The following is a 481,534-nucleotide window of genomic DNA, read 5'->3' as shown; positions in this document are numbered from 1 at the left end:
TGTTTTATTGTATCTATGACTATCTTAGCCAGAAAGCCAATAACAAAAAAAGTTGCGTATTGCTTATTGTGTATTGCTACATGCACATAAAACACAAGGGGTACTGGTTCTAATTCTGACAACATAAAAAAGGACAAGGGTTGAAACGCTAGGGGGTGGACTCAGGTTGTGTTTTAATAACTAATAACGGTCTAATAGTGAGTGGTCGCATGGATCGCAATTATAAGTAGTGCGAGTAATTACTAAGTGAAATAAAATCTGCACCCTCATCAAATTTTGATAATCAAACCTATTGGAGTTCAAAGTGTGAAAAAGACATGGAAAATTCTGAGACGCACGGATTTTGGTGCAGTAAGCAGGGAAAGCCACATGTTATAACCCATTGTCTGTAATAATGGGGGTAGGTGGTAAACATTGCCTCTCTGTGACTGATTTAATTGGATACAAAAATTATCCCATCCAACCCCAAGTACTTATAATCAGGCCCTTAGGGAACCATTCTGACGGGGCCCTAGGATTTGGTAATACCGCATTGGTTTTTCTTTTCCAAAATGAGTGATATCTTCAGTATTAGTAATTCTGGGATGTGGAATTCTAGGTGGTCCCATTAAAAAAGAGGAATTGGGAGGTTGATGTTTTAGTCACAACAGCTGCTCCATGTGGTAATTCCTCATTTCAGCCAATTTTCTATGAGGAAGTTTTATCATCTGCTTAAATGTCTGGGTGTAAACATTGGGGTGCATATCTTGCAATGCCTGATTCAGTGTGGTTTACCGGTCACATCAAGAATACTCGCCATTTGGGACGAACACCTCATTATATCAAAGGTTGAAAAAGCAAGACAATAAAATAATTTAACCGATTTTCTCTGAACTAAACATGCAGTTCATAGTCCCCACACATTCGTCATCAAGGGCCAGAATGGCAAATTATGAGTGCAACTGCTCCAGTTTTTAGGTAGTGGGGGAGGGCAGGAGAGGAAATATTTTTTTTTTTAACGTACCCGCTCCTGCACCTGCCACCTCAGTCCCCCTCTTCCGGCACTGGCCACGCCTCTGCGCAGGCTCCCAGGGAACAATCACAGTGCTGCTCTCATGCTGGTAATACCGGCATGTCAGCAGCGCCATGATTGGCCTGAGTGGGCTGATGACGCTTGCTCAGGTCCAGGGAGCCTGGGGCTTTTCTACAACCAAGCTGTTGCAACACAGCTGGGTTGGAGAAACATGAGTGCGCATGTCTGTTTGGCCGGCCTGAGACGACCGTCCAAACAGATATGCACACTTACAAGTGCCCACCACTCCTCCTGTAGCATGATGCCCAGCAGGATGGCCCTTCACTAACCGCAGCTGGGAGTAAAGAATATAAAAAAGATAATAAAGTGGTTTTATTATCATTGTATTTTTCAGTGAGGGAACACTCCTCCACTATAACGGAGGAGTCTCCCCTGCAAAATGTTTCCATTGGGCATTTTTCCAGGGGTGTGGAGAAGCTGGAGGCCATTTCTATACGGTTGAATGTGCCAGCCTCTATCTCCAGCTCCTGGGGTTTATGGCAATAGGACAAACTGGCAAAAAAAACTGAGAGAGAGAGGATGCTTGCCAGATGTGTTTTTAGGTCCACTCTGCTCCTGCGGCATTGACCTCTTGTTTTTTTCTAAAAAGGTTGTGTTAGGGATAAGATCCTCTTAAAGTATGTTAAATGTCCATTGTATAACATTCTGTGTGTGCTTGATGATAAATAACAGAAATAAACAATTTCTGTAATACAGTTGTGGATTATAATTTGGGGGTTTTCTTACAGAGTCCTTCACTATGAAACCTGTTCATTGTCTGAGCAGTAAACACACATTTCTCTGGACATGTTTTCAAAGTATTATGCAAGGTTGCATATTGGGGATGACGTTTCAGATATTGCCAACAGGAATTTATTGTGTTTCCTCATAGAAGACCTAATAAATTTAGGAGCATATTTATAAGGAAATGGTGCAAATCGCTCTGTGCCCAATTTGGCAGCACCACACCATTTCCAACATGCAGGGATGTGCCATATTTACAAGGATACGGCGCACCCCTGTGTTTCCCCTAGTGCTGGTGCTAAGAATAGTTGCCTAGCACCAACACAGAAACCCTAGCGACATAGTGCAAGGGGGCTTGCGTTGCAGGGATGATTGTTTATGTGCAGGAAGGAGTTCAATAATGGTGATTTGCTACTTCTGTGTGTGAATATTGCAGCACACATCGAAGTAGCAAATCGCCATTATTTAATGATTGTTTATGTGCAGGAAGGGACACCTTCGTGCACATAAACAATCATTAATGGTGTTTTGCTCTTTTCATATGTTCTGCAGAACACATTACATATAGAACCAGCATTGGCATAGCCAACAGGTCTCGCTTTTGGGACCTTATAAGTATTTAGTTATGCAGCCCTATCAGCTCTAAGTTTGCTTATAAATAACCAGCAAAGGGATGAGGCATAGTAAGGGAGGGAGTTGTACTCAAATCCTTTCCTGCGCTGTTGAATGTTTTTAGTACTGACTAATCTGGTCAAAAACACTGCACACAGGCCTTTGGTGCCACAACCACAGGACCTAAACCGTAGCAGGTTAAGGAGCATGTTTTTTTTAACAAAAATAGTTATGAAGAAGTGGCATAGTAGTCTCGTAACAAAAAAATCTTGCACATTTAGCTCCTGGGCTAAGTTTTGGAGGACATACCCTCGTATTATTCAATCTTTGAGTCAGCTGACTGCTAATAGAAGTGTATTCTCCTTGTGTAGAGTGCACAGCTACATAGGTATGTAAACATAATGCTTAAAGGTATCAAATGTTAGCCAGGATTACATGAAGCACTGTGATCACCAATGCTGTTTTTTTGTGTTTTTTTTAGACCCGATCTGATGTATTGTGTTGGAGTCATTTAAAAATGCGTTTCCCAGTAGAACCGAACCCTTTCCCTTCATAAATACATTGAAACTATCATATCCTCGAGTAAGCCTCCGCTGCTGGGCTGCAGCTACCACTAATGGACGTCTTGGCTAAAATGAAACAATGCTATACTGACAGGAAGAGCTGTCAGTTCTCCTCGTAGTGTGGCTGTGTGACAGTTGTTGGGTTTTTAAGTACACGTAGAGAATCGGCAGCAAAGTTCAAAAGCACAAACACAAGCGTTACATGACACCCAAAGTCACAGACTGTAGCTGAGCTTTTATGTGCGTGCACTGCAGGAGAGCTAATGTCAGCCACTGAAGGCGGGTTTTTGGGCCTACACGCTGCACCCGTACACGCACATCACCCAGCATTTAACGCGCATACTCTGGAGCAAAATGGTAGCTGGGTTTTTAAGTATGCAGCAGATGGGTCACAGCTGAGCTTGTAATCACGGACTATATATAACCACTGTGCGATTCTGGCATTCAAACTGCAGCTGAGATATTAAGGGCCAGGCTGCTGCTTTGAGGCACACAAACCAAAGCCGGGGTTCTAGGCACACACAAACTGCACTCTAATGTCTACGACTACAGCCCTCGAATCTCAGACGAACTTGTAAGCATGTGACAGACGTGACAGCTAACCACGACGGCTTCCGAAGCCCATGAAAGTCAACGAGTTTACAAAGCCCAAGAGTCTAGGTGAGCTCTACACCCTGTGTGCAATAATAAGTCACACTTAAAACCACATTGAGGCAAGCATGTTTCTAAACATGCACCACAGCAGTCTCTAAGCACCCAACCCGTAGCCGCAGGGCTTCAAAGTGCGTACCAAAGAAGCAGGAACTAGCCGAGCTACGAGGCAGACAAGGTCGGGAGTTGTGTGCGCGTGCACGCAAAAAAAAAGAAAAAAAGCACGTGAGTGGTGCGCGCGCGTGGCGGTGGTAAAAGAGAAAGTGTTCACGATCGCGCTGTAAGGGTGCCGCGTGCGATGCACTTAATGAGCCATGACGGAAAGCCAAATGGCGCCTCTGCACGTAACCGTGCGCGTAACAGCAAGCTTTAGGGCAAAAGCGTGCGGTCGGATTTCTAAAGCCCTCTTACTAAATGTCTCGCTAGAGCAGCGTATGCAATGGCTCAGACGAGACCTAAAAAGCAAAAATGAGGAGAAATAAAAGTATGTCTCCCCAATCCGCCAATCTAATGCCTGCTTTTGCATGGTGTTACATTTGGCGCTGTCTCGCATGTACAGATCCTTGTAAATTTGGGTCAGCGTCAAAAAGCAATGGATGTTGCGGTGGAATATCCACAGCAACACCCATTGCAGTGCCCTTTCACTCGGAAAACTGTGTGAAAGGGCACTAAATTTACAAAGCGACGTTAAGCCAGTAAATAGAGCAGGGCATTGCGCTACCCAAACGTCAGTAAAAATGACATTCTGGTAGCATAATCCCCTTGTAAATATGCCCCTTAGAGCCTGAATTAGAGTTTGGAGGACAAGGTACTTTGTCACAAACACTCAGCCCGCCAACCTCATTTAGAGTTGGCATGACCATAAGTATTCTTTCGAATGATCCCTTGTTGGCTCTGTTGATGGAATACTTCATCTGACAGCCTGATGGGATATGAGCCGTCAGAGGAAGGACTTGACAGTATCCACCCTAAATAGGGCAAAGTGTCCATTAGGGAAGAATCTGGTAGTAAGGGACATGATAATAACCCACAAATTGCAGGAGAAAAGTTCCAGGGTAATTAGGCCATTGTTTTTGATTTTTCAATAACAAACTACCACTTTTTTGCTTTGTAAAGCAAAAGCTTTTGAAAAGTTTGATGGCTATCAACATTGTCCCACATTGACAGGAACTTGGTGGTTCTTGACAATGTAGAGAGGGTGACCATCCGCAAACTTTAAACTTCAAAACTCTCCTCTTTCCTAAATAATTAGCTGATATGACCCCCTTTTCCCGGTCTCCACCTTATGGGTTGATTGATAAGCAGTTAGCGCGGGGACACACAGTTTGTGCAGCCAGGCGCTTTATAAGTGTTTTTATTATTATTATTATTATTAAATCTGAAGGGCGCATCTCAAAATCTGTATAGTATTTGTATCTTTGAGGTAATATTCAATAGCTGATAAAAAGGTACTAAATACTTGGGGGCTCATTTATGAGCCCCTGCGTCACTTTTGCGCCACCGGTGCATCACTTTTTGTGACGCACCAGTGGCGTACAAAATGCGCCTTGTTGCGCCATATTTACAAAGTGACGCATCTAAGTAGATGCGTCACTTTGTAAACCCCTGCGCCACATTATACCTGCACCAGGTATAATGTATGCAAGGGGGCGTATTGCTGCAAGAAAGGGTCGTAGAAGTGACGCAGTGAAATCTATGAGATTTCACTGTGCCACTTCTAGGACACAAATGCGTCAATTTCTTACGCCTGCCTCACAGCAGGCGTAAGACTGACGCAGGCCCTTTCACATGGGGCTGCCCCATGTGAAAGGACACATTGCTGGAGTTGCGTCACTTTTTTGACACGCTCCAGCAATGCGTCCCTTTTGCACCATACAGATACGTCAGAAATACTGACTTATCTGTAACTCCTTGCGACATGATGTGTCATATTATAAATATGATGTATCCAGCATGTTGCAAGGAGGGAGCAATAAAAAGTGACGCATCGCTCGTTTTTACGCAGCGATGCGTCCCTTTTCATAAATGAGGCCCTTGGACTCCAACTTTCAGTTGCCGCTGACACTTTGAGGAGCAAGTCTGTGGAAAGCCACTGTGTGCGTCTGCAATCCAGAGGTTTTGGGACAGTGTATTTTGATACATGCGTAGCAGACTCCGTAGGGCTCAGCAACCCAGTAGGGACAATGTGGAGTAACAAGTTGGTATACCTGTCTTCATGAGCATTGCCAGTTGCTCTTTGCAGCCTACCCATGTTTAGCAGGATGGCCGGCTCCTCTAGGGCGGTGCGACCAGAGCCACTGCACCAGGTAATGACTTCAGGTGGGGGCGGCATATATCATCGTTTTAAAAGCACCTGCATTCTTTGCCTCCAGCAATTTTCAGGCAACAATTAAAATGTCATGATAACTCCGGTGATTAATGTTCTTCCTGGAGAGAGAGAGATCAGAGATTTGGCTAGTGGAAGTTTTGACTCATCGTAAGGTAGTGCAGAGAGTTTATAAGCCTGCTGCAAAGAACATGTACCATGCAGGTCACAAAGTGCATATAATGAAAATAGGTCAGTAAGTTACTGCTTTTGTCAGAGCGATCCTATTGTTACTTGTAGTCTACAAGTTAAAATCCTAATGTAGAACCATGAGCAATTAACTGTCATCAAAGAGGTGCATAGAAACTGAGAGGTGTAGGTTAGGGCATTATGTTTTTTCCCCCCAGTATTTCATTCTCCTAATGTTGCAAAATGGGTTCATATGGGTAGAAATCAATGCTTCTTATTAAAGAGAATCCCTAACCATGTTGTTATTTTTTAAATTCTAAGGGGCTTATTTACAGGACTATTGCGCCGCCGGTGCGCCACTTTTTTTGACGTATCGGCGGAGCAATGGGCTTGCCCATATTTACAAGGCAACGTAAAGTAACCTGTGTGACTTTTCATGGCCTTGTAAATATGGGCCCCTTTTCACGCATTACTCTGCATGAAAGGGGTGTTCCCTGGGTGATGCTGTGGGTGTTCCCACGCAGCATCCATGGAATTTGTTGCATTCCCAGGTTAATAACATTTTGTAAAACTGGGAATGCATCGATCAGAATCCTACGCTTCCCTAGGGGAAGGTATGAATGGCGCAACGAGGAGAAATATTTTTATTTCTTCTCATTTTGATCCTCTTTCGATGCGTTCTACATTATGCAACACGCATAGAAAGAGGAAAATGCCATTTGTGATTGTTTTTGTGCAGGAAGGTTTCCCTTCTTGCACAAAAGCAATCATCCCTGCAGCGCAGGCACCCTTGCAAAATGACTCAACGGTGCCTGCTCTGGCGTATGGCAGACAATTGTGCGCCAGCGCAGGCGAAAGCACAGGAATGCATTGTATTGTTGTTAATACAACACATCTCTGTTCTTTGAAATTGACACAGCATTGCTGTTTCAAGGTTACACGGTCAGTAATGGGATTGGGGTGTAAAAAAGTCTAATAGATCTTTTGAACTTTGGCAGAGAAATACTCAGCGATTTCATCACACCACTGCTGGGTACTATCAGAGGCAGTGATAGGGCTGGGAGGTGTGAGGAGAGACTTTGTGATTTTAAAGATTTCAGGAGGAAACTTGGCTGCAGAGACAATTTTATCATGGTAAAAATTCACTTGAGCAGCCTTTATTTCTTTTTTATAAAGTTTAATTGCCTCTCTGTATTTGGCTTTGCTAATTGCCGAAAAATCAATTCTCCATTTTCTTTCACATTGTTTACACGTTTGTTTAAGTTGCCTTAGTTTCTGAGAATTCCAGGTTTTTTTGTTGGTTCCTACTTGGTGGAAGGATTCTTTCCAAAGTACCGTGTCTAAGGAGGATTCAAGCCAATTATTGAAGTGGATGTATGACGGTACCACGCGTTCTTTTACAACGCGTACCGCTACAACGCTACTTTTACCACGCAAGTCGTTACCACGACTTGCGTGGAGGGGCGCTGGATAGTAAATTTTTTAATTTACTATTCCAACTCCAGTCCCCGTGGACTCTAGGGATGGAGTTGGATAGTAAATTAAACAATTTACTATCCTGGAGCGCCCCCCAGCGCAAGTCGTGGTAACGACTTGCGTGGTAAAAGTAGCGTGGTAACGGTACCGCGTTGTAAAAAATGTGTGGTAACCGTTGCATACCATTGAAGTTATTATTGGCAACGATGGGATTAGCATGAGGTGTAGGAGTTGAATTATTTAACTCGGTAACCCAGTTATCCAAAGGTAAATTAGACCATAAACGACTACATTTTTTTATTTTTGCAAAAGGCAGGAGGGGGTCGCATAGGGTCCAAGTGAATGATAATGGCTTGGGGGGTTACCCAAGAAGCCCAAGGTATATCCCCTACTGACTTTTCTAACTTTCACTCCATCACCACCCTACTGGTACCACTCAAAATGCTAGACAATAGTGCACTCACAACCTCAAATGTTCTTAGATAGGATTACCATTCTATACCCTATGTAATTTGGTTTTAAACCACTTTGGCAGTTTGGCACCAAGACCGCGCTCCTGGATTGTGGATGATAGTTTGTGGTTTCGGATGAGCGAGACACCCCACTGCTGGGAATACTGAAGCTCTCAGAGCATTTGAGCTTGCAGCATTCTGATTGGAAGCAATGAGAGTCATTTATGGGGTCTCTCATGGCTCGCCCTCGTGTCATGCTCTATTTAATATCTATCTGCGTCTACTGTTTGCCCTGTATCAGCGCTACGAAGTGTCCATTCAATCATATGCCAACGACACTCACATTGATGTTGAATTTTCCAATGATCAACAACATAGGTTAGATCTAACAAAACTTGCTGTCAGAAATTCAAGTCACCAATCTTTTGTGTGGGGTACCACAAGGATCCTACCTGAGCCCCACACTTTTAATGGCACCATTAGGAGCTACCATCAGTACCTCAGGCTTCAAGATTATTTCTTACACCGTGACACCCAGCTGATCTCTCTCTCGGAGGACACCCTAAACACCCTGGCCAACTTAAGCGACGCATGTCATCGGTCGCCGGCTAGATGAACATTAATTGTCTTAAGCTCAGCGGTTAGAAAAACAAAATAATCTTGTTTGGCAGAGACACCTCTCTCTGTGCTAATGCTTAGTGACCCGCTGAACTTGGCCCTTCCCACAGCCTTCTCAAGCCAATAGAAACTTGCGCAGCAATGTTGATCATCAGCTCTCAATAACTAACAATTAACAATCCTATCTGCTTGCTGTTTCAGCATCAGCGAAATGTTAAGAAATATTTTAAAAGGCTGCCTCTGGAGTCACAGAAAACTCAAGCCACTCAAGCATTCATTGCCAGCGACTATATTACGGTAATGCACTTTATGCTACCTTCTCAGCCCACCTCAATGAGAGGCTACAGGTGGTCCAAAACACATCTGCCATCCTGCCCTGTTGCACATCTGTCTCTGGCCACTTACTCACTCTCCACTGGCAGGGCCGGACTGGCTACCAGCTGTTTTGGCATGCTGCCAAGCTGGGGGCTGATTTCGTTGATGGGGACCTGCGTGTGCTGAACGAAGTTCGTTTTGCTTTGTTTATTTCGAAGCACACGCAGGTATCCATCAACTAAATTAGCCCTCACCGCAGAGACATCACCCCCCAGCTCAACAGCATGCCAAACGCCCAGTAGCCAGTCCAGCCCTGTCCACTGGCAACCTGTTCACAAGTGATGCCTTGACAAACTTCTTCCAGGGCTTTTCACAACCTAGACCCCTTCTATCTCAGTAATCCTAAACACTTTTACATCCATACTTTGTTCCACATCTCTCCAGCTCACCAACCAGTCCCGGTTCCATCACACAGGAGCAGATGACCGCTCATTCTCTTACATAGACCTGAAGCCTGAAAGAAGTCCCCCCTCTATGTCCATTCTACTAGCCTCTTCTTCAATTCAGGAAACATCTTGGAACCCAGTTGTTCTAACTTCTGCTCCTTTCTCTTGGCCTCCAGGAAATGCCTTCCTTTCCTCATGCCAGGATGTCCTCTGGGATGATATGTGCATGTTACAAGCACTAGCTGCAGAACATAACATAGCATAGCATAGCATAACATAACATAACATAACAGGTTTGGACAAACAATAATTATTTCCAACTTAATCAACATAAGACATAATCAGTCATCTTTAGTGCTAAAGCAAGACCTTCTTGGTCATCAGTGAAGGCACTCACTATTTTACACACATTTTCCCTCACAGATAAGGTTAAAAATAATGTTAAAATGTCTCTACCATGCTGATACCGTTTTTTAAAGCACAAATATATCAGGCGACTAAGACTGTTTCGTCAATATTTCTCTGCTCAAATCTATATTACCTTTTCTCTCTCTGGAGAAGAGGGCTTAGGCTTCAGGAGCCATGGCCAATGCCAGAGCGGACGACTATTAACTGCCTATGTGTGGCCCTACCTGGCTATCTCTAAAGGGTCTAGGGTTTGAGAAAAACCCATCAGGTGTCAACAGCCAGGCTAGCTTTGCACTGGCTACCAGTCAGACAGCCATGAATGTTTAAAATGTTATGCCTGGTCCATAGATGCCTACATTAACCAGCACACAGGTATTTGAATTTGAATTTAAAAGCATTTATACAGCGCACGTTTACCAGGCGGTTTCATGGCGCTAGTGGTGGGCAGAGAGCGGCAGCAACAAGAGAGATCTAAGTCGGGTAGGCTTGCGCGAAGAGGAAGGTTTTAAGATTTTTCCGAAACAGAAGGTAGGAAGGAGAAGTGCGCAGGGTAATGGGGAGGGAGTTCCAGAAGGTGGGAGCCAGGACAGCAAAACTTGATCCGCCCGCTTTCTGTTTTTTGAAACGGGGGATGGCAAGGAGGGCCGAATAGGCGGAGCGAAGTTCTCTGCCAGGGTGATAAGACTTTATGGCCGAGCAGATGAATTCGGGAGCAGTGCCCGATCTGGCCTGATAGGTGAGGCAGCCAAGTTTAAAGAGGGCGCGCTCTTTTATTGGGAGCCAGTGTAGTGTTCTAAGCAGTGGGGTGGCCCGATGGTATTTGGGCAAGCCGTGGATCAGGCGAGCCGCCTGGTTCTGCACCAGTTGCAAACGATGGATCGCATAGGCAGGGGCCCCATTATAGACTATGTTACCATAGTCTATACGGGACAATACCATGGCCAATATAATTATTTTTAGAGCAGAGGAAGAGAAAAAACGGGAAACTTTCCTAATTATTCTAAGGGAAAAGAAACAAGAGGAAACCACAGAACTAACTTGTGAATGGACAGTAAGTTGGTAGTTGAGGAAGATCCCCAGGGTTTTTACTTTGGGTACAGGGAGTGGGGGGACACCAAGGGAGGGGGGCCAAAAAGAGGGGGACCATGGACTGCAACCACCTCCGGTCAAACCCAACTCGGTCTTGTCCGGGTTGAGTTTGAGGTGGTTGCAGTTCATCCAATCATGAATGAGCGTCATTACTGTCTGGACGTTCAAAGCAGATGAAGATGAATGGGAAAGATTGAAAATTAGCTGGAGGTCATCTGCGTAATTAAATACGGTGACCTCCAGCTGCTGTAACATAAAAATGAGGGGGAAGATATAGAGGTTAAACAATAAGGGGGAAAGTGATGAGCCCTGAGGGACCCCGCACTCTACCTTGCGGGAGGCCGCCACGTAGCCAGCCAGGCGGACCGCTTGACTTCTCCCAGCAAGAAAAGACTCAAGCCATGAAAAGGCCAAGCCTTCTATGCCCGCCGCCCTGACACGGTGGAGGAGGATGGAATGGTCCACCGTGTCAAAAGCGGCGGACAGATCTAGGAGTATCAAGGCTTGCGGAAGGTTGGTGTCAATACCTTCACGCAATTTGTCCATTACTGAGATGACCACTTTCTCTGTAGAGTGCATGGGGCGAAAGCCAGCTTGACAGGGGGAGAGGCAATGATTTGCCTCGATATGGGTGGTCAAGGTAGTGGTGATATGGGTTTCAAGGACTTTTGCGAGATAAGGCAAGAGTGAAATGGGACGGTAACTGGAGGGGGACAATGAGTCGGCGTCCGTTTTTTTTAGGATTGGTAAAACAATCGCTGATTTGTGTGAACTGGGGACAGAACCGTGTGTGAGTGAGTCATTAAGGAGGGTCAGGTACCTGAGTAATTAAAGTCATTGCTACACTTGAACTCGAGACGTACGTAACAAATCATCTGAAAAGCTCATGGTGGCTAAATGTAACCACCAAAATGTGGCAGCAGTTCTTTCTCAGTATTTGCAGGCTTTTTTATGAGCCTTTTGCGCCGCCGTTGTGTCACTTTTGTGATGCTGCAGCTGCATACAAAATGCACCACGTTGCGCCATATTTACAAAGTGACGCATCCAAGCAGATGCATCACTTTGTAAAGCCCTGCACTACATTATACCTACAGCCGGTATAATGTATGCAGTGTGGGCGATCCCCCACAGGAAAGCCTTGTAGAAGTGATGCAGGGAAATCTATGAATGCAGCACACATAGAAAGAGCAAAAACGAGAAGAAAAAAAGTATTTCTCCTCGTTGCGCCAATCTAACCCCTGCTTTTAAATGGCGTTAATTTTTGGAACTGCCTCAGATTTACATATCATTGTAAATCTGAGGCAGCGTAAAAAAGCAATTGGTATTGCGGTGGAATGCCCCCAGCAACACCCATTGCATACCCCTCTCACGCAGATGTCTGAATGAAAGAGTACTATATTTACAAAGCGGTGTTAAGGCACGCAAAGTGGCTTTTCGTCACTTTGTAAATATAAAGCAGGGCATTGGGCCACTGGAACATCAGTAAAGGTGATGTTATGGTGGTGCAATTCCCTTGTAAATATGCCCCATTGTATCAGTGCGCTGCTGCCGCACAGCCTGCTTCACTACAGTATTGTTATGGTACCAAAATATTGTGGTATAGATATCGTCTGACAAAAATAGTGGGCCTCATTTATGAAAAGTGTTGCATTGCTGCGTGAAAACAGTAATGCAACACTTTTCAGTGCACCCTCCTTGCGACACAATGGATGTGCCATATTTACTGAGCAGCGGTCCATGTCGCAAGAATTTACAGATACGTCCGTATTCCTGACATATCTGTAGGCGCAAAAGTGAGGCATTGCTAGGGTTTGTATGAAAACAGACGCCAGCAAGGTATCCTTTCACGTGGGGCGAGCCCCATGTGAAAGGTCCTGCATCGGTCCTACGCCTGCTGTGAGGCAGACGTAAGGATTTTATGCAGTGCTGTCCTAAAAGTGTTGAAGTGAAATCTCATAGATTTCACTGCAACACTTCTACAAGCCATTTTTGCGAGGTAATGCTCTCCCTGCATACATTATACCGGACCAGGGCTGGACTAGGAACCAAAACCTGCCCTGGCATACTGCTTGGCTGGCCTTCAGGGGGGTGAGGGGCTGCGGCCGAGCTGTGTGCAAGGGTCGGTTTCGGACAATTTTGTTACAGGGGGCCAATATTGCAGGCCCTCCGGTAACAAAAACGGCTCCCCGGGGGCCCAAAAACGGCTTCACCCTGGCGGTCCACCGGGAAAACACACAGTGCCCGCTATGCCCAGTCCGGCCCTGTACCTGACGCAGGTATAATGTAGCAATGGAATCTACAAAGTGACGCATCTGCCTAGATGCGTCACTTTGTAAATATGGTGCAATGTGGCGCATTTGTTACTCCACCGCAGCGTCGCAAAAAGTGACGCAACGGTGGTGCAAATGGCTCATAAATAAGCCCTGTTTGTCCGAAATATGAATTACTAAAATATTACCTTATTGGTGTTAACGATGGAAAATCTTCACCCAGTGAAGCGATATTTTTGTAAACAAGCTTTACGTCATATTTTTGTTATCCATACTCTGACATACAACTGCAGCATTGACGTTGCGAGGAGTCTGACTGTCACCATCATGAGCCACTGTGTATAAACAACTGTGTCTGCTGTCTACTCGTTTAAGTGTCACTTCCTCTTCTCTGTATTGGGCTTCTTGGCACTAGTGGAATCTTCTGACACAGCTTCCAATGAGGAAGAGTCCTGTGCCTTCACCCTATTAGCTAATTCTAAATAGGCTTTTACATGTGGGTGCCGATGATTGGGCGTGGGTGGTTGTAAATGAGGCTAATGGGTGGTGCTATTCCACAGTTCAATATTTCTATGCAAGGTGTTTCCACGACAGATCTTTTCATCTGGTATTTTTCCAGCATCAAAGTAATTCATAAAGGAATGGCGTAGCGTGGCGTTAAGCAAACATTGCTAATGCCACACTCCGCCATTCTGAAAACGCAGGTATGCGCAGAATTCACAAGAATGCGCTGCACCCCAGCATTACCCTTAGTCTTGGTGCTAAATCTAGCTGCTTAGTGCCAACGCAGGCACAATTGCAAGGGTGTCTGCATTAGGGGGAATGATTGTTTATGTGCAGGAGTTGTCCCTTCGTGCACATAAACAATCTTTAAATGGCAATTTGTAACTTTTATGTTTGCTGCATTGTGCAGCACACAGAGAAGTTGCAAATCGTAATGTTTTAAATCGTTTATGTGCAGGAAGGGACAACTTCCTGTACATAAACAATTATTCATGGTGATTTCCTGTTTCTCTGTGCAGCACACATAGAAACAGAAAAAACGAGGTGAAATTAAGCATTTCTCCTCTTTTCTTCATGTTAAGGACAGGTTTTCCCTGGTCTTAATTGTGGCACTGCCTCCTATTTATGCCCCCTCTGTAAATAGGGGGCAGGATCAAAATCAATTAGTGTTTCGGCAGGGGGCCCACCGCAACACCCATAGCACGCCCCTTTTCATGTGAAAGGCTGCCTTATTTACAAGGCAGTATTAAGCCACATTAACAGCCTGATTCATGTAGGTAAATTGCACTCGCAAAGGGCCAGATTCTCAGAATCTGGCCCTTTGCGAGTGCAATTTTTGCATTTGGTATTCATGATACCAAATGCAAAAATTGCTATGTAAGAATTCGCATATTTGCGTGGAATGGCATTTAAGGAATCTCTAATAGAGATTCCTCAAATGCTATTCATGACACAAAACAAAATAGCGATTTTGGACTTTTGGGGCCGCTATTTACCGAGAGGTCAGACCTGTCGGTAAATAGCAAAAACTCAGAAAAATGCTTTTAAAAGCATTTTTCTAAGTTGCATGTTGCACACACACATGTCCTTTGGACATGTGTGCGCGCAACACCTGTTCAAATGTGCATTTTAGGGGTGCTACAGGGCGTCCTTTGGACACCCCTGGCACCCTTAAAATCGCTATCTCATTTGCGAGTAGCAAATTGCTACTCGCAAATGAGGGATACTCCCCATTCATTCCTATGGGCCTCTTGGCCCATAGGAATGAATGGGGAGTATTTGCCAGTAGCAAATTGCTACTCGCAAATAAAGAACATGTAGGAATCGCTATTTAAGTAGCAATTCCTACATGAATGCCGTTTTGCGTGTCCTCAATAGCGAATCGCTATGATTCGCTATTAGGGACACGCAAAACGGCATGTACATGAATCAGGCTGTAAGTGGCTTAACGCTGCCTTGTATATAAGGCGTAAGGGTTATCACCACAGGAACGTCATAACGTCATAAAAAGTAGCGTTCCTGTGTCGATAGGGGCTTGTAAATATGCCACAGGTTTTTGCTTCAAAAATTAACGCTACTTTAAACCAGGCATTAAAAGGATAAATATTTTCATTTCTTCTTTCTTTTCCAACTTTGAATGTGCCCTGCACTGAGCAGCACACATAAAAAGTAGGAAAAGTTTTAAAACTTGTGTAGGAATAGTATTTTGTACAGGGATAGGTGCCCTTAAAGTACACAATGTATGCTAGACTCACGCGCACACCACATTGGGACATAGGTGTGTAGGTGTGTGAGTGGCATTCGGCAGCAAAATTCTGCACCGGCACTAGGGAGAGGGGAGAAGAGTGTCATATCTCTGTAGATATAGAGCTGTCCTGCTCCCTCCCTGTCATGCAACACAGCACAGCTTTTTAGACTGCTGCGCTGCATTAGGTAACAATTTGAGAAATCTGACCCTTGGTTTTGCAACAAAAATAATGCCACTTTGAGACTAGTGTTAGAAAGAAGAAATGCTTTTATTTCTCCTAGGTTTTCCCAATCGCACGTGTGCTGCACTGTACAGCACACTTCTACAGTGGGAAACGTTTTAAAATGTGTCTAGGCATCGTATTTTGTACTGGAAGATTGCCCTTCTAGTACACATCCTATGCTAGACTCACACAGACACCCTCGCACTATGGTGCAAAGGTGTGTGTGGCACTCAGCAGCATGCTTGTGCCCAGCGCGGAGGAGAGTGCCATATCTCTGTAGATATGACTCTTTTCAGCTCTCCCCCGTCATGCAACGCAGCTTTGCAACTTTGAAAGCTGCGCTGTGTTGGGGAACCCTTTTGATAATCTGGGCCTCTGTGTGGCTAGCTCACTGAGGGGCATATTTATCATTGAGTTGCGTTGCCTTTGCGCCGTGCAAGGGCGCACAAGGGCGTTGCAGCAACTAAGTCAGATTTTTCAAGCCACGTAAGGCCACCTAGTGTTGCCCGGGAAATGTCGTTTACCACGCGGTCGTTACATCGCGATGCCATTACATCGCGGTTTTTGGAACGCAAGTCGTTACAACGACTTGCGCTGGATGGTGCTCTAGGACAAGGAATAGTATAATTTACTATCCAACACCTTCCCTACTGTATGTAGACTGGAGTTGGAATAGTAAATTATACTACTCCTAAGTCCAGCGCCCTCCAACGCAAGTCGTTGTAACGACTTGCGTTGTAAAAAACGCGATGTAATGGCATGCGATATATTAGCATGCGTTGTAATGTCATACAACCGTGTGGCCCTGCATGGTTTGATAAATCTAGAGTAACGCAACGAAGCGCAAATCGCTGTGTTACGTTACTCTGCCCCAGGGAGGCATTCCTTGGGTGCAGTGCGGGTGTTCTCACGTATCCACCCATGGGATTTTGCACATGCCCGGATTTATCATTACTGGTAGACCTGGGAATGCCTCAAAATGCTACGCCTCCCTAGGTGAGGCATAATGAGGATAAAAGTCTTTATTTTTCCTAATCTTTTCTTCTTTCTATGTGTGCTGCATTCTGCAGGACAGAAAGAAAGAGGATAATGCCTCTGAGGATTGTTTTTGTGCAGGAAGGTGTCCCTTCCTGCAGTAACACAATCTTGCCTGATAGCAGAAGGATGCCCGCGCTGACACTGGGCAGCACAAGGAAAGGACAGGCATGCCTAGTATAATGTTAAACGTGGCGCACTCTTGCCTTTTCCCTTTCAAACAGCGGTGGCTTGCTTCATTGCTGTGCGTGAAAGTTTGATAAATGTGCCCCTCAGTTAAGATATGTGAGTAACCCCTCGGTCACATGTTTGAATTTCAGTATTTCATCCATCCGAGGTCAATGTAATATTCTGTGGGGAAACCTGGGGCCTCATTTATGAGGCCGTGCGTCACTTTTATGCTGCCGGTGGGTCACTTTTTGTGACGCACAGGCAGCGTAAAAAATGTGCCTTTGTTACACCAAATTTACAAAGTGACGCATCTAGGTAGATGCGTCACTTTGTAAACCCCTGCGCTACATTATACCTACGCCAGGTATAATGTATGCAGGGGGGAGGGGGCGTTCTGACGCACCACAGGGTCATAGAAGTGATACAGTGAAATCTCACTTTTCATAAATGAGGCCCCTGCCATTTACAAAGGTGCTGCATCAAGTCCTCTATAATAAACACGTAACTTTCATTGAAAAGCACTTCTTTTATTTACCCACACGTGTAACTATTACTTAAGTAGCAAGTTGTAAACAGCCAGCCCTCAAAACATCCCAGCTGAGAATCTTCCTGAATGAGGCTGTTTCTTAGCACAGTATCTACCTCAAATAACCTTTTCGGGTTAGCGGGGTCACTGTGTCCTTCGTTCCAGGAACAGAGTGATCAGAACCTTTCAGTAAAATGTCTTATCTTCCTGCACCAGACCTAGAAGAGAGGCCACCAACATTTCAAAAACCTTTTTCTATGTGGAAATGTGTTTTTTTTTACCCGAGCATGCTGAGGTGCTTTCACCCCACCACATGTGTATTTCCGAGGTCACACACACTAAAGGCACGCCATTTCCGTTCCTTCTTTAGAAAAATATTTCTGGCCCAGGCGTGTAAAGTTAATACCAACGCTTTAAGTGGGATGAAAAAGATGTATGTGTGTGTGTGTGGGGGCGGGGGGGGGGGTGGGAGTCTCTAAAATGGGCGCGGCCAAAGAAGTGTAACTGGGAATCATTATAGGAGGCGTGGCCTAATTAATTAAGAGTACGGCTTAAAACATCCACGGCATGCCCCTGCCCAGTATGTGGGTCCATTTGTACGAGTTCTCCAATTGCATCCGGGTTTCACACAACAGCGAACAACATGCATCTAAAAAAAGACAGAGGGCCCGATTCACAGAACTAACTTAAGACAAAATCCTAAACTTACTACCATTTTGGTATTCACAGAAGGCATATGTATGAAGCAAATTTGCATTCGCAAAGGCCGAAATTCGCGAATTTGCAAAATGATATGTATGAAGTAAAATCTGGTGCAAAATAAGGAATCGCAAAATTTGCGATTCCTTATTTTGCAATTGCATTTAAGGAATCGCAAATTTTGCGATTCCTTAAATGCAATGTATGAAGCCAAAAGAATTTGCAAAATGCCTTTAAGGAATCGCAGTTTTGATTTCCTTGAAAAATGCACATTTCAGCATTTTTCAAAGTGCCATGTGACGCACATACATGCCCTTAGGGAATGTATGTGCGCCACATGTGCACCCATGCATATTTCAGGGGTGCAAGGATCCCTTTAAATTATTCTCAATGTTCGATTTTCAAATTGCGAATCGCAAAATTGAGAATACCTTCCCATTCATTCCTATTGGCCTCCTGGCCCATAGAAATGAATGGGAAAGTATTCCTTAATTGCGATTCGCAATTTGCTATTCGCAATTAAGGAATACTAAGAATTCGCTAAAAAAAAGCGAATTTGTACATACATACCAATTTGCGATTCTGAAATAGCGATTTCTTAAAAATCGCTATTTCAGAATCTCAAATCAGTACCTTCATACATATGGCCCTTACTCATTTCGGTATTCACAGAAGTTAGGAGTCCTAACTTTAGGACTCCTAAATGCCTTCTGTGAATACCGAAAGTCTTAAAATTAGGATTTTTCTCAGTTTAGGAGTCCTAAAGTTTGGAGTCCTAACTTTACCACTCCTAAACTGAGAAAAATCCTAACTTTAAGACTTTCGGTATTCACAGAAGGTATTTAGGAGACCTAAAGTTAGGACTCCTAACTTCAGTGAATACCGAAATGAGTAATTGCCTTCTGTGAATACCAAAATGGTAATAAGTTTAGGATTTTGTCTTAAGTTAGTTCTGTGAATCGGGACCTATCATACTGGCTTTCTCAATGCTTGTTAGCAGTATCAGATAAACGAGTAACTGCATTGATTTTGATACAATTCTGGAAATATAAGATTGTGAATTAAACATTACTAAGATCAATGGTTGGGTAGCGTTTTTTCGAGTTTTCCATCACGCCTGTGTGCCTTTTCACACAACCTTTCTCTTGGTCCGACACTTATGCCCTAAAGAGATTGGCCTGATATCACGAAGAAAGCAAGTAGAATATGGAAGGCAGGGCCAGATGTACAAAATTGCATGTTTGCAATTTCCTAATAGCGCATTTTAGTGATTCGCTATTAGGAAATCGCAAACTGCGATGTACAACAGTGTGTTTCACACTGTTTGCTATTCGCAGTGGGTCGTAAATGGACCTGCCTCATCAATATTCATGAGGCAGGTCGCAATTTGCGACCCATAGTGAAAGCTACAATCACAGGGATGGTGGCCTGCTGGGATCAGCAGACCACCAAGTCTGTGATTGCTTTTTAAAGAAAGCAATAGACCCTTGGGGACACCCTTACCAATTCCAAATGGGTTACCACAAACTTGAAGTTGGGGGTAACTGCGAATGTTTTGCGACTGGTAATGCAGTTACAGAGTCGCTTTTTGCATCTGTACATGGCAAAATGCGTTTTATCCGGCCCTTAAACCCTTGACTCGTGAATTAATCCCTGAGACCAAAGATATCAACGTGAGCACCGTATTACACATATTTCAATGCCTTACTTTGCCCTCTAGTGTTGCTTTATGTGACAGTGGATATAGAAAATATGTATTGTGTCTATATGTGAAATCCTACCTTTATTAAAGGGTCCATCTAATGAATGATGCCACTATGGTCTCCAGACTTAAGCTGACATCATGAAATAAGGGAACATTCTGGAATACCTATTCTTGGTGAATGCTATTGATGCAGGCCTGGGTAAAGAGAACATTTTTTTCTCCACATTGTATGTCCCCTTTAAAATACACTTGCAGTATCTTGGAAATTACCCTTGCAGACAGTTGTAGTATATGCAAGTCTTAACAAATATTATCTGTTACCACACATGCCAAAATCATGTGTGGCTTAACAAATCAGTCAATACCACAACTGTGTCGTTACCACAAGTTGCATTACAACGCAAGTCATTACAGCGGCTTGCTTTAGGGAAGTGCAGGACTTTGGAATAGTTTAAATTACTATTCCAACTCCAGTCGGTGTATGAGTAGGGAAGGTGTTTGACTTCAAATCCAACACCAGTCCAACACTCCATTCCCTAAAACAAGTTGTTGTAATGACGTGTGCTGTAATGGAACTCGTGGTAAGATCGCAGTAGCTGTACTGACTGCGTTGTAAAGGCACAACAATGTAATGCCTGCGTTGTAATAGATATTTCCGGTCTTCACTAATCAATCAGACTTCCCAAATCTACCTCTAAGAAACTCAAGAAAAAGTTAATACGTAGATACATCAGTATAAAAAAATACTTCTTATACTTGCAAAAGTGTAGTGATTAAGACATTAAATGGGAGTGTCCACATTGCGTGCCAGCAGCAGTGAGGTAGCGGTGGTGCCATAAGCCCTAATGCAATTTAGGAAAATTAGGCCATTAGCCTCTAGTTGGGTAGTAAGAGACAGCTTTACCTGGGCTGCGCTGGCTCCTTTACATCACTGGGCCTGGTGCAATTGCACCTGCTGCTCTATTGATAGCTATGCTCTGACCAGTAGCAGTGACCCAATCCTGATTAATAAAACTTGGTATTTACACATGGGGTGGCATTCAATAGCATTGCAGTGCAGTGGCACCAATGCCCAGGGATCAGAGGGGCACACTGGACCCCAATGATACTTCTTTTTTATTACTAAGCCAAGGGAAGGGGGTTCAATTTTCCTTGCTTGCATTAGAGCCCATGGTACCCTTAATTATGCATCAGCTTGGCACACCATAAAAGGCCAATGTTCTGGTGTTCAAGTGTGTCTTTAAAGTAAAGTACACTACATCACAATGCAGTAGGAAGTCAAAAGGACACTGATGAACAAATCGATGCCGGTGAACACATGAGCTACACTCCAGAACTTGATCTATCCCTTGCCTGCATGCATGATTTTTTCTCGCATACTAGAGTCTTACTTTGTTTTACTGGTTTCTGTCCACCTAGTGCCTGTGGTTTGCTCTCTAGGAGAGGTTCCCACACCATGTCCCTGCTCAATGATGTTGTTATTTTTATATATGTCACCTTCATCATTGTAAAGCACTTTGATACCCACAAGGGTCATGTTCATGCTATGTAAAACCTTATAAATAAAAAATAAAATAAAGTAGCAGTCCACTTATCAGCTACGTCTCTGATCACTTGTTACTTGTATGCTTGCCTTTCACCCCATATAGTGCTGCTGCCCTTTTGGCTATGTTTGTGCCTATACAAATACCACAAATATACATACTTACATGCATTCATGGATGTCACTTAGGTGTCACTAGGGCTACCCCTGGCTTGCCACTTTGTGACCCCTGGCAGTATCCTTGAGACCCATGCAGAGCCAAGAACAGAAGGGAAACAGGGCTCAGTTGTGCACTGCTTAGTTTATGTCACTTGAACAGAACGGGGACCATTTTAATTCATTAAGTTATGTATCACACTTCAGAATGCTTCTATTTTGCAGACAGGTACAGTCTAAAGTGTGTGCAATGCATACTACAATGAATGAAAATGTTTCTTTTTCTGAAAAATTACAAACAAACCCAGTTAATTTCAGGTGTGTAAGTAGCAGCAGAGTTCTTTTCACTTGGGGGCCTATTTACGAGAATATCATGCGGTGCTGCTCTGCATTACTTGTCAGGGAAAGGGCAGGTATGCACTGTATTTAGGGCTATATGGCACATTCCTGCCTTTTCCCCTGCCCTGGTGCCCGATTGGCAGCATAGCGCCAACACAGGCACCCTTGCAATTGTTTCCATACTGTTGCTCACTCACTGGACTCCATGGACGCTCCTTCTGTATTCTTCAAAGTTCCTGTCAGTTGTTCAGTCTGAAGGTTTTTTCTAGTCTGCAGTTTTTTCCTACTTGTTGTGGCATTTTCTGGATCATTGCTGGATGACATGTTTCCATTTTGGCATCTGGTACTGCTTCCAAAGATAAGTGGCTATTTTGTCCGAGCCAAGATGCTGATCACTCGAGAATTTCCAGCGTGGATGCTGCGTTGTACCGTGCATTGTCACTAATACGCAACCGCTATTTCTACAAATTGTAATGGAAATTGACTGAAATGAAATTGGATTCGAGGTATTGAATTGTTCTTAAAGATTCTGAGATTTGGTTCGTTGAACAATAGAAGTTGGTTTCCTCAGAACTCTGAGGCAATTTCTTAATCAAATTAGGCATGTACTTATCATTGCCCTGAAGATGATCCTATTATTTCGCTGAAAGGATCGAAACATCATCGACCCATGTTAAACAGCCTTGTGCATTAATCCACTGTGTAAAACAAGTGCACTGACTGCTTATACTAAACTAAACCTGTCTTGCCTGAAATGACTTTGTGTGTTTTGTATTTGTCATGTACCGTATAGGATACAGTATTGTGTCCCACTATAGAGATGTTCTCAATTACAGTTGTCTAATTGTTTACATTATTAAATGTATTGTCCGGTTGGACATTTGGAATATAGCATTGATTTCAGTCTATATTTATCCTGCTGATATCTGACTGTTTAAGGACCACTGTTCGCGTATATAACTGCTACCCAAGGTCCTTATTTACCTTGAGGGTTTTCCTTGTTTTTGCTTGACAAAGATGCTGATCCGAGCATCACTCAGAAGACCATCCCTTGACATACTGTAGCAGTGTACAAACTGCAATTCAATCTGCCAAAACAAACTCATTTGACAGGTCAAAACCTCACTTTAAAATCTGAACAAGTCACCCCGATGTAGGACCTTGTAGCCCACAAGGCAGGGTGCAAAAGTTGGGCTTGCATACATTTACTGTTAACATGTTCTTACAGTGACTAGCACCCCAAAAGTATTATGACTGTTCAAGCCTAGCTGTCCTAAGCAAAAAAACAGAGTGGAGATTAAAATACTATTATTGCTTCTCAGGAATGAAGCTAGCTAGAAAGAGAAGAGAAAGAGAATTAAATAACTATTTTTTATAGTCATTCAAAAACAAATTCAGTGGTGAAATCGGGATTTAATAAAATATTAAGAAAAAGTAACTTTTAGAAGGTTACCTTTTCCCTGCCCAAAGTTCCTGGATGCTAATTTGCAATTGGCTCTTTAGCTTTTTCTGTCCAGTCATTAGCCTTGAAAAAGTGTGAGTAGGTGTGAAAGGCCTCCGAGGAAAGAACAATAGGCTGACCTGACTGGGTAGAGATGACCTCTCTGAACTGTGCAGAATAAGATAGGTAGGGTCTCTGGGTATTCTTTTTGACACTACAGTGAAAAATCCTGCTTGACAGGTCTGCTTGGTTTACATATAACCCTTGAGGAACGCTTGAAAGGGGAGACAGCAGGATGCCAAGACAGTTGTTGTGGATACACTAGTGGGTTGCTTAGGGACTCTACTATTGTCCAACCAGATGCCGGTCTCTGAGTTCATTTTGAGTACCTTGGCTTCCTCAAACTGGATTTTAGTGTTAGATGTGGAAGAACACCGGGATTACAATAGTGCACTCCACCCACATACACACACACACACCCTAAGAACCCTAGTTTAGTGTGGTTAAAGACTTCCACCATCTTGAAAATGCCAAAAGTGAATAGGGTTGACCTAAAAACCTTTTACCCCACTAGTTAGGGCGGGATTAGAAGTCATTCCCATCCACTACCTAGTGACAAGGATAAATGTGGCACCTCCAGGCACCCACAGTAGAACACTTCTGGAACCAGCAGTAGATCAGAAGAACACTGGGCCTGCTGTCGCTGACCTGAAAGGCACTGCGAATAAAAGGACCTGCTCCCTCTTGTACCCCAGATGAAGAAGTGAACATCAAGGGCCATATTTATGACCCTTGTGGTGCAGGGCAGTGCAGCAAATCACTGTACGTTTCAGGGAAAGGGCAGGACCTCATCGTATTTTTCCAATACGGCGCATTCCTGTCCTTTTCACTTGCACTGGCACCATTTTGGCAGCCTATCGCTAAGGCAGGCACCCTTAGTGCAAGGGTGCCTGTGTTGTAGGTAGGATTGATTTGTGCAGGATCACCTTCCTGCACAAAAACAATTCTCAGAGGCCTTTTCCTCTTTCTCTCATGGAAAGAGGAAAAAAAGAGGAGAAGCAGGGGCGTAACACAGGCCCCCGCAGCCCACGTGGTGCGGGGTGCCTCGACTCCAAGGGGCCCCCTTGGCACTGCACTCTGGCCAGAGAGCTCATGATTAAGCCCAGAGGGGCCCCCTCTATGTACTGTGCAGGGAGGCCCCCTCAGTTTTCGTTACGCCAGTGAGGAGAAGTGAAGATATTTCTCCTCGTTACGCCCACATAACGCTATGGAATGCCTTCCTTGTGCAGAGTAATGCAATGCAGTGATTTGAGCTGTGTTGCTTTACTCCATATTTTTGAAGCCATTCAAAGCCACACAAACTGGCTTTACATTCCTTCAAAAACTATGGGGCATAATTACAAACCCCTATCGCCACCACAATGTCAGGATATTGTGATAGCGATTGTGGCTTTGTCTTATTTACACTGCTGCGTTAAGCCACTTAATGTGACTGAACGCTGCCTTGTAAATAAGGCACCCTTTCACGCTACACTTAGCATGAAAGTGGAAGGCAATGGGTGTTGCTGTGGGCATTCCACCGCAACACCCATTGATTTTGATGCTGCCCCATATTTACAAGGGCAGCGTAAATATGGGGCAGCGCCAAAATTAAGACCAGGGAACACCTGGTCTTGCCCTGGCGAAACAAGGAGAACATTTTATTTTTTCCTCTTTTTTGCTGTTTCCATGTGTGCTGCTTTGTGCAGCACACATGGAAACAGCAAAACACCAATGATTGTTTATGTGCAGGAAGGTGTCCCTTCCTGTACATCAATAATCATTTTTTTTTTAAAGTGATGTTTTGCAACTTCTATGTGTGCTGCATGAAGCTGCATTTAAATGGATTATGTGCAGGAAGGGACACCTTCCTGCACATAAACAATCTTCCCCTGCAATACAGACACCCTTGCACTATGGTGCAAGGGTGCCTGCATTGGTGCTAGGCAGCTAAATTTAGTGCCAGTTCAGGGGGAAACGCAGGGCTGCACCATATTCTTGTAAATATGGTGCAGCCCTGTGTTTCTGAAGTGATGGAGCGTGTTGTTAGCCTTCTTGGCTTAACCCCTTAAGTGCTGCCGTCGGCCAACGGTCGTCACGGGCACTACCTCCCCAGTGCTGCGTGCGACCGCTGGACGTCCAGTTCAGCACCGGATAATGGACAGCGCAGCACTGGGGAGGTTTGTTTACTAGCTCCCAAGTGGTTAACAACACGCTTCACCACTTAACTTGTAAATATGCCCCTATGAGTTTGGGTTTGCATTGCTCTTGAACCACCTGCGAGAACGTTTTTCGAAATATTGGCCAGAAAATCGGAGCAACATACGACCATGCATGAGGCTATGTTGCCCTTATCCTGGCACCTCTAATTGGGCATTGCTAACTTGGCATTCCCCATAGAACATAACAATCAAGAGAGGGGAGAGGGGTTGGCCTAACGGCTAAGGCACTCGACCTCGGACCTGGGGATCTGGGTTCGAGTCTCGGTAACGACGCCAAAAACCTCCTGTGATTCTGGGCAAATCACTTAATCTCCCCGTGCCTAAAATGTTTTTTTTTTTAAAAATGAAAGTGTGTCCTCATGTAACGTAACTGGTGCTATGTAAATCGCTCTGATACCTGATTCGGTTCGGGTCTAGTTCGCGCTATATAAAACTCTGCAAAATAAAAAATAAATTAAAAAAAGACATCTAAATCTCTCTATATAGTTGTGCTCCTCAAAAAGAGACAGCGCTTTCTTAGTCTTTCACTTTTAGGACGTCCTTACACTTATTTTCATATGAGAAGATCCCCCAGTTTTTATATGTATATGTACATGTCTTTGTCTATGTCTGCCTTGAAGAAGGTGATATAAATTATCCATGTTCACCGAAACGTACGTAGGCCCTATACACCTGAGATCCATACTTAAGAAGAGTAAAAGAAATCAAGATCAAAGCAATATATAACCCATGGAACATCAAGATATAAAATTGCTGATGCAAACATTTACAATCAAGGTGTGGATTACGCACTCCTCCTTTTGGGTTTGAAGGTAAATAAGTTGTGGTGTGCTTCAAGGAAATCACTCCCCGACAGGTTAAGTGTAGCAATCAATATATGGTTTGTGACACTTGTGATAAATGTCAACTCCCTGAGCACAACCTATTAAGAAAATAATTCCTGTTTTATTTCATGGTTAAGTTCCAAAAAATGTCAATCAAAACTGTGTAGAATTCTTTCTTCATTTATTTCATGTTGTTGTCATATGATCGTTCATTCTTTTTTCATTTGAATTAAATCCATAAACAAGTTCACTTGTTGTTTACAACACATCAAGGTACGTCATCACCCAATGCATTTCGGACGATTCGACGTCCTTCATCAGGGGTGGTCTGAAAACAAAATATATATACAGTTTGTACATGAGCCTCCGAATAATGTCTAATTGCATTGTCTAAATCCTGTTTACCGTAAATTAACCGGGTGAATAAACCGGGTGAACAACGTTCTAAAAATAAAGAGCGTGTAGCCCCGTGTTTGTCCTTATCATGCATGGTTTTAAAAAAAAACAACGTGCTTGAAAAGCAAAACTGATGGCTGGAACCCCATTATCATTAATAAGAAAGTTCTCAAAACTGTGCTGTAAAACGGGCATTAAGTGCAAACAATGTACGTATTTAAGTGCAATTCCTGTGTCAGACCCACTGAACCCATAAAGAAGTTAAAAAACAAACAATATAGGCGAACGAATATAACGTTGTTTAAACTTACTCATAAGGAGAATGTAGACTAGCGTGTCTATCTCATGCGCCCTTCGCTAACAGTTGCTGATCACCCGTGCCGTTTATACGGAAGTGAAAGAGTATGACGCCGTGAACGTGAAATGAACATAGAGAGAGGACATTGAGTATGGTGGCCATCTTGTAATGGTGTTTGTAGTTAACCAAAAAATATGATGATACATGTGGTAAATGTGATTGATCGATGATAAACAATGGTTATAACATACAGAACATTATCAATGGTAGTGCTTTTAAAGATAACATAAAAATTCCATTCGGTCATTTAGGCCAAGAGGTTTGGAAGATTGCAAAAATTTGATCCAATGATTTTCACGTTTTAAAAGAAAGTTGTTATTGTCTCTGTCGTCGCGCTTTGCCACAACTTCCACAGCAGCAAATCTCAATTGGCTGATGTTATGCTTGTTCTCTTTGAAATGTACTGCTAGAGTAGATTTGACATTTTCAGTCCTTATATTACTTTTGTGTTCATTGATTCTTGTCTTCAATTTGCGTGAAGTCTTTCCCGTGTAAACTAAACCACAAGGACATTTTACAATGTAAATGACATTTTCCGTGTCACATGTCGCATTCAGTTTTAGATTGATGTTGGTACCTTTCATCGGGTGTTTGATGACGGATCCTCTTATTAAGTTGTTACAATTTTTGCAATTAAAGCATGGTTGGTTACCTTTGAATACATCAATAGAATCTTGTCTGGGCCTCTTTATGATCTCTTTTAGGTTGTTTGCCCTCTTGTATGCAAAAAGTGGTTGGTCGTTGAAAATTTGTTTAAACTCATGTTCAGTGCTAATGATGGGCCAATGCTTTAATATTGAAGTTTTGTACGCTTTCGACACTGTTGAGTATTTTGAGACAACCACTGGTCTCTTCACTTCAATTTTGGGTTTTTCTATCAAGACCTCTTGACGGTCAAGCTTGTCACATCGTTCTTTAGCATTTTTCAGGATGGTTTGAGGATAACCCCTTTGTTCAAAACGTCTCATCATGTGCATTGCTTGCTCCTCATATTTCTCTGTATCTGATGTTATACGTTTTACTCGAAGTAGTTGGGAAAATGGAAAATGGAAGGTGATTCTTTAGAGGTTTCTGATGAAATGATTTGTAGTGAGGTGTGTTGTTCTTATCAGTCTTTTTCCTGAATACATTGGTCTCTAGGTGATTCTTGACTCTTGTGATGCTTACATCTAAAAAAGTAATGGTCTCTTGGCTCAGTTCAAACGTGAACTGAATCCGGTCATTGATGCAGTTTAGTTGTGTGAGAGCTGTTGAACTTGTTTATGGATTTAATTCAAATGAAAAAAGAATGAACGATCATATGACAACAACATGAAATAAATGAAGAAAGAATTCTACACAGTTTTGGTTTACATTTTTTGGAATTTTTTTTTTTTTTTTTTTTTTTTGGGAGTTGACATTTATCACAAGTGTCACAAACCATATATTGATGCAAACATTTGTCAGTATTCATAGTATCTCATATGTATTGCCTTCCCTTGTTGTTTTAGTTGTTTCTATATAGCTTGTGAGCAGGGCCGGACTGGGAACCAAAACCGGTCCTGGCAAACTGCCCGGCCGGCCCCCCCTCCTCCCCCTGGAGGAGGGGGGGATGCCACCAAGCTCTTTACCAGGGCCGCTTTTCCGCCGAATTTGTTACAGGGCCGATTTTGCAGCTTTGCTGCAAAAACGGCCCTGTCACAAAAACGGCCCCCAGGGGCCCAAAAACGGCCCCCACCCTTGCGGCCGACCGGGGAATTGCCCGGTGCCCGCAACGGCCAGTCCGGGCCTGCTTGTGAGTGAGTATGCATGAGGTTTTGTGATGGTGAGATAGTTTAGGAATGAATGTTGTTGTGACAATTGCACTATTCAATCATCGTTATGTTGAGCTCTTTTGCCTGAACTTTTGTATTTCATGAATTTGTTTAGCTATATCTTTTATGTATTATAACAATGAACTTTAAAAAAACTTTATAAATATTTTTGTCTTTTGAAAATTAAATAAAAACAAATAGTTGACGAAAAGAAAAATAAATAAAATGAAAAATAACATGTCTGTTTGAAACTCTTTACATGTGCTGCAACCATTAAAATTGCAGATTGAGTCACTTTAAAATAACATAGGTCAGTTTGGGGGTTCTTTATTGGTGTTTTCTTTTGTTTCTCCCTCCTCTAGACCTAAAATGAATCGTGGGAGTACCCTTTCATGTTATGACTAATGTTTCATGATACCCTTCAATAAAGCATCATTAACTTAAATTAAAAAATCTGAAACTCATTTTTGATGAAGGTTTGGCTTGTTAGCAGTGTCTCACCGACTGTCAGTAAAAATCCTCTATGGACCCCTGATGGTGGGAGATATATGACAGAGGCCTCAGCGCCTTCACCTTCAAAAACTGTGCCATGGAGAGGTAAAAATATCCATAAGCAGGTTATCCGACAGGTTTCCACTCTGCTGCATTTAATCAGCGTCGATGATTACGACAAAAAATCTCTGCAATTCCATCACGGATCATCACCAGCTATATAAATGCAGGTGTTAAATGTGGAATTTGCCGGCAGTAACCTAGGGGCATATTACCAACAAGTAGCGATATTTATCGCTAAATAGGCTTAGCGACGATTTATTTTATTGCTGCCTATCGCTGGATATGTTAGCGGAGAAAACATGCTATTAGCAACGTTTTTCTCCATTGTGCTAAAATATCCAGCGATAGTGGCGAAATGCTTGAATATCGCTGAGAATACAGCGATATTCCCGCATTAGCGAAGAAATGCTCTTAGCCATGTTATTCACCTCCCATTGGATAACATGGCTAAGAACTGGTCTGAGCAGGCGTTAGTTTTTGGCGATAGCGGGAATATTTCCATCGCTACGCCTGCCTTGCTAATAGGCGATAGCGACGTTAGCGACTGCTTTCAGTCACTAACAGGTTGGGTACGCCCACTTTTCATGTTATTAGCGATAAATATCACTGACATGCAAAAGCAAGCCCCACACCGCTCGCTATCGCCTAAAAGCTGTCGCTAACATCAGTTAGCGACAGCTTGCTAATAGAGCGATAGAATTATCGGCGATAATTGCCTATCGCCACCCTTGGTCATATGCCCCCTTGTTCCTACAAGTTATTTCTCTTTCTTTTTCCACATACCTCTATGTAAACCAGTAATGTTGTAAAATATTATATCTGCTGTGCATTACCGCAATTTAAAGCAGCATGTTATGAATAAAGTGGGCTTATTTACAAGCCCATTGCACCGCCGGTGCGTCACTTTTTTTTACACACCTGCTGCGCAGTGCGCCTGTCCATATTTACAAGGCCACGTACAGCCACTCAGCGTGACTTTTCATGGCCTTGTAGATATGGGCTCCTTTCGTGCATTACTCTGCGTGAAAGGGGCGTTCCAAGGGTGTTGCGATGGGTGTTTCCACGCAACATCCATGGAACTTGACGCATTCCAAGATTTACAATATTTTGTAAAACTGGGAATGCGTCAGAGTCCTACGCCTCAGGAATTGGGCGACGAGGACTACTATTTTTATTTCTCCTCTTTGATGCATTCTGCAGCATGCATAGAAAAGGGAAAATGCCATCAATTATTTGTTTTTGTGCAGGAAGTTGTACCTTCTTGCACAAAAACAATCATCCCCACAGCGCAGGCACCCTTGAAAAATTACGCAAGGGCGCCTGTGCTGGCAATGGCAATTAATGATGCGTCAGTGCCGGGGAAACCAAAGGGATGGGTCATATTGTTGTTAATACGATGGATCCCTGTGCTTTGAAAATGACGCAGCACGGCTCAGCTAAATGGCCTGCGGTGTCGTGCTCTGTCACTTTCTTGTAGATGAGGCACTAAGTCTGTTTATTTTGCCTATGTATTCAGGGGCAGATTTACAAGCCCCTTGCGCCACTTTCGCATCACTTTTCCCATGTTAAAAATTACGCAAAAGTGGCGCCAAATACGCCACCCATGGTCGACGGCGAGCACATTCCTAGGTTTGCCATATGTATTGGGTGAGTAAATGAGCCCATTGGACATATGAAGTGCTGTGAAGAAGAAAGAGTTCATGACGCTTGTTATCAAAGTTACGAGTATATTGCAAATTCTGGGGATGGAATTCATTTGCTCAGGAAGCCGTAAATTGGGGTTCCTGGGGTGGCACCTGAAAGGGGGAGGAGTCACAGGGAATGGAGACGTGAGGCGCAGAGTCTGATAGTAAACTTGCACATTGAAAAAAGAAATGGACAAAGGTGATTGTAAATCTGTTCTGGCTTCATTCATTGGTCAGAAACAGTGAGCATGTTAATATCATGGGGTTAATGCACCTGCTTCGAAGATCTTTGGACTCAGCACGTCTCAGGGTATGACAGTGGAAAAATAAATTTGGAGATTAGCATGCTTGCTGGATACATCTGCGTGCACACTAGGCAAACGTTTGACTTCTTATAAAATAGCATAGAGGGTTAATGCGCCTGCTGCAAAGGACACCGATTTGTACTTTATCCAGATATATCAGTGGGTTACAGCATTTGTAGTGGAGATCCTTGTTATCTGCAATAAATTACAACCGTTGCAATATAATATAGTGAGTTATGAACCAGTATCAGGGAGCTGCATGCAAATGACAAGGTGTAAGGTTAGAACCATAATGTGTTTTTTTCAATCTTTCTTTTTTCTAAGATTGCTAAACATAGTTATTTCATTTTGTGATAAACAGATAAAAGTGCTCTCTAAATGGTTGGTGGTGTAATTACTGATAAAGACAGATATATGTGCCATTCTTTTGGCACACACATTTCCCTACAAGCAGGGCTTCAAAAAGTCAAAACCCCACCTCTAAATCACATTTTAGCACTTGTGAAGTGACAATCTTTGCTTCCTTTATGACACTGGCATCAAAACGCTGATGACCTATAAGTATGTCCATTGGAATTATGTGGTTTTGCAGATGTGGTGCTTTCTGCATAATTATGGATTTGCCACATTTGGCACATAATCCATCACCTGCTGCCTAATCTGCATATTTTAACAAACATATTTCTAGCTCAAATGTGTAAGATGTTATTAAAAACTCAGCAACATGCATTGTTGTGCAGTGAGGCCCTTTGTAAGGGTTGACTGCTCCCCTTTCTGCAATCTGTTGCCTATTGCTGTATCTGGACGTAAACTACTTCTAATGAGATGAAGCAATTGCCCAGACAGTGTTAACCTGTGTACAAATGACAAAATAAGGAAGTAATATTAGCAGAAAAATGAGCAGGATTACGCCGCATAATTTGCCTTTTCTTGCCACATAATTTAGTCAAACATGTCATATAATTTGGTTCTCACCTGCCACCTAATTCAGCTGTAACTGAAAATAAGTCACCTCCCTCCTCACTTGCTGATGGCCCTCTAAACTCAACTATTTTAAATTTGCTGTTTGATGCATAAGGACTAAAAATACCAACAATTTCTGGGCCATTGCAGTGGTTTGGTGTGACCAGTAGGTGGCGGTCCAAGACTGTTCCATCACCTGATGGCCATTCAGCTGTAAAAGAACAGAGTGACAGCTGTGATAACTCTGAAAGGCAGTTGGTTTCATTCTTACAGGAGGAACCAAAGTATTCTGGAGTCTTAAAGGAAAGCATTAAGGGGCATATTCACAACAGAATGGCGAAGCATGGCGTTAAGCAAAAATTGTCGACGCAATTCTGAAAACGCATACATGCGCGTTTCCACTAGCGATGGTGCTAAATCTAGCTGCCTAGCGCCAACGCAGGCACCTTTGCATCATAGGGCAAGGGTGTCTGTGTTGGGGGAAATGATTGTGTAAGTGCAGGAAGGTGTCTCTTCCTGCACAAAAACAATCCAGAAGGCCGATTTGAAACTCCTATGTTTGCTGCATTGTGCAGTACACATAGAAGTTGCAAACTGTCATTTTTAAAAAAATTATTGATTGTGTACATGAAGGGGTACCTTCCTGCGCATACACAATTATTCATGGTGATTTGCTCTTTCTATGTGTGATGCACAATGCAACAAGAAGACATTAACCATCTCCCTGGTCTTACTTTTGGTTCTGCCTCCTATTTACACCAACCTTGTAAATAGGGAACAGCGTCAAAACCAATGGGTGTTGCCGTGGGACGCCCACCACAACACCTATTGCATGCCCCTTTCACGCTAAGTGTAACAGGAAAGGGGGCCGTATTTACAAGGTGACGTTAAGTGGCTTAACATCGCCTTGTAAATAAGGCAAAGGGTTTATCGCCACTGGAACATCATTAAAAGTGACGTTCCTTTGGCGATAGGGGCTTGGAACTATGGCCCACATGCATAAAGGTAAATTGCATTCGCAAACGGTGCGAATCGCAAAATTCGGCCGTTTGCGAATGCAATTTCCTTTTTTGGGATGCATCATGTTTTTTCATTTTTTCGCAATTTAAGGAATCGCAATTATGTTGCGATTTCTTAAATTGCGATTGCATTTAAGAAATCGCAATTTGTGATTTCTTAAATGCAATGCATGAACATTTTTTTTGCGAATTCGCAAATAGGAAGGGGTAAATTAGCATGAAGTTGCACTTCATGCTAATTTGCGAAAACTTTAAAAAATGCACCAAAGTGCATTTTTGAAAGTTTCATTTTACACACACACATGCTCTTGGGGCATGTGTGTGTGAAAAATGTTCTTAAAGTTAAATTTCAGGGGTGCAGGGGGGGTCCTTTGAACCCCCCCTGCACCCTTGAAATAGCATTCTCATTTTGCGATTCCTTAATTGCGATTCGCAAAATGAGATTGGCTTCCCATTCATTCCTATGGGCCTGTAGGCCCATAGGAATCAATGGGAAGGGATTCCTTAATTGCGATTCGCAAATTGTGAATCGCAATTAAGGAAAATTAAGAAATCACCAAAAAATTGCGATTTCTTAATGCATAGCATTTTGCGATTTCTTAATTGCGATTCCTTAATTTTCGCAATTAAGAAATCGCAAAATGATACAATGATGCATGTGGCCGTTAGCCCCTATGTGTTTGCAGGCATTTTAATTTCATTTACAGGATTTACTTTTGTACAACCAAAATTGCTACTGAACACTGCAGTCGAAGATGAAACTGTTTTGCATATGCGGTGCATTGATGTTTTATAAATGTGGTGCCATAACCGGCGTTTCGTCCTCTTTCAAAAGCATTCACTTTAGGCTGGGCCATTGGAACTCAGCGATGGTGCGGCCATGGCGTTGTTCACATAATTAGGGATATGCCGCATTTGCCACGTAATCCATCATCTGCTGCATAATATGCAGATTTTAACCTTAAAAAAAAGTATGGGGCATATCATCAAGTACATGCGATAATTATCGCTCAGCGCTCTTAGCCCGAGGATAATTATCGCCGGCCAACTCTGAATTTTATCGCGGAGATAGCATGCTATCAGCAACGCTTATCTCCAAAGCGATAAAATTCAGAGCGCAAGCTGGCAATTGTGCGATTATCGCGGGAAATACAGCAATAATCGCACACTGTTTGGCGAAAGCTTGCTATGAGGGCAAGGCATACTTAGCCATGATATCCATCTAACATAGGATATCATGGCTAAGCCAGTTTTGAAGCAGGATTAAGGAAAGTAGCGATAACAGAGATTATTGCTACTTTGCTTGTCGCTCTGCAGGTTAGAGTGCCCATTGATAATTGGAGAAATGTCGCTTAGCGACATTTCTCCAGTTATGTCAGGGCAGGAACGCCCACTTTGCATCTCATTAGAGATGTAGAGATGGGCATTGGGGGAAAGGGCGATAATGCAAGGATTCACGCGATAGCGTGACCTTGCTGATTAGGCGATAAAATTATCGCCGCTTTCGTCTGAAAACAGACGCTAAAGCAGCGATAATTTTATCTCCGGGGCTTGATGATATGCCCCTTTGTTTCCAGCTCAAATGGATCAAAAGTTACTAAAAATGCAGCAACACGTGCTGCCAGGCAGCGGAAGGCACTTTACAAAGCTTAACTGTTAACATTTCAGTTGCATATTGCTGTGTTTGGATGTTAAACTAGTACTAGCACATTAAAACCTTTGTCCAGACACTGATGAACATGTAAAAATGACAAAATAATGGACTGATACTATCAGAAAATGTGCTGCATTATGCCCCATAATTGGGATTTTCTTGTCGCATCATTTAGTAAAGCGTGCCACATAATTTGGTCTTCTTTGCCGCATTATTCCAGCAGCCTTGACCTTAGGCGCCTCTGAAAGTATTCCTTGCAACAGAGAGAGGAAATTGGTTTAAAAGGCTCACGAGGAGAACCGTCTTTAATAAAGAAAGTAGACAGGTAAAACAAGGAAAAAAGCATAGGGGCATATTATCAAGACAGGCGATAAAATTATCGCCGTTTTCTGCCGCTAAAACGGCGATAATGGTCTTGATAATATGCTCTATGGAATTCCAATTGAAGCCCATGTTGAATGTGAAGGACATTTATCATGGGCTTCCATTGGAATTATCAAGCCCATTTATCGCGCCGCTAAATAATTTTATCGCCTGACTTGATAATATGCCCCATAGTTCTAGCTCGCGAAAGGCACGCCAATTTATGTCAGCTAAATATTATCCCACGGTCTTCCTATTCATAGCCTCAATGACGTCGTAGAGCCATTTTCCAGTCGAGTGTACAGGCGATTGGTATAAATGTTCTAAGAGCACCACCTAGCGGCTACGAAATTGAAATGGCCAACTCTTTTTTTTTATCTTCCATAAAATAAAGTGGATCAATGGATCGGCGGTAAAGAGGGGACTTCTGGGTTCGATTCCACTTTTCACGTTTACTGATTTCTGAACTCAGTCACTCAGTGCCCCATGCAGAGTCATGACAGCCTGCAGAGATTGGTCCGAGTGCCTGCGCGGAGGTATGCCAAGCGAATAATAAGAAGTAAAATTAACTCGAATTAAAGGATTAAAAGAAAGAAAAGTAAGAGGGAACCAAGGAGAGCAATAAAATGAAATATAACAGGAAGCGAGAAGACATAAACAGTGGCAATGGAGTCCAACGAAAGGTAGTATTTTGTGGTGGAAAAGAACACAGAATTTGAAAATGTGAAAGCGCTCAAATAAAGTTAAGAAAGCAGGGGCATATTTAACAAATATTCACACAGCTTGTCAACTTTCTGCACAATAGGGAAAGGACAGGAGTGTGCTGTACTTAACAAAATACACTGCATTGCTGTCATTTCCAGCGCTGGCGCACAATGTGCTGCCTAGCGCCAACGCAGGCACCCTTGCACCTGGATCAGATTGGGATCAAAACTTGGCTCGGGCACTGACGAAAAAAGTGGCCCACATTCGCAGGGCGTGGCCCACATTCGTGGGGTTTGGCCCACATTCGCGGGGCGTGTCCCACATTCACAGGCGTACCCTTTAATGAAATACACAAGGAATGTAAGTGGGAGGATATTGTTCTTGGGAAGGGCACAGGCCATAGATGACAATGTCCTACAAGCTGAGCAACTGAAAAACAGCGAGCCCTCTTTCTATTACAAAATGATTCCCCAGCCATCCAGCACAGGAGCACCTGAAAAACAGCGAGGCCCCTTTCTATTACAAGATTATTCCCCAGCCCTCCAGCTCAGGAGCACCTGAAAAACAGCGAGGCCCCTTTCTATTAAAAAATGATTCCCCAGCCCTCCAGCGCAGGAGCACCTGAAAAACAGCAAGGCCCCTTTCTATTACAAAATGATTCCCCAGCCCTCTAGGGTAGGAGCACCTGAAAAACAGCAAGGCCCCTTTCTATTACAAAATGATTCCCCAGCCCTCTAGGGTAGGAGCACCTGAAAAACAGTGAGGGCCCTTTCTATTACAAAATGATTCCCCAGCCCTCCAGGGTAGGAGCACCTGAAAAACAGCGAGGGCCCTTTCTATTACAAAATGATTCCCCAGCCCTCTAGGGTAGGAGCACCTGAAAAACAGTGAGGGCCCTTTCTATTACAAAATGATTCCCCAGCCCTCCAGGGTAGGAGCACCTGAAAAACAGTGAGGGCCCTTTCTATTACAAAATGATTCCCCAGCCCTCTAGGGTAGGAGCACCTGAAAAACAGCAAGGCCCCTTTCTATTACAAAATGATTCCCCAGCCCTCTAGGGTAGGAGCACCTGAAAAACAGTGAGGGCCCTTTCTATTACAAAATGATTCCCCAGCCCTCTAGGGTAGGAGCACCTGAAAAACAGCAAGGCCCCTTTCTATTAAAAAATGATTCCCCAGCCCTCTAGGGTAGGAGCACCTGAAAAACAGTGAGGGCCCTTTCTATTACAAAATGATTCCCCAGCCCTCCAGGGTAGGAGCACCTGAAAAACCGCGAGGTCCCAGCTATTTGTAAATTACTCAGCCCTCCCCAGCCCTTCACTGCCTCAGGGCAATGGCATGGCAGGAGAGAGGATAATGCAAAAAACAGAGCTGCTGGGCCATCCATGGGAGTGGGGGGGCTAAGGTGAACATGGTGCCAGTTCCCAACCTCACCTGGCCCCCACAGCGAGATCCATTCTTCCTCGCCCACTATGCCCTGAATGAGAAGTGCTGTGGGTGAGGTGTTAAAGCAAAGACTGTTTCAGGACTGCGTGGACCCCAGGGGGCTAGGGTGAAAATGGCTCAAAGGCCTAAGCAACACCTGGCCCCCTGGGAGGCCAATTCTTGCACACAATCACCCCTCCGCAGCTCACCATCAGCGTGATTGCTTGGCAGGGCAGAGGGTGAAGGACGCCCTGCAAAGCTGCTTTCCTCTCCCTGTCAGTGCTCTCTGTGTACTGGGAAAGGGGGAAAAAACGGCCCACAGTGTGCACTGAGACACCGGTCCTTCGGCCCATGTCCGAGTGCCAATCCGCCCCTGCCTTGCACCATGGTGCATGGGTGCCTGCGTTGTAAGCAGGATTTTTTTTGTGCAGGAAGGGGTACCTTCCTGCACAAAAACAATCCTTTGAGCCATTTTCCTCTTTATATATGTGCTGCAGAATTTGGCACAAATAGAAAGAGAAAGTAACGAGGTGAACTTAAGATATTTGTCGCCGTTACGCCTCACTTCAGGAGGCGTTGCAATTTGCCACATTCCTAGGTCGACAACTAATGGTAAATCTGTGAATACCACAAAACCCATGGGCGGATTCGTGGGAATACCCACGCGCCACCAATGGAATACCTTCCTGGTGCAGAGTAACGTAAAACAGTGTAAATCGTGCACCATCGCATGGTGCAAGGGTGCCTGCGTTGGCACTAGGCAGCGCATTGTGCGCCTGTGCATGGAAATGACAGCAATGCGCCGCATATTATTAAGTACAGCGCAATCCTGCCCTTTCCCTATCACGCAGTGCAGCAAGGTGATTTCTGATTATTTGTTAAATATGCCCCTTAGTTGTAATCCAGAGTGCCAAAGCAGGAAACACTGCGCAATTGCATTTTAGAATGTTAAAAAAAGAATCTGGAAGTGTTGACAGATGGACAGATTAGGCATGTCCGGGGGGGGGGGGTTCTGTTTGATGGTGTAAAGTAACAGATACAGAAAGCCAAAAGTCATTACTCAGCCTGGCAACAAGAAGGCAAAGGGTGTCATTATCGTAAAGAAGAGGTGAAAGGTAAAGCAAATGGATGTTACATTGGAAACGCCCACAGTATGAGGCTAGTTTTGTAAAAAGATCATAGTTAACATTGTTAGACTTGATGTTAAAGGAAGAGAGTGGAGTCAATGTTAATGGAGAAGCAAGGCCTAGCCATTGAAGATGTAAAGTTGGAGCAGGGATTGAAATTGAACTATAAAGAATATGGGGCAAATGTACAAATTTTGCGCGCAGGGCAGAAAGTAAAGTTGCTGTGCTGCGTTGCTTGAAAGGAAAAGAGCAGAAAATCATCATATCAATTAAGTTATAGCTTATGCTGGCTCTTAGTGCTGGTGCACTGTGTGCTACCCAGTGCCAACACAGGCACCCTTGCACCATGGTGTAAGTGGGCTTGCGCTACAAACAGGATTGTTTTTGTGCAGGAAAGGACACCTTCCTGCTCAAAAACAATCCTTAACAGAGTTTCTCTTTCAGTGTGTCCTGCAAAATGCAGCACATGCGAAAAAAGCAAATAACGAGATGAAATAATGTTATTTCTCCTTGTTACACTTTAATGGGGAAGGCATAGCAATTTGATGCATTCCCAGGTTTACAAGTCCTTGTAAATCTGGGAATACACCAGAATCCGGGAGTGGATGCATGGGATCGCTCACTTTCATGTCCCTAGGTAAGGGTGGGCCTTAGCGTGCCCATACCGCCGGGGTTTAGTCCATCATAGGTCCTGACGAATGCCGGTAATTTGACACAAACATTGGCAGAAACATGTTGACCCACTCATAATTTATTGGAAACAGCCAAACAATCTATTTGGTTTACTTTCCAACACATTGCTTTTAATATGTCCTATTGATCAAGTAATAAATCATTTTTTTATACAATTCAGACATTTTTAATCTCACTACCAACACTATCACCTAGCACTCACTATTCCACATTACCCACTCCGCAGTAAATCTGGCGTTGAAGCACACTGGAGAGGCATTCGGCCTCTACCAGTGGGGCCCGATGATGAAGCATGTCACCAACCAGGTTGGTGAGTGAGGGCCTTCTATACAAACCCAATTGGTGTTGTATATCTACCTTTTCTCTGCTCTGGTTATACTACTGAGAGTCACTCTACACTCCTTCCTTGTTTTGAACGATATATTTGGGGACTAAGAGTGTATTGTTATGTTCTCCCTACCTCTCTATTTGTTGAACTATCGCTCATGCTACACCCACAACACACCATCCCTATGCAAGGTAACGTGGGCAGAGCATATTTACTAAACCATGCAAAGCCAAACAGTGGCTTTACATGGTTTAGTAAATAAAATTACTTTGTGAAGGGGGTGTGCCTCAAAAGGAACCCAACCCCAAACCAAATCTATTGAAATCTGCCCCTTTATGCGCAAAGTGGTGAATATAGAGAGAACAGACAGCTGGCTGTTGCTAACAAAAGAAATATATATATTAGTTATGGAGTGAATGAAGTATTCTGAAAATTGTGTAATCACAAATGTTTCTGGTCCTGAAAAGTTGTATTTTTTGTATTTAAAGTTAAGGCTTTGTGAAAGTCCTGGTGCCATATATGAGAGTTCACAGAAATGTATGTAAATGTGGGTAGAAATTCAGTAAATCATTAAGTTAAAGACTCAGAGGCACCAAGAACCATTGAAAACAAGCTTGAACGACAGTACAACTTCTCATATATGTGGAGCCATGAAGCTGAAGGACACACATCAAAAGATAAGTACCAGTGGCACTACAAAAGTTTAGGGGCCGCACGACAAGGTATGCGGAGGGGTCCCCCAAAATGGTTAACTCTGACGCCCGTCCTGGGCCAGTTATACTCCATGCCACATGCCCAATGGTATCGGTGGGAGTTTCAAAAATATATTTTTTTGAATTATTCCTTATTGAAACACAGCAACACAAGCATTAGAAATGCAATCAGGCTCGGATTTATTTGAGTTTGAGCTAATGGCATTGTAAATGCCAATGTATTGTTGCTATGTGTTATGGAGTGTGTTCATGTGGTGTGTACTGCTAGTGATCTCCTTGTGAATGTGAGAATATTGCACCACTTGCCTGTGATGTCCTTCTTATGTGTGAGAAGCTTGCACCTCTGCTGCCTGTGGTCTCCTTGTGAGTGTAAGAAGCTTGCACTGCTGCTGCCTGTGATGTCGTTCTTGTGAATGGGTGAAGATTGCACCTCAGCTGGCTGTGGTCTCCTTGTGAGTGTATGCACTGTCATTGCTAGCCTGTAGATATGCACTGTCATCGCTAGCCTGTAGATATGCATTGGCTTCACTAGCCTGTAGGTATGCACCGTCATCGCTAGCCTGTAGATATGCACTGTCATCGCTAGCCTGTAGATATGCGCTGTCATTGCTATCCTGTAGATATGCGCTGTTGTTGCTAGCCTGTAGATATGCATTATCATCGCTAGCTTGTAGGTATGCACTGTCATCGCTAGCCTGTAGATATGCTTTGTCAGCGCTAGCCTGTAGATATGCACTGTCATCACTAGCCTGTAGATATGCATTGGCTTCACTAGCCTGTAGATATGCACCGATCGCTAGCCTGTAGATATGCACTGTCATCGCTAACCTGTAGATATGCATTGGCTTCACTAGGCTGCAGTTATGCACTGTCATCGCTAGCCTGTAGATATGCGCTGTCATTGCTAGCCTGTAGATATGCTCTGTCATCGCTAGCCTGTAGATATGCACTGTTATCGCTAGCCTGTAGATATGCATTGGCTTCACTAGCCTGTAGATATGCACCGTCATCGCTAGCCTGTAGATATGCACTGTCATCGCTAACCTGTAGATATGCATTGGCTTCACTAGCTTGTAGTTATGCACTGTCATTGCTAGCCTGTAGATATGCTCTGTCATCGCTAGCCTGTAGATATGCACTGGCATCGCTAGCCTGTAGATATGCATTGGCTTCAAAAGCCTGTAGATATGCACTGTCAGCGCTAGCCTGTAGATATGCTCTGTCATCGCTAGCCTGTAGATATGCATTGTCATCGCTAGCCTGTAGATATGCACTGTCATCGCAAGCCTGTAGATGTGCACTGTATCGCTAGCCTGTAGATATGCTCTGTCATTGCTATCCTGTAGATATGCGCTGTCGTTGCTAGCCTGTATATATGCACTGTCATTGCTAGCCTGTAGATATGCATTGCCTTCACTAGCCTGTAGATATGCATTGGCTTCACTAGCCTGTAGATATGCACTGTTATCACTAGCCTGTAGATATGCATTGGCTTCACTAGCCTGTAGATATGCACCGTTATCGCTAGCCTGTAAATATGCACTGTCATCGCTAACCTGTAGATATGCATGGGCTTCACTAGGCTGTAGTTATGCACTGTCATCGCTAGCCTGTAGATATGCGCTGTCATCCCTAGCCTGTAGATATGCTCTGTCATCGCTAGCCTGTAGATATGCATTGGCTTCAAAAGCCTGTAGATATGCACCGTCATCGCTAGCCTGTAGATATGCACTGTCATCGCTAACCTGTAGAAATGCATTGGCTTCACTAGCTTGTAGTTATGCACTGTCATTGCTAGCCTGTAGATATGCTCTGTCATCGCTAGCCTGTAGATATGCACTGGCATCGCTAGCCTGTAGATATGCATTGGCTTCAAAAGCCTGTAGATATGCACTGTCATCGCTAGCCTGTAGATATGCTCTGACAATGCGAGCCTGTAGATATGCATTGTCATCGCTAGCCTGTAGATATGCACTGTCATCGCTAGCCTGTAGATATGCACTGTATCGCTAGCCTGTAGATATGCATTGGCTTCAGTAGCCTGTAGATATGCACTGTCATTAGAAATGCAATCGGGCTCGGATTTATTTGAGTTTGAGCTAATGGCATTATAAATGCCAATGTATTGTTGCTATGTGTTGTGGAGTGTGTTCATGTGGTGTGTACTGCCAGTGATCTCCTTGTGAGTGTGAGAATATTGCACCGTTACTGCCTGTGATGTCCTTCTTGTGAGTGTGAGAAGCTTGCACCTCTGCTGCCTGAGGTCTCCTTGTGAGTGTAAGAACTTTGCACTGGTGCTGCCTGTGATGTCCTTCTGGTGAGTGTAAGAAGCTTGCACTGCTGCTGCCTGTGATGTCGTTCTTGTGAGTGTGAGAAGCTTGCACCGCTGCTGCCTGTGATGTCGTTCTTGTGAGTAGGAGAAGATTGCACCTCAGCTGCCTGTGGTCTCCTTGTGAGTGTAAGAAGCTTGCACAGCTGCTGCCTGTGATGTCCTACTCACTACTCTACTCTGCACTCACTACTCTACTCACTACTCTACTCACTACTCTACTCTACTCTGCACTCACTACTCACTACTCTACTCACTACTCACTACTCTACTCTACTCTGCACTCACTACTCACTACTCTGCACTCACTACTCACTACTCTACTCACTACTCTGCACTCACTACTCTGCACTCACTACTCACTACTCACTACTCTACTCACTACTCTGCACTCACTACTCACTACTCTACTCACTACTCTGCACTCACTACTCACTACTCACTACTCTACTCACTACTCTGCACTCACTACTCACTACTCTGCACTCACTACTCACTACTCACTACTCTACTCACTACTCTGCACTCACTACTCACTACTCTACTCACTACTCTGCACTCACTACTCACTACTCACTACTCACTACTCACTACTCTACTCACTACTCACTACTCTGCACTCACTACTCACTACTCTGCACTCACTACTCACTACTCTGCACTCACTACTCTGCACTCACTACTCTGCACTCACTACTCTGCACTCACTACTCTACTCACTACTCACTACTCTACTCACTACTCACTACTCTACTCACTACTCTACTCACTACTCACTACTCTACTCACTACTCACTACTCAACTCACTACTCACTACTCTACTCACTACTCACTACTCACTACTCACTACTCACTACTCTGCACTCACTACTCACTACTCACTACTCACTACTCTACTCACTACTCTAATCACTACTCACTACTCTGCACTCACTACTCACTACTCTGCACTCACTACTCTGCACTCACTACTCTACTCACTACTCACTACTCTACTCACTACTCTACTCACTACTCACTACTCTACTCACTACTCTACTCACTACTCACTACTCTACTCACTACTCTACTCACTACTCACTACTCTACTCACTACTCAACTCACTACTCACTACTCTACTCACTACTCACTACTCACTACTCATTACTCTACTCACTACTCTACTCACTACTCTACTCACTACTCTACTCACTACTCACTACTCTACTCACTACTCACTACTCAACTCACTACTCACTACTCTACTCACTACTCACTACTCACTACTCACTACTCACTACTCTGCACTCACTACTCACTACTCACTACTCTGCACTCACTACTCACTACTCTGCACTCACTACTCTGCACTCACTAGTCTGCACTCACTACTCTGCACTCACTACTCTACTCATTACTCACTACTCTACTCACTACTCACTACTCTACTCACTACTCACTACTCTACTCACTACTCACTACTCTACTCACTACTCAACTCACTACTCACTACTCTACTCACTACTCACTACTCACTACTCACTACTCACTACTCTGCACTCACTACTCACTACTCTGTACTCACTACTCTGCACTCACTACTCTGCACTCACTACTCTGCACTCACTACTCTGCACTCACTACTCTACTCACTACTCACTACTCTACTCACTACTCACTACTCTACTCACTACTCACTACTCTACTCACTACTCACTACTCAACTCACTACTCACTACTCTACTCACTACTCACTACTCACTACTCTGCACTCACTACTCACTACTCTGCACTCACTACTCACTACTCACTACTCTACTCACTACTCTAATCACTACTCACTACTCTGCACTCACTACTCACTACTCTGCACTCACTACTCTGCACTCACTACTCTACTCACTACTCACTACTCTACTCACTACTCTACTCACTACTCACTACTCTACTCACTACTCTACTCACTACTCACTACTCTACTCACTACTCACTACTCTACTCACTACTCTACTCACTACTCACTACTCTACTCACTACTCAACTCACTACTCACTACTCTACTCACTACTCACTACTCACTACTCTACTCACTACTCTACTCACTACTCTACTCACTACTCTACTCACTACTCACTACTCTACTCACTACTCACTACTCAACTCACTACTCACTACTCACTACTCACTACTCTGCACTCACTACTCACTACTCACTACTCTGCACTCACTACTCACTACTCTGCACTCACTACTCTGCACTCACTAGTCTGCACTCACTACTCTGCACTCACTACTCTACTCATTACTCACTACTCTACTCACTACTCTACTCACTACTCACTACTCTACTCACTACTCACTACTCTACTCACTACTCACTACTCTACTCACTACTCAACTCACTACTCACTACTCTACTCACTACTCACTACTCACTACTCACTACTCTGCACTCACTACTCACTACTCACTACTCTGTACTCACTACTCTGCACTCACTACTCTTCACTCACTACTCTGCACTCACTACTCTGCACTCACTACTCTACTCACTACTCACTACTCTACTCACTACTCACTACTCTACTCACTACTCACTACTCTACTCACTACTCACTACTCTACTCACTACTCACTACTCACTACTCTACTCACTACTCACCTCACTACTCACTACTCTACTCACTACTCACTACTCACTACTCACTACTCACTACTCTACTCACTACTCACTACTCTGCACTCACTACTCACTACTCTGCACTCACTACTCTGCACTCACTACTCTACACTCACTACTCTGCACTCACTACTCTACTCACTACTCATTACTCTACTCACTACTCTACTCACTACTCACTACTCTACTCACTACTCACTACTCTACTCACTACTCACTACTCAACTCACTACTCTACTCACTACTCACTACTCACTACTCACTACTCTGCACTCACTACTCACTACTCTGCACTCACTACTCACTACTCTGCACTCACTACTCACTACTCTGCACTCACTACTCTGAACTCACTACTCTGCACTCACTACTCTGCACTCACTACTCTGCACTCACTACTCTGCACTCACTACTCACTACTCACTACTCACTACTCACTACTCTACTCACTACTCTACTCACTACTCACTACTCTAATCACTACTCTGCACCCACTACTTTACTCACTACTCTACTCTACTCACCTCACTACTCTACTCACTACTCTACTCACTACTCTACTCACTACTCTACTCACTACTCACTACAGTCTGCTGATGGAATAAAGATCTGTCGCCACCTTAATTTCTCCTTCTCTCTCCCCTCGACTCTCTCTGCTCTCCTCTTTCCCTCCTTTCACACTTCCTCTTTTTTTCTGTAAATGTTATTTTTTGTAAAGAGGCATTTTCGGTGAATTGCGACCCCTTTCGTTATCTGGAGCGTGTTCGACCCCCTTCCCCTACGGTTTGTCGCACTATATAAAAGAAATACTTCAGTGCATAAATAAGTAATGAGTTAGCTGCGTGTCTGTGTATGTCTCTGTCTATGGCACAGTGTCTTCAGGTGTTTGGAAGCGAAGGAAGGCAGAATATTCTGCATAAATAGCAAATATCTTAAATTCACTATTATTACTCTGGCACCCATGGGGGGGGCTCTATTCTAATTAGCCAAACACATGCAGGTCTCAGACTGGCCACTCGCCCTTTAAAGGTGAACAGCTACACACATCTTGCCCTTCGCCGCATAGCTATCATGCTTGTATAGCGCAGTCTGCCATTAGTCAGACTCTCGGCGCTGTACATTTCTTCGTCTGTCCCTTTAAGGTCCTTCTGTGGTACTGGCTATTCAAACCCTGCTACGGGGGCTTGGCATTGTTTTCCCTGGCTCTTCTAGCGAACTGCATTGTTAAGTAAAGATTTCATTTTCTACTTTGCTAAATTGCTTTACACTGTCTAACCACAGGCTTCTGGATAAAAGGCGCAATAAATAAGCGAATTTTGGCCGCGGCCCTGGAGCGGTAGACATGGCCAGCATTCGTAATCCTCCGGGAGCGGCGAGAAATGCTCCCTCCTTCATGTGAAAATAAGTATTTTAGGCAGACAGCTAAAAGCTCAATGGAGGAAGCGGAGCTTGCGGGCTGAGCCGCCAGCCCTCGTCGTTCTGAAATGTGAATTGCGGCGTGCTCGACTGCAAACCCCGCTCCGCTGGTGACAGGGCGCGCGCAGTCCAGTGTCTGTCAGGAGCGGCTCTGGGAAACGAACATACACGGGAACTTAAATGTTAAACTGTGAATTGCGGCGTGCTCGACTGCAAACCCCGCTCCGCTGGTGACAGGGCGCGCGCAGTCCAGTGTCTGTCAGGAGCGGCTCTGGGAAACGAACATACACGGGAACTTAAATGTTAAACGCGGCACCATCTGGATTGCATTACACGGGCACTCTGACAGCTCCTAATTAAGATTAATCACTCAGCCGTGCTCGTTCGCGCACAGAATATGCCACATCGGGCACGCGTAAATTACTTATAGCCTATCAGGTCAACGCTACTAAAAAAACAGCACAGCGAAGACGAATCACTAGGCAGATGCCAGAAAACACTAAGGAATGTGTCTGGCCAGGGCCCTAGAGATACCTTTTTTTTCTCTTTAACATTAGGAGCTCGAAGCTCCGCCCACTTCGTGATGCGTAGGTTGCATTACACGGGCACTCTGACAGCTCCTAATTAAGATTAATCACTCTGCCGTGCTCGTTCTCGCACAGAATATGCCACATCGGGCACACGTAAATTACTTACAGCCTATCACGTCAACGCTACAAAATACACAGCACAGCGAAGACGAATCACTAGGCAGATGCCAGAAAACACTAAGGAATGTGTCTGGCCAGAGCCCTAGAGATACCTTTTTTTTCCTTTAACATTAGGAGCTCGAAGCTCCGCCCACTTCGAGAAGATGGCATCTGAGCTGCCTGTGGTCTCCTAGTGGATGTGAGAAGTTTGCACTGCTGCTGCCTGATGTATTCTGCAGGGCTCCTCTGTCTCATCATCCTTCTTGAGTATGCAAAGAACAGCTGCCTGGCACTGAAGCCTGATCTGTGCTAATGTAATCTGCAGGGCTGCTCTGTGTCTTCATCCTTCTTGCGTCTGCAAGAAGCAGCTGCCTTGCACCACAGCTGCTTGTGATGTCTTTCGTGCGAGTGTGAGAAGCTTGCACATCTGCTGCCTGTGGTTTCTTTGTGAATGTGAGAAGGTTGCACTGCTGCTTCCTGTGTTGTCCTTGTAAATGTAAAAAGCTCGCACACATGTTGGTTGTCATGTCCTTCTTGTCAGTGGGAGAATATTGCACCTCAACTGCGTACGGTGTCCTTGTGAGTGTAAAAAGCTTGCACAGCTGCTGGCTGTGATGTCCTTCTTGTGAGAGTGAGAAGCTTGCACAGCTGCTGCCTGTGAGTATGAGAATATAGCATTGTGCATCTCTGTGCTATTCCTGTTTTTCATTGTTGCGAATGTGGAAGTTTGCACCTCTGCTGCCTGTAGTCTCCTTGTGATGTGAGAAGCTTGCTCTGCTGCTGTTTGTGATGTCGTTCTTGTGAGTGTGAGAAGCTTGCACAACTGCTACTTGTGATATGCTTCTTGTGAGTGGGAGAAGATGGCATCTGAGCTGCCTGTGGTCTCCTAGTGGATGTGAGAAGTTTGCACTGCTGCTGCCTGATGTATTCTGCAGGGCTCCTCTGTCTCATCATCCTTCTTGAGTATGCAAAGAACAGCTGCCTGCCACTGAAGCCTGATCTGTGCTAATGTAATCTGCAGGGCTGCTCTGTGTCTTCATCCTTCTTGCGTCTGCAAGAAGCAGCCGCCTTGCACCACAGCTGCTTGTGATGTCTTTCGTGCGAGTGTGAGAAGCTTGCACATCTGCTGCCTGTGGTTTCTTTGTGAATGTGAGAAGGTTGCACTGCTGCTTCCTGTGTTGTCCTTGTAAATGTAAAAAGCTTGCACAGATGCTGGTTGTTATGTTCTTCTTGTCAGTGGGAGAATATTGCACCTCAACTGCGTACGGTCTCCTTGTGAGTGTAAAAAACTTTCACAGCTGCAGTCTGTGATGTCCTTCTTGTGAGTGTAAGAAGCTTGCACCACTACAGTTTGTAATGTCCTTCTTGTGAGTGGGAGAAGCTTGCACCTCACCTTCCAGTGGTCTCCTTGTGAGTGTAAGATGCTTGTACAGCTACTGGCTGTGATGTCCTTCTTATAAGTGTGAGAAGCTTGCACAGCTGCTGCCTGTGAGTATGAGAATATAGCATTGTGCATCTCTGTGCTATTCCTGTTCTTCGCTGTTGCGAGTGTGAGAAGTTTGTACCTCTGCTGCCTGTAGCCCCAACAGATTAGATGCTTTGTTCTACCACTAAGGCAAGGTTTAATATAAAGTACAAAATGAACAGCATAATCTGTAACACATAAGTCCCTTCAAAGTTTTTGTGTAATAGGAAATGTAACAATAGCTGCAACAGTGAGCCATGGATCATAACATTTCACGCACAATGTTTTTAACTTTAGATGTCATGTACACACTGGGACACATTGCCCAAGGCTACTCAAATAACTTTGCAAACTGCAAAAAAAGATTGTTAATAAAAACTAGTGAAAGAAAATGAAACACAGTAATTTCTATAATGGATACATTTAATAATAAGGGGAGTAAGGTCGGTGTATAGAGGGGTGACTTTCTTGAAACGCCGTTTTTTTTTGTAAAGCAGAGGTTGTTCGAGCTGTTAATGCAGCCATTCTTGTTTTGATATGTGAAAGAAGGGCATGCCTAACTTGTAAGTGTCTGTATTTTTCAGAGTCCAAAAGACATGGACTTTGTCATCAGGCGCCCCCAATACCCGTAAAGTCCCATAAGAGAACAGGAGGAGTTCGATTTGACGCATGGGTACTGTGGGTTAAAGTTTAGAGCCAACTCACAAGCACTAAGGAAATGATTGCAAAAAAACAGTGATATATAGCAGAACACAACAAATGTTTTGTTTTTAAAAAAAATGTTAAATTACAGAAAGTAGAAAAAAAACAGACCCTCAAACACTCTTGGCCTCATAGAAGTTAAGAGGACATCTGTTGTCTGTTAATTACTTCTAATCTCGTCTTGTCAGAGTAGTGTCAAATTCCTGGCCTCTTTCCTGACCTCAGGCTTCATGGAGACGGGGAAAACAGTTTCGGAGCTTTCTTTTCCCACTAACTGAGATCCAGTTTTAAAAAATAGGCAGCATATAGTCCCAAACATAAGCCCCTTAAAACGGATATTACATTTACAGAACAGCAAAAGAGGCACGCTTGCAGAACATTCATGTTTTTTAGGTTCCCATATTTCCCTGCCTCTCTATTTAAGGTTGGTTTGCATTTGTTCATGTTCTCTCCTACTTTCCTCTGTTGTTCTCTGTCTGTTCCTTCATCCCTCCGTTTCCCTTAACAACAGTTTCTGCCTCCATGACCTTCGCTCTGTTTTGCCCTTTGTTTCACCTTTGCCTTTTGTGATTTCTTTCTGCCGTTAATGCTTATTTTGCCATCGTGTTTTTCCTTTTTTTACACCTTTCTCCCACTTCTATTAACTTAAGTCCTCTCTTTTCCTCAAAATTTAGCAACTAATAACTTTCTGCGCCACACATGCCTTGTTTTCTTTACTTCCATGTGCCGTGCTGTTCTTCTCATATTGACCCGGCCCTCTTCTCTCTCTGTTTTCCGTCCATCCTCTCACCTCACCTCACCTGCACCGCCACTCTGCACCGCCACTCTGCACCACCTTTTTTTTCCTTTAACATTAGGAGCTCGAAGCTCCGCCCACTTCGAGAAGATGGCATCTGAGCTGCCTGTGGTCTCCTTGTGGATGTGAGAAGTTTGCACTGCTGCTGCCTGATGTATTCTGCAGGGCTCCTCTGTCTCATCATCCTTCTTGAGTATGCAAAGAACAGCTGCCTGGCACTGAAGCCTGATCTGTGCTAATGTAATCTGCAGGGCTGCTCTGTGTCTTCATCCTTCTTGCGTCTGCAAGAAGCAGCTGCCTTGCACCACAGCTGCTTGTGATGTCTTTCGTGCGAGTGTGAGAAGCTTGCACATCTGCTGCCTGTGGTTTCTTTGTGAATGTGAGAAGGTTGCACTGCTGCTTCCTGTGTTGTCCTTGTAAATGTAAAAAGCTCGCACACATGTTGGTTGTCATGTCCTTCTTGTCAGTGGGAGAATATTGCACCTCACCTTCTATTAACTTAAGTCCTCTCTTTTCCTCAAAATTTAGCAACTAATAACTTTCTGCGCCACACATGCCTTGTTTTCTTTACTTCCATGTGCCGTGCTGTTCTTCTCATATTGACCCGGCCCTCTTCTCTCTCTGTTTTCCGTCCGTCCTCTCACCTCACCTACAACAGTGCAGCCTGCACGAATATTGGCTGTTTTGCCAGAACACACTGAAGTGCCTCCTTTAATCTCCCGCGCTCCTCGTATAGCTCAGTGGCAGCGTGCGCCTGCTGCAGTCGCGTGTGGCAAGTTGTGAGTGCAGCCTGATATCTTCACTTCGCCAATTTGAATAAAAGAGGGGACTGGCTCAGCATTTCATCCTTTTGATGTGGATAAAAGGAAAATACTTTTTTTATTGCGAAAATATCTGTTAAACTGTAACATATTGAAGGGAGGAGAAAACAGCAACACTGAGCTAATGCAATGGGGCTGCACTACTGCACCCTGTGATGTCGTTCTTGTGAGTGTAAGAAGCTTGCACAGCTGCTGGCTAAGATGTCCTTCTTGTGAGTGTGAAAAGCTTGCACCACTACAGTTGGTGATGTCCTTCTTGTGAGTGGGAGAAGGTTGCACCTCAGCTGCCTGTGGTCTCCTTGTGAGTGTAAGAAGCTTGCACAGTTGCTGCCTGCGATGTCCTTCATGTGAGTGTGAGAAGCGTGCACTGCTGCTGCTTGTGATGTCGTTCTTGTGAGTGTGAGAAGCTTGCACCACTGCTGCTTGTGATGTGCTTCTTGTGAGTGGGAGAAGATTGCACCTCAGCTGCCTGTGGTCTCCTTGTGAGTGTGAGAAGCTTGCACCACTGCTGTTTCTGATGTCCTTTTTGTGATTGGAAGAAGATTGCACCTCAGCTAGCTGTGGTCTCCTTGTGATCGTGAGAAGCTTGCACTGCTGCTGCCTGTGATGTCGTTCTTGTGAGTGTGAGAAGCTTGCACCACTGCTGCTTGTGATGTGCTTTTTGTGAGTGGGAGAAGATGGCATCTCAGCTGCCTGTAGTCTCCTAGTGGATGTGAGAATTTTGCACTGCTGCTGCCTGATCTATTCTGCAGTGCACTGCCTTGCACCACTGCTGCTTGTGATGTCTTTCTTGCGAGTGTGAGAAGCTTGAACATCTGCTGCATGTGGTTTCTTTGTGAATGTGAGAAGCTTGCACTGCTGCTTCCTGTGGTCTCCTTGTGGGTGTAAAAAATTGCACAGATGCTGGCTGTCATGTCCTTCTTGTGAGTGGGAGAAGCTTGCACCTCAACTGCCTGCGGTCTTTTTGTGAGTGTAAGAAGCTTTCACAGCTGCTGCCTGTGATGTCCTTCTTGTGAGTGTGAGAAGCTTGCACCACTACAGTTTGTCATGTCCTTCTTGTGAGTGGGAGAAGGTAGCACCTCACCTGCCTGTGGCCTCCTTGTGAGTGTAAGATGCTTGCACAGCTGCTGGCTGTGATGTCCTTCTTGTGAGTGTGAGAAGCTTGCACTGCTGCTGCCTGTGATGCGACACTATGCCTCTGCACTCTGCACTACGCCTCTGCACTCTCCACTACGCCTCTGCACTATGCACTACGCCTCTGCACTCTGCACTACGCCTCTGCACTCTGCACTATGCCTCTGCACTACGCACTACGCCTCTGCACTACGCACTATGCCTCTGCACTCTGCACTACGCCTCTGCACTACGCACTACGCCTCTGCACTCTGCACTACGCCTCTGCACTATGCACTACGCCTCTGCACTACGCCTCTGCACTACGCACTAGGCCTCTGCACTACGCCTCTGCACTACGCACTACGCCTCTGCACTACGCACTACGCCTCTGCACTACGCCTCTGCACCGCCACTCTGCACCGCCACTCTGCACCACCGCACTGCCACTCTGCACTGCCACTCTGCTCCACCGCACTGCCACTCTGCACCGCCACTCTGCACCGCCACTCTGCACCGCCACTCTGCACCACCACTCTGCACTCTGCACCGCCACTATGCACCGCCACTCTGCACCACCATACTGCACTCTGCACCGCCACTCTGCACTCTGCACCGCCACTCTGCACCGCCACTCTGCACCGCCGCACTGCCACTCTGCACCGCCACTCTGCACCGCCACTCTGCACCGCCACTCTGCACCGCCACTCTGCACCGCCACTCTGCACTCTGCACTGCCACTCTGCACTGCCACTCTGCACCGCCACTCTGCACCGCCACTCTGCAACACCACTCTGCACTCTGCGCTGCCACTCTGCACTGCCGCACTGCCACTCTGCACTGCCACTCTGCACCACCACTCTGCACTCTGCACTGCCACTCTGCACCGCCACTCTGCACTCTGCACCGCCACTCTGCACCGCCACTCTGCACCGCCACTCTGCACCGCCACTCTGCACCGCCACTCTGCGCCGCCACTCTGCGCCGCCACTCTGCACCGCCACTCTGCGCCGCCACTCTGCACCGCCACTCTGCACCGCCACTCTGCACTCTGCGCTGCCACTCTGCACTGCCGCACTGCCACTCTGCACTGCCACTCTGCACCACCACTCTGCACTCTGCACTGCCACTCTGCACCGCCATTCTGCACTCTGCACCGCCACTCTGCACAGCCACTCTGCACCGCCACTCTGCACCGCCACTCTGCACTGCCACTCTGCGCCGCCACTCTGCGCCACTCTGCACCGCCACTCTGCGCCGCCACTCTGCGCCGCCACTCTGCGCCGCCACTCTGCGCCGCCACTCTGCGCCGCCACTCTGTGCCGCCACTCTGCACCGCCACTCTGCACCGCCACTCTGCACCGCCACTCTGCACCACCGCACTGCCACTCTGCACCGCCACTCTGCACCGCCACTCTGCACCGCCACTCTGCACCGCCACTCTGCACCGCCACTCTGCACCGCCTCTGCACTCTGCACCGCCACTCTGCACCGCCACTCTGCACCGCCACTCTGCACCGCCACTCTGCACCACCACTCTGCACCACTGCACCGCCACTCTGCACTGCACCGCCACTCTGCACCGCCACTCTGCACCGCCACTCTGCACCGCCACTCTGCGCCGCCACTCTGCGCCGCCACTCTGCACCGCCACTCTGCGCCGCCACTCTGCACCGCCACTCTGCACCGCCACTCTGCACTCTGCGCTGCCACTCTGCACTGCCGCACTGCCACTCTGCACTGCCACTCTGCACCACCACTCTGCACTCTGCACTGCCACTCTGCACCGCCATTCTGCACTCTGCACCGCCACTCTGCACAGCCACTCTGCACCGCCACTCTGCACCGCCACTCTGCACTGCCACTCTGCGCCGCCACTCTGCGCCACTCTGCACCGCCACTCTGCGCCGCCACTCTGCGCCGCCACTCTGCGCCGCCACTCTGCGCCGCCACTCTGCGCCGCCACTCTGTGCTGCCACTCTGCACCGCCACTCTGCACCGCCACTCTGCACCGCCACTCTGCACCACCGCACTGCCACTCTGCACCGCCACTCTGCACCGCCACTCTGCACTGCCACTCTGCACCGCCACTCTGCACCGCCACTCTGCACCGCCTCTGCACTCTGCACCGCCACTCTGCACCGCCACTCTGCACCGCCACTCTGCACCGCCACTCTGCACCACCACTCTGCACCACTGCACCGCCACTCTGCACTGCACCGCCACTCTGCACCGCCACTCTGCACCGCCACTCTGCACCGCCACTCTGCACCGCCACTCTGCATTCTGCACCGCCACTATGCACCACCACTCTGCACTCTGCACCGCCACTCTGCACCGCCACTCTGCACCACTGCACCGCCACTCTGCACTGCACCGCCACTCTGCACCGCCACTCTGCACCGCCACTCTGCACCGCCACTCTGCACCGCCACTCTGCCCTGCCACTCTGCACCGCCACTCTGCACTCTGCACCGCCACTCTGCACCACCACTCTGCACTCTGCACTGCCACTCTGCACCGCCACTCTGCACCGCCACTCTGCACCGCCACTCTGCACTGCCACTCTGCACCACCGCACTGCCACTCTGCACCGCCACTCTGCACCGCCACTCTGCACCACCACTCTGCACTCTGCACCGCCACTATGCACCGCCACTCTGCACCGCCACTCTGCACCGCCACTCTGCACCGCCACTCTGCACCACCGCACTGCCACTCTGCACCGCCACTCTGCACCCCCACTCTGCACCGCCACTCTGCACCGCCACTCTGCACCACCACTCTGCACCGCCTCTGCACTCTGCACCGCCACTCTGCACCGCCACTCTGCACCGCCACTCTGCACTGCCACTCTGCACCGCCACTCTGCACCGCCACTCTGCACCGCTACTCTGCACCACTGCACCGCCACTCTGCACTGCACCGCCACTCTGCACCGCCACTCTGCACCACCACTCTGCACTGTGCACCGCCACTATGCACCGCCACTCGGCACTCTGCACCGCCACTCTGCACCGCCACTCTGCACCGCCACTCTGTACCGCCACTCTGCACCGCCACTCTGCACCCATGCACCGCCACTCTGCACTGCACCGCCACTCTGCACCGCCACTCTGCACCGCCACTCTGCACCGCCACTCTGCACCGCCACTCTGCCCTGCCACTCTGCACCGCCACTCTGCACCGCCACTCTGCACTCTGCACTCTGCACCGCCACTCTGCACCACCACTCTGCACTCTGCACTGCCACTCTGCACCGCCACTCTGCACCGCCACTCTGCACCGCCACTCTGCACCACCGCACTGCCACTCTGCACTGCCACTCTGCACCACCGCACTGCCACTCTGCACCGCCACTCTGCACCGCCACTCTGCACCACCACTCTGCACCACCACTCTGCACCGCCACTCTGCACCACCACTCTGCACCGCCACTCTGCACCACCGCACTGCCACTCTGCACTGCCACTCTGCACCACCGCACCGCCACTATGCACCGCCACTCTGCACTCTGCGGCGCCACTCTGCGGCGCCACTCTGCGGCGCCACTCTGCGCCGCCACTCTGCGCCGCCACTCTGCGCCGCCACTCTGCGCCGCCACTCTGCGCCGTGCGCCGCCACTCTGCGCCGCCACTCTGCGCCACCACTCTGCGCCGCCACTCTGCACCGCCACTCTGCACCGCCACTCTGCACCGCCACTCTGCACCCCCACTCTGCACCGCCACTCTGCACCGCCACTCTGCACCGCCACTCTGCACTCTGCACCGCCACTATGCACCGCCACTCTGCACTCTGCACCGCCACTCTGCACCGCCACTCTGCACCACTGCACCGCCACTCTGCACTGCACCGCCACTCTGCACCGCCACTCTGCACCGCCACTCTGCACCACCACTCTGCACCGCCACTCTGCCCTGCCACTCTGCACCGCCACTCTGCACTCTGCACCGCCACTCTGCACCACCACTCTGCACTCTGCACTGCCAATCTGCACCGCCACTCTGCACCGCCACTCTGCACCGCCACTCTGCACCGCCACTCTGCACCACCGCACTGCCACTCTGCACTGCCACTCTGCACCACCGCACTGCCACTCTGCACCACCACTCTGCACCGCCACTCTGCACCGCCACTCTGCACCACCACTCTGCACTCTGCACCGCCACTCTGCACCGCCACTCTGCACCGCCACTCTGCACCGCCACTCTGCACCGCCACTCTGCACCACCGCACTGCCACTCTGCACCGCCACTCTGCACCGCCACTCTGCACCGCCACTCTGCACCGCCACTCTGCACTCTGCACCGCCACTCTGCACCGCCACTCTGCACCGCCACTCTGTACCGCCACTCTGCACCGCCACTCTGCACCACTGCACCGCCACTCTGCACTGCACCGCCACTCTGCACCGCCACTCTGCACCGCCACTCTGCACCGCCACTCTGCACCGCCACTCTGCACCGCCACTCTGCCCTGCCACTCTGCACCGCCACTCTGCACCGCCACTCTGCACCGCCACTCTGCACTCTGCACCGCCACTCTGCACCACCACTCTGCACTCTGCACTGCCACTCTGCACCGCCACTCTGCACTCTGCACCGCCACTCTGCACCACCACTCTGCACTCTGCACTGCCACTCTGCACCGCCACTCTGCACCGCCACTCCGCACCGCCACTCTGCACCACCGCACTGCCACTCTGCACTGCCACTCTGCACCACCGCACTGCCACTCTGCACCGCCACTCTGCACCGCCACTCTGCACCACCACTCTGCACCACCACTCTGCACCACCACTCTGCACCACCACTCTGCACCGCCACTCTGCACCACCGCACTGCCACTCTGCACTGCCACTCTGCACCACCGCACCGCCACTATGCACCGCCACTCTGCACTCTGCGGCGCCACTCTGCGGCGCCACTCTGCGCCGCCACTCTGCGCCGCCACTCTGCGCCGCCACTCTGCGCTGTGCGCCGCCACTCTGCGCCGCCACTCTGCGCCGCCACTCTGCGCCGCCACTCTGCACCGCCACTCTGCACCGCCACTCTGCACCGCCACTCTGCACCACCGCACTGCCACTCTGCACCACCACTCTGCACCGCCACTCTGCACTCTGCGCTGCCACTCTGCACTGCCGCACTGCCACTATGCACTGCCACTCTGCACCACCACTCTGCACTCTGCACTGCCACTCTGCACCGCCACTCTGCACTCTGCACCGCCACTCTGCACCGCCACTCTGCACCGCCTCTCTGCGCCGCCACTCTGCGCCGCCACTCTGCGCTGCCACTCTGCGCCGCCACTCTGCGCCGTGCGCCGCCACTCTGCGCCGTGCGCCGCCACTCTGCGCCGCCACTCTGCGCCGCCACTCTGCGCCGCCACTCTGCGCCGCCACTCTGCGCTGCCACTCTGCGCCGCCACTCTGCACCGCCACTCTGCACCGCCACTCTGCACCACCACTCTGCACTCTGCACCGCCACTATGCACCGCCACTCTGCACTCTGCACCGCCACTCTGCACCGCCACTCTGCACCGCCACTCTACACCGCCACTCTGCACCGCCACTCTGCACCACTGCACCGCCACTCTGCACTGCACCGCCACTCTGCACCGCCACTCTGCACCGCCACTCTGCACCACCACTCTGCACCGCCACTCTGCACCGCCACTCTGCACCGCCATGAAAATCGCACTCTTTACCTCTTACTGAACTCGCCACCCGTTGAAATGAGTTGAATGTTCAATATCATCCGAAATTGCACTTTCCCACTTATTTTTATCGCAGCTAAGAGTGACAGTCAAATATACAGCTGGTACCGTGTTCTTCCCTCGTTATTCCACTTACCATGTCAGCCACTTAAATAAACAAACTGGCAAGCCAGCCCGAAGCACCCACCACGTCGACCCTGAAGTATCACCTCACATCAGTGCTCTAAAACAAACTCGCTTTACATTCCGTGTTCAAACAAGGAGGTGCAAGCTAGCTGAAAACTGTAAACCTTTTATTCCAAACAAACATTTTAAATTTCGGTAAAAGCATTTCAGCTATTCAAACATTGAAATTAGCCGAGTAAACTTGAATGGACTGCCGTGCGCGAAAGGTAAATGTTAAACGCGCGCATGATACATGCAATGCAATGGTGAACGCGCTCGCACCATCTGGATTGCATTACACGGGCACTCTGACAGCTCCTAATTAAGATTAATCACTCTGCCGTGCTCGTTCTCGCACAGAATATGCCACATCGGGCACGCGTAAATTACTTACAGCCTATCACGTCAACGCTACAAAATACACAGCACAGCGAAGACGAATCACCAGGCAGATGCCAGAAAACACTAAGGAATGTGTCTGGCCAGAGCCCTAGAGATACCTTTTTTTCCCTTTAACATTAGGAGCTCGAAGCTCCGCCCACTTCGTGATGCGTAGGCCGAGCCCTAATAATATACATAATAACGTTAATTACAGACAAAGGACCATTTCTATATATGGCTATATATAGACATCTAGCTATATAGATATGACTTAAATCCATTGAAAAGTCTGTTTCTGCTAGGGGAGAGTAGTACAGAACAATAATAGTAAACATTTGGGGGCATATTAGCTACGAAATGTTGGAGCACCATGCTGCGCAAAAGTTGGCAGTGCAGCACTCCGACATTTCCAAAACCCAGGGATGAGCCCTATTTACAACAATATGCGCACACCTGTGTTTTCTCTAGCGCTGGTGCTAAAATTAGCTGCCTAGCGCCAACACAGACTCCCTTGCACTATGCATTGCAGGGTATGATCATTTATGTGCAGGAAGGTGTCCCTTCCTGCACTTAAACAATCCATGATGGCAATTTGTTACTTCTATGTATGCTGCACAATACAGCACACACAGAAGTGTCACATCGTCATTGTTTAATGATTGTTTATGTTCAGTAAGGGACACCTTCCTGCACATAAACCACAATTCATGGTGTTGTGCTCTCTCCGTGTGTGCTGCAGAATGCAGCACACATAGAAAAAGCAAAAATAAGGAAAAATTAAATTATTTCCCCTTACTGTGCCATTCTAATGCCTGCTCTTGCATGGAGTTAGTTTTTCGACCTGGCTCAGATTTACAGATCCTTGTAAATCCAGGACAGCATCAAAAAGCAATGGGTGTTGTGGTGGACCGGCACAGCAACACCCACTGCACGCCCTTTTCACGCTAAGTGATGCATGTAGAGGGGCCGTATATACAAGGTAGCGTTAAGTCACAAAAAGTGGCTTAAAGTTGCTTTGTGAATATGGAGAAGGGCATAGCGCCACCAAAACCTCTTGGTATAAGTTCAGACTAGCATTAGTATGACTGTAACAATAACACTACCTTTGCATATTGCACATTTATTTCACTCCCCTGCCAAGATGACTTCTCCAAGAGATAACAACGCACGGGCGAACATAGGGGAGTGTACATATGAAGGGCAGGGACGGGGTAGCGGAGTGATTCGCATCCAATATAAAATTTACCACCGCTCAAGCACGGTCAGGTTGCCAAAATGAAGGCCAAACTTTACTCCGTCCTTGGGGTACAACAGAGTAGTACCTTTATAGAATGCAAAATTATTATAGGGTCTGATTTTTTACTTTTTTTAAAGATTTTATTTAGCGCGAACTCGACCCAAAGGTATTGGAGCACTTTACATGAGCACTGGTTACTTTACACATTCAGGCACGGGGAGATTAAGTGATTTGCCCAGAATCATAGAATGTGGACGCGACCCGAGGCTCGAACTCTGGTTTCCAGCACCAAAGACGGCGATGTAGCCGACGGACCATTATTTCGGATGTTATTTAGGATGTATATGAAAAGCCAGAGGTATCTTCATATATAGGTAGTTGGTTATTTAACCTGTACATGATTCTCTCATATGAGGCCACGGCGAACATGTCTGTCATCCATGCATCGTATATCGGGACAGGTACCATTTTCCAGAGCCTCAGGATGACAATTATGGCTAATGCTAGCAATGTAGACTACCAGCGCCTGAGATGGTGTGCCATTTCTGGAATGGTGGAGGCATCTTGAAGCAGTGTTATATTGGCAGAAAGCTTTACGATGACCCAAGATCGGCCTTCGTTTCCATCATACAGCTAACCAGAATCATTTTACTCCTGTATATTCCCACAGAATGTGTGCAGTGTGCAACCCTGTTTAGTACATCTTAGCGTTAGGGCTGTTGCTGTTTGTATGGGGACCAACGCCATGATGTAAAACCTTACTATACCCTCAATTAAGTTGTGATATTTTCAGCTCTTTATTTTGATATTTGAGTACATTGTTCCGGTTCTCTTCTAATAATTGAATATTTAACCTACCGTCCCCAGGGCCGGACTGGCCATAGCGGGCACCGGGCAATCCCCCGGTGCGCCGCACGGGGGGGGCGGTTTTGGGACCCTGGGGGCCGTTTTTGCAGCATAGCTGCAAAATTGGCCCTGTACCAAAATCGGCCGAAAACCAGCCCCGGCAAAGAGCTCGGCGGCACCTCCAACCCCCACCCCCCAAGTGGGGATGGGGTGGGGGGGCGGCTGAGCACTTTGCCAGGGCCGGTTGTGTTTCCCAGTCCGGCCCTGACCGTCCCACAGAATTTAATGCTGTATATAAATTCCCAATTAAAGTCCTCAATACCTTCCTCCCGTCAGCAGATAGTGAAGGGTTGCAGAGTTTTGTATTTTGATACATTAAGATAACTTTGTACTAAATCACACCTGTCTCTTATCTTTCACATTTCTTCTCCCTTCCATTTGTCATTCCTCTGTTTCTCTTCTCCCCTATGTTTCTCTCTTCCTTCACCTTCCTCCCTTACTTTACTTCTCTCTTTATCATTCTGTGTCTTTCTCTCTCACCATGCAGAGGGCTTTTCTTTCGTTCTGCTCCATAACAAGTGGTACATGTGTTTCGCATCGATCTACTAAACATTTATGAAGTCACGCAAAGCCACCCTGCGTGGCTTTGAGTGGCTTCATAATCATGAGTAAGGTGACGCAGCGCAATTCGAAGCATCACCATACTCTGCACTCAGGAGGTGTTCCATCGGTGTTGCAGGGGGTTACCCTCGCAACACCCATGGAATTTGACACTGCTTCAGATTTACAAAGTGAGGTAAACCTGCGGAATCCATGTGCCTCCCGTGGTTAGGCATAATAAGTAGAAATATGTTAATTTCTCCTAATTCTTTCCTCTTGCCATGCATTCTGCAGCACACATAGAAAGAGGAAAATGGCTCATAGGATTGTTTTTGTGCAGGGAGGTGCCTCTTCCTACACAAACAATCCATCCTAAAGTGCTGGCACCCTACACCATGGAACAAGAGTGCCTACATTGTCGTTAGACTGCCGAAACAATGCCAGCGCAGGCAGAAAGGACAGGAATGCATCGTATTGCTTAGATACAGTGCATTTCTGCCCTTTCAATTTGGCGTAGAACAGCGCATCAAGGTGCCTTGCTGCGCTGCCTTACAGCGAAATGCCATAAATGAGGCCCGTGTCTTTTTGTTTTACAAAACAATTTTATTGATGTTTTCAAGATTTCACAGGTTTGATAGATCACTTAAAAGGACATCATTCTTTTACATATTGCTAATGATCCACTGTGACCTGGTTGTTCATTCTCTTTTCTATGTTATTGAATAACCCTCTGCTTGAGTGCTGCTGAGATCAAAGTTGAGATGGCAGCGACCACTTCATCATGTTCAATGTGATTCAATAGCAAAGGCAGTCCCTGCCAGTGAGTGGATAAAGATCAAGATTGACAAAAGATTCACTCACACATGCAATAAGTACAACAAGGGTAGCAGCATTGCCAACTCTAAGTGCACACATAACAGGTACAGGTACAGCACAGGCAGGCGTGCAAGGTGTGTGGGGAAGTGTGGGCGGAGATGTGGACTAGGGGCTAGAGCTACCACCCTTGGAACCTGCAGTCCCTGGTTCGAATCCCAGCCTTGGCTCTAGACTCAACATTGTGTGATTCTTGGCAAATCACGTAATCTCCCTGGGCTTGCGTCACTTTTACGCCGCTGGTGCGTGACGCACCAGCGGAGTAAAAAATGTGCCTTGTTGCACCATATTTACAAAGTGACGCATCTAAGTAGATGCGTCACTTTGTAAACCCCTGCGCCACATTATACCTGCCCCAGGTATAATGTATGCAAGGGGGCGTTTTGACGCAAGAAAGCATCATAGAAGTGACGCATTGAAATCTATAAGATTTCACTGCGCCATTTCTTGGATGCTAATGCGTCAAAATCTTACGCCTGCCTCATGGCAGGCGTAAGACTGACGCAGGCACTAAATGTTAAATGTCGTATACTTGTAAAGCGCACAGCTGCCCCAGCAAAGGGGCATCCCGGCGCTGTATACCGCTGGGGAACCCATCCTGGCTTTCCCTGTGGGATGGTCCCTACTGGGAATCCCCAAGGTGGAGCCAGGCATCCCCGGCGTTGATGGGGCCGTTGTGGAGATTAGGCAAGCTAATGCCCAGAGTTGCCGAGTGGGACCCCAGGTTAGAGTAGGCACCAAGGTGAGAATTGTCGAGTCCACTGACCCTGGTTCAGGGCCCTGCCGCGTCGGGAATTGAACCCTGGTCCCAGGCCGACTTCTGCTCCTGGGTCTGCTGCCTCTAACCAGTGAGCCACACCACTTCACTGGACTTGCCCATGTGAAAGTACACATTGCTGGAGTTGCGTCACTTTTGTGACACACTCCAGCAATGCGTCACTTTTGCGCCTACAGATACGTCAGAAATACTGACGTATCTGTAACCTCCTTGCGACATGATGTGTCATACTGTAAATATGACGCATCGTTAGTGTCGCAGGGAGAGCGCAGTGAAAAGTGACGCATCGCTGTTTTCACGCAGCGATGCGTCACTTTTCATAAATGAGGCCCCCTGTGCTTATAGTGTGAGAAGTAACATGTATAAAAAGTTTTTGTGAAAGCCCCACTTGGTGTACAAGAACTCGTAGATCGTTTCCTGACTCCTCATGCAATGTACAGAGCTCCATTGCTAAACTGCTATGTTGTGTAATGTAAATACCATAACATATGTTCCCTCACCCAGATCCCTTTCAGCACCAGCAGTGAAATTTGCTTTCCACAACAGGCACAACACATGGATGAGCTCTGCAAGCTTCCTACAATCAGAAAAGACTAAAGAAGTAACTGTGAAAACAAACTTAGGACAAAACGTGGACAGGATAAGCAGCAGTGCCTTCCTCGCTCACAAACAGGTACATCATGGAAAAGAGCTGTGCTCACCTCCCTCTCAAACAGAGCATTGAAAGCAGTACTACAGTCCTCCCTCACAAAAAAGGAAGAGGGCTGCGGTACTGTCAGCACTGCATGGTAAAATTCAGTGCAAGCTTCCACCACAAAATATGTGTAGCACAGAAACAGTCATCTAAGTCTTCCTCATACAGCACATATACTGCGCTAATTACCAAATTAGAGGCATCACCTGAAATAACATCCCACGATCTTTAGGCAGACAGTTATAATGGTAGACCATAGACTAATAATAAATAGAACATTTTGAAAACAAGTAAAAATCTTGAAATTGTCTTTTTTCTTCAGGAATCAGAGCCGTCTATCAATATCATACTCAACGGAATGGGTTACCACCTACTTGAAGTAGGTGGTAAAATACGAATGTTTTGCGACCGCAATTGTGGTCACAAAACATTCATACCTACCGATGTGATTTGGTATTAGGAAGGTACGTCCCTTCCTAATATCGAATCGCAAACTCATTTTGCGATTCGGTAACAGGTTACTGAATCGCAAAATTCGGTTTGCTGCACCTGAAAAGCAATTTTTGCATTTGCAAACGGGTTTGCGAACGCAAAAATGCTTGAAACATCTGCCCCTTAGTCTTTGTAGGCCACCGCCATCTAAGGCCTTTAATTGTTTGACCTCCTAGGTGCAAAGAGTGCACCCAGTAAATAATAAATGCACAGGGGTCGGGTTTTACCAGGCACACTGTTTTCCGCTGTTTCCCCTTTGCACATTTAGAAAAGGGGATTAACGCACTAAAAGTGCATGTTAGTCCTCATTAGAGGCTTGCAAATAGCATATGGACCATTTACCCAACTGCTTTATTTCAGATTTGACGTACTGAAAAACAGCCGGACAAAGCCCAACAGTGTGCGTATTTAGCAGCGGTGTTGTAATTCTGAGCCAGAAGTTGGGCATACTGCGTATGGTACAGATTGTGATTAAGGCTATCTTTGGCCAAGTCTTGCCAGCTCCACATCACTCCATTATCTCTTCACAAATCTACGGATCAGACCAGTTCACAGCAGGTTAACTCACCCTTACGTTAGTGCTGAAATTGAACAGGTGGTTTCTGATGCTCAGCACCGGTACCTTATTCTTAGCATCAGCGCTTGTGAAAGTCTGCCACATGGTGGCGCTGTCTACTAAATTTAGGTATGAGCACAACAACAGCTGTTTATTACTTTAATATACATTAACACTCATTAATAAGTGGCACCCAAGCCATTCTTATAGCTTTGGGGGCCTTGAATGTCATGAATTGCCACACATGTAGAAGTGTGATGGTTAGGAGTTGTGTTGGTACTGTCATTGCCAGCGTGGGTAGGGGAAATGGATAGTGCAACCTGCCGTGTCCTCTTGATGAGGGCTCTGAAACTTATTGTTTTACAAATTAACCACTGCTTACCACATCTCACATGCACAACACTGCAACACAACAAAGCCGTGTAACAACTCCTCTCATGAAATCAGTCTAGTCATCAAGCAACAGACAATCAGGCAAATAAATTTAGTTGCAAATGTCCTTCAGCACACATTCACACACAATGCCCTTCAAAGACTCTTGAGAAGATTATACTCTTTTCATTCATGACATTATGCAATGAAGACTATCAGGACACAAAACATACAACTGGTCATTCTCTCTAACAAATATGTCAACAATGAAATTCTGTGAACATGACAGATCTGTAAAGGGTGACCAGACCCTAAATCGCTCCCAGTTCAAACAAGTGGTAGAGGTGTGCAGTACAAATGTTGGTCTGGAGTATACAAAATATAACTTTTTTGTATACTTCAATGCGAAATTCTGAGTGTGAAGGATATACCAGATGTGGGTCCAATGCTAACTGTGCCACTGGAACCTAGCTGCCGCCGACTGACGAGCTCCAATCAGGCCCAAACTGCTCTTGGATCACTTGTGTTCTAAATCAGAGAAAGCCTGGCTTGGCATTTCGGGCTGTACTGTTCCCATTGGAGCAGGGCCCAGGCTGATTTGCAAATGGCTGGGTTCAAACTGAGTTGCCATGGTGTGCAAAATATGGATGGCTTCGGATGCTGCCCTGAGTAATTTCCAGAGCCTGAGATTAAGTCAAGCATTCCATCCATCACTTTTTCATATATTTTCCTGTAATAGGAGCAAATGCTTTAAACACAATCTGCTAAAATCACACCTGAAACCCCTATTTCAGACCCTTACTTCTCTACAAACAAAGGATACATAACCATCGACATTATTTTTTACACCAAAAGAAGAGCACAATGGAGGAAAGCCTTTCTCGCCCTGTATGCAATCTCCTCCACTAGGAAAACAGCGCTTGGTCTCACAATTTCTATCTCCCCCTCCCCAATCTACAAAGCCGCAGCTACAATCACTATTTACCACAATGGGATCATCCTCGTGCAATCATCTGACCGTAGCTTAAACCTGCTGGATAACATCTTTCCCCTCATCGAGGAAAAAGTGGTAAAACTTGATCCCCCCAAATTGGTTGCCACCCCCAGCACTCTTTCTAACTCCCCTCCTGACTCTCCTTCTAGACTCTCTCATCCAATGACAATATCAACTATTACACCCAATCCCAGTGCCACTCGCTATTCCCCCACCAACTCCCATGCAAGACACGCCCCTATGATGCCTCAACCAGCAGCTACACCCTTCCCAGACCCAGTAGCCACCCACGGAATGGACATACTTTCCCCCATGCCAACTCTTCCCCTTGCAACACCAACATTCCCAGTGACCCGACCACACCTCACAGCCCTACGATCCATACATTTACCCCCACCCCACCAGCCCACCCCCCCGCTCCGGATAAGCAGCCAGGCAGGATGCAACACAACGACCCAGACTACGTTTTACCTTCATATTACCTACATGACACAAGCACACCACCCTTACCCACAAGCCATTATTTAAGCATGTTAACACCCACTCCTGACCCTAGATTTGATGAGATTGTACCCTCTTTACGACAAGTCAAAGAGGAACTCCAAGTGCTACGTGAACTGATTCTTCACCAACCTTTGACAAAAAGAGCTGAACAAGAAACCAGGACAAACTCCCATACTAACCACTCCGAACTCATCCAACATCTGCACCAACACCCACCGAAACAGTTGCCCCTAAGATGGAGATTAGTTCCTTACCTCAATACCACAATCCGCCCAATCAGAAGGACAAATCCTCTATCGGACAAATACCTATTCTCCCTACTGGGCTCCTATGATCTCCCGCATCCCACCCTGAATACAGTGCTCTCAGACAACTTGCACAAATATTCCCTACTCCAAACTATCCCTTCCAATAATCACAGGTTTACAAGACAAAATCCTAGAGGTATAGTGGAAAACAGCCTTAGGCGAGTCCCCCTCACACAAGAACCCAACACAACCCTCATCAAGCCCCGCCTTAAGTGCATTCTTCTAAATTGTAGGTCTGCCTCAAGACATGCTGCTGACTTAGCGGACCTCATACTTACACATGAACCTGACCCACTAATTCTGACCGAAATCTGGTTAAATGAATCTTCTATACCGATACTCGACATACTGGTACCACCAAGCCATGACATCTTCAGACTTGACAGAATTGATAGGCCAGGGGGTGGGATTGCCTGCATACACCAGAACAATCTCTCAGTGAACTGCTCCTATTCACCAGTATTCCCCTCCTGTGAATACCTATGCTTAGACATCACTAGTAATAACAAACCAGTTTGTTCTCTACACACTCTCTATCATCCACCAGGCGACAATCTCACCTTCCTCGAACAGATCTTAGGGCCGGATGTAGGTCGGTCGGTAACGGCCGAAAATCGGTATTTTCGGCCGTTACCGACCGGTATTAACGAAATGGTATGTAGGGCCACATATTTTACAGATTCGGTAAATTTACCAATCGGTAAATTTACCGAATCTGTAAAATACCGAATCAGTATTTTTACCTATTCGATAATTTTGACATGTAGGTGGGACTCTTCTGAGTCCCACAACCCTTACCGAATCTGTATTTTACCATCAAATATATTTGATGGTAAAATACCGATTCCGGTGTGCATGCACATGTGTGCATGCACACCTGTGCCATATGACAGGCAGACCTGCCCTTAGGGCAGGTATGCCTGCCACATGGCACCCGAGCCTCTTTTGGGGGTGCCAGAGGGTGTCAAAGTGACACCCCCTGCAAAAGGAACATCTGGATGTTCCTACATGTCCCCCCTTCTTATTTACCGATTTTTAATTACCGAATCGGGAAAATTCAGTAATTAAAAATCGGTAAATAAGTCCTACCTACATCTGGCCCTTAATCTCCACTCGAATGACCCTAAAGATTCAGTGGTAAATAGCCTCAAAGCCTTCCTCTCGGACCTTGACCTCACCCAAATCATTAACTGTTTCACACATGATAAAGGCTCAATCTTCGACCTAGTCATCTCTAAGGCCGAAGCCATTCTGCTCGATACCATCTTACCGTGTGATTGGTCTGACCATCACATAAACACCTTCTTCATCAACGAAACAGTACAACTTAACTCTGCCCAACCCAAGAGAACTAAAATATGAAAGAGAGATCTGAAAAATATAGATGCCGACATAATCGCAACCTCCAGTTCCAACATCCTTCTTCCTCCAATAGGACTATCCGCCGTTCAAGATCTCACCAACCACTACTTCCACTCCATGAACATGGAATTAGACACGGTGGCCCCCTACAACTGAAGAGAGTCTCCATAAAAGACTCTGGGGTATATTATCTCTGCTTTTTTGGCTTTAAAAGCCAAGAAAGTGGAGATAAAATTATCTCCTTATTACCTAGCTGTCGCTAACACCAGTTAGCGACAGCTAGTAGGAGATAGTGACCATCTTGGGCCCCACTTTGCATGTCAGTGATATTTATCACTAATGACATGCAAAGTGGGCGTGCCAAGATGTTAGCGACTGGAAACAGTCGCTAATATCGCTATCTCCTATTACCAACTTTTGGAGATATTTGCGCTAAGCGCGAATATCTCCAAAAACTAACACCTGCCCTGAGCAGTTCTTAGCCATGTTATCCAATGGGAGGTGGATAACATGGCTAAGAGCATTCGCTCGGTAATGCCTGAATATCGCAGACTTTTCAGCGATATTCATACATTGCGGACGTTTTTTATCGCATTTGCGATAAACCTTGCTAATAGCAAGGTTTATCTGCGATAAAAATCGCCGATGTGCGGCGATAATTTTTGTCTCTAAACAAGTTAGAGACAAAAATTATCGCTAGTTGTTGGTAATATGCCCCCCTAAGCCCTGGTAAGATGATAGACTCAATGAGGGCAGACGATCCCTAAGATTAATTGAACGAAGATGGAGATCTGCACCACCCGCCAGCCACCTCAAGCTGCTAAGAATGAAGAGAAACTCATATTACAGAAAGATCAGACGATCTAAAGCAGACTTTTTCAGTAAGCAATTAGACCAAGCCAAGAATCGTTCCCAAAAACTATTTGATCTGATCAAAACACAATCTAAGGATGCACCTCACCCCCCAGGCTAAAACAGACTCACTTCCCAATTGCGATACCTTTGCCTCCTTCTTCCCTCTTAAGACCAAAAACATAAAGAAGGACCTACTCAATGATCTAATAACGCATACTGACACACACATGGGCACTTCCTCATCCCTTCCAGGAGTCCCACCCCGAAGTGCACCAAAGTTCGACCTCAAAACAATGCCTCCTGGTCCTCCTTCAATACTTACAGCGAAGAAGCTATACTCAAAATACTCATGGTATTGAATCCTGCCAACTACTTCACAGACCCGCTTCCCACAAACTGCATAAAAGACTGCATTCCACTGTTACTGCCTCTTTGGACCAAGATTATAAACACCTCTCTCCCGCAAGGATTCATCCCCGAAAGCCTTAAATCTGGGCAGGTATCCCCTATCCTAAAGAAGCCAACGGTTGACCCCGCGTACTTGAGTAACTACCGCCCAATATCTAACATCCCAACCCTGGCCAAACTACCAGTCAGCCTTGCAAACACATAAACCATTTCAACCTGCTCAACCAATACCAATACAGCTTCCGGGCAGGGCACAGTACTGAAACAGCCATGACGCACATAATAGTTGATGCACTACAAATCCTTAATCAAACGAAGCATGTTTGCTAATCTTGCTCGACCTCTCTTCGGCTTTTGACACCGTCAAACATGACAACTTGCTAGACCTACTAAAACACCGAATTGGACTATCTGGAGCCGTTCTAAATTGGTTCACCTTGTTCTTGCAAAAAGATGGCAATGATTCAAAGTTAATCAATCCCTGTCCAAACCAGTCCCAGTCACTTTAGGAGTCCCACAAGGTTCATCCATCTCTCCTACACTTTTTAATCTACTCATGGAACCACTCACCAAAATTCTCAGTTTCTCTAACGTACAGTATCATATGTACGAGAATGATACACAACTTTATTTAAAGATCCACTCACTAGAAGACATTTAGGGCCCGATGTAGGTCGGTCGGTAACGGCCGAAAATCGGTATTTTTGGCCGTTACCGACCGGTATTTCAGAAATGGTATGTAGGGCCCTTAATTTTACAGAATCGGTAAATTTACCGATTGGTAAATTTACCGATTCTGTAAAATACCGAATCGGTATTTTTACCGATTCGGTAAATTTGAGATGTAGGTGGGACTCTTCTGAGTCCCACAAGCCTTACAAAATCGGTATTTTACCATCAAATCCAATTTGATGGTAAAATACCGATTCCGGTGTGCATGCACATGTGTGCATGCACACCTCTGCCATATGACAGGCAGACCTGCCCTTGGGGCATGTCTGCCTGCCACATGGCACCCGAGCCTGTTTTGGGGGGGCCAGAGGGTGTCAAAGTGACACCCCCTGCACCCTTGTGAAATTTGGTATTTACCGATTTGGTAAATACCGAATCGGTAATGCCCATTCATTCCTATGGGCTTCAAAGCCCTTAGGAATGAATGGGCATTACCGATCGGTATTTACCGAATCGGTAAATACCGAATTTCTCCGATTCGGTATTCCAGCACATCTGGAATACCTACATACCCACCCCTCAGATTTACCGATTCTTAATTACCGAATCGGTAAAATTCGGTAATTAAGAATCGGTAAATCAATCCTACCTACATCTGGCCCCAGATCTCTAAACTCAACGCTAGAAAAAACTCAGACCTGGCTAGCTGAAAATCATCTAAAATGTAATACCCTCAAAACCGAATTCCTCCTAATCACTCCACCCTCCCAAACAACCATTATTCAAGACTGGCTGAAACATCTAACGGCACTCAACTGCCAACCTCTTATTATCGACTCAGCAAAATGGCTGGCAGTAACTCTGGACGAAAAAGTAAATATGCAGAAACACATCAGCGCCGCAACAAAAGGATCAAACTTTCAGATGAACACTTTGAGAAAACTAAAACCCTTCCTGCCCGCAAAGGACTTCAAACTGGCAGTACAAGCACTAGTTATCCCAAGAGCAGAGTATGGGAGTGTCTCTCTTTGCGGTCTTCCCAGATCCTCGACTGCCCCTGTATAAGCATCTATCAACACAGCAGCTAAACTTATTACTGGCTCTAAAAGAAACTCTCACATCTCCCTGGATCTCAGATCTCTCCCTAGAATTCATCTACAAATCGCATGTTTGACACATAAATCCATACATCACAACACGCCTAGCTATCTGGAACAGAAATTGGTGCCTTCATATGGCAACAGATTCTCCAGAAGTATCAGCAACCTTTTACTGAAACCACAAAGATTCATTAAAAAGAAAACATACAACCGAGCCTTCTCGGGGATGACGGCCAGGATCTGGAATGCACTGCCCCCAGAAACTAGACTGAATCCCTCCATTGCATCTTTCAACAAGCATTTACAATGCAATGGTCTCGGCATTGTTAAAGTTAGAGCTATTGGCATTGCTCATGACATTATTTTTATTTATGTTTTTGTTTTTAAAATATATAAATAAATGGCATTGTCATTTACAATGCCAATAGCTTAATCGCTCTCAAATGCGAGACCTATTGCATTTGCACCCACACACAGAGCCACCCACACAAAGCCACCCACACACACACATACAGAGCTACACACACAGACCCACCCACACAGAGCCACACACACACAGACAGAGCCACACACACAGACAGAGCCACACACACAGACAGAGCCACACACACAGACAGAGCCACTCACACACAGACAGAGACACACACAGACAGAGCCACACACACAGACAGAGCCACACACACACACACACAGACAGAGCCACACACACACAGAGCCACACACGCACACAGACAGAGCCACACACACACACACACACACAGACAGAGCCACACACACAGACAGAGCCACACACACAGACAGAGCCACACACACACAGAGACAGAGCCACACACACACAGACAGAGCCACACACACACAGAGCCACACACACACACAGACAGAGCCACACACACACACAGACAGAGCCACACACACACAGACGTACCCACACACACACAGACACACATGCAGACAGAGCCACACACACACAGAGACAGAGCCACACACACACACAGACAGAGCCACACACACACACAGACAGAGCCACACAGACACAGACAGAGCCACACACAGAGCCACACACACAGACAGAGCCACAAACAGAGCCACACACAGACAGAGCCACACACACACACAGAGAGCCACATACAGAGCCACACACACACACAGAGCCACGCACAGAGTCACACACACAGAGCCACACACACACACACAGCCACACACACACACACACACACAGAGCCACACACACACAGCCACACACACACACAGAGCCACACACACACAAAGCCACACACACACAGAGCCACACACACACACAGAGCCACACACACACAGAGCCACACACAGAACCACACACAGAGCCACACACAGAGCCACAAACCGAGCCACACACACACACACAGACAGAGCCACACACACACAGACATAGCCACACACACACACAGACACACACACAGACAGAGCCATGCACACACACAGACAGAGCCACACACACACACAGACAGAGCCACACAGACACAGACAGAGCCACACACAGAGCCACACACACAGACAGAGCCACAAACAGAGCCACACACAGACAGAGCCACACACACACACAGAGAGCCACATACAGAGCCACACACACACACAGAGCCACACACAGAGTCACACACACACACAAAGCCACACACACACACACAGCCACACACACACACACACACAGAGCCACACACACACACACACACACACACACAGCCACACACACACACAGAGCGACACACACACAAAGCCACACACACACAGAGCCACACACACACACAGAGCCACACACACACAGAGCCACACACAGAACCACACACAGAGCCACACACAGAGCCACAAACAGAGCCACACACACACACACAGACAGAGCCACACACACACAGGCATAGCCACACACACACAGACACACACACAGACAGAGCCACACACACACACACAGACAGAGCCACACACACACACAGACAGAGCCACACACACACACAGACAGAGCCACACACACACAGACAGAGCCACACACAGAGCCACACACACAGACAGACCCACAAACAGAGCCACACACAGACAGAGCCACACACACACACAGAGAGACACATACAGAGCCACACACACACAGAGAGCCACACACAGAGTCACACACAAAGCCACACACAGAGTCACACACAGACAGAGAGCCACACACACAGACAGCTCTCTGCCCAGTAACGCCCCAGGGAACAGAGGCACGAAAAACCGGATCACAAGCAGAGAACAGAGGCACGAACAGGGAACAGAGGCACGAAAACCGGATCACAAGCAGGGAACAGAGGCACGAAAACCGGATCACAAGCAGGGAACAGAGGCACAAAAACCGGATCACAAGCAGGGAACAGAGGCACGAAAACTGGATCACAAGCAGGGAACAGAGGCACAAAAACCGGATCACAAGCAGGGAACAGAGGCACAAGCAGGGAACAGAGGCACAAAAACCGGATCACAAGCAGGGAACAGAGGCACAAGCAGGGAACAGAGGCACAAGCAGGGAACAGAGGCACAAGCAGGGAACAGAGGCACAAAAACCGGATCACACGCAGGGAACAGAGGCACAAAAACCGGATCACAAGCAGGGAACAGAGGCACAAAAACTGGATCACAAGCAGGGGACAGAGGCACAATCAGGGAACAGAGGCACGAAAACCGGATCACAAGCAGGGAACAAAGGCACGAAAACGGATCACAAGCAGGGAACAGAGGCACAAAAAATGGATCACAAGCAGGGAACAGAGGAGAGAAAGATGGAGAGAGAGACATAATAGGCTAGGGATGAGAAGTGTTGAGAAATTACGACAGTGGTATGGTACAGGAGGAGAGGGAAGAGCGGATGCAGAGAAGAGGAGAGGGCGACATGGAGGGGATGTGGAAAGATCGGAGAAAGAGGAAGAGAGAGATAGAGTGAGGGAAAGACGTGGAAAGAGGCAGGTGGTAGGAAAGTGGTACTGGGTGGGAAATATGGAAGGGGGATAGATGGAGGTGAGAGAGTGACAAGAGACGATGACAGACAGGAGAAAAGGAGGACAAGGGAGAAGGGGTAGGGCAGAAGAGAGAGGGGAGAAGAGAGAGTGAGAGAGAAGAAGAGAAGGAGAGAGAGAAGAGAAGAGAAGAGAAGAGAAGAGAAGAGAAGAGAAGAAAAGAGACGAGAGGAGAAGAGAAGAGAAGAGAAGAGAGCAGAAGAGAAGAGAAGAGAGCAGAAGAGAAGAGAGCAGAAGAGAAGAGAAGAGAAGAGACTTGTGTCTGACAAGACGGGGAATTAGACAACCCTGAGGGGAGAGTGGCAGAGGGACCTGGTGAAAAGGGTAATCTACGAGCAGTGGATTCTGGGTTTTCCATCATAATTAGAGGTAACTGTGTGAGCTGAGTGCTGAAGCAAGACTTAGTTTACATTGGTGCAGCGGGTGCAGTGGCACCGGGGCCCAGGACTCTAGGCCGTGCCAGCTGAACCCTGATGTTTCTCCTAATTTAGAATTCAAACAGCAGCCGCGGTGTGTGTGTGAGGGCAGGGGGTTTTAATTTCCTTCCATGCATCAGGGCCCATGAGACTGGCTATCCTACTAACGCAACGTCTGACCCTCGGCAAAGTCTGACGAACAATGGCTACTCGCGGGCATCCTTGCATTACAGGCACTCGAACAATCAATCGCTACGTTTGATTTTTGAGGAGTTTATCACTTCAGGTTTCCCGCCCCTCGCCACCATCGTTGTCCTGCCCACCCAGTCACCAGCTGTAAAGTGCTTAAGCCACTGCTGGGTATCTAGGCGCTACTTCTGTCCCTGAGACACTTTATGTGAAAAAAAGAAAACAAAAACTCTTAATAAGGATGTAAAATTGAAAAAAATGGAATGATGTCTTTTTTTAATTTTCTGTAACAAAAAATACAACTGAAAAGGCTGCACTTCAAGGTTAGGGGGTGTTGTGAGAATTTCATATTTTTGCCATTTGTCATAATTGGACGTCATCTTTGTCAATGCAGTGTGAAGTGGGGAACATCCTTTACAACGCAACTTTTACCACGCACTACCATTACGACGCTACTTTTACAATGCAAGTTATTACAACGCATTGCGCTGGGGGGCGCTCTAGGATAGGGAATAGTTTAATTTACTATCCAACACCTTCCCTACTATCCACGGGGACTGGAGTTGGAATAGTAAATTAAACTATTCACTATCCAGCGCCCCCCAACATTGTAAAACCTGCGTTGTAAAGGCATGTGTGGTAAAAGCATGCGTTGAAACGCCATACATCCGTGTGAAGTCTGTGCTGCGTCACTACGTGTTTATCATTATGGCTGATGAAACTATACATTTCTTTCGAAATAAATTGTTACATTATAGCGCTTCGTAGCCCTGAGGAGGGTCCGGAAGTGCTCTGATTGTGTTCCGGTTGTATGAACGAGTGTTGTAGTGAGTTTAACTCGTGGTGAAAGGTGGAAAGGTGCCAGGTGGGTTGAGCGCCAGCTGCGAATGAAAGTCTGCGACCCGTCTCCGCTTCAAAGCCGAGCTCGACAGAAGGAGCCCACCTCTCACCTTTCGGAGGTTCCCACCGCTCGAAGTCGTGGTGTCACCTGCGGTTAGAACGCTTGGAAGGTGTGTGCATTAAGTAAGAGGCGCTGTGTGATTGCAGTTTAGCTGAATTTCAAATGCAAAGGACAGGCGTCTTTTCTTTTATGCTAATTTTTATAGCGCGAATTCGACCCCAGTTATTGTAGCGCTTTACATGAGCACCAGTTACGTAACACAAGGGCACATTCATTTTTGTTAGGTACAGGGAGATCAAGTGATTTGCCCAGAATCACATGATTCTGAGCCGACGCCGAGACTCGAACCCGGTGCCCCAGCTCCCTAGTTGGCAGCTCCTGACAGCTCCCTGACTTGACAGGTGCGCCTAGAAACATACGTTCACCTACAGACCGTCCTGCCAGAAAGAAGATGTCTCATATTATCACGTCTGTCATTATTATTCACGCATACATACCCTTGACCAGGGGAGGGGAGTCTGTCATTATATCACACATTCTACAGACCCTCTTTTAGGGGGTCTGTCTCTCACTATCTTACATATGCTACAGACCGCTTGCACGAATGTCTCTAATTACCATACTCACTCCACAGACCCCTTGCCGGGGAGCGGGTCACTCGTTACCATACTGAACATACTTGCCCAGAGGTGAGTCTCTCTCATTACCGTCCCTGCTCCACAGACCCCCGTGCACAGAAGCGGGTCTCTCATATTCATACCTACTCTACAGTTGACCTTGCCTGGGCTGTGTCTCACATTATCATACTCACTCCACAGACCACCCCCCTTGCCCGGAGGTCCCTCATTACCATACTCATTCACTCCACAGACCCCCTTGTCTGGGCGGGATGGGGTTTGAGTGTGACTGACAGTGGGGCGCGTGCTTCCAATCCTTGCTCCTCTGCCCCGCACCCTCGGCCCCCTCCCTGTCTCTCCCCCCCTCTCCTCGGGACGGTCCTTCACTCCTCCCGGGGAGGGAAGGGTTAACAAGGAAGGGCTGCCGCGGGGGCGTGGAGTGGAGGCGTCGACCAGAGGCGGCTGCGGGTCCAGCAGCAGCTAGCGCCTCCTTGCAGAGGCTCCGCAGCGCTTCATTTGTGTCATCTGTCCTGCTGGCTCCGGGGTCAGAACATCCGACGGAGGCTGGAGGTGGAGGAAACAACTCAAACATCCCTCCTCCGGGGCTGAGAACTTCCGCCTGAGTTTGGAGGTAGAAGCACCGAGGCAGCGGCTCATGCACCCTACATTCGGGGGTCACAACTTCCATCAAAGGCTGGAGGTGGCAGACCCCGAGGCTGAAGCGCCCTACCTCGGGGCTGAGGTTTACGTTCCTACAGAGGGTGGGCGCAGAGGACCCTACGCAGCTTGGCGGGACGTCATACCTCTGGACCCGCAGCAGACGCTGGAGGAAGAGGTCCGGAGCGGGCACAAGAGATGCATCAGGTGGAGCGCCTCAGGCAGAACAGCAGGAACAACTACATCCAAGGCTGAGAACATTACATAGCGCCTAGAAGAGGCCATCAGCCGCCCAGACACATCCTATGGGCTGGACGAAGCATTGCAGCTGCATCCTACCCCCTCGAAGGATTAGCAGACTCTAACAGCAGAGCTTAAAACATCTGGCAGAGGCTGGGGGTGCAAGGCAGCCTCTCAGATACCTCCTACCTCCCAGGCTAAAAACGTGCACTAGAGGCTGGAGGTATAAGACACAAGGGTGTATCTCAGATACCTCCTACCCCCGGATAACTGCGCAATTAGTTTGTGAAAATGGCGGTCTGGGGAAGACAGCAAAACAAGCCGTCAGGAGGGTAGTCGAACACCACCACGTTTCCCCGAGGCGAGGCAGAAATGCCTCGGAGAAAGGCAACCTCATTTTGGGATTTGGGGGCGTGGTTTTCGTTCTCTTCTCTTCCCATTGGCTGGAAGGTAAAATTCCAGCCAATGGGAAGAGGAGAGAAAGAAAACAGAAAGAAAGTAAAAAACACACCCCCGAATCCCAAAAAGACGGGGCTTAAACGGAGTGATGCCCCTCTCCTCCAATGGCTGGCCTCTGTTTAGGAAGCCAGCCAATGGAGAAGAGGGGCGGGTTTAAGCCCCACTCTCTAAGACATGAAGTCTCGGAGCTAGACTGCGCAAGCGCAGCCTTTCGCTAGCCGAGACCTAAAAAGGAAGTGAAAACTCATCTCATGGATAAATTCACTTGAGCCATGTTCAGAAGTTTTATACGATTCCTGATTTGTATGGATCATTATGTTATGTACTGTTTGCCTGTTTGTTTCCTATATTCTCCCTGTAAAGCGATCTGATACCCGTAATGATGTTCCCGCTATATAAAACCTTCAAAATAAAATAAATAAATGCTCAGGCTTGGGTCCTGTGCTCACTGTGCCACTGTAACCAAGCTACACCTGACTGATGAGCTCCAATCAAGGTGAAACTAGTCTTGGGTTGCTTTTGTTACAGTTAAGGGGGGGCCTGGACTAGGGCCGGTCTCACTACTGGTTGTTTCGTTCTACATAAAACACTGCAAAAACAAAAGGTTGTAAAATAAGCTTTAAGCATGCTGTGTCCAAACTGAGGTGGCATGATGTGAAATGTAATGACTAGGATATGTCTCTAAGTAATTACCAGTGGCATCCATCACTTTTTCATACACTTCATTGCGACACCCTAAGAGCAACAGGCATGGCCAGATGTGGGTTCTGTGCTCACGGTCCCACTTTGACCAAACTGCATCCAATTTATGAAGCCCAGTCAGGGAGAAATCAGTCTTGGGTTGCTTGTGTTGTGGTTTAGGGAGGACCTAGCCCAGCAGTTTGGGCTGAACTGTTCCTCTTGGAGCAGGGTCAAGACTGATGTTTATGGCCCGGTCCAAACTGAGGTGGCAAGCTGAGCAAAATAATGATGGACTGGAATGAGGTCCTGAGGCATTAACAGTGAATGAGATTAACTCAAGCTTTCCATCCATCACTTTTTTGTTTACTTCAATACAAACGCTGTTAACATAAAATGTCATAACTTAACTTAACACCTCATGCTATGATACGCTAGCGACAAGTACACAGAAGGTATCCAGTCCATGTAGAGACCCAATCAGGGAACCTAGGTGAGAGGAGAAAGAGGAGGGGCCTGGAACGGAAGCAGATTTGGTCATGTAGGAATAATGAAGAATAAATAAATACTTGGAAAACAGCTCCTTGGGCTTGTAGGTTGGTCCAGTACAGTGCAAGAGAAACACGTTTACAGGCAACCACATTATCTGCTTTTTTTACTGTAACAGCACAGACAGCACAGTGTAACATAATATAAGATAAGATAACATTTCTGGTTTGTGTTCTGGTTCAAACATGCCATGTTTGTTTCTTCTTTGCTTCTCAAGGTTAAAGGTAAAAGAGTTATTTTACTCTCATTGGTTTGGTGTACTATAAAGAGTTCTTCCACCTTTTGGTTTTCCTGCACCACAGATGCAAAAGGAACAAATGATGGACGGAATGCTGAACAATGCAAACATGCACCCCCAGTCACAAAGATCTGGGTTTAATCGATCATTCTTTTGCTCACTACTCTGCCTCAGTTTGGACACAGCCATATGCAAATCAGTCTTGACCCTGCTCCTCATGTGAACAGTCCATCCTGAACTGCCAAGCTGTGTCCTCCCTGGACTGGAAACAAGCATCCTGGGACTGGTTTCGGGGCATCACCCCTCAACAGCCAGGCTAGTTTAAATTCAGTGGAACACAATTGGGCATACCCTTCCTACTTAGGGCGACAAACTCGAAAGAAACAAATGATGGACCGACTGCTGAACATTGCAAACATTCACACTCAGTCACAAAGATCTGGGTTTAATTAATTGTTCCTTTGCTCACCAAAGCTCACCAAAGTGGATGACTGTAAATAAATAATTCAATTTCTAATTTATTTAAAAGGTAATTTATTTCTGTGACTGCCATAGATGTATTCTTTGGCCCTCATTTATGAGGTTTTGCCGTAGGGAAGTGCAGCAGGCCTTCCTGCTGCACTTCCCTACATCAAAAGAAAAGGGCAGGAATGCGCCGTATCTATAAGATACGGCGCATTCCTGTCCTTTTCCCCTGCGCCGGCGCACAATGGGCTGCCTGTGCCAACGCAGGCACCTTTGCACAATGGTGCAAGGGTGCCTGCGTTGCGGGATTGATTATTTTTGTACAGGAAGGGAAGCCTTTCTGTACGAAAATAATCACAAGAGGCTTTTCCTCTTTCCATGTGAGCTTCAGAATGCAGCACACAAAGAAAAAGGAAAAAACAAGGAGAAATAAAGATATTTCTCCCCGTTGCGCCTCCCTTACGCCTCCCTGGGGAGGCATAAGCTTTTGGCGCTGCCTCAGATTAACGATTTCTCGTAAATCTGGGGCAGTGTCAAAAGGCCATGGTTGTTGCTGGGAACACCCCCATCAACACCCATTGCACGCCCCTTTAACGCAGAACACTGCATTAAAGGGACTCATGTTTATCAGGCAGCATTAATTTAAAAAAAAGTAGCTTAGTGCTGCCTGATAAATATCACGGAGGCTTCTGCGCCATGGAACGTCACAAAAAGTGACGTTCCGATGGCGCAAGGCTTTAATGATAATCAGAACATTCGTTTTTATCCCCACGAACAGGGGGCCTCATTTATGAGGCCGTGCGTCACTTTTACGCCGCCGGTGCATCACTTTTTGTGACGCATCGGTGGCGTAAAACATGCCTCCTGTTGCACACTATTTACAAAGTGACGCATCTAAGCAGATGCGTCACTTTGTAAACCCCTGCGCTACATTATACCTGCGTCAGGTATAATGTATGCAGAGGGGGCGTTCCCCCGCAAAAAGCCTCGTAATAGTGACGCAGTGAAATCTATGAGATTTCACTGAGTCACTTTTAGGACGCTGTTGCGTCAAAATCTTGCGCCTGCCTCACAGCAGGCGTAACACTGATGCAAGCCCTTTCACATGGGGCTTTCCCCATGTGAAAGGACGCATTGCTGGAGTTGCGTCACTTTTGTGACACACTCCAACAATGCGTCACTTTTGCGCTTACAGATATGTCAGAAATACTGACGTATCTGTAAGTCCTTGCGCAACGATGCGTCATATTGTAAATATAACGCATTATTGGGGTCGCAAGGAGGGCGCAATGAAAAGTGACGCATCGCTGTTTTCTCGCAGCGATGCGTCACTTTTCATAAATGAGGCCCAAGGTTTTGTACATGTTCGTCTACATTGACATTTGACACTTGACACCTTTTCGGTGTGGAACACCCCATACTAAAAAGAGAGTACCTTTCCTGCACCTCTGAGCCCGCGGCTAACAAACATATGTGACAGCTAAGAGGCACCTTAAACATGCACTTCACACCAAAGAAAATGTGAATTTTTGAAAGCTACAAGGTGTTGAACTTGGAGGAGAAAGGCACATAAATTGTCGAGTTCCTTTTGGAACTAAATGAAAGGCGCGTGCAACGCCAGCTCGTGCCTGTAGATTGTGGTTTATAATTCCGTTCCAATGAGGGAGACACCTTGCCACGTGGCGCGCTCTCGCACAACTGGGACGCTGACACCGCCCCGCGTTCACACCCGCGTGCCTCGCCTCGTGACGAGCCGTGAACGTTCGCTTTGTATAACACTGGAATCTCATCTGAGTGCCTGCGGCAGCTGTGTGACTTCGACACCTCCCGCGCGCTGTCATAAATAGGCATCACCTGCCAGGTGCCTCCTTGGCCTCGCGCCTCTCCTGTGCAAACTGTTTAGTGTTACACGACCTCGAACTGTTCCCTTGAATCAAGTAGTCGCAAAAGCATTGTGGAGTTTGGAAAGTAATTATTTGTTCGTTCAAATTTGTACATATTCATGCACGACTTTGGGGGCTGACCACAAAACATCTAAAATGGGAATATTAATATGCAATTAATATAAATAGAACTATAATGCGTTGTCGGCAACTACTAAGATTTTCCTGGCATATCACTAAAAATAAAAAAAGACCCAACAAAAGGTTTCCAATTAGATGAAGCAGATTTGAACCTCAACATTAGAAAATAATTCAGCTCACTTTTATCTTTGGAGTCCGTGTCTAGAGCAGTAGACAACTGCAGGAGGCTTGCCAGATGCAGAAACTGTGGCAGGAATCCATACCCAATTTTTTTTAAAAAAGGTCTGTCATTTGTTCATTCTTTGGCACATAATTAAAACTTTAAAGGCAGTGACTATTTTGTAAAAAAAAGTGTAGGAGCCTGCAACCAACATCGAATGCTAGAGTGTCAGACACCAAGGTTACCTAGTCTTGAATTCATCTCAGTTCTTTCTTCTACTATCCTACACTTCCTGTCTCTTATCTCACTCTTGCAGGTTCTTTTTCAATCCTTCTTTTTATTTTCTCCCAGTTTTCATCACTGTTACCTTCCTTTCTTTCTTGCCTGCCTTTCTCTCTCTTGTTCTGAGTCCAAGTCTTATGGTGAAAAATAAGGCCCATTGTCCAAATATGGGCGCTGGTGCCCACCACCTGCAAACACCGGCACAAATTAAGCACTGCTATGAGATCTGGGTAAAGTAAGCCCTCCTGAAGATTGGGCATAAAGATGCCCTTCGCAAAGAGGAGAGGGACTCTTCCTGTGCCACACAAGGCATGCTTTGGGTTTTATAAAATCGGAAGCACATACTATTTTCCTTTGAGTGATGCTCTCACAGAGTCACTCACAGAAGACGTTGTGAGTTCACGAGCAACGCTTTAGATACAAATTCTTACATTTGTTATTATCCAAAATAACCTCTTTAGCTGTAGCAGAAGAGTGTGCACCTGCTGCCACCAATGCAGTTTCCCAGGCACAGAAATAGCGCATTACCTTGAGGCAATATCACGCGACGATCTGTGAGGACGTGATAAAAAGGTTCTGCGGATGTGCCGCGGGTGAGAAATGCAAGCATTCAATTATATATTTTTGTCTACACCTTGCTTCAGAACAGGGCCCGATTGGGAGCCCAAAGCAGCCCTGACAATTGTGTAGGACCAGTCCCTGGTGGGGGTGGGGGGAGGGGGGAAGGGGGTGTTGCGTAAGTGTGAATCACTTCTCCTTTTGGTACAGGAGGCCTATATTGCAGCACCGCTGCAAAACCGACCAAAGTAACAAAAAAAACAGCCCCACTGCTGCAAAACCGGCCCCCACCCTTCCAGTCTCCCTGGTAAATGCCCGATGCCTGCTATGGCCAGTCCGGCCCTGCTTCAGAAAGAAACGCAAAGAAAGGAAAAAGAAAAAAAATGTGACTCCTGTTCAGTGACTGTCAACAAGTTCTGTGTAAGGTTTAAGCAAAATGATTTGTCCTTGCCAAATTAATATGTCCCAAGCTGTATCTAGGATAATCTCTTTGTGATTGGATGCTGGACTAAAAGTTTTTTTTTAATTGTCCATTTCGCTTTCGGGATATATACATTTAAAGATAGTACGTTCTATTCCAATCCACGCTTGTTACTTACTTGCCAGAGACATTTATGTCTGAACATTACTTGTGGATTAAGCTTGCATCCTACAAAACAATGGTCATTTGATCAATAAGATATTTAAATTGTTGAGCGAATAACTGACCCACGATTCTTGAACTTCTACAGATTATTTTTATTATTTATTTATTTTAAAGGCTTATCAATCACTCTCACTGGGCAATTTACTTGCAGTTCATTTTTGAAATGTATAAAACTCTATCAGAGACCGTAAGAGCCAAAAAGATGATCATACAGGAAGAAAAATAAATTCAATTAAATATTTAAAAAATAAAGAAACACAATAGGTAAAAAAAAACTGCAAGGAAATTATAGGCTAGCGAAAGTGGTAGAAAAGTATTCTTAATATCACTTATAGTTTGAGTGGTGTTTGTGCAGAAGTATATATAGGTAAGGCAGCAAAGTAGATCTTTGCCCTGATTGTTTTTCATTGGCAGTCACTCAGAATGAGGATGATGTGGTCAAATTACAAAAGATGGTGATAAGTCTAGTCGCTGAGTGCACTACTACTCACATTTCTACTTTTTGCAAGCTTGTGACCAATGATAATTGCACAAAGGCAAAAATAAAAGTCTGCTATATGCGCATGAGACTTTGTAAAGTTCACGCCTGTAGCACAGAAGGACAGAAACCACTAGTGTGCATAACAATTGTGTGGGTTCCCTCAAAGTTTTTGTACAACACTTTTAGGGCCAGATTATGACTACAGCAGTCTGATGGACTGCCATAGCCACAGTGGTGGTGTGGGCACCGCATCACTGGCAGTCTGATACCCCTATTATGAGTTTGGTGAACGGATCACCAAAGGACCTCTGCAACTGCCAGAAATCTGTGATCCCTTGGCGGTGTTGCAGCGGTGTGAGACAATCGAAAAACAACAGAGGGGCCCTGAAACTATGAATATATACCAAAAGGGGAACAACCCGCCAGGGCGAGAATACTAGAGCAAAGACATTGAAAAGGGTGTTCCCTAATTATAGGGGCAATCTAATCAAACATTCAGCTGACCCACACCACCACAGAGAAAACAAATGTATTCAGAGAGAACTTCTTTTATTTTAAATTTGTTATATATACATTGTTTTTATAGAAAATTAGTTTCATTTAGACAATAAAATAATGTCTGTAGAGTTTTAGAATCATATACAAAAATACAATATAAAAACTAGGACACGCAACAGTAATTCAGAAAGAGGGCACAAAATCCATTCACTCATACACTCAAACACACCTAATGTACAGTCAGATTCATGCACAAACATTCACATACGTATCATCACACACAAAAGCGCCGACGCGCGTTTCGGACAAGTGCCAATACAGGCTTCCTTCATCAGGGCGCACTTGAGATGGAAAAACAAGGCAGACGCAGTGAAGGACGTCTGACACAAGATACGAGGAGAGCGGTCCTAGTAGCATCAAGGGCTGAAGGTGGGTATTCAGGGGGTCCACAAAGGCTGGACCACTGAGAGATTTCACAGGATTAATAGGTAATTTGCTACCAGTAGCAAAATCCAGCGAATATACTCAAAGAACGATCAGAATGTAGAGCATAACACTTTACGGGGTCTGTGATGAATCCAAACAACTTTTCAAAGAGAGAACTCTGAGACCCAAGCAGTTCCGGTCGATATCATAAGACCATCCGAGTGTCTTAACAGGGTTCCAAACAGAGCTTAAATGAGCTTCTCGGTATAGATGAAAGTATTCCAAAACGTACTAGTAATCAATATTCGGGTGACCTCAAAAGATGGAGTCGAGTCATGTCCATTAAAGGTGCAAGGACAGCATAGGTGCGCATAAGTTCTGGGCAACGTTTGGAAAATGGAAAGGCAGAAAGCCTGAAGAGACCCGTGGGTCAACCTCGATGGGAGCCACGGCGGAGGTAGTGGCCACGACTCCTTCGCCCTATGACGAAAAAATGCGCCGGGATAGAGAGTCGGCGAAAAAGCGATATATATAGTGTCGGCGGGTGCCGTGAATGAAAGCACCTGGGGAGGATGGAAAAAAGCGGTGTGAGACCCCAATATGCTGGGGGTGCCGCAGGAGGAGACGCCACGCTACGTGAGGCCCCAGTTGATTGAAACAACGACTGAAGGGTCAATCAGAAAGGTGGACTTACATGAGGAGTTTGTCCACTACAGTTTTACCTCATAAGCTGGTATGAGAGACAGAAGCTGATTGAGGTCTACTTGAATGGTGTGTCCAACACTGGTGCTGTGACGAAGTGTCTGGCCCTGAAGAACTTGCCAAAAATTGTGTGGCAAAGAAACATGTTGGCATCTAGTATTGGTATGCATGGATAGCAACCAGCCTATTTGTAATTTGACAGGTCACACTTAGTGAATAATAAAGTGATTGCGACAAAAGTGTGTCTGCCAATTTTAATCACTTTTTGTCACAACGTGGAGTGCGACTATTTGTCACTCCTCTGCACCTACACAGTTTATTGCTTTATTTCTTGGTTTGGACACTTTTTCTTTTTCTTTTGTGACAAAATGACCACCGATGATGAGAATAGTGGGCTTATCTGGTGAGTACCTACCAGTTACCCCGTTGGTGGTGCACCTGAGAGGAGTCATTTTGTACTCCGCACTTTTTTTCACAGTATTTGGTGCTTTCTGCTTATTCAGAAAAATATTGGTGTACTGAATGTATTGAGAATTGTGTAAGCTATATTTCAGTCACTATTTGCCTTCTCGAAGACTGTTGAAAAAGGTTTTTAAATGAAAGGCAAAAAAGGTGTTGCAAACTACCATATATGAAATAAAGAGGAGTATTTGCAGAGTAGAAAACTGAAGTGATATACACACTTTGTAGAGTAGAAAACCGGAGTGATATATACACTACGTTTGTAAATGACTTGCCTTAGAGACCGGGTTTTTGTGTGTTCATGCTGCAGTGATACCACCAAGCATATTATGAGCTTCCTCACATCCACCCTTTTCATGGTGGTGAGTCTGCCATGAAAAGAGTGGCAGTGAGGAAACTAAGGGGAGCCTTCAGGGCCTCCTGTTGCCCCAAGGCCTGGGGATGCATGCAGGGGGGTACATGGTGTGCACTCCTGTGTGCATGCAGCCCCTGTTCCTACACAGCATGGCCTTCACAGTCCATGCCAAGCAGACTTTAGCGCGAACATTGCGATGCCTTTCTAATAGGCACTGCTATGGAACGGCCAAAGGACCGCCCACTAGACCAGTAGACAACTCCTAATCTGGCGTCCAGCCAGGGGTCAAGTTTGGTAGCGTAGAAGTCGGGCATGCACTGGAATGGCAGCCTGGTCCCTCACCACCACACTCGTAATCAGGCCCTTAGTCAGTAGTGTAAAATTAGAGGCAGGTGCAAACTTTTTTTGTGCCTGTTTTGCACTCTTTTTTTTGGTTTCAAATCTTTTTTATTTTCATCAAAGGAAAAAAAGCCACACTCCACAGGGGTATCAGGTACACAGCGTTAAGCCTATAACCCTATTTAGGGCCGGCCGCGTGGTAGGAAGGCATATCAGGTGACAATGAATTCCAGGGGGAAGATAAATCATACACAGCGTTGCGCCTACAACCCCAGAGGGGCCGGCCGCGATCAAGTTGCAGGGTACCGCATCAGCTAGACCTGTGGAGTGGCAAGACCCAGAGGGCCCGTCTATGCGATAGACGGGCAACAGGCCCGCATGTAACAATCAATCCAACGGGGCACCAGGGCCCCAAAAAAAGACAGTGATAGCAAGAGGGGGAGCAGACAAAGGGAACTAAGTAAGAAAAGGAGGAAGGATAGGAGAGCAAGAACAGAAACAGTGCGTGCGGGAAAGGAAGGCCGAGATTCTAATCTATTGGTAGCAGCATTGGGGCGCAGCGTAGGGGGGCAGTCATGGAAGCAATCTGCTCGGGTCAGGGAAGACAATAGCGTCCTCAAACAATCTCAGCATCCTAAGTTTGGTGGGCATGTAGCGCGCCTGTTCAACTGCACAAAGGTATTTGACTAGGGGCTGCCATACAGCTTTGAGGCGGTTAGCGGGTGCTTGCAGCCGGGCTGTGAAAAGCTCCATTGTAAGGACATTCCAGAGGCGCACGAACCAGGCCGCGATTGGAGGAGCTTCGGGTTTTTTCCAGTACAAGGCTATAAGCTGTTTGGCAGCCCCCAGCATTTGGAGCGTCAGGATCCAATCACTCCTGGTCAGGGCCTTTAGAGTAGCAGGCTTGACACCCAGCAGGATGGTGCTTGTGAGTTCAGGCAGAGGGAATCCCAGTATCCCCCCGATGTGGCTAAGGACCTCCTTCCAGAATAGAGTCAGCGCCGGGCACGCCCACCAGATATGAATGAGATCCCCTGTTGCAGATCGGCACCGCCAGCACAGGGGCGAGAAATTAGGAAACATCTTGTGAAGGCGCTGGGGAGTGTAATACCATTGGGTCATTAATTTATAGGCATTTTCCCGCTGCGGGATGCTACGGTATACTTTGGGGATGTCCAGCCAAAGCCTATGCCATTGCGCAGGAGTAATGTCCGCGTCCGACAGCGCCTGCCATCTGTCCTGGTAAGGGTGGGAAGCCGGCGTTTGCGGGTGTTGGAGGATCTGGTAGATTTGAGAAACCAGCCCTTTTGATTCGATGGGGTGACAGGCCAGCCGCTCGAAGGGGGTGAAGGCGCGCGTGGCCGCCTGGTACATTGCATCTGCGGTCACCCAATGTCGCAGCTGGGTATACTGTAGCTGCACCGTCGATGGGACACAGAACTCGTCTCCACATTGAGCGAAGGACTTAAGTTTGCCCTCCTCGAATAAATCTGTAACCACCTTGCAGTCCCCCTGCGTCCACTTGGCAAAGGCTCGCGACTGGTGCGCCGGTGGAAAAGACGGGTTCCGCTCTATCGGGGTGTGCGGCGAGGGAAAGGTCATGAGGCCTCTGCACACAGCTACCTTGTCCCAGATGTCAAGCACCGTCCTCGTAGGGACCTCCAGGTAGGCGCTCTTGGAGCGCGCCGCCCGCTGATGCCAGGCAGGTCCCAAATGGTTCGCCCGTCACGGCCCGGTCCATGTGGAGCCATCCCTTTTCACTCTCCGTCACTCCCCACTCCACCACAAAGCGGAGATGCGAGGCCCAGTAGTAGTCCAATAAATCGGGGCATGCTAGTCCCCCCTGTCCCGCGTTGTCATTAACAGTTTCTGGGAGAATCGGGGCCTCTTTAAGCCCCAGATAAAGGTTGTGAGGGCAGGCTGGAGGTCGCAAATGTAACGGAGTGGGATGGGCGTGGGAAGACACTGAAATAGGTACAGGATTTTAGGGAATTCAAATTTTTACAGCGTTGAGCCTGCCCAGCCATGTCAGCACTAGGGGCCTCCACTGCCGCAGATCCTCCAGGACCGACCGCCGACATTCCCGCCAGTTGACTTGCGTCCACGTGTCCAGGGAAGGGGTTATCTGCAATCCGAGGTAACGGATGCCATGGGTGGCCCACTGGTATGGCGCCAACTGCTTAAGGTGGGGGAGTTCTGCCTCCGGAATGGTGAGGTTGAGGGCCCAAGATTTGCTGTGATTAATCTTAAGGCCGGAGGCCCGCTCGAAAAGGGTCAGTGCAGAGTGGAGTGCCGGCAGAGACTCACTGGGACGGGTAGGGGTGAGGAGCTGACTCGCCTGCCTGCCTGGGGTTGACCTGTGAGCAATTGAAAATGGCCCTCGCTCCAGGTCCGACGCCCGCCTGATTGTAAATTCAACCCGTCCGCCCGATTAAAAATCCCGACAGGCTGGAGCTGACTCACCTGCCTGCCCCGGGTTGACCTGTGAGCATTTGAAAATGGCCCTCGCTCCAGGTCCGACGCCTGCCTGATTGTAAATTCAACCACCCTCCCGATTGAAAATCCCAACAGGCTGGAGCTGACTCATCTGCCTGCCCGGGGCTGACCTGTAAGCAATTGGAGCGGAGACCGCTACTGTCAGCGGTGGATGCGGGCAGAAAGGTTATTTGAGGGATCTGGCGGTTTTCGGATCGGGCTTTTGGGCGCCTACAACTGCGACGCGGAGGACACGCTCTAATGGTGGCTCCCGCTATTCCACATCGATCGGACCTCCGGGCCTGATGTGTGGACTCGAGTGCTGCGATCGGCTAATCTCCCGCACCTGACTGCTGCATGGTTCCTTTGCTGGGGGTGAGATTGCCCATAAGCGTGTGCCGCGAAGAAACGTCTGGCTGCTGCTGGTGGGGGTTGGGCAGTATCGGGGCTGGCACGGCGGCAAGAGGAAAACAAGCGGAGTCTTACCTGGTCTACCTGGGCCCGGTCAGGAGATCCTGTGGTCCCCTGGATGCCCCCCCTTGCTTTTTTGAGTCTCCAGCCCGCAAGTTACCTTATATTGCTGCTGGGAGGGCCAGTGGAGATACAACATCGCGGCTGCCTCCATCGCTGCACCATCGCAACAGTGAGCAATTTAAAGTGAACTGTGTCCTCTTCACTTCTGTCCGCATAAAAGCATTTTGAACTGTATATCCTGCACCCTATCTTGCTTGGGTAATACCGGCTTACTATATCTGCAGCAGCTGGGAATACCATGGTGGAAGCTGCAAGGCAGCCATTTTGTGGATGCTCAGATGCCGTCCTGGGAGTCCGATCCTGTAGACCTGATCCAGTGGTAATGCAGAAAGATCTGGGATGGGCTTACTGTCAAGGCCTTTCCACAGGTGAATTACTGCACTGAAGTTCCTGGGTTGTGTCAGTGGGGAGGACCATGGCACAGCTCCTGCAATTAATGATCCTGCTGTGCAGCCTTATCTGGAGTCATCCCCTCACTCTTGACCTTCACAAATAGTGGGTTTCTGCTACTGGCCTCCTCATTCCACAGGGCGGCGATACCACACATCTGAACTCTCCAGCAGGTGACCCCTTGATAGTTTGCATCCGCACTTCGGGCTTAACATTCTCCTTGATGTCACTGGGCTTTGTCTGATGCCCGATGGAGCTACATGGCTTAGCTATAGGGGAGATGGACCGTGGATTCCCTCCTTGGTCGTCACCTACCCAGTCGGTCTTTAGACAGACTTCCTCCTGTCTCTCCTTGTTGTCTTTTCTCTCTTTCCTCCCTTTCCCACCTCCCCCGCCCCCTCCAATGCTTTTCTCTCTCCTTTCTCTCCTCTCCTAATGTATTGCGTATTATTCTTGATGTATTGTGTAATTGTTGATCTTGTCTGATACATTGTTGATCCTCATGTATAGTGCTCTGATACCTTTGGGTCTAGCCAACCTCACTTTCCCTCCTCCCTTCCCCCCCCTACTTTCTCGCTCCTCTCTCTCCTCCCCTAATTGTATTGCTGGCTGTTTGATATAATGTTTTCTTGTTTGATCTTTTCCTATATATTGTTGAACCACATTGTTGCACTTCCTTTCATCTCTCCTGCAGTCTCCTACCGCATCCGCCCCCCATTCATGTCTCTCCTTCCTTCCTCTCTTAATGTATTGAGACTGAACTATTTTGTTTGACGCCCGATGGAGCTACTTAGTTTAGCTATAGGGGAGATGGGCCGTGGATTTCCTCCTTGGTCGTCACCTACCCAGTCGGTCTTTAGACAGACTTCTTTTCGTCTCTCCTCATTGTCTCGTCCCTAGCTCCTATCCCCTCTCCCCCGAATTCTCTCCCCTTGCCTGCTACTCTGCCTAGCCCCCTGTCCTTTGTGCCCTTTGACTAAGCACTCCTTCTCCTCTTGTTGGGGAAAGATCCAATATTTATACTCTGGAGTCTCAGTGAACCCGCTGAGTGAGTCCACTGCGCCAAGGGAGCCACTCACACTTGAGGTATGGTATGGCACCCCTTGCCAAAGCACTCCCTCTCCCCTTTCTGGGGAAGGATCCAGTATATAGGCCTTGGAGTCTCAGAGACCTCTCTGAGAGAGTCCACTGCGCAAAGGGAGCCTCTCGCAACAGAGATAGGGAAGTGATACCACTTCCCCTGGGATCACAGCATACTGAACTTTGGACGTTGCCTTGACTCGTCTACCGGTTTGTGTACCAGTGACCCTTCCCCTCCTCTTCCCATGCTGTGTCTCTCACCCTAACCTCCTCTTTCCCGCCTTCATTATCTGTCTACTTCCCCTGCTCCAACCCCCCTCTCCTGAATCTCTCACCTTGCCTGCTTCTCCCCTTACGTATTTGTGCTTATTGTTTATCTCGACCTTACCAGTAACTATGTGGCCATGCTCTAAGAACTATGTAACCTAGTTATGATGTAAGCTGTAACTATGATCTGATGTACATGTAAAGCGCTCTGATACCTCCGGGTCTAGCCAGCGCTATATAAAACTCTTGAAAATAAAATAAAATAAAATAAGATCATCAGCGAACAGAGCCACCTTGTTCTCGCAACCCCCCATGGAGATACCATGTATGTCGGGTGCCCGACGGATCATTGCAGCCAGCGGTTCCACCACCTGGGCGAAGAGCAAGGGCGATAGGGGGCACCCCTGCCGGGTGCCCCTGCGGATGGGGAATGGCACCGAGAGCTGCCCTTTGACCCGAATCCGGGCCTGCGAGGCGAGATATGGTGCCATGATCCTAGTGATCATGCCCGGGCCCAGTCCAAGCTTACCAAGGATCGCCCGCAAGAAGGTCCAGCCCACCCGTTCAAATGCCTTCTTCGCGTCCAGCGAAAGAATGCAAGCCGGAATATTCCAATGACGCGCCTTCCCACCAGGTGAGCTATTTTGCGCACGTTGTCCGCTCCCTGCCGATTATGAGTGAAGCCGACTTGATCCGGGTCCACAAGACCCGGCATGTGGGGGTCCAGACGCTTCGCCAGGATCTTGGTGTAGATCTTAAAATCGGTGTTCAGCAAAGCCATGGGGCGATACGAGGTGCACTTCGCAGGGTCCTTCCCCGGTTTCAGAATCAGCGCTATCTCTGCCATTCCCATGTCACGAGACGGTCCCATCGCATCGGTAAACGAGTTGAACAGCCGCAAGAGATGGGGTCCGAGCTGCGACTGGAACATATGGTAAAAAGATAGAGGTAGACCATCCGGCCCTGGAGTTTTCCCGAGGGGGAGATCCCATATGGAGGCCGCTATCTCCTCCTGGGCGATTGGGCTGTCCAAGGCCATCGCATGGCACGGGTGTAGCGGTGTCTCCATGTAGGCATTCAGGACGTCCGCCACGGCATCTGGGTCTAGCGGTTCCTCCTGATAAAGTGCGGTGTAGTAGGCTCGGAACGCCTCGCATTTATCCGTCTCGGAGACGGCTCTCGTCCCACCAGGGAGCTGGACATTGGCTATATGGGCCTTGGCAGCCCGCGCCCTCAGGCGCGTCGCCAATAGGCTGCCCACCATGTCTCCACCTTCGAAGTATTTCTGCTTCAAGGCCGACAGGGAGGACTCCACCTTGTTGGTACGCAAGAGCCGGAGCTGCCCTCTGAGATTGGCGAGCCGCCGTCTAGACGCAGCAGAGGTGCTATTATGATCCCGCTGTTCCTCCCGTTTTATGTCCTGCTCAAGACTATCTTCCAGGGCTCTGGCCGCGCGCGTCCGTGCAATCGAGAGGGTGGTGATATATCCCCGTATCGTTGCCTTGAAGGCGTCCCAGACGACAGGGAAGGGTGTCTCCGGCAGGCCATTACTAGCGCAGTAGGAGTATATGGCCTCTTTGATGCTATCTACGTCGGCCGCGCCCCGAAGGATGCCCGGCGGCAAACGCCACCGCGCCTCTCGAGCGGGGTAGACGGCCGGGTCCTGCAATAGCAATTCAACGTGCGCATGGTTCGATAGCGAGATGGCAGATATGGAGGCTCCCAACACGTCCCTCAGCAGAGCATGGGAAATAAAGAAATAGTCGATGCGGGTGTACGAGCCGTGGGCATGGGAATAGAACGAGTAGTCCGTTAGTCCCGGGGAGCGGTAGCGCCATACATCGAAGAGCCCCAGTTCTGTGATCTGGGCACGCAGCGCAGAGGACATGGCCCCAGAACTGCAGGCCGAGGTATCGCTATGATCTATACCCAGATCCCAAACTAAGTTAAAATCCCCCCCAGTATCAAGGAAGGGTCTCCCCGCGGGACATGCGTTTTTAAAAGCGTGCACAGGTACCGATCCTGCATCTGATTGGGTGCGTACACATTACATAAAGTGAAGGTGCGCCGGCCAATGTTCACACTTACCCTGAGGAAGCGCCCATCCTCACTCCTGAAGGGCTTGGGGTCCCCCCGCCTGATGCCAGTTCTGCACAGTATCGCCACACCTGCTGTCTCAGTGATTGCCGCAGCCCAAAATTGGAGGGGGTATCTGGGGTGCGCCATGCGCCCAGCATCTGCCTGCAGAAGATGGGTCTCTTGGAGAAATATGATGTCAGGGTTCTGCTGCAGGAGGTATCGCCAGGTCTGTCGCCTCTTATTGGGGGAGTTCAGGCCTTTGATGTTAAGCATCAGGACCTTTAGGGGACTAGGTAGGGGGCAGTCATAGTGGAGTCCTAGTGTGAGCCGCCTGCGCCCCTCCACCCCGCCTCGTAGCCGCTTACCATCAAAAACACTGTTCGCCAGTGCACCCCGGGCCAAGCGCCACCGCTGCACAGCCCCCCACCCCACACAGGTGGAGAGGAGAGGAGAGAAAAGGAAGGGAAGCAATGAGAGGCGGAAAGGAGAGAGAGACAAGAGGAAAAATGTACGATCCAACAGTGGCCAAGAGGGCCAAGTCCAGCTTATCCCGCCATCGGGCTTCCTACACCCGAGGGTTCGGATATGCCCAGGGATGTCACTCCCTCAGGGATCACCAGGGGTAGGGGCGTAGTCGGCTTCGAGGTCATCATGGGGAGGAGCCCCAGCGTCGCCCACCCAAAAGAAAGGAGCCGGGGTGCAAAACCGGGTAGGGCAGTCATCCGCAGTTACACCTTGAGGCCAAGGGGGGAGAGCGCCTGCTCCATGGATATGTGTGCCGTGAGTTATCATGAACGCCCTCCAGCAAGGTCACGAGGTTGGCGGGCGGGATGTAGCCTCCTCTCGGTCTCCCTCCAGGGACTTGATGTGAGCAATAATGTCCTGCTTAGACTGGGAGGCAGACTGCTCATCTATACGAGGAGAGCGTCGATGCCGGTGGACCGTGGTCCAGGTCGTTTTGGCAGGGATACGCTCCTGCCTTCGTGGGCAAACCGGACTCGCCGGCGGCGATGTCGGTAGTTGCAGGAGCTGCGCCGCCTCAGCGAATTTCCTCACGACTTTCCGCTTGGTCTCCCACTGGAAGATAGGGGCAAAGGGGTGGCCTCATTGGTAGGCGATGCCCATTTCCCGCAGCTTTTCTGTCACCAGCTTGAAGGCTCGCCGCCGCTGGAGGGTGTTGGGTGCCAGGTCTTGGAAAATTTGAATTTTATGGCTCCTATAAGTAAGGTCCGGCTTGCTCCGCGCTGCCCGCAAGATGGCCTCCTTCTCCGTAAAGAAATGGACCCTCGTCAGGATATCCGGAAGGAGCCCCGGGCGCCCCGGTGGCCCGGAGACCCGATGGGCGGGATCTAGGGCCGGTGGTGAGGCATCGTCGTCTCCCCAGTCCTCATGGAGGAGCTGCGCAATGTAGGTCTGGATATCCTTCCCTTCTTCTCCGAGAGGCACTCCGCAGATGCGGAGGTTGTTCCGGCGGCTTCTATTCTTTAGATCTTCCTGCTTGACATGCAGCTCTATGTTTTGCTCCTCCAGAGCCGCCAGGTGTTGCCACTGGTGCTCTTGGTCCTCAGTGCGGGCATCAACTGTCTTCTCCAGGCCGTCCACACAGTCTCCCAAGTCAGTGACCTCCCGGCGCAGCTGAAGGTGATATCCAAGTCATGGCAAAGAGTCCTCTCGACCCCCTCCCTGCAGCGCCGTGTTCCAGGACTCCTGTCAACCCAATCACGAGTCGCCAGGGAGTCCCGCAGCGAAATCGCAGTAGCAGGTTCCTCCAGAGGGTGCATACAAGATGGGGGCCCCACCGCAGGTAGATCGCTCCCGGCACTGCACAGATGGGCTTCAAGTTCCCCAGGCTATAGGGGACTGGGGCGCAGGTCTCCCAGTCCCGTCGCAGGAAGGAGGGGGGGTGCAAGACACACAAGAGTCAAAGGTGGTAGGTCCCCGGGCAGGAGTGGACTGAGTGCGTGGGGGAAGCAGTCACTGCGTCGCCACCCACCTGGGCCTCTCTGTCATGGGCACCTCTATTCGTTTCCCCGGGGTGGTGCAGCACCGCCGTCCCTACGGCAGTGTCAGGGGCCCCCGGACCACCAGTCACAGGCGCCAATGTAGGCCCTTACCTCCACCGACGCTCCTCGACTAAGGGACTCTCAGGCAGGGCAGAGGGGGGTCGTCCGCCCCTCACAGGGCCGTTCCACAGGCCAGGGGGCCCCGCCAACACCAGAGGTCTTGCCCAGGGCCCAGGAGCAGCAGGCCCATCACCGCCGCCGGCCCCGTCGCCGCCGCCAGGGGGGGCCCACACCGCAGGAATCCGCCACTCACCGAAGGTCAGCAGGCAGCGACTGTACAAAATGGCGGCTTGCAGGTTCTTAGGCACCGAAGGTCACCTAGCGCAGGCACCAGTGCGGGTTACCACCTCCACCTGCTCTCCTCATCTCGGATTCCCCCAGGCAGGGTGGGGGGGCCACCTGTTCCTCACAGGGCTGTCACGCGTGGGGCCGCTCCATCGGACAGGGGGGCCTCGCCAGCACCAGGGGTCACATCAGGGCCCCAGCAGCAGTAGTCCCGCCACCGCCATCACCTCGGGGTCACACCAGTCTCCAGACTCACCGCTATCACCAATGGGGGGAAGCCCATGCCGCAGGAATCAGGAACCCCCTGAATGCCAGCAGTAAGCGGGAAGCAGGACGAGCCCCCGTGCGGGGCACACTAGATGGCGGCTCACGGGCTCTTCAGCTCCGAGGGTCGCAGGGGTCCGAAGACCAGGAGCAGCAAGCCCACCGGTCGGTCACGCCACAGGAGCGCCCCAGCCCGTACACCGCCAGCGGGGGAGCGCGCCTCTGGAGACAGCGACCCCTCCGGGAACAGCGGGCAGCCGGACGGGTCTCCGGGCAGGCTCTGTAAGATGGCCTTCGCCGTCCCCGCGCCGCCGGTCCCTGCCTTCGCTGCAAACCGTGAAGAAAGAGCACCCAAGGCTCCCCGGGATGCACAGGTCTGTGGCTACCACTGGGAAGGTAGCGATCGCCCCAGGCTCCGCTGGAAATAGCTTAAAGTGGTGGTGGACGCCGGGAGCTCCCGGGAGACACATCCTACCACATTGCCGGTTAGACCACACCCCTGCACTCTTTTTTTTAATGCTTTTTGTGCTCTATTTGTCTACCGGCTGTTGGCTTGTGGTACAGAAAACGGCAGTATAGAAATATAGCAACACTATAGGTGCTCTCCTTCCAATGTGTCCAACAATAAAATCAAGCACAAAATTTACATTTGTGCACTACCTGGGCCAATATGAGGTACTATTTAGAGCACATGAACTATGCTGTACTCCATATAACATTTATTTTTTATTTTTAGATTTGTCTCATACTGGCAACCATTTTGCCCCCTCATATTCCAGTGGAAAGGGTCTATTCAGAAATAGCTGATCTTGATGTCAGTGGTTTTCTAAAGCTGAGGATGCATGGGAAATATTAAAGTAAATTATTACAAACCCAGAAGGAAAAATGCCCCTTGACATTAAAAACCACACTGGCAGATTACAGTCTGGCATAAATTAACCGCTGGTGACACATGCATTACTACTAGTTATACCATTGAATACCACAGGACTGATTAGAATGGTAGCTTTTATCACCAAAACGGTGGGGGGGGGGGGGGGGGCAGTGTTTGCAGAAAGCTTGAAACCATTTTTCTTGCTGGGGGCCAATATTGCGGCTAATCGGCCCCTGGTAACAAAAACGGCCTCCCAAGGGTCTAAAACCAGCCCCCACCTTGGCGGACCACCGGGGAAACGCCCGGTGCCCGCTATGCCCAGTCCGGCCCTGGTTAGATCTCTTGTTACCCGAAAAAATACTGCATTAAACTACCTCATGCAATAACCTGGATGAAGCTCCTAATTGCATCAATGAAAATGAGTTTTCAGGGATCCCCGTTGTAGCTCTCAAACCCTGACCTCGAGGATATTTAGCGGCTATAGGAAGTCTCCAACTTCATGATCTTCTACTGTGTGTCTCTGGGTCATATTATATGGGGCGGACACACTCAGATCATAACCCACCCGTGGTGGAGCTGCAGTGGGAGGACATAGTACCCCCGATCCCTGTGTAGCGCCTCCAACCGGATGTCCTACTCGATGCACCCTTCTGGGATTTATTAGCAACCACCATAACTCAATACTCTGATGAGAATGCGAGCACAACTTCGTCGCCACTGTTGAAGTGGGATGCTCTCAAGGTAGTCATAAGAGGGCACTGTTTGGGTGTACAGGCGGGTATAAGAGTACAACTGGAGAAGGAACTCACCACTTTTAAAAGAAAGCTGGCATCTAGCAAGCAAGAAGCAACTGAGGGGTCCCAAAGACAACTAGACTGCCACAGGGAGGAGCATGCATGGTTGTTAGAATAGTTGCGGTGCCTTAATTATGCCGCACATTCGGCACAGACGCACCACTTGGGGGACAAAGCAGGTAAACCGCTCATGTGGCTCATACGCCAAGATGAGTCATCGACACTTGTCACATCTGTATGCATGTCGAACGGGGGCATAGCGTTAAATCTACGGGACATACATGGTGAGTTTGTGGCACATTACCGGGACTTGTACAAATCTCGTGCCCAGGCTACACCCCTGGAGCTACAGCTCTATCTTGAGGGGATAGACCTGCCGGAACCTACGCGCGCCCAAAGTGAGGGACTGAATGATCCTCTCCTTTTGGAGGAAGTTCGGGACTGCATATTCTCATTGTCCAACGGGAAGTCACCAGGACCGGATGGACTGACGACTGAATTTTACAAGGCTTATGCGCATATATTAGTACCGCAGCTGCTGAAAGTATATGAGACCGCGATAGATGACTCCACACTTACTGGCACACAAAACTAAGCCCTGCTGGTGTCCCTCCTTAAACCTAACAAAAATTCTGCATTTCTGGGTTCCTATCGCCCACTGGCACTTCTCAACACTGATTACAAGATTTTCGCATCACTACTTGCTAAGCGTCTTTCACACTTAGTGAAAACACTGGTGCACCCTGACAAGAACGGTTTTGTCCCCGCCAGGAGTACTTGCCTCAACATCCGCAGGTTCTTCCAGTTGCAGCAGTACGTGCAACATAGAAGGCCCCGCTCTGGCTGCCTGGTATTGGACCTGGAGAAGGCCTTTGATTCTCTGGAATGGCCCTAACTGGCGGCAGTTCTGAACAAATACGAGCTAAGTGATCACTTCTTGAGTATGGTTCAACTGCTATACCAGCAACCCACTGTACGAATCCGAACCGGTAGACTTGTATCAGACCCTATTAGAGTGAGGCAAGGGACACGCCAGGGGTGCCCTCTGCCCCCGCTGCTCTTTTCTCTAGCCATGGAGCCAATGGCCATGCTGCTTCACGGTGGTTGAGAGGCGTGGGGAATCCAGTTAGGGGATGGGATGCATGCTGTTTCTCTATATGCTGACGATATGCTATTGTATGTACGAGACATTACTGACATTCCAACGTCCATAGCAGACACGCTCAGGGCCTTTGAAGAGATGTCGGGTCTTCGGGTTAACCGGGCCAAGTTGGGGTTTTATCCCTTTAGTGTAGACACGGTTGAAACAGATGTGCTCCTTAATGGCTCACTTCTTCCATGGTACCCCACCACCTTCCGCTATGTTGGTGTCTTCATATATCGGACGCCTGATGATTTGCTGGAGGGTAATTCGATGAGAGCAATTTTGGCTGTTAGGGCCCAAGTACAATTTTGGAAGTCACTCCCACTGAATGTTATGAGCCGCATTACCCTGCTGAAGATGATTGTCCTTCCCAAATTATTATACTACTTTTCAAATCTCCCGATCTATGTCCCAACTAAGGTCTTCCAAGAGCTGGAGCGCCTATTCCGAGACTTAATATGGACAAAGGCAGACCCCGAGTTGCACTGTGGAAATCAGACCAGTCAGGGAGGGTTGGCTGTCCCCAACATGGAGCTGTACTATATAGCGGCCCAGCTACAATGGGTGACGAAGTGGCTCAGTGGCAAGAGTTTAGAAGACACGACAACCTCGCAACAGTCATGGACCCAATCCCAAATCGATCACTTATTCCATCCTGCTGCCAAGCTCCCAAGGCCATCCCAATTACACTTGGGGCTGGCGCATAAGTGCTACAGGAGGAGCTTGCATCTCACTCGCACGAAAATCCCATATGCTCCGATACTACGACTATTGGAGACGCCTAGGGGGAGGTTGGGCACTTCTGAGGAAGCTCTTACACACTGGCATGCAGCAGGTATAGACACACTGGGCGACTTATATAGGGATGGTGCATTATTAACTTTTGAGGGATTGGCGGAAGATACCGACTTGCCGGCAGAACAATTCCTATTGCACACTTCCCTCACAAGGGCCCTTTAGGCTTTCTGGGGAGATTTGACGACTGAAACACTGACATATCTCCTACTACAATACTTACACTTCATGGGGGCAGGATCACATATAGTACACAATGCAGAATCTCCGTGCACGCTGGGAGGCGGACAGAGGCCAGCCCTGGACTGACAAGGAATGGGACTCAGTCCTGGCTGGCTCTACATATATACTGAGAAACTCTAAATTTAAACTAATACAGATGTACATTATACAGAGAGCGTACCTTTCACCCGACAACATAAACAGATATTTTAACATTGCCACCTCTGCATGCCCACACTGTTGGCAGCTCAACGTGGACCTGCTCCACATGCTGTGGTCCAGCACCACCCTCCAACTTTACTGGCAAGATGTAGTTACGGCCCTTGCACTCTGCACTGACACATCCCTGCCGCTTACATGGGAAATTGGTATATTAGGGTTCTATGCCAGATCCAAAAAGAACAGAGTCACATCACTATTTCATGACTTGGAGTTGATAGTTGCGAAGCGCTTAATCACAAAGAGGTGGAAGCACACCAGAGATAATCAGCTGAAAAAGATCACTCACGATACGGGAGCAGGCGGAAAGTACAACATTGCACAGAGAGGAAACAGTGGGGCTCCGCAAATACCCCATAGCGCAATACTGGGACACACTACTCACAACCTTCAAGAACAAAGGAGACAGGGAGGATGATGATGCCCAGTCTGTCAATCTTTAACTTGTATACCAGGGATCCCTAGCTATAAAGGGTGTGATATTTGCAGTTAGCAGCGTGAACCATTATAAAGCCCACATATAGCTTAAGTCCGCTATAGGAGATTCCCCTAGCCCTTGATCAGCCACTTACTGGCTATCGCTATTGCTTGGTAATATGCCCCCAAGTTCTAACTAGAATTCTTAACTGAGCAGCATGTGCCATACTTGAAAGTATACAAGTTATTAAAGGGGACATGTACAAAGAGAGGAAAGATAACTTAAAAGGGAAATGGCATTTATAAAGAAAGAGGCACAACAATGCAACACAATCACTAAAACGTAAACAGAAGAAAGTGTTAGGGAACAGAATCATCCTCCGAATATTACAGAAATAGGAGTGAGGAATATTTTATAGGATCTGCAAGAGGCCAAAACAAGCTGTCAAAAGCCAATAGGAACAATACTTAAAATATCATGCCAAAGGTTCCTGTAAAGGCAGTATGCTAATTACCTGACAAACCAATCTTAAAAAGATTAATTGTCACTACAACAAAATAGCACACAAGATGCTAATAGCACCTAAATAGAAGAAATAGACATACCCAAAACCTACTAACCACACATAAAGAATACATCTTTTTATTACATTATACCCACAATAGAGATAAAAGAATGATCATTAATGCTACTAACATCAGTTTACTAATCTTAACACAATTTAACACATGGATTATAGGTTTAAGTCATGCCCTCCACTTTTCAGTCAAATATACAAAATACATGGTCAATATCAAAATACAAACATCCCATTAGTGTATGTACTGTTGCCCAGCTAAACAATAAATTAACTATGGCCCTCAAAAATGATCATAGATTTAAAAAATGCAATGATTTTCACTATAATGAAAAGGGAGCCACCTCCAAAAACCTACCGAATAATACAATATGCAACTATCCTAGAAATAACAAACAAAATAAAACAACGAATTACTATAGCATTTGTCCTTGTACCAAAACTCACTAAACATTATGACATGGTTATTGAATCCCTCTATTACCAAAAGAATGAAACAGAACTAGCCCCACAATGGATTATTTTGAAGATACTTGGATTAGCTGCCTGTCTTGATCAGGTCTCAGGGTAAACAACGTTTACCACGAAACTTTATCAGCGCAGCTACAATTAACTATGAACGGAACCATCCCTATACCAAAACAAGCCAAGGAAATGAAAACAAACTTAATCATGGACTCCTAGCATGCAAAGTAACTCTCATTGCTAACAACCAAGACCTACCATATCTAGACGCATTAGCAAGAACTCTACATTAAAGAGCAACAAACTAGACAACAGCACCTTTTAACCTCCTTAAAATGTTTAATGTTTATTAAGATGTGTTTTTAATAGTATTAAACCAATTCAAAATAGCAATCTAAAGTGGTATACAATTCCAAAGTCAAATATTTAGATTTGTGAAAAAAAAGTGTTATAACAGGAGGGGGTGTGGCCGCAGCTAACCAAGATGGCCGCATCTTGAACGGACTCCGGTGGCTTGCTGTGTAAATCCCCCAGTAATCCATTCAACTATCCGTTCCCGCACTATCAAGCGGATGAGAAAGCGCTGACAGCGCCCTAGAAAAATCAGAGAAGTCTCGTTGGGTGACTCAGAGCTAGCAGCAAGAGGAGAACACGAAGACCACAGCTACGAGGCGCAGCCTACCCAAATGGTGGTCCATGCCGATGGAGTGACCAAGGGCTGCCAAGAGACATGCCAGTGGAAACCAGCCGAAGACTGAGGTCAGAGCCCGACTGTGCGGGAAGTGGCGGAGATGATATTCCAGTCCCCGTCCGATGCTTTTGGAAACGAGGCGGCAGGGACCGGACTTGAAGTTGAGGTTGCAGCGGCAGCTGGACGGGCTGTGACTCACAGCCGGTGTAAGAAGACGTTCTCCCTACCCCTGTTTTAGAGAGGCAGAGAGGAAAAGAGGCGTTGACCAGCCCGCGGCATGAAATGACTGCTGCCTGAACCTGTGAAGCGGATGCAGATAGCCAGATGCTAGGATTGGGCTGAATGCCTGTGCAGCGAAGGGCAGAGACCGCCGCGGACAAGAGACGGACAGGCGTGCTGTGAGCAGATACGGGCCTGGACAAAGACGCGGCTGTGAGGCTGGGGTCCTACAATAAGCAATATTGCCTGACCCCCCGGCAATTACACCGTCAAGGGCCGCCCGTTGAGTGATTGCACCAGCTTTGTGCGCTGAGGCACTCGCCCTGCCGGTCCCCCTTTCTGGGCCTGGCCCTCGGAAAAGAGACGCAGGTGGAGCTATTGGGCCTTATAACTGGCCTAAGTGAAGAGCTCTATTAGTCCACCAAGCTGTGTCGATAACGCAGAGGCCCTCATAGTGTCAGCCACACTATATAGCTGGGCACTGCGACAGGGAACCTCATCTCTACAGGTATCCTACGCGAGCGGGGGTTAGCCTTCCTGGAGCATTTCTTAACAGGAAACCGCTATGGTAGCTCGGTGAGGCTGCAACTGCAATCTTGGGGGAATGCCCATCACCCTGAATGTTTCTGTGGTGGGTCTAGGGGTATATAGATTTCCTGCTGCCACCTCAACTATAACAGCTACCTGAGCAAAAACGAGCTCAAAGTCGAGTGAGTGGCAACGGCACGAGTACTAACCTCTACAAGGTGTCGGGGAACAAAGTAGCCCTAGCGACACACCAAACAAAGTTGGATACATTTGTGAATCCAAAACTAGACTCTCTAGCCACAGCAGTAGATGAACAACAGCTACTGCTCACTGACCCGGAGGGCACCCTAACACTGCTAGACATGCTGGCAGCGATTCAAGGGGTGCGTACAGCTTTAGAAGTTAAAATAGACACAGTCATGTCGGAGGTTCCCATGATGCATGCAGACCTCCGTAATGTTGGCTCCCGCGTAAATACAGCTGAGGACTCTATAGCCACGCTCCAGACCACCACTAAATCACTGGAAATGCAAGTTAAGTACCTGTTGACTGCTACTCTAGAGGTAAAGGTAGAAGATTTTGAGGGGAGAGCCCGCAGAAATAATGTCCGAATTTTGGGGGTGCCTAAGCGGGAGGAAGGCCCAGCAACTGATTTTTTTGTTGAAGATCTTATTGTGAAGAGCCTGAAGCCACAAGGCCTCTCCAACTTCTTTTCAGTGGAACGGTCACACCGAGTGCCTGGAGCTCCCCCTCGCCCTTTAGTGGCCCAGATGTTTAACTATAGGGACAGAGATTCTATTTGCAAATGACTTAATGTGCCCCACCTCTTAAGCTCAAGAATGCTAGGATAATATACTTCCTGGATTTTACAATTAAAGTGCAGACTCGGCGGCGCTCTTTCCTTGAGGTTAAGAAGGCCATATGAGATAGAGAATTGAAATATGCGATGTCATATTTAGCAAAACTCTGGGTAATGGCAGAGGGTAAGGCTTGGTTTTTGTGAGACTCAGAGGAGGCTTGGGACTGGCTGGATGACTGGCATGAGACAGTGAGTCAATGATCGTATGACAACCGTACGAAACGCAACCAAGAAGTCAGCAATGCTGAAAAAGATACTCCAGAGACTGTGGCACCATAGGGGTCTTTGTCCTAGCTCAGCTCAAGAAATACTTTTGACCTACACTCTCATGCTGGAGTAATCAGTGAACTGACTGGAACTCGATTGACCTACAAAAGTGGGCTAAATATTAATCATGTTCTGAGGAAGAAATGGCGGGCAGCCACCCATGGTTGGATCATGTTCCCCAGAAATGGGGCATAGGGAATGAGATACACAGGCGCTCTGCAGTGTTGGGGGGTGGGCAATTTTAATTCCACAATGCCGTAGGACAGGGAGGGGGGAAATAAGGTACTGAGCTTAAAGTGGTTATTTGTAATTTTTGTGATTGTGTGGGTAGATGACAGCGACGGCAGATGATGATGGACATCACAGAAATTTAGGCAACGTATGTTAGCACAGACCTCTACTAGAATTAATAACAGAAATGAATATTTCCCCTGGCTCCTTTGTTGTTTAGGAATCAATTCATTGCAATCCTAGTGAAGCTTGACTTCCAGCTGAGATGTCTTGAGGCTTGACATGAGACCTAAGGACTATGAATCAGAGAGCTCTTAGTTTTAAACTCCTTCCGTGGAACATAAATGGGTTGGGAGATAAGATTAAGAGAGGGGTGGTGCTGCAATACTTGAAGTGACAATCACCTGACATAGTCTTCTTCCAGAAGACACACCTACAGGGAACATCCTATTGTGCCTTGAATAGGTGGGGATACAAGTTAGTGGCACATGCAGGTTACTCTAGGGGATCTAGGGGAGTGGGCATCCTATTCCACAACTCCTTCCCGTTCACCATTCAACAAATCTTTTATGACCCCCAAGGGTACTTTGTGGCACTCTCTAGACACTGGGAAGGCTGTCTATTCAATAGTATTTCTCTCTGCATTCCACTGTGGTTACACACAGCAGCGCTGGCAAACTTGGGCTCACTCATTGTACAAATACCACAAGGGGAGGGTACTCATCGGGAGGACTGTAATACATCTATATATGGGGAGCACGACTGGTGGCAGGCGCAACTGTGGGACCCCTCAGGAAACGTTTTTGCAGATTTTTTGACGGCTTTGGACTAGTGGATGTATGACGTATATGCAACCCGGGGACCCGTCAATAAACCTTCCACTCCGGTACGCCTGGTAGTTTATCACACATAGATTATATATTTGGGCTGGCGGCGCAACTTACAACATTTTGTGAAATGGATCTCCTCCCCAGGGGAATCTCAGATCACTCCCCACTCTGGGAGATCTATGGTAAAGGGACAGACCTGGGAGGCAGGGTTACATCATTCAATCCCTGATACTTGATGGTGCCACGTATTTGAACCAAATTGCAGAAGGCCAAGGATCAGTACTTCCGAGAAAATTAAGGTACAGTAGATTTGACTCAAGTCCTATGGGAGGCCTTTAATGCGGTAGTAAGAGGTCAGGGTGTCTCATTGATAGCAGGACACAAAGAAAAAAACGGCCAAGCTGGAGGAGTTAGAAAGGGAAATCCACCTCCTTGAAACCGAATTGATAGCAACAGATCTCACTGAGGTGAGACACAAACTGAATACTAAACAAAAATATTATAGGGATATAGTGGAGGACGCAGTTAGAACCAGATAGCGAGCAACTTTGCATCGCTTATACAAAGTAGGTAACAGGGTGGGCAAACCTCTGCCTTGGCTAGATAAGAGGAAAACAGTCTCAAAGTAGGTATTTGAGATTGTCACAGAGGTAGGATTCTCCGTCAGGGACAGGCAAGGCATTGCTGACGCCTTCACAACGTATTACAAGGAGTTGCATTCTCCTTCGTTGCAGGTTACTGCAGATACCGCACAAGACCTATTAGCCACCCTTAAGATGCCAACTCTAACAACAGTGGTCAGAGATATACTAGAGGCAGCTCTCACAGAGAGTGAAGTGGCCCAGGCCATTAAATCCTTAAATACATGGAAAGCAATGGGCCCCAATGGCCTCCCGAACGAACTATATAAACTGACAGCCTCCATGATTGCCCCCTATATGATGATGATGTTTAAAGAAAGTTTAGTGTTAGGGAGGCTTCCAGAAGACTAAAGGCTTGATTATATTGTAGTGAATTATAAGGCGGAAAACCCATCAGACCGTTGTAAGTCTTATAGACTGATCTCCTTACTGAATGCCGAGGTCAAGATCTTGGCCAAATTGTTAGCAATTACACTAGCTCGGGTGAAAGGTACATTAATTCTTCCTGATCAGTCAGGCTTTATGCCTGGTAGAAATACTGCACTAAATGTGAGGCGCCTACATGGGGTACTGGGGAGGGCAAGTTATGTTCAGGAAGACGCTTTGGTGGTGTCATTAGATGCTAGAATGGCTTTTGATATGATAGAGTGGGCCTTCCTCTCTACAGTATTAGAGATACAGGGGATTGGCCTGAAATTTCTATACTTGGTACGTCGACTATACACGGACCCCCTGACACAGGTGACAGTAAATGGAGGTAGATAGGTGGAATTTACCTTACAGAGACACACAAGGCACGGCTGCCCCCTTTCCCCGCTGATCTTTGCACTGGTTCTTGAACCTCTAGCTGTCTAGATTTGAGGTGATCAGCTGATCAGGGGACTAAAATGGTCAGAGGACTGGGAAGATAGGATCTCCTTATATGTTGATGAAACCTCCTTTACGTAGCGAACCCTTACACTTTGCTTCATAGGATACTCCACATCTTTGCCCTGTATCAACAGTACTTAGGTTACACCACCAAGTGGGATAAATCAGTTATATATGTCTCACGTGGCAACACCCCACGCATCCCTAGATTGTGTGTGGCAAAAGTTTTGACAGATGGGTTTCAATAGTTGGATATCTGTGTTACCAGAGATCCTTCGGTTTTCCATAACCGTAATTTAGAACCTCGTCTGTACCTACTTCGAGATGATGTACAACATTGGAGGTCCCTACCCCTAACATTACTGGGAAAGGCTTCCCTCTACAAGATGATGGCACTACCTTGATTTTGATATGTCCTTCACAAAACACCGTACCTGATCCCACCAACATATTTTCAAGCAGTAGTACCAGTGGTGAGAACACTCGTTTGGTATGGGTAGACCCCAAGAATAGCCTTCCAAAAGCTGATGAGGGGCTGGTAAGAAGGTGGGATTGCACTCCAGGCACTTCAGTACTATTACTGGGCAGCACAACTGACTGTAGTCAACCACTGGGTCCATCTACCAAAGGACGAACTAGCCTATGGCATGGATGGGCACAATATGCCAACAGGGGGCTACCTCAGAGCAATTTATGGGGGTAAACCCAACACACCATTAAATATCCCAACCTCAGGTACGTCAGAGTTTGGTACATGAAAACAATGGCACTGGGATGGAGCGCAAGATTACATGAGCAACACTATTGTGGGATTTAGCACAGTTAGGCCTTTTAGCAAATAATCAGGGTTTTGATAAATGGGACCTTATAGGTCTCTAACGGGTAGGTGACCTATGGTCTAATGGAGAGATGAAATCCTTTACTGAGCTTCAGCGAGAGCACGAGCTAACACCCTCCGAAACCTGTTGCTACCTCCACGTAATACATGCACTACTGCAGGCTGTTTCTCAAGGGGTAGATCTTCCTGAATCCTCCCCTTTGGAAGATAGACTTCTAGATGACTACATGCAGAAAAAAGCAGTATTTTTGACATACGGGAAAATATTATATAACTCCACAGACACCCTAGAGATGCTTAGGGATAGGTGGTTGGGAGACCTAGGGTGTTTGGACGATGATGAATGGTTGGAGGTGATGGCATCCTCTAGAGAGGTGGCCATACACTCACCCTTTTGATTGGTTCATTTGAAGATTCTGCACCGAACATATTACGCTTGCACATCACTGGTCAAAATGGGAAAATTAGTCTCGCCGCAAGCCCCAGGGGCTCTGGCCATGAGGGCACATTTTTCCATATGTGGTGGGACTGCCTGGTGATCCAGTAATATTGGATGGAAGTCATGTTGAGCATTATGACATTATGTAGATAAACTGTGGAGGCCTCACCTCAATTATGCCTCTTGAATATTTGGGAGGCAACGGACTTAACTGCAGGGGAACGACTATGGGCCATATAGGGTCTCATGGTGGTGAAACGTAATACAACATGAACATGAAGAGCAGATTCTAGGCCTAAATTGAAGGATTAGAAGGCAGGTATGGATTGGTGCATGAAAGCGAAAAGGTGACATAAAATGGTAGAGGATGCTCCCAGAAATGTACCAAGATCTGGAGGAGCTGGAAGGTAAGTAAGGGGATGCTCTGTGCTCCTGTTAGTAGTTCTGCTCAATTTGAAGACTGAAATCATAGATGGGGATTCTTGCTCCACGAGATTGAAAGAAAAGCGATACAATCTTGAAATTACAGTACTTTTCTATTGCAATAAACAGATATAAAATAAATAATTGTTATAATGAATATATAAAAAAACAAAAATATATAAGTCTAAATACCCAGCATTCTTTCAAATAACCAAGCAGGTTTCCCTTATTTATACATTTATACACATATCCTAACACAATAAAAAGGTGTAGATATATAAAATGAATCAACATACCTAACATCAACAAATTAACATTGACTTGATTTAAGGGGGGGGAGGGGTACTATTTACTATTCACACTCCAAAATTAACAACATTGGCTTGGGTGGGCCTCCATATGTAACCACATTGTGGAAAGTGCTGGACTTTGGGAATGTTAGGTTTGCTATCCCAACTCAGCACTTAAGCACATTGGAGCAAGTGTTGGACTTTGGTTGGAGGGGAGTTTATATTTACTATTCCCATGTAGCTAAATTGGGTAAAGAGTTGGACTTTGGTGGGATCAGATTTACTAATCCCACTCCGAACTTAACCACATTCTGAAAGTGTTGGACTTTGGTAGGGTCAAATTTACTTTTCAACATGCAATCTGTGTTGGGCGTTAAGGGGATCATATATATGATGCCCCCTCCAAAGTTAGCCAACTTGGGGAAAGTGTTTGATTTGCAGGGGTACTGTTCCCACTCCAAACCAACTACATTGGGGAAAGTATTAAACTCTAGAGCTGGGGAGTCAAATTTACAAATTTACAATTGCCCTTCTAAAATTAAGTACATTGGTGAAAATGTTGGACTTTGGTGGGGGCTAGATTTACTATTTCCACTCTACACTTAATCACTTTGGGGAAACTGTTGGACTTTGGGGTGAGGGGTTGGGTTTACTTTTCTCATGCCTAACATAACCACATTGAGTGGTGAACTTGGGGGATCGGGGGGAATTACTATTCACACTCCAAATTGAACCACATTGTAGAATGTGTTGGAATTGGAGGGAGAGTCAGGTTTAACATTCCCACTCCACTCTTAATTACATTGATCAAAGCGTTGGAATTTGGGAGGTGGGGTAAGATTTACTATTTTCACTCGAAATGTAAACACATTGGGGAAAGTGTTGAACTTAGGGGGGGTCAGATTTACTATTCCCACTCCAAACCTAACCACATAGCGGACTTTGGGGCTTGCAAATTTACTATTCCCACTCCAAACGTAATCACATTGGGAAAAGAGTTGGACTTTGAGGGTGCCATATTTACTCATACAACTCCATACTTCTTCCAACTGGACAGCAGGGCTTGCGTCGGAATCGGTGCGGTGATCTCAGCCTTTGGAGGCACTCGATGCGGCATGCAAAAAATGCTCGAGCTACGGGGCAGGTGCTGCAACTGTTTCTTCGGCGATGCGTCGGAAACAGGTGCAGATGCGTCACACTTCTTGTTGCTGCATTGATTTTCCAGCTCCCAACAGCCAGAACAACCTCCAGAGGTCCAGAACAGCTACATGCACCTCTTGGCAGGTCAGCACTCCCAGCAAGGATGTTCAGGGTAGCTGGGGGTGAAGTCTTTGTGTCCCTGAGATTTCAGAACAGGAAGCAAGCTCTTTTTCAAGCCCTTGGAGATCTTCCTCAAGCAGGGGACAGAGCAAACAGCAAAGTCATTATCCCTTTCCTTGGCAGAAGGTAGTCACTGCAGGCCAACCCCAGACAGCAAACAGCACAGGGGCAGTATTATTCCTCAGTCTCTGCAGCTCTTCTCCTTAGCAAAGGTTCCTCTTGATTTCCCAGAAGTGGTCTAAAAGTCTGGGGTCCTCTTTTTATACAGTAAACCTCTTTGTTCTCACCTGGCGCAGGTCTCTGAGCCCAGTCCAAACCAGTTTTTAGGGGCACTTTGCACGTGCACAACCACCTCTATTGTAAGTGTGAGCCCTGGCCCCAGACACACCACAGGGGGGCATAGCCATCATTGTGGAAGGCAGGCACAACCCTATTCAGGTGCAGGTGCTACTTCTCTCACCACTCCAAATTCAGACCAGGCCTATTCTGCCTAGCACTGACTCATCCAGACTCTCTGGAGCCACTGCACATCCGGAGCTCCTGCCACTCCAAAGCCAGACAGTCAATACACATCCTAGCAAAGGCACACTGGGAGGCTAAGCAAGAAAATACCTACTTTCTAAAAGTGGTATTTTTAAACACAGAATGTAAAAATCACCCTCACTAAAAGATGCATTTTAACATTCTGAGTTAAGGCATAGTAAACTTTTTTTTCCTACCTTGTTCCCAGGGGTAGTTATATTTATAAGATGTTATAAACAAACTCTCCATTCTATCCTATGGGAATAGGTAGCCTTGCAATAGTGAAAAATGGAATTGGCAGTATTTCACTATCAGGACATACCTTGGACCTATCTTAGGGGTGACTAACATGTAAGAAAAGGGAAGGGTAGGACCTGGCAAGTGGGTGCACTTGCCAAGTCGACATGGCAGTACTAGACTGCCCACAAATACTGCAGTGTCAGATCTGAGTCACATTTACAGGCTGCTTATGTGGGTGGCACAAGCAGTGCCACAGGCCCACTAGCAGCATTTGATCTACAGGCCCTGGCCACACACAGTGCACTGTACTAGGGACTGACTAGTAAATCAAATATGCCAATCATGGAGTCACCAATCCATAGCAACAATTTACAGGGAAAGCATATGCACTTTATCACTGATCAGCAGTGCTAAAGTGCCCAGAGTCATTAAACCAACAAAAACAGGTCGGAACTGAAGGCCATAAAGCAAAACATCTGGGGATAAACCTGCTGTTCAAGCCAGGTCTAACACCCCAGTTAAAGCAAACACTGCAGCTATCAAAGTGGAGTACATATTCTTTCCGGCACATCATTCTTTGTTCTCTTGCAGCCTCCCTCCACTTCCTCTGCATGTCAAAAAGAAGGAACAAGGCTATGGTGGGGATTCTTTTAATGCAGTACTCATACTCCAAATGGCTTTTTTCCAATGGTCGAGCACATATGCATGAGCTGCCTATGTGCCATCAATGAAAAAAGGACTTTTTAAACCATGCATCCAGTGCTTTAAAGCAAATTCGGCTACTAAACCCAGTTATTTTGTTGACAGCAGAGAACGGACACACAAAGAAGCAATTACTGCCCGGGATTTCTGAGCACCACTATTTGAAGTCCATGCATTAACACAGAGATTTTTCAAGTTAATCTATGCATTGAACACCTGAAAAAGAAACGCACATTCCCCTTCCTCACTGGCACAGTGCAGAAAACAGGATCATGTATGACCTCTGTAATTTGTGGTCTTGCACTGCTTTGTAAGATGCAGCTGAGATATACCTAGCTGCAAGGGGAAACAGAGAGAAGGCTGTCCACTGCATGTATGTAATGGCCAACTAAAATTCTGTTAAAGCATTTAGCACAAGAGGAAACTCCATACCCTGCTTTTCTCATATAGCGAGTAGCTATAATCAGTTCCTCAGGCCCCGATTCTGGATTACAGCTTGCACGGCAAGGACAGAGGCATGGCCATTCACTACTGGTAAGATTGTGTACCCATCTGAACAAACTATGCTAAGATTGCACCATTAGCTTGCAACTTCAGGTTGGGCTTTCTCTTCCTGCAAGGACCAGCTTTAAAGACCCTGTACAGGTACCTGCCTATCAGGGTGACCTTGACTTGTACAATCCATATTAAATACCTAACATAAGATCTGTGGCCATATTATGATAAGATTATTTACAACAAGGGGTGGTGATGGACAGAGTCTCTGAATTAAGCAGAGTACTCTCACCCAGTCAAGAGATCAGGGCTAGATCCAACACCGTTTTTTAGCTCATTGCACCATCCCAGTTTCAGAACCTGGCTGTATGCAAATTAGTCTGTCCCTGGCCCAGTGCATCATGGGAACAGGGCAGACCAGACTACAAAAGCCAATTCTTACACTGGGAAGGAAACAAGCTTCCGGGGACCGGTTTCTGCCATTTCAGGCGTCTTCGGCCCGGCTTGCTTGAATCCTGATGGTGCAATGAGCAAGGGACTCACATCTGAGTATACCCTTCCACGCTTAGGGTGGACAAAATTATTTACAACAAGGGGTGGTGATGGACAGAGTCTCTGAATTAAGCAGAGTACTCTCACCCAGTCAAGAGATCAGGGCTAGATCCAACACCGTTTTTTAGCTCATTGCACCATCCCAGTTTCAGAACCTGGCTGTATGCAAATTAGTCTGTCCCTGGCCCAGTGCATCATGGGAACAGGGCAGACCAGACTACAAAAGCCAATTCTTACACTGGGAAGGAAACAAGCTTCCGGGGACCAGTTTCTGCCATTTCAGGCGTCTTCGGCCCGGCTTGCTTGAATCCTGATGGTGCAATGAGCAAGGGACTCACATCTGAGTATACCCTTCCACGCTTAGGGTGGACAAAATTATTTACAACAAGGGGTGGTGATGGACAGAGTCTCTGAATTAAGCAGAGTACTCTCACCCAGTCAAGAGATCAGGGCTAGATCCAACACCGTTTTTTAGCTCATTGCACCATCCCAGTTTCAGAACCTGGCTGTATGCAAATTAGTCTGTCCCTGGCCCAGTGCATCATGGGAACAGGGCAGACCAGACTACAAAAGCCAATTCTTACACTGGGAAGGAAACAAGCTTCCGGGGACCGGTTTCTGCCATTTCAGGCGTCTTCGGCCCGGCTTGCTTGAATCCTGATGGTGCAATGAGCAAGGGACTCACATCTGAGTATACCCTTCCACGCTTAGGGTGGACAAAATTATTTACAACAAGGGGTGGTGATGGACAGAGTCTCTGAATTAAGCAGAGTACTCTCACCCAGTCAAGAGATCAGGGCTAGATCCAACACCGTTTTTTAGCTCATTGCACCATCCCAGTTTCAGAACCTGGCTGTATGCAAATTAGTCTGTCCCTGGCCCAGTGCATCATGGGAACAGGGCAGACCAGACTACAAAAGCCAATTCTTACACTGGGAAGGAAACAAGCTTCCGGGGACCGGTTTCTGCCATTTCAGGCGTCTTCGGCCTGGCTTGCTTGAATCCTGATGGTGCAATGAGCAAGGGACTCACATCTGAGTATACCCTTCCACGCTTAGGGTGGACAAAATTATTTACAACAAGGGGTGGTGATGGACAGAGTCTCTGAATTAAGCAGAGTACTCTCACCCAGTCAAGAGATCAGGGCTAGATCCAACACCGTTTTTTAGCTCATTGCACCATCCCAGTTTCAGAACCTGGCTGTATGCAAATTAGTCTGTCCCTGGCCCAGTGCATCATGGGAACAGGGCAGACCAGACTACAAAAGCCAATTCTTACACTGGGAAGGAAACAAGCTTCCGGGGACCGGTTTCTGCCATTTCAGGCGTCTTCGGCCCGGCTTGCTTGAATCCTGATGGTGCAATGAGCAAGGGACTCACATCTGAGTATACCCTTCCACGCTTAGGGTGGACAAAATTATTTACAACAAGGGGTGGTGATGGACAGAGTCTCTGAATTAAGCAGAGTACTCTCACCCAGTCAAGAGATCAGGGCTAGATCCAACACCGTTTTTTAGCTCATTGCACCATCCCAGTTTCAGAACCTGGCTGTATGCAAATTAGTCTGTCCCTGGCCCAGTGCATCATGGGAACAGGGCAGACCAGACTACAAAAGCCAATTCTTACACTGGGAAGGAAACAAGCTTCCGGGGACCGGTTTCTGCCATTTCAGGCGTCTTCGGCCCGGCTTGCTTGAATCCTGATGGTGCAATGAGCAAGGGACTCACATCTGAGTATACCCTTCCACGCTTAGGGTGGACAAAATTATTTACAACAAGGGGTGGTGATGGACAGAGTCTCTGAATTAAGCAGAGTACTCTCACCCAGTCAAGAGATCAGGGCTAGATCCAACACCATTTTTTAGCTCATTGCACCATCCCAGTTTCAGAACCTGGCTGTATGCAAATTAGTCTGTCCCTGGCCCAGTGCATCATGGGAACAGGGCAGACCAGACTACAAAAGCCAATTCTTACACTGGGAAGGAAACAAGCTTCCGGGGACCGGTTTCTGCCATTTCAGGCGTCTTCGGCCCGGCTTGCTTGAATCCTGATGGTGCAATGAGCAAGGGACTCACATCTGAGTATACCCTTCCACGCTTAGGGTGGACAAAATTATTTACAACAAGGGGTGGTGATGGACAGAGTCTCTGAATTAAGCAGAGTACTCTCACCCAGTCAAGAGATCAGGGCTAGATCCAACACCGTTTTTTAGCTCATTGCACCATCCCAGTTTCAGAACCTGGCTGTATCCCTTTCTCACTGCTCCATCAGGATTCAAGCAAGCCGGGCCGAAGAGGCTGAAATGCCAGAAACCGGTCCCCGGTAGCTTGTCTCCTTTCTGGTGAAGAATTGGCTTGGTAGTTTGGTCTGCCCTGTTCCCATGATGCACTGGGCCAGGGACAGACTAATTTGCATATAGCCAGGTTCTGAGCTGGGATGGGGCAGTGAGATAAATAACGGTGATGGATCAAGCCCTGATCTTTGGACTGGGTAAGAGTGGTCTGCTTAATTCAGACACTCTGTTCATCACCACCCCCTTTTCTGTATCGTTTTTGGCCACTATAGGTGTGGCAGGGTATACTCAGACATGAGTCCCTTTCTCACTGCTCCATCAGGATTCAAGCAAGCCGGGCCGAAGAGGCTGAAATGCCAGAAACCGGTCCCCGGTAGCTTGTCTCCTTTCTGGTGAAGAATTGGCTTGGTAGTTTGGTCTGCCCTGTTCCCATGATGCACTGGGCCAGGGACAGACTAATTTGCATATAGCCAGGTTCTGAGCTGGGATGGGGCAGTGAGATAAATAACGGTGATGGATCAAGCCCTGATCTTTGGACTGGGTAAGAGTGGTCTGCTTAATTCAGACACTCTGTTCATCACCACCCCCTTTTCTGTATCGTTTTTGGCCACTATAGGTGTGGCAGGGTATACTCAGACATGAGTCCCTTTCTCACTGCTCCATCAGGATTCAAGCAAGCCGGGCCGAAGAGGCTGAAATGCCAGAAACCGGTCCCCGGTAGCTTGTCTCCTTTCTGGTGAAGAATTGGCTTGGTAGTTGGGTCTGCCCTGTTCCCATGATGCACTGGGCCAGGGACAGACTAATTTGCATATAGCCAGGTTCTGAGCTGGGATGGGGCAGTGAGATAAATAACGGTGATGGATCAAGCCCTGATCTTTGGACTGGGTAAGAGTGGTCTGCTTAATTCAGACACTCTGTTCATCACCACCCCCTTTTCTGTATCGTTTTTGGCCACTATAGGTGTGGCAGGGTATACTCAGACATGAGTCCCTTTCTCACTGCTCCATCAGGATTCAAGCAAGCCGGGCCGAAGAGGCTGAAATGCCAGAAACCGGTCCCCGGTAGCTTGTCTCCTTTCTGGTGAAGAATTGGCTTGGTAGTTTGGTCTGCCCTGTTCCCATGATGCACTGGGCCAGGGACAGACTAATTTGCATATAGCCAGGTTCTGAGCTGGGATGGGGCAGTGAGATAAATAACGGTGATGGATCAAGCCCTGATCTTTGGACTGGGTAAGAGTGGTCTGCTTAATTCAGACACTCTGTTCATCACCACCCCCTTTTCTGTATCGTTTTTGGCCACTATAGGTGTGGCAGGGTATACTCAGACATGAGTCCCTTTCTCACTGCTCCATCAGGATTCAAGCAAGCCGGGCCGAAGAGGCTGAAATGCCAGAAACCGGTCCCCGGTAGCTTGTCTCCTTTCTGGTGAAGAATTGGCTTGGTAGTTTGGTCTGCCCTGTTCCCATGATGCACTGGGCCAGGGACAGACTAATTTGCATATAGCCAGGTTCTGAGCTGGGATGGGGCAGTGAGATAAATAACGGTGATGGATCAAGCCCTGATCTTTGGACTGGGTAAGAGTGGTCTGCTTAATTCAGACACTCTGTTCATCACCACCCCCTTTTCTGTATCGTTTTTGGCCACTATAGGTGTGGCAGGGTATACTCAGACATGAGTCCCTTTCTCACTGCTCCATCAGGATTCAAGCAAGCCGGGCCGAAGAGGCTGAAATGCCAGAAACCGGTCCCCGGTAGCTTGTCTCCTTTCTGGTGAAGAATTGGCTTGGTAGTTTGGTCTGCCCTGTTCCCATGATGCACTGGGCCAGGGACAGACTAATTTGCATATAGCCAGGTTCTGAGCTGGGATGGGGCAGTGAGATAAATAACGGTGATGCATCAAGCCCTGATCTTTGGACTGGGTAAGAGTGGTCTGCTTAATTCAGACACTCTGTTCATCACCACCCCCTTTTCTGTATCGTTTTTGGCCACTATAGGTGTGGCAGGGTATACTCAGACATGAGTCCCTTTCTCACTGCTCCATCAGGATTCAAGCAAGCCGGGCCGAAGAGGCTGAAATGCCAGAAACCGGTCCCCGGTAGCTTGTCTCCTTTCTGGTGAAGAATTGGCTTGGTAGTTTGGTCTGCCCTGTTCCCATGATGCACTGGGCCAGGGACAGACTAATTTGCATATAGCCAGGTTCTGAGCTGGGATGGGGCAGTGAGATAAATAACGGTGATGGATCAAGCCCTGATCTTTGGACTGGGTAAGAGTGGTCTGCTTAATTCAGACACTCTGTTCATCACCACCCCCTTTTCTGTATCGTTTTTGGCCACTATAGGTGTGGCAGGGTATACTCAGACATGAGTCCCTTTCTCACTGCTCCATCAGGATTCAAGCAAGCCGGGCCGAAGAGGCTGAAATGCCAGAAACCGGTCCCCGGTAGCTTGTCTCCTTTCTGGTGAAGAATTGGCTTGGTAGTTTGGTCTGCCCTGTTCCCATGATGCACTGGGCCAGGGACAGACTAATTTGCATATAGCCAGGTTCTGAGCTGGGATGGGGCAGTGAGATAAATAACGGTGATGGATCAAGCCCTGATCTTTGGACTGGCTAAGAGTGGTCTGCTTAATTCAGACACTCTGTTCATCACCACCCCCTTTTCTGTATCGTTTTTGGCCACTATAGGTGTGGCAGGGTATACTCAGACATGAGTCCCTTTCTCACTGCTCCATCAGGATTCAAGCAAGCCGGGCCGAAGAGGCTGAAATGCCAGAAACCGGTCCCCGGTAGCTTGTCTCCTTTCTGGTGAAGAATTGGCTTGGTAGTTTGGTCTGCCCTGTTCCCATGATGCACTGGGCCAGGGACAGACTAATTTGCATATAGCCAGGTTCTGAGCTGGGATGGGGCAGTGAGATAAATAACGGTGATGGATCAAGCCCTGATCTTTGGACTGGGTAAGAGTGGTCTGCTTAATTCAGACACTCTGTTCATCACCACCCCCTTTTCTGTATCGTTTTTGGCCACTATAGGTGTGGCAGGGTATACTCAGACATGAGTCCCTTTCTCACTGCTCCATCAGGATTCAAGCAAGCCGGGCCGAAGAGGCTGAAATGCCAGAAACCGGTCCCCGGTAGCTTGTCTCCTTTCTGGTGAAGAATTGGCTTGGTAGTTTGGTCTGCCCTGTTCCCATGATGCACTGGGCCAGGGACAGACTAATTTGCATATAGCCAGGTTCTGAGCTGGGATGGGGCAGTGAGATAAATAACGGTGATGGATCAAGCCCTGACCTTTGGACTGGGTAAGAGTGGTCTGCTTAATTCAGACACTCTGTTCATCACCACCCCCTTTTCTGTATCGTTTTTGGCCACTATAGGTGTGGCAGGGTATACTCAGACATGAGTCCCTTTCTCACTGCTCCATCAGGATTCAAGCAAGCCGGGCCGAAGAGGCTGAAATGCCAGAAACCGGTCCCCGGTAGCTTGTCTCCTTTCTGGTGAAGAATTGGCTTGGTAGTTTGGTCTGCCCTGTTCCCATGATGCACTGGGCCAGGGACAGACTAATTTGCATATAGCCAGGTTCTGAGCTGGGATGGGGCAGTGAGATAAATAACGGTGATGGATCAAGCCCTGATCTTTGGACTGGGTAAGAGTGGTCTGCTTAATTCAGACACTCTGTTCATCACCACCCCCTTTTCTGTATCGTTTTTGGCCACTATAGGTGTGGCAGGGTATACTCAGACATGAGTCCCTTTCTCACTGCTCCATCAGGATTCAAGCAAGCCGGGCCGAAGAGGCTGAAATGCCAGAAACCGGTCCCCGGTAGCTTGTCTCCTTTCTGGTGAAGAATTGGCTTGGTAGTTTGGTCTGCCCTGTTCCCATGATGCACTGGGCCAGGGACAGACTAATTTGCATATAGCCAGGTTCTGAGCTGGGATGGGGCAGTGAGATAAATAACGGTGATGGATCAAGCCCTGATCTTTGGACTGGGTAAGAGTGGTCTGCTTAATTCAGACACTCTGTTCATCACCACCCCCTTTTCTGTAGCATATTATGATAAGGGCAGACTTTTCCTATTTTCACCATGGTGCACATTCAAACAGATGTGCCATGCACAAACAGGTAAAATGCCCCCTATTATGTTGAATTTGCTGCTGTCATAGCAAACATTCAAGTGAAATACAGAGTGGCTGCTTCAAAGCGGCTCCGTGTTTTTTACAGTGCAGGCGGCACCCCCCTGCACTTTCAAGAGGGATTGGAGATCCCCTTGCCGGAGACTGCAGTGAGTTACTGCACCTGCCTACAAGGGGATGTCTGGGGGGGGGGGGTTCCTTGGAACTCCACTTTCATCCCTCGAGAGGGCTGCCCAAAGGGGGTGCCCGGAGAGTGCCCCAACTTTTTGTGGTACACCCTCAGTGTGCCTCTTGACTGCTTCTTTACCTTTGCAACCGCAACCATAATACGGCGCTGGCGTAGAGGCAAAGTGATTCCCTCAGTTGCACAGGGCCACACCCCCATGCAAATGAGGGAACACCCTCTTAAGATAGAGCTGGTGCTACATGTGCGCTAGCTCTATTGGTAATTAAAAGGGGCCACACAAGCGTCTATGGCCCCTCTGTAATACCAAAGTGGCCCGGGGCTGCACAAAGCGGGCGCACATAATTGTGCGCCCCCTGGCTACCTTCTGTAATATGACCCCTTTTCTCCTTTTCTACTTACTTTTTAATTTACCATGTCTTACATCACCGGTCACCCAGTACACTACACAACTCTTTCCCTTGGAAGTGTGTTTAACATTTACTCTGCTATTTCATGTGTACTCAACAACAGCTGTATTAATAAATACGTTAATTTAATGTCTTCTATATGTAACTGTAAGAAATTGGGGGGCATATTATCAAGGGGGTTTATCTCCGCTTTTTTGGCTTTAAAAGCCAAGAAAGCGGAGATAAAATTATCTCCCTATTACCTAGCTGTCGCTAACACCAGTTAGCGACAACTAGTAGGAGATAGCGACCATCTTGGGCCCCGCTTTGCATGTCAGTGATATTTATCACTAATGACATGCAAAGTGGGCGTGCCAAGATGTTAGCGACTGGAAACAGTCGCTAACATCGCTATCTCCTATTACCAACTTTTGGAGATATTCGCGCTAAGCGCGAATATCTCCAAAAGCTAACACATGCCCCTGAGCAGTTCTTAGCCATGTTATCCAATGGTAGGTGGATAACATGGCTAAGAGCATTTGGTCGGTAATGCATGAATATCGCTGACTTTTCAGCGATATTCATGCATTTCGGCCGATTTTTATCGCTTAGGAGATAAACCTTGATAATATCAAGGCTCCTAAGCGATAAAAATCGCCGCAGCTCAGCGATAAAAATATCGCCGCTAAACCAACATAGCGATAATTATCGCTATGTTGGTAATATGCCCCGGATTATTATTTAGGGGTGGATAACTATCCACCTCAAGAAATAATTGCAACCCTTGTCAGTATGAACTCTCCAAGTAACTAAATTAACCTGAGCTCAATCAATAGGAGCTATAGCACAAAACACACAGGCTTTACCTAGGGTAAAGTATTTATGCAGTAAAACACACGGTAATAAAGTAAAAATGCAAAACAAACAAAATCCCAGAGCGCTTAAGAAAAATAACAAAATGACAAAAATACAATAAGAAGAACCAAAGATATTAATTTTTAAAGTTAAGGAAATATGACGCCAAAAAGCACGTAGCATTATTAATAATAGTCAATGGTCGCAGTAGAACAGAACCGAGGCGCAATTTGAGGTCAGCCGCAATGGAGCACGGGTCAGAGAAACCAACCAGATTTGTCCTGGTCAAAGATTTTACATTCTGACAGGCCCTGATTTAGATGTTGGCAGAAGGGTTCCGCTAGCATAACGATGATGGATATCCTGTCCACTGAAATATAAATTCCATTATATCCTATGGGATTTATATTTTAGCTGAAGGGACCTCAATCACCGTTGTGACACAGTAACCTGTCCGCCAAGATCTAAATTGGGCCCTTAGTCTTTTAAGTCCCAGTCTACCACAGTGGTACATATCTAAAGCCCTCCACTAATTCAGGGGAGACACTTAGACACTCATAGTGTGTCCGGCAGAGGCCAACAACAGGGTCCACTCTAGGCGCAGTTGCTACTGATCAGCTAGGTACTTCCAGGAAAAGCCCTCTTTCAGCTTGTTGTCCCCCTGTAGCCACAGTGAAGTTGAGCCAACTGATCCTTGGAGTCCACTTCCTTGTCGTGGGTACAAGAGGGAGCATGTCCAGTACTTCAGAGCTCCTCTCTGGTCATAGACAGCAGGTCCAATCCTCTTTGTATCTTCCACAGAATGTCTTTTGAAGTGGGTGCCTGGAGATGCCACATTTATGCCTGGCATGAGCTAGGGAATGGGGATGAATCCAGGGTCCTCCCTAACTTATGAGGTAATATTTCCCAGGGAAGGCCCTACCCACTTTTTCAGTAGTTACTGTTTGACTTACTGCAAACAGGCCTAAAATACCATGGGCCTCATTTATGAGGCTGTGCGTCACTTTTACGCCGCCAGTGCATCACTTTTTGTGACGCACCAGTGGTGTAAAAAATGCGCCTTGTTGTGCCATATTTACAAAGTGACGCATCTAGGTAGATGCATCACTTTGTAAACCCCTGCGCCACATTATACCTGCGTCAGGTATAATGTATGCAAGGGGGGCGTTTTCACGCAAGAAAGGGTCATGGAAGTGACGCAGTGAAATCTATGAGATTTCACTGCGCCACTTCCAGGACTCAAATGTGTCAAAATCTTACGCCTGCCTCACCGAAGGCATAAGACTGGCGCAAGCCCTTTCACATGGGGCTTGCCCCATGTGAAAGGACACATTGCTGGAGTTGCGTCACTTTTGTGACACACTCCAGCAATGCGTCACTTTTGCACCTACAGAAACGTCAGAAATACTGACGTATCTGTAACTCCTTGCGACATGATGCATCATACACTAAATATGACGCATCATTGGTGTCGCAAGGAGGGTGCAATGAAAAGTGACGCATCGCTGTTTTCACGCAGTGATGCGTCACTTTTCATAAATGAGGCCCCATGTGTCCGGGCATTTTCAAGATGGCATAGTTCTTAGGCCACAGTCAACATGGGTTCTGTGGGCTGAGGGTGTGGGTTGGGAGCATACTATGGTAAGCCTGGGGTCCTCCGAAGTCTAACACTAAAATTCAGTTTGCAGCATGTATCCACCACTAACAAACACAGAGACCGACTAAAAAAAAAAAGTAGGACAAAAGCACGGTCTTTCAGCAACCAGACTGTGGACACGCAAGATTTACCATGACATCCCATTCTCTCCCTTTTAAGTGTGCCCCAAGTGTTATATATGAACCCAGAGACAGATTTCTGGTAGGATAAACGCAGGGTCCTTCTGCAACTAGACAATGGATACACAAGATTTGACTTGGCATCCTGGTCTGTGCCACAGTAGACCTGTCAAGCAAGATTTGACACTCGAGCAGGAGGTGACACTGTAGTGCAAAAAGGATGTCATGCATATTATGTGATGTTCACAGGAGTCAACTCTGCCCATTTAAATCAGTCTATTGTTTACTCCTCGGAGGCATGTCACAAGTTTCACAACTATTCTAGGATAATCACTAGTTCGAAGAAGTTGGAGAGCCAATGCAAATTATCCTCCATAAAGGTCAGGCAGGGAAAAGGTAACTTTCTAAAAGTTACTTTTCCTTAATAATTGGTTTTTAATAACTATTAAAAAAAGTTGTTTAACTATTTATTCAGCTGGTTCCATTCCGCATATAGGTATTAGTATTTTACATCATTAATCAGGGTTTCTCTATAGGGCAAGCAGCCTTACTACAGTGAAAAAAATAGCTTTGGGTGCTAGACAATGTAAGGATACACAAGTTAGACATAAAGCCATGTGTGAACTGCCACCATAGTGTATGGCACAATAGGTGGTGCACGCCACTGGTGGTATTTGACTTCTTGGCCTTAAGTACACTTTGTACACCATAAACTAAGACTATATGCGCAATAGAAATATACCAATTAAGGATAAGCCAATTTAAACATGTTTAAAGGGGGAGCACAGGGTCTTTACTACTTGTTAGCAGGGGTAAATAGCACGTACTGTTAATACCAGCAAATAAAAAATCGGGTCATGCAAAGGTGGAAAATCTGGGGTGCCCATACAGAAAAGAAAGATTTCCTACAGTAGACATTCTTACAGCATTGAAAAAGCTCAACCGACCACCATTAAGGGACAAAACGTGTTAGCTATATTCTTAAAATGCATAGAGGAAGCAAAGTGTTATATAAGCAGTAATCATAAACAATGACATTCTTTGGAAATGACACAGCAACTGTAACTCACAACTGCTCTATAAATCTTGTGATGTTTTTCAGCCAATCATTACATTATTGATGTTAACCACAGATGACTAGGTATTTTAATCCTCAACTACTCTATACATAATCGAATTAATTTTATGGTTACGGGCCACCCAAATGGATATTCTACCGCCTCCACAAACTTGCATTACAAAGGTGAAATTTAGACAACAAGCTCTAAAGATATCTATTGACTGGAAAAAGTAGTGCAGGCTATCACCAGCATGTATGTTACACCTGACTACAATATTTTTGAGGTGCAAAACCTATGCAAATAACCCTTATGCTTCTTTTCACAAGCACGCCATACCCAGATTCTGGCAAGAGAAAAGTGACAAAAGGCCAATTAGAGGCAAAAAAACTCACGTTAGTCAGCCCAATGTCACTTTTCCGCCTCTAGTGACAAAAATAGCCTATCAGTCCACCACCAATGATAAAAATAAAATAAAAACAATGGAATACAGAATGGAGCAGCCAAGGCCAAGTGCAGTACAGGTAAACAACCCCCACAAACCCCCCAACAGCCAGGATGACCAGCCAAAGTCAGAGGGGAAGAGAAAATACACATTCAGGGCTCCATATTTTTAAAGAGGTGCATCGCTGGGGAAAACCAGTGATGCATCACTTTTCATAGCGCCCTTCCTTGCAACACCATGGCAGCTGAAGCCTGGAAGCATGGACAGTCCCCGGGCCCGTGGGCCTTGCTGGGCCTGCGTCTGAGACCTGGAGTGGGAGGTGGAGGTGCTGTGGAGTTGCTGTGGCCTGATGGTGGAGGCGGGCCACGTCGGGACTAAGCCTTTGGGCCGTGGCGGTAGACATTGAGGCATCGGCGATCGCCTTTACCTAGTGGTGAAGTCTGGCAGGTCGAATGGAGACACGTTGCTGACCTGTGTGAGAAGACTGCCTGGCGCCCCTTGGAACTGTGATCAGTAGAATCACTCCTACGCATCAACGTAAGGAGGTGTGCATCGCATAACACGTGCCACCCCTAGTCACAGAGGAGATTGCCAATGGTGGGTCACGCCTCTCTGTACCACAGGCCGGAAGATGTTCCCTGAGCTGCACCAAACTTGTGTGGTGGGAGTGCTGCAAGCTCACGCCTAAGGGGGCTCTGTTACATCACCTGCATCAGGAGGTTCCCCAGCGGACTTGGCGGCGACTGCCATACCCAGGTTTATGAAATCCCACCCGGCTGAGCCTCCTTTTGGCTGAATCACAGATTCCGAGAGAGTGCGGTGGATTTAGCACCGGTGTCGATGTCCAGGTGAGGAGAAGGTGGGATGGGGAACAGAGGTGGCCTGAGGGTCATGTTGGGTCCAGGCCTAGCACCGGTGGGTGGCGTACACTGTGCCCTGAGAAATCCCTGCGCTGCAGAGGACGCACAATTGTCAAGGACACTGCATAAGACTGGTGGGGGACTCCACTAACTGGCTCAAGTTGCTGAGATCGACCATTGTTGGCAGCGGGTGCCAGGGGCCTGGGAGCCGGTTCGGTGGCAGGCCCTTGGGTATGCAGCTTGATCCTCCGTTACTCGCTAGGGAACTGCGGAACACAGAATCTGGTTGCCACTGTTAGATCGGAAGAGGCAACCTGGTGGTGCTGCCTTTCATTGCCCCCCTGGTAGTGCTGCCTTTCTTTGCCCCCTGGCAGTGAGCTCTTGGGTGTATGGGGGACTATCACTTAGTGGACTTGCTCATCCCACAGCGCCATCTGGTAGCTGCTGCTGCTGTCCCCATCTGCTGCTACTGGTTCATCTGGCCCAGTGAGCAGGTGTTTGAGGCCCTCCTCCTCCCGCAGGCTGCAGCCTGCGCCTCATCGTTTGTGGTCCAGTGGTAGAGCGTCACTGCTCTGCTGCTTGACTGCCCTTCAGTCCCTCTTTTCTGCTGTTTCTGTCCCTCTTTCTGCTCTTCTCAGTTGCTTTCTACCTTTGGCTTTGCAATTTTTTCTTTGCTTTGTTTGGCTTTGTCATTCCTGTGCTTTTGTACAGTTCCTTTTCCCCTGTCCTCTTCCTCATTGATGCTGTGATCCCTGCAGCCCCACTACTACAGTGTCCTTTCCTGCCTTTCCTGCCTCTCAGCTGTTCAGTCCCCCGCAGCACTACTTAATGGCAGCCGCTGTGTGACCATGTGCTGCGTGTGTGCCACTGGAGCGCCAAATGCGCACCAAAGGCAAGACCATCTGCGCTGTTCACGCATGGACCGCATCCAGTGCAAGAGACCCTGCCTTTCGGACATTCCATTGCTCTGACACAAGCACTCTCCTGGCCCACAACCCTGGACACCACTTTGCCTGCCATCTAGCATCACCGAAGAATAACCTTGCACCCTTCTCCTGCCAAAACTAAAAACACACCTCCTGCCACATCAACACACCAGCACCTCTCGCCACCCAGCAGATCAACAGCACACCTGACTGTCTCAACGGCATCCTCCTCACTGTATGGTCCCTCCACAAACACGCAATAGAAGTCTGGGACTTCCTCAACACCAACTCTTCACACATTGCCTTCTTCATGTAAACCTGGACCATCCTCTGCTCCGGAACGGACATCACCATCTCCGACACTTACAACATCACCTGCATGAACCACTCCAACAGCCCTGGAGGAGGCATTGCCTTTGTCTACAAAAGCACACTCCGACTGACCAGGCACTCTAATGACCCAACGGAGACAATGGAACACCTCCAATTCCAGATGCAGACCAAGCCCAACACCACCCTCAGCAGGCACCCTCGTCTACAGGCCCCCCGGCCCATGATCCTCCATTCACCGATACGATTGTAGACCTCATAACACCCCAGGCTCTCCCATCCATCAACTACATCCTACTTGGAGACCTCAACTTCCACCTGGACAATCCCAGTGACCAGAACACCACCACCCTCCTGGAGAACCTCGCCAACATTGGACTCAAGCAGCTAGTCACCACACCAACCCACATGGCCAGACAAACGCTCGACCCGTCTTCTCCGCCAGTGGGACCATTCAACTACAGCCACACCACCAAACTCTCTTGGACCAACCATCTTTGTATACATCACGTCTTAACCATGCCCACTGTACACCACCGCCATCATTGCCCCCTCCCTGTCGCAGCTGGATCAAAGCCACAGAAGAACTTCTCGTCAACTCCCTGAGCACCACCACTCTGCCAATGTTTACAGACACCAACACCACAGCACACAACCTCCACCGATGAGTCTCTAACTGTGCCAACACCCTGGCACTCCTCAAGGAGAAACTGGGCAACAAGACTCCAAGTAGGGCCAACTGGTTCACTCCCATCCTCCACTAGTCCAGATGCACCTTCAGACGTCTTGAGAAGACATGGAGTCACAACATCAATCAACTGCACAACACAGTCACCCTTGCACCATGGCGCAAGGGTGCCTGTGTTGTTGCATTGCAGTGTTTCTGCGCCATTGTAGGGGAAAAAGACCGGGGGGGGGCTTATTTCTGAAACCCTCCGACAGTTTAACGTCTCTGGTGCATCATTTTCTTGACATACTCGCAGCATGAATCTTGCACCAAATTGTGTCGTATATGTACAAACTGACGCATCTGGGCATATGCGTAACCTTGTGAAGCCCTGTGCCGCAGTATACCTGCATCAGTATGATCTATGCAGGGTGGGCATTCCCATGCAACAAAGCCTCATAGGAGTGGCGCATTGAAGTCTCTCAGATTTCACTGCGACAATTCTAGGACGCCAATGCATCAAAACCTTAAGCCTGGCTTCTGGCAGGCATAAGGGTGACGCAGTGCCATAGGGATAGGCTGGCCCATGCATTGCTGGAGTTGAGTCATGCTTGCGACACAACTGCAACAATGTGTGACTTTAACGCTGACATATAAATCAGGATTCCAGACGTATCTTTCATTGATTGTGACATGGAGCGCCGAACATTGAATACGTTGCATCCATGGTGTCACAAGGAGGACGCAGTAAAAAGTGTTACAACACTGTTTTGTCGCAGCGATGCAACACTTTTCATAAATGGGGCCCAGGAATGCGCCCTATTTTATTGATAGGGCACATCCCTGACCTTTTGTTTTGGCTCAGGGCAGCGCCCAAACATTTTATATCTGGACCCAAGTGTTTGTACCAATTTTAAGACCAGCTATTTGTTGGTCTTACAAAACTGCCTCTCACTGGATGTAGTAGCAGTTTTGGCGGTTATCGTTGTAAGGGAATTTGATTTTAAATATTGCGAAGTGTGGTTAGCGGCAGTTTTCACACAGGAACTCCTACCTCATCTCATCTCATTTTTGTTAAGTCCTGCTAACAGAAGTGGCGATCCTCAAAAATTCTCGTTTATGCTGGAAAAGTGTTGCTAACCACACTTAGCGGCAACTTGTAAATACGACGATAAAAAAAAGCTGCCGTAACGTCAACAGATTGACGCTACAGCGGTGTTAAGTTCTTGTAAATATGCCCCTTGGCCTATTATGTGCATAAACATAGTAATGCAAAAAACTACAGCCAGATTGACTAACAGTTTGAGTCTCGATTACACTACTTTTTTTTCGGAAGTCACGAAACAAAATGCTAGTCAAGATTTACAAAGTCATGAAATGTAGGAAAATACCCCTTTTTGACAAGCTCACCCCCAACTTAGCTGGTATTGATGCAATTTTGACATAAATACACTGGGTTCCTGCTAACCAGGTCCCCAGTTCCAGATTTAATTCCCTAAAACCGTAAATTGTTCCCCAATTGGCAATACCTTTAGCACCCCTGTAAGTCCCTAGTTGATGGTACCCCTGGCACCTAAGGCATGGGTACTAAATAGGTCCCCTCATGGCTGCAGCATGTATTTTGCCATTTAAGGGAACCCCTCAACACACTCATGCAAACTGCCATTACAGGTTATGTGATATGGTGCAGACAAAAGTGAAAACACAACATGGCACACCTCCTATGGAACCATGCCTCCAGACAATGCAGGCAATATATATATATAAGTCACTTCTACAGCAGGTCTTACAGCCCCAAGGCAGAGTGCATTATATTACCTGTGTGGACATATCTGCATGAGCAGATATGCCCCTGTGATGTCTACGTCAGTTCATAGACATTGTAAGTGGACAGGGAAACCATGGATTTATTAATACATGCACCCAGAGGGTAACTTAAAGGTACCCCCTGAAACCTAATAGACCACTAGTGTGCTGGCTGACTGGTACAGTTCAGTCTGCCACCACAGGTGCACATCTGACCCCTAGGAGTTGAGATCCCCACTCTCAGTTGTCAGGAACAATGTCTGCTCTGGCAGGAGGTGTTTACACCTCCTCTAAACAGGAAGGCTAGCAATCAGCATACCAAGGCTGGAAGCTTCAAAGCCTCTGCCATCTTTGATATGCGACTCCGGCAGCCCCCAAACCTAGGAGAGGCCACCCCCTGCCCATATGTCCATTTGGCACCAGGATAGGTGGCAAATTAGTATGCAAGTTGGCGTGGAGCACCCCCAAGTTAGACACACCCCCTAAGGTGAGATGCCTGATGCGCGCCCCACTAGAGGAGAATTCCACCATCTTAGTGATGGCAGAATTTAGGAAACTGGGAAGAGTGGTGCCCACTTCGCGCAGGAAGTGGTTATATAGGGGGTGTAATGACTCCAAGTGTAGGTAGCCCATTGGCTACTACTCTTTTCTCCCCTATGAACCCTAAATTTAGTATTTAAGTGGCCACCAGAATCCCGAACATTAGATTCTACTGAGTGAAAAGATGAAGGACACTGAAGAGTCGATCACGGCATGAACTGAAGACTGCTGTGGACATTTGGCACCAAACCGTGCCTGCCACACAAAGACTTGAGAATAGCAAAGACCTGACTCGTCCTGCATCTGTGAATCCTCCACAAGCCCTGGAGGTTTGCCAGCTCTTCGCCAAGCAGCCAGCATGTCCCTTGGAGTAGAGGAGCTGCTCCCCTGCAGCCTGCAGGCACTGACCGTGATATCCAGTTTTAAAAAGCTGCCGTCCGCCAGGTCCAATGAGCAGTAGCCACCAGGTGAAGGTCAGCACAGTCAAGGAAGTCAGATATGTGTCCTGGCAAGCCTGAAGATGCCAGGTCTTCCACGAGTCTTCCTGCACCAATACTCAGAATATGATCAGAGCTTGTTTGAAGCCCAGTCCAGGCTCAAACAATATCACCGATGACCTGCCAATGAGGGAGTCAGCTCCACTGAGGCTAGCACCAAGTGTGGCCCAGCTGTCCTGTTTTTATCCCCTTTGCAGGTCCTGACCGACAACAGTGAGTGCCTTAATGCAAGAGAGCCAGCCGGCAACAAACACTTAGCACCACATCCACCTGGCCTAATGAAACCGGCTGCTTCCCTGTGCTTCCAGGACCCTCACGAGACGAGCACCCACTGAGAGCTCCAGAACTTGTCCCCCTTTGTAACCTAGTTCCTAGTGCCCCCCTTAATACCACACAAGGTTAGCAACCATTCCAGCACCTCTGCACCCTGAACCACCAGGGAGGATACAACCAATCTGCTGGTGGAACGGTGGTCCTTGTCCCCTACCACCTCAAGACCGAAAGGGGTCCCACAGAAACATATTGCAAGTATATGTATGCAGTGAATGTTCTTTCTCCCACTGGAAAGCATTACTCATGAAAACACACTGTTGGTTAACATTGCTAAATCTGTGAAAAGTCTATTCCGAAAAGGTACTTACCTATTTACGAAGTTCTTGGTTTCAAGATACATACAACAATACCTGTTATTTTTCTAAATTGGTGTGAATCTCCTTTTTGAGTGTGTGCCAAATTTATTGACTCTGTGTGTGCAACAAATGTCAAACACTCCTCTCTGATAAGCCTAAGGCTGCATGACCACACTACCCTTGATAAAGCCGCTTGGGATTGCTAGAGCAAACCCCTGTCCACTCATAAGGGATACCTGGACTCTTTACACAGCATACCTCTTTTTGGTATACTATATAAAGAGCCAGCTTCCTACACACAACATCTGATTCATGTCACTTTCCATGCAGTTGTAAAAGAAAGTGACTTAACTCAACTTCTAGTGCTGCGTTTCACTGGCTTGGGTAGGCGTTACATGGGTGGAGTATAGGCATTTCCATGCATCCATCCCAGTGCTTAATTTGTAAAATAACAAGTGCCAGGGCTTGGATCAGGGGGCCACTGCAGCTTGAACCAACCATTGCCCCTTTCATCACTGCCAAAACAACTACTAACCATCTCTCTTGCCTGCATGTGCGACACTTTGGACTATTCAAGGGCCCCAAGGCTAAAAGATTGGCTGTGGAGGAAGGTATTAGTATTTTATAATGTATATTGTATTCATAAACACCAGTTGTTATGCTCATCTCTAAATTAGATGAGCAGTGCTGCCATGTGACAGACAGTCATAAATGCAATGTTGACAATTAAGTGCCTGTACCGAGCACCCGAAACCAATTAAATGGCAGTGCGGAGCACCGGACACCACGGGCTCAAATTCACCACTGATCCACCCATGTATTTTGATGCAAACCCATGTTAACTAAAAGCTGTAAAGCTGGGTTTGCACCAAAAGGGTGCGCCATCCGAAGAGATATCTTAATTTCTCCTTGTTACTTCCTCTTTGCATGTGTAATAAGAGGAGTAGGCCTCTGAGGAATATTTTTGGCAAGAAGATGTCCTTTCCTGAACAGAAACATCCCAAGAGAGGCATAACAAAAAGAAATATCTCCATTTCTCCTTGTTACTTCGTCTTTGTATGTGTAGAAAGAGGAGTATACCTCTGAGGAATATTTTTTGTGCAAGAAGATGTCCCTTCCTGAGGACAGAAACAATCCTGACCACAAAATAGGCAACCTTGTGATATGAAGAAAGGGTGCCTGCACTAGCAATAGGCAGCCACAAATGCGCAGCCTATGAAGAGAGCAGGACTGCACCATATCTTGGTAAATATGGCGCTGTGCAACTCTGTCCGTTCACGTAACGCAGCAACTTGCCTTGTAAATCTGCCCCTATATTTTCTTAACAGAATTGCATATTCAGTTAAAAGTGTTCATTAAAAGCAAATCCTGCATCCTTTCCATGCTCTACTAAAGTAAAAGTCAACCGCACATGCAGGTGGACTTTCTTGACAGATGTCACTCTCTGCTAATCGACACAGAAAAACATTCAACATAAATGCCAAACCAAACACAAAGGCACACTTATCAACTAACCCTTTTTTTGCAAATTGGCAACGTCTTTTCAAAAACATAAACCCTCCTAAAAAGGACCATCTGGCTTACTTACAAGCCCCTTGCGACACGTAAAGCCACCCTGTGTGGCTTTTTATGTCCATGTAAATATGACCCCCTTACACGCAACACTTTGGGGTCCATTATGATGTCGGGCGGATTGCCTCCGCCAGGCTGGCGGTAGCCACCGCCGGCCTGGCGGAGGCAATCCGCCCGGCATCCATTGCCAAATTCCCCCCGCCATATTAGGATGGCGGGGGGGACCGCAGCGGTGAAAATCACCGCCCGCCTGTTTTCCGCCCCGGTGGCCTTGCGGCCGGGGCGGAATATGTTTAATATGGTGGCGGTGTCTGTTAGACACCGCCAGCCATATTACAATGCGCATTCTGGCACGCCTTTCCGTGGCGGCAATGCCGCCACGGAAAGACAGGCGGAGTCCCCCTGCAGGGGCCCGTTGCGGGCCCCCAGGGACTACGTGGGGGTGGGGGGTGCACATGGGGGGTACCTATGGTACCCCCCTGCATTTCAATGCACAACATAACAGGCACCTCGCAGTGCCTGTCATGTTGTGCATTGAAATGCACAACATGCACTTTACACATGGCAGCGGGCGGAGATTTCTGCTCCACCCACCGCAATAGCACCCATACAGGATGCGCCCACCTGTGTGGCGGGCGCATCCTAATGCCCTGGTCGGGACCCCCACCCTTAAGGCGGGCGGTCCCGAGTCCCGATGTGATGGCGGGCGGACTAAGTCCGCCCGTCATCATAATGGACCCCCTTGTGTGAAATGGGCGTGCCATGGGTGTGGCTGTGGGTGTTGCCACGCAACACCCAGGGATTCGGCTGCATATCCAGATTTAAGAGAAAACGTAATCCTGGAAATGTGTTCGAATGGGAGGTGCAACGAGGAGAAATATTTTAATCTCTCCTCGTTTTTTCCCTCTTTTTATGTGTGCTGCAGAATGCAGCACGCATAGGAAGAGGAAATCACCTCTTGTGATTGTTTTGTGCAGGAAGGTGTCCATTCCTGCACAAAAGCAATCATCCTCGTGACGCAGGCACCCTTACACCAATTGTGCACCAGCGCGGGGGAGAGCAAAGGGATCCTCATGTGGGTGTAGATATGACGCATTCCTTTGCTTCGGAATCAATGCAGGGTGGCGCAGCCAAATGGCTTGCGGCACGGCGCTGTATTAATTCCTTGTAAATAAGGCCCCTTGTTTCCATAGACTTCGAGTAGGTACTGTCTCTAAAAGCCTGAATCACCCTCCAAAACAGTTTTTAGATCCATTCCGAGTAAACATCTTTCCTCATCGAAACCACCTGTTTGACAGGCATATTAAGGAAAGAAACAACTTCCGTGTTTATTTTTTTTATCAAACTCTCTCTGCTGTGCAATAGAACCGAAAAATGCACAATAGATCCACGTGACACAGCCCCGGCTCTTTAAACGTCTTACGTCATGCGAGGAGTGCCTGTCAGCACTGAAAGCACTGAATATATTCTACAAACATCTTATCGCTGGTTCGCAGACTTTTAACCCAAGGGAGAAGCGAGCCCTGCATGACACTATGACAGGGGTCTGCGACCAGAGATAGCGGCTGGAAAGGTGCTCTGAGCACGTGCACCGAGGGGCCTACTGTCCGTGCAGGGAGGCGGCTGGTACTGCAGTGTTGACCCAACCGAGGAAATGGCATAGCGCCGAGTTAAAGGAAGGTCGACTTCGTACAGCTAAACTGACTCCAAACTGGACAGCAAATTATATGTGTATGGTTTATTGAAGGTAAGACTCCCTCCGTTTTATCTAAGCTTTAATACTGCCCGTTTTTCCCATTTTTCATGTTAATGGTATTCTACTAAAATAAGAATAATTATGGATTATTAAACCGAATTCTCTGTATAAGGTTTACTAAACTTCTATGAGTTGATGTTAGTCATTTGTGGCCTTTTTGTGGTGATGCACCTGTTTACGTTGTTGAGGCTCCGCCCCAGTTTGTGTTGGAGAGTTTCACCAGTTTACATTTGGTGCAGTGACCGGTTTATGATGCACTTGTATAAATAACTGGTGCTGCATCTGTCTGCATTGTTCTTTGGCAGCTGTTCTTTGGGGCTGTACCCGTGGACATTGTTGAGGCTGCACTCGTTGTCTTGTTGGTGTGCACCTGATTACACAGTCGGTGCTTGCTTAAACTGTTGGGGGTGCACATGTCTGTAATGCTATTCACCTGTGCATGTCTGGTACTGCACCTGTGGACATTGTTGAGGCTGCACTCGTTGTCTTGTTGGTGTGCACCTGATTACACAGTCGGTGCTTGCTTGCACTGTTAGTGTTGCACATGTATGTATGACTGTTCGCCTCTGCCTGTCTGGTACTGCACCTGTGGACATTGTTGAGGCTGCACTCGTTGTCTTGTTGGTGTTCACCTGATTACACAGTCGGTGCTTGCTTGCACTGTTAGTGTTGCACATGTATGTATGACTGTTCGCCTCTGCCTGTCTGGTACTGCACCTTTGGACATTGTTGAGGCTGCACTCGTTGTCTTGTTGGTGTTCACCTGATTACAAAGTCGGTGCTTGCTTGCACTGTTAGTGTTGCACATGTATGTATGACTGTTCTCCTCTGCCTGTCTGGTACTGCACCTTTGGACATTGTTGAGGCTGCACTCGTTGTCTTGTTGGTGTTCACCTGATTACACAGTCGGTGCTTGCTTGCACTGTTAGTGTTGCACATGTATGTATTACTGTTCGCCTCTGCCTGTCTGGTACTGCACCTGTGGACATTGTTGAGGCTGCACTCGTTGTCTTGTTGGTGTGCACCTGATTACAAAGTCGGTGCTTGCTTGCACTGTTAGTGTTGCACATGTATGTATGACTGTTCTCCTCTGCCTGTCTGGTACTGCACATGTGGACATTGTTGAGGCTGCACTCGTTGTCTTGTTGGTGTGCACCTGATTACACAGTCGGTGCTTGCTTGCACTGTTAGTGTTGCACATGTATGTATGACTGTTCGCCTCTGCCTGTCTGGTACTGCACCTGTGGACATTGTTGAGGCTGCACTCGTTGTCTTGTTGGTGTGCACCTGATTACACAGTCGGTGCTTGCTTGCACTGTTAGTGTTGCACATGTATGTATGACTGTTCTCCTCTGCCTGTCTGGTACTGCACCTTTGGACATTGTTGAGGCTGCACTCGTTGTCTTGTTGGTGTTCACCTGATTACACAGTCGGTGCTTGCTTGCACTGTTAGTGTTGCACATGTATGTATGACTGTTCGCCTCTGCCTGTCTGGTACTGCACCTTTGGACATTGTTGAGGCTGCACTCGTTGTCTTGTTGGTGTTCACCTGATTACACAGTCGGTGCATGCTTGCACTGTTAGTGTTGCACATGTATGTATGACTGTTCTCCTCTGCCTGTCTGGTACTGCACCTTTGGACATTGTTGAGGCTGCACTCGTTGTCTTGTTGGTGTTCACCTGATTACACAGTCGGTGCTTGCTTGCACTGTTAGTGTTGCACATGTATGTATGACTGTTCACCTCTGCCTGTCTGGTACTGCACCTTCGGACATTGTTGAGGCTGCACTTGTTGTCTTGTTGGTGTTCACCTGATTACACAGTCGGTGCTTGCTTGCACTGTTAGTGTTGCACATGTATGTATGACTGTTCTCCTCTGCCTGTCTGGTACTGCACATGTGGACATTGTTGAGGCTGCACTCGTTGTCTTGTTGGTGTGCACCTGATTACACAGTCGGTGCTTGCTTGCACTGTTAGTGTTGCACATGTATGTATGACTGTTCACCTCTGCCTGTCTGGTACTGCACCTTTGGACATTGTTGAGGCTGCACTCGTTGTCTTGTTGGTGTGCACCTGATTACACAGTCGGTGCTTGCTTGCACTGTTAGTGTTGCACATGTATGTATGACTGTTCGCCTCTGCCTGTCTGGTACTGCACCTGTGGACATTGTTGAGGCTGCACTCGTTGTCTTGTTGGTGTGCACCTGATTACACAGTCGGTGCTTGCTTGCACTGTTAGTGTTGCACATGTATGTATGACTGTTCTCCTCTGCCTGTCTGGTACTGCACCTTTGGACATTGTTGAGGCTGCACTCGTTGTCTTGTTGGTGTTCACCTGATTACACAGTCGGTGCTTGCTTGCACTGTTAGTGTTGCACATGTATGTATGACTGTTCTCCTCTGCCTGTCCGGTACTGCACCTGTGGACATTGTTGAGGCTGCACTCGTTGTCTTGTTGGTGTGCACCTGATTACACAGTCGGTGCTTGCTTGCACTGTTAGTGTTGCACATGTATGTATGACTGTTCGCCTCTGCCTGTCTGGTACTGCACCTGTGGACATTGTTGAGGCTGCACTCGTTGTCTTGTTGATGTGCACCTGATTACACAGTCGGTGCTTGCTTGCACTGTTAGTGTTGCACATGTATGTATGACTGTTCTCCTCTGCCTGTCTGGTACTGCACATGTGGACATTGTTGAGGCTGCACTCGTTGTCTTGTTGGTGTGCACCTGATTACACAGTCGGTGCTTGCTTGCACTGTTAGTGTTGCACATGTATGTATGACTGTTCACCTCTGCCTGTCTGGTACTGCACCTTTGGACATTGTTGAGGCTGCACTCGTTGTCTTGTTGGTGTTCACCTGATTACACAGTCGGTGCTTGCTTGCACTGTTAGTGTTGCACATGTATGTATGACTGTTCTCCTCTGACTGTCCGGTACTGCACCTGTGGACATTGTTGAGGCTGCACTCGTTGTCTTGTTGGTGTTCACCTGATTACACAGTCGGTGCTTGCTTGCACTGTTAGTGTTGCACATGTATGTATGACTGTTCTCCTCTGCCTGTCTGGTACTACACCGGTGGACATTGTTGAGGCTGCACTCGTTGTCTTGTTGGTGTGCACCTGATTACACAGTCGGTGCTTGCTTGCACTGTTAGTGTTGCACATGTATGTATGACTGTTCTCCTCTGCCTGTCTGGTACTGCACCTTTGGACATTGTTGAGGCTGCACTCGTTGTCTTGTTGGTGTTCACCTGATTACACAGTCGGTGCTTGCTTGCACTGTTAGTGTTGCACATGTATGTATGACTGTTCTCCTCTGCCTGTCCGGTACTGCACCTGTGGACATTGTTGAGGCTGCACTCGTTGTCTTGTTGGTGTGCACCTGATTACACAGTCGATGCTTGCTTAAACTGTTAGTGTTGCACATGTCTGTATTGCTGTTTGCCTGTGGCTGTCTGGTACTGCACCCGTGGACATTGTTGAGGCTGCACGCGTTGTCTTGTTGGTGTGCACCTGATTACACAGTCAGTGCTTGCTTGCACTGTTAGTGTTGCACATGTATGTATGACTGCTCGCCTCTACCTGTCTGGTACTGCACCTGTGGACATTGTTGAGGCTACACTCGTTGTCTTGTTGGTGTGCACCTGATTACACAGTCGGTGTTTGCTTACACTGTTGGTGTTGCACATGTCTGCATTGCTATTCGTCGGTGCATGTCAGGTACTGCACCTGTGGACATTGTTGAGGCTGCACTCGTTGTCTTGTTGGTGTGCACCTGATTACACAGTCGATGCTTGCTTAAACTGTTAGTGTTGCACATGTCTGTATTGCTGTTTGCCTGTGGCTGTCTGGTACTGCACCCGTGGACATTGTTGAGGCTGCACGCGTTGTCTTGTTGGTGTGCACCTGATTACACAGTCAGTGCTTGCTTGCACTGTTAGTGTTGCACATGTATGTATGACTGCTCGCCTCTACCTGTCTGGTACTGCACCTGTGGACATTGTTGAGGCTGCACGCGTTGTCTTGTTGGTGTGCACCTGATTACACAGTCAGTGCTTGCTTGCACTGTTAGTGTTGCACATGTATGTATGACTGTTCACCTCTGCCTGTCTGGTACTGCACCTTTGGACATTGTTGAGGCTGCACTCGTTGTCTTGTTGGTGTGCACCTGATTACACAGTCGGTGCTTGCTTGCACTGTTAGTGTTGCACATGTATGTATGACTGTTCGCCTCTGCCTGTCTGGTACTGCACCTGTGGACATTGTTGAGGCTGCACTCGTTGTCTTGTTGGTGTGCACCTGATTACACAGTCGGTGCTTGCTTGCACTGTTAGTGTTGCACATGTATGTATGACTGTTCTCCTCTGCCTGTCTGGTACTGCACCTTTGGACATTGTTGAGGCTGCACTCGTTGTCTTGTTGGTGTTCACCTGATTACACAGTCGGTGCTTGCTTGCACTGTTAGTGTTGCACATGTATGTATGACTGTTCTCCTCTGCCTGTCCGGTACTGCACCTGTGGACATTGTTGAGGCTGCACTCGTTGTCTTGTTGGTGTGCACCTGATTACACAGTCGGTGCTTGCTTGCACTGTTAGTGTTGCACATGTATGTATGACTGTTCGCCTCTGCCTGTCTGGTACTGCACCTGTGGACATTGTTGAGGCTGCACTCGTTGTCTTGTTGATGTGCACCTGATTACACAGTCGGTGCTTGCTTGCACTGTTAGTGTTGCACATGTATGTATGACTGTTCTCCTCTGCCTGTCTGGTACTGCACATGTGGACATTGTTGAGGCTGCACTCGTTGTCTTGTTGGTGTGCACCTGATTACACAGTCGGTGCTTGCTTGCACTGTTAGTGTTGCACATGTATGTATGACTGTTCACCTCTGCCTGTCTGGTACTGCACCTTTGGACATTGTTGAGGCTGCACTCGTTGTCTTGTTGGTGTTCACCTGATTACACAGTCGGTGCTTGCTTGCACTGTTAGTGTTGCACATGTATGTATGACTGTTCTCCTCTGCCTGTCCGGTACTGCACCTGTGGACATTGTTGAGGCTGCACTCGTTGTCTTGTTGGTGTTCACCTGATTACACAGTCGGTGCTTGCTTGCACTGTTAGTGTTGCACATGTATGTATGACTGTTCTCCTCTGCCTGTCTGGTACTACACCGGTGGACATTGTTGAGGCTGCACTCGTTGTCTTGTTGGTGTGCACCTGATTACACAGTCGGTGCTTGCTTGCACTGTTAGTGTTGCACATGTATGTATGACTGTTCTCCTCTGCCTGTCTGGTACTGCACCTTTGGACATTGTTGAGGCTGCACTCGTTGTCTTGTTGGTGTTCACCTGATTACACAGTCGGTGCTTGTTTGCACTGTTAGTGTTGCACATGTATGTATGACTGTTCTCCTCTGCCTGTCCGGTACTGCACCTGTGGACATTGTTGAGGCTGCACTCGTTGTCTTGTTGGTGTGCACCTGATTACACAGTCGATGCTTGCTTAAACTGTTAGTGTTGCACATGTCTGTATTGCTGTTTGCCTGTGGCTGTCTGGTACTGCACCCGTGGACATTGTTGAGGCTGCACGCGTTGTCTTGTTGGTGTGCACCTGATTACACAGTCAGTGCTTGCTTGCACTGTTAGTGTTGCACATGTATGTATGACTGCTCGCCTCTACCTGTCTGGTACTGCACCTGTGGACATTGTTGAGGCTACACTCGTTGTCTTGTTGGTGTGCACCTGATTACACAGTCGGTGTTTGCTTACACTGTTGGTGTTGCACATGTCTGCATTGCTATTCGTCGGTGCATGTCAGGTACTGCACCTGTGGACATTGTTGAGTTCCCACCCATTGACCTTGTTGGTGTCTACATGATTACACAGCTGTTTTTTGCTTACACTGTTGGTGTTGCACATGTCTGAATTGTTCTTCGCCTCTGTATTTCTGGTACTGCATCTTTGGACATTGTTGAGGCTGCACCCATTGACCTTGTTGGTGTGCACCTGATTACACAGTCGCTGTTTGCTTGCACTGTTAGTGTTGCACATGTATGTATGACTGTTCGCCTCTGCCTGTCTGGTACTGCACCTATGTAATTGTTGAGGCTGCACTATTTGTCTTGTTGGTGTGCACCTGATTACACAGTCGGTGCTTGCTTAAACTGTTGGTGTTGTACATGTCTGCATTGCTATTCACCCTGTGCGTGTCTGGTACTGCACCTGTGGACATTGTTGAAGCTGCACCTGTTGACCTTGTTGGTGTGCACCTGATTACACTGTTGGTTCTTGCTTACCCTGTTGGTGTTGCACATGTCTGCATTGCTATTCGCCTGTGCAATTCTGGTACTGCACCTGTGGACATTGTTGAAGCTGCACCCATTGGCCTTGTTGGAGTGTACCTTGTACCATGTTGATGTCTTAGACTCCATTGAGGCCACTCGCCTAGGTGAAGCCTTATCTATGGCCCACCTCAAACAATGGGTTGACACTCCAACCCACGTGGGGGGCCACCTCCTAGACCTGGTCTGCTCTAATTTCGATATTGTCATGGCCCGCTCTGAGAGCGTGACATGGTCGGATCATGAGTTGATCAGGTTCTCCTGGTCTCTGGATAGAGCTACGGAGACTGAGAGCACTGCACCACTCCACTTGCCCATTCACAGAGGATCAACTTAGTCACCCTGACTGAATCTTGGTCTCGAACCCGTCCGATATTGACCTCGGAGGTGGAAGTGGCGGTTAGTACTTTTAACACATGGGTGGAACATGGGTCTGCTGCCTCCATTAATAAAGGTTGTATCCGTAGGATGCGGTCTACCCCCTCTAAACCATGGTTTTCCCACACCCTACGGGAATTGAAACTTGGATGCAAGAAACTCGAACGGGTGTGGAGACAAGCCTACCTGCCCGAGGCAAAGAGCGATCTGCGTGCGGCTCAAAAAGATTACTATGCTGCTATCAGAACTGCCAAGAGCAATTACTATGCTGGGAGAATTGAAAAAGCAAACAATAACAGCAAGGAAATCTTTTCAATTGTTAAGAGCTTTCTATCACCATGTGCTGCGCAACCTCTGTTGCCCTCATCCGATCATTGGTGCGAAGTGCTCTCCTCTTTCTTCGTAGACAAAATTGCCAAGATCCAAGAGGACTTGCGCGTCGTCTGTGACGGTTTCATGTCCTCTTCAGCACTACCCCCCTTCCCTGTGCCTAAGTCAGCTGAGCAGTTTGTTATCTTTTCTCCATCTACTGAGTCTAACATTCTTGCAGTACTTCAGGCCTTGAAGTCGGGGTCCCCCTCTGACCCTTGCCCAGCCAGGGTTTTCGGGGGGGGGGTGGCTGATACAGTATGCAAAGAGGTTACCCAGATTGGAAATCTTTCCTTTTCCTCTGCAACTGTCCCGCTTTGTTGGAAGCAAGCCAAATTGCTTCCGCTTCTAGAAAAGACCGGGCTGGATCCGGCTGTTCCTTCCAACTACCGGCCCATTTCACTGCTGCCAGCCCTGGCAAAAGTCTGTGAGAAGATTGCTTTTAGACAGTTGGACAATTTTATCGAATCATCTCAGGCTCTGCACCCAGCTCAGTCAGGGTTCCGGGCTGCCTACAGCACCGAAACGGCGCTAGTCGAGATGTCGGAGGCAAACCGGGAGTGCCTTGATGGAGGTGGCAGAGCGGTTCTGATTTTACTAGACCTCTCTGCTGCCTTCGATACGGTGCCCCATACCCTACTTCTCACTAGACTAGCTGCCGCTGGCATCTCCGGACTAGCACTTGACTGGCTGACGTAATTTCTGGACAATAGGACGCAACAGGTCTGGATGCCTCCCCACGCCTCTCTACCTAAGAAACTCACCACAGGAGTTTCACAGGGGTCTACTTTGAGCCCCCTAATTTTTAATGTTATTTAACTCCTTCACCTGGCCAAACGACAATTTGAATACGTCGGCAGTCCAACTCTGCCTCTCATCGGTCTTTCGCTGGCTAGCACTTGCCCAGCTTAAGTGTAATGAAGACAAGTCCGATTCTTTTCTATGGCTCCTTTCCTGATAAATTCAGCGACCTCTTATGGCCACGTGATCTGCCATGTCCTAAATCCATGGGTGGCCCAGCAAAGAACCTGGGGGTTTGGTTTGGGAATGACCTTAAGTTTGAGGACCATATTAAAAAACTTACGGGAGTATGTTTTGCCACTCTCAATACCTTACGTAGGTTTTTCCCACTCCTTCCGAGAGAGGCTAAAGAGACGGTGTCGCGTGCTCTAATACTTTCCAGGCTTGACTACTCGAACGGTCTGTTTAGCGGCCTACCTGCTTATCTGATCCAACGTCTCTAGGTCATCCAAAACGCGGACGCAAGACTTCTGTTCAAATTGCCCAGGAGATTTAGCGGTCGCCCCTACCTACGCAGCCTCCATTGGCTCCCGGTTGCCCACCGGATTATGTTTAAAACACTTGTTCTCTCTTTCCGTGCGCTCCATCAGATTGGTCCTGTGTACTTGAGGAAAAGGTTTGCCTTGTATATTCCGAATCGCTGCATCCGCTCGGCTAATCAGCGTCAAATGATTGTGCCTAGATTTAAGTACTCCCGACTAGGAGGCCTGTCCATTTCGTTTAGGGCCTCTACGGCTTGGAATGCTCTCCCTTTCCATTGTAGGGCTGCCCCGACCATCACTGCTTTTAAGAAAGGGCTGAAAACTCATCTGTTTAGTATTACCCTATAACTGTTAACTCTTTCTCGCCTTCTGAACAACCTCACCTTCCGCGCCAAAATACTTTCTTAGTAATAGAGCGCGTTATAAAAGCCTTTATATCATATCATATATCATATCATACCTCATTTTATGCACAGTACTACAGCTTTAGATTAGCAGTATAACACCCAAACCAATCTGAAATGAATAAAAACAATCCCTGACATGTTTTTTGCTTTTATTAGAGTTTGCCAGAGAACAATAGCTGTGTCCAGACACAAGAGAGTGCCCAATATAAATACATTTTCAGGCTTAGAGTACTACATAAATCATGTACATAAAAAAACTTGGAAACTGGGTAATTGCCAAGTTTTAGGTGGAAAGCAACTCCTTTTTTATTGAACACTTTAGAACATGGGTACTCATAGTACGGCCCGCGGGCCAGGTGCGGCCCGGCAAGCCTTCCCTGGCGGCCCGCGGACCTTGCAGACATCCTACCAATGTATTTTCTTTTTTTCTTTTAAAGATTGTCTGCTGCAGCGCGACTCTGAGAGTCTCTGCTGCTCTGTGGGGGCCAGGGGCGGGCGATTCTTCTCACTTAGCCAGAGTGGAGCTGCAGGGGCCTAGAAGAGGTGGAATACAACAAAGCCTCATTAGCATGCAAATGGCCTTAACGACCTGTGAAGTGCTTGGGTGCGGCTGTGTGTGTCAGGAAGCTGTCTCACCCGGGGCTGAAACACAGGCAGGGTGAGATGACAGAGGGTGACAGAGGGAGGTCGAGGGACAGAGACAGAGGGAGGGATGGAAAGAGAGGGAGACAGAGGGAGAGGGAAAGGGAGGGAGAGAGAGAGGGAAAGGGAGGGAGAGGGAGGGCGGCGACAGAGGAGGACGACGGAGGGAGTGAGGGCGACGGAGGGAGTGAGGGCGACGGAGGGAGTGAGGACGAGGGAATGTGGGCGAGGGAGTGAGGGCGGGGGAGTGAGGGCAGGGAGTGAGAGGGGGAGGGAGTGGGAGTGAGTGAGTGAAAGAGAGAGACAGACAGAGGGAGGAAGACAGAGGGTGGAAGACAGAGGGAGGGAGAGAGGGAGGGAGGGAGTGAGGGAGGGAGTGAGGGAGAGAGGGAGAGAGGGAGTGAGGGAGAGAGGGAGGGAGAGAGGGAGTGAGGGAGAGAGGGAGGGAGTGAGGGAGAGAGGGAGTGAGGGAGAGAGGGAGTGAGAGAGACAGACAGACAGACAGACACGGAGGGAGCGAGGGAGGGAGAGAGAGAGGGATCAAGGGAGGGAGAGAGGCAGCGAGAGAGGGAGCGAGGGAGGGAGAGAGGGATGGAGGGAGAGAGCGAGAGGGAGGGAGGGAGAGAGCGAGGGAGGGAGGGAGGGAGAGAGGGAGCGAGGGAGGGAGCGAGGGATGGAGAGAGCGAGGTAGCGAGGGATGGAGAGAAAGAGGGAGCGAGGGAGGGAGAGCGAGGGGGGAGAGAGAGGGAGCGAGAGAGGGATGGAGGGAGAGAGAGCAAGGGAGGGAGGGAGAGAGGGAGCTAGTGAGGGAGGGAGATAGATGTGTGTATGCCGGGTCTGGTGGCTCAGTGGATCAAGGCATCCGCTGCAGGGACCTGTGATCAACCTCATGGTCATAAGTTTTTTTGTTGATCTAGCCCTGCCCCCTCCCCACTGACCCCGCCCCCACCGGTGCGGCCCTCGGAAACAAACCACACTGTAAATTTGGCCCCCGAGAGAAAGTTTGTGAGTACCCATGCTTTAGAAGATCCCTGACAGCCTAAATCTGCTCACCCAAATGTCTTTTTTTCTAGCAGAATTTAAAGCATAGGGGGTATATCGGCAAGGGCCTGCGATAATTATCGCTCAGCGCTCTGAGCGCGAGGATAATTATCGCAGGCTAACGCTGGATTCTATCACGGAGATAGCGTGCTATCAGCAACGCTTATCTCCCAAGCGATAGAAATCCATGAATTAGCCACAAAACAGTGCGATTATTGCTGGAATTCCAGCGATAATCGCACTGCGACCGGCGATACCTTGCTGATAGGACAGGGTGGATTTAGCCATGTAATCCACCTCCCATTGGATTACATGGCTAAATCACAATAAAAGCAGGTGTAAGAAAAGTAGCGGTAACCGCATTTAGCGCTACTTTTCTTATCGCTCTGCATGTTAGCATACACCTTGATAATTGGAGAAATGTCGGTTAGCGACATTTCTCCAGTTATTTTGGTGAGGAACGCTCACTTTGCATCTCATTAGAGATGCAAAGCTGGGCGTTCAGGAAACAGGTGCTAAGGCATCGATTCACGCGTTAGCGTGTCCATGCTGATAGGGCGAGAAAATTATTGCTTCATTTTGTCCATAAACGGACGCTAAAGCGGCGATAATTTTATCGCATCGCCTTGCTGATATGCCCCAGGGTTAGTTCCATACATGCCAACCTACAGGAGTCACTACCCTTTTGTCACTTGTGCAGCACAGTTTTTAACCATAGGACGAGCAAATGCCATCACGCTGAGCTGAAAAATGACTAGAGACATGTACCATTCTCAACCATACATATTCCGCATTGCAAACTAGAAAGCCCAGCATACAACCTCCATTCTTCCCCATGCAGACCTCCCTGTGCTAGTTGTCTCTGGATATTAAAAATAAAAACTAGTTTAGGTTGCCCTAAACTCACTCTCAACGAACAGTACTTTACACTGGACCAGGTGGTCTGTATTTATTTTTCAAAGTGAAAAAAATCTATACGTCTACATGACCATATTTCCTCCTTCAACAAGTTTCACTCCACTGGAATGTATGATCATGGATGATTTGTCCTACTTCTCTTTTTTATATTGTCTCCAAAATCCACCTTTAATTTATGCAATATCATACATCACAGGTAGCTCATGGGACATGTTGGTGCATACTTATGAACCCCTATCGCCACAACAATGTCGCTTTTCACAATGTTGTGGTGGCGATAGGGGCTTTGCTGTGAGCAGACGCTCCCCTGGCTCCCTGCTGCTCGAACTGCTTTGTGGTATCGTTATTCTGCGCTCACACATTCACAACGCGATCATTGCACAGATCTGCGCTTGAGATCTGGCTCCTTACTTTCAGCGCGTTATTTTGCATTGTGACAATTTGCTTTTAATGTGCCTCATTTTGTTTGCAGAGATAAACTGAAATTGTTGCGCTTTTATTCTGAGTGTACCTTCATTGCTCTCTTGTGTGGCGCTATATTGGTAGGGCTTGGCGCTTTGCTGCTCGTGCTTTTCCACACGCCGCCATTTGGTTGTTGTTGTTTTCCCCTGCAAGGCCGTCCTCCAGAGCCCGCCCCGCCTCCCAGCTGAGCCCCCCTCCCACTGATTACTTATAGCGCTCCCGTCCCCGGAAGCGCTGTGTCTGCCTCATCTTTGCTGTGAGCAGACGCTCCCCTGGCTCCCTGCTGCTCGAACTGCTTTGTGGTATCGTTATTCTGCGCTCACACATTCACAACGCGATCATTGCACAGATCTGCGCTTGAGATCTGGCTCCTTACTTTCAGCGCGTTATTTTGCATTGTGACGATTTGCTTTTAATGTGCCTCATTTTGTTTGCAGAGATAAACTGAAATTGTTGCGCTTTTATTCTGAGTGTACCTTCATTGCTCTCTTGTGTGGCGCTATATTGGTAGGGCTTGGCGCTTTGCTGCTCGTGCTTTTCCACACGCCGCCATTTGGTTGTTGTTGTTTTCCCCTGCAAGGCCGTCCTCCAGAGCCCGCCCCGCCTCCCAGCTGAGCCCCCCTCGCCCCTCCCCCTCCACCTATTTATGCCAGATGTACCCACGCGCAGCGTCTACGCGCAGCGACCGCGCCCAATCCGCGCCGAAGGTGCGCCAAAGGTAAGCCCGTCTACGCCCGTCCGCGCCCGGACCGCGCCCAGCGCCAGAGCCCCTGGTTCCCGTCATGCCCACCCCTCCCGCATTACTTACGATGCCACCACCCTCCAAGCCCTAAACCCTGGCCGCTCCCCCAACTGCGTCCAAGCCGCTCCTGGACACACCCATGGACCCTTCTCCTGCTACTCCTGCAAGTTCGACGGCACCAAGAACAACTCCTCATCTACAAACACACAACAGATATCCGACCCCAACCACCTACAATGCATCCTGCTCAACACCCGCTCGGTCCACAGGCACGCCATCGACCTCTGGAATCTACTAGACACCATCTCTCCGGACGTCGCCTTCCTAACAGAAACATGGATGAACGCCTCATCAGCCCCAGACATCACCATTGCCATCCCGGAAGGCTATAAGATCATCCGCAAGGACCGTTCCGGCCACACAGGAGGAGGCATCGCCATCGTCCATAAGAACTCCATCCGGATCTCAACCAGCTCAGACGTCAACCTCGCCAACTCTGAACACCTTCACTTCCAGATCCACACTGACCCTAAGACCACACTCAGAGGCACCCTCCTTTACAGGCCACCAGGACCCCGCGCACAATTTAGTGAAGACATCACGGACTTCACCACTCCACACGCGCTCCCCTCCGAGGATTACATCCTTTTGGGAGACCTCAACTTTCACCTTGAAAAGAACAACGACCGCAACACCACCACCCTTTTGGACAACCTCACCAACCTCGGACTTAAACAACTTGTCACTACTCCCACCCACATCGCAGGTCACACACTCGACCCTATCTTCACCTCCAGCAAACATGTCTCCTTCAGCCACACCACAGCTCTCCTTTGGACTGACCACAGCTGCGTTCACTTTACCTACAACAAGCCCACATCCAACAATCACCCCCAACCCACTCTGCAAAGAAACTGGAACAAAATCACCATCGACCAGATCTCCTCATCGCTTCTTCAAAACCCCCCAGCCCACTCCTCAAACCCAGACCAAGCAGCCACCAACCTCACCCAATGGTTATCCAACAGCGCCAACATCCTAGCACCACTGAAAAAACGACAAATCAAACTAGGCAGCAAGAAGGCCTCCTGGTTCAACGATGATCTTAAGAAATCCAAGAAACTCTGTCGCTCCCTTGAGAAGGCCTGGAAAAAAGACCCAACCACCAGCACCAAGAACGCCTTCAAAAACGCCACCCGCATACACCACCAACTGATCCGGAATGCCAAGAAAGCCGCTTTCAAGGACCGACTAGATAACAACGCCCACAACAGCAAGGAATTATTCAACATCGTCAAGGAATTTACCAACCCCTCAGCCAACTCCAACGACATCACCCCCTCTCAAGCCCTCTGCGACTCCCTAGCCTCATTCTTCCACAACAAAATTGCAGACATCCACAACAGCTTCGACCACAGACCCAAAGACCAACCCACCCAACCCCCTGCAGGACCCCCACCCCCCCTAAATATCCTCAATGACTGGAAGCTAATCTCCACCGAGGACACAATCCGTCTGATGAACTCCATCCACTCAGGATCCCCCACAGACCCATGCCCTCACCACATCTTCAACAAAGCAGACTCCATCATAGCACCACACCTTCGAGACGTCATCAACTGCTCCCTCAACTCCGCAACCTTCCCGGAAAGCTGGAAACATGCCGAACTCAGCGCCCTCCTGAAGAAACCCACAGCTGACCCCACCGAACTCAAAAACTACCGCCCTATCTCACTCCTTCCATTCCCGGCCAAAGTCATCGAGAAAGCGGTCAACAATCAGCTCGCCGCATTCCTCGAAACCAACAAATCCCTCGACTCCTCACAATCCGGCTTCCCAGCCAAGCACAGCACTGAAACCGCCCTCATCGCAGCAACAGACGACATTCGAACTCTACTGGACAATGGAGACACAGTCGCCCTCATCCTCCTCGACCTCTCCGCAGCCTTCGACACGGTCTGTCATAGCACCCTTTTACAACGCCTCAGAAACATCGGAATCCAAGGAAGAGCACTGGAATGGATCACCTCGTTCCTCACCGGAAGAACCCAGAGAGTCCGCCTTCCACCATTCAAGTCAGAGGCCACTGAAGTCATCTGCGGCGTACCACAAGGATCTTCACTCAGCCCCACCCTCTTCAACGTATACATGAGCCCCCTCGCGGCCATCGCACGCCAACATAACCTCAACATCATCTCCTACGCTGATGACACTCAACTGATCCTCTCACTCACCAAAGACCCTAACATCGCCAAAACCAACCTGCATGAAGGAATGAAAGAAGTAGCCGAATGGATGAAGCACAGCCGTCTGAAACTGAACTCAGACAAAACAGAAGTCCTCATCCTAGGCACCTCCCCCTCCGCCTGGGATGACTCTTGGTGGCCAGAGGCCCTTGGAAAAGCACCCATCCCGACGGACCACGCACGGAACCTGGGCGTCATCCTGGATTCCTCACTCTCAATGAACAGACAAGTCAACGCCGTCTCTTCATCTTGCTTCAACATTCTTCGCATGCTCAAAAAAACATTTCGTTGGATCCCCACCGAAACTAGAAAAACAGTCACCCACGCTCTGGTCACGAGCCGTCTGGACTACGGAAACACCCTCTACGCCGGTACCACCGCAAAACTCCAGAAAAAACTCCAACGCATCCAGAACGCTTCAGCCAGGCTAATACTAGACATCCCGCGTAAAGATCACATCTCTGGACACCTGAAAAACCTCCACTGGCTCCCCGTCAATAAAAGGATTACTTTCCGGCTCCTAACCCACGCACACAAAGCGCTCTACGAAATCGGACCCGAATGCCTCAACACAAAACTGTCCTTCTACACCCCCACCCGCCAGCTACGATCCGCCAACCAAGCCCTTGCCACTGTACCTCGCATCAACAAAACCACCATGGGAGGCAGATCCTTCTCCTACCTGGCAGCTAAAACCTGGAACTCACTTCCCACTCACCTTCGCCTTACTCAGAACCACCTAGCATTCAGAAAGCAACTTAAAATGTGGATATTTGACAAGTAATTCCCCACCCCTCTCCAAGCGCCTTGAGACCCTCTGGGTATGTAGCGCGCTATATAAATTTATTGACTTGACTTGACTTGACTTTGCCTTATTTACAAGGCAGCGTTTAGCCATTTAACGTGGCTTAAAGCTGCCTTGTTAATAAGGCCCCCTTTCATGCTATACTCAGGGAAAACCTGGTCTTATTCTGGCGCAACAAGGAGAAATGTTTAATTTCTCCTCGTTTTTGCTGTTTCCATGTGTGCTGTGTTGTACAGCACACATAGAAACAACAAAACACTATTGATTGTTTATGTGCAGGAAGGTGTCCCTTCCTGCAAATAAACAAGATTTTTTAAAAAAATTACGTTTTGCAACTTCAATGTGTGCTGCATTAAGCAGCACACATGGAAGTTACAAAAAACCATTTAAAGATTGTTTATGTGCAGGAAGGGACACCTTCCTTCACATAAACAATCTTTCTATGCAACGCAGACACCCTTGCACTATGGCCAGCGCATAGGGGAAACGCAGGCCTGCACCGTATTGTTGTAAATACGGTGGAGCCCTGCATTTCAAAAGAGGCAAGCCCGGGGTTAAGCCAAGAAGGCTAAAGCTGCGCTCCATCACTTCTATTGAAAATATGCACCATTGTCTCTAAAATAGTCTCAAACATTTTAAGTGCACTCCTGTTCACAATATCTTCTCTATGTGGCACTTAGCATTTCACTTTAGCAGCTCTAAATATTATTAAATCATAATATATCACTCTTCCCAAATGGCTTATGGGAGGTATAAATTAAACAGACATTAAACTATTTTGATATCTGCCAGAAGATCCTTTATATTTTCAAGACCCACAATCCTTTAGCTTTGGCTTGTGGAAGATATATTTGTACTAACATTTCTGCCACTTTACCATATGCTAGCAGGACAGTTCATCCTTCTTATTTTCAAAACCAGCAATCCTAGGTGCATACATTTAATTACTCATACATCACTTCAGTGGTCATGAATTAAATCTATTAGTCTAAATGTAATTACATTTTGGCATCCAAAGTATTGCTGTTTGGCTGTAAAGTGTCCAATGGTTCCACAGGATTCAACTGCTGATTCCCAGTAGGTAGTTATAGTTAGGAACATGTTTCCATAGGAAAACATTTTTTTGACTTGCCTATAACTTTGGCGTAGTTTGACCAATCGTCATGAATTCTTCCCAAAAATTCTGGCTGTCATGAAAAGTTTGGGGGTGATCCGTGCAATGGAGACAGAGAATTTGGGCAGCGAAATAGGGGTGCGTTTGTAATGTTAATTCCCATAGGAACCTTTAGCCACACCTACAGCCAGAACCGCTGAATGGACTTACACCAACCTGGCAGGGAGGTAGATGTTGGTTCAAGGGGAGCCCTTCTTCATTTGCACCGAGGCACTTTACTGCAACAGAAAGCCCAGAGGTCTCCATTGCCCACATTCCTTAGCGGCTGGAGCCAACAACGTCACAGGGTCTGCGCCAGGAGACGCATTTCAGCCGGTTCAGGCTCCCGAATGCGCTGGACCCCTTGTGCGTTTGCACGGAGGGACTTTACCTTGGCAGAAAGCCTGAGGGACTCCATTGCCCACCACATCTCTTAGCAGCTGGAGCCGCCACTGTCTCCCGGTTGGCGCCAGAAGGCGCATTTAATTCGGTTCAGCTGCGGGAGCCCTTGTTCGTATGGACTGAGGCACTTTACTGCAGCAGAAAGCCCGGAGGACTCCTTTGCCCACATCCCTTAGCGGCAGGAGCCACCACCGTCACAGGGTCTGTGCCAAAAGGCGCATTAAAGCCCGTTCAGGCTCCCGCACAATGGGATGCCCACCAGCATGCCCAAGCAAAACCCAGGCCAAGGGCGGGCCCATCTGCGCCCGTCCGTGGCTGGACAAGGCTGGTCTTCCTCCCCCCACCCCCCCCCCCCCCCCCCCCCCCCCCCTTGGCTCAACAGAAGGGATAAAGTGCTGGTAAGGGAATCTACTACCATTCTAAACTAGTTATAATTATTAACTTGGGAAAATGGATAAAAGAAAATTAACGCGGACCACGAGTACAAATGGAAAGTCCAAAGGAAAAAATGTGCCAATAACTGACTATTTGAAAAGCACCATGGGACTGATTAATAACGAGATTGTTTAAGTGAAAATACGCTTTACTGCTACTACACTAAATGCAGCTCTAAAAGTGACTAGGTCAGATCCGGCATATTTGGTGGAACCTGAACCCATCTCGGAAGACCAGGGCAATAGTAATATTAAGGAGGATAATGTACCAAATATGGATAGTTTAAAAGAAGGCCCATGCATATCGACCCTCCCACTTGAGATATCCATACTATCAAATAATACTGACTTGGTTTCCCCAGCAGCCAAAAAGAGCAAACAACAATCAGTACAAATGTAGGTACCCACTCCAAATCAGCCAATAAACCCGAAAACTAAGCAAAAGAAAGGAAAAATCTCCAGTAGAGGCAAAAGGAACAGGGGTGGGCGAAATAATAAACTATACACAAGGTATTGAAACGCTTTAAAAAAAATGACATGGAAAAATTGACAATAAAGAAAGGCAATTAATGTTGAAAATCAAGTCAGTACAAAAAGATGTTACCCACTTAACTGATTTGGTCACAAACCCATTGCCTCCGAAAAATCACCCATTAGGAGATGCCTGGTAGAGACCTGGATGAGAAGACAAAATTGGGCATAGTTTCCCAGTTGCATCTGAAAAAAGGAATTGTTTAATATGCAACCTGCCGTAACATCAAGAGACTATAATTTACGTAATATAAATCAAACATGAATTGAAGGTATTAATTATAAGAAGACTGGCGAGGTCTTTTTCCACCTACCTCCCCGGCAAACCCCTATGTAATAGTTTTGAAATATGTCCAGAAATTGACAGACAATACCATAGAGACATGGGGGACTTTGAAGAATCGGGTTGTGCATTGGTTCGCTTTAAATACTAATTGTAGCGCTAACATACTCTTCCAGAGGATGTATGTCAGTACAACGTGATCTTTTAGATCGCGGTACTTAGCAACGCGGTTATTACAACGCAAGTCGTTACAACGACTTGCGTTGGAGGGCGCGGACTGAGGTATATTATAATTTTATATTCCAACACCAGTCCACGTAACAGCAGGGAAGGTGTTGGAATATAAAATTACAATATTCCTTAACCAACAGCGCCATTCAGCGCAAGTCGTAGTAACGACTTGCGTTGTAATGGCAGCATGGTAAAGGTCGTGCGGTGTAAACACCGCGTTGTAAACGACGTTTACCCTTCCAGAATATAATAATGTTAAGAAGAGTAAGTTGGGTGGGCAGTACTAGGATGTTATGCCAGGGAGATTGTGTTGTCGTGAATTTTTGCAGCCCGGAGGTTGTGTGGTCGCTGATTTCAGAACTCTCAGTGAAATATGAACGGTCACTTAACCACCCTGAGGATACCATTACTGCTGTCCCACTTGGCTACTTTTACAAACCTTGAAACGAGACACCACCACACATCAGCAACAAATCCCATCATATAGACTTGTTTATGATACAATCCATGCCCAATTTTATATTTTTGCACTAAAAGAAAATAACGCATAGTAGTAATAAACTTTTATAATAATGTTTTTGATAATACTAGACGTAGGGTAATTATATCACTGGAGGAGGAGTTAGATGACCCCTCTCAGTCACTTTGCGACTCGCTGAATCAATTTTTTGTTGATAAAATAATCAAGATAAAAAATAGTATTCCCGTCCAAGCCCTACCTGTTCTTCCTCAGCCTGTGGCTCTTCGCTCTCCATCTGACTTCAACCCCTTAACCCAGATCCCTCCCATTACGAAGGAAGGCTTTCTTGCCCTCCTACATAAAGTCTCCTCTGGTTCTCCTAGTGACTGTTGCCCTCCCACTGTCCTTCGAGAAGCCTTCACTGTATGCCCCGAACCCCCCCTGGCCTTGTTGAATAATTCTCTTGCCACGGGAGAGGTCCCCTGCTCCTTTATGCAGGCAGAGGTGGTGGCCATCTTAAAAAAAACCTTGGCAGACCCTTCTATTATGAGCAACTTTCGGCCCATATCCCTCCTCCCTTTCCTCAGTAAGGTCCTGGAGTCACATGTCACCCAGACTCTCAGTTCCTTTATCGAGGAATCCTGCTTTTTGGACTCCCAAAAAGCTGGGTTCAGACCTGCGCACTCCACAGAGGCTGTGATACTCTCTGTGATGGAGGAGTTGTGCAGAGGGGCCGACGCCAACATCTGTCAAGCCCTGGGTCTCTTGGATCTGTCGGCCGCCTTCGACACGGTCGACCATGGTATCCTGGTCGATCGTGTCGGAGAGGCCGGCATCCGGAGCACCGCCCTTGACTGGATCCGCTCTTTTCTGTCTGGACGCCAACAGGCAGTCAGACTCTCCCAATTTTCAGCATGCCAGGTCGGGCTGTCCTGTGGAGTCCCGCAGGGTTCCTCCCTGTCCCCACTCCTTTTTAATTTGTATTTGGCTCCCCTGATCCGTTCTCTCCGTAAGCTGAATGTCACCGCGTTTAATTACGCGGATGACATTCAACTGGTCTTTACCATCGACCCCTCGGATGAATCAATTTCCACTTTTCAAACCACCCTTTGTTTTATTAGTAACTGGATGAGCTTAAACCATCTTAAGCTCAACCCCGACAAGACCGAGCTGGTTCTTGTCGGGGGGCTTTCTAACCCCTGGCAACCTTCTTTTTGGCCGACCAGTCTGGGTAACCCCCCCTGCCCAGTGAACTCAGCCAAAAGTCTGGGGGTTATCATTAGCAGCGACCTTTCTATGAAACCCCAAGTCAGCGCGGTAGTGTCCTCCAGTCACTTTCAGCTTAGGAAGATTCGCAAGATTTCCCGCCTTCTTACTACCGAAGCCCTTACCTTGGCTTTGTTGGCGTTAGTCATTTCTAGACTCGACTACGCCAACGCGCTCTACGTAGGCATTCCTGACTACCAAGCCAAGAGACTCCAGCTGATCCAAAATCAGGCCGCGCGTCTCATTTTCCGACAACCCAGACACCAACATGTTCGCCCTCTCCTAAAAAGTCTTCACTGGCTCCCGGTTACTGCTCGCTGCAAGTTTAAATTAGGCTGCATAACATTTAAATCTCTTGCTGGCGGTGGCCCTTCTTTCATTTTTTCTCTTCTTCACCCATATGTCCCCCCGCGCAATCTCCGCTCCTCCCAACTGGCGTTGTTATCAATCCCGAGATTTAAGAGGAAGAAACATGGCGGACTTAGATTTTCTTTTTTGGCTCCTTTTTTCTGGAAAGCCCTTCCCCTCCCTCTAAGGCTGTCTTCCTCCTACTCTGGGTTCAGATCCCTTCTTAAAACTTTTTTGTTTACTGAGGCTTATAATTAGCTCTGCCCCTCACTTTCTTTCTGTTTCCCCAGCACAAGCGCCAAGAAACCTTCAGGTGTTAGTAGCGCTATAAAAGTTGTTTTAACATAACATAACATAACATGACTTTCTAAAGGGGTTGGGGAGGAGATTATTTGCTTATTTGGGCCGGTGATTTCAATTGTGAAAAGTGTAAAATTTTAATAGGTGAACAATGTGGCCATAATGATGAACATGGCAACCCTTGTCTTCATTTCCCCTTTAATCCATATGGAGAAACGATTAATACTGTTATGTGCAAACATAATCTAGAAATTATGGAGATCGGCGAACAAGAGGGAGAAACTGTTGTCCAAACATATGAAGGAGCGAGATCCTCGTCTAATATCGACCATGCCCTAGTATCAGGGAATTGTAAGGGTCTTGTCGAAATTTTTTATATACCGGCAAGTCCGGTTAGTAATCACCATCCGTTATTCCTGATACTGAAATTAAGCCTGTCACAACAAGAAAAGGTGAGCATAGCCGCTTATGATATTAGAACACAAGGAGAAAATGGAATTTCTATTAAATGGTCAGGTGTTTATCCCATAGTATTTATGGAAAACACAATTCAAAAAGATCAAGAACACATAAATATCTGTTTGTATAGATCTTCCCCAAATACAAATATAGTTAGTGCATTCCACAACATTGCGGCTGCAATCCTTGGAGATTTGAAAATAAAAACCAAGAAAAATAGCGATCACTATCCTAGATGGTTCGTCCAGCAGTGCACTAAAACCTAGATTGAGGGACAGAGAACGAAATTGCACACTACGGAACAATTATAAACAGACAATAAATGCAAGAAAAATAGAAATTCGGGAAAGGGCATGGGAAAAACTGATCCAAGTAGCTGAGACACGTGATTCATATTTGATATTTTGTAAAACAATAGATCATCCTTTTTTAGGGACATATCAGCTGCTAAAATAGAAACTCTAGTAGGAATGGCTGATCCACTTTGAACATATTTCTAACCCCGAAAAAGAGGACCCCACGACCAAAGATAATAGTCATTTTATTTTAGTGGATACTGTCAAGATAGCACCCATCGCCCTAGACAAAATTAAAACTGCCCTAAACAAAAACGCAAATGGTAAAGCTGCAGGACCAGACGGGGTTCCTATGAATATTTTTAAATCTAGTTTTGATTTTGGTCCCTAATTTTATCAAACGTTTTTAATGCTACATTAGGAGGGGTGTTACCTGCAACTTTGATGGAAAGCATTATTGTCCCTATTTTTAAAAAAGGTGATAGAGGGAACGCAAAATGCTACCAACCTATATCCCTACTCGATTCAACATCGAAATTGATGGGCAGAATCATGCTAGAAAGATTGGAAAGCTGGGTAAATGAGAATAATATTCTGACGCCCAGTATGGATTCAAAAGGGGCATAGGGATGGTAGAACAGTGCGTTAACCTCGAGTTATTGATAGGGAAATATACCCCTGCCAAAGAAGGTCAACTACATCTTTGTTTTGTTGACCTCACTGGTGCATTTGATCTAGTTAATCATGTAAAATGATTGTAAACGTTGCAAGGTATGGGTGTAGCACACAATATTATAATTTATTTATCACAACTATTTGCCCTTCTGACTTCAAGAGTCCGATATGGCCCAAAAGGTGAATGCACTCCCCATCTAAGAGTTCCCTGTGGGATTAGACAAGGTTGCGTCCTTGCACCTCTTTTATTTTCTCTTTATATTAACAATGTTGACTTATCTTTGCAGAATTTAAACTCTGACACTCCTAGAGTTGGAACATGTGTAATGCCAGTACTCCTATATGTAGACAATGCAGTTATATTATCAAGGAATGCTAATGGGCTTCAATATTAAATTGAAAACTTCACGCAATTTATGATTGGAAAAGATTTAAAACTGAATCTTTGTAAAACTTTTGTCATGACTTGTGGGAAAAGTAAAATAAAGAGTAGCGACCATTATGTGGAAGGCATACATATTGAAAGAATAACATCATTTTCATATTTAGGATTCCTCTTTAATGGGAATGGAACTTGGGGAGCACACATCGATCTATGCAAGTTTATACGGTATTTTTAGATTAAAACAAAAAATTGGTAACAAGCCAGAACGGGAAATCCTTACACTATATGGGAGTGAGTGTATCACAGGTACATGTCATGGAGCAGCCCTATGGGGGAGGGCAAATACCTCTTTGCTAAAAATTCATGAAAATAAATTCCTAAGGAGGGTCTTAGCAGTCCCTAACTCTACTGCTTCAATATAGTTCATAAGGAGCTGTGTGTACCTTATATTAGCAACTACATTAGTACTCAGCCTTCACGCTTTGGCATGGGATTTAGACTAAGGAGGAAACTAAATTCACTAAAGAAATAATAATGGATTGCCTTGCCCTTGATCACTGCAAAAATCCCTTGGCTACAGTATATTTATAATCTTTTAATAGAGAGTAAGGTGGACATTGACTTTTACGACCCAAAGCTCATCCAGGATTACAGTAAAGGGGACCTAAAAATTAGGTTAGCAAATTCAAGGGAATCCGCAAGAGATGTAAGAATAAGCTCAAAATGGAATATTTGATCATTCTATGAAGGCCCACTTTTGTCGGATAGCCAACCAAACGTCACCTCAATAAGAAATTTGCAACACATATTTTATTTAACAAGGTTAAGGATGGGTTGCATTACCCAGAAAGGGAAAGTGGAGAATAATCTTCCAAACTGCCCATGTGATGGAAAGCCTTCACAGACCACATTGCACGTTATACTTTTTTGTAATTTTTATCGGGATATCAGGAAATTTGTTTTATAACCTTTATTTATTGCTAACACATTGTATTTTTATAAAACCGCTTTTAATTATATCTGTAGCCTGAAAAACAAAAAAGTTGGCAATGCAGTTATTGTTTTTATACTAATGGCAATTAGAGAAAGAAATGCTAATTCTCATTTGGAAGCCTTGACATATGAAAATAAGAAGGTTCTTTAATATTTGTTAAGGCTCAATATACCTATGCTGGAAAAAAAACATTGCATTGTATACTTGAGTCCTGCTCCCTAGAGTTTTGTTTACATAACTATTGTGATTAATAATTGAGAAACTTCTTACATTCAAGCACTATTATGCACTGCACTTTTTATTGCGACCGCAATTCAAGTTTTCATAATTATTCTTTGTTTTCTTAAGTAGAGAAATGTTCCTATTTTTTAGTCTCAGTACTACTATGCACGGAACTGATTTTAACAAGTTTATATAATTATTGCGATTAATACTGGAGTAGTTAAAAGCACAGGAAACCTCAATATGGAGTATTATTATGCACTGAATTGTTTTTAATCAGCTCAAATAATTTTAGTGATAAAAGAGAAATTTTGTAGAATGCTTTTATGGTTTTATAATATATACAGGATAAAGCTTGATTGAATTGAATTGAATTAAATCATTAAAACGCATTGTTATTAAGGTATTGAGGTTCTGACAAATGTTTTTATAATGTTATTTATATAGTGAGTTATCTACTGTGATGGTTAGAATTAATGATATAGTTATAATTTTTGAATGTGGTGGTGGCTATTGAATTCCTGCTTTTGTTTTTTGTTTTCGCGATGTGCCGGGGTCACCGCAAAAAGATAAAATAGGTTTTTATAGGAACTCTCTAGAAAAACATGACTTTAGAGAATACTGTAAGAAACCCCAAGTGTGTAAAATTCTGTAGTGTGTGTGATTATGTGTGTTTTAGACTTTATGGAAAAGGTGTGATCGTCGCGGTTAACGATGTCATTGCAACTACCCAAATAACCGCGAGAACGGAAAAGAGGTCTGAAAGATGGTTTCTAAAGAAATGTAGTACAAAAATATGAGTTTAAACAAGCTTTGAAAGAAGTATGTATATAGTAATATGGGTAGTGCAATGTTCAGAATGGAGTTTTTTTTACATATTATTTTTGGATGTGTTGGTGGTCATTGAATGTTGGCTTTTGTTTTCCGTTTTCGCAACGTATCCGCGGGGATCGAGACGCCACCGCGAAGATCCCAAAAAACTAACAAAAAAAACCTTTAGAAAATAACTTTGCAGTGTGTTCTTGGCAATTGCAGTCATAGAATCATACAGGCACTACCTATGCAATCATACAATCACCAAGGCACTACTCATGCATTTGCGGAATTACCCAGACATTACACACTCCAGCGATCAATATTAACTTTATTTCAGTTCGATGAACCATAAAAGTGCACAGTACCAAGACATTCAAATATCAAAAAAGGTTTTATAAAAGCAAGGTCATAAGCATCACTTGTTTAAAGTGGCACAGTCAACGCGTTTCATCCTTGAAGCGGACTTCTTCAGGGCATTTGTTGTTACCCAAATCATAAAGGGGTGACTAAGTTGCAAGGAACCATGGACAGCAAAGATTCAACCTCAAATGTTCAACTGGTAGCAATCCACAGTGGGGTCTACTATATGATTAGATCAAGTGCCAGGCTGCAAGTTCATAGTTGAAAGCAAGGAGTTTCAGCTTAAAAGCACTTCCTCCCAAGATTAATTTGTCAATTGTATTCGATGGCATTAATGGGTGAAAAGAACTATCTATCACACCCGACCATATGCCTCATATATATTGAAGGCAAAGCATCGTCAATAGTTGGCCTGCAGTAAGAAGTATGCTGTCAGGCAAGCCCTTCAGCGTTCATCAAGATATCAGGCAAAGTACCTGAGGAACAAAAGCAGGAAGTCTTACTTCTGACTGCAGGCCAACTATTGACGATGCTTTGCCTTCATTATATATTCTTGATAGAGATCGAAGCGAGTTTGAGTGCGGAGACAGTGCGTGCTTACAAGGAGTGCATGTTCGGATGAATCATCGCGATTAACAAAAAACGAAGCATACATAAGGAAACCCATAGATGGTTACACCTTCTCTGCTTTTAAGCCGCCGGACGGCAAATTGAAGATTGCCCACATAGAATAAGTGAATTCCTCGGTGCATCAGAACACAGCAGCACACCTCCTCCTCTCCCCAAAAGAGCCTGACACAAAGAATAAAAGCCCTGATGAGAGACCGGGGACTTCTGTCCTGGTCTTGAAACGCGTCGGCAGTTTTTTTGGTGGAATATAACTTTATTTACAAAGAAAACTAGGACTCACCAGTCCAGACATTATAGATTAGCTGTCATTTATTTGACAATATTCCCCAATTACTAGATTTCTCTCATTTATTGACTGTTTATGTATGTATTATTGTTTTTTGTGTAATGTATTCATTTCTTTGTATGATGTTTGATGTTCACACATTATTTTTAGAGATATCAATATAGGACTAGCTATGTTGTGTTAGTGAAAACTCAGAAGGTATATCTGTGGGCAAACCCTTAGGTTTGGTCATGAAGCCCTCACACACCAACCTGGTTGGTGTCATGCTTCATCATCGGGCCCACCACAGTGACACCGAATGTGTCCCGGGTGTGCTGCGACTCCAGATTACTGAGGAGCTGGTATTCTTACTGAGTGTGCAGTGCTGGTGAGAATGAAGGTGAAAGGTTTAAAAGCTATACAGGTGGTCCCAGTTCCCGAGGGTAAAAGGTAAATTTAATACCTGGGCCCCTGTTAGCAAGATAAAAAGGCTGTGGACGATGTGGAGTGTATTAGGAGCTCCTACGTCCTTGTGGTCTACATGTTTCAGCCAGGCCTTTTGATTAAAACTGGCTTTCCTCAGGACCAAAATGAGTATGTGTGAGTGATAATAAACTATATTAAGTGAAAATGTGTGGTAAAAAAAGTGTTGCACTCGCTAAGGTGCTGTACGTGTAAGAGGGGGATTCCCTCTGCTTTAACTTGCTACTTGCTGTTAAAGCCTCATGGGTCACTTGGCAGGGAGGGAAAGAAGACCGGTATTTCCGATCAGCGTGTTCCTGCGACCTATCGTCCTGCTCCAGTGTCCCGAGTGAACTTTGCATGGATCAGGTATGGGCTTAACATACTCATTTTGGTCCTGAGGAAAGCCAGTTTTAATCAAAAGGCCTGGCTGAAACATGTAGACCACAAGGACGTAGGAGCTCCTAATACACTCCACATCGTCCACAGCCTTTTTATCTTGCTAACAGGGGCCCAGGTATTAAATTTACCTTTTACCCTCGGGAACTGGGACCACCTGTATAGCTTTTAAACCTTTCACCTTCATTCTCACCAGCACTGCACACTCAGTAAGAATACCAGCTCCTCAGTAATCTGGAGTCGCAGCACACCCGGGACACATTCGGTGTCACTGTGGTGGGCCCGATGATGAAGCATGACACCAACCAGGTTGGTGTGTGAGGGCTTCATGACCAAACCTAAGGGTTTGCCCACAGATATACCTTCTGAGTTTTCACTAACACAACATAGCTAGTCCTATATTGATATCTCTACATATAACCAGGGGACCCGGACTGGCTTACCTAGTCCTCTCTCTCCCTTTTGATTTGCTCACACATTATTTTTGACATTGTTTGTTTTTCTATTATGTACAAAAGTGTAAATATTTCAATGTACAGTGTTTTTTTGTCATTCTAAGTGTAAGTAATTTTCCAAAAAAAACAAAATAATTGACAAAGAATAATGTTGTCAGGGTTGATTTGAATAAATATTTTCCAGCCCCAAAAAGGTTATTTCTTTAAGTAAATGTGGCTCAGGCACTTCGTGTGTTTTACATTTAATTAAGGTCTAGCCTGAACCACGTATATATAGACCTATCTCCTTAGGGGTACAACATTCAATATATATGAGGCACATGGTCGGGTGTCATTTTTATATGCTTTATAACTAGAGTCAGAACCAGGGAGACAAACACCTCAAAGTGAGAACCCTTGCGTTTGGGGTCCTAAGTGTCTGTCATGGGACCCTGTTATCTGTATTATTTTTAAAGGAGATCTGATCATATATGCACTCACTCACAGACCCATGCAGCCACTCACACACCCAGTCAGCAACCTATTAAGCAACTTACACACCCTCTGGTAAAGTTTACAGGTTACAGTTACGAAATAAAATTAAAAATGCCTTCGAAATTCACTGAAAAAAACAAAGGTTGTAGGGATGTTATAGTTAGTAATTAGCATTTAAAAAACACTGGAAATTCACAGAAAAAACCCAAAGGTTACACAGGCATTATAGTTAGGAAATATAATTAAAAAAACCTTAGAAATCCACTGGAAAAAAACAGAGGTTACAGAGACGTTATAGTTAGGCTAACATTTCACTCTTACAAAACCAGAGAAATTCAATAGTTATGGTTAGCTGTGCTAACTATAACTCACACCCCTGCAATGCACTGCTTATGACCTCACATATTACATTACTCATGACATGGTCAGTGACATCACAGTAAATGTATGGGTGAGTGACTGGTTGTGTGAATGTCTGTATCTGTCTGTCAGTTGGTATCTTAGTGGCTGTACGGGTGTGTGAGTCGGTATGTGAGATTCTGTATTTGTGTCTGAGTGTCCTTGTAGGGGTATGAGGGGGTAGGTGTCTGCTTGTATGAATGAGTGACTGGGTGAGTGAGTGGCTGTATGGGTTAGTGAGTGGGTGAGAGTGGCTGTGTTGGTGAGTGAGAGCATGTGCCAGTGGTATATGGGTGAGTAACTGGGTATGTGAAAGGCAGTATAGGTGAGTGTTGGAGATATGAGTGACTGTATGTGTGAGTAAGTGATTGTGAGAGTGGATGTATGGGTGAGTGGGTGCTTATGTCACTGACAGTATGGGTAAGTGAGTATGTGTTAGTATCGGTATGAATGAGTGGGTGTTGTGTATAACTGTATTGGTGAATAAGTGGGTATGTGATTGACTCTATGGCTGGGTGAGTGAGTAGGTGCGTGAGTAGCTCTATGGGTGACTTTCAGTATATGAGTGGCTGTATGGGTGTATGAGTGGATACTTAAGTGGCTGGATTGGTGAGTGAGATGGTGTATGAGTAGCTGTATGCATGTGTGAGTTGATGTGTATGTAGACTAGGGATGGGCGTAGTTTGCGAAGTAGCGCTACGTGTAGCTACGCGAAGTGCACTTCGCACTACGCGAGCTACGCGTAGCACTACCCGAACTGCGTAGTACCATATTTGCACTTTGCAAGATGCCGTTTTCAATGATTGCACAGTGCGAACAAGCATCCGGCACTGTGCAATCATTGAAAACGGCATCTTGCACAGTGCGAGCTGTAGTTTTCTGATGCTCTAGTAGAGTTTTACTCGAGCGGCAGCTTTCTCAACGCGGACTGGTAGTTTCTCAGCGCGAGCGGTCACCAGCATACGCGACCACTCGCAATGAGAAACCTGACCTCCCCGCGTTGAGAATTCCGCGGGAAGTTTATTTTCCACACTCGCGATCGGCAACTTGATGTTGCTGATTGCGAACGAGGAAAAAGTCTCGCCAGAATGTCATTTTGCTTGCTCGCGGTCGCCAACTTCACGTTGAGGACCGCGAGCAAGCAAAAAATGACCGCTGCACTACGCTACACGTGTTTGTACTGTGCTACGTGCAGTTCGCGTAGTGCAAAGTAGCGCAAACTTCGCAAACTATGCGAGCGTAGCGTAGTGCTTTGCCCAGGGTTAATGTAGACCTATGAATCAGTTTGTGGATGAGTAAGAACTCGTATGTGTGTCAATGGTTTTGAGAATGGTAGTCTGGAAGTTGGAGTTGGTATATGAAAGGTTATATTGGGGTGTGAGTTGGTGTGTCAGAGATTCTGTGGATGATCCACGTAGCAGCAGTACTATGATAGTCTAGCACAAGTTTTTGCTGATTCTTCAGCTCCAAAGTTTTCGAAATAAGTATTCAAAAATAATTTTTTATAAAGTTCATTCATGAGTGTCTTTATTGGCACTTTTCCATTATTAGTGTTCATATATTGACTGTTCCCAATTTATATTATCCAATGCATTTCGGCAGGATCTCCCGCCTTCATCAGGGAAGTATTTCTGCAAATTCAAAACAACTTTCGATCGGTATCAAAACCTACTTGACTCAAATATGCAAATCAAACTCATTAAACACATGATATTAAGGGTGAATACACTCCTTATTCGTACTGTAAGTCTTGTTCATTAGGCTACTTCTAACAAAATCACTTATGTATTGGTTCAAAGCAATGCGATTCATTGAATTCAATTCCAGATAGTCAACAAAATTCAATCGCTATTGGTCATTGCGCTTTTTGTATCGTTTCAGTGAACACACGAAAATACACTTATGTACCGCCCTCTAGTTGCTCTGTAGTTAGACCTGAGCTCTCTAACTAGACATATACGAGACTGCTCTTACCTCGGCTGGTTACTAGCGAGTAACTCTTGGTGGTTTACAACATTTGTAGATCCTACGGGCTTCTACTTCCGTGTTTGTTAGAACGCGCTGAGACGCGCATGCGCTAATGTGTACTTTCAACGCGCGCTTCTTTTAAAGAGACCATGTCCCTTTTAAGGGATAGTGATGTTGGCTATGGGCTGACGTTAGCGGTTCGATCCCCAGCGGGGGTGAATGCTCAATCATGCTACTACGCCTATCGCGTATACATACCTATAAATAGCCTGCTAAACAATGATGTACAATAAATATTAATGTACAGTAAATAATGTGATGATGTCATCCCAGACTCTGAATTAATCAATGTAAGTTATAAGTAACACAAAAACTCTGTGCGTTCATTTAACCCTTTCGGCTTAAGGCTGTTCAGATAGTATATCCAATAGTTCTCTTGTTTTAACAAATTGTTGTTGTTGATGGTCCCTTCTTTTTTCTCCAATATTTCCAACACACAAACTCTCAATTGGCTTATATGATGTTGCTTCACTGTGAAGTGTTCTGCTACTGAAGATTTCGAGGATTGGGTGCGTATGTTACTTTTATGTTCATTAACACGAACTTTCAATTTCCTTTCGGTAAGTCCCACATATACATGGATTAAGCGGTGCACTACCCCACACCTCTAATTCTGTGGATGATGTCATCAGTGATGTCATCAGTGAAGTAATGCGTACTGTCACTGACCATGTCATGAGTGATGTCACTGACCATGTCATGATTGATGTAATATGTGAGGTCATAAGCAGTGCAATGCGTGGGCGTGAGTTATAGTTAGCTGAGCTAAATATAACTGCAAAATTTCTCTGGTTTTCCATGAGTGAAACTTGAGCCTAACTACGTCTCTGTAACCTTTGTTTTTTCCAGTGAATTTGTATGTTTTTTTGAAATTCCATTTCCTAACTATAATGTCCCTGTAACCTGTTTTTTTAATTGAAAAAATACACATATATATTTAATGCATGTGTGTGTGTGTGTGTGTGTGTGTGTGTGTGTGTGTGTGTGTGTATATATATATATATATATATATATATATATATATATATATATATATATATATATATATATACACCAAGGTTGCCCAAGAGGAGAGCCTCACCCCTGTGGACACACAGCAAATTCACAGGCGGTCGTACAGTCAGCCAACACCTCGCATTTCCAGATTGCCATACGCGTTTCGAGCGCAAGCTCTTGATCACTGGCATGAGATAACAGAACACAGGTTTGCGTGGAACACCCATTTATTTGAATACTGAGTCCCGCCCCAGTGGGCGTGTTTACGGGGCATGCTGGTAAAAGTAGTCCCAATGAAATGTTATCCCAGACTCAAACGGTTCTCTGTCCAAGTGGCTTGTGTACTGTTCCTCAATAAAATATTGTTCCTTGTTAGGAGAACTGCTAAGAGAGTCCGCTGTTCCGCATCACCAATATCTCTGTGAATGAGGTTCCACGGGTCATGAAAGTGCCGGTAGTATCCAGCACTAATGGTACGCCTTCCAGCGTCGGGGGCTCTCCGCGGCCGAGCGAGCCGCTATACAAAAAAACACCAAGGTTGCCCAAGAGGAGAGCCTCACCCCCTGGGGACACACAGCAAATTCACAGGCAGTCGTGCAGTCAGCCAACACCTCGCATTTCCAGATTGCCATACGCGTTTTAAGCGCAAGCTCTTGATTACTGGCATGAGATAACAGAACACAGGTTTGCGTGGAACACCCATTTATTTGAATACTGAGTCCCGCTCCTGTGGGCGTGTTTATGGGGCATGCTGGTAAAAGTAGTCCCAATGAAATGTTACCCCACACTCAAACGGTTCTCTGTCCAAGTGGCTTGTGTACTGTTCCTCAATAAAATATTGTTCCTTGTTAGGAGAACTGCTAAGAGAGTCCGCTGTTCCGCATCACCAATATCTCTGTGAGTGAGGCTCCACAGGTCATGAAAGTGCCGGTAGTATCCAGCACTAATGGTACGCCTTCCAGCGTCGGGGGCTCTCCGCGGCCGAGCGAGCTGCTGTACAAAAAAACACCAAGGTTGACCAAGAGGAGAGCCCCACCCCTGTGGACACACAGCAAACTCACAGGCGGTCGTGCAGTCAGCCAACACCTCGCATTTCCAGATTGCCATACGCGTTTCGAGCGCAAGCTCTTGATCACTGGCATGAGATAACAGAACACAGGTTTGCGTGGAACACCCATTTATTTGAATACTGAGTCCCGCCCCAGTGGGCGTGTTTACGGGGCATGCTGGTAAAAGTAGTCCAAATGAAATGTTACCCCAGACTCAAACGGTTCTCTGTCCAAGTGGCTTGTGTACTGTTCCTCAATAAAATATTGTTCCTTGTTAGGAGAACTGCTAAGAGAGTCCGCTGTTCCGCATCACCAATATCTCTGTGAGTGAGGCTCCACAGGTCTTGAAAGTGCCAGTAGTATCCAGCACTAATGGTACGTCTTCCAGCATCAGGGGCTCTCCGCGGCCGAGCGAGCCGCTATACAAAAAAACACCAAGGTTGCCCAAGAGGAGAGCCTCACCCCTGTGGACACACAGCAAATTCACAGGCGATCGTGCAGTCTGCCAACACCTCGCATTTCCAGATTGCCATACGCGTTTCGAGCGCCAGCTCTTGATCACTGGCATGAGATAACAGAACACAGGTTTGCGTGGAACACCCATTTATTTGAATACTGAGTCCCGCCCCAGTGGGCATGTTTACGGGGCATGCTGGTAAAAGTAGTCCCAATTAAATGTTACCCCAGACTCAAACGGTTCTCTGTCCAAGTGGCTTGTGTACTGTTCCTCAATAAAATATTGTTCCTTGTTAGGAGAACTGCTAAGAGAGTCCGCTGTTCAGCATCACCAATATCTCTGTGAGTGAGGCTCCACAGGTCTTGAAAGTGCCGGTAGTATCCAGCACTAATGGTACGCCTTCCAGCGCCAGGGGCTCTACGCGGCCGAGCGAGCCGCTATACAAAAAAACACCAAGGTTGCCCAAGAGGAGAGCCTACCCCCTGTGGACACACAGCGAATTCACAGGCGGTCGTGCAGTCAGCCAACACCTCGCATTTCCAGATTGCCATACGCGTTTCGAGCGCAAGCTCTTGATCACTGGCATTAGATAACAGAACACAGGTTTGCGTGGAACACCCATTTATTTGAATACTGAGTCCCGCCCCAGTGGGCGTGCTTACGGGGCATGCTGGTAAAAGTGGTCCCAATGAAATGTTACCTCAGACTCAAACGGTTCTCTGTCCAAGTGGCTTGTGTACTGTTCCTCAATAAAATATTGTTCCTTGTTAGGAGAACTGCTAAGAGAGTCCACTTTTCTGCATCACCAATATCTCTGTGAGTGAGGCTCCGCAGGTCATGAAAGTGCCGGTAGTATCCAGCACTAATGGTACGTCTTCCAGCGTCGGGGGCTCTCCACGGCCGAGCGAGCCGCTATACAAAAAAACACCAAGGTTGCCCAAGAGGAGAGCCTCACCCCTGTGGACACACAGCAAATTCACAGGCGGTCGTGCAGTCAGCCAACACCTCGCATTTCCAGATTGCCATACGCGTTTCGAGCGCAAGCTCTTGATCACTGGCATGAGATAACAGAACACAGGTTTGCGTGGAACACCCATTTATTTGAATACTGAGTCCCGCCCCAGTGGGCGTGTTTACGGGGCATGCTGGTAAAAGTAGTCCCAATTCAATGTTACCCCAGACTCAAACGGTTCTCTGTCCAAGTGGCTTGTGTACTGCTCCTCAATAAAATATTGTTCCTTGTTAGGAGAACTGCTAAGAGAGTCCGCTGTTCCGCATCACCAATATCTCTGTGAGTGAGGCTCCACAGGTCATGAAAGTGCCGGTAGTATCCAGCACTAATGGTACGCCTTCCAGCGTCGGGGGCTCTCCGCGGCCGAGCGAGACGCTATACAAAAAAACACCAAGGTTGCCCAAGAGGAGAGCCTCACCCCTGTGGACACACAGCAAATTCACAGGCGGTCGTGCAGTCAGCCAACACCTCGCATTTCCAGATTGCCATACGCGTTTCGAGCGCAAGCTCTTGATCACTGGCATGAGATAACAGAACACAGGTTTGCGTGGAACACCCATTTATTTGAATACTGAGTCCCGCTCCTGTGGGCGTGTTTATGGGGCATGCTGGTAAAAGTAGTCCCAATGAAATGTTACCCCACACTCAAACGGTTCTCTGTCCAAGTGGCTTGTGTACTGTTCCTCAATAAAATATTGTTCCTTGTTAGGAGAACTGCTAAGAGAGTCCGCTGTTCCGCATCACCAATATCTCTGTGAGTGAGGCTCCACAGGTCATGAAAGTGCCGGTAGTATCCAGCACTAATGGTACGCCTTCCAGCGTCGGGGGCTCTCCGCGGCCGAGCGAGACGCTATACAAAAAAACACCAAGGTTGCCCAAGAGGAGAGCCTCACCCCTGTGGACACACAGCAAATTCACAGGCGGTCGTGCAGTCAGCCAACACCTCGCATTTCCAGATTGCCATACGCGTTTCGAGCGCAAGCTCTTGATCACTGGCATGAGATAACAGAACACAGGTTTGCGTGGAACACCCATTTATTTGAATACTGAGTCCCGCCCCAGTGGGCGTGTTTACTGGGCATGCTGGTAAAAGTAGTCCCAATGAAATGTTACCCCACACTCAAACAGTTCTCTGTCCAAGTGGCTTGTGTACTGTTCCTCAATAAAATATTGTTCCTTGTTAGGAGAACTGCTAAGAGAGTCCGCTGTACACAAGCTACTTGGACAGAGAACCGTTTGAGTCTGGGGTAACATTTCATTGGGACTACTTTTACCAGCATGCCCCGTAAACACGCCCACTGGGGCGGGACTCAGTATTCAAATAAAAGGGTGTTCCACGCAAACCTGTGTTCTGTTATCTCATGCCAGTGATCAAGAGTTTGCGCTCGAAACGCGTATGGCAATCTGGAAATGCGAGGTGTTGGCTGACTGCACGACCGCCTGTGAATTTGCTGTGTGTCCACAGGGGTGAGGCTCTCCTCTTGGGCAACCTTGGTGTTTTTTTGTATAGCGGCTCGCTCGGCCGCGGAGAGCCCCCGACGCTGGAAGGCGTATCATTAGTGCTGGATACTACCGGCATTTCATGACCTGTGGAGCCTCACTCACAGAGATATTGGTGATGCGGAACAGCGGACTCTCTTAGCAGTTCTCCTAACAAGGAACAATATTTTATTGAGGAGCAGTACACAAGCCACTTGGACAGAGAACCGTTTGAGTCTGGGGTAACATTTCATTGGGACTACTTTTACCAGCATGCCCCGTAAACACGGCCACTGGGGCTGGACTCAGTATTCAAATAAATGGGTGTTCCACGCAAACCTGTGTTCTGTTATCTCATGCCAGTGATCAAGAGCTTGCGCTCGAGACGCGTATGGCAATCTGGAAATGCGAGGTGTTGGCTGACTGCACGACCGCCTGTGAATTTGCTGTGTGTCCACAGGGGTGAGGGTCTCCTCTTGGGCAACCTTGGTGTCTTTTTGTATAGCGGCTCGCTCGGCCGCGGAGAGCCCCCCACGCTGGAAGGCGTACCATTAGTGCTGGATACTACCAGCACTTTCATGACCTGTGGAGCCTCACTCACAGAGATATTGGTGATGCGGAACAGCGGACTCTCTTAGCAGTTCTCCTAACAAGGAACAATATTTTTTTGAGGAACAGTACACAAGCCACTTGGACAGAGAACCGTTTGAGTCTGGGGTAACATTTCATTGGGACTTCTTTTACCAGCATGCCCCGTAAACACGCCCACTGGGGCGGGACTCAGTATTAAAATAAATGGGTGTTCCACGCAAACCTGTGTTCTGTTATCTCATGCCAGTGATCAAGAGCTTGCGCTCGAAACGTGTATGGCAATCTGGAAATGCGAGGTGTTGACTGACTGCATGACCGCCTGTGAATTTGCTGTGTGTCCACAGGGGTGAGGCTCTCCCTTTGGGCAACCTTGGTGTTTATATATATATATATATATATATATATATATATATATATATATATATATACATATTACCTACTGGCGGTCGCCAGTAGGTATATATAGTTAGGATTTTTTCCCTATGGGATTTTTGAAAATTCTATGTCTAATAACTTTGGCGTTTGTGGACGGAATTGGCTGAAATTTTCAGGAAAATGGCACATTCTGTTTCTGAGCAGCCCTTGAAAATTTGGGGGGGGGTTCGTCAAGGGGGGCCGAGAAAAAAGGGGGGTCCCAAAACGTGTTTTTAACATTGAGTTTTCCATAGGGCGGTTGGCCTCACTTTTAGCCCGAACGGCTGAATGGATTTGCACGAAACTTGGCAAAATTGTAGGGACTGGTAGCCCGTTGTGCCTTTTGTAGGTCTCAATATATGTGCTTCAGTGGATTTTGAGAAATTAACGTTCAAAAAAAGATATATATCTGTAACAGCGGACCAGGCAGCGCTCCGGTTCGCGGACTTTACGCGGTACGGAGCTTTGTGAAGCGAAGCTGATTGGTTCTCCGGCGTCTGTAAACATTCCAAACAGTCCGTAGCGGCCGCCATCTTGTCTCTCGGTAGGATCGAGAGACAAGCGGAGGCCAAACCGAAGGGGCAAATGACCATAAGGGGGCATAGTAGATCCTCCCTGACCCTGTAGGTTTGATGTGGAGGTTTTAAAAGGGCCCCGCGGGGCAAAAAAAAAAAAAATAATAATAATCGAACGGCTGAATGGATTTGCACGAAACTTGGCAAAATTGTAGGGACTGGTAGCCCGATGTGCCTTTGCTAGGTCTCAATATATGTGCTCCAGTGGATTTTGAGAAATTAACGTTCAAAAAAAGATATATATCTGTAACAGCGCTCTGCTTCGCGTACTTTTCGCGTTACGGAGCTTTGCGAAGCTGATTGGTTCTTCGGCGTCTGTAAACATTCCAAACAGTCCGTAGCGGCCGCCATCTTGTCTCTCGGTAGGATCGAGAGACAAGAGGAGGCCAAAGCGAAGGGGCAAATGACCATAAGGGGGCATAGTAGATCCTCCCTGACCCCCTAGGTTTGATGTGGAGGCTTTAAAAGGGTCTCGCAGGGCAAAAAAAAAAATATCGTTTTTTTGCGTGGAGTGCGCCCGGTTCGCGAACCGGGAAGCGTTCTGGGGAGCGTACTTTCTTGAAAATTAGTGAAAAAAGTTAGACTAAAATAATAATTGTGAGTGATCAGATGTAGGGTAGCTCTGAGAAGAGCTTTTGGGTTTATGGTACATTTAGGTACTTATAAGTAGGTACCAATGCACAGTCTTAAATTCAGAGTGAAAATTCTGTTGCCCTCATCTGAGAAGTGAACTCCATCTCCTCTGTAGATATCTTGCATGTAGTAACGCAAGTTATTGTTGTACAGGGAGCCCATTCCATGGTCTCTCATGTAAGCTGAAACAGATTTGTTTACATGCTTCCTCGATTTCTCAATTTGTGGACAAAATTGGTTCGACCACCTCCATTTTTGTCTTTGGCATATATTTGAATATACCAAGGCAGTCTGAGGAAAAAGTGCCATCAATTGCTCAAAGGTGTCCTTTAAAAGCATTTCCAGACCTACCCCAGTCAAAGTGCCCAAATCATTACCTCCACAGTGCACAATTAACAGGTCAGGTTTTGGCAAATGCATAAAGGTTTTCACAAATGGTATCAATTGGTGACATTTTAATCCTCTGTGACCAAACCACTTAATTTCCACATCTTGTAAATTGAGGTTAGGTAAATTCCTGTTTTCAGCGTACCTCTGAGCCCAATAGATGTAACTATGTCCAACAATCCAGACAGAAAACATGGCGAGAGAAGGTTCTCCTGTAGTCAGATGAAGTGTGGCAATGAAATGGCAGTTGAAAAAATGAGAGTGTAAAATGAAAAAAACTGAGGAGTTTCTGTGTTAATGAAGCAGTAAGAGTGATTGGTGGATTTTGATTGCTGAAAACAGAAAGTTAGGGTGCATGGATGAGTTCGTTGAAAGATGTATTTTGAGTGGCGAAGAAAAAATCATTAAATGAAAGTATGCATTGGATATGCAGGAGCACTGAGAGTTCAGAGTTCAATTGCAACATTGTTGTGTGAACTTGGAAACACCAGAGGTCTTGCAAGTGGTGGTTGCTATGCAGAAAAAGCAGAGAGGGGGCAGAGGGGGGAAGGGTTTTGATTTGAAAAAAAGTGAGGGAAGAGTTTTGATTGGGTGACATGAGAGATATGTGTGAAGAATTACAGAATTTCTGTGCTTTTGATAGCTGCAGACTCTGGAGTGCATACCTTTTGCTCTGCTGAAGACAAATTGGTGTGTTTCTGAGACTGTTTTGAAACTCAAAGTATTTGCTAAGGTGAGAAAAGATTTCTTTAATTTAGATAGAAAATAGTGTGCTTTAAGGAGAAAATTATGAAGAAAGTTGTGTTTTTCAAATGTTGGTTTGTCTGAAGTGTTTTACAAATAGATTTTGTTTCTTTGAGAAATTGTAATTGGAGAAAATGTGAAGTATTAGTACTGACAGGGTTTTTATGTGCATAGGAGCTGTGGAGTGTTTTCAAATTATGACTTGTAAATCGTTTTTGAGGAAAAGCAATGGTTTTAATATTTATGACAAGGACATAATGGTGTATGCTTCTTTATAAGGCAATTGAGAGTCTCTGATGTTATTTTTCCCATTTCAATGTAAGAAGTTTCTCTGTGGAGCAAATTGCTTGTAAATATGCTCCCATCTGTGCATGGCAAATTTAGATTTTGAATGTTTGCGTTACATAGGCATGTTAAAGGTGACCGAAACATGCTGCAAAGGCAATCAAAAAACGCATTCATGTGTCTTAAGGACATTTTAAGGCATTTCCCCATGTGGAGTGTTTTTAAATTATGACTTGAAAATCGTTTTTGGGGAAAATGAAGGCTTTTAAAATTTATGACAAGGACATAATGGTGTATGCTTCTTTATAAGGCATTTCAGTGTCTCTGATGTTATTTTTCCAATATTAAATTAAAAGATCTTTCCCCGTGGAGCAAATTCCTTGTAAATATGCTCCCACCTGTGCATGGTAAATTTAGATTTTGACTGTTTGAGTTACATAGTCATGTTAAAAGTGACCCAAAAAAGTTGCAAAGGCTTTAAAAAAAGACTTTCATGTGTCTTGAGGACATTTTAAGTCATTTCCCCGTGGGCAGTGTTTTCAAATTATGAGTTGAAAATCGTTTTTGAGGTAAAGGAATGTTTTCAAAATTTATGTGCGCCATATGCCCCCAAATTTCTTTTTCAGGGGTGCAGCAGGGTGTTCTTGAGACACCCCTGCACCCTCGGAAAAATTCGTAATTTGCGATGAGGTAATTGCTAATCGCAAATTGCACCTTCATTCGTATGGGCCTCCTGCTCCATGGAAATGAATGGGTAATTTGTAATTAGCAAATAGCTCATCGCAAACTAGGAATGGTAAAGAATCGCTATTTATTCCTTAAAGTTCGCTATTTAGGAAATGCAAAAAACTTTGATGATACATATGGCGGTTCATCTCTAACAAGATAAGAAGCATAGGGATAGATTTATGATGACTGGCGCATCACCAGGGATGTGTTAGTTATCCTGTGCCGCTGTTCCGCCACCTATGGTGTGCTGCATTTACAATGCGGCGCATCATGGGGCAAAAACAGCACAGATGCGTGACGTATCTGTGCCGTAAAGGTGGCGCATTGTTGGAGTTGTATCGCAAGTGTGATGAAGCTCCAGCAAGGCTCAGGGGTGCCCCTGTCGCAGGGTTTCTGTTCTCACAGAGAACTGTGCACAGAGGATTGGAACCTCGGCGAATTAGGGTGCCCCAAAACTCATCTTAGTAATCAAAAACTGCTTAGCAAGCTAGGTACAGTGTCACATTGGATATAACAAACTCTCAATGTTTAGACAATCCAGAATATGAACTTATAGTACCTCAGGATACGTGGAACTCATGAACACTCGGTTGTTATATAGTTCTTAGAAACCAGAACATGGAGTTAAGAAGAACACATGTGTATTTGGAATGTTTATTTACTAATGCCGTCTTCTCAGGCGTAGTATCTTAGATTATACAAGTACACATATTATCAGTAGCAAAATTACCAGCATAGTTAGTAGTACATAAAAAGCGAATGGTGACAGTATGTTAACATGCTGTAAATGAATAAGAGTTAGCAACACTTATAAGCAGCCGCGGGCCGTGGAGGGAGTTACGGTGGGGCAGGGAGGCGGGGAGGGGGAGGGGCAGGGTGGAGAGGGCTCCACCCTGCCCCTCCCCCTCCCCGCCTCCCTGCCCCACCGTAACTCCCTCCACGGCCCGCGGCTGCTTATATCTCACCCTCCCTAATACACATATTATATTATTTGCTAAGAAGGTCTCTTTGTGTTGGTTTAGGGCGTGCCCATACTTTAGTGTCTTAGATTTGAAGGAATCACATCAGCATACACCAGCTCTCTCTTCATGTGAACCGCATCAAGTGTTGTGTATGTGTGCAAAGCAATATAAAACCCGCCTCATGTCGTGGAGATCAGACCTCATAACAATTCTGTATCGTGTTGTTCTTGAAACTTCAGCACTCGCTGTACAGATATAGTTTAACAAGCAAAGCAGATAGTAGAGCAATAACATATTATTCTCATGTAAACCACGATGAACTACTAGGTTGAAAGCTAAAGCAACAACTAAGTGTTGTGTGCAGAAGTTGCAAAAAAGGAAAAATGGCGTTTAAACCGGTAATGAGCCCATGCTAACTTAACACGGTGTAAAGATATCCAGGATCTAGATGACACCTCCCCATGATCCGGAAACGAACTGAATAAGATAATAGAAGTGCCATCTCATGAGAGCAGATTGCAACTTTATATGTGGACGGTCCGCAAGGTAAAACATTAAAAACTAGGAAAATGTAATGCTAAAGAAAAATAAAACAGCCAACTACTTTATCGAGGCTTAAGCCAATAGGCAAGCTAAATAAAAAAAACTTGACAAATAAGTCAATGAATTGTCAATGAAATTCTAGTACTCAGCATATCAAACATGAAAAAGGTCTATGACATAACTGTGTATGCAAAATAAGCTGCAACAGCCTCCAATAGGAAGTCACCGTCTTCATCCGAAAACAGTTCAGCCATCCAATTTAAAAGCGGAAAAGAACATACGTGCTCTCCCAGCACCGGATCCTCTATCACCATCAGAGGACAGCTCGGTGGGTTTTCAAGAAAGCTCTGTTCCAAGAAAGACTGTGTTGCCGCCAGTAAATTCCAGGGACCAATTAGTCCATGCATCAATGCCACAGCCATAATCCTTTCGCCAGGACAAACCAACTCGTGAGTAATGATAGGAGTCATCAGCTGATTAAAGTCGACGTCAGGAGAAACCGGTCCGCAGAGACACAAATCAATGGCCCAATCGAAATCACAGGTCAGGCAGTGAAATACAGGCTGGACACAGGTGAAGTAGGAGAATCGAAAAGATAATCCATATGCCGTGCTTAATATCGCCAACGGCATTGTGCCATAATATTCAAGCATGCGATTGCGGAACAGCGTCAGCAGCTGCAGGGCGGGAGCTTGCACAGGAGGGACATCCATATTTAAAAATGTAAAAAAGCACAAGAGCGTCCGCTGGTAATGCAAGTAAAAATGGGAATCCACCAAGCACAGTGGAAAAAATAGAATGAAAGAAAGCAGGGATGACTCCAAAGATTTTCTCAAATGAAGTCACGAGACCACTGGTAACAACTTTAAAAAAGTGCGCCAGGCCCTTTGTGGAGGACGCGTTAAAGATAGTCCAAACCATCTTGCTGAAATGGAAAGGCGAATCTGTATGTAAGAGGGTCTGCACCTCTGTACGGGTGTTCGCTATGTGAAGCACGAAAGTTTCACGGGCCGAACTCAAGGCCACCTCTCTCTGAGACAAAAGAGCTCTTATTCTTGCCATGCCGTTGAAATCTGCTCCCAAGGTTGGTATTTGTGGCCAGATTGAAAACTCCCTATGTTCATGTGTGGGAGGAAATAGAACATTTCTACAGCAAATAACCCGTTCACTTACTGTTACGATAAAAGGAATACTTTTAATTAACCCAGAACAATCTTCATTATTGAGCATCAAATAACTACCATTTTCCAACAACTTGAACGTGGGGATGATAGCAGGAACTGGCGTGCCTTGCAACACGCAAGCCATATTTGGTCGGTGTTTGTTGCATGAACCGTGTAACTGTATGTGCCTACAAATTAGTGAATGATCTGGCGTCTCAGTGCATTCCTCTCCATTCAGATAAACTTCTTGATCATCTTTGAAACATCTGTATGTGTATGGAAGCGACCAGACCTCATGAAGAAAAGCACTACCTAAAGGTTCATAACGACCTATTGGTATATATTTCATACAATTTGAAAACTTATATAAAGCAAAAGGCAGCGTTATTAAACCGTGGATAAGGCACGTTGCCAAAAAACCCGCAATCCTCTGCTGATGATGTCACTGAGCATGTCATGAATGATGTAATATGTGACATCATCAGCAGTGGATTACGGGTAATAGTATCTCTAGTTTACTCCCCTATAGCTGTCTTTCTTTTAACATAAGTGTCTGTTTCCTTCCCTTATACTTACTGTTCTTTTTAAAAAAAAAAAATTTTGGTTCGCTTCCGGTTCGCGTACCGGCGAGCGAACTGGGAAGCGAACTACGAGAAATAGAGGTTGACACAGTTCCAAATATTGTACCAATTTTTTAATAACGGGGAGGTAGTTCTGAAAAGAACTTTTTTTTTTATTGTTTTTGTTGTTTTATATTTTTTTTATTATTTTTCTGAACATTTTTTTACTTTTTTTGAATTTTTCTGAACAGTTTTATATTTTTGTTGGTTTTTTTTCGGAGGGGGCAACGAAAACGATTCATTGTAAAGGGCTCAACAGGAGCAACAAAAAAAAAAAAAGAATGTATTATTTGGGGCGTTTCGTACAAACTTGCATATGATAGTCAATAGCTCTGTTGATCAGAGTGATGCTACTTTCTCCGTAGCAAATGAATCCACTGCAATGTACGCAGACTTGTTTTACTTCACGAAATCTCGTTTGTATATTTGGCACCATCTCCCTGCCCTCTGGTCCCGTTACTTCCGGTACAACAGATCTTCTGGCCATAATAGGGAGATTATCTAGGTCGTTACGAAACTGTGCAGCACTGTAGTTGTTAGGATGCCACCTAGTCATATGGCGATGCATTGTGTAGTTTCCGAAACTGTATTTTTTGTCGGTCCCTCTGGACAGTCTATCTTGACATATAAGGCAAGTTACGTATCTTGCATTTACTTTTTTCTGACCTTTGGGAATTTTAAAAAATTGCCAAATGAAGTTTTCTTTCCGGTGAGACGTCCTGGGCTCCTCAGGCAAAAAGTGCCTTTCTTCGTGCTCTTCCTCCTGTTCCTCTTCTTCGTCTTCTTGCTGAATTATAACTTCAGCAGGTGGTCCACTCTTCCTTGGATGTGGTGGAGGTGGTGGGGAAGCACCAGCTGAAGCTACTAAAGAAGCCATTGCTCACTGGTAACAAAGGGTCTTTCTCTCACAATGATGAAAGTCAGAGTGAGGAAAGAAGGAGGGATTTTCATCATTTGGGAAAAACAATAGTTCTCAACCAATGAAAAGTGTTCGTTTTAGATTATATGACCTAGTCTTACATCATTAGGAAACCAAAAGTGAAATGAACCAATGAAAAGTGTTATTACCAAGTCACATGACCTGCTGTGTTTACGTTACGCGCTTTGCAGGGCCTCCCGGTTTGCTTCCAGAAACCTGCGCTTTGCGCCTCGGTAAGCGTACCAGTTCGCTAACGTAGCACGTCATATGACGTATCACGCGACAACGCGAAACGTCATGCGGACGGGAGGCGTCACGATGTTGTTTTCTAACGCGGCAGTTGCGGTAAAGGAACGTTTACCGGCTCGCGGTCTATTTCGCGGCATCAAGGTCAGCTAACGGGAAGCTTCCCGATTCGCGAAGCGGGAACGAAGAAAAAAAAATATTTTTAAAAAAAATTATTAATAAACATATAAAATATATTTTTGGATTTAAAGAAGAATACATTTTACAGCTACAGATATTAGCTGTTAAAAAACCAATGAAATTCACTGAAAAAACCATAGGTTATAGACCATATATAGTTAGGAATTAGCATTTACAAAACCTTGAAAATTCACTGAAAAAACCATAGGTTATAGACCATATATAGTTAGGAATTAGCATTTAGAAAACCTTATTTTACTCACACAAAACCATTGAAATTCCATATATAGTTAGTTGCACTAACTATATATCGCGCACCCGCAATCCACTGCTGATGATGTCACATATTACATCATTCATGACATGGTCAGTGACATCACTGATGACATCACTGATGACATCTCAAATGACATCACTGATGACATCACTGATGACATCTCAAATGACATCACTGATGACATCATGACACACCAATACCAGTTACTACATACGCACTCACTGATTCCTACGTCTACACACACATTCACTCATTCACCCATACAATCACTCATACATGCAGTCACTCATTATTACAACACTATCATATGCACTCATACACCTAGTCAGTCCTGTGAAGAATCAATCACACTTCGATTTCCTCATCTATAGTTAAACACAGAACACCATACTTTTCACACATATACTAACACATACTTACTCTCTTATACAATCACTGATACAAGTACACATTGATATGCACAGAGTCACCACCTCCCAGCCAGCCACACACACACTCAGTCTTCCATACATTCAGTCATTCTTCAATATGTAAAACGTATTTAAACTTTACAAAAACACACAGACACTAGATGATGTCATCAGTGATGTCACTGACCATGTCATGAATGATGTAATATGTGACATCATCAGCAGTGGATTGCGGGTGCGCGATATATAGTTAGTGCAACTAACTATATATGGAATTTCAATGGTTTTGTGTGAGTAAAATAAGGTTTTCTAAATGCTAATTCCTAACTATATATGGTCTATAACCTATGGTTTTTTCAGTGAATTTTCAAGGTTTTGTAAATGCTAATTCCTAACTATATATGGTCTATAACCTATGGTTTTTTCAGTGAATATAGATATATATTTTCACTGAAAAAAACATAGGTTTCAGGGACGTTATAATTAGCTGGACATTTCACTCATACAAAACTAGAGAAATTCGGCCGTTATGGTTAGTTGAGCTAACTATAACTTGCGCCCCCATAATGCACTGCTGATGACATCACATATTACATCATTCATGACATGGTCAGTGACATCACTGAGGACATCATCCAGTGACTGTGTGTTTCTGTAAAGTTCAAATATGTTTTATGTATATATACATATATATATTATATATATATATATATATATATATATATATATATTTATATATATGCGAAGGTGTATTGAAGTATGAGTGGGTGTATGAGTGTCTGAATGGATGATTTAGTAGGTGTGTGACTGACTGTATAAGTGAGTGATTAAACGTGTCTTACTCAATGCATGGGTTAGTAAGTAAACTGTGTAAATATCTGTATCAGTTTGTTAGTTGGTGTGTAAGCTGTTGCATGGGTTGGTGAGTAGCTACATGAGTGTCTATATGGGTTATTGATTGGTTGTCTGAGTATCTGTATGGGGTCTGAGTGTCTGTGGGTAGGTGGGGGGTATAACTCTGCATGGATGTGTGAGTAGGCAATTTACTGGGTGTATGGGTTCAAGAATGCATCTGTGAAGGGCTATATAGGTGGGTGAGTATGCGTATGGGTGTGTTGGTGAGTGAAAGGATGTCTCAGTGGTACATGTGTGAGTAACTGCATATGTGAAAGGCAGTATATGTGAGTGTTGGAGTATATCAATCACTATATGTGAGAGAGAGTGAGTGATTGTGAGAGTGGCTGTATGGATGAGTGTGTGCTTTTATCAGTGATTGTATAAGAGAGTAGGTATGTGTTAGTATCTGTATGAATAAGTGAAGTGGTGTGTGTATAACTATAGGGTGAGTAAATGGGAGTGTGATGATTCTTTGTATGATTGATTAGGTGTGTGAGTAACTCTATTGATGAGTGGTGATTTGTGTGTGTCTGTATAGGTATGTGAGTGCAAATGATAATGCTGTATTGATAAGTGACTGCATGTATGACTGACTGTATGGGTAAATGAGTGGACGCATGTGTAGACCTAGGAATCAGTGAGTGGTTATGTGGTAACTGGTATTGGTGAGTCTATGGTTTCGAAAATGGTAGTCTGTATTTTAGAGTGGGTGTATCAAAGGTTATATTAGGGTGTGAGGAGGTGCATCAGATTATCACGTGGATGATGTCATTTGAGATGTCATCAGTGATGTTATCAATGATGTCACTGACTATGTCATGAATGATGTAATATGTGACATCATCAGCAGTGTATTGCAGGGTTGTGAGTTATAGTTAGCTCAACAAACTATAACGGCCAAATTTCTCTAGTTTTGTACGACTGAAATGTTCAACTAACTATAACATCCCTAAAACCTGTGGTTTTTTCAGTGAATTTCTAAGGTTTTTTAAATGCTAATTTCTAACTATAACGTCCCTGAAGCCTATGTTTTTTTCAGTGAATTTCAAAGGTTTTTTAGATACTAATTTCTAACTATGACTACAGAGGTAGGACATGTGCAGAAAGAGGAAGAAAGGCGCAGAAAGAAGCAAGAAAACTGCAGAAAGAAGCAAGGGATATGCAGAAAGAACCAACAGAGGTGCAGAAAGAGGCCTTGATGCAAAGGCATCCTGTGCCCCAAACTTTTTGCTGACTGGTACTGGTGGTAACTGACTCTGACTAACCTGACCCGGAGCCAGGCTATGCTGAAAGACACTTAGAATACAGTGAAAACTGTATACTAGGGTACACTATGGGTTGGGGGACCCCTGTGATTGGTATGACCTCCTCTTTAAGGCCCTCGTTCATAATAGTGCAGGGGGATTAAAGCTACCTCTAACTCAGAGGTGCAGAAAGAGGCAAGAAAAGTGTAGAAAGAAGCAACAGAGGTGCCAAAAGAGGCAAAAGAGGTGCAGAAAGAAGCAAGTAAAGTGCCAAAAGAGGCAAGAAAGATGCACAAAGAGGCAAGAGAGGTAGAGAAAGAGGCAAGAGTGGAGCAGAAAGAAGGACGATAAGTACAGAAAGAGGCTAGAGAATTGCTGAAAGAAGCAACCGAGGTGTAGAAAGAAGCAAGAGAAGTGCAGAAAGAGGCAAAGGGAGTGCAGAAAAGGTAGGAGAGGTACACTAAGAGGCAAGAGAGGTACAGAAAGAGGCAGGAGGGTGCAGAAAGAAGGAAGAGAAGTGCAGAAAGAGGCAAGAGAATTGCTGAAAGAAGAAACAGAGGTGTAGAAAGGAGTAAGAAAAGTGCAGAAAGAGGCAAGTGGGGTGCAGAATAAAGCAAGAGCTGTGCAGAAAGAACCAACAGAGGTGCTGAAAGAGGCAAGAGGGGTGCAGAAAAAGGTAGGAGAGGTGCACAAAGAGGCAAGAGAGGTACAGAAAGAGGCCAGAGAATTGCTGAATGAAGCAACAGAGGTGTAGAAAGAAGCAAGAGAAGTGCAGAAAGAGGCAAGTGAGGTACAGAATAAAGCAAGAGCAGTGCAGAAAGAACCAACCGGGGTGCTGAAAGAGGCATGAAGGATGCAGAAAGAGCAAGAGAGTTGCACAAAGAGGGAAGAGGGGTACAGAAAGAGGCAGGAGGGGTACAGAAAGAAGCAACAGAGGTGCCAAAAGAGACAAGAGAGGTGCAGAAAGAAGCAAGTGAAGTGCAAAAAGAGGCCATAGAGGTGCAGGAAGACACAAGAGAGGTACACAAACAAGCATGAGAAGTGTGGAAAGTGGCTAGCGGGGTGCAGAGAGAAATAAGAGCAGTGCAGAAAGAACCAACAGACGTGCAAAAGAGGCAAGAGGGGTGCAGAAAGAGGCAAGAGATCGGCAGAAAAAGCAACAGAGGTGCTGAAAGAGGCAATTGAGGGGCAGAAAGAGGCAAGAGATCTGCAGAAAGTGCAAGAGAAGAGCAGAAAGAAGCAACAGAGGTACAGAAAGGGGCAAGACTGGTGTAGAAAGAGGGTACAGAGGTGTAGAAAGAGGCAAGAGAGTTGTACAAAGAGGGAAGAGGGGTGCAGAAAGAGGCAGGAGGGGTACAGAAAGAAGCAACAGAGGTGCCAAAAGAGGCAAAAGAGGTGCAGAAAGAAGCAAGTGAAATGCAAAAAGAGGCAACAGAATTGCAGGAAGACCCAAGAGAGATATAGAAACAAGCATGAGAAGCACAGAAAGAGGCAAGTGGGGCACAGAAAGAAGCGAGAGCAGTGCAGAAAGAACCAAAAGAGGTGCACAAGAGGCAAGAGGGGTGCTGAAAGATAAAAAAGGGCTGCAGAAAGAGGCAAGAGACCTGCAGAAAAAAACAACAGAGGTGCTGAAAGAGGCAAGTGGGGTACAGAAAGAGGCAAGAGATCTGTAGAAAAAAGCAAGAGAGGTACTGAAAGAGGTAAGTGAGGTACAGAAAGAAGCAAGAGAGGTGCAGAAAGAGGCAATAGAAGTGCAGAAAGAAGCCAGACAGGTGCTCAAGAGGCAAGAGGGGTACAGACAGAGAAAGGAGGGCTGCCGAAAGAGGCAAGAGATCTGCAGAAAAAACCAACAGAGGTGCTGAAAGAGGCAAGTGAGGTGCAGAAAGAGGCAAGAGATCTGCAGGAAAAAACAACAGAGGTGCTGAAAGAGGCAAGTGAGGTACAGAAAGAGGCAAGAGATCTGTAGAAAAAAGCAAGAGAGGTGCTGAAAGAGGTAAGTGAGGTACAGAAAGAAGCAAGAGAGGTGCAGAAAGAGGCAATAGAAGTGCAGAAAGAAGCCACACAGGTGCTCAAGAGGCAAGAGGGGTACAGACAGAGAAAGGAGGGCTGCCGAAAGAGGCAAGAGATCTGTAGAAAAAACCAACAGAGGTGCTGAAAGAGGCAAATGACGTGCAGAAAAAAGCAAGAGCAGTGCAGAAAGAACCAGCAGAGGTGCTGAAAGAGGTGTGAAGGGTGCAGAAAGTGCAAGAAAAGTGCAGAAAGAAGCAACAGAAGTACAGAAAGAGGCAAAGAGTGGTGCAGAAAGAAGGTACAGAGGTGTAGAAAGAGGCAAGAGAGTTGCACAAAGAGGGAAGAGGGGTGCAGAAAGAGGCAGGAGGGGTACAGAAAGAAGCAACAGAGGTGCCAAAAGAGGCAACAGAGGTTTAGAAAGAACCAAAAGAAGTGTAAAAAGAGGCACGTGGGATGCAGAAACAAGCTAGAGCAGTGCAGAAAGAACCAACAACGGTGCACACAGAGGCAAGAAAGGGACAGAAAGAAGCAGAAAGAGGCAAGTAAGGTGCAGAAAGAAGCAAGAGCAATGCAGAAATATCCAACAGAGCAAAAAGAGGCAAGAGGGGTGCAGTAAAACGTAGGAGGGGTGCACAAAGAGGCAAGAGTGGTACAGAAAGAGGCAGGAGGGGTGCAGAAAGAAGGACGAGAAGTGCAGAAAGAGGCAAGAGAATTGCTGAAAAAAGCTACACAGGTGTAGAAAGAAGCAAGAGAAGTGCAGAAAGAGGCAAGTGAGGTGGAGAAAGAAGCAAGATCTGCAGAAAAAAGCAACAGAGGTGCTGAAAGAGGCAAGTCAGCTGCAGAAAGAAACAAGAGAGGTGCAGAAAGAGGAAATAGAAGTGCAGAAAGAAGCGTCAGAGGTGCAGAAGGAGTCAAGAGGGGTGCAGAAAGAGAAGAAAGAAGTGCAGAAAGAAGCAAAAGAGGTGCTCAAAGAGGTAGGAGGGATGCAGAAAGAGGCAAGAGCAGTGCAGAAAGAACCAAGAGACGTGCCCAAAGAAGCAACAGATGTGCAGAAGGAGGCACGAGGAGTGCAGAAAGAAGGAAGAGAAGTGCAGAAAGAAGCAACAGAGGTGCTGACAGAGGCACGAAGGGTACAGAAAAGAGAAGTGCAGAAAGAAGCAACAGAGGTACACAAAGAAGCAAGAGAGATCACAAAGAGGGGAGACAAGTGCAGAAAGAGGTAAGAGGGATGCAGAAACAGGTAAGAGAATTGCTGAAAGAAGCAACAGAGGTGTAGAAACAAGCAAGAAGAGTTCAGAAAGAGGCAAGTGAGATGAAGTAACAGGCAAGAAAGTTTCAGAAAGAGGGAAGAAGAGTGCAGAAAGAGACAACAGGGATCCATAAAGAAGAAAGACAGATGCAGAAAGAAGCATAGAAAGTGCAGAATGAAGCAACAGGGCGGCAGGAAGAGGCAAGAGAAGTGCAGAAAGAAGCAACAGAGATGCAGAAGGAGGCAAGAGAACTGATGAAAGAAAAAAAGTGAGATGCAGAAACAGACAAGAAAGGTCCAGAAAGAGGGAAGACGAGTGCAGAAGGAGACAACAGGGGAGCAGAAAAGCAAGACAGGTACAGAAAGAGGCATGGAAAGTGCACAATGAGGCAATTAGATGCAGACACAGGCAAGAAAGGTACAGAAAGAGGGAAGACGAGTGGAAAAGGAGACACCAGAGGTGCTGAAAGAACAAGTCAGCTGCAGAAAGAAGCAAGAGAGGTACAGAAAGAAGCAATAGAGGTGCAGAAAGAAGCATCAGATGTGCAGAAAGAGGCAAGATGGGTGCAGAAAGAGGAGAGAGAAGCACAGAAAGAAGCAAAAGAGGTGCTCAAAGAGACAAAAGGGATGCAGAAAGAGGCAAGAGCAGTGCAGGAATAACCAAGAGAAGTGCGGCAATAAGCAACAGAAGTGTGAAAGGAGGCACCAAGAGTGCAGAAATAAGGAAGAGAAGTACAGAAAGAAGCAACAGAGGTGCTCAAAGAGGCATGAAGTGTGCATAAGAAGGCAGGAGAAGTGCAGAAAGAAGCAACAGAGGTACAAAAAGAGGCAAGAGTGGTGCAGAAAGAGGGAAGAAAGGAGTAGAAAAAGGCAAGAGAGTTGCACAAAGAGGGAAAACAAGAATAGAAAGATGCAAGAGGGGTGCAGAAACAGGCAAGAGCAATGCAGAAAGAAAGAAGGAAAGATAGATAGATAGAAAGAATTGCTTAAAGAAGCAACAGAGGTGTAGAAAGAAGCAAGAAGAGTACAGAAAGCGGCAAGTGAGATGCAGAAACAGGCAAGAAAAGTACAGAAAGAGGGAAGGCGAGTGCAGAAAGACACAACAGGGGTGCAGAAAGAAGCAAGACAGATGCAGAAGGAAGCATGAAAAGTGTAGAATGAAGCAAGAGGGGTGCAGAAAGAGGCAATAGAAGTGCAGAAAGAAGCCACACAGGTGCTCAAGAGGCAAGAGGGGTACAGACAGAGAAAGGAGGGCTGCAGAAAGAGGCAAGAGATCTGCAGAAAAAACCAACAGAGGTGCTGAAAGAGGCAAGTGAGGTGCAGAAAGAGGCAAGGGATCTGCAGGAAAAAGCAAGAGAGGTGCTGAAAGAGGCAAGTGAGGTGCAGAAAGAAGCAAGAGGGGTACAGAAAGAGGAGAGAGAAGTGCAGAAAGAAGCAAAAAGAGGTGCTCAAAGAGGCAAATGACATGCAGAAAAAAGCAAGAGCAGTGCAGAAAGAACCAGCAGAGGTGCTGAAAGAGGCATGAAGGGTGCAGAAAGTGCAAGAAAAGTACAGAAAGAAGCAAAAGAGGTACAGAACGAGGCAAAGAGTGGTGCAGAAAGAAGGTACAGAGGTGTAGAAAGAGGCAAGAGAGTTGTACAAAGAGGGAAGAGGGGTACAGCAAGAGGCAGGAGGGGTACAGAAAGAAGCAACAGAGGTGCCAAAAGAGGCAACAGAGGTTTAGAAAGAACCAAGAGAAGTGTAAAAAGAGGCACTTGGGATGCAGAAACAAGCTAGAGCAGTGCAGAAAGAACCAACAACGGTGCACACAGGGGCAAGAAAGGCAAGAGAATTGCTGAAATAAGCATTGGAGTAAGAAGCAAGAAAGTGCAGAAATATCCAACAGAGCAAAAAGAGGCAAGAGGGGTGCAGTAAAACGTAGGAGGGGTGCACAAAGAGGCAAGAGTGGTACAGAAAGAGGCAGGAGGGGTGCAGAAAGAAGGACGAGAAGTGCAGAAAGAGGCAAGAGAATTGCTGAAAGAAGCTACACAGGTGTAGAAAGAAGCAAGAGAAGTGCAGAAAGAGGCAAGTGAGGTGGAGAAAGAAGCAAGATCTGCAGAAAAAAGCAACAGAGGTGCTGAAAGAGGCAAGTCAGCTGCAGAAAGAAACAAGAGAGTTGCAGAAAGAGGAAATTGTGGAAAAGTAAATTTTGCCATGTTATATGTGCCTACGTGTTCCTCATCCTATGTTATATGTGCATGATCGATATGCATATGTATCCCTATGATCGATTAAAGACGCAATTATAGTTGTGTCCAACTCTAGTATGTCAGTCTCCAGTTCTCGTGAAAGCAACGAGTATTAGGCCTATGTTGCCACGTTTTACAGTATGCACGTTAATTCAGTAAAATGTCCCCGTTTCTAGGCCTCAGAAGGGCCCGGACATCAGATTCAAGTTCCTGTCTCCTGAACCCTCTCCGAGGAGCGATACAGCCCCCACCTGCATCCCTGACCCTTCGCTTACTTCCTGCCTCACAGTGCCCGGCCCGGCCTGGCTCTGCCTGCCTGTCTGCCAAAAGTATGTTATGCTTCTAGTTATCAGTCCAGCCCTCCTTCTCTGCATTCCTAAGCTACTGAATCGCATCAACAGTTTCAGCTATAGTCTAGCCTTTCTGTCTCCATGTAAGAGAAATACTGTATTAATATTCATAGAATATTCCTCGCACACGCAATACATATAGAATAAATGCATGCACCAGTCTTAGTGTCAAGTAGCCTTTACCCTCATAACTTTTGGATTCTATCAACATGTTCTCCAAACACCAGATACCAGATATGCCTTAGGTACATGTCGCCCTGACTCCGCAGACTTTAGTCTCCTCTTCTAGCGCAGAAGTCATAGCCCCCAGTTCTCCCTAGTAACACGTCATTGCCCGTTTGCGCGCACCACTAGGTTAGAGGTCCCAGCTGCTCGAGTAGCCCCCTCCATGTTTCCGCCTCATTCATGACACTTCTGTGACGTTCATATCACATGTCTATGTATACGCCCTGTACACGCCTCTTGTTACACCTACTTTATGCCTTATCTTTCGCGACTGCTACAAGTTAAGCCTACTGCTACGCCTACTGTATTGAATGCTATTGTAAATGTAATGTATATATACCATGTACTGTTAATATGATACAGCGTCCCTGCTCATGCCATTCCTGTCCCCGGCAGCTGCCATCCGTCTATTCCCATGCAGGCTGTCCTGTTCCTGTCCCTTATGCCTTATTAAAGCCTGTAAGACTCAAGATACCTCGAATGCTGACTCTTATTTATTGAGCTATCTGTTATTTGCATATCTTGTCAAAAATAGAACCGGTAATTCATTATTTATTTACCACATAATGGCGCCCGAATAGGGACTTGCCCTTTCCCCACGCGCCGGCGAAGCCACGCAGGCCCCCTGACCCTCTGCAGCCGTGACGGAACCATACCGTGCACCGGCAGATATTTCTGCTTCAAGTATCCCTCAGGCCCACGGAGGAGACGGAGGTTGCGGTCCAGCATCCAGACGAGGCGGTGTGGAACGCGGCGAGTCCCGACCAGAGCCCAAGCCGAGAGTACAAGGTCCGAGGTATCCGGAGGCCCACCTGTAACTGAAGTCCGAAGTTCGTAGTCCGACGTCGTAGTGGTCCAGTCCAGTCCAGTCCAGTCCGAGGCCTTCCGTCCTTGCTGCCCGGTGAGTACCGTTGCTGGGGTAGTATCTAGACAGAGTCATTAATTTGTCTCTGGTCCGTGGGTTTGGGTACACAGATCCAACACGAAGTATCCACCTAGGTGGATGCGGGTCCAGACGTGTCTCATTATGGGACCGGTATGTTTCGTACTGTTTTAGCAGTGCATCTAGTAATTCTAGTAAGTTTCGTTCTCGAGAAATTCATGTGTTCTGTTTCCAGTATATCAGGTAGTACTCTGTTCGAACTGTTATTCATGTATTTTTATGTCGTGGTATGAAAGTTTTGTCTGATATGTTATTTATTGTGATTATTGTATATTGTATTTCAAGTGTATTCCCGTAATGCCTCTGTTTTCCAAGTTACGTCAGTTAAAGACCAGAAAAGGGCTGCTCGAGGAAGCAGTCCCTGTCCCTCCCAGGGACAGTCCAGGACATTTTATGTATCACAAGCATGGCTTAAGTGCCATAATATATCTAGACTTATGGTCTGATTATACCAGACATCTCGAAGAGAAATATAGATGGCCTGTATCAGGCACATGGGATGCCGAGTGCATCATGCGAGTAGAAGAAGCATTATGAAAAAAGAAAGCCAGGCAGTCCCAGAAAGATGCCATCGAGTTATGGCGCAAAGAATCTCATAAAAGAACCGAAAAAGAATTCCGAAAAACAGAATTAAGTAGAGAATCCTCCGAAAGAGCCCAAGAAAGGGAATTAATCGAAATAGGTGAACGAGTTAGAGCAGAACAGTCAGACAGACAGAGAAATGCCCTTATTAAGGGTATGTACCCTCTTTTTGCTGAGGGCTTGCCGAAGGCAACCCCGGAGGCATCCAGTAATTTTCCGCCATCACTAGTCCCGATTAAGCTACGTCATAAACCGACCGCAGCTGATATTTTTCTCTCGTCCTATTTGGACGATACAGTCCCAGAATATGCAAATCCTGTTCCGCCTGCTCCTGTAAATAATGTAATTCCTGTTCCTCCAGCCACTGGTCCCGTGGGTCCAGTTAATGTTACAGCATCTGTTACAGCACCCCCGGTCCAGTCCACAGTACATGTACCCGTTCTACCAGTCACTCTGCCAGCACGTACAGTACCCACCGACGACTCTAGTTTAGGAGCCGCGGGGGGAGGTTCTCCTCGTACCCCGCCTCAACATAGACGTATGACGCTACATGAACTAGCGTTACAGCGTACGCCAAAAGTTCATACCTTTACAGATATCAAGCGAGCACTTACTGAATGTCGTTATGATCCAGTTCCAGGCGATGGCCACATGGTCATATATTCATTACGTTTAAGACGGGTGACCGATTATTTGGACACCCTGCCAAATATGAGAGAACATCTAGACAGAATATATTGTTTTATCCGTACAGGAATGAATCCAGAAAGTGTTCACGAAGCCATGGTTCAAAGAAAAGTCGAGACTCAGCTCATGCTTCTAAAGTTTCTAATTAACTGTTTAATAAGAGAACAAGATTATCCGGATAAAGATCAAGAAGAAATGAAAGTCCTGACCAGGTGGAGTGACAATATAGCCGAGGGAAAACACAAGACACAGAACAGTATAGAGAGTATGTACAAGAAAATAAGAAAAGAAATTGTAAGTATACACGAGAAAGAAAGAGTAAGTAGAACAACCGAGAAAGAGAATGACTCTTCTAGTGAAGAGGTAGACAGCGAGAATCCCGACAGAATAGCGTATGTAGGTAGAACTAGACTTTCCGACCGATATTCACGTCTAGACTACAAGAAAGTTTTTCCCTCTCCAGCACCAGAACAGTGTTCTCTGGAACAAGTATTCCAGGCTACCGATCATATTCTGAAATCACAAATAGGTTATAGCGAGCTCAGTACCATGCATGAACAAGAACTAGCCCGATCAGCAGTCCGGTGGGCTACTGATTCCGCCACGTTTCCTGACGAAATAGTGGCTCAAACGTTTCTGAAACTGCCCCCAGCCGAGCAGCGACTGGTGGGTATGTATATGATCCAGCACCTCATCACACTGTATGAGGATCAGCATTCTGATCCAGGTCCCCTACATGATGTATTAAACGAGTTACTACAGTACAGATGGAAAGGTCTAGGTACCGATTTAATTAGCGTCATTCTAGAACAGCGCCACAAATACCGAACGTTTCTGAATCCGCATTTTGTTCACGTCTCACCCCCAGAAAGCAAATCATTCTACATAGACAGACAGAATCCGTTACGAGAAGTACATCCAGTCAAGAAAGAGGGTGGTGGTCTAGAACGAGTATTTGTTTACACCCCTATTACAAAGATGGAACTCTTAGAAATGAAAAAGTTAATTCCCTGTCATGACAAAGATCCAGCAGGGTTCCACCGTGAATTAAAAGACATGCTCCGTATGGGAGAATACACGTATCCAGATATCATTAAAATGTTAAAGGTCCTGTTGCCTGCGGGCATATATGAAAAACTCAAGGAAAAAGAATGGGAGGTGGGAGAGAAAAAGATAGATTGGACAGCTCTAGAAGCTGAAGACAATACACGAGTACCAGGTACCGGTCTTGGGGATAAAGCTAAAGAATTACCCGAGTTATTGATACAAGTGTTGCCAAGATTACTAGCCACGAAAAAGGAAGACTGGGATGCCATCTCAGCCTGTAAACAGAAACAAGACGAAGATACCAGTGATTTTTATTCTAGATTTGAGAAATGTTTTATTATTAATAGTGGTCTGAAAACAAGTAGTGAATCATACCCTCATCTTTTTGTTACTAAACTAGTCGAGAATTCAAGTCCACAAGTTAAAAATCGAGTCCTGAAAGTTGAAAGTACCTGGCAAGCTAATACTCCGTCACAGATGTTACAAATGCTCCAGTATCACCAGAACAGAATCAGGGAAGAGCAAGAACACGAAAGGAAACGTATGAAAGACACGAAAATGAAAGTATTAGTTGCAGAATCTATTCCCCAAGACAGTCAGAAGAGGGGTCCGAATCAAGCCAGTCATCCTGCCGTTCCTGTTAAAGGGACATGCAATTATTGCAAACAGCCAGGTCATTTTATAAACGAGTGTGCAGTTCTGAAACACAACATAGCTACTGGTAAGACTAAAGAGAGACCACGTCCGCCTAGACAAGAACACGTTTCACAGACTTCCCAGCCACCACAGAATGCACAACAGACAGTTACAGTACCGCAGCCTATAGCTGCAACACAGCACGTTACACAGCAGATGTACCAGTATGCACAGTCCGAGTATCCAGATTATCAGCCGTATTCATGAAACAGCCTAGAGAGGGAGGTAGGCTTGCCTCTCATCGAGATACCTGTAGATCAAGAGGGTCCCTATGTACACAGTCAAGTATTAGGGAAAGACAGAAAGTTTCTGATTGATACAGGGGCAAGTAGGACTACAATCAGTCATGACGAGGTTCCAGGGGCTCCGCTCTCAGGCTCAAGAAATGTTTCCCTTGGATTTTCAGGAAAGCCCATTGTTAATGAAATATCGAAACCAGTTACTCTAGAAGTTGGTCCATTGTCCCGAACTACTGATTTGTTACTTACGAAATCTTGTCCAGAAAATTTGTTAGGCATTAAGACATTAAAAGAATTAGGAGCAGTAATTTGTTGTTCCCCAGAGGGGGTTCGTCTGTTCTTGAGAGATTTTAAAGGTCATTATGTATTACGTGATTTTGATCCAAGATTATTGAATGTACCACAGCATTTATGGGCGCAAGGTCCAACTGATGTAGGTTGTATGCATATCACACCCCATCGTGTGACTCTGAAACAAGGTGTAGTATTACCACGAATCCGACAGTACAAATTGCCACCTGAGGCTGTAGTAGCCTTATCCAAAATTATTGACGAACTCATTGCTCAAGGAGTGGTTGTAGAAACTGACTCCAATGTATGTAATTCTCCTATCATTCCAATTCTGAAACGTACTGATCCAAATGCACCTCCAGTTTATCGATTAGTGATTGATCTCCGAGAGCTTAATAAATGTATCATTCCCCAGTATCCAGTAGTCCCAGATATTTCTTCTCTATTGACAGCCATTGATTCTGAAGCTACGTTCTTTACAGTTATCGACCTCAAGAACGCATTTTTCAGTGTCCCTATTCATCCAGACAGCCAGTTCCTTTTCGGATTCTGTTTAAATGGAAGGAGCTATAAATTTACACGAGCTCCTCAAGGTTTCACAGAAAGTCCTAGCATTTACAGTCAAGCACTTAAAAGACAACTAGATAATATTCACATGCCAACTGACACTGCCCTGCTCCAGTATGTCGACGATCTACTGATCACAGCCCGTTCTGAATGTGACTGCGAACGTGCGTCACTTAAAGTCCTGTATTTTCTGGCCGAGATGGGGCACAAGGTGTCCCCTTCCAAATTACAATTCTGTGTCCAGCAAGTGGTCTACTTGGGACACTTACTGTCCAAGAGGGGTAGGCAGTTGACACCTGACCGTATCCACATGTCTTCCACAGCCCAAGACCCAGAAGGAGGTACGAGCTTTTATCGGCCTCACTTCTTACTGCAGACAATGGATTCCTCAGTATGCATTTCTAGCCAAGCCACTGATACAGTTAACGACACAGGAGGCAGCCGTATCGACTGTCCTCCCTTGGACCCAGGAACATACACTTGTTTTTAATGAATTAAAGAAAGCCTTATGTAATGCACCTGTTCTAGCAACACCGAACTATAGTAAGCCTTTTACACTTTTTGTCACAGAACGCGATGGTACTGCATTATCCGTTCTCACTCAAGAACAAGCAGGACAATACAAGCCCTGTGCTTATTTTTCTAGCACATTAGATCCAGTAGCCCAGGCTCTGCCTGCGTGCCTCAAGTCAGTTGCAGCCACAGCTCTAGCTATTAGACAGAGTGATTCCATAATGTTAGGACACTCCCTGGCAGTACAAGTTCCACACTCCGTGGAAGTTCTTTTAAACCGAACACAGACTCAGCACTTGACAATTGCACGTTTAACAGGTTATGAACTGACACTGTTCCAGCCACACATAGAAATCAGACGCTGCAACATCTTAAATCCAGCTACACTGTTACCGTCAGTTACTTCAGATCCTGCCACACATGACTGTGTGGAAGTTGTTAACACCATGACAAAGCCAAGACAAGACTTGACAGACATTGCATTACCTGATCCCGACCTGACACTTTATGTGGATGGTTCATGTATGAGAACAAGTACAGGAGAACTAGTAGCCGCGTATGCATTGACTACTGAAACTGAAGTTATAGAGACACACCGTATTGACACGCTGTCTGCTCAAGCAGCAGAGCTAGTCGCTCTGACCCAAGCCTGCATACGTGCCAAGAACCTGAAAGTTAACATATACACAGATTCACGTTATGCATTCGGAGTCGTACACGACTTTGGAGTGCTCTGGCAAGAAAGAGGTTTCATGACTTCTCATGGAACCAAGATTCAGCATGGTCTCCTCATTCAAGCTCTGTTAGATGCAATACATTTACCGACAGCTATTGCTATCATGAAGTGCAAAGCACATACGAAAGTCACTGATATCATTTCCCAAGGTAACGATCTAGCAGATCGAACAGCCAAGCTTACAGCTCAGACTCCAGACATTCCGGTTAACACGACCCTGACACATATTCCAGAACAGACTACTTGTATGACAGTTAAGGACCCTACACAAGATGTCATAGATATACAGTCACATGCTACTCCCGATGAAATCAAGAAATGGTCCGAACAAGGAGGGGTCCAGACAGATCAAGGATGGCTGACGAAGGGAAAAGCCACATGGTTTCTCCCCGACTCTATGGTTCAAGTCATTATTAATACCGCACATAGTCCTGCACATTTAGGAGAAAAAGCCATGTTAGACAGCATCCAGAACCTTTGGTTTAACAAGCATTTACGAGCTGCAGCCAATCAGAAAGTCCGTACCTGTATGATATGTTGTCAGTTCAATCCAGGTAAAAGTGTCCCGGTGGAACAAGGTGGTTTCCAACCTCCTGACCACCCTTTTGAAGTCCTCCAGATGGATTATATTCAGATGGAGCGATGTCGAGGTTTCAAGTATGTCCTCGTAGCTGTATGCGCTTTGTCCAGGTGGACAGAAGCATATCCAGTTCCAGATTACACAGCCGCGACCACTGCCAGGCAGTTGGTTTGTGAGTATTTTCCCCGCTATGGATTACCTAGGGTCGTGTATTCAGATAACGGCCAGCCATTCTCATCCGAGCTTATGAAACAAGTTTCCCTTCTGTTAGGGTACCAGTGGAAGTTCCATTGTGTACGCCATCCTGAAGCAGCCGGTCTCGTAGAGAGACATAATCAGACTCTGAAAATCCGAATTGCCAAAGTATGTAAAGAAAAAGGTGTAGACTGGCTAGTAGCCCTGCCAGTTGCTCTGTTCTATATGCGAATGGTTGCACATTCCAGATCAGGTCTGTCCCCGTATGAGGTCGTATTCGGCCGTCCTCCAAACATGTGGGGTACACCTAGACCCTGAAAGATTACCGATGTTTCCAGTAATATGCTGACAGATTACCTAGCTTCCTTGATGTCTGCCCTACACTCTTGTCGTTCACAGGTTGCCGCTGCATTTCCAGACAACACTGAGGTGAAACCGCATGAGATCGTTCCAGGTGACATGGTCTTGGTGCGAAATTTTGATCGTTCGAGTCCGTTGGAGCCCCGTTGGAAGGAGCCCCAGCTGGTTTTATTGACAACAAGGACTGCCGTCAAGCTTGAAGGCCGGAAGGGATGGATCCATACCAGTCATATCAAAAAGTTTCATGGACTTAAGCAAAAGACATTCATTAAAGACTGCCCTATTCTCAAGGACTGCCCAGATACAGACTCTGAATTCAAAATTCCCCTGTTAGAGAAAACTCCGCAGCAGGAGTATAAACAGAAACTCCGGTCTAATAAAATAAGTCAGCCAGTTTAATTGTTTAAGTCCCTCTCGGGTGAAGCGGTTAGACAGGTTCCTGACATGTATGAGATAGACCCACACAGTGAGAGAGTTAGTCGAAACTCTAAGAGAATCCGTTATCGAAAAAATGTTTGCAGTAGATGCATTGTCACTCTGTTATTTCTTATGTTTTTGAGTCTTATGGTTACCTGCACAAGTTATGCTTTACATTTATGTTTTCCTATTTCACATGTACATATGTTTTCTAATGCCACAGTAGAGCACACATTTAGTGATCTGCCTCCTCACGAGCTATCCTATCGTCTTGCTATGCGAAATAATACCTTTATCCGAATGTTACACTATTCACACCAGACCAGCAATGCCACTAATTGTTGGGTGTGTGGTCGACTCCCCCCTTTCCAGACACCGAAGGGAGTTCTACCACTATTTCCTTATCCGTTTTCACATAATGGTTCGTGTGGAGCATGGTCCACGTTAACGTCATCTTCAACTGATATGTCCTTCCTGAATAGAACATGTTTCCCAGACAAGCAAGGTCTCACCCATAGAACAGGGTTAGATCTAGAAAATGAAGTATATGATTTAGGTAATTATTCCTCGAATTTTATGGTCCTGAATGTTCAGTCCGATACTACTTCAGACTTGCCTGCTATTTCAGTTCTACCAGTCAAAGGCGAATTATGTGTCAGAAAGAATGGTTCTGCACATGTAGGTCATAGTGATTGTACTACTATTGTCGAGTATAGTGACAGTGGGAAATCTATTTTCAAAGCCTCACGTCATTCTTATTTTGTTTGTGGTCAGACCGCATATGTTCGTCTGCCCCTCGATTGGGATGGAACATGTTACATTGCCTTCCTACTGCCACCAGTTTTCCTAGCCCCATCTGATTATCATCGAAACACACATCTAGTACACATTAGACATAAAAGGGAGATCGAGTCCCCGATTGTCGATCAAACCGAAACTGCTTTAGAACAGTATACAGACTTCAATAGAGGTTTCTTTTTCTTCATTGGACCTATCCAGAATAGTAAGTTAATACGTAGGTTAACCAGAACCCTTGAAGCAGTAGTGAATGAGACTACTTCCGCTCTAGGTAACTTAACTGAAGAACAATCTGCTATGAGATTTGTCGTGCTCCAAAATCGTCTCGTTCTTGACGTCATACTGGCCGATAGAGGAGGAGCATGTAGAGTCATCGGATCTAGTTGCTGCATTTTCATTCCTAATAACGCGCCGTCTGTTTATTCAGCTATAACCAGACTTCATAAAATTGCCCATCAGTTACACCAGAATCCAGGCACCTGGACATGGTCCGGTTGGCTCTGGAGTATAATTTCTGCCTGGGGATGGAAAGTATTGTCATTCCTAGGTATAGCAGTAATGATCATATTCAGTTGCTGCCTCTGTTTACAATGTGGCCCTGCGATTTGCGGCATTTGTGCTACATCCTGTATTCCTAGTCCTAAGTCCCGTTCCAAGACAATTCGAGACGAGCAAATGATGCTATACGAAATAATAGATGGTATCATGAATATTGATGTTTCCTGATGGAAACGTAGGGCACAAGGAGGGAATGTGGAAAAGTAAATTTTGCCATGTTATATGTGCCTACGTGTTCCTCATCCTATGTTATATGTGCATGATCGATATGCATATATATCCCTATGATCGATTAAAGACGCAATTATAGTTGTGTCCAACTCTAGTATGTCAGTCTCCAGTTCTCGTGAAAGCAACGAGTATTAGGCCTATGTTGCCACGTTTTACAGTATGCACGTTAATTCAGTAAAATGTCCCCGTTTCTAGGCCTCAGAAGGGCCCGGACATCAGATTCAAGTTCCTGTCTCCTGAACCCTCTCCGAGGAGCGATACAGCCCCCACCTGCATCCCTGACCCTTCGCTTACTTCCTGCCTCACAGTGCCCGGCCCGGCCTGGCTCTGCCTGCCTGTCTGCCAAAAGTATGTTATGCTTCTAGTTTTTAGTCCAGCCCTCCTTCTCTGCATTCCTAAGCTACTGAATCGCATCAACAGTTTCAGCTATAGTCTAGCCTTTCTGTCTCCATGTAAGAGAAATACTGTATTAATATTCATAGAATATTCCTCGCACACGCAATACATATAGAATAAATGCATGCACCAGTCTTAGTGTCAAGTAGCCTTTACCCTCATAACTTTTGGATTCTATCAACATGTTCTCCAAACACCAGATACCAGATATGCCTTAGGTACATGTCGCCCTGACTCCGCAGACTTTAGTCTCCTCTTCTAGCGCAGAAGTCATAGCCCCCAGTTCTCCCTAGTAACACGTCATTGCCCGTTTGCGCGCACCACTAGGTTAGAGGTCCCAGCTGCTCGAGTAGCCCCCTCCATGTTTCCGCCTCATTCATGACACTTCTGTGACGTTCATATCACATGTCTATGTATACGCCCTGTACACGCCTCTTGTTACACCTACTTTATGCCTTATCTTTCGCGACTGCTACAAGTTACGCCTACTGCTACGCCTACTGTATTGAATGCTATTGTAAATGTAATGTATATATACCATGTACTGTTAATATGATACAGCGTCCCTGCTCATGCCATTCCTGTCCCCGGCAGCTGCCATCCGTCTATTCCCATGCAGGCTGTCCTGTTCCTGTCCCTTATGCCTTATTAAAGCCTGTAAGACTCAAGATACCTCGAATCCTGACTCTTATTTATTGAGCTATCTGTTATTTGTATATCTTGTCAAAAATAGAACCGGTAATTAATTATTTATTTACCACAAAATAGAAGTGCAGAAAGAAGCGTCAGAGGTGCAGAAGGAGTCAAGAGGGGTGCAGAAAGAGAAGAAAGAAGTGCAGAAAGAAGCAAAAGAGGTGCTCAAAGAGGTAGGAGGGATGCAGAAAGAGGCAAGAGCAGTGCAGAAAGAACCAAGAGACGTGCCCAAAGAAGCAACAGATGTGCAGAAGGAGGCACGAGGAGTGCAGAAAGAAGGAAGAGAAGTGCAGAAAGAAGCAACAGAGGTGCTGACAGAGGCACGAAGGGTACAGAAAAGAGAAGTGCAGAAAGAAGCAACAGAGGTACACAAAGAAGCAAGAGAGATCACAAAGAGGGAAGACAAGTGCAGAAAGAGGTAAGAGGGATGCAGAAACAGGTAAGAGAATTGCTGAAAGAAGCAACAGAGGTGTAGAAACAAGCAAGAAGTGTTCAGAAAGAGGCAAGTGAGATGAAGTAACAGGCAAGAAAGTTTCAGAAAGAGGGAAGAAGAGTGCAGAAAGAGACAACAGGGGTCCATAAAGAAGAAAGACAGATGGAGAAAGAAGCATAGAGAGTGCAGAATGAAGCAACAGGGCGGCAGGAAGAGGCAAGAGAAGTGCAGAAAGAAGCAACAGAGATGCAGAAGGAGGCAAGAGAACTGATGAAAGAAAAAAAGTGAGATGCAGAAACAGACAAGAAAGGTCCAGAAAGAGGGAACACGAGTGCAGAAGGAGACAACAGGGGAGCAGAAAAGCAAGACAGGTACAGAAAGAGGCATGGAAAGTGCACAATGAGGCAATTAGATGCAGACACAGGCAAGAAAGGTACAGAAAGAGGGAAGACGAGTGGAGAAGGAGACACCAGAGGTGCTGAAAGAACAAGTCAGCTGCAGAAAGAAGCAAGAGAGGTGCAGAAAGAAGCAATAGAGGTGCAGAAAGAAGCATCAGATGTGCAGAAAGAGGCAAGAGGGGTGCAGAAAGAGGAGAGAGAAGCACAGAAAGAAGCAAAAGAGGTGCTCAAAGAGACAAAAGGGATGCAGAAAGAGGCAAGAGCAGTGCAGGAAGAACCAAGAGAAGTGCGGCAATAAGCAACAGAAGTGTGAAAGGAGGCACCAAGAGTGCAGAAATAAGGAAGAGAAGTACAGAAAGAAGCAACAGAGGTGCTCAAAGAGGCATGAAGTGTGCACAAGAAGGCAGGAGAAGTGCAGAAAGAAGCAACAGAGGTACAAAAAGAGGCAAGAGTGGTGCAGAAAGAGGGAAGAAAGGAGTCGAAAAAAGCAAGAGAGTTGCACAAAGAGGGAAAACAAGAATAGAAAGATGCAAGAGGGGTGCAGAAACAGGCAAGAGCAATGCAGAAAGAAAGAAGGAAAGATAGATAGATAGAAAGAATTGCTTAAAGAAGCAACAGAGGTGTAGAAAGAAGCAAGAAGAGTACAGAAAGAGGCAAGTGAGATGCAGAAATAGGCAAGAGAGTTGCAGAAAATGTAAATGTATGTAAATGTGTTGCGACTTATATAGCGCACGTATCACCCGAAGGCATCAAGGCGCTTGCCTTGGGAACCCGTCCTGGTTTTTCCCTGTGAGATAACCCCTACTGGGTATCCCCAGGGTGAAAGCCAGGCATCACGCAGCGGGTGGGCCGCCGTAGTGGAGATTAAGCAACTATTGCCCAGAGTTGCAGCGTGGGACCCCATGATTAGAATAGGCACCGAGGCGAGAATTATCAAGTCCGTGGACATTTTTGGGCTCAGGACCCTGCCGCGTCGGGAATTGAACCCTGGTCCCGGGCCAGACCTCTGCATCAGGGTCTGCCGCTCTAATCAGTGAGCCACACTCCTCCAGAAACAGGCAAAGAGGTACATAAGACAACAGGGGTGCAGAAAGAAGCAAGACAGGTGCAGAGAGAAGCATGGAAAGTGAAGGATGAAGCAACAGGGGTACAGAAAGAGGCAAGAGAAGTGCAGAAAGAGGCAAGAGAATTTCTGAAAGAAGCAACAGAGGTGTAGAAAGAAGTAAGAAAAGTGAAGAAAGAGGCAAGGGAGATGCAGAAACAGGCAAGAAAGGTACAGGAAGAGGGAAGACGAGTGCAGAAAGAGACAACAGGGGTGCAGAAAGAAGCAAGACAGATGCAGAAGGAAGCATGAAAAGTGTAGAATGAAGCAAGAGGGGTGCAGAAAGAGGCAAGAGCAATGCAGAAAGAAAGAAGGAAAGATAGATAGAAAGAATTGTTTAAAGAAGCAACAGAGGTGAAGAAAGAAGCAAGAAAAGTACAGAAAGAGGCAAGTGAGATGCAGAAACAGGCAAGAAAAGTACAGAAAGAGGGAAGGCGAGTGCAGAAAGAGACAACAGGGGTGCAGAAAGAAGCAAGACAGATGCAGAAGGAAGCATGAAAAGTGTAGAATGAAGCAAGAGAGGTGCAGAAAGAGGCAATAGAAGTGCAGAAAGAAGCCACACAGGTGCTCAAGAGGCAAGAGGGGTACAGACAGAGAAAGGAGGGCTGCAGAAAGAGGCAAGAGATCTGCAGAAAAAACCAACAGAGGTGCTGAAAGAGGCAAGTGAGGTGCAGAAAGAGGCAAGGGATCTGCAGGAAAAAGCAAGAGAGGTGCTGAAAGAGGCAAGTGAGGTGCAGAAAGAAGCAAGAGGGGTACAGAAAGAGGAGAGAGAAGTGCAGAAAGAAGCAAAAAGAGGTGCTCAAAGAGGCAAATGACGTGCAGAAAAAAGCAAGAGCAGTGCAGAAAGAACCAGCAGAGGTGCTGAAAGAGGCATGAAGGGTGCAGAAAGTGCAAGAAAAGTACAGAAAGAAGCAAAAGAGGTACAGAACGAGGCAAAGAGTGTTGCAGAAAGAAGGTACAGAGGTGTAGAAAGAGGCAAGAGAGTTGTACAAAGAGGGAAGAGGGGTGCAGCAAGAAGCAGGAGGGGTACAGAAAGAAGCAACAGAGGTGCCAAAAGAGGCAACAGAGGTTTAGAAAGAACCAAGAGAAGTGTAAAAAGAGGCACTTGGGATGCAGAAACAAGCTAGAGCAGTGCAGAAAGAACCAACAACGGTGCACACAGGGGCAAGAAAGGCAAGAGAATTGCTGAAAGAAGCATTGGAGTAAGAAGCAAGAAAAGTGCAGAAATATCCAACAGAGCAAAAAGAGGCAAGAGGGGTGCAGTAAAACGTAGGAGGGGTGCACAAAGAGGCAAGAGTGGTACAGAAAGAGGCAGGAGGGGTGCAGAAAAAAGGACGAGAAGTGCAGAAAGAGGCAAGAGAATTGCTGAAAGAAGCTACACAGGTGTAGAAAGAAGCAAGAGAAGTGCAGAAAGAGGCAAGTGAGGTGGAGAAAGAAGCAAGATCTGCAGAAAAAAGCAACAGAGGTGCTGAAAGAGGCAAGTCAGCTGCAGAAAGAAACAAGAGAGTTGCAGAAAGAGGAAATAGAAGTGCAGAAAGAAGCGTCAGAGGTGCAGAAGGAGTCAAGAGGGGTGAAGAAAGAGAAGAAAGAAGTGCAGAAAGAAGCAAAAGAGGTGCTCAAAGAGGTAGGAGGGATGCAGAAAGAGGCAAGAGCAGTGCAGAAAGAACCAAGAGACGTGCCCAAAGAAGCAACAGATGTGCAGAAGGAGGCACGAGGAGTGCAGAAAGAAGGAAGAGAAGTGCAGAAAGAAGCAACAGAGGTGCTGACAGAGGCACGAAGGGTACAGAAAAGAGAAGTGCAGAAAGAAGCAACAGAGGTACACAAAGAAGCAAGAGAGATCACAAAGAGGGAAGACAAGTGCAGAAAGAGGTAAGAGGGATGCAGAAACAGGTAAGAGAATTGCTGAAAGAAGCAACAGAGGTGTAGAAACAAGCAAGAAGAGTTCAGAAAGAGGCAAGTGAGATGAAGTAACAGGCAAGAAAGTTTCAGAAAGAGGGAAGACGAGTGCAGAAAGAGACAACAGGGGTCCATAAAGAAGAAAGACAGATGGAGAAAGAAGCATAGAAAGTGCAGAATGAAGCAACAGGGCGGCAGGAAGAGGCAAGAGAAGTGCAGAAAGAAGCAACAGAGATGCAGAAGGAGGCAAGAGAACTGATGAAAGAAAAAAAGGGAGATGCAGAAACAGACAAGAAAGGTCCAGAAAGAGGGAAGACGAGTGCAGAAGGAGACAACAGGGGAGCAGAAAAGCAAGACAGATACAGAAAGAGGCATGGAAAGTGCACAATGAGGCAATTAGATGCAGACACAGGCAAGAAAGGTACAGAAAGAGGGAAGACGAGTGGAGAAGGAGACACCAGAGGTGCTGAAAGAACAAGTCAGCTGCAGAAAGAAGCAAGAGAGGTGCAGAAAGAAGCAATAGAGGTGCAGAAAGAAGCATCAGATGTGCAGAAAGAGGCAAGAGGGGTGCAGAAAGAGGAGAGAGAAGCACAGAAAGAAGCAAAAGAGGTGCTCAAAGAGACAAAAGGGATGCAGAAAGAGGCAAGAGCAGTGCAGGAAGAACCAAGAGAAGTGCGGCAATAAGCAACAGAAGTGTGAAAGGAGGCACCAAGAGTGCAGAAATAAGGAAGAGAAGTACAGAAAGAAGCAACAGAGGTGCTCAAAGAGGCATGAAGTGTGCACAAGAAGGCAGGAGAAGTGCAGAAAGAAGCAACAGAGGTACAAAAAGAGGCAAGAGTGGTGCAGAAAGAGGGAAGAAAGGAGTAGAAAAAGGCAAGAGAGTTGCACAAAGAGGGAAAACAAGAATAGAAAGATGCAAGAGGGGTGCAGAAACAGGCAAGAGCAATGCAGAAAGAAAGAAGGAAAGATAGATAGATAGAAAGAATTGCTTAAAGAAGCAACAGAGGTGTAGAAAGAAGCAAAAAGAGTACAGAAAGAGGCAAGTGAGATGCAGAAATAGGCAAGAGAGTTGCAGAAAATGTAAATGTATGTAAATGTGTTGCGACTTATATAGCGCACGTATCACCCGAAGGCATCAAGGCGCTTGCCTTGGGAACCCGTCCTGGTTTTTCCCTGTGAGATAACCCCTACTGGGTATCCCCAGGGTGAAAGCCAGGCATCCCGCAGCGGGTGGGCCGCCGTAGTGGAGATTAAGCAACTATTGCCCAGAGTTGCAGCGTGGGACCCCATGATTAGAATAGGCACTGAGGCGAGAATTATCAAGTCTGTGGACATTTTTGGGCTCAGGACCCTGCCGCGTCGGGAATTGAACCCTGGTCCCGGGCCAGACCTCTGCATCAGGGTCTGCCGCTCTAATCAGTGAGCCACACTCCTCCAGAAACAGGCAAAGAGGTACATAAGACAACAGGGGTGCAGAAAGAAGCAAGACAGGTGCAGAGAGAAGCATGGAAAGTGAAGGATGAAGCAACAGGGGTACAGAAAGAGGCAAGAGAAGTGCAGAAAGAGGCAAGAGAATTTCTGAAAGAAGCAACAGAGGTGTAGAAAGAAGTAAGAAAAGTGAAGAAAGAGGCAAGGGAGATGCAGAAACAGGCAAGAAAGGTACAGGAAGAGGGAAGACGAGTGCAGAAAGAGACAACAGGGGTGCAGAAAGAAGCAAGACAGATGCAGAAGGAAGCATGAAAAGTGTAGAATGAAGCAAGAGGGGTGCAGAAAGAGGCAAGAGCAATGCAGAAAGAAAGAAGGAAAGATAGATAGAAAGAATTGTTTAAAGAAGCAACAGAGGTGAAGAAAGAAGCAAGAAAAGTACAGAAAGAGGCAAGTGAGATGCAGAAACAGGCAAGAAAAGTACAGAAAGAGGGAAGGCGAGTGCAGAAAGAGACAACAGGGGTGCAGAAAGAAGCAAGACAGATGCAGAAGGAAGCATGAAAAGTGTAGAATGAAGCAAGAAAGGTGCAGAAAGAGGCAATAGAAGTGCAGAAAGAAGCCACACAGGTGCTCAAGAGGCAAGAGGGGTACAGACAGAGAAAGGAGGGCTGCAGAAAGAGGCAAGAGATCTGCAGAAAAAACCAACAGAGGTGCTGAAAGAGGCAAGTGAGGTGCAGAAAGAGGCAAGGGATCTGCAGGAAAAAGCAAGAGAGGTGCTGAAAGAGGCAAGTGAGGTGCAGAAAGAAGCAAGAGGGGTACAGAAAGAGGAGAGAGAAGTGCAGAAAGAAGCAAAAAGAGGTGCTCAAAGAGGCAAATGACGTGCAGAAAAAAGCAAGAGCAGTGCAGAAAGAACCAGCAGAGGTGCTGAAAGAGGCATGAAGGGTGCAGAAAGTGCAAGAAAAGTACAGAAAGAAGCAAAAGAGGTACAGAACGAGGCAAAGAGTGGTGCAGAAAGAAGGTACAGAGGTGTAGAAAGAGGCAAGAGAGTTGTACAAAGAGGGAAGAGGGGTGCAGCAAGAAGCAGGAGGGGTACAGAAAGAAGCAACAGAGGTGCCAAAAGAGGCAACAGGTTTAGAAAGAACTAAGAGAAGTGTAAAAAGAGGCACTTGGGATGCAGAAACAAGCTAGAGCAGTGCAGAAAGAACCAACAACGGTGCACACAGGGGCAAGAAAGGCAAGAGAATTGCTGAAAGAAGCATTGGAGTAAGAAGCAAGAAAAGTGCAGAAATATCCAACAGAGCAAAAAGAGGCAAGAGGGGTGCAGTAAAACGTAGGAGGGGTGCACAAAGAGGCAAGAGTGGTACAGAAAGAGGCAGGAGGGGTGCAGAAAGAAGGACGAGAAGTGCAGAAAGAGGCAAGAGAATTGCTGAAAGAAGCTACACAGGTGTAGAAAGAAGCAAGAGAAGTGCAGAAAGAGGCAAGTGAGGTGGAGAAAGAAGCAAGATCTGCAGAAAAAAGCAACAGAGGTGCTGAAAGAGGCAAGTCAGCTGCAGAAAGAAACAAGAGAGTTGCAGAAAGAGGAAATAGAAGTGCAGAAAGATGCGTCAGAGGTGCAGAAGGAGTCAAGAGGGGTGCAGAAAGAGAAGAAAGAAGTGCAGAAAGAAGCAAAAGAGGTGCTCAAAGAGGTAGGAGGGATGCAGAAAGAGGCAAGAGCAGTGCAGAAAGAACCAAGAGACGTGCCCAAAGAAGCAACAGATGTGCAGAAGGAGGCACGAGGAGTGCAGAAAGAAGGAAGAGAAGTGCAGAAAGAAGCAACAGAGGTGCTGACAGAGGCACGAAGGGTACAGAAAAGAGAAGTGCAGAAAGAAGCAACAGGGGTACACAAAGAAGCAAGAGAGATCACAAAGAGGGAAGACAAGTGCAGAAAGAGGTAAGAGGGATGCAGAAACAGGTAAGAGAATTGCTGAAAGAAGCAACAGAGGCGTAGAAACAAGCAAGAAGAGTTCAGAAAGAGGCAAGTGAGATGAAGTAACAGGCAAGAAAGTTTCAGAAAGAGGGAAGAAGAGTGCAGAAAGAGACAACAGGGGTCCATAAAGAAGAAAGACAGATGCAGAAAGAAGCATAGAAAGTGCAGAATGAAGCAACAGGGCGGCAGGAAGAGGCAAGAGAAGTGCAGAAAGAAGCAACAGAGATGCAGAAGGAGGCAAGAGAACTGATGAAAGAAAAAAAGTGAGATGTAGAAACAGACAAGAAAGGTCCAGAAAGAGGGAAGACGAGTGCAGAAGGAGATAACAGGGGAGAAGAAAAGCAAGACAGGTGCAGAAAGAGGCATGGAAAGTACACAATGAGGCAATTAGATGCAGACACAGGCAAGAAAGGTACAGAAAGAGGGAAGACGAGTGGAGAAGGAGACACCAGAGGTGCTGAAAAACAAGTCAGCTGCAGAAAGAAGCAAGAGAGGTGCAGAAAGAAGCAATAGAGGTGCAGAAAGAAGCATCAGATGTGCAGAAAGAGGCAAGAGGGGTGCAGAAAGAGGAGAGAGAAGCACAGAAAGAAGCAAAAGAGGTGCTCAAAGAGACAAAAGGGATGCAGAAAGAGGCAAGAGCAGTGCAGGAAGAACCAAGAGAAGTGCGGCAATAAGCAACAGAAGTGTGAAAGGAGGCACCAAGAGTGCAGAAATAAGGAAGAGAAGTACAGAAAGAAGCAACAGAGGTGCTCAAAGAGGCATGAAGTGTGCACAAGAAGTGTGGTATATAAATAAATAATACCGGATCTATTTTTGGATGAATGAATGAATAACAGATAGCTCAATAAAATAAGAGTCAAGATTCGAGGTAGTAGGAGTTTCTGCAGGTTTATTACAGCATAAGGACAGGATCAGGACAACCTGCATAGAACAGAGGTGACAGGGCCCAGCAGGACAACTGGGGCCCAGCAGGGGAAAAGAGGCCCAGCAGCTGCTGGGGCTAGGTCTGGGATGAGCGCGCGCTAACTTTTAATAACAATACATTGACTTATATACATAGCGCAAACACATAGCATTACATTGCAGTAGGCGTAACAGTGGGTGGAGCAGAAGGCGTGACGCGTAGCAGTCGCGAGAGATAACAGTAAAAGTAGGTGTAACTGGGAGTATACATAGACATGTGATGCAGACGTAACAGAATATGTCATGAATGGGCGGAAACTTTGGAGGGGGCTACCTAAGGAGCCGGGACCTCTAACCTAATAGTGCGCGAAAACTGGCAATGACGTGTTACTAGGAGAAGCTGGGGGCTACGAACTCTGTGCTAGGAGCAGAGACTAAAGTCTGGAGGGTCGGAGCGACATGTACCTAAACCCTATCTGGTATCTAATGTTTAGGGAATATGTTGATATAAACTAGAAGTCATGAGGGGAAAAGCTAACTTGATTCTAAGACTGGACCATGCATTATTCTACATGTAGTGCGTGATGAAGAATATTAAATGACCATTAATACAGTATTTCTCTAACGTGGAGACGAGAAGGCTAGACAATGACGGAAACTATTGATGCAGTTCAGTAGCTTAGGAATGCAGAGAGGAGGACTGAACTGATAACTGGAACTATAACATACTTTTGGCAGACTCAGAGGCAGAGCCAAGCTGCACCGGGCACTGCGAGGCAGGAAGTAAGTGAAGGGTCGAGGATACAGGTGGGGGCTATATCGCTCCTCAGCGAGGCTTTCAGGAGACAGGAGCTGAATCTGTGGTCCGGGCCCTTTTGAGGCCTGGAAACGGGGACTTTATAATGGAATAACGTGCACACTGGGAAACGTGGCAACATTACTTTACATAGGCCTGATATTCGTAGTATTCACGAGGACTGGAAAATAGCATACTAGAGGTGGACACAACTGGAATTGCGTCATTAATCGGACATGGGGAATAACATATGCATATTGGTCATGCACACATAACATATGATGGATGAGGCGTAGGGACACAGAACATGGCAAAATTTACTTTTCCACATTCCCTCCTTGTCACTACGTTTCCATCAGGAAACATCAATTTTCATGATACCATCTATCATTTCATACAGTACCATTTGCTCGTCTCGAATTGTCTGGGAACGGGATTTAGAACGGGGCTTGGGACTAGGAATACAAGAGGTAGCACACATGCTGCAAATCGCAGGGCCACATTGTATACAGAGGCAGCAGCTAAATATGATCGCTACTGCAATACCTAGAAAGGACAGGACTTTCCATCCCCATGCGGAAATTATATTCCAGAACCAACCGGACCATGTCCAGGTGCCTGGATCTTGATGTAACAGATGGGCAATTTTATGGAGTCTGGTTATAGCTGAATAAACAGACGGCGCGTTATTTGGAATGAAAATGCAGCAACTAGATCCGATGACTCTACAGGCCCCGCCCCTATCGGCCAGTATGACGTCAAGGACGAGACGATTTTGCAAAACGACAAATCTCATAGCAGATTGTTCTTCGGTTAAGTTACCTAGAGCAGAGGCAGTCTCATTTACTACAGCTTCAAGGGTTCTTGTTAACCTACGGATCAGTTTACTATTCTGGACAGGTCCTACAAAGAAGAAGAAACCTTTATTGAAATCTGTATACTGTTCTAGAGTAGTTTCAGTATAATCGACAATTGGGGACTCCCTTCTATGTCTAATGTGTACTAGATGTGTGTTTCTGTGATAATCAGATGGGGCTAGAAAAACAGGTGGCAGTAGGAAGGCAATGTAACAGGTTCCCTCCCAATCGAGGGGCAGACGGACATATGCAGTTTGACCACAAATAAAATAAGAATGACGTGAAGCTTTGAAAACAGATTTCCCACTGTCACTATACTTGATAACAGTAGTACAATCACTATGTCCTACGTGTACGGAACCATAATTACGGACACATAATTCGCCTTTGACAGGTAGTACTGAAATAGCAGGTAAGTCTGGAGTAGTATCAGACTGAACATTCAGGACCATGAAATTCGACGAATAATTACCTAAATTATATACTTCGTTTTCTAGATCTAAACCTGTTCTGTGGGGGAAACCTTGCTTGTCTGAGAAACATGTACTGTTAAGAAAAGACATATCTGTTGAGGACGACGTTAACGTGGACCATGCTCCACACGAACCATTGTGTGAGAATGGATAAGGAAACAGTGGCAGAACTCCCTTCGGTGTCTGAAAAGGGGGGAGTCGACCACACACCCAACAATTAGTGGCATTGCTGGTCTGGTGTGAATAATGTAACATACGGATAAATGTGTTGTTACGCATAGCGAGGCGGTAAGAATATTCGTGAGGAGGCAGATCACTAAACGTGTGCTCTACTGTAGCATTAGCAGACATATTTACATGAGGAACTGGAAAACACAGGAAAAGTGCGTAGCTGGTGCAGGAAATCATTATGCTGAGAAATAATATGAAACTCAGAAAAACGATACATTGAAGTGAACTTCGACTGACTCTCTCACTATGGGGGTCTATTTTATACATGTCAGAAACAGTCTAACCGTTTCACCTAGGGGAGGACTTATACAATCAAACTGACTGACTTATTTTACTAGACCTTAGCTTTAACTTATACTCCTGTTGCGGAGTTTTCTCTAACAAGGGAGGGGTTGTAATAATGTCTTGTGCGGGACAGTCCTTTAAAACAATGTCTTGGCAATCTTTCGAATCCTGGAAATCCTTGGAAATGTTTTTGGAGACTGATTTCAATCCATTGAAAAGTTTTACATGAGAAAGGTGGACCCACCCCTTCCTGCCTTCCAACTTGACGGCAGTACGGGTGGTCAAGAGGACCTGACGTGGCTCCTTCCAACGTGGTTCCAGCGGACTTGATCTGTCGAAATTTCGGACCATCACAAGGGAGCCTGGAACGACCTCATGCGGTGCCACCTCGGTATTATCTGGAAATGCGGCAGCAACCTGTGAACGACATGAGTTGAGGGCAGACATCAAGGAAGCTAGGTAATCTGTCAGCATATTACATGAAACATCGGTAATACTTCGGGGTCTAGGAGTACCCCACATGTTAGGGGGGCGGCCGAATACGACCTCGTACGGGGACAGACCTGATCTGGAATGTGCGACCATGCGCATATAAAATAAAGCGACTGGCAGAGCTATTAACCAGTCTACACCTTTGTCCTTACAGACTTTTGCAATACGGATTTTCAGAGTCTGATTATGTCTCTCTACGAGACCGGCTGCTTCAGGATGGCGTACACAATGGAACTTCCACTGGTACCCTAACAAAAGGGAAACGTGTTTCATGAGTTCGGATGAGAATGGCTGACCGTTATCAGAATATACGACTCTAGGGAGTCCATATCTAGGGAAAAATTCACGAACCAACTGCTTGGCAGTGGTCGCGGCTGTGTAATCTGGGACTGGATATGCTTCTGTCCACCTGGACAAAGCGCATACAACTACAAGGACATACTTGAAACCTCGACATCGCTCCATCTGAATATAATCCATCTGGAGGACCTCAAAAGGGTGGTCAGGGGGCTGGAAACCACCTTGTTCCACCGGAACACTTTTACCTGGATTAAACTGACAACATATCATACAGGTACGGACTTTCTGCTTGGCTGCAGCTCGTAAATGCTTGTTGAACCAAATGTTCTGGATACTGTCTAACATAGCTTTTTCTCCTAAATGTGCTGGACTATGTGCGGTATTGATAATGACTTGAACCATAGAGTCGGGGAGAAACCATGTGGCTCTACCCTTCGTTAGCCATCCTTGATCTGTCTGGACCCCTCCTTGTTCAGACCACTTCTTGATTTCATCGGGAGTAGCATGTAACTGGATATCTATGACATCTTGTGTAGGGTCCTTAACTGTCATGCATGTAGTCGGATCTGGAGTATGTGTCTTGTTAACTGGAATGTCTGGAGTCTGTGCGGTAAGCTTGGCTGTGCGGTCTGCTAGATCATTACCCTGGGAGATAATGTCTGTAACTTTCGTATGTGCTTTGCATTTCATGATAGCAATGGATGTCGGTAAATGTATGGCATCTAACAGGGCTTGAATAAGGAGACCATGCTGAATCTTGGTTCCATGAGAAGTCATGAAACCTCTCTCCTGCCAGAGCACTCCGAAGTCGTGTACAACTCCGAATGCGTAACGTGAATCTGTGTAAACATTAACTTTCAGGTTCTTGGCGTGTATACAGGCTTGTGTCAGAGCGACTAGCTCTGCTGCTTGAGCGGACAGAGTATCAATACGGTGTGTTTCAACAACTTCGGTGTCAGTAGTCACTGCATACGCGGCGACTAGTTCTCCTGTACTAGTTCTCATACATGAACCATCCACATAAAGTGTCAGGTCCGGATCTGATAACGGAATATCTGTCAGGTCTTGTCTTGGTTTTGTCGTAATATTAACTACTTCCACACAGTCATGTGGGTCTGGATTTGAATTAACTGATGGTAACAGTGTAGCGGGATTCAGAACGTTGCAGCGTCTAATTTCTATGTGTGGCTGGAACAGTGTCAATTCATAACCTGTTAAACGTGCAATTGTCAAGTGCTGTGTTTGTGTTCGGTTTAAAAGAACTTCTACTGAATGTGGGACTTGTACTGTCAGGGAGTGTCCTAAAACTATAGAATCACTTTGTCTGATAGCTAGTGCTGTGGCTGCAACTGACTTGAGGCACGCAGGCAACGCCTGGGCGACTGGATCTAATGTGCTAGAAAAATAAGCACAGGGCTTGTTTTGTCCTGCTTGGTCTTGTGTGAGAACAGATAATGCTGTACCTTCCCGTTCAGTAACGAAAAGTGTAAAAGGCTTACTGTAGTTCGGTGTAGCTAGAACTGGAGCTTGACATAGGGCTTTCTTTAACTCGTTGAAACTAAGTGTATGGTCAGATGTCCAATGGAGGACAGTCGATACGGCTGCCTCCTGTGTCGTTAACTGTATCAGTGGCTTGGCTAGAAATGCATACTGGGGAATCCATTGTCTACAATAAGAAGTAAGGCCGATAAAGGCACGTACCTCCTTCTGGGTTCTGGGCTGGGGAAGACTCGCTATTAACTGGATACGGTCTGGTGTCAACTGCCTACCCCTCTTGGACAGCAAGTGTCCTAAGTATACCACTTGCTGGACACAGAATTGAAGCTTCGAAGGTGACACCTTGTGCCCCATCTCGGCTAGAAAATACAGAACTGTAAGTGATGCTCGCTCGCAAGCACGTTCAGAACGGGCTGTGATCAGTAGATCATCAACATACTGGAGCAGGGCAGTGTCAGTTGGCATGTGAATGTTGTCTAGTTGTCTCTTGAGTGCTTGACTGTAAATACTAGGGCTTTCTGTGAAACCTTGAGGAGCGCGTGTGAACATATAGCTCCTTCCATTTAAACAAAATCCGAAAAGAAACTGGCTGTCTGGATGAATTGGAACACTAAAAAATGCATTCTTGAGGTCTATGACAGTGAAAAACATGGCTTCGGAATCAATGGCTGTTAACAGGGAAGAAATATCTGGGACAACTGGGTACTGAGGAATAATACATTTATTAAGCTCTCGTAAATCAATCACTAATCGATATACTGGGGGTGCATTTGGATCAGTACGTTTCATGACTGGAATGATCGGAGAATTACATACATTGGAGTCAGTTTCTACAACTACTCCTTGAGCCATGAGCTCGTCAATAATTTTAGATAAGGCTGCTACAGCCTCAGGTGGCAATCTGTACTGCCTGATTCGTGGTAACACTACACCTGGCTTGAGAGTCACACGATGGGGTGTGATTTGCATATAACCTACATCAGTTGGACCTTGCGCCCATAAGTGCTGCGGAACATTAGACAATCTTGAATCAAAATCTCGTAATACATAGTGACCCTTAAAGTCACGTAGGAACAGACGTATTCCCTCTGGGGAACAGCAAATAACTGCACCTAATTCTTTCAGTGTCTTAATGCCTAACAGATTTTCTGGACATGACTTAGTAAGTAACAGATCAGTAGTACGGGACAATGGACCTACTTCTAGAGTAACTGGCTTTGATATCTCATTAACTATTGGTTTTCCTGAAAATCCAAGGGAAACATTTCTTGAGCCTGAGAGCGGAGCCCCTGGAACTTCGGCATGACTAATTGTGGTCCTACTTGCCCCTGTATCGATCAAAAACTTTCTGTCTTTCCCTAATACTTGACTATGAACATAGGGACCTTCTTGATCTACAGGTATCTCGATGAGAGGCAAGCCTACCTCCCTCTCTAGGCTGTTTCATGAATATGACTGATACTCTGGATACTCAGACTGTGCATACTGGTACATCTGTGATGTAACATGCTGTGTTGCAGCAATAGGCTGCGGTGCGGGAACTGTCTGTTGTGCATTCTGTGACTGAGGAATCTGTGAAACTTGTTCTTGTCTCGGCGGACGTGGTCTTTCTTTAGTCTTACCAGTAGCTATATTATGTTTCAGAACTGCACACTCGTTTATAAAATGACCTGGCTGTTTACAATAATTGCAGTTCCCTTTAACGGGAGCTGCAGGATGACTGGCTTGATTCGGACCCCTCTTCTGACTGTCTTGAGGAACAGTTTGTGCAACTAGCACTTTCATTTTCGTGTCTTTCATACGTTTTCTTTCGTGTTCCTGCTCTTCCCTGATTCTATTCTGGTGATACTGGAGCATCTGGAGCATCTGGGACGGGGTATTTGCTTGCCAGGTGCTTTCGACTTTCAAAACTCGATTTTTAATTTGTGGACTTGAATTCTCGACTAATTTGGTAACGAAAAGGTGAGGGTATGACTCACTACTTGTCTTGAGACCACTGTTGATACTGAAACATTTCTCAAATCTAGAATAAAAATCACTAATATCTTCATCTTGCTTCTGTTTACAGGCTGAGATTGCATCCCAGTCTTCTTTTCTCGTTGTCAATAATCTGGGTAAAACTTGAATCAATAATTCTGGTAATTCTTTACATTTATCTCCAAGACCGGTACCTGGTACTCGTGCCTTGTCTTCAGCTTCTAGAGCTGCCCAATCGATCTTTTTCTCTCCCACCTCCCATTCCTTTTCCTTTAGCTTTTCATACACCCCTGCGGGTAACAGGACCTTTAACATTTTAATGATATCTGGGTAAGTATATTCTCCCATACGGAGCATGTCTTTTAATTCTCTATGGAACCCTGCTGGATCTTTGTCATGACAGGGAATTAATTTCTTCATTTCAAGAAGTTCCATCTTTGATATTGGAGTGTATACAAACACTCGTTGCATTACGCCACCCGCCCCTTGGACTGGGTGGACTTCTCGTAACGGATTCTGTCTGTCTATGTAGAATGATTTACTTTCTGGGGGTGAGACATGAACAAAATGCGGGTTCAGAAACGTTCTGTATTTGTGACGCTGTTCTAGAATGACACTAATTAAATCGGTACCTAGACCTCTCCATCTATACTGGAGTAACTCGTTCAGAATATCATGCAACGGACCTGGATCAGAATGTTGACCCTCATACAGAGTAATGAGGTGCTGGATCATATACATACCCACCAGTCGTTGCTCGGCTGGGGGCAGTTTCAGAAACATTTGTACCACTATTTCGTCTGGAAAAGTGGTAGAATCAGTAATCCATCGGACTGCTGATCGGGCTAGTTCTTGTTCATGCATAGTACTTAATTCACTGTAACCGATTCGTGATTTCAGAATGTAATCGGTAGCTTGAAATACTTGTTCTAGAGAACCTTGTTCTGGTGCTAGATGATGAAAAATAGACTTGGGTTCTAGACGTAAATGGCGATCTGGAAATCTGGATTTTCCTACATACGCTATTCTGGCGGGATTCTCGTTCTCTCTTCAGGATCAGAGATACTTTCTTTCTCGCTTACTTGTGCTGCTTTACGCTGTTCGTGTAACCTTATTATTTCTTTACGAATTTTCTTGTACATACTTTCCATGGCACTGACGGTCTTGTGCTTACCCTCGGCTATATTATCACTCCACCTTGTCAGGATTCTCATTTCGGCAGAATCTTTAGACGGGTAATCTTGTTCTCTTATTAGACAATTGATCAGGAACTTTAATATCATGAGCTGGATCTCGGCTTTCCTTTGAGACATAATCTCGCCAATACTTTCTGGATCATCCCCCGTACGGATGAAACGATATATTCTGTCTAGATCTTCTTTCATATTCGGTAAGGTGACTAGATACTCGGTCACTTTTCTTACGCGGAATGAATATAAAACCATATTATCCTCGCCTGGGACTGGATCATAGCAACATTCGGCAAGGGATTTTCTTATTTCTGCAACAGACTGATATCTGGGCGTACGCTGTGATGCTTGTGCATGTAATTCGGCTAACGTTAAACGCTTGTGTGGCGGCGGGGTTTGAGGAGTAGCTCCTCCTGCGGCCCCTAGACTGGAGTCGTCTACTGAGGCTCTACGTCCTGGCAGAGTGGGAAATGGAACTGTAGGCTGGACCGGGGGTACCGTAACAGGTACTCCGGTGTCTGGAGGAGCGGGAAGTGCCTGATTTACAGGGACTGGCGGAGCGCGAGCAGGATTTGCATATTCTGGGACTGTGTCGTCCAGATAGGACGAAATAAAAATATCAGCTGCGGTCGGTTTGTGACGTAGCTTGGTCGGAACTAATGGCGGCGGGAAATTACTGGATGCCTCTGGGGTCGCTTTTGGCAAGCCTTCGGCAAGAAGAGGATACATACCCTTAATAAGGGCATGCCTCTGTCTGTCTGACTGTTCGGCTTTGACTTGTTCACCTATCTCGATTAATTCTCTTTCTTGGGCTCGTTCCTGGGATTCTCTACTTAACTCTGACTTTCTGACTTCCTTTTCCGTTCTTCTATGAGCTTCCTTGCGCCATAACTCGATGGCATCTTTCTGTGACTGTCTGGCTTTCTTTTTCCATAATGCTTCTTCTACTCGCATGATACATTCGGCATCCCATGTACCCGATACGGGCCATCTATACTTTTCTTCTAACTGTTTGGTATACTCTACCCATAAATCTAGATACAATATGGCGCTTATGCCATGTTTCTGATACATAAAGTGACCTGGACTGTCCCTAGGCGGAACAGGAACCGCTTCCTCTAACAGACCCTTTCTAGTTTTTAACTGACGTAACTTGGAAAATATAGGCATGACTGAACTGTAATCTGGACAAAATACAATACACAATAAAAACACGAAATCACATCGCACTCATACCACAACAGTAAATTACATGAAGAACATTATAAATAACAGTTCGAACAGAATATTACCTGGAATACTGAGAACAGAAAGAGAACAGATTTTCTCGAGAACGGAACAGACTAGAGTTACTGGATGCACTGCTGTAACAGTACGGAACATACCGGTCCCATAAAGGGACGCATCAAGACCCGTATCCACCTAGGTGAACACTTCGTTTGTGAGTCTGGGCACCACCAACCCACGGACCAGGAGTCAATTTTGATTGGTCCTGTCTAGATACTACCCCAGCAATGGTACTCACCGGGCAGCACGGAACGGAAGGCCTCGGACGGGACTGGACGACGGACGACGAACTTCGGACTTCGGACTTCAGTTACAGGTGGGCCTCCGGATACCTCGGACCTTGTACTCTCGGCTTGGGCTCTGGTCGGGACTCGCCGCGTTCCTCCACCGTCTCGTTCGGATGCTGGACCGCCTCCTCCGTCTCCTCCGTGGGCCTGAGGGATACTTGAGCAGAAATATCTGCCACTGCGCAGAAGAGTTCCGTCACGACTGCAGAGGGTCAGGGGGTCGGCGTGGCTTCACCGACGCGTGGGGAAAGGGCAAGTCCCTGTTCGGGCGCCATTATGTGGTATATAAATAAATAATACCGGATCTATTTTCAGGACAACCTGCATAGAACAGAGGTGACAGGGCCCAGCAGGACAACTGGGGCCCAGCAGGGGAAAAGAGGCCCAGCAGCTGCTGGGGCTAGGTCTGGGATGAGCGCGCGCTAACTTTTAATAACAATACATTGACTTATATACATAGCGCAAACACATAGCATTACATTGCAGTAGGCGTAACAGTGGGTGGAGCAGAAGGCGTGACGCGTAGCAGTCGCGAGAGATAACAGTAAAAGTAGGTGTAACTGGGAGTATACATAGACATGTGATGCAGACGTAACAGAATATGTCATGAATGGGCGGAAACTTTGGAGGGGGCTACCTAAGGAGCCGGGACCTCTAACCTAATAGTGCGCGAAAACTGGCAATGACGTGTTACTAGGAGAAGCTGGGGGCTACGAACTCTGTGCTAGGAGCAGAGACTAAAGTCTGGAGGGTCGGAGCGACATGTACCTAAACCCTATCTGGTATCTAATGTTTAGGGAATATGTTGATATAAACTAGAAGTCATGAGGGGAAAAGCTAACTTGATTCTAAGACTGGACCATGCATTATTCTACATGTAGTGCGTGATGAAGAATATTAAATGACCATTAATACAGTATTTCTCTAACGTGGAGACGAGAAGGCTAGACAATGACGGAAACTATTGATGCAGTTCAGTAGCTTAGGAATGCAGAGAGGAGGACTGAACTGATAACTGGAACTATAACATACTTTTGGCAGACTCAGAGGCAGAGCCAAGCTGCACCGGGCACTGCGAGGCAGGAAGTAAGTGAAGGGTCGAGGATACAGGTGGGGGCTATATCGCTCCTCAGCGAGGCTTTCAGGAGACAGGAGCTGAATCTGTGGTCCGGGCCCTTTTGAGGCCTGGAAACGGGGACTTTATAATGGAATAACGTGCACACTGGGAAACGTGGCAACATTACTTTACATAGGCCTGATATTCGTAGTATTCACGAGGACTGGAAAATAGCATACTAGAGGTGGACACAACTGGAATTGCGTCATTAATCGGACATGGGGAATAACATATGCATATTGGTCATGCACACATAACATATGATGGATGAGGCGTAGGGACACAGAACATGGCAAAATTTACTTTTCCACAGAAGGCAGGAGAAGTGCAGAAAGAAGCAACAGAGGTACAAAAAGAGGCAAGAGTGGTGCAGAAAGAGGGAAGAAAGGAGTAGAAAAAGGCAAGAGAGTTGCACAAAGAGGGAAAACAAGAATAGAAAGATGCAAGAGGGGTGCAGAAACAGGCAAGAGCAATGCAGAAAGAAAGAAGGAAAGATAGATAGATAGAAAGAATTGCTTAAAGAAGCAACAGAGGTGTAGAAAGAAGCAAGAAGAGTACAGAAAGAGGCAAGTGAGATGCAGAAACAGGCAAGAAAAGTACAGAAAGAGGGAAGGCGAGTGCAGAAAGACACAACAGGGGTGCAGAAAGAAGCAAGACAGATGCAGAAGGAAGCATGAAAAGTGTAGAATGAAGCAAGAGGGGTGCAGAAAGAGGCAGGAGAAGTCCAGAAAGAAGCAACAGAGATGCAGAAGGCGGCAAGAGAACTGCAGAAATAGGCAAGAGAGTTGCAGAAAATGTAAATGTATGTAAATGTGTTGCGACTTATATAGCGCACGTATCACCCGAAGGCATCAAGGCGCTTGCCTTGGGAACCCGTCCTGGTTTTTCCCTGTGAGATAACCCCTACTGGGTATCCCCAGGGTGAAAGCCAGGCATCCCGCAGCGGGTGGGCCGCCATAGTGGAGATTAAGCAACTATTGCCCAGAGTTGCAGCGTGGGACCCCATGATTAGAATAGGCACTGAGGCGAGAATTATCAAGTCCGTGGACATTTTTGGGCTCAGGACCCTGCCGCGTCGGGAATTGAACCCTGGTCCCGGGCCAGACCTCTGCATCAGGGTCTGCCGCTCTAATCAGTGAGCCACACTCCTCCAGAAACAGGCAAAGAGGTACATAAGACAACAGGGGTGCAGAAAGAAGCAAGACAGGTGCAGAGAGAAGCATGGAAAGTGAAGGATGAAGCAACAGGGGTACAGAAAGAGGCAAGAGAAGTGCAGAAAGAGGCAAGAGAATTTCTGAAAGAAGCAACAGAGGTGTAGAAAGAAGTAAGAAAAGTGAAGAAAGAGGCAAGGGAGATGCAGAAACAGGCAAGAAAGGTACAGGAAGAGGGAAGACGAGTGCAGAAAGAGACAACAGGGGTGCAGAAAGAAGCAAGACAGATGCAGAAGGAAGCATGAAAAGTGTAGAATGAAGCAAGAGGGGTGCAGAAAGAGGCAAGAGCAATGCAGAAAGAAAGAAGGAAAGATAGATAGAAAGAATTGTTTAAAGAAGCAACAGAGGTGAAGAAAGAAGCAAGAAAAGTACAGAAAGAGGCAAGTGAGATGCAGAAACAGGCAAGAAAAGTACAGAAAGAGGGAAGGCGAGTGCAGAAAGAGACAACAGGGGTGCAGAAAGAAGCAAGACAGATGCAGAAGGAAGCATTAAAAGTGTAGAATGAAGCAATAGAGGTGCAGAAAGAGGCAATAAAAGTGCAGAAAGAAGCCACACAGGTGCTCAAGAGGCAAGAGGGGTACAGACAGAGAAAGGAGGGCTGCAGAAAGAGGCAAGAGATCTGCAGAAAAAACCAACAGAGGTGCTGAAAGAGGCAAGTGAGGTGCAGAAAGGGCCAAGGGATCTGCAGGAAAAAGCAAGAGAGGTGCTGAAAGAGGCAAGTGAGGTGCAGAAAGAAGCAAGAGGGGTACAGAAAGAGGAGAGAGAAGTGCAGAAAGAAGCAAAAAGAGGTGCTCAAAGAGGCAAATGACGTGCAGAAAAAAGCAAGAGCAGTGCAGAAAGAACCAGCAGAGGTGTTGAAAGAGGCATGAAGGGTGCAGAAAGTGCAAGAAAAGTGCAGAAAGAAGCAAAAGAGGTACAGAACGAGGCAAAGAGTGGTGCAGAAAGAAGGTACAGAGGTGTAGAAAGAGGCAAGAGAGTTGTACAAAGAGGGAAGAGGGGTGCAGCAAGAGGCAGGGGGGGGTACAGAAAGAAGCAACAGAGGTGCCAAAAGAGGCAACAGAGGTTTAGAAAGAACCAAGAGAAGTATAAAAAGAGGCACTTGGGATGCAGAAACAAGCTAGAGCAGTGCAGAAAGAACCAACAACGGTGCACACAGGGGCAAGAAAGGCAAGAGAATTGCTGAAAGAAGCATTGGAGTAAGAAGCAAGAAAAGTGCAGAAATATCCAACAGAGCAAAAAGAGGCAAGAGGGGTGCAGTAAAATGTAGGAGGGGTGCACAAAGAGGCAAGAGTGGTACAGAAAGAGGCAGGAGGGGTGCAGAAAGAAGGACGAGAAGTGCAGAAAGAGGCAAGAGAATTGCTGAAAGAAGCTACACAGGTGTAGAAAGAAGCAAGAGAAGTGCAGAAAGAGGCAGGTGAGGTGGAGAAAGAAGCAAGATCTGCAGAAAAAAGCAACAGAGGTGCAGAAAGAGGCAAGTCAGCTGCAGAAAGAAACAAGAGAGGTGCAGAAAGAGGAAATAGAAGTGCAGAAAGAAGCATCAGAGGTGCAGAAGGAGTCAAGAGGGGTGCAGAAAGAGAAGAAAGAAGTGCAGAAAGAAGCAAAAGAGGTGCTCAAAGAGGTAGGAGGGATGCAGAAAGAGGCAAGAGCAGTGCAGAAAGAACCAAGAGACGTGCCCAAAGAAGCAACAGATGTGCAGAAGGAGGCACGAGGAGTGCAGAAAGAAGGAAGAGAAGTGCAGAAAGAAGCAACAGAGGTGCTGACAGAGGCACGAAGGGTACTGAAAAGAGAAGTGCAGAAAGAAGCAACAGAGGTACACAAAGAAGCAAGAGAGATCACAAAGAGGGAAGACAAGTGCAGAAAGAGGTAAGAGGGATGCAGAAACAGGTAAGAGAATTGCTGAAAGAAGCAACAGAGGTGTAGAAACAAGCAAGAAGAGTTCAGAAAGAGGCAAGTGAGATGAAGTAACAGGCAGGAAAGTTTCAGAAAGAGGGAAGAAGAGTGCAGAAAGAGACACCAGGGGTCCATAAAGAAGAAAGACAGATGCAGAAAGAAGCATAGAAAGTGCAGAATGAAGCAACAGGGCGGCAGGAAGAGGCAAGAGAAGTGCAGAAAGAAGCAACAGAGATGCAGAAGGAGGCAAGAGAACTGATGAAAGAAAAAAAGTGAGATGCAGAAACAGACAAGAAAGGTCCAGAAAGAGGGAAGACGAGTGCAGAAGGAGACAACAGGGGAGCAGAAAAGCAAGACAGGTACAGAAAGAGGCATGGAAAGTGCACAATGAGGCAATTAGATGCAGACACAGGCAAGAAAGGTACAGAAAGAGGGAAGACGAGTGGAGAAGGAGACACCAGAGGTGCTGAAAGAACAAGTCAGCTGCAGAAAGAAGCAAGAGAGGTGCAGAAAGAAGCAATAGAGGTGCAGAAAGAAGCATCAGATGTGCAGAAAGAGGCAAGAGGGGTGCAGAAAGAGGAGAGAGAAGCACAGAAAGAAGCAAAAGAGGTGCTCAAAGAGACAAAAGGGATGCAGAAAGAGGCAAGAGCAGTGCAGGAAGAACCAAGAGAAGTGCGGCAATAAGCAACAGAAGTGTGAAAGGAGGCACCAAGAGTGCAGAAATAAGGAAGAGAAGTACAGAAAGAAGCAACAGAGGTGCTCAAAGAGGCATGAAGTGTGCACAAGAAGGCAGGAGAAGTGCAGAAAGAAGCAACAGAGGTACAAAAAGAGGCAAGAGTGGTGCAGAAAGAGGGAAGAAAGGAGTAGAAAAAGGCAAGAGAGTTGCACAAAGAGGGAAAACAAGAATAGAAAGATGCAAGAGGGGTGCAGAAACAGGCAAGAGCAATGCAGAAAGAAAGAAGGAAAGATAGATAGATAGAAAGAATTGCTTAAAGAAGCAACAGAGGTGTAGAAAGAAGCAAGAAGAGTACAGAAAGAGGCAAGTGAGATGCAGAAACAGGCAAGAAAAGTACAGAAAGAGGGAAGGCGAGTGCAGAAAGACACAACAGGGGTGCAGAAAGAAGCAAGACAGATGCAGAAGGAAGCATGAAAAGTGTAGAATGAAGCAAGAGGGGTGCAGAAAGAGGCAGGAGAAGTCCAGAAAGAAGCAACAGAGATGCAGAAGGCGGCAAGAGAACTGCAGAAATAGGCAAGAGAGTTGCAGAAAATGTAAATGTATGTAAATGTGTTGCGACTTATATAGCGCACGTATCACCCGAAGGCATCAAGGCGCTTGCCTTGGGAACCCGTCCTGGTTTTTCCCTGTGAGATAACCCCTACTGGGTATCCCCAGGGTGAAAGCCAGGCATCCCGCAGCGGGTGGGCCGCCATAGTGGAGATTAAGCAACTATTGCCCAGAGTTGCAGCGTGGGACCCCATGATTAGAATAGGCACTGAGGCGAGAATTATCAAGTCCGTGGACATTTTTGGGCTCAGGACCCTGCCGCGTCGGGAATTGAACCCTGGTCCCGGGCCAGACCTCTGCATCAGGGTCTGCCGCTCTAATCAGTGAGCCACACTCCTCCAGAAACAGGCAAAGAGGTACATAAGACAACAGGGGTGCAGAAAGAAGCAAGACAGGTGCAGAGAGAAGCATGGAAAGTGAAGGATGAAGCAACAGGGGTACAGAAAGAGGCAAGAGAAGTGCAGAAAGAGGCAAGAGAATTTCTGAAAGAAGCAACAGAGGTGTAGAAAGAAGTAAGAAAAGTGAAGAAAGAGGCAAGGGAGATGCAGAAACAGGCAAGAAAGGTACAGGAAGAGGGAAGACGAGTGCAGAAAGAGACAACAGGGGTGCAGAAAGAAGCAAGACAGATGCAGAAGGAAGCATGAAAAGTGTAGAATGAAGCAAGAGGGGTGCAGAAAGAGGCAAGAGCAATGCAGAAAGAAAGAAGGAAAGATAGATAGAAAGAATTGTTTAAAGAAGCAACAGAGGTGAAGAAAGAAGCAAGAAAAGTACAGAAAGAGGCAAGTGAGATGCAGAAACAGGCAAGAAAAGTACAGAAAGAGGGAAGGCGAGTGCAGAAAGAGACAACAGGGGTGCAGAAAGAAGCAAGACAGATGCAGAAGGAAGCATTAAAAGTGTAGAATGAAGCAATAGAGGTGCAGAAAGAGGCAATAAAAGTGCAGAAAGAAGCCACACAGGTGCTCAAGAGGCAAGAGGGGTACAGACAGAGAAAGGAGGGCTGCAGAAAGAGGCAAGAGATCTGCAGAAAAAACCAACAGAGGTGCTGAAAGAGGCAAGTGAGGTGCAGAAAGGGCCAAGGGATCTGCAGGAAAAAGCAAGAGAGGTGCTGAAAGAGGCAAGTGAGGTGCAGAAAGAAGCAAGAGGGGTACAGAAAGAGGAGAGAGAAGTGCAGAAAGAAGCAAAAAGAGGTGCTCAAAGAGGCAAATGACGTGCAGAAAAAAGCAAGAGCAGTGCAGAAAGAACCAGCAGAGGTGTTGAAAGAGGCATGAAGGGTGCAGAAAGTGCAAGAAAAGTGCAGAAAGAAGCAAAAGAGGTACAGAACAAGGCAAAGAGTGGTGCAGAAAGAAGGTACAGAGGTGTAGAAAGAGGCAAGAGAGTTGTACAAAGAGGGAAGAGGGGTGCAGCAAGAGGCAGGGGGGGGTACAGAAAGAAGCAACAGAGGTGCCAAAAGAGGCAACAGAGGTTTAGAAAGAACCAAGAGAAGTATAAAAAGAGGCACTTGGGATGCAGAAACAAGCTAGAGCAGTGCAGAAAGAACCAACAACGGTGCACACAGGGGCAAGAAAGGCAAGAGAATTGCTGAAAGAAGCATTGGAGTAAGAAGCAAGAAAAGTGCAGAAATATCCAACAGAGCAAAAAGAGGCAAGAGGGGTGCAGTAAAATGTAGGAGGGGTGCACAAAGAGGCAAGAGTGGTACAGAAAGAGGCAGGAGGGGTGCAGAAAGAAGGACGAGAAGTGCAGAAAGAGGCAAGAGAATTGCTGAAAGAAGCTACACAGGTGTAGAAAGAAGCAAGAGAAGTGCAGAAAGAGGCAGGTGAGGTGGAGAAAGAAGCAAGATCTGCAGAAAAAAGCAACAGAGGTGCAGAAAGAGGCAAGTCAGCTGCAGAAAGAAACAAGAGAGGTGCAGAAAGAGGAAATAGAAGTGCAGAAAGAAGCATCAGAGGTGCAGAAGGAGTCAAGAGGGGTGCAGAAAGAGAAGAAAGAAGTGCAGAAAGAAGCAAAAGAGGTGCTCAAAGAGGTAGGAGGGATGCAGAAAGAGGCAAGAGCAGTGCAGAAAGAACCAAGAGACGTGCCCAAAGAAGCAACAGATGTGCAGAAGGAGGCACGAGGAGTGCAGAAAGAAGGAAGAGAAGTGCAGAAAGAAGCAACAGAGGTGCTGACAGAGGCACGAAGGGTACTGAAAAGAGAAGTGCAGAAAGAAGCAACAGAGGTACACAAAGAAGCAAGAGAGATCACAAAGAGGGAAGACAAGTGCAGAAAGAGGTAAGAGGGATGCAGAAACAGGTAAGAGAATTGCTGAAAGAAGCAACAGAGGTGTAGAAACAAGCAAGAAGAGTTCAGAAAGAGGCAAGTGAGATGAAGTAACAGGCAGGAAAGTTTCAGAAAGAGGGAAGAAGAGTGCAGAAAGAGACACCAGGGGTCCATAAAGAAGAAAGACAGATGCAGAAAGAAGCATAGAAAGTGCAGAATGAAGCAACAGGGCGGCAGGAAGAGGCAAGAGAAGTGCAGAAAGAAGCAACAGAGATGCAGAAGGAGGCAAGAGAACTGATGAAAGAAAAAAAGTGAGATGCAGAAACAGACAAGAAAGGTCCAGAAAGAGGGAAGACGAGTGCAGAAGGAGACAACAGGGGAGCAGAAAAGCAAGACAGGTACAGAAAGAGGCATGGAAAGTGCACAATGAGGCAATTAGATGCAGACACAGGCAAGAAAGGTACAGAAAGAGGGAAGACGAGTGGAGAAGGAGACACCAGAGGTGCTGAAAGAACAAGTCAGCTGCAGAAAGAAGCAAGAGAGGTGCAGAAAGAAGCAATAGAGGTGCAGAAAGAAGCATCAGATGTGCAGAAAGAGGCAAGAGGGGTGCAGAAAGAGGAGAGAGAAGCACAGAAAGAAGCAAAAGAGGTGCTCAAAGAGACAAAAGGGATGCAGAAAGAGGCAAGAGCAGTGCAGGAAGAACCAAGAGAAGTGCGGCAATAAGCAACAGAAGTGTGAAAGGAGGCACCAAGAGTGCAGAAATAAGGATGAGAAGTACAGAAAGAAGCAACAGAGGTGCTCAAAGAGGCATGAAGTGTGCACAAGAAGGCAGGAGAAGTGCAGAAAGAAGCAACAGAGGTACAAAAAGAGGCAAGAGTGGTGCAGAAAGAGGGAAGAAAGGAGTAGAAAAAGGCAAGAGAGTTGCACAAAGAGGGAAAACAAGAATAGAAAGATGCAAGAGGGGTGCAGAAACAGGCAAGAGCAATGCAGAAAGAAAGAAGGAAAGATAGATAGATAGAAATAATTGCTTAAAGAAGCAACAGAGGTGTAGAAAGAAGCAAGAAGAGTACAGAAAGAGGCAAGTGAGATGCAGAAACAGGCAAGAAAAGTACAGAAAGAGGGAAGGCGAGTACAGAAAGACACAACAGGGGTGCAGAAAGAAGCAAGACAGATGCAGAAGGAAGCATGAAAAGTGTAGAATGAAGCAAGAGGGGTGCAGAAAGAGGCAGGAGAAGTGCAGAAAGAAGCAACAGAGATGCAGAAGGCGGCAAGAGAACTGCAGAAATAGGCAAGAGAGTTGCAGAAAATGTAAATGTATGTAAATGTGTTGCGACTTATATAGCGCACGTATCACCCGAAGGCATCAAGGTGCTTGCCTTGGGAACCCGTCCTGGTTTTTCCCTGTGAAATAACCCCTACTGGGTATCCCCAGGGTGAAAGCCAGGCATCCCGCAGCGGGTGGGCCGCCGTAGTGGAGATTAAGCAACTATTGCCCAGAGTTGCAGCGTGGGACCCCATGATTAGAATAGGCACCGAGGCGAGAATTATCAAGTCCGTGGACATTTTTGGGCTCAGGACCCTGCCGCGTCGGGAATTGAACCTTGGTCCCGGGCCAGACCTCTGCATCAGGGTCTGCCGCTCTAATCAGTGAGTCACACTCCTCCAGAAACAGGCAAAGAGGTACATAAGACAACAGGGGTGCAGAAAGAAGCAAGACAGGTGCAGAGAGAAGCATGGAAAGTGAAGGATGAAGCAACAGGGGTACAGAAAGAGGCAAGAGAAGTGCAGAAAGAGGCAAGAGAATTTCTGAAAGAAGCAACAGAGGTGTAGAAAGAAGTAAGAAAAGTGAAGAAAGAGGCAAGGGAGATGCAGAAACAGGCAAGAAAGGTACAGGAAGAGGGAAGACGAGTGCAGAAAGAGACAACAGGGGTGCAGAAAGAAGCAAGTCAGATGCAGAAGGAAGCATGAAAAGTGTAGAATGAAGCAAGAGGGGTGCAGAAAGAGGCAGGAGAAGTCCAGAAAGAAGCAACAGAGATGCAGAAGGCGGCAAGAGAACTGCAGAAATAGGCAAGAGAGTTGCAGAAAATGTAAATGTATGTAAATGTGTTGCGACTTATATAGCGCACGTATCACCCGAAGGCATCAAGGCGCTTGCCTTGGGAACCCGTCCTGGTTTTTCCCTGTGAGATAACCCCTACTGGGTATCCCCAGGGTGAAAGCCAGGCATCCCGCAGCGGGTGGGCCGCCATAGTGGAGATTAAGCACCTATTGCCCAGAGTTGCAGCGTGGGACCCCATGATTAGAATAGGCACTGAGGCGAGAATTATCAAGTCCGTGGACATTTTTGGGCTCAGGACCCTGCCGCGTTGGGAATTGAACCCTGGTCCCGGGCCAGACCTCTGCATCAGGGTCTGCCGCTCTAATCAGTGAGCCACACTCCTCCAGAAACAGGCAAAGAGGTACATAAGACAACAGGGGTGCAGAAAGAAGCAAGACAGGTGCAGAGAGAAGCATGGAAAGTGAAGGATGAAGCAACAGGGGTACAGAAAGAGGCAAGAGAAGTGCAGAAAGAGGCAAGAGAATTTCTGAAAAAAGCAACAGAGGTGTAGAAAGAAGTAAGAAAAGTGAAGAAAGAGGCAAGGGAGATGCAGAAACAGGCAAGAAAGGTACAGGAAGAGGGAAGACGAGTGCAGAAAGAGACAACAGGGGTGCAGAAAGAAGCAAGACAGATGCAGAAGGAAGCATGAAAAGTGTAGAATGAAGCAAGAGGGGTGCAGAAAGAGGCAAGAGCAATGCAGAAAGAAAGAAGGAAAGATAGATAGAAAGAATTGTTTAAAGAAGCAACAGAGGTGAAGAAAGAAGCAAGAAAAGTACAGAAAGAGGCAAGTGAGATGCAGAAACAGGCAAGAAAAGTACAGAAAGAGGGAAGGCGAGTGCAGAAAGAGACAACAGGGGTGCAGAAAGAAGCAAGACAGATGCAGAAGGAAGCATGAAAAGTGTAGAATGAAGCAAGAGAGGTGCAGAAAGAGGCAATAGAAGTGCAGAAAGAAGCCACACAGGTGCTCAAGAGGCAAGAGGGGTACAGACAGAGAAAGGAGGGCTGCAGAAAGAGGCAAGAGATCTGCAGAAAAAACCAACAGAGGTGCTGAAAGAGGCAAGTGAGGTGCAGAAAGAGGCAAGGGATCTGCAGGAAAAAGCAAGAGAGGTGCTGAAAGAGGCAAGTGAGGTGCAGAAAGAAGCAAGAGGGGTACAGAAAGAGGAGAGAGAAGTGCAGAAAGAAGCAAAAAGAGGTGCTCAAAGAGGCAAATGACGTGCAGAAAAAAGCAAGAGCAGTGCAGAAAGAACCAGCAGAGGTGCTGAAAGAGGCATGAAGGGTGCAGAAAGTGCAAGAAAAGTGCAGAAAGAAGCAAAAGAGGTACAGAACGAGGCAAAGAGTGGTGCAGAAAGAAGGTACAGAGGTGTAGTAAGAGGCAAGAGAGTTGTACAAAGAGGGAAGAGGGGTGCAGCAAGAGGCAGGAGGGGTACAGAAAGAAGCAACAGAGGTGTCAAAAGAGGCAACAGAGGTTTAGAAAGAACCAAGAGAAGTGTAAAAAGAGGCACTTGGGATGCAGAAACAAGCTAGAGCAGTGCAGAAAGAACCAACAACGGTGCACACAGGGGCAAGAAAGGCAAGAGAATTGCTGAAAGAAGCATTGGAGTAAAAAGCAAGAAAAGTGCAGAAATATCCAACAGAGCAAAAAGAGGCAAGAGGGGTGCAGTAAAACGTAGGAGGGGTGCACAAAGAGGCAAGAGTGGTACAGAAAGAGGCAGGAGGGGTGCAGAAAGAAGGACGAGAAGTGCAGAAAGAGGCAAGAGAATTGCTGAAAGAAGCTACACAGGTGTAGAAAGAAGCAAGAGAAGTGCAGAAAGAGGCAAGTGAGGTGGAGAAAGAAGCAAGATCTGCAGAAAAAAGCAACAGAGGTGCTGAAAGAGGCAAGTCAGCTGCAGAAAGAAACAAGAGAGGTGCAGAAAGAGGAAATAGAAGTGCAGAAAGAAGCGTCAGAGGTGCAGAAGGAGTCAAGAGGGGTGCAGAAAGAGAAGAAAGAAGTGCAGAAAGAAGCAAAAGAGGTGCTCAAAGAGGTAGGAGGGATGCAGAAAGAGGCAAGAGCAGTGCAGAAAGAATCAAGAGACGTGCCCAAAGAAGCAACAGATGTGCAGAAGGAGGCACGAGGAGTGCAGAAAGAAGGAAGAGAAGTGCAGAAAGAAGCAACAGAGGTGCTGACAGAGGCACGAAGGGTACAGAAAAGAGAAGTGCAGAAAGAAGCAACAGAGGTACACAAAGAAGCAAGAGAGATCACAAAGAGGGAAGACAAGTGCAGAAAGAGGTAAGAGGGATGCAGAAACAGGTAAGAGAATTGCTGAAAGAAGCAACAGAGGTGTAGAAACAAGCAAGAAGAGTTCAGAAAGAGGCAAGTGAGATGAAGTAACAGGCAAGAAAGTTTCAGAAAGAGGGAAGAAGAGTGCAGAAAGAGACAACAGGGATCCATAAAGAAGAAAGACAGATGCAGAAAGAAGCATAGAAAGTGCAGAATGAAGCAACAGGGCGGCAGGAAGAGGCAAGAGAAGTGCAGAAAGAAGCAACAGAGATGCAGAAGGAGGCAAGAGAACTGATGAAAGAAAAAAAGTGAGATGCAGAAACAGACAAGAAAGGTCCAGAAAGAGGGAAGACGAGTGCAGAAGGAGACAACAGGGGAGCAGAAAAGCAAGACAGGTACAGAAAGAGGCATGGAAAGTGCACAATGAGGCAATTAGATGCAGACACAGGCAAGAAAGGTACAGAAAGAGGGAAGACGAGTGGAGAAGGAGACACCAGAGGTGCTGAAAGAACAAGTCAGCTGCAGAAAGAAGCAAGAGAGGTGCAGAAAGAAGCAATAGAGGTGCAGAAAGAAGCATCAGATGTGCAGAAAGAGGCAAGAGGGGTGCAGAAAGAGGAGAGAGAAGCACAGAAAGAAGCAAAAGAGGTGCTCAAAGAGACAAAAGGGATGCAGAAAGAGGCAAGAGCAGTGCAGGAAGAACCAAGAGAAGTGCGGCAATAAGCAACAGAAGTGTGAAAGGAGGCACCAAGAGTGCAGAAATAAGGAAGAGAAGTACAGAAAGAAGCAACAGAGGTGCTCAAAGAGGCATGAAGTGTGCACAAGAAGGCAGGAGAAGTGCAGAAAGAAGCAACAGAGGTACAAAAAGAGGCAAGAGTGGTGCAGAAAGAGGGAAGAAAGGAGTAGAAAAAGGCAAGAGAGTTGCACAAAGAGGGAAAACAAGAATAGAAAGATGCAAGAGGGGTGCAGAAACAGGCAAGAGCAATGCAGAAAGAAAGAAGGAAAGATAGATAGATAGAAAGAATTGCTTAAAGAAGCAACAGAGGTGTAGAAAGAAGCAAGAAGAGTACAGAAAGAGGCAAGTGAGATGCAGAAACAGGCAAGAAAAGTACAGAAAGAGGGAAGGCGAGTGCAGAAAGACACAACAGGGGTGCAGAAAGAAGCAAGACAGATGCAGAAGGAAGCATGAAAAGTGTAGAATGAAGCAAGAGGGGTGCAGAAAGAGGCAGGAGAAGTGCAGAAAGAAGCAACAGAGATGCAGAAGGCGGCAAGAGAACTGCAGAAATAGGCAAGAGAGTTGCAGAAAATGTAAATGTATGTAAATGTGTTGCGACTTATATAGCGCACGTATCACCCGAAGGCATCAAGGCGCTTGCCTTGGGAACACGTCCTGGTTTTTCCCTGTGAGATAACCCCTACTGGGTATCCCCAGGGTGAAAGCCAGGCATCCCGCAGCGGGTGGGCCGCCATAGTGGAGATTAAGCAACTATTGCCCAGAGTTGCAACGTGGGACCCCATGATTAGAATAGGCACCGAGGCAAGAATTATCAAGTCCGTGGACATTTTTGGGCTCAGGACCCTGCCGCGTCGGGAATTGAACCTTGGTCCCGGGCCAGACCTCTGCATCAGGGTCTGCCGCTCTAATCAGTGAGTCACACTCCTCCAGAAACAGGCAAAGAGGTACATAAGACAACAGGGGTGCAGAAAGAAGCAAGACAGGTGCAGAGAGAAGCATGGAAAGTGAAGGATGAAGCAACAGGGGTACAGAAAGAGGCAAGAGAAGTGCAGAAAGAGGCAAGAGAATTTCTGAAAGAAGCAACAGAGGTGTAGAAAGAAGTAAGAAAAGTGAAGAAAGAGGCAAGGGAGATGCAGAAACAGGCAAGAAAGGTACAGGAAGAGGGAAGACGAGTGCAGAAAGAGACAACAGGGGTGCAGAAAGAAGCAAGTCAGATGCAGAAGGAAGCATGAAAAGTGTAGAATGAAGCAAGAGGGGTGCAGAAAGAGGCAGGAGAAGTCCAGAAAGAAGCAACAGAGATGCAGAAGGCGGCAAGAGAACTGCAGAAATAGGCAAGAGAGTTGCAGAAAATGTAAATGTATGTAAATGTGTTGCGACTTATATAGCGCACGTATCACCCGAAGGCATCAAGGCGCTTGCCTTGGGAACCCGTCCTGGTTTTTCCCTGTGAGATAACCCCTACTGGGTATCCCCAGGGTGAAAGCCAGGCATCCCGCAGCGGGTGGGCCGCCATAGTGGAGATTAAGCACCTATTGCCCAGAGTTGCAGCGTGGGACCCCATGATTAGAATAGGCACTGAGGCGAGAATTATCAAGTCCGTGGACATTTTTGGGCTCAGGACCCTGCCGCGTTGGGAATTGAACCCTGGTCCCGGGCCAGACCTCTGCATCAGGGTCTGCCGCTCTAATCAGTGAGCCACACTCCTCCAGAAACAGGCAAAGAGGTACATAAGACAACAGGGGTGCAGAAAGAAGCAAGACAGGTGCAGAGAGAAGCATGGAAAGTGAAGGATGAAGCAACAGGGGTACAGAAAGAGGCAAGAGAAGTGCAGAAAGAGGCAAGAGAATTTCTGAAAAAAGCAACAGAGGTGTAGAAAGAAGTAAGAAAAGTGAAGAAAGAGGCAAGGGAGATGCAGAAACAGGCAAGAAAGGTACAGGAAGAGGGAAGACGAGTGCAGAAAGAGACAACAGGGGTGCAGAAAGAAGCAAGACAGATGCAGAAGGAAGCATGAAAAGTGTAGAATGAAGCAAGAGGGGTGCAGAAAGAGGCAAGAGCAATGCAGAAAGAAAGAAGGAAAGATAGATAGAAAGAATTGTTTAAAGAAGCAACAGAGGTGAAGAAAGAAGCAAGAAAAGTACAGAAAGAGGCAAGTGAGATGCAGAAACAGGCAAGAAAAGTACAGAAAGAGGGAAGGCGAGTGCAGAAAGAGACAACAGGGGTGCAGAAAGAAGCAAGACAGATGCAGAAGGAAGCATGAAAAGTGTAGAATGAAGCAAGAGAGGTGCAGAAAGAGGCAATAGAAGTGCAGAAAGAAGCCACACAGGTGCTCAAGAGGCAAGAGGGGTACAGACAGAGAAAGGAGGGCTGCAGAAAGAGGCAAGAGATCTGCAGAAAAAACCAACAGAGGTGCTGAAAGAGGCAAGTGAGGTGCAGAAAGAGGCAAGGGATCTGCAGGAAAAAGCAAGAGAGGTGCTGAAAGAGGCAAGTGAGGTGCAGAAAGAAGCAAGAGGGGTACAGAAAGAGGAGAGAGAAGTGCAGAAAGAAGCAAAAAGAGGTGCTCAAAGAGGCAAATGACGTGCAGAAAAAAGCAAGAGCAGTGCAGAAAGAACCAGCAGAGGTGCTGAAAGAGGCATGAAGGGTGCAGAAAGTGCAAGAAAAGTGCAGAAAGAAGCAAAAGAGGTACAGAACGAGGCAAAGAGTGGTGCAGAAAGAAGGTACAGAGGTGTAGTAAGAGGCAAGAGAGTTGTACAAAGAGGGAAGAGGGGTGCAGCAAGAGGCAGGAGGGGTACAGAAAGAAGCAACAGAGGTGTCAAAAGAGGCAACAGAGGTTTAGAAAGAACCAAGAGAAGTGTAAAAAGAGGCACTTGGGATGCAGAAACAAGCTAGAGCAGTGCAGAAAGAACCAACAACGGTGCACACAGGGGCAAGAAAGGCAAGAGAATTGCTGAAAGAAGCATTGGAGTAAAAGAAGCGTCAGAGGTGCAGAAGGAGTCAAGAGGGGTGCAGAAAGAGAAGAAAGAAGTGCAGAAAGAAGCAAAAGAGGTGCTCAAAGAGGTAGGAGGGATGCAGAAAGAGGCAAGAGCAGTGCAGAAAGAATCAAGAGACGTGCCCAAAGAAGCAACAGATGTGCAGAAGGAGGCACGAGGAGTGCAGAAAGAAGGAAGAGAAGTGCAGAAAGAAGCAACAGAGGTGCTGACAGAGGCACGAAGGGTACAGAAAAGAGAAGTGCAGAAAGAAGCAACAGAGGTACACAAAGAAGCAAGAGAGATCACAAAGAGGGAAGACAAGTGCAGAAAGAGGTAAGAGGGATGCAGAAACAGGTAAGAGAATTGCTGAAAGAAGCAACAGAGGTGTAGAAACAAGCAAGAAGAGTTCAGAAAGAGGCAAGTGAGATGAAGTAACAGGCAGGAAAGTTTCAGAAAGAGGGAAGAAGAGTGCAGAAAGAGACAACAGGGGTCCATAAAGAAGAAAGACAGATGCAGAAAGAAGCATAGAAAGTGCAGAATGAAGCAACAGGGCGGCAGGAAGAGGCAAGAGAAGTGCAGAAAGAAGCAACAGAGATGCAGAAGGAGGCAAGAGAACTGATGAAAGAAAAAAAGTGAGATGCAGAAACAGACAAGAAAGGTCCAGAAAGAGGGAAGACGAGTGCAGAAGGAGACAACAGGGGAGCAGAAAAACAAGACAGGTACAGAAAGAGGCATGGAAAGTGCACAATGAGGCAATTAGATGCAGACACAGGCAAGAAAGGTACAGAAAGAGGGAAGACGAGTGGAGAAGGAGACACCAGAGGTGCTGAAAGAACAAGTCAGCTGCAGAAAGAAGCAAGAGAGGTGCAGAAAGAAGCAATAGAGGTGCAGAAAGAAGCATCAGATGTGCAGAAAGAGGCAAGAGGGGTGCAGAAAGAGGAGAGAGAAGCACAGAAAGAAGCAAAAGAGGTGCTCAAAGAGACAAAAGGGATGCAGAAAGAGGCAAGAGCAGTGCAGGAAGAACCAAGAGAAGTGCGGCAATAAGCAACAGAAGTGTGAAAGGAGGCACCAAGAGTGCAGAAATAAGGATGAGAAGTACAGAAAGAAGCAACAGAGGTGCATGAAGTGTGCACAAGAAGGCAGGAGAAGTGCAGAAAGAAGCAACAGAGGTACAAAAAGAGGCAAGAGTGGTGCAGAAAGAGGGAAGAAAGGAGTAGAAAAAGGCAAGAGAGTTGCACAAAGAGGGAAAACAAGAATAGAAAGATGCAAGAGGGGTGCAGAAACAGGCAAGAGCAATGCAGAAAGAAAGAAGGAAAGATAGATAGATAGAAAGAATTGCTTAAAGAAGCAACAGAGGTGTAGAAAGAAGCAAGAAGAGTACAGAAAGAGGCAAGTGAGATGCAGAAACAGGCAAGAAAAGTACAGAAAGAGGGAAGGCGAGTGCAGAAAGACACAACAGGGGTGCAGAAAGAAGCAAGACAGATGCAGAAGGAAGCATGAAAAGTGTAGAATGAAGCAAGAGGGGTGCAGAAAGAGGCAGGAGAAGTGCAGAAAGAAGCAACAGAGATGCAGAAGGCGGCAAGAGAACTGCAGAAATAGGCAAGAGAGTTGCAGAAAATGTAAATGTATGTAAATGTGTTGCGACTTATATAGCGCACGTATCACCCGAAGGCATCAAGGCGCTTGCCTTGGGAACCCGTCCTGGTTTTTCCCTGTGAGATAACCCCTACTGGGTATCCCCAGGGTGAAAGCCAGGCATCCCGCAGCGGGTGGGCCGCCGTAGTGGAGATTAAGCAACTATTGCCCAGAGTTGCAGCGTGGGACCCCATGATTAGAATAATCACCGAGGCGAGAATTATCAAGTCCGTGGACATTTTTGGGCTCAGGACCCTGCCGCGTCGGGAATTGAACCTTGGTCCCGGGCCAGACCTCTGCATCAGGGTCTGCCGCTCTAATCAGTGAGTCACACTCCTCCAGAAACAGGCAAAGAGGTACATAAGACAACAGGGGTGCAGAAAGAAGCAAGACAGGTGCAGAGAGAAGCATGGAAAGTGAAGGATGAAGCAACAGGGGTACAGAAAGAGGCAAGAGAAGTGCAGAAAGAGGCAAGAGAATTTCTGAAAGAAGCAACAGAGGTGTAGAAAGAAGTAAGAAAAGTGAAGAAAGAGGCAAGGGAGATGCAGAAACAGGCAAGAAAGGTACAGGAAGAGGGAAGACGAGTGCAGAAAGAGACAACAGGGGTGCAGAAAGAAGCAAGTCAGATGCAGAAGGAAGCATGAAAAGTGTAGAATGAAGCAAGAGGGGTGCAGAAAGAGGCAGGAGAAGTCCAGAAAGAAGCAACAGAGATGCAGAAGGCGGCAAGAGAACTGCAGAAATAGGCAAGAGAGTTGCAGAAAATGTAAATGTATGTAAATGTGTTGCGACTTATATAGCGCACGTATCACCCGAAGGCATCAAGGCGCTTGCCTTGGGAACCCGTCCTGGTTTTTCCCTGTGAGATAACCCCTACTGGGTATCCCCAGGGTGAAAGCCAGGCATCCCGCAGCGGGTGGGCCGCCATAGTGGAGATTAAGCAACTATTGCCCAGAGTTGCAGCGTGGGACCCCATGATTAGAATAGGCACTGAGGCGAGAATTATTAAGTCCGTGAACATTTTTGGGCTCAGGACCCTGCCGCGTCGGGAATTGAACCCTGGTCCCGGGCCAGACCTCTGCATCAGGGTCTGCCGCTCTAATCAGTGAGCCACACTCCTCCAGAAACAGGCAAAGAGGTACATAAGACAACAGGGGTGCAGAAAGAAGCAAGACAGGTGCAGAGAGAAGCATGGAAAGTGAAGGATGAAGCAACAGGGGTACAGAAAGAGGCAAGAGAAGTGCAGAAAGAGGCAAGAGAATTTCTGAAAGAAGCAACAGAGGTGTAGAAAGAAGTAAGAAAAGTGAAGAAAGAGGCAAGGGAGATGCAGAAACAGGCAAGAAAGGTACAGGAAGAGGGAAGACGAGTGCAGAAAGAGACAACAGGGGTGCAGAAAGAAGCAAGACAGATGCAGAAGGAAGCATGAAAAGTGTAGAATGAAGCAAGAGGGGTGCAGAAAGAGGCAAGAGCAATGCAGAAAGAAAGAAGGAAAGATAGATAGAAAGAATTGTTTAAAGAAGCAACAGAGGTGAAGAAAGAAGCAAGAAAAGTACAGAAAGAGGCAAGTGAGATGCAGAAACAGGCAAGAAAAGTACAGAAAGAGGGAAGGCGAGTGCAGAAAGAGACAACAGGGGTGCAGAAAGAAGCAAGACAGATGCAGAAGGAAGCATGAAAAGTGTAGAATGAAGCAAGAGAGGTGCAGAAAGAGGCAATAGAAGTGCAGAAAGAAGCCACACAGGTGCTCAAGAGGCAAGAGGGGTACAGACAGAGAAAGGAGGGCTGCAGAAAGAGGCAAGAGATCTGCAGAAAAAACCAACAGAGGTGCTGAAAGAGGCAAGTGAGGTGCAGAAAGAGGCAAGGGATCTGCAGGAAAAAGCAAGAGAGGTGCTGAAAGAGGCAAGTGAGCTGCAGAAAGAAGCAAGAGGGGTACAGAAAGAGGAGAGAGAAGTGCAGAAAGAAGCAAAAAGAGGTGCTCAAAGAGGCAAATGACGTGCAGAAAAAAGCAAGAGCAGTGCAGAAAGAACCAGCAGAGGTGCTGAAAGAGGCATGAAGGGTGCAGAAAGTGCAAGAAAAGTGCAGAAAGAAGCAAAAGAGGTACAGAACGAGGCAAAGAGTGGTGCAGAAAGAAGGTACAGAAGTGTAGAAAGAGGCAAGAGAGTTGTACAAAGAGGGAAGAGGGGTGCAGCAAGAGGCAGGAGGGGTACAGAAAGAAGCAACAGAGGTGCCAAAAGAGGCAACAGAGGTTTAGAAAGAACCAAGAGAAGTGTAAAAAGAGGCACTTGGGATGCAGAAACAAGCTAGAGCAGTGCAGAAAGAACCAACAACGGTGCACACAGGGGCAAGAAAGGCAAGAGAATTGCTGAAAGAAGCATTGGAGTAAAAAGCAAGAAAAGTGCAGAAATATCCAACAGAGCAAAAAGAGGCAAGAGGGGTGCAGTAAAACGTAGGAGGGGTGCACAAAGAGGCAAGAGTGGTACAGAAAGAGGCAGGAGGGGTGCAGAAAGAAGGACGAGAAGTGCAGAAAGAGGCAAGAGAATTGCTGAAAGAAGCTACACAGGTGTAGAAAGAAGCAAGAGAAGTGCAGAAAGAGGCAAGTGAGGTGGAGAAAGAAGCAAGATCTGCAGAAAAAAGCAACAGAGGTGCTGGAAGAGGCAAGTCAGCTGCAGAAAGAAACAAGAGAGGTGCAGAAAGAGGAAATAGAAGTGCAGAAAGAAGCGTCAGAGGTGCAGAAGGAGTCAAGAGGGGTGCAGAAAGAGAAGAAAGAAGTGCAGAAAGAAGCAAAAGAGGTGCTCAAAGAGGTAGGAGGGATGCAGAAAGAGGCAAGAGCAGTGCAGAAAGAACCAAGAGACGTGCCCAAAGAAGCAACAGATGTGCAGAAGGAGGCACGAGGAGTGCAGAAAGAAGGAAGAGAAGTGCAGAAAGAAGCAACAGAGGTGCTGACAGAGGCACGAAGGGTACAGAAAAGAGAAGTGCAGAAAGAAGCAACAGAGGTACACAAAGAAGCAAGAGAGATCACAAAGAGGGAAGACAAGTGCAGAAAGAGGTAAGAGGGATGCAGAAACAGGTAAGAGAGTTGCTGAAAGAAGCAACAGAGGTGTAGAAACAAGCAAGAAGAGTTCAGAAAGAGGCAAGTGAGATGAAGTAACAGGCAAGAAAGTTTCAGAAAGAGGGAAGAAGAGTGCAGAAAGAGACAACAGGGATCCATAAAGAAGAAAGACAGATGCAGAAAGAAGCATAGAAAGTGCAGAATGAAGCAACAGGGCGGCAGGAAGAGGCAAGAGAAGTGCAGAAAGAAGCAACAGAGATGCAGAAGGAGGCAAGAGAACTGATGAAAGAAAAAAAGTGAGCTGCAGAAACAGACAAGAAAGGTCCAGAAAGAGGGAAGACGAGTGCAGAAGGAGACAACAGGGGAGCAGAAAAGCAAGACAGGTACAGAAAGAGGCATGGAAAGTGCACAATGAGGCAATTAGATGCAGACACAGGCAAGAAAGGTACAGCAAGAGGGAAGACGAGTGAAGAAGGAGACACCAGAGGTGCTGAAAGAACAAGTCAGCTGCAGAAAGAAGCAAGAGAGGTGCAGAAAGAAGCAATAGAGGTGCAGAAAGAAGCATCAGATGTGCAGAAAGAGGCAAGAGGGGTGCAGAAAGAGGAGAGAGAAGCACAGAAAGAAGCAAAAGAGGTGCTCAAAGAGACAAAAGGGATGCAGAAAGAGGCAAGAGCAGTGCAGGAAGAACCAAGAGAAGTGCGGCAATAAGCAACAGAAGTGTGAAAGGAGGCACCAAGAGTGCAGAAATAAGGAAGAGAAGTACAGAAAGAAGCAACAGAGGTGCTCAAAGAGGCATGAAGTGTGCACAAGAAGGCAGGAGAAGTGCAGAAAGAAGCAACAGAGGTACAAAAAGAGGCAAGAGTGGTGCAGAAAGAGGGAAGAAAGGAGTAGAAAAAGGCAAGAGAGTTGCACAAAGAGGGAAAACAAGAATAGAAAGATGCAAGAGGGGTGCAGAAACAGGCAAGAGCAATGCAGAAAGAAAGAAGGAAAGATAGATAGATAGAAAGAATTGCTTAAAGAAGCAACAGAGGTGTGGAAAGAAGCAAGAAGAGTACAGAAAGAGGCAAGTGAGATGCAGAAACAGGCAAGAAAAGTACAGAAAGAGGGAAGGCGAGTGCAGAAAGACACAACAGGGGTGCAGAAAGAAGCAAGACAGATGCAGAAGGAAGCATGAAAAGTGTAGAATGAAGCAAGAGGGGTGCAGAAAGAGGCAGGAGAAGTGCAGAAAGAAGCAACAGAGATGCAGAAGGCGGCAAGAGAACTGCAGAAATAGGCAAGAGAGTTGCAGAAAATGTAAATGTATGTAAATGTGTTGCGACTTATATAGCGCACTTATCACCCGAAGGCATCAAGGCGCTTGCCTTGGGAACCCGTCCTGGTTTTTCCCTGTGAGATAACCCCTACTGGGTATCCCCAGGGTGAAAGCCAGGCATCCCGCAGCGGGTGGGCCGCCGTAGTGGAGATTAAGCAACTATTGCCCAGAGTTGCAGCGTGGGACCCCATGATTAGAATAGGCACCGAGGCGAGAATTATCAAGTCCGTGGACATTTTTGGGCTCAGGACCCTGCCGCGTCGGGAATTGAACCTTGGTCCCGGGCCAGACCTCTGCATCAGGGTCTGCCGCTCTAATCAGTGAGTCACACTCCTCCAGAAACAGGCAAAGAGGTACATAAGACAACAGGGGTGCAGAAAGAAGCAAGACAGGTGCAGAGAGAAGCATGGAAAGTGAAGGATGAAGCAACAGGGGTACAGAAAGAGGCAAGAGAAGTGCAGAAAGAGGCAAGAGAATTTCTAAAAGAAGCAACAGAGGTGTAGAAAGAAGTAAGAAAAGTGAAGAAAGAGGCCAGGGAGATGCAGAAACAGGCAAGAAAGGTACAGGAAGAGGGAAGACGAGTGCAGAAAGAGACAACAGGGGTGCAGAAAGAAGCAAGACAGATGCAGAAGGAAGCATGAAAAGTGTAGAATGAAGCAAGAGGGGTGCAGAAAGAGGCAAGAGCAATGCAGAAAGAAAGAAGGAAAGATAGACAGAAAGAATCATTTAAAGAAGCAACAGAGGTGAAGAAAGAAGCAAGAAAAGTACAGAAAGAGGCAAGTGAGATGCAGAAACAGGCAAGAAAAGTACAGAAAGAGGGAAGGCGAGTGCAGAAAGAGACAACAGGGGTGCAGAAAGAAGCAAGACAGATGCAGAAGGAAGCATGAAAAGTGTAGAATGAAGCAAGAGAGGTGCAGAAAGAGGCAATAGAAGTGCAGAAAGAAGCCACACAGGTGCTCAAGAGGCAAGAGTAGTACAGACAGAGAAAGGAGGGCTGCAGAAAGAGGCAAGAAATCTGCAGAAAAAACCAACAGAGGTGCTGAAAGAGGCAAGTGAGGTGCAGAAAGAGGCAAGGGATCTGCAGGAAAAAGCAAGAGAGGTGCTGAAAGAGGCAAGTGAGGTGCAGAAAGAAGCAAGAGGGGTACAGAAAGAGGAGAGAGAAGTGCAGAAAGAAGCAAAAAGAGGTGCTCAAAGAGGCAAATGACGTGCAGAAAAAAGCAAGAGCAGTGCAGAAAGAACCAGCAGAGGTGCTGAAAGAGGCATGAAGGGTGCAGAAAGTGCAAGAAAAGTGCAGAAAGAAGCAAAAGAGGTACAGAACGAGGCAAAGAGTGGTGCAGAAAGAAGGTACAGAGGTGTAGAAAGAGGCAAGAGAGTTGTACAAAGAGGGAAGAGGGGTGCAGCAAGAGGCAGGAGGGGTACAGAAAGAAGCAACAGAGGTGCCAAAAGAGGCAACAGAGGTTTAGAAAGAACCAAGAGAAGTGTAAAAAGAGGCACTTGGGATGCAGAAACAAGCTAGAGCAGTGCAGAAAGAACCAACAACGGTGCACATAGGGGCAAGAAAGGCAAGAGAATTGCTGAAAGAAGCATTGGAGTAAGAAGCAAGAAAAGTGCAGAAATATCCAACAGAGCAAAAAGAGGCAAGAGGGGTGCAGTAAAACGTAGGAGGGGTGCACAAAGAGGCAAGAGTGGTACAGAAAGAGGCAGGAGGGGTGCAGAAAGAAGGACGAGAAGTGCAGAAAGAGGCAAGAGAATTGCTGAAAGAAGCTACACAGGTGTAGAAAGAAGCAAGAGAAGTGCAGAAAGAGGCAAGTGAGGTGGAGAAAGAAGCAAGATCTGCAGAAAAAAGCAACAGAGGTGCTGAAAGAGGCAAGTCAGCTGCAGAAAGAAACAAGAGAGGTGCAGAAAGAGGAAATAGAAGTGCAGAAAGAAGCGTCAGAGGTGCAGAAGGAGTCAAGAGGGGTGCAGAAAGAGAAGAAAGAAGTGCAGAAAGAGGCAAGTGAGGTGGAGAAAGAAGCAAGATCTGCAGAAAAAAGCAACAGAGGTGCTGAAAGAGGCAAGTCAGCTGCAGAAAGAAACAAGAGAGGTGCAGAAAGAGGAAATAGAAGTGCAGAAAGAAGCGTCAGAGGTGCAGAAGGAGTCAAGAGGGGTGCAGAAAGAGAAGAAAGAAGTGCAGAAAGAAGCAAAAGAGGTGCTCAAAGAGGTAGGAGGGATGCAGAAAGAGGCAAGAGCAGTGCAGAAAGAACCAAGAGACGTGCCCAAAGAAGCAACAGATGTGCAGAAGGAGGCACGAGGAGTGCAGAAAGAAGGAAGAGAAGTGCAGAAAGAAGCAACAGAGGTGCTGACAGAGGCACGAAGGGTACAGAAAAGAGAAGTGCAGAAAGAAGCAACAGAGGTACACAAAGAAGCAAGAGAGATCACAAAGAGGGAAGACAAGTGCAGAAAGAGGTAAGAGGGATGCAGAAACAGGTAAGAGAATTGCTGAAAGAAGCAACAGAGGTGTAGAAACAAGCAAGAAGAGTTCAGAAAGAGGCAAGTGAGATGAAGTAACAGGCAAGAAAGTTTCAGAAAGAGGGAAGAAGAGTGCAGAAAGAGACAACAGGGGTCCATAAAGAAGAAAGACAGATGCAGAAAGAAGCATAGAAAGTGCAGAATGAAGCAACAGGGCGACAGGAAGAGGCAAGAGAAGTGCAGAAAGAAGCAACAGAGATGCAGAAGGAGGCAAGAGAACTGATGAAAGAAAAAAAGTGAGATGCAGAAACAGACAAGAAAGGTCCAGAAAGAGGGAAGACGAGTGCAGAAGGAGACAACAGGGGAGCAGAAAATTAAGACAGGTACAGAAAGAGGCATGGAAAGTGCACAATGAGGCAATTAGATGCAGACACAGGCAAGAAAGGTACAGAATGAGGGAAGACGAGTGGAGAAGGAGACACCAGAGGTGCTGAAAGAACAAGTCAGCTGCAGAAAGAAGCAAGAGAGGTGCAGAAAGAAGCAATAGAGGTGCAGAAAGAAGCATCAGATGTGCAGAAAGAGGCAAGAGGGGTGCAGAAAGAGGAGAGAGAAGCACAGAAAGAAGCAAAAGAGGTGCTCAAAGAGACAAAAGGGATGCAGAAAGAGGCAAGAGCAGTGCAGGAAGAACCAAGAGAAGTGCGGCAATAAGCAACAGAAGTGTGAAAGGAGGCACCAAGAGTGCAGAAATAAGGAAGAGAAGTACAGAATGAAGCAACAGAGGTGCTCAAAGAGGCATGAAGTGTGCACAAGAAGGCAGGAGAAGTGCAGAAAGAAGCAACAGAGGTACAAAAAGAGGCAAGAGTGGTGCAGAAAGAGGGAAGAAAGGAGTAGAAAAAGGCAAGAGAGTTGCACAAAGAGGGAAAACAAGAATAGAAAGATGCAAGAGGGGTGCAGAAACAGGCAAGAGCAATGCAGAAAGAAAGAAGGAAAGATAGATAGATAGAAAGAATTGCTTAAATAAGCAACAGAGGTGTAGAAAGAAGCAAGAAGAGTACAGAAAGAGGCAAGTGAGATGCAGAAACAGGCAAGAAAAGTACAGAAAGAGGGAAGGCGAGTACAGAAAGAGACAACAGGGGTGCAGAAAGAAGCAAGACAGATGCAGAAGGAAGCATGAAAAGTGTAGAATGAAGCAAGAGGGGTGCAGAAAGAGGCAAGAGAAGTGAAGAAAGAAGCAACAGAGATGCAGAAGGCGGCAAGAGAACTGCAGAAATAGGCAAGAGAGTTGCAGAAACAGACAAAAGAGGTACATAAGACAACAGGGGTACAGAAAGAAGCAAGACAGGTGCAGAGAGAAGCATGAAAAGTGAAGGATGAAGCAACAGGGGTGTAGAAAGAGGCAAGAGAAGTGCAGAAAGAGGGAAGAAAAATCTGAAAGAAGCAACAGAGGTGTAGAAAGAAGTAAGAAAAGTGCAGAAAGAGGCACGGGAGATGCAGACACAGGCAAGAAAGGTACAGGAAGAGGGAAGACGAGTGCAGAAAGAGACAACAGGGGTGCAGAAAGAAGCAAGACAGGTGCAGAAACAAGCATGGAAAGTGCAGAATGAAGCAATAGGGGCTCAGAAAGAGCAAGAGAAGTGCATACAAAAGTAACAGAGGTGCAGAAGGAGGCAAGAGAACTGCAGAAAGAGGTAAGAGAGTTGCAGAAACAGGCAAAATAGGTACAGAACGGTAACAGGGTACAGACAGAGGCAAGAGAGGTAGAGAAACAGGTAAAAGGGTACAAAAAGAGGCAGGGGGCAGAAATTTTCAAAAGGGGTTCAGAAAGAGGGAACAGGTGAGCAGACTGTGGCAAGAGAGGTGCAGAAAGAGGGAAGAGAGGAGCAGAAAAAGGCAAGACGGATGCAGAAATTTGGAACAGCGGTGCAAGAGGAAGCCAGAGCAGTGCAAAAAGAACCAACAAAGGTTCAGAAAGAGGCAAGAGAGGTACAGAAAGAGGCAGGAGGGTGCAGAAAGAAGGAAGAGAAGTGCAGAGAGGCAAGAGTATTGCTAAAAGAAGCAACAGAGGTGTAGAAAGGAGTAAGAAAAGTACAGAAAGAGACAAGTGAGGTGCAGAATAAAGCAAGAGCTGTGCAGAAAAAACCAACAGAGGTGTTGAAAGCGGCAAGAGGGGTGCAGAAAGAGGCAAGTGAGATGCAGAAACAGGCAAGAAAAGTACAGAAAGAGGGAAGGCGAGTGCAGAAAGAGACAACAGGGGTGCAGAAAGAAGCAAGACAGATGCAGAAGGAAGCATGAAAAGTGTAGAATGAAGCAAGAGGGGTGCAGAAAGAGGCAAGAGAAGTGAAGAAAGAAGCAACAGAGATGCAGAAGGCGGCAAGAGAACTGCAGAAATAGGCAAGAGAGTTGCAGAAACAGACAAAAGAGGTACATAAGACAACAGGGGTACAGAAAGAAGCAAGACAGGTGCAGAGAGAAGCATGAAAAGTGAAGGATGAAGCAACAGGGGTGCAGAAAGAGGCAAGAGAAGTGCAGAAAGAGGGAAGAAAAATTCTGAAAGAAGCAACAGAGGTGGAGAAAGAAGTAAGAAAAGTGCAGAAAGAGGCACGGGAGATGCAGGCACAGGCAAGAAAGGTACAGGAAGAGGGAAGACGAGTGCAGAAAGAGACAACAGGGGTGCAGAAAGAAGCAAGACAGGTGCAGAAACAAGCATGGAAAGTGCAGAATGAAGCAATAGGGTCTCAGAAAGAGCAAGAGAAGTGCATACAAAAGTAACAGAGGTGCAGAAGGAGGCAAGAGAACTGCAGAAAGAGGTAAGAGAGTTGCAGAAACAGGCAAAATAGGTACAGAACGGTAACAGGGTACAGACAGAGGCAAGAGAGGTAGAGAAACAGGTAAAAGGGTACAAAAAGAGGCAGGGGGCAGAAATTTTCAAAAGGGGTTCAGAAAGAGGGAACAGGTGAGCAGACTGGGGCAAGAGAGGTGCAGAAAGAGGGAAGAGGGGAGCGGAAAAAGGCAAGACGGATGCAGAAATTTGGAACAGCGGTGCAAGAGGAAGCCAGAGCAGTGCAAAAAGATCCAACAACGGTGCAGAAAGAGGCAAGAGAGGTACAGAAAGAGGCAGGAATGTACAGAAAGAAGGAAGAGAAGTGCAGAAAGAGGCAAGAGTATTGCTAAAAGTAAGCAACAGAGGTGTAGGAAGGAGTAAGAAAAGTACAGAAAGAGGCAAGTGAGGTGCAGAATAAAGCAAGAGCTGTGCAGAAAAAACCAACAGAGGTGTTGAAAGAGGCAAGAGGGGTGCAGAAAAAGGTAGGAGAGGTGCACAAAGAGGCAAGAGAGGTACAGAAAGAGGCAAGAGAATTGCTGAATGAAGCAACAGAGGTGTAGAAAGAAGCAAGAGAAGTGCGGAAAGAGGCAATTGAGGTGCAGAATAAAGCAAGAGCAGTGCAGAAAGAACCAATTGGGGTGCTGAAAGAGGCATGAAGGATGCAGAAAGAGCAAGAGAGTTGCACAAAGAGGAATGCGGGGTGCAGAAAGAGGCAGGAGGGGTATAGAAAGAAGCAACAGAGGTGCCAAAAGAGACAAGAGAGGTGCAGAAAGAAGCAAGTGAAGTGCAAAAAGAGGCCATAGAGGTGCAGGAAGACACAAGAGAGGGACAGAAACAAGCATGAGAAGTGTGGGAAGAGGCAAGCGGGGTGCAGAAAGAGGCAAGAGATCTGCAGAAAAAGCAACAGAGATGCTGAAAGAGGCAAGAGGGGTGCAGAAAGAGGCAAGAGATCTGTAGAAAAAAGCAACAGAGGGGCTGAAAGAGGAGAGTGAGGTGCAGAAAGAAGCAAGAGAGGTACAGAAAGAGGCAATCGAAGTGCAAAAAGAAGCAACAAAGGTACAGAAAGAGGTGAGAGGGGTACAGAAAGAGGAGCGAAAAGTGCAGAAAGAATCAAAAAGTGCTCAAAGAGGCAAGTGATGAGCAGAAAAAAGCAAGAGCCAAGCAGAAAGAACCAACAGAGGTGCTGAAAGAGGTGTGAAGGGTGCAGAAAGTGCAAGAGAAGAGCAGAAAGAAGCAACAGAGGTACAGAAAAAGGCAAGAGGGGTGTAGAAAGAGGGTACCGAGATGTAGAAAGAGGCAAGAGAGTTGCACAAAGAGGGAAGAGGGGTGCAGAAAGAGTCAGGAGGGGTACAGAAAGAAGCAACAGAGGTGCCAAAAGAGGCAAAAGAGGTGCAGAAAGAAGCAAGTGAAATGCAAAAAGAGGCAACAGAATTGCAGGAAGACCCAAGAGAGATATAGAAACAAGCATGAGAAGTACAGAAAGAGGCAAGTGGGGCTCAGAAAGAAGCGAGAGCAGTGCAGAAAGAACCAACAGAGGTGCACAAGAGGCAAGAGGGTGCTGAAAGATAAAAAAGGGCTGTAGAAAGAGGCAAGAGATCTGCAGAAAAAAACAACAGAGGTGCTGAAAGAGGCAAGTGAGGTACAGAAAGAGACAAGAGATCTGTAGAAAAAAGCAAGAGAGGTGCTGAAAGAGGTAAGTGAGGTACAGAAAGAAGCAAGAGAGGTGCAGAAAGAGGCAATAGAAGTGCAGAAAGAAGCCACACAGGTGCTCAAGAGGCAAGAGGGGTACAGACAGAGAAAGGAGGGCTGCCGAAAGAGGCAAGAGATCTGCAGAAAAAACCAACAGAGGTGCTGAAAGAGGCAAGTGAGGTGCAGAAAGAGGCAAGAGATCTGCAGGAAAAAGCAAGAGAGGTGCTGAAAGAGGCAAGTGAGGTGCAGAAAGAAGCAAGAGGGGTACAGAAAGAGGAGAGAGAAGTGCAGAAAGAAGCAAAAAGAGGTGCTCAAAGAGGCAAATGACGTGCAGAAAAAAGCAAGAGCAGTGCAGAAAGAACCAGCAGAGGTGCTGAAAGAGGCGTGAAGGGTGCAGAAAGTGCAAGAAAAGTGCAGAAAGAAGCAACAGAAGTACAGAAAGAGGCAAAGAGTGGTGCAGAAAGAAGGTACAGAGGTGTAGAAAGAGGCAAGAGAGTTGCACAAAGAGGGAAGAGGGGTGCAGAAAGAGGCAGGAGGGGTACAGAAAGAAGCAACAGAGGTGCCAAAAGAGGCAACAGAGGTTTAGAAAGAACCAAGAGAAGTATAAAAAGAGGCACGTGGGATGCAGAAACAAGCTAGAGCAGTGCAGAAAGAACCAACAACGGTGCACACAGAGGCAAGAAAGGGACAGAAAGAAGCAGGAGGAGTGCAGAAAGAGGCAAGTAAGGTGCAGAAAGAAGCAAGAGCAATGCAGAAATATCCAACAGAGCAAAAAGAGGCAAATGGGGTGCAGTAAAAGGTAGGAGGGGTGCACAAAGAGGCAAAAGTGGTACAGAAAGAGGCAGGAGGGGTGCAGAAAGAAGGACGAGAAGTGCAGAAAGAGGCAAGAGAATTGCTGAAAGAAGCTACACAGGTGTAGAAAGAAGCAAGAGAAGTTCAGAAAGAGGCAAGTGAGGTGGAGAAAGAAGCAAGATCTGCAGAAAAAAGCAACAGATGTGCTGAAAGAGGCAAGTCAGCTGCAGAAAGAAACAAGAGAGGTGCAGAAAGAGGCAATAGAAGTGCAGAAAGAAGCGTCAGAGGTGCAGAAGGAGTCAAGAGGGGTGCAGAAAGAGGAGAAAGAAGTGGAGAAAGAAGCAAAAGAGGTGCTCAAAGATGTAGGAGGGATGCAGAAAGAGGCAAGAGCAGTGCAGAAAGAACCAAGCGATGTGCCCAAAGAAGCAACAGATGTGCAGAAGGAGGCACGAGGAGTGCAGAAAGAAGGAAGAGAAGTGCAGAAAGAAGCAACAGAGGTGCTGACAGAGGCACAAAGGGTACAGAAAAGAGAAGTACAGAAGGAAGCAACAGAGGTACACAAAGAAGCAAGAGAGATCACAAAGAGGGAAGACAAGTGCAGAAAGAGGTAAGAGGGATGCAGAAACAGGTAAGAGAATTGCTGAAAGAAGCAACAGAGGTGTAGAAACAAGCAAGAAGAGTTCAGAAAGAGGCAAGTGAGATGAAGAAACGGGCAAGAAAGGTACAGAAAGAGGGAAGAAGAGTGCAGAAAGAGACAACAGGGGTGCATAAAGAAGTAAGACAGATGCAGAAAGAAGCATAGAAAGTGCAGAATGAAGCAACAGGGCGGCAGGAAGAGGCAAGAGAAGTGCAGAAAGAAGCAACAGAGATGCAGAAGGAGGCAAGAGAATGCAGAAAGAGGCAAGCGAGATGTAGAAACAGACAAGAAAGGTCCAGAAAGAGGGAAGACGAGTGCAGAAGGAGACAACAGGGGTGCAGAAAAGCAAGACAGGTACAGAAAGAGGCATGGAAAGTGCTCAATGAGGCAATTAGATGCAGAAACAGGCAAGAAAGGTACAGAAAGAGGGAAGACGAGTGGAGAAAGATACACCAGAGGTGGTGAAAGAAGCAAGTCAGCTGCAGAAAGAAGCAAGAGAGGTGCAGAAAGAAGCAATAGAGGTGCAGAAAGAAGCATCAGATGGGCAGAAAGAGGCAAGAGGGGTGCAGAAAGAGGAGAGAGAAGCACAGAAAGAAGCAAAAGAGGTGCTCAAAGAGACAAAAGGGATGCAGAAAGAGGCAAGAGCAATGCAGAAAGAACCAAGAGAAGTGCGGCAATAAGCAACAGAAGTGTGGAAGGAGGCACCAAGAGTGCAGAAATAAGGAAGAGAAGTACAGAAAGAAGCAACAGAGGTGCTCAAAGAGGCATGAAGTGTGCACAAGAAGGCAGGAGAAGTGCAGAAAGAAGCAACAGAGGTACAAAAAGAGGCAAGAGTGGTGCAGAAAGAGGGAAGAAAGGAGTAGACAGTGGCAAGAGAGTTGCAGAAAGAGGAAAAACAAGAATAGAAAGATGCAAGAGGGGTTCAGAAACAGGCAAGAGCAATGCAGAAAGAAAGAAGGAAAGATAGATAGAAAGAATTGCTTAAAGAAGCAACAGAGGTGTAGAAAGAAGCAAGAAGAGTACAGAAAGAGGCAAGTGAGATGCAGAAACAGGCAAGAAAAGTACAGAAAGAGGGAAGGCAAGTGCAGAAAGACACAACAGGGGTGCAGAAAGAAGCAAGACAGATGCAGAAGAAAGCATGAAAAGTGTAGAATGAAGCAAGAGGGGTGCAGAAAGAGGCAGGAAAGGTGCAGAAAGAAGCAACAGAGATGCAGAAGGCAGCAAGAGAACGGCAGAAATAGGCAAGAGAGTTGCAGAAACAGGCAAAAGAGGTACATAAGACAACAGGGGTGCAGAAAGAAGCAAGACAGGTGCAGAGAGAAGCATGGAAAGTGAAGGATGAAGCAACAGGGGTACAGAAAGAGGCAAGAGAAGTACAGAAAGAGGCAAGAGAATTTCTGAAAGAAGCAACAGAGGTGTAGAAAGAAGTAAGAAAAGTACAGAAAGAGGCAAGGGAGATGCAGAAACAGGCAAGAAAGGTACAGGAAGAGGGAAGACGAGTGCAGAAAGAGACAACAGGGGTGCAGAAAGAAGCAAGACAGGTGCAGAACCAAGCATGGAAAGTGCAGAATGAAGCAACAGAGGTGGAGAAGGAGGCAAGAGAACTGCAGAAAGAGGTAAGAAAGTTGAAGAAACAGGCAAAATAGGTACAGAATGGTAACAGGGTACAGACAGAGGCAAGAGAGGTAGAGAAACAGGTAAAAGGGGTGCAGAAAGAGGCAGGGGGGTCAGAAATTTGCAAAAGGGGTTCAGAAAGAGGGAACAGGTGAGCAGACTGTGGCAAGAGAGGTGCAGAAAGAGGGAAGAGGGTTGCAGAAAAAGGCAAGAGGGATGCAGAAATTTGGAACAGCGGTGCAACAGGAAGCCAAAGCAGTGCAAAAAGAACCAACAAAGGTTCAGAAAGAGGCAAGAGAGGTACAGAAAGAGGCAGGAGGGTGCAGAAAGAAGGAAGAGAAGTGCAGAGAGGCAAGAGTATTGCTAAAAGAAGCAACAGAGGAGTAGAAAGGAGTAAGAAAAGTGCAGAAAGAAGCAAGTGAGGTGCAGAATAAAGCAAGAGCTGTGCAGAAAAAACCAACAGAGGTGTTGAAAGAGGCAAGAGGGGTGCAGAAAAAGGTAGGAGAGGTGCACAAAGAGGCAAGAGAGGTACAGAAAGAGGCAAGAGAATTGCTGAATGAAGCAACAGAGGAGTAGAAAGAAGCAAGAGAAATACAGGTAGAGGCAGGTGAGGGGTGCAGAATAAAGCAAGAGCAGTGCAGAAAGAACCAACTGGAGTGCTGAAAGAGGCATGAAGGATGCAGAAAGAGCAAGAGAGTTGCACAAAGAGGAAAGCGGGGTGCAGAAAGAGGCAGGAGGGGTACAGAAAGAAGCAACAGAGATGCCAAAAGAGACAAGAGAGGTGCAGATAGAAGCAAGTGAAGTGCAAAAAGAGGCCATAGAGGTGCAGGAAGACACAAGAGAGGGACAGAAACAAGCATGAGAAGTGTGGGAAGAGGCAAGTGGGGTGCAGAAAGAGGCAAGAGATCTGCAGAAAAAGCAACAGAGGTGCTGAAAGAGGCAATTGAGGTGCAGAAAGAGGCAAGAGATCTGCAGAAAAAAGCAACAGAGGGCTGAAAGAGGCAAGCGGGGTGCAGAAAGAAACATGAGCAGTGCAGAAAGAACCAACAGAGGTGCAAAAGAGGCAAGAGGGGACAGAAAGAGGCAAGAGATCTGTAGAAAAAAGCAACAGAGGGGCTGAAAGAGGCAAGTGAGGTGCAGAAAGAAGCAAGAGAGGTACAGAAAGAGGTGAGAGGGGTACAGAAAGAGGAGCGAAAAGTGCAGTAAGAAGCAAAAAGTGCACAAAGAGGCAAGTCATGTGCAGAAAAAAGCAAGAGCCGTGCAGAAAGAACCAACAGAGGTGCTGAAAGAGGTGTGAAGGGTGCAGAAAGTGTAAGAGAAGAGCAGAAAGAAGCAACAGAGGTACAGAAAGAGGCAAGAGTGGTGTAGAAAGAGGGTACCGAGATGTAGAAAGAGGCAAGAGAGTTGCGCAAAGAGGGAAGAGGGGTGCAGAAAGAGGTAGGAGGGGTACAGAAAGAAGCAACAGAGGTGCCAAAAGAGGCAAAAGAGGTGCAGAAAGAAGCAAGTGAAATGCAAAAAGAGGCAACAGAGGTGCAGGAAGACCCAAGAGAGATATAGAAACAAGCATGAGAAGTATAGAAAGAGGCAAGTGGGGCACAGAAAGAAGCGAGAGCAGTGCAGAAAGAACCAACAGAGGTGCACAAGAGGCAAGAGGGGTGCTGAAAGATAAAAAAGGGCTGCAGAAAGAGGTAAGAGATCTGCAGAAAAAAAACAACAGAGGTGCTGAAAGAGGCAAGTGAGGTACAGAAAGAGGCAAGAGATCTGTAGAAAAAAGCAAGAGAGGTTCTGAAAGAGGTAAGTGAGGTACAGAAAGAAGCAAGAGAGGTGCAGAAAGAGGCAATAGAAGTGCAGAAAGAAGCCACACAGGTGCTCAAGAGGCAAGAGGGGTACAGACAGAGAAAGGAGGGCTGCAGAAAGAGGCAAGAGATCTGTAGAAAAAACCAACAGAGGTGCTGAAAGAGGCAAGTGAGGTGCAGAAAGAAGCAAGAGGGGTACAGAAAGAGGAGAGAGAAGTGCAGAAAGAAGCAAAAAGAGGTGCTCAAAGAGGCAAATGACGTGCAGAAAAAAGCAAGAGCAGTGCAGAAAGAACCAGCAGAGGTGCTGAAAGAGGCATGAAGGGTGCAGAAAGTGCAAGAAAAGTGCAGAAAGAAGCAAGAGGTACAGAAAGAGGCAAAGAGTGGTGCAGAAAGAAGGTACAGAGGTGTAGAAAGAGGCAAGAGAGTTGTACAAAGAGGGAAGAGGGGTGCAGCAAGAGGCAGAAGGGGTACAGAAAGAAGCAACAGAGGTGCCAAAAGAGGCAACAGAGGTTTAGAAAGAACCAAGAGAAGTGTAAAAAGAGGCACTTGGGATGCAGAAACAAGCTAGAGCAGTGCAGAAAGAACCAACAATGGTGCACACAGGGGCAAGAAAGGCAAGAGAATTGCTGAAAGAAGCATTGGAGTAAGAAGCAAGAAAAGTGCAGAAATATCCAACAGAGCAAAAAGAGGCAAGAGGGGTGCAGTAAAAGGTAGGAGGGGTGCACAAAGAGGCAAGAGTGGTACAGAAAGAGGCAGGAGGGGTGCAGAAAGAAGGACGAGAAGTGCAGAAAGAGGCAAGAGAATTGCTGAAAGAAGCTACACAGGTGTAGAAAGAAGCAAGAGAAGTGCAGAAAGAGGCAAGTGAGGTGGAGAAAGAAGCAAGATCTGCAGAAAAAAGCAACAGAGGTGCTGAAAGAGGCAAGTCAGCTGCAGAAAGAAACAAGAGAGGTGCAGAAAGAGGAAATAGAAGTGCAGAAAGAAGCATCAGAGGTGCAGAAGGAGTCAAGAGGGGTGCAGAAAGAGAAGAAAGAAGTGCAGAAAGAAGCAAAAGAGGTGCTCAAAGAGGTAGGAGGGATGCAGAAAGAGGCAAGAGCAGTGCAGAAAGAACCAAGAGACGTGCCCAAAGAAGCAACAGATGTGCAGAAGGAGGCACGAGGAGTGCAGAAAGAAGGAAGAGAAGTGCAGAAAGAAGCAACAGAGGTGCTGACAGAGGCACGAAGGGTACAGAAAAGAGAAGTGCAGAAAGAAGCAACAGAGGTACACAAAGAAGCAAGAGAGATCACAAAGAGGGAAGACAAGTGCAGAAAGAGGTAAGAGGGATGCAGAAACAGGTAAGAGAATTGCTGAAAGAAGCAACAGAGGTGTAGAAACAAGCAAGAAGAGTTCAGAAAGAGGCAAGTGAGATGAAGTAACAGGCAAGAAAGTTTCAGAAAGAGGGAAGAAGAGTGCAGAAAGAGACAACAGGGGTCCATAAAGAAGAAAGACAGATGCAGAAAGAAGCATAGAAAGTGCAGAATGAAGCAACAGGGCAGCAGGAAGAGGCAAGAGAAGTGCAGAAAGAAGCAACAGAGATGCAGAAGGAGGCAAGAGAACTGATGAAAGAAAAAAAGTGAGATGCAGAAACAGACAAGAAAGGTCCAGAAAGAGGGAAGACGAGTGCAGAAGGAGACAACAGGGGTGCAGAAAAGCAAGACAGGTACAGAAAGAGGCATGGAAAGTGCACAATGAGGCAATCAGATGCAGACACAGGCAAGAAAGGTACAGAAAGAGGGAAGACGAGTGGAGAAGGAGACACCAGAGATGCTGAAAGAACAAGTCAGCTGCAGAAAGAAGCAAGAGAGGTGCAGAAAGAAGCAATAGAGGTGCAGAAAGAAGCAACAGAGGTACAGAAAAAGGCAAGAGTGGTGTAGAAAGAGGGTACCGAGATGTAGAAAGAGGCAAGAGAGTTGCACAAAGAGGGAAGAGGGGTGCAGAAAGAGTCAGGAGGGGTACAGAAAGAAGCAACAGAGGTGCCAAAAGAGGCAAAAGAGGTGCAGAAAGAAGCAAGTGAAATGCAAAAAGAGGCAACAGAATTGCAGGAAGACCCAAGAGAGATATAGAAACAAACATGAGAAGTACAGAAAGAGGCAAGTGGGGCACAGAAAGAAGCGAGAGCAGTGCAGAAAGAACCAACAGAGGTGCACAAGAGGCAAGAGGGTGCTGAAAGATAAAAAAGGGCTGCGGAAAGAGGCAAGAGATCTGCAGAAAAAACAACAGAGGTGCTGAAAGAGGCAAGTGAGGTACAGAAAGATGAATGGATGAATATGAACCATCTTAAGCTAAATCCGGACAAAACGGAGCTGGTTCTGACGGGCGGCACCAGCAATCCTTGGTCATCTCTCTTCTGGCCACCATCCCTGGGTGCCCCCCATCAACTTACACTCCATTCACATATTAGTTCAGTTGTTTCTTCTTGTTTTTTTTCTCTACGGACCATCAGAAAAATATCCAGTTTTTTCTCTATTCCAGCCCTTAAACTGATAAAAATGGCTATGGTCCTGTCAAAAATTGACTACGGGAACATCGTCTATAACGGTGTCCCCGCATATGCCCTTCATCGCCTCCAGCTGGTCCAGAACCAGGCAGCCCGCCTGGTTTATGGCCTGGCTAAGTCACACCACTCCACTCCCCTTTTGAAAGCCCTTCACTGGCTCCCTATTAAACAGCGGGCACTGTTTAAATTGGGATGTCTCACTTATCAAGCCCGAGCGGGCACTGCCCCAGCATTTATTAACTCTGCCATCACAAATTATTGCCCGCTGAGAGCCCTTCGCTCCTCTTCCCTGGGCCTGCTGGCAGTACCACGCTTCAAGAAGAAAAGAGCTGGTGGTCAGAAATTCTCAGTTCTGGCCCCCACTTTCTGGAACGCCCTCCCCCCCTCAGTAAGACTTCTGCCCTCCTATATGGAATACCGCAGAGCCTTAAAAACCCTTCTGTTCCAGCAAGCGTTTAACTGTTAGCCCACTGTTCACTGTTCTCTGTCTATCTGCTCTTGCCACGGTTACCTTTAAGCGCCAAGAAACTGCTTAGTATACGAGCGCTCTATAAATGCTTTTAAATTCAAATTCAAATTCAAGAAAGAGGCAAGAGATCTGTAGAAAAAAGCAAGAGAGGTGCTGAAAGAGGTAAGTGAGGTACAGAAAGAAGCAAGAGAGGTACGAAAGAGGCAATAGAAGTGCAGAAAGAAGCCACACAGGTGCTCAAGAGGCAAGAGGGGTACAGACAGAGAAAGGAGGGCTGCCGAAAGAGGCAAGAGATCTGCAGAAAAAACCAACAGAGGTGCTGAAAGAGGCAAGTGAGGTGCAGAAAGAGGCAAGAGATCTGCAGGAAAAAGCAAGAGAGGTGCTGAAAGAGGCAAGTGAGGTGCAGAAAGAAGCAAGAGGGGTACAGAAAGAGGAGAGAGAAGTGCAGAAAGAAGCAAAAAGAGGTGCTAAAAGAGGCAAATGACGTGCAGAAAAAAGCAAGAGCAGTGCAGAAAGAACCAGCAGAGGTGCTGAAAGAGGTGTGAAGGGTGCAGAAAGTGCAAGAAAAGTGCAGAAAGAAGCAACAGAAGTACAGAAAGAGGCAAAGAGTGGTGCAGAAAGAAGGTACAGAGGTGTAGAAAGAGGCAAGAGAGTTGCACAAAGAGGGAAGAGGGGTGCAGAAAGAGGCAGGAGGGGTACAGAAAGAAGCAACAGAGGTGCCAAAAGAGGCAACAGAGGTTTAGAAATAACCAAGAGAAGTGTAAAAAGAGGCACGTGGGATGCAGAAACAAGCTAGAGCAGTGCAGAAAGAACCAACAACGGTGCACACAGAGGCAAGAAAGGGACAGAAAGAAGCAGGTGGAGTGCAGAAAGAGGCAAGTAAGGTGCAGAAAGAAGCAAGAGCAATGCAGAAATATCCAACAGAGCAAAAAGAGGCAAGAGGGGTGCAGTAAAAGGTAGGAGGGGTGCACAAAGAGGCAAAAGTGGTACAGAAAGAGGCAGGAGGGGTGCAGAAAGAAGGACGAGAAGTGCAGAAAGAGGCAAGAGAATTGCTGAAAGAAGCTACACAGGTATAGAAAGAAGCAAGAGAAGTGCAGAAAGAGGCAAGTGAGGTGGAGAAAGAAGCAAGATCTGCAGAAAAAAGCAACACAGGTGCTGAAAGAGGCAAGTCAGCTGCAGAAAGAAACAAGAGAGGTGCAGAAAGAGGCAATAGAAGTGCAGAAAGAAGCGTCAGAGGTGCAGAAGGAGTCAAGAGGGGTGCAGAAAGAGGAGAAAGAAGTGGAGAAAGAAGCAAAAGAGGTGCTCAAAGATGTAGGAGGGATGCAGAAAGAGGCAAGAGCAGTGCAGAAAGAACCAAGCGATGTGCCCAAAGAAGCAACAGATGTGCAGAAGGAGGCATGAGGAGTGCAGAAAGAAGGAAGAGAAGTGCAGAAAGAGAAGCAACAGAGGTGCTGACAGAGGCACGAAGGGTACAGAAAAGAGAAGTACAGAAAGAAGCAACAGAGGTACACAAAGAAGCAAGAGAGATCACAAAGAGGGAAGACAAGTGCAGAAAGAGGTAAGAGGAATGCAGAAACAGGTAAGAGAATTGCTGAAAGAAGCAACAGAGGTGTAGAAACAAGCAAGAAGAGTTCAGAAAGAGGCAAGTGAGATGAAGAAACGGGCAAGAAAGGTACAGAAAGAGGGAAGAAGAGTGCAGAAAGAGACAACAGGGGTGCATAAAGAAGAAAGACAGATGCAGAAAGAAGCATAGAAAGTGCAGAATGAAGCAACAGGGCGGCAGGAAGAGGCAAGAGAAGTGCAGAAAGAAGCAACAGAGATGCAGAAGGAGGCAAGAGAACTGCAGAAAGAGGCAAGTGAGATGTAGAAACAGACAAGAAAGGTCCAGAAAGAGGGAAGACGAGTGCAGAAGGAGACAACAGGGGTGCAGAAAAGCAAGACAGGTACAGAAAGAGGCATGGAAAGTGCACAATGAGGCAATTAGATGCAGAAACTGGCAAGAAAGGTACAGAAAGAGGGAAGACGAGTGGAGAAAGATACACCAGAGGTGCTGAAAGAAGAAAGTCAGCTGCAGAAAGAAGCAAGAGAGGTGCAGAAAGAAGCAATAGATGTGCAGAAAGACGCATCAGATGTGCAGAAAGAGGCAAGAGGGGTGCAGAAAGAGGAGAGAGAAGCACAGAAAGAAGCAAAAGAGGTGCTCAAAGTGTGGAAAAGTAAATTTTGCCATGTTCTGTGTCCCTACGCGTCCTCCATCTTATGTTATGTGTGCATGATTAAATATGCATATGTATTCCCCATGTTCGATTAAAGACGCAATTATATTTGTGCCCATCTCTAGTATGCCAGTTTCCAGTTTTCGTGAATACTATGAATATTAGGCCTATTTAAAGTTATGTTGCCACGTTTCTCAGTGTGCACGTTATTCCATTGTAAAGTCCCCGTTTCTAGGCCTCAAAAGGGCCCGGACACCAGATTCAGCTCCTGTCTCCTGAAGCCCTCGCTGAGGAGCGATACAGCCCCCACCTGTATCCCTGACCCTTCACTTACTTCCTGCCTCACAGTGCCCGGTTCAGCCTGGCTCTGCCTCTGAGTCTGCCAAGAGTATGTTATGATTCTAGTTATCAGTCCAGCCCTCCGTCTCTGCATTCCTAAGCTACTGAACCGCATCAATAGTTTCCGTCATTGTCTAGCCTCTACGTCTCCATGTAAGAGAAATACTGTATTTATGGTCATTTAATATTCTTCATCACGCACTACATGTAGAATAATGCATGCTCCAGTCTTAGAATCAAGTTAGCCTTTCCCCTCCTGACTTCTAGTTTATATCAACATGTTCTCTAAACATCAGATACTAGATACTGTTTAGGTACATGTCGCCCTGACTCTCCAGACTTCAGTCTCTGCTCCTAGCACAGAGTTCGTAGCCCCCAGCTTCTCCTAGTAACACGTCATTTCCAGTTTGCGCGCACCACTAGGTTAGAGGTCCCGGCTCCTTAGGTAGCCCCCTCCATGTTTCCGCCCCATTCATGACATATTCTGCTACGTTTGCATCACCTGTCTATGTATACGCCTCTTGTTACACCTACTTTCACCCTTATCTTTCGCGACTACTACGCGTCACACCCTTTGCTCCACCCACTGCTCCGCCTATCATATGTACTGTAATGCAACTGTTTTACTATATATGCTTGTGTATTGTTATTAAATGCTAGCGCGCTCATCCCAGATCCAGCCCCGGCAGCTGCCGGGCCCTGCCATCCTATTCCTGTGCAGGTTGTCCTGTTCCTGTCCTTTATGCTGTAATAAACCTGCAAACTCCTACTACCTCGAATCTTGACTCTTATTTATTGAGCTATCTGTTATTGCTATGCCTAGTCAAACCTAGATCCGGTATTATTTATTTATATACCACATAATGGCGCCCGAACAGGGACTTGCCCTTTCCCCATGCGTCGGTGAAGCCACGCCGGCCCCCTGACCCTCTGCAGTCGTGACGGAACTCTTCTGCGCACCGGCAGATATTTCTGCTTTAAGTATCCCTCAGGCCCACGGAGGAGACGGAGGAGGCGGTCCAGCATCCAGACGAGACGGTGGAGGAACGCGGCGAGTCCCGACCAGAGCCCAAGCCGAGAGTCCAAGGTCCGAGGTATCCGGAGGCCCACCCGTAACAGAAGTCCGAAGTTCGTCCGTCCGGCGTCGAAGCAGTCCAGTCCAGTCCGAGGCCTTCCGTTCTTGCTGCCCGGTGAGTACCGTTGCTGGGGTAGTATCTAGACAGGGTCAATCTAAATTGTCTCTGGTCCGATGGGTCTGGGTACGCAGATCTGAAACGAAGTGTTCACCTAGGTGGATACGGGTCTTGATGCGTCCCTTTATGGGACCGGTATGTTCCGTGCTGTTTCAGCAGCGCATCCAGTAATTCTAGTCTGTTCCGTTCTCGAGAAATTCATGTGTTTCTGTTCTCAGTGTTCCAGGTAGTATTCTGTCCGAACTGTTGCTTCATAATGTTATTCAATGTATTTTCAATGTCGTGGTATGCCTGAATTGTTTTCTCAATTGTTATTGTTCCTCGTGTATTGTATTGTGTTCAGATTCAAGTTTGCAATGTCCCTCTTTTCGAGATTACGTCAGTTAAAAACTAGAAAGGGTCTGCTAGAAGAAGCAGTTCCTGTCCCGCCTAGGGACAGTCCAGGTCATTTTATGTATCAGAAGCATGGCATAAGCGCCATATTATATCTAGATTTATGGGTAGAGTATACCAAGGAGTTAGAAGAAAAGTATAGATGGCCCGTATCAGGTACGTGGGATGCCGAGTGCATCATGAGAGTAGAAGAAGCATTATGGAAAAAGAAAGCCAGACAGTCACAGAAAGATGCCATCGAGTTATGGCGCAAAGAATCTCATAAAAGAACCGAAAAAGAAATCAGAAAGTCAGAATTAAGTAGAGAATCCTTAGAACGAGCCCAAGAAAGGGAATTAATCGAGATAGGTGAACGAGTCAAAACCGAACAGTCAGACAGACAGAGGCATGCCCTTATTAAGGGTATGTATCCTCTTCTTGCCGAGGGCTTGCCAAAAGCAACCCCGGAGGCATCCAGTAATTTCCCGCCACCATTAGTCCCGCTCAAGCTACGTCACAAACCGACCGCAGCTGATATTTTCATCTCGTCCTATTTGGACGACACAGTCCCGGAATATGCAAATCCCGCTCCGCCAGTCCCTGTAAATCAGGCACTTCCTGCTCCTCCAGACACCGGGGCACCCCTTGCAGTACCTGCTACGGCACCCCCGGTCCAGCCTGCATTTCAAATTCCCGCTCTACCAGCACGAAGAGCATCAGTCGATGGTTCCAGTTTAGGGGCCGCAGGAGGAGGTCCTCCTCAGACCCCGCCGCCAAATAGACGTCCAGGAGCAGTCGAGTTACATGAACGTGCGTTACAGCGTACGCCTAAATATCAGTCCATTGCAGAAATCAGGCGAGCTCTTACTGAATGTGGCTATGATCCAGTCCCAGGCGAGGATAATATGGTTTTATATTCATTACGCGTGAGAAAGGTGACCGAGTATCTAGTCACTTTACCGAATATGAAGGAAGATCTAGACAGAATATATCGTTTCATCCGTACAGGGAATGATCCAGAAAGTATTAGTGAAGTCATGTCTCAAAGGAAAGTTGAGATCCAGCTCATGATATTAAAGTTTCTGATTAATTGTCTAATAAGGGAACAAGATTATCCGACCAAAGATCAAGTCGAAATGAGAACCCTGACAAGGTGGAGTGATAATATAGCCGAGGGTAAGCACAAGACTATCAGTAGTATAGAGAGTATGTACAAGAAAATTCGTAAGGAAATAATAAGGTTACATGATCAACGTAAGGCAGCACAAGTAAGCGAGAAAGAAAATGACTCTGCGGAAGAGGTAGAGGACGAGAATCCCGCCAGAATAGCGTATGTAGGAAAATCTAGATTTCCAGATCGCCATTTACGCCTAGAACACAAGTCAACTTTCCATCGTCCAACACCAGAACAAGGTTCTCTAGAACAAGTATTTCAAGCCACCGACCATATTCTGAAATCACGAATCGGTTATAGCGAGTTAAGTACTATGCATGAACAAGAACTAGTCCGATCAGCAGTCCGATGGATTACTGATTCTACCACTTTTCCAGACGAAATAGTGGCACAAATGTTTCTGAAATTGCCCCCAGCCGAGCAACGACTGGTGGGTATGTATATGATCCAGCACCTCATTACATTGTATGAGGGTCAACATTTTGATCCAGGTCCGTTACATGATGTCCTGAACGAGTTACTCCAGTATAAATGGAAAGGTTTAGGTACTGATTTAATTAGTGTCATTCTAGAACAGCGCCACAAATATAGAACGTTTTTGAACCCGCATTTTGTTCATGTCTCACCCCCAGAAAGTAAACCCTTTTACATAGACAGACAGAATCCGTTACGAGAAGTGCATCCAGTTAAGACAGAGGGTGGTGAAATGCAACGAGTGTTTGTTTACACCCCTATCACAAAGATGGAACTCTTAGAGATGAAAATATTAATTCCCTGTCATGATAAAGATCCAGCAGGGTTCCACCGAGAATTAAAAGACATGCTCCGTATGGGAGAATACACGTATCCAGATATTATTAAAATGTTAAAGGTCCTGTTGCCTGCAGGGGTATATGAGAAACTCAAGGAAAAAGAATGGGAGGTGGGAGAGAAAAAGATCGATTGGGCAGTTCTAGAAGCTGAAGATAAGGCACGAGTACCAGGTACCGGTCTTGGAGATAAATGTAAAGAATTACCTGAACTGTTAATACAAGTTTTGCCCAGACTATTAGCAACTAAAAAGGAAGACTGGGATGCAATCTCAGCATGTAAACAGAAACAAGACGAAGACACTAGTGATTTTTACTCTAGATTTGAAAAATGTTTTATTATAAACAGTGGCCTCAAGACGAGTAGCGAGTCATACCCTCATCTTTTTGTTACTAAACTAGTCGAGAATTCAAGTCCACAAGTTAAGAATCGAGTTTTGAAAGTCGAAAGTACCTGGCAAGCTAATACCCCGTCCCAGATGTTACAGATGCTCCAATACCACCAGAATAGAATCAGAGAAGAGCAAGATCACGAGAGAAAACGTATGAAAGACACGAAAATGAAAGTACTAGTTGCACAATCTGTTCCTCAAGACAGTCAGAAGAGGGGATCAAATCAAGCCAGTCATCCTGCAGCTCCCGTTAAAGGGAACTGCAATTATTGTAAACAGCCAGGTCATTTTATAAACGAGTGTGCAGTTCTGAAACACAACATAGCTACCGGTAAGACTAAAGAAAGACCACGTCCGCCTAGACAAGAACAAGTTACACAGACTCCTCAGTCACAGAATGCACCACAGACAGTTACAGCACCGCAGCCTATCGCTGCAACACAGCATGTTACACAGCAGATGTACCAGTATGCTCAGTCAGAATATCCAGAGTATCAACCGTATTCATGAAACAGCCTAGAGAGGGAGGTAGGCTTGCCTCTCATCGAGATACCTGTAGATCAAGAAGGTCCCTATGTTCACAGTCAAGTATTAGGGAAAGACAGAAAGTTTCTGATTGATACAGGGGCAAGTAGGACCACCATCAGCCACGCCGAAGTTCCAGGGGCTCCGCTCTCAGGCTCTAGAAATGTTTCCCTTGGATTTTCAGGAAAACCTATTGTAAATGAAATATCAAAGCCAGTTACCCTAGAAGTAGGTCCACTGTCCCGCACTACTGATCTGTTACTTACTAAGTCATGTCCAGAAAATCTATTAGGCATTAAAACACTGAAAGAGTTAGGTGCAGTTATATGCTGTTCCCCAGAGGGAATACGATTGTTCCTACGTGACTTCAAGGGTCACTATGTATTACGAGATTTTGATCCGAGATTGTCTAATGTCCCGCAGCATCTATGGGCGCAAGGTCCAACTGATGTTGGCTTTATGCAAATCACACCCCATCGTGTGACTCTTAAACCAGGTGTAGTGTTGCCACGAATCAGACAGTACAGATTGCCACCTGAGGCTGTAGCAGCCTTATCCAAAATTATTGACGAGCTCATGGCTCAAGGAGTAGTGGTAGAAACTGACTCCAATGTATGTAATTCTCCGATCATTCCTGTCATGAAACGTACTGATCCAAATGCACCTCCAGTATATCGATTAGTGATTGACCTTCGAGAACTTAATAAATGCATTATTCCCCAGTACCCAGTTGTCCCAGATATCTCTTCCCTATTGACAGCCATTGATTCCGAAGCCTCATTTTTTACAGTCATAGACCTCAAGAACGCGTTTTTCAGTGTCCCCATTCATCCAGACAGCCAGTTTCTTTTCGGATTTTGTTTAAATGGAAGGAGCTATATGTTCACACGCGCTCCTCAAGGTTTCACAGAAAGTCCTAGTATTTATAGTCAAGCACTCAAGAGACAACTAGACAACATTCACATGCCAACTGACACTGCCCTGCTCCAGTATGTCGATGATCTACTGATCACAGCCCGTTCTGAACGTGCTTGCGAGCGAGCCTCACTTACAGTCTTGTATTTCCTAGCCGAGATGGGACACAAGGTGTCCCCTTCGAAGCTTCAATTCTGTGTCCAGCAAGTGATCTACTTAGGCCACTTGCTGTCCAAGTGGGGTAGGCAGTTGACACCAGACCGTATCCAGTTAATAGCGAGTCTTCCTCAGCCAAAGACCCAGAAGGAGGTACGTGCTTTTATCGGCCTTACTTCTTATTGCAGACAATGGATTCCTCAGTATGCATTTCTAGCTAAACCACTGATACAGTTAACGACACAGGAGGCAGCCGTATCGACTGTTCTCCCTTGGACATCTGAACATACACTTAGTTTTAATGCATTAAAGAAAGCCCTATGCCAAGCTCCAGTTCTAGCTACACCAAACTACAGTAAGCCTTTTACACTTTTCGTCACTGAACGCGAAGGTACAGCATTATCTGTTCTCACACAAGATCAAGCAGGACAATACAAGCCTTGTGCTTATTTTTCGAGCACATTAGATCCTGTAGCCCAGGCTCTGCCTGCGTGCCTCAAGTCAGTTGCAGCCACAGCACTAGCTATCAGACAAAGTGATTCCATAGTATTAGGACACTCCCTGACAGTACAAGTTCCACACTCCGTGGAAGTTCTTTTAAACCGAACACAAACTCAGCACTTGACAATTGCACGTTTAACAGGTTATGAATTGACACTGTTTCAGCCACACATAGAAATCAGACGCTGCAACGTCCTAAACCCTGCTACATTGTTACCATCAGTTACTTTGAATCCTGCCACACACGACTGTGTGGAAGTAGTTAACATCATGACAAAGCCAAGACAAGATCTGACAGATATTCCATTACCAGATCCCGACCTGACGCTTTATGTGGATGGTTCATGCATGAGAACAAGTACAGGAGAACTAGTAGCCGCGTATGCAGTGACTACCGACACCGAAGTTATAGAGACACACCGCATTGACACCCTGTCTGCTCAAGCAGCGGAGCTAGTTGCTCTGACTCAAGCCTGCATACACGCCAAGAACCTGAAAGTTAATGTTTACACAGATTCACGTTACGCATTTGGAGTTGTACACGACTTCGGAGTGCTCTGGCAGGAGAGAGGTTTCATGACTTCTCATGGAACCAAGATTCAGCATGGTCCCTTATTCAAGCTCTGTTAGATGCAATACACTTACCGACATCCATTGCTATCATGAAGTACAAAGCACATACGAAAGTTACTGACACTATTTCTCAAGGTAATGATCTAGCAGATCGCACAGCCAAGCTTACAGCTCAGACTCCAGACATTCCAGTTAATAAGACACCGACACACACTCCAGATCCGACTACATGTATGACAGTTAAGGACCCTACACAAGATGTCATAGACATACAGTTACATGCTACTCCTGAAGAAATCAAGAAATGGTCCGAACAAGGAGGGGTCCAGACAGATCAGGGATGGGTAACGAAGGGAAAAACCACATGGTTTCTCCCCGACTCTATGGTTCAAGTCATTATTAATACCGCACATAGTCCAGCACATTTAGGAGAAAAAGCTATGTTAGATAGTATCCAGAACATTTGGTTCAACAAGCATTTACGAGCTGCAGCCAAGCAGAAAGTCCGTACCTGTATGATATGTTGTCAGTTTAATCCAGGTAAAAGTGTCCCGGTGGAACAAGGTGGATTCCAGCCCCCTGACCACCCTTTTGAAGTCCTCCAGATGGATTACATTCAGATGGAGCGATGTCGAGGTTTCAAGTATGTCCTTGTAGTTGTATGCGCTTTGTCCAGGTGGACGGAGGCATATCCAGTTCCAGATTACACAGCCGCGACCACTGCCAAGCAGTTGGTTCGTGAGTTCTTCCCCCGTTACGGACTCCCTAGGGTCGTATATTCTGACAACGGCCAGCCATTCTCATCTGAACTCATGAAGCACGTGTCCCTTTTGTTAGGGTACCAGTGGAAGTTCCATTGTGTACGCCATCCTGAAGCAGCCGGTCTCGTAGAGAGACACAATCAGACCCTGAAAATCCGAATTGCAAAGGTTTGTCAAGAGAAAGGTGTGGACTGGCTAATAGCTCTGCCAGTTGCCCTGTTCTATATGCGCATGGTCGCACATTCCAGATCAGGTCTGTCCCCGTATGAGGTCGTATTCGGCCGCCCCCCTAACATGTGGGGTACTCCTAGACCTCGAAGTATTACCGATGTTTCAAGTAATATGCTGACAGATTACCTAGCTTCCTTGATGTCTGCCCTCAACTCTTGTCGTTCACAGGTTGCCGCCGCATTTCCAGACAATACCGAGGTGGCACCGCATGAAATCGTTCCCGGATCCATGGTCTTAGTGCGAAACTTTGATCGTTCAAGTCCACTGGAGCCTCGCTGGAAGGAGCCCCGACAGGTCCTCCTGGCCACCCGTACAGCCGTGAAGTTGGAGGGACGCAAAGGCTGGGTGCATCTTTCACACATCAAAAGATTTTATGGATTGAAGCCCGTTTCAAAGAACATTTCCGAGCATTTAAAGGACTGCCAAAGTACTATTCTTAAGGACTGTCCCGCAAAAGACACTGTTACTGAACCCTCCCTGCTAGAGACAACTCCGCAACAGGAGTATAAATTAAAACTAAGGTCTAGTAAAATAAGTCAGCCAGTTTGATTGTCTAAGTCCTCCCCTAGGTGAAACGGTTAGACCGGTTTCTGACATGTATAAAATAGACCCCCATAGTGAGAGAGTTAGTCAAAACTCAATCCGATGTATCGTTTTTCTAAGTTTCATATTATTTCTCAGCATTATGATTTCCTGCACCAGTTATGCATTTTACTTGTATTTTCCAGTTTCTCATGTAAATAAGTCTTCTAATGTTACAGTAGAGCACACGTTTAGTGATCTGCCTCCTCATGAACTCTGTTATCGCCTCGCTATGCGTAACAATTCTTTTATCCGCATGTTACATTATTCACACCAGACCAGCAATGCCACTAATTGTTCAGACACCGAAGGGAGTTCTGCCACTCTTTCCTTATCCATTTTCTCATAATGGTTCGTGTGGAGCATGGTCCACGTTAACGTCATCCTCAACAGATATGTCTTTTCTTAACAGTACATGTTTTCCAGACAAGCAAGGTCCTCCCCACAGAACAGGGTTAGATCTAGAAAACGAAGTTTACAATTTAGGAAATTATTCTTCGAATTTCATGGTCCTGAATGTTCAGTCTGCTACTACTCCAGACTTACCTGCTATTTCGGTACTACCAGTCAAAGGCGAATTATGTGTCCGAAATAATGGTTCCGTACATGTAGGACATAGTGATTGTACTACTATTGTCAAGTATAGTGACAGTGGGAAATCTATTTTCAAAGCTTCACGTCATTCTTATTTTATTTGTGGTCAAACCGCATATGTTCGTCTGCCCCTCGATTGGGAGGGAACTTGTTATATTGCCTTCCTACTGCCACCAGTTTTCCTAGCCCCATCTGATTATCACAGAAACACACATCTAGTACACATTAGACATAAAAGGGAGATCGAGTCCCCAATTGTCGATTATACTGAAACTGCTCTAGAACAGTATACAGATTTCAATAGAGGTTTCTTCTTCTTTATAGGCCCTATCCAGAACAGTAAGCTAATCCGTAGGTTAACCAGAACCCTTGAAGCTGTAGTAAATGAGACTGCCTCTGCTCTAGGTAACTTAACCGAAGAGCAATCTGCCATGAGATTTGTCGTGCTCCAGAATCGTCTCGTCCTTGACGTCATACTGGCCGATAGGGGCGGGGCCTGTAGAGTCATCGGATCTAGTTGCTGCATTTTCATTCCAAATAACGCACCGTCTGTTTATTCAGCTATAACCAGACTCCATAAAATTGCCCATCTGTTACACCAAGACCCAGGCACCTGGACATGGTCCGGTTGGTTCTGGAATATAATTTCCGCCTTGGGATGGAAGGTCTTGTCCTTTCTAGGTATTGCAGTAGCGATCATATTCAGTTGCTGCCTCTGTATACAATGTGGCCCTGCGATTTGCGGCATTTGTGCTACCTCTTGTATTCCTAGTCCCAAGTCCCGTTCTAAATCCCGTTCCAAGAAAATTCGAGACAAACAATTGATGCTGTATGAAATGATAGATGGTATCATGAATATTGATGTTTCCTGATGGAAACGTAGTGACAAGGAGGGAATGTGGAAAAGTAAATTTTGCCATGTTCTGTGTCCCTACGCGTCCTCCATCTTATGTTATGTGTGCATGATTAAATATGCATATGTATTCCCCATGTTCGATTAAAGACGCAATTATATTTGTGCCCATCTCTAGTATGCCAGTTTCCAGTTTTCGTGAATACTACGAATATTAGGCCTATTTAAAGTTACGTTGCCACGTTTCTCAGTGTGCACGTTATTCCATTGTAAAGTCCCCGTTTCTAGGCCTCAAAAGGGCCCGGACACCAGATTCAGCTCCTGTCTCCTGAAGCCCTCGCTGAGGAGCGATACAGCCCCCACCTGTATCCCTGACCCTTCACTTACTTCCTGCCTCACAGTGCCCGGTTCAGCCTGGCTCTGCCTCTGAGTCTGCCAAGAGTATGTTATGATTCTAGTTATCAGTCCAGCCCTCCTTCTCTGCATTCCTAAGCTACTGAACCGCATCAATAGTTTCCGTCATTGTCTAGCCTCTACGTCTCCATGTAAGAGAAATACTGTATTTATGGTCATTTAATATTCTTCATCACGCACTACATGTAGAATAATGCATGCTCCAGTCTTAGAATCAAGTTAGCCTTTCCCCTCCTGACTTCTAGTTTATATCAACATGTTCTCTAAACATCAGATACTAGATACTGTTTAGGTACATGTCGCCCTGACTCTCCAGACTTCAGTCTCTGCTCCTAGCACAGAGTTCGTAGCCCCCAGCTTCTCCTAGTAACACGTCATTGCCAGTTTGCGCGCACCACTAGGTTAGAGGTCCCGGCTCCTTAGGTAGCCCCCTCCATGTTTCCGCCCCATTCATGACATATTCTGCTACGTTTGCATCACCTGTCTATGTATACGCCTCTTGTTACACCTACTTTCACCCTTATCTTTCGCGACTACTACGCGTCACACCCTTTGCTCCACCCACTGCTCCGCCTATCATATGTACTGTAATGCAACTGTTTTACTATATATGCTTGTGTATTGTTATTAAATGCTAGCGCGCTCATCCCAGATCCAGCCCCGGCAGCTGCCGGGCCCTGCCATCCTATTCCTGTGCAGGTTGTCCTGTTCCTGTCCTTTATGCTGTAATAAACCTGCAAACTCCTACTACCTCGAATCTTGACTCTTATTTATTGAGCTATCTGTTATTGCTATGCCTAGTCAAACCTAGATCCGGTATTATTTATTTATATACCACAAAAGAGACAAAAGGGATGCAGAAAGAGGCAAGAGCAATGCAGAAAGAACCAAGAGAAGTGCGGCAATAAGCAACAGAAGTGTGGAAGGAGGCACCAAGAGTGCAGAAATAAGGAAGAGAAGTACAGAAAGAAGCAACAGAGGTGCTCAAAGAGGCATGAAGTGTGCACAAGAAGGCAGGAGAAGTGCAGAAAGAAGCAACAGAGGTACAAAAAGAGGCAAGAGTGGTGCAGAAAGAGGGAAGAAAGGAGTAGACAGAGGCAAGAGAGTTGCACAAAGAGGAAAAACAAGAATAGAAAGATGCAAGAGGGGTTCAGAAACAGGCAAGAGCAATGCAGAAAGAAAGAAGGAAAGATAGATAGAAAGAATTGCTTAAAGAAGCAACAGAGGTGTAGAAAGAAGCAAGAAGAGTACATAAAGAGGCAAGTGAGATGCAGAAACAGGCAAGAAAAGTACAGAAAGAGGGAAGGCGAGTGCAGAAAGACACAACAGGGGTGCAGAAAGAAGCAAGACAGATGCAGAAGGAAGCATGAAAAGTGTAGAATGAAGCAAGAGGGGTGCAGAAAGAGGCAGGAAAAGTGCAGAAAGAAGCAACAGAGATGCAGAAGGCGGCAAGAGAACTGCAGAAATAGGCAAGAGAGTTGCAGAAACAGGCAAAAGAGGTACATACGACAACAGGGGTGCAGAAAGAAGCAAGACAGGTGCAGAGAGAAGCATGGAAAGTGAAGGATGAAGCAACAGGGGTACAGAAAGAGGCAAGAGAAGTGCAGAAAGAGGCAAGAGAATTTCTGAAAGAAGCAACAGAGGTGTAGAAAGAAGTAAGAAAAGTACAGAAAGAGGCAAGGGAGATGCAGAAACAGGCAAGAAAGGTACAGGAAGAGGGAAGACGAGTGCAGAAAGAGACAACAGGGGTGCAGAAAGAAGCAAGACAGGTGCAGAACCAAGCATGGAAAGTGCAGAATGAAGCAACAGAGGTGGAGAAGGAGGCAAGAGAACTGCAGAAAGAGGTAAGACAGTTGAAGAAACAGGCAAAAGAGATACAGAATGGTAACAGGGTACAGACAGAGGCAAGAGAGGTAGAGAAACAGGTAAAAGGGGTGCAGAAAGAGGCAGGAGGGTCAGAAATTTGCAAAAGGGGTTCAGAAAGAGGGAACAGGTGAGCAGACTGTGGCAAGAGAGGTGCAGAAAGAGGGAAGAGGGTTGCAGAAAAAGGCAAGAGGGATGCAGAAATTTGGAACAGCTGTGCAACAGGAAGCCAGAGCAGTGCAAAAAGAACCAACAAAGGTTCAGAAAGAGGCAAGAGAGGTACAGAAAGAGGCAGGAGGGTGCAGAAAGAAGAAAGAGAAGTGCAGAGAGGCAAGAGTATTGCTAAAAGAAGCAACAGAGGTGTAGAAAGGAGTAAGAAAAGTGCAGAAAGAAGCAAGTGAGGTGCAGAATAAAGCAAGAGCTGTGCAGAAAAAACCAACAGAGGTGTTGAAAGAGGCAAGAGGGGTGCAGAAAAAGGTAGGAGAGGTGCACAAAGAGGCAAGAGAGGTACAGAAAGAGGCAAGAGAATTGCTGAATGAAGCAACAGAGGTGTAGAAAGAAGCAAGAGAAGTGCAGGTAGAGGCAAGTGAGGGGTGCAGAATAAAGCAAGAGCAGTGCAGAAAGAACCAACTGGAGTGCTGAAAGAGGCATGAAGGATGCAGAAAGAGCAAGAGAGTTGCACAAAGAGGAAAGCGGGGTGCAGAAAGAGGCAGGAGGGGTACAGAAAGAAGCAACAGAGATGCCAAAAGAGACAAGAGAGGTGCAGAAAGAAGCAAGTGAAGTGCAAAAAGAGGCCATAGAGGTGCAGGAAGACACAAGAGAGGGACAGAAACAAGCATGAGAAGTGTGGGAAGAGGCAAGCGGGATGCAGAAAGAGGCAAGAGATCTGCAGAAAAAGCAACAGAGGTGCTGAAAGAGGCAATTGAGGTGCAGAAAGAGGCAAGAGATCTGCAGAAAAAAGCAACAGAGGGCTGAAAGAGGCAAGCGGGGTGCAGAAAGAAACATGAGCAGTGCAGAAAGAACCAACAGAGGTGCAAAAGAGGCAAGAGGGGTACAGAAAGAGGCAAGAAATCTGTAGAAAAAAGCAACAGAGGGGCTGAAAGAGGCAAGTGAGGTGCAGAAAGAAGCAAGAGAGGTACAGAAAGAGGCAATAGAAGTGCAAAAAGAAGCAACAGAGGTACAGAAAAAGGTGAGAGGGGTACAGAAAGAGGAGCGAAAAGTGCAGTAAGAAGCAAAAAGTGCTCAAAGAGGCAAGTCATGTGCAGAAAAAAGCAAGAGCCGTGCAGAAAGATCCAACAGAGGTGCTGAAAGAGGTGTGAAAGGTCCAGAAAGTGTAAGAGAAGAGCAGAAAGAAGCAACAGAGGTACAGAAAGAGGCAAGAGTGGTGTAGAAAGAGGGTACCGAGATGTAGAAAGAGGCAAGAGAGTTGCACAAAGAGGGAAGAGGGGTGCAGAAAGAGGCAGGAGGGGTACAGAAAGAAGCAACAGAGGTGCCAAAAGAGGCAAAAGAGGTGCAGAAAGAAGCAAGTGAAATGCAAAAAGAGGCAACAGAGGTGCAGGAAGACCCAAGAGAGATATAGAAACAAGCATGAGAAGTACAGAAAGAGGCAAGTGGGGCACAGAAAGAAGCGAGAGCAGTGCAGAAAGAACCAACAGAGGTGCACAAGAGGCAAGAGGGGTGCTGAAAGATAAAAAAGGGCTGCAGAAAGAGGTAAGAGATCTGCAGAAAAAAAACAACAGAGGTGCTGAAAGAGGCAAGTGAGGTACAGAAAGAGGCAAGAGATATGTAGAAAAAAGCAAGAGAGGTTCTGAAAGAGGTAAGTGAGGTACAGAAAGAAGCAAGAGAGGTGCAGAAAGAGGGAATAGAAGTGCAGAAAGAAGCCACACAGGTGCTCAAGAGGCAAGAGGGGTACAGACAGAGAAAGGAGGGCTGCAGAAAGAGGCAAGAGATCTGCAGAAAAAAACAACAGAGGTGCTGAAAGAGGCAAGTGAGGTGCAGAAAGAGGCAAGGGATCTGTAGGAAAAAGCAAGAGAGGTGCTGAAAGAGGCAAGTGAGGTGCAGAAAGAAGCAAGAGGGATACAGAAAGAGGAGAGAGAAGTGCAGAAAGAAGCAAAAAGAGTTGCTCAAAGAGGCAAATGACGTGCAGAAAAAAAGCAAGAGCAGTGCAGAAAGAACCAGCAGAGGTGCTGAAAGAGGCATGAAGGGTGCAGAAAGTGCAAGAAAAGTGCAGAAAGAAGCAAAAGAGGTACAGAAAGAGGCAAAGAGTGGTGCAGAAAGAAGGTACAGAGGTGTAGAAAGAGGCAAGAGAGTTGTACAAAGAGGGAAGAGGGGTGCAGCAAGAGGCAGGAGGGGTACAGAAAGAAGCAACAGAGGTGCCAAAAGAGGCAGCAGAGGTTTAGAAAGAACCAAGAGAAGTGTAAAAAGAGGCACTTGGGATGCAGAAACAAGCTAGAGCAGCGCAGAAAGAACCAACAACGGTGCACACAGGGGCAAGAAAGGGACAGAAAGAAGCAGAAGGAGTGCAGAAAGAAGGAAGAGAAGTGCACAACGAGGCAAGAGAATTGCTGAAAGAAGCATTGGAGTAAGAAGCAAGAAAAGTGCAGAAATATCCAACAGAGCAAAAAGAGGCAAGAGGGGTGCAGTAAAAGGTAGGAGGGGTGCACAAAGAGGCAAGAGTGGTACAGAAAGAGGCAGGAGGGGTGCAGAAAGAAGGACGAGAAGTGCAGAAAGAGGCAAGAGAATTGCTGAAAGAAGCTACACAGGTGTAGAAAGAAGCAAGAGAAGTGCAGAAAGAGGCAAGTGAGGTGGAGAAAGAAGCAAGATCTGCAGAAAAAAGCAACAGAGGTGCTGAAAGAGGCAAGTCAGCTGCAGAAAGAAACAAGAGAGTTGCAGAAAGAGGAAATAGAAGTGCAGAAAGAAGCGTCAGAGGTGCAGAAGGAGTCAAGAGGGGTGCAGAAAGAGAAGAAAGAAGTGCGGAAAGAAGCAAAAGAGGTGCTCAAAGAGGTAGGAGGGATGCAGAAAGAGGCAAGAGCAGTGCAGAAAGAACCAAGAGACGTGCCCAAAGAAGCAACAGATGTGCAGAAGGAGGCACGAGGAGTGCAGAAAGAAGGAAGAGAAGTACAGAAAGAAGCAACAGAGGTGCTGACAGAGGCACGAAGGGTACAGAAAAGAGAAGTGCAGAAAGAAGCAACAGAGGTACACAAAGAAGCAAGAGAGATCACAAAGAGGGAAGACAAGTGCAGAAAGAGGTAAGAGGGATGCAGAAACAGGTAAGAGAATTGCTGAAAGAAGCAACAGAGGTGTAGAAACAAGCAAGAAGAGTTCAGAAAGAGGCAAGTGAGATGAAGTAACAGGCAAGAAAGGTTCAGAAAGAGGGAAGAAGAGTGCAGAAAGAGACAACAGGGATCCATAAAGAAGAAAGACAGATGCAGAAAGAAGCATAGAAAGTGCAGAATGAAGCAACAGGGCGGCAGGAAGAGGCAAGAGAAGTGCAGAAAGAAGCAACAGAGATGCAGAAGGAGGCAAGAGAACTGATGAAAGAAAAAAAGTGAGATGCAGAAACAGACAAGAAAGGTCCAGAAAGAGGGAAGACGAGTGCAGAAGGAGACAACAGGGGAGCAGAAAAGCAAGACAGGTACAGAAAGAGGCATGGAAAGTGCACAATGAGGCAATTAGATGCAGACACAGGCAAGAAAGGTACAGAAAGAGGGAAGACGAGTGGAGAAGGAGACACCAGAGGTGCTGAAAGAACAAGTCAGCTGCAGAAAGAAGCAAGAGAGGTGCTGAAAGAGGCAATTGAGGTGCAGAAAGAGGCAAGAGATCTGCAGAAAAAAGCAACAGAGGGCTGAAAGAGGCAAGCGGGGTGCAGAAAGAAACATGAGCAGTGCAGAAAGAACCAACAGAGGTGCAAAAGAGGCAAGAGGGGTACAGAAAGAGGCAAGAGATCTGTAGAAAAAAGCAACAGAGGGGCTGCAAGAGGCAAGTGAGGTGCAGAAAGAAGCAAGAGAGGTACAGAAAGAGGCAATAGAAGTGCAAAAAGAAGCAACAGAGGTACAGAAAGAGGTGAGAGGGGTACAGAAAGAGGAGCGAAAACTGCAGTAAGAAGCAAAAAGTGCTCAAAGAGGCAAGTCATGTGCAGAAAAAAGCAAGAGCCGTGCAGAAAGAACCAACAGAGGTGCTGAAAGAGGTGTGAAAGGTACAGAAAGTGTAAGAGAAGAGCAGAAAGAAGCAACAGAGGTACAGAAAGAGGCAAGAGTGGTGTAGAAAGAGGGTACCGAGATGTAGAAAGAGGCAAGAGAGTTGCACAAAGAGGGAAGAGGGGTGCAGAAAGAGGCAGGAGGGGTACAGAAAGAAGCAACAGAGGTGCCAAAAGAGGCAAAAGAGGTGCAGAAAGAAGCAAGTGAAATGCAAAAAGAGGCAACAGAGGTGCAGGAAGACCCAAGAGAGATATAGAAACAAGCATGAGAAGTACAGAAAGAGGCAAGTGGGGCGCAGAAAGAAGCGAGAGCAGTGCAGAAAGAACCAACAGAGGTGCACAAGAGGCAAGAGGGGTGCTGAAAGATAAAAAAGGGCTGCAGAAAGAGGTAAGAGATCTGCAGAAAAAAAACAACAGAGGTGCTGAAAGAGGCAAGTGAGGTACAGAAAGAGGCAAGAGATATGTAGAAAAAAGCAAGAGAGGTTCTGAAAGAGGTAAGTGAGGTACAGAAAGAAGCAAGAGAGGTGCAGAAAGAGGCAATAGAAGTGCAGAAAGAAGCCACACAGGTGCTCAAGAGGCAAGAGGGGTACAGACAGAGAAAGGAGGGCTGCAGAAAGAGGCAAGAGATCTGCAGAAAAAAACAACAGAGGTGCTGAAAGAGGCAAGTGAGGTGCAGAAAGAGGCAAGGGATCTGTAGGAAAAAGCAAGAGAGGTGCTGAAAGAGGCAAGTGAGGTGCAGAAAGAAGCAAGAGGGATACAGAAAGAGGAGAGAGAAGTGCAGAAAGAAGCAAAAAGAGGTGCTCAAAGAGGCAAATGACGTGCAGAAAAAAAGCAAGAGCAGTGCAGAAAGAACCAGCAGAGGTGCTGAAAGAGGCATGAAGGGTGCAGAAAGTGCGAGAAAAGTGCAGAAAGAAGCAAAAGAGGTACAGAAAGAGGCAAAGAGTGGTGCAGAAAGAAGGTACAGAGGTGTAGAAAGAGGCAAGAGAGTTGTACAAAGAGGGAAGAGGGGTGCAGCAAGAGGCAGGAGGGGTACAGAAAGAAGCAACAGAGGTGCCAAAAGAGGCAGCAGAGGTTTAGAAAGAACCAAGAGAAGTGTAAAAAGAGGCACTTGGGATGCAGAAACAAGCTAGAGCAGCGCAGAAAGAACCAACAACGGTGCACACAGGGGCAAGAAAGGGACAGAAAGAAGCAGAAGGAGTGCAGAAAGAAGGAAGAGAAGTGCACAACGAGGCAAGAGAATTGCTGAAAGAAGCATTGGAGTAAGAAGCAAGAAAAGTGCAGAAATATCCAACAGAGCAAAAAGAGGCAAGAGGGGTGCAGTAAAAGGTAGGAGGGGTGCACAAAGAGGCAAGAGTGGTACAGAAAGAGGCAGGAGGGGTGCAGAAAGAAGGACGAGAAGTGCAGAAAGAGGCAAGAGAATTGCTGAAAGAAGCTACACAGGTGTAGAAAGAAGCAAGAGAAGTGCAGAAAGAGGCAAGTGAGGTGGAGAAAGAAGCAAGATCTGCAGAAAAAAGCAACAGAGGTGCTGAAAGAGGCAGGTCAGCTGCAGAAAGAAACAAGAGAGTTGCAGAAAGAGGAAATAGAAGTGCAGAAAGAAGCGTCAGAGGTGCAGAAGGAGTCAAGAGGGGTGCAGAAAGAGAAGAAAGAAGTGCAGAAAGAAGCAAAAGAGGTGCTCAAAGAGGTAGGAGGGATGCAGAAAGAGGCAAGAGCAGTGCAGAAAGAACCAAGAGACGTGCCCAAAGAAGCAACAGATGTGCAGAAGGAGGCACGAGGAGTGCAGAAAGAAGGAAGAGAAGTGCAGAAAGAAGCAACAGAGGTGCTGACAGAGGCACGAAGGGTACAGAAAAGAGAAGTGCAGAAAGAAGCAACAGAGGTACACAAAGAAGCAAGAGAGATCACAAAGAGGGAAGACAAGTGCAGAAAGAGGTAAGAGGGATGCAGAAACAGGTAAGAGAATTGCTGAAAGAAGCAACAGAGGTGTAGAAACAAGCAAGAAGAGTTCAGAAAGAGGCAAGTGAGATGAAGTAACAGGCAAGAAAGTTTCAGAAAGAGGGAAGAAGAGTGCAGAAAGAGACAACAGGGGTCCATAAAGAAGAAAGACAGATGCAGAAAGAAGCATAGAAAGTGCAGAATGAAGCAACAGGGCGGCAGGAAGAGGCAAGAGAAGTGCAGAAAGAAGCAACAGAGATGCAGAAGGAGGCAAGAGAACTGATGAAAGAAAAAAAGTGAGATGCAGAAACAGACAAGAAAGGTCCAGAAAGAGGGAAGACGAGTGCAGAAGGAGACAACAGGGGTGCAGAAAAGCAAGACAGGTACAGAAAGAGGCATGGAAAGTGCACAATGAGGCAATTAGATGCAGACACAGGCAAGAAAGGTACAGAAAGAGGGAAGACGAGTGGAGAAGGAGACACTAGAGGTTCTGAAAGAACAAGTCAGCTGCAGAAAGAAGCAAGAGAGGTGCAGAAAGAAGCAATGGAGGTGCAGAAAGAAGCATCAGATGTGCAGAAAGAGGCAAGAGGGGTGCAGAAAGAGGAGATAGAAGTACAGAAAGAAGCAAAAGAGGTGCTCAAAGAGACAAAAAGGATGCAGAAAGAGGCAAGAGCAGTGCAGAAAGAACCAAGAGAAGTGCGGCAATAAGCAACAGAAGTGTGGAAGGAGGCACCAAGAGTGCAGAAATAAGGAATAGAAGTACAGAAAGAAGCAACAGAGGTGCTCAAAGAGGCATTAAGGGTGCAGAAAAAGGCAGGAGAAGTACAGAAAGAAGCAACAGAGGTACAAAAAGAGGCAAGAGTGGTGCAGAAAGAGGGAAGAAAGGAGTAGAAAGAGGCAAGAGAGTTGCACAAAGAGGAAAAACAAGAACATAAAGATACAAGAGGGGTGCAGAAACAGGCAAGAGCAATGCAGAAATAAAAAAGGAAAGATAGATAGAAAGAATTGCTTAAAGAAGCAACAGAGGTGTAGAAAGAAGCAAGAAAAGTATAGAAAGAGGCAAGTGAGATGCAGAAACAGGCAAGAAAAGTACAGAAAGAGGGAAGACAAGTGTAGAAAGAGACAACAGGGGTGCAGAAAGAAGCAAGACAGATGCAGAAGGAAGCATGACAAGTGTAGAATGAAGCAAGAGGGGTGCAAAAAGAGGGAAGAAAAGTGCAGAAAGAAGCAACAGAGATTCAGAAGGCGGCAAGAGAACTGCAGAAATAGGCAAGAGAGTTACAGAAACAGGCAAAATAGGTACATAAGACAACAGGGGTGAAGAAAGAAGCAAGACAGGTGCAGAGAGAAGCATTGAAAGTGAAGGATGAAGCAACAGGGGTCCAGAAAGAGGCAAGAGAAGTGCAGAAAGAGGCAAGGGAGATGCAGAAACAGGCAAGAAAGGTACTGGAAGAGGGAAGACGAGTGCAGAAAGAGACAACAGGGGTGCAGAAAGAAGCAAGACAGGTGCAGAAACAAGCATGGAAAGTGCAGAATGAAGCAACAGGGGTTCAGAAAGAGCAAGAGCAGTGCAGAAAGAACCAAGAGACGTGCCCAAAGAAGCAACAGAGGTGCAGAAGGAGGCACGAGGAGTGCAGAAAGAAGGAAGAGAAGTGCATAAAGAAGCAACAGAGGTGCTGACAGAGGCCCGAAGGGTACAGAAAAGAGAAGTGCAGAAAGAAGCAACAGAGGTACACAAAGAAGCAAGATAGATTACAAAGAGGGAAGACAAGTGCAGAAAGAGGTAAGAGGGATGCAGAAACAGGCAAGAAGGGTACAGAAAGAGGGAAGAAGAGTGCAGAAAGAGACAACAGGGGTGCATAAAGACGAAAGACAGATGCAGAAAGAAGCATGGAAAGTGCAGAATGAAGCAACAGGGCGGCAGGAAGAGGTAAGAGAAGTGCAGAAAGAAGCAACAGAGATGCAGAAACAGGCAAGATTACTGCAGGAAGAGGCAAGTGAGATCCAGAAACAGACAAGAAAGGTCCAGAAAGAGGGAAGACGAGTGTAGAAGGAGACAACAGGGGTGCAGAAAGAGGCAAGTCAGCTGCAGAAAGAAGCAAGAGAGGTGAAGAAAGAAGCAATAGAGGTGCAGAAAGAAGCATCAGATGTGCAGAAAGAGGCAAGAGGGGTGCAGAAAGAGGAGATAGAAGTACAGAAAGAAGCAAAAGAGGTGCTCAAAGAGACAAAAAGGATGCAGAAAGAGGCAAGAGCAATGCAGAAAGAACCAAGAGAAGTGCGGCAATAAGAAACAGAAGTGTGGAAGGAGGCACCAAGAGTGCAGAAATAAGGAATAGAAGTACAGAAAGAAGCAACAGAGGTGCTCAAAGAGGCATTAAGGGTGCAGAAAAAGGCAGGAGAAGTGCAGAAAGAAGCAACAGAGGTACAAAAAGAGGCAAGAGTGGTGCAGAAAGAGGGAAGAAAGGAGTAGAAAGAGGCAAGAGAGTTGCACAAAGAGGAAAAACAAGAACATAAAGTTACAAGAGGGGTGCAGAAACAGGCAAGAGCAATGCAGAAAGAAAAAAGGAAAGATAGATAGAAAGAGTTGCTTAAAGAAGCAACAGAGGTGTAGAAAGAAGAAAGAAACATACAGAAAGAGGCAAGTGAGATGCAGAAACAGGCAAGAAAAGTACAGAAAGAGGGAAGACAAGTGTAGAAAGAGACAACAGGGGTGCAGAAAGAAGCAAGACAGATGCAGAAGGAAGCATAAAAAGTGTAGAATGAAGCAAGAGGGGTGCAGAAAGAGGCAAGAAAAGTGCAGAAAGAAGCAACAGAGATGCAGAAGGCGGCAAGAGAACTGCAGAAATAGGCAAGAGAGTTACAGAAACAGGCAAAATAGGTACATAAGACAACAGGGGTGAAGAAAGAAGCAAGACAGGTGCAGAGAGAAGCATTGAAAGTGAAGAATGAAGCAACAGGGGTCCAGAAAGAGGCAAGAGAAGTGCAGAAAGAGGCAAGGGAGATGCAGAAACAGGCAAGAAAGGTACAGGAAGAGGGAAGACGAGTGCAGAAAGAGACAACAGGGGTGCAGAAAGAAGCAAAACAGGTGCAGAAACAAGCATGGAAAGTGCAGAATGAAGCAACAGGGGTTCAGAAAGAGCAAGAGAAGTGCATACAAAAGTAACAGAGGTACAGAAGGAGGCAAGAGAACTGCAGAAAGAGGAAAGCGAGTTGCAGAAACAGGCAAAATAGGTACAGAACGGTAACAGGGTACAGACAGAGGCAAGAGAGGTAGAGAAACAGGTACAAGATGTGCAGAAAGAAGGAAGAACAGTGCAAAAGAACCAACAGAGGTACAAAAAGAGGCAAGTGAGGTGCAGAAGGAGACAAGAGATCTGCAGGAAGAGGCTAGAGAGGTGCAGCAATAGACAAAAGGGGTTCAGAAAGAGGGAACAAGTGAGCAGACTGTGGCAAGAGAGGTGCAGAAAGAGGGACGAGGGGTGCGGAAAAAGGGAAGAGGGATGCAGAAATTTGGAACAGCGGTGCAAGAGGAAGCCAGAGCAGTGCATGAAGTGCAGAACGAAGCACAAAAGGTACAGAAAGAGCCAACAGAGGTGGAAAAAGAGGCAAGAGGGGTGCAGAAAGGGGTAGGAGAGGTGCACAAAGAGGCAAGAGGGATATAGAAAGAGGCAGGAAGGGTGGAGAAAGAGGAAGAGAACTGCACAAAGAACCAACAGAGGTGCAGAAAGAGGCAAGTGAGGTGCAAAAAAAAGCAGGATAATTGCAGAAAAAAGCAACAGAAGTGCTGAAAAAGGGAAGAGGGGTGGAGAGGGAGGCAAGAGGGATGCAGGAAGAAGCAAGAAAGGTGCAGAAAGAAACAACAGAAGTGCAGAAAGAAGGAACAGAGGTGCAGAAAGAGGCAAAAAGGGTGCAGAAAGATGCAAGAGGGTACAGAAAAAGGCAATAGAGGTGCAGTAAGAGGGAAGAAGGGTTCAGAAAGGAGAAAGGGGGTACAGATAACAGCAAAAGAGGTGCAGAAAGAGGCAACAGACATGCAGAAAGAGGGAGAAGTGCAGAAAAAGAAAGAAATGTGCAGAAAGAAGTAACAGAAATGCAGAAAGAGGCAAGAGGCAAGAGAGGTACAGAAGGAAGCAAGATAATCTTGCACACCATTAGTAACAATTTAAAACCCATATTTAGCAATAAGTAACAGGTAACCATTCTAGGTTTGCAAAGGGCCTTCCACCACGCTGTAACACTTGTCGCTCCATTTTTAGTAATGTTTGAGCCATTTGAGCTAGAAATAAGGCTCCCCACACCATAATTTTAAATTGCCCCCGGGACCGCCCCTCCCGGGGGCTTAAAACAACTGAAGCATCTGCTCCCTCCATGCCATAGCAAACAGCAATGTCCCACGGGTGGGCACACTGGAACATTGCAGAAGCTGGCCCTGTGGGGTGGCAGTCTCCAGGGCCATCAAGGGCTTCAGAAGGGGGGCCACGTGGCCCCCTTCCAACATTTAACATAGCTCCGGGAGGTGGTGATCTCCAGGGCCAGGGGTCCATAACAGACCCTCACATTAACATCATTTGTGCCCCGCGGAATTGGTGGTCCCCAGGGCAGTGTGGGGAGGGGCAGAAGCCCCTCCCCACACTTCTCTATATTAAATTGGAGCCCCAGGGAGGTGGCAGTCCCCGGGGTGTGAGGAGGCATGTGAGGCCCCCCGCCCCTATTAAAGCAAAGCCCCGGAGGTGATGGTCCCTGGGGCAGCGTGGGGGGCAGGAGTCCTCCCACACTTTTTTTGGGGAAAAGCCCCGGGGAGGCGGCGGTCCCCAGGGCTGCGGGGAGGCTGCGTGCCCTGACACAATATGAGGAAAGCCCCAGGGAGGTGGTGGTCCCTAGGGCTCGGGGGCCCGTGAGGCCCCCCGCCCAAATGAAACCAAAGCCCCGGGGAGGTGGTGTCCCCAGGGCAGCGGGGGGCACGTGCCCTCACACATGATGAGGAATGTCCCGGGGAGGTGAAGGGCCCCTACACCATAATTTTAGATTGCCCCCAGGACCTATCCCTCCCAGGGGCTTAAAACAAATGAAGCGCGGTAGTCTGCGCTTCATTTTATTTTTAGGTCTCTCCTGAGTCTGCGCCTGCGCTGGTCTGGCGAGACATTTAGTGAGTGGGGGCTTTAGAAATGCGACCACAAGCTTTTGCTTGTGGCCTAAGGCTTGCTGTTACGCGCGCGGGCACATGCGCAGTCGCCATCTGGCTTTCCTCTTCATGGCTCATTAAGCACATCACTCACGGGCAGCGCGCGATCACGAACACTTTCAGTTTCATGGCCGCGCGGCTAATGCTTGTTGTCTCTGCTGTTATTCCATGTTTTGAGCGGTCCAGTTTGTGCTAATGTGATAGCATGGTTATTTTCATCACTGGTGTCTGCTTACTGGTGCTCCTGCTTAACTAAATTTCAATAGTGCTATTATTGCCTGTGGCTTTTGCCCCTGTCAGGTTTTTCACGTTTATGTTGGTTGTTTACCGCTAGCTGGATGAAAGTCCCTGTCCGCCGCAGCAGATGGCTTTGTATTGAGTGAATTGGAGAGGCTGTCAATCTCCATTTTGCCCTCCCTCTGCGCTGATCCTCAGCATCTCTGAATCAGCACAGCTAGAGTTAGCAGTACATTCACTGGTAGCATGCTTGGTAGAAAGACTGGATGTGCAGCAGAGTAATATTTGAGCAACATGAGGAAGAGTGCCCTCAACTAGCCCCCGCATGACGAGTGGCATGGCAGGCAGGACTTGGGCGAGTCCCAACAGCATTGTTATCTCTACTTCGCTCTAGCTACTAAAAACAGGGTTGGCTCATAGTCACTTGGACGCTGCAGCGCCAGACCGAGAACTTTCTAAGGAGTGCATATGGGTTTGTCATTGGAATTCCTGGCTACCTACTAATGAAGCCATAACCAATACACCATCCTTTGGGGGGACAACAGGAATATTTAAGTGATGAGTAAAATCTTTGTTTTGTTAACATGTACTTAAAACAGTCTCTCGAATGAAAAACCCACACACCACAGTAAAGTCTTCCACAAGGTGTTTCACGATCTTCTTGGAGCAATAAAACCTTCAACTTTAATAAAACCTTTGAAGGAGTGCTTGCCTTCCCCACAATTTCTGTTGTAAATCCAAGTAAGGTGGAAATGGGTGTTTCCGCTCTAATAAGGAATTTGGGGGCATATTATCAAGCAGGGCGTTAAAAATGATCGCAGTTTTAGCGACAGAAAACTGCCGCTAAAGCGGCGATAATGGGCTTGATAATAAGCCCTGGAGAATTCCAATAGAAGCCCATGTTCACACCAGAACATGGGTTTCTATTGGAATTCACAAGGCTATATTATCAAGCCCATTATCACCGCTTTAGCGGCAGTTTTCTGCCGCTAAAACGGCGATAATTTTTAATGCCCTGCTTGATAATATGCCCCATACTGCGTGGAAGGTATCACCACTTCTCCATGGTTTACTCTGCATTTTTCGCCAAGTAAAACACAGCGAAAAATGTGTGAAGGAACACTGCAGGATTCTCAGTTTTGCACTCTGATGTGATGACTAAATGTGCTGTTAATATACATTACAAGCTGCATAACTGAATGATCCATGAATACTGCATCAGTGAAATACCAAACCTCCGCAGTGTATGTCTTTCATTGGAAGTGTCTTATGAGGCCAGTTTCTTTTAAAGGTCAGTACCACTGTGGAAAAGTCAGTCATATGGTAGCTTGCCAGTCAGCCTCTGCGCGTAGCGTTCCTGCACTAGAAAGAAATTAGCATTATCCCTTCACAAACAGGAACAGGAATAGAAAAATCAAGCAAACCCAATAAGTGGGACCTTGACCCGAAGTTCCATTAATATTTATTTTATTAATATTTGTGTTATTACATCTCCTTTTGCATCCTTCTCCTGTAACTGTTGCCTCAGCAAACTTTCCTGAATTTTCATTATTTAAAGTGACTACAGGGACCTGCCTGAGTTTAAAGATAATTTACATTTTGGAAGAGCGCTACATTAGCAAATGAAAACCCTGGGACATGCTACGCATGAAAACAAAAATAATATAGGGGCATATTAGCAAGAAGAGGCGCTAATTATCGCTAACCCAGGTTTGCTGCATTTTTTTTTAATCGCTGTCTATCGCTGGATTTCATCGCCAAGATAGTACATTATTAGCAACGCTTATCTCTAAGGCAATAAAAAATCCAGTGATAGCGGCGAAAACCAGAAATAGCGTAAGAATACCAGCGCTAAATTAACTGCGCTAATGAAAAGCTTGCTAATAGGCAAGTGTGTACTTAACCTAACAATCCACCCCCCCATTGACAAGATGGCTTAGTCAAGTTTTTATCATGCGTTAAAATCAAGCAATAATTTCGGTTAGCGAGACTTTTTTTATCGCTTCGCGGGCACTGATAATAGGGGGAAGTTGTGTTTGCGACTGTTTCCCTTTACTTTTAGTGAGGAACGCCTACTTTGCATGTCATTAGCGATAAATATCGCTGACATGCAATGCGGCAAAAAACCAGGTGCTATTGCCAGTAAACTGTCGCTAACAGCTGTTAGCGACAGCTTGCTAATAGGGCGATAAAAATATAGCCGCTTTAGCTGCAAAAAGTCCCGCTAAAGCGGCGATACAGCCTTTGATAATATGCCTCTTATACTTTATTATTCAATGCATTTGTGCCTCAGGAATAAGACATTACGTTTCACAATCATCGGTGATTTGAGTTCGCAGACATGAGAGAGTGCTCAATGCCATCTGTGTGAGCAAAGTGTTCATCTCCTCAGAGGTGGGGTAAGGACCGCCCTTCCTCAAGGGAGCTTGGATTCAGGGACTCCACTACAACTTCTGCAGAACCCACTTCCAGTTCATGAGGGCTCTGCAGACCAATCACCAGCCCCTTCTCCTCCTCAATGATAAGATTGAGCAGCTTCAGTTGCCGGGGGTTGTAGTTTTCCATTCGATTGTGTACCTCCATGTGATGTCTCAAATGTACCTAAAATTAAAGAAAGACATTTATTTCATGAGGGATCTTAAATGCAGCCCATAGCAGGATCCAGTTTATTTAACTAGATTACAGAGACCAACAATCACAACCTGCCTTTATATACAAAATACATTATGTAAGCTGCTACACAAGAAAACTATTACATACAAAACATAAGTATTGGTAAATAAATCGGTCTAGAAGGTTTAGTAATAGTGGAAACGATTTAGCAGAGAATTAGCATTTAAAAGCTAGGAAGGAAATCTCTTTAGCCTAATGCAGATGCTAGAACTAACTTTTGGAACTTGGGGACATATTAGCAAGAAACGGCGTTAACATTATCGCCCCTTTAGCAGCAGAAAACTGCTGTTAAAGCGGCGATAATGGGCTTGATAATACGCCCTTGTGAATTCCCTTAGAATCCCATGTTCTGGTGTAAACATGGGCTTCTATGGGAATTCTCTACGGCGTATTATCAAGCCCATTATCGCCGCTTTAGCGGCAGTTTTCTGCTGCTAAAGCGGTGATAATGTTAACGCCATGCTTGATAATACGCCCCAAGATTTTGTAGGTTTGACTTGGCATGGCAACTGTTATAACTTCTTTAAACTACATAGAGTAGGCTTTGGCTCCAGACAGAGGATTATCTCTCTCACCGTATGATAGTCCCAGTTTAATATATCATTCAGCACCCTGGGTAGCATTTGCACTGGAAAGTAGGAGCACTATTTTACACCACAAAAGTAAACTGAATCATAACATGAAATTATTTATTTCATGTATGCACTTTAAACAGAAAACAGTTGTTTAGGTTTTGGTTTTACAGTGCTGAAGGCATTTTCTAATGTTTTATCTGAGATTGAAAATGCAAGAAAGACTTATTAGTTGAGTTTACGCGTTGCTTTATGTAGTGCAACAGCCCTAGCACATTTCGTTTTACTATTTCAGATATTAGAAGTGGAAGCACAATGTAAGGCCTTTAGCTCTAGTTTGATTTAGCTATGCTGGCAGCAATGAAGCCAATGGGTCATGAAGGCTATCGGCTCAGATGAAAACCCAAAATATAGGGGCATATTAGCAAGGGCTGGCGATATAAATATCGCTGCTTTAGCGTCCGTTTTTGGGCGAAAAGCGGCGATAATTATATGGCAATATCATCAAGGACACGCTAGCGCGCGTTTCCTTGATGCAGAGCCCGTTTTTTCACAGCCTCGCACCGCTAATGAGATGCAAAGAAGGCGTGGCTGTGAAAACAACACATGTTAATATCGTGAAGGCAGCTTCAAAACTAGACACTAGATTTAAAGAAAACCAATATATATTTACTATATTCCTTAAGTGTTAAAGGATGTGCACTTTAAAAAAATATATATTTGTAATAAGATAACAGATGTGCAATATTTTTGCACCAGCAAGTGTATACATTAAAAGTTATTGTATACCAAATAATGAAAACCATTTGGAACTTTAAACAAGCATTGGCATAGCCAATAGGTCTCGCCTTTGGGACCTTATAAGTGTTTAGCCATGCAACAGTTGATGTTGTTGCACCAAGGATATTGTGCTGCATAACTAAATACTTATAAGGTCCCAAAAGCGAGACCTATTGGCTATGCCAATGCTTGTTTCAATGGGAGCCTGTGTTGTCGGTCGGAACACAGGCTCCCATTGAAGTTAATGGGAGATAGACCGAACGGTGTTTGGAAAAATAATAATTGGTCGGAACCAATTCCGACAAGGGGTCGGTCGTAATGAGGTCCTTCGTTGCTTTGTTAACAAACATTTTCGTTCTATGATGTGTATAGATGCTGATGTAAATGCCATGTTTATAGACATTGATATATGCACTTATGATTTGGACCACTAAGGCCATATTATGGCAGAAATGCAATAACATTTGTTGTGAAAAAAAATATATATATATATATATCCTGGAACGATCATCAAAATGATATGCTGAACTTTCATCAATTTACAGTATTGGAACAAATTAAAAATGACCAAAATGTAGTCAATAGCAGTTTTAGAAATGAGCATAGAGAGCGTCGGATTATCGCTATTTACCAACCATTTAGAAAACAGCATTGCATATTCAAAAGGGCTATGTTAATCTGTGTCGCCGCTAATCTGATGAATTATTATACATATTTGAAGCCAAAATGTTCCAACAAAATTCTTGTTCCTGATCAAATAGATGCTTTTGTGCTTCAGCTGAGGTTGACTTCATAAGACTAACACACCTAATAACAATTAGTTATCTCATGCTTTCATACTCATCCACATACACTTCAAGACCCCACAGGCCCTATTAGTCAATCAATACATCTATGATGAAATTGGCAAAGAAATACATAAAAAGGATATTTTATTTGAAATTTAATTTCTATATTCATTTTTTCTGATAAAAGCACTACAAATGCGTAAGAAATATTAAAAACAGTACATCCATAAAAAAACAATATAAAAAAACATGAAAAAACTACTAGGAGAGACAGCAAAAATACAGTGTAAACAAATAATCTCATCACTCGTTCAGTTGTTTCCTATGGAATGTATCTATTCATGTGTGTTAGAGGCTACAGCCTTCTATATTCTGTTAGACCCCCACACATTCCTTGGATACAACCCAATCCTGTAAACCAATTCGTCGACGCGTTTCAGTGGTGTGAGTCTTATTGCGACCACCTTCTTCAACACAAAATATGATATACAGTCTCCCTTGGAAAAATCCCTGAATGTTTCCCTTGGGTGCACCTGAATATTCAGTATCCGCTGCTTGTGGTAGGTGGGGCTCACTTTGGCTCCAAACACCATTTATATAATTTCTATTCCTCGGTGGGAATCCTGCGTTTGTTTTATAGATTCTTGTAATTGTCTCCACCCTCTTGATCCTGTGTAGCGGTCCGTTATATTATTAGGGATCTGCCAACTGTTATGGAGATTCGCGCTGTTTCAACAATTATGTTATTTTCAAATGGGTGTTGTTCCCAGATGCCTTCATGTGATGTCAGGCCGCGTGCTTGATTCAGCGTCAGGTTGAATGGGTCCTACCTCACCAACAGTTGAAGGATTATGGTTGACCAGTATAATTGTGATATGTGCAGTAACTCCAATTACTGCATCTCGCAGTTCTGATTTGTGCAATAATCCATGCACCCCTCTTCATTTTTCCCTTGTAAATTTCAGCAGGACCTATTGAAATTGAACGGTGGGAAGATGCCCACTAAATAACAGGTGGTGCAGATTTTGGTGCCATCACCAATAAAATCAACAGATAGCCAATAATTGTAATTGGGTGCAATTTATCGCACCTTTTTCCAGTCTCACCATAACAGAGTTCATGGGGCGAGCTGACCACCTTAATATTAGCAGTGAGCAGTTAACTCACTGAGCTGCCTTTTTCTTTTTTAAAGCTCCATCATTAAATTAGCCATCTGCATCTAGTCTGTTTTATGTGGATTGTAGCAAAAATAGAGCAGGCAGTAAGACACCATGCCCGCCATGCCAAAATAACTCAAGAGAACCCTGTCATAAATGAAATTACAGGATCCTTGGAATCTAATTCATGATACCTGATATAGTCAACTTATTTCTGAGACCTAGAAGTGTCAGAAAACGTCTGCAGAAGGGCTGGATTCACAATTGTTTGCCGCAGCTTAGAGCAGGAACCAAATTTGCTATGTAACATTGTACAAGCGCAGTGGCGTAACAGAACTTGAGCCTCGCCCCCGCAGAGTAGACGGAAGGCCCCCCCCTCTCCGGTACACGCAGTGTTTAATTTGAGCCGGAGCTTTCCGGTGCTCGGCACCAGCACCTAATTGTAAACATCACAAAAAGAAAGGCACCTTTCCAAAACCATTTGCTCCAGATAGTTAGTACTCTTGTAAGACTTTACATTGATTTGCAACAATTTAGGTGGAGGACAATGCATTAGTAAATCTGCGTTAATATGTCAGATTCCATTCTTGATAAATAAACAGCCCACATGTATCTGCAGTCAAAGACTCCATTCTTCGAGGCATATTTACTAGAAAATGTTGAAGCACGGAGCTACGCCAAATCTGGCAGCGCCATGCTCCGACATTTTCAAAACGCAGGGATGCACCGTATTTACTACAATACGGCGCACCCCTGTGTCTTCCCCAGTGCTAGTGCGAAAATTGTCCGCCTACTGCCAACGCAGGTACCCTTGCACCAAGGTTGCAGGGAATGACTGTTTATGTTTAGGAAGCTGTCCCTTCCTGCATATAAATAAACCATAATGGATATTTGTTACTTCTATGTGTGCTGCATTCTACAGCACACATAGAAGTAGCAAATCATCATTATTTAATGATTGTTCATGTGCAGGAAGGGACACCTTGCTGCACATAAATAATCATTAATGGCTTTTTGATCTTTTTATGTGTGCTGCAGAAAGTAGAACACAGAAAAAGGAAAACTGAAGAGACTTAAAAGCATTTATTCTCTTGCGCCATTCTAATGCATGCTCTTTCATAGTGTTAGTTTTTGTCGCTGCCACAGATTTGCACCTCATTGTAAATCTGGGGCAGTGTCAAAAAGCAATGGGTGTTGTGGTGGAACGACCACCCCAACACCCATTGCACGCCCCTTTGCCACAGAGGACTGCAGCGGAAAGTGGCATATTTACAAGGTGGAATTAAGTCACGCTAAGTGGTTTAGCGCCACCTTGTAAATATTGAAAATGCGCTACGCCACCGGAGCATCAAAAAAAGTGACGCTCCGGTGGCGATAGTAGGCCCCTTAGTGTCGCTTCCATCCATTTCAGAGTTTTAAGGACCAGATGAAGAGTGGAGTGGCGAAAAGAATCTCAAAAACTCGAACATTCAAAATAAACAAGCCCATAACACATTTTTAAGCGAAAACCTGGCAGAACTGCATCAACGAACGTACTTGACTACACACACGTACTTGACTACACATAACAATTGCAAAACTCTTTGCGGTTCACATTTTAAGAGCGCTTAATGAAAGTGTTCTTGCCCAACATTGGGACTACTTTAAAAGGCAAGGCAATGAGCTAGGTATGTACCATCTAAATAGGGGCTGATAGGTGAACAGAAAAGAACAGCTCTCTTTGCCCAGTTGTGTATCTCTAACAATCACCAACAATAACTATTCTAGAATGTCTGTTTGTTCAATGAGGTCAGCTCAGGTTTTGACATCAGTTTTGACATATTTCTCCGGATTGTGGGGGAAAATGTAGATTTTCCTAGTAATTAATGAAGGAAAGACTTCATTTTATTAAAGATGGAGGTGAGTATTATGTTTTCTAATCTTGCATAAATTTAATAGCAGCAGTAAAGATAAACACAAACTACATAGCCCAAAATGACGAACGACAAGCTGGCGAATGGAAGATTACAGTGTCGTTGTAGCATTAACCAATCACGTGAATGGTCCAAGTATAATGTCCAAATTGACTGCGATCAGCCCTCTTGTCTTGTGCGGGGAATTAGATAGGACCAGAAAATAAAATAAAGGGATAATGGAAAGAACAATGAGACTAGCCAAAGTCTACCTAGCGAGGTTCTGACAAAGATCTATAAACAGGAGTCCTCGTGTAGACGCCAAGGTTGAAGACCCAAATCCATGAGGTAATGAAGAAGGCAAATAAAACGTAGAGACGCCACTTGGCTGAAGACCATGTTTAGGAGGAAGAAGGTGGCAACGCTGCAGCTGCTGACGGAGGGGGGGGGGAGGGGGGGGAGAAAAAAACACATGTTAAGGAGCTGAGGTGGAATAAATCTCGCCTCTGTGTCTTTAATCAAATTAGGACTTTTATGTTGGTACGCAGGAGTACCTCTACCTTTGACAGCTCTATGGGGCACCAGCCGGTCTACTCACACAGGTCAGCAAAGTGCCTCCATGCGACCTGGGGGGTTTGTTGATCTGTGCTGCACTTGGCCCTGGCTGATCCATTCTGTATTCCATTGTTTTATTTTCTTCTTTTTATTGGAGGTGGACTTATAGGCTATTTTTGCCTCAAGAGGCAAAAAAAAAGTGACATTGGGCTGACTAACGTGAGTTTTTTGCCTCTAATTGGCCTTTTGTCACTTTTCTGTCGCTAACGTCGGAATTTGAATTGCCTTGACGCTACAGTTCGCAGCAGTTTTCACCGTGGCTAGCTGTTACTATCACCATATAGCGTTGTATTGTTATGACATGGCTAACAGGGCAATAGTTTTCAGCGATAGGCCGTGTTAAGAAAACTGCAGCTAACTAACGCTGATGCTAGTTAGCTGCAGTTCTTGTAAAAATACCCCCCAGTTCCGGCAACCGGGAACATCTTACTACCGCTGCCTTTCCTCGGCTCTTTGTCACGTAATCATCCCTCTCAGACAAGGAATTACCCATCAAAACAGAGCTCATCTGACTGCTCATCGTACCACATTGCCTTTTGCAGCACAGATATTTGCACACCCTGGCATGCCAAAGCCTCTATGTTGCTTAGTACACTTTCCCTACTTTACCTATAGATTTTGCCACACATGCCAACTCATCCTCACCTTCTGAAACCATTTACCTAACTTACACTCAACTTTCCTCTCATCTACTGTTAGAAATGGGGTTTCTGGTTGGCTGAGGTATGCACCCACTCCTGGCAGAACGCACCACTCTAGTTAGGGTAGGCTAGATGCACAACTAAGATAACCTGTGCTCACCCTCTGGTAGCTTGGCACAGAGAAGACAGGCCTATCAAAAGAGGCAATGTGTAAAGTATTTGTGCAACACATCCACATAATAACACAATAAATACACCACAAAAATACTCCACACTGGTTTATAAAAATAGTTTGTTATATTATAAACGCATTCAGGCTAAAACAATAAAAATCCAATGTTTACTTTTCAAGACATGAGCGTTTTTAAAATACATATAAAGCACAGTGCTTAAAGAGATGAGTGTTGCAAGAACACTTGCCTTTGGCGGGTTTATATATGATCACGTCGACCGGGTTACAAGAGGTAGGATTCAAGCAATGTATATATATTGGGCTGCAATCGTGTCAGTAAATAAGTGCCCAGCGGTGACTAGTAAGGAAAGCTTCTCGACCGGTCACTCAAGACCATTTCATGAGGCAATCTCAGCCATCTGCGAGAGATAGCGCTGTCAGCTGCAGGGACCTCCCAGGTCTAACTATGCAGAGTACCTTCTCCGGGTGCTGTAGCAAGCAAGATGAGCTGGCAGCATTGGGGGCCTCATAGACAAGTCTTTTAATGTGGCTGTCTTCTTTCTTGGGTCCAATGCGGGGACGTGCTGAGCTTTTCTTGTGCGGCGCTTCAGCGGGCACCCTTCTAAAGTGTAGGCGGGTCACGGTGCAGATTCCTTTAGTGCTGAGGTGTCTTCGGCAGAGGCACTTAATATCTCTCCCAGCAGAGAGGTTATCATTGAACAGCGCAAACTAGCAATCAGGCATGGTCTGCTTCTGGTCAAAGTATAGCTGCCAGACTCCTGAATGGCAGAGTCCCACAACAGTGGTGAAGTCTTTGATGGCCCTGGGACTTCAGGAGCAGGAGGCACGCCAGCAAGCCCTTGGAGATCACTTTGAGGAAAGGCAGAGTACAGCTCTCCTTCATGAGAGTCATAGCAGCAGGCAACATAGCAACAAGCAGAAAAACTTTCCTTCCAGAGAAGCAGTCCAGTTTAGTCCTTTAAGCAGCACAACAGTCCTTCTGACAGAGGTTCAGTTCAAGATCCAGAAGTGTCAGATTTTAGGGGGTCAGAGGCCTAGTGCTTATACCCTAAAGTGCCTTTGTTGTAGGACAGGATTACAAAGGAGCTCTCTGAAGTGCACAGAGATCCTTTTGAACCCAGTCTTGTCAGCCAGGCTATCTGTGGGAGGTAATTACTTCTTTATGTGTGGACAGGACATCACCTATTGAAGTGTGCCAGTCCCTCCCATTCCTTTACACCCAGGAAGACCCATCAGAATACAGATTAATGCAGATGAGTACTCAGAATGCAGATGAGCCTCACCTTCATATGTTTGTGGCTGTCTAGAGTGAATGCACAAAGTGTAGCTGTCACCCTACCAGGATGTGTGTTGGAGACAGACTCTAAGACGCAAAGAGCAGTGAGTACAGAGAAATGTTCACTTTCTAAAAGTGTCATTTCATAATTAGTAATGTTAACTCCAACTTCTCCAGTAAGGAGGATTTACCATTACCATTCCAATTCCAAGTATATGAAACATGAAAAGGATACTCCTATCTGATCAGGAATACAAAATAAGAGTGTATTAAAGAATTCCCAATTCTAGACCATGAGAGGGGTAGGCCTCACAGTAGTGAAAAATAAAATAGGCTGTTTGTCACTACCAGGACATGAAAAACATAAAGGGGCATGTCCTACCTTTTACTTTCATAACATCCTGCCTTTGGGTTACATAAGGCCTTCCTTAGGGGTGACGCATATATAATAAAAGGGGAGTTCAAGGCTTGGCAAGTAGTTTTGAATACCAAGTCGAAGTGGCAGTAAACTGCACACCCAGGCACTGCATTGGTAGACCTGAGACAGGGTTGAAAGGCTACATGTGTGGATGGCACAATTAGTGCATAACATTTGAAGTACAGTCACTGGGTTTATGGTATACCACTTTACAAGGGGCTTACCAGTACATCACATATTCCAATCAGGTATACACCAATGTCATTATGTTTGGGGGAGAAGCACGTGCATTTTAGCACTGGTTAGCAGTGGTAAAGTGCTAAGAGTATGAAGGCCAACCAAAATAATCAAAAAACATGGGAGGCATCAGGCACAAAGTTGGGGGAAAGACCACCCTAAGGATGACAGGTCTAGACAGGTCTAACACATGACCCCCCTCCCAGCTAAAAGTGGGGAGATCTACCCAACCTCTAGGGGGTTCTCATTACTAAGGTGGAAAAACCTGGCCAGACCGTCAGCATTGGCATGGTCTAATGCTGATCTGTAGTTCACCCTGAAGTGGGGGGGGGTGCTCTTCTTGGATTCTAGGGCTCTCCATTGTAGTGCCCAAAACGTGTAGCACTCATAGCATGATGGGTTTAGGCTGCTGACCTTTGTGAGGGTAAGTTTATTTCTGCTAGCCAAATTGGCAATGTGATCCAGAACCTTTCCCATGTGAGTTGGTATGAGGGCTTTTAGAGAACTCAGTCTTTTTATCTACCCCCTCCTTATTCTGGTGGGAATCCTAACCACCCTTTTAGGAGTGCCCCGCCATATACTTTTTTGACACTCTGGTGCTGACCTAGAGTTCCACCTCCTGAGCAAGCTTCTTGGAGCCAGTAGGCTTGCTATGAACCAGATGTTGGTACAGCACTAGAAAACAAGTATAAACAATATGTTCCTTCAAAAACAAGTTGTATAACCCTTCATAACCTTTAAAGTTGCCTCCCTTCATCCAGCCCTTCAGTGCCTTACCAGCATAGTCCAGAAAATCCACCCATGTTTGTGTACAGAGTTTGTGACCAGCCCTGAACCGTTGTTGGTACCTCTCAGGTGTCAACCTAAACTTGCTGACTAAAATGGTCTTCATGGCAGTGTAGTTGGTCTGGTCCCCCACCTCTAGTGTAAGGAGTGTATCCATCCCCACCGTTGGCATGTGCTGCCAAAGACTACCACCCCCCCTGAACTACTCCTCCAGGAGACTGTGCACAGTCAAAGCCACTTCATAGGCTGCCAGACATTTATCTATGTCATCCCCCACATTGTAACTGGGCACAGTATCTTTTGGGATATGTAATCTGAAATCATGTGAAGACACAGCAGGTATGCTGCCACCATTATTGCTCTCTGAGTCTTAGCCCATGGGCCATCTTACTTTCTTCCATGGCCTGCCTCCTCTCCTCTAGAGCCTGCTTTTTCTCCAAATTGGCCAGGGCTTCCTCCCTGTCAATCTTGGCAAGCTTTAGTTTTATTTCCCCCCCTGTCCTCCAGCTCCTCTATGGTCAGGCTCTTTGAAGACACAATGCTGCCAGTTCTAAAGTGGACTGCCAGTCCTGGGAAATCATTGGCCTTCCCCCCTCTGTAGGCTACAGGTCAAGACCCTCTGTCAGGTTTCACTTTGATCCTTCCTCAGACACAGATCTCTCATCATCCACTTCTCCGTCTGGGTGCACCGTTGCCCTACTCTCATCGCTTTCTGAAGCTCTGCTTTCTTGGCACTTCTATTTTGAAACATCCCTTTCACCTGGCCGAACCCTTGAGCTGAGCCACTGAGTACGCTTCCAGGTTGGCCAGCTCGAATTCTATCTTGCAGGATAGTGCTCCTGGCATTGCAGAGAAAAATGGGACTTGGGTAAAAGGGCTTTGGAAAAATAAAAAGATATCAGATCAGGGAGAATTGGAAAAGGCTTGAGTTGATCTCAGTATAGAGTTGTAGTGAACAATGAATTACTATATGGAATTGTACAAATACAAGTCTTATCCACTCCGCTGATCACCAATGTTAGAAATGTGGTTTCTGGTTGGCTAAGGAGGAATGCACCCAGACCAGGCAGAACCCACCACTCTAGTCAGGGTAAGCTAGATACACAACTAAGATAACCTGTGCAAACACTCTGATAGCTTGGCACAGAGCAAAAAAGGCTTATCAAAAGAGTGAATGCGAGAAGTATTTGTACAACACACCCACAAAGTAACAAAATGATTACACCTTAAAAAGACTCCACACAGGTTTGTAAAAATAGGTTGTTATATTATAAACACATTAAGACCAAAACAATAAAAATCCAATGTATACTTTTCAAGATATGAGCATTTTTGAAATATAGGTAAATCACAGAGCTTAAAGGAGATGAGTTTTGAAAGAAAACTCGCCTTTGGCAGTGTATATACGTTCACGTCAACCAGGTTACATGGGTAGGACCCAACCGATGAATTGTCAGCTATGCAGCTGCACACGTGTTGATAAATCAATGCCCAGTGGTGATTAATACGGAAAGCTTCCCAACTGGTCCCTCAAGACCATTTCACAAAGGTAGTCTCAGCCACCTACAAGAGCGGGCGTGGTCAGCCCGACGAGACCTTTCAGGTCCAACTAGGCACAGTACCTTACCCGGGCGTTGTAGCAAGCAAGAAGAGCTACAGGTGTTAGGGGCCTCATAGATGGAGCTCTTGATGCGGCGTTCTCCTTTATTGGGATGAATGCAGTGCCGTGCTGAGCCTTCCTTATGTAGCGTTGCAGGGGTTTCCCTTCTGAAGTGTAGGCAGGGTACAACGTTGCCCAGAAACACTCCTGGTCAGGAATGAGGTTTCCCTCAAAGGTGCTTCATCTTTGGCAGAAAGTGAGGATCAACCCCAGGGGTGGTAATTTCGCTAGCACCTTAAGTGTGAAGGAATGTAAATGGATACACATTTTTGACTCAGGCCTGAGGGGCTTAAATGAACACAAGGTAATTTCCAGACAGTTAGCATCATTAAAAAATGGCTGAATCTTTTTGGTTTCAAATATGTTTTCCCGTCTGTGTACCTCTACACTGTGATACAACTGTTATTTTAATTTGTGGCACTTACTAAATTCAATCATGTTGCATCCACATTTTATCTGTAATTGTTAGGTTACATCATTTTTTCACACTATGTAAATATTTTTTAAACGCTTCTTCCATTCACCTCTCTCCGTGTGTATTATACACTTCTGTGAAGCTGATGATATTATTATATCACATACTGTACTGTGGGTCTGTTTGGGTTTTGTATTGTATTCTGTACGTTGGAAATTATTGTTAAGGCAATATACATTCAGGGTATTGTATCCCTTCTCCCCATCATTAGCCCACTGGTGTTCTTTAAACCCTTTTCTTAAATTAATTCTCTGAAGTAAGCCCCTTGGGACACAGCGGACTCCCCCAGTCTGTTTTCCATTGCCGTGTCACAAACCCTCCATGATGCATTACAGCCTGCGTGGAGAACATGCCCAGGCCACCATTTCCTGGCTGAGTGTCGAACCAGGACCCTCAGACCAATCACAACGCAGCATTGTGATTGGTCAGGGGAGCCTGGATGCTTACCAATCTCAACGCTGCATTGCAGTGCTGTAATTAGTCAGGGGAGCACCACCTACCCTGCGTACCCTGCCCCCCACACATAGTCCACCATCCACGTGCCATGCCAGTCACACTGTACCTTAGGGGTAACTTATTTGTAATAAAAGAGGAGTTTAAGGCTTGGCAAGTCATTTCAAATGCCAAGTCAAAGTGGCAGTAAACTGCGCACCCAGACACTGCAGTGGTAGTGCTGAGACAGGTTTGAAAGGATACTTGTGTGGGCAGCACAATTAGTGCTGCAGGGCCCACTAGTAGCATTTGAAGTACAGGCCCTGGGTATATTGTGTACCACTTTACATGGGACTTACCAGAACATCAAATATGCCAGTCAGGTATACACCAATGCCATCATGTGTAGGGGAGAAACACATGCACTTTGGAACTGGGCAGCAGTGCTAAAGTGCTCAGAGCCCAAAAGATCCAGCAAAAATGTAAGCCAAAAGGTTATGGGAGAGACCATCCTAAGGATGACAGGTCTAACACCTACTAATCTCGTAGTTACCCTATTTCTTCCACTGTCTCCTATCCTCTGGACACCTGCCACTCTGCCTGAGAACTTCCGAGCTTGTGACCATAATCAAGAGAACCTCTTAAGGCCAGTCCCCCTTGAGAAACCAGCACCCACTCTTGTGCCAGTTGTTCTTTTTGAAAATCCTAGACCAACTGGTCTTAAACAGAATGACTTAATACAGAACATCCAATCAGCTACAATCGAGATTCTACAAGCTATATTCCATCAAGACTACCCTGTATACATCTCTGACTTTATTGCATTGATCAAAACAGGAATCACTCATTTGACCTCACTTTTGGTCTCCTGTCTATGTTTCCAGTCATACATAGTGGCTTTGTGTTTGAAGAATTAACACTCACTCCTCAACCACTGGGCTTCCCTCGGATATCTGTGCTTGTGCCTCTCCTATTCTGGCTTCATACCAACTCACTTTTGATCTTACATTAATGCAGCTGGATTATAGTACTACAATGCATGGGATTCTACCCTAATCTCATTTGTGACTTGAGACACACCCAGTCACCTTTTATAAACAAATGACATCAGAACTCACCTGTAATAACTTAGTATACTTGAGTTCTGACGTTACAATGCCTGCTGCCAGAGCCAGCAGGCAGGGGATTGGCAGGTCAGGGAGCATAATAAAAGCAGCTGTTTAAGGATCAAAACACAATATTGCTTTTCTTTCATCTGCTCTGTTATTCTAGCTGTATATTGACAAGCAGAAAGAAGAAATGTATGGCAATATATTTCTTTTTTGCACTCCTTAGGTAGTCACAGGAAAGTTTTAATCTTTCTGCATGTTTCTACACATTCAGAGGTACTGTGCCGTTTTTTTTTTTTTAAATGGCTTGTATTAAATGGATTCTGCTATCTTTTTGTAACAATTATCTAACAGTTTATTTGTGTGTTAAGTTTTGCACTAGAGATTCTACTTTAATTCTGCATGTTTGCAAACATTCGCTCTCTTTCATATGAAAGAGCTACACCCCAAGGATTTAAGTGATTTGAGGTAAAGGTGATGGCGTGATTATGTATTATAAGGAATAAAGTAGCCCCTTCTGTGCACGGTAAGGATATTGCATGTCACCTCAATTTTCCATAACTACATAAAAGAACTTGGCCTTTGGCATTGGTCCGGCATATGATTATGGAACTCCACAGTCACTTACAATATCCTTATAATGTTCACAGGAGATCCTTTATCCCAAATATCATTTCAGAGGTGACATAGAAATATTCCTTTATTTTCCATCATTCATTCCACTAGTGGATGCGCAAGTAGGCCTCTGTCTCAGAGGAATTTAAATTGGATAGTACTACCATATGTCACCCTGAACTCATTCAAAACCAACATTTTCTTCCTTCCTCTTCCACTACCCTGACCTCCATCTCTAGCCCCACCATCTTTCGTCCCCACATTATTCACTCATTTCCATCTTCTTATAAACTATGCATTCGCTCAACTCTTTGTTGACAGCTATCACAACAACCACAGCATGCATCCACATTTTCATGAGACATATCACCAGATGCATACATTTTACCTACATCGATCCACCCAAGGCTCTCCCACAAATACTCATAAGGATAGTTCACTTGGCAACAGAAAAGCCATCACACATTCCTCACGCTTTGGGTTCAAATCGATCTGTAGCCAATTTCATTCCTGCCTCTCATGAACTGTATGCACTTATTCTCTTTGCAATCAAGTTTACTCCAAACTAAACACTGCCTCAGCAGCCCCAAACCCTCCAGTGATAGGTTCCAGTTCAGATCCTTTTCAGTGTTGACCTCACAACACTGTGAGGTCCGACCCCACTACACCACCCCATGTGAACCCTGACACCTCTTTTTTCATTTCCCTTCCCTTATTATTTTTCCCTGACCCCTCCTGTCTTATTTGAGTTATTTTTCATATTCTCGTCCTCTTTTCTCTATTCCTCGCAGGTCTAGACAAGATCCCAGCAATTTCTTTCTACCTTACTGTCTTCTTTTTTCCTACTACTTGATATATCCCTGATTCCTCCTCCTGCTTTTTCTTGGTTTTCAAAAATTTTTATAGCCAAAGTTTAGAATATTGACATTTTTTAAGACGTAACACAAAGACGTTATAAAATTAAACATGTTACTTTCGAAATATTGAGGTAATACTGCTTTACTGCTCGAGATCTCAAATTCCCAATCACTGGATGCACCTACTGTACTATTTTGTCATTGCATATCTGTATTTCTGCCTATGGTAAGATGAGAAGAAGCTACTTTTGACATCACACTGGTGTCCTAACCTAATCTCCTGTTCACTTTCTGATCTACTTGTTGACTCTGACTCATATGCTAACAAAAATCTTTCTTTTCTTTGCAAGATGCTTCTGAGTTTCCTGCTTCCACTTTTTCTGCTGTTCCAGACATGCAATGGAGCAATAACCTGCACGAATGAATATGATTGCCCAAAAGACAACCAGGAAGTATATTCAAAAAAAGATATCACAGAGATTCCCAAGTCCACAAATCCAAATGTTACTGAAATGTTCTTTGTGTATACAGGAATCTCAGATATCAAGAAAGGAGCCTTCGTGAACATGCCTCAATTGCAGCGACTAAGTTTTCTGGGAAACCAAATAACAAAAATTGACATTGGTGCATTCAACAATTTGAAAAATCTTCACGAACTTGAAATATCAGGAGACCAAGATCTAGAAGAAGTTAAGCCGGGAGTCTTCACAGGCCTAGAAAATATAAAAAAGCTGATCCTTAAAAATAACAAGATCAATTCATTAGAGAAAGAATTATTTGATGGTCTTGTGAACTTAGAAGAACTTTACTTAAATATGAATGAAATCCCTTCCCTCCCAGATAGTATTTTCGACGCCCTTCTTAATTTAACTTCCTTACAATTAGCCAAAAATCAGATTACAGCTATTTCGAAGGAGCATTTCAGCAAACTCTATAATTTGAAAGTCCTAAGGTTGTATGAAAATAAGCTGAGCGATCTTCCGGATGGTGTCTTGGACAACCAGGGCAACCTAATAGAGCTCAACATCGCCAAAAATAAAATTAAGATATTGCCAAGTAGTATGCTACCTAAACTGAAGAATCTGCAAAAGCTCTTCTTAGATGGAAACTTATTTGAGGAGCTCCCAAGTGAGGTATTCTTTGGTCTAAACAAAATCAAACAATTAAAGATTAATTCTAACCAGCTCAGAATTCTCCCCGATAACATGATAGACAGCATGCCTCATCTTTCTGAGCTGGATCTCAGTGAAAATAAGCTGACAACCCTTCCAAGTGAGGTCTTCAAGAACCTTACATCTTTAGTAAAACTATCACTTTTTAAAAACCAAATAAAAGTCCTGCCTAAAACAGCTTTCAATGGGCTGGCTAGCCTGACTGAATTAAACCTGGAAGTAAATAAACTAAAATCATTTGATGCTGATGTTTTTTCATTTCTTCCCAAGTTACAAAAACTTTACATTCGTAAAAATGAGTTGCAGAATATCCCATATGGCCTTCTTGAGCCCATGACAAAACTTTCTGCTATCTACCTTAGTGATAATCCATGGTTATGTGACTGCCGACTGCATTATCTATTCAACTGGATGAAGACATTTTCCAAGAAAGTAAAATTTGCAAATAATGTACTGTGTGCAAATCCTGAACATCTTAAAGGGAAAACTGTCACATCATTAACAATAGACCAATTAATTTGTTTGACTACTTTACCAGTTCTGACAACGCTTGCAACCACAGTGCTAGCCACAACTGTCCGAGCACCTCTACAAATACACACAACAGAGAAAATGACCACTAAAACCACCAGCTACCCCTCAACAACAAAATTAATCACTACAAACCTTCCTTCTACTATCAGAAAAACAACATTGATGACTACTGAACCAAGCACAACTGCAATTCCAACAACAAACCAAATGGAAACAACATTAATTTTAACAAGTCCTCACATCAGTACAATCCAACCAACAACAACAGAATCAACTACAACAGTAACTCCAGACCCTCCTACAAGCACACAAACGGTCATTCTGACAACCACACCAACTCCTCAAATCACCACAACATGGCTCCCAACAGTAGAAGTGACAACTCCGGTTAGACCTACCACCAGATCAGTCATTGCAATATTCTTGCCAACTACTCAGATCCCTACAACTATACTTCAAACAACCAATCAGGTAGCTACAACTGTTATGACAACAACTCCACAAATATCTACAGCTATCATGCAAACAAATCCTCACCTCACAACTACCATGCCTACAACACTGCAAATGGCTACAACAAAGATGCTAACAACCACTATAAGCACTTTAACCTCCTTGCCCACAACTTCTAACATTCGTGTGTCAACCACCCCACAAACAACTACACTGTTCTTCACTACCATTCCACAAACCACTGCAAACATTGTGGGAACACTACCTCACATCCCTACAATTTCGTTATCCACTCTGACGCAAACTAGTACAATTGTTTTGTCAGAAACCACTAAAATAATTACAACTTTTTCACCAACAAAGCCTCGGCTTACCACAACTGGATCGATGACTGTTTCTCAAAGCAGCATCCATGTCACATCACCAACACCCCAAATCACCTCCATTATGACAACTAAAAGTGTTACTACTGTTCTGCAAACAATTCAGATGACTACTACCATTCTATCAACCCCAACTCAAATGACTTCAACAGCATTCGTTACCCCTGTCCATATTAGAATGGATAACTATGATGCACAATTTGAGACAACTGCAACATTACCCTGGACCAAGTTAACTTCAACATTCACCCAAGCAGCAGGATATTTATCAAGAAGCACATCAGCTTTCATGCTGACGTCACTTTTGAATCCTCCTGCAATGTCAACTACTGCAACAGAGACAGTAGGTGCCACTGAGATAAATGCTTATTTGGAGACATCCTTCAACACTCAGTCTCAAGCAAGGACATTTCTTTTGGGTTCCAACCTTCATCATTGCCAATTATTTCTTATGTTATATCTGTCCATGCTGTTTGTGGAAATTGGCTGTGCTATGTTCTTGTTGAATTTTGTGTACAAGCTTTACATTGCAGTTCAATTTAAAGAAATGCCTCTTGAATCAGTGCGATTGATCAGCATATATGAAAGAAGTTCCCAGTGGATTTAATGGACAAAATTGATTTAACCTATATGGCAAATATGTCCTAATATCTCATAACTGTTTGCTTTTATTATAAAGAATCATACTTTACATGAAAACTCTATCAATAGACAATGTAAATATAGCCAGGGTTTGAGTGCTGCATAGGCAACAAGCCAATGCTTATATTTCTAAGGGAGTTATAATACCTGGAGAGTGAAACATTGAAAGTACTAGTTAAAGGGCTCTACATACCCTTCTTTTTTGTCAGAGGCAAGGTCTCCTTTTCATTCCAAATTACATTTTTAAATAAATGCATTTTGTAAATGGACCACTACCGCTTTTCATTCATCATGATAAACAAATCTTGTGTATTCTTATATTATTTAGCTGGTGCAATATCTGTATAGAAAGGATATTTCAGGTTATGCATATGTTATTTCTCCAGAGGCAGGATTTTGTAAGGGAATGGTGTTATTGTGCATGAGAAGTAAATGTAAAGGTTGTTTAAGAGTTCCATGTCAGTGTCCATGAAAATATAAAAGGGTGTATCACACAAACTGTGAAAAGGCCAGCAGGGACACAGTCCAAAGTGGAGCACTGTCAAAGATTTGCCACACAGTTGAAGGCAGTAGAAGAAGAAAGTGCCAATAACATAGTAGTCAAAAAGAAAAGTCCATCAACCTAGGGTAAATAAAAAAAAAAGAAATGTAATTTGTCAGACCACAATTTCGGTTTCATGTATCGCGTTTCATGGATGGAGTTTTGAATTTGCAGGTCAGCTGGCCTTTGTTGTTTTTGGTCGTTTTTTTTATAGTTGCACCATGTTGATTTCTCCTTAAGGATTCATTACGAGTACCCTGGTGGTGGTGTTACAGCAACCAGTATACGTGGTCATCCTCTGAACTCACTGCTAGTTTCTGCACTGATGAATACCTACTACCAGGGCTTGAAAGCCACCTGCCAAAGGCTAGATGGGCCTGCAGGCACCCTCTGACAATCATGGTGGGGGGTACTCTCTGAGAATAAGCCTGCACTAAGAAGTGTAGGAGTAAACTGGATCAGGGTCTTGCCTGGTCAACACCTTCGGGATGGGAAGAGGCTGGTCGTTGTATTTTTATTTGGTACTGTGGCAGCCATACTTCAGTTCAGCTCTGGGATTCAGGAAGATCCTGCTCATTTGGATTTTACACTCCAAACGCAGACATCAATTTATGTTTGCATCAGCCTGCTAGAGTTGCTCAGCTGCTTCCATTGCTGTACCTGCAGGGAGCTGTTGAGAAATTCTTTGACAAGGATATTGGCAGCAGTAAAAGAAGACACTTCAAACAGAGGGGCATATGTACAAGCCCCTATCGCCACGGGAATGTCACTTTTTTGTGAGGTTCCTGTGGCGATAAGGGCCTTGCCTTATGTACAAGGCAGCGTTAAGCCACCTAACGAGGCTTAACGGTGCCTTGTACATAAGGCACCCTTTCACACTATGCTTAGGGTGAAAGGGGTGGGCAGTGGGTGTTGTGGTAGGCCTGTCCACCGCATCACCCATTGTATTTGACGCTGTCCCCTATGTACAAGGGTGGTCGTACATAGGAGGCAGCGCCATAATTAAGAGCAGGAAAATCCTGGTCTTAAGTTGGCGAAACGAGGAGAAATGCATTATTTCTCATCGTTTTTGATTTTTCCATGCAGCACACATGGAAAAAGTAAAATGCCATGGTTTGTTTATGTATAGGAAGATGTCCCTTCCTTCCTGTACATAAACAAACCTTATAACAAAATGCCATTTGGCAACTTTCATGTGTGCTGTATGAAGCAGCACACATGAAAGGTACAAAATGGCATTTTAGGGTTGTTTATGTGCAGGAAGGGACACCTTCCTACACATAACCAATCCTACCCTGCACACAGACACCCTTGCACTCTTGTGCAAGGGTGCCTGCATTGGTGCTAAGTTGTTAAACTTAGCACCATCGCAAAGGGAAATGCAAGGCTGCACCACATTTTTGTAAATATGGTGCAGCCTTGCGTTTCAGAAGTGGCGGAGGGTGTCCTTAAGCCCAGGAGGTTAAAGAAACGCGTCACCACTTCATTGTACATATCCCCCAGAGTTAGTTAACAGTGTGATAGTCTGCCGCAAATTGGCCATTATGTTAAGTAATGAAGAAAAAAGCAGCTGTAGTTTAAACTTGTTTAGGGTTTAGGTTTATCAGTAATTATTTCTTGAACTGTAATGATCATGAATTTATTAAACCATACATATATTCAATGTTTCGCATATTCAATATTTTTGTAGATCTTGAATATATTTGTCCGTGTTTAAACGTCAGTTTTGATATTTTAATTGGTTTTTTTTACACTTCAAAACAATCTAACAATGCAAATTTTGGATTCTATAACTCCAGTATGTGTTGGTACATTTATTTTAAATGACAGAATAAAGTATATGTATATATTTTGTAAAAGGCTCATTTTGAAGGTTATTCAAATTATTATTCAAATAGAGGTATAATACTTTAGTGAATCGTTGTACATTAACATTTAGAATAAATATGAACCGTTTTACTTTTAACATTGGTTTAGTTGGAGCTCTTTTTATGTCCATGTTGCATCCTATTTATTGTCTTTTAAAATTTCAGATTGAAATGTCTCTACCTATAAACATTAGTGCATTTATGGACCATTCTCGTCTGAAATAAACATGTTTTGCTGAAAAAAATATTTTAATAAACATTGTACATCCATTGACTTTACCACTTGGTAATATGATGATATTAGGCTTGTAGTGTAGTTCCTATTATCCCAATAGGCTCTGCGCATTGGAATAATACCTTCAATAGTATAGGCCTAGACCAGACGTTAACTAGGTCTTCTATTGTCGATATTAGACTTAAAGTTTTGGGTTTGCCAGATAGCTCAGAGTTCACTAGAAACTTTCTCGAATAGGCAAGGAGGAGTTGAACCTCCCTGGATAGACAAGAAGGGATTTAGTTTCTGACAACCATAGAACATGACAACTTTGCTCTCCCCTAATCAAGAGTGTATCTCTAGAGTCGTGTGAAAACAAAAGACAACTTATTTTACTCAGTCAGTACGTGCATTCTTAGTCTCACCAGATTGTAGAGAAAAGGAAGAGACGGGCGTGTTCAATAAAAGATGTTATTTATTGATCAGTCTCTTTTCTCATACAAGAGAAATGGATCGATATTATCGCAATACTTATGGTTAAGTAAAGTGCATACAATAAAAGCAGAAGTATAAATAATACTGTAAAAACATTTATATGGTTTCTAAGCCATATGCAGGTTTAAAATGGATAAAATATATATATATACATATACATTTGACTAATCATACTCAACTGGTGTTTCTAACTACGCCTACCCCGGTGTACCTGACCTAAGCCTAATACGTGGGCGGGAATAGAAAGTAGCAGTTTAAGTTAAGTTTGTTTTGCCAAGTGACTGACTCAAGAATTCTCTGCGAGGGGTTATTCAGTTCTGTACCTGGAATTTAGGATGAATGAGGGATGGTATCTCTCGTCTCTGGTCTCGATATTCCAGGCTGCCTGCGAGGGCTACCCGGAAGCGCCGGAGCTGGATTTCTCGGCAGGAGAAAGCAGCGTCTCGTTCTCAGCGCGTCAGGAAGGCGGGGCTGCGTCAGCGGGGTCTGCTCTGCTCTGGGCTTCGGCAAGTCTGGCTGCTCCGATCTCGTCACCACCGCGTGTGTTTGCTTAAGGCAATACCGGTAATATTTATACCTGTAAGGTGCCGAGATTGACGTAAGGATGGACATAGATACATCAATAAGGATGTCATACGACTTGGTCGTTAGCACATTCTTTTGCTGAAGTTCTCGATGAAATCAAAACAATGGCCGCAGGGTTTTTCCCAGGTTGTCATAGGTTTGATTTGTTTTGAGAACTCCGTATGCCTTATCAGGGGCTGGAGGAATATCGCTTGTCTAATTAGATTGCAAGCGTTATGACTTAATCAGATAACACGTTCCTGTGCCGTGGTGTGGCATCATCAGATAACGGTTTCTGCATCATGGGATGGCTGCTAGTTAACTTGTTAACCAGAACAGGGTCAGGAATAGGGGGATCGATACAGAACCTATAGGAATACATCACACCCACTCCACGCTAACTATGGCCATGTTTACGAATCTAGGCATAGTAAAACATACTGTAGAGTATCGTGTATACCTTACCACCCCAAAATACATATAATGCATTTCGAAATTATCTAATATACGGAAAAAACAGTCACATGTATTATATGCACTCAAGCTGTAGAATAATGCTAAAGTAATCACGCATATGTATACATTATTGCTAAATGGTATATGAGAATTTACACATGAAATGGCTCTTAATACAGAAGAAAAAGGTTCGAGACCATTTCATCACAGAATAAAAATAATTATGAACATACCAGCGGGCAGTTAATGTCTATAAAGTTTCTAAAAATAGAAATTTTAGTTCTCTAAGAACAGTTCCTACTTTAAGCAGAAGATAAGTGTCCCGAAAAATCGAAAAATAATTTGGGGCTGCTGAAAAAATTGCTGTCCGTGAACTGGAGGGGAAATCGTTCATGGTATTCTGTTATTAAAGTTGAAGGCCAAATTCAGGGAACGCCGTGTGCTAGCTTGCTCAAAAGTCTCTATTTCTGCTCTGGAGTGAACATCATATCATTTAGACTGTCGAAAAAGCTGTCAACAGCTTCCTGGGAGAGTTCCACTAACTCGGAAAAGGATGTAACCATGCATTCATGTGCATGATTGTCTCCATTGACGTTTTGATTAGTATTGCTGACAGAAGGTCGTACCTGATCGATGCTGCTTTCATCTTGAACTTCACTACCCCTTAATCGTAGCGGTGAAGTCTCCACGAATGCCGTCATCAGGATTGGCAGCCGTTGAGGGCAGCACAAAGCATGAGCCTTTATTGGGCTCAACAATGTTTCTGCATCCATTGGCGCATCCGATTGTAGCGTCAGACAGGTGTCCAACACGCATTCTTCTCCGCACAGCAAGCACCTTAATACAGGTAAAACACATCGATGCCACATTGGTCGAAATGAAAGAAACCAAGTCATGTTCAGGTCTCTAGCCGGGTTAGTCCCAGGATTTTTGATATCCGGTCCCGGTATCCAATGGCTCGGATTGTTTCTTCCCTTGTCGCAGGTGTTTTGTCTGTGACACGGTTTGCCATAACGAAATATAAGGACCAAGAATAGGATTCCTGCAATTAGTCCTAAAATGAGGGGAAGTCCGCCAAAAATCGAATGGACGAAATCTGGAAAAATACCCAGTATGGCTTTGAATGGTGTTAATGCCATCGAAAATACTGTCTTAAATACTTTTGAGACTCCACTGGTATCAGAAATATTTAAGATTTCATTCAGGATTTCTGCGAAATGTATGGGGGAATTAGTTGATAACAATGAGTGAATCTCTGCAGTCGTCCTTGCGACTAGGAGATCATACGTTTCTTTTGATGACGTGAGTCTGGTCGGCATCTGAAGAAGCACTGTTTTCATTCTGCTTAAAGTGTCTATTCGAATAGAAGTAATTTTCAAGTTGGGCCATGCCCTTGCCTCCCTGTCTGGAAGGGAGCTGGGGAACAATAAGCGTCCACAGCACTTGACCTTCGCAGTCGTAGTTACGAGATAAGGAGTCCCGGGCATAAGACTACAGCATCTGCGGTCCACAATTAGAATGTAACTCCCATTATAGAGTCTTTGAAAAAATGGTTCTATCTCTGCTGCAGGTGTGCCTAGCTGGTGACATGAAAGGTTATTTGAGTTCCCTTCACAGGCTCCATGCAAGCTAATTCCATTACACAGAAGTGTACCGCTTAGTGACATCGCACAATTATTGCCACTAAGAAACACTTTCTGTCCTTTATTACTGACACATGCATGTGAATAGGGCAAGTTCCATGTTGTCTTAATGTACCCTTTTCCCAATTTTTCGTACATGCCAGCCTGTATATATTTTTGGCAGTATTGAAACCTGAAGGTTGATATCGGAATATTAATTATCCCATGTATTATCCATTCACTGACAGGTCGTTCTGACATTGTCACTGGTAATCTCTCGAGTTTCTCAATGCTCAGGATTGTATAATCAGCACCCTTTTGTGCCATACTGATTTGTTTATCAGTAAGGTTAAAGATATTGAATAGTGACGTTGTGTTGATTAAACGCCAAGGCACATAGCCTGAACGCAGATTTTGTAACGTCCAGCCAAGCTGTACAATAGAACGCAATTGAGACTGACCGTGTTGTAACAACAGTAAGTCTTGCGATAATATGTCGATAGCTGAAGACACAATGCTGTCCAAAGAAAAAATTCTGGAGGACAGAGTCATTAACCCATTGTCCACTACAGAAAGTGATTTTTCCAAATTAATACGGTCAATTTCCCGTATACTTTCTGCTGTCTCAATTTGAGTTACCTTCCAGGCCTCGTTGTAAGCTGCATATACAGAGGCTGCTATGAAACGTTTCTGACGCTGTTTGCGCGGTCCCATAATGAAATCACGCAAGTCAGCACCATCAGTAAGTAAAGTTAGGTGTTGCTTAATTTCTGTCAGTGTGGAAGTTTGCAGCCATTGAAGGCATAATTTGCCCACACTGTACGTGGTTATTATCCCTGGGTGTTGTCTTTGGGAATATCTAGGGTCTGGCTTGGTCAATGTGAACCCCTGTGTTTTGTTCAGGAATCTATCTTGACAGTTATTAGTATCTGTGGGCCAGATCAACCATTGTTTCCAATCAGGATGTGTTCTGTTTTGGTTTAATACATAGTTTACGTCTATCTCTTCATCTGTAGAGCTATTGCTGTTCATTGTTGGCTTTGGAATAGACGGTTTATTTAAGTCTTTAATTTTGGCTAGGCCAAGACAGGTAGTTTGTTGAACAGTGTCATTCAAAAATATCATTTGTTCTGGGATCATGCAGGCTCTAAACAATGATTCTATACCTTGTACTTGCCATTCTTTTGTACCCCAAACACTTTTTACTTCAACATTTTTGTCCCAATAATCAAAACCAAAAGTATTCATGTGTTCAAAAAATGAGTCTGAATATATCAATTTCGTGTTTGTTAGCATGATCTTTGTCCCTGTCTTATTTGACAATTTGAAATAAAATGTTTCAGCATTACTTGTGTTGAACCCTGAAAAGTATGAATATTTGTCGTAAAAGGTTCTTGAGCTTCCTTTTGGAGGGGTCGCACAATGTTCCCATTGATTATAATTTAAAACATTTCTAGGTTGTGCCGATTTATGTAGAAAATGGTTACCATAGTGGTTGTAACAGTACATACTATCATAATTTGTCGAACCCTGCAAATAATCATGTTTGGTAAATTTAGCAGACATCACTAAGTCAGACATCATATCATTTATGTTTTCAAAGTCCCAATCATCAGCAAATGAGCTTGGTTTTACAAAGTCACTCAACGAGATCTTGATTTGGTGTGGATATTTCAGGATTTCAACCGGACCATAAATTTCGTAGTCAGTGTTGTCCCATGCTACCCCACCTGGTATAGGATTGGCTGTGAAGTTCACTGAAGAAAGTTCTCTTTTCTCGACGTGTGAAGATGTGTGTGGCTTGAGGATCAAGTTGATTTTCTGACTTGCTGTGTCCATTTTAGCATATTTTCCCTCAATGAAGCGTCCCAAAGTTAGTACCATGATGAGCCAAAGTATGAGGATAAATGCACCAAAGCCCACCCAAAATTCAATCCATGGAGAAATTAGATATGTGTCTTTCAGTTGTTTCAAAAGTTCTTTAGCTTTATCTTTAAAGGTTTTTGTTGATGTCTTTGTTTTTGATTCACTTAGGTCTTCAGAGGAATCATCGAAGTTTATGAAGTAGCCGGATGCAGTTCTGTCAATTGTTCCAATTGCTTCAGGATTACTGTTTCTTGCATATTCGTTTGTTACTTCATTGTAGGTCGGTGTGTCTCTACTAAATGTTTTTATTTGGGTTGTTAGAGGTCTGAGTTCCAATGCATTGTTGCATATTCCTTGTTGTTTTTCTGTAGGCGTTTCGAATGTGATTAGCCTCTTAGTTTGGACCTCTGTATTTGTAGCAAACCTTGGTGTTCTGCTACTTATCGGGAGTCCACTTGGCCTACTGTTTGTTATCGGCCACATGATTGTGGTTTTACCAGGTCGATGGATACAACTCGGTTCTCCTTTTTACCAGCAAGCGGCGGTAGTACAACTGATCTTGTCCCGTTGATAGACAAGACAGGAACTGCTTTTCTGTAAGAAGGCCCAAATTCCTTCTTTACCGCGATCTTTTCTCTGACTAGATCCCCGACTTTTGGAATCCAGACAGGTCTTGCTGGGACAGGTGGTGGTTCTTCAGTGGTTGTTGGCTGCTGTTTCAACTTTATGTTGCTCAGGTCTTTTCTTGTTTTGTTTAAGTCCTGTAAAATAGCCAAACGATCTTTGATATCAAAGCTTTTTTCCTTCACCACTGAAGTCTGACTGTCAAGATCTAAGACTAACATCCTAGTTCCAAACAATAGTTCGTACGGACTGAATCCCTTCAGAGAATTTCTTGGCAAGTTATTTAGACTACGTTGGACACTTATTAGATGTTTGACCCACCCAGCTCCCGAACCTAATATCCTTTCCGTTATAGATAGCTGTATGCCTTGGTTTTTTCTTTACACCATCCCGTATCCCTCAGGAAGGAAGTGAGAAGAATCCCGCTGTGCTATGCTCATTTGGTCGAGCTTTCCCCCAAGCTTGAGTGCTCAAATGAAAACATTGGTCAAACGTAGCATGCTCCTAGCGTATATGCCATTTAGACTCGCAAATCTTTGTATAACAGTCCAGACGTCAGCCGAGTGCTGGGGATCTACATTTTAAGTGAAAACTAGCCTGTATATGTTAATCGGACGCTTTGCTTTTTACTGTTGATTCTTTCTGGAGTGAAACGCCACGGTAGTATACCGTTTCTCTCGCCACTGCGATCTCTGTTGCAGTCCGGGCATTTTTTTACAAAAATGTCATGCTGCAGGCTCATGCCTGGCCACCAGTACACTGATTGTAATTCTTCCAGAGAATCTTTTAGTTTGAGGTGTCTGAGACCCTCACCCATATGTGCGTCTGCAATTAACAAAGTTCTCCTGTCCATGTTTGGAATTACTCTATCCCCCACTCCAGGGATTCGAGCAAAAGGGACGGAGTTTGCATCAATTATGTATGTATAATTGAGTGGATAGTTGATCGGTAGCGCTGAGCAGTCGCCTTTTGATGACGTTTTCACCGCCAGCACTGTTTCACCGTCAATGTATTTTATTGTACGCTTTTTTCTAGCTACGGAAGCCGATTTAGTTGCTACCGCTGTGGCTGTCTCAGCCAATGAATTCCCTGCAACGTGAACGCCATCACGCTGATGACTCAGTGAGTGTATCACGTGAGTCTTTGGTAGTTCTTTTTGTAACAGAACTATTTGTTCCCAAAGCAGTTTTTGCTTTATTGTTGCACCTGTGTCATCTTTGTAACCGTTTTGAATCCATTTCTGCAAATCGTTGTTATATGATTTGACGCAGTAATATGAATCGGACACTATAAGTGTCGGGAATTCGCGATCTGCATTATCTAGCGCCATTTTCAATGCTATTATTTCAGTCTGTTGTTCTGAATTGGTTTCTACTGAGTGTGTTTTTGTTAATAGAGGTCTTAGTTTATCTCCGCGCCACACTTCTTTTGTAATCTCACATGTGGGGTTGTATGCTTGTTCTCCCCAAACGGAGGGTTGAGCATGTCCGTCTGTATAGATTACACAAGCGTACTGTCGTAAGGGCAGAATGTCGATTGGCAGAGGGAATGTTCTTTCATATTCTAGATTTTTCAATTCTTTTAATTCTGGATCAAAGTAGTATTTTACTTTGTCCGTTGTAATTGAATTCACCCATTGTATCCATTCCGGATTCAATGCTGTTGTTGGTAAATTACACGGTGTTGTTAATGCCTCAAAGGGTGATTCTGCTGTTCTGACTGTGATGTGTCTACCGTCAGCTTTATCTTTTTCTCTAGCTATTGCGGTTTGAACTGCATGAACAATGTTTTCTTTAATGCTGAATTTCTTTTCAGCTTCTGTGTACAAGTGTGATTTGAATGCAATTGGTACCTTTTCTCCCTCGTTAGAGGTCAGGTATGTGAATCCGCATCTTCCTGGGATGACTCGAATCACAAGGTTGCGTGTGTTATCACGTGTTTCTAATTTTGTTTTAATTAACATGTCTGTTTGTAAGGATCTCAGAATTTCTGTGTGTATTTGAGTCCAATTGTTTTTTTTAAAATCTGGTTTTATTAGATCATAAAGGGGTTTGACCCTTTCTGCGTAATTTGCAATGTATGTTCTTCCGAAATTTAGGAAGCCTAGAATTGACTGTAGGTTTTTTAGTGTTCTAGGTGCTTGGAGTACGGCACATTTCTCTAGGAAATTGTCAGCCAGGCTTTTGCCTTCACTTGATAATTCATATCCTAAGAACAGGACTGTTAGATGGGCAATTCTGGATTTTTTGAAGTTGAATTTGTAACCCTCTGCTGCGAACCCAAGTATTATGGTGTTCACTCTCTTCAAGTGAGTATCCAAGTCATCATCTGTTAGGTATATGTCGTCGACATAAGATAATGTCTCTTCGTCATATGTTTGTAATAATTCTGTTATTCTCGCTGAGAATAATCCTGGGCTGTTCTTGAACTCTTGGGGTAACCAACAGAATTGTTTTTGAGCGCCATTTATTGAGAACGCAGACAAGTACCTGCTCTCTGGTGCTATATTTTGACAGAAGAATCCATTAGAGATGTCTAATGTTGTTTTGTATTTTTTGCGCACTATGTTATTCATTAGCGCTGCACTATGCGAATTTTGTACTGCAAAGGTTTTGCAACATGAGTTAAGGTGTCTGTAATCCAAAACTAGACGATATGAATTGTCTGGTTTGGAAACAGGAAACAAAGGGTTGTTCATTTGTGAGGTGCAAGTTTCAATCACCCCCTGGTATTCTAATTGGTCTAGGATTTCTTTTACCTGTTTTTTAGCTTCTTGCTTAATTGGGTACTGTCTTTGTGCAGTAGGTTGTGTTTTTAACTGGATTTTGTGAGGAGGAGAGTCCTCATCCCATCCTACGTGATTTTTATATAAAGCAGGAGCTTGAGCTACTGCCCACTTTCTTGCAAGTGTATATTTTTTATGAATTGGGATATGATTTGAGAAGGCAGGCATAATCATTTCTTCGCCATGAGGGCACTCCCTGACAAACTCGGGTGGCCAGTCTTTTTCAGCTAGAAGGATGTCATAGCCCTTGGAGAGATTATCCCAAAATAGTCCCCTTATTTTTCTAGTCTTATCCCCCTCTATACGTAATGTTATTTCATATATTTTGTGAGGTTTGCTAACTCTGGTGTCTGCAGTTTCCACTTGAAGGTATTCATTCGTGTCCACTGTCTCCAGATGATTCATAAGGACTTTGCGAGCTATGCTCACTTCTGCTGCGCTGTCTAGCATTGTCTGAGCCCACTCTCCGTTTTTCAGCTGTGTCCTCAGTATTCTCGGCATTGTTGAATACTTTAATACTGGCTACCTTCTTTTTTGGAAATTGTAATTTCTTATTTGGAGGAACAGGTTCCTTGTCTTTGGACTTGACGTGCCCTTCCCTGGGTTCCGATCGTCCTCTTCTTTCCGATTTCTGCGAGGAAGTCTGAAAAGATTGAGAGGGACGTGTATCAAAATCTTGATATCTATCCGGTTTCTTTATATTATCCCTATTTCTAAGGTTGTATTTTTTCCCAGAGGGCTCACTTTGGGGAGACCTGTGTCCTTGGTTTGGAGATTTTTCTCTCCGCCGAGGAGACCTTCCTCTGGACTGGAATCTCTTTTCTTTCGGATTGGATTGTTTGTTTCCATCCCAGTTCTTCTTTTGTGATGTTAAATTATTTTTAATAAATATTTTTTCAGGACTTTCAATCAGTTGGGGTTTTACTGGTATTTCACCTAAACTATCTCTACCTAGTTCCTCATAGGATTTTTCTATGATTCTGGCAATTTCAGCTGGTTGGTCTGCTATATCTGTTTCTTTTAACCTCTGGCGGATCACCACGTTTGCTGCTTCTCCCTTTATATTGGCTAGTAATATAGCCGAGACCTGCTTGAAGTCTTTCAGTAATTTCATACCAAGAGTTAAAGCGGGTTCTGGACCGTATTCGTCTTGAATTTGTTTTAGCACATCTGGTATTACCGAGATGGATGGAACACCATGCGTTTTTGTGTAGATGGAAGCAAAGACTGTACCCCAAGTGTCACAGTCCTCCACGTGTGGTGCGATTCCCATTGGAAGACAGATAGTCAGAATCCTGTGTTTATCCACAGGAGTGGTGTCTGGAAACACCGCCTCTATTTGGGTGATTTTTTGTGCTAACCAGAATGGTATTTGTTCCCTTTTAGCTGGTACCTTACCTAGGCAGGACTGTATGTTCTGTGGTGTAATTTTATTTGTGTTCCCCTGATGAGGGGTCAGCTGTGGAATTTTAATTGCTGGTTGGATTGTTGAAGTCCGCATTACATATTGGACTAATTGTCTATGTATTTTTATTAATTGTTTTAGTTGTATTAAAAGATCTGCTGCAGACATCCTTTCGATGTCTGGATGTGGTGTGTATCCGGCTAGGACCGGCCACGTTGCTCCTGGTCTACCTAATGGACCGAGCCTGGTGATGTGATTGTTGTGTTGTAGGGCGCCATTAAACAAGAGCAGGTGCTCTTGAAATTTAAGTGGTACTTCCACCTCCTCGAAAGGAGTGTATTCTTCAGGAGGTTCCTCTGTTTTGTAATGGTGGAAGACCTTTGTTACAGCGTTTGCTGCTGGAAAATGTATCCATGAATAGAACACCTCTGTCTGCCGATATTCGTGTGCCTCTATTACGAATATGACTGTGCCACCTCTAGGTGTCAGTCCATTTTCTATAAGTTTCAAAGTTATAGATTTCCTTATGTTGACCGCGATGAGTATTAAATTCGGGTCTGCTTCTTGCATAGTATTATCAGCTGTTACGAGTTCAGCTGCTACTCTAGCTATCTCTCTTTCTTCATCACTGTCTACCATTTTACCGACAGGAAGGTTATTTTGTTTGTTTGCAGATCAGGTTTCTTATGGAAACAAAGATTAGATGCACAATATTTTGGAACAGTGTATCCTTCAACGTTGACTAAACCAAGAACCATACATAGGAGTTTCCTCCTGCTTGGTTTGGCGGATATGACCTTTCACCCACTCCAGACGTCTTTGGAGTATTATGGGAAAAAAGGGGTCTGAGTGAAAAAGCACGACTGAGTTACTCTAATGTCTTGCGTTAGTTTTATCGCCTTTCCAAACGTTTGGGCGCCATGTAGTGTAGTTCCTATTATCCCAATAGGCTCTGCGCATTGGAATAATACCTTCAATAGTATAGGCCTAGACCAGACGTTAACTAGGTCTTCTATTGTCGATATTAGACTTAAAGTTTTGGGTTTGCCAGCTAGCTCAGAGTTCACTAGAAACTTTCTCGAATAGGCAAGGAGGAGTTGAACCTCCCTGGATAGACAAGAAGGGATTTAGTTTCTGACAACCATAGAACATGACAACTTTGCTCTCCCCTAATCAAGAGTGTATCTCTAGAGTCGTGTGAAAACAAAAGACAACTTATTTTACTCAGTCAGTACGTGCATTCTTAGTCTCACCAGATTGTAGAGAAAAGGAAGAGACGGGCGTGTTCAATAAAAGATGTTATTTATTGATCAGTCTCTTTTCTCATACAAGAGAAATGGATCGATATTATCGCAATACTTATGGTTAAGTAAAGTGCATACAATAAAAGCAGAAGTATAAATAATACTGTAAAAACATTTATATGGTTTCTAAGCCATATGCAGGTTTAAAATGGATAAAATATATATATATACATATACATTTGACTAATCGTACTCAACTGGTGTTTCTAACTACGCCTACCCCGGTGTACCTGACCTAAGCCTAATACGTGGGCGGGAATAGAAAGTAGCAGTTTAAGTTAAGTTTGTTTTGCCAAGTGACTGACTCAAGAATTCTCTGCGAGGGGTTATTCAGTTCTGTACCTGGAATTTAGGATGAATGAGGGATGGTATCTCTCGTCTCTGGTCTCGATATTCCAGGCTGCCTGCGAGGGCTACCCGGAAGCGCCGGAGCTGGATTTCTCGGCAGGAGAAAGCAGCGTCTCGTTCTCAGCGCGTCAGGAAGGCGGGGCTGCGCCAGCGGGGTCTGCACTGCTCTGGGCTTCGGCAAGTCTGGCTGCTCCGATCTCGTCACCACCGCGTGTGTTTGCTTAAGGCAATACCGGTAATATTTATACCTGTAAGGTGCCGAGATTGACGTAAGGATGGACATAGATACATCAATAAGGATGTCATACGACTTGGTCGTTAGCACATTCTTTTGCTGAAGTTCTCGATGAAATCAAAACAATGGCCGCAGGGTTTTTCCCAGGTTGTCATAGGTTTGATTTGTTTTGAGAACTCCGTATGCCTTATCAGGGGCTGGAGGAATATCGCTTGTCTAATTAGATTGCAAGCGTTATGACTTAATCAGATAACACGTTCCTGTGCCGTGGTGTGGCATCATCAGATAACGGTTTCTGCATCATGGGATGGCTGCTAGTTAACTTGTTAACCAGAACAGGGTCAGGAATAGGGGGATCGATACAGAACCTATAGGAATACATCACAGGCTATGCCGCTTTTTATGTACCGGCTCGTTGGGGGGGAAGGGACGCCCGTCAGGAGGCCTCACCATCTGGGTTGGCTCGCACTTGGGCTGTACTGCGGAGACTTTTACCACTCACTCAGATGATATCCAGTGTGTAGTCCTGGAGTGGCCTAAGGCTTTTAAGCTCGCCCTTGTTAACGTCTACTCGCGACCTGTAAGTGCAGCTAGCGTTTCAAGCACTATAGAAGATTTGTCTAATTTTTTGCACACCCTTGCTAGTGATACCCACCTTCTGGTGGGGGGTGACCTTAACTGCCACTACGAGCCTCTACCGTGGATGAATGAAGGCCACCTTATGGCAGAGGATGATCACTGGGCAATACCAGCAACCCAGTCCCCACCACCGAGGGCATGGTCTCCACTAGCAATCCAAATTACGGCGCTAACCTTAAATCACTCAATAAGGGCATGTAATGGTCGCTCGCCCTCTGACACTCCAGCTAGGTGCACTTTTAATAAAACTGGACATGAGTCACGTCTCGACTATATCATGGTCGAGACTCGGCTGTGGCCCAATGTCATAGATTTTAAGGTAAACATAAGATCCGAGAGTGACCATAATGCTCCAACTCAGGAGATGGTCTCCCCCGGCTCTGGTGAGCCTGGTATGGCAAATTCGGAGGATTTAAGGGATAGGATCACCCTCTCGAATGATAGACGCAGGGTAAGGTGGGAAAAAATAGTGGCAAACCCAGAAGAACTTGGTGATGTTTACAAACAAATTGTTCCCCTATTTTTAGAGGTTGCTGCCTTGAATACCCAGCCACCGCTACCTGATCATAATGACAAAATTCTGGCTCTTCATATGGATCTAGTAGCCAAGCTAGGGGAGGTATTCAATCCCCAGGTGGCTAACAGGAGGAAAAGGACTCCTGTGCCCTCGTGGTTTAATGGAGCCTGTAGAAAGGCCAAGACCCAGCTAGTACAGGCCATAAAGCTTGGAAACAATAAACCCCTTGTTCGAGAAAAGAGACAACAGTATAAAGAGGTAACGAAACATGCAAAGCAAGAGTGGGACCACGAGAAGTGGATGAGCCTATCTGCCGCCCTCAATACAAGGGATGTACGGAGATTTTGGCCAATAGTAAATACAGGTTGCGGGGAACCGAAATCGGCCATCGAACCAAATATAGATGCCAGGGTCTGGGAAGACCACTTCCAGGCGCTATATTCTAAAGAGCATGGTTCGGAAAGCACTCCGGTACTCACAGCTCCCCCACCCCAGTCTGACGAGCTGGAGTTTACCACAGAGGAAGTTTCCAATGCAATTGGCAAACTGGCTGTAGGAAAAGCCCCGGGGTTAGACAAACTCCCGGGAGACCTCTTCAGACACGACCCGAAGATATGGGGCCCATATCTACAAATACTCTTTAATGCAGTCCTGAAGAGCATGGCGGTTCTCTGTACTTGGCTGGGAGCAGAAATTGTCCCTATATTTAGGAAGGGCTCCCCTCTGCTCCCAGCCAACTATAGGCCTATCAGCCTGATTGATGCCCCGCAAAAATTTTTTGCGCTGCTTATTTTAGATCGCCTTCAGTACTGGATCGAGGAGCAGGCAATTCTTAGCCCATACCAAGCGGGGTTCAGGAGCAACACATCCACCATGGACCAAATCTTCCGGCTTGCACTACTATTCTGGAAAACGGTGAGATTAGAGGGTGGCAGCCTCTACATGGTGTTTGTGGACCTCCGCTTTCGACTTAGTCCCCTGGGGGAAATTGTGGCTCGTGCTCCTCGAGATGGGTATTCCGCCCCAACTTTTAACCATCCTAATGAGGCTTCATGAGAAGAACTTTGCACAGGTCATGTGTGGGAAGAATGGAGCGCTGTCATCTAGATTCCCCGTTGACAGAGGGGTAAGGCAGGGGTGTGGATTGGTACCTACCCTGTTTTGCCTCTACGTCAACGGGGTAATCGCCCATCTGGATGGAGTACTCCACAATGACGGCCCAAAGTTGGCTGGCAGCAGGGTGCCGGCGATCATGTTTGCCAACGACACCCTGCTGCTGTCCAAGTCTCCCATGGGGATACAACGTATTTTGGATGGCTTTGAGGACTTTTGCAGAGGACGGGGTTTGGAGATAAATGCTGGTAAAATAAAATATATGATCTTCAACCCCCCGGCAACTACCCATCCAAATCCAAGCCTAGGTCCAGTTCGACTAGAAAGGGTGTCGACTTTTGAATATCTGGGGGTAACCCTAAATGAGAACCTGTCATGGGGCCCCCAGCAAATAAAGTCACAAATGAAATTGGCACAGCTTGCGGGGGGTATTCTCAAGCTGTCCAACCAATCCACATTTAAAACAGTTGGTCCACCCATGGAGATATACAAAACTCAGGCGAGGGGTGCCATCCTGTATGGTGGTGAGCTGTGGGGTTACCACTGCAGGCCTGAGCTTGCTAAAACTGAGAATACATTTATAAGACAGCTTTTTGCCCTCCCACCTAGCACTCCGCTCCTCCCCTTGAGGCTTGACTTGGGGCTGAGACCCATTCAAGACGAACTGGCGCTCAAACCCCTTAGGTTTTGGCGCAGGCTTTGGATAACGCCCGTAAATTTTGTATTTTAGTACCGTAGCGGGTTGTGGGTTTATAGGGGAATAGGGTGGGAAGTAATTTAATCATACTAAATTAATTATTAATTTATTAGGAATTATAAATTAATTTTTAATTAATAGGTAATTTATTTTTATTCATTAGTAATTTATTTTAATTAATTAATTAATTGATAATTATGTTCTGTAGCCGGTTATGGGTTTACAGGGGAATAGGGTGGGAAGTAATTTAATTATAGTAAATTAATTATTAATTTATTAGGAATTATAAATTAATTAATAATTAATAGGTAATTAACTTTTATTAATTAGTAATTTATTTTAAATAATTGATTAATTGATAATTATGTTCTGTAGCGGGTTATGGTTTACAGGGGAATAGGGTGGGAAGTAATTTATTTATAGTAAATTAATTAGTAATTTATTAGAAATTATAAATTAATTATTAATTAATAGGTAAGTAATTTTTATTAATTAGTAATTTATTTAAATTAATTGATTAATTGATAATTATGTTCTGTAGTGGGTTATGGGTTTATAGGGGAACAGGGTGGGAAGTAATTTAAATGTAATTAAGTAATAATTTTTTTATTCATTGTTTTTGTTAATTATATTATTGTCAATTAATAATTAATTGGTAATTAATATTTATTAATTGGTAATTAATTGTTATTAATTTATTAATTGATAATTATGTTAAGTGTATTATTTTATTATTGGTGTTTGTTGTGCGCTCATAGGGGAATAGTAGTAATTGATATGTTATTAAGTAGTTATTAAATTTATATTTGTGTATTGGTAATTCATTTATTGGGTATTAATTATTAATTGGTAAATATTTTTTTAATAATTATTTATTGGTATTGGTAAATAGTTTAGATTTATTTAATAAATAGTATTTTTAATGTTTACGCTATCCAACACTTTCCCTACTGTTGCACTCTCTTGAGTTGGAATAGTAATTTTTACCCCTACGCTATCCAACACTTTCCCTACTGTTGCACTCTCTGGAGTTGGAATAGTAATTTTTACCCCTACGCTATCCAACACTTTCCCTACTGTTGCACTCTCTGGAGTTGGAATAGTAATTTTTACCTCTATGCTATCCAACTCTTTCCCTACTGTTGCACTCTCTGGAGTTGGAATAGTAATTGTTACCCCTACGCTATCCAACGCTTTCCCTACTGTTGCATTCTCTGGAGTTGGAATAGTAATTTTTACCCCTACGCTATCCAACACTTTCCTTACTGTTGCACTCTCTGGATTTGGAATAGTAATTTTTACCCCTACGCTATCCAACGCTTTCCCTACTGTTGCATTCTCTGGAGTTTGAATAGTAATTTTAACCCCTACGCTATCCAACGCTTTCTCTACTGTTGCACTCTCTGGAGTTGGAATAGTAATTTTTACCCTCCCGCTATCCAACGCTTTCCCTACTGTTGCACTCTCTGGAGTGGGAATAGTAATTTTTACCCCTACGCTATCCAACACTTTCCCTACTGTTGCACTCTCTGGAGTGGGAATAGTACATTTTACCCCTACGCTATCCAACGCTTTCCCTACTGTTGCACTCTGGAGTGGAAATAGTAATAGTAATTTTTACTTCACGCTATCCAGCGTTTTCCCTACTGTTGCATTCTCTGGAGTTGGTATAGTAATTTTTACCCCTACGCTATCCAACGCTTTCCCTACTGTTGCACTCTCTGGAGTTGGAATAGTAATTTTTAACCCTACGCTATCCAACACTTTCCCTACTGTTGCGCTCTCTGGAGTGGGAATAGTAATTTTTACCCCTACGCTATCCAACGTTTTTCCTACTGTTGCACTCTCTGGAGTGGGAATATTAATTTTTACCCCTACGCTATCCAATGTTTTCCCTACTGTTGCACTCTCTGGAGTGGGAATAGTAATTTTTACCCCTACGCTATCCAACATTTTCCTTCCTGGTTTTTTTGGGAGTTGGAATAGTATTTTATTTACTCTGTAATTTAATATTTTTTGTTTTGTTTTACTTAATGTAGTATATCATTAATTTTAGAAATATTAAAAGTAAATTATTTTTTTTTAATTTGTTTTGTATATTTATCAATTTTGTATTTATGTTATTATTTTATGTTTATAGTAGAATTTGTAATTTATAATATTTTGTATTAATTATAAGTTATTACAATAATTATTAAAACTGATTAGTAAGTAAGTATATATATATTATCTATTATATGTATTTGTTTAATTTTTTATTACATTATGTATATTACTTATTCATTTTAAATAATATAAAATATGTTTAACTATATTTATTATATTTTTAAGTATTTTTTAATTAATTTTACATATTGTTTTTTAATTAAAAAGAAAGATTTTTTTTAAAACGATATTTTTGACATCTATTAATTTTTCTCGATATTTTTGTACTTACCTTGTTGTAGATAGGATGTCGATATTGTTGACATCGATATTTTTATTGCGGTATTTTTGTATCTCGATATTCTGACTTTCGATATTCTGTCATAGATCCCATTTACTAGTAAGTGGTCCGCTTCTGGAGCAAGAAACTGTCCAGGGTGTACCTGTGACACAGAAAATGAACTTCATGTTCTCTTCTTTTGCCCAGCTTATAGTAAGCCAAGAAAGTACTGGCTTGTAACTCTAAGTAAGAACCTTGGCTTTTTACAGTGTATGTATGCTTTTAAAGTCCTAAAAATTGATACAGCCAGACATATCGTATTTGCTGTTTCTCAGTTCCTGCTAGCCATGTGGCACAAGCGTAGGCTTATAATTGCTAAACAATGATAATAAACCATTTGTAGACTAGGGCTGTTTTACTGTTCATGCACTTTTAGAGTATGTAGGTTTGTAATTATTTAAATGTGCATTCACTAATGAATTGAATTATCATCCATGAATATTGTTTCTTTTTGTATTGTACTCTTTTATGGCAAAACAGCCGAAATAAAGATTTTATGAATGAATGAATATGATGATATTGCCAAGAATGTATATTTAGCGGCATATTTATGGGGTTTTGGCACAGGACAACGCAGCAAGTCACCTTGCTGCGCTGCCCTGCATCAAAGTGAAATGGCAGGATTGCTCTGCATCTATGGCATACGACACATTCATTTATACAGCGCATTCCTGTATTCCTATACTTTCTCCCCTGCGCTGGGGCTATTTCGCCAGCCTAGCACCAACGCAAGCACCCTTGCACCATGGTGTAAGGGCGCTTGAAGTGCATGCAGGATTGCTTTTGTACAGAAAGAGGCACCCTCCTGCACAAAACAACCCTAGGAGGCGTTTTCCTCTTTACATAGAAAGAGGAACAAATGAGGAGAAATACAGTTATTTCTTCTCGCAGCGATCCTCCAGGTTTAGGTGTAAGGTTTTGGCACATCCCCAGGTTCACATGATTTTGTAAATCTGAGAAAGTCTCAAAATCCATGGGTGTTGCGAAGAACCACGGAACGCCTCCCTAGCGCTAAGGCAATGCAGAAATTTGCGCTTCTTTGCCTTACTCCATATCTATGAGGCCATCATTCGATGCGGTCAAGATTCCAAACAGAATGTAAATGTGCATACAAAACATAACAAGGTGTAACAAATTACTCTTGAAGAAGCATAATTTAAAGAATTAAACAATAACTAAAACTACGTACCCATTTAAAAGCTAATACCACAACACCCCTTTTCCTTACACAAAAAACAAGAAATCAAGTCAGAATATAATCACACAATATAGAAGGCAATTTGATAGTGCACTGGCTGCGAGAGCATAAAGGTTCAGGGTATGATTAGCTCTGAGTCGATACAGCAGGAAGATTGGAGACAGCTGCCCCAGCTTTGTCACATGCAGCCCTGAAAGCAGAATCACTGCTACCTTCATTGACCTGAGTAGCACACGTGGAGACACCCAAATCAGCCACATCAGAGATGCTGTGGTCTTGAATCTCTGAAGTAGACATGACGCCACAGTCAACATCATACCTCAAGACAGAATCCTCATCAAAAGGTCTGTTGAAATACATGCGCCTAAATATGTCCACTTGACTTTCTGTTAACCGAACAACACTGCCTTATTCCACCATCCTTCCCCATCCATTAACACAGAAGCTTCACTAACTCTTATGACCTGTACAGGTAAAGAGAACTTAAACTGACCTTTACAGACCCTATTCGCTTTCTTGATTAGCACCCAATCATTTACAGCTATTTGGACACTTCTAGCCCCTGTCCAGCGATCATATTGAGTTTTTTGTACAAGTTGCTTAGCCGCCACTCTATCTCTGTGAAATTGAACATCTTCCCCTTCCTTACTTGCCTTAGCAAAGGACAACCATGAGTGAAATTCAAAAACCACTTTGGCATAAGCTTTGATCAGGCTTCCCTGCCTCTGAGAGCTTTAAAGGGAGTAACTCTTGTGGTAGAATTTGGGGATGTGAGGTATCCTTATCTTTTTCCTGCAAAAACACAGAAACATCAATATTGGCCAGAAATGCTGCCTGAATCTCTTCTTTCGGAAAACGGTTAGACCTCTCAATGAAACCGTTGGAGGGCGGACTATACAATGCCACTTGAGAGTGTTTAATAGCATACTTCTTCATAAACACCACCATTTGTCTAGAGACAAAATGCATGTCATTGTCTGTAACTATATTGCATGGCGTACCTTCCACCTTAAATATATTCTCAAGAAAAGTTATCACGATAGAGGAAATGGCCGCCTCTACAAAAGAGTAATACAACCGCTTTGAGAAGGTGTCAATGGCTACTAAAAGATACCTTTGGTCAGTTGGAAGCAGATTAAACAGTCGGGAAATCTAAGGAGATCTTTTCCCAGGCTTTATCAGGAAAAGACACTGGAAATAACGGTTTTCTAGATACTTTCCAATGCTTGTCAGAAGCTACACATTGAGGGCACACACTGACAAAGTTAAAGACTTGCTTATCTAATCCCGGCCAACAGTAAATTTGACTTTTTTTCTTCCAGGTAGCTGAAATTCCCATATGTTCCTCATGGGCCATCCTAATAATTTTCTCTCTGAGCTGGACAGGTGGAACAAAATGTCCATCCCTAATGCAAACCCCATTTTCAAACAAAAGTTCTCTAGCAGCTTGAAGAAAATTCCTCATATCCTCAGTGAGATTTTTCTCAGATGGCCACTTAGTTCCAACAAACTGCTCCACTTTACTCAAATCATCAACTTCGGCCATAGCTGCACACCACTCATCCTGAGATACACTTCCTTGGCAAGCAGAAACCATATCCACAATACCCAAAACACACTCTATGTTGCAATCATCAGTGCAATCTGTGTTATGAGGAAGAGGAAGGCGGGACAAGCAATCTGCGCTAATGTTCTTCCCTCTTTGAATGTACTTGACCACGAGGTCATACTCCTGTATTTCTGACAACAACCTAACCAAACGTGCAGACGCTTTGCCCAAACCATTTTGCCTTAACAAAAATACTAGAGGATTGTGATCAGTAAAAAATTCACATCAATTACCTCCTATAAATGTCTTGAATTGCTGCACTACCCATACGATGGCCAGAGCTTCTCTTTCCATAGTGCTATAAATACTCCCAGCCCCCAATAATCCTCTAGAAGCAAATGCAATGGTGTTTTTTGCTCCTCCACCCATTGGCAAAAGACTGCTCCAATCCACTTAAGGCTACCATCAACAGTAATGAATGATTTTCCAGTAGAGACAAATGGTTGCAAATTGGAGCATCAATAACTAATAATTTGACTTCTTCAAATATAGCATTGACAGCATCATTCCAATCAAATTTAACACTTTTTTTTTTAGAAGAGACATCAAGGGCTGTACACGTTAAACCGTAACCAGGCACAAACCTGGCATATTTCTCACAGAGGACAAGGAAGGAGCGTAGAGCATCCTTGTCGGAAGGTGGAAGAGCATTCTTAATGGTCTCTATGTTGCAAAAGTTTGGTTTAATTCCCCTCTCAGAAATAAGTTGTCCTCAAATTCTTGCACTAGAAGCTTGCATTTACTAGGCTTCACTGTCATCCCTCTTGTTTGTAAAATACTCAAAACATTATTTAACGTCTATAGGTGTTCTTCTTTGGTTTCTGTGAAAATCAAGATATCATCTTGAAATGCCTGCACATGTGGCATAACACCAAATAACCCATCCATCAATTTTTGAAGGCTACTCGCCGCAGATGCAAGTCCAAATGGTAATCTCAAATATTTGAACGCACTAAATGGAGTCAAAAATGTAGTGAGTGACTATGAATCTTCACTAAGCTGAATCTGGTGATATGCCAAATGAAAATAGATGGTAGAAAAATATTTCGAACACCCAATGTTCGTAATCATCTAATGTATGTTTGGGAGCGGATGGCAATCTACCAAGATGTTCTCGTTAAGAGACCTCAAGTCCACACATAATCTTAGATCCCCAGTCTTCTTCTTGGTCAGGACAACCGGAGAAACTGGCAAAGCGTTTTTCTTGAGCTTAATGTTATGTTCAAAGCCAAAGTACCATGCCTATGGCATCTTCATTAAACACCTGGGTATGACGCAACAATCTTGTCGACAATATCCCACGTCCAATGATAACAAATCATCATGTGGTTCCTCCAATACAATGGGAGGATCCAGACCTGGACGCAAAATGATGCTCAAACTTGCAAGATATTTGTAAGAATGGACCTTCCTAAACATATCAATGTAGACCAGAAAAATCCAAGAAGGTCTATATCCTGTTCCTTGAAGGCCTTGGGGTCAATGTCAGGAGAAGTCAAAACTGTCGCTCTTAGTCACAGCTTGTAAAAGGAACGATATGCCAGGATTGTAACAGGGGCACCAGAATCCGCCATCACCGGTATCTCCTTATCACCAATTACAACATCAACAATAGGTCCATTCATTTTCTTTCTTGAAGCAAAACAAGAGACCTCTGGCAAATCAACAGTCAATAACACATTTGAGAACCTGTTATTACACTCCTAAAATTCAACCTCAGAGTCATTTACACTCACATTGCTAATCTTAACCTTGTTAAGAGAGCTGCCACTGCTAGAAGCCCCCCCTGACGCACCTTGAAAATGACCCATTTTATGACAATGATTACATTTTCTACCTGTCGCAGGACAAGATTATTCCCTGTGTGATTCTTCGAACCACAGCAAAAGCACACTTGCTGACTGTATCCCTGCTCACCACACTGTGTTTTTTTTATATAACTGTTTGCTATTGACGTCACAAACAACTTCTTCCTCCATAAGGCAACTAACAGAGGAATGAGTTTGCGCAGTATGATTAGACAGCACTTTTATAAGTGACAATAGATCTTTTCTTGCTTTTGGCCAAATCAATAGTTTTCACAAGCATAGGATTATGACAAGTCAGCAAGTGTTCCTGCACCTTTTTTGAAAAACAATAGAAAACATATTGGTTCCATATATAAATGTCCAAATTTTCCCCCAAATTCACATTTAGCTGCCAAGACCCGTAGGGTGACAACATATTCCTCTACAGTCTCATCACATGTCTGTTTGCACATTGCAACATTGCAAAATTGAACTGCTCTAGCAAAACACTAGATTCATCAGAGCACTCCTCATCCTTTCCTTTGCTTCCAGATAAACATTCCAAGGTGTCTCTTTGTTTAACGGTGCAGGAAAATGAGGAAGATATAAAAAACTCTACTGTACAGCCACCCCCAAATGATTAAATAAACAGGACATCTTTCTGGTAGGTGAGTATTTATCTGCATCAACGGCAGTCAAATAGTTTTCAAAAATACGAAGTCCCTCTAGCCATTTCATTTCAGCTTTACCTGCTTTCTGCAGAAAGGGCGGTGGCTGAATAACTCCCCAACAGGTAGCCATTCAGAAAAAAGAAGTGAGAGGGTGTATAGTCAAAGGTTATTTCTATAATGTGCTTAACACTGAACTGAACACAATAGTAATTTTTGAAGATCTCTTACATCCTTAGACGAATGAAAGCTAGCATCAGGTTTGATACCATGCTAACCTCATCAATATTAAGAATCTTCAATTTTTTCAGAACCCTGGTGACTTCATGGCAAGCTTTACTACATAACTTCAAGTACTTTAGCTTGTTATCCTGTTCCACAAGCAACATTAGTAGTCTATGCAATGTGACTCCTTCAGTGTTGTGAGCAGCTGTTATGGTAGGAGCAGTCACAACAAATGAAAAATCACAACTTGTCTTCCTGTGAGCAAATGCAGTCACCTCTTTAATTAGTAAACTTTTTCCCAGGGTTGTAACACAGGCCCCCGCAGCCCCCGCAGTGCGGGGGGGCCCAAAGCTTCAAGGGGCCCCCTAAGCACAGTACTCCGGCAGAGAGCTCCTGATTGAGCTCGGAGGGGGCCCCTCCACGTACCTTGCAGGGGGGCCCCTTCAAGTTTTGTTACGTCACTGCTTTTTTGTGTACCTGCCTGACTATTAATATAAAGAAGTGTAGGCTTCAATTAATGTACATGAACATTCAGATATATCATGTAGGAGTCCATGTTCGACAGATTTTCTTATTTGCTCAAACATTTCTAGCAGTTCTTGAGTCAGTTGAGAAATTACATTTTCTGAATCAATCATCTCAGTCCTCACTTGGCCCATAGTATTTTCCACTTTATGCATAGGCATAGATGCCTCATTTTCAATAATAAGATGACCAAGTGAATCTTGATTATTCGGCTCTGAACTCTGGTTCACTTGTTAACTGTCCTTTGAAACCTCTTTATTAATTGTTTTGTCTGGTTTAATTTCATCATTTAACATTTTCTGATACATAGGAAACACTTCACTTTGAATACCATCTTTGACTACATTGAAAGTATCTTCATAACAGTCATAGTCACCTAGCAGTTCAGTCTCTGAACACTGAAGTTTAAAAACTAGCTAAAGAGCCACATAAAATAATTCTCTTTTCTCACCTGTTTGACAGCTCAGTTTACAATGATTAATCAGACATGGTTTAGAATGTCTCACTAAACATCCATTATAGTTAGGCACTCCAAACTTTACTTGTTCAATATTTTCATCCATAATATTTCTGTAAGTATAGTACTGCAGTACTTCATTCAGATAAAGGTTTTCTCAATGGATACTCCGATTAGGGTAGTAAGTGTCCATCATATTGGTTTTAAGTAAGTTAGTACTCTCTGGATCAAACTGAGCAAGATACTCAATTTTGGGAAACTAATTCAACACATGTTTTTCGAGTTGATGCCAGACCCAAATTTGCCCAAATTATTGATTTGGACTTCCTGTATCAGCTACAAGAACTGAGCATGGCTTCAAATCATTGCTTAAAGTATCTACAAACGTTTGCAAGATCAATGGAAAACAATTCACAAGGAGTTTTGAAATTAATCCCTGCAATGTTTGCATTAGCTTGCCTGCGAAAGTCATGAAGATCATCCCATGAGTACACACGCTCAAAGTGACAAACCAGGTAGGTGCACCTACACTGTGTAACATACACTTTAGTTGGCCATGGCGATGGAACAAATATTAATTGGTACCACATTGGCAAGCCATAATATTAATCAAATTACTCTCTAGTAGATCATCTTTACCATGTACTTTTTCCAAAAAATCTGTTGCAGTGATATCATTAAACCATGTCCCTATTCTCTTAACATGGCCTACAGCACAAGATAGCACGGACAGATCAAAATGTGCAAAATGTACTGAATGTTTGCTTAAACCTGGGATCTTCAGAACATAATCTACTTGATCTATATTGAGATGCAGAAATCTGTAATGTTGGTACAATTGTAAAGCATCACGTGTCATGTCTCTTGAATGTGGAGGATGAATGCTGTAATGTTCACAGATTTCTTCTGCTTTACCTAAGTCAACTTTTTCAAACTGAGCAGAAGCTGCTGAGGCGGAACACATTTTCTAGTTTACGATATTGCAAAGATTTCTTAACCCCATCAATGCTTACAGGTTGCTCCCAGTTTTTTTAATCTTTAGTAGGCACTCCATTAACTAGAACCACTAGTGGATCTTCTTCTTCTCGATCTATACCTATAGCTTTAATATTCTCCTTCATAATCATAGACAAATACAAAACTTTAACTTTTAAAAGGAGGTAGTTTCTTATTTTGGTCTCCAATCTGACGTTTTCTTAGAAGGCTGCAATGGCTGTATGAGAAAACTCTCATAGACTTTGCGGGTTTGAAGCTCAGGAGGAATTGTAAAAACTTCCAATTTAATTGGAACACCTCTAGCAGGCATTTTGTTGTCATTGAGTTTGTCAATATAATATTTACAGATAAACTGGCTCATGTATAAGTCAAACCATTGTTCAGCTGTCAAGTAAAAAGCCCAGGTTAAACCACTACACTAGATCACTCTCTCATATTTTTCACAAATATCATTTTTTGGGGTGTGTGATCTGTAGTGGGTTTACCTACAACAAACACAACTTTAACAGGAATGTTTGCAGTTGTTGTAGTAACTCCTTCTTATACAAGAAGTCTATACAGAGTGAATAGTTCAGTCTTATAATAGCACATCATCTCTCCTGCTACTCTTTACAAGTTAAATGGTGGGTGTGAGGGGCTTTACTAATGAAGCCATCTATCTCTTTAAACCTTTTCCCAAAGTAAAGAGGGTGTTTGGTTCAGCTTGCAAACAGCTGTCTACTATTAACACTTCTGAATGGGATAAATAGTCTTTGTAGAAGGATCCATGGAAACACTAGGCCTTGTATTATCACATTTCTACAGAGTGCAGACTCTATATGGTTGAGTTTAATAAGAGAGGGGCTCCGTTTCTTATAGGTGTATACAAACTGAAGGCTTCTTTTTTATATAACAATATAGCCTCTCTGTTGAGACATTTCTTCACAGTGAAGGCTAGGTATGAAAGGATTTTCTGAAGAAGGAATCCCTCTCTAAAGACATTTTCTCTGATTGAATAGGGTGGTTAGATTGCTTCAGTAAGACCACCCTCTGTAATGATTCCTCTGAACAGACTAGACAGTCTGTATAGAAGTATTGAGACAATAACTAGGCCCTGTGCTAGTATATTTCAGAATGCTATACATTCTGTATGGTAGAGTTTCATCAGTGATCCTACCTCATACTACCCTGTATCAGCAGCCTCTACGTGACAACTCATGAACGACTGAGGGGCTCATTATGATGGTGTAACGATCGCCACCGCCGGCCCGGCTGTGGAGATCGTTCCGCCATTGTCATGAGATTTACCTCCGCCATATTATGATGACAGTGGGTATCGTGCCTGCCGAGCGGGGTAGGGGCACTACTATGGTGGAGGTGCCTCCCAGGCACTGTCCGCCTTATTAGGATGTTGAGTTTGAAAGTCCTTTCCAAGGCAGCAACACCGCCATGGAAAGACTGGCGGGTATTGGGTCCAAGGGCCCGTTGCAGGCTCCCCTTGTGTCTTGGAGAGGTGGGGTGCACTTGGGGGGGACCTATGGTATCCCCCTACATTTCGCTGCACCAAGTGGCAGGCATCATGTGGTGCCTGCCATGTGGTGCAGTGAAATGCCTGGCATGCAATTTTAACATTGCGGCGGGTGCAGCTGTCAGCAGCACCCGCCGCAATGTTAAATTACAGAATGCGGCCACTATGGTGGCAGTCGCATCCTAATTCACAGTCCGGGACTGACGCATGTCTGGAGTCTGGTCCCAACACTGCAGGGATGGCGGGTGGACTCATGTCCACCGCCATCCTAATGAGCCCCCTAATGCTTTGAGTAGAAGACCTTGGAGAACTTGTACCTCCTGTGTTATATGGCTTTAAAAACAGCAAGATCTCTACTGGCATCTCTAACTAGAGGAAAGGGAATGTTTAGAAGGTCTCTGACAAACAATAGCCACTGTGCTACTACAGTGTTATCAGAGAGGAGATGGAGGATAGTAAAGGTTGATGTAAAAGAGGAGCTTTGTACACAATTCTATACAGAGTCAATGGCTCACTTCTAAAACATCTTTCCCTCCCTACAAATAGATCTGTAGAGGCTAAAGGATGTGTGTAAATGGCTTTAGTGAGTAACCTCGGAGACAACATGGTGTATGAATAGGTTTACAAACAGAAAGGTGTCAACTGTTACCTCTAAAGAGAGTAAAGGGTTAGTGTACAAGGTTTTAGACAAACACTAGACCCTCTGATAGAAGATTTAAACAGGGTACAGTTTGTGTGTGGTAGAGTTTCATGAAAAGGTAACTCCTCATACAAGTCTATACAGAGTGAATGGTTTATAACACACCACCTCGCTGACACCTCTTTACAGGGTAAACGGTGATGTAAAGGGCTTTAGTAATGAAGCCATCTGTCTTTACAGATCTCTTGTCTGAGGGAACAGGGTATATGACTAGTTTACAAACAGCAATTTCTCTACTGACACCTCTGAAAAGGATACAGAATCTCTGTAGAAGGGCCCATTGAAGCACTAGCCCCTATAATATTACATTTTAAAAAGGTATACATTCTACATAGTAGAGTTTGAAGAGAGAGTGGCTCCATTTGCTATAAGTCTATACAGGGTAAATGCTTCTTTGTTATAACAACTTAGCCTGTCTGGTGAGACCTCTTTTCAGCGTGAATGCTGGGTTTGAAAGGCTTCACATAGAACGTCATTCCTGTGTAAAGACGATTTCTCTAAGTGAATATGGTGTTTGGTTGACTACAATAAGATCACCTCCTCTAGTTATTTCTATGAGCAGAATAACCAGTCTGGGTACAAATATTAAGAGAAGAATTAGGCCCTGTACTTGTATAATTCAACAAGCTATACATTCTGTATGAGACAATTTGATAAAGCGGTGATCGTATCTCATACAGCCCTGTAACAGTCTTCCCAGTGATACCTCAGCAAAAATCTAATACTTTCTGTGGAAGAACTTGAACAACTAGTACCTACTGTGCTATATAGCTTTACAAACTGTACCCTCTCTGATGATAATTGTTAACAGAGCAAAGGATGTGAGTAGAAGGTCTCAGAGAAACACATGGCCCTGTGCTACTACACTTTCACAGAGTGCAGATTAAGGCTAGTAAAGTTTGATGTAAAAGTAGATCTTTGTAAAACAATTCTTTTTTTTTTTTGTTAAATGATTTTTATTAGGGAATAAAGCACAGAAAGTACAAAAACTAGCATGTTCAAGTAGTAAAGTAAGTAAGACATCTTACAATTATTACATATGAAAAAGTTGCAATTAAGCCAGAGATGAACGAAGAGTACATGACCTAGTGCAAAAATGGTTATCATATACCAACTAATAACAAGGAAAACATTGAACATTAAGAAAATTGAGTAGAACTTATCTGTGTAAAAACTAGAATATAAGAAACTACAGTAAGAAATTTTTATTATAAAAAGGGGAAAAGAGAGAGAAAGAAATGGGGAAAGTAAGAAAAGATAGGAGAAGAAAGAGAGAAAGAGAAAAAGAGAAGAAGAAGGAAGGATAAATGAATAGGAAAAAGGAAATTATGGGAGAGTCAAGTTAGAAGATAAATAAGTAGTGAACGGTAACCATAATAAATCAGATTTGATTTGTAGGTGGGTTGAAACATAAGAAACTGAAACAATTCTGTGTTCATCACAAATTAAATTCCACCACTGTAAGAAGGATAACTTAGAATTGTCTTTCCAGCAAATTAATATAACCTTAAATGCGTCAGCAATAAACAAGTCAAATAAAATAGATTTGGAGGGAACCTGGTCAAAATCAGGAGAAATAGTGCCTAGAAATATATTATGGATACTAAAAGGAAGATTATAGGAAAAAATCAATAAACATTTTGACCAGATATTTTTCCAAAAAGTATTAACCTGAGGACAATAGAAAAGTAAATGTAATACTGAACCTTCAGCATTAAGACAGGACCAACAACATTATAAAACTCTGTTTAATTTGTATTATACACCGGTTAAAATGATGCGCTGGGGAGACTCTCGTAATGGGAAATGTTTTAGATGTCAGTCTGAGGCAGCAGATATTGTACATATGTTTACTGAATGTATGGTGTTAGGACCTTTTTTTATCTGTTGCACAATTCTTGTCACAAATAACGAGTGTTGATGTTAAGTTATCCAGAGAGATGATATTATTTGAGGTGTGTAACGATAATGACCGTGATCTTACTCAACTTTATTATCCATATAGATTTTTTCTCTTTATGGCTGTGGCAGTTGCTCAAATATGTATTTCTTCTATGTGGCTGCAACCAGAGGTGCCATCGTATGAAATGTCACAACATTGTTTTTAATCACAACGTGTACAGTAGAACAGAATTCATAAAATACATCAAAAATAAATCACATATGAATGCCCCTAAGGAGAAAGGAAGGGAAGGTAGTGAATGGGAAGTGAAGAGACTATACAATTGATGAAGCACTGGTCATTACGACCACGATAAAAACACTGATGTTTAGTAATAACAAACTAAAAATAGCAAATCCTATAACAAATGTTTCAATAACCTCATGCCTCATAAGCGTAGAATCATAAATGATATATCCAAATGGAGGCTGGGAAAATACAAGGAGTGTCGACGTTTCGACCCAAAATAGTGCAGGTGTACGATAGAACCTTGCTTGAGGGTCTTCATCAGGACAGGGACAGGCAGGGGGCAGAAGATCTGTGCAAAAAATTATTTAGAATTAATAATGGTCCAACTGATCCATATTTAAAAATACATAGTCATTTACGCATGGTCATAGGGGGAAGGAGAAGCCAAACCGAGGAATAGTATTAGACATGGTCAATATCAACTATAGGCCATTGTAACATCAGTGAGAGTCTAAACACTGAGTTATATTGATATTTTGATGGTGTAACAGTCAATAAACAGATTTATATGACATACCAATACCGAGTAATGGTGTCACATTGTTATTAGTTAATACAAAAGAATTGTTTCAACTTACTGAAAGATAGGATCATACAAAAATGCACAGCAATCAACGGTATTCGATGTTAAACAGTATACCTGTCAAATAGATAGTCCAAATAAGTTTAACTACGGACAGTATCCGGTGTAATTACTAACACAAAGTTCAAACGTTCACCTCATGAATCCCATGGTAACGATCATTCAGTAGGGAAACTCCAAGTTTGGTCGGGATCCTATAAAAAGTAGGTTTTCACAGTCACCACTCGATAAGTTGTGACATTTTTAAGAACGCAGGTAACAAAACCATAACGTACCTGCGATTTCAAAAAAACGGGGCCACTGGCTCAAAGGGTCCTTGTATAATGATATCTCCGGTGGGTACAGTCTGTATTCTTTAAATCTTAAAAAATATAGGGAAAGCCTTACTGACTCCACCCCGAGGGAGGTCAAATTATTACAGATAATTAATCCACTCAGTGGTCAATTAACAGCATACCTGATTAGCCAGCAGCTTGAAACTATGGTGATCATAGTATGTGGCGTTCTATAGCAGGGAAGAATATCAGTTCCTGCAAAAAATTTGGAATGACACGTTTGACTACTTAAATCAACAAAATCCCGTGATTTTCAATCTATTGGGGGTGCATACCTTTATTATGCGAATTCCCGGACTCACACGGGGGTCCGTTGCCCCAATAGACGATATCAGGGTTGGTGGAAAGGCCGCTTGAAGTCGGTCCAATGACTGAAAATACAAGGGGGACCGGCGGATAAATACTAATACCGGACTTCAACAGAATTTTCAATCTAAAGTAGATACGGGTGTTGCATACCTTTATTATGCGAATTCCCGGACTCACACGGGGGTCTGTTGCACCAATAGACGATATCAGGGATGGTGGAAAGGCCCCTTGAAGTCGGTCCAATGACTGAAAATACAAGGGGGACTGGCGGATAAATACTAATACCGCACTTCAACAGAATTCCAAATTAGCTTTTACTTCGAAAGGAAAGTGAAAGACAAACAGGGGTTCCTACCTTAAGAATGGATACGAGGCTCGGAAAAAGTGAAAGCGCAGTCCACACTTGGTCGGAGTTGCGAGTTCAGGGCCGATAGTCAATTACTTCACAGACGTGAGGGTGTGATCACGTGACCGCACGTAGTGTACAAGAGAAGACAGACTCGGCGTGATCGTTAGTACCGGGCAGGGCTCCAAAAATGAAAAACGGTGGATATAAATGTTTCCTCAAGTAATCTAAATATTTAAAGTAAATTATAGGGACAAATTACAATCTTCCTAGTGAATGGACATTTAAAAGGAAAAAAGACGACTGAGCACAACTTGACAGAGTCTTATTGTCAGACCTAATGGGTGGCATAATCGGGAAAAGGTGAAATCATGTTTTTAAAGGGAGTCAGAAAATGAGTCAGACATTAGCTAGTGGTCGAACACATTTACAAAACCAAAAATGGAGTATATATTGTATTCAAAAGGTTGACCAGATCTCCAGTATTCATAGTTCGTTATAAGTAAACACCCACAAAAAGATGTCTAACGGCGTACCTATCTAGCAAGATGGTAAAGGCCGTTTGTTCAACAGATGTAATGCAGTCCAAATAATATTTGCTCACAAGTCAAGGTCATATACTCATTCTTCATTGTGGCAAAGACAGTACATATGAGAGAGCACAGTTACCAAACATCGGCGCACCTATCAGACACGATGGTGAAAAGGCCGAGTAGTTGGAAACGTCAATAGCAGTGAGTGACAGCATACTACACAGTTCAGAGATACATCATATAGATACCTTATAGATTTGCTATTTGTGCAAAAGTACTCTCAGTCTCATTTAGTCCTGACTTAACGGAATCAAATAGAAACATCCATTTAGCTTCCCGGATGTTTAAAATATTGGGGATACTACCTCCCCTGGGGCCCAGTGTGATTTTTTCAAGGACAACCCATTTGAAGCTATCTGGTAAATGCTTTTCAGCCTTGAAGTGGTCTACTAAGGGTGCTCCAGTTGTTTCACATCTAATCCTACTACTATGCTGTAGTATCCTGACCTTGGCCTTTTGCTGTGTTTGGCCGCTGTAGATTAGGTCACACCCACAAATGATGGCATATATAACGTTGGAGGAGTTACAATTTGTGTGTGATTTTAAAGGGATCTTGTGTTGCTTGTATTCAAAGACCTTAATCTGGATCGTGTTGTTACAGGCTTTGCACTTAGTACATCTATGATGCCCTACCACCGGTGGGAGATTCCATAGTGAAGCCACGTTTCTGGGTTCCACAGGGGGAAGAAAGGACCTAACCACATGGTCCCTAATGTTTTTGCCCCTTTTAAAGGCATGTAGGGGTAAGGCCGGGTACTCGATTTCGTCTGATATCAATGGCCAGTATTTATTGATAATTTTCTTTACCGTATTACTTTCTGTAGAGAAAGTGGTTACACAGACAATCCGATTGTTCTTGGGATCGGTGTCCTGTTTGTGTTGAAGCAGACATTCCCGTGGGTTGTACCACGCCCGTTTTTTGGCCTTCTTCACGAGGCGGTGAGGGTATCCCCGTTGTATCAGCCTAGTCATGAGGTCTTCTGCTTGTTCCATATAATGGATTTTGTCGGAGCAGTTTCTGCGAAGACGCAGAAATTGCCCAATCGGCAAATTGTCCCGCAGGGACCTAGGATGGTGACTTCCATACTGAAGGAGCGAGTTACGCTCAGTTGGCTTGCGAAATAAAGTTGTTTGAAGGACGCCATCTTTCTGATAGATGGTTAGATAAAGAGGATATCATCAATGTACCGGACCCATAATCCGAGATGGTCAGCATATGGGTTCCGGTCATTGAGAATATTATCCTCTTCAAAGGCAGCCATGAAAAGAATGGCCAGATCAGGGGCAAAGGTAGCCCCCATCGCCACCAATCCCAAGAACAATCGGATTGTCTGTGTAACCACTTTCTCTACAGAAAGTAATACGGTAAAGAAAATTATCAATAAATACTGGCCATTGATATCAGACGAAATCGAGTACCCGGCCTTACCCCTACATGCCTTTAAAAGGGGCAAAAACATTAGGGACCATGTGGTGAGGTCCTTTCTTCCCCCTGTGGAACCCAGAAACGTGGCTTCACTATGGAATCTCCCACCGGTGGTAGGGCATCATAGATGTACTAAGTGCAAAGCCTGTAACAACACGATCCAGACTAAGGTCTTTGAATACAAGCAACACAAGATCCCTTTAAAATCACACACAAATTGTAACTCCTCCAACGTTATATATGCCATCATTTGTGGGTGTGACCTAATCTACATCGGCCAAACACAGCAAAAGGCAAGGTCAGGATACTACAGCATGGTAGTAGGATTAGATGTGAAACAACTGGAGCACCCTTAGTAGTCCACTTCAAGGCTGAAAAGCATTTACCAGATAGCTTCAAATGGGTTGTCCTTGAAAAAATCACACTGGGCCCCAGGGGAGGAAGTATCCCCAATATTTTAAACATCCGGGAAGCTAAATGGATGTTTCTATTTGATTCCGTTAAGTCAGGACTAAATGAGACAGAGAGTACTTTTGCACAAATAGCAAATCTATAAGGTATCTATATGATGTATCTCTGAACTGTGTAGTATGCTGTCACTCACTGCTATTGACGTTTCCAACTACTCGGCCTTTTCACCATCGTGTCTGATAGGTGCGCCGATGTTTGGTAACTGTGCTCTCTCATATGTACTGTCTTTACCACAATGAAGAATGAGTATATGACCTTGACTTGTGAGCAAATATTATTTGGACTGCATTACATCTGTTGAACAAACGGCCTTTACCATCTTGCTGGATAGGTACGCCGTTGGACATCTTTTTGTGGGTGTTTACTTATAACGAACTATGAATACTGGAGATCTGGTCAACCTTTTGAATACAATATATACTCCATTTTTGGTTTTGTAAATGTGTTCGACCACTAGCTAATGTCTGACTCATTTTCTGACTCCCTTTAAAAACATGATTTCACCTTTTCCCGATTATGCCACCCATTAGGTCTGATAATAAGACTCTGTCAAGTTGTGCTCAGTCGCCTTTTTTCCTTTTAAATGTCCATTCACTAGGAAGATTGTAATTTGTCCCTATAATTTACTTTAATTATTTAGATTACTTGAGGAAACATTTACATCCACCGTTTTTCATTTTTGGAGCCCTGCCCGGTACTAACGATCACGCCGAGTCTGTCTTCTCTTGTACACTATGTGCGGTCATGTGATCACACCCTCACGTCTGTGAAGTAATTGACTATCGGCCCTTGAACTCGCAACTCCGACCAAGTGTGGACTGCGCTTTCACTTTTTCCGAGCCTCGTATCCATTCTTCAGGTAGGAACCCCTGTTTGTCTTTCACTTTCCTTTCGAAGTAAAGGCTCATTTGGAATTCTGTTGAAGTGCGGTATTAGTATTTATCCGCCGGTCCCCCTTGTATTTTCAGTCATTGGACCGACTTCAAGCGGCCTTTCCACCATCCCTGATATCGTCTATTGGTGCAACGGACCCCCGTGTGAGTCCGGGAATTCGCATAATAAAGGTATGCACCCCCGTATCTACAACAGATTGAAAATCACGGGATTTTGTTGATTTAAGTAGTCAAACGTGTCATTCCAAATTTTTTGCAGGAACTGATATTCTTCCCTGCTATAGAACGCCACATACTACGATCACCATAGTTTCAAGCTGCTGGCTAATCAGGTATGCTGTTAATTGACCACTGAGTGGGTTAATTATCTGTAATAATTTGACCTCCCTCGGGGTGGAGTCAGTAAGGCTTTCCCTATATTTTTTAAGATTTAAAGAATACAGACTGTACCCACCGGAGATATCATTATACAAGGACCCTTTGAGCCAGTGGCCCCGTTTTTTTGAAATCGCAGGTACGTTATGGTTTTGTTACCTGCGTTCTTAAAAATTTCACAACTTATCGCGTGGTGACTGTGAAAACCTACTTTTTATAGGATCCCGACCAAACTTGGGGTTTCCCTACTGAATGATCGTTACCATGGGATTCATGAGGTGAACGTTTGAGCTTTGTGGTAGTAATTACACCGGATACTGTCCGTAGTTAAACTTATTTGGACTATCTATTTGACAGGTATACTGTTTAACATCGAATACCGTCGATTGCTGTGCATTTTTTATGATCCTATCTTTCAGTAAGTTGAAACAATTCTTTTGTATTAACTAATAACAATGTGACACCATTACTCGGTATTGGTATGTCATATAAATCTGTTTATTGACTGTTACACCATCAAAATATCAATATAACTCAGTGTTTAGACTCTCACTGATGTTACAATGGCCTATAGTTGATATTGACCATGTCTAATACTATTCCTCGGTTTGGCTTCTCCTTCCCCCTATGACCATGCGTAAATGACTATGTATTTTTAAATATGGATCAGTTGGACCATTATTAACTCTAAATAATTTTTTGCACAGATCTTCTGCCCCCTGCCTGTCCCTGTCCTGATGAAGACCCTCTAGCAAGGTTCTATCGTACACCTGCACTATTTTGGGTCGAAACGTTGACACTCCTTGTATTTTCCCAGCCTCCATTTGGATATATCATTTATGATTCTACGCTTATGAGGCATGAGGTTATTGAAACATTTGTTATACGATTTGCTATTTTTAGTTTGTTATTACTAAACATCAGTGTTTTTATCGTGGTCGTAATGACCAGTGCTTCATCAATTGTATAGTCTCTTCACTTCCCATTCACTACCTTCCCTTCCTTTCTCCTTAGGGGCATTCATATGTGATTTATTTTTGATGTATTTTATGAATTCTGTTCTACTGTACACGTTGTGATTAAAAACAATGTTGTGATATTTTGTTTTTGAATTGATTTAAGTTTATATCCATTGATAGTACTTGGGACCACCTTGTTGATATCATTCATTCACACAGGTCCCATTGACTTATTGGGTTAACCCGTGTTTTTACAACACTTCCTGTACAGGTCTTATCCTGTGAGGTTTTCACTTGAGATTTATTCTCCCTTTAGCATGGTCGAGAGGGAATTACTTTCCTATTCCGAGGAATACATAACCCAACTAATAGGCGACCCAGCCAATACATTTTTTCCTTCCAGTGTGCCCACAATTGACTTCACACTCAAGGATAAGATAGCGCGTTTGGAGCGTTTGGAAAATAAATTAATCCGAACAAGGTGGCATGGCCACCTTCTCACCCGCTATCTCCAAGAGAATATTATTCCAGTAGGCCTGCAGATTAAAATCGAACCGGCCATTTTTGTTGAGGTCCCGAAGTTTAAAGAGGGCTTCAGTTACGTGGCCAATAACTGCTCCCGGCACTGGATGGTGCTGGGCGTTGAGACCGCAGGCGAACAGGTCCAATCTATATCCAAAGAGATCGCTGCCCTCAAAGCCGAAATCAACGGGGATAAAGCCCTTACGAATGCCAAAGAAGCACTACCAACACTGGAAGCCACTCTCAAAGACTTTGAACTGACAACCCAAAATAAAAAACTTGAGAAGTTGGCCCGTGATTTGCGGCTATACGACAAAAAGAAGACCTACCCCTATCTACAGGAGGACTACTACCGCCAGGATACCCAAGGTCGCTTCACCAACAGAGGCGCGGGCCAAGCACGGGGTAGACGGCCTTATAAAACCTTTTCCGATTCCTCCTTGAGCTCTGAAGGGGAGTGTGATCAGGCGGGACCCAGCCACTCTTATGCTGGACAAGACTACAGCTATCAACCGCGCCAACAATCTTTTTTGGACCAAGGCCAGGGCCAATGGCAACCACCAAGGAACCGGGGGAACAACTGGTCCAGAGGATACCAACGGGGCCAACAATCGGGCAACCAGAATTGGGATGGAGGACGCGGCAGACCCCAGAAACAAGTGCGCTTTCAACCGGAACAGCACGGCGAAATATCAACTTGTCGCAATGTATACCGATGGTGATTCCGCTGTCGAACCCAGTGGTTAACATTTCTAGCCACCACCTTTCCGATGATGAACTCAGTATCCTTGGCAAAGGACTATCTTATGTACCAACGAATGTTCCCGATCAATTTACCATTAAATCTGAACTTTTCAAATTCTTTCGAAAGTCCGCCTGAGGTACTTTTTTCGTAACAAAACACCGTTTCACAGCCATTCACATACTGGTTTGAGAGTCCCTTCTACCTTTGTTCCACCATCACACAGTATGTCGCACAAAACTCTAACTTATGAAGCTGTGGTTCTGCGTGATGTTAATCGTACCCTGGAAAGACGTCGCTATCACACTTTCAACACCAGCAAAAATGAGAGGAAGGCCCTTCAATCTCTTGGGAAGAACCGCAAGATTATAATCAAGCCAGCGGACAAAGGTGGTGCCATCGTTGTCCAGGACACTGCCAAGTATAAACAAGAAATTTATAAACAACTGGAAGATGGTATCAGCTATAAAAAGCTCAATACAGATCCATCACTAGCTCTAGCTACTGACATTTTGACTCTAACCAGACAAGGATTGGATGAAGGTTTCCTTACGGAACTAGAATGTAATTATCGTAACCAGCAGACACAGAGACTGCCAACAATTTACACACTCCCGAAAATCCATAAAAATCTGCATGACTGTATCCTGTTTGCCCCGCTGGTGCCCGGACGGGGGTCGGAGTTTGCCGCGGCCCCGCCGGGCTTCTAAGATGGCGGCCGGCCCCATGTCTCTCGGCCGGGCCGAGACTGGCGACGCTGGTCCGCCGCATGGCACGTTTGCTGAATACCGTAAAGGTGAGCCTACACTTGGCGACATCCTCGCCGCCTTGCGCTCCTGGGGTGCTCCCTTGGCCGCACCTATCATTGACCTGGAGGAGGATCATTTTGCCGGGCCTGCTGGGCCCCCCTTGGTGGGTGCGGCTTCTTCTCTGTTGTGTGCTGCTGGAAATTTCCTGGAGGTCGTGGGCCCGGCGGCTGCCGTCGGTGTGGGTGTACAGATGTCTGCTGCCCTCCTTCATCCTGTGCTCCCTCCTGTGCAGGGGGTCCGCCGTCCGGGTCCCGTCCGGACCGGCCTCGTTGGATCTCCCTTTCCTTTTTTGCCTCGAATTGCCGAACGAAGATGCTGTGACTGCTCCGCCGAATCGGCTTTCCTCATATTGTCGCCGGAACTGTGCCTGCATTGCCTGATATGGTTGCCGTCCTTTCCTGTTCATCCAGGTCGCAATCGATATGACTTGTGTGGATTGCCGATCGGACTCCCTGTTATTCACCTCCTGTTCTGCATGATCTTGTTCCTTGTACGTTGGACGACTACAGCTTGGGATAAACAAGGACAGGGTTGAGATGAACTTGCCTCGGTGGACTATTACCTTGCGGTATGGTCGGATGATCCGTTTGTAACTGTATGACTATGTTCGATTCTCCTTCATGTTCCTGGAGTTTATCCTTGTGCTTACTCTCTTCCCGTGGACTCTGAGTATTCTCGGACGGGGAGGTGGGAGCTGATGGGGTTTTGATTATATGGCTCCTCTCCCGTTGTTACTTCCCTGTTTTCCCTTCTTCTTTGTGTCTTTGTGGTTCTTTCTTACTTTTATCTCTTCTATATTTCGGGTTCTGATTAGGGCGACAGGCACGCTGCTGGGGGGTAGGCCATAGCCTTCTGCAGGGGTGCAGGGTGGGATGTGCGGGGTGGGGGGGGGTCTGTCGTATTGTGTTTTCCCTTCGTTCTTTTTGGTTCTATGGCTCTTATGTATCCCCTTTTTTCGAGACGCGGTGTCGGCATGTGGCCCCCTGGGGTGTTTTTGCTAGCATGGGCCCTCTGGTATTCCTGCCGTCGCGGTTTACTACGCATTCATTCCTCCTGTTACCACTAGTTCCATGTGCCGGTCTATTCTTGAGTGCTTCGTTAGCCGTGGGGCGCGTGCAGTGATGCTGCGTTCTTACTTCTCCCCCCCTTTTTTCCTATGTCCTTTCCCTTCACTTTTTTTCCCCTCTCCCCCTTTTTTCTTTCCTTCCCCGGGTTGTTGTAACAGAGGGCTCTTTGTTTTGTAAGCTAAATTTTAGTTTTGTGTATTATTGTGTGTTCTCGTAGTGGTGGGAGGGCGCTGGGCAGCGGTTGCAATTGCTTATTATTGTGGGACTCACGTTCTGCCTTTACCAAAATGTGACTGTTCTTTTTGACTTTTCCTGTGTTCGTTATCTCTGCTTGCTCGCGGCCCACCACGGCCCTCTGGACTTTACAGATTGCCATTATTCTGCGACACCCTTTCTTCTATTATAAAATCAACCTTCTCTCATCCTGTTCGTGGTGTTTGCTCGGTGGCTTCTCGCCTTTGCTTCTTGTATGGATTGCTGTGTTATCCTCATGGAGCTTCTGTACTGCCTGATATGTTTCTTTCATTGTGGTGGCCGGCCCGATGGGTTGTAGGCCCGTATCTGTGAGCGCTTTCTGTACAATAAAGGTTTAAAAAAAAAAATAAAAAAAAATCTGCATGAATAACCAAGCAGACCCATTGTTTCGGGGTGTGGGTCGATATATTGACTTATTTTTAAAACCATTGGCGGAAGCTACTCCCACCTACCTCCGTGACACCATGCACACAATCAATATTGTGGATGGTAGGCCTTTTGATGCTGACAAACAGATCTTGGTCACGTCAGATATTACTTCGCTCTACACGAGTATTCCGCAGGAGGAAGCCTTAGCAGTCATGACACGCTATTTGAACCAAAGAACTGCTCCAACACCAGTACCCACGAGTTCATAATATCACTTCTGAGACTGGCTATGATGAAAAACTTTTTTATGTTTCAAGATCACTTTTATCTACAAACCAAAGGGGTGGCGATGGGGGCTACCTTTGCCCCTGATCTGGCCATTCTTTTCATGGCTGCCTTTGAAGAGGATAATATTCTCAATGACCGGAACCCATATGCTGACCATCTCGGATTATGGGTCCGGTACATTGATGATATCCTCTTTATTTGGAATGGGGACGCAACACAATTGTTGGCCATTCAGTCATGGTTAAATCTGCAATCTGAGGATATCCAGTTCACCTTCAAATCAGACACTATACAGGTTGATTTTTTAGATCTAACCATCTATCAGAAAGATGGCGTACTTCAAACAACTTTATTTCGCAAGCCAACTGAGCGTAACTCGCTCCTTCAGTATGGAAGTCACCATCCTGAGTCCCTGCGGGACAATTTGCCGATTGGGCAATTTCTGCATCTTCGCAGAAACTGCTCGGACAAAATCCATTATATGGAACAAGCAGAAGACCTCATGACTAGGCTGATACAACGGGGATACCCTCGCCGCCTCGTGAAGAAGGCCCAAAAACGGGCGTGGTACAACCCACGGGAATGTCTGCTTCAACCCAAACAGGACACCGATCCCAAGAACAATCGGATTGTCTGTGTAACCACTTTCTCTACAGAAAGTAATACGGTAAAGAAAATTATCAATCAATACTGGCCATTGATATCAGACGAAATCGAGTACCCGGCCTTACCCCTACATGCCTTTAAAAGGGGCAAAAACATTAGGGACCATGTGGTGAGGTCCTTTCTTCCCCCTGTGGAACCCAGAAACGTGGCTTCACTATGGAATCTCCCACCGGTGGTAGGGCATCATAGATGTACTAAGTGCAAAGCCTGTAACAACACGATCCAGACTAAGGTCTTTGAATACAAGCAACACAAGATCCCTTTAAAATCACACACAAATTGTAACTCCTCCAACGTTATATATGCCATCATTTGTGGGTGTGACCTAATCTACATCGGCCAAACACAGCAAAAGGCCAAGGTCAGGATACTACAGCATAGTAGTAGGATTAGATGTGAAACAACTGGAGCACCCTTAGTAGACCACTTCAAGGCTGTAGAGCATTTACCAGATAGCTTCAAATGGGTTGTCCTTGAACAAATCACACTGGGCCCCAGCGGAGGTAGTATCCCCAATATTTTAAACATCCGGGAAGCTAAATGGATGTTTCTATTTGATTCCGTTAAGTCAGGACTAAATGAGACAGAGAGTACTTTTGCACAAATAGCAAATCTATAAGGTATCTATATGATGTATCTCTGAACTGTGTAGTATGCTGTCACTCACTGCTATTGACGTTTCCAACTACTCGGCCTTTTCACCATCGTGTCTGATAGGTGCGCCGATGTTTGGTAACTGTGCTCTCTCATATGTACTGTCTTTACCACAATGAAGAATGAGTATATGACCTTGACTTGTGAGCAAATATTATTTGGACTGCATTACATCTGTTGAACAAACGGCCTTTACCATCTTGCTAGATAGGTACGCCGTTGGACATCTTTTTGTGGGTGTTTACTTATAACGAACTATGAATACTGGAGATCTGGTCAACCTTTTGAATACAATATATACTCCATTTTTGGTTTTGTAAATGTGTTCGACCACTAGCTAATGTCTGACTCATTTTCTGACTCCCTTTAAAAACATGATTTCACCTTTTCCCGATTATGCCACCCATTAGGTCTGAAAATAAGACTCTGTCAAGTTGTGCTCAGTCGTCTTTTTTCCTTTTAAATGTCCATTCACTAGGAAGATTGTAATTTGTCCCTATAATTTACTTTAAATATTTAGATTACTTGAGGAAACATTTATATCCACCGTTTTTCATTTTTGGAACCCTGCCCGGTACTAACGATCACGCCGAGTCTGTCTTCTCTTGTACACTACGTGCGGTCACGTGATCACACCCTCACGTCTGTGAAGTAATTGACTATCGGCCCTTGAACTCGCAACTCCGACCAAGTGTGGACTGCGCTTTCACTTTTTCCGAGCCTCGTATACATTCTTCAGGTAGGAACCCCTGTTTGTCTTTCACTTTCCTTTCGAAGTAAAGGCTAATTTGGAATTCTGTTGAAGTGCGGTATTAGTATTTATCCGCCGGTCCCCCTTGTATTTTCATTCATTGGACCGACTTCAAGCGGCCTTTCCACCATCCCTGATATCGTCTATTGGTGCAACAGACCCCCGTGTGAGTCCGGGAATTCGCATAATAAAGGTATGCATCACCCGTATCTACTTTAGATTGAAAATTCTGTTGAAGTGCGGTATTAGTATTTATCCGCCGGTCCCCCTTGTATTTTCAGTAATTGGACCGACTTCAAGCGGCCTTTCCACCAACCCTGATATCGTCTATTGGTGCAACGGACCCCCGTGTGAGTCCGGGAATTCGCATAATAAAGGTATGCACCCCCCGTATCTACAATAGATTGAAAATCACGGGATTTTGTTGATTTAAGTAGTCAAACGTGTCATTCCAAATTTTTTGCAGGAACTGATATTCTTCCCTGCTATAGAACGCCACATACTACGATCACCATAGTTTCAAGCTGCTGGCTAATCAGGTATGCTGTTAATTGACCACTGAGTGGATTAATTATCTGTAATAATTTGACCTCCCTCGGGGTGGAGTCAGTAAGGCTTTCCCTATATTTTTTAAGATTTAAAGAATACAGACTGTACCCACCGGAGATATCATTATACAAGGACCCTTTGAGCCAGTGGCCCTGTTTTATTGAAATCGCAGGTACGTTATGGTTTTGTTATCTGCGTTCTTAAAAATTTTACAACTTATCGAGTGGTGACTGTGAAAACCTACTTTTTATAGGATCCCGACCAAACTTGGGGTTTCCCTACTGAATGATCGTTACCATGGGATTCATGAGGTGAACGTTTGAGCTTTGTGTTAGTAATTACACCGGATACTGTCCGTAGTTAAACTTATTTGGACTATCTATTTGACAGGTATACTGTTTAACATCGAATACCGTCGATTGCTGTGCATTTTTTATGATCCTATCTTTCAGTAAGTTGAAACAATTCTTTTTTATTAACTAATAACAATGTGACACCATTACTCGGTATTGGTATGTCATATAAATCTGTTTATTGACTGTTACACCATCAAAATATCAATATAACTCAGTGTTTAGACTCTCACTGATGTTACAATGGCCTATAGTTGATATTGACCATGTCTAATACTATTCCTCGGTTTGGCTTCTCCTTCCCCCTATGACCATGCGTAAATGACTATGTATTTTTAAATATGGATCAGTTGGACCATTATTAACTCTAAATAATTTTTTGCACAGATCTTCTGCACCCTGCCTGTCCCTGTCCTGATGAAGACCCTCTAGCAAGGTTCTATCGTACACCTGCACTATTTTGAGTCGAAACGTTGACACTCCTTGTATTTTCCCAGCCTCCATTTGGATATATCATTTATGATTCTACGCTTATGAGGCATGAGGTTATTGAAACATTTGTTATAGGATTTGCTATTTTTAGTTTGTTATTACTAAACATCAGTGTTTTTATCGTGGTCGTAATGACCAGTGCTTCATCAATTGTATAGTCTCTTCACTTCCCATTCACTACCTTCCCTTCCTTTCTCCTTAGGGGCATTCATATGTGATTTATTTTTGATGTATTTTATGAATTCTGTTCTACTGTACACGTTGTGATTAAAAACAATGTTGTGATATTTTGTTTGATATCATTCATTCACCCAGGTCCCATTGACTTATTGGGTTAACCCGTGTTTTTACAACACATCGTATGAAATGTGGCGCGCAAATTTTATAACGTGTTCCATCTGGAATTTAATTTATATCGAATCAAATCACTGAAAAAAAAACAGTTCGGGATTAAGGTATGGCAGCCCATGTTACACCATATGGAGAGCTCCTTGCTTGATTAATAATTTTTTTGTTTCTGTCTGTTTTGAGTGATTCCTGATCGTATCTACTTGTGATATTTGTCGTGTGTTCAGTATTGATTATTGAATATTGATTTCTGTATGTTTTATTTTTTGATATTTACGCTTTGAACTGAACAATAAAAAAAATGTTTAAAAAAAAGACAGGACCAACAAGAGGACGAAACTGGGTGGTTGAATTTGTGAAGTAAAGAGGGAGTAATAACAACTCTGTTGTAAATAAAATATAGAGACTGTGTTATGTTCGCAGCCTTGGAGGTTTTAAAGAGTTTCTGCCATATTTTGTCCCATTGATGAACAGTCAATATTTGGGATAAGTCATGTTCCCATTCAAGTTCAACCTTAGACTTAGTTTGAGGGTATGATACATTAGATAAGGCTTTATATATGAACGAGGCACTAGGTATAATGCTAGAGGGAACATCATATAGAGGAGTATCAGGTGAAAATGAGTGTGGGAAAGGTTGAGAGGTGACCTTCTATAAGCAATTTTGAAGAGATGGAACTAAAACATTATATTGTTGAAGACATGAATCAGGTAGATTAAAAATTCCTTGCAATTGACGGAAAGGCAGAATCAAATCATTAGCAAACATTTGATAAGCATAAAAAATGCCCTTTTCTTTCCAGTGTTTCTAATAAAACGATTTGTGACAACTTTTAATATGTCTGTTAAACCATAATGAAGAAGCTAGAAAAGTTTGATATTCGTCAAAAGGTTTAAAGAAAAGTGTATGTAATAGGTGATGAGAGTATTTCAAAATTGGATATTGAGAAATAAAAGTACAATTGGTCATAAATATCACATCCTGAAAAGAAAAATCATTTAACAATGAACTTTCAACAGAAACCCAAGAAGGTTGAGATTCATTTTGATAATCTTTAGACAAAGCATAAAATTGGCGAATCAAAAATGCATTGCGATACAATCTAAAGTCAGGAAATCGTATACCCCCTTCACATTTGGGACGGGATATTTTGGATAGTGCAATACGAGCACGTTTATTGTTCCAAAGAAATTTAGTACAAATAGAGTTAATCTGGAAAAATAATAATTAGGAAATTTGAAAGGTAACATTGACAAAATAAATAATATCTGGGGGACAATCATCATTTTAATTGTATCAAGTCTACCCCACCAAGACAAAAATAAGGGAGACCAAGAGGATAACAAATTGGTGACTTTGAGTTTCAGGGCAGTAAAATTATGGGATAATGTATCACGGATATTAGAAGAAAACCAAATTCCTAAATATTTAATTTTTTGGGGACACCATGTAAAATTAGTAGAATCAAACATATGTTGATAACATGAGTCATTTAAAGGCAAAATCTCAGTTTTGGAGAAATTTCATTTGTATCCGGAAACTTGAGAAAATTATGAAATTTCTTGTAGAAAATGTGGTAGAGAAGATATAGGGTCAGACATGTAAATAAGAATATCGTCTGCATAAGCAGATAGTTTAATGTGATGGGATTTTAGTTTAAAACCAGAAATCTGAGAGTTATTTCTGAGTCGTTGAAGAAAAGGTTCCAGACATAACAAAAAGAGTTGAGGGGAAAGGGGGCAACCTTGGCGTGTACCTCTTTGCAGACAAAAATAAGGGGAGAAAAGACCATTAACAAATACACACGCTTTTGGATTTGTGCATAGCAATTTAACATACGAAATAAACTTGGGACCAAAACCGAACCATTGTAAAGTATAAATCATAAAACCCCAATTGATCCGGTCAAAAGCTTTTTCAGCATCGAATGATAGAGCTGCTAAAGGGGAAGGGTATTTTTTGCTGAGAGTAAGAATATTAGAAACCATTCTGGCATTATCAGAGGCTAAACGACCTTTGACAAAACCAGATTGATCTGGATTAATAAGAGTAGGAATAACATTCTCCAATCTGGTGGCTAATATCTTAGCAAAAATGTTACAGTCATAGTTGATTAATGATATAGGGCGAAAATTCTTACAAAAGGAAGGGTCTTTATTTGGTTTGGGAATAACAATAATAAGAGCTTCTAAAAAAGAACCAGAAGCTTTAGAATTGGATAGAAAAGAATTAAAAAGTTCCAGTAATTTAGGAGCAAAAATAGAAGAAAAAGCTGAAAACAATTCTACTGAAAAAGCATCAGGGTCAGGGGCTTTGGATTTTTTCAGAGACTTAAGGGCATCAGAGATTTCCTGGAGAGAAATATCATCCTCAAGAGAGGTAAAGATATCAGGAGAGGAAGCAGGTTAGGGGATATTTTAAAAAAAAAGCTGTGAAATCTCCCTCTGTTGGGTTAGTGGTTTCTGTGTATAAGGTATTATAATACGATTGAAAAGTAGCAATAATGTCAGAATAAGAAGAAAGGAGTTGATTGTTCACTTCTGAATGTATATGGCCAATAGTGTTGCGTTCAGATTTGATTTTTAAATAGTTTGCCAACATTCTTCAAGCCTTATTTTGGCCCCCATGATATTTGGATTTGTTCTTAAGGAGGACGTTACAAGCATCTACTGTGGCAATTTTGTTTAGATTAGATTTGGCTTTAATTAAATCTTGTAATGCGGAGGAGGATTTAGAAGAGAATTATGTATGTTCCAAAGTTTTGATTAGACTGAGAGTTTCTTTATATTCCTTACTCAACAGTTTTTTCTTCCTAGAAGCATAGGCAATGGTAAAGGCCCTGAATGATGCTTTGAAAGCGTCCCAGTTATTATGTATTGAGAATAATTAAACCACCAGCAACCTTGTTTGAGTGGTGTTAGGGATGTATCAATATACGTGGAAACGGGAGCATGGTCAGAAATAAAAATGGAACCAATTTCAGACGATTGGAGACAGGGTAATAGTGATTTGGAGATTAAAATATAATCAATACGGGATCTTGTGTAGTGAACAGGAGAGAAAAAGGTAAATTCAGAGACATCAGGATTACATGTTTTCCAGGAATCAAATAAAGGACGTGAGGAAATAGCTGATTGGAATGTTTTTCGGGTTTTATCAGGTTTTAATTTATAATTTTAAAGTCTGTCAGAAAAAGGATCTAGCCAGTTATTAAAATCGCCACCCAACATCAAATTAGGGTTAGATAAAGACATCAATTTCATTTTTATAGTGTGCCAGAAATCTGGGTCTGATTTCACCGGACCATAAACAATAAAAAAAGTAATCAGTGTTTTGTTGATTAGGGCATCAACTAACACCCAACGACCGGCAGAATCACATTCTGAGGACATAATTTGAGCATGAATAGATTTGTAAAACAATATAGCAACCCCACCATGACGATCAATAGCTGGTGAAAAAACAATTTGATTAACCCAATGGCGTTTGAGTTTTAAAGATTCAACATCGTTACAATGGGTTTCCTGTAAAAAGGCAACTTGAGCATTAAGTTTAGCCAAATGAGACAAAACCTTTTTACGTTTGACGGGATGACCTAGACCACGAACATTCCACGAGATGACATTAACCATGTAGTTGGATTAGGGAATATGGAAGGAAACAGGAACATGAGACTGCATATTCATATTTATGTGGGACCAATGACAACAACAAGAAAGACACCAATTATTCTATGTTGAGAAGAGAACAGTACAAGGGACAAGACAAGTAATGAACAGTAGAATCGCTGACATAAAAGAAGAATAAAAATAGGTAGAAGAGAAAAGAGAAGAAGATATAGAGATAGAAAAAGGAAGTAAGTAGACAGATCAAGGAGGAAAATCCAGATCTGCAGAAAGAGAGAAACACAAGAGGTTTCGAGTGACCTTCGAAACATCAACACTGCAAATGGTTGTCCTTGCAGGATTGATATGGATATTGTAAGGGGGCCTTTCTCATGTAGGCTCTGTAATTGGAACTCCCCTTGGTCCCCAGTCGAGACAAAAGTTCCCCCAATCAATACTGTTGCCAGTATTGTAAATTTTAAAGGTGGACTGATTAACGCATGGTGTGTGGCCACAGTCAAGATATAAATGATCTTATCCTGGACCTGGAACTGGATTGCCTTTTCATAACTGAGAAATGGCTAACCGATAGTAGTAGCCCAGATTTAGCAATAGCCCTTCCATCTGGCTATACCATTTTCAGGCAGGATAGATTAAAAGGGAGAGGAGGAGGAGTGGCTGTGGTGCTGAGAAACCACATGACATGCCACACCTTCAATTTAGATCCCCTCAAAGGAGTAGAGGGACTTGGTTTTTCTATTAAGTTAAATGAAACCTCACCTTCTCAGGAGGTTTAATTTACCGACCCCCAGGTAGTGCAACTATGTTTTTAGAATCGCTAAGTGACTCTTTAGGGCAGCTTCTTTTTCGCTACCCACACTTCACACTACTGGGAGACTTTAATTTGCAGCTTGAGTCCAAATCTGACTTACCAGCACTTAACTTCCATCAGACTTTAGAGATCTTTAACTTACAGCAAAGAGTAACACAGCCTGCACATCAAGCAGGACATACTCTGGACGGGGTATGCTCTAATTTTCCCCTTCTGGAGACCCACATACCCGTCCCACAAATCTGGACAGACCATAGTCTAATTCCTTTCTGCATTAGGGTACCGAGTCCTCAGCACTTAGCAAAATCTAGCCAACACCCAGCGAACTTTGTCAACTGGACATTGGTCGAGGATAACCTCAAGCTCAAACCAATCATTCATTTCATTTCAAAACTTTATTCGATTCATAAAATGGATCATAAAAGTGCTGAACATACAAACCATCATACCTCATAAATAAAAAAAAGAACATTTTGAATACCCAATTTACCAAAATTTGTAAAAGACATAATAAAAGGACCATTATAAAGATATAGGTACATAGTTTTGGCCAGAGAACATTATATACATATTAGTACTAACCATAGCCCTTCCTAATCTTTAACGAAACTCTGGTAAAATTTAACATAGCGCAACAGGTTTCAACAGAGGATAATGATGACAGGTAATCATACCCTTCCTTATAAGTGCAAAATTGCCTCCCCTTCAAAATTGGTTTAATAAACCGGATTCTTGGTTCTTGATATAAGGAGCAAAAGAGGACCAGATGGATGGTGCTTTGGCTAACCCTGTTATTACATGGACAAGGGGGCAGCCTCTCACACCAACCCCCTTGTTTCGGGAAAGCAAGCAGAAAATGCAGAATATTCAATCTAAATCTTGTTAGTAAGAATCGCCATTGAACATTGAGAGTAAATGTTAAATAAAACCGAGTTTGGGGTTTACAAACATAAACATTAACATCGTCCAAAGATGGTGGATTCAATGATTTCCAATACATTGTCTTTATGACCGCCTTTTGGTTTCCCTCTATTTTTTCTGGATTGTCATAAAAGGAACCCAGACCAATCGTATTAAACATGTTACAAACATAGGACAGCCAAGGGATCTGTTTTGAATTTTCTAAGGCCATGCAATCAGTGATAATATCTTTAGTTAGTTGCAAGTCTTCAGATCGCCATATTTTGCCCCATAACAATAAAGGGGACAAACGAATAGTATCAGAAACACTGACCAATCCCATTTCTTTGTGGCAAAAGATGTTAGAGCAACCTTTGGGGACTGATAAAACCCGTTTTATAAAATTATTTTCCACCACTTGTATCGCAGTTGGTGTTTCAGTCCCCCACACCCCTGCCCCATAAGTGGCCACCGATAGACATTTAGATATATAGAGGGTTTTGAGGTGCTTTACATGTTTTTGGCCCAATTTACTACAAAAACGGAAGATGCCTTCTATTGCCCGGGTCGCACTCTGGGCTCGAACCTTCATAAGTGGAGTCCAGCTTAGTTTGCTATTAAACAAATTACCAAGATAGTTAAATTTCTCCACCTTTCCAATTGTGCGATTATTTACCACAAACTTCCTAATGCTTGACCATTTGGGACCACAACACATTACAAAAGATTTGTCGAAATTTACCTTTAAGTCGAGGTCCAGCATGAAAGTATTGAAGGCATCTAAACATACTTGCATGCTATTCCCAGTCAGGGTCATTAAGACAGTATTGTCTGCATAGGAAAGCATGGGGATACTTTTGCCATTAATTTTTGGAAAGTCGCAACCATGGTCTAATAAGTGCTTTTCTAACCCGTTTGTGTATACCAAAAAGAGGAAAGGCGCCAAAATGCATCCTTGACGCACACCCTCAGTTGATGGAATCGATTCTGTCATTTCGCCTCCAGGGCCAAATCTAACTGATACAGTTGTTGCTGCATGTAGCCTTCGAAGCAATGTAACCAATGGTTCCTCAAAGCCCATGTCATCCATCATCTGCCACAACTTATGTCTGCAAACAGTGTCGAATGCACTTGACAGGTCCATGAAGGCAAGATGTATTGCGGATTTTTTTGCCTTCATGTACTTGCCTATAATTAGTGCCAAGTTCAGGCACTGCTCGACAGTCCCCTTTCCTCGCCTAAATCCATATTGGGAATCAACTATGAGACCTGTTGAGTCTGCCCAGCTTTCTAATCTAGCTAGGATAACCCTGCCCAGGATTTTGCATGAGGCATCTATTAGGGATATAGGACGATAGCAACATGGATCGCACCTATCACCCTTCTTGAAAATCGGCACTACAATTGCCTCCTTCCAGGAACCAGGGATGCGCACAACCGCAACAGCCTTAAATACATTCAATAATAGGGGTGCCCATAATTTAACATTGTGTTTAAAAAGGTCCAAGGGTACAATATCTGGGCCTGGAGCTTTTAGTGATAAACCCTTCTCTATAGCTTCCTCAATCTCTGTCAGTGTAAATGAGGAGCTGAGGGTCAAAGCCGAGGGAGATAACGCCAATTCCCCTGTACTATCTGAACTTGCCGTTATTAAAATAGAATTTGGATTAAAAATCTTAGTAAAATGTAGGACCCATTGTTCAGCGGTGACCTGCATAGCTATAGTTTCTTTATTGTCATTCTTAAAAAGGGGGCGATTTAGGACCTCCCAAAAGAGTCTACTGTCTTTTAGATCTGCAGCCTTTTCAAGGTCTTCCCAAGCATTGTTTTTTAGGTCCTGCTTTCTTTTTACAATAGCCTCCTTGTAAGCCTTTCTACTAGTTCTTACCAATTCCCTATTTCTTGGTTTTTGGCGCAGGGCTAGTTTTAGGGATTGGTGCGTGGCAGAACAGACAGAGTCAAACCATCTAAAGGCCTTTTGGCCACCCTTTCCCTTGGGTTTCCTAAGGTGCTTTGCTACATGACCACATAGTTTCTCAAAACACTCAATAACCTTATGGGGGTCAGGTGCTGGGAGTAGACATGATTCCATTTCCGTTTTACAGCTAACAAATATATCTTCCTCCAATTTTGTCGCATTTACCTTTCCCCATTTTAAACTAACTCCCTGATTCTTGCTGTACTTAATTGGCTGGTCCCAAATCTTTGGTGATTCTTGTACTGGGAGGCACAAAGACAACATTAGGGGGTTATGGTCACTTGCGGGATTAGCCACCACCTCGAGCTTTTCAACATATTTAAGAAAGTTACTGGATACCAGAACAAAATCAATGGTACTCATCTCTCCCCTTGTACCCTGAAAAGTTGGTATTTGTGGTATGTTGGGGGCTGACCAGGGTTCGACCACACACAAGTCATTCAAGATGATAATATTGTTCAAAGCATCCCCCTGGGGTGTGTGTTTGAAGTGGATCAAGGGCTGTGTGTTTAAGTCCTCCAGTCCACACACATTTGAATCTCCAAAACTGCACAATGAACAGTTGAAATCGCCAACCCAAATGATAGACGATAAAGGGTGCTCGCTTCGTACTTTACCCACTGCATCCTCCAGACTTTCAATTATCGATGTATCCCGAACATTAAAGATATTGTTATACCAATTGACTAACAGCACAGGTTCTGGAAAAAGATGCTCTAATAACAACAATTGATACCAATTTGTGTCCACCAATTTCGAAGTTGTCAACTTCTGTAGTTTTATGGACAACGCTGTCATTATGCCACCCTTTGCCCTCCCAGATGTCGATGGAACGGCCAAAACATTGAATGATTGAAAGCCCTCAATGTCATAGGCAGTCCTAGTCCAAGTCTCCTGTAAACACAGGATCCCCTGGGCTCCTACATAATCCAACCACGCATCATCCTCCAATCTCCCAGCAAGTCCGGCAATGTTCCAAGATATTAGAGACAGCCCCGGTTTCCCATGAGTGCCTCCCAGGATGTCTCCTATATTTGAAAAGTTTTGTCCAGACGGTAATGTGTGATTCTCACGACCCAGGGTGTTATCTCCTCCACGAGTAACATCATTCTCTGCACATGGGGGGCCGATACTCACAGTATCACAATCGCCAGTCACCGCAGCTTGATTGTTATTGCGGACTATCCCGGTGTTTTTACTCTTTCCTAAATCTGATGGTCAATCTACACCGTCCATGCCCATTAATGGATCAAAGCGGTTTCTCAACGGGATATTATTATTTGAAATCCATCCAGGGTGTTCCTCACCCTGATACCTTGGTCTTCGTGGGTTATATGGGACTTGTGTAAAAGGACTCATACTCGGTGGTCCCATAAAGGGGCCATTTATCTCATGCCAAGGGCCACAATAATTTTGTGTGTCTTGGTTCATGGTCAAGTTATGTGCCCAACCTGAGTGATTACTGCCGTGTGATCTTTGCCCACGGTGGTTGGGATTTGAGATGGTATAATAAAGATTTGGGTAGAAATATTCAAGTCCCACACACTGGATGTCCCCCATCCTACCGAACCTTACTTTGCTACAGATCATATCCTTAACCCAGATGTCTCTAAAATTAATCAGGATACAATCTCCCTCCAGATCTTTCTTGCTTGGCCCAACCCAGGGGACCCTCCGTACACTTAAAATTTTTGTAGCAGTGTCTTGGGAAAGGGGCCTGTTATTGTTTAGCCAAAATTTTGTTTTGTTTAGAAGGTACTCCATTTTCTCATATTTATTCGCTGCGATTAATGGAACACCTGTCAAAATTGCCATATAGGGAGCAGCCTCAGGGGGAATATTTACATAGATTTGTTTACCAGGCAGGGGTGTTTTACTAGGGACTAAGGGTTTGCTAACCGGGGTTTCTTTCCCCTCAGCATTTAGCAGGGCTGGGGCAGCTGTATTTACTGGAGTTGCTACTGTCAAAGAGTTCTTTAGCTGAGATCCCATAGTAGTTTTAGACAAAGTAGCTGGCACTATACGAGGGGTAATACCATTAGAAACTGTAGATACTGCAGTTTTCGGTTGCTGAGATTGTAGCTGGTTTTTCTCAGCACTCTTTTTTAATGTAGTAATGTTATTACACCCGGTAGCAGCAGGTTGTTTACTATTACTATTATCTATTAAACTCTCCAATAGAGCTGTATTTTTAGATGTTAAAAACTCTAGTTGGTCAAGTTTTAAGTTAATAATTTGGGTTTTTTCCACCAGGGGAGTCAGCATACTTTTTACCAGCTTCTCTAGACTGGCCATAAGATCCTTATCTTGTGTATGGGTTGGTTTTTTGTCTTGGTTCGAAATACTTTTTTCCCACTCCGAGAGCTGAGATCCCATATGTGAGAGTTTCACTTCAAGGGGAGTTAACAGTTTCTTGAGTGTTTCCCACACAACAGTCAAAAATTCTACATCTTTCCCTTTTATGGTGCAAAGTGGAACCCCATTAGTTTCGCTCTCTATTACGAGATTCGTATTTTCATAGGTTATTGTAAGTGATTCAGGGCTGGGTTCTGATCTTAGTTCTGGGGGCTGTGTGTTACTCACTAGGGGTGGATCTAGTGGTAGCAAAGATGGTGCCTTGGTGGATAGCTGTGCCTTCGCAATCTTTGCTTTTTTCCTTGCGTAAGCTGTTATGTATTTACCCTTCCTTTTATTGTATGGCCCTTGTTGTGGGATACAAGAATTCACCCCGCCCCATTCCATTTCCATAGATTTGGGTGTTGGCGCCGTTCCCAAAGGGTCGCCCTCACCCTCCTTCTGTTCCCCATCAACCCCGACCATTGAAGTTATTAAAGAATTAGTAGATACTAGTGGTGACCCCCCCTTTAATATAGATGTGGTGAGTGCTAGTGGCTGGTGAATATCTGCCTCGGTTAAGATCAGGGTATGAGCAGGGCCTATTGGACGGTCAGGTGTTTTAGCAAATGCTATAGACCCCAGGGAAGATTTTTTGGCCGCTGATAACTCCTGTGATAATCTTCTAGCAGCATCTAATTCGATGGACACTCTGTGCTGCATTTTGGCAATCTCAGTGTCAATGGCTGTATGGGTCCTGGTGATGAAGTCATCCAGTGTACCATTTTTCAGTTTGGACTTAGCTGCCCTATCTTTATACTCACGGATAGACATGGTGGCTGGTCAAATATTCAAACTAGCAGTGCAGATATTTACCAAGGGTTAGGGCCAAAGAGAGTGGCCCAGTCCAGTCTCTCACGGCCTCAAACGGCCCGCTCTTAGCCCGGTCTTCGCCCCGAGCTGCGTCCCGCGCTGCGGGAGGGACGTTCCTAAATATAGGGGATAATTACTGAGGGCGAGGGGCGGACCAACAGGGAGAGCGGACCAGAAGCTGTCACACGGTCAAGCAGGGACTCCTGGGTAATGGAGTCCCTGCAACGCTCACAGCCCTGCTGGAGCCCTTAGCCACAAGTCCTGCTCACTTCTCCTCCCAACACACTCCAAAGATTCTGCCCCACTCGAAAAGCGGCGATGCGGCACCCGCGAAGCCGGTGCGGCGAGGTCCTGGTGCAGGTCAAGGTGAGGTAAGCGCCTCCAACAATGCGCCTCGTTCAGAGTTAATATCCCAACAACACAGGGCGTGAGAGGAGTTTAAAAAGCCCTCCAGTGGGTGGGGGGCGGACCAACAGGGAGAGCGGACCGGAAGCTGTCACACGGTCACGCAGGGACTCCTGGGTAATGGAGTCCCTGCAACGCTCGCAGCCCTGCTGGAGCCCTTAGCCACAAGTCCTGCTCACTTCTCCTCCCAACACACTCCAAAGATTCTGCCCCACTCGAAAAGCGGCGATGCGGCACCCGCGAAGCGGGTGCGGCGAGGTCCTGGTGCAGGTCAAGGTGCAGGTCAAGGTGAGGTAAGCGCCTCCAACAATGCGCCTCGTTCAGAGTTAATATCCCCAATCATTCAGGCTCAGATCCCCGGCATGTCCGTAGATGTAGTACAGGACTCTAAACGTTTTCACACTTGGATACAGCAAGAGATCAAAGAACGCGTCCCATCCAAACGCTCCCCGGGAAAGGGGAAAAGAGGGAAGATAAATGCCCCGTGGTTTACACCAGAGCTAGCCAAATCCCATCTATTATGTAAGAAAAGAGAACGTAGTTGGCGGAAAACATATGACCCTGCAGATGGAAGCCTCTACATCGAGCGGAGGAAACTCTATCTTCATACTATCAAAACCGCTAAGAAGGATTTTTACATTAACGCCATCAAAGAAGCTAAGCAAAAACAAAAAACGGTGTTCTCCATTGTTAAGGCCTTCACACATCCAAGAGCCTTACAGCCGGAAATCCCACCATCCTCAGAATTCTGCAACCAGATTGCGGACTTCTTCGAGAAAAAAATTGTTTTAATACAAAAGGATTTTCCGGCTCTTCGAGCATCGCAGATTCCTGGCCCACCAGATTGTGGAGAGAATATGATTGGTAGTATCAGAGTCTTTACACCGGTTACACTATCCCAAACTCGTGAAGTGATCTTGGCATTTAAATCTGGCGCTCCTTCCGATTCGTGTCCCCCACGAATTCTCCATCAACTAATTGATGTGGTCAATCCCATTATAAATGGGATTGTAAATGCTTCCCTTAGTACAGGGGTTGTGCCAGGAGAATGGAAACAAGCGATCGTGAAACCTCTCATGAAAAAACTTAATACATCTACCACAGACCTTGCCAATCTACGCCCAATCTCACTCCTCCCGGTCCTGGGTAAGATAACCGAACAGATGGTCTATAAAGAGCACAAAAGCTATGTAGAAACCCACAATATCCTCCATCCCCAGCAATCGGGTTTCCGTCCACATCATTCTACGGAAACGGCCCTGATTGAACTTACCGACTCTATAAAACTACTACAGGATGAAGGGAAGAACGCTGTCCTGATCTTATTAGATCTTACGGCAGCGTTCGATACCATCTCCCACTCAATACTGATAGGTAGACTTAGAGATATCGGAATTGCAGATGTAGTACTGGATTGGATTACCTCTTTTTTGACAGACAGATCCCAAACCATTGCTTTGGGTCATTTCCTTTCCAAGGAAAAAAAGGTGATGTCGGGAGTTCCTCAGGGCTCTATCCTGAGCCCATTATTGTTTAATATTTATATGGTCCCCCTCATCTCCCTAATTGAGTCATACAGCATACTTGTGACATCGTACGCCGATGATACTCAACTCATTATACCCCTTGATAACAACTCCACCAATGCCGAGCAAAATTTAAAGAACTGTCTTAAGGACGTTTTCCTTTGCATGGAAAATAACCATCTTAAATGCAACACCAATAAGACAGAGATTCTTCCTATGGGAAAAAATCTCCAATTCTGTCCAAGCAAATGGTGGCCGGAGGATTCCCCTGCGCCTCCACAAGCTGTGGTGTCAGCCAGAAATGTGGGCGTCCTATTTGATTGACACCGAACTATAATTTGATCAGCATGTGAGGAATGTGGCAGAAAGTTGTTTTAATATCATTAAATCTTTAAAAAAGTTTTTTGACTTCCTTCCCACTGACTCAAGAAAGGCGGTGGCAGTGGCTTTAATTCTTGCCCGCCTTGATTATTGTAATGAACTGATGGCAGGTGTAAAAAAGGACACACTGAAAAAACTCCAAGGCGTACAACATGCAGCAGCCAGACTCGTGTTAAAATTACCGAGGAAATCTTCAGCTTCGGCCGCCCTGAAGACTCTTCATTGGCTACCTCTGCATAAGAGGCTATTGTTTAAAACCCTAGTGATCGCCTTTCGTGCATTTAATGGCACAGGCCCGAAGTACCTTACTAGGCGATACCCCCATTACAACCCCTCCAGGATACTACGATCCTCAGGTCAAAATCTGATTAAGCTGTCTAAATTTAACTATAAAACCAAGGGAGGCAAGACCTTATCCTTTTTATCTTCTAAAGCTTGGAATGCAATGCCCAAGAATCTTAGATTCCTTAATCAGGAAAGCCAGTTTAAGAAGCAACTTAAAACCTGGATTTATAATCTCCCAGATGACTATGTAATGGCCGCCATTTAGTTTGGTAATTGTAATTTCTTGCACATTGTTTATCTAGCGCCAGGATGCTCCTTTCGGAGCGACAGTCGCGCTTTACAAATACAAAAAGAAAGAAAGAAGAAGAAGAAGAAAGAAAGAAAGACATGGTGACAGCGAAGAACACAGACACACATAATTGAAAAAGATGAAAAGAAGATCCTCAGAAAGAAAAGAAATAACCAGCATGTTAAAAGATATTATTCAGATTAAACATTTAATACCAGAGTAACAATCCTGAAAATGGGAAAATAAATCAGTTATTAGTCTCCATCATGCGAGATGAGATGGTATTAAGAAAGAGTTTAAGTTTATCAGGATCATCAAAAGATCTTGACCGACCATCATGTGTGATTTTGCAGAGGCACGGGTGGAGAATTCCAAATTGGATGTTCAATTGTCACAATTGAGGGCGAAGGGCAAGAAACTCTTTGCGACGAGCATTTGTTGCATTAGAAACATCTTGTGAAATAAAAATGTTATGACCTGACCAGGTAAGACGACGTTTAAGTCTCACCGCCCTCAAGACGTGCATCAGTTCAGTAAACTCCAGAAAAAGCATGATGATCCCACGTGGTTTATTGGACAAAGGATTCAAACGACCTATACGATGTGCTCTCTGAATATTTAGAGGAGCTGGTGATGGTTGCAACTCCAAAAGTTCAGGAAGAAACTTCTGTAAAAATGCCACCAGATTAGAACCTTCAACATTCTCCGGCAATCGGTAAAGGCGTAAGTTATTTCTGCAATTACGATTTTCAAGGTCCTCAGCATGGACTTTTAGCTTGTGGATCTCTAACTCGAGTAATGGAATCTTCGAAGAAATATCTTGAATGTCACTGACCCGTTGTTCAAGTTCAAGCACCTTTCCTTCCATGACAATCCATCTTTCTTCAATCTGTTTTCATTTTTCATTGGTTGTAGACATAAATGGTTGGAGACCACGAACTTCGTCAAGTATAGAGTCCAAAACTGGATTCTGTGAGGAGAGGATAGGTGAAGGTGGGTAATTTTTATGCTGTTTAGGTTTTGTACCTGTGGAGGAAGATCTAACTGAATGGGGGTCATTGAAGACAGTGGTAATATGAGGTTGATATTGAGAAAATGTCAGAATTGTTTATATAAGTGCTTCTTATGGTGACTGAGAGCAAGATAGTACAGCAATTACCACAAAAAAACAGCACTTTAGGCCTTCAAAACTGAGTAAATAACCATAGGTGCAAAGTAGACTAAGGTTATGCAAAGGTACAAACGAGTAAACACAAAGAGTAGTGGAGGGCCTTAGGGGAGATTGTTTTTATAGACCTACTGGTGCCTTGTCCCCCAACTAGACAGTAAAACACACGAAAGGTACCAGAAGTCTGAATTCATTGGTGTACTTGATTGGAACCTATAAAGTGTCCCCTCTGGAAGACAAAACCAAAAGGTTAATGTACAAGAACAACATTAGCAGGGCGTTAATGTGGAGAAAAACAGGAGAACAAGATACATAATACTAAACTAGAAAGTGTCCCCATCAGCCCACTCAATAGTGGAACTTCGTCATCTGGGTTTTGTGATTGAGATAGTGGTGTCCAGTATGCCCTTCCTCGGGACAAACCCGGGGCTAGCAGATCTTAGACCTCACGGTTGACCCTCAACCAAAGAAGATGACCGAGTATAGGCTAGAGGGGCAAAGTTGCAGTGCTCAAAAATTTGTGAAAAAAGGAAAAGAAAAGAAATATAATCCAAGTGTCTAAAAATACCTATCTTGATGTCATTAGAAAACTTTATTGGGTCTGTCCATCAAGGTGGTATGGTTAAAAGCAGAGTGATAATAGCATGCAAGGATTTGCTATTCACCATGAGTGTAATCTGGTCAACATGTTTCAGCCTTTATAGGCTTTCGTCAGGACCTATGATGCACTACTGCAACACTTACTTAGCGTGCTGTGAAAGACAATCTACAGAACATATCCAATTTCTCAATGAAAAAATTGGTGTATCTTCTCCTGTATAGACGATAAGGAAACAAAAACAAGAACAAATAAATAAAAGTTAAAGTCTCCTCAAAGACTGTCATGTGTATTCATAAAGTATTTGTCCCATGATGTTCAACTCACCCAAATCGTAGGGAGGAAAGACCTCACCTCACCTGGCAACTGCTCAGGGTAAAGGAGGCCACGCTCTGAAAAAATTAGAGCATTGGTATTAATTCATTTTAATATTTGGACTAAATAATCCAAAGAGTATTACAACAGTGATACAAGGGGGCAGTCCAGGGGGTCAGGGGCAGGATGACACTCCTGACATAAAAGTAAAGTTAGCTCATCTCAAGGTGATTAGCAGCTTGCTTGAGTTTGGAGCAGTCGACTGAATCTGGCTGAGCTGCGGTGAATTTCCCTTTGAGAAAAGTGCTTTACTATTAGTGATTGATAATGTCCATGAAAGTCTAGATCATTTAAACCAAAAAGAAGAAAGGGGGAGTCATATAAGGAAGAATGGTTATCTCTTTAGCAATGAAAAGGAAGTGCTGCTTTGCAATCCTCTCTATTATCCGGGGACTACGAGTCATTCAGCAGGTCGACCTCGCATCGCCTCGCATACACAGCGCGCTCTTACCTCTCCGTCGTTGCCTCGGTCCTGGAACTGAGCCGAGGGGGAGGTAGAGACGCTGTGTATGGTACAAACAGTTATACGGACGCTGCGGACCAGAGGGAGAACCGTCTTTGGTGATTCAGTGATTGGCTCTGTAGTTGAAAGATATCAGCCAATCATATCGTTCGAATTACGTGTATCACCAATGCAGACGCGGCAAATTGTCCGCTCCGCAGACGTCCGGTTTTGGTTCGCTATGGCACCATCCCTTCGAACTAGGGAATATCTGATTGGTCTACTTAGTGGAAGCGGAAATCGAATGGGTAGACCGTGTTTATTCGTCAAGTACGGGAGTATTCACGGACTAAATGTGTTAAAGTGATATTATTAAATGATGTATATCACTCGCTTTTGTTATGTCAGAAATAGCACCCAGAATCTGTGTGTCACTTTTATTCATGAGGTGTCTGTAGAGGAAACCGTTATTACAAGGATGAGCTAGCGGGCCGCTATGGGAAGCCTGTGTAGCCGGCGGGGAGTATCTCATTGGATGTATTCACCGGAAACGGAAATAAAATCAGTCAGCAATCATTGGTACATGTTGTTGACAGAACTACCAGTAAATAAAAGACTCTATGCGTGCGAAATTCGAACGCAGGGTAGCGCGTGGTTGTATTCAGAGGGGATGATTCAATGCTAACATAATAGAAAGATGTTCGAATCTAGACGGTCGGGGGGCCTCTGTGTACCACTCCCAAAGCCTCTGTACCGTGATGTATGCTTCCCAGCCGGTTCAAAAGCACATAAAACTTTGTGCCTCCATTGCTTGTACGCTAGGTCACGTACCAATAAATCAGAACAGGATGGTGCATATATACATATCTAGTGTTTGATCTTAAATATCTCCTCATACAGGATACATTCAGGTGTTTGGCAAACGATATATCACGGACCTGTAAGAGTGGAGATAGAAAAATGAGTATCTAACCCTCGTGTAGAGGTGATCTTGAGGGACTGTGGTACACTGACCTGATCAAGCGGTGCTCAGCTATAAAAGATAAACCAGTTTATAACTGCATCCACGGGATGTCATCATTAAGTCCTTCTGTGTCACTTCTCAGTTTGAACACCCATCTTTGTTCCTTTCTTAGTAGGAACTGAGAGATATCTGTAATATGTTCGGGTATATATGGTTGTTCCAATACTAACCATTCTAGATCATCTGCATGATGTTTCTCAGCAAGAAAATGAGAAGTGAGCCGGGTCACTTGCTTGTTGCGTCTGATTGTGCTCTTATGTTCTTGTATGCGCAATTTGATTTTTCTCGTTGTCATCCCTATATATCTCAGGCCGCATGGGCAGATGATCAAATACACGACTTTCTCGCTGTTGCAGTTCGTGTGGCGTTTAAGCAGCCACGGTCGAGTGGTGCCTATGTCGACTGATAGGGTCTTTTTTGTTTGTGGGCACACCGAGCAACTCCCGCACGGGTAGTGTCCTTGTACAGGAGGGAGATTCCACAAAGTATGTGTGGATTCTTCCATACTTTGTCGGGGTCTGGTGTGGACCAATTCGTCCTTCAGATTCGTTCCTCTCTTGAATGAAAACAGTGGTAGAGGGATGTTATCGCCAGAGCTGTTCAAAATCTTCCATTTCTGTCTTATAATTTTCTGAAGTTTGGAAGAGGAGGTATTGAAAGTTGTGACACAGACCAGTTTGTTAAGAGATGGTTTTTCCACTGGAAGTTCCAAGAGTGACTCGCGATGGTTATTTGAGGCACGTTTTAAAGATTTCCTGACTAAAGGGCCAGGGTAACGGCGCATCTTTAGTTTAGTTGAAAGGTCTTTTGCCTGAAAGTGGAAATCTGTAATGTCTGAGCAATTTCTCCTAACCCTCAGAAACTGTCCAAAAGGGAGGTTCTCTCGCAGGGAACGAGGGTGGTGGCTGTCAAATCTCAGCAGAGAATTGCGCGCCATAGGTTTCCGGTATAAAGAACTGGCTAAGTGACCATCTTGTGGAAAGACCAGTAGGTCCAAGAATGGAAGACTGGTTCTGCTGTACTCTAAGGTAAACCTTAGGTAAGGATTTTGGCTGTTCAACCAGTTCTGAAAGGACTGTAGAGATTGTTCATCTCCACGCCATACCACCAGAATGTCATCGATGTACCTCTTCCACACCATCAATTATTGATGATGTGGATTGATGGTGTTGAGGACATGATGAGTCTCAAACTGGTGGACATACAGATTCGCCAAGCTTGGCGCAAATTTACTGCCCATTGAGGTCCCAGATATCTGAAGATACAGGGCGTCCTCAAAGGCAAAAAAAATTCTGTCATTGCAATCCTTGCTAGTTCCATTATGAAATGAACAGGTGTCACACTTTCGAGAGAGGAAATCTCTAGGAGTTCTTGTATTGTTTGTAAAGTCTCTCTTTGAGGTATACACGTATACAGCGATTCTACATCAAAGCTTGCCAATATGTCAGAATCGGTGTCAAACTGTACCTCTGGTAATAAACGTAGGACGTCTTTAGTGTCCTGTAGATATGATGGCATCGTTTTGACAAGAGGACTTAGAAACACATCAACGAATGATGATAAGGGTTCTAAAAGGGACCCAATACCCAAGATGATGGGCCGACCTGGTGGTGGTCTGGTCGGTTTGTGAATCTTGGGTAATGTGTAGAAGTAAGGGGTGGTCGGAAATTTTGCAATTAAGTATAAGGCTTCTTGTGGCGTGATCCATCCCTCCGTGCTTGCTTCTTCTATTAGATGTTTGATCTCATTTGTGAGTCTAGCAGTGGGATTGTCATTCAGGGGTGTATAGAACTGAGTGTTCCCTAGTTGTCTTAAGCATTCTGTCCGATATGTTGTGGTGTCTTGAATGACTATAGCCCCACCCTTGTCCGCTGGTTTTATCACGATGTTAGTGTCTCTGGACAGGGTTTCAAGTGCGGTCCTTTCCTTTTTTGAGAGGTTTTGATAATCACCTTGTTTGGAAAAATCAAGGGATTTGAGCTCGTGAAATACTGCAGCTTCAAAGGCACCCACCCTGGATGGTACTTGTTGGAGCAAAGGCATAAAGGTGGATTTAACCCTCAGTCATGTGTTTGTGTCTACAGTCGTTGTCTCTTGCTCCTTGTCTTTGAAAAAATAGTGTAACCTTACTGTTCTGAAAAACCGTTCGATCTCTCCTCGTACCTGAAACGGTTCTCCACTGTTGGTAGGAACGAAACCCAATCCTTTATTCAATACTGCCTGCTCAATCGGGGCTAGAACTCGAGTGCTAAGATTAACCACAAGGTCATCGTTAGAGTCAGGTATAGTATTTATTGGCCTCGTTTGTTGCGGGTCACTGGGAGTTCTTGATTGTCTGCCCATTGTACTTGACCCTGACCTTGGCCTCTCCGTCTTCCTCGGTTCCCTCCCCGGCCCTATCCTAAAAAAGCCTGATTGTAAGGGTATTGAGGCTGCATTGGATAGTTGGACATTGGCAAGGGGAATTGGGGATACCCCCAAGGGGCCGGGGGCCACCACGGTCCTGGTTGGTACATGTTTCCGCGTCCGTTGTATCTCCGATTGGGTCGACTATTGCGACCTTTACCTCTCCACTGACTTGTGCCACCACTATCAGAGTCAGAAGATTCTGGATCTGAAGATGTGGCATAAGAGGAGCCATGTGTATACTTCTGTTTGTTCAAGTCAGTGGGGGTGTAGTTATCGCTTGTGTAAGGGTACACTTTTTCATGTGAGAACTTAGCTAAATCTTTTTTGAATTTATCTATTTTGGCAAAAAAGATGGGGTCTTTGTACTCTTTGTTAGCCTTGTTAGAATCTTCCTGCTGTTTCTCAAATTTCTTGGTTGTCAGTGTTGTTTTGATTTTCCCTTCTAGGATTTGTATTTCAACTAGAATGGCATCCGCAACTCTTTTTGCGGTAGTGATAATAAGAATGAGCCAGTCCCTAGTGCAGCGCCAGGCTATTAGGGACCAGTCTTTTATGAAGGTTTTGTCCGTTAGAAAAAGCCTGGGCGCATTCGTGACTATAAGGCCAGTGGGTGCACATTTCCCATGTAGATATTCGGCCATTATCTGACCGTGTATTATGGTTCGAGAATGGCTCTTCTTCAAATTAAGTACTGTGTCCCAGTCACCTACTGTGGTTGGAATTGTAGTAGGAATTTGGTCTAACATGCTAGGATTGTCAGTTAAGATGGATGATAGAGTGTCATCATCAAAACCTAGACCACCGAAGTCTGCCATTGTATCACTGTGAAAAAATGAATAAATAAGGGAATGCACTGTTCAAGTTGTGCACTGATTATTAGCAAAAAAGGGGCCCGCAGCCTCAGCTGCACAAATTAACGAGTAAACACAAAGAGTAGTGGAGGGCCTTAGGGGAGATTGTTTTTATAGACCTACTGGTGCCTTGTCCCCCAACTAGACAGTAAAACACACGAAAGGTACCAGAAGTCTGAATTCATTGGTGTACTTGATTGGAACCTATAAAGTGTCCCCTCTGGAAGACAAAACCAAAAGGTTAATGTACAAGAACAACATTAGCAGGGCGTTAATGTGGAGAAAAACAGGAGAACAAGATACATAATACTAAACTAGAAAGTGTCCCCATCAGCCCACTCAATAGTGGAACTTCGTCATCTGGGTTTTGTGATTGAGATAGTGGTGTCCAGTATGCCCTTCCTCGGGACAAACCCGGGGCTAGCATATCTTGGACCTCACGGTTGACCCTCAACCAAAGAAGATGACCGAGTATAGGCTAGAGGGGCAAAGTTGCAGTGCTCAAAAATTTGTGAAAAAAGGAAAAGAAAAGAAATATAATCCAAGTGTCTAAAAATACCTATCTTGATGTCATAAGAAAACTTTATTGGGTCTGTCCATCAAGGTGGTATGGTTAAAAGCAGAGTGATAATAGCATGCAAGGATTTGCTATTCACCATGAGTGTAATCTGGTCAACATGTTTCAGCCTTTATAGGCTTTCGTCAGGACCTATGATGCACTACTGCAACACTTACTTAGCGTGCTGTGAAAGACAATCTACAGAACATATCCAATTTCTCAATGAAAAAATTGGTGTATCTTCTCCTGTATAGACGATAAGGAAACAAAAACAAGAACAAAGAAATAAAAGTTAAAGTGTCCTCAAAGACTGTCATGTGTATTCAAAAAGTATTTGTCACATGATGTTCAACTCACCCAAATCGTAGGGAGGAAAGACCTCACCTCACCTGGCAACTGCTCAGGGTAAAGGAGGCCACGCTCTGAAAAAATTAGAGCATTGGTATTAATTCATTTTAATATTTGGACTAAATAATCCAAAGAGTATTACAACAGTGATACAAGGGGGCAGTCCAGGGGGTCAGGGGCAGGATGACACTCCTGACATAAAAGTAAAGTTAGCTCATCTCAAGGTGATTAGCAGCTTGCTTGAGTTTGGAGCAGTCGACTGAATCTGGCTGAGCTGCGGTGAATTTCCCTTTGAGAAAAGTGCTTTACTATTAGTGATTGATAATGTCCATGAAAGTCTAGATCATTTAAACCAAAAAGAAGAAAGGGGGAGTCATATAAGGAAGAATGGTTATCTCTTTAGCAATGAAAAGGAAGTGCTGCTTTGCAATCCTCTCTATTATCCGGGGACTACGAGTCATTCAGCAGGTCGACCTCGCATCGCCTCGCATACACAGCGCGCTCTTACCTCTCCGTCGTTGCCTCGGTCCTGGAACTGAGCCGAGGGGGAGGTAGAGACGCTGTGTATGGTACAAACAGTTATACGGACGCTGCGGACCAGAGGGAGAACCGTCTTTGGTGATTCAGTGATTGGCTCTGTAGTTGAAAGATATCAGCCAATCATATCGTTCGAATTACGTGTATCACCAATGCAGACGCGGCAAATTGTCCGCTCCGCAGACGTCCGGTTTTGGTTTGCTATGGCACCATCCCTTCGAACTAGGGAATATCTGATTGGTCTACTTAGTGGAAGCGGAAATCGAATGGGTAGACCGTGTTTATTCGTCAAGTACAGGAGTATTCACGGACTAAATGTGTTAAAGTGATATTATTAAATGATGTATATCACTCGCTTTTGTTATGTCAGAAATAGCACCCAGAATCTGTGTGTCACTTATATTCATGAGGTGTCTGTAGAGGAAACCGTTATTACAAGGATGAGCTAGCGGGCCGCTATGGGAAGCCTGTGTAGCCGGCGGGGAGTATCTCATTGGATGTATTCACCGGAAACGGAAATAAAATCAGTCAGCAATCATTGGTACATGTTGTTGACAGAACTACCAGTAAATAAAAGACTCTATGCGTGCGAAATTCGAACGCAGGGTAGCGCGTGGTTGTATTCAGAGGGGATGATTCAATGCTAACATAATAGAAAGATGTTCGAATCTAGACGGTCGGGGGACCTCTGTGTACCACTCCCAAAGCCTCTGTACCGTGATGTATGCTTCCCAGCTGGTTCAAAAGCACATAAAACTTTGTGCCTCCATTGCTTTTACGCTAGGTCACGTACCAATAAATCAGAACAGGATGGTGCATATATACATATCTAGTGTTTGATCTTAAATGTCTCCTCATACAGGATACATTCAGGTGTTTGGCAAACGATATATCACGGACCTGTAAGAGTGGAGATAGAAAAATGAGTATCTAACCCTCGTGTAGAGGTAATCTTGAGGGATTGTGGTACACTGACCTGATCAAGCGGTGCTCAGCTATAAAAGATAAACCAGTTTATAACTGCATCCACGGGATGTCATCATTAAGTCCTTCTGTGTCACTTCTCAGTTTGAACACCCATCTTTGTTCCTTTCTTAGTAGGAACTGAGAGATATCTGTAATATGTTCGGGTATATATGGTTGTTCCAATACTAACCATTCTAGATCATCTGCATGATGTTTCTCAGCAAGAAAATGAGAAGTGAGCCGGGTCGCTTGCTTGTTGCGTCTGATTGTGCTCTTATGTTCTTGTATGCGCAATTTGATTTTTCTCGTTGTCATCCCTATATATCTCAGGCCGCATGGGCAGATGATCAAATACACGACTTTCTCGCTGTTGCAGTTCGTGTGGCGTTTAAGCAGCCACGGTCGAGTGGTGCCTATGTCGACTGATAGGGTCTTTTTTGTTTGTGGGCACACCGAGCAACTCCCGCACGGGTAGTGTCCTTGTACAGGAGGGAGATTCCACAAAGTATGTGTGGATTCTTCCATACTTTGTCGGGGTCTGGTGTGGACCAATTCGTCCTTCAGATTCGTTCCTCTCTTGAATGAAAACAGTGGTAGAGGGATGTTATCGCCAGAGCTGTTCAAAATCTTCCATTTCTGTCTTATAATTTTCTGAAGTTTGGAAGAGGAGGTATTGAAAGTTGTGACACAGACCAGTTTGTTAAGAGATGGTTTTTCCACTGGAAGTTCCAAGAGTGACTCGCGATGGTTATTTGAGGCACGTTTTAAAGATTTCCTGACTAAAGGGCCAGGGTAACGGCGCATCTTTAGTTTAGTTGAAAGGTCTTTGGCCTGAAAGTGGAAATCTGTAATGTCTGAGCAATTTCTCCTAACCCTCAGAAACTGTCCAAAAGGGAGGTTCTCTCGCAGGGAACGAGGGTGGTGGCTGTCAAATCTCAGCAGAGAATTGCGCGCCATAGGTTTCCGGTATAAAGAACTGGCTAAGTGACCATCTTGTGGAAAGACCAGTAGGTCCAAGAATGGAAGACTGGTTCTGCTGTACTCTAAGGTAAACCTTAGGTAAGGATTTTGGCTGTTCAACCAGTTCTGAAAGGACTGTAGAGATTGTTCATGTCCACGCCATACCACCAGAATGTCATCGATGTACCTCTTCCACACCATCAATTGTTGATGATGTGGATTGATGGTGTTGAGGACATGATGAGTCTCAAACTGGTGGACATACAGATTCGCCAAGCTGAAGATTTTGAACAGCTCTGGCGATAACATCCCTCTACCACTGTTTTCATTCAAGAGAGGAACGAATCTGAAGGACGGATCTGAAGGACGAATTGGTCCACACCAGACCCCGACAAAGTATGGAAGAATCCACACATACTTTGTGGAATCTCCCTCCTGTACAAGGACACTACCCGTGCGGGAGTTGCTCGGTGTGCTCGGTGTGCCCACAAACAAAAAAGACCCTATCAGTCGACATAGGCACCACTCGACCGTGGCTGCTTAAACGCCACACGAACTGCAACAGCGAGAAAGTCGTGTATTTGATCATCTGCCCATGCGGCCTGAGATATATAGGGATGACAACGAGAAAAATCAAATTGCGCATACAAGAACATAAGAGCACAATCAGACGCAACAAGCAAGCGACCCGGCTCACTTCTCATTTTCTTGCTGAGAAACATCATGCAGATGATCTAGAATGGTTAGTATTGGAACAACCATATATACCCGAACATATTACAGATATCTCTCAGTTCCTACTAAGAAAGGAACAAAGATGGGTGTTCAAACTGAGAAGTGACACAGAAGGACATAATGATGACATCCCGTGGATGCAGTTATAAACTGGTTTATCTTTTATAGCTGAGCACCGCTTGATCAGGTCAGTGTACCACAGTCCCTCAAGATCACCTCTACACGAGGGTTAGATACTCATTTTTCTATCTCCACTCTTACAGGTCCATGATATATCGTTTGCCAAACACCTGAATGTATCCTGTATGAGGAGACATTTAAGATCAAACACTAGATATGTATATATGCACCATCCTGTTCTGATTTATTGGTACGTGACCTAGCGTACAAGCAATGGAGGCACAAAGTTTTATGTGCTTTTGAACCGGCTGGGAAGCATACATCACGGTACAGAGGCTTTGGGAGTGGTACACAGAGGTCCCCCGACCGTCTAGATTCGAACATCTTTCTATTATGTTAGCATTGAATCATCCCCTCTGAATACAACCACGCGCTACCCTGCGTTCGAATTTCACACGCATAGAGTCTTTTATTTACTGGTAGTTCTGTCAACAACATGTACCAATGATTGCTGACTGATTTTATTTCCGTTTCCGGTGAATACATCCAATGAGATACTCCCCGCCGGCTACACAGGCTTCCCATAGCGGCCCGCTAGCTCATCCTTGTAATAACGGTTTCCTCCACAGACACCTCATGAATATAAGTGACACACAGATTCTGGGTGCTATTTCTGACATAACAAAAGCGAGTGATATACATCATTTAATAATATCACTTTAACACATTTAGTCCGTGAATACTCCCGTACTTGACGAATAAACACGGTCTACCGATTCGATTTCCGCTTCCACTAAGTGGACCAATCAGATATTCCCTAGTTCGAAGGGATGGTGCCATAGCGAACCAAAACCGGACGTCTGCGGAGCGGACAATTTGCCGCGTCTGCAATGGTGATACACGTAATTCGAACGATATGATTGGCTGATATCTTTCAACTACAGAGCCAATCACTGAATCACCAAAGACGGTTCTCCCTCTGGTCCGCAGCGTCCATATAACTGTTTGTACCATACACAGCGTCTCTACCTCCCCCTCGGCTCAGTTCCAGGACCGAGGCAACGACGGAGAGGTAAGAGCGCGCTGTGTATGCGAGGCAATGCGAGGTCGACCTGCTGAATGACTCGTAGTCCCCGGATAATAGAGAGGATTGCAAAGCAGCACTTCCTTTTCATTGCTAAAGAGATAACCATTCTTCCTTATATGACTCCCCCTTTCTTCTTTTTGGTTTAAATGATCTAGACTTTCATGGACATTATCAATCACTAATAGTAAAGCACTTTTCTCAAAGGGAAATTCACCGCAGCTCAGCCAGATTCAGTCGACTGCTCCAAACTCAAGCAAGCTGCTAATCACCTTGAGATGAGCTAACTTTACTTTTATGTCAGGAGTGTCATCCTGCCCCCGACCCCCTGGACTGCCCCCTTGTATCACTGTTGTAATACTCTTTGGATTATTTAGTCCAAATATTAAAATGAATTAATACCAATGCTCTAATTTTTTCAGAGCGTGGCCTCCTTTACCCTGAGCAGTTGCCAGGTGAGGTGAGGTCTTTCCTCCCTACGATTTGGGTGAGTTGAACATCATGTGACAAATACTTTATGAATACACATGACAGTCTTTGAGGACACTTTAACTTTTATTTCTTTGTTCTTGTTTTTGTTTCCTTATCGTCTATACAGGAAAAGATACACCAATTTTTTCATTGAGAAATGGATATGTTCTGTAGATTGTCTTTCACAGCACGCTAAGTAAGTGTTGCAGTAGTGCATCATAGGTCCTGACTAAAGCCTATAAAGGCTGAAACATGTTGACCAGATTACACTCATGGTGAATAGCAAATCCTTGCATGCTATTATCACTCTGCTTTTAACCATACCACCTTGATGGACAGACCCAATAAAGTTTTCTTATGACATCAAGATATGTATTTTTAGACACTTGGATTATATTTCTTTTCTTTTCCTTTTTTCACAAATTTTTGAGCACTGCAACTTTGCCCCTCTAGCCTATACTCGGTCATCTTCTTTGGTTGAGGGTCAACCGTGAGGTCCAAGATCTGCTAGCCCCGGGTTTGTCCCGAGGAAGGGCATACTGGACACCACTATCTCAATCACAAAACCCAGATGACGAAGTTCCACTATTGAGTGGGCTGATGGGGACACTTTCTAGTTTAGTATTATGTATCTTGTTCTCCTGTTTTTCTCCACATTAACGCCCTGCTAATGTTGTTCTTGTACATTAACCTTTTGGTTTTGTCTTCCAGAGGGGACACTTTATAGGTTCCAATCAAGTACACCAATGAATTCAGACTTCTGGTACCTTTCGTGTGTTTTACTTTATATGCAAAGGTCACAGGCAAAAATATTCTGAGTAATAGAACAGACCCATACTGTCAACGTAGAAATAAAAAAGATGGTGGGAAAATTATCCTGAGGTGAAATGATTAAGGGTCAAAGCATGAGTCAGGCAAAGAAAACATGCATAATGGCATTAAAGCCCATACCACCACTTTTGTGAGGAAAAAAGCCCTCATTAAGGATATAGATGGCAGAAAGAACATGCAAACAAAGCCACAATAGAACCCATAGTAATGCACAAGCTCCAAGCGAAAAGGATGCAAAGTCCGAGGAAATAAGTAGAGCAGGCTGCTGCAGAAAGTCACATTAGGGCACTGAGTAAGGCAAAAGTGGCAAAAGATGCAGAAATGAGCAAGCGTGAGCGTCGCGGCCTAAAATGGCGGCCGCTCGCTCTACGCTGAGAAGAAATTACCGCTGATCATAACTCGGCGCAGGGATGAAGGAGCGCCCACCGAGACACTCCAAAAGACTCACCCCGCCTTCATAAGTCAGCAGGCAGCGTAGACGAGAGAAATAGGGGCGAAAGAGGCTCCGGTATCAGGAAAGAGTTCCGCCATGTTTCTTCGGCGGTCAAGCCACGCCCTTCCTTTGTAAAACAATTCTATACAGAGTGAAGGGCTCACTTCTATCACAGCTTTCCCTCTCAACTAATAGCTCTGTAGGGGTTAAAGGCTGGGTGTAAAAGGCTTTAGTGAGTAAAGGCAACTCCTCTGAGAGAACATGGTGTATGAATGGGTTTGCAGATAGCAAGGTCTCTATGGAAATCTCTGAACAGGATACAGGATTAATGAATAAGGTTTTAGACAAACACTAGACACTGTACTAATAGATTTAAACAGGGCACAGATTGCGTGTGATTGAGTTTAACGAAAGAGTAACTCCTTCTCATGCAAGTGTATACAGAGTGAATGGTTCTGTTTTATAATACACCATCTCTGCTGACACCTCCCTACAGGGTTAACAGTAGGTGTGATGCGCTTTTGTAATGATGCCTTCTGCCTCTACAGATCTCTTCACAGGTTGTATGAATTAATTTACAAACCACAATCTCTATACTGGCATCTCTGAAAAGGATAAAGGATCTGTGTAGAAGGGTCCATGGAGACACTTGCCCCTACAATTATCACATTTTAAGAGAGTGAACATTCTAAATGGTAGAGTTTTATAAAAGAGGGGTTTCTTTTATCAAACTGTAACAGGGTAAATGCTTCTGTTTTACAACAACATAGCCTGTATGGTGAGATCTCTTTTCAGGGTGAAGGCTGGGTGTGAAAGGTTTTAGCAATCAACCCATCTCTCCGGAGAGACCTCACTCTCACAGTGAACAGGGTGTTTCACTCCATTTACAAACAGCAATGTCACTACTGATACCTCTGAAAAGGTTAAAGGATCTATGTAGAAAGCACATGAGAAACACTAAGTTTTCTGTTATCTAATTTTATGCTTGTGCAGACTCTGTATTGTAGATTTTGCAGAAAATGTGTTCTTTTCTCATAATTGTATACAAGGTAAATGCTTCATTTTAATGACAACATGGCCTCTCAGCTGAGACCTCCCCACTTGATAAATGCTGGGCGTTAAGGATTTAGTGAGGAATACATCCCTCTACAAAGATCTTTTCTGTGAGTGACCCAAATGTATGATTTATTTGTCTTACAAAGAAAACCCTCGCTAGTGACAGCTCTGAACAGAACACATTTTAACAGGGTGCAGATTAAAAAAGTGGCAAAATTGATAAAACACAGAGTCTATTTCATACAATTCTATAGAGCATGAAAGCTTCAGTTTAATGACAATGTGCACTCTCTACAAAACACCTCTCTACAGAGTGAAACCTGAGTGTTAAAGAGTTCAGTGAGGAACTCATTCCTATGCAAACATCTTTTCTCTGAGTGAGAAGCATCTATGATTGGATGTATGACATTACAACGCATGCTTTTACCACGCATGCCTTTACAACGCGGTATTTACAACGAATACCTTTACAACGCATAGTGCTTTGGGGCGCTGGATAGTGAATAGTTTAATTTACTATTCCAACTCCAGTCCCCGTGGACACTAGGGAAGGTGTTGGATAGTAAATTAAATCTATTCCCTATCCTAGAGCGCCCCCCCAGCGCAATGCGTTGTAATGGTTGCGTCGTGAAGGCACCGCGTGGTAAAAGTTGCGTTGTAAAGGATGTTTCCCTCTATGATTGGATTTAGTTAGAGTAGACACTCTAGCGTCAAAAGACACATGCATGGGTGTAAAAACCTTTAGTAAGAAAGTAAGCTCTCTACAGATAATTTTCTTTCAGTAAACAAGGTTAATAACGGGATTTGCACAAAATAGCCTCTACAGTAACACATCACTATGAAGTAAAGACTATGTATATTGTAAAAGAGAACCACTATGCCCTTGTTTTCCCATTATAACAGAGTATACAATCTTTACAGTACATTTTCATACATTACCTCTTAGCTAACACCTTTCTACTGAGTGATAACTAGGTACGTTAAGCTTCATTGAGAAACTCTCCCCCTCCATACACCTTTTGTATTAGTGAATAGGCTTTATGACTGTGTTTAGGACATCCATTCCCCAAAATGATATGTAGTAAGTACAATACTTGCAATATACATCAACCACTTCTGAGAGACACCCAGAAGTCAATACAAAAATATCTAAATAGCCACCTATGAACTCAACAACATATCACAGATAGAATCAGCTGTGGTTCAGTAACAAGAGCACTAAATTTCTATATGGCACTTAATTTTATAAGAATGATGAAATTTCAGCAGCAACTAACACAGTAAAATAAATGCAGACAACACACAAAAGTCCAATTACCACCAGAACAGCAATAGTTCTATAAAATTTTCAAAATTCATTTCTTATCATTTGTTTGAAATCTTTAAATAGTATAGACTTTGACAATCACATTTTAACTATTGAAATTTGTAATGCTCTCATAATGAGCAAACATTTTGAAACTGGTTTCTAAATATAGTATATTTTTTAAGTATTTAGTCACAGACTTCATACCTTAATTACACTATAGACCTGATTTAGATCTTGGCCGGATTACCATCATCCCACTACCGCAGTTCCAAGTACTCCATCGAGATGACGGAATCACGCCCACTGTATATATATGTGGCACCCAGATGTTGCACTATTTAATGATCCATCTCCACCACTCCCATTTGAGGAAGGTGTTGGCGATGACAATGAGATCCATATTAGCAACAATAGGAGATCGCTAAAATGGCCATTTATTTTGGATCACAGCGATATCCTTAGTGAAATATACTCACTTTTTGCGGGGACCTTTGCTTTATATTTGGGTTTAACTCCCGAGGAGGAAGTAAAAACTCCCTTCTTGACTATACATCAGGAGTTTTTTCTCAAATTAAAATTATTGGTAACTAAAATGCCTAAAAAAAACAGCAAAAGACCCAGAATCTGTCTCATAGCAAGCCTTGGTACGACAGATCCTGTAGAGAGTCAAAGAGGGAATTACTAATTGCGATTAAATCCAAGTCCCAATTGGATGTACAAAAAGCAAGATATAACTATAAGTCTGTCCAAAGGACATCAAAAATAGCATGGGAGGAAGAGAAATGGGCCGAATTGCTGTTAGCCGCAAGACTACGCGATAATGTAGCCTTTTGGAGGCTGGTAGCAAATGGGAACCATGTAGGCAGGGTGGTTAAGGACACCTTTTTAGATGAGCTAACTTGGGTAACTCATTTTACAAATTTGTATAAAAAATATGATGATTCCCCTATAGTATCAAATACAGCAAGTCACGAAATCCTAGCAGATCCGCTTGTTTTTAGTTTAGGGGAAACAGAGTTGGCAATAAGCCAAATAAAATCTGGGAAAGCTCCAGGCTTGGATAAAATCCCTGGGGATCTCTATAAGCATGATTCACAAATATGGGCACCCTATATTAACTATCTGTGCAATAAATTATCATTCAGTTTAGAATTTCCCAAAAGTTGGAAGGGAGCTGAAATTGTTTTAATATATAAAAAAGGTGACAGGAAGGACCCCTGTAATTATCGGCCAATTAGCCTAATGGACATCCTTCAGAAAATTTACTCACGTCATATTTTATTACGTGTGAGTAATTGGTTGGAGGCAAATTTATTTTTGACTAAATTTCAAGCCGGGTTTAGAACAAAAGTCAGCACTATAGATCAGATCTTTAGATTCTGCTGCCTCTATTGGAAGTACGTAAAGATAAAAAAGGCCCACTTATATGTTGCCTTTGTTGATTTAAGGGCAGCATTTGATTTAGTGCCACGTGATCTTCTGTGGAAAACGTTGAGTGCAGCGGGTATGCCAAATAATATAGTTGTTCAGATTATAAAACTACATGAAGGGAACTTTGCGAGAATTAGATGGGGTCCAAACGGCGAGTTAACACGAAAAATTCCAATCGAACGTGGAGTTCGTCAAGGATGCGTCTTGGCCCCCACGCTTTTTTCCATTTTCGTGAATGATATTCCCTCATATTTGGAGAAATGTAAAAATGACTCTCCGAAACTGAATGGCGAAAGGGTAACATCTCTACTATTTGCTGACGATACCATCTTGATATCTCAAACAAAAAATGGCTTGCAGACTTTATTGAATACTTTTAACGAGTATTGTAGTCATAAGGGGCTGGAGATTAATGGAAAAAAAACAAAATACATGGCCCTAAATCCAACCAAACCAGACAAGGGGTGCCTAACTTTAAAAGGAGTAAAGTTGGAGTCAGTGCCACACTTTTCATATCTAGGGGTGACACTAGATTCCAACTTTACCTGGAAAGCGCAATTGGAAAAAAGTAAAATGTTATTTGCTCAGAATGTCAAACCAATACTTAGGGAGCAAAGCCTAAGCACTAGTAAAGCGGTGTCTCCAGTAATGGAACTATTTAAATTCAAAGTTCAAGCATCAGTTCTTTATGGTGCGGAATTATGGGGGACTGGGTCTAAGGAGACATTTAGCGTTCAAGATAACAATTTTATGCGAAGCTTGGTAAGGGTTCCGAGAGGTACACCTTTAGTACCCCTGCAACTGGACCTCAACTTTAAAAGAACTGACCATCATGTTCTTATCAGACCGTTAATGCTATGGGTTAGATTGTGGCATGTCCCTGAACTTCAAGCCTATAAAGATGGGCTGATAGAGATTATGGCGCTGGACAGCCAGAAAACTATTCCATGGCTTAGACATGTTAGTACTTGGCTCAATAACATAGGTCTGAAACACTTTTGGGAGAACCCTGAGCTGTTACCACCCAACCCCAAATTAGTCTTGAAAAGAGCCTTTTGGTCCTTCGTAGCAAATATGACTGTAAACACCACAACCAGTGGCTCATTAGTCTCTTTTTAAACTTTAAGGATGAACCCCTTTATGAGACTTTTATGGACGAAATAGAGCCCCCACTTGCCAAAACATTATTTTTAAAATTTAGATATGGTAATCTTTTAATAAAATCAACTTTGGCTCGTTGGGCAAGGAACCGAGATCCATCTTCTCATGCATTGGACGAAGTGTGCTCATTTTGTGAAAACAACCAGATAGAGAATGAGCAGCATATTCTTTTTTTCTGCCCTCTGTATGGCCAAGCAAGAAAAAGATGGATCAAACCAATATGCCTATTATTAGGCTTGAGTTCCTGCCTTCAGGCTCTGAGAATCTTGTCCACTAACACATCGCAACAGATAACATTTAGTGTTAGTAGATTTTTACTTTCTATTTGCTACCAGAGGAAAAAAATGGGACAGCAGCTGTAACTGAGTTGTTATCATTTTTTAGACTTGAATCGCTTTTGACAGTACTACTGAGCCGTATTTTTTTTTTTTTTTTACAGAATTACTGTGGTGTCCTTCAGTGTCTACATGTTTTTATTGTCATGCTCCGAGTGTCTTTCAACATGTATTGCACAGCTTCAAAGAATGAGTTTAATATTTTAATATTTTAATTGAATGTTTAATTATCCATGAATTGCAATGTATAAACTGTTCTTTTATGGCGTGAAGCCGAAATGAATATTTTGAATGAATGTGGCACCCACAGACTGCCGTCCGCCGCGTCGGTGGTCTTCTCAGCTGGCTGTCGCCATCATGGAGGCGGGATTGGGCTGAGCCGATTTAGATGTTCCTGTTGTGCTGGCGGTTTCCTGGCAGCGGAAAACTGGCAAAGTAAGGCAATGGGGGTGTGGAAACAGGTAAGTACTACTCATCATGATAACACTACACATATATGTTGTGGATCTATCAATATGTACATGTAGGTAGTGTGCAGTGCACTTTTTTTTATACCTTTAACAAAGCACACCAACAACATAAACATTGTTGAATGTACACCGACAGAATCCAGCGACAACGGGGTGATTTAGCGTTATGGTCAAGTAGTAGCAGCGCAGGGAGGACCTGTACGATGAGGTTCATGGTCGAAAGGGAAGTGTAAACCAAAAAAGGTAAATTTTCACCTCTTTTTCTTCCATTCCGCCAACTCGGACATGGAGGTGTTCCCACCACAGCTGCCTCAATGGAAAGCCACATAGCAAACAGTTCCGCAGTCATCTTGGTGGGATTTCCTCCCAAAGCTGCTTTTGCCTCTGATGCTGTCGAGGTGGGAAGACGATTTTGGTGGATTCACAGGACTCAGAGGTCTTTTAGTCATAGACCCACCAACATCTCAATACGGAGGGAGGGCCGTCAAGTCGTGACCAAGACTATCAAAAAAGCAATGGCAGTACCCAATCCGACAAGATCTAAATCAGGCCCTATGTTTTTAAGTACCTGCAAATGAAGCTGTATGTTGAAGGTAGTTGTATACACTAATGTCCTTTACTCAAAAATCATATTACTTCTGCTTTGCACAAGTCGAAGAGATTACATTTGCTGTCCCTCCAAAACACCAAGGGCAATCTCAGGTGTCTGAAGATGTGCAACATATATAAGTATCTGCACCTTCAAGCAGTGCAGTCAATCACATCATAGCTTTTTAAAACTTTATAGAGGGAATGTCAGCTATTGGTTTATCCTAATAACCTCAGTCAATATGCTTGATGGGATTTTCACAAGTGGCCAAAAATGACAGGTCAAGAAGATTGTACTGTTGGGCTGGACAGATCACCGGGCTATAATTTTCAAGCTAAAAATCACAATATAAAATCTTCCTATATCAAACGCACCTATAACACTAAAATACAGGCAGTGTAATAAATTTGACAATATGGAATTGAAAAACCTGCTGACAGAATCCTGTCCTAGACTTGAAAGTGGTATCGACCAAGCGGCAGCTAATTTTGCTGGCTGGATTTATGAGGGTGTCACACAACTTACCCCCTCAAAAACAAGGACAAATCAAAGATCCCTGCTGTCTGCTCCATGGTACTCCCAGGAACATAGAACAAATAGAAAGAAATGCAGACATACGAACAACTGTGAAGGATAAACTACAGTCCTGATGAAAAAATAGAACATAAAACCCGGATCAAGAACTATAAAAGACAAATAAACCCTGCCAAGACCACATTTTTTACAGATACAATTAATACTGCAAAGAATTCCCTGAAAGAACTTTTCAACACAGTTAAAACCTTGTCTACGATCAGCAATACAAACCTTGTGACACGTGATCAGTCGCTATGTAACAAGATTGCAGACTTCTTTCAGTCTAAAGTCAACAATATATAAATGGAGTTTACAGCTTAGTCAGGAAACACTGAAACATCATGTAGAAATTGAGTATTAGAGGGAGTTAGTACCTCTAATATTGAGAAAGAGCAGCTATTGCTTACTACCTTTATCCCTTTTACAGAAGATAAAGTGACCAAACTAAGTGAAAGTGCTAAGTCAGATGCCTCATTGGACCCCTACCCTCTACAGGCTCTTCATCCAGTTGCAAATACAATATTGACTCACCTTACAGCACTCTTAAATAAAATATTATCCTCTGGCTGCTTTCCATTAGCTTGGAAAAAAGCTTCCATACTGCCTCTCTAAAATAACAACTTCACCGGACCCCCATGAAGTAAAAAACGACAGGCCGATCTCCTGAAAAACCCTTATAGCTAAGAATCTAGAAAAAAGTTTTAACCTAGAAATCATTGCTGTTCAAATATTATCTTGGACCCTTCACAACATGGGTTCAGATCCAATCATTGTACAGAGTTGGCTCTTATAGAAGGAAGAAATCTGAGCCATTGTTGATAATGGTGGAAAGGTGGCCCTGATAGTGCTCAATCTTTCGGCCGCATTCGATAAGGTTGATCACTCTGTTCTGATCAACCGGCTTGAAAACATAGACATCATGGATCGAGCATTAGAACTGCTTGGCTCCTTTTTGTCCAATAGTGAGCAAGTTGGCACCTATAAAAGCTTCATTTCAGATCCTTTAACACTCCTATGCTGGGACCCACAGGGGTCCTCACTCAGTCCTACACATTTAACGTGCACATCACCCCCCTCATTGAGCTCATTAGATCATATGGCTTTTTAGTACTTTCTTATGCTGACAACACTTAGATAGTGGTGTCAGTCTCCTCAAACCCCGAAAAGTAGCTAAGCAATTTAACACCTGCTTGAGGAATATCATTGAATGGATGCAGAAAAAGTGTCTAAAACTTAAATCTGAGAAGACTGAGGTGTTGATTTTTGGTAGCAATACCTCCTTCTGGAATATCTCATGGTGGCCCTCAATTGAGGTTCACCTCTATTGCCAGTCCAAAAAGCAAGGAACATGGGGTTCATCTTTGACTCTAAGCTGGTTTTTGCCGAGCATGTAAATCAGTTCACTTCCACCGGTTTCTTTACATTAAAAGTCTTGAAGAAAATTCTCCCTTTTCTTCCCCTTAGAGCTGCAAAAAACAGTCATTTTAGCTGTGGTAATTTCGAGTTTAGATTACTGTATTGTTCGGTATGCAGGCTCCCAGCAGTGCCTACTGAGAAAGTTTCAAACTCTTCAAAATGCTGCAGCTCCAGTGTTGCTGAAGCTTCGTAAATTTAGCTCTATCTCACATAGCATCTTGGACCTACATTGGTTACCAATCAGAGCGCAGATTGAGTACAAGGCCCTGTGCTGGGCCCATTAGGCCGTAAACAAGGATGGCCCTCTCTCCTTCCAAAAGATTTCTAAATGGTATGTACCTACTCGCAATCTACGATCCACCACTGTTAATAAGGTAGTTGTCCCTAGAATTAAAAAAGCCCAGTGCGAAGGAAGAAGTTTCTCCCATATCACATGGAAATGGTGGAAAGCATTGCCTGACCATTTCAGGTCACAGACCAATCTGTTTAGTTTCAGAAAACAATTAGTTCAAAGCAAAGATTATTTGGACTAAACAGTCCCTAAACATACAAAATCGTCATAAAATACAACACCTAAAAATCGCAAATTTTACATTAAAACAAGATCATAAAATTAATGTTTAAAATCCTTGGTCCTTACTTCAAGCCATATAACATAACACATATCATAAGATAAGGCAAACATTTCATAATTGGACCCATTTCAGATTTTCTTTGGCTTATTGAATGAACTTCCCTAGATCACAAACTTTAAATACATCATCTAACAATACTGGGTTAAAATCGTTAAAACCTTTCTTCGAACCATATATCATACTCGTATCATGCAAACAGGAAAACTTTATGGATGCTAATCACATTTCAAATATTCTTTGACTTTTTGGATAAACCTCCCCAGAGCACAAGCTATATCCACATTCCTCATTTTTAGAGAATTCTGCTGCCTGTGCCCTGTTATTTATGCTGTACTTTTTAAAAAATTGGGCATAAGATCTCTTTCCATATGTCTAAAACCATTTGGCAATCCAATAAAATGTGTAAAATGTCACACGTTGTCCCCAGGGTACAATTACATTTCCCATTGCTATCGATCATTGCTCTTTTTACTCCATTATTAGAGTAGCAGGGGTTGACACCAATTCTCAGCCTTAGAATCTCTCTTCTCAGCCGTCGGCAGGGTGATCTATCAATGTAGGGGAAATTAAATTCATTTTGCCATGAAGTAGCCTTAGAGCGTACCCATTTTTCCCCATGAGGTACTCATGATCCTGAGCTTGAGATATTTCTTTGCCCAGAAACCTGAGTTCCCTCCTCTCAACCTCAATTTGTAGAGTCAAGGGGCTAATCTTAAGCCTCATCATTGTACAAGCTTTTATCAGAATTTTTCTTACCCCTTTGGCCCATATTAGATCACTCATCAATATCTCATTTCTGCACCACTGCGAGACTTTATAATCAACCCCTGATCCCTGGGGCTGCCAAAATCTTACTAGGGCCATGCAGGCCGTTATATTCCAAGAGGTGATACCTGTTTCTAGCCTCGCTGCCTGCACCATTGAGGACTTAAGCAGATATAATACATTTTTCAGGACTTTTCGCTCCTCTGCGCACCATCTGTTTTTTTTCACTCAAGTATAGTAGTTCGACTCCATAAAGGAATTGAGGTGGAACCATAGCTGTATATGCTTTTAAAACTGGTCTGTCCGACTTTTCCTCGTATACTCCATTAAATTTCATTAAACCGCTAACTGAAGCTGATGTCCTTCATTTTAATGCTTCGAGGTGGGTGGAGCAGTTCAGATTTTTCTGAAACCACAACCAGGTACCTGTATTCATCTACTATTTCCAACTTTGTGGAACCCAAATATCAATTGAACCTTAATTTCCTTCTTTCAAATCTTAAGATCTTTGATTTATTCATGTTCACTACTAGGTTTTTATGCCCACAGTATTCGTTAAAACTATTCAGCCTTCTTTGTAGCCCAATCTCTGTTTGGTCTATTATTACTAGGTCATCCGCATATAATAGACATGAGATATGTCTCCCATCTACCTATGGGCTGGCCCCCCTTTCTTCACCTAAAACTGAGGGTAAATCTGTAATGAATAGGGAAAATAGTAGAGGGCCCAATATACACCCCTGTCTCAGCCCATTTCCAATTTGTATTTTCTGAGAAAGACTCCCTCTTTATCTAGAATTATCTGTGCCCAGTTAGCAGTGTGAAGTACTTGAATCCAACATAGTACGTCTCTTGGGATGTCATAACCAATCAGCGTCTCCCACAGCATCCCCTGGTCCACCAAATCAAACGGTGCGCGTACGTCCACGAAGCAGCAGCACAGACTTCCACTCTGCTCAATGGACTTCCGCGCAATGGACCAGAGCGCAAAGCAGTGGTCGACCGTTGAATGTCCCTCCTTAAACCCACCCCCCTGTTCTGGGGGCACAACATGGTTCGCTTCTGTCCACTCCTTGAGTCTCTCCAAGATAATTTTGGCGAATACCTTTTCACCTATATCTACAAGGTTAATTAATCTATAGTTCTTTGAGGTATTTATGTCTCCTTTTTTGTGGATGGGTCTTATAATTGCACCCCTCCAGTTTTCTGGTTGTTAGAAAACAATTAAAACCTGACTTTTTTCCCTCTGGCCACTAATTAGGTCCCAGTTTTTCGTCTCAGAATACTGTTCAGACACTAGCACCAAGACACCATTTTTTTGTCACGCTTTATAAAAAAATATTAACATCAACATTAAGTCTTGTATTCTCTTCCAAAGTACATGTACTACATGAACCATAATATTCTTTATTGGTCTTTGCAGACTTTTATTTTAACTTAATTATTAACACTGAAAACCTGTAGTTTATTTGTATTGCTTTAATGTTGTTTATACCAGCTAATGACACTTGTAATTCTTTCCTCTCCTTATACAATCCAGCTTGCAAGATTCTTGCAGGATCATAAGAAAACCTCATGGCAGGGTCACTCAGTAAATTTCAATGCAACTCTCGTGAGAGTCTTGCAGGATCGTTCGAGGCCACACAGCAAGCTTCACCAGCAAAAGCTTGTAAATGATTCTTGTGGGATCATAAAAACCCTTCATGGTCACTCGGTAAATATCCATGCGACTCTTGCAAGACTCTTGTGGGATCGTACAAGGTTACACAGCAAGCTTCACCTCCAGAAGCTTGCATTCTACTCTCCTGAGACTCTCACGGGTTCATAGCAGAATTTCAAACTCACCCAATAATAAAGCTCATACTATTTAACCAGTAACTATGCACCATACAAACAGCAGTTGCTCATAACATAACCTACTTTTCTAACTGTCAAAAATCTATCAATTACATGTATACCTTTGCCTCCCACCCAATTTTTTCTCCTTTTGTGTAATTCCATACACATCCTGAAGTGTACTCATTCTGCTGAGCACTCCTCTTGTGACTGACATCTCTATACTGCATCATGGTTCGCCTCTGGCTGTTTGGACACAGCTTCAACCACTGGACTAGAGAATATGCTATTAATTGTGGTGTTGAAAAAAATCTTAGATTTCCATACTTGGACATTACTTGGATTGGACACAGAGGTATGCAGAGGCATCAATTGTTACCAATGGTTGAGAGCATTTTGGATTGGAAGCACATGATGGTGCCCGATGATGGCAATGATCTAGGCACAATCTCTGGGGTTGCTCTTGAAATCCAAATGTAGTAGAACTTTTCACAATTTCACAATTAACGCCTCTCTTTCCTCACACAGAGTTTGCATGTTCTAATACATGTTAGAGGCAAAAATGGCAGTGGTCAAACGAGTTTGGTCCTAAGATTGAGAAGTTTCGGAAGCATGTCAATAAAAACAATTTCTCCATTTATTCATGACCATGGCATGAGCTCTATTTATCGTAACAATACCCTTTTTGATATGCAAGGTGTATATAGGTGAGATGGAGTGCACTTCACTCCAAAAGGAAACAGGATCTTCCTTAGGAAAATTAAGGAATCCATCCAATTCTATGTCACTTAACACTATACCCTGAAAACACAAAGGCTCTTATTAGAGCCACCCTACGTCTACATTATGTGATTGTTTCATGTTCGAAATCTCTTTTATGGGGATAGTGACACCAGCGAGATTCTCGTGAGAGAGGTAGTACTCAAACAGCTACTCCCTGTATATTTGTCTGATTCCTGTGAGAATCTCGAAGGCTCATACATCTAACCTATATCTCATGAATAACAGCTTTGCATAGTAGGGTATGAGGAGGGACTGGCTCATCCACTGAGACCTCTCTCTTGGATAACAACTGTACATAATAGGGTATGAGGAAAGACAAGCCTCTCCAGTGAAACTTCTCCTCAGGGTATTAGGAGTAAATACTGGGTGTTGGGACTGACATGCCTCTCTGTTGAGACCTGCACCCATGGAAATTCGAGTGCGTAGTAGGGTCTGGGAAGGGAATATCTCTCTAGACTGATGGGTGTGTGTGTAGTTGGATGTGGGGAGGGACTGCCCTCTACACTGAGACCTTTCTCTTGGACGACAGAAGTGCATTGTAGGGTGTCTCTGCTTAGACCTCTGTCTGGGATGGCGAGTTGCATAGTAGGATGTGTGAAGGGACTTACTTTTCTGCTCAGACCTCTCCCTAGGGTGACAGATGTGCAAGTAAGGTGTGGGGAGTGACTGGCCTCTGTGCTGAGAACTCTGTCTTGGATGACAGGTTTTCACTGAGAGCTCTCCCCGAGTGACAGTAATACATAATAAGGTATAGACAGCAACTGCACTCTCTCTCCAGAGTAACAGGTGGATCTAACACAGTGTAAGGAGAGTTTTTCCTCTCCTCTCCTCTCCTCTCCTCTCATGCTTCTCCACAGGGCGATGTGCTTGTGTAGTACATTGTGCCAACCAATTGCATCTTTGTTGACATCTCTCCCGGAGCTCACATCCATGAGTAGTAGAGTGTAGGACGAGACGGACATGTTCTCTAACACCTCTCCTCAAGGTGATCTGTGTACATAGTAGGGTGTGCAGAGGTAATGGTATCTCCACTAAGTACTTTCCGATAACAGCTGTGCACAGAAGGATGTGGGAAAAGACTATCTTCTCCACTTAGACCTCTCCACCGGTGTGAGTAGTAAAGTGTTGATAGGGAGTGACCTTTCAGGTGACACCTGTCACTAGATTGATGTCCATACTAGGGTATGGTGAGGGATTGACCTGTATACAGGGAAGTCTCCCAGGTTGATAAGTGCACATAGTAGGGTATGGGAAGGGAGTGGCCACTGTACTGTACCTTGCTCCAGGATAAAGGGTGTGCATAGTAGGGTGTAAGCAGATACTGTCCTGTCCACTGAGATGTCTCTCCATATTGACAGAAGTGCATTGTAGGTTATGGGGAGGGGCAAGCCTCTCCGATGACACCTCTCTCTAGGGTGACAAGCATGGCTAGTGGGGTGTGGAGAAAAACCTCCACTGAGACCTCTCACCACATAGACAGTGCTATATAGTAGAGTGTCTGGAAACACTAACCCCTATGTTGACAACTCTATCGAAGGTGACAAATATATGAAGTAGGGAAGTTAGGGAGAACACTCTCGTCACACACCTCTTCCTAGGATCACAAGTGTATGCAATAGAGTATAGGGAGAGAATGGCATCTCTGGTGAATCCCAGCATGACAAGTGAGCCTAGTAGTGTGTGGGGACAGATTGCCTCTCCACTTATACCTCTCTCTTGGAAAACACATGCACAAGGGTTATGAGAAGATAGCGGAGGTTCCGCTGAGACCGCTCCCAGTGGTGACAAGCATACATACTAGCATGTAAAGAGTACCTGGCCTGTTCACTAAAACATGTCTTTAGAATGACAGGCACGCATAGTAGTGTTTGGAGAGGAATAAACCTCTCCACTAAAACCTCTAACCAGTATGACAGGTTTGCATACTAGGATGTAGGAAGAAACTCTGCTCTCCACTGATACCTCTCCTCAGGAAGACAAGTGTATGTAGTAGGGCTTAGGGAGAGAGTGACCTCTCTGCTCACACCTCTCCCCATGATAACAGATGTATTTAGTGTGATGTGAAGAGACACTCTCATCACCACTCACACTTCTCTTTGTGACGAGCAATGTATGTATTTGGATCTCAGGGACAAGAAACTTCCCCACTGACATGTCTCCCCACACTGACAAAGATAGAGACTAGTGTGTGGGGAGAGACTGCCCAGTCAGGTCAGACATTTCCCCAGAGTAACACATGTGCATAGAAGTATGTGAGTGGATACACACTACAGTATAGGCAGGGACTGATCTCTCTTCTGACACCTAACTCTTGCATGACAAGTGAGCATAGTAGGGTGTACACATTGAATCCTCCACTAACACCTCTCTCTGGCATAAAAGATGTAAATAGTACCGTATAGCTACACATACATAACCGGAACACCAGTGCAGCCAGAGGAGGTGGAACTGCCAGTTTCAGTGGGCATTCCAATAATGTAATAATATTGAAAGCTAAAATAACTAGTAAGTAAAAATAAAATACTACTAACGTTGAACGAATTTTTTATTACAAAAAATGATTTAACAGCATTACAAACCTAAAATAACTATATAATGTAACTATATTGTCAATTCTAAAACAAAGAATACAACCAACTTTACTCATTTACAATGTGTTCTAACTGTGATGAATAGGGACTGGCAATTTCAGCAGCTCAACTTGTAAAACAGAATCTTATTTGACAGTGTTTTAAGACAAGAGCAGGAGAAAAAAAGGTATATGACAAGTTTGTAACTTGCAAACTTTGCAACAAAGAATGCAGCAGAGGGACAAAGAAGCAGTACACCATGACTGCTACTGGTATGTAGAGACATTGAATATCTATGCATCTGCATGGATTTGGCAGTGGTGCGATGGGTCGCTCTTCTGAAATGGACAACAGCTCAGGAGGTACTACATCTTTTGCACGTGGGAATACACTACCACCTCAAGTACTATCCAGTCAGGTTGATAACAATCCAGCCTATATAAAATCGATTCTGTTGTGCTAGTTGTGTAAGCAAATTATTTCATCTTCTGTAACAACTAGATCTGCCATGGATACGCTTCACAAGAACATAAATACTACTTTAGGCAATATTATTTTTTTTTTTTACGATTTTCCTCAAAGTTCTTGTTTCCCACTTCTTAAATGAGAACGTTTTGGTTTTCTACCCCATATAGTTTGTCACGTGGTATTTTTTTTAAAGATCTCTGTTTCCCATTGTTCTCCTACAAAAAGAAAAAAACCAACAAAAATAAAAGTTACAGGGCCAGATGTACGACCCTTTCCTTTAGCGCCTTGCAATTTGTAACTGATTGTGCGTCGCAAATTGCGAGGCGCTAAATGAAATGTTTTTAATAAAGCAGCTTTTTTTTTAATGCAACCCGTTTTCCTTGGGTCCCCGGGACCACTGCCTGCCCTTAAAAATATTTTTAGAGACAGTCACAAAATATGAAGAGGCAATTGCGATCACAAAACATTCACACATATCAGTGCGGACGCAATGAGGAAGGAAACTCCCCTTCCTAATTGCGACTTCCAATTCCTAAATAGCGAGCCGCAAATAAATTGCGAATCGCTATTTAGGAATTGTACATGGCCAACAGTGATTTTGAATGCACAAACGGGTTCGCAAACCCATTTGCGAATGCAAAATCACGTCGTACATCTGGCCCAATGATAAAACTGATTCATAACTAAGCAGACCAAAGCTTTATGCATCTTTCACTCTCAATAACATATGTATATCTTGTGCACCACTAGCTTGATATTCCTTTCTCCAAACAAAAGTCCACAGCCTCACCCACTGCTTCATTCTTTTTGTTACAGATAAAGCGGAGCATGACCTCAAGTACCTACACACATTTGCAGGATCAATACAAACATTTGCAAGATTAATAGAACACAATTAACCAAAAGTTTTTAAATTAAATCATGTAATGTTTGCCTTAGCTGGTCTGGGTAACTTATAACATCCCAAGTGTACTCTAAACAGCTCAAAGTGACAAACCAGGTGGATGCACCTACATTGTAACACATACACTTTAACTACTGACACCTCTGTACAGAGTAAAAACTGGTTGAATATAGCTTTAGGGAGCAACACATTCCTGTTCAGAGACCTTTGTTGAGAGTGAGCAGAGCATTTCACTTTAGAAACCGCAATCTCTCCTTTGTAACCTTTGAAAGGTGTAAAGGATCTGAATACCAGGTTTCAGGACACACTGGGTGTTGTATTAACACACTCGAGATTCTCCGTTTTGTAATTTGAGAAACACTGCCTCCTTTTTTTAGAGCTGTTTACAAGGTAAACACTTTGGGGCAAATTCTCAAGGAGTTATCGCTGAGTTATCGGCACTTTAACACAGCCAAAGTCGCAATAAAATTATCACCCCATTCACAAGCTGGTGCTCACAGCCCATAGCACCAGTTTACCTGCGATAGCAGCTGCAAAAAACATCGCCACAGATGACCCCCGTAACTTTTGCTAACGAGATGCAGAGTAGGCGGTCCCGTGCCAAAAGCCGAGAGAAGCCCACTCCGCAACATTCTCATTGACCAGCCAGATCGTCAAAACGACCACAAAACATGCGATAAGGCGCGTTAGCAGCAGGAAATTAACACCTGCTCTGACCTGGTGTAAAGTCGGACCACAGCCTGCATCACAAAAGGGAGCCCAGGCCAAAGCCACACCTGAAGGGCAACAGATGCCATGGAGCCACTGATCACTCAGCTGGGAGTCCCAACAGGATCACAACACCCACCGCCACCACCCCCAGGACCACCCCTCCCCGGGCACCCCCCTGGCAAAAGAAATGCCACATCAACTACACAGAATCATGTACCAAATAATCCGCCTGATGTCGCACAATCACATTTGGTGACATGCATGTGTCGTCACAAAAGTGATCATCACACATTCACCTTCGAATTAACAAATGAAAATGTATTCAAATAAACACAGAACAGAAATGAAGACACATGGCAGCTCCCCTCGGGACAATCCGTAGGTCACAGCCTGCAAGACAAAAATCATGATGAGAAGATGTGTCTTGCACAAAAAAGAACAGAGAGAGAACGAAGGAGAGAGAGATACTGAGAGAGATACCGAGAGAGAGAGAGAGAGAGAGAGAGAGAGAGAGAGAGCGAGAGAAAGATGGACAGAGAGAGCGAGAGAAAGATGGACAGAGAGGGGGAGAGAGAGATACATGGACAGAGAGGGGGAGAGAGAGATAGACGGACAGAGAGGGGGAGAGAGAGATAGACGGACAGAGAGGGGGAGCGAGAGAAAGACAGACAGAGAGGGGGGAGAGAGAAAGATGGACAGAGAGGGGGAGAGAGAGAAAGACAGACAGAGAGGGGGAGAGAGACACAGCTAACAGAAGAGATGGATAGGGAGAGAGAGCGCCGACACTGAGCACCCAGGCCACACTGCTCAGCTGCTGACACCGGTGTGTCTCCCATCACGTGCCGGTATGTAGTGCAGTTCATCAGGTCCCACATCTGAAACAGATTCGTCATCTGAAACAGAGTCCAGATACATGAATGGCAAAGTACATACAATTGCACGTGACATCATCGCCTGTCCACCCCTGCCCACGCAGGCAGATGCACCCCAGCCCCTCCCGCCTCCCAGCAGTGCAGGCCCACCCCTGTGCACCCAGGCTGATGCTCCCCAGCCCCTCCCACCGCCCAGCGGTACATGCCCTCCCCTGCGCAATCAGGCAGATGCACCCCAGCCCTTCATGCCGTGGTGCAGATGCCATCAGGTCACCTCCAGGCAGGCGGAATGTGATGTTGCAGGGTCCTGGGCTCCCATGCCTATATGAACACCACACGGATACACCCCGAGAGAGGTTGGAAATGGCGTCGAGCACGTGCGACCGGCCCTTTTTATTGGCAGAGTCACATGTCCTGTGACGCTTGTGCTGGATGGGTGTGGTGTGGGTGTATACCAGCCATGAGGGAGGAGCTGTGGCATGCTGACAACTAGACCTGTGATCAGGAGATCACTACAGGGCAGACCTGGGACATGTAGCGTTGCCTTCCCCCTATGTGAGCGTAAGCGGAGTGGGCTGGCCTGGCGTATGCCAATCCAGTGTAAGGGTTTGAACAAGGACCCCGGGGCTCTGGGCGTGGTTCCGTATGGGGCTGGACAAGGAAGTAACTAATGCGTGTGACCCTGTTGCTACATCGGCGCCACCCGGAAAACATTCGGCAATGTGTCACCCTGTGACCCAAGTCCAACGACATGAGCAACATGGACGTAAGAGGAATTCACGGACCCTACATTCATCCATACTTCCACACTTGAAAGACCTTGGACATGACAGGTCTGTGTGATTAGGAATGTTTAATGCACATTCAGTGGAATGTTGCATCTGGAGCAGTACAGGGCCGTGCAAACCCCACATGACGATCTTGGCCCATGGAGGGCCAGCCAGAGTCCTTCAGGGAATGACAAGTCCAAAGGAAGAGGAAGTGTTCAGTCCGCAGTCTGATTGCTGTGTCATTGGTGATCAAACAGTATATGGCAGTCCATATCGAGGTGCAAGGTGCGTGTCGCAGGGTGCATCAGGAGCCAGTGGAAGGTGATGATGTAGAGGGCAGAACCAAGCAGAAACAGGCCATATGGCGGAGATGAATGCTACTGCGAGCATCTTTGTCCTCTAATGTTACATGTGCCTCATGTGTGGGTAGTGGCGGCCTTTCTCCAGCACTGTATGGCAGTGACATCTCAGGGGCCGGAGGTGGAATGTCTGCCACACTGTGTGGAACTGACACTTCAGGGGGCGGACATGTGGATGTAGTGGTAGCAGTAGCAAACATCAGCGCCAGAATTTGTGGCAGCAATGCCATGAGGGTGATTTTGAGGTCATTGAGGAAGCCAGCTACCACTCGCTGGTTTGTAGCCGTGGCAGTCCCTCTTTCCGCATTCGCCAGCTCCATGGTCTCCATTAACCATTGCATGTTTCCCAACTCCTGTGTGACATCACTAGAGCCACTCTGACTGGACAGTTGTTCTATTCGCTGAGTCAGGGCTCCAGCGATGTAAGCCATGGTCCGTTGGAGGGCATGGAGCAGACTGTGGGTGTCCGTTAGGGACCATGAGTGGTCCCTGATGGGACTTAGACACCCACGTATGGCATCTAGTTTGTCTGCCATGCGGTCGAAGCCCACCTGCACCTGTTCAGCCAGCTGCTCCTGGCACCCCAACACACAGCGTTGGAAGGTCATGTGTTCTTTATGAGGGGCCCTGGGAGGCAGCCGTGGTGGTGGGTGCTGCCTGCTGTGTGGTCTGTGCAGGGGGTGGGGTCTCCGCGTTGCAGCTGGGCTGCGCTGCTCCTGGAGGTGGGCTGCAGAGGCTGTCAATGAACTCTTGGAGGGCGTCGGAGTCTAAGCTGTGGTGGTCCTCTTCGTCATCAGAGAAGAGAGGGCCGGCCTGCTCTGCAGGAGGTGTTGATTCTCCCTGTGCAATGTGAAGGGGAGATGCAGTTTAACAATGTGTTCACATGTATGTTGTCGCATTGTACATGTTTACATACAGACTGCATGACTGTGTACATTGTGGCTGTTTGGGAGGAGCTACTTATTTGATGGAGAAACAGTGGACATTTCGACAACAGATGTGTGTGTGTTTGAACTTGTACCTTATCAACTTATATTTTCCTGCAATGCCAAATGTGATTGGTCAGTGCCAGCACCAGTTGTGTCCTGTGTTCTGTTGTAGCTGTATTGCGGTTTGTACCACATAGTTGTCAGTGCTGATGTGCTCAGCATGTTATGTGTGTGTGCTGCATTTCGGGGGAGTCGCCCCTGCAGCTCTGATTTTGACGCCTCTTCTCTATTTCATGCGATGTGCCTTTGACTTCTCGGCTTATACAGTGCTGAGATGTTGCATACTTGAGTACATTGGTCTCTTGGTGGGAGTTGGGGGCTGGGGCATGGTTTGTCCGCAGATGTGCTCAGCTCAATTGTGTACGTGTACCATTGTGCCCATCAACCCCATCCCCCCAATCCCGGGTCGTTACTCATCCTGTTGCTTTTGTGTCCAGTCATGTTGAGCAGTGTCCGGTCCTCCAACTCCTGCCACTGTCTCCCCACTGATGACTATGGACACCATTTCCTCCATCTCCTCCTGTGGCGCAGGACTCCCAACTCCAGTCTGCATTACTGGCTTCTGGTTGTTTCAGTTTAGTTTTGCGCTTCGCATCATTCCAGCGCCTCTTGACCTCTTCCATTGTCCTCTCCAGCACTTCCACTGCATTCACCTTGTATATGATAGACTGCCATAGTCCATTTATGGTTGCCAATGACACAGTGGAGGTGATGAACAGCTGTTGATGGTGTCCTACCACCTCCATTATCAGGATCCTGTTTTCCTGCGGACTGAACCGCGTCCTCCTACTCTTCTTCTCCTTGACCTTCCCTGACCTCGAGGTCCCAGGCTGGTCCTCCGGGGGCTTGTGGGGTTCTGGTTCTCCTCCGTATTTCCTCCGACAACATCCATTGTGCTTCGCTGTTGTTTGGCATTTGTTTGTCTTTTTTCTACTTTTATGGTGATTTTTCCCGCCTGATGTGTGTGAATTGCAGGCCTGTCGCTGGTTTTCTGTGATTTTTGTATCGCGATTGGCCCCATCGCAGGTTTTTTGCATTTGTGTTTCTCATTTTTGCGGCGTGGCGTTAATTTTAACGCGACCATTTGACGCATTATCTGGTGACTATCACATGGTACCGCCGTGTTGAGAATACTTAGTTAACATGGTGCAATTTTCCTGCGATGGACTGCGATGTTGAGTGTTGCGTTAAGTTACTTTTGCGATGGTTATCACACATTCTTGAGAATATGCTCCTTTGTTTCTTTTACACAACAAGTCACCCCTGCTGACATCTCTCTACATTGTAATCCCTACATGTAAAAGGCTATAATGAGAAAGCTGCCCCTCTACAAACACCTTTTCTCCCAGTAAAAATGGTGTGGAATGTGTTTAAAAACAGTAGGCTGTCTACAGATATTTCTCAACAGATTAAAGGGCATGTGTTCAAGATTTCAGAGAACGACTAGGCCCTCTGGATTATTTTCAAATTTGTCACTACTAGTTTTCTCTGTATTCATAAACTAAATGTGACAAATAATCACAATCCCTTAAAAAGCACACAATTTTAAAATGTATCTAAAAAAAGAACATTATTAAACTCTCTATTCACACGCACCATACATTACATATATATTATCATTTTATTTACCTGAAATTGGAGCCGTTTCTTAAAGGCAGCTGAAGATACCACTCTCTTTTACTTCCAAATAAAACCATCTTTGCAGAGGCAATTATATCACATGACTTTTTTGAACCATATACTGACAATGTTGACCTTAATATAACCTGCTCCTTTTTTTCTACTTCTCCCCAAACGATCCCACAAGAGTATCGCGGGATCGTAAAACACCTCATGGCAGGATAGTTCAGTTATTTTCCACGTGGACCTTGTGAGAGTCTCGCAGGATTGTACAAGTTCCATACAGCAAGATTCACTTGCTGAAGTGTGCAGAGTACTCTCGCAGGATCGCAACAGAATTTCAAACTGGTCGAATAGCAAACTCCTTTATAAAACTATCAATCTTTAACCAATAATTGTTTCATAATATAACTCTCCTTTATTGGGATATTGACATAGAGTGAGAGAGAGAGAAGAAAGAGAGAAGAGAGAGAGAGAGAAGAGAGAGGAGAGAGAGGAGAGAGAGAGGAGAGAGAAGAGAGAGAAGAGAGAGAGAGAGAAGAGAGAGAAGAGAGAGAGAGAGAAGAGAGAGAGAGAGAAGAGAGAGAGAGAAGAGAGAGAGAGAGAAGAGAGAGAGAGAGAACCCAAACAGCTGCCTTCCCCTATATATTTGTCCAACTCCCTCCCTGAGAGTCTCACAAACTAATAAACATAATATATGAAAACAGGCTTTATACTAAAAAGACAGGATTATCCACTCAGACTAGTGGGATGTATAAAGGGAGTGGCCTTTTACGGGAGACCTCTCTCTTGGATGGCAGGTGTGAGCGAAGTGTCTAACCTCTCCACTAAGAAGTCTATCTTGGACAATAGGTGTGGTAATAGAGTGTGGGGAAAGACTGGCCTCTCTGCTGAGATCTCTCTTTTGGATGACAGGTGGGCATAGCAGGGTATTCGGAGGGACTGGCGATTCTGCTGTAACCTCTCTCTTCGATATCAGCTGTGCATAACAGGGTTTGGGAAGGCACTGAGACGTCTCTAGGATGATTGGTGTGTGCTATAGGGTGTGGAGAAAGACAAGCCTCTGTGCTAATACCATCCTCGGGGATGACGGTGTGCTTAATAGGGTGTACTGGCCTTTCCACTGACAGCTATTTCCTGGTCATTGATGTGCGTAGCAGGATTTGGGGAGAAACTGACCTCTCTGCTGGAACCACCTCTGTTGGATGAAGGGTGGTCAGAGGGCTTGGCATGAGTTTTCACTGTGCTCCTAAACTGGCAACTGCATAGGCCCGTTACCCTGTGGCAGCCATCCTATGTATAAGCCACTCACACATTACCTTATTTTTCAGGTTCCAACGCGCTCTCTGTTTTTAGGAGCCTGTGTGCCCCTCAACCCTCAACGCAGCCACCTATGTAGGGCGGCCCTCTGGTAATTATAGGCAGCTTCTTTGCCCATACCTTTTGCTCAAATAGGTGCAAATTCGTTAGTTTACTATGTTTTCATTTACCCTAGGTGCCCCACCTCACCCCCTCCACACGTCCTAGTCCTGAAGAAGATCCCCATAGTAAGGAGGAATTCAGCCTATGCTACTCGGGGGTCGAAACGTCGACTTTTGTATTGCTTGCCAACTCATGAGCAACAGATCATTGTTACTGTGTTTTACTGAATGGGCATGGCTAACAAATGTCTAAGTTTCTATGTGGCTAAATGATATGCCTATGGGATGTCAACTGTGTATTTTGTGACCACACTGAATCCTTTGAACTGTCTACACAACCTTAATCCTCACAATACCACTATCTTCTCCCCTCTCCTCCCCTTTTTCCGGGCACAACGTGGATGTTTAATGAAAAGTTATTTCCATATATATGCTTTAATGAGGATGTGAATAAACAACATCACTCACTAATTCAATGTAGAATTTCCTTCCTTCTATATAGCACAGAGAATTGTTTTTGTTCCATTAGGAGTATATACTGGGACCACTTTTCCCTGCAACATTCAATACTCAGGTTCCAGTACTTTTGGGTCAACCCTTTATGTAATAATAATGAAACCTCCCAATTGGACACGAGAAGTTCTTATTAGGTTTTAGGGAGGGACTGGCCCCTCCGCTGAAACCTCTCTCTTGGATGACGGGTGTGTGAAGTAGGATGTGGAGAGAGACTAGCCTCTCTGTTGAGACCTCTCTCTGGGAAGTCTGGTGTGGATAGTAGGGTGTGTGGAGGGCTTGGATTTTCTGCTGATAGCTTTCCCAGGGTTTCAGATGTATGTAGGAGGGTGAAGAGGGAATTAACCTTTCCACAGGGTAATAACCATGTGTAGTATTGTGTGGAAGGATCTAGCCTCTCTGTTGAGACCTCTCTCTTGGATAAAGGGTGTGGGTAGTAGTGTGTGGGGAAGAACTATCCTCTCTGCAAAGAACTCTCTCTTGAATGACAGGTGTACGTAGTAGAATGTAGAGAGGTACTGGCCTCTTTGCTGAAACATCTTCCATGGATGCCAGATGTATGTAGTAGGGTGTGGAGAGAGACTAGCCTCTCCGCTGTGACCCCTCTAGAATGACAGGTGTGCATAGTAGGGTGTGAGAAGGGACTGCCCTCTCTGCTGACAGATTTACCCAGAGTATCGGGTGTACAAAGTAGGGTGTGGGGAGGGACTAACCTTTCCATTAACACCCCACAACAGGGTATTAACCATGCGTAGTAGTATGTGGGGAGGAACTAGCTTCTCTGTTGGGACATCTCTCTTGGTATACATAAGTGCATAGTAGGATGTAGAGAGGTACTGGCCTGTCTGCTGAGACATCATTCATGGATGATAAGTGTGCATAGTAGGGTGTGGAGAGAGAGAAGCTTCTCCACTGAAACCTCTCTTTGAGTTGACAGGTGTGTATAGTAGGTTGTGTGGAGGGACAGACCTCTCTGTTGACAGCTTTCCCTCGGGCATCAGCTGTATGCAGTAAGGTGTAGTGAGGGACTAACGTAGCCACTGACGCCCCTCAACAGGGTGATGAGCATGCATGGTAGTGTGAAGGGAGGAACTAGCCTCTATACTTGGACCTCTCTCTCTTGGATGACAGATGTGCATAGTAGGGTATAGAGAGGTACTGGCCTTGCCGCTGAGACCTCTCTCTGGGATGACAGGTGTGCATAAAAAGGTGTGTGGAGGGACTGCCCTCTCTGCTGACAGCTTTCCCGCTGGCATTGGATGTACATAATATGGTGTGGGGAGGGATTAACATCTCCACTAACACCCCTTCACAGGATGATAAGCATGCGTAGTAGTGTGTGGGGAGGAACAAGCCTCTCCACTGAGACCTCTCTCTTGGAAAACAGGAATGCGTAGTAGGGTAGGGGCGAGACTGGCCTCTCCACTAAGATCTCTCCCAAAGGTTACAGGTGTGTAGAGAGGAAGTAGCCTTTAACATGAGCTCTCTCCGATGGATGACAGGTGTGCGTAGCAGTGTGAGGAGGGAGTGGCATCTCTGCAGAGAACCCTCTGTTGGATGACAGGTGTGCATAATAGGGTGTGTGGAGAGACTGGCCTCTATGCTGAAACGTCACTTTTGGATGACAGAAGTGCATAGTAGGGTTTAGAGAGGGACTGGCCCCCTCCTCTGACACACCTCTCTCTTGGATGAAAGGTATGTGTAGCAGGGTGTAGAAAAAGACTAGCCTCTCCACTGAGGCCTCTCTTTGGGATGCGCAGGACGTGGCCTTTCAGCTGACAACTTTACCCAGGGCATCGGTTGTATGTAGTAGGGTGTGTGGCTGGACTAACCTCTCCACTAACATCCCTTCACAGGGTGATAAGCATACTTAGTAGTGTGTGGGAGGAACAAGCTTCTCCACAAAGATGTCTCTCATGGGTGTGCATAGTAGGGTGTAGAGAGGTACTGGTCTCACTGCTGAGAGGTCGCTTTTCGATGACAGGTATGACGAGAGACTAGCCTCTCTGCTGACACCTCTCTCTGGGATGACAAGTGTGCACAATAGGGAGTGTGGAGAGAGTTGCCTCTCCACTGACAGCTATCTCCAGTGCATCAGGTGAATGTAGTAGGGTGTGGCTAAGACCTCTTCCCAAGGTCATGGCTGTAAATATTAAGCTCTGATAAACAACTACCATCTCCAGTAAGACTGCTTTCTACAGTGGCAAGTGTGAATACCAGAGTATATTCAGAGATCCCCTACTTCTTTCTACTTTTCACGATCCCGCAGAGTCCCACGAGATAGCAGCATTAAAATAAATGATTTATATTGTATTCATTACAGTACCTATGCCTTACACAGTATAACAATAGGTTTTTGGAGCACACAAGCAAAAATAAAGTCTAAGTTATGTAAAAATCACAAGATACACAAAGCAAATTTTCTCAAAATGACCAGTGGGGCTCTTGTAGTTCTTGTCTATATTTTCAACACATTCCAATCCCTTGTGCCAACGCGTTTCGCTGTGGTTGGGTTAACCTGCGGCTTCGTCAGGGCTTGGGCTTCTCAACAGTGTATGGTGCCTCGCTGAAGTTACTCTCGCTAGTAATATCCGTCCTCAAAGGGTTTTGATAAGTCAGTCATAGCTTCAGAGTCTAATTAAAAGTTTCAACTTGGAAATCAAATATCAGCAATCAAATATATGTAGCGAATATAGTCTTAATTAAATATCATATAGAATCCTCTATTCCACAATTTGTATATCAGGCCACAAAGTTTCAAGTCAGGCCGGTATTATGGACTATAAAGTCCTGTGTATATCAGATGTGCCGCGAGGCAATGACCTCATTAACATCGTATCAGTAGAGTGAACCTTTCGATCGCGTCCAGCCCATGTGCAGGCGAGCCAGAGTATATTCAGCGATCCCCTACTTCTATCTACTTTTCACGATCCCGCGAGAGTCCCACGAGATAGCAGCATTAAAAGAAATGATTTACATTGTATTCATTACAGTATCTATGTCTTACACAGTACCTATGCCTCCTTCCAATATCTGGGGGACAATATGCATTTCTCCTAGTAAAGTATATTAAGAGCTCACCTGCTCCGTTTTAAGTTACACAATCCCACAAGATTTCAACAATTGAGAAAAAAAATTACATTTATTTCCATCACAGTAGCTATGGCCTACAGATCACAATTTTAAAATGGGGGAGACAGGATGCCTTTCTCCTGCCCCATAATAAAGCTTTTTTAGTTCATTCTTCCAACACCTCAAATTGTTCATAATAAACGGTAATGCCGGCCATTTAATTTTTAAACCTCCAACAGCCAGCCAATAAGAGCACTCGCTCCCCCAGAACTTTCGGGAGCTTGAAGGTTGATGGGAAGAATTGTCCTGTTGAACAATCACTGAGCTCCATTTTTAAATTTGCACTCTTGCAGACCTTTTGCGAGCCTCTCATGGACCTAACCATCCATATACACAAATATTTGTCACCTTCCGTTCTCAAAAACTACTGAATTGATTTACACCAAATTACAAAAAGCACAATATATTTACCAAGGTCTAACTTCCTGACAAATGTGGTGTAGTTCCATACAGCAGCTTTTGATGTAGCCCTGCCTAGAGATGCCTATGGAAAATGCATGGGGATTTTGTGTTTTGGAACCCTCTTTTTTTTTTGGCCCACGCTTGATGGATCACCTCAAAACAACACTTTTTGGAAAGTTTCATTAATATTTGTCAAACGGTGCCAAAGTAATTGCTAAAACAAAAAATACATTTCCTATGGAAATTCTGGCCGAACTAGAACTACCCAGTGGAGGGGTGTGTGTGTGTGTGTATATATATATATATATATATATATATATATATACATATACATATACATATATATATATATATATATATACATATACATATATATACATATACATATATATATATATACATATATATATACATATATATATATATATATATATATATATACACACACAAAAACAGAGGTTTTAGGGATGTTATAGTTAAGAATTAGCATTTTAAAAACCTTAGAAATTCACTGAAGAAACCACAGGTTTCAGTTTCAGGGACGTTATAGTTAGGCTGACATTTCATACAAAACCAGAAAAATTCTGCCATTATAGTTAGCTGTAACTTGCGCCCCCGCAATGCACTGATGATGACATCCCATATTACATCACTCATGACATGGTCAGTGACATCACTGATGTCATCTCAAATGACATCACTGACGATATCATCCAGTGACTGAGTATTTCTAAAAAGTTTAAGAATGTGATATATATATATATATTCACTGAAAAAACCATAGGTTATAGACCATATATAGTTAGGAATTAGCATTTAGAAAACCTTATTTTACTCACACAAAACCATTGAAATTCCATATATAGTTAGTTGCACTAACTATATATCGCGCACCCGCAATCCACTGCTGATGATGTCACATATTACATCATTCATGACATGGTCAGTGACATCACTGATGACATCACTGATGACATCTCAAATGACATCACTGATGACATCATCTAGTGTCTGTGTGTTTTTGTAAAGTTTAAATACGTTTTACATATTGAAGAATGACTGGATGTATGGAAGACTGAGTGTGTGTGTGGCTGGCTGGGAGGTGTGTGACTCTGTGCATATCAATGTGTACTTGTATCAGTGATTGTATAAGAGAGTAAGTATGTGTTAGTATATGTGTGAAAAGTATGGTGTTCTGTGTTTAACTATAGATGAGGAAATCGAAGTGTGATTGATTCTTCACAGGACTGACTAGGTGTATGAGTGCATATGATAGTGTTCTAATAATAACTGACTGTATGTATGAGTAATTGTATGGGTGAATGAGTGAATGTGTGTGTAGACGTACGAATCAGTGAGTGCGTATGTAGTAACTGGTATTGGTGTGTCATGATGTCATCAGTGATGTCATTTGAGATGTCATCAGTGATGTCATTTCAGATGTCATTAGTGATGTCATCAGTGATGTCACTGAAGTATGGTGTTCTGTGTTTAACTGTATAGATGAAGAAATGGAAGTATGATTGATTCTTTACAGGACTGACTTGGTGTGTGAGTAACTCCATGGATGAGTGGCAGTGTGTGACTGTCTGCATAGGTGTATGAGTGCATATGATAGTGTTGTAATAATAAGTGACTGTATGTATGAGTCATTGTATGGGTGAATGAGTGAATGTGTGTGTAGACGTAGGAATCAGTGAGTGCGTATGTAGTAACTGGTATTGGTGTGTCATGATGTCATCAGTGATGTCATTTGAGATGTCATCAGTGATGTCATCAGTGATGTCATTTGAGATGTCATCAGTGATGTCATCAGTGATGTCACTGACCATGTCATGAATGATGTAATATGTGACATCATCAGCAGTGGATTGCGGGTGCGCGATATATAGTTAGTGCAACTAACTATATATGGAATTTCAATGGTTTTGTGTGAGTAAAATAAGGTTTTCTAAATGCTAATTCCTAACTATATATGGTCTATAACCTATGGTTTTTTCAGTGAATTTTCAAGGTTTTGTAAATGCTAATTCCTAACTATATATGGTCTATAACCTATGGTTTTTTCAGTGAATTTCATTGGTTTTTTAACAGCTAATATCTGTAGCTGTAAAATGTATTCTTCTTTAAATCCAAAAATATATTTTATATGTTTATGAATAATTTTTTTTTTAAATATTTTTTTTTCTTCGTTCCCGCTTCGCGAATCGGGAAGCTTCCCGTTAGCTGATCTTGATGCCGCGAAATAGACCGCGAGCCGGTAAACGTTTCTTTACCGCAAGTGCCGCGTTAGAAAACAACATCGTGACGCCTCCCGTCCGCATGACGTTTCACGTTGTCGCGTGATACGTCATATGACGTGCTACGTTAGCGAACTGGTACGCGAAGCGAGTCGCAAAGCGCAGGTTTCTGGAAGCAAACCGGGAGGCCCTGCAAAGCGTTTAACGTAAACACAGCAAGTCATGTGACTTGGTAATAACACTTTTCATTGGTTCATTTCACTTTTGGTTTCCTAATGATGTAAGACTAGGTCATATAATCTAAAATGAACACTTTTCATTGGTTGAGAACTCTTGTTTTTCCCAAATGATGAAAATCCCTCCTTCTTTCCTCACTCTGACTTTCATCATTGTGAGAGAAAGACCCTTTGTGATCACTGAGCAATGGCTTCTTTAGTAGCTTCAGCTGGTGCTTCCCCACCACCTCCACCACATCCAAGGAAGAGTGGACCACCTGCTCAAGTTATAATTCAGCAAGAAGAGGAAGAAGAGGAAGACGAGGAAGAGCAGGAAGAGAGGCAGTTTTTGCCTGAGGAACCCAGGACGTCTCACCGGAAAGAAAACTTCATTTGGCAATTTTTTAAAATTCCCAAAGGTCAGAAAAAAGTAAATGCAAGATACGTAACTTGCCTTATATGTCAAGATAGACTGTCCAGAGGAACCGAGAAAAAATACAGTTTCGGAAACTACACAATGCATCGCCATATGACTAGGTGGCATCCTAACAACTACAGTGCTGCACAGTTTCGGAACGACCTAGATAATCTCCCTATTATGGCCAGAAGATCTGTTGTACCGGAAGTAACGGGACCAGAGGGCAGGGAGATGGTGCCAAATATACAAATGAGATTTGGTGAAGTAAAACACATCTGCGTATTTTGCGATGGATTCATTTGCTACGGAGAAAGAAGCATCACTCTGATCAACAGAGCTATTGACTATCATATGCAAGTTTGTACGAAACGCCCAAAATAATAAATACTTTTTTTTTGTTTTGTTGCTCCTGTTGAGCCCTTTACAATGAATCGTTTTCATTGCCCCCTCCAAGAAAAACCCCCAAAAATATAAAACTGTTCAGAAAAATTCAAAAAAAGTAAAAAAATGTTCTGAAAAATAATAAAAAAAATATAAAACAACAAAAACAATTAAAAAAAAGTTCTTTTCAGAACTACCTCCCCGTTATTAAAAAATTGGTACAATATTTGGAACTGTGCCAACCTCTATTTCTCTTAGTTCGCTTCCCAGTTCGCTCGCCGGTACGCGAACCGGAAGCGAACCAAAAACAGTAAGTATAAGGGAAGGAAACAGACACTTATGTTAAAAGAAAGACAGCTATAGGGGAGTAAACTAGAGATACTATTACCCGTAATCCACTGCTGATGATGTCACATATTACATCATTCATGACATGCTCAGTGACATCATCAGCAGAGGATTGCGGGTTTTTTGGCAACGTGCCTTATCCACGGTTTAATAACGCTGCCTTTTGCTTTATATAAGTTTTCAAATTGTATGAAATATATACCAATAGGTCGTTATGAACCTTTAGGTAGTGCTTTTCTTCATGAGGTCTGGTCGCTTCCATACACATACAGATGTTTCAAAGATGATCAAGAAGTTTATCTGAATGGAGAGGAATGCACTGAGACGCCAGATCATTCACTAATGTGTAGGCACATACAGTTACACGGTTCATGCAACAAACACCGACCAAATATGGCTTACGTGTTGCAAGGCACGCCAGTTCCTGCTATCATCCCCACGTTCAAGTTGTTGGAAAATGGTAGTTATTTGATGCTCAATAATGAAGATTGTTCTGAGTTAATTAAAAGTATTCCTTTTATCGTAACAGTAAGTGAACGGGTTATTTGCTGCAGAAATGTTCTATTTTCTCCCACACATGAACATAGGGAGTTTTCAATCTGGCCACAAATACCAACCTTTGGAGAGATTTCAACGGCATGGCAAGAATAAGAGCTCTTTTGTCTCAGAGAGAGGTGGCCTTGAGTTCGGCCCGTGAAACTTTCGTGCTTCACATAGCGAACACCCGTACAGAGGTGCAGACCCTTTTCAATTCAGATTTGCCTTTCAATTTCAGCAAGATGGTTCCGACTATCTTTAACGCATCCTCCACAAAGGCCCTGGCGCACTTTTTTAAAGTTGTTACCAGTGGTCTCGTGACTTCATTTGAGAAAATCTTTGGAGTCATCCCTGCTTCCTTTCATTCTATTTTCTCCACTCTGCTTCGTGGATTGGCATTTTTACTTGCATTACCAGCGGACGCTCTTGTGCTTTTTTACATTTTTAAATATGGATGTCCCTCCTATGCAACCTCCCACCCTGCAGCTGCTGACACTGTTCCGCAATCGCATGCTAGAATATTATGGCACAATGCCGTTGGCGATATTAAGCACGGCATATGGATTATCTTTTCGATTCTCCTACTTCACCTGTGTCCAGCCTGTATTTCACTGCCTGACCTGTGATTTCGATTGGGCCATTGATTTGTGTCTCTGCGGACCGGTTTCTCCTGACGTCGACTTTAATCAGCTGATGACTCCTATCATTACTCACGAGTTGGTTTGTCCTGGCGAAAGGATTATGGCTGTGGCATTGATGCATGGACTACTTGGTCCCTGGAATTTACTGGCGGCAGCACAGTCTTTCTTGGAACAGAGCTTTCTTGAAAACCCACCGAGCTGTCCTCTGATGGTGATAGAGGATCCGGTGCTGGGAGAGCACGTATGTTCTTTTCCGCTTTTAAATTGGATGGCTGAACTGTTTTCGGATGAAGACGGTGACTTCCTATTGGAGGCTGTTGCAGCTTATTTTGCATACACAGTTATGTCATAGACCTTTTTCATGTTTGATATGCTGAGTACTAGCATTTCATTGACAATTCATTGACTTATTTGTCAAGTTTTTATTATTTACCTTGCCTATTGGCTTAAGACTCGATAAAGTACTTGGCTGTTTTATTTTTCTTTAGCATTACATTTTCCTAGTTTTTAATGCTTTACCTTGCGGACCGTCCACATATAAACTTGCAATCTGCTCTCATGAGATGGCACTTCTATTATCTTATTCAGTTCGTTTCCGGATCATGGGGAGGTGTCATCTAGGTCCTGGATATCTTTACACCGTGTTAAGTTAGCATGGGCTCATTACCGGTTTAAACGCCATTTTTCCTTTTTTGCAACTTCTGCACACGACACTTAGTTGTTGCTTTAGCTTTCCACCTAGTAGTTCATCGTGGTTTACATGAGAATAATATGTTATTGCTCTACTATCTGCTTTGCTTGTTAAACTATATCTGTACAGCGAGTGCTAAAGTTTCAAGAACAACACGATACAGAATTGTTATGAGGTCTGATCTCCACGACTTCATACTCATAACATAAGTGCAACTTCTGCCAATTCTGGGCATGAGGCGGGTTTTATATTGCTTTGCCGAACACACATACACAACAGTTGATGCGGTTCACATGAAGAGAGAGCTGGTGTATGCTGATGTGATTCCTTCAAATCTAAGACACTAAAGTATGGGCACGCCCTAAACCAACACAAAGAGACCTTCTTAGCAAATAATATAATATGTGTATTAGGGAGGGTGAGATATAAGCAGCCGCGGGCCGTGGAGGGAGTTACGGTGAGGCAGGGAGGCGGGGAGGGGGAGAAGCAGGGTGGAGCCCTCTCTACCCTGCCCCTCCCCCTCCCCGCCTCCCTGCCCCACCGTAACTCCCTCCACGGCCCGCGGCTGCTTATAAGTGTTGCTAACTCTTATTCATTTACAGCATGTTAACATACTGTCACCATTCGCTTTTTATGTACTAGTAACTATGCTGGTAATTTTGCTACTGATAATATGTGTACTTGTATTCTCCACCCTGCTTCTCCCCCTCCCCGCCTCCCTGCCTCACCGTAACTCCCTCCACGGCCCGCGGCTGCTTATAAGTGTTGCTAACTCTTATTCATTTACAGCATGTTAACATACTATCACCATTCGCTTTTTATGTACTAGTAACTATGCTGGTAATTTTGCTACTGATAATATGTGTACTTGTATTATCTAAGATACTACGCCTGAGAAGACGGCATTAGTAAATAAACATTTCAAATACACATGTGTTCTTCTTAACTCCATGTTCTGGTTTCTAAGAAATATATAACGACCGACTGTTCATGAGTTCCACGTATCCTGAGGTACTATAAGTTCATATTCTGGATTGTCTAAACATTGAGAGTTTGTTATATCCAATGTGACACTGTACCTAGCTTGCTAAGGAGTTTTTGATTACTAACGTGAGTTTTGGGACACCCTAATTCGCCGAGGTTCCAATCCTCTGTCCACAGTTCTGTGTGAGAACAGAAACCCTGCGACAGGGGCACCCCCGACCCTTGCTGGAGCTTCATCACACTTGCGATACAACTCCAGCAATGCGCCACCTTTACGGCACAGATACATCACGCATCTGTGCTGTTTTTGCCCCATGATGCGCCGCATTGTAAATGCAGCACACCATAGGTGACGGAACAGCGGCACAGAATGACTAACACATCCCTGGTGATGCGCCAGTCATCATAAATGTATCCCTATGCTTCTTATCTTGTTAGAGATGAACCGCCATATGTATCATCAAAGTTTTTTGCATTTCCTAAATAGCGAACTTTAAGGAATAAATAGCGATTCTTTACCATTCCTAGTTTGCGATTAGCTATTTGCTAATTACAAATTACCCATTCATTTCCTTCATTTCCATAGGGCGGTTGGACTCACTTTTAGCTCGAACGGCTGAATGGATTTCCACGAAACTTGGCAAAATTGTAGGGACTGGTAGCCCGATGTGCCTTTGCTATGTCTCAAGATATATGCTCCAGTGGTTTTTACGAAAATTAACTTTGAAAAATATATATTGGGCTACATTGGCCTATATATATGTTGGAGCCCAAATGTAGCCCAATGTAGCCCAATGAAGCCCAATGTAGCCCAATGTAGCCCAAAGATGGCCGCCAGACACACAAAAAAACAAATGTAGCCCAAATATCAGCCAGATGTAGCCCAACTATAGCCCAGTGACAGAATGACCAATCAGCTTCGCAAACCTCCGTTACGTGAAGCGGAGCGCTGTTACAGATATATATCTTTTTTTGAACGTTAATTTCTCAAAATCCACTGGAGCACATATATTGAGACCTAGCAAAGGCACATCGGGCTACCAGTCCCTAATATTTTGCCAAGTTTCGTGCAAATCCATTCAGCCGTTCGATTATTATTATTATTTTTTTTTTTGCCCCGCGGGGCCCTTTTAAAACCTCCACATCAAACCTAGGGGGTCAGCGAGGATCTACTATGCCCCCTTATGGTCATTTGCCCCTTCGCTTTGGCCTCCTCTTGTCTCTCGATCCTACCGAGAGACAAGATGGCGGCCGCTACGGACTGTTTGGAATGTTGACAGACGCCGGAGAACCAATCAGCTTCGCTTCACAAAGCTCCGTTGCGCGAAAAGTACGCGTCCTGGAGCGCTGCCCGGTCCGCTGTTACAGATATATATCTTTTTTTAAACGTTAATTTCTCAAAATCCACTGGAGCACATATATTGAGACCTACAAAAGGCACATCGGGCTACCAGTCCCTACAATTTTGCCAAGTTTCGTGCAAATCCATTCAGCCGTTCGGGCTAAAAGTGAGGCCAACCGCCCTATGGAAAACTCAATGTTAAAAACACGTTTTGGGACCCCCCTTTTTTCTCGGCCCCCCCTTGACGAACCCCCCCCAAATTTTCAAGGGCTGCTCAGAAACAAAATGTGCCATTTTCCTGAAAATTTCAGCCAATTCCGTCCACAAACGCCAAAGTTATTAGACATAGAATTTTCAAAAATCCCATAGAGAAAAAATCCTAACTATATATACCTACTGGCGACCGCCAGTAGGTAATATATATATATATATATATATATACACCAAGGTTTTTTGAAGAAAGAGTGGGTGTATGAGTGTCTGAATGGATGATTTAGTGGGTGTGCGTGGCTGACTATAAGTGAGTGATTAAATGTGTCTTAGTAAATGCATGGGTGAATGACTAATCTATGTGAAGTTCTTTTACAGTCTGTCAGTTGGTGTGTAGGTTTCTGCATGGGTTGTGAGTAGCTACATGAGTGTCTATATGGGTTAATGATTGGTTGATAACCTGTATGGGTGCCTAAGTGTCTGTCTGGATATGTGGGGGGGGTGTGTGACTCCCTGCACAGATGTGTGAGTGGGTTATTCAGTGGGTGTAAGGGTTCATGAGTGATCGTGTGCTTTATAAATAACTAATAACATAACACATGAGTGCGTCTGCGAGGGGCTGTATGGGTGAGGGGGCTGTATGGCTGTGTTAGTGAGTGAATGGATGTCTCAGTGGTATATGTGTGAGTAACTACATTTGTGAAAGGTACTATATGTGAATGTTGGAGTATATAAGTGACTATATGGGAGAGTGTGCTTGTGTCAGTGATTGTATAAGAGAGTAAGGATGTGTTAGAATCTGTATGAATAAGTGAGGGGGGGTGTATAACTGTATAGGTAAGTAAATGGCAGCATCATTCAGTCTTTGGGTGACTGACTCGATGTGTGAGTATCTCTGTGGGTGAGTGGCAGTATGTGAGTGTCTGTAAGAGTGCATATATCAGTGGCTGTATTGATGAGTGACTGCGTGTATGAGAAACTGTATGGTTGAGTGAGTAGATGTGTGTAGACCTATTAATCACTAAGTGGGTATGTACTAACTGGTATTGGTTTGTCTATGGTGTTAAGATAGTCTGTATTTTAGTGTGGGTGTATGAAAGGTTATATTAGGGTGTGAGGTGGTGAATCAGATATTAAGTGGATTATGTCACCAGTGATGCCATTTGAGATGTCATCAGTGATGTCTCTGACCATGTCATGAGTGATATAATATATGATGTCATCAGCAGTGCATTGTGGGTGCGTGAGTTATAGTTAGCTCAGCTAACTATAACGGCCAAATTTCTCTGGTTTTGTACGAGTGAAATGTCAGCATAACTATAACGTCTCTGAAACCTGTGATTTTTTCAGGGAATTACTCTAAGATTTTTAAAATGCTAATTCCTAACTATAGCGTCCCTAAAACCTCTGTTTTTTCAGTGAATTTCTAAGGTTTTTTAAAGCTAATTTCTAACTATGCCTACATAGGTAGAACATGTACAGAAAGAGGAAGAAAGGCACAGAAAGAAGCAAGAGATGTGCAGAAAGAGGGAAGAGAGGTGCAGAAAGAGGAAGAAAGGTGAAGCAAGAGGAAGAAAGGTTCAGAAAGAAGCAAGAAAAATGCAGAGGCAACAGAAGTCCTGAAAGAGAAAGAAAGGTGGAGAAAAAAGCAAGAGAAGTCCAGAAAGAAGCAACAGAGGTGCAGAAAAAGGCCTACTCTGGCTGTCCCTTTCCACAGACTCATACAAAGTAGCCCAATCCCTAACCCTTCTCCTAAAATGTCTTAAACCTCAACTTTTCTCTTCAAGGTTCACTATTCATCGACTGCTCAGAATGTTAAGCCTACCAAATGTAAAACAGCAATCCTAACCATATCACTGTTGTAAGGCTCACCAAGTTTGTGAAGGTATGTGTGGGTGTCTGCTTTTACCTAGTGACATGTCACATAAAAATAAACATACAAATACTTGAATACCTGTGACTCAAACAGCATACTATGTAAATGTGTGTGCAAAAAGGTGTAGCATTTCTTTCTGCTCACAATACAGGGTTCATGGGTATTCAATAGTATATTTGAGGAACTCTATAACACCTATATACATAAGACATGTCTGCCCGTGCAACTGAATAACAGAGAAAAACTGAGAAGATTTCACCACCTATGGGAGAAGTTACCCGCTTTTGAAGCTGCCATCTTCAGATGCATATCACATATAAGAATACATGTACAAGTACACATATACCTCAGTCCTGAGAGTATGCAGACCTTTAAACGTGAGAGCTTGCATTTCCCATTTGAGTACAGAAAGAGGTGAGAGAAGAACAGAAAGAGGCAAGAGAAGTCCAGACAAATCAAGACAGGTGCAGAAAGAGTAAGAAATGTGCAGAAAGATGCAAAAGAAGTGCAGAAAGAAGATAGAAAAGTGCAAAAAGAAGATAGAAATGTGCAGAAAGACACAAGAGAAGTGCACAAAAAGGCAACAGAAGTGCAGAAAGAACCGAGAGAGGTACAGAAAGAAGCTAGAGAGGTGCAGAAAGTAGAATAAAGGTATAAAAAGAGACAGGAGAGGTGCAGAAAGAGATAGAAAGAAGCAAGAGAACCACAGAAAAAGGCAATAGTAGTGCATAAAGAGGAAGAAAGATGCAGAAACAAGCAAGATAAAAGCAGAAAAAAGCAACAGAGGTGCAGAATGAGGCAAGGGAAGTGCATAACGAGGCAAGAGAGTTGCAGAAACAGGCAAAAGAGATGCAGAAAGAAGCAACAGCAGTGCAGAAAGAACCAACAGAGGTGCAGATGGAAGCAAGAGGGGTGCAAAAGGAGGCATAAGGGGTACAGTCATTGGTAAAAGAGGCCCAGAAAGAAGCAAGAGCAGTGCAGAAAGAACCAACAGAGGTGCACACACAGAGCAGAGGGTTGCAGAAAGAGGCAAGAGAAGTACAGAAAGAAGCAAGAGAGTTGTAAAAACAGGCAGGAGATGTGCAGAAAAGGGGAAGAAAGATGCAGAAAGAAGCACAAGGTGTGCAGAAGGAAGCAAGAGAGGTGCAGAAAGAAGCAAGAGAAGGGCAGAAAGAAGGAACAGAGGTGCAGAGAGAGGCACAAGGGGTGCAGAAAGAGGGAAGAGGTGTGCAGAAAGAAGTAAGAGAGGTGCAAAAAGAAGCAAGAGAAGTGCAGAAAGAAGCAACAGAGGTACAGAAAGAGGGAAGATGGGTACAGAAAGGGGCGAGAGAAGTGCAGACAAATCAAGATAGGTGCAGAAAGAGTAAGAAATATGCAGAAAGAGGCAAGAGAAGTGCAGAAGGAAGCACGAAATGTGCAGAAATAGGCAAGAGAAGTGCATAAAGAGACAAAAGAAGCGCAAAAAAAACCAAGAGAGGTGCAGAAAGAAGCTAGAGAGATGCAGAAAGAGGAAGAAAGGTATAGAAAGAAACGAGAGGTGCATAAAGAGGAAGAAAGGTGCAGAAAGAAGCAAGAGAAGCAGAGAAAGAAGCAATAGTAGTACATAAAGAGGAAGAAAGATATAGAAACAATCAAGACAAAAGCAGAAAATAGCAACAGGGGTGTAGAATGAGGCAAGGGAAGTGCATAAAGAGGCAAGAGAGTTGCAGAAACCGGCATAAGAGAAAGAAGCAAGAGCAATGCAGAAAGAACCAACAGGGGAGCAGAAGGAGGCAAGACGGGTGAAGAAGGAGGCATAAGGGGTACAAACATTGGCCAAAGAGTACCAAAAAGAAGCAAGAGCAGTGCAGAAAGAACCAACAGAGGTGCACATACAGAAAAGAGGGGTGCCAAAAGAGGCAAGAGAAGCACAGAAAGAAGCAACAGGGGTGCAGACGGAGGCAAGAGAACTACAGAAAGAGGTAAGAGCGTTGCAGAAACAGGCAGGAGAGGTGCAGAAAAAGGGAACAGGGGTGCAGAAAGATACAAGAGAGGTGCAGAAAGAGGGAAGGAAGGTGCAGAAAGAAGCAGGGGGTGTGCAGAAGGAAGCAAGAGAGGTGTAAAAAGAAGCAAGAGAAGGGCATAAATAAACAAAAGAGGTACATAAAGAGGCAAGAGGGGTACAGAAAGAGGCAAGAGAAGTACAGAAAGAAGCAACAGCGGTATAGAAGGAGGCAAGAGAACTACAGAAAGAGGCAAGAGAGTTGCAGAAACAGGCAGGAGAGGTGCAGAAAAAGGGAAAAGGGGTACAGAAAGAGACAAGAGAGGTGCAGAAAGAGGGAAGAGGGTGCAGGAAGAAGCAGGAGTTATGCAGATGGAAGCAAGAGAGGTGCAGAAAGAAGCAAGAAAAGGGCAGAAAGAAACAACAAAGGTACAGAAAGAAGCAAGAGAAGTACAGAAAAAAGCAACAGAGGTGCAGAAGGAGGCAAAAAAAACTACAGAAAGAGACAAGAGAGTTGCAGAAACAGGCAGGAGATGTGCAGAAAAAGGGAACAAGGGTGCATAAAGAGACAAGAGAGGTGCAGAAAGAAGGAAAAAGGGTTCCGAAAGAAGCAGGAGGTATACAGAAGTAAGCAAGAGAGGTGCAGAAAGAAGCAAGAGAAGGACAGAAAGAAACAACAGAGGTGCAGAAAGAGGCAAGAGGGGTACAGAAAGAAGAAAGTGAAGTACAGAAAGAATCAACAGAAGTGCAGAAAGAGGGAAGGGGTGAAAAAAAGGCAAAAGAAGTGCAGAAAGAAACAATAGATATGCAGAAAGGGGGAAGAGGGGTGGAGAAAGAGGCGGGGGGTAAAGAAAGAAACAAAAGAAGTACAGAAAGAAGAAACAGAGGTGCAGAAAGAGGCAGCAGGGGTGCAAAACGAGAGAAGATGGGTGCAGAAGGAAGCACGAGTGGCACAGAAAGAAGCAATAGCTGAGCAGAAAAATGGATGAGGGGTGGAAAAAGAGAGAAGAGAGGTGCAGAAAGAGGCAAGAGAAGAGCAGAAAGAGGCAAGAGAAGTGCAGAAGGAAGCAAGAAATGTGCAGAAAGAGGCAAGAGACGTGCATAAAGAGACAACAGAAGTGCAAAAAGAGCCAAGAGAGGTGCAGAAAGAAGCTAGAGAGATGCAGAAAGAGGAAGAAAGGTATAGAAAGAAACGAGAGGTGCAGAAAGAGGAAGAAAGGTGCAGAAAGAAGCAAGAGAAGCAGAGAAAGAAGCAATAGTAGTGCATAAAGAGGAAGAAAGATGCAGAAACAAGCAAGACAAAAGCAGAAAATAGCAACAGGGGTGAAGAATGAGGCAAGGGAAGTGCATAAAGAGGCAAGAGAGTTGCAGAAACAGGCATAAGAGGTGCAGAAAGAAGCAAGAGTAGTGCAGAAAGAACCAACAGAGGAGCAGAAGGAGGCAAGACGGGTGAAGAAGGAGGCATAAGGGGTACAAACATTGGCCAAAGAGTACCAAAGAGAAGCAAGAGCAGTGCAGAAAGAACCAACAGAGGTGCACAAACAGAAAATAGGGGTGCCAAAAGAGGCAAGAGAAGCACAGAAAGAAGCAACAGAGGTGCAGATGGAGGCAAGAGAACTATTGAAAGAGGTAAGAGAGTTGCAGAAACAGGCAGGAGAGGTGCAGAAAAAGGGAACAGGGGTGCAGAAAGATACAAGAGAGGTGCAGAAAGAGGGAAGGAAGGTGCAGAAAGAAGCAGGGGGTGTGCAGAAGGAAGCAAGAGAGGTGCAGAAGGAGGCAAGAGAACTACAGAAACAGGTAAGAGAGTTGCAGAAACAGGCAGGAGAGGTGCAGAAAAAGGGAACAGGGGTGCAGAAAGATACAAGAGAGGTGCAGAAAGAGGGAAGGAAGGTGCAGAAAGAAGCAGGGGGTGTGCAGAAGGAAGCAAGAGAGGTGCAAAAAGAAGCAAGAGAAGGGCAGAAAGAAACAAAAGAGGTACATAAAGAGGCAATAGGGGTACAGAAAGAGGCAAGAGAAGTACAGAAAGAAGCAACAGAGGTGTAGAAGGAGGCAAGAGAACTACAGAAAGATGCAAGAGAGTTGCAGAAACAGGCAGGAGAGGTGCAGAAAAAGGGAACAGGGGTGCAGAAAGAGACAAGAGAGGTGCAGAAAGAAGGAAGAAGGGTGCAGGAAGAAGCAGGAGTTATGCAGCAGGAAGCAAGAGAGGTGCAGAAAGAAGCAAGAAAAGGGCAGAAAGAAACAACAGAGGTACAGAAAGAAGCAAGAGAAGTACAGAAAAAAGCAACAGAGGTGCAGAAGGAGGCAAAAAAACTACAGAAAGAGACAAGAGAGTTGCAGAAACAGGCAGGAGATGTGCAGAAAAAGGGAACAGGGGTGCATAAAGATGAAGAGAGGTGCAGAAAGAAGGAAAAAGGGTGTCAAAAGAAGCAGGAGGTATACAGAAGTAAGCAAGAGAGGTGCAGAAAGAAGCAAGAGAAGGACAGAAAGAAACAACAGAGGTGCAGAAAGAGGCAAGAGGGGTACAGAAAGAAGAAAGTGAAGTACAGAAAGAATCAACAGAAGTGGAGAAGTGTGGCTCACTGGTTAGAGCAGGCAGACCCTGAAGCAGAGGTCAGACCCGGGACCAGGGTTCAATTCCCGACGCGGCAGGGTCTTGAGCTCAAATGTCCATGGACTCGATAATTCTCGCTTCGGTGCCTGACCTAATCATGGGTTCACACTCTGCAACTCTGGGCATTAAGCTTGCTTAATCTCCACAACGGCCCCCCTGCGGCGGGATGCCTGGCTTTCACCTTGGGGATGCCCTGTAGGGGCTATCTCACAGGGAAAAGCCAGGACGGGTTCCCAAGGCAAGCGCGGAGATACCTCTTCGGGGGTCGATTCAGGCGCTATATAAGAAACATAATAATAATAATAATAAGTGCAGAAAGAGGGAAGAGGGGTGAAAAAAAGGCAAAAGAAGTGCAGAAAGAAACAACAGAGATGCAGAAAGGGGGAAGAGGGGTAGAGAAAGAGGCGGGAGGGGTAAAGAAAGAAACAAAAGAAGTACAGAAAGAAGAAACAGGGGTGCAGAAAGAGGCAGCAGGGGTGCAAAACAAGAGAAGATGGGTGCAGAAGGAAGCACGAGTGGCGCAGAAAGAAGCAATAGCTGAGCAGAAAAATGGATGAGGGGTGGAAAAAGAGAGAAGAGAGGTGCAGAAAGAGGCGAGGGGAGCAGAAAGAGGCAAAAGGGTACCGAAAGAAGCAAGAGAGGTGCAGAAAGAAGCAAAAGAAGTGCAGAAAGAAGGAACAGAGGTACAGAAAGAGTCAAGAAGGGTGCAGTAGGAGGGAAGAGGGTAAGAAAGAGGCATGAGCAACACAGAAAGAAGCAAAAGAGGTACAGAAAGAAGCAACAGAGGTGCAGAAAGAGGTAACAGGGGTGGAGAAAGAGACAAGAGAAGTGCAGAAAGATGCAACAGAGATGCAGAAAGGGGTAAGACGGGTAGAGAAAGAGGCAAGAGGGATGCAGAAAGAAGCAAGAGAGGTGTAGAAAGAAACAAAAGGAGTGTAGAAAGAAGGAACAGAGGTGCAGAGAGAGGCAAGAGGGGTGCAGAGAGAGGCAAGAGGGGTGCAGAAAGAGGGAAGAGGGGTGCAGAAAGAGGCACGAAGGATGCAGATAGAAGAGAGGTACAGAAAGAAGCAAGAGAAGTGCAGAAAGAAGCAACAGAGGTACAGCAAGAGGGAAGAGGGGTATAGAGAAATGTAGAAGGAAGCAACAGAGATGCAGAAAGGGGTAAGAGGTGTAGAAAGAGGCAAGAGGGAAGCAGAAAGAAGCAAGAAAAGTAGAAAAAAACCTAAAGAAGAGTAGAAAGAAGCAACAGAGATCCAGAAAGGGGAAGAAGAATATAGAAAGAGGCAAGAGGGGTACAGAAAGAGGCAAGGGGGTACAGAAAGAGGCAGGAGGGGTACAGAAGGAAGCAAGAGAGGTACAGAAAGAAGCAAGAGAATGGCAGAAAGAAACAACAGAGGTACAGTAAGAGGGAAGAGGGGTATAGAAAGAGGCACGAGAGATGCAGAAAGAAGCAACAGAGATGCAGAAAGGGGTAAGAGGTGTAGAAAGAGGCAAGAGGGAAGCAGAAAGTAGCAAGAGAAGTAGAAAAAAAACTAAAGAAGTGTAGAAAGAAGCAACAGAGATCCAGAAAGGGGGAGGAAGGGTATAGAAAGAGGCAAGAGGGTACAGAAAGAGGCAAGAGGGGTTCAGAAAGAGGCAAGAGAAGTACAGAAAGAAGAAACAGAGGTACAGAAAGAGGCCAGAGGAGTGCAGAAAGATGAAAGATAAGTGCTGAAAGAAACAAAAGAAGTGCAGAAAGAAGAAACAGGGGTGTAGAAAGAAGAAAGGGTGTAGAAAGAAGCAACAGCAGAGCAGAAAACGGATGAGGAGTGGAAAAAGAGAGAAGAGGGGTGTACAAAGAGGCAAGAGGGGTGCGGAAAGAAGCAAGAGAGGTAAAGAAAGAAATAAAAGAAGTGCAGAAAGAAGCAGCAGAGGTACAGAAAGAGGGAAGAGGGGTATAGAAAGAGGCAAGAGAAGTTTAGAAAGAAGCAACAGAGATGCAGAAAGGGGGAGAGGGGTGTAGAAAGAAGCAAGAGGGAAGCAGAAAGAAGCAAGAGGTAGAGAAAGAAACAAAAGAATTGCAGAAAGAAGGAAAAGAGGTGCAAAAAGAGGCAAGAGGGGTGCAGAAAGAGGGAAGGTTGGTGCAGAAAGAGTCACAAGGGGTGTAGAAAGAAGGAAGAGGGGTGGAGAAAGAGGGGTGCAGAAAGAAGCAAGAGAGGTGCAAAAAGAAACTAAAAGTGAAAAAAGATGGAACAGAGGCAAGAGGGGTGCAGAAAGAGGGAAGGGGCTCAGAAAGAGACATGAGGGGTGCAGATAGAAGCAAGGGAGGTGCAAAAAGAAGCAAGAGAAGTACAAAAAGAAGCCAAGGAGGTGCAGAAAGTGGGATTAGGGGTGTAGAAAGAGGCAAGAGAAGTGTAGAAAGAAGCAACAGAGATGCAGACAGGGGGAAGAGGTATGAAGAAAGAGGCAAAATGGAAGCATAAAGAGGCAAGACAGTTGCAGAAACAGGCAAAAGAGGTGCAGAAAGAAAGAACAGAGGTGCAGAAAGAGGGAAGAGGGGTGACGGAAGAGTGGTGCAGAAAGAGGCACAAGGGGTACAGAAAGAAGCAAGAGAGGTGCAGAAAGAAGCAAAAGGAATGCAGAAAGAAAGAACAGAGGTGCAGAGAGAGGAAAATAGGGGTGCAGAAAGAGGGAAGAGGGGTACAGAAAGAGGCACGAAAGGTGCAGAAAGAAGTAAGAGAGGTACAGAAAGAAGCAAGAGAAGTGCAGAAAGAAGCAACAGAGGTACAGCAAGAGGGAAGAGGGGTATAGAAAGAGGCAAGAGAGATTTAGAAAGAAGCAACAGAGAAGCAGAAAGGGGGAAGGGGTGTAGAAAGAGGCAAGAGGGAAGCAGAAAGAAGCAAGAGAGGTAGAGAAAAAAACTAAAGAAGTATAGAAAGAAGCAACAGAGATGCAGAAAGGGGGAAGAAGGTTATAGAAAGAGGCAATAGGGGTGCAGAAAGAGGCAAGAGAAGGGCAGAAATAAACAACAGAGGTGCAGAAAGAGGGAAGAGGGGTGACGGAAGAGTGGTGCAGAAAGAAGCACAAGGGGTACAGAAAGTAGCAAGAGAGGTAGAGAAAGAAGCAAGAGAAGTGCAGTAAGAAGCAACAGAGGTACTGGCCCTGGGGCTGGTGGTCCCCAGGGCCATCAAAGGCTCCTGGAGGGGAGGCTGCATGGCCCCCTCCCAATGTGAACATAGCCCCAGGGAGGTGGGGTAACCGGGGTTGGGGGTCCGCAACAAACCCCTGTATTTCAATAATTAGTGCCCCTGGGAGGTGGTGGTCCCTAGGGCAGTGTGGGGGGGGGCTCGAGCCCCCACACTTAATTTTGTAATTACCCCGGGGAGCTGGCAGTCCCCGGGGCTTGGGGGCCAATGAGGCCCCACCGCCCTAAATGAAATTGCCCCGGGAGGTGGTGGTCCCTGGGGCAACGTGGGGGGCAGGAGCCCCCCACTTTCTATTTGAAATAAAGTCCCGGGGAGGTGGCAGTCGCCAGGGCTTGTGGGGCCCACGATGGCCCCCGGCCCATAATAAGGAATGCCCCAGGGAAGTGGCAGTCCCCTGAGTAGCATGGGGGGCAGGGGTCCCACCCATGCAGTTTTTTTAAAGAAGCCCAGGGGAGGTGGCGGTCCCAGGGGCTGTGGGGAGTCACGTGCCCCCGCATATTATTTTAAAAGCCTCGGGGAGGTGACGGCCCCCGCATATATTAACAATATTGCCCCTGAGACCAGGCCCACCCAGAGGCTTATTAAAACAATAAACAAAATGCTTTTTTTTGCCCTGAGCAGGCCTAGGGGGTCAGGGTGTTTCTACCCTGCCCCCTTATCTTGTTTTTGGACCTTTTTCCTAGTGACTCAGTTGTACCAAGTCACAAGATGGCTGCCATCAATCTTTGGTTTAGAATGTTAGCAGCCAATCAGAACCAAGCTTGTGCTCAGGAGGGTTTGTGGATCCACTGCAATCACCAGATATCAATATTATTTATTTTTGAATTTCTCAGGAACTACTGAATAGATTACACCATTTACAAAAAAGAACACATTCTGAACTAAAAGCTTCTTTTTTGCCAAATTTGGTGTAATTATGTTCAGCAGTTTGGGCTGTAGCTTTGACTAAAGTTTCTTATGGAAATTAACATGCCGAAAATGCATTTTGGGATGCCCTTTTTTCTCAGCCCCCGCTTGACGAACCACCCTGAAACTTTCAAGACAGAAGCTGACCAGTGCACCCCATTAGTTTTGAAAATTTCACAAAGATTCGTCAAACGGCACCGAAGATATTGGCAAAAGAAAAACACGCTTTTTGAAACGAAATGAGGTCCTAACTATAACTACCTACTGGCAACCGCCAGTAAGATATATAATGTATAACCCAAAAAAACGAGAAATTGCCATTTTTTAATGTGCACTTGCACTTTGCAGAATGTTAAAAATGTATAATTGCATTTTTCTTTGAAGAATAAGCGTAAATTATTGTTTACTTTCATTGTATAAAAATATGTATATAATACTCCAAGTTACATATCCATTTAATAGAAATGTTTTAATGGAGTTTAGTGGAGGTTCAATGAAAAATTTGGCATTCAAAATGGTTTGTGGTTAGCACTGTTACATGAATGCTGGTTTAAATAACATGTTTTAAAATGGCCCCCACCTTTGACATAGTGAAATCCAACACAAATCCTGTGTCCTTTGTCGCTTCCCACTACCACTCTCATGTGTATTTTAACCATGAAAAAATGGTGGTCAAACATCGTGAACAAGGGAGCTTGACTCCCGAAACGCGTTGATGTTGAACTTGTCATCTGAATAAACTGAATAAGTTTTTCCTATCATGGAGTGCCGGATGATTTCCTATTTGTTGTGCTGTGGGTAATCTTATATCCAATATCGAGCGACGTGGCGGATCATTGCTGGACCAGCACCACCAGCGCTTGGGAAGCACGCCAGCATGAACCGCCGAACTTTAGAAGCAAACGGAGACAGGCGCGCCCCCCGTCTTTGCCCGCAACTGCAAACCCAGAAATCGAGGAGTGATCGGGATCGCTGCTGACTGCCAGGAGTCCGGAGGTCGGAGGATCGCTGAGTTTTGGTGAGTCAGCGCGGCTCTGCCTCTCCTTCTTGAACGCGGGTCACTACATATGGGAAACGGGAGCTGGAGTGTTATATTGTGTGGCGCATCGGGAATCGTGCGCAACCGATCCGCTTTGGGTGAAAAAGCGGACTTAATGAATGTTACATACTCGATAGGATAGTATCAGGCAAAACATGAGTGACGAGGAGTGTGCAGAAAGGGAGCTTGAAGCCCTAAAATTATTTGAAGACACAGCGCAGCCTGTACAGAAGGAGAGAGGGGCAGCTGCCCCAACTGGCAATACAGACCTGAATAAACAGCTACAAAATTATGAGAAACTCAAGAAGAGGGAAATCTCACGTTGGTGGGAGGTGACATCCCTGCGTAAATATCTGCAAGTAGAACGGGTCCCACGTGGACTTAGAATCATGATTACCCCCTCCTATGAAAACCCGGACACTGAGATGCTTGGAGAGTGGGCGGAAAATAGTGCAGCCAGCTCCACCAATATGATACGTATTCTTTTGAAATATGCAGAAAAAGAACGTCTGGAAGTGGTGGAAAAAATAAAAGAACTCAATGAGATCTTTGATAAACATGAAGATAAGGTGCGAATTGGCAAATTTAAAACAAATTTGAAAGGAAAGCTGGAGAAGTCCGAAAAGTGTATAAAGGATAGAAAAGCCACAAAATTTACAAGGGATCGCATAGACTATGAATCAGGGCGAATCTATACTTTTGCGAAAAAATTCGATATGGCAAGGCGCCAGAAAATCCATAGTGGACATATAGACCAGCCGACCACCACGCACAGTGAAGTGAGTTCAGACACTGGTTCAGAGCAAGAATCGGATGAACCAAGTAGGAGAGGTTCTAGAGATGTAAGATTGGCTGTCACTGAGGAATTCCGTTTTATGCTCATGGAACAACAGTCAGACCATCGCATGGGCAAAGGAAGAGGCTGGGGAAGAGGCTGAGGAAAAGGCGACAGAGAAGAGGAGGTGAGGGATACAGGAGGAGCGCAAGACTGGCAAACAAAAAGAACATTGCGCTCCAACACAAAGAAATAATTGAGAGACCTGATAATGATGCAACAATTATTAACCTAAGTTCTGTGAGGTTAACAGAAGATGAAGAAACAATATTGAAACTAGGTCTTTCTTACTGTGATAGTAGTGATTATAATTATCCTAACAGTAGGATGGACCTTTATTGTTATATCAGGAAACTTAAGTTATCAAAGTTGCACGCAGGACAGAATAACACCAATACGCCTCGAGTAGAAGAATCAATTGACACTCCTACAAATAATACTATCTTTCTAAACGTCAATGATATACCGGCCCTTGATGACATGATAACCTTGTTAAATGACACTAATCGGATTGAAAGTGATGTAGGAATTGGAATAGAATCTGGTTTGGATCAGAGCGACCGTACACCTTTTAGGGCGCCTTCCAGATTTCTCCCTCAAACGTTAAGAGACAATTTGGACTTGTTTGGGGAAAATGTAACCAGGGACCTTAAAGATCTACATTCAGTGGAAAATTAAAAAAAACGGAAAGTCGACCCAAAGAAAGGATTGCTCCACAAGACAGTGAAGAAGCTACAGGATGAAGATGGACTCTTAATAAAGTCCTCGGATAAAGGGGGGAATATTGTACTGTGGGGTAGGGAACAATATAAAAAAGAGGCTCTAAGTCAACTGCAGGATTGCAGTTGCTACAGCAGGATCAGTGCCAAAGAATATGAGAAGGTGATGGTAGATTTCTTTGAAAGACTAGATACCTGGAGAGATAATGGGCTTCTCAGCTGGGATGAACACAATTTATTAAAAGAGAAAAACTAGTAGTCCCAGTATTCTATATGCTCCCCAAGATACATAAAAACCCCACTAGTCCACCAGGGAGACCCATAATTTCATCCTGTGGGAGTCTATTTGAAAATGCTTCGCGCTATATAGATTATTTTTTGAACCCATCTTACATCAAAGATTCGACTGATTTTTTTAAATGTATTTTTGACATCTGCTGGGATGCGGAAACCATGGTCCTGCTGACGCTAGATATTTCCATACTAGCATAAGACATGTAGATGGATTGAGAGCTAGCGAGTATTACTTGAACAGGAGACCAGCTCGGTTTGCCGCACAAAATACCATGATTCTAGAACTCATGGAGTGGTGCCTCACTAAAAACATCTTTCTGTTTGGGGATGATTTCTATCTGCAGGAAAGGGGGACTGTGATGGGCACCTGTTTCGCCCCCAGTTATGCCAACTTACATCTAGGCTGGTGGGAGGAACGGGTGCTATGGGGTGGTCCCCTGGACCAGTGGACTGAACATGTTCTCTTGTGGGTCAGATTTATCGATGATGTCTTCGTGCTGTGGCAGGGCACGGAGACAGACATTAGCTTGTTCATCGGTGACCTTAATTAAAACTCTCTAAATTTAGAATTTGTTGGCCATCACAGCAAGACAACTATTGGTTTTCTTGATATCCGAATCAAACCCATCGAAGGTAGATTGGAAACAACTGTCCTTCGCAAAGCTACTGCTGGAAATTCAGTTCTCCATGCGGAAAGCGCTCATCCAGCAGCATTGATAAGAAGTATTCCTTTTGAAGAGTACTATAGAGCGAGGAGAACGTGTAGTAGAGAGGATGAGTTTGATAAAATTGAAAAGGCGATGACACAGAGATTCACCCAAAGGGGATACAAGTCAGATGTTTTGAAAGGGGCATCCGCGAAAGCGAAAAAACTGGTGAGGCAAAAGATACTATTTGAACCTTCTAGAACCACTAAACAACAGGAACAGAACAAACAGCTGAAAGATCAGGACAACTCTAGATTTATAACCACCTTCAATATAAAACACAAGGAAATTAGATCTATCCTGAGGAAGCACTGGTATCTGGTAAAAAATGATCCAGTACTAGGCTCTAGAGTGAAAAGGAATCCTGAGAGTACATATAGAAAATCGAAATCACTTAAAGACCTGATTGTGAGGAGCGAATTTACTGACAAAAAAGAAGGGTATCACCAACTGGCTCAAACAAAAACCTGGTTTTAGAAAGTGTTCAAAATGCAAGGCGTGCCAACATGGCATGAATCGCACTGATTTTAGAACACTTTTTAACAAAACCATAACTATCAGGAGTTTTATAACCTGTAAAAGTAATTTTGTTGTATATTTATTACAAGGCTCTTGCCCTAAGATATATATAGGTAGTACTACCCTACCTGTCCATCAACGAATCCTTCAACACAGGCGAGCAATTATCAATCAGGATAGGACGTATCCCATAGCGCGGCATTTTGAATCTTACCATCAAAGCAACCCTATAAGTCTACAATACATATGCATAGCAGAGGTCCCTAAGAAGAAGAGAGGGAGAGACAGGGAAAGAGAATTTCGTAAATTAGAGACATACTTTATCTTAGAATTGAATTGTAAAGAACCGCATGGGCTTAACGTAGACGAAGACCTTTATACATGCCTGACCTGATTGTAAAGATTAAGAGCTTCTAATATGTAAATCTGCACTAAGAACTGTGAATTGATTGTGTTTTTAAACCTTTCTTTATTTTTAGAGTGGTAGTGCGGTTTGTAAATTGCGATGACAGGAAGGGTATTACGATGACTGCAATTAATACAACTCGCAATATAGGAATAATCATGCATTCGCACTTTTTTGATTTTACTAGAATGAAACGGTTTTATCGGATTGGATTTTAGAAAAATAGGTATACATCGTACATATGCATTTACACTTTTTTTTATAATTTAAGTGCTGTTTTGAACTTGGCTCATAAAGAAGGGAGTATAATGTTTACATTGAGAGAGTATCATTGTTTACATTAGGAGTGGTATCTAGATTACCAAAGCACTTGCACTTTATCTTCCAAAGAAAGTACTGTTTTAAACCGGGTTTACATTGAGAAGAGTGGATTGTTTACATTAAGAAAATATTATTGTTTACATGCACTTTTTTAGTACCCTGTTGAAAAGAGAAATTATTATTGTTTACATAAGCACTAGCACTTTAGATTAGTGAAATGCAATCATTATATTAGATAAAAACTAGAGATGTTTATGAATTTTCTTTTATCCACATCAATTTATGATGCATGTTTTCCGTTTCTCTAGTCAATTAATTATGAATGGATTAGGTCTGCATGATATAGACTTGTATTATCGCACTAGCATTTTAGAAATTGAAAGGACCAGTCACAATTAGGGGCACTTGCCGAAATGTATAACCACAAAAAACGAGAAATTGCCATTTTTTTAATGTGCACTTGCACTGTGCAGAATGTTATAGATGTATAATTACATTTTTCTTTGAAGAATAAGCGTAAATTACTATTTACTTTCATTGTATAAAAATATGTATATAATACTCCAAGTTACATATCCATTTAATAGAAATGTTTTAATGGAGTTTAGTGGAGGTTCAATGAAAAATTTGGAATTCAAAATAGTTTGTGGTTAGCACTGTTACATGAATGCTGGCTTAAGTAACATGTTTTAAAATGGCCCCCACCTTTGACATAGTGAAATCCAACACACAATCCTGTGTCCTTTGTCGCTTCCCACTACCACTCTCGTGTGTATTTTAACCATGAAAAAATGGTGGTGAAACATCGTGAACAAGGGAGCTTGACTCCCGAAACGCGTTGATGTTGAACTGTCATCTGAATAAACTGAATACGTTTTTCCTATCTTGGAGTGCCGGATGATTTCCTATTTGTTGTGCTGTGGGTAATCTTATATCCAATATATATATATATATATATATATATATATATATATATATATATATATATATATATATAGTCACTGGGGAAAACCAAAGGGTACAGAGATGTTATAGTTAGGCTCAGGTTTCACTCGTACAATACCAGAGCACTTCAGCAGTTATAGTTACTTGCACTGCTTATGACCTCACATATTACATCCCTCATGACATGGTTAGTAACATCACTGATGACATCATCCAGTTTGAATGTTGTATATACCGAAGTGTATTGATGAATCAATGGCTGTATGAGTGCCTGTATGGATGATTCAGTGGGTGCATGACTGACTGTATAAGTGAGAGATTAGGTGTCTCACTGAATGTATGGGTGTGTGTTTAGGTTGTGTCAATGTATGTATCGTGGCTGTATTGGTTGGTCAGTGGGTATGTGAGTGGCTGTATGAGTACCTGTATGGGTATATGAGTGTGTGGGTAGGTGAGGGTGTGTGTGACTGCCTGCATGGATGAGTGAGTCAGTGGTTGTATGGGTTAAAGAGTGTGTCTATGAGGGGCTGTATGGGTGACTGAGTGTGTGTATGGCTATGTCGGTGAGTTATTGGATGCGTCAGTGGTTTATGGGTGAGTAGCTACATATGTGAAAGGCAGTATAGATGAGTTGTGGAGTATATGAGTGACTGTATGTATGAGTAAGTGAGTGGCTGTATGGGCGAGTGTGTGCTTGTGTCAGTGACTGTATGGGTGAGTGAGTATATGTTAGTATCTGAATGAATAGGTGAGTGGGTGTGTATAACTGTATAGGTGAGTAAGTGGCTGTGTGCTTGACTATGCGTAAGTGAGTAGGTGAGTGAGTTGCTCTATGGGTGATTGACAGTGTGCGAATGGCTGTATAGGTATATGAGTGTGTATATATCAGTGGCTATATTAGTGAGTGAGTTGGTGTATGAGTGGCTGTATGGGTGACTAGGTGGAAGTGTGTGTTGACCTATGAAACAGTGAGTGGGTGTTTAAGTACTGGTATGGGTGTGTTAATGGTTTTGAGAATGGTTGTGTTGAAGTGGGTGTATGAAAGGTCATATTGGGGTGTGAGTGGGTGCGTAAGAGATTCTATGGGTGATGTCATCAGTGATATAATTTGAGATCTCATCAGTGATGTCACGGACAATATCATGAGTGCTGTAATGTTTGAGGTCATAAGCACTAAATTGGGGGCATGAGTTATACTTAGCTCAGATATAAATGCTGAATTCCTCTGGTTTTGTACGAGTGAAACCTGAGCCTAACTATAACGTCTCTGTTGGACTTGGCCCTTTTTTGCGGGGTCATCCCTGAACTTTTTTGCCTTCCTCCTCTATTTTTTCTGACCTGTTGTTGGCTGTTTTATGACTCTGGGCACTTTACCACTGCTGATCAGTGCTAAAGTGCATATGCTCTCCCTATTGTAAATTAATGTATGGATTAGTGACTCCATGATTGCCTTGTTTGGTTTATCTGTCAGACCCTAGTACAGTCCACTGAGTGTGCCCAGGGCTTGTAAACCAAATGCTGCTAGTGGGCTTGCAGCACTGGTTGTGCCGCCCACAGAAGCAGCCTGTAAAAGTGTGTCTAAGGCCTGCCATTGCAGAGCCTGTGTGCAGTCTGGTACTACCATGCTGACTGGACAAGTGCACCCACTTGCCAGTCCCTAAACCTTCCCTTTTCTTCATATCAGACACCACTATGGTAGGCCCAAGGGCAGGGTGCATTGTAAGTATAATGTAGGACATGCCCTGGTGTGTGTGGCGTGTTCTAATAGTGAATTACAGCCATTTTCGTTTTTCAGTATTGCAAGGCTACCTGTTCTCCATAGGCCAGAATGGGCAGTTAGATTATTACATTTTATAATCCTAACTGATTCAGGGAACATGGTGGAAATTCGAGTTTAGTGTGCCTGAACTCAGAATGATAAAATACATCTTTTAGTGAAGTTGGTTTTAACATTCTGTGTTTGAAAATACCACTTTCAGAAAGTAGGTATTTTCTTGCCTAACTAGCCAAGCCTGCCTCTGCTAGGTTGTGTATTGCTTGTCTGGAGTTTGAGTGACAGGGCTGGGGGATTCCAGGAGACAGAATGAGTCAGCCCAGTGGGGAATAGAGCTATCTGCATGTTGATGTTGATGGGTGGGAGGAGTTGCACCTGTGACCTGAATAGGGCTGTGCCTGCCTTCCACAATGCCGGCTCCACCCCCTGTGGTGCGTCTGATGTCTCTGCCCCGCACTGTGAAAGGGAAGAACTGGTTTGGACTAGGCAAAGGCCCCTCTGCCCTCAGAGGACATAGGATTTTGGGGTATAAATATTGGGACCCTGATCCCAAGAATTTAGATCACTTTTGGACAAACAAGAAGAAACCTTTGCTGAGGAGTGGAACCAGAAGAAACTGAGGAGAGACTATCCCTAAGCTGAAGTGCTGCTTGGGGTATTGGCCTGCAGTGGTTGCCTGACTGCCAAAGAGAGGAGAATGGGACTTTGTGTACCTTCATCAACTTAAAAGGCTCTCCAAGGGCTTGGAACAGAGCTTGCCTCCTGCTGAAGTCTCATGGACAACAGACTTCAACCCCCAGCTCCCCAGAGTTCCTTGGGAAGTGCCTGCTGCTGTTTTGGACCTTCTGAGGGACTGCGTGTCGCAAGGAGCTAGAAGCGCGACTCAAGAGGAAGAAGTGTGTCGCTGCTGCTGCCGTCGCATTGTGGATGTTGCCGCTGTAGCTGTCGTATTGCACCACATCAAGAGAAGCATCTCGCAAAGAAGAGGAAGCGTGTTGCAGTCGCTACTGCTGCCATTGCATCTTGGATGTCGCCGCTGTAGCTGTCGTATTGCACCGCATCAAGAAAAGCACCTCGCATCCACGGAGAAGCATGCTGCCGTCGGAGCTGCTGCCATCGCATCTTGAATGTCGCCGCTGTAGTTGTCGCATTGTGCGGAATCGTCTTGCAATGTCGGAGAAGAGTGTCGCAGCCGAAGCTGTTGTCATCGCATCGCAGAACAAGGGTGTCGCCGCTGCAGCTGACGCATCGAATCAAAACTTCTCGCATCATCGGAGAAGCGTGCCGCATCTGTAAGATCTTCACGTCTTTATTTCTTTGCACCAGAACTTTGCCGCATTTCCATTGCTGCAAAACTTTTGTTGTGGAAGCGCAACACATCGAAAGGTACACTGACTTAAAGTGTTGCATTTTTAGAACTGAACAGAACTAAGCTAAAACTACCATTTTAAGTACAGTATTGTGGATTTTTGTCGTTTATGGTCTTGTGTTAAATCCATTTAAAGAATACTTCTTTTTGATATAAAACCTGTGTGGTGTCCCTCTCTAGTGTTGTCACTTGATTACTGTATGTGGTCACACTGCCTCCGAGATAAGCCTGTCTGATCGTGCCAAGCTACCAAGGGGGTGAGCAGGGGTTATTTTAGGAGTGTACCCCCTGACCCTGACTAGAGGCAAGGGTCCCTATTTGTCACAAGTACCTACCTGTGCCATCTAGAGACCCCCAAATCTAACAGTCTCTGTAACCTTTGTTTTTTCAGTGAAATTTTAAATTTTTTTAAATCCCATTTCCTAACTATAATGTTCTTGTAACCTTTGTGTTTTTGTAGGGAATTTCTAAGGCTGTTTAAATGATACTTCCTAACTACGGCTTCCCGTAACCTTTGTTTTTTCAGTGACTTTCTTTGGTTTGTTAACTAGTAGTCCTGTTTTCAGAGTGGTCGCGAAAGGGTGCCGGGCTTTCAACCAGCTCTCAGGAATCTCCCTGCGTAGGACTTCCAGGAGATAAGAGGAGAAGTAGTTGGCCCCCAAGGACGTCCTTGGGGTCCAACTACCCCTAATATTACCTCCAGAATGTCCCACACAGCAGGATTGCTGAGACCTGATAGCGGGCCATGCCCCCTTTATCTACCTCCTGGCGCACTACTTGTAGAAGAATGAAGTCCCCTTGTCTATTGAGGGTCCTTGGAGGCCAACTACCCCTCCGGTTTCATCCAGCAAGTCCCACACAGTGGGTTTGCTAAGAGGTTTTCAGTGGACACACCCCCTTTCTCCACCACTCTGCAAAGGTGCCTCCTATGCACACTACTAGTTGGGGGATAATGTCCCTTTGGCTCTTGAGGGTACTTTTTGGCCAATTAGCCCTACTGTTACCTCCAATAAGACCCACACAGGTAGAGTGCTGAGAGGTCGTCAGAGGCCATGTCCCCTTTCTCTACCACTCTGCAAACGTGCCTCCTGGCAGAATACTAGTTGGGGGAATAAGTCCACTTTAGTCCTGAGGTCCTCAGAAGGCAAGGGGACCTCATCCCCCCACCAGCAGTGCACTAAGAGGCACGTTTGCAAAATGTTGGAGATAGGGGACGTGGCCTCCAACCACCTCTCAGCAATCCCACTGTGGGGGCTTACAGGAGGTCTTGTTGGCCCCTAAAGACCCTCAGAAGCCAAGGGGACTTCATCCCCCAATCAACCATCTATTACCCTTTAGGAAGGGGACCACGTGGCCCCTCTCCAGGGCTAATTTTGGCCATGGAACCCCCATCTCCCAGGGCCCGGCCTTTACTTATTTATTTTTATAATTCAAAGGGAGGGGGTAGGCAGCTTCACTCCCTGGCCATTTTCCCTTTTTTAATGATTTTTTTTTAAAGAAGGTAAGGGGCCATGTGCCCCCCTTCCCAGGCTGATTCTGTCCCCAGGGACCCTATTGTCTGTGCCTGGCCACTTCTTTTCAGTCCACGGGGGAGGCTGAAGGCCTCCGCAGTTCCAGCAGGCTCCCCACCTCCTGCGGGAGCAAGCATTGCTTTGAGACCTAGGGAGCTGCTGAATATGCAGCTCCCTGGATCCCAAAGTAATGTGTGTTTCCTTGCCCGCTTCACAGCGGGCAGGGAAATAGACATGCTCTGCTTTCAGCAAGCAAGAGCATTTTTTGCTCTTGCTCACTGAAAGCAGAGCACTTGTTTGCTATGGCTTAGTGGGAGCAGTGCTTCCACCAAGCCATAGCAAACTGTAACGCAACCCCACTCCTTTGTTAAATTTGCCCCGGGGAGGGGTTGGTCCCCGGGGCCAGGGGTCCGCAATGAACCCCCTTAATTATTGTATTTCTGCCTTGGGGAGGTGGTGGTCCCTGGGGCAGGGGGGTCCTTGAAGCCCCCCTATTTACTGGGAATTAGCCACAGGAAGGTGGTGGTCCCCAGGGAAGGGAAGTCTGCAAGGCCCCCCACATAACTGGAATTATCCCCAGGGAGGTGGGGGTCTCAGAGGCTGTGAGTGGGCTCAGTAGGGCTGCGGCCAGGCCCAGTGGGCCTACCCGCATACATTATTAAAAGTGCCCTGGGGAGGTGGCGATCCCCGGGGCTTTGATAAGCCCTGCCCCTTTCTTTATTTTCTTTATTTGTATTGTTTTTTTTGTGACGCAGCCAACACTATCTGTTTCAAGCGCAGGCAGCCAATCAAATTTTAGTGGGATCCATGAGTCCATTGCAAGGACTCCCATCCCCAGATATTTATATTTTTTTAAGTTGGATATCTCAAAAACTACTGCGCGGACTTACACCAAATCACAAAAGCCACACTTTTTGGAACAACGTCTAGATTTCTGCCAAATCTGGTGTAATTCCGTTCAGCAGTTCTGGCTGTAGTCATGTTAAAAAAAATGAAAAATCCCTCGAGTCTTAAAATTGAGAAAACGCGTTTTCAGGGCCCCCTTTTTCCTCTGTCCCAGCTTGACGGATCACCCTGAAACTTTTAACACCGCAGCTAAACCAAAAAGGCGTGACAATTATTGGCAAAACAAAAAACGCTTTTCCTATGTAAACTTTGGTCCTAACTAGAACTACTAACTTCCATAGGAAAATCATTTTTTGACTGACCTATAACTTTGGTATCAAATGACCAATCTTCATAAAATTTTCTCAAAAAAGTGTCAAAGTAGGTTCTGTGTGTCATGAAATGTTTTGGTGTGATCCATGCAGTGGGGCCCGAGAAATAGGGGCACAAAACAATGGTGAGTTAGTAATGTTAATTTCCATAGGAACGCGTTGTCGAACCTACAACTTGAACCGTTGGACGGAATTACATCAACTTTGGCAGAAAGGTATATGTTGTTACGCAGATTGTGCTTTTTAGGTCCCGTGTGGCGTCGGTTGCGCACATGCGCACTCAAGCTCGCGAGATTTAATGACTTTAGTGCACTTCACTAGCGAGGGTTAAGCCCCGCCCCTCTTCTCCATTGGCTGGCCTCCTAAACGGTGGCCAGCCATTGGAGAAGTCCTAGTGACGTTCTTCTTTCCATTTAAGCCCCGTCCTTTTCGGATTGGGGGCATTTTTTTTTACTTTCTTTCTAGGCTGTAAACAACAGTCAAAAACACGCCCCCCAGTCTGAAAAGGACGGGGCTTAGATAGAAAGAAGAACCATTTGTCTCTAAGCCCCGTCCTTTTCAGACTGGAGCACATGAAAGAGTAGTACCATACAAGTCATTGTACCGTTAGCAGTAAATATTCCAGGATGTATTGACTCTACCAAAATGAAGGAAACCTTTAAAAGAAACATACATGAAAACCTTTTGCGACTCTGTGTCTCAGGCCACGCCCACAGAACTGAATTAAACAAATGGAAATTATTTCATAAAGTACTTCGAGAACCATAATGAAAAACGTGCCCTCTCTTCTCCTTGCTTCTCTCGTGCCCCCTCTTCTCCTTGCTTCTCTCTTGCCCTATTTTCTACTTGCTTCTCTCTTCTCCTTGCTTCTCTCTTCCTCCATCATTCGACCCCCTCCACATTTCTCTCACCAGTCGTTTTTTCTCGCTGGTCCTTTCCTCTCACCCTTGTCGTTCTTCCCTTCCCTCATTCATTCCATTGCCCTCCCAATGCTGCGATCTCACTTTGCCCCTTTCTCCCACTCCCTGCTTTGCCCTCTTCTCTTTTCTGCGGTTCGCCCTCTTTTCTCTGCTCCCCGACTCCCTGCCTGCCACCCTCCGTAACGTGCCTCTCCCTCCTCGTGTCTCACTCTTGCCCTCTTCACTGCCCTCTCCCCCTCTACTCTCTGTGCCCCCCCCCCGCAGGCGCCCCTCGTTTTCCTCTCTCACTGCCTGTTTACTGCCTCTCGCTTTCTCGGTCTCCCCCTGCCCGGACTCTTTTCTCTGCCTCTCCAAACTGTCCCCTGTGCACCCTCTGCCTCTTTCTCTCTTTCCACTCCACCTCACATCCCTCTATTTCTTTAAAGCCAGTGTTGTCTGAGTTTCCTCCAGTCTCCCCTTTGAATTTAATGACCCATAAATGCCTACTTTCTCTGCCTTTCCCGCTCTCTCCCCTCCTCGCTGTCTTTTCTTCCTCTGCCCCGTCTCTGTTTCTTCCTCCCTGGCCCTCTTCACTGTTTCTCTCCTTCTCCGTGCCTCTTTGTGCCTCTCCCTCTCCGAGGCCACTCCGCCCGAGACAGAGAGATCATACCAGCGAGCGGTCACACTGAGGAGAAGAACCCAGAGGAGTGTGCATGTACGGGCGTGAGTGCAGCAGCGTGTGATGGTTGGACGAAGCAGGGGCGGCCTTAGGCATGTGCAAGCTGTGCACCTGCACAGGGCCACCAAACCCCAGGGGCCACCATGCCAATATATATCCTTAATATAATAACCCTCTGCGGATGTATACATATTTGCGTGGCGGCCCCTGGCAGGGATTTAGCGGCCTCCGGCTCAGTTCCACTTCTAAACACCCTGACCCCCAACCCTGCTCTTCACTCGCCTCTTCGCCTGCGTTCCTCCTGGTTCATGATTGGCTTATTTTTTTCCCTACCCACTGCTGGCCCGCTGGTACCTTCCTGAGCTCCAGGGGGCTCCGCCACACCAGACCCCCTCTTCAGGGGCCCCCTACCTACGCTCCCTGCCCAGGGCCACCATGAGCCTACAGCCGCCCCTGGACAAAGTATTCAGAGCAGAGAAATAGCCTCCTCTGGGGGGTGGGGGCAAGAAGTAAATCATGTAGGCTGGGCTTTAAGTGGGATGAAAAAAACTGGGGGTCTCTCAAAAGGGCGTGGCCAATAGAATTAAGGGATAGCTTAAAAACATGTAAACTAAAAGTCTGTGCTTTAATAGTATAGTGTGCCACCCGGCCTGTATTTTGCTGTTTCTGTTATTACATCCAGCTATATGTTAAAAGAAACATATCTACAACAAGTCGAGATAATTGACTTTGTCAATAGTCGTAAGATAAATAAGCAGCAACTATGGGTTGCATATAATATTGGAAAAACTTCGACTTAAAGCCCTGGTGACACCAAGACAATGACCAAGACAATGTTGCCGCTCTTTAGTTTCAAAAAGAGAAGGGAAATCCAGAGAGAAAATGACTCTCTTTAAAGGATTCCCCTTACCCTACAACGCTCACCTGGCATAACCTCATGCCGTAACTTCTCCACTAGGGAGAAGTGAGCAGTGTGAGCACGCGCACATCAATGCTCAGCTATTGCCATTGTAAATCACAATGCCATTTATTTAGTAGTTTTCAAAACCAACACATAACTGTCATTTACAATGCCAATAGCTCTAACGTTTGCAAAGGCGAGACCGTTGCATTGTAAATGCTTGTTGTTATTTGGTGCCAATCCGTTCAATAGTGTTTGTGAAATTAAAACTGAACAATATAGTGATTTTCTCTGAGCGCGGATATTTTGCACTGCTTTCACGGTGATCAGAGTAAAATTGCAATATGTTCGACGAAATCACACCAGCGGGGATGCTGTTATTGGCTGGATGCAACCTGAGCAGAAAGTTGTAGCTATTTCTCGGTGATCGCTGTGACATTGCGACGAGTTTGAGGTAAATCACGAAAGCATGCCAGCGGGAATGCTCAGATTGACTAGATGGACACTGAGCAGAAAGTTGTGGCTCCCATTTTATGAACTTGGAACGGTTCCCGGGGCTAAACATTTCTGTGAAGGCTAAGATAAGGGGTCAGGGTGGAGGTACTCTGACCCCATGTTTGAGAAATGGGGTTGTTAGTGTCACAAAGTATGTGTCCAAAATGATTTTTTTAAAACATGCTTGTTATTCGCGATGACGACGTGACCGTGTACCATTGTGGGGACACTGCAAATATCAGGGCGATATTGCGAATATTGGTGGAACTATAAAAATATATATATATTTGTACACACTTGCCGGTCACTGCCACATACTCGTACACACTCACAAACTCACTCAGACACTTACACATCATTTCACTGGGGTGGCAAAGTGAGCTTAAGAACGATGATGGATTCAACCCAGATCTGTGATTGGGGGTGAGTGTCTGAAAAGTTTCTGCGCACCGTCCATCATCTCCTTGTGTTAGCTTTGTTCGCCCTAAGTTTGCAAGGTATGCCCAGATGTGGGTCCCTTGCTCACTTTGCCACTGGATTCAAGCTAGCCTGGCTGATAAGGGCTGTTAGCCTGAAATTGGTCCCAGAATGCTTGTTTCTGGTCCAGGGAAGACATGGCTTGGCAGTTCGGACTGGACTGTTCCCATGAGGCACAGGGTCAAGAATGATTTGCATATAGCTGTGTCTGAACTGGGGTGGCGAAGTGAGCTAAAAAACGATGATGGATTCAACCCAGATCTGTGACTGGGGGTGAGTGTCTGAATAGTTTCAGCTCTCCGTCCATCATCTCCTTGTGTTTGCTTTGTTCACCCTAAGTTGGCAGGGTATGCCCAGATGCTGCTCCCTTGCTCATTTTGCCACTGCATTCAAGCTAGTCTGGCTGATGAGGGTTGTTAGCCCGAAACCGGTCCCAGGATGCTGGTTTCTGGTCCAGGGAAAACATGGCTTGACAGTTCAGGCTGGACTTTTCCCATGAGGCATAGGGTCAAGACTGATTTGCATACAGCTGTGTCTGAACAGGGGAGGGGAAGTGAGCTATAAAAACGATGATGGATTACCCCCAGATCAGTGACAGGGCCGTGAGTGTCTGAATAGTTTCGCACTCCGTCCATCAATCAATACATTTGTAGAGCATGCTACTCACCCTTGAGGGTCTCAAGGCACTGGGGAGGGAGTGCCGCTATTGCTCGAAGAGCCAGGTCTTGAGATGTTTCCTGAATGTGAGATGGTCCCGAGTCAGTCGTAGGTGGGCGGGGAGGGAATTCCACGTCTTGGTCGCCAGGTAGGAGAATGATCTTCCTCTGGCGGTGGTTCTGCGGATCCGTGGGACGGTGGCGAGGGCGAGGCTGGCGGAGCGTAGTTTGCGAGCTGGAGTGTAGAACATGAGGCGGTTGTTGAGGTATTCGGGACCTATGCCGTGGAGCGCTTTGTGTGCGTGGGTGAGGAGCCTGAACGCAATCCTTTCGTTGACGGGGAGCCAGTACAGGTCTCTCAGGTGGGCTGATATGTGGCTGTGGCCAGGGATGTCGAGGATCAGTCGTGCGGATGCGTTCTGTATGCGTTGGAGTCTTCTCTGAAGTTTGGCTGTGGGTCCTGCGTATAGGGCGTTCTTGTAGTCCAGTCGGCTGGTGACGAGGGCCTGGGTGACCATCTTTCTAGTACCGGTAGGGATCCACGGAAGATCTTACTGAGCATGCGCAGGGTGTTGAAGCATGAAGATGAGATGGCGTTGACTTGCTTGGTCATCGTGAGAGAGGAGTCCAGGATGAATCCCAGGTTGCATGCGTGGTTAGTGGGTGTCGGTGCGGAGCCCAGTTCTGTGGGCCACCAGGAGTCGTCCCAGGCGGATGGGGATGGTCCGAGGCTGAGGATCATCAACTCCTTGTGTTTGCTTTGTTCACATTTTCTGCTGGACACAGCTATAGATTGTGACAAATGGGTACTGTGCAGAGTGTCACTTTCCGTTTTCACAAAGCAAACTGATCATAACAAAACATCCCCTATTAAAGTTTGAATGCGAATTTTCAGGGACCCTGTGAACAATCTCTACACGTTTTCATTTTACAGGATGAAACTTGCATGTGTATATCTTGGTAAAATATTTCTGTAAAACATATATACCCGTCTGCAAAAAAAGGGCCAATGATTGGAATACGTTTTGATAATGGAGGACTGGGTTTAATGATCAACACACATGCATATTATAGATTTTTTTTCTACACATGAAAAAAGTAATGTTGGGTCTGGTCATGGAGGTAGTTCCTCTGCCCTTATGCCCTTTTTGGCCACACCTTACACACAGTTCATCCCCCCACCCACTCAGTTGCCTGTAGAGACAGGACATATACCTTGTCCACATTCTTTGCCCAATGCCATACTTCCAATGGCTAGTAGGTGCAGTATCCAGCATTTGGCCGTACACTATGCAAAGTACTAACAGCCCCACTACCAAGTTAGCACAACCTTCTGGCATGGCTAGCGGGCATGGGTGGTGGCATTTCCCCATCTCTGGTGCTGTCTAGGCATGGACTGCAGGCAACTTCCTCACTCAAACTAATCTGTACAAGTTCAAACGTAACTGGGCAACTTTTGCAGTTTTCTACAATTGATTAATAAAGTGCAAAATTTATAAGCAAGTCAAATACATGCATTTTGTGCACCAGGACCAGTATGAACTGGTACGGGGCAATTCATCCTAGTTTAGGGGGTCACATTAGACTAGAAAGCCATCAATGCTATCCTTCTTTAGTTTTGCTTTGGAAAAATAAAAATATATATCTTTAGTAGACTCTCATGGCTAAGAATATACACAGACATATAGTTGAAATAATGTAGTCTGAATTGATGTCCTTTTACCTTCTATGTTCATAAAGAAACGTCTGGGGTGCACACCTTGATGCACATAACCTTTGTCAGACATTCCTAAACTTATCACCAAAATTCCAATCGCTGATAAGATTAGTATATAAAAACGACCACTTGTCAGGAGAGGTCCTTCGGCCAAGATGGTTTCACCTACTGCCAGTTCACTGTGCAGATGCTACATCTCACTTGAAGCCAAAAGGTTTCCCGGAGGGAGACAAACTGCTACCACAGCATGCGTTTGCCCTTCACGGGTAACACGGTCTTCATGCCTCAGTCAGCTGATAAAGACAGCTTTTGAGGTCAACAAGATATGCAATATGTCTTTTTTCCCTAAAAAGCTCTAGACTGCACGTTGCTCTGCTGTCTATGCTCCCTTAGAATAGCACACAGAAGTCGATGTTCGTGTGTTAGTGCCTAGATGACATTTTAGCCATGTTAAAAAATGTCATTTTATTCTCATTATTAAGAACGGGTCTTCTTACTGTTTTTATAATAGTCTGTGTAATTGTTTTAGACGTACTGAGAAACAGATTATTCCTGTAGTAATAAATACTTTTTACATATAAATGTTTATTCTTCTAAGAACAGTGAGTGTGTGATACTGTGAATAACAAAATCGTTTTTTTACAGTTACCACATTGCCCCGGATCCCTTTATGGGATTGTTAGTAATCCAAAAACAATACTTCAATTTCAATTAAGCATTGAATAGTGTTCTACAATAACCCGCTGTTCACATTAATCATTGGTCCATTGAACCAAGTTCACCCCAGGGTAGGAAATCACACTTTGTAGAGCTTTTTCAAAGTCATAGCTTATGGAACAAAATTATAGCTAGCAAACACGCAAAGCTTTGCCATCGTAATGAAAGACTTAACCTCCCTGGCATCAAGCTCCACGAACATTACTCCCTCACTGAACCTCTGTACCCAGCTGTACCTCTTCTTTTGCAGCAATATCAACAGTACCTATGGCTACGTCAAGCCCCAACCTGACCACTCTACCCTCACAGCTGACCTACCTGTCACTTCCAACACCCTGATGACCACCAGGCCCTCCATCAGCACTTAAAATCACATACACTGCAGAGCACCTTCGGACCCCAGCCCTAATCATATCTATACTAAAGTTTGGGACCCCCATCAGCACTGCCTTCTCCCCAATCCTGAACAATTCAACCATCACAGATATTTTCCAGGACACCTGGAAACACGCGATGGTTCTTCCCCTTTTCAAGAAACTCTCAGCAGACCCAAACACACTACCAACTACAGACCCATCTCTCTGCTACCTTTCTAGTAAAAGTCACACCACCCAAACTAGATTCATACCGAAGCACAGCATAGAGACGTCCCTCATTGCTGCCACAGGCGAGATCTGACTGATGATGGACAGAGGCGACACCACTGCCCTCTTCCTTTTACTTCTGGATCTATCCACAGCCTTCAACACTGTCCCCCACCCCATCCTCCCTCAACATCGACACGTAGCCAGCCTTCACAAACTAGTAATCCTCTGGATCAGCTTCTTCCTTTCAGGCTGCACTGAGTCTGTCCGCCTGAGTCCTTTCATCTCATCCACCAATAATCTCATCTATGGTGTAGTACAAAGAACCTCACCTAGCCCAAAACTGTTCAATGCCTACATGACCCCTCTCACCAGCATTATTCTGCACACAGCATTAATATTATATTCTACGCAAAAGACCCTCAGCTCATACTCTCAGATAAAGCACTGAACACGCAGACCAACTTAACTGCTTGCATGTCCAAAGTTCCCAGATGAAAGTCGACTGCCTCAAAGGCAACAAAGACGAGACAGATGTACTCCTATTCGGCAGAGACACCTTGAGGTGGAACTCTGACCCACATCCAACCAAACCAACCATGCCAAGAACCCTGGAATAGTGGTTGACAACCAGCATGCTATGGACAACCAAGTAAATACTGACTTCACCTTCTACTTCCTCACACTCAAGCTGCTTGAGATTTTCAAGTGGCTCCCTCTCAACCCTCGCAGAGCCATCGTACTGATCACCAGCAAGTTGGACAACAGCAACACCCTCTATGTTTTGCGCTCTTTCTATTGACATCGTTTTTAATCTACCCGTTTTGTATTTATTTTCTTTTTAGTTTTGTGGTTGCCTTGTTTTTAGAAGCCCCCTCACCTGCACCATAATTGGAGCTCACCGCTGCTCGAGCGGGTCCGGGTCCTGGGGTAGGCTCCTTCACTGGTCGCCATCTTGGAGTGGGGTAGTTGCTGACCGCCATCTCCAGCGAGCGCTTGAGTGCGCAGAATCCTGGGTGAGACGCCTATTTAAGGCGAGCTGCTCCTTGGTTCGCCCAGACAAGGAACGTTATCGCTGCTAGCGCTTTGCGCTCTTTCTACTGATATCGTTTTTAATCTACCCGTTTTGTATTTATTTTCTTTTTAGTTTTGTGGTTGCCTTGTTTTTAGAAGCCCCCTCACCTGCACCATAATTGGAGCTCACTGCTGCTCGAGCAGGTCCGGGTCCTGGGGTAGGCTCCTTCACTGGTCGCCATCTTGGAGTGGGGTAGTTGCTGACCGCCATCTCCAGCGAGCGCTTGAGTGCGCAGAATCCTGGGTGAGACGCCTATTTAAAGCTCCCTGCTTAGCGCAGTGGTATCGCGCAGCGGGAGCGCCTTCGGTTAGCCTGAGTCGTGCCAGAGTCCTGCCCGTCTGCGCCCGTCCGCGCTAAGGCCGCGCGGGGCGCTGCGGGCCAGTAAGCCGCATGAGGGTAGATCTTCCTCTTATACCGCGATGCTTACCTACTCTGGTGAGAGTCTCCGGACTATCGGGTATGCTATCCCGAGATGTACGTTAGCGCCTATTCATCCTCTTCTCGGCCCTTACCAATGTGCCTTTAAGAGGTGGGCGCTTGAGACTCCTTTGTCTATCTACAAGAGGGATATTTTATCTGCCCCCCGGAGTAAGGGCTCTGTACGCACTCTCAGGGTGTTGAATGTGAATGCCAGATCCATGGTAAAACACCACCAGGCCATTTATGATCTCATTAAGGATGAGTCCCCTGACATATTTGCCATCACAGAAACTTGGCTTCAGGATGCGGATGTGGCTATTATCAACTTAGCCTGCCCCCCTGAGTACTCTATGTACACTTTGAACCGGCCAACTAGAGGAGGTGGCATTGCTCTCATAGTTAGGTCCTGTTTTACCTGTAATTGGAATGGCCTCAACATCGCTGGCTGTGAAAGTGCCTCTTTTAAGATCCAAATCAGCCCCCAGTTTACGTTCTCTGGGATGGTGGTTTACCGCCCTCCGGGTAGTGATGTAGTGTTCAGAGACACCTTTCCAGACGCTGTTAGTGCATTAGTTATGGGTTGTGCTAACTTCTCCATCTTGGGCGACCTGAACCTTCATTTCGACATTCACACTACCCCGGCGGTGAACAGTATCTTAGCTGATTTAGAGGCTCTTCAGCTCTTCCAACAGGTATCACAACCTACCCATGTAGGGGGCCATACTCTGGACCCCTTTTTTACCAATCTGGCCGAGGCCAGTATTGTATCCATCTCCCCACTAGGGTGGACGGACCACTTTCTCGTGTCCATTCGGTACTCTTTGCCGGAGACCCCTTCTATTCCATCGATTAGGTGGGTTGCCAAGCGACATTGGAATAAACTCAGGTTGGAAATCGAGTTTTGCCGACTGACCCGGCCCTCCTGGTTCCAGGACCCCAGCGCGACGCGGCGCTTCCGGTATTACCCGGTGCACAAGGTACATGCGGATGCAAGATAATACTCTTCTCCCGCCTTCTGGACCCTCGACTTAACGTCCTTGATTCACTGATGAACCGACCAAGCGGATAATGCTTCCCTAATTGGTTCCGTTCTAAACTCCTTGTCTGCGCGCTCTTCCTGTGAGCTCTCATTCCAATTGCCCTGGACCCTCGGAAAATATATATTCTGATATTACTGATATACCGATTGAAGCGGATTATTAATTGTTCACGAAGTAAGCCCTCGCCTGCGCGCTTACTTGAGCTCCAGTACCCTTACCCCTCTGGCAAAAGAGGCTTTTATATTAAAAAGGCAACCATTGTTTTGTCCTGATGATGGACCCCATCATTTAGCAAGGGGTCCGAAACGTCGACCCACTGTGTACCATATACTTGTGAAATAATTTATTACAAAAATTGTGTAATGGTACCTATAGGAAATTCTCTGTTTAAACTTGTAATTTTGCAGAGACTGTTGATTTTGCCTTACAAGCCCTTTATGTATGTTGTTGTTTGTGTATTGTTGTGGCTGGGTACAGGCTTGTGCCCCACGCATGTGAATTGTTGAAGGTGTTATTTTGTTTTGCAAACTTTGATTTAAATATAAATTTTGAGGACCTCTGCCCGGCTGGGCATGTCTTCTCTAATATAGAACTGACTGAGTCTATATTCATTTTCAATCATTTGTCTCGCTGCCAGGGACCATTGTTATCTTTTCTTTTGGAAGCCTCTAACAAACCCGGCTAGTTTTGGCCATCCAAGCACCTTTTGCTAGCTTCTTGCACCTCTTTGTAATGGTGTCTGGCCTCGTGAATCAGTGAAGAACTCAAAGGTCCTGTAGCTTTTATCAAATGAGCTTTAGCCGATCTGCAATCCTTAGTAAACCAAGGAGCTGACTCAGCAGCAGCTCTTTTAGAATTGCCAGTTCCCACCTCACCCTCAAAGAGACAACTTAAGGAATTAAACATATTGCCAAGAATAGTAGCAATTGGAATTGCATACAGTTCAGTATGGTGAAAGAACGGAGGCAAAAAGATCAAACTGAAGCGAGCCGCTTAGGGCAAAAACACAATTTTGACCACCTAAGGACCCTACTAGAATTCCCAGCAATAGCATTCTCATATACCCTGGTCTGGTCAATGGAATCGAACAGTCCCTTTTTAAGCGTTAAATGCAGAGGATTATGGTCACTCTCTACTCAATTTGTCACATGGAAGTCCACAAACTAATTCCATTGATTGAGAAACAGCATTATATAATCATTCTGCTCTTCAATGAACCTCTGCAGAATATAAATGCCCTACCCACCTCAGAATCTGACCTACTGTTACATTCCCACACATGTGAGCGATAGTAAAGAAAGCTAGTTGCCTGGGCACCGGAGAGAATGATTTTATGGGGGGGAATGATCAGGGTCTCGTCTTCCGGCTCGGTCACTAGCATAATAAAATCCAATGGCTCATAAGTAGTATTAAAGTTGCCGCAAAAGTGAGCATGGGTTTGTACGGCAGTGACGCCAAATGATTATCTAAGACTTTAATGTTGGGAGAGCACTGTTATAAGCCACACTACGGTTACAGATGTTCTAAATGTTGATAATGGAACCATTACTGGCCCTAAGACATCGGGCAACTCAATGGTCAAATGCTCAATGGCCCAATTGAGCGAGATTCTAACCCATATTAAAAGGCCCCCAAAGGGGCGAACAAACAAGTAGGGGAGCGCATCCACTGTATAAGTGACAAAGCCTGAGCCTGTATAACGGCTCTAAATCCTAGGTCTCCTGGAAAAGGCGGAGATGAAAGGAGTAGATTGCCAACTTGCTGCATATCCCAGCAGGATTCCAGAAGAGAAACTGCAACTGGGTTGCTTAGTTGCAGTACCTAACAGGTAAGCATTTCCCCCTAAAGCAACATCCACCTCACCTGGGGTATCTGAGTTACAGTACCAACTTCATTTCATGCACAGGAATACCAAGAGCATATGTGGGGCGCAGTAGATCAACGCCACTCAAAAGCTGCTCCCTCACAGTCACCCTTCCCTGTCTTGGACAACCACCACACCCCTTGCTATTGCAAAAGGAGAGCTCAATCCCCGTGCTGTTGGAACGAATATCAAGTGCCACTATCACCAATAGAACGTCTGGAATTTCCCTAGAGCCAACCACAACTTCAATGGAATCACACAACCCAGGCTGTAGAGAGCTTCTGAGAACAATCTAAATGTCTTGTGTTATGATTGGCTTAGACTTATAGTGGCCACGAAACCAATGTAATACTTAATTATGTAAGGTCTCCCTGCTCTCAAAACACTCTTTTTATAGTTTTGGAACATTGGTCAGTTTAAAGCTAGGATAGCCTCCACTAAAACTAGCCAGGGGGGGCGTGGCTAGCAGCCGAGGCGATGGCTGCTGCTTGAACGAGCTCTGCCTCATCCATGGCAAACTAATCCTGAAACAGCCTGCAGACCCGGAGCAATTCGTGCCAGAGTGCCGTAGTACCTAGCTGGCACCTCCGTGGACGTTGTGGAGTGGTCTCTGCGGAACCATTATCCCCCAAGGCGACATTCAGGCACCCGGCGGCTTCGGGAGCCAAGGAGGAAAGATGGCAGCGCCGGCGTGCTGAAGAAGAACTGCGCCGTAGACTGCCCCTCGCGGCGCCCCCGGTTGTGTGCCCCCCGCGGCCCTGATCGGCTGACTACGGCGGCGCGACGGAGGCGGCGACCAGCGCTTCATCGTGTGGGGGGCTGGCCTTCTCCACCTTGTGTCCCCGGACGAGGGGGGGTGTTGGCCTGGGGGCGGGGCAAAAATCGAGGCCCCGGCTCGGAGGCCTACCAGTGGCCGGAGGCCAGTAACCGAGCAGCGGCAGTGCGCAAGGGGGGCTGTGGCGCAATCTCGACCCCTCGGATGAAAGCGGTACGATTGCAGGACCCTGCAGGACAGATGCCAGTGGGTCGACTCGCTGCCTATGCTCCCTGAGGTCGGGGAAGCACCAAGAAATAGCAGCGCACCCTACGCGAGGTATGAAAGCCCACCCATTCACTCCCGCAGTATAGCGGCCTACTGCACGTACCCTTTGCGGACTAATCTCCCTAATGCATTAATACTGGAGGTGAGGGGCCTGATTCACATTGGACTGTGAGGTCCTGTAAAAAGTGAAAGACCTCGGTGGGCGCATAGAGGGCATGAGTATATCTCCACTTCCCCCGGTATGACTCTTGTAACCGGGGCATTGCCGGCCCTGTCTATTGGCACCAGCGCTAACTAGAGGCGACCTGACCGATCATATTGACCCTTGCGTGGAGTGCAGGCCCGCGGCACCTGACGGAGGACAGAGGCCCGGACAGTGGTGCCTGCATAAAGTGGTGCACTGTGTGAAGGGCACTCTGGAAGAACAGTTACTACAGGCGGGCATTGTTTGGCCCTATAATGCTGCATCTGTAGAACTAAGACTGCTCTGCAGGACCTGCAGAGGTTTCCCCGGTGATGTGGCGGAATGGAGACCTGGGCCTCATAAAGACTGCGTGACCCAGCGGCGGATAAGAGAGTGTTGAGGCTACTGTTTCCAACCACACCCCCCGGTGTACTCTCGAAGACGACACGAAAAATGGCGGCGGGGGCCGAGGTTCAAGGAGAAATGCTCAGAAACAACTGTCCAAATTTGCATGGACCAAAGGTGGAGACAAAGGCGACTCGCCAAGAACAGATAAAGGAAGCTCGGAGATGTCGTCGCCCTCAGATCCGGAACCGACGCTTCATGACGTTTTGGCGGCCATAGGGGGAATGGGCACATCCATGGATTCAGTTTCGGTGGAGGTCTCCTTGCTCAGAGCTGACTTTAAGCAGATGAATGAGAAAGTGAAGGAGCTCAAAATAGTGACGACAGCACTACGGGATAATACCTCTGAGCTTCAACGTCAAATGTCAGAAATGGAGAAAAAGCAGATCAGAATGGCGCAGCAGCTGGATGACTATGAAGGGAGGGCCCGCCGGAATAATATAAGAATCCTTGGTGTTCCGGAAAAAACAGAAGGGCCGGCCGCAGACCTCTATGTAGAGGAGTTAATCACAAAACACTTAAAACCCAAGACGCTCTCCACTTATTTCTCTATAGAACGAGCCCATAGGGTGCCAGGCGGACGGCCCAGGCCTGGAGCTCCGCCGCGACCCTGGATTGCCAGAGTTTTTAACTTTCGGGACAGGGATAGTATTTTACAAGACTCCAGAACTGGCCCCCCGCTTAAGATTGACAACTACGAGGTATCCTTCTTCCCCGACTTCACAGCAAGGGTCCAGGCACAGAGAAGAAGTTTCCAAGCAGTCATGCAGGAACTACGCAGCAGGGACATTAAGTACGCAATGCTTTTTCCGGCAAAATTGAGAGTGGAATGGGACAGTAAACCATGGTTTTTTTGACTCGCTAGATGCAGCCTGGGATTGGATGGAGGGCTGGACGAAGGTCGGAGGCAGGAACGGCAATCGCCGAGGCAGTACAGAACGGAGAGACGGTAGTGGGCTGGACATGACGGCGGTGGAGGCCGTGGCAGGATCAAGCGGCCGAATGAGCAGGAATAAGGCATACACTTGACCTATTGAAGGGCCTGACATTGAGGACGTACGCAAGTAATGGGAAGGGGATGAGAGGGGGGGCCATCGACTATGTGAACTTGCGGATGCACTATGGTTCAAGAACTCTGGGTTTATAACATGCCTTATTTGCCAATTATTTCGACATGTCATGATGCTCTATGGGGTTCTAACTTAGAATGAAGGCTGTAACTTATTGTTAAAAGACACACTATATTTTGAGTAGGGTCAGAGGCCAAAGTTTATAGACACCACGGGATATGCAGCCCCATTATCAACTAGTAGTACACCATATATATTCCGAGGTCTAAAGGCAAACAAACAAAAAATATCTGAACTAACCAAAGCTCTACAAAAATACACAAAATTTGTACGGATACCCATCACTCACCATTCCAGGTGACATGCTTCATCATCTGGGTCTCCTTTAACAGGGCTAACACTCAACCCTAATGATGGAGGAGCCCAAGGATGTTTTTCAAAGTTACAGGTACAGATGTGAGCAGAAATGTTTTAGCGAGTATATGGGAAAGAAAAGTGCAGTGCAGAGATTGTGATGTGAAAGCTAAAATTGAAGCGTAATCAGACTCCAACTTTATTCATGTCTGATACGTACAAAGATTAAAAACAGTGCAATGGGACAGTTTCTATAAATAGCCGTCCGCTAGTAATCATCGGTCAACATGTTTCAGCACCCCAAGGCAAAACTACGCCCAGTGCTTTCGTCAGGACCTAATGGATGTCAAGTGCTACTGCAATATAAAGTGATGTAAACTCAAAGAAGTAAACAACATAAAGGATACAATGTGAACCAAATTGCTCACAATCACCATTCCTCGAACCTCCCGATAAATCTATAAGAAATATAAGAGGTACATCATAGAGCTTTGGAGAACAGTATCAATTGTTTATAATAATCAAAGTGGCTAATATTAGCCATCAAATGGTCCTTCAAAATAGGCTTAAAGAATCCTCGAGCCTTACCTCAAGCGTATGGAGGAAAAACCTCACCCCACCTGGCAACAGCTCAGGAAGAAGGAGGCACCGCTCTGGGAAAGAAACAAAATACACCAAACCATAATTTATATGGTGATTTGCTCTCTCTCAACATTTAAAAACACAGACCTAGTGTGCGCGACACTAGCAAGAACCCTCACCGCTCGAACTTACTATCTCATCATGTCAAAATCACCACCTAATGCAAGGGGTGATATATGTTGTGAATATATAAAAACAAAGTATGTCATATTCATAGCTGCATAACAAAAGTTTACCCTTCTTGTAGCCTCTTCTAAAATGAGGAATGTAGTCCCAGCTACAGAGCACCTGATGTATTTGGTGTTCTAAGGACCTCAAAAAAATTCCAAAAACATGGTCTCCTAGTGACTACTGTAAGCTTTAGTGTCACTAAGGTCCAATGTTATACCTCAAATTTGCACAAACAAACAAACCTTCTACTTAGTTCTAAAGTAAGTAAAACGGATAAAAAATGCCCCCAGCAGGAATAGTACGTGCTTATGTGTTGAGAGTTACTAGTGCAACTCACACATTGGTTTAATCATGAGGGAAATACAAAGGGACAATCTAGCCCACAACTACAAAAACGGGGGAGTACTCTTACCTTTCCGTCGGTACCTCAGACGGTCGTCCAAGCCATCGGGGAGGTACCAACCGGCGGTCTCAGAGTTGTTTATAAAGCGCCAAGGTTGCCACGGGCTGCTTACTCCAGTCTCCTTGCGTCATCTCGCGTGGTCTCGCGTAATCTCGGCCACCTCGAGAGTTCGAGCGTGCTCTTGCGAGATCACGCGAGAGACTACACAAACACTTGGGAATTATGGGGCATGTGGTTTCCAATCCTTAAGTGGCAGCATAAGCATCGTAAACACGAAGTAATTGTGAGCCAAAGGTAGCGCTCCCCTAGTAAACGATATAATTGATATAAAGATGTTATTTATTATTTGTTCCTGTTAATATTTCTTGATGATATCGGAACATGACATTCGCGCAAGAACCTGTGAAAAACCAAATCACAAACCAAATAAAGCGGCAGAACTTAGCACAATAGCAATGCAACCAAGCTCTCCATAGCATATTGCTATTCAATGTTGGCACAGAACAAAGTGGAATAACTTTATACATTGATTAGTCACAACCAAGCTACAATGTTATGAGTTACCCATCAAAAGGCTAGTGTCCTCAACTATTATTTCTAAATAGCTATTGCTGAAATAGGTAAACCACCGTCTCATTGAAATAAAATTTATGTACATATAGAGAAAGAGCAGATTTGATCTAATATAACAGAATCACAGTGGAGATTACATGCATGATTCCACCCAATCGTCCATAGGGTACCTAGGAACTACATGTTATCATAAAGTGGACCAAGGGATAGAGTCATTAAGTCCCTCAGTATCACTTTTGAGTCTAAAAACCCACCTTTGTTCCCTTAATAAAAGGAATTTAGATATATCAGTAGTGTGTTGTGGAATGAATGGTTGTTCTAGTATGGTCCAAACCATATCTTCCGGTCGGTGGTTCATTTCTAGGTAGTGTGAGGTCAGGCGTGTCGCTTGTTTCTTGCACCTCACAGTACTCATATGTTCCATTATCCTCAGTTTGATTTTACGTGATGTCATCCCTACATATTTCAATTTACAGGGGCATACGATCAAATATACCACCTTTTCGCTGTTGCAATTGGTGAAATTCTTTTGTATCCATGGGCGGTCAGTCCCAATATCTACTGTTTTGGATTTCTTCGTAAGAGGGCAGACTTTACAAGTACCACATGGAAAATGTCCCTGTACCGGTGGTAAGCCCCATATAGTATCTTGGGTCTGAGGTACAGGACTCCGAGGTCTGGTATGCACGAGTTTATCGCGCAAATTGCAGTTCCTTTTAAAAGCGAACAGGGGTTCTGGTAAAATCTCACCTCCAACTTTCAGTATTTTCCAGTGTCGACGTACGGTTTTCTTTATCTCGTTGGACACTGTATTAAAGTATTAACAAATGTTAGTCTGGGTGTTGCCTCTTTTTTAGTGTTCAGTTCCAAAAGGCTATCACGGTTATTATTGCTAGCACGTTTAGCTGCGCGCTGTACCATCTTTGTCGGATAATCTCTTTCCACTAAGTGGGTAGTGAGTGTCTCTGCGTGTTTTTGAAAACTTTCTCTTATGGAGCAATTCCTACGTACACGAAGGAATTGGCCATACGGCAGATTTTCTTTCATAGCTCTCGGGTGATGACTTTTGAAACTCAATAAAGAGTTCCTAGCCATGGGTTTGGTATACAGCTCTGTCTCGAGACCACCAGGGGAGGCAATGATCAAGAGATCTAAGAAGGATAGTTTGTGCTTATCCACTTCAATGGTAAATGTAAGGAAATTGTTTCGACTATTAAGCCAAACAAGAAAGTTATTCAAACTGATGGTATCGCCTCGCCAAATTACCAGGATATCGTCAATGTACCACCTTCACAGGCGTATTGATTCTTGGTAAGGTTTACTTTCGCTCAACACGTGTTCCTGTTCAAATCCATGAACATAAAGGTTAGCCAAGCTTGGAGCAAAAATGCTTCCCATGCTCGTGCCCGATGTTTGAAGATAGATGGTATCTTCGAATCTGAAGAAATTATCTTTCATCGCAATTTGAGCGCATGCCATAATGAAGTGAACAGGCGTTATTGAGTTAAGCTCCCGTTGTTCTAATAAGGCATTGATTGTAACTTATTGTTGACATTATAGACTGCCATTGGAGGGGGAGCTCACTTCCCCTCTGCGTCTTTAGCATGGTTGGGGGGACACAGGCACTCTGCCACGTTGGGGGGTGGGTAGTTCTACATCCACAGGCAGAGGAGCAGGGAGGGTGGTGGACGGGAGTGAGGGGGGAATTCTTAGGGGGTGGAGGGAAGGTTGCTTTGTTTGCTATGACCATGTACAGACCATAAAAAGAGTGGCGAGGATGTGTGAGGGGTTCTTGAGTTCTGTTTTAAGTTTAAAGTTTTGGGCTGCATTTCACTGCTATGATTGATAGGGTGCGTACTGATGAGATTGGTTTACAAAAAAGTCTTAATCTCGATGGAAGAAACAGATTCGATATGCAACGCTGCAGATGTTAGCGTCCCCTTGTTGGCCCCGGTGTCTCCCATGACCTTACTTACCTGGAATGTGCATGGGCTGGGGGATAAAATTAAACGGGGATTGGTGTTACAATATATACGTCGCACGGCACCAGCCGTAGCACTGCTCCAAGAAACGCATCTGGTGGGCTCGACATGTAAAGCTATGGATCGTTGGGGGTACACAATGGTAGCGCATTCAGAGTTTTCAACAGGCTCCAGAGGAGTTGGCATATTAGTACGCAAACGATACCCCCTAATTGTTCAACAGGTTTGGAGGGACACACAGGGACAATTTGCTGCTATCTCATGTCAATGGGAGGGGAAGAGATTTAATATAGTGTCAGTATACATTCCGCCGGCCCTTCACTCTGTGGCACTTCCCGCCCATAGCACATTTCTATTGAACTTGCCGGAGGGGGAACTCATTATAGGAGGCGACTTCAATGCAGTTTTGAATGATGTGCTGGACCGCCAACCATGCAGGACGCTGGGGACGGGTAGGTCCCAGTTAACTGGGTTTTACGGATGGGTGGAGATACAAACATCCTGGGGACCGTGGGTACACTTTCTACTCGGGGGTTCACAATAGTCTCTCCCGTATTGATTATTTTTTCTCTCCGCTGATAGCCTTCCTCATTTGACGGAGACAGCGATAAGACCACGGGCCATCTCCGATCACTCACCGGTCTCCATGACTTATACTTCTCACATTAAAGCTCGGAAATGAATCTTCCCAATTTCCCCTGGCTATTTACAGAACCCCAAATTTCGAAAGGAACTTATTGCAGTCACAAAGCACTACTTCCAAGATAATGCAGACTCAGTACAATCAGCGGGTATCCTGTGGGAGGCATATAAGACCGTGCTGAGGGGGCAAGCCATAGCCTTGATAACGGGTCACAGGCGGGCAGCGAGAGGTGACCTAGATTGAAGCTGCACTGGCCGTGCTGCAGTACCCACTGTAGAGACAGCCCAGCAGCTACGCCTCAAACAGTGCGAGCTTACTGAACACCAACGGGAACAAGTCAGACTGCGGCTCCAACACATGCAACACACTATTTATGATGTAGGAGATAAGGCAGGGAAACTTTTGGCCTGGCTGGATAAGAAGGAAAGGGCCCAGAGGACGATAGCACAACTCCACACCCCAGCGGGCGTAGTAGTCACCACCCCAGTGGACATTGTTGACACCTTAGCTGACTATTATGAACAAGTCTATACCTCCAACTCGCACTTGACAACGGAAGAGGCACAAACCTACATCAAAGACATAAAAATGCCGTCCATATCAGAGGACGAGGCCTTGCTTTTAGAATCCGACTTCACAAAAGACGAAGTCCTTGCTGCAATTCAGTCTCTGCAGTCGGGTAGGCCTTTGGGTCCCAACGGGATCCCTATTGAATTATATAAGCGCGTATCTGATCTAACAGTTCCACACCTTTTAGCGATGTTCTTAGATAGCCTGAGTAAGGGGGAACTACCGCAGAATCAACGGATAGCCTCAATAATTGCAATACCAAAACCTGGCAAAACCCCAGAAGAGTGTATGTCATACCATCCGATCTCCTTACTTAACGCGGAAGCCAAGATCTTAGCAAAAATTATTGCCCACCGGCTAACTCCGCATCTGGAAACGCTAATTCACCCGCATCAATCTGGGTTCATGCCGAATAGAAACACTGCTCTTAATTTACGACAGGTCCATGCGGTTATGGCGCAGATACCAAATCTTCCAGAGCCTGCGGTTATACTATCCCTGGATGCCCGAATGGCCTTATTTAATTGCGGTCCTCAGGCATCTTGGCTTCGGACCCAAATTTTGTGCATGGGTGAAATTACTCTATACTAAACCGCTGGCACAGGTAGTGGCTAATGGCCATATTTCTAGAAACTTTCCGCTCGGTCGCGGCACACGTCAAGGGTGCCCTCTATCACCCTTGCTTTTTGCTTTGATCCTAGAACCGCTGGCAGCTTGGATCAGGTGGGACCCCATGATTAAGGGGCTAAGTTGGACCACGACATGGGAGGACTGCATATCGCTATATGCAGATGATATCCTTTTATATTTGACCTTACCCAGACGCTCGATTATAGTACTCCTTAACATCTGTGAAATTTTTGGGCGGGTCTCGGGGTATACTATCAACTGGTCCAAGTCTGTTTTATTCGTCCTCAAGGGCCCCCCGCCGCAACTCCCGGCGGATTGTCCGTTGGTAATCACCAAAGAGCCCTTTAAATATCTGGGTGACACCTAATCAAGAGACCTTTTTCTGTCGTAATTTGGCGCCCCGTCTTGAGCGTTTTCGTACTGATGTACAACACTGGCATACCTTGCCCTTGACCCTTTTGGGGAAAGCGGCTTTATATAAAATGATGACTTTGCCTCGGCTGCTTTACATCCTTGAGAATACACCATTTCCTGTACCTCCAAGATATTTCAGGTCAATTGACGCACTGGTCTCGGGTCTCCTCTGGGGAGACAAACCAGCGCGCATTTCCCGACATTAATTAGTTAGGGGCTGGTATGATGGTGGAATTGCTCTCCCTGATATTCAACTATACTACTGGGCGGCCCAGTTGAAGATCATAAACCAGTGGCTGCACGCTCATCAGAGCGAGCCAGCGTTTAAAGCGGACAGGTATGATCTATGTGACGGTGGTGTGTTAGCTGCACTCTATGATAAAAGAGGCGCCGCGGCCTTGCTCGGCCCTACGGCCCACACAGTTAACTTATGGTATGTGGCCCTGGCCCGCCTTAAGTGTAAAGACACACTTACGCAGATGACGCCACTTTGGTCGTCGCGTCAATTGGGCCGATTATGCAGTAAGGGCTTCGGGGCATGGGATCTGATCAGTATTTCCACGGTGGGAGACCTCTGGAAGCGAGGTGCCATCTTAACATTTGAACAACTCATGGAGCAATATGACCTGGCGCCCACAGAAAGTTTTAGATATCTGCAAATTCATCACGCCTTGGGGTCACTTATCCAGCCTGGTGACGAAATACCCAAATCTACCCCATTAGAAGATAGGCTTCTAACAGAGCACATGCCCAAAAAAGCAACATCATTCGTCTATCGTAAACTCATTAATAACCTACCGGACCCAACTCTGAAACTGAAGGACACCTGGACTAAGGAGGTGGGAGTTTGATGAGTCAGATTGGCAGACTGCGCTCTCCTCTCCCCGGGAGGTTGCTATACCATCCAGACTTAGACTTGTACAATTAAAAATTCTGCACCGTCTATATTACACTAGGGTCACCCTACACGCGATTGGGAGTGCCACACATAAATACTGTCTATGAGGGTGCGGGGAGGAAGGGACGTTCTTTCACACCATCTGGGAATGCCCCCAGGTTGCTGATTATTGGGCTAAGGTTATGAGGACTATGTCACAAGTGGTGAAGGACTCAGTAGTTCCGGAACCACGGTGTTGCTTGTTAAACATCTGGGAATCCAATGATCTCACTCACTCCACACAGGATTGGATGACGCTAGGCATAATGTATGCTAAAAGAAACATTGCCAGATGGATTGGTGTTCTGACCTCGACTTTGCAATGTTGGCTGAAAGGGGAGTATACCTGAACCAAAAATGCCCACGGTAATGGGCTAGGCTTTGGGGTGCGTGGAATGAATACAGGGGATATTTATGTGAACCGCCGATACTAGAGTGACTCTGAGTAAGATAAAGTGGGATGGAGGAATGTTGCGGGGCGCGGTGTGGGCCTGCTTGTCATAAGTGTAACGCTTCCTCTCATGAGTTACTGTACATGAATCCTCTGTTCGCCGCTCTCTACGTATGCACACTATGATTTCTGAATGCCCTATGTTTGTTTTGTATAATAATAAAAATTGTTTAAAAAAAAAAAACTAGCCTGAATGTGAAAATGAGTGAAACCACAAGCACTCCTGGTCATTGGGCTACCCAGAACCCCCTCCAAAAAAAAAAAAAAAAAAATGGCCACGCAATCCAGAAGCAGTGGTTCCGCTAAGACGCACTGCACAGTAGGGATCAGAAATATTACGGTCACTTCTGTAGTCCTGCCCACCACCTATCCCTCGTTGCCTAGTAGTAGTTTGGCAAAAATGAGCGGGGTGAGCTGGCAATGTCCCACAGGTGTCTGGAATACTATCTGGTCTACTCTGCTGAGGAATACCAGAAATGGGTGGGGGAAGGGGTGAGGAGGAGCATGAGCTAGCTTTACTGCCATGTGGCTCAACAGCCTGCATTATTAGTTGTGTGACAGCATTCAATTTACATGCTAAATATTCAACCATTCCTTTTAAGACAGCTACTTCATTACGCAGAGCTAGAACAGTTTATACAAATTAGATGCAGCATCATGAGACCGGGTAGTGATACCAACCTCCTCACCCCTACAAACAGGTAATGATGATTCACCTTCAGCATTTGCTGCCAACAGAGTAAACCTATTGGAGCAAACCACTTCAGGTTCAAGTGGGGATATGGGGAGGGGGGTGGGGTCGCACCAGAGGAACACCAAGTAATTCTCCATCCATCACTGCAGATTGCACATACACCGGGCTCACAGAAGGCTTGCTCTTGCTTGCTTGTCCGTACCCCATCAGGCTTCTTTCCAAAGATGTCAGGTATTGCAGCTTTTACACTCTTCTCGGGCACCGGGTCAAGGAAGGTGCAGAAGGGTTCAAGATCGTCTCAACCTCCACAATAATCGAATCATTAAATTTGTTTGCGAGTGCTCAAATCCCTTGCTTTCCTTGCACACTTATTAGGTTTATTAAGGGTAGGGACGACATCAGCAGCCTTCTGTTTACCCATAATGGACAATTTAATTAAATACAAGTGTATTAGCAGTTTCACGAACACCCAAAGGGAGTCCCAATGGGCACACATCACTTATTGTCCACCATTAATCACTATGCCCCCATGTCTTTAACAAAGAAAACTAACAATAAAAAAATCACAAGTCAAAAACATGTCATAGGGCAGAAATATACCCCAACAAAATAGAATATTCAAATACCAAAGGAAAAAAGAGAGCCAGTAAGACTCAAATCACAGCAGTTGTGAGAGGCGCCTTACCGATAACAGTCATTTGACCATAATACTAGGAAAGTGACCTAAATGAGGATAAAGGAGGAGTCCTAGCAGTAGTTCGGCACTCAGCTTTCAAGCAGTCCTCCAGAAAGGCCAATACAGAACCAAAATCCTCCCGGTCAGTTAACTGGGGAAACAGCACTTCTTGCATCATACAACACAACCTTAGAATGACAGTAGTGCAATTGGGCTAAAAGTCTCAGTGCAGTAAACGCCCTTCCCCGTTCTCAGGGCAGCTAGGGGATGTAGTCCCACCCCAGCAGAACGACACTGCTGCGAAGGAAGGCATCAGATGTAGTTAACATGGTTTTAAACTCCCAGGTGAAAACAGCAGAAAACCTTGATGTGACACATGCCCTTGGACCAAGAAGGGTGGCCCAGCCCAGTCTCTTCCGGCCGATGATGTGCTTACGACGCGCCTGCTTTTGGCCCAGTCTTCGCACGGGCACCCTGCATGAAACCTTCAGCGATTTGTAGCCCGATTGAAACTCTTGGCCCCCTATCTCAGTGCTCACAAACAGATATGGGTCTTGCAGTCTCAACAGCCTGTAGAACACGTCCCACACTTGCGGGAAACCTTTGGCACTTTCTAGCATGATTGAAACTCTTGGCCCTTCCTCCAAGGGCTCACACAGTGGTATGGGGCTTACAGTCCCTGAAGCCTGTACGGTTCAGGATGCGCTAATCTAATCAAGGTTCTCCCCACTGCTGGAAGAGATCTTGCCCCATGATGAAGACGCCATTTGTGATCCACCACACATTTTCAGCTGAGTTTGTCTGCCCTGACATTCAGAGAGCCCGCCAGGTGTTGAACAATCAGGAAAATGCCCTGACGTTGCAGCCATGTCCAGATATGCAGGGCCTCTTGACAAAATGACCACAACCCCACCAAGCCCTGCTTGTTGCAGTACCATATGTTGGTGGTATTGTCCGTTAAAACCTGCATTAGCCTTCCCTTGATGGAGGGTAGAAAAGCTTTTAATGCCAGCCAGGTTGATGTGGAGTTCGGATTTCAGCGGACACAAGAGACCAGTGATCTCCATCTCTCCCAGATGGCCGCACCATCCCAGGAGTGAAGCACCTGCCACACCTGGTTGGGGAAGGGAGAGGGGTCGGCCGTTGACCCAATCACGGTTCATTAAACACTATTGCAGATCTTCTGCATGTCCATCTGAGATCTGGACCATGTCCAAGAGATTTCCCTGATGCTGTGCCCAAAGGGGCTTCAGGTGCCATTGCAGAGCCCACATATGCCAGTGGCCATGTGTCACCAGCAGGATGCAGGAGGGCATGAGTCCAAGCAGCCTTAGTCAGTCTCACCGAAATCCAGGATAGAAGCTGAAACATTGGTATCATAGACTGAATATCTTGGACTTGCCATTCGGGAGGATAGGCCCAAAATGTCACCTTGTCCAGAAAAGCTCAGATGAAAGGGAGCATCTGAAAGAGAGTTAGGTGTGACTACCGCATGTTGATAGTGAACCCTAGCAAATGCAGGAGGTCCACCATAGTTTGGAGGTGGCAGACGACAGCTTGGAACGAGCTCGCCTTCAACAGTTTATTGAGATTGTGGAAGACTGCCACCCCTGCTCTCCGCAGATGAGCTGCAACCATCACATCACCTTAGTAAACACCTGAGTGGGAATTGTAAGGCCAAAAGGGAGCACAGCTTACTATAAGTGCTCGTGGCACACCATAAAACGCATGTATCGCCTGTCGGCAGGCAGGACGGGAATGTAGTGGAATGTGTTCAACGCTACCAGCCAGTCTCCCAGGTTCAGGGCAGACAAGACTTAAGTGAGCATCAGAAGGGGGGCGTGGTCTCGGAGGCGACCAAGATGGACGCTTCTGGTTGAAGCTCTGCCGGTTGGACCTGCTTCTCTTCGATTTCGCCCGATGTCGGGTTGAGATGACAAGAATGAACATCACCCAGATATGCCTGAGGACATGCTGAACAAGCCGCCCAGATCCAGGTCCTGATCCGACCTCCCTGGAGGGAGCTACAGGTCCCGTGGTGCCCGCAACATCTCCACGGCCTACGCCGTAAGTCTGGGTCGCTGCAGGAGCTAGTGGGGTCCGCGCTCGCCGATGCCCTGAACTTGGCCCCCCCCGCCCTCCTCTCCCTGCTTCTCCCTGTTCGCCGCCTGCTCTCTGACCGCTGCTCTCCCCGTCGCTGGTCCTGGGCCTGGGACGTGCTTTGGACCTTCTGGGCCTAGTGCGATCTCCGACGCCGGGGCCTCGTGTTTTGAGACTGGCCAGCCTGGGGGTGGGGCTGTGCAGGGACTGTGCTGCGGACGCGGGTGGTGCTCGGGGCTATACCGGGGCAGTCGGGGGCACTGCGGGCTTCCCCCCTCGGCACCCGAGAGTTGCTGATCACCTGCGGTGGTGCAGTGCCTGTGCTGTGGGACCCCCCGGCGTCCTGGTCCTGTTCTCTGCTTGGGGTTAGTAGTCCTCGGGGCGTCCAGTGAGGCAAGGCTCTATTTGGGCCCCGGACCGACATGATCCTGCGGCCTGCTTCTCCCACATCGCCAAGGTCCAACCTACCTGCTTCCCTGGCTCCCGGCTTCTGGTCTGCCTGATGCCCATTGCAACCTGCGACAGGCTTGCCGACATCTTGTGCCTGGCGGCGCATACTACCCGCTTGGTTGGTGTCTCTACCCCAATGCTCATCATTGATCTGCTGGTACTGCCCTGCGCCCTCCTGGTGTTGCTGGTACTCTCCTGGCTGCCAACTGACACAGATCACTGCTCTCTGCTGGTTGCACCCAGATTGCTCCTCTTGAATACCCGGTGCCCACAATAGTTCGCTGCATTTTTATCAGTCTGGGTGTGCTTGCGGCCTTCCCTGGTCACTGTGTGCAACAGTAGGTCATCGTGGTGGTGTGCTCCCGCTTAGCACTAGATCCCCCTCCCACTACTTCAGCGACCATGGTTAAAAAGGACCCCAGGCAACCCAAGCTCCAGTTCGACAAGGCACTGGGTGCTGCGGCGGATGCCCCCACTGATCCGACATCGGAGGCTCCTGTTGCCTCGGAGGTGGATGGTTCGTCACCCCTGGTCGCAGCCATGCTGGCAGAGATGAGAGCAGGATTTAAAACCCTGGAGGGCCGATTTGGCGATCTCGACACAAAGTTGGCGGGGATGAACACAAAGATCCAGGCGCATGACCGAAGATTAGATGTGGTCAAGTCCAGGGTTTCAGACATAGAGGACGGGGCTTCCTCCTCAGTAAAGCGGCTGGAACGAGTTGAGATGATCCTCAAAGACATCGCCATCAAGAACGAAGATTTGGAGGCCAGGAGTCGCCGCAACAACATACAAATCCTTGGCGTACCAGAGAAGACAGCCACTGGCCGCAACTACTCTCAGATCTGTTCGGCAAGGACTCCTTCACTCAGGGCTTTGTGGTTAAACGAGCTCACAGATCGCTGGGACCTCGTCCAAGGCCCGGCCAGACTCCCAGGCCCATCATTGTCAGGATTATGAACTTTCGTGATCGCGACACTGCTTTGCGTGCGGCTCGTGACCTGGGGGAGATCCAGTGTCAGGGTAACAAACTCTTGTTCTTCCCAGACTTTACCATCATGGTACAGGAGGCCCGGCGCAAATTCCAGGGAGTCAAAGCAACGGCTAGGAACCTGGGCTTGCGGTATGGTATGCTTTATGTTGCCCGGCTCCGGGTGGACATAAATGGCAGAGCACGGATGTTCGACACTCCGGCTGAGGCACAGGAGTTCCTCCGTGACTACAAACAAGGGCACGCGTCCGGCTCTGAGGCCCCAAGACCGTGTACCCCCCCCCCCCCGACGCAGGCATTTCAGTCCAGAGTGGACCTTTTTTCACAATCCGGGACAGGCTGATTTCCTCCTCTGTTATAATGCTCTTTCGTAATGTCCCATTGATAGTTATTCGTTTTCGCATGCACCACTCCGCAACATTTAGTATTTAGTATTTGATTGCTGTATTGCCCGACCGGCGTGGTATTACCGCGCCCCATGGTGTACACCACTGTGGTTCTCGTTGTTGTTTTGATGCTGCACTTTGTTTTCCCAGATCCGCAATTTCTGCTTAGACATTCATCCTTCAAGTGCACTGATGGTTATGTTAGGGGCTGGGTGGGGGGGGGGGGGGGGGGGGGGTTGTTTTTTGTTTAATGATGTTTCTTCCAGTTTGCATAAACTAATGATTATTTGGTGGATTGTGATGCATGCAAGTATCATTTTGATAATTTTTATGCAGCTTAAATGTTACAGCTAGGAAATGTGCCCGGTCCTTCCGGGCTTTCACTATTGACATGGAATGTGCGTGGCCTGAATAACACCAGGAATCGTAGGCAGGTGCCGAATTATGTAGCCCGACACAAAATTGATGTCCTTTTTATGCAGGAGACCCACCTGTCTGGCTCAGATGGCACCTCCATGGCATCGGGCTGGGGTCCACATAGATTTTATTCCTATTATAGTAGATATGCACACGGGGTCTCCATTTTTATTCATAAAAGAATTCAGTTTGCACATTACAACACGTACCAGAACCCTGACGGCCGCTTTTTAATCATCACTGGACTGCTGCTAGGACACAAGCTCACTTTGGTAGGAGTGTACGGCTCGAACAATGACTCCCCTTCCTTTTTTCATTCTTTACAGACTCGCCTCCTTTCAATTGACACTGGCCTTCTGATCATGGGCGGAGACTTTAACCTCCTGATGGATCATGATAGGGACAGCACATCCACCTCCCCTGACACCAAACCCTATGCCCGTTCTGCCCTGCGGGAGCTCTGCGTGCAGTACTCTTTAGTTGATGTGGAATCCCATCTGCACCCACAGCATCCTGCTTTCACTCACTATTCTGAGTTCCACAATACTTGGACGAGGATTGACTATTGGCTAGTTTCCCCTGGTATTGTGTGTTGGATCGGGACAATCATGACTCTCCCCCGCACTTTATCTGATCATTCCCCGGTGGTCCTGCAACTACGCATTACCAGAGCAGGTGGTTTTGAAAGGCAGTGGCGATTCCCTGGCTGCGCCTTGATGGAACCTGTTTTTAACGAAGAAGTCCGTCAGGCAATTGAAGATTACTTCGAATTGAACACCGGTTCTGTCGATACATGGGCGGTGATGTGGGAGGGCTTTAAGGCATATATCCGTGGGGTTTGCATCTCGAAGCATGCAGGTGTCCTGCACGATCTGCGCTCTACTTTGAATCGTCTTGAGAGGGATATCGCAGCTGTAGATTGTGAATTGCTCGACGAGCCCACAGACACCCTTAAAACACGCCACCTTGAGCTATGCATGGAGTTCAGAGACGCGGCCGATAGGGAACTATCTTTTCTCAACAAACACAGTGTGGCGCGTCGATATGGAGAGGGTGAATGCCCGGGTAAACTCCTAGCTAACACTCTGCACCCCACCCGAGGTCCCGCGTATATCACCTCAATGACTGGCCTTGACGGCTCCACATTACACTCCACCCCAGATGTGTGTGAGTTGTTCCTCTCCTATTACAGATCCCTATATACTTCCCGTCTGTCCGGAGATATCGGCAACCAAGAAGCTTATTTATCCGAGGGTGGTCCTGGTTTACCTGGAACGTTATATGCAGGACTTCCTTTTGACTCCCATCACCCCCGATAGCGTGGTTGAGGCTATTGACTCTCTGCGCGCTGCTTCGGCTCCCGGTCTTGACGGCTTTTCGGCGGATTTTTATAAGGCTTATAAGGATATATTGGTACCACGTCTAGTGGAGGTTTACGCCGAAGCTCTTGAAGCAGGTATCCTCCCTCCAACGTTTCGTGAGGCGGTGATCATCCTCTTGCCTAAACCCGGGAAAGATCCCATGCTCTGTGGTTCTTACAGGCCGCTATCACTGTTGAATTTGGATTACAAAATCCTGGCCAAGGTCATAGCCATCAGGCTGTCATTATTGATGGAATTCATTATCTCCCTGGTACAATCTGGCTTCGTTCCACATCGTTTCACTTCTCTCAATCTTCGGACATTGTTCACAGTTTTACATAGAATTGAGCCGTCTACCCCCGTCGCTGCAATTCTACTAGACGCAGAAAAAACGTTTGATTCTCTTGAAAGGCCTTTTTTCCTTTCTGTCATGCGCCGTATGGGCATGCCGGAGTGTTTTGTTGCAACGGTGGCGCTATATACACTAAACCCTTGGCTCGCCTGCGCCTCACTGGCACTTTTTCCGAGCCCTTTCCTCTGTCACGCGGCACGAGACAAGGATGTCCCTTATCCCCTCTTCTTTTTATTTTGGCCATGGACCCTTTAGCTAGACAGTTCCAGGAAAATCACCTACAACGCGGGTTACAGTCCTGCACTGGTCGCCTGTTGTTATCTATGTATGCAGACAACACTGTTCTTTATGTTCGAATGCCCCAGGTCAACTTGACCCCCTTAATTCGGGAAATCGTCCGGTTTGGTGAGTTTTCAGGGCTCCATGTTAATTGGCACAAATCGGTTATTTTTGCCCTTACGGCTGGCACTAAGCCCTGGCGATGTGAATTTCCATTGGAATGGTGCGATGATTTGGTCAGATATTTGGGTGTCCATATTCACCTAGACACCGCCTCAATGGGCCGTTTGAACTATGGCAGAGCAATTAGTTCATTAGAATCGCAGGTCACGAGGTGGCTACGACTGCCCTTGTCCATGGCAGGCAGAGTTGCTATCAAATAAAATGGTAGTCCTGCCCTGATTTCTGTATTATTTCAACAATATTCCCATTCCCCTCACCAAAGCCTTCTTTTCGCAACTTCGGTCTATATTTTTATGCCTGGTCTGGGGAGACGGGATGCCTCAGGTCAGCTGGAAGATTCTGACCCTGCCAATGGACAGGGGCAGTTGTGGGGTCCCAGATTTTTTCCTGTATTATTTGGTGGTACAGTGCTGTTATACCTACTCCTGGTTCCACCCGGATGCGCGCATTCCATATTTAAAGCCAGAGGTGGATCTGGTACTCCCGCTGCAACTTCTCACACTGCTCCCCACAGGTTTCCCTCGGGACCCCCAGGATGTTCAGACGGTTTCCACCACGTGATGGGCCTGGTGCAGGTTACGCAGACTCCTGGGGCTGGACCTATTATATTCCCCCGCGTTACCTTTACCCAATTCCTCACTTCTGTCGATCACCGGGAAAACATTGGTAAAGCGCACCCTGGAGAAATTCCATATGTACACTCTCGGAGACTTGTTCCCAGACGGGCATGCATACTCAATATCAGAAGATGCTCGCTTTAGTGAACGTTCTTTTATGGACACGTTCATTATGACCCGGGTGCGCTCTGCTCTGAGGGCCAAGTTCCCATCCTTTCCTACAGCCCCAGTTAAGGCCTCCCCCCTCACTCACCTGATGGGGCACACCTAATTTCTAAACTTTATCGACAGTGTGGCGCTCTCAGGCCAATAGACTCCAGGGTCTGGGCGGCTTGGGAGGTTGACCTGGGTGGACTGATTTCAGACGACCAGTGGGAGCATTGTTGTAGAGCCATCAGTGACATCTCCTTGAATAGTCAACATAAATTACTTCATTTCAAATTCCTCCGTCGGATGTATTTTACACCCGCCCATTCTCATAGAATTGACAACTCCAGACCACACCATTGTCAGAAATGTTCGACTCCCTTTGCTGACTTTGCACATCTCACCTGGACCTGTCCTAAGATCCACCAGTAATGGCTGAGCGTGCACTCCACATTAGGTGACATTCTCTCTATGCAGCTTCAACCCACTCCAGAGATTGCTCTTCTTGGTTATGTGGTCAACTTTCCCAGGAAGGTCCGGAGGCTTGCTGCGCTGGGCTTCCTGCTGGCCAAGCGGGAGATTGCACTGTTGTGGGGTGGCAGGCGTGCCCCCACGATACGTTCCTGGTTGAGCAGCATGGCGTTCTGCAATACCAACTGTGAGGAATTCAGTACCATGCTTCCCAGGTCGTCCAGACCAATTGATATTTGGGGCCCGTATAGAGTTTATATTTCCTGGTGTAAAGCAACACATGTACCTCAAACGCAAGCTAGCTTCACCCCTGAAGGCTAGAGAGGGAGAGTGGTAGTGGTGTATCCAAAAGAAAGAAAACCGCACAATCACTAGGAACAGTTTGGGATCTAAAACTTGCTGGATTAATAATGAATCTTCCGTTATGAAGACGGAGTGCTGCCTAGACCACTGTCCCCCACTACCAAAAGGGGATTGAATGACAATCAATGATTGACAAAATACAAATAAAGCAAGAGGGTCAAATCAAGCACATTCCTAATATACAAGTATAAATGAACAGACTAATAGGTCAAACCAGAACTGCCAAACCAGGTCTTCCCTGGACAGGAAACAAGCATCCTAAAGCATTTCAGCAATGAATCCGCCTGGTCTTGGAAAATCTACTCCAAGAAAGGGTGGCAAAGAGGTGGGAGGCTAGCAAGCTCTCACACTTTGAGTACGGAGAGGCCGCAGGCAAGGTGTTAGCCTGGAAAATTAAATCAGATCAGGCCAAAAAATACATCAGGGAAGTGAGAGTAGAGGGGGAAGCAACAGCCAGGACCTCAAATATCGACATAGGACAGGCCTTTCAGGAGTTTTTCCAGAACATTTATAAAGAGGAGACTAAGGAAGACCCAATGGCTAGGGATGTGTGGTTAGAGAAGGCTGGTCTTCCTGCACTTTCCTTGGAACAGAGCGACCGCCTGGACAAGGAAATAACAGAGGCAGAAGTCAGCAACGCTATTAGACAACTGAAGCGGGGGAAGGCTTCCGGGCCAGATGGTCTCCCTGGAGAGCTCTACCGTGCTCTGGGCTCTGCTATTATCCCAGTTTTGACCGTCCTGTTCAACGACATCTTATTGAACAGAGCGGTGCCAACCGAGTCGTGGGGCGAGGCAAATATCGTACTGATCCTAAAACCAGGCAAAGACCCAGCTGACTGTGTCCTATCGGCCGATTTCGCTCCTAAACAATGATTATAAGATCTCCGCCGCTATTTTGTCGGCAAAGCTTGGGAGCGAGATCGGCACAATTATCCACCAAGATCAGAAGGGATTTATACGGGGGCACCAGTTAGCAGACCTCACCCACGACCTGGTAGGTGCGATTGACATCGCCTCAATCTTTACCCTTCCTTTGGCCATTATGACCCTCAATGCTACTAAAGCATTCGATAGGGTGAACTGGCCCTATCTGGCCGCGGTAATGAGGAAGTTCCAACTCGGGCCAAGTTCTGCCGAGCCATTAACCTTCTATATAGAGGCCCCAGGGCTAGTCTTCTGGTCAATGGCACTTGCACCAAACCCTTCCAAATCATGAGAGGTACTAGGCAGGGCTGTCCGCTCTCCCCCCTCTTATTTAATATATATATATCGAACCCTTCGTCCAAATCTTGAGACAAGCCCAGCATCCCGTCTTTTGAATTTTGTGGTTGGGCGAAGAAGGTTGGACTCTACGCCGATGACATCCTTATCTACACCACTGACCCGGTTCAGGCTTTCCTTTTGGTTGTAAAGAGGGTGGAGGAACTTGGGCGGGTCTCGGGGTATGAAATTAATGCGGGAGAATTGAGCTTATGACTTGGAACATTGACAATACACATCTTGCAGTGACCCCCTCAATTCGCTATCTGGGAGTTAAGATCACCCATGACATCGGTATCCTGGCTCAGACCAATCTAGACCGGGTCTTTCGCGAGTCTAAGGCACTATTGAAAGCTTGGTCCTTCCTCCCCCTGACTGTGCATGGGAAAACAAACCTAGTGAAGATGTCCATTCTCCCCAAATGTACGTTTATTTTCAACTCCATCCCACTGGAGTTTGACCCCAAACAGCTCCATAAATGTCAGCAGGAAATTAATTCTTTTATTTGGAGCTATAAAACAGTAAGGTTGGCATGGAAAAAATTACGGAGGAGGAGGGAAAAGGGAGGGCTTCCACTGCCAGACCTACTGTACTATGCTTGGGCATTCCAGCTGTCCCACTCAAGGATGTTGCTGAAAACTCCAGCAGGTACCTCAAACGGGAAAATGTTTAAGGCCATGTTAATTGGGGCTAACCTTCCACTTGACGGATTTTTATTTAAGTTTGGAGACCAGAGGTTCTTTAAAAAGGTGAGGTTAAAGATCTTACATTCATCAGCGAAGGTTTGGGTTCAAATAAAAGCTAGAGTTGGGTTGGCATATTTTTCCAATCTCGCCCCAATCTGGGACTCCCCAGGACTCCCAGGACTCCCCGGGGCTCCCCCCCCCTGCATAAAAGATAGTCTCGCAGTCCCCTTACTAGAGGCAGGGATCCTAAGATGGGGAGAGTTGATGGCAGGAGGTTCTCTGGTAGAATGGGAGGTGCTCTCTGAGAGAGTCGTCCCAGCCCTATCAAGATTCAAATATATACAATTGGTCAGCTGGTCCCGGGAACAGTTAAGGAAAAACGACCAGGTTGGGAGGAGCAGCTTTCTGGAAAAACATCTGGTAGAAAGGCAAACGGGGGGCAAGAAAGTAGCCTTCTGGTACTGGTCCATTCTGGAAGAGGCAGATGGCGAATCTAATCTCCCGATGGAGTTGTGGGGAAGTGACATAGGGGTACAGGGCGAGGACTTATGGACAAGATCGTTTACTCTCCTCTACAAAGCCGTTAAGCCAGCCTGGTTAAGGCGTAACCACCTGTTTACTGTGCACCGAGCATATCTTTCTCCCCAAAGGCTATCTAAATTCCAGCCAGCAAAGTGCTGTAACAAGTGCCACCTCCCAGCAGCCTCCGATATTCATATGTTTTGGGACTGCCCCAGTATCAATGCATTTTGGGAAGAAGTTAAGGCTACTTTGGAATCAATTCTCAAAATATCGATATCCCTCAGCTTGCCATTAATTATATTTGGTCTGGATGACAACATTACTGGGTTGACAAGGACCTTTCTGTTCTACGCAACCCTCCTGGCGAGACGGCAGATATGTAAACACTGGGTCGACTCCAAAGCACCAACCCACGCAGGCAGGCTGTCATCTCTCTATGAAACATCAAGGGTGGACACAGCTAGATCTGGCAGTTCTCGGAACCTTGCCTTTTGGAATCGGTTAGTCAAGTGGAGATGAACAACTACTAGGGCCTCCGGGTTTTTTTTTCCCCCGGGTCCGATGATTATGCCCCTACACTCCATGGTCCAGATTGGGGTCCCGCCTGACTACAACAATGAACCTGGTCCAACAGGCTGGAATATGCCTTGATGGAGTAAGATCTTCCTGAAAGTACCTCCCGCCAATTTGGTACGTCTGTCCGGGTGTAGGATGGGATCATTTTCTGGTTTCTTTCCTAAGGACAAGTAAGGTGGTTGGCTACTTCTTTGGAATGAGGGTTTGGCATGAATCCGCCTGGTCTTTGAACATACAGGAGCTATCAAAAAGCATGTACATAAGGGATGCTTGGACATACCCAGAAAAGCCTGTTGTGCTCAGCCAGGCATGGTGCCGTAAGGCTATCGTCAATTAAACCATCCTGCCCACAAAGTAAGTGATATTCAGTCCACATGGAATTGTGAACCTGGCTGCATCTCTCCCCTTAGCAACAGCCTAGGAGAGGATGGCCCTGGCCTCCTCTGGGACAGTCAGCAGCACATGCGTAACCAGATCCCACAGAGTATAAAAGTAACTAAACAAAAGGAACGTAGCGTTCATGAACCGCACTGCTAGTGCTGGTGAAAATATCTTCCCCGAGGTGTCCAGTCTACTGGATTCCCTATCCAGGGGTGCAATAGGGAATACACCATGGGAGGTGGAGGCTTGGACCACCAAGCTCTCTGGAGTAACGTGATGTGTGAGGAAGCTGGGGTTCTCCCTGAAGCGGGGCAGTGACGAAGGGGAATCGTCCTGTTCACAGGAGCCCCTATGCTGGACTTGGACCTGGTCCCAAGCAGTACGTCTCTAAAGGCTTCATTAAAAGGGAGAGGTGAGTCTAAGAGGGACAATCCTGGCTGAAGAACCTCTGTCAAGACGTTCGCCTTGACTGCCACTGAGGCCAGGCTTAGGTCCAGGACCTCGGCCTCCCTTGTCACCAGCATTGCAAATGGCGCTACCTCATTAGCCACGTTAGTGGGAAGAAAGCTTGTCAGACTCTGGAGAGGTTTCCAGTCCGCTGGCTTCCACCAAAACCTTTAGGCAGTCCATGTTTGGGTCAAAGCCCCGGTATTCTTCAGGGTCCAGAGACCCCTCCCAATACTCCCTGAGTCCCAGCCCATAAAAATAGGGCTCAGAGTCCAGCCTGGAAGGCATGGCTTTAGTCAGCACCGGATTTGCCATTGGGTGACGCCCCTCCGCCCCGTTTACGAGTCAGGGATTAGAATGGGTGTGGCACCACTGGTGGCGCCAGCATCGGAACTGGCATCAAGGAAAGGTCGAGGTGCTACCACAAACACAGTGGATCCAAGGGCCCCAACTGGGGCCGGGCCAGACCAGTCGGTGTTGATCCATTATGGGTCTTTTCCAAACCTGCAGAGCACGAAGCGAGGTCAGCGGGAGCGGGCTGATCAAATAGGAGGCCCAGGGCCTCATAAAACTCATTAAGTTGAGCCGGGGGGACACTCGGCCTATCAGAAACACAGGAAGCCGTTGAGCTGACCCAGGCGCTGGCTCAACCACAGAGCCAGGTCTCGATTGTCGTCAACGTTTCCTCTTCTCGTCAGCCGACGGAGGGAAGTCATAGATCTCTTCAACTTCTTGCTCCTCTTTTTGCTGTGGGACTTACCCCAGTGACCCGACGACTTAAGAGTTCGGAGAAGATTTTGGGCTTCGAGACCGATCCGAGACCTTCCTCCCAACCGGGATCGAGGCTATCACGGTGTCGCATGTCAAGCCACCAGGAGCTTGAGGAACGGCTCCCCTCAAAGCCTTCAGGTCATGGCATGACAGTCAATGAAGGGCTTTATGTGGTCACGCTTCAAGCACCAAATGCAAACAAGATGTGGATGTCACTGACATCTGTAAATCACAGGCACCCCAGGGCTTTAAGCCGCCCTTCCTAGAGGACATTCCTGCCACACCAGGAGAGACTCTTAAGAAAAGTTTTAAAAAGCTCAGTCAAAAAATTGACTGAAGGGATAGCTTTATCAGCACTCGCTGGCGCAGAAGGAACCGATGTCAGCACACTTGGGTAGCGCCTATATCTGCTCACGCACACGTCACATCCATCACTGATGCTACGGAGAGCCAATCATGGCCACCTACCAGTGCGCAGGGGTACTGCTCATGAAACAAATTACAGATCCAGTCTGACGCCAGTGGATGATTCTGAAGTAAGAAACTGCGGCTAGAAGTTTCTATCAGATATCACACACCACCTTCTGAAACACAGTCTACCACTTATCACCATATTAATGATCACAAACATAACATATACAGGGCAGGCGTGAGAAAAGCCTGCATGCTTGAGGTCCACAATCTTTTTTTGAAACTTTATTTAGCATTTTCCAAAAGAAACATACAAATAAAGGTGCACATACATTTTGGAAACATACAGCTGGTTCATAGTGTGTCACTCGTCACATACATGCAGTATACAATAATCCGAACATACTCAAATATCAGTCTTAGGTCAAAGTGGAAGACACCTGGGGGGACGCAATTCCAATGACAGATCTCAGAGTGCGCAAAACCACACCTCAGTAGTAGCTGGATATAGGCTTCGCCTGGGATCCCTAAGCGACAGGTGTGGAAGGTTAAAAGAAACAGGGGCACAGTTCAATGCAGCATACAAATCAAATGGTTCAGTTAGTAACCCTGTGTAGCCCTTCAACCAATCCCCTCGGGATCCATGTCATTAGCGGGAGTTGGCCGGCCCTCGGCCATGATGCCCGCGAGATATGAGCGATAGGGGCCCCAAATATCCCTAGGCCTGGAGGTAGAAGGGACCATATTGGAGTATTCCTCATTGTTGGCGTTGCAATGCGCCATGCTTCGGAGCCATGAATTGTGTAACGGGGGGGCGACGGTCACACCATCGCAACGCCACCTCGCGTTTAGCCAGTAAAAAACCCAGCGCCGCTAGTCTACGCACCACCCTCAGGAATTCGGCCATGTAACCCAAAAGGGCAATCTCAGGGATGGGAACCAGATTCAGGCGCAGCATGTCACTAAGTGTGCGGTGCACCCTGGTCCAGTAGTCCTGAAGCACTGGACACGACCATGAGAGGTGTGCAAAGTCCGCATAGGGCCCACCGCATTAAGGGCAGGCGTGGGGTCTTGCTGAGTCTATTTTATGCAGTCGCGCTGGAGTGTAGTATAATCTACGCAAGAACTTAAAGTGTAGGAGCTTATGTTTACTGTTGCGAGAGATGTCTTTGGTCGCCCTACAGCACCACTGCCACTGCTCATCTGTGATAGGGTAGCCTAAATCCGCCTCCCACGCGGCCCGTACTCCCTGGTCCGGGGAGGGGAGGAGGTCGCAGCACATATGATACAATTAAGAGACTAAATGATTCCCTGATGGGTGTTGGATAAGAAAGGTGAGGGGGATCATCTCTTCGGGGGGAAGGGGGAAGGGGGAAGGAGGGGAATGAGGCACGCAGCAAGGAGCGCAGCCTGGACAATACAAAGGAATCCATAAACGTTCTCTCTGTAAAGCGATGATCTTCTGTAAGGGTAAAGGCATGGCCGTCTGGGAACAAATCTCCAATGGTGGAAATGTGGAATTTGGTCAATGTTTGCCTCACCACAGATTCCCCCGTTATCTTAAGCCAGGTGGGATTGGGTAATGGGAGGGCCGGAGAATATAGCTGGTCCAGACCAATAAGGCGGCGTAGTCTTCCCCACGCCCAGCAGGTCGATGAAACAGTCTGAATGTCCCGTGGGTCTCTAGGGAAGCCCGACGGAAGAGTGGTGGACAACGACCCCGGCAAAACCAAGTCGGCTTCTGTTTTTAGATAAATAGTCCAGGCGTCGGGGTGGAACCAGGGGTATGTGTAGGAGCACTGTGCCACCAAGAAATAAAAAAAAAAACGGGGACACCCAGTCCACCGCGTTCCTATGGGAGCGTCAGCACGCGCCAAGACACGCGTGGGATCTTGTTTCCCCACACTAGCTTTAATAGTAAGGAACGTAACTGTGTGAAGAAAATTTTTGTGAGGGGCACATGGATATTATTGGACAAATATAAAAACCGTGGCAGTACTATCATTTTAATTGTTGCAATGCGCCCTGCCATGGACAATGGGAGCAGATTCCATCGCTCAATCTGACCCACTAGAGCAGTCAGCGCAGTGCCGTAGTTCAGTCTAATGATGGATTCGGTATCCAAGTGCACTTGGATTCCCAAGTATTTTACTGAGTCCCGGTTCCATGTGAAGGGAAAGGGGCAGGGCCATTCAGCTGTGCTAGGTGTGAGTGGAAATATATCAGATTTATGCCAGTTTATGCGCAGGCCCGAAAACCTGCCAAACCGGGCTATTTCCAAGAGCAAAGGTTCAAGGTTAATCTGGGGTTGCCTGACAGAGGATGGTGTCATCCGCGTAAAGTGAAATCAAAAGGGGGCCCGTGCGGAACTGGAGACCGCGGTGTAAATGCTTCTCCTGAAAGTGGCGGACCAATGGGTCCATCGCTAATATGTACAATAGTGGCGACAGTTGGCAACCCTGTCGCATGCCACGCAACAGGCGGAACTGGCTAGTGATGGTACCTTTTATGCGCAGCCGTGCCACAGGAAGAGTATACAATAACTCCACCGTATTCACCAAGCATTCAGGTATTCCCATACGGCGCATCACAGACATAAGGAACGGCCACTCCAAAGAGTCAAACGCTTTTTCGGCGTCTAATAGAATCGCCGCTGCCGGGGTGGCAGGATCAACACGGTGCAGGACGGAAAACAGGGTGCGGAGATTGAGTGAAGTGGAGCGGTGCGGTACGAAGCCAGATTGGGCCGGGGAAATAATGGATTCCATTAGTAACGAAAGGCGGATGGCGATGACTTTCGCCAGGATCTTGTAGTCCAGGTTTAATAAAGAGAGAGGACGATAAGATCCACACTGTGTGGGATCCTTTCCCGGTTTGGGCAGAAGTACTATGACTGCCTCCCGAAGTGTGGGAGGCACGCATCCCGTTTCTAGGGCCTCGGCGTGCACCTCCACTAAGCGGGGGACCAACAGGTCTTTATAGGCCTTGTAAAAATCAGCCGAAAAGCCATCTAAACCAGGGGCTGAAGACCCCCTCATGGAGTCAATGGCCTCAATGATATTGTCCGACGTGATGGGATCGGCCAGGAAGTCTCTCATCCAATTGTCCAGGTACACCATCGCTACCTCATTAAGATAATGCCCTCGTTCAGCGTCGTCGTCAGTTAACGTGGATGTGTACAAAGATGTGTAATAAGTCAAAAAGGTATCGCAGATTTCAGGCGTGGTGCGCAGAATGTCTCCCGTAAGGCCTGTGAGTTAGGTGATGTAAGAAGACTTGTGTGGGGGGCGAAGTAGTTGTGCCAACAATTTGCCCAGTCTGTCGCCCTCTCCGTATTGCCTAGCCGTGTGTGACCTAGCCAGGAATCTAAGTTCCCTCTCAGCCTCATCCCTAAACTCCATCATCAATTGTAAGCGTTTTGTCTCCCTTTTCTCTGTATGTTGTTGAAGTTGTTCTGCATCTAGTGCAGCTATGTCGCGCTCCGTCCGGGACATAGCGCGAATATCGCGCAGCACTCCAGTGTGTTTAGCAATGCATGCTCCCCTGATGGTTGCCTTAAATCCCTCCCACAGGACCGCCCATGTGTCTACAGTTCCCGTGTTGAGCTCAAAATATTCCTCTATTGCCCCCCTGATGTCCTCCGTGAACACTGGGTCTGATAAAGTTTTCCCGGGGAAGCGCCACTGTCTTTCATAACCACCCGCCCTAGGAACCTTCAGTCTCAACACTATGGGGGAATGATCCGACAGAGTGCGTGGGAGTGTAAGCAGGTCATCAACCCACCCGACCACTTCCGGGGAAATCAGCCAATAGTCGATCCTGGTCCAGGTGTCATGGAACCCAGAGAACTGCGAGAAAGCAGGTGAAGAGGCATGCAAAGAAGCCTAGATGTCAAGGAGGGAAAAATGGGAGCACATTTCAAGAATGATTGGCCGGGAGTGGGGCTTCATGTCTGGGGCCGATGATGTACTGTCTCTGGACGGATTAAGCAGCAAATTAAATTCGCCTCCAATCATCAGCAGCCCCGGATCCGAGTTCAGCAGATGTACCTGTAACTCATTGAAAAAAGCAGGGGTGTCTGTGTTGGGGCCATAGACTCCAACAAGTGTGATTTTGTGGTCCAAGAGGGTCCCTGCAACAATAACATATCTGCCCTCATTGTCAATTACCATATGAGATAGTGCAAAAGGTAGGCGCTTATGTATACAAATAGGGACCCTCCTGGAGTATCTGCTGTAGTGGGAGAAGAAGCGGTGCGGAAGCAAACTCCTGGCAACTTTTGAAGCTGCATCTGACGATAAATGAGTTTCCTGTAGGAAAACCACGTCGACTCTATGTCTGTCAATGTAATTGAAGACCTGTCTACATTTTCTGGCGTTGTTTAGTCATCTAACATTCCAGGACATCAACGATAGGTCAGAGGGGCCGAGCTGTAACCCTAATCTGGCCATGAGTACCGGGGAAGGAAAGGCGACTTATGACATGAGCAGTTTAGCGCGCAGACTGTAGTTGTGAAAATGTCGTGACACATTCGAAAAGGACAAAACAAACAAAACCCCATTCCCACCCCCCCACCCAACATCTCAGAAACCCAAAAGAGGAAAACCCATCCCAATATGGCGGTGAAATATAACATTATGTGTGGAGAAAGAACATCGTAAACTAAGATCACCGCAGTAAGTAAATCAACAAACTTCCAGTGAAGAAAGGCGATCGCCATGGGGAGTGGCAACGCCACGACTTCCGGGCAAACCAGCACTAATATCCGTGCAACAGTCAGACCAAGGGGCCTTCAGGCAGTTCCCAGAAAGTCTGTGCCATTAGAGGAGAATCAAGGGTAAAAGTCAAAGTGTCAGCCAGGGCCGGAGCTCGAAAACAGTTCTACGCTGTGCTGTGAGTCTTCCTGTGCAGGAGAGGATGTTCTGGAGGTAGCAGCGGCCTGCGTCTCTCTGGACTTGTAAGAGTGACAAAACTCTTGGAGCTCCGTCGGGGTGTCAAAGATGCGGGTTCTGCCAGCGACTTCCACTCTGAGGCGTGCAGGGTAAAGCATACCATACTTAAGACCTAAATTGCGTAGAGCAGCCTTGACCCCAGTGTATTTCCGGCGCGCCTCCTGCACCATAAGGGTAAAGTCTGGGTAAAATGACAGGGAATCGCCTTGCCATCGTATCTCCCCTTTCTCATGAGCCGCTCGGAGGGCAGCATCACGATCTCTGAAGTTCATGATCCTGGCTAGGATGGGGCGCGGTGGCAGACCCGGTGTCGGTCGGGGTCCCAGGGACCGGTGGGCCCGCTCCACCACAAACCCCGGGGTAAAAAGATCCCTGCCGAACAGGTCTATGAGTAGTTTTTCAACAAAGACATCCATCCTACCAGTTTGGGTAGACTCCGCCACTCCTAAAATTTGAACGTTGTTGCGTCGTCCGCGGGCCTCTAAGTCCTCATTTTTAATGGCCACTTCCTTCAGGATCTTCTCAACTCGTTCAAGTCGCTTCAGTTCCTTGGCACCCGCGTCCTCGAGATCGGAAACACGGGCTTCGACAACATCCAGCCGGCTATCATGCGCTTGCACCTTGGAGCCCATGTCAGCCAATTTTTGCTCCAAGGTGTCAAATCTGCTGTCTAGGGACTTGAATCCAGCTCTCATTTCAGACATCATAGCCGTGACCAGAGAGGTGGTGGAGTCTTGGGGGGGGGAGTAGGGGGGGGGAGGGGGGGCGGCATCGCGTCCAATGAGGATTCAGTTGCGGAATCCACAGCCAGCAGGGAGGTCTTGTCAAAGCTGAGCTTTCGTTGGTTAGGGTCTCTCTTCCCCATGTTGACCAGTGGGAAGCCTGTCGTGGAGTAACAGCCCGCTGGACAGGTGTAGAGGAGGCGAGTTAACGTCGTGCAGGCGATCAAATAAAAAAAGGAGGGGAGTGCAGAGTGGAGGCACAGCAGCAGACGTGGAAACCCCCTGAAGGAGAGGGGCCCTGCGGAGAACAGGCGGACAAAAGCAATGTAGTGGCCCCTATTGAATCAGGCAGACACAAGGGCAGGCCGCACACCAGGAGAGACACCCCCCGTTACTTCGCAGCTGGTTGAAAAGCAATGCACCGTCTTCAGGGTCCAGAATGCTCCAGGCCGCTATGGAAGCTTTCCCCAAGAAATGGCGGACCAAGACTGTTTCGTCGGCACGTAAGGAGCGATCGATCTTGCCGTTACAGCGCTCAGCTCATCAGGTAGCTACAGGGGGTAGCCACCAAGGGAAGGCAGGGCCACCCAGCCTCGCAGCAGTCCAAGCCCCCGAGACGCCCCACGCCACCCCCGCGGCACCGGGGCCAGACCGGGCAACCCCCCGGAACCGGCCGGGAGCAGCCGCCACTCGAATCCCCGGCTCCGGCCTGCGCTCCAGGCCCTAAGGCCACAGTGCGCCGCGGAGCCTCGGAACCAGCACCGGACAGCCCCCAGGCCGGACCAGAAGAAGCGCAACCAGGCCCCCAACGCCCCAGGCAAACCACGGGCGAAAGGCATTGCGTCCCCGGCGCAGAACTCACCGGATGGCCAGTCGCAGATAGAGAGGACGCCGGTGGGGTGGCGCTCCGTCTCCTTCGCCGAACAGACCCGCACAGGGCACCCCCGAGCCCCAGACAGGAGTCGGATGGCGGCGAATCGCCGCTGCTGCAGGATAATAATAATAATAATAAAACCACTTATAGAGCGCTTGGTTACACTAAAAACAGTGTGTCCCCGCGCTAAGAAATGCTACAGCTCCCTGAAGAGGCCGAGGACCGGGGATAGTCTGCGTCCCGGGCTACAGAATCAGTTATTCCCTTGGAAAGAGGTGGGTTTTTAGCTTTGATCTGAATATTGTTTCTGAAGGATCCATGCGCAGGTCAAGGGGGAGATTGTTCCAGTGCTTGCTCGCAAGAAAGCGGAAGGAGCTGCCTCCCATCCTGCTCCTGCGTACACGAGGGATTTGAAACAGCATTGCTCCAGCAGATCTAAGGTCCCGGGTAGAGCGATGTATGGTCAGAAGGTTGCGCAGGTACCTTGGCCCTTTACCCTGGGCAATGCGGTGAGCGAAACAGAGAGCTTTGAACTTGATGCGCTCCTCAATGGGGAGCCAGTGAAGTTTTTGTAATGCTGTTTTGCCGGATGCCCTGCGCGGGAGATTGAGTACCATGCGGGCGGCAGCATTTTGGACGCATTGTAATTGGTGTAAGCCTTTCCTGCTCAGACCTAAAAGGAGGGCATTGCCGTAGTCCAGATGTGGAGTCACTAGGGCATGGACAAGTCTTCCTTGCGCTGATGGGAAGCAGATCAAGAACTTTACGGAGTGTCTTGAGTATTCCAAAACATTTGCCCGTAATTTTGCTGATCTGTTTGAAGGAGAGCTCCGCATTCAACCATATTCCAAGATTCTTAATAGAAAGTGCTGGGCGGGGAACTACTCCAAGTTCTGCAGGCCACCAGGCCTGCGACCAGGCAGAGGCGGGCTTGCCAACCATCATTAGCTCAGTTTTATCGCTGTTGAGGCGGAGGCAATTGTTATTCATCCAATCTGCTACCGATCGCATACAATTGGAAAAATTGATGGCATCCTCAGCCTGATTGTTGGAGAGGTTGATTATTAGTTGGGTATCGTCAGCATATGTGACGATATCCACACCAAAAGTTTCCACCAATTGGGCTAGGGGTTCCATATATAGATTAAATAGCGTAGGGCTCATGCTTGAGCCCTGTGGAACCCCGTGTCTCAGTTTGCGAAGAGACGATTTGTGAGGCGGGCAGTGCACTTGGAAACTCCTGTTTTCAAGAAAGGATCCTATCCACTCCAGGGCTGGTCCTACCACTCCCAAATCAGAGAGGCGAGACAGCAGCGTTGAGTGCAGCACGGTGTCAAATGCTGCACTAAGATCTAACAGAACCAACGCTGCTGTCTGCCCCCCCATCTGCAAGTTGTCTCAAACATTCTGTGGAGAAGAGAACCGCCGACTCAGTAGAGTGGCCTGCTCTGAACCCTGACTGAGTGGAGTGGAGAAGAGAGTTTTCCTCAACAAATTTCATAAGTTGGCTATTTACTATCTTCTCCACAATTTTCCCACAGAAGGGGAGGAGGGAGATAGGGTGGAGATTTTGTAGCTGGGATATCTGTATATTCGCTTTTTTTTCAGGGGTATTACTTGTGCCATCTTCCATGCGTCTGGCACATGACATTCCTGAAAAGACAGGGTAATCAGATTTTCAATTTGCTCAATCAAACAGTCAATGACTTCCTTGCAGCGATTGGGGGCAATCGCATCCAGGGGGGAGCCAGACTGAATGCTATTAATTGTAGTGAGCAGGTCAGCTCTCTCAGGGACGAAAAATTGAGTCAAATGGATCTTGGTGGCAGAGGCACTTCTCACTACCACCTCTCTAGTAGGTGAATTACCTGTAAAGGTGGCATGTATTAAATCTACTTTTTTTGTGAAAAAGTCAGCGATATCATCGCACAATTTATTGGTGAAGATGTCTTGGGCCACAAGTCTGGATGGGGTCGTAAGGTCTTTGTAGATCACAAAGAGTTCTTTAGTAGGATTTTTTGCAGATTCAATACGTCCTTTAAAGTGAGCGCCTTTAGCTGTTCTTACAAGTTTGTGATACATTTTTAATTCTTTCTTGTAGTTCAGCGTGTCCACTGGTTTATAGTTTTTCCGCCAACTCCGCTCGGCCTTTTTACATTTGGCTTTGGCTTCTTTAAGTTCTTTAGAGAACCAAGCAGTTTTCACTTTCCTGATGGGGGGTTTAAGAGTCCATGGTGCTACTGTGTCTAGAGCCCTAGACACCCATTTCTCATAGTTATCCCATGCCTTGAGCAGGTTGTCACTGGGAGGGGGTGGGTTATTAAGAAGTGCAGTTTTGAAGTTTTCCTGCGTAAACTTCTTCCAGTTTCTAAATTTCGTAGGCCCGGTTTTGTTCCCATTGTCGTCCTGCGGGCCAATCTCAACTTTGAAAGGGATAGCAAAGTGGTCTGACCAGATAATTTGCAATGGTGTGGCAATTTTGATTCCTTCCCAGTTAGCAAAAACGGGGTCTACAAGATGACCACGTTGATGTGACGGGGCAGTGGACTGAAGTTTAAGTGACCGAGACTTCAGAGCCTCCACCACATCATGTGCCTCCTTACAATTGGGATTGTCAAAATGCAAATTGAAGTCCCCCAAAACAAGGAATTTTTTATAGCGGAGAGTGTATTGGGTTATCAGCTCTGTCAGTTGATTACAGAACTGTGCGGTTTTGCCTGGAGGCCGATATAGAAGGATACTATTGATTATGTTTTTAGGATTGACTTTTAGCGTGAAGAAACCACTTTCACAGTTGGGCAGCGAAATCTTTTCTACGGTGCAATGTAAATTGCTTCTATAAATCATTGCCAATCCCCCGCCTATTTGCCTTTCTCTATCAATTCTAAGTAGGCTGTAGCCAGCAGGGACAGCTTCCAGAGTTTCGGGAGTCGAGGCATCATCTAACCAAGTCTCTGTAAGTAGAAGCACATCAAGATCTCCCTCAAGGATCAGATCATGCATCTCTAGTTTATGTTTTTTGAGGGAACGACAGTTAAGTAATGTCAACTTCAATTTTGTTGGTGTTACATGATCCTCCCTCCCTCCCACCGTGGAATAATTGCAGGCAGTACAATGTGGAAGTGGGAAATCCATTACCATAGCATGCCGACAGCCATCCACAACATTGGGGCGTAGAGCAAGAAGATCCCCCCTGGTATACCTGAATAGTTTCTTGGGTCCAGCATTAGGGGTGAAATGAGCAGGGGTACTGGCCCCTTGCCCCGGTCTTGCCTTCGGCGCTCCCGCTGCGCCCGCCCGCTGCGCGGACGGGAAGGTGTTTATCCAGTGTGAGGCGGGTGGGAAGCGTCCAACTACTGGACCGCAACCCAAATTCTTCCCCTAATATGGCGACCGTCCTAGCCTGCCGGCGTCAGCCCCAACATCGGCTGCACTGGTCAGGAAGTGGGTCGAGGGACCTTGGAGCAACTTAAATCTTGCACCGAGGGATCCGAGGTGCAGGCAAGTAAAAATGACCTGTCTAAAATATAATACAGTTTTTAAAAGTATTCTGCCAGTAATTACACAATGCACACAAACAAGAGGAAAGAGGGAGAGAACCCCCGGCTTCCGCCTCAGGGGTGAGCACAAGGATGGAGGTGCTGGGCGGGATCAGGTCAGGCGTACGCCCGCAGGATGGAGGAAATTGGCCTCCCGGACGGCGGAGCTTCAGTCGGTTGCGGCCATTTTGGTCGCCTCTGTGGGCACGCCCCGAGGTCCACAATCCAATACCTCCCCGACACATACATCACCGGCCACATATCCAAGCCCCACAAAAAACTTTACTCAAGCAGAGTGGTTCATTCTGCATAATTTTAACAAACGCAAACACTGGACACACAACACCCCTGGGCACCAATCACACTGCCAACATGCAAGAGACGTAGAACACCTTCTGAGATATACGTTTAATCCTGCACAATTTTAATAATGATGAATATCAAAGAGAACAAACACACAAGGTCAACATCAGCCCATGCTATGGCACTCCTCAGACACATCCCCCATTCCATAGAATATCTACCTACCTCAGATACATACTGTTGGACTTAGCACAAAGTTAGTGCCAGTGAACCCTGAACATAAACCTTACAACCTAAGATCGGCGTGTGTAAAGTCTGTGTCCATTTGATCATCAACTAACTGCAACAGATACAGCACTTTTTTTTAGGGTATTTAGTGTTTCACTTTAAATGATGTAAAGATTGTGAACATGTTAATGCTCACAAACATTACTTTTTAAAAGAAGCCTACAAAAAGAATTACACCACTTTGATAACACATTTTTTGAGAATTCCTTAGTGGAGCTGGTTCACTATGTTCACTTGAAGATCAAGTGAGAATATTCATTGTGAAGGTCGAAATATCTGCTAATATTTTGAACCTGTGAAATCTGCTAATGTAAAATTACTAAAAACATATTTAAAGGTATGGTAAAGACGTGTGGGCCATCCCCTTTCTTAAAACTAAACCTTCTTCAAGTGAATATTTAAAGTTTCTTGAGGAGAGCCAGATTCAAAAGCTTTAAGCACATTTTATTTGAATTTGGCCAGTTCTTCATTTTAGATGCAAAGGGGGACAGGATAAACATAACCAAGATAGGCAAACTGAGTACACTATAGCGGAACGCCTGCAAAACTGCATACCATATTTTCTATTGCAGCTATCGAGATTCTGATAAACTTCTAAACCAAAATAATGTATTCAATAATATTATAGACTTTTTGCCAGCCTTAAAGAGATAATCAGATTAAGAAGGTGGCATGGGGACAAGAACGTTTCATGCTGACCAGAAGATTGCCTGTGAACAATCAATTTGAGTTCCAACCTCGTTAATTTGGATAGTAAAGCCAGAGCTTGGATCCCTTTCCAAAACTGAATTCTTTATTGGCTGCATCTGTGTAGTGAACACTCTTAGGCCAACATATCTGCCCTCAAGTGGCTATAGAAGCATGTCCTTTGAAACTATCAGGATGTAACAGCACAAGTCTAAATATTTTATTCTTGTTAGTTTGAAAAGCAACTACAGTCACTCATGGAATAGAACCTAATATGCCGAGTAGACCACAACTAAGAGTAAGTTATATCTTGTTTGCCTAGCCCCTGTGCATTGGTGTACTATGGAGGTCAGAATAGAATACAGGCTGGACAAGCTAGTTACCAGTGACCTATGTATGCCTTAAAGTGCAGTAAGCAGGAGTACAGAATGGATGTAAAGCGGGATAGTGCAGCTTGATTTTTTTCTTAATGACTGGGCGGTAGGAGGTTAATGTAACCATGATGGGCATGTTTCCATAGTTCTTCTAAGTCTATACGTACACATTTTATGGAAAACTCTAAATTTCGAATGTGCCAAGCAGTTAAACAAATTAAAACAACCATTCTGAAATTGACTAAAGTACAATATTCTTGCAACACTTCTGAGTGACCATTTTAGGGAAGTCTACATGTGTACTAGTTGCAGACCCTTTACCATCAATTAATGTCCATTAACAAGCACATTTCAACAATCTCACTTCATCAGAAGAGCTGTTTGATACATAATGATTCAATGTATATATAAGTTCATTAAAGGCATCCCCATAGGAATCATGTGTAAAATGGGGCTGTTCATACCCAAAACAATCCAGAAGAACACATACAGTAATACTTTTAGCTTGGCATTTACCCGTGCAAAAACCCTGTACCCAAAGTTAATCTGATTCGGATACATCCTAGTTAAGATTATATCCAGATAATTTCTCAAATCAGTAATAAATCTGCCACGAGTTATTAAAAATGTTATAAAAAATGTATTAATATTACCCCATACCTTTTTTTCTATAGAAAGACCGATCACTTGATAAGGGGAAGTGGTCAGTTTTCTTCACAATGATAGGGAACTGATTAGAAATATGTGTTGCCAAACCTCCTTTTGCACGCCCTTTTGCCGAAGGAGTAGCAGAAGTTATTATTGAATAAAAACAATCTATAGGAAAGGCCTCCATGCTACAGGTCTCCAGTAAACAAGTTATTTGAGCAGATGTTACAAGCTTTAGCCAATCTGAGTTTTGTAACTTCGTTCTTACTCCTGCCACATTCAAACAATTAACTATTAAGTGTTTATTTGGGGAATCTAAAGGTGCCATGCCTCCTTGATGGCTCTTTATTAATCTGTAAGGTTCCAAAAACCTTAGACTTTCAATCCCGTTCTCGGGGATAGGCTGGTTGATGCATTCGGCTGAAACTGGAAATAATACTCTTTGAGAAAACTATAAATTACCCTTCTTAAAGAGAGCACTACCCCTACTATGGACTCGTCGGTTTCCCCTGATACCTGGACTGCGTGTTTTGGAAGTTATTTTAATCCAGACAATTTAGCCGGTGAGCTGCCCAAACATAATCAAGTCTGGGCCCTAGGAAGGAGTAAATTTGGAGGAGATTAGTGAAGCCTTGCAAGTGAGTCCCCATGGAAAAGCAACAGGCTCCATGGGGTCCCTGTGAATATTTATAAGACCTATCCTTCCTTATGGGTCCCAATATTGGCCCACATTTTTAATGCAGAAGCTCATGGTTATTGCCCGAAATCATAAAGTGAAAGCGTGATTATCCCTATATTCTAAAAAGGGGATAGGGGCGACACTAGGTGTTATTACCCTAAATGCCTTCTGGATTCCACCGTGAAAACCATGGGTAGAGTGATCTTTGCTAGGCTGGAAGTCTGGCCTCAGAAAAACAATATAATAACGGACTCTCAAGACGGGGAAAAAACTATTATTTTTTGGGTGACCGAGTTGGGGGGGGGATAGTCAGGGGTGCGTACTCGCACCATTATTTTCATTGTGTGTGAATGGTGTGGGCACCTTTCTGCAAAACATAAACTCAGACACCCCTATGGTGGACCCTTGGATGACCCCAATTCTACTTTACTATTGAAGTCGTGGACGGCAACTGTCCTACAGCGCCCAACAAACGCTACTATCTTCATGGAAAGAAGAGATCTAAAACTGAATTTAGCTAAGACCTTTACCATGGTATGCGACCTAAGCCACTAAAAAGGGATTCAGTCACTACGCAAAGGGCCAAAACCTCGAGGAGGCGAACACTTTTAGTTATTTGGGAAGTTTTTTCCCCAGAAAGATGACTGGTCCCCTCACCTGAAATCAGCAAATTTAAAATACATAATGGCTATTTTGGCAATATCCAGATTTGCTAAAAATAAGTTGGAATTAAGCCTTTGAGACAGATCACTAAACTTTATAGATCTTAGGGCCAGATATATAAAGCTCAAATGGGTTCGCAAACGCCGAAATTCGCATTTGAGCAAAATGGTATGTGTGGAGCAAATTACAGTGCAAAATAAGGAATCGCAAATTTGCGATTCCTTATTTTGAGATTGCATTTAAGGAATCGCAAAATTTGCGATTCCTTAAATGCAATGTATGATGCAAAAAAAAAAATTGCTAATTGTCCCTAAGGAATCGCAAATTACCACCAACTTCAAGTTGGTGGTAATTTGCGAATTTCTTGAAAAATGCCCATTTCTGCATTTTTCAAAGTGCCATGTGATGCACATACATGCCCTTAGGGCATGTATGTGCACCACATGTGCACCCATGCTTATTTCAGGGGTGCAACAGGGTGTCCTTTGGACACCCCTGCACCCTTGAAATAATTCTCAATATGCGATTAGCAAATTGCGAATCGCAAATCGAGAAATTTCACATTCATTCCTATGGGCCTCCTGGCCCATAGAAATGAATGGGAAATTATTCCTTAATTGCGATTAGCAATTTGCAAAACCGCAATTAAGGAATTTTAAGAAATCGCTGAAAAATAGCGAATTTCTACATAAATACCATTTTGCAATTCTCAAATAGCGATTCCTTAAAAATCGCTATTTGAGAATCGCAAAAGTGTATCTTGATACATCTGGCCCTAAATGTCTCCCAGTGGTATTTAGAGTTCCCCAATATGTGGTGGAAAAGACTAAGGGCCAGATGTATCAAGATACACTTTTGCGATTCTCAAATAGTGATTTTTAAGGAATCGCTATTTGAGAATTGCAAAATGGTATGTATGTAGAAATTCGCTATTTTTTTGCGATTTCTTAAAATGCCTTAATTGCGATTAGGTGTTTGCGAACCCATTTGAGCTTCATACATCTGGCCCCAAACTCTTACAGCTGCAAGAAAATAACTTTTTACGTAGGCTTTTAGCGGTGCCTAAATCAATGCCAGCATTTATTGTTCATAAAGAACTGGTACTAGAGTTTACCGAGGATAGCATTGACCTTAATATATTAACAAATTGGTATAGTATTTGGGCAAACCAGGGTGTAAAGTTAACAAGGGAAATCATGAAGATCTTTATTACTAGAGCTGGGTATAAATGTTAACCCCCTAGAACCTCACAGTATTTTCAATTTTGCAAATGAGAAATATACATTAATTATGTTGGAAAAAAGGGTAGCCCTTAGGGAATCACAAGAAAAAAGAAATATACAGTGGCTAGAACCTGTGTGGCTATAAATCAAGAGGGGAAACAGGGTTATTTGATCGAGGTGAAGAACACCTATGACAGATTCTTGTTAACAAGACTCTGCCTCGAGATGATCCATCATTTAGTGGTTTTCCCCCAAGGACTTTGCATGGCACCAGAATTTACTTAGGTGCCCGTGTAACAGACAGACAAGGAAGACAAGGAAGACAATTACGCATTATTTAATATTTTGTAATTTTTATAATATTAGCTCATTGACACTGCGTTCCTCTTTATCTCAATGTATTCTCTATCATGAGGTGGGACATAGCTTTAAAAAAAAAACCTCTCAAACATACATATTGTGTCATTCTTGGTTATATCAAAAAGGCCTTTCGTAGACGTCATTCCTTAACCTACTTGGGTGATTTGCTATGCGGTCCTAAGAGGCATGGTGATTCCTCGTACTTGGCTGGGCGCAGAGATAGTGCCTATATTCAACAAGCATTTACAATGCAATGGTTTCGACTTTGTTAATGTTTGAGCTTTTGGTATTGCTTCAATCCCTGACTAAGCACAGCCACGTTTGTATCTCTGAACATCTTTCACAACATCCCAACACTTCCCACATAGACCATACTATAAACCCACACTACCAGACATCCATACCAAAAACGGTAGTCTCTTACCTGACAACCCGGAAATACTTAGTGGCTTCTTCAAGGCTTTTGATCACTATAGAAATAAAACATTACTGCTGGATGAGCAAACTTCTTCCAGAGGTTCGAGAGATTTTCCAATCTGCTAAGGTATAGTTTTCTGGCGCTGGAAATAGATGGCAGAAAGGAACTCGTTGTTTGACATTTCAGGTGGCTAGTTGCTAGTACGCTGTGGGAGACAGAGATCCAGACTGTACACAAGGGCTACGCGTACCATACCTGCAAGTCAATCATCGAGGAAACGCGCTCGCTGACAACTAGGTTTTAAAGAGACAAAGACCGCAGTCGCCTTTAACAAGGACAAGAGTGGAGACACCCCAAAACCGAAAGTGATAAAGGCAGTCTACACCAGAAAAAAAGAAAGCTGTGGAAAGAGGCCGAACACGGGCAGCGCCAGAGTCTGTACATGCAAGACTCTAGTGATAAATCGCTATAAACGTGCGCACTCAGGGAGCTAGAACCAAGCCAACCCCCCGTGCGTGTCCGGGGTCTCATCAGCGCTGGAACACCCCCCTGTGAGGCACATGTATGTGACACGGCTTCACATGTCACGGAGATTTCCAAATAAAGCTCCTCAGACAGCGCCTGGATGGATCCGTGCAAGCGCTAGAAGGCACGAGGCCGGGGGGTGGCTCGCCCCATCCGTTCCCACTGACCCCCAGCTTGGAAAAGCCCCCCTGGACCCCCGGGCAGCCTCTCCAGCCGATCCCGTCTCCCGGTGCTGGGCGCCTCGGGGCTGTCTCGGCGCCCCAAGCGCTTTATAGCACCTCGTGCTCTTCTCTCAGCGCTTCCCAAAGATTAGAAGGAAACGAGGCGCGCGCTTCCGTCGACGCTGCGTCACGCTGAGGTGCAAAGGAGCGTATACTTGTTGCACTGAGACTGATGGCCATTCACGCTGGTGGTGTCATGTGGAGGTCGCGTCAGCTAGTCTGCTCTACAGCATTCTACAGATCAAAACTCTATTGAGGGTCGGT

General features: G+C 45.3%; 1 protein-coding gene and 1 long non-coding RNA gene across 3 annotated transcripts; one reads left to right on the top strand and one right to left on the bottom strand.

Moving 5' to 3' along the window:
- Nucleotides 1-132,755: 132,755 nt before the first annotated feature.
- On the top strand, nucleotides 132,756-298,094 carry LOC144791504 (uncharacterized). 2 transcript variants are annotated; one of them, XM_078666220.1, is made up of 2 exons: nucleotides 132,756-133,299; nucleotides 294,992-298,094. In XM_078666220.1, the coding sequence occupies exon 2, from the start codon at nucleotides 294,992-294,994 to the stop codon at nucleotides 297,788-297,790; it is 2,799 nt and encodes a 932-aa protein (XP_078522346.1). In that variant the 5' UTR covers nucleotides 132,756-133,299; the 3' UTR covers nucleotides 297,791-298,094. The 2 variants fall into 2 exon arrangements, with proteins under 2 accessions (XP_078522346.1, XP_078522347.1); XM_078666221.1 differs by lacking the exon at nucleotides 132,756-133,299 and adding an exon at nucleotides 293,401-293,445.
- LOC144791505 (uncharacterized) lies at nucleotides 279,495-444,173 on the bottom strand. The gene is made up of 3 exons (XR_013602405.1): nucleotides 444,061-444,173; nucleotides 443,424-443,488; nucleotides 279,495-280,066 (listed from the first exon to the last, which is right to left on the bottom strand). It is a non-coding gene; the product is annotated as an uncharacterized LOC144791505 (long non-coding RNA).
- Between the last annotated feature and the right edge of the window lie 37,361 nt (nucleotides 444,174-481,534).

Source organism: Lissotriton helveticus, chromosome 11 (genome assembly GCF_964261635.1).
Source record: "Lissotriton helveticus chromosome 11, aLisHel1.1, whole genome shotgun sequence".
Lineage (NCBI taxonomy): Eukaryota > Metazoa > Chordata > Amphibia > Caudata > Salamandridae > Lissotriton > Lissotriton helveticus.
Note: the sequence above shows the minus strand (reverse complement) of the source record. Positions and strands in the feature narration are given on the sequence as shown.

Excerpts from the sequence above, each read along its gene's own strand:
- LOC144791504 (XM_078666220.1), top strand. The coding sequence starts at position 294,992 with ATGCTTCTGAGTTTCCTGCTTCCACTTTTTCTGCTGTTCCAGACATGC.